This window comes from Pan troglodytes, chromosome 2, assembly GCF_028858775.2.
Source record: "Pan troglodytes isolate AG18354 chromosome 2, NHGRI_mPanTro3-v2.0_pri, whole genome shotgun sequence".
Lineage (NCBI taxonomy): Eukaryota > Metazoa > Chordata > Mammalia > Primates > Hominidae > Pan > Pan troglodytes.
Genome location: NC_086015.1, coordinates 50928669 through 51492633, shown reverse-complemented (window position 1 = coordinate 51492633; position 563965 = coordinate 50928669). Strand labels below are relative to the sequence as shown.

The 563965-nt window shown below is 46.3% G+C and overlaps 7 protein-coding genes, 1 long non-coding RNA gene, 2 other non-coding genes and 1 pseudogene across 90 annotated transcripts; 5 read left to right on the top strand and 6 right to left on the bottom strand.

The window, feature by feature from the left end:
- Nucleotides 1-4549: 4549 nt before the first annotated feature.
- Nucleotides 4550-69507, top strand: SCAP (SREBF chaperone). Of its 9 annotated transcripts, none has more exons than XM_016940951.4 (23): nucleotides 4550-4719; nucleotides 37104-37323; nucleotides 45060-45189; nucleotides 54880-55037; nucleotides 55883-56103; nucleotides 56288-56393; nucleotides 57384-57556; nucleotides 57942-58068; nucleotides 59508-59620; nucleotides 61015-61109; nucleotides 62516-62614; nucleotides 62773-62991; nucleotides 63840-64216; nucleotides 64700-64888; nucleotides 65021-65222; nucleotides 65294-65409; nucleotides 65717-66236; nucleotides 66333-66418; nucleotides 68039-68121; nucleotides 68226-68392; nucleotides 68567-68647; nucleotides 68833-69039; nucleotides 69120-69507. In XM_016940951.4, the coding sequence occupies exons 2-23, from the start codon at nucleotides 37202-37204 to the stop codon at nucleotides 69363-69365; spliced, it is 3837 nt and encodes a 1278-aa protein (XP_016796440.3). In that variant the 5' UTR covers nucleotides 4550-4719; nucleotides 37104-37201; the 3' UTR covers nucleotides 69366-69507. The 9 variants fall into 9 exon arrangements, 7 of the variants coding, with proteins under 7 accessions (XP_016796440.3, XP_054537724.1, XP_054537727.1 ...); XM_054681749.2 differs by having other exon boundaries at nucleotides 65714-66236; XM_063805679.1 differs by having other exon boundaries at nucleotides 4565-4719; nucleotides 45060-45272.
- On the bottom strand, nucleotides 13720-13819 carry LOC112208875 (small nucleolar RNA U13). The gene has a single exon (XR_002943425.1). It is a non-coding gene; the product is annotated as a small nucleolar RNA U13 (small nucleolar RNA).
- Nucleotides 69508-69782: 275 nt separating the features above from the next.
- PTPN23 (protein tyrosine phosphatase non-receptor type 23) lies at nucleotides 69783-103882 on the bottom strand. Of its 5 annotated transcripts, XM_016940942.4 has the most exons (25): nucleotides 102094-103882; nucleotides 87041-87115; nucleotides 78440-78567; nucleotides 78138-78214; nucleotides 77419-77468; nucleotides 77171-77302; nucleotides 76812-76892; nucleotides 76605-76736; nucleotides 76467-76514; nucleotides 76030-76086; nucleotides 75850-75908; nucleotides 75633-75712; nucleotides 75406-75520; nucleotides 75262-75327; nucleotides 74727-74872; nucleotides 74130-74441; nucleotides 73900-74054; nucleotides 73649-73800; nucleotides 73383-73562; nucleotides 71519-73289; nucleotides 71238-71422; nucleotides 71007-71111; nucleotides 70797-70935; nucleotides 70591-70704; nucleotides 69783-70512 (listed from the first exon to the last, which is right to left on the bottom strand). In XM_016940942.4, the coding sequence occupies exons 1-25, from the start codon at nucleotides 102379-102381 to the stop codon at nucleotides 70033-70035; spliced, it is 5127 nt and encodes a 1708-aa protein (XP_016796431.1). In that variant the 5' UTR covers nucleotides 102382-103882; the 3' UTR covers nucleotides 69783-70032. The 5 variants fall into 5 exon arrangements, with proteins under 5 accessions (XP_016796431.1, XP_063661746.1, XP_016796433.1 ...); XM_063805676.1 differs by lacking the exon at nucleotides 78440-78567 and having other exon boundaries at nucleotides 102094-102377; XM_016940944.3 differs by lacking the exons at nucleotides 87041-87115; nucleotides 102094-103882 and adding an exon at nucleotides 80794-80891.
- Nucleotides 103883-136498: 32616 nt separating this feature from the next.
- Nucleotides 136499-200427, bottom strand: KLHL18 (kelch like family member 18). 2 transcript variants are annotated; one of them, XM_009445375.4, is made up of 10 exons: nucleotides 200119-200427; nucleotides 163491-163621; nucleotides 160583-160723; nucleotides 153149-153347; nucleotides 149985-150145; nucleotides 148484-148620; nucleotides 146546-146783; nucleotides 142634-142738; nucleotides 140489-140600; nucleotides 136499-139764 (listed from the first exon to the last, which is right to left on the bottom strand). In XM_009445375.4, exons 1-10 carry the CDS (start codon nucleotides 200425-200427, stop codon nucleotides 139378-139380), a joined length of 1920 nt encoding a protein of 639 aa, XP_009443650.2. In that variant the 3' UTR covers nucleotides 136499-139377. The 2 variants fall into 2 exon arrangements, with proteins under 2 accessions (XP_009443650.2, XP_001144888.3); XM_001144888.7 differs by having other exon boundaries at nucleotides 146546-146768.
- A 155-nt stretch (nucleotides 200428-200582) lies between these two features.
- On the top strand, nucleotides 200583-254107 carry KIF9 (kinesin family member 9). Of its 38 annotated transcripts, none has more exons than XM_016940931.3 (22): nucleotides 200603-200718; nucleotides 202012-202255; nucleotides 205797-205894; nucleotides 207678-207843; nucleotides 209503-209609; nucleotides 211691-211915; nucleotides 215890-215973; nucleotides 216085-216177; nucleotides 217276-217423; nucleotides 218803-218867; nucleotides 224611-224688; nucleotides 234181-234249; nucleotides 234790-234894; nucleotides 236012-236067; nucleotides 236754-236844; nucleotides 237341-237474; nucleotides 239020-239214; nucleotides 241483-241697; nucleotides 245876-246052; nucleotides 246346-246461; nucleotides 246879-246983; nucleotides 253801-254107. In XM_016940931.3, the coding sequence occupies exons 2-22, from the start codon at nucleotides 202219-202221 to the stop codon at nucleotides 253849-253851; spliced, it is 2415 nt and encodes an 804-aa protein (XP_016796420.2). In that variant the 5' UTR covers nucleotides 200603-200718; nucleotides 202012-202218; the 3' UTR covers nucleotides 253852-254107. The 38 variants fall into 38 exon arrangements, 29 of the variants coding, with proteins under 29 accessions (XP_063661739.1, XP_063661737.1, XP_054537716.1 ...); XM_063805657.1 differs by lacking the exon at nucleotides 202012-202255 and adding an exon at nucleotides 200828-201073 and having other exon boundaries at nucleotides 200605-200718; XR_010155178.1 differs by lacking the exon at nucleotides 202012-202255 and adding an exon at nucleotides 200828-201073 and having other exon boundaries at nucleotides 200635-200718; nucleotides 217339-217423; nucleotides 245876-246069.
- On the top strand, nucleotides 231641-231744 carry LOC112208845 (small nucleolar RNA U13). Its single transcript, XR_002943397.1, has one exon. It is a non-coding gene; the product is annotated as a small nucleolar RNA U13 (small nucleolar RNA).
- LOC129143616 (uncharacterized) lies at nucleotides 235664-320195 on the bottom strand. Of its 2 annotated transcripts, none has more exons than XR_010155182.1 (4): nucleotides 319684-320075; nucleotides 246309-246438; nucleotides 242304-242887; nucleotides 235664-239286 (listed from the first exon to the last, which is right to left on the bottom strand). It is a non-coding gene; the product is annotated as an uncharacterized LOC129143616 (long non-coding RNA). The 2 variants fall into 2 exon arrangements; XR_008547249.2 differs by lacking the exons at nucleotides 235664-239286; nucleotides 242304-242887; nucleotides 246309-246438 and adding exons at nucleotides 303633-304797; nucleotides 309972-310198; nucleotides 314865-315092 and having other exon boundaries at nucleotides 319684-320195.
- Nucleotides 320131-467529, top strand: SETD2 (SET domain containing 2, histone lysine methyltransferase). Of its 10 annotated transcripts, none has more exons than XM_016940925.4 (21): nucleotides 320162-320408; nucleotides 357609-357624; nucleotides 359709-364075; nucleotides 367482-367613; nucleotides 370227-370355; nucleotides 378088-378211; nucleotides 380800-380877; nucleotides 382644-382741; nucleotides 386107-386233; nucleotides 395936-396070; nucleotides 397871-397990; nucleotides 399799-400461; nucleotides 417074-417122; nucleotides 421847-422030; nucleotides 426697-427366; nucleotides 437395-437529; nucleotides 441339-441478; nucleotides 446217-446328; nucleotides 464120-464200; nucleotides 466224-466325; nucleotides 466711-467529. In XM_016940925.4, the coding sequence occupies exons 1-21, from the start codon at nucleotides 320338-320340 to the stop codon at nucleotides 466870-466872; spliced, it is 7695 nt and encodes a 2564-aa protein (XP_016796414.1). In that variant the 5' UTR covers nucleotides 320162-320337; the 3' UTR covers nucleotides 466873-467529. The 10 variants fall into 10 exon arrangements, 8 of the variants coding, with proteins under 8 accessions (XP_063661722.1, XP_016796414.1, XP_063661725.1 ...); XM_063805655.1 differs by having other exon boundaries at nucleotides 320162-320410; nucleotides 357587-357624; XM_063805652.1 differs by lacking the exon at nucleotides 357609-357624 and having other exon boundaries at nucleotides 320131-320408.
- Nucleotides 395430-395569, bottom strand: LOC112208876 (small nucleolar RNA U13; annotated as a pseudogene).
- Nucleotides 467530-474252: 6723 nt separating the features above from the next.
- NBEAL2 (neurobeachin like 2) lies at nucleotides 474253-504284 on the bottom strand. 10 transcript variants are annotated; one of them, XM_003309774.6, is made up of 54 exons: nucleotides 504041-504284; nucleotides 495193-495281; nucleotides 494980-495108; nucleotides 494784-494865; nucleotides 494569-494690; nucleotides 494357-494439; nucleotides 492646-492731; nucleotides 492262-492544; nucleotides 492004-492110; nucleotides 491395-491475; nucleotides 489930-490013; nucleotides 489397-489495; nucleotides 488317-488918; nucleotides 488104-488236; nucleotides 487899-488018; nucleotides 487357-487678; nucleotides 487115-487197; nucleotides 486902-486994; nucleotides 486522-486696; nucleotides 486261-486394; nucleotides 485729-485888; nucleotides 485390-485492; nucleotides 485079-485241; nucleotides 484841-484999; nucleotides 484484-484643; nucleotides 484243-484328; nucleotides 483555-484070; nucleotides 482780-482958; nucleotides 482521-482680; nucleotides 482127-482264; nucleotides 481674-482033; nucleotides 481442-481591; nucleotides 481160-481317; nucleotides 480881-481005; nucleotides 480653-480788; nucleotides 479986-480146; nucleotides 479569-479885; nucleotides 479372-479467; nucleotides 478866-478990; nucleotides 478641-478781; nucleotides 478343-478473; nucleotides 478115-478224; nucleotides 477899-478016; nucleotides 477700-477797; nucleotides 477513-477629; nucleotides 476799-476888; nucleotides 476604-476713; nucleotides 476257-476429; nucleotides 476044-476138; nucleotides 475768-475884; nucleotides 475513-475671; nucleotides 475286-475434; nucleotides 474830-474965; nucleotides 474253-474735 (listed from the first exon to the last, which is right to left on the bottom strand). In XM_003309774.6, exons 1-54 carry the CDS (start codon nucleotides 504089-504091, stop codon nucleotides 474634-474636), a joined length of 8256 nt encoding a protein of 2751 aa, XP_003309822.2. In that variant the 5' UTR covers nucleotides 504092-504284; the 3' UTR covers nucleotides 474253-474633. The 10 variants fall into 10 exon arrangements, 9 of the variants coding, with proteins under 9 accessions (XP_003309822.2, XP_016796404.2, XP_016796411.2 ...); XM_016940915.4 differs by lacking the exon at nucleotides 504041-504284 and adding an exon at nucleotides 495873-495999; XM_016940922.4 differs by lacking the exons at nucleotides 491395-491475; nucleotides 504041-504284 and adding exons at nucleotides 495505-495759; nucleotides 495873-495955 and having other exon boundaries at nucleotides 489930-490074.
- CCDC12 (coiled-coil domain containing 12) lies at nucleotides 501919-562065 on the top strand. Of its 12 annotated transcripts, XM_063806765.1 has the most exons (11): nucleotides 504416-504656; nucleotides 505659-505754; nucleotides 506918-507022; nucleotides 507122-507328; nucleotides 542726-542793; nucleotides 544946-545071; nucleotides 558274-558353; nucleotides 560140-560201; nucleotides 560443-560477; nucleotides 561494-561570; nucleotides 561667-562065. In XM_063806765.1, the coding sequence occupies exons 4-11, from the start codon at nucleotides 507194-507196 to the stop codon at nucleotides 561747-561749; spliced, it is 666 nt and encodes a 221-aa protein (XP_063662835.1). In that variant the 5' UTR covers nucleotides 504416-504656; nucleotides 505659-505754; nucleotides 506918-507022; nucleotides 507122-507193; the 3' UTR covers nucleotides 561750-562065. The 12 variants fall into 12 exon arrangements, with proteins under 12 accessions (XP_063662836.1, XP_009443648.1, XP_063662841.1 ...); XM_063806768.1 differs by lacking the exon at nucleotides 544946-545071; XM_063806770.1 differs by lacking the exon at nucleotides 544946-545071 and having other exon boundaries at nucleotides 504437-504482.
- Nucleotides 562066-563965: the final 1900 nt, after the last annotated feature.

The window sequence follows — 563965 nt, the reverse complement described above, 5'->3', positions numbered from 1 at the left end:
AGTTGACTCCATGTTGCTTCCTTTTCTTTTTCTTTTTTTTTTCTCTCAGCGTGTTGCTCTTGTTGCCCAGGCTGGAGTGCAATGGCATGATCTCGGCTCACCGCAACTTCTGCCTCCCAGGTTCAAGCTATTCTCCTGCCTCAGTCTCCTGAGTAGCTGGGATTACAGGCATGCGCCACCACACCTGGCTAATTTTGTATTTTTAGTAGAGACAGGGTTTCTCCATGTTGGTCAGGCTGGTCTCGAACTCCTGCTCAGGTGATCTGCCTGCCTCGGCCTCCCAAAATGCTGGGATTACAGGAGTGAACCACCGTGCCCAGCTCTATCTTGCTTCTAACCTCCAACCTGGGGATAGGCGAAGGTAACTTTGGGAGGAATTTATAGTTCAACCTTAAAGCAAGGATGACATTAGCCCTTTCCAAAACTAAACCGCCTTTGTAAAACTAATGAAAAGCCACAAGTCTAGGATTTTTATAGGAGGGGCCTGAATTCTGCTAAGGTGTAGGTGTAGTTAAATGATAACCAGTCATTGCTCTGGAAGTCACAAGATTTGTAACTTCCTCAGTTACTCCTATAGATAACATCACTATTGTAGAACCTAAGACTTGCCTTTTGAGATGTTTCTTTTCTTTCTTTCTTTCTTTCTTTTTCTTTCTTTTTTTTTTTTTGAGACAGAGTCTCGTTCTGTTGCCCAGGCTAGAGTGCAGCGGCATGATCTCGGCTCACTGCAAGCTCCGCCTCCTGGGTTCATGCTATTCTCCTGCCTCAGCCCCCAGAGTAGCTGGGACTACAGGTGCCCGCCACCACACCCGGCTAATTTTTTGTATATTTAGTAGAGGCGGGGTTTCACCGTGTTAGCTAGGAAGGTCTCGATCTCCTGATCTCGTGATCCACCTGCCTCAGCCTCCCAAAGTGCTGGGATTACAGGCGTGAGCCACCGCGCCCGGCCTTGAGGTGTTTCTTTTCAGACTTTTGCATTTCTGCTGACTCCACCCAGAGGCTGACTCAGCGCTTGAGGACTCCTCCTATGATTGCATCCCCAACCAATCAACATTTCCCATTCCCTAGCACCCTGCCTACCAAACTATCCTTGAAAAACCCTGACCTCTAAGCCTTTGGGGAGACTGATTTGAGTAATAGCTCCATCTTCTGCGTGGCCTTGTGCATCGCCAGCCTTGCGTCAGTGAAACTCTTTACTGCAATGCCAAGGCCTCAGTGAATTGATTTTGTCTGCGCAGTGGGCAAGAAGAACCCTTGGGCAATTACAGATAGATGGATAAAAGGATAGATTTTTTTAGATAGACATGAGATACTAAGCAAAACATTAATAGTTGAATCTAGGGTATATGAGTGTTCACTCTATGGTTCTTTCAACTTTTCTGTTATGTTTTCATATTAAATGTTGTAGGAGGCTGGGCATGGTGGGTCATGCCTGTAATCCCGGGATTACAGCGGGTGGATCGATTGGGCCCAGGAGTTCCAGACCAGCCTGGGCAACATGGCAAAAACCTCGTCTCTACTAAAAATACAAAAATAAACCTGGCGCGATGGCGCAAGCCTGTAGTCCCAGCTACTCAAGAGGTTGAGGCACGGGAATCGCTGGAACCTGAGAGGTGGAGGTTGCAGTGAGCCAAGATTGTGCCACTGTGCTCCAGCCTGGGTGACAGAGACTTGGTCTCAAAAAAAAAAAAAAAAAAAAAAGGGCCAGGTGAGGTGGCTCACGCCCGTAATCCCAGCACTTTGAGAGGCTGAGGCGGGTGGATCCCACCTGAGATCAGGAGTTTGAGACAGCCTGGCCAACATGGCAAAACTCTGTCTCTACTAAAAATGCAAAAAAAAATTAGCTAGGCATGGTGGCGCACACCTATAATCCCAGCTACTCAGGAGGTTGAGGTGGGAGAATCACTTGAACCTGGGAGGGGGAGGTTGCTGTGAGCCAACACCTCACCACTGCACTCCAGCCTGGACAACAGAATGAGACTGTGTCTCAAAAAAAAAAAAAATGTTGTGGGAGAAGCCCAAAAATCATGTCCACTTCATTATACTCCATGGGGGGCATTCTGTAGCAGATTTACCAGGGCCCCATAAACCCCAGCTTCCCCAGAGGCTCCACAGGATTCTCAGTGGGTTCTCTTAGGGCAGTGGAGGATTGTTTGCCATGCTTCAAGGCACAAAGGTACTTAGCTAGGTGCTTGTCAGTTTTGGAGCCTCTTATTTTTTGTGGGGGAGTGTCCAGACTTCACTGAGGGTCAGTCCTCTGCAAACACAGCTTTGATGGAGTGGTTGGGTGGGAAGAGGTGGTGAGTGAGGAGAATGACAGCAGTTCCCAAGGCAGTCTGGCTAAGTCCTGCCATGGAGGTGGTTAGAAGACAGGCTCCTGACCCTCTCTGGAGAGAAGACTTTGGTACAGTGGGCCCAGGGCTCAGGAGGACTCCTTCATGCCCAAGGTTTCTGAGGGGACAAGTGATGGTATTTCAAGGGATCAGACCTGGAGAGAGTGATGTCAGGATAGGTAAGGGGTGTAGGTAAGTTCCCCTGAATGCTCTCTATTGTTGCTTCTCTCTCATTTAATACAACAAACAGGATGGGCACGGTGGCTCATGCCTGTAATCCTAGCAGTTTGGGAGGCCAACATGGGAAGGCTGCTTGAGCCCAGGAGTTTGAGACCAGCCTGGGCAACACAGCAAAAGACCCCATCTTGATAAAAATAACAAAAACAAAAATGGCATGGTGGCGCTCATCTGTAGTCCCACCTTCTTGGGAGGATCACTTGAGCCCAGGAGGTTGAGGCTGCAGTGAGCTATGACCACACCACTGCACTCCAGCCTGGGTAAAGGAGTGAGACCTCAAATGTAAAAATAAAAATAACCTAAAAAATTCTTTCTTTCTTTTTTTTTTTTTTTTTTTTTGAGACGGAGTCTCGCTCTGTCGCCCAAGCTGGAGTGCAGTGGCATGATCTCGGCTCACTGCAAGCTCTGCCTCCCGGGTTCATGCCATTCTCCTGCTTCAGCCTCCCGAGTAGCTGGGACTACAGGCACCTGCCACCACGCCCGGCTAATTTTTTTTTGTTTTGTTTTGTATTTTTAGTAGAGACGGGGTTTCACCGTGTTAGCCAGGATGGTTTCGATCTCCTGACCTCATGATCTGCCCGTGCTGGCCTCCCAAAGTGCTGGGATTACAGGCGTGAGCCACCGCACCCAGCGAATACTTTCTTTATAGGATCAAAATTCCCATATTAAGCCAAAAGACAATGCTGAAAATGTCATAACCCTGAAAGTCACTTTGGGCCAAGGCCCACTGTCCCCATTGTTACTTTCATTGTGACAATAGTGTGGTGGGCAAGGAGGGAGGCCAGAGTCCGGTGGGAACTGGGTTTTAGGAGGAGGTATCTGAAGAATGTGTAGTGGGTCAGGGGGCTGGTGCGGTCAGAAGGGCCACCTCTAATTTCTGCCTTGCATTGGTGACTAGATCTGCACTTTCTGGAACTCCCAGAGAAGTTTGCTGGTGCCTTTGAGGGCAGGTACAGGGCCTGCCTTATCCAGGTAGCCCTGGGGTGGGTGCGGGTGTCTCGGGCAGTAGGCAGGGGCTGAGGGGAGGCTTACCTCTGACACAAGACCTGGGTACAGCAAGGGCATGCAGTAGCATGATCAAAGTCCCCCCAGAGTGGTCCGGGCAGCGTCTCTAGTTGGGCCAGAGCTGGGCAGGTGGGGACCTGTGTTTCCCTCGGGGGGAGGCAGCCTCCCCTTCCCCTTCTGTGAGGCCCTGTAACAAGGCCTACCTCGGATTTTCAGGAGGGCCAAATGCGAGGACATGTACAATACCAGCTCCGCAACTGACACCTAGTAAACAGTGAACTTAGCTGTTGCTATTATAACAAATACCTGTTCCCTGTGGAAAATGGTTAAATGTCAACTTATGCTTTTAAATGTCTATAGGGAAACTAGTTTTATGGACATTATTTATTCTTCTCATCTGCATTTGCAGTGTATCTCGGCCCAGGTGCTTCTAATTTTTTGCCATTATAAAACAGGGAACATGAGCATCTTGTGCAGGATGGGTTTTTTGTTTTTTGTCTCACTGTAGCCTCGACCTCCCGGGCTCAGGTGATCCTCCTACCTCAGCCTCCTGAGTAGCTGGGACCACAGGTGCGCGCCACCACAGCCGGCTAATTAATTTTACTTGTGGAGACGGAGGTCTCCTACGTTGCCCAAGTTGGTCTCTAACTCCTCGGCTCAAGCGATCTTCGCGCCTTGGACTCCCACAGTGTTGGGATTACAACCGCGAGCCACCGTGCCCGGCTTTCTGCAAGTTCTTGATGACCGATGAGGGCCGGTGGGCCCTAACCCGGCGGGCCCTAACCCGGCTTCACGCTCCGCCCGGCCCGGCCCGGCCCGGCCCGGCCCGGCCGTCCATACTTCCCTCCGGTGTCCACTAGAGGGCGAACGGGAGACGCGAATGTGGTTCGACTACGCATGCGCACGCTGCTGGGCGCACGTGCGGAGGGCGGCGGGGCGGGAGGGTAAAGGTAGGAGGTGAGAGGTGAAGGGGCGGGCACCCGGCGGCCAGGAGGGAGAGGGAGGGCGCCACGCACCGGACTGCGGGCCGAGAGCGCGCACGCCGCGCTCCGCCCCTGCTGCCGCCCCCGTCGCCGTCGCCGCCGCCGCCGCCGCCGCCGCCGCCGCCGCCGCCGCCGCAGCTTGGGAGCTGCTGCCACCACAGGTACCGTCACGCGGGTGCTCAGGGCGCCTGCCCGCGGGCCCCAGCTCGACCCCAGCCGCGTGGAGCTGGGAGTTCCGGAATGGGGGCCGCTAGGGGCGGGGGTGCGTGGGCATGGCGCTGTCCAGCAGCCGTGCGGGCCGGCCCTGGAGACCGCAGGCCGGCAAGGAGGCAGGGCCGCGCGTCCCCACCCCCAACCCGGCCGTGTCCCTGCACCGGCCGGCCCCTGGAGCTCCGCGTCCCCACCAGACCTCCGCGAGCCCCTGGTGTGACGGGGGGAGATGCGCGGCGTCGCATCCCCTGGCCTAGTTGCTCCGGGCAGCTGTTGTAGAACCTGCTTTGGTGCTGTCTGGGTTTTCCGGAGTGCGGGGGAGAGCAGGTTCTCCACTTTGCCTCTTTTGGAAGATCTTATTGAGAGACAACGCTAGTTGCTTTGCTGGTTTTGCTTGGTTTCTAGTTTTCCGTATTGCTTAAACATCAACTTTGCTCACTAATGTTGCTTCTGTTTACTTCTGAGTGGGTTTATGACCTCAGTATTTAACCGGCTTATAATGTCACGATAGCGTTAGTTGTAGGGAGCCCTGGCTCCGGACTGTTTGAATCACAGAAAGTTGTGCAGATGGGAATGCGGAGGGGGTGGGGGGGGGGCAGTGAGTCGCTGTGGGGGCTCTGGCAGGGGTCAGCCCCTGGTTCGGGTCACTCACTGCTCCACCTTGTATGGCGACAGTCGGAGCTAGGTGAATAAACTCTTTCTGGGGATTTTGTAATACTTATCGTGAAGCGGCCATAGAAAAGGTTTAATGTTAGCGTTGCGTGTGTTTCTTTTATTTGGCCAAAAATTTGTGGAGTTTGGTTATGCCGTGTCTTTATTGGTTTGCTGTCAGGTCAGGATATTGAGCAAAAGACTGACGCTTTTATTAGGGAGTCAGGGTCGAGGGTGTCTAGTTAGTGTTGTATCCATTTTAGGTGTTCCTCAGTGATGCCTAAAGACTTGTTTTTTGTTTGTTTGGAGACAGGGTCTCACTCTGTCTCCCAGGCTGGAGTGCAGTGGCGCGATCTCGGCTCACTGCAGCCTTGATTTCCTGGGCTCAGGTGATCCTCCCACCTCAGCCTCCCCAGTAGCTGGGACAGCAGGTGCGTGCCACCACGCCCGGCTAATTTTTGTATTTTTTGTAGAGATGGGGGTCTTGCTGTGTTGCCCAGGCTGGTCTTTAACTCCTGGGCTCAAGCATTATACAAGCCTTGGCCTCCCAAAGTGTTGGTATTACAGGCGTGAGCCACCGTGCCCGGCCAAGACCTGTATCTTTTAAAATGTGTGTTAATATAGTTTACATTTTAGGTGCTTTACACATTTGCAGTATTCCCACTGAGCACATGATGTAAAAAACACTATATAAATATATTTAACACTGTATAAATATATTTCCATATTTATTCTTTTGGTCATAAATTGAAATGGAAAGAATTAGGCTTTTTAAATTTATTATGAACTGATCTGATGTTTGAATGCTCTCTCTTTTCTTTCTTTCTTTTTTTTTTGAGATGGAGTCTCGCTCTGTCGCCCAGGCTGGAGTGCAGTGGCGCCATCTCGGCTCACTGCACCCTCCGCCTGCCGGGTTCAAGCGATTCTCCTGCCTCAGCCTCCCAAGTAGCTGGGACTACGGGCGCCCGCCACCATGCCCGGCTACTTTTTTGTATTTTTAGTAGAGACGGGGTTTCACCGTGTTAGCCAGGATGGTCTCTATCTCCTGACCTCATGATCCGCCCGCTTCGGCCTCCCAAAGTGCTGGGATTACAGGCGTGAGCCACCGCGCCTGGCTTGAATGCTCTCTCTTTTCTTTTGCTGTTGCGGCAAAAACACCCCCTCTCTAGAGATCTCCATGGACTTTATAATCACTGGTTTGGGGCCCTTCCCCCGTTCCCTCAGTCACTGTCATTAGGTGGGTAAAAAGTTTACTACAAGTTTATTACTAGAAAAATGGAGGCATATGCGATTCAGAAATTAAACTAAAAAAGGAAAGAAAAAGTGTGCCTGTGGGCTTCACTGCAGGTATGTATATTAACATTTGGTGGTAGACTTTAGGGATGTTTTCTCTCTCAGAATCTAGCCATGCATGTGAATGTGCCTCAGGGATCCTGGAATGACAGGTTCATGTGCTGTTTGCTTACTCTCACCATTGGTGGTTGCCAGTGTTTTACCGGCTCTGACAGGTACTTCATATACAGTTTGTGTCATCACCCCCGTTGAACAGATGAGAGGACTCCTCATAGAGAAGCTGGGTTCTTACAAGGTCAGTGGATCATCCTTCAAACCAGGTCTGCCACACCTCTGCCACCTGAGCTCCTTCCGTTAGAACTTGCTACCTTACTGAGTTGGCTAAAGAAACAAGGTTCAGGTGTCGTCTTTTGCCACTCAGAGTAATAATTCTGGGTGATATCGAGCACTTGTGCTGTTTAGGCAGTGTCCTAGATACTGTAATATTAGCTTATCTCACTTACTTTTCATAATAACCAGGTGAGATAACACTGTTATCACCCCCTTTACGGAGAGTTTTAGAAAAGTTATTTGACTGGCCCTGGGTCACCTAGCGAATTTGAGACGGAGTGTGTTGTGTGCAAACTGAGATTTGGCTGACAAAAGAGTCCATCCTTTTATGCTGTTCTTGTACCTGCTTCCACAGTCTGTTTTTTTTTTTTTTTTTTTTTTTTTTGAGATGGAGTTTCGCTCTTCTTGCCCAGGCTGGAGTGCAATGGCGTGATCTCAGCTCACTGCAACCTCCGCCTCCCAGGTTCAAGCGATTCTCCTGCCTCAGCCTCCTGAGTAGCTGGGATTACAGGCATGCACTACCACGCCTGGCTAATTTTGTATTTTTAGTAGAGGCGAGGTTTCTCCCTATTGGTCAGGCTGGTCTCAGACTCCCGATCTCAGGTGATCCGCCCGCCTCGGCCTCCCAAAGTGCTGGGATTACAGGCGTGAGCCACTGCACGCAGCCCACAGTCTTTTCTGTTGCTCATTGGCAGGTAAGGGTAGTGGAAGAAGGTGGTAGGGGTGGTGGGAGGAAGCCAGCGTCACTGACTCGAGTGTGGGGATGGTGGAACTCAGCAAGAAAGTGACAGCAATTTGACCACTGCCATTTGACAGTTTCTGCTTAAGCAATCAAGGGCACTAACCTAGAATGGTTGCAGGGATGCTAAATCATAAGGAAGCTTTGCAGTGGGGTCCAAAGTTGGTATGTAAGCATAAAGATGCACGTGGATCTCAGGAAAAAAATAAAACTAATTTTCCTGTTTATTTCAGCTTCATTTAATTATTATTATTATTTTTTTGAGATGAAGTCTCACTCAATCTGTTGCCCAGACTGGAGTGCATTGATGCTATCTTGGTTTACTGCAATCTTGGTCTCCTGCCTCAGCCTCCCGAGTAGCTGGGATTACAGCTGTGCACCACCACACCTGGCTAATTTTGTATTTTTAGTAGAGATGGGGTTTCACCATATTGGTTAGGCTGGTCTCAAACTCCTGGCCTCAAGTGATCCACCCACCTTAACCTCCCAAAGTGCTGGGATTACAGGCATGAACCACCATAATAATTTTTATTATGTACTTTATAATGTACACTGTATTATCACTGTAGTACATATATAATTTATATGTAAGTGTACATGTATTGGGAGCATATACTTGAATTTTTGTTGTTGGGCATTCATGATCAAAACATTTGGGAACCAGTGGCTTATTTGATATTTAGCATTTTCAGAAAGCATAAAATATACAAGGTGTTGGCCAGGCGCAGTGGCTCATGCCTGTAATCTCAGCACTTTGGGAGGCTGAGGCGGGTGGATCACCTGAGGTCAGGAGTTCGAGACCAGCCTGACCAACATGTGTGAAACCCCGTCTCCACTATAAATACAAAAGTTAGCCAGGTGTGGTGGCATGCGCCTGTAGTATACGTCTAAGTATACTAGAACTATGTTGATGTTTTCCTCTCTCTGCCTTGGCCACTAGGAAGCTCAGAGTCAGGTTTGTATCCAGGGTCTTCCGGCTTGTGCTTAAGTGTTTTAATCGTCTAGATTGTTTTTAATGGTTTCTGCTCTTTGTCTCAGGTTTTACTATAAAATACATAACACATTTCCTTCCCGTTCTAAATATTACTGTGATTGTATTCTTATAGCCAAATCTTTGTTCTTATTCTTATTTTCTTTTATTTTTTATACTGTTGAATCCCTCTGAGCCTTGCCTTTCCCTGCCTCCTCTTCTGTACTCATTTTTGCTAAAATTTGTAAGGGGATAAATTCTTGAAAAGCTTTGCACATTTTGAAGACTTGTTTGTTTTTTAATATTTATTATAGTAAAACTCAAATATACATCCAAATAGAGAGCAATAAGCCCTTGTGTACCTATCACTCAGTTATGTCTGTCACTTAGTCATTAACTTGGGGACACTCTTGTTTCATCTATATCCTTTAATCCTCATTGTACTTTTTTTTGGGGGGAGAAGTTTATTAATTGATAGGTGTTACTTTGGGGTAAATGAGGAGGGAGCCCACTAGTATGCTGGGGAACTGGTAAGGTTTTTTTGTTTTTTTCTTGAGACAGAGTCTTGCTCTTGTCGCCCAGGCTGGAGTGCAGTGGTGCGATCTCGGCTCACTGCAACCTTCGCCCCCCTGGGTTCAAGCGACTCTCCTGCCTCAGCCTCCCAAGTAGCTGGGATTACAGGCACCTGCCACCACAAAAAAGTAATTTTTGTACTTTTAGTAGATGGGATTTCACCATGTTGGCCAGGCTAGTCTTGAACTCCTGACCTCCGGTGATCTGCCTGCCTCGGCCTCCCAAAGTGTTGGGATTATAGGCGTGAGCCACTGCGCCCCGCCAAGGTTCTTTTCTTTGGGATCCTTTCCTGTCCTTAGAGAAGACCCTTTAGCTTTCTGCCTGAGGAGCTGATGCCTAGTTGTCAGGCTTTCTTCTTGCCCAGATAAGGGTGTTAACTCATGTGTACAGATGTTCACTTAATCCTTTTTACCAGTCCCACATCTCACTATAGCCCTATGCTATACCTGGGTTTCTCCATCCCAAGCCCCTTTAGGGTCTCTAGTGCCAGTCTTCTTCCTCATTGGCTATGTCCCCTAGGTTCTTTTTTATTTTTCCCAACGGTGATGCACTTACTGAGCAGATGCAGTAATCTTCTTACCTGAGCCTGCATATAACCATTGGCCTAAATGTATGATGGTTTGCCAGCATCAGCAATAAGACTGGTAATGGGGTAAAAAACAAGTTCTCTTAAGGCTAGCTCTTGATCCCCTGTTGTAAGCTGACCAACTTAATCTGAAAATAATTTGCAGCATGTAAATATTTTAGGATTAGAGCCATCTGTATACACACTTAAAAGTAGTTTTGCTACCATTACATTAGTCTAAAAGAGTTACCTAAGAATGCCAAACGATATTTTGTTCGAATGCCTTGGTTATTTTAATTTAAAAGCATTTCTTTCAAAGCCGCTTCTCTCTTCACAATAGTAGAGCTGTGGCAGTGAACTAAGAGGTCAAGGATTCAGTGAATCTGTGGCTAATTTCTTGTTCCAATCTGAGAGCTCTCTTTGCACTATGATCAAAATGGAGTCTTGCCAACTGCCCAGGGTAATAGCCTTGCAGGTCTCTTCCTTGTTGAGCAATGAATATAAGTTCCACATGGCTGGGGAGGCCTCACAATCATGGCAGAAGGTGAAAGAGGAGCAAAGGCGTGTCTTACATGGTGGCAGGCAAGCCTCTTCTCATTATACTTTTAAAATTATTTGGTGGCTGGGTGCAGTGGCTCATGCCTGTAATCCCAGCACTTTGGGAGGCCAAGGTGGGTGGATCACTTGAGGTCAGAAGTTCAAGACCAGCTTGGCCAACATGGTGAAACCTTGCCTGTACTAAAAATACAAAAATTAGCAGGGTCATGGTGGCACGCACCTGTAATTCTAGCTACTTGGGAAGCTGAGGAAGAATTGTTTGGACCCAGAGGTAAAGGTTGCAGTGAGCCAGGATCGTGTCACAGCACTCCAGCCTGGGTGACCGAACAAGACTCTCAAAACAAACAAACAAAAATTATTTGGTGATTTTTTTTTTGAGACGGAGTCTCCTTGTCACTCAAGCTGGAATGCAATGGTGCGATCTCTGCTCACTGCAACCTTTGCCTCCCGGGTTCAAGCGATTCTTCTGTCTCAGCTTACCAAGTAGCTGGGACTACAGGCATGTGCCACCACACCCGGCTAATTTTTGTATTTTTTGTAGAGATGGGGTTTCACCATGTTGGCCAGGCTGGTCTTGAACTCCTGACCTCAAGTGATCTGCCCACCTTGGCATCCCCAAGTGCTGGGATTGCAGGTGTGAGCCAACGCGCCTGGCCCATTTTAACCATTTTTAAGTGTACTATTTAGTGACATTAAATGTATTCACATTGTTATGCAACCATCATCACTATCCATTTCCAGAATGTTTTCATTATTCTACATAGAAACTATCGATCCAGGAGCCATATGTAGAAAGCTGAAACTGGATCCCTTCCTTACACCTTATACAAAAATCAATTCAAGATGGATTAAAGACTTAAATGTTAGACCTAAAACCATAAAAACCCTAGAAGAAAACCTAGGCAATACCATTCAGGCCATAGGCATGGGCAAGGACTTCATGACTAAAACACCAAAAGCAATGGCAACAAAAGCCAAAATTGACAAATGGGATCTAATTAAACTAAAGAGCTTCTACACAGCAAAAGAAACTACCATCAGACTGAACAGGCAACCTACAGAGTGGGAGAAAATTTTTACAATCTACCCATCTGACAAAGGGCTAATATCCAGAATCTACAAAGAACTTAAACAGATTTACAAGAAAAAAATCAAACAACCCCATCAAAAAGTGGGTGAAGGATATGAACAGACTCTTCTCAAAAGAAGACATTTATGCAGCCAACAGACACATGAAAAAATGCTCATCGTCACTGGCCATCAGAGAAATGCAAATCAAAACCACAATGAGATACCCTCACACCAGTTAGAATGGGGATCATTAAAAAGTCAGGAAACAACAGGTGCTGGAGAGGATGTGGAGAAATAGGAACCCTTTTACACTGTTGGTGGGACTGTAAACTAGTTCAACCATTGTGGAAGACAGTGTGGTGATTCCTCAAGGATCTAGAACTAGAAATACCATTTGACCCAGCCATCCCATTACTGGGCATATACCCAAAGGATTATAAATCATGCTGCTATAAAGGCACATGCACACGTATGTTTATTACGGCACTATTCACAATAGCAAAGACTTGGAACCAACCCAAATGTCCATCAGTGATAGACTGGATTAAGAAAATGTGGCACATATACACCATGGAATACTATGCAGCCATAAAAAAGGGTGAGTTCATGTCCTTTATAGGTACATGGATGAAGCTGGAAACCATCATTCTGAGCAAACTATCGCAAGGACAGAAAACCAAACACCGCATGTTCTCACTCATAGGTGGGAATTGAACAATGAGAACACCTGGACATGGGAACATCACTCACCAGGGCCTGCCGGGGGATGGGGGGAGGGGGGAGGGATAGCATTAGGAGATAAACCTAATGTAAATGACGAGTTAATGGGTGCAGCACACCAACATGGCACATGTATGCATATGTAACAAACCTGTATGTTGCGCACATGTACCCAAGGGCCAGTGGGTGGGAATTGGTATCTCATTGTGATTTCAATTTGTATTTTCTAAGGAATATTGATGTTGAGCAATTTTTCATATGTTGATTGGCCATTTGTATATCTTCTTTTTTGTTGTTGTTTGGGTTTTTTTTTTCTTTTTCTTTTTTTTGAGACGGGGTCTTCTTGCTCTGTTGCCCAGACTGCAGTGGCGCAATCACAGTTGACTGCAGCCTCAAGCCTCTGGTCCCAAGTGATCCTCCCACCTCAGTCTTCCAAGTAGCTGGGACTGCAGGCATGTGCCCCCATGCCTGGCTTATATTCATATTTTTTGTGGAGATGGGGTTTCACCATGTTGCCTAGGCTGGCCTTGAACTCCTGAGCTCAAGTGACCCATGCACCTCAGCCTTCCAAAGTGGTGGGATTACAGGCATGAGCCACCCCACCGAGCCTGTATATCTTCTTTAGAGAAATGTTCATTCAAGTCCTTTTCTCACTTTGAGTTATTAACTGTTATTTTGTTGTTATTGTTGAGTTGTAGGAATTCTTTACAAATTCTGGATATTAAACCCTTGTTAGATATATGATTTGTGAATAGTTTCTCCCATTCTGTTGGTTAGCATTTCACTCTCTTTATTGTGTGATTTGCATAATTTTTAACTTTTTTTTTTTTCTTTTTTAAGACAGAGTCTCCCTCAGTCACTCAGGGTGGAGTGCAGTGCTACAATGTTGGCTCATTGCAGCCTCCACTTCCTGGACTCAAGCAGTCCTCCCACCTCAGCCTCTCAAGTAGCTGAAACTACAGGTGCACACCACCATGCCTGGCTAATTTTTTTTGTATTTATTTTTTTTTAAGATATGGGGTCTTGCCATGTTGTCCAGGCTGGTCTCGAACTTCTGAGCTCAAGCAGTCCGCTTGCCTTGGCTTCCCAAAGTGCTAGGATTAAGGCGTGAGCCACCACGCCCGGCCAAAAGTTTTTAATTTTTATGAATTCCAGTTTATCAATTTTTTTCTTTTGTTGCCTATACTTTTCAATCCTTGCTAAACTCAGCATCATGAAGATCTTTTTCTTATATTTTCTTCTAAGGGCTTTACAGTTTTAGCTCTTCTTTTTTCATTTATTTGATCTATTTTGAGTTAATTTTTGTGTATAAGAGTCCAACTTCACTTTTACATGTAACTATCCAGTTTTCCCAGTAGCATTTGTTGAAGAGACTGTCCTTTCCCCAGTGACTGGTCATGGCACCTTTGTCAAAAATCAGTTGATTATATTTGTGAGAGTTTATTTTTGGGTTCTTTTTTCTTCTTCTTTTCTTTTTTTCAGGTTAGATGGGTAGTGCTGACATCATAACAAGGTTCGAGAATGACTCATCTCACATGTGTGTGAAACACCCAGGTATCATACTGATGAACTACAGAAGATCTGGGCTCTCTATTGTTTTATATGTCTGACCTTATGCCAGTACCACATTGTTTTGCTTACTGTAGCTTTATAGTAAGTTTTGAAATCAGGAAGTGTGAGTCCTCCAACTTAGTTCTTGTTTTTCAAGTTTGTTTTGGCTATTCAGGGTTCCCACTTTTTTCTTTGGACAAAGTAATGGGGAGAATTTCTTTCTTTTTTTTTTTTTTTTTTTGTTTTTTAAGACAGTCTCACTGTTGTCAGGCTGGAGTGCAGTGACGCGATCTTGGCTCACTGCAAACTCCACCTCCTGGGTTCAAGCGATTCTCCTGCCTCACCCTCCTGAGTAGTTGATATTACAGGCACCTGCCACCACACCCAGCTAATTTTTGTATTTTTAGTAGAGACGGGGTTTCACCATGTTGGCCAAGATGGTCTCAATCTCTTGACCTCATGACCCACCTGCCTTGGCCTCCCAAAGTGGTGGGATTACAGGCGTGGGCCACTGCACCCAGCTTTTTTTTGTTGTTTTTTTTTTACAAGTAAATGGAAAGAAATCCGACGTTCATGGATTGGAAGACAATATTCTTTTTTTTTTTTTTTTGAGACGGAGTCTTGCTCTGTCACCTAGGCTGGAATGCATTGGTGCAGTCACTGCTCACTACAGCCTTGAGCTCCCAGGCTCAAGTGATCCTCCCACCTCAGCCTGCTAAGTAGGTGGGACTACAGGAATGTACTACTGTGCCTGGCTAATTAAAAAATTTTTTGTAGAGATGGAGTCTCACTGTGTTGCCCAGGCTGGTCTTGAGGACTCCAGGGCTCAAGCAGTCCTCCCCACTTGACCTCCCAAAGTGCTGGGTTTACAGGCATGGGCCACCGTGCCTGGCCAGCTGTTAGAATTTTGATAGGGATTGCATTGCATTTTGATATGGATTGCATTTGTAGATAGCTTTGGATAACGTTGTCATTTAAAGAATATTGTCCTCCCAGCCTGGCCAACATGGTGAAACCCTGTCTCTACTAACAATACAAAAATTAGCCAGGTGTGGTGGCATACACCTGTAATCCCAGTTACTCAGGAGGCTGATACAGGAGAATCGCTTGAACCTGGGAGGCGGAGATTGCAGTGAACCGAGATTGTGCCACTGCACTCCAGCCTGGGTGACAGAGCAAGACTCTGTCTAAAAAAAAGAAAAAAAAAAAAGAATATCATCTTCCAATCCATGAAAGTGGGAAAGTGGGATTTCTTTCCCTTTATTTTACGTCTTTAATTTGTTTCAGCAATGTTTCAGTTTATGTCTTTTGTCTCCCTTGCTTAAATTTATTCCTAAGTATTTTATTCTTTTTGATGCTATTATAAATGGAATGTTTTCCTAATTTTGTTTTTAGATTGTTCACTGTCAGTGAACAATAGAAATGCAACTGATTTTTGCATGTTCATTTTGCATCCTACAACTTTGTTGAATTCATTTATTAGCTGTGTGTGTGTGTAATCTTTAGGGTTTTCTACATGTAAGATCATGTCATCTAGGAACAGAAATAATTTTACTACTTCCCGTCCAGTTGAGATGCCTGGAGAGAAAGGGTAAATGAGGCAGTGAGAAGGTTCTTGCTTAATTTCTCTGGCTAAAACTTTTCAGTACTGGATTAAATAGAAGTGGCATCCTTGTCTTGTTCCTGATTTTAGGGGAAAAGCTTTTAGTCTTTCACCATCAAGTGTGGTGTAAGCTGTGAGATTTTCATATATACCCCTTTATTATGTTGAGGATATTGCCTTCTATTCCTATTTCATTGAGTGTTTTTTAATCAAAAAGTTATCTTGAATTTTGTTAAATGCTTTTTCTGCATCAGTTGGGATGATCATTGTTTTTCTCCTTCATTCTAGTAATGTGGCATATTACCTTAATTGATTTTTGTTAAACCATCCTTGCACTTTGGGAATAAATTCCACTTGTCATCTGAGATGTATGTTTAATATCTACTTTAAAAAAAAAAACACAAATCAGTCCCAGCCTGGGCAACATAGTGAGACCCTCATCTCTACAAAAAATAAAAAAAGCCTGGTGCAGTGGCTCACGCCTGTAATCCCAGCACTTTGAGAGGCCGAGGCGGAGAGATCACCTGAGATCAGGAGTTCGAGACCAGCCTGACTAACATGGTGAAACCCCGTCTCTACTAAAAATAGAAAAATTAGCCGGGCTTAGTGGGAAGCGCCTGTAATCCCAGCTACTCAGGAGGCTAAGGCAGGAGAATTGCTTGAACCTGGGAGGCGGAGGTTGCAGTGAGCTGAGATCATGCCACTGTACTCCAGCCTGGGTGACAGAGCGAGACTCTGTCTCAAATAAATAAATATTAAAAAATAAAATAAAATAAATTAGCCAGATGTGGTGGCTCATGCCTGTAGTCCCAGCAGTGTGAGAGGCTGAGATGGGAGGATCACTTGGGAGGTTGAGACCGCAGTGAGCCACGATTGTACAACTGTATCCAGCCTGGGTGACAGAGCAAGACCCTATCTCAAAAATAAAACAAAAAACCAAAAAACTTACAAGTCAACAGATGCTTATTGAATTCTTCCTAGGTGTCAGACACTGTTAAAGTTCTGGGGATTCAGCAGTGAACAAGGCTAAGCCCCTGTTTTCTTTTAATTTTTAATTTTAATTTTTTTTTTAGGGACAGTCTCACTTTGTCACTTAGGCTGCCAGGCTCGAGTGCAGTCATGCATTCTCAGCTCACTGCAACCTCTGCCTCCTGGGTTCAAGTTATTCTCGTGCCTCAGTTTCCCGTGTAGCTGGGATTACAGGCACTACCACACCCAGCTAATTTTTGTATTTTTAGTAGACACAGGGTTTCACCATGTTGGCCAGGCTGGTCTCAAACTCCTGACCTCAAGTGATCCGCCTGCCTCTGCCTCCCAAAGTGCTGGGATTACAGGCATGAGCCACCGCACCCCGGCCCACTGGAGTGTTTTGAGCAGGGTAGTGACATTAGTGATTTGTGCTTTAGAAAGATTTATCGAGGATGGAATGAGGCAGGAATGAATAGAGGCATTCCTGCTGTCCCCATGGTCAGTGATGGGAGAGTAGCCAGGGAGATGATGATTGTTGGTCAGGTTGGGGATCTGACTTGGAGGTAAAACTGTTGTAACCAGCTGTTTCAGATGTGGGCTTGTTGTAGGATGTTTCCTAAACTTTCGGCAGGAGGAATAAACAGGGTAGCTAGTGGTATAATTAACTGAGATGGCTGGGAAAGAACAGCTACTGTGGGGAAATCAAGAATTCTGTTTTTGGTCTTGTTAGATTTGAAGTGCTTATTAGGCATTTGAGTGGAGATACCAAGTGGAAATAGTGTAAATAAGGAGCTTAGGGGAGAGGCTTGAGAGGTGTGTATGTAAGAGACATCAGCAAACAGATGAAAATTGGAGCCAGGAGTCAGGCTGAGAAGCCCTGGGGAGAAAGGGTAGATGAGGAAAGCTGGCCAGGAACAAAGCCTATGGGGAAGCAGGAAGGGAGGCTGAGAAGCACAACCTTCTAGGACATCAGTAGGGACATGATGTCACTCACAACTAGGAAATAAGTAGGTGTTTTCCTTTCTTTCTTTCTTTTTTTTTTTTTTTTTGAGACGGAGTTTCGCTCTTATTGCCCAGTCTGGGGTGCAATGGCGCGATCTTGGCTCACTGCAACCTCCGCCTCTCAGGTTCAAGCGATTCTCCTGCCTCAGCCTCCTGAGTAGCTGGGATTACAGGCATGTGCCACCACGCCCGGCTAATTTTTTGTATTTTTAGTAGAGACGGGGTTTCACCGTGTTAGCCGGGATGGTTGTAGGCGTTTCTCATTTCAGCATAGTGTCTTTATGGTCAGCCCTTTCAGTGGCTGCCTCTGATGGTGTTTGATCATAAGTCATAACTCATCCATGAAGGTGTTTTACAGTCTGTCTTCAAGCAGGCAGGTCCTTAGATTGAAAGAATGGAGGCTTCACTGCGTGTGCCTTTACTACACAGATAGCCGATGGGGCAGAGGTTGTATAGCCGATGGGGCAGAGGCTGTCAGATGACTGTTTTACAGAAAAACCTTTGACAAGTTATATAGTAAACTAGTTAAAAGAAAAAGTTGATCTCCTAGCTAAGACAAAAGGTTACAGTTTAGGAAGATAAAAAAGATGGATGGTGGTGATGGCTGCACAACAATATGAATGTACTTAATGCCACTGAACTGTACACTTAAAAGGGGTTAAAATGATGTTTATGTTAATAATTTTTTTTTACCACAAAACGAAGTAGAATACTTTGTCACTGATTATAGTAAACATTTAAATCTGAATGCTAGATTGCTTTTTTTTGAGATGGAGTCTCACTCTGTCGCCCAGCCTGGAGTACAGCAGTGTGATCTCAGCTCACTGCAACCTCTGCCTCCTGGGTTTAAGTGATTCTCCTGTCTCAGCCTCCCAAGTAGCTGGGATTATAGGTGCCTGTCACCATGCTCGGCTAATTTTTGTATTTTTAGTAGAGATAGGGTTTCATCGTGTTGCTCACGCTGGTCTCAAACTCCTGACCTGAAGTGATCTGTTTGCCTCAGCCTCCGAGAGTCCTAGGATTATAAGAGTGAGCCACCGTGCCCGGCCTAGACTGCTCTTACATAGGTTAAAACACATTATTTTGTTGGGAGGTGCTGGGGAATCAACTCTGTCATGGAAATGTTCCCCGGGCTGGGAGTTGGAACCAGAGTGTTGATTGTTGTCATTTGCTACATGACCAGGGTCATCTGGCATGACCTTCCCTAAGCCTCAGTTTCTTCCTTACCAATAGGATATTGTGCTGGAGGATCCCATCTCTCCTAGCTCTGAAATCTGGTAGTTTTCTGTTCCTTTGTCTCTATAAATGTCTGGAAGGCAAGCAAGTTCCAGTCTGAGAAGTGACTGTGAACATTTGGAAGAATTGTGTGGTCCCAGTGCATATCACAGTCCACAGTTGTCCTGTTAGCTGGAAAGTTTTACTTAGTACCAGATTATAGATATGAAAAACAAGCAATTAAAACTTACAGCAGGCCTTACAATTTGAGACAGAAACAAAATCTTTGTTTTTTAGACTTTGACCAAATATTTGGGAATGAGCACCATGTAGATGTGATTTGTTTATCTGTGAGGCTTCACACATTGTGATTTGACAAGAACCCATAGCACTTAGGTTTGTGAGCCCAGAGTACCACCCTTTGCCTTGAAGAGTGTGGAGGGAGTCTTAGGGCCAGCGGTGAGCAGGATGAAAGTTTCTTAGAAGCTGGTGGGCATGAAGGGGGTACAGAGGGGAGGCTCTCCTGGGAGATAAGGTGGTGGAAGGGGCCGGTGAAGTCTGGTGTGCTGGAGAGAGCTCTAGGGGCTCCTGGACCCTCACCCCAAGGAAAAGGGGCCCAGGTGAGCCTCATCTCTTGGCTTTCTTCTTTGCCACATTTCCCCTCACAAACTCCTCCCCTCTTTGCACTGTGTTTGGAACCCTCTTCCATGCAAAGTTTATATTAAAAGTTCTTGCTGGGCGCAGTGGCTCACGCCTGTAATCCCAGCACTTTGGGAGGTCGAGGCGGGTGGATCACGAGGTCAGGAGTTCAAGACCAGCCTGGCCAGGATGGTGAAACCCCATATCTACTAAAAATACGAAAATCAGCTGGGCACAGTGGCAGGCACCTGTAATCCCAGCTACTTGGGAGGCTGAGGCAGGAGAATCGCTTGAACCTGGGGGCGGGGGCAGAGGTTGCAGTGAGCCGAGATTGTGCCACTGCACTTCAGCCTGGGGGACAGAGTGAGACTCCGTCTCCAAAAGACAACAACATCAAAAAACCAAAAAACAGTTCTTGAAGTGTTGTGGGAAGTCAGGGACCCCGAACGGAGGGACTGGCTGGAGCCGCGGCAGAGGAACATAAATGGTGAAGATTTCATTTTAATATGGACATATATCAGTTCCCAAAATTAATACTTTTATAATTTCTTACACCTGTCTTTACTTCAATCTCTGAACATAAATTGTGAATATTTCCTTTTAATATGGACATTTATCAGTTCCCAAAATTAATACTTTATAATTTCTTATGCTTGTCTTACTTTAATCTCTTAATCCTGTTATCTTCGTAAGCTGAGGATGTATGTCACCTCAGGACCACTATTGTGTTAGCTGTACAAATTGATTGTAAAACATGTGTTTGAACAATATGAAATCAGTGCATCTTGAAAACAGAATAACAGCTATTTTAGGGAACAAGGGAAGACAACCATAAGGTCTGACTGCCTGTGGGGTCTGGCAGAATAGAGCCATATTTTTCTTCTTGCAGAGAGCCTATAAATGGACATGCAAGTAGGGAAGATATCGCTAAATTCTTTTCCTAGCAAGGAATATTAATAATTAAGACCCTGGGAAAGGAATGCATTCCTGGTGGGAGGTCTATAAATGGCCGCTCTGGGAGTGTCTGTCTTATGCGGTTGAGATAAGGACTGAAATACGCCCTGGTCTCCTGCAGTACCCTCAGGCTTACTAGGATTGGGAAACCCCGCCCTGGTAAATTTGAGGTCAGACCGGTTCTCTGCTCTTGAACCCTATTTTCTGTTGTTTAAGATGTTTATCAAGACAATACATGCACAGCTGAACATAGACCCTTATCAGTAGTTCTGAATTTGCCTTTGTCCTGTTTCCTCAGAAGCATGTGATCTTTGTTCTCCTTTTTGCCCTTTGAAGCATGTGATCTTGTGACCTACTCCCTGTTCTTGCACCCCCTCCCCTTTAGAAATCCTTAATAAAACTTGCTGGTTTTGCAGCTCAGGTGGGTATCACGGTCCTCCTCATATGTGATGTCACCCCTGGAGGCCCAGCTGTAAAATTCCTCTCTTTGTACTGTTTCTCTTTATTTCTCAGCCGGCCGACACTTACGGAAAATAGAAAGAACCTATGTTGAAATATTGGGGGTGGGTTCCCCTAATATTGAAGTAGTAATGCAACGAGACTCGTCACATCTCCCATTTTGGGATTTGATTGTATAAAACTGTCAAGAGCTTTGATGCCCTCCAGCAAAGCACACTTCTTGCAGGAAATCAGGCAAAGGGTGTTTAGCCTGTGTGGCCTGATATGCTCATGTGTAGCTGGTGGCAGGAGGCTGGTCCTGGCTGTGCTCCTACAAGTACCTGCTGGAGTGGAGGCTGAGGACACTCTGTCCATGGGCCAAGACATTGTGTGAAATGACAAGGCTGCCCCCATGGGCTCTCAAGTTGTTTCTAGCTTTAAAACAGATTCTTGGCTGGGTACGGTGGCTCACACCTGTAATCCCAGTACTTTGGGAGGCCAAGGCGGGCAGATCACCTGAGGTCTGGAGTTTGAAACCAGCCTGACCAACATGGTGAAACCCCATCTCTACTGAAAATAAAAAATTAGCCAGGCATGGTGGTGCATGCCTGTAATCCCAGCTACTTGCGAGGCTGAGGCAAGAGAATCGCTTGAACCCAGGAGGCTGAGGTTGCAGTGAGCCGAGATCATGCCGTTGCACGTCAGCCTGGGCAACAAGAGCAAAACTCTGTCTCAAATAAAGAAATAAATAAAAATAAAACTGATTCTTAGCAGCAGCAGTTCAGTCCCTTTGTTAGTCATTCCTGACCAGGTCAAGAGGGAGTAAGAATGTAGGTAACTGGCATTGTGGAAGAAAATCTTTAATAGGTTTGTTGGTGTTCTATTGTAAAGAGGGTTGACATTATGCACGTGGTTATTTGTGACAACCATTACAACCAACTAATATAATTTGGTCTTCCTTCAATTTGGGTGTTGCTGTGCCATCCCAACAGTTACTCTAAAATGTGCCAGTACTCATCTTCTTGAATATGTGTGTTTTTAGGCTTTAAATTCTCTGAAATCAGCTTTCGTTCATTAACTGAAATTCCTTTATTTTTTCAATACTATTTAATTATTATTATTTTTTTGAGACAGAGTTTTGCCCCTGTTGCCCAGGCTGGAGTGCAGTGGTGCAATCTCAGCTCACTGCAACCTCTGCCTCCAGGGTTCAAGCGATTCTCCTGCCTCAGCCTCCTGAGTAGCTGGAATTACAGACACATGCCACCACGCCCAGCTAATTTTTGTACTTTGAGTAGAGACGGGGTTTCACCGTGTTGGCCAGCTGGTCTTGAACTCCTGACCTCGTGATCCACCCGCCTTGGCCTCCCAAAGTGCTGGGATTATAGGCATGAGCCACTGCGCCTGGCCACGCCCTGCTGATTTTTGTATTTTTAGTAGAGACGGGGTTTCACCATGTTGCCCAGGCTGGTCTCGAACTCCAGACCTCAGGTGATCTGCCCACCTCAGCCTCCCAAAGTGCTGGGATTACAGGCGTGAGCCACCGTGCCCGACCTTTTTTCAATACTATTAACTTGATCTGCTGAAAATTCTCCCAGGTTACTGGCTAATTTTGAAGCTTAGAGAAGCAATTTTCTTTTTATTTATTTATTTTGAGACGGAGTCTCGCTCCATTGCCCAGGCTGGAATGCAGTGGCGCCATCTCAGCTCACTGCAAGCTCCGCCTCCCGGGTTCATGCCATTCTCCTGCCTCAGCCTCCTGAGTAGCTGGGACTACAGGCACCCGCCACCAGGCCCAGCTAATTTTTTGTATTTTTAGTAGAGACGGGGTTTCACTATGTTAGCCAGGATGGTCTCGATCTCCTGACCTCGTGACCCACCCACCTCGGCCTCCCAAAGTGCTGGGATTATAGACGTGAGCCACCGTGCCCGGCCCAGAGAAGCAATTTTCTGCCCTTAGCATTGGTCCGCTTGACAACTTTCAGAAAAACATTATCCCAAAGGGATGAATTGTTTGCACCAGTGGACTAGTTTAGCTCAGTGAGCAGACCTATAGTGACTTTCTGCTCGGCACCAGGTGAGGTGCTGGGTGCTCTAGGGAACACAAGGTGATTCAGTTATTCCCTTCTCCTGAAGGGGGGGAACGCAGTCAATCCAGGAGGCTGAGAGAGTCAGAATGAGCAAGGTGGAAGTTCACAGTTAGAGAAGCTCAGAGAAGAGGGCTGCTGCTTCCACAGGAAACTTTGCTCATTATTTTTTAATTTCAGCTTTTCAATGTAGAAATACATTTACATGACACAAAATTGGAAAGGTAAACTACATGGGAAAGTTTCCCTTCCATCCTGCACCTGGCTACCAGATCTTCTCCCCAGAGGCTGCTGGTGCTGCCACTTCTCATGTGTCCATTCCCAGGTGTTTTGTGCATTTATAGACAAACAAGCAGAGACTTCTGTTCTCTTACATGAAAGTAGGACACTGCTCCCTTGCTTTTTTCTCTGAATGTTTCTTTATGGTAGTTTATCATTAATTTTTGTATTTTTAGTAGAGACAGGGTTTCACCATGTTGGCCAGGCTGGTCTGAACTCCTGACCTCAGGTGATCCACCCGCCTCAGCCTCCCAAAGTGCTGGGATTATAGGTGTGAGCCATTGTGCCTAGCTGGGCTTTGGTATTTTTAAATTGATTTTGTCAAAATTGCTTATATACGCGGGAACTTAGCACCTTGTCAGCGATATGAATTGCAGTTGTATTTTTCCAGATCTTATTTATCTTTTTTTTTGAGACGGAGTCTCGCTTTGTTGCCCAGACTAGAGTACAGTGGCACGATCTCACACGATCTCGGATGATCTCGGCTCACTGCAACCTCCGCCTCCCAGGTTCAAGCAATTCTCCTGTCTCAGCCTCCTGAGTAGCTGAGACTACAGGCGTGTACCACCACACTGGCTAATTTTTGTATTTTTAGTAGAGACAGGGTTTTGCCATATTGGTCAGGCTGGTCTCAAACTCCTGACCTCAGGTGATCCACCTGTCTCGGCCTCCCAAAGTGCTGGGATTACAGGCTTGAGCCACTGCACCTGGCCTAAAGTAATTTTTATATTTCATATTTTACCTTTAAATCTTTTCTCTATTTGGAATTTATTTTTATTTTTTATTTTTATGTTGAGGCAGGGTCTTATTCTGTTGCCCATACTGGAGCACAGTAGCGTGATCATGGCTCACTACAGCCTGGACCTTGCCAGGCTCAGGTAATCCACCAGCTTCAGCCTCCTGAATAGCTGGGACTACAGGTGTGCATCACCATGCCCAGCTAATTTTTGTACTTTTGGTAGAGAAGGGTTTTGCCATGTTGCCCAGGCTGGTCTTGAACTCCTGGGTTCAAGTGATCTGTCTGCCTTGACTTCCCAAAGTGCTGGGATTGTAGGCCTGAGCCACTGTGCTTTTTGGAATTTATTTTGACGTGAAGTGTTAGATCCAGCTTAATTTTTTTCCGTGGCTACCCATTTGTTGCAATACCTTTTGTTGCACAATTAATCTTTCTCCTACTTGTTTATCATTTACTGTATATAATATACTTTGCCATATGTGTACATTTTGGTCTATTCCTGGACATTCTGTTCTGTTACATTAATCTGTGTATTTATGTGTTAGGACCACACTGTTTTAATTACTCTAGCATGTTTTGTTATTTGGTGAAGTTAGTTCCCTTTCATCATCTTTATTTTCCAGAACTTTCTTGGTTATATTTGTTTTTCTGTATAAACTTTAAGTTTGTTTAGTTAAAGAAGTCCTGTTTTTATTGGGACTGTTACATTTCTAGATGAATGTAGGAAGAGTGACACTTTGGTTACGTTATATTGACTTTTCCTCATTAAGAATGTGGCATGTTTTTCTTTTTGTTGAAGTCATCTTTTCTGTCTTTCGGAGTTTCAGAGATTTCTTTTGGTTTCTTTTTTTTTTTTTTTTTTTGAGATGGAGTCTTGCTCTGTCACCCAGGCTGGAGTGCAGTGGTGCAATCCCGGCTCACTGCAACCTCCACCTCCCAGGTTCAAGTGATTCTCCTGCCTCAGTTTCCTGAGTAGCTAGGATTACAGGAACGTGCCACAATGCCCAGCTAATTTTTGTATTTTTAGTAGAGACGAGGTTTCACCATGTTGGCTAGGCTGGTCTTTAACTCCTGACTTCAGGTGATCTGCCCACCTCGGCCTCCCAAGTTGCTGAGATTACAGGCGTGAGCCACCGTGTCCTGCTGGGAGTTTCAGAGATTTCTTACATTTCTTTTTAAGTTTATTTTCAAGTTTTTGGTTTTGTTATTTATTTTAGTGTTAATGAATCATTATTATAATCAATATTATCATTATTTTACTTCTGCCTGCTTGTTGTTGATGTATGTGAAGGCATTGATATATATTAGTTTTCACTACCTTATGGTGATTCTTTTATCAACTGTAAAAGGTTTTCAGTTGATTTTATATATATACATATGTAATTTTTTTGTATATATATTTGGATTTTGTACATAATATCATTTGCAAATAATGATAATTTAACTTTTTCCTTTCCAGTTGTATACCTATGTTTTCTTTGTCTTGACTAATTGTGATAACTAGTAGTTCCACAATAGTAATAAATAATGATGGTTAAATGCATAGCCTGTATGGCCCCTGACGTTAGTGAGAACACTTCTAGTGTGTTCCCATTGGGCTTGATTTTAGCTTTGAGATTGAGAAAGATGTAAACATTTAGTTGAAGTCTGTATTTATTTTTTATATATATATGTGTATTTATTTTTTTTTATTATTATTTTTTGAGACAGAGTCTCACTGTGTCATCTGGGCTGGAGTGCAGTGGCACAATCTTGGCTCACTGTAACTTCTGCCTCCTGGGTTCAAGCGATTCTCCTGCGTTCAAGCGATTCTCCTGCCTCAGCCACCCAAATAGTTGGGATTACAGGTGCCCGCCACCATGCCTGGCTAATTTTTGTATTTTTTAGTGGAGACGGGGGTTTCACCTTGTTGGCCAGGCTGGTCTCGAACTCCTGACCTCAAACGATCCACCAGCCTTGGTCTCCCAAAGTGCTAGGATTACAGGTGTGAGCCACCATGCCTGGCCTAATATGTATGTATTTATGTATGTATGTAAATCAGCGTACACATATCTACTAAGCATCTGTCTATTCTTTTTTTTGTGTGACGGAGTCTCACTCTTTCGCCCAGACGGGAGTGCAGTGGCGTGATCTCTGCTCACTGCAGGCTCCGTCCCCCGGGGTTCACGCCATTCTCCTGCCTCAGCCTCCCGAGTAGCTGGGACTACAGGTGCCCGCCACCTCGCCCGGCTAATTTTTTGTATTTTTAATAGAGACAGGGTTTCACTGTGTTAGCCAGGATGGTCTCAATCTCCTGAACTTGTGATCCGCCCGCCTCGGCCACCCAAAGTGCTGGGATTACAGGCATGAGCCACCGCACCCGGCCTGTCTATTCTTATTTTAAAAGGATGAGGGTTGAATTTTATCAGATGTCTTCAGCATTGGCAGAGATGATCTCTGTTAATATGTTGAACATAACATTGTTTTAACATTAGTACTTACATGTTTCTGGTACAAAATGAATAGGATGATGTTTAGAGAAGGCTTATGGAGGAAATGGCATTTTATCTAGTGCCTGAAGGCTGAATGGAGAAAATTAGAGGTGGGAAATTAGAGTGGGAAGATAGGAAAAGGGCATTCAGTAAAGAGAGAGCCTTGACTGCAAAGGTGTGGAAAGTGGGAATGTAGGTTATTTTGGGGAAGAATGCCAACATCCCAACATTACTGTGATATTCATGAGGGCCTTCTAGATGGGTAACATGGGGGCGTATTACACCTCTGGACTTCAGATTCTTCCTTTGTGGAACTGAAATAGTAAAAGTAGTTATTAGTTTAAGGGTTGTTACAAGGATTCAGGAGATAATGTAGGCAAAAGTCTTAGGCCAGAGGCTGACACATGGTTTATAAATACCAGTTATTTTTATTTGACAAGAGAATAAAGCTGGAAAGAGGTTTCAGTATATTTTGAGTGTACCTGTATAATAAGCAAAGAAGTATGGCCTCAGATATGCAGGCACTGGAGAGCCATTCAGAACTTTTGTGCAAGGGGTGACATAAGCAGGTCTTTTTTTTTTCCATTAAAATTTTTTTTTAAAGAGATGGGGTCTCACTATATTGCCCAGACTGGTCTCGAACTTCTGGGCTCAAGCAATCCTCCCATCTCAGCCTCCCAAAGTGCCGGGGATTACAGGTGTGAGCCACTGTGCCTGGCCATAAGCAGGTCTTTATTTTAGGAAGCTGTCCATGCTGACCATGTGGGAAGACAAACCAGAAGTGAAGTACAAATGGAGGTAGCAAAATCAGGTAGGAGACTATTAGAATTTTTCAGGCTGGTGGTTTTGGATATCTACCACTAGTCCAGTTCATTTTTTATTTTTTATTTTTTGAGATAGGCCTTGCTCTTCTGCCCAGGCTAGAGTGCAGTGGCGGAATCACAGCTTACTGTAGCCTTGACCTCCTGGGCTCAAGCAGTCCTTCCCACTCAGGCTTCCAAGTAGCCAGGACTACAGTCATCAGCCACCACAATTGGCTAATTTAAACTTTTTTTTTTTTGTAGAGACAGGATCTCTGTATGTTGCCCAGGCTGGTCTTGAACTTTCCTGGCCTCAAGCAATCTTCCTGCCTCAGTGTCCCAAACTGCTGGGATTACAGACATTAGTTAGCTACGATGCCTGCCCTGCTCGTCCAGTTTAGACATATGTTCAAGATGTGGGCACCATAGAGTTGACTTAGGCAACTCTTGGGCTCCAGGTTTGGTAGGGCAGTGTTTCTCAAATTTGAGCATATCACTGTCAGCTGGAGTGTGTGTTAAATAGAGATTTCTGGGCCTCACCGCCAGATTTTCTGATTCACCAGGTCTGGGATAGGCCCAATAATTTGCATTTCTAACAGGGATTTAGATTGGGACATTTGTGAAGAACAGGATGGATGAAGTGTTCCTTGTTTATGATTTCATTCAGAGAGGGGGATTATTAGCTCTCTTTCTTCCAGAATGCCTGAGGTGCTTTGTATCACAGTTAGAAGTTGAGAAGATATGTACTGAGCACTGTCCTAATAATATCTGATCCTGGTTGGGTTGGTTGGTTTGTTCATCACTTATTCAACAAGTTGTTTGTTTTCAGAGACAGGGTCTCACTGTGTTGCCCAGGCTGGCATCAAACTCCTGGGCTCAAGGGATTGTCCCACCTCAGTCTCCTGAGTAGCCGGGATTATAGGTGCATTTAATAAAAATTTAACATGCCAAGTACTATTAAAGACCCTGAAGAACAGACAGGGAGTTTATTTATAGTCTTGACAGAGGACAGATAGTAAACCAGGGAATAAGTCATTTGTACAATTACAGAGTTTTAAATGCACTGAAAAAGAAGAAATAGGCTCTGTAAGGAACAATAAAGAGAACTACTGGAAAATATATGGTCAAGGGAGGTCTTTTTGTAGAAGTGATATTTCAGCTGAGACTTGAAGAATGAAAAGGAACCAGCCTATAAAGAGAAGAGGGAATAGAGGATGGAACAGTATGTGCCAGGCCCCTGAGATGGGAATGAGGTTGGCACACATAAGGCATTGGAAGAAACCAGAACAGGGAGAGGTGACACGAGGTGAAGTTGCGGAGGACCGGGGTGGGTTGTGCAGAGCCCTGAGAGCTAGGGGGAGGCATTTGGGCTTTGTTCTAAGTGCAGAAGGGTATCCAGCTCACAGCATTAGTAGAATCTGACTCTGACCTCTGAGATAAAGTGAATTGTAAAGGGATAGGAAGGGGTGTATGAGGGCCAGGCATGGTGGGTGGCTCAGCCTGTAATCCCAACTCTTTGGGAGGCTGAGGCAGGAGGATTGCTGGAGTCTAAGAGTTTAAGACCAGCCTGGGCAACATGGTAAAACCCCATCTCTATTAAAAATACAAACATTTCGTTGGGTGTGGTGGTGCACGCCTATAGTCCTAGCTACTTGGGAGGCTGAAGTGGGAGAATTGATTGAGCCTGGGAGGTGGAGGCTGCAGTGAGCCATGATCGTGCCACTGCACTCCAGCCTGGGTGACAGAGTGAGACCCTGTCTCAAAAAAAAAAAAAAAAAAAGGCATTCCAGGACTGTTTGAATATTTGAATATAAACATGTATATTTTTACTTTTATAATTGAAAAATAGTCAGCATTGGGGCTCATAAAGGGGACCTTTGGGGTAATGTTCTGTTTCTTGATGGAATAGTGTTTAGGTTACATGGCTTTGTTTACTTGGTAATTCATGGAGCTGTGTGCTTATAATTTGTATGCTTTTCTGTGATATACTAAACTTCAAAAGTTTATTTAAAATAGGCTTGCACGGTGGCTCATGTCTGTAATCCCAACACTTTGGGAGGCTGAGGCAGGAGGATTGCTTGAAACCAGGAGTTCAAGACCAACCTGGGCAACATATTGAGACCCTGTCTCCCCACAACATTTTTTTTTTTTTTAAATTAGCTGGCCATGGTGGCACATGCCTGTAATCCTAGCTACACGGGAAGCTGAGCTGGGAGGACTGCGTCCAGGAATTCAAGGCTACAGTAAGACATGATAGTGCCACTGTACCCCAGCCTGGGTGACAGAGTGAGACCCCATCTCTAAAAAAAGAAAAATAAATAAATGCTTATAGTGAAAAATGTAAAGATACTGAGATTTAAGTTTAAAAATTTCTCTGCTGGGTGTGGTGGCTCACACCTATAATCAGTTTGGGAAATTGAGGCAGGAGGATTGCTTGAGCCTAGGAGTTTGAGACCAGCCTGGGCAACGTGGCAAAACCCTGTCTCTACTAAAATTACCAAAAATTATCTCTCATGGTGGTACGTGCCTATAGGCAGGCTAAAGTGGGAGGATCACCTGAGCCTGGGAGATTGAGGCTGCAGTGAGCTGTGATCCTGCCACTGCATTCCAGCCTGGGTGACAGAGTGAGACTCTGTCTCAAGGAAAAAAAAAAAAAAAAACCCTGCATATAATCACATTACACAAAGACAAGCAACCACTACTAACGTTTCCCTCTATTCTCCTTTTGTGCACTTTTTGTATATAATTTTTATTTTTTCAAATTGTAAAAGTAATGTGTGCTTTTTGTAGAAAACTTTACTACATGCTTCTCACAATGAAATGATGTGATTGACAGAAAAATGCCAGTAGGCATAGTGTGAAAAGTTTCCTTAGGGCCAGGAGCAGTGGCTCACACCTGTAATCCCAGCACTTTGGGAGGCTGAGGCAGGCAGATTGACTGAGGTCAGGAGTTGGAGACCAGCCTGGCCAACATGGTGAAACCCCGTTTCTACCAAAAATATAAAAATTAGCTGGGTGGGGTGGCGCACGCCTGTAACTCCAGCTACTTGGGAGGCTGAGGCACAAGAATTGCTTGAGCCCAGGAGGCGGAGGTTGCGGTGAGCCGAGATCACACCACTGCACTCCAGCCTGGGTGACAGAGCAAGACTCCATCTCAAAAAAAGAAAAAAAAGTTTCTTTGAAGGCAAAGAATCCTGAAATGTAGGAAGATTATCACATTAAAAAAATTTAAGAGTTCTGATGTGATAAAGATGGAGTAAACATACTCCACCCTTTATGTCTGACAGAGAGCAACTGAAATCCCTGGACAGAATGCATGGATCAGTGGAGTAACCCCAGAAAGATAAATGTTAGCATGCGAATTGGAGAAGGAAACCAGAACTCCAAATACCAGTGAACTGGTAGTGAGTTTCCCATAATTTTTTTTCCTCCATACAATATTTTCCAGCCTGGACTTGAAGTCAGCCCCAAACCTGGAAATGTGTGCTGGACGTGCACAGAAAGAGGTCTAACAGAAGCCATCTTTCTAGTTTGAGGAGCAGGAAAGGGGATCCTCATGGGTCAGGAATGGGGATGGAGGAAGAAATCTCATGTGTTGTTTGCTTTGTCTTTTCTCCTTTTCTCTTGCTCTGGCCCTCCACGTAATTGTGTAGTGGTGGAGACAGCAGTGACATTGGCAAATGGATAGGAGAGGAAGTCTTCTATTTAAAGGGACTGTGGTCCCAGGAGCATGGAGGGAATCCTTGATTTTGTTCTTTCCTTTCTCTCATTGCTTTTCCTTGGAGGTAGTCACAGTTGTGGGAGGTACTCAGCAGGTTAGGGAAATTAAACCCCTGACTTTTAGCCAGAAGACCAGGAAAGGGGCCCTTGGGATCTGGAAAGTGTTAGCAAGATTGTGTAGAGGAAGGAGCTCAACAAATTGAACTCATAAAGTTGCATATGAACTCTTGGGCTGTTCCTCAGAACTAACATACGTGCATCTGACCCTAAACAGCATACCAAAGGCTTTGAGGACCAAACTGTGGAGTAGATTACTGCTCAAGTAGTTCTGCACTGGCCCCTGGACGGTATGCTTGGGAAAAATCAAAATAATACTTAAAAGGCTTTGAAAACTGATATCATATTGGTACCACAGCCCACAAAAGGTGGGTAGGAACTTGTGGACTGGACCTAATTAGGTTGATTGCTGCAAAGACAAATTCAAAATTTTACGTGGGACTTAAACAAGAGCTAGAGTCACATAGCATAATATTCAAAATGTCCAGTAATTCAGAATTACTTCAGCTATGAAAAATCAGGAAAATCATAAGGGGAAAAGACAGCCAACAGATGGCAACCACAACATGACACAGATGTTGAAATTATCAAAAAATTAAAAGCCAAAGTATAATTAAAGTATTAATTAAAACCTTGCTATAACAAGTAAGGGTGAATACTCTTGAAATGAACAGAAAATCAGAAATTTATTTACTGCAAAATATGACAACCTAAATGAAAAATTAATTGGGTGGGCTCAATAGCAGAATGGAGAAGACAGAAGAGTCAGTGAACATGAAGGTAGAATAATAGAAATTATCCAGTCTGACCAACAGAGATCGAAATAAAATGAAAAAAAACAATGAACAGAGAGCTTCAGGGACCCATGGGACAATAACAGAAAGTTTATCTTTTATGTTTTTGAAGTCTCAAAAAGAGAGGAGAAAGAGTGGTGCAGAAAAAAATTTGAAGAAATTATGGAAAGGAATAAATATGTTTCTGTTCACAGATAACATGATAAGTCTACGTAGAAATTTCCAAAGAATCCACACACACACACACACACACACGCACAAAGACTCTGGCACTAATAAGTGATTTCAGGACAGTTGCAGGATAAAAGATTAACATAAAAAAATCAGTATACTAGCAATGAACATGTGAAAATCAAAATTGAAAACATAGTTGCTAAAAAGTGAAATGGTAGGTATAAATCTAACAAAACATGTACAGTCATGTATGCTGAAAACTATACAATGCTGATGAAAGAAATCAAAGATCTAAGTAGATGGAGAAATATACCATGTTCATGGATTGGAAGACTCAACATGCCAGTTCTTTGCAAATTTGATAAACAGGTTTAATGCAGTTTCTATCAAAATTCTATCAAGTTTTTTTTTTTTTTTTTTTTTTTTTTTTGAGACGGAGTCTCCCTCTTGCCCAGGCTGGAGTGCAGTGGCGCTATCTCAGCCTACTGCAACCTCTGCCTCCTGGGTTCAAGCGATTCTCCTGCCTCAGCCTCCAGAATAGCTGGGATTACAGGCACACGCCACCATGCCCGGCTATTTTGTATTTTTCATAGAGACGGGGTTTCACTATGTTGGCCAGGCTGGTCTTGAACTCCTGACCTCAGGAGATCTGCCTGCCCTGGCCTCCCAAAGTGCTGGGATTACAGGCATGAACCACCACACCTGGCCTTTTTTTCTTTTTTCTTTTCTTTTCTTTTTTTTTTGAGTCAGAGTCTCGCTGTATTGCCCAGGCTGGAGTGCAATGGCTCAGTCTTTGGCTCACTGTGGCCTCCGCCTCCCGGGTTCAAGCAATTCTCCTGTCTCAGCCTCCCAAGTAGCTGGTATTACAGGCACTCGCCACCACACCCAGCCAATTTTGGTATTTTTAGTAGAGAAGAGGTTTCACCATATTGGCTAGGCTGGTCTTGAACTTCTGACCTTGTAATCCGCCCACCTTTGCCTCACCAAGTTCTAGGATTACAGGCGTGAGCCACCGCACCTGGCCTTTTTCTCCTTTTTTGAGACGGAGTCACAGTCTGTCACCTAGGCTGGAGTGCAGTGGCGTGATCTCGGCTTGCTCAACCTCTGCTTTCTGGGTTCAGGTGATTCTCAGCGTACAAGTAGCTGGGATTACAAGTGTGTGCCACCGCACCCAGCTAATTTTTTCTGTTTTTAGTAGAGAAGGGGTTTCACTGTGTTAGCCAGGTCTCACACTCCTGGCCTCAAGCGATCCGCCCACCTCGGTCTCCCAAAGTGCTGGGACTATAGGCGTGAGCCACTGTGCCTGGTCCAGACAACTGCTTTTTGACAAAGATGCCAAGCAATTCAATGGAGGAAGGATAGTCTTTTCACCAAATGGTGCTGGAACAATTGGCTATCTTTAGACCAAAGGGGAAAAAAAGGAATTTATATCTCACACCTTATCTAAAAATTAACTCAAATGGATCACAGATTTTTATTTTTATTTTTTGACACAGTCTCACTCTGTTGCCCAGGCTAGAGTGCAATGGTGTGGTCATAGCTCATTGCAGCCTCAAACTCTTTGGCTCAAGTGATCCTCCCACTTCAGCCTCCCAAGTAGCTAGGACTACAGGCATGTGCCACCCTGCCCTGCTAATTGTTAATGTTTTTTTTTTTGTAAAGACGGGGTCTCACAGTGTCCAGGCTGGTCTCAAACTCCTGGTTTCAAGTGATTTCCCACCTCAGCCTCCCAAAGTGTTGGGATTACAGGCATGAGTCACTGCACCCAGCTGGATTACAGACTTAAACAAATGTGAAACTACACATTTTTAGGAGAAGACATTGGGGAAAATTACCTTATGACCAAGCAATTCCACTCCTAAGAATGAATATACTCAAAAGAAAACAAAAAGAAAAAAAATACAAAAACCCCAACTGAAGAACAACAACAACAAAAAAAGTAAACATAAGAATTGAGGGGGGCCAGGCACGGTGGCTCACGCCTGTAATCCCAGCCCTTTGGGAGGCCAAGGAGGGCAGATCATGAGGTCAGTAGTTCAAGACAAGCCTGGCCAACATAGTGAAACTTCGTCTCTACTAAAAATAAAAAATTAGCCGGGTGTGGTGGTGAGTGCCTGTAGTCCCAGCTACTTGGTAGGCTGAGGCAGGAGAATCGCTTGAACCCAGGAGGTGGAGGTTGCAGTAAGCTGAGACTGTGCCACTGCACTCCAGCCTGGGCGACAGAGCGAGACTCCATCTCAAAAAAAAAAAAAAAGGTTGGCCAGGTGCAGTGGCTCATGCCTGTAATCTCAGCACTTTGGGAGGCTGAGGCGGTCAGATCACGAGGTCAAGAGATTGAGACCATCCTGGCCAAGATGGTGAAACCCCATCTCTTCTAAGAATGCAAAAATTAGCTGGGCGTGGTGGCGCGCATCTGTAATTCCAGCTACTCAGGAGGCTGAGACAGGTTAATTGCTTGAACCCAGGAGGTGGAGGTTGCAGTGAGCCGAGATCGCACCACCGCACTCCAGCCTGGTGACAGAGCAAGACTCTGTCTCAAAAAAAAAAAAAAAAAAAAAAAAAATTGAGACAGGGTGTGGTGGCTCACACCTGTAATCCCAGCACTTTGGGAGGCCAGGCTGGCAAATCATCTAAGGTCAGGAGTTCTAGACCAGTCTGGCCAACATGGTGAAACCCCATCTCTACTAAAAATACAAAAATTAGCCAAGTGTGGTGGTGTGCACCTGTGCTCCCAGCTACAAGGGAGGCTGAGGCACGAATTGTTTGAACCACCGGAAGGCAGAGTGTACAGTGAGCTGAGATCGCGCTGCTGCACTCCAGCCTGGGCGACAAAGCAAGATTCCGTTTCAAAAAAAAAAGTTGGAGTTCGAGACCAAGTAAACAAGAATAATGTGGCCCGGCATGGTGGCTCATGCCTGTAATCCCAGCACTTTGGGAGGCTGAGGCAGTGGATCACCTGGTTAGGAGTTCAAGAGCAGCCTGGCCAACATGATGAAATCCCATTTCTACTAAAAATACGAAAAAATAGCTGGGCGTAGTGGCGGGCACTTGTAATCCCAGCTACTCAGGAAGCTGAGGCAAGAGAATCGCTTGAATCTGGGAGGTGGAGGTTGCATTGAGTGGAGATTGCGCCACAGCACTCCAGCCTGGGCAACAAGAGCGAAACTTTATCTCAAAAAAAAAAAAAAAAAAAGAATTGAAAACAGGTATTCAAACAAATACAGGAATGTTAGAATGTTCATCACAGCAGTATTCACAATAGGCAAAACATAGAAACTGCCCAAATGTTTATCAACTGATGAATGGACAAACAAAATGTGGCATACCCATTTGATGAAATATTCAGCCATAAAAAGTAATGAAGTGGCTGGGCTTGGTGCCTCATGCCTGTAATCCCAGCACTTTGGGAGGCTGAGGCTGGCGGATCACTTGAGGTCAGGAGTTTGAGACCAGCCTGGCCAACATGGTGAAACTTGGTCTCTATCAAAAATACAAAAATTAGCCAGGTGTGGTGGCGGGCACCTGTAATCCCAGCTACTTGGGAGGCTGAGTCAGGAGAATAGCTTAAACCCAGGAGATGGAGATTTCATTGAGCCAAGATTGTGCCACTGCACTCCAGCCTGGGCAACCCCATCTCAAAAAAAAAAAAAGTAATGAAGTACTGGCCGGGTGTGGTGGTTCGTGCCTGTAATCCCAGCACTTTGAGAGGCTGAGGCAGCTGGATCATTTGAGCCCAGGAGTTTGAGACCAGCCTGGAAAACATAATGAGAACCTGTCTCTACAAAAAAATACAAAAATTAGCAGGGCATGGTGGTGCACACCTATAATCCCAGCTACTTGGAAAACTAGGTGGGAGAATCACTTGAACCTGGGAGGCAGAGGTTGCAGTGAGCCAAGAGAGTGCCCACTGCACTCCAGCCTGGTCGATAGAGTGAGATTCTGTGTCAAAAAAAAAAAAAAAAAAAAAAGGTTCCTGGATTGGAAACTTGCATGTGCGCTTAACGCTTCTGCTTTCGGAAAGGTAGAACGAGCAATAGGCATTCCTTTTGGCTTTTGAGTTGGCTGTGGTGTGACTCCTTTTCCTTCTTGTTTCTGGTCTTGACACTTATGAGGAGTCATCTTTGAGTCTGGGTTTTCATCAGTGAGTACAGTCAAGCCAAGAAATGTGTCTGGGCAGGTTCCCTCTAGCACAGACCGAAGAAAACAGCAACATGGAACAAGAGAAGTAGGTTTAAACTTGGATTCCATTAGAGGGCTCAGTAGGGAAGATAATTCTAGATCCCTGGGCCTCCTAGAGTTTTCTATTCTGATTTTATTGGTTTAATGTTATTTGTTTGAAAGCACCAGAAATTAACTTTGGCCAACATAAGCAAAAAGATAATTTATTAGAAGGGTATAGAATAGCTTACAAAACGGAAAAAAAAGTTGATGAGCCAGTCCTCAGAAAGGATAGGAGCCAGAACAGCCTGGGGATCTTGGGAGCAGGAACCTCTGTGGGATGAATAAACATCATGAATATCCAAGTTCCTGTTTCTTTGTGTTCAGAAGTCAAAGTCCAGGGAGAGAGGCCCAATTTGTGTAGCTTGGGTCAGCACGGGGCACCTTGACTCATAGTTAATCCAGGTTAAATCCTGTGGAGCGAGGTGGTTCCCCTGAGCCATACCAGGCTGCTGTTAACTTATAGAAGGGGACGGCTACTGGGCAGGCAGGAACAGGAGCTGCTCTCTGCCTTTGCACTCCCAGGAACAACTATAGGACCAAGAGCAGAGAGTTCTACCAGAGTGAATTTTGCTTGGTGACCATTATGTCAGAGACCTAAGCTTTTTAGCGTTTTTATGTTGAGGGCTGACCTCACTAGACCTTCTTCATGAGTGTATCACTATTTGTACAACAGTGTGTTTTGAGGAGGCCATCCCTATGTAAAGGGTTTCTCTGTATCCCTATGTAAAGGACTTCTCTCAGTGGGATTTGTGCATAGAGGAGGGTGGGGAAGAATGCCTGTTTGACAGAGAGCAGCTGAAGGTGACATCTGTTACACAGGCATGGTTTCGTGTGCCACACATGAGAAAAATGCCCTTTGGGGAGTGGCCTTTTAGCATTGCCTAATATAGGAGGGAGGGAGTTGGGCGGGGAGGGAGAGGGAGAGGGAGAGAGAGAGAGAGAGGGAGAGAGGGAGAGAGGGAGAGAGGGAGAGAGGGAGAGAGAGGGAGAGAGGGAGAGAGGGAGTGTGTGTGTGTATTTTGGGATTGAGGTCACTAGACCTTGCATATAGGCATTCTGAAACCATTCCCCAGCCACATAACTATCGCCTCCCTCCAGCAGCCCTAGTGTGCAGAGCCAAGTACTCTTTGTTAACTGGCTTTTCTCCCTTCTTACCAGGTACCTGCACATGCTGTTCTTTGTCAGTGCTGTCAAGTGTGTGCCAGGGTGATCCATGGTCACTTTCCGGGATGGCAGCAAGGTGACTTCGGCTGAGGATGACCCTGACTGAAAGGCTGCGTGAGAAGATATCTCGGGCCTTCTACAACCATGGGCTCCTCTGTGCATCCTATCCCATCCCCATCATCCTCTTCACGGGGTTCTGCATCTTAGCCTGCTGGTATGTTTTTGGGTTGCCTTGGATATGGTGGGCCAGTGTCTTAGGACAGTAGGTTTTCTAACCCTAACCACTATGGAGCCCTTGGCCTCTGTATGCTTTTTACACAATGGGAGCTTGGGCTCCTTATAACTGTGAGTGGAGAACTCTAGTCCTGGCCTGGTTAGCTAATATAATAAAATAGTCCTGGCTGGCCCTGACCTACTGATTCACCAGATTTATTCATATCACTGGTACTCTATCTCAAAATAATGTTTAGATACTTCTAAGACACTGAAATAATTGAAAGATATGATATTTCAGTTTTCTTTCTCAATAGTAGTGGTTTCCTTTTAGTACCTGGTTAAGTGCAAGAGCCTTTTTTGTGTGTTGCGAGGCAAAGTCCATTAGAACAGTACCTTGGACAACCTGTGGCAGGCTAACCTCAGAGACTTGCTTCTTTGCTCTCTAGTCATTTTCTTGTGTTCACATGGAGCTTGCTTCAGACTTCTTGTTGATTCTTGTGGCCAGCTGCACTTGCCAAGGACAGTTGTGAGAGCTGTAGCTGCCCTTGTTCCTGTCTGTCTTTCTCAAGGCCTCATAGAAGCCTGAAGGCTATGGCTGACAATGACGTCGTAAAGGAGGAGTTTGATATGAGATGACATCTGATGACCCTTTTAGCTCTAAAATGCCGACAGCTGTGAAAAGAGCCCATCTTATTCTTTTCTCTGGAAAGAATTCTGTTCTTCAGATTCATTGTCTAAAACATTTATAGATGTTTTCAGTGCTATGCTGAAGGGAGGATGAGAAGTCAGGAGGGAACTCCCTGTTCAGTTCAGTTGCTAATGATCTCAAGCTCTTCCCTGATTATCAGTAAGAAAGATGAACTTTGGCCAGGTGCAGTGCTCATACCTGTAATTCCAACACTGGGAGGCTGAGGTGAGAGAATCACTTGAGGCCAGGAGTTCAGGACCAGCCTGGGCAACATAGCAAGACAAAAAAAAAAGAAAGATGAACATCACTGAGAGTTTCTTGCTGGGTGCTGTGTTGATGCTTCAGGTATAACATTAGGAAATGGTCCAGTTATGTTTCCATTTAACAAAGAGGGGTAGGGACTTAGAGATTTGTCTGGTCCACATAACTAATAATTAGGGAAACTGGGGTTCAAATTCAAATCCAAGCCATAGGGACTCTGGTGCCCGCCTGCACCTGTGTTACTGTCACCTGGTTTCACTCTGGCTCAGTATGTTTGTATTGGTGTTTAAACTGCTAAATTGTGTTGTACAAGATAAAATACTTATAGCTGTGTCCCATAAGTGATGAATTTGGAGTGCTCTAAGAACTCAGCTCTTGGGTTTTTTTTTTCCTTTAAGTTAATTGACCTTTCTTTTTTCTTCTTTAAAATAATTTTTTTGAGACATGGTCTCACTCTGTCAGCCAGGCTGGAATGTAGTGGCACAATCACAGCTCACCTCAGCCTCAACCTCCTAGGCTCAAGCGACCCTCCCATCTCAGCCTCCTAAGAAGCCACGATCACAGGCGTGCGCCACCACGCTTGGCTGTTTTTCGTCTTTTGTAGAGATGGGGTCTCATTATGTTGCCCTCCTTTGGTTTTACTCTCTGATGGTACTATGGTTTCCTCTTTTGTAGTCACCCTGTTTTTCTTTTAAGAGGAAAGACCTGGCCGGGCGCGGTGGCTCACGGCTGTAATCCCAGCACTTTGGGAGGCCGAGGCGGGCAGATCACGAGGTCAGGAGATCGAGACCATCCTGGCCAACATGGTGAAACCTCGTCTCTACTAAAAATGCAAAAATTAGCTAGGTGTGGTGGCCTGCACCTGTAGTCCCCGCCACTCGGGAGGCTGAGGCAGGAGAATCGCTTGAACCCGGGAGATGGAGATTGCAGTGAGCTGAGATCGCGCCACTGCACTCTAGCCTGGCGAAAGAGTGAGACTCCATCTCAAAAAAAAAAAAAAAAAGAGGAGGAAAGACCCTTCTGTATTATCCCATTCTTTTTTTTCTTCCTTGAGACAGGGTCTCACTTCCGTTGCTCAGGCTGGAGTGCAGTGGTGCAATCACTGCTAATTGCAGTCTCGACTTCATGGGCTCAAGTGATTCTCCTACCTCAGCCCTCTGAGTAGTTGGGACTATAGGCGTGCACCACTAATTTTTTGTATTTTTAGTAGAGCTGGGGTTTCGCCATGTTGCCCAGGCTGGTCTCAAACTCCTGAGCTCGTGATCGCCTCGCCTCGGCTTCCCAAAGTGTCGGGATTACAGGTGTGAGCCACCAAACCTGGCCTTGTACTGTCACATTCTTAGTGCTGTGTACTTATTTTCCCAAATGAGTATCTTTGTCATGTGATCTTAAAGTTTTTTTTTCAATTTTGTTTTTTTCTTAAAACCTGATTGACTTGAGAAAATTTTTCCAAGGCTGGGTGAAGTCTCTCAGCCTCCAAAGACTAATAAAAGGTTGTATAAGAGAATCCGTAGATTCTGGGACTTGGCCAGAAAACCAGAGATCATGGACCCAGGGACACAAGCCTCACCATTGTCTTCAACCCACTGAAGCTTTTCTGTCCAGAGCAGCAGGGCAGTGCCCCCTTCTTCCAGAGCCTGGGATTGCCTACAGAAAATAAAGTATGGATATAGACTGCTTCTAGTAGTTTTGCTAGACATTCAGTTTCCATTTAATTGCTTACCTTTTATTGTTCCTGGGATGAAAGACTTGTACAGCCAAACCCAAAGGACTGCTGCACTTAATTTCCCTATTCAGATCTAACAGCCACCTGAGCTGCAGAAATACTTTTTGCACACCACTGGCTCACCACCACTGGGTCACCCCAGGGAAAGTACAGAGCAGTACTGGGGGGATGGTGATCAATGACAGCTTGGGAATGTGCCTGTCTCCATCAGGCAGAAGAATCCAGGGAGTGAGAGAGGGCATCTGTATATGTGTCAGGCTCACCCCAAACAGCACTGAGGATGTGTGACTTTCTTCTCTGAGCTGCTGTTGAGGCTGCAGGTTTCAGTGACTGAGAGCCAAGGACACTACTTCAAATGAACCCAGTGCTGAGCCTTGCAGGTGAGCTAGAGTTAGCTGTTCTTCCTGCCTGGCCCCTGGGTGCAGTGACTGTTCTTTCCTCTGGGAAAATCTGATGAAATGTGTAGCAAATAGGCATTATGGCAAGAGGTGTCTGTTTATAACTCTTGGAGGTTAGACCACTGGGCCCAGGATATGTTCCAGCAGCAGCCCAGCAAGACAGAGGGTACTGTTAATCTGAACCTGCCCTGGTAAACGGTGGGTGCGCCATGGGGTAAAAAGAGCACCCAGATGCCATGTTAGTTGGACTGCCCTATGTGCAGGTCAGAGAGTGATGTGAGTCATTGAGACATTTGATTCAACAAGCTGCTGCTCATGGTGAGAGGTGGATTTTAATTTGGAGAGGAAATTGGAATCACATTGTGTTGTTTTTGATTTTGAGACGGGGTCTCACTCTGTCGCCCAGGCTGGAGTGCAATGGCACAATCATGGCTTACTGCAACCTCTGCCTCCCAGGTTCAAGTGATTCTTTTGCCTCAGCCTCCCGAGTAGCTGGGATTACAGGTGTGAGCCACCACGTCTGGCTATTTTTTGTATTTTTAGTAGAGACGGGGTTTCACCATGTTGGCCAGACTGGTGTCAAACTCCTGACCTCAAGTAACCTGCCCACCTCAGCCTCCCAAAGTCCTGGGATTATAGGCATAAGCCACCTTGCTCAGCCTAGTCATGCATTTTTGACTTAGGATATTTTCAATTTACGACAGCGTTATCAGGACATAACCCCATCGTAAGTCAAGACGTATCTGTACATGTCAAGTGCTTAGAATAGTGCCTGGCACATATTAAATATCATGTATGAGTTTTTCATTGTTATTATTCACTGTCTTCCTAGTCTTCTACCTTCACAGCCAGAAAGCACAAGCAGAATCCAAAAACATGTATAGTCTAAACATAGAACAAAAACTGACTATACTCTGTGATTACTATGCAAACGCTGTAGCCACAGCCTAAAATTTTTTTTTTTTTTTGAGACAGGGTCTCTCTCTGTTGCCCAGGCTAGAGTGCACTGGCATGGCATGATCTTGGCTCACTGCAACCTCCACCTCCCGGGTTCAAGCGATTCTCCTGCCTCAGCTGCCCGAGTAGCTAGGATTACAGGCGTGTGCCACCGCGTCCGGCCAATTTTTGTTTTTTTAGTAAAGACGGGGTTTCACCATGTTGGCCAGGCTGGTCTTGAACTCCTGACCTCACGTGACCCACCCACCTCGGCCTCCCAAAGTGCTGGGATTACAGGCATGAGCCACCGTGCCCAGCCTAAATTAACTTTTTTTTAAGTGAAAGCAAGTTTATTAGAAAAGTAAAGGAATAAAGAATGGCTACTCCATAGGCAGAGCAGCCCTAAATGAATTCTGATCACATTCTCTTGTAGTCGTTTCTCTCTTCCTACTTAGAGCATCTTGGAGGCAGACCGTAGTATTATCTTTTGTATTCTCAGTGCCCAGCATATAATACATACTTAATAAATGGTTTTTGAGTGTAGGTAAAGATGGAAAAGCCAGAGAAAAGTAAAAATTGATTTTTGTGAAGGTAAGGAGATTGTGTAATTGTTTTCTGTAATTAACATAGTAAATGTATTTAAAATATTCAAAACATGGTATTGTCAAAAGACTTGAAGAGGCATTTCACAAAAGTTGCTATATCCAAGTGGCCAGTAGTAAGTATATGAAATAATTTTTTAATTGTTTCTTATCAGGAAAATGTACATTAAAACCATGCTGAGATACCACTGTCTTTTCCTCTAAATGGTTAACATTAATTGGACTGACAATATCAAGAGATGACAAGGATTTGGAGAAACTGGAACTCCTATTACACTGGTGATAGTGGGAACATAAATTTGTACAACCACTATGGAAAACTGTTTGGTATCATCTACTAAGCTCAATGTGCATATAACTCCATACCCAGCCATTTCATCCTAGGAATATACCCGACAGAAATAAGTGCTTATGGGGCCACCAAAAACCAATGAAGGATAATAGTTTTATTCTTTTTTTTTCTTTTTTTTAATTAAAAACAATTATCCAGCCCAAAATGTTTTGTTTTTTTGAGACGGGGGTCTCACTCTGTCACCTAGGCTAGAATGCAGTGGCATGATCATGGCTTATTGCAGCCTCAGCCTCCCGGCTCAAGCGATCCTCCCACTTAAGCCTCCCGAGCTGGGACTACAGGTGTGCACCAGCATGCCTGGCTAACTTTTGTATTTTTTTTTTTTTTTTAGGGATGGGGTTTCACCATGTTGCCCAGGCTGGTCTCAAACTCCTGGGCTCAAGAAATCCTTCTGCCTTGGCCTCCCAAAGTGCTGGGATTACAGGCATGAGCCACCTCACCTGGCCAACTTTATTCTCCTTTTTTTTTTTTTTTTTTTTGAGATTGAGTTTCACTCTTGTTGCCCAGGCTAGAGTGCAGTGGCGCCATCTCAGCTCACCGGTTCAAGTGATTCTCCTGCCTCAGCCTTCTGAGTAGCTGGGATTACAGGCATACGCCACCACGCCCGGCTAATTTTGAATTTTTAGTAGAGACAGGGTTTCTCCCTGTTGGTCAGGCCGGTCTCGATCTCCCGATCTCAGGTGATCCACCTGCCTCGGCCTTCCAAAATGCTGGGATTACAGGCGTGAGCCACTGTGCCCGGCCCAACTTTATTCTTAATAGCTCAAACCAGAAACAGCCAAATGTTCCTCAACCAGTGGAATAGACAAATGCACTATACTTTATTCATTAGTGGACTAGTATGTATCCAAAAAGGAATGATCTGCTATGTGCGCCAGTGTGGAGAATCTAGCAGATAGAATTTGAGTGAAAGCAGCCAGTCACAAAAGAGTATATAAGTAGAATGAATGGTTTCATTTATATGACATTCAAAAATAGGTAAAACTAATTTATGGTGATAGAAATTCTAATAGTTACCTTTGGTGGTGGGGAGCGGTATGCTGTTGACTGGGAGTGGGCACAAGGCTGCCTTCTGAGGCTCTGGAAATGTTCTATAGCTTGATCTAGATAGTAGTTACACAGATACACACATGTAAAAACTTACTGCACTTTATACTTAAGATCTGTGCATTGTACTATATAGAAGTTATTTCTAAATTTTAAGAAAGTGAGATCTGAAACAAAATGTACATGTTTGCCAACTTTTTCTTTTTTTTCTTTTTTTTTTCACTTGAGATGGGGTCTCACTGTGTTGCCTAGGCTGGAGTACAGTGGCATGATCTCAGCTCACTGCAGCCTCTACCTCCCAGGGTTAGATGATCCTCCTGCCTCAGCCAGTAGCTGGGACCACAGGTGTACACCACCATGCCCAGCTAATTTTTTGTATTTTTGGTAGAGATGGGGTTTCACTGTGTTGCTCAGTCTGGTCTCCAACTCCTGAGCTCAAATGATCTGCCTGCTTGGCCTCTCCCAAAGTGTTGGGATTACAGGCTTGAGCCACCGCACCCAGCTTATTTGCCAACTTTTTGATGAAAGGTCAGGGCTTTTCCTTGCATATATCGGGTCCATTAACTTAACTTTCCTCATGATCCTAGTATAAACCACATCCTTAGTTAATTATACATAATTTTCATGGTCTGTCCCTTTAAGTGGAATAGTTGCTTAGCTATCTGAATTGGAATCCTTCTGGATTTTTAAAGGTACCCCCACTTTTGTTTTTTATTGTTCCCTTATATCTAATTTGGCAAGGTGATTTTTTTTGTTTGTTTTTAGCATCTTGCTTTTATTAAGTCTCTGAAAACTTTTTTCTTTCAGAGACAGGGGTCTTATGTTGCCCAGGCTGGAGTGCAGTGGTATAATCATGGCTCACTGCAGCCTCTACCTCTAGGCTTAAGCAGTCCTCCCACCTAAGCCTCCTGAGTAGCTGGGACCACAGGTTCACACGGCCATGCCTGGCTAATTTTTTTGATTTTCTGTAGAGATGAGGTCTCACTATGTTGTCCAGGCTGGTCTCAACCTTCTGGGCTCAAGCAGCCCTCCAGCCTGGGCCTCCCAAAGTGCTGGGGTTACAGGCATAACCCACTGCGCCCAGCCTGAAAATATTAATATAATGTTATATATTATAACATGTTGGTGTTTCCTTTCAGTAAAAGTTACTCATTAAATGTATAAACTAGCCAGGCACGGTTGCTCACGCCTGTAATCTCAGCACTTTGGGAGGCTGAGGTGGGTGGATCACCTGAGGTCAGGAGTTTAAGACCAGCCTGGTCAACATGATGAAACCCCGTCTCCACTAAAAATACAAAAATTACCTGGATGTAGTGGCAGGCGCCTATCTATCTATCTGTGTGTGTGTGTGTGTGTGTGTGTGTGTGTGTGTGTGTGTGTATGTGTGTATGTATGTTTATATTATATATATTAATGTTATATATAATGTTATAACTAAGTATATTTATACATACTTAGCTTATACAGCCTGAAAACATTTAACAGAACAGTCTATTTTACCAGTTGGGCTTCTTCGTAAGGTTTATGTGACTAAAATAAGTTTGAAAAATTCTAATCTAGATGACTTCTGAGTTTCAGCTTTGCAATTTTGTGATTCTAATATTTTGCACATTTGTACAGTCCTGACAGAATTTAGTTATTAACTCCAGTGGCTCCTGTGTCAGTGTTGAGAGAGGACTGCCTCTCTTAGTGTCTAATTCTTATCTCCTTTTTGTACATCCCAGCTACCCACTGCTGAAACTCCCCTTGCCAGGAACAGGACCTGTGGAATTCACCACCCCTGTGAAGGATTACTCGCCCCCACCTGTGGACTCTGACCGCAAACAAGGAGAGCCTACTGAGCAGCCTGAGTGGGTGGGTACTCGTCATGTTCCTGAGGCCAGCACAGAGCATTGGGTGGAGACTGGCTGAGGCAGGGGTCTGCCAGTGAGATTGAGGTTGGTCAGCTTCTGATTTGTGAATTCATGTACTTTAACAGCTTTATCAGTGTACCATATAGATACTTAGTTTATACATTTTTTTTTGAGATGGAGTTTTGCTCCTGTTGTCCAGGCTGGAGTGCAATGGCACAATCTCGGCTCACTGCAACCTCCGCCTCCCGGGTTCAAGTGATTCTCTTGCCTCAGCCTCGAGTAGCTGGAATTACAGGCGCCCGCCACCACACCTAGCTAATTTTTGTATTTTTAGTAGAGCCAGGTTTCACTTTGTTGACCAGGCTGGTCTTGAACTCCTGATCTCAGGTGATCCACCCATCTCGGCCTCCCAAAGTGCTGGGATTACAGGTGTGAGCTACCGCACCTGGCTAGTTTATACATTTATTGAGTAACTTTTTTTGAAAGGAAACACCAAATGATGCCAAAGCCTGACTATTGTAGTAAAACTGAGATCTGTGCTTGTTCTAGCTGTGGCCAGCCGGGTCTGGGTTCATACCCTGAGTTGCTCACACATGCTGCATGGGTGTGTGGCAGTATCCTGGCAGACACACAGGCCGTCTCCTTCTTGTCCCTGGGCAGTCAGAACAACTGCACATCCCTGAGAGTGTTCTGACACAGAGTGCCAGCACTGTCTAGCATTTGTATCGCGCACCTAATTTTTTCAGGTCTATCAGGTCCTATTTTATCCTCACAATCCAAAAAGTGCAGGTTTTAGATCTCTTTTCCAGGTAAGGAAGCTGGGCTCAGAATGATTAAGTGCCTCAGTTATTTATTTATTTTTAAAATTTTTAAATTTTTATATTTTAGTCTTGCTCTGTTGCCCAGACTGGAGTGCAGTAGTATGATCTCGGCTCACTGCAACCTCTGTCTCCCAGGTTCAAGTGATTCTCCTGCCTCAGCCTCCTGATTAGCTGGGACTGTAGGTGTGCGCCACCACGCCCAACTAATTTTGTATTTTTATTAGAGATGGAGTTTCACTATGTTGGCCAAGCTGGTCTCGAACTCCTGACCTTGGGTGATCTACCCGCCTTGGCCTCCCAAAGTGCTGGGATTACAGGCGTGAGCCACCGCACCTGGCCAGTTATTTAGTTTGGAACTCTAGGTCTCCTGACCCCAGCCCACTCCTCCTTCTGGACTGTACTGTTTTCAGTTGACTGTCTCTGGGCCGAACACTGATATAAATGAGAAAAAAGGTCTTCAGTTGAGGGGCTCAGTCAAGGGACCTAACTCACCATCACACCGCACTCATTATTTGGAGCTCATTGAAGCTTGACTAGCTCATCTGTGTACCTTTTGCCTGTCAGGTGTGGACAAAGTGCCCTTTCTTCTGTGTTGTTCTGTGGTCCCTGGATTCGTGCTGGACTTGCTGAATCTGTTGTTGAGGAAAACCAAAGCTCAGCGAACAGAGCTCTCCTCCCCCTTCTCTCTGACAGTCATAGCATATTCCCATTTCCTTTTTGGTTAACGTAGTAGTCAGGTAACTTGTTATGAACTTGACTCTGCGGCTGAAATAGAGGCATATCTGGCAAGATAGGTCTGTGGCACAACTATACATGGTGTCAGTGGGGAGTGCACCACCCTGGCTTCATGGGGCTCTGCCTATGAAGGTCAAAGGATGCATGGTCTGATGCTGGCTGAAACCAGTTTTGTGGTGAAACCAGTTTTGTGGCTTTATGTCCCAGGTTGGCCATTGGCTCACTGGCTCATTGTGGGACCTTCTTGCTTAAACCTTTTACCTTCATTAACCATTTTTTTTTTATTGTTTTGAGATGGAGTCTCACTCTGTTGCCCAGGGTGGAGTACAGTGGCGTGATCTCAGCTCATTGCAACCTCTGTCTCCTGGGTTGAAAGCGATTCTCCTGCCTCAGCCTCCTGAGTACCTGGGACTACAGGCATGTTGCCACCACGCCCGGCTAATTTTTGTATTTTTAGTAGGGGTGGGGTTTCACCATGTTGGCCAGGCTGGTCTCAAACTCCTGACCTCAGGTGATCCACCTGCCTCAGCCTCCCAAAGTGCTGGGATTACAGGCGTGAGCCATTGTGTCCGGACTTCATTAACCTTTTAATGCAATGTTAGCACATAAGGGAATATTTGTGTTTCCTGACTGGAAGAGTTCATTTGGCCCATTGGTGTGGAATAGATGTTTAATGATGAGGCTGTAAGGGGTGTGATGTGTTTGTAAGCTCTTTGAATGATGGGATGATGATAGAAAGTGTTGGTGCAGAATAACTAGAGGGCTCGGGAATCAGGAGCATTGTCCATTTTCTCTCTCTCTGATTGGAGCGCTCATCCCCTGCAGGATTGAGAAGGAGATGGGCCCAGGGCAGTCACCTGGTGTCACACAGCTCAGTGGTCAGTTATCTCACCTCCATTGACTGTCCTTGATAAAGATACAGGCCAGCGATACTGAAGTGGGTGGTAAGGACTGTTTTAGTTATGAAGAACAGAAAATTCAACCCAAATCAGAGTAAGTGAAAGGGAATTTTTGGTTTATATAACTCAGCCAGGTGCAGGGCTGACTTAAGCACGATATAGTTTGAGCCTCAAAAGGAGTCCATCTCTTGACTTTGTCCTCTCTGGGTCAGCTTCACTTTTGGTCTTCCCAACAGTGGCCCTAGCAGCTTCAGCCCCATGTTTTTGCATCATCCAATCCAGTGGAGGATAAAAGGGAGCCCAGTTGGCTATGAATAGGGTTACCTGCCTGTCCCCTTCCCAAGCCCTATGGCTAAAGGCAGGTATTTCATTGTTGTTGTCAGCACCTTGCTGGGAATGAGAGAAGATGGTTTCCAAAGGGACAATAGGGCCGGGTGCAGTGGTGCATACCTGTAATCCCAGTACTGAGGATCGCTTGAGCCCAGGAATTTAAGGCTGCAGTGAGCCATGATCACACCATTGCAGTCCAGCTGGGGCAACAGAGTGAGACCTTGTCTCTAAAAAAATAAAAAATAAATAAATTTTAAAAAAGGGAAAATAGACTCGGGCAGTAGACAGTACATTGCAGGCATCTGCTGCCTATACGAAGGAGCCAAAACTTCCTTCCCTACTCGACTCACTGCTCAGTTCAGCACCCGTTTATTGCATACGCATGGTGTGGGATGATGTGGGGTACAGATAGAGGCTCACTGTCCTTGAGGAGATCCTATACTGTTTGGAAAGAGAAGACAAAGATTTTTCAAAGTTTAAAGTAAATATAGTGTATGTCAAAGAGACATAGGGGGGCAATCGAAAGAGCTCCCCAGTGGTCAGTGCTAGAGCAATTTTTTTTTCTTTTTTTTTTTTCCTTTCTCTTTTTTTTTTTTTTGAGACGGAGTCTTGCTTTCGCTAGGCTGGAGTGCAGTGGCGCGATCTCAGCTCACTGGAACCTCCGCCTCCCGGGTTCAAGTGATTCCCCTGCCTCAGCCTCCCGAGTAGCTGGGACTACAGGCACGCACCACCACGCCTGGCTAATTTTTTGTATTTTAGTAGAGACGGGGTTTCACCATGTTGGCCAGGATGGTCTTGATCTCCTGACCTTGTGATTGATCCATCCGCCTCGGCCTCCCAAAGTGCTGGGATTACAGGCGTGAGCCACCATGCCTGGCCTAGAGCAATTTTTGCAACAAAATAAACTGGTATTGAATTAAGACCCAAAATATAAAATAATTCTCTGTGAGTCCATTCCTGAGTCCATATGCTTGAATAAATATAAATAAATGAATGGATGACAATAGACAAATCTCCTGGGCAAAAAAATTCTAAGTAATGTATCCTAAAGTGTGGACTATGCATGATGACTTTCTTCCAAAGAGGACAGTGTGACTGTGGGAAAAAGTAACTTTACAGTGAAGAAGCCTGACAGACACCTCCTACAGTAAGTGATTGGGGTTAAAGCAGCAGTGATAAATCACATTGATTGATTGTGCCCTTGATATGTGAGGAGGAGGAGGACATTTTACCGCTGATCTTCCTCTCCCAAACCCATAACCGCAGTATAATCAGAAGTAAAACATCAGACAAATCCTAGTTGAGGAACACCCTACAAAATGCCTGACCAGTACCCCTTGAAGCTGCCAAGATCATCAAAAGCAAGGGAAGTCTGAGAAACTGTCACAAGCTACAAGAAGCCTCAGACACTACAGCTAAACGTAACGTGGTTTCCTGGATGGGATCCTGGAAAAGAAAAAGGACATTAGGCAAAAACTTAGAAAACCTGAATATACTTTGGACTTTGGTTAAGAATTTCACTGTGGACTTTGGTTTTCAGAAGGAGGACTACAGAGATGAAATGTCCTTCTTTTTATATACCTCAGCCTCCTAAATTATTTAAAAATTCACGTACATTAAGATTCAGTCTTTGTGCTGTAAAGTTCTTGGTATCTTCAGTTGTTTGGATTTTTTAAAAAGCCGTATTCTAATATAGGGACATGTCATTGTGATTGTGATTTGAATTTTCATTTCCCAGATGACTAATGACCTTAGTCACTTTTTCAAGTGCTTATTGTATTTGCCTGTCTTCGTTTGTGATGTGTGTGTTCAGATGACCCCATTTTGAGTTGTTTGACTTCTTTTTGTTAAATTGTGGATCTTTCTCTATGCTGGAGATGGCTCTCTTTTTATGTAGCCCTCCTCCTCCCCTTTTGCTAGATGCTTCTCCACAATGGGATTGATGGCTGCACCCTACAGTTAAACCTTTATGTGTCCTCCAGAAAGGACTCCAGTCAGTTCTGCCATGTCTTTGTGCTCTGAGTTCGGCTCACCCTGTGTTGTCACTGTGACCACTGGCCTCTGTGGCCACTCTTGGGGAAGGGCATTTCTCTCTGGGCAGAGGGATGTTTTTACCAGAGGAAGAGAAGAACGAAGCAGAAACAGTAGAGACTTTACGTTTTCCAGCACTGTGACCTTGGGCAAGTTACTATCACCTTGTGCTTTAGTTTCCACATCCATAAAGTGGGATAATTATACCTACATTATACATTGTCATTCTTATGATTAAGTGAAACAATGCAAGGGTTTAGTACAGTGCCTGGCTCATCACTTGCATTCAACAAATGATTGTGGCTGTTGCCATTGTCATCATTGTCATTGATCAAGTCTGGCTGGTCAAGCAGAGGGGAGAATGAAGATTCATGTGCTTGGACTGCCCTGTGGTGTGCACCAGAAGTACACTCCTGAGGCTTTATCAACCTCAGCTCAGAGTCACTTCCTCCAGGAAGCCTTCCCCAGCTCCCTTACAATATGTCCTCTGCTTCTTCTCTGTGTTCTACATGACGACCCCATTGGAGTCATGTTTCATTCAAGTTTATACACTCCAATGTTTTACACACAGTAGATGCTCAAGAAAGGTTTCTTGTTGAATAAAGAAACAGTATGGCTTATTTAGGAGACAGTGAGTCTGCAGTTTTTCCTGGAGCATGTTAGGTGGAACCAAGTTGAATCTCCTGATCTGTGAAGTTTAAACTTTTAATTCCATAGGCATTGGGAAGCCATTCCCTTAGAGGCAATGACTCGACGACAGTGGTGATAAGAAGACCCATCGTATTGAACTTGGAGAAACCTGTAGACTGAGATGATTGTGCATGGGACACGAACTCGTTTTCATAGTTTTAAGGGATAATATAAATGATATAACTAATATATTTTCAGACACTTTGCTAGATCTGGATGGTTCACAGGAGTTGTTTCGTTTGGTCCTCATGGTGCTCTGGTGAGGGCTGAGGTTTTATTCTCATTTCCCTCAGTAAGAGACAAGGCTTGGAGAGTATAGAGACCATCATCCAAGGGACACAGCCAGGGAGTGGTGGCGCTGGGATTTGAACTCAGGCAGGTCTCCTGAGCCTGCTCTTCCCACCACAGCCCTTGCCCACCAGGGTTGGAGGGCAAGGATCAGGAGGCCTTTTCTCTAGGAAGAGCTGAGTGGCAGGAGTCCTCCACATCCTGTTCTGAGGGAGCCCACGGGTACACTGGTGTAAAGGTAAAATACCTGGAGCTCTAGGTTGCTGTATCTAAATAGAAAGGAAGGATTCCATTTTTCAAAAACCTGAGGTCTCCAGCACTGCCTGGGTCCCCAAGACTAGCTCATTGTGAAAACCTGAGCCTCACACGAAGGCCTAGCTGGCAGGTCCACAGAGGTGGCTGGGTTTGTTCCATGCTGGACTTCCACGGCCAACATTGCAGTGTTTGTGGTGGCTGCGTGAGCGTGGACACAGGGTTTCCAGGAAGCTCTGGGTGGGAGCCTGATGCTCTGAACTGTGGTGGCTGGAGACTCCAGGGCTCCCAGGACCTCAGCTCCTCTCCCACGCTGCTTGTGCTAGGCCTTTCCTTCTGTGTCTTGTTCTCCATAAGACTCATATTGTTCAGAGCTACCCAGCCCTGGGTTTCAATCCTGGCTCTGTTGCCTATCAACTGTGTGACCTCGGACACTTCATTTTATCTCTCTGAGCCATGGTTTTCTTATCTGGGCCCTTTAGCTCAGGGTCTCTCACAAGACTACAATAGAGCTGTCAGCCAAGGCTGCTGCCATCTCAAAGGTCAACTGGGGGAGGATCCCCTTCCAAGCTCACTTAAAGGTAGGTTCCTTACAGGCTGTTGGGCTGAGGATCTCAGTTCCTCACTGTGCATTGGCTGAAGGCCTCCCTCAATTCCTTGCCACATAGGCCTTCCCTGAGCAGCTCACAATGTGGTGGCTGGTTTCATCAGAGCGGTGGCTCCCAAAAGAAGGGGGCCAGGGTGGGAGAAGGAGTCATAGTCTTTTGTAACCTAATTGGAAAAGTGATTTCTTATTGCTTTGGCTGTATTTATTGGTCAGAAGCAAATCATTAGGTCCAGCCCACTGTTAAGGGGATGGGATTACACAAGGGCATGAGCACCAGGAGGTGTGGACTGTTGGGGACCGTGTTAGAAGGCTGCCTACCACAGCCTCTCTCTAGTTAGGAGTCTTTTGCCTAGGGGCATCTGGACTCCACTGGCCCTTACTTCCTCCATCACCCACTCAAGATACCAGTGTTTCCATGTCCATTTCTCTCTTGAATATTAAGTAGGGATTGTGGGAGCTCACTCAGCACAGTGAGTGTGGGCCCTGCCCACATCTTCCTTACCAGGTTAGTGCTCCTTTCCTGCTCAGACCTGTGTGAGCTTCTGTTCTGGTCATAGCCTGTGGCAGCCAGCTCCATCCAGGTGCCTCTGTGCCTCCCAGCAGCTTCTAGTGGCTGAGCGTGATACAGAAGACAAAGTGGATGAGGCCTTCTGTCCCCAGAGCCCTCACTAAGGCACAGCCACATAAAGTTCACAAAGGCTCAGACGGTTGCCTCTGGTTGTTCCTTTGTGCCCAGGGTCCCAGGAGGCATTAACTTGCTGTGCTTGGTCAGCATCTTGGCCCTTGCTTATGCTGTAACCTGGAGTACTGCATTGGTGAGTGGCTCCATGGCCTCCCTTTCATCCACACGCATGCCCCTTGGAATTCCCGACTGCAGCCCAGGCGTGGAGACAGCCCCTCATCCCTCAGCTGGGCTGGGCCCTGCCCCCTTCAGTCCACACCTCGCAGTACACCGCTGTCTAGGGCCATGTTTCCTTGTCTCCAGTTGTCACCAACTCCCGGGGAGTCTTTACAGAGCACTGCTTTCATCAGGTTGCCCCTTCACCTCAGAGACACTGGGCTTTGCTTTGTCAAGTGATTAAAATCCTGACAGCTCAGTCAGGCTTCAGTCTAAGCCTGCTTGTCATCTTCCTCGTAATTTCTGTTATCCCCTGACAGGTTTCCTTGGTGCAGATGTCCAGGCCTTCTGTCCTCTCAGCATCCCTTGCAACTCACATTCCCTCCTGCTCCTCTCCTACCTGTTCTTTTCTAACCTTATGGCTCTACTCAGCTTCTCCTGGGCCATAACCCTGCTGTGGCTGACCCAGCATGTTTTGGGGTGCTCCGTGACATGCCTGTTACTGAGGGTTGCATATGTGAACACTCTTGTCATTTACATCCCTGTTAAGCTCTTGAAAGGTAGATGGCAGATTCTAGTGAGAAAAGTATGTGATATTTAGTGAGGAGACCTTGGTTTGAGTCCTTACACCACCCTGCCTGGAGTGTGAAGCTCTAGGCAGGCACAATGCCTGAGCCTCTCCTTGCTTCTCATCAGGCTGTTGTGAGGGTCAGATGAAGTGAAATGCCTGATTGTTCATTGTTAATATTTCTGCTAATCTCTCAGACACTGTTTGTATGCATGTGTGGTGTGTGCATACATCTTGATGCTGCAGGATGAATGTCGTTATTCCTCTTTCACAATGAGGAAATTGAAATCCAGAGATGTCAAAAGTGTTTTCAAGGCCATATGTTTGGAAAGCTGTGATTTAAAATTGGGTCCTTTGATCTTCAAAACCCGCTACTCTGCTGCAAGTGACAAAACCTGAATCAGTAAGACAGGTTACATGCTTTGGGGAGTGTAGAGTCTATAGTGCGGTCAGCAGACATGTTCCATAAAGGGCTAGATAGTAAACATTTAGGCTTTGCGGGCCAGACGGCCTCTGTTGCAGCCATTTGACCCTGCTGTTGTAGAGTGAAAGCAGCCATAGACAATAGTAATGGTAGGGGTGTGGCTGTGCTTCAGTAAAAATTGGAAGTGGAAAAACAGGCACTAACCAGCCTGGGCAACATAGTGAGACCCCATCTCTACAGAAAATAAAGAAGTTAGCCAGGTGTGGCACTTTGGGAGGCCAAAATGGGAGGATCACTTGAGCCCAGGAGTTCGAGACCAGCCTGGCAACATAGTGATACCCTGTCCCTACAAAACATTTTTGAAAATTAGGCATGGTGGTGGTGCACACACCTCTAGTCTCAGCTACTTGGTGGGTGGGGGTGCTGAGGTGGGAGGATCTCTTGAGCCTGGGAGATTGAGGTTGCAGTGAGCCATGATTGGGCAATAGAGCAAGACCTTGTCTCAAAAAGAAAAACAGGCATGGGCCCTGATTTGGCCTACAGGCCATCGTTTGCCTACACCTGGTCCCACAGTGCTTTGCCCATAGTAGATGTGTTATTGAGCAAAAGAGGTTCGCTGCCCAATGTGCTAGAAGCCAATACTGTGACACCAGGATTTGGGGAAAAGAAAAGCTTTATATTGAAGGTTGACTCCCTAGGAGACAGGAGTCCAGCTCAAATCTGTCTCCCTGTGCTGGCTTTAAGGCAGTAATTTTATTAGGAAAGGTTTAGAGGGTGGATACTAGGATTAGCAGATGATTGGTGGAAGGAAGGGTGATTTCTGGGAAGTCTTTGAGCATGCCCAGTTATCTCTTGATGCCACCTCACAGGTCCCATGTGCAAATTCCGGGGGAGTTAGTATGAAACATGCAGTGGAAATTCAGGCTGTGACATCGGCAAGCTCATTCTGCACAACTCCAGTCGGCCATCTTGGTTCCAGCTTATTTCAGCCAGTTCTTTTATCTCATAAGCGGAGGGAGTTTCTGGGTTTCAGCAAATTGTTTCTTTTCTTATCTGCCATCCTGCAAACTCAAGAACTTGTATTAGTCATTGGTTTCTTTAACTCTGTGGGGCACGGTTTCCAATGCCCATTAAATCCCTTGAATTGGACCGTCTTTCTTCTTCCTGTGCTCAGCTGCCCTTTCTGCCCTCCCTCATTTCTTCTGCAGTATGTGGGTGCCCCGGTGGCTTATGTCCAGCAGATATTTGTGAAGTCCTCAGTGTTTCCCTGGCACAAGAACCTCCTGGCAGTAGATGTATTTCGTTCACCTTTGTCCCGGGCATTCCAACTGGTGGAGGAGATCCGGAACCACGTGCTGAGAGACAGGTACCCCTCTCAGGGACCCTGGCCTCCCTGAATCCCATTCTGTACTGAAGGGAGAGTTACAGTCCTCAGTGTAACTGCAGTGAGCCAGTCAGCTCTGCAGAGATAGAACAAGCAAGAAGGATGGAGCGTGAACTAGCCTTGAATTTCTCAGCATCCTTGTGGGTCTACGGTGGCTGCATTCCGCTTGGACCTATGCAGATGGCACACACATAGCCTTGAGTCTCATCCTTACATCTCAGATGGAGTCAGTGTCCACTGTGCTAACTCATGACCCACATGGCTTCCTGCCTGTGGGTTATGGTGTGAATGTAATGGTGGTGTCTCTGCCGACGAGAAGCAAGCTCTACCTGGGGGTACCTTCTGAAGCCCCAGCCCAAGTCGTGCTCCCCTGCCTATCAGTGGGTCCCTGGGTTATGCTGGCTTGGCATACAATGTGTGTAATTGGCAAGCTGCATCACTGCCAGGTTTTAGTTAGCTAGTGGCGTTGACAGATATTTTGGTGAACTAAATGAAGCCCCTAATTTACCCCAGTCCCTGCTCATCCACTGAACTGGCCAGGGTGTTTTAGTGGGTGGGGTTGTGCATGCTCTTACAGTACACTTGCCCGTCCTCAGAGCTGATGGGCTTTTGGGCTTCAGATGCACTTTGAAAGTCAGACAGCCACATGTTTAGGTTATTGGCCACCTGGAAGTACTTCCCCCTGCTGCCCTAGTGGTCAGGCTCTTTGGCGATACCAGAGAGCAAATATGGGGCATTGAAGAACAGACAGAGGATGTCCCCTAAGTACAGCAGGTCTGCCCTGTGGTGGCAGACACAGCAGGTGCCTTGTCCTGTCTCCTGTGCAGCTCTGGGACCAGGAGCTTGGAGGAGTTGTGTCTGCAAGTGACCGACCTGCTGCCAGGCCTCAGGAAGCTCAGGAACCTACTCCCTGAGCATGGATGCCTGCTGCTGTCCCCTGGGAACTTCTGGCAGAATGACTGGGAACGCTTCCATGCTGATCCTGACATCATTGGGACCATCCACCAGCACGAGCCTAAAACCCTGCAGACTTCAGCCACACTCAAAGGTAGCCCCAGTACAAGTTCCCTTCAGACCTGTAAAGGTGCCCATTGGTCACCGTCTTTTTGATGTGTGCTTAGGCAGATCAGGGTTTACCTTTTGTTTCCCAGGGTGGGGGTGAAAAAGGGGTCCTTGGTGGCTCTGCAGTAGCTGTCATTTCTTTGTCAGTACCTGCTGGTTTCTGCTTGCAGACTTGTTATTTGGTGTTCCCGGGAAGTACAGCGGGGTGAGCCTCTACACCAGGAAGAGGATGGTCTCCTACACCATCACCCTGGTCTTCCAGCACTACCATGCCAAGTAAGATTGACAGTACCCTGGGCTCTTGACTGGTCTGCAGGGTGACATGAGGCTTTGAGTAGTCCCTCTTCTGGTTAGAGTGTTCTGAATGCCCCCTGGAAACTTGGGAGAGTTTCCAGGCCTCCTGTTGAATGTTTACATCCCTCAGACTAGATGATGCTGTCTACCACATTTTAATGGGGATGACCTGACAGCTGGTTAAGCATAGGGGACTAAGGCAGGGCTGGCGGTCTCAGTGTCCTGGTGCCTCCTCTGGTCTCTCTTGAGCCTAGGGCAGGCATCCCCAGCTGGTTACTACTGAGCGCCCTATATGGCCTGTGTCCTTCCCAGTGGGGCACTGCAGGCAGCTCCCCAGTTGGCAAGGGCACTCGAGGTGCTTCTGATCGGCTCTCCTAGGCCTCTGGCAATCAAGAGTGTTGGAGGCCGGGCGCAGTGGCTCACGCCTGTAATCCCATACTTTGGGAGGCCGAGGCAGGCGGATCATGAGGTCAGGAGATCGAGACCATCCTGGCTAACACAGTGAAACCCTGTCTCTACTAAAAATACAAAAAATTAGCCGGGCGTGGTGGCGGGCACCTGTAGTCCCAGCTACTTGGGAGGCTGAGGCAGGAGGATGGCGTGAACCCAGGAGGCGGAGCTTGCAGTGAGCCCAGATGGCGCCACTGCACTCCAGCCTGAGCGACAGCGAGACTCTGTCTCAAAAAATAAAAAATAAAATAAATAAATAAATAAATAAAAAAGAGAGTGTTGGAGTAGGTCCGGAAAGGGAGACAAAGAAAGGAGCAGGGGGAGCTCCTGAGAAAACTTTGTCCCCTTTGTGATTTTCCCAGTGCCCCTGGAGACTATAGAGAAGCTCAGGCACCATAGAGAAGTTCCCTTTCAACACAGGGGCAGGAGGGAGGTCCTGATGGACCCTCTGTCCGGGGATTGTCTTTGTCCCCAGAACCAAGAGCAACACTTCCATTTACCCCCACCCTGCTCCTTGACCAGGTTCCTGGGCAGCCTGCGTGCCCGCCTGATGCTTCTGCACCCCAGCCCCAACTGCAGCCTTCGGGCGGAGAGCCTGGTCCACGTGCACTTCAAGGAGGAGATTGGTGTCGCTGAGCTCATCCCCCTTGTGACCACCTACATCATCTTGTTTGCCTACATCTACTTCTCCACGCGTAGGTTCATGGCAGGGAGGCTGAGGGCTTTCTCCAAGCTAAACGGGCATTTCCATGTCACCTGCTTCCCTGGCTCTGGAGGTGGCTTGGGGTAGAGAGATAGAACACACCTGGTGGTCGTCAGAGCTAGGGCTTTGTCCCCCAGCAGGGTCTTAGGAGCTTGGGTGGGGCCGGGGCTCTTCCCACTTTCAGCCCCTTCCTGGGTTAGGGTTCCTAAAAGGTGTACTGTGTCCATGACACTGGGAAGTGCTTGTGCCTGTCCCTTTCCTTTGGTGAAACCAGGAGTTTTCCCTTCCTCGACTGTCAGGGCAACCTACTCCCGGGAGCCCCAGTGGGCCGGGGGCTGGGGGAGGGGCCGCCCTGATATGCCCTCTCTGCCCTCCAGGGAAGATCGACATGGTCAAGTCCAAGTGGGGGCTGGCCCTGGCTGCTGTGGTCACAGTGCTCAGCTCGCTGCTCATGTCTGTGGGACTCTGCACACTCTTCGGCCTGACGCCCACCCTCAATGGCGGGTAGGTCCCTAGCAGGCTCCACTGGGCCACAGGGTGGGCTCAGGCCAGAGAGCCTTGCACTTCTGGGTTCTTGGCCTTCCCTGGACTTTGCTGTGACCTCACGTCTTCACATTGTTGTTTTTGACATTTAAGAGGTACATTTTCTTCCTCTTCTTTGTCCGGCTTGTATTCATACTTGTGTTTGTATATAGCATATCTAGCTATAGTGAGTGTCCATATGTACAAAAGTGCATATTTGTGGGCTGGGTGTGTATATAAGGGGTGTGTGTTGGTATGTTTGTGTATACATGAGTATGTATTGCATGTGTGTAGTCGGATTTGTGTGTCTGTGTTTATGTATTCTATATACACACACCACACACACACTGCAGCTTGATGGCTTAAGCCACTGGAGGTGTGAGATAGAGAAGAGAACATTTTTTTTTTCATGATTAGAACATTTAAATGCCTAATGAAATAGGTCATTTTAGAGGAAGCTCTTTGGAGGATATGAGCACACTGTAATTTGTCGCCTTTTTCACTGATGTTTACTTTCCCCTTGCCACTCCTCTCTGAACCTTAGTCTGGAAGCCCTTCCCTCGGCTTGTCCTCAGGCTTTGATCTTGGCTCTGGCTAGGCCCGCCTGCCTGTCTATTAATGGTTATTAATGGATTATGGATTGGCCTGTCCACCACTTTGGCCCATCAGGCTGGTCGTATGAAAAGCGACGTCGTATTTTGTTTCTGGTAGTTTCGTTGCTCTTAGATACCTGCTCCCTTTCCTGAGCCTGACAGTGTTAAACACCACCCTCCCCCATACCATCTGCCGTACCCTCCACAGGGCCCTCCCTTCCTTCGGCTCCAAAGCAGAGGTCCTGCAAGGTATAACTTGGCTGGCGTTCCTCGCACATAGACTTTCTTAGGGTTCGCTGCGGGGAGTGTGGGACGGTGGGCTCAGATAGCTGGTAGAGCTTTCTGTAGGAACAGTCGTTCTTCTCCACACACAGCTTCTCAACAAAGGTGAGTGGGCCTTCAGGGTAGTTTCATCTCCTTGCATTTAGCTGTGATGGGTCCACCCAGAGTTACTGGTGTGGGTCTTGGCAGCAGTCATTGTCTTTAGCCAGCAGTCTTCTCCTGGGAAGGGCCAGCAGAAGTGTGGTCTAGCAGTGGCGCTGCACAGCTCTCCCTGAGGGGCCTCTTCTAGCCCTCCTGTGCTGGATGGCTAGAGACAGGATGGCTGCTGGCCCCTCTGCAAGGCTCTGGAGCCTGCCTGAAAGCTGAGTGCTGTGTAGATGCAGGTCTTGTTGGGTGAGGTGGACAAGGGAGGGTTTCTGCCCAGCACCTGTGGGAGTCACTCAGCAGCCCCCATGACAGGCTGGAAACCCCACAGCCTTCCCGAGGGCCCCAGTCTGTTGGGAACCACCACAACACTGTCCTCACCTTCTCCTTCTCTGTCCCCAGCGAGATTTTCCCCTACCTTGTGGTGGTTATTGGGTTAGAGAATGTGTTGGTGCTCACCAAGTCTGTGGTCTCAACCCCGGTAGACCTGGAGGTGAAGCTGCGGATCGCCCAAGGTAACGCAGTGGGAGAGTTGGGCAGAGGGCTGCAGGAGGGGCTGGAATGGGGCCTGTTCCTCTTGCTGTTAACGCTCTGTGAGCAAACAGAGCCCTTGAAATGTCCCTTGCTCTTGCCTCCGGCATAATATGCAGTGGGCCACTGGGCCCTGGCAGCTCTTGAGTGTGTGCCCTGGGGAGCCATGGGGCCATTGGACTGTACTTCGTCCTGGTTCATGTGTCAGTAAGAAAGTAAACCAGGCTGGGTGCCATGGCTCACACCTGTAATCCCAGCACTTTGGGAGGCTGAGGCAGGTGGATCACTTGAGCCCAGGAGTTCAAGACCAGCCTGGGCAACATGGTGAAACCCCATGTCTACAAAAGATAGAAAAATTAGCAGGGCATATTGGCATGCACCTGTGGTCCCACCTACTCAAGAGGCTGAGGCGGGAGGATTGCTTGAGCCTGGGAGGTCAAAGCTGCAGTGAGCCGTGATCACACCACTGCACTTCAGTGTGGGTGGGGCTTGTGTTTGGTGGTGGCTTTCTGTCTGGGGAGTTTAGCGCCTAGTATTTTCTCTTACTGCCTCACTCCAGCACACTAGGCCCAAGCCCCGGGGGCTGGCCATTTCAGAGACGCTGCCTTCACGGCTGCAGAAAAGCTCTCTCTGGCCCTGCTGGTAGAAGCTGGGGATCTGGGGTTCTACGGAAAATGAGAAAAGGGAGAGCCTGGCCTTGGAGGCCTGGTCACTTGAGCCTCTTCTTTGTCGTCACCCATGTCTGTGAGGAATGGGGCTGTAGGCAGCCGTCCATTCATCCAGACCTCTGTGAGCCTCTGTGATAAGCCAGGCCCTGTGCTGGATATGGAGTTAGGAAGAGATGGGGCGAAATTGTCCTTACCCAGTAAGAGCACAGAGCCTTAGACATGCGACAGTGTGATAGCGTGGGATCAGGGCTCACCACAGGAAGGGGCTTGAGGAGGAACGCAGCCAGGTCCTCTACCCGCCGAGTGCTTCTGCCATGTGGTTGATGGGCACACTGTCATGCTGGCCCGTGCAGACCAGACAAGAACCACATGCGGAGGTTGGATGTGGTTGTTGTGGGTGGCACTTGGCTTTCCTTGTGGATTTTCTCATCTCCACACTCTGCTTCTTCCCTCTTTTGATGATTATAGCTCTCCTCTGCACCCTCCAGGCTGTGAACACCCGTTCCCCGTAGCAGCTGTGTGGTGGTGATGGCCCCTTAAAGTCTGGGCATTAGCAGGACCCTGAGGGTTGGGGTGCTTTGGTGGAATGGCTCCTTCAAAGGGCTGGGGGGCCTCGCCATGCCTCTGCCACTCCGAGGCCCATGAGGTTGTGTGAGTCATGTCGCAGAGTGGCCACGTGTTGCCCTGTGCCCTGTTGCTGCCCTCTGCAGGCCTAAGCAGCGAGAGCTGGTCCATCATGAAGAACATGGCCACGGAGCTGGGCATCATCCTCATCGGCTACTTCACCCTAGTGCCCGCCATCCAGGTAAGGCCCCAAGGCCTGCCACCTGGATGAGCATGGAAGCAACTGCTGTGCTCCCCAGCTGTGCAGCCATGGGCAGGGTGCTCCCCTCTTCAGCACAGGCATCCTTGCTTCTGAGGTGGGACCTCTTTGCCTGGCAAGCAGATCACTACAGCACACAGATGGCCCCTGGCATGCCTGGCACAGAAGTGCTCAGCAAACCCTGGCTGGGTTCCCAGATTGAGCACCTAGCCAGGCAGACTCTGCCCTTGACCCTGTCTTCCTACCCCTCCCTGCCTGCTTCCCCTTCAGCCAAGTGGCAGGAGGAGGCTGCAAGGGCATGGCAGGAGCTGGGGACTGGCTGTGCAGTTCATCACACCTGTTTCCCATTTTTGAGGGAGAAGCACCGTGGGGTTCCTAGACCCTTCCTCCGGTCTCCTCCCTTGGCCCTGGCCTGTGCCGCAGTCGCCAGACGCATGGCCTTGCCTGGCCTGACCAGTGGGAGGGCCACCACCCATTGCCCAGAGTGACCCTGCTCTTGGCAAAGTGCCCTCACTCAGCTGTGGGCTGTGAGCAGAGGTGGAGGTGGCCCTGCACTGAGCTGGAACCCCAGACTGATGCCAGCGATTCCAGAAGGAGTTGCAGGAAGGGGAGGATGCCATCTTTTCTCCCCCGTCTTTCCCCCAGGGCTGGCAGGCCAGCTGAGGGATGGGGGTGAGCAGAGAACAGATGGGCTGTGGGCTGCTTCTCCTGGAAAAACAGTAGTATCTGCAGGATAGGGTACAGTCTTGGGACATTAGAGCTGAGACAACCACTGTGCCACTATCTGCACTCCATGGTCTTACCCCAGATCGGAGTAGCACTGTGGTGATGTGCTAGAGGTCTCAACACCGACATCTCAGAAAATTTTGTCTGCTGACAGCTTGGGGAGCAGAGAGCTCACCCTTTTTCAGTTTTAGAGAATCCCTCTCTCTCTCTCTTCATTGTTCCGGGGCAGTTGCTGGCTGGGAACCTTTCTGAGAGCCCCTGAATCAGGCCTGGGCTCTAGCTGGGTTGGTGATGCATGAGCAGGGCGGGGGCTCAGTGGGGAAGGACTTTTTGGGGAGCAGGCTGGTGGGGCTTAGAGGTTTCCGGGTTGGATCAGACCTTCAGTCCTCTCTAGAGGGACCGGAAGATTCAGGGAAGGTACTTCCCCTTCCCTTTCAGCCCTTTCTGAAGAAAGTGTGAGGGTTTCTGCTGCCCCCTGGTGGAGACGGGGTGAGCTGCTGCTGGTATGTGAACTGAGGACCAACCAGCATCTCTCATCTCTGCTGTGCCCTGCCTGCTGCTGCCCTGCCGGTTATGAGGTGGCTGCAGTCCGGGCACTGCTCCTCTTGGGCTGGGACAGTGAGGTCACGGCACCCCCCCACCCCCATGTGCTCTGATTCCAGGAGTTCTGTCTCTTTGCCGTCGTGGGGCTGGTGTCTGACTTCTTCCTTCAGATGCTGTTTTTCACCACTGTCCTGTCCATTGACATTCGCCGGATGGAGGTAGGAGTGGGCTGAGCCCTGCCCTGCCCGCCTCCTCAGCCCTGGCTGTACTGAGGGAGTCCTGGGTGAGAAGGGTGTAGACCTTGGGCAGGACAGCGGTCCTGTGCGGGCAGCCTCTGGACGGTGGACTCAGGCCCTGACCACTGTGCCCCCAACAGCTAGCAGACCTGAACAAGCGACTGCCCCCTGAGGCCTGCCTGCCCTCAGCCAAGCCAGTGGGGCAGCCAACGCGCTACGAGCGGCAGCTGGCTGTGCGGCCGTCCACACCCCACACCATCACGTTGCAGCCGTCTTCCTTCCGAAACCTGCGGCTCCCCAAGAGGCTGCGTGTTGTCTACTTCCTGGCCCGCACCCGCCTGGCACAGCGCCTCATCATGGTACCTGCCACCCCTGCCCTGCCCTGCCCTCTTCTGGAGGGCCGGTGCTCCAGGCCCCTTGTGGTGCTGCACTTGGCCTTAGAGTGGCAAGGGGTATTCCTCAGGCCCTGGTGGCCCCTGGAAGCCTGGCTCTGGGGAGTTGCCCGTTGTGTCCTCCCTGCCCAGACCCTAGTGGCTTCTGAGGAGATAAGCCTGTGGGAGAAGCAGCTCCAGGGTTCTCAGGTACAGGAGCCATCCTCTCCCCAGAGTGGCCCAGGACAGGAGCCTGTTAGTTGAGTGCTCTGGGATGGACCCACTTGTGGCCACCACATTGCCCTGGGTCGGGTTCATCGGCCGCTGCATGGTGTGCAGACACTGGAAAGTGCTGGGCAAAATCATTCACCAGCCGGGCTGGGCTGGCCTTGGGGCAGCAGTGCCTCTTCCAGGGAGCTGAACTGAGATGGGAGGAAGGCTGAGGCCCCCTGGGACTCGGACCTCTGGGGGACTCTAAGCAGGTCAGGTAGCTGGCCCTCTGACCGTAGGAATGGTAGCAGCTTTCTGGCTCCAGCTGAGGTGGAGCTTAGGGGTGGGGACATTCTGTGTCAAACCTCAGGGTGCTTCAGTGTATTTCCAGGCCAAGAAACTCAGCCTCTAACTGTGGAAAGGCAAGCAGGCCCCTCCAGCAGCAAGTGTTGGCAGGTGTTAGCAGGAGGACTTGGAGAGGCAGGAGAAAAGGACGCAGTGGGGCCTGTGTCCTCTCTCCATCCCCAGGCCTGAGGTCCCTGTGCTGCTTCCTCTCAGCATGAGGGCTGAAGCTGCTGGGGGTTGGGGCCCATTCCTCCCACTGAGTACCCCCTGCCCCACTGCAGGCTGGCACCGTTGTCTGGATTGGCATCCTGGTATACACAGACCCAGCAGGGCTGCGCAACTACCTCGCTGCCCAGGTGACGGAACAGAGCCCACTGGGTGAGGGAGCCCTGGCTCCCATGCCCGTGCCTAGTGGCATGCTGCCCGCCAGCCACCCGGACCCTGCCTTCTCCATCTTCCCACCTGATGCCCCTAAGCTACCTGAGAACCAGACGTCGCCAGGCGAGTCACCTGAGCGTGGAGGTCCAGCAGAGGTTGTCCATGACAGCCCAGTCCCAGAGGTAACCTGGGGGCCTGAGGATGAGGAACTTTGGAGGAAATTGTCCTTTCGCCACTGGCCGACGCTCTTCAGCTATTACAACATCACACTGGCCAAGAGGTGAGCTGGGCCGTGCCAGGTGCCACCTCACTCGATGGTGTCAACTCACCATCCCCTTTCCCCAATGCAGGAGGCCCACAGGTTTGAATTATGCAAATAATTAAAACAGTTCATAAGGTTGTGAGGTGGGAACTGGTGGTTTAGGCAGCCATAACCCAAGAGAGGAGTCCCAGGTTGCTCTGAGGAGTCACTGGTGGCTGCCAGCCCTCACCAGAATGAGACCCACCCACCTGTGCCAGGAGTGGGGAGGGAGATACCCCACACGGCCACCAGGGCTGTTTGGGTGCTGGTATCTGGGACAGCAAGTTGGCTGCTAAGCTGGGCTGGGGAGGGACCTACCTCTGTCCCCAACCCCCATGCTGGGAGAGTCTGGCCGGTGGAGCTGAGGCCTGCCTGGGGAGGAGGGAGAGGACTGGCTGGCGAGCACAGCAGGAGGAAGCCCTGGGAGGCCCCCCGCTGAGGCTGCCCACTGTCCGGATCCAGGTACATCAGCCTGCTGCCCGTCATCCCAGTCACGCTCCGCCTGAACCCGAGGGAGGCTCTGGAGGGCCGGCACCCTCAGGACGGCCGCAGTGCCTGGCCCCCACCGGGGCCCATACCTGCTGGGCACTGGGAAGCAGGACCCAAGGGCCCAGGTGGGGTGCAGGCCCATGGAGACGTCACGCTGTACAAGTAAGGCTGCTGGGTGGGGTGGGGTGGGATAGAGTGCGGGGAGGGGGACGGGTGGGCAAGAGTAGGGGAGAGGGAGGAGGGGAGGGGACAGGCTGTGAGGTGTGTCTCACAGCAGTCCGCCCTCCCGTGCAGGGTGGCGGCGCTGGGCCTGGCCGCCGGCATCGTCCTGGTGCTGCTGCTGCTCTGCCTCTACCGCGTGCTGTGCCCGCGCAACTACGGGCAGCCGGGTGGTGGGCCCGGGCGGCGGAGGCGCGGGGAGCTGCCCTGCGACGACTACGGCTATGCGCCACCCGAGACGGAGATCGTGCCGCTTGTGCTGCGCGGCCACCTCATGGTGAGCAGGGGCACAGTGGCCGGGTAGGGGAGGGCCGGGGCCTGGCCCATACCAACACCGGGCTTCTGCAGGACATCGAGTGCCTGGCCAGCGACGGCATGCTGCTGGTGAGCTGCTGCCTGGCAGGCCACGTCTGTGTGTGGGACGCGCAGACCGGGGATTGCCTAACGCGCATTCCGCGCCCAGGGTAGGTGCGGCTGCCCTTTCCTCCTTTGTGCCCCCCCAACCCCCCTCACCCCACCCCCCGCCGCCACGTATCTCCCCTCCTTTCTTCCTCCGAGGTATCCCCCAACCCCTCCAGGCCCCCTCTCCCCCCACCCCCGCACCCCCTCCCACCACCCCGTACCCCCCTCTCCCCACCCCGCACCACCCTCTCCCCCCACCCCTTTTTCCCTTGCCCCTTCTCACTCCCACGCCCCCTCTCACTTCTCCCCCGCCCCCCTCACCCCCCTCCCCCGTGCCCCCTCTCACTCCGCCCTCCTGGCCCCCAGCAGGCAGCGCCGGGACAGTGGCGTGGGCAGCGGGCTTGAGGCTCAGGAGAGCTGGGAACGACTTTCAGATGGTGGGAAGGCTGGCCCAGAGGAGCCTGGGGACAGCCCTCCCCTGAGACACCGCCCCCGGGGCCCTCCGCCGCCTTCCCTCTTCGGGGACCAGCCTGACCTCACCTGCTTAATTGACACCAACTTTTCAGCACAGCCTCGGTCCTCACAGCCCACTCAGCCCGAGCCCCGGCACCGGGCGGTCTGTGGCCGTGCTCGGGACTCCCCAGGCTATGACTTCAGCCGCCTGGTGCAGCGGGTGTACCAGGAGGAGGGGCTGGCGGCCGTCTGCACACCAGCCCTGCGCCCACCCTCGCCTGGGCCGGTGCTGTCCCAGGCCCCTGAGGACGAGGGTGGCTCCCCCGAGAAAGGCTCCCCTTCCCTCGCCTGGGCCCCCAGTGCGGAGGGTTCCATCTGGAGCTTGGAGCTGCAGGGCAACCTCATCGTGGTGGGGCGGAGCAGCGGCCGGCTGGAGGTGGGCAGAGGGGCTAAAGGTGGGCAGAGCGGCTGTCCGCCCCGGGGATTGTGGGCTTTTCTGGCTGGCAGGTGCTCACAGCCTCTGGACTCGTAGGTGTGGGACGCCATTGAAGGGGTGCTGTGCTGCAGCAGCGAGGAGGTCTCCTCAGGCATTACCGCTCTGGTGTTCTTGGACAAAAGGTGAGCGTGGCCTGCCTCAGCCCCAGATGTCCCCAGCCTTTGTTGGCTAGGCCATACTCTCTTGAGTCTTGAGTTCTGGTTCTTTTCCACTGCCGTACTGTATGATTCGATTGACCTTCTTGGTGCCCAGCTCCACACCTGTGAGCAGAGGGCAGTCCACTTGGATGGGAAGGTAACAATTAAAAGCGTTAGGGGTGTGACGTGCTTGGAATAGGGCATGGCACATGGTGACCTCCCAGGGCCTTAAGCAGTGACAGTGGGGAGTGATACACTCCTATCCTTTCTCGCCCTTCTCAATGAAGCCAGTTTCTCTGATTAGCTTGTCAATATTGAGCCTTTGGGGTATCTTGGTTGCATTTTTAGTTACAGAGTGCACTTGCAGAACCCTCTCTTCTCCTTGGCCGCTGGCAGCTGTTCTCTGCTCTCCCTGCCTCTGTCGTGCTTGGCCTCCTCAGCAAGCCTGTTGGCTGTGGGCGTCCCCAGTACTCCGTCTGCATGCACACTCCTTGGGGAGTCTCAGCCACCTGGGTTCTGGCCCCACCTCCAAGCTGGTGAACCTGGGTCTCCACCCAGTGGCCAGGTGCCTTCTGCCGGACGCCTTCGCCTGCCTGTCCCACACTGGCTCCTCCTCCAAGGCTCCTTGACTGTTGGTGGCAGCACCATCTGACCTAGAGCTGGAGTCTTTTTCCTTGGGGAGGGGGCGTCCCTTGCCCTTAGTGATATTGATTTCTGCCAGTGGGCTGCTGCCGTCATTCCTGTCACCACAGGTTCTGCATGGGCTTTGGCTGACATCCTCCCCTCCAGCCTGGCCAATTTCACCAGGCCTCTCCATGCTTCTTGGAAATTCTCCTTTGCTGCTTGTTTTAGCTTTAAGGAAAGCCCCGATGTCTCAACCTGACCATCAGGGTTCCTGGTGACTGTGGTCTCTCCTTGTCCACCCACTTCCAATCATAAAACTGGCTTCCCCAGCTCTGGTGTAGGCCCTTCAAATTCATGGGCAGAGGTTGTAGGCAGACATGCATTGCCTTTCCCTGCAGTAAGATTTTGAACCCCATCTGCTTTGAGGCTTTGGGGTTACTGGGCAAATATACCCATCCCTGCCTGTCAGACTGTACCTAGGAATTTTGGAGAGCAAAGAAAATCCTTATTTCTTTATGGAAAAAGGAATTGATGTGAGCTGTGCTTGGTTTGAAGCTGCTTTTATGTGGAGAATGGAGGCTTCCGCAACACCCAACATAGCCCACCCTGCATCCTGTTTCCCCTCAGCAGCCCTCCCTTCAGCTCCAGGCTACATGGAGCCCTCTGCTTGTTTTTAATTTACAAACTTACGTGATATTCACCAGGTACCACCTTACACGTTAGCTCACTTGATTCTCATGACCACCCTGTGAGGTGGGTACTCTTATCCCCATTTTACGGATGAAGAAACTGAGGCACAAGGTGGTTAATATTTGGAGTTGCCCTCTGGCTCCAGCATCTGTTCTGGCACCATGTGCTTTCCTCTTGGCCATGTCCCTCCTGTGCCTTCTTGAACTGGCCCTTAACTCTCATGTCCACATGCGCAGCCCCAGGGCTGGGGCTCTAAGGGAGAGGCCCCTGGCAGCTGTTCTTCTCTTCCAGGATTGTGGCTGCACGGCTCAACGGTTCCCTTGATTTCTTCTCCTTGGAGACCCACACTGCCCTCAGCCCCCTGCAGTTTAGAGGTCGGAGGGCCTGGGGTGGGCAGGTGTTCACACTTGGTGGGACGGGCAGGGGCTGTCTACCCATTGCTTTCTCAGAGATCCTTCACTTGGCCTTTTGTCCTCAGGGACCCCAGGGCGGGGCAGTTCCCCTGCCTCTCCAGTGTACAGCAGCAGCGACACAGTGGCCTGTCACCTGACCCACACAGTGCCCTGTGCACACCAAAAACCCATCACAGCCCTGAAAGCCGCTGCTGGGCGCTTGGTGACTGGGAGCCAAGACCACACACTGAGAGTGAGTATTGTCTTGTCTCTTGGGTGCTGGAGTGGCCCGGCACGGGGTGGGAGGCTGATGCATTCGTCAGGGAGAGGCTGGAAGAGTCCTGGTGAAGAACAGAGGGCGTTTCCCAGCCAAAGTATAACTTGGAAAATCCCAGAGACCAGAACCTGAGGCCCATCCCTGTCCCAGGTGTTCCGTCTGGAGGACTCGTGCTGCCTCTTCACCCTTCAGGGCCACTCAGGGGCCATCACAACCGTGTACATTGACCAGGTAAGCGGCCTGCAGGTGGGGTAGGGGGTACAGAGTCTGTGGCCCATGTTTGCTGACTCCTGGGAGCTGGTCCCCAGGGGCCTTCCAGGAAGCAGTCAGGGCCCCACCCACTGGGGCACAGGGACACCACTGTTGACAGAGGTATTACACCATGGTGACCCCACTCCCCTGGCCTGTTTCCCCAGACCATGGTGCTGGCCAGTGGAGGACAAGATGGGGCCATCTGCCTGTGGGATGTACTGACTGGCAGCCGGGTCAGCCACGTGTTTGCTCACCGTGGGGATGTCACCTCCCTTACCTGTACCACCTCCTGTGTCATCAGCAGTGGCCTGGATGACCTCATCAGCATCTGGGACCGCAGCACAGGCATCAAGTTCTACTCCATTCAGCAGGTAGAGGGGATGGGGATCATAGGATTCTTGGGATTTTAGGGAAGGACTCAGGACTGAGCTTGTCATGTCCTTGCCTCCAGGACCTGGGCTGTGGTGCAAGCTTGGGTGTCATCTCAGACAACCTGCTGGTGACTGGCGGCCAGGGCTGTGTCTCCTTTTGGGACCTAAACTACGGGGACCTGTTACAGACAGTCTACCTGGGGAAGAACAGTGAGGCCCAGCCTGCCCGCCAGATCCTGGTGCTGGACAATGCTGCCATTGTCTGCAACTTTGGCAGTGAGCTCAGCCTGGTGTATGTGCCCTCTGTGCTGGAGAAGTTGGACTGAGCGCAGGGCCTCCTTGCCCAGGCAGGAGGCTGGGGTGCTGTGTGGGGGCCAATGCACTGAACCTGGACTTGGGGGAAAGAGCCGAGTATCTTCCAGCCGCTGCCTCCTGACTGTAATAATATTAAACTTTTTTAAAAAACCATATCATCTGTCAGGCACTTTGGGAGCTACTTGTGTCTCTTGGAATTGTTTGTGCACACACTCTGCCTGGACCCTCCTCAGAGCTGCTGAGGAAACATACATACAGTGTGGCACGGGGAGGATGAGCAAGCCAGAACTGCAGGGCCCTTAAAGAACTGTCCTGGTAGTGTGGCAGTTTAGTACCATCCTGTCATCCACAAAAGGTGCTAAAAGTAAGTTAAGTTCCTGGCAGTGCTACTGGAGCTGAGGCAGCAATGGGCAGACTCAGACACAGGCCACAGAACAGGGTGGTTTATTATTTCAATAGCAAAGAGCTGAAAAATGTCAGGTCCCATAAAGGAGCAGAACCTGACCCAGAGCCTGCAGTACATCTCCACCCCACAGGGGTGCAGGCTGGGCCAGGCAGGGCCAAAGGCAGCAGAAATGGGAGTAAGAGACTGTGCCCACTGAGAAGCTCTGCTGGGTGTGGGCAGGTGGGCATGAGATGATGATGATGTAGTGTAAGGACCAGGTAGGCGAAACCTGTTCAGGTCTTGTTGAGTGTCCAGAGTGGATCCAGAAGGCTGAGGGGGTCGTCAGAGGGCCGGGTGGCCCGCAGCCCTTGCCCGTTATGGGCCTGCAGAAAGTTATGTTTGCTCATCCGCTGTTTGCCCCGCAGGGAGCTGTCCAGGGAGAAGGCCTCTGGGGTCAAGGAGGCCAGCAATTCCAGGGAGGAGGAGGGGGGCCCCGAGCTGGGGGCTTCAGGCACTGGCGGCTCCTCCTTAGGCTGGGGAGCCTCAGGTAGTGGGGAGGAAAGGTGGGGCGGGGAAGAAGATGGGATTGGGGTAGACTCTGGGAGGCTGGCTGGCGGGAGGCCTGGGGGCTCTGCAGGGCCTGGCAAGCTGGCAACCGGGGACTCCAACCCCCCAGGAGGCCGAATGCTGAGCTTGGCAATGGTGGCCTGGATGGAGCTGATGGGCACATCCCCACCGAGGACCAGGTCCTGGGAGTCCTGAGGAAGGTGGTTCTGAGAAGACAGAGTGAGTGAGGAGAGGGAGTCCCAAGGCTGTGGCTCTCCCAGCAGCTTCCACGGAACCTTCCTCACCTTCTGGCTGATGCTTGCACTGGCCAAGGGTTTGCATGGAGGAGGCACACCATGGCGCTGCAGGACCTGCTCCACGTGTCTCACCACTGCCTCATAGCAGAACCTGAGGTGCAGCTGCATAGGTGCATTTGGCCAGGTCAGCTGGGCAGGGGCCCGTCACCCTGGGACAGAAGGCCCATCCCAGCCCCATCTGCCCAGATCCTCACCTTCTCCTGCAGCATGTGCTTCCTCTGCTGCCGCATGCGCCGCACCAGCTGAGGCAGCTCAGGGATTCCGTTCCCAGCCTCCACCTCCTGCACAGCTGCATAGAGCAGTGCAAAGGCTCCCGTGCGGCCCACACCAGAGCTGTGCCAAGAAGGGGGTATGAGGCTATGCCAAGAGCCCATAAAGGAGAGACCCTCAGGCCCACCCTCTACCTGCAGTGCACAATGATGGGTGTGTGCAGCGGCCGCTGATGCAGGTAATGTGCGTGCACCTCCTGGATGAAGCACAGCAAGTTGCTGGGGCTGTCGGGCAGGCCTCTGTGGGACAGGATGGGGCCAGGAAGAGCCTATGAGCCAGGCCTGACCTGAGGCTCTCATCCCTCCCAGCACCAAGGACTGGACAGCACTTAGACCCCCAACCACCATCCAGAGCAGTGGACGCACAACTCAGGCCAAGTGGGGAAGTGCAGGTGCACAAGAGAGCGCTTGAGGCTCTGGTCTCGGAACTGCAGGCTCAGCACGCGCTCCACATGGGTTTCGGTGCTGCGGACGCTGCTCAATGCCAGGCTCAGGGCACCGTGCACCATGGGCTGGCCCCTCTCGGTGGGGAAGTAGCGTGCCACTTTTTGCTGAGGGACAGACAAGCCAAGACAGACCTGGTTTTCCAGGATCCCCTGCCCTGCCACCCCACACTGCCCTCGTGGGCACCCACCCCCTCTTCTCACCTTCTCCATCTCAGCCTCAGAAACCAGCATGACAATGACCGACACTTTCTGCTCATGGACCATGAGCCAGAAGTCAGCAGCTGTGCCAGGCAGTGGGGCCTGGGTTGCCACTAGCGGGGGGCAGTATGGGGAGAGCCCCTCCACGCAGCTGGCATTGATGTAGTCATCCTTGCCTGAGCGCAGCACCACACGGTTACTGTCATAGGGCATGACATCCTGGTGCCGGTTCTTCAGTGAGTAGCAGCGGGCGATGGCGATGGAACGGCCTCGGGCATCATGTTCCTGCGCATCTTGCAGCTCTCGCCAGACAGTGTCCAGAGCTCCCACATCCCCCAGCTGGCCCCGAAAGGCCTCCAGCTCCTGCTGCAACTGCCGCAGCCTCTCAGGATGCTCATAGGGGTCCCGCTCAATCAGCCGCAGGGCCTGCGGCCGACGACCCTCAGCTGCATCCACCTTGGTGGGCTGCAGCAGGGGCTGCCCACCCCCAGGAGGCTGAGTGCCGCCATGCTGGCTCTCCGGGCTGGAGGAGAGCAGGTCTGCAGCTGCGGCGCCTCGGCGCAGGCAAGGGGGTGGTTCTGCTGCTGGGGGGCGAGGGGGTACCGGACCAGGCCCTGGAGATGGGGCAGGTGAAGGCACCAGGTGGGGACTAGGGGTGGACTGGCCAGCAGACGAGGGCCCTCGAATGGTAAGAGGGGCTGCCTGGGGGCCCATGGGTCTGGTAGAAGTGGCAGGACCATATGCCAGTGGGGGATGGGGAGGCTGAGGGGGCCCAGGGCTGGGGAAAGGCAGAGCCCCTGAGTGGGCTGGCAGAGGGTCTTGAGCGGGACCTGGGTAGAGCTGGGTGTGTAGGGGGGGTGGCGGCTGCCCCAGGACCCCAGGCTGAGGGGCATAGGGGTAGGGGGATTGTGGGGGTAGGAGTCCTGGGGCCCGGGGTGGGAAGAGATGTGGATGCTGGAGTGGAAGGGGCTGCTGTGGGGGCTGAGGCCCAAACGCTTGTGAAGGATGGGGCTGAGGATGAGGATGGGGCTGGGGCTGGGGCTGGGGCCCAATCCTTGGGGCTGGAAAACCTGCGGGGATCCCTGAAGAGAAGTGGTGCTGTGCTGGGATGGGTTGCTTGGCCCCTGCAGGGTAGGTGTAAGGCGTGGGCAGTGGCTGCGGTGGGGGCACAGGGAAGCAGGGCGGGGGAGGAGCAGGGGTGGGGTTTGGCCGTGGGGCTGTGTGGCTGGGGATGGGCGCCTGGATGCTATCTACTGTGGTGGTGGCTGGCCGAACCGCCATAGCCAACTCGGGGCCTGAGAATTGAGGAGGTGGGGCCGAGGGGAAACCTGCAACTGGTGGGGCCGGCCCTACCCCCACATAGGGACTGCTCACCACGCCATGCTGTGGGGAGGATCGGGGCACAAGGCCCAGCTCCGGTGTGTAGGCAGGGGCTGGGTAGAGGGCAGGCCCAGGTGCTACGGGCATTGCAGGGGGCCCTGGGGCCCTGGGCTGTATCAGCTGGGTGGGGCCCGAGTAGGTACCAGGGGGCAAGGGGCCTGAGAGATAGTGGGGTCCTGGGCCTGTGGAGCTGGGGAAGGGGCTGGGAGGAAAGTGGAGCGGGGTGGCACTTCCCAGGAAGGTGTCAGGCAGTCGTGGGCCAGCCACCATGTCAGGGGTGAGGCTGTGCAGCTCCTCAGGGGGGTCTCCTGCTTCCACTGCCTCACTCTCCTCCCTGCGGGGCAGCAGCGGCTTTGGGGCTGTGGGCCGTGGCGGCGGCTTCTTCTTCAGCTCCCTGTGCGACAGGCAGGGAAAAAGTGGGGCCAGGCTCCCATCACCCCAGCCTGTGTGGACCCGAGCCGCACCACAGCCCCAGGGCCACACAAACCTGTCCAGGAGCTGCTGGCGGGCAGCCTCGCGGGCCTGGCAGGTGGACTGCGTGCGCTCCAGCAGAGCAGCCACCTTGCTCTCCAGATCTGCGTAGAAGTCCCTGCCCTCCTGCGACTTCTTCATCAGGTCCTCATAGGCTTCATACGAGGCCACCAGGGTCTGCAGCGTGGAGTTCCACCTGGTGGGCAGAAGGGCCAGCTCCAGGTGAACCATGGGGCTGGGCTCCAGGTGGCTCCGGGAAAGAGCAGAGGACTGGGCACTGACTTTTGGTCCAAGTCGCTGAGTACCCGCCGCACGGCTGCGTACTGCACGTTGGCCTCTGTCAGTGCACGGAGGACACGGTCCTGGGCGGCCAGGTTCTGCTCCAGGTACACCTTCAGCTGGTCATACTTTTTCAGCTGCTCCTCGAACAACTTCTGAGGAAGGGGTGGGGGCCAGGGACGGACACTCAGGGCCTCGACTCCTAAGGGTGGGGCCTGGAGCCAGAGCCCCTCTACCCTGCTCACCCAGCCCACCTTCATCTCTGAGTGGTCTGTGGTGACCAGCGAGGCAGTGATGTCATCTTTCTGGATAAGCTCACGCAGCTGCTGCTCCAGGGACACGCGCTGGTCCCGCATCTCCTGCACCTTAGCCAGGATGCGCTTTAGGTTTTGCAGCACGGCCTTGTCCTCTGTGGGCAGCAGTGGTCAGTGAGGCCAGAGAAAACCCCAGCTCGAGTCTCCCAATGGGGTCTGGTGGGGCTCACCTGGGGAGAGGGCCGGTGTGGGCAGGGCAGCCCGGACCTGGTCAAGCGGCCCGCTGAGCAGGCGCAGGTTGCCGACGTGCAGGTTCATGGCACGGTGCAGCTCACTGTTGGTGAAGGAGGCCTTCTCATGGACTTCCATGTACTTGGCCCATTCTCGCCTCACCTCTGCCAGCTCAGCCTTGGAGGTGATGGAGATGGCCCCTGCCTGGCCCACCGCCTCCTGAAACTTCTGCTCTAGCAGCTCATCCTCCTCCAACAGATCTCTGATGTCCTTCAGGGAAGCCTCCACATCCGTGAACACACCTGACAGCACTGGGGTTGTGGATTGTACAGGCAGCCCCTGAGGCAGGCTGACCGGGCACCCATGGGCCCCTCCCCCAAGAGACAGAACCGCCCCCTCAGGTCAGGGCTTAAGTGAGGCCCAGCGTACACTGAGCAGGGTGCATGAGGTATGCTGATTCAGAGGAGTGGGTGTGGATGCCCGAGCCAGGGCCTAGAGGGGTGCAGCCTCCATCCTCAGTGACCAGGGACACGGAGGAGGCCACAGCAGATGACCTCCACACTCCCTTCCACCTGCTTGCTCTGCCCCTTACTCACCTTGCATGGACTGTACAAGGTTCCTGACAGTGTCGGGCCGGACGCTGAGAGCTGCGCACTTCTCCATGAGCTGGGGTGGGATGTGGCTGTAGGCATCAAGGTTGTCCACCGTCTCGGGATCCAACTGCATTGAATCCATGAACTGGCTGTGGGGAGCAACAGGGCCAGGTGGGTGCTGGGTGCTGATCCAACTCTGACCATGTCAAAGGAGCCGCTAGGGCGAGCCTCACCACTCAATCTGAGGTCTCAGCAGAGAGCAAATTGTGACCTCGGACCCCTACTACCAGGTCTGGCCTGGTCTCACAGAACATGCCCAGGGCACTGCTGGAAACAGTGGAACAGAAGGCACCTCTTCCTCCCAAGACATGACTCCTGCTTTACACACTAGCCCCACCACCCTGGGCGGGAAGGCAGCATTGGGAAACCTGTTTGGAATGGATATTTCATTCCTCTCCCAGCATAGGCAGCCCTGGGGCCCCCAGAGGCCCGGGAAGTGCTGCCTGCCTCCGCTTCCCTGCCCAAGTCCCACACTCACTCCAGGACCTCATTCTTGTCCTCAATCTTGGCCATCATCTCCCGGAGCAGCTTGGCCTTCTCCTCACTGCAGAAGTGACAGAGCATTTGCTGAAGACCCACATCTCAAGACACCCCACCTCCCTCTGTGCCACACTCCACCCACCTGTACAGTGATGAGGCCTCGTGGGCAGCCATGGGTACCAGTTTGGCGAAGATGTCAGGGCCTGTAACAGCTGGGTCTGTGGGGTTCACTGGCAAGGGCTTCACCAAGGGGGCTCCTGGGGGGGTGGGAATTGTGGAGATCAGGCCCACGCAGAGTCCTTGAGGCAGCCTCCTGTGTCCTGTCCCCACCCCACCGTCACCTCTGCCCCCACCTCTCAGCTCCCCGACCTTTTACAGGCTGAAGGGTGTCCAATGCTGGGACAGCCTCATGGTAAATGAAGTCATTGTCCTTCTTGGCAGAATTGTACCTGGGGATCAGGAGCAGGGGGAGTGGGCAGTCACGGGGTGTCAGTGGGGATCCAGAACCTACTTCCCATGTAGATGCCAGCAGAGGGACAAGACCCTTCACAAAAAGAGGGAACCAGGGCCACCCCCACAGACTCACTTTCCCCCAATGACATCCATAGTGAAGCGAAGCGCGTCTTGCACAGTGTCAGGCTGGCCCTGTGGGGTTAGGGACGGGGTGGGGCCTTAGCACTAACCAAGGCTGGCACCAGGACACCCCCTCAGTCCTACCGGGCTTGCTCCTATACCCTCAGGGCAGCCAGGCCTTCCTCAGCTTTACCTTGGCCAACTTGATGGCTTCATTGAGCTTGTCCAGGGCGCTCTGGAAGTATGCAACCTGTGGAGGGTGGCAGGAAAGCCTGCTCTGTCCTCCTCTGCTTGGACCCCTTCTCCTCCTGCCTCCCACCCGGCCCTATCTGTCCATCAGATGACAAGCAGCTCAGGAGGCAGCCGGGCACCACCCCAGCCAACAGCAAGGTAGTGCCACACCCTGCCCCAGCCACCTGCTCTGTAGGGAGCCTGCCCCACCTCCTCAGACCCAGAGGGACGAGGTCTGCACAGATGGGACAACACTTAAGACACCAGGCCTCCAGCAGGGTGATGGCCAGGGTGAGACAGAGAAGGCCACCCCCTGGTGTGTAAGGAGCGGGAGCACACCGGCATCTCACTGAAGGCTGCCATTGGTCCCCAGTCCCCTCCTCGCTGTAACTCACTCACCCGCTCCCCGAACTTCTGCTGCTCCTCGGCCTGCTTTCCCATGTGCAGCTGGGAAAGAAGAAGAGACGCCACGACTTGCTTCCTGAGCTGTGGCCACTCAGCCCCGCCCTGCCCCGCCCTGGGGCCCCAGGCCCTCACATGAGCCACGGCTGCGAAGTAGTAGATCTTCATCTGCACGAGTTTCTTCCAGTCCTTCTGGATCCGGCCCAGCAGTGAGGCAGTGTCGGGGTTCTCCAAGGCCCGGCATGCCTCCTTGTAGTAATCTACCACCTGAGAACAGGGTGGGGCCCAATGAGTGGGGGAGTCAGCAGTAAAGTGAAGGCCTCCCCTCAGCCCCGTCCCTACCTGTGCACTGATGCGGGCCACCAGAAAGCTCTTCCTGTTGTCCAACATCGACTTCTCCAGGAGGCACTCCTGAGCCTGGCCCTGGGGCGACACGTGAGGTGCACTCCCTCGCTCACCCAAGGCCTCCCGCTTCCCCTTCCCTTTATCCTTCCCCAGGGGCAGACTGAGGGATCCCTCTTCACTGCCCTCTCCCCCAGCTGTCCCCACTCCAAGCAGCACCACCGTGCTCCTGATTCAACAAAGCCAAGGCCCCTTGCTTGTCCCTCACTGCCTTGGTCCAGGATCCAGGCCCAACTGCCCCCTCCGTGGCCATCCCCTTCCCTGGATTCAACTCCACTCCAACCAGGGCGCCTCCTCACCAGCATGAGGTTGACGTTGAGCGTAAGGATCTGGCGGCTCATGTCGACGCTGTAGGCTTGAGGGAAGTGCTCCCGTAGGTAGGCGAAGGCGCCGGCTGCGCACTGGAAATGGGTACAGGAGACCTTCATGCCCTAGGAGGGAGTGGGAGGATGGCCTGTGTCCACTCCATGGGTCAGGATTCATCCATACTTGGGAGGCTGCCCCTCCCTGGTATGTCCACATGTTCCACTACTGCCCCTCTCCTCACCTCCTCAGACACCCGCTTGTCCATGGCCCCCAGCATGGAGTGCAGCGCTCCTGGGGGAGGGAGGGGACAGTGTTAGGGGCCTGGGGCTGCTCACACCCATGTGAAGGTGAGACAGAGGGGGCACTGCTGTTATCCACAATCAGGACAACACGGCTCTGAGAACCAGGGCAACGAGTCCAAGGACACCCAAGCTGGAGGGAACAGGGAAACTCAGAAGTCCTGCCCAGCCCTCAGTCTCCTGCTCTGCATTTGGCAGAGGATGGAAGGGCTCCTGTCCAAGGGGTCCAATCTTCAAGCTTCAGGGATGTTTGCACAGAACTCTGGGGCTCCCCAAGCTTCTCCCTTGAGCCAGGCTAAGGCTGACTAGCAGGGCAAGCTGAGGCCAGCCACGCTCTCCTCCTGCCTGAAGCAGCCCAAAACCACAGTGGGGAGGGGCTGTCCAGTCAAAGAAGAAAGGCCCTCTCTCCCAGACAGAGCACACAGTGGCAACTCTGTGTGGCAGCCAGCCCAGTAGAGCCTCGCCCCAGCAGAGGCTCCCCACGGGCCCAGCCCAGAAAACAGTGGAGGAGCTGGCAGGGCTGTGGGGAGGTCAGTGGAGGGGCGGGAATCCTGGAGTCCTCCCTTTATCAGCCCACTGCCTTTGTGGCCATCTGAAGAGCTGAAAGCTAGGCTGGCAGGACTGGGGAGTAGGGCCATGGGGAAGGGATCAGGCAGCTCACCAAGGTTGTAGAGAATACAGGCCTGCTCGTACTTGATGTCCTCATGGGCCACAGACTTGCCTGAGAAGATCTCTGTCCTGCAGACATGGCACCCCAGTTATCTCGAGGGCAGGAGCTAGCCAGGGCCCTGAGATTAGGTAAGGGGACTAAACACCCCATTGTGGGGATGTGGGGAGGCCTGGGGGGACCATATGAGGCCATTCCCCATCCTATGCAGCAAGGAGAAGGGGGAAGGGAGGGGAGGAGCACCCCCACCACCCAGACTCCCCGTGGGATCCTCCAGCCCTGCCTGCGGCTCTCACCAGGTGACAGGGACAGCGGCCTCCTGGCCCGAGCCCATGGGGACCCGACTCTGCAGGTAATGAAGCTGGCCGAGGTACTTGCGGAGGACACTACAGCCCTCAAAGTCTCGTGGGACACGGACAGCATTCTGGGGGGCAGGATGGGAGAAGCAGGCCTGTTGTCATATGGGGCAGTGGACCCGCAGGCCAGCTAACTCACAAATGCCAGGAAAATGCATCACAGCTGGCCGACTGCACACACCAAGGGATCCCAAAAAGTCCATGGCTATACCTATAGTCGTTCAACAAAACATTCCACAAGCCAGGGCTGGCAGCTGGCCAACTGAATCTATCCCACATAGTTTTTCCTTTTTTTAAAAAAAAAACAAAAACGGAGTCTCATTCTGTCACCCAGGCTGGAATGCAGTATTCATTGCAACCTCCTGGGTTCAAGCAATTCTCCTGCCTCAGCCTCCCAATTAGCTGAGACTACAGGCACACGCCACCATGCCTGGCTAATTTTGTATTTTTAGTAGAGGCGGGGTTTCCCCATTTTGGCCAGGCTGGTCTCGAACACTTGACCTTGTGATCCACCCGCCTCAGCCTCTCAAAGTGCTGGGATTACAGGCATGAGCCACTGTGCCCAGCCCATCTCAAATATCTGAAAAGCAGTTTGCAACATGTTTTAAGTTTTTTACTCTACTTAACTTTTGGCCCACAGTTTTTTTAATTTAATAGAGACAGGGTTTTGCCATGTTGCCCAGGCTGTTCTCAAACTCCTGGGCTCAAGTGATCCTCCCATCTCTACCTCCCAAAGTGATGGGATTAAAGGTGTGAGCTGCCACACTCAGCATGACCTACAGTTCTGTATCTAAAAGTTTACAGTAACAGACTTCCAGGAAAGCAAATGCTTGGATTTGAATGCAAGGATATTCATCACAGCATTATTACCAGGGTCAAAAACTGGACTCCAGGTCAGGTGCAGGGGCTCACACATGTGGTCCCAGCATTTTGGGAGGCCAAGGTGGGAGGATCGCTTGAGGCCAGGAGTTAGATACCAGTCTGGGCAATGTAGCAAGACCCTGTCTCAACAAAAAAGAATTTTAAAAATTATCTAGGCGTGATGGTGCCTTTGGTCCCAGCTCCTTGGGAGGCCGACGGGAAAAGATCGATTGAGCCTGGGAGGTTAAGGCTGCAGTGAGCTATGGTTGTGCCACTGTTTTCCAGCCTGGGTGATGAAGCAAGACCCTGTCTCTCAAAAAAAGCAAAAGGTAAAACTGGATACCCACCAAAATTCCCACTAAAGGGGACTGTTTTAAATTAATTATGTCAAGGCGCCTCACAAGAGAATATGCTGCAGCCATGAAAACTAAAGACAAGAGTCTCTAGTTACTCATATGTTAAGATGCCTATGGCATGCTATTGGGGGAAAAAAAAAGAAAAGGATGTGGCCGGGCGCGGTGGCTCACGCCTGTAATCCCAGCACTTTCGGAGGCCGAGGCGGGAGGATCACGAGGTCAGGAGATCGAGACCATCCTGGCTAACACGGTGAAACCCCGTCTCTACTAAAAATACAAAAAATTAGCCGGACGTGGTGGCAGGCACCTGTAGACCCAGCTACTAGGGAGGCTGAGGCAGGAGAATGGCGTGAACCCCCGGGGGGCGGAGCCTGCAGTGAGCCGAAATCGCGCCACTGCACTCCAGCCTGGGCGACAGCGAGACTCCATCTCAAAAAAAAAAAAGAATGTAACAAATGGGATCATACAAATACTGATATCCAAATGGGTACACAGGCCAGGCAAGGTGGCTCACGCCCATAATCCTAGCACTTTGGGAGGCCAAGGCGGACGGATCACCTAAGGTCAGGAGTTCGATACCAGCCTGGCCAACATGGTGAAACCCCGTCTCTACTAAAAATACAAAAATTAGCTGGGTGTGGTGGTGTGTGCCTGTAATCCCAGCTACTCGGGAGGCTGAGGCAAGAGAATCGTTTGAATCTGGGAGGCGGAGGTTGCAGTGAGCTGAGATCATGCCATTGCACTCCAGGCTGGGCAACAAGAGCAAAACTCTGTCTCAAAAGAAAAAACAAAAAAACCCACAAATAGGTACATAAACAAAAAGAAAATTCAGAAGACTGTACACCATAATGTTAACCGTGATTATCTCTGAATGACAGGATTTAAGTAATTTATCTTATTCTATATAGATAGATAGATATGGCTGGGCGAGTTGGCTCACGCCTATAATCCCAACACTTTGGGAGGCCGAGGCGGGTGGATCGCTTGAGCCCAGGAATTCGAGACCAGCCTGGGCAACGTGGTGAAACCCCGTATCTACTAAAAACACAAAAAGTAGCCAGGCATGATGGTGCGCACCTGTAATTCCAGCTACTCAGGAGGCTGAGGCAGGAGAATCACTTGAATCCAGGGAGCAGAAGTTGCAGTGAGCTGAGGTTGCACCACTGCACTCCAGCCTGGGTGACAGAGTGAGATTCGGTCTCAAATAATAATAATAATAATTAATAAATAGATAAATATGTATACATCTGACAGACATGTATTTAATTCTTCATATTGTTTATGTATTTATATTAAACATTTTCAATATTTATGATAAACAACAGAGCTATTATTTTGGGGGGAAAACAACAAAAAAATGAACCCTCTGCTTAAACAAACAGAAAAGCAAACAATACACCCTCCAAGGAGCAGGTGCACAGTGAGGGGGATGGCTTGACACCTGTCTGCCCTCAGCCCCCTGCAGAGAGGACCAGAGCCTCTCACTAGGACTTAGCCAGAAGAAATCCTCCAGGACACTCCACTCTGGGAGCTCGGCTCTGAGCTGCCAGCAGGGATGCTCTCAGATGGGGTACATACACCCTGGGGACAGTGGAACAGAAGAGTCAGGCACCAGTTGTACTCTACACCACTTCCCAGCAGTGTCTTGGGAGACTCTGAAACTCAGTCTCTTCTTTAAACAGGGATGATAATCTCCCTGGTAGTGAGGCTTCTAGAATGCCCAGTGCAAGGATAAGGCATGTCACAGCTGCAGCTCACAGCATTAGGCCAATGCTTCTCAAATCTAGCCATTCTTATCATACCCCTCCATCATGACCTCTGCCATATCCAAATACCACTTGTACTTAACATTTTTCTTTAAACAATCCATTTTTAAAATTAAGAGCCACATCCTAAGCAATAACAGCTCTAAATCACAGGTGTGATGCGCTAGCCACACAGTTTTTTTCAATACTCACTAAAATAGCACATATAAAAATATTGAAAAATCTTGGCCGGGCATGGTGGCTCATGCCTATAATCCCAGCACTTTGGGAGGCCAAAGTGGGAGGATCACTTGAGCCCAGGATTTTGAGACCAGCCTGAGGAACATGGCGAGACTCCGCCTCTACAAAAAATACAAAAATTGGCCAGGTGCGGTGATGCATACCTGTAGTCCCAGCTACTCAGGACTACAGGCTTGGGAAGGGGGAGAAGTGATTGAGCCTGGGAGGTGGAGGCTGCAGTAAGCCATGATCATGCCACTGCACTTCAGCCTGGGCAACAGAGTGAGACCCTATCTCAAAAAATAAAATAAAAGGCCGGATGCAGTGGCTCACGCCTGTAATCCCAGCAGTTTGGGAGGCCGAGGCAGGCGGATCACGAGGTCAGGAGATCAAGACCACCCTGGCTAACAAGGTGAAACCCTGTCTCTACTAAAAATACAAAAATTAGCCAGGCATGGTGATGGGCACCTGTAGTCCCAGCTACTTGGGAGGCTGAGGCAGAAGAATGGCGTGAACCCGGGAGGCGGAGCTTGCAGTGAGCCGAGATTGCGCCACTGCACTCCAGCCTGGGCAACAGAGTGAGACTCCATCTCAAAAAATAAAATAATAAAACAAAATAAATAAAATAAAATAAAAGCCAAGTGCTGTGGCTCACACCTATAATCCCAGCACTTTGGGAGGCCAAGGCGGGTGGATCACCTAAGGTTGAGAGTTTGAGACCAGTCTGGCCAACATGGAGAAACCCTGTCTCTACTAAAAATACAAAATATAGCTGGGCGTGATGGCGAGTGCCTGTAATCCCAGCTACTCGGGAGGCTGAGGCAGGAGAATCGCTTGAACCCTGGAGGCAGAGGCAGAGGTTGTGGTGAGCCGAGGTTGTGCCATTGCACTCCACCCTGGGCAATAGGAGTGAAACTCTGTCTCAAAAATAAATCAATAATAAAATAAAATTTGTCTTGTACTTCCTAAAACCATCTTTGGGAAACAATGGAAGCAGTCTCCCCTCCAGATCCAAGAGATCACCTGTACCCTTTAATCCACCCAAGAATGCAGCCCCCTGTGGTTCTAGCCTGGTCTGTCAGACTCTCAGACGAGCTGCGCAGAGCCGCACAGAGGAGTCTGAGAGAGAGCTTGATGCTGTGACGCCCCCATAGCATCCCCTGCACCTGTCAGTTTTATTCCCTGTAATCACAGAGCCAAGAATTTATTTCAGAGTTTAAAAAGGAAAGTCTTCCTAGAAACAACTATTCAAACCCTGGTTTTACAGATGAGGAAACTGAGGCTCAGATCAGGGAAAGAGGACTGCCTAAAGCTTCCAATAACTTTTTCACTGAAAGATTATTATCAACGTCCTATGTAAGAAAATTTGTTCTGGGGTTTCACAAGTTTAAGGAACAGTGATCTAGACTAGGCGTGGTGACTCACGCCTGTAATCCCAGCATTTTCGAAGGCTGAGGCAGAGGATTGCTTGAGGCCAGTAGTTTAAGACCAGCCTGGGGAATATACGAGACTCCATGTCTACAAAAAATACAAAAATTAGCCAGGCATGGTGGTGCATACTTGTCCCAGGTACTCAGGAGGCTGAGGTAGGAGGATCGCTTGAATCCAGGAGGCAGACGTTGCAATGAGCCGAGATAGACTGCACCCCAGCCTGGGTGACAGAGTGAGACTCTGTCTTTAAAAACAAAAACAAAAAAAACAGTGATCTAGTCCAACTCCCACATTGCTGGGATAAATTAAACCAAGTCCCAGGAAGGGGAAGTGGCTACCCCAGATGGCCATGTGTGAGCTTTTTTTGCACTGGAAAAGCACAGGTCTGAAGGCTGCTGGCTCACAGCTCTCTCAGGGGCTGCTCTACCCAGCCCATTGCTCTGTGCAGGTTGCCTGCCTTATGCTTTGGAGGATATGTCTCAGAGGATGCTTTGGAGATTGGTGGTAATGCTCCTTCTAGGGTGTGTTGCGTCCTTGTGTGTAGTGTGTGCCTGTGTGTGCAAAATGACGGTTGCCCCAGGGGCTAAGATTATCTCACTAGTTTTCAAACTTTGTTCAAATAAACCCTTTTTAAAGATTCAATTTATGAGGAGCATTCTGAGAAGACAGCATAAGAAGAAGCTTGGTCTCCCCACCAAGACAAGCTGCACTGGCAGAATCTGACTTAACTCTGGAGTCTATTAAAGGCTTGCAACTTCTAGGCAAAGGCTTTGACAGTACAGCTCACTGCCATTAATTTTGGTCAATTTCAGCCCCTACCATAGTAGCAGCCACCCATCCCCCACCCCCAGCACCAGTTCCAGGAGCAGCTTGTGGGAGCCAGCATGGACAAAAAGGACTCTGTCCTCCAAATACAGGAGATCTTGCTGATTGCTGCTTCTGATCACAGAGGTACAGAGAAAGAGGCAGCTCCTCCACTATTGCACCTCCCTCCATGGCTGTAAGCTTCTTCACCTCTAGCTGAAGGATCTTCCAAGGGATCTAAAGGCCTGGCATCTTTTCCCTTCATTTTTCTCTTTTTCCTCCTTTGGGAGGCAGACACTAAAGAGTAAGATGTTCAAAAGCAACCACATATATAGGGCAAATGAGAAAGTCTGCGCATGTGCAGGGAATGGTACAGGCTCAGAAAAGACCTGTGAAGACCTTAAGTTTACAAGGCTGGGTGCTGCGGCTCATGCCTTTAATCCCAACACTTTGGGAGGCTGGGGCCAGAAGATCACTTGAGCCCAGGAGTTTGAGACCAGCCTGGGCAACACAGGGGAACCCCGTCTCTACAAAAAATTTAAAAATTGGCTGGATGCGGTGGTGTGCACTTGTAGTCCCAGCTACTTGGGGGCTGCAGTGGGAGGATGGTTTGAACTGGGGAGATGGAGGCTGCAGTGAGCCGTGATTGTGCCACTGCACTCCTGCCTGGACGACAGAGTGAGACCCTGTCTCGGGAAAAAAAAAAAAAAAACTTTAAGTTTACATTTCAGGCTGATTCTTGGCACAGGGGTAGCCTACAACAATCAAAAACACACAAAAAACCCCAGCAAATCCCAGGGAAGGGGGAGAATCTGATATCCAGAGATATGACATCATTCGATTCTTTTTTAATTTCCTTCAAGAATTTTTTCTTTGCATTCCTAACTTGGTGATCTGGTGCAAGAGGCCTAGCTTTTGGCCTATCTCAGTTTTTCACATGCCTTCCTTACTAAGTGTAATAATTTCTAGCTTTTCTTTTTTGAGACAGTCTCACTCTGTTGCCCAGGCTGGATGCAGGGGTACGATCTTGGCTCACTGCAACCTCCGCCTCCTGGGTTCAAGTAATTTTCCTGCCTTAGCCTCCCTAGTAGCTGGGAATACAGGCATGCGCTGCTACCATGCCCGACTAATTTTTGTATTTTTCGTAGAGAGGGGGTTTCGCCATGTTGGCCAGGCTGGTCTCGAACTCCTGATTTCAAGTGATCCACCTGCCTCAGCCTCCCAAAGTGATAGCATTACAGGCGTGAGCCACTGCACCTGGCCTTGTACTAATTTTGAATAACTGACATAGAAAATATCTTCACCAGGCCGGGCGCGGTGGCTCACACCTGTAATCCCAGCAATTTGGGAAGCCGAGACAGGTGGATTACCTGAGGTCAGGAGGTCGAGACCAGCCTGGCCAACATGTTGAAATCCTGTCTCTACTAAAAATACAAAAAATTAGCCGGGCATGGTGGTGGGCGCCCGTAGTCCCAGCTACTTAGGAGGCTGAGACAGGAGGCTGAGACAGGAGAATCACTTAGGAGAATCTCTTAGGAGGCTGAGACAGGAGAATCACTTGAACCTGGGAGGTAGAGGTTGCAGTGAGCTGAGATCGCGCCATTGCACTCCAGCCTGGGTGACAGAGTAAGACTAGGTCTCAGAAAAAGAAAATATCTTCACTCAGTAGACTAAATGAAAATGTATCCAAAAATTTACTGATGGGTAGTATACTGACAATAGTTGCTAGTACTGCTGGGTTATTGCAAGGATTGGTATGTGGTCCATGATAGACAAGAAAACACTAACAGCTACTGATTTCTATGGCATGTATCTACATCACTGGTACTCAAGCTCAGCCATGCCAGTGCAGACTCTCACCCTTCTAACAAAAACATAAGGGAAAACATGTTGTTATCCAATAGTACATACAATAATCAGGAAAAAAATACAGCATACCTCATTTTATTGCACTTCACAGGTGCTGTGTTTTTTACAGACTGAAGGTTTGTGACAATTCTGCATCACACAGGCCTGTCGGCACCATTTTTCCAGCAGCATGTGCTCATTTCATGACTCTGTGTCACATTTTAGTAATTCTCACAATATTTCAAACTTTTTTATTATATATCTGTTATGGTGATCAGTGATCAGTGATCTTTGATGTTACTATTATAATTGTTTTTGGTGCCATGAATTGCACCCATAGAAGACGGCAGACTTATAAATGTTCCGTGTGTTCTCACTGCTTCACTGGCTGGCCTTTTCCTGCCTCTCTCCCTCTCCTCAGGCTCCCTATTCCCTGAGACACAATAATATTGAAATTAGGCCAATTAATAACCTACAATGGCCTCTTAAGTGTTTAAGTGAAAGGAAGAGTCACACATCTTTCACTTTTGTTTTGTTTTCTAAACAGTCAGGGTCTCACTTTGTCACTCAGGCTGGAGTACAGTGGTATGAACATGGTTGGCTCACTGCAGTCCCAACCTCCTGGGCTCAAGTGATCTTCCCTCCTCAGACTCCTGCGTAGCTGGGGACATAGCTGTGCACCATCATGCCTGGCTAATTTTTTTTGTTTTCTATAGAGACAGGGCCTCACTATGTTGAGGCTGGTCTCAAACTACTGGGCCTGAACTCCAGGAGGAACCAATCCTCCTGCCTTGGCCTCCCAAAGTGCTGGGATCATAGGCATGAGTCACACATCCAGCTGTCTTTCACTTTACATCAAAAGCTAGAAAGGGCCAGGTGGTTTCTTTTTTGTTGTTTTTGAGATGGAGGCTCGCTCTATCACCCAGGCTGGAGTGCAGTGGCATGATCTCAGCTCACTGCAACCTCCACCTCCTGGGTTGAAGCAATTATCCTGCTTCAGACTCCTGAGTAGCCGGAACTACAGGCACATGACACCACACCTGCCTAATTTTTGTATTTTTAGTAGAGATGGGGTTTCACCATGTCGGCCAGGCTGGTCTCAAACTCCTGACCTCAAATGATCTGCCCACCTCGGCCTCCCAAAGTGGTGGGATTGTAGGTGTTGAGCCACCATGCCCAGCCTAGGCAGTTTCTTTATCTCCCTATCAAACCAATCCTGTCTACCCATGCATAAAAAGACAATACTATCCTCCTACCTGTCTGAGCAACTCCAGCTTCTTCAGTTCTTCATTGTAGGCTTCTGGGTTCTCTCCATAATTCTTCAGGACAAACTATAGAGAGAGAAGAACATAAGCCAGTGGCAGAGAAGACCCCCACCTTGCCCTCTGAGTCCTGGCCAAGCACCAACCAGGACTCAGGATTAAGTGCAGACCTACAACCATAAGCGTGTCTCCTGGACCACCAGGAACTTCGCCTCCTGAACAAGCAGCACCAAAATGCTGACCACGAGAGCCTTGACCCTGCACCAACACTCTGGCAGGTCCTCCTAATGCTGCAGTCTCTCTACAAAGTCCAGGAGTCTGCCAGCTCAGGAAGCCAAGGAACTCAGCGGACTGAAATGGGGTCCTAATAAGGATTCCAGAAAGGGTCACGAACTCAAGCCTCCCTAGAAGATTGGGCCCTGCTGCGTTTTGGGGTGACTACCATAACCCTAAGCTGATAGCAACTGCAGGCAAGAGGCACCAAACAAGAGTGGGAACAGAAAGCCTCTCTCACCAACCCATTCTCCTGGCCTGGGAAAGGATAGCATAGAAATATGTGATCTGCAGTGTCCTCATCTGTGAGGAAAGACTTGCAGCTGTGTGAGGAGAATGGCCCAGGTGGGAGAAGGTGAGAAGGGGAGGTCACTACCCACATCAGAGAGAGCACTGGAGTGCCTGTCCACAGTGGCACTCACCACCTCCAGAGCAGACTGTCTTGGACGGTGAGCATACACACCCACCTGGAGGCACAGGCTTAGCCCAAAGGGCCCCCTGTTCAACTCAGATCACCAGACTAAGGCAACTGCAACTGTCCCTGTTGCAGTACTTGCTGCTGGTGTCTTGGCTAGCAATCTGGGAGGCCAGATCCACTCACGCCACAAACACTATGAGCACTGATACCCACCTCACAGGGCTCCTTAAGGCCATGACCAAGGTTTGCAAGGTAGAGAGAGGTGGCTGAGAAAGGCTGAGATGAGGCAGCCTGCTCTGTCTGGGAGCACACTCACTCACACCATGTGTGTGGCCCACCCATCTTTCCTGAGGTCCCTTCCCAGGACCCAGGATGCATAGCTAAGGAATCAGCCACATGGGAACCGGGAAGCCTGGGTGACAGCTTCTGTCTGCCTGGTGAGCAAAGGGAGAAGAGGAACAGATGGCAGGGAGGCGACAGCTGAGCTAATTACAGCATCAAGCAACCCTTTCCCAAACCTCTGAGTCTAACCCTGGTTCTTCTGTTGGTTTCAGCTCCTGAAAGTCCCTGTGTCCATAAGCTCTTTTCTCTCTCCCCATGCCACCTCTGTCCTGGACAACCCACCCCTTCAAATCCGTCCCTTACCAAGTGGCCAGAATTGTTATTTCTAGCACAACTCTGAGGTCACTTCCAGCTTTAAATCCTTCTGAAACACACACACACCCTTAGGGAGAAGATAGACCAAAACATGCTTATCTCAGGACAGTGAGATGATAGGAAATAATATATAATCTAAAAAGAATGTGTGCAGTAGCTTCCCAAAGCCTCTAGGACCAAATCTAATTTTGGCACAGAGTTTATGACCCTGCATAACCTGTTCCTGGCCAGGCGAGGTGGCTCAAGCGTGTAATCCCAACACTTAGGGTGGCCAAGGTGGGAGGATCACTTGAGGTCAGGAATTAGAGATCAGCCTGGGCAAAAGAGCAAGACCCGTCTCTACAAAAATAAACAACCTGCTCCCCACAACCTTCAAGGATTTTCCTCTGGCACCTCCCAGGGACAACCAGCCAATAGTACTTGGGAATTGCTGCTCTCAGGTATCAATGCCTATCTACATTGTCCCTACTTTCTCTACTAAGACTCAGCCGAAATGTCACTGCCTTGAACATTAGCTGCTCTTCCGCTCACATTCCAAACATGCCTCCAACATACTGTGTGCCGACGGCAGGGTCATGCCAGTGACCCCAACCTCAAACAATAAGCATTAAGGAATGGTAGGGGCCTTATCAGATGTGTTGTATACTCAGCAAATGATTGCTTTTACAGGAAATGCAGAGGACAGATGAACATGAAAAGGAAACACTCAGAAAAATTCAGAAAATGGGGCAACAATGAACCCACTCTCTTCAAAAAAGTAATGTCATGTAAAAGGAGGGGGTTGAGCAGTGGACTATTCTAGATTAAAAATGATTAAACAGGTTGGATATGGTGGCTCAGGTCTGTAATCCCAGCACTTTGGGTGGCTGAGGTCAGAGGACTGTTGAGCCCAGGAGTTCCAGAGCAGCCTGGGCAACATGAGACCCTATCTCTACAAATTAAAAAAAAAAAAAAAAAAATTAGCTGGGTATGGTAGCCCACGCCTGTAGTCCCAGCTACTGAAGAGGGAGAGGTGGGAGAATCAGCCTGGGAGGTTGAGGCTGTGGTGAGCTGTGTGCACACTCCAGTCTGTTTCCAAAAATAATAATAATAATAATAATAATAATAATAATAATAAATAAACAAATAAATAAGTGATTAAAGGGACAGAACACAACTAAATGCAATATGAGAACCCCAGCTGGATCTGAGTCTGCAAAAAAAAGAAAAGTCATAAAAGATAGGGGAAAATTATTGTAGATTTTCTTAGGTATGATAATAATATTGTGATTGTGTAGAATGTCCTCACTCTTAGGAAACACATGCTGAGATGTGTCCGGGAAAAGTGATGTCCAAAACTTACTTTCAAAGGGCTTGTGGGATCTCTCTCTCTCTCTATCTATCTATCTGGAGAGAAAACAAATAAGGTGAAATACATCCATCAAAACTAGGTAGCCGGGCACAGTGGCTTATGCCTGTAATCCCAACACTTTGGGAGGCCAAGGCAGGTGGATCACTTGAGGTCAGGAGTTCGAGACCAGCCTGACCAACATGGTGAAACCCCATCTCTACTAAAAACACAAAAATTAGCCAGGCATGGTGGTGGGCACCTGTAATCCCAACTTCTCGGGAGGCTGAGACAGGAGAATCGCTTGAACTCAGGAGGGGGAGGTTGCAGTGAGCTGAGATTACAACACTGCACTTCAGCCTTGGCCACACAGCAAGACTCCATCTTAAAAAAACAAAACAAACAAACAAACAAAACTAGGTAACACACTGGGTGCAGTGGTTCACACCTGTACTTCCAGCACTTTGGGAGGCTGAGGCCAGAGGATCACTTGACCCCAGGAGTTCAAGGCCAGACTGGGCAACATAACAATAAATCCCATCTCTACAAAAATTTAAAAATGAATCAGCCAGGTGCAGCGCACATCTGTAGTCTCAGCTACTCCAGAGGCTGAGGCAGGAGGATCACTTGAGCCTAGCAGTTCAAGTCCAGCCTGGGCAACAAAGAGTAAATCCCGTCTCTAAAAACAAAACAAAACAAAAAAACTAGATAGTGAGAACTTGGGTGAGCACTGAATTATTCTTCCAATTTTTCTATATGTTTGAAATTTGGAAAACAAATGTCTTAAGAGTTGCTGAAGAGCTAAATGATACCTGAATACCACTTTCCCCTATCAGTGGTTTTTATTTAGCCTTTTGTGGGTCCTTTGAGAATATGATAAAAGCCATGAAATAAATCCCCCTAGAAATTTTCAACTATGCACAAACATAAGGATTTACCAAGAACTTTAGGGAGCTGACAGGCATTTAACAATCCTCACTCTGATCTATCCAACTCCACCCCCTCTCCACTCCCTCCCTCAAAAATAATTATGACAACAACAACAACAAAAACACAACTATAAAAAGTGGCCTTGGGTTGGGCATGATGGCTCATGACTATAATCCCAGCACTTTGGTAGGCTGGGGTGAGAGGATCACTTGAGGCTAGGAGTTCCAGACCAGCCTGGGCAATATGGCGAGACCCCCATCTCTATGAAAAAAAATTTAAAAATTAGCCAGGAGTGGTGGTGCATGCCTGTGGTCTCAGCTAGTTGGGAGGCTGAGGCAGGACTGCTTAAGCTCAGGAGTTTGAAGCTGCAGTGAGCTATGATGGCACCACCTCACTTCAGCTGGGGTGTCAGAGTCAGACCCTGTCTGTATTAAAAAATAAAAATAGGCCAGGCACAGTGGCTCATGCCTGTAATCCCAGCAGTTTGGGAGGCCAAGGTGGGCCGATCGTTTGAGCCCAGGAGTTCAAGACAAGCCTGGGCAACATGGCAAAACCCCATTTCTACAAAAAGCACAAGAATTAGCCACGTGTGGTGGTGTGCGCCTATACTCTTGGCCAGTTGGGAGGTTGAGGTGAGAGGACTGCTTGACACCAGGAGTTCAAGGTTGCAGTGAACCATGATTGTGCCACTGCACTCCAGCCTGGGTGACAGTGTGACACTATCTCAAAAATAATTAATTAACTAAAATATTTTTTAAAATGTGGCCTAAGCTATGAGGTAAAACTTGACTATATGAGAGAATGTTCTGTGGTTAACTCCTTTGCAGTAAGAGGTTTTGCCCACCCTTAGGTTAGAGAAAATGAGTAAAAGTGTAGCTCAGAGGTCTCGTGGGATAGAGGCCAAAGGAATCAGATGGACAGGGGACTCCTACGTCCTAGAAACAAGGCTTCCCGTGATATCACTAGGAACATCTGACCCTGCTGTTCACACAATGGTGACAGAAAGATGCTGCTCCCACCCCTAGCAAATCATGCCTAGAGGTCACATTCTATCTGAATCTCATCTCCGTCCTCCTATAAGATCAGCAGCAGATGCTTAACTGAGAACCTACCACAGGTCAGGCACTATGCTGAGTGCCTAGTAATCACTCCATCCTTAGAACAACCCTAAGAGGTAGACACTATTATCATCACCACTTTACAGATGAGGAAATGAGGAAACTGAGGCAAAGAGGGTATTCACCAAGGTGACGGTGCTAATAACTGATGGGGATATGACTGAAACCTAGGCATTTGGGCTCCAGAGCCCATGTTCTTTCCATATTAGACCATTCCATTTCTATTTAAATTGTTTTTAGTTTATTTTTTATTGTTTTATTTTATTTTCGAGACAAGGTCTTGTTCTGTTGCCCAGGCTGGAGTTACAGTGGTACTGCAACCATAGCTCACTGCAGTCTCAAACTCCTGGGTCCAAGTAATTCTCCTGCCTCAGCCTTCCAAGAAGCTGGAACTACAGGCACATACCACCATACTCAGCTAATTTTCTGTAGAGGTAGTGTCTTGCTATATTGCCCAGGCTGGTCTGGAACTTCTAGCCTCAAGCAATCCTTCTGCCTCAGACTCCCAAAGTGTTGGGATTACAGACATGAGCCATCACGCCCAAACTTTTTTTTATTTTATAGAGATGGGAGTCTCACTATGTTGCCCAGTCTGGTCTTAAACTCCTGGGCTCAAGCAGTTGACCCACATCAGCCTCCCAGAGCATTTCTATTTTTTAAAAATATGGTTCTTACAAACAACTCTGAAAAACAGGCACAGAAAATGAATCCCTGGCCACACAGTGAGTCAGTGGAGCAGCCAGGATATTTATGTTATTATTATTATTTGCAGCCTGTTAGAAGCAAAAGGATATTTTTAAAACCCTAACAAAATCCTCTGTGACTGCTGATCACTCCTCCACTAAAAAAGAAGAAAGAGGCTGGGTGAAGTTCCTGGAGTAAGGGACAGAGACCTTGTCCCCATTTCGCTATGGTCTGGGACTCTGCAGAACTCGGAACAGTCTAGCGGGAAGTATGAAGCTCCAGTGGAGGCTGAGAAGGCAGGCCCAGCAGCAGATGAGGAGAAAGAACCAGAGGCCCTGACAGGACCCCAGTACCTACACAACTAACAGGAAGAAGACCAGAGAACCTCCAAAAACAGCCAGGCTTTGAAGTAGCTGGGGATCCTTTTCTGAAGGAATAAGAGAAGACCTGTGGAGAGCTCTCAGTGAGGGCACGTCCAGGGATCACAGCCACCGAGGGGAAAAAGAAAAGAAAGGAGTTACCAGATTACAAGTGGGAAACAGTGCCCCTGAGTTGCTGTGAAATCTGGGCTTGGTTTTTGTTTTTTGTTTTTTTAGAAATTGTCTTGCTCTGTCAGGCAGGCTGGAGTGCAGTGGTACTATCATAGCTCAATGAAGCTTCAAACTCCAAGTGATCCTCCCACCTCAGCCTCTTGTGTGGCTAGGACTACAGCTGTGTGCCACCATGCCCAGCTATTTTTTTTTCTTTTTTTTTTTTTGAGACGGAGTCTCGCTCTGTTACCCAGGCTGGAGTGCAATGGCGCCATCTCGGCTTACTGCAACCTCCACCTCCTGGGTTCAAGCAATTCTCCTGCCTAAGCCTCCCAAGTAGCTGGGACTACAGGCGCATGCAGCCATACCCAGCTAATTTTTGTATTTTTAGTAGAGATGGGGTTTTGCCATGTTGGCTAGGCTGATCTCGAACTCCTTTTTTTTTTTTTTTTTTTTTTTGAGACGGAGTCTCGCTCTGTTACCCAGGCTGGAGTGCAGTGGTGCCATCTTAGCTCACTGCAAGCTCCACCCCCCGGGTTCACGCCATTCTCCTGCCTCAGCCTCCTGAGCAGCTGGGACTACAGGCACCCGCCACCACGCCTGGCTAATTGTTTGTATTTTTAGTGGAGACGGGGATTCGCCGTGTTAGCCAGGATGGTCTTGATCTCCTGATCTCGTGATCCACCCGCCTCGGCCTCCCAAAGTGCTGGGATTACAGGCGTGAGCCACTGCACCAGGCCCTGGTCCCGAACCCTTGACTTTGTGATCCACCCGCCTTGGCCTCCCAAAGTGCTGGGATTACAGGCGTGAGCCACCATGCCTGGCACCAGCTAATTTTTATTTTTATTTTGTAGAGACAGGGGTCTTGCTATGGTGCCCAGGCTGGTCTCAAACTCCTGGCCTCCAGCTATCCTCCCACCTCGGCATCCCAAAGCGCTGGGATTACAGGCATGAGTCACCATGCCCAGCCTAGGCTTGGCTTTTTTCATGTGTAAAATGGGGTTAATATCACTTGCTACGTCTAGCTCAGAGCTGTCATAAGGATTCGAGTTATTTCCTAAACAGGGAAGGAAGATGCTCAGGTGAAAATATTGTTTACAATAGGCCAAGACCTGTACTAAGAACTTAACAAGCATTAGAAAGACAAACTCTGCATGTTCTCACTTATTTGTGGGAGCTAAAAATTAAAACCACTGAATTCATGGAAACTGACAGTAGAATGATGAATACCAGAGGCTGGGAAGGGTAGTGGGAGTGGGGTGGGGGGGTGGAGTGGGAATGGTTAATGAGTACAAAAATATAGTTAGATAGAATGAATACAATCTAGTATTTGAGGCTGGGCGTGGTGGCTCACACCTGCAATCGCAGCACTTTGGGAGGCCAAGGCGGGTGGATCATCTGAGGTCAGGAGTTCGAGACCACCCTGTCCAACATGGCAAAACCCAGACTCTACTAAAAAGACAAAAATTAGCTGGACATGATGGCAGGTGCCTGTAATCCCAGCTACTCGGGAGGCTGAGGCAGTAGAAACGCTTGAACACGGGAGGCGGAGGTTGTGGTGAGCCGAGATTGTGCCACTGTACTCTAGCCTGCGTGACAAGGCGAAACTCTGTCTCGAAAAAAAAAAAAAAAGATCTAGTAGTGACAGCAAAACAGGGTAACTATAGTCAGCAATAATTTATTACATTTAAAAATAAAAGTATAATTGGATTGTCTGTAACACAAAGAAAGGATAAATGCTTGTGGTAATGAATACTCCATTTACCCTGATGTGATTACTATACCTGTTTGGCCATATCAAGTACCCCATTAATTTTTGTGGGTACATAGTAGGTGTATATACTTATATACCTACTTAAGCCCAGGTGTTTGAGACCAGCCTGCGCAACACAGTGAGACCTTATCTCTAAAAAAAATAAGCAAAATTAGCAGAGTGGTGCGTGCCTGTGGTCCCAGCTATTCAGGAGGATGAGGTGGACGGACCACTTGAGACCTGGAGGCAGAGGCTGCAGTGTGCCGAGATCGTGCCTTTGCACTCCAGCCTGGGTGTTACAGCAAGACCCCATCTCTAAAAAAATAAAAATAAAAAAGAACTTAGAAGCATTAATTTTGATTCTCAGAAGCTTATGAGGTATATTATTAGTTCCATGTTTCAGGTAAGAAAAGTGAGGACTACATTAGTTATGTAATCTTTGTGACAGCTCAAGGTCATTCAGCTATTAAAGGAATGAGAGGGGACCTAAACCAAGGTCTGATTCCAATAGCTATGCTATTTCCATGATGCTACTCTGCTATTTTACTGAGCACCAAACAGTAGAGAATTTTGTAGCTAGGTGAGATCACTGGAAACAACCATCCTGGTCCTGCCATGATTTTGCAGATTACAGAAAGGGCAAACCACAGATAAGCAATGATAGTGCTAGGACCCCAAGACAGATTTCCTGACTCCAGACCTAATATTAATCCCTCTGTGTCACCTTCTCTTGTACTAGTATGTTCTCATTCTTCTATGTATGCTTTGCTCTTAATTTGATATAACATTTGGAATTTCATCAAGCTAATTAAAGCAATAAGACAAGAAGAAAAGGCAATTAAAAGGCATTCACCATTGGTGAATAAAGTTTTACCTTTATTCACCAATTACATTATGTTTCTTTTTTCTCCAGTTCCAGAGTTGACTCAAATGTAGGGCATTCCTTGGGCTACTCTAAGAAACAAACTTTTTTTTTTTTTTTTTGAGACAGGGTCTCTGACACCCAGGCTGGAGTGGCGAGATCTTGGTTCACCACAGCCTCGACCTCCTGGGCTTAAGCCATACCCCCCACCTCAGCCTCCTGAGTAGCAGGGACTACAGGTGTGTGCCACCACACCACGCCTGACCTTTTTTTTTTTTTTTTTTTTTTTTTTGTAGAGACAGGGTCTTGCTTTGTTGCCCAGGCTAGTCTCAAACTCCTGGTCTTGACTGATCCTCCTGCCTTGGCCTCCCAAAGTGCTGGGATGACAGGCATGAGCCAACATGCCTGACCAGTATTGTTAATTAATACAGTATATGTTCAGCTACTAAATTTCAAATGAGACTAATTATATTCAGAGAATGGCGTATTGCCAAGTGAAATCTTCAGCTCCTTGGTCCATGTCAGCAAGCCTGAAAGAAAACCGCCATAGGCCAAGAGTACTGGGGATAAAAACATACCTTCATCCTCCCCTTGTCTAATCCCTACAATAATACTCAAGGCCTCGTTCCCACATCTTTTCTGAATGGCCCCTTGCCTGTCTGAACAACACAGTGAGGAAGACTCAGGTTACCTCTCCCAGAAGGTCCTAGAACTAGACTAGGTCATTCAACCAATGCTTGTTAAGCACTCCCTATATACAAATATTTTATTACGTCCTGAGTAAAGGAAAGAATCTGGTCTAAACTCTAACTGAAATGGATATAGGCCTCTGGTGTATGAGATTCAAGTCAGAGAATAATGGACAATCCAGGTCATCTGTGCCTGGAGCTGTTCCGCTGCAAATACAAGTGAACAGACAGGCTCAGGCAACTGGGTGACTCCAAATCTGTGACAAGAGATAAGACAGGTCACCACCACAGGTAACTGGCAATGTCCCATGCCCCTCACTGCTGAGCAGCCAGAGGCCTTTTAGGCCTCTAGTCCTCTTATTTACCTTTCTATGTGTGTGTCTGTGTATGTACATACATGTGCAAGCTAGTTTTTCAAGAGCCAGCCATCCCATGGAAAATCTGGAAGGGGAAAAAATTCCATAAGCCTGAAAAACCAGGCTTCTACCCGGATGTGAATAAAATGAACAGTAAAAAAAAGGCAACAAGAGTGTGCACTGTGGGCTGGGCACGGTAGCTCATGCCTGTAATCCCAACACTTTGGGAGGCCGAGGTGGGCGGATCACTTGAGGTCAGGAGTTCGAGACCAGCCTAGCCAACACGGCGAAACCCCATCTCTATTAAAAATACAAAAATTGGTTGGGCGTGGTGGTACACACCTGTAATCCCAGCTACTCGGGAGGCTGAGGCACAAGAACTGCTTGAACCCAGGAGGCAGAGGTTGCAGTGAGCCAAGATTGCACCATTTATACCCCAGCCTGGGTGACAGAGCGAGACTCTGTCTCCAAAAAAAAAGAAAAAAAACCAGCGTGCACTCTGTGGTGCAGGCTAACCCAGTGGTGGACAGCAAGACAGTCTGAATTCAGAGGAGGGAAAAGTTCTTTCTTGTTTCTGGCCCAAACACTTGCTGGGTGGCTGAGAGGACCCTAATGACGTACAGTTCAACCCATGTGATAAACAGGAGGAAGGGAATTCCAGTAAGGGCCTGAGCAAGGGCAGTGACCAGATGTGGAAGGAAGAGAAGCTGAAAGTTCTCATAGGAGAGGACTGGGGAGTGAAGTTAGAGAGACAGGCTGAAGCAAGCTGGGGACAGGCCATGAGCAGCCTGATGGGAAAGTAGAGATTTAGAGATCAACTCAGCCAGAGTGGGAGGATGGGAGATGAAGAGAAGCCAAGTGACAGGCAGGGTGGCTACCAGCCAGATGTACACCTGCACTTGAGGATGAGGGTTACTGTGTAGATTACTAGAAGTAAGTTTCATGAAGACAGGGTTTTGTGGTGTTTTTTTGGAGACAGGGTCTCACTCTGTCGCCCTGACTAGAGTACAGTGGTGTGATCTTGGCTCACTGTAACATCCACCTCTGAGTTCAAGTGATCCTCCCACCTCAGCCTCCTAAGTAGCTGGGCCTACAAGGCACGCACCACCATGCCCAGCTAATTTTTGTATTTTTAGTAGAGATGGGGTTTCATCATATTGGCCAGGCTGGTGTCAAACTCCTGGACTCAAGCAATCCACCTGCCTCAGCCTCCCAAAGTGCTGGGATTACAGGTTAGAACCACTGCTCCCAGCCAAGACACAGGTTTTTGTCACCACTGTACCCAGGGCTGGCACATGACAGGCACTCAATAACTATTTGTTCAATGAATGAATCAGGGATGAACGTAACAGCTCAGTCCAAGTAAGCTGGACTTGAGCTCAAGTACAGCTGGTTAAGGGCAAGTGTTTGGGCCAGAAAGAATAAAGAACTTCAAACAGTAATACCTGAGGCCAAATCACTCACAAAGAGGACAAGAGTCATCCATCATCAGTTTCCAGTGAATCAGCACTCTGGCCTCCAAAGCAAGGCCAGCAGCATTTCCCCACTAAAAAATTACGTGGGTCTGGCTGGGTGTGGCGGCTCATACCTGTAATCCCAGCACTTTGGGAGGCCGAGGCAGGCAGATCACCTGAGGTCGGGAGGTCAAGACCAGCCTGACTAACATGGAGAAACCCCGTCTCTACTAAAAATACAAAATTAGCCAGGCGTAGTGGCACATGCCTGTAATCCTAGCTACTTGGGAGGCTGAGGCAGGAGAATCGCTTGAACCCGGGAGGCAGAGGTTGTGGTGAGCCAAGATGGTGCCATTGCACTCCAGCCTGGGCAACGAAAGCAAAACTCCATCTAAAAAAAAAAAAAATTCACACGGGTCCAATATCCTAACCTAAAGTTTGCCACTGCAGTTCAAAACCATCCTGCTTTTCTGGCTTCTATTTCACATTATGCCATAATGGAAGGCTTGTCCACTGGGAGTGAAAATCAATACTAGCCACCATGAAAGATTTGTCAAAAGCCCAGCCTTCTCAAACAACGAACCCCTTTACCTGTCTGGAAAACTCCTATTCATCCTTTAAAATCCATCTCTGGCAAGCCTTCCCTGATGGCCCCTCCTCAGGCTGGTATTTCTATACACTGCAAATACTTCTACTCTTTTTTTTTTTTTTTTTTTTTTTGAGACAGAGTCTCGCTCTGTCGCCCAGGCTGGAGTGCAGTGGCACGATCCTGGCTCACTGCAAGCTCCGCCTCCCGGGTTCACGCCATTCTCCTGCCTCAGCCTCCCGACTACAGGCACCCGCCACTATGCCTGGCTAATTTTTTATATTTTTAGTAGAGATGGGGTTTCACCGTGTTAGCCAGGATGGTCTCGATCTCCTGACCTCGTGATCTGCCCGCCTCGGCCTCCCAAAGTGCTGGGATTACAGGCGTGAGCCACCGCACCCGGCCTACAAATACTTCTACTCTTAATGTCATCACTATAATTTTTAAATTTCCTTTATGAATTCCTTGAAAAAAAAAAAAAAGGCTGTCTCTTATTTGTCTGCTTATCAAGGTTCAGCATAGTACTTAACCAGTTGATGTAAACAGAACCAATTTTCACCCTTCTATTCTAAATTAAATTCTAACCCTCAGCTCCAATTCACTGGCAGAGGTTCCCGCAGCTCAGAGCAAGCATAAAGCAGGACAAGGGTGCCAGTGGCAGAAGGCAGAGAAGGGGCTCTGCAGTTGGGGAAGGGTGTGCAGGTTGGGAAGAGTCCCCAGGCTGCAGTGGTGTCTGCACAGTCTCCTCCAATGTCTATAGGAGGAATTGTTTCATATCTGATACCACCTCGGGCTAAAGGGCTAATGAGCAACTCCTCTCCTGGAGGCCCAGGTGCATGGAGGGAAGTCACTGGTCACACAATACCCTTTGGGTCGGTGTGAATCGTCAGAGCAGCAAAGGCTAAGTTCAAACAAAAATACTTCCTAGGAGTTTCTGGGCCAAGATTTTATCTACTGCATTCCCATATATTTATGGTCACCATCTCTAAATTTCCGCTCAGCTGTAATTCAATCATTTGAGAAATATTTTTCTGACTGCCAACTATGTAGAGGGTACACTGTTAGGCTCTGGGGAACACAGAGATGCTTCTCAGGTAACACACTTGAACAGGGGGGTTAAAACACAGCATACATAACTGTCACCAGGGAAAGGATGAAAAGAGTTAAGGAATTAAGAGAAGAGAAAGATTAATCCAGGTAGAAAGATTAAGAAAGGCTCTGCAGAAAGGAGAGCTTAAGTAGACCTTGAAAGTTGGATGGGAGACAAGAAAATGGAATTCACGGAGATTGAAGAAGGGCACCTCACCACTCCACAGGGCAAAATGAGATCTCTTCTAGGCAGGAGGAATTCCATGACCAACGGCACAGAAGAGGAAACAGAGTATGGTAAGGAAACAGCAAGTGACTGAGAACAGAATCTAGGGTACCTCTATCAGATGCACACAGTAGATGAAGCACACAGTGGGGACTCAATAAATGCTGAAAGAAGTGGGATAAGTCTGGAAGAACTCTAATGGAAAACTAAAGATACTGGCTCTATTCCAAGACTCCGTCTCCAAAAAAAAGATACTGGATCTATTCTGTAAAATAGAAAACAGGAGTTTTGGCCAGGCGCGGTGGCTCATGCCTATAATCCCAGCACTTTGGGAGGCCAAGGTGGGTGGATCAGGGGTCGGGAGATCGAGACTATCCTGGCTAACACGATGAAACCCCCTCTCCACTAAAAATACAAAAAATTAGGCAGGGGTGGTGGCGGGTGCCTGTAGTCCCAGCTACTTGGGAGGCTGAGGCAGGAGAATGGCGTGAACCCGGGAGGCGGAGCTTGCAGTGAGCTGAGATTGCGCCACTGCACTCCAGCCTGGGTGACAGAGTGAGACTCCGTCTCAAAAAAAAAAAAAAAAAAAAAAGAAAAGAAAAAGAAAACAGGAGTTCTGTTGTGTCTTAGAAAAATTCATCCAATTGTATTTGTATGAAACAGCAGATGAAGGCCTGTAATCCCAGCACTTTGGGAGGCCGAGGCAAGCGGATCACCTGATGTCAGGAGTTCGAGACCAGTCTGACCAACATGGCGAAACCCCATCTCTAATAAAAATACAAAATTAGCCGGGCATGGTGGCGCATGCCTGTAATTCCAGCTACTTGGAAGGCTGAGGCAGGAGAATCGCTTAAACCCGGGAGGCTGACGTTGCAGTGAGCCGAGATCGTGCCATTGCACTCCAGCCTGGGCAACAAGAGCGAAACTCCGTCTCAAAAAAAAAAAAAAAAAAGGTAGGAAAAAGAAACAGCAGATGAAGAAGAGAGCAACGTCTGGATAACCGTTAACAAAATTCTAGAATTTTGGATCAATTACCCTCATTTCCTGGGCCCAAGAGGCTAGATGATGGACTCAAACACTGTCTGAACTAAGGCAATGGTGTATGGCGATTAGAGGGGAGACAGCTTCTTGGGAAACTACTTCCAAACCCATTTTCTTTTTCCTATTTGTTTTCCCAAGCGTCTCGCTAAGTGGTGCACCATCTAGATTGGGGCTTACTCTGGCATCTGCTGTGCTAAGCCCACAAGGCCCCCCACCTGCGACGGCCTCCTGGTTGTTCCTTTTCATTTCTGCTCTAGCCCTCAGTGCTACCAATACAGCGGATGTCTCGGAGGGCACCTGTGTTCAATCACCACACCTGAACCTCTCCACAGAAGTTCCTTGCCTTAGTCAACGCCAAACCTGCCCGTCTGTTCTTCCAACACAGTAAGATTTCTCTGAGCTCTACAACACTGTTTATGCCCTCCAATCGGTTACGAAAAGCAGTAACCCTCCTAAAAATGTCATGGGATTGTATTGTTTGGTCCAAAGAGACTCCCGAATGGGAGACCATACAGAATCGCAGCAATTGTAAAACAAACCCTCACCGCAGGGGTCGGGCATCTCCCTGGGCCACCGGGGCTCACGTCTTAAACACACGCCCCTGAGCCATCCCCAGTGTCTGTCCCAGGAGGGCGTGGACTTGACAGCGCACCGAGGGCCGGGCGCAGCAAAAGAATCCGCACGGTCAGGGCCGCCCACCGCTGCCGCGCGGGGCGGTCCTGGCATGGAGGAGGGGCGGGGCAGAACTGGGTCCGAGCGTCAGAAGGAGGAAGTGTGCTGCCTCAGTGGGAACAGCGGATGACTCGGGGCAGAAGTCGGGAACCGGGTTCAGATGAAGATGCAGGTGCTAGCACGGGGCTATCGGGGAGGAGAAGAATGGCCTGCGGGCGCCGGGGTGTGGGACAGGCTGAGGAAAACCGGCGAAGGCCCCTCCTGGCCTCACCGGACCCTGCGACCGGGCCTGAGGAGGTGATGGGCGCGCAGGGGGGCGTCACGCGCTTGCAGACGACGGAGATACGCGGCGGATAGGGGGGAAGATGGAAGGCAAGCTCACCTTCTTCACAGCTGGCTGGAAGTGAAAGTCACCGGCCTCCTTCAGGTCCAGCCAGATCATGGGCATGCGGGGCACGGCCTCCATGGCGGCTGGCACCCGCCGGCCACCCGGCCACTCCCGTAGCTGCTGCAGCTGCTGGCTCAGCCACGAGCCCTGCCCCGCCCCTTCGTGCCGGAAGTCACTGGTCACGGGAGGGAATGAAAAATGCCACCGGCCTGCCGGGAGTTGCAGTGAACCCAGCCACCCGTTCGCGTAGTCTTTTGCGCAGGCACTGTCCCTGTTGCGCATGCTCAGTCTTCTTCGCGCGGAGGGAGTAGGGCGGGGAGGAGCTCGCCAGCCCGAGGCGAAACGGTTTCTGGGATAGTAGTCTTCATCCACTAAACTGAGAGGCGCGGAGCGAGCTTATTCCCCGCTCCCGGGCCAAGCCCAGCTGCGGGTCCCGCCCGCCGCGCTCCTCCCTCCTAGGAAGAGCATGAGACCTCACCTATGAACTTGCCCTCCCACGTATTGTCAAGAGCCGTGGAGGACTGGTGCTGTGGTAGAGATGACGTGGCGGGCGGGCCGCTGGAAAGAGATGACGCGAAAACGGGCCTTAGAGAGGGTGCGGAGGGAGCACCTGGCCTGAAGGAGTCGGGGCTGAGAGCTGGGGGTTTCAGTCCCAGTGCTGCGAAGGCTTTCGAGCTTTGGAACAGAATCACTGACCGGAGACTGGCCTACTCAGCCCAGCCTGGGAGGCCGGGCAGTGCCCAAGAGAGACGGACAATAGGGAGGGAGCGCCTGGATGGAGGGTCTCAAGCGGAGCGAGGAGGCCCCGGGCCCTGTGGGGAAGTGGGTGGGGGAAGGTATACGGCCAGGTGAGCACCCAGGGACGCCCACAGTATCTGGAAGGAGACCACGGAATGGAGAGCACCTGTTACCTCTAGAGAGGGGACCTATAGAACAGGAATTGTTAAATCATATGGCTGTATCACCTACTTTTAGAAATAAATAATAGGCTACTCGGGAGGCTGAGGCTGGAGGTTCAATCGCTTGACCTGGGAGGCGGAGATTGCGGTGAGCCTAGATCTTGCCACTGCTCTCCAGCCTGAGCGACAGAGCGAGACTCCGTCTCAAAATAATAATAGTAACAATAAAAATAACAGAGAATGGCCTGGAGATAGTGAGTGCAAAAGTGTGAGCTGGGAGATCAGTGAGCCTTTTGTAGTCTTCCAGGAGACAGGTGATTGTGGCTTGGAGCAGAGGGAAGTAAAAAGTGAGCAAAGAAATATTTTGCCCACTTTGAGAAATATTTGAGGAATATTTTGGAGACAAAAGTATCAGAACTTGGAATGGATGGATGTAAGGGCATGAGGACGTCGAATATGATTTCCAAGCTTCTGGCTTGTGCAGCTGGGTGGCTGTGGGGCTGTTTACTGATAAGGGAAAACAAGGGAAGAGCAAAGGTTCAGGTCCGTGTTAAGCTCGAGGTCAAGGCCTTTGACTCGTTCTGGATGAAATGTGGAGACCACGATGCCAGGTGCGGTGGTTCACGCTTGTAATCCCATCACTTTGGGAGGCCGAGGCGGGCGGATCGCTTAAGCCCGGGAGTTCAAGACCAGCCTAGCCCACATGGCCAAACCCCGTCCCTACAAAAAATATAAAAATTAGCAGGACATGGTGGCTCATGTACGCCTGTAGTCCCAGCTACTCAGGAAGCTGAGGCGGGAGGATCCTTGAGCCCGGGAGGCAGAGGTTGCAGTGAGCCGTGATTGTGCCATTGTACTCCAGCCTGGGCGACAAAAGTGAAACCATGTGTTAAAAAAAAAAGAAAAAAGAAAAATTGTGGAGACCGTGGGATGTGGGTGGGATCTGGGATTCTAAGACAGGCTTCACCCACAAGGTAGAGCCCAGGTCCCTTTGTTATGAGACCTCAAACCCTTTCAAGACTTAGTCAAGGGCCTAGCTTCATTCCAGTTGGAGTTAGAGCAGAAGAAAATGAAATTACATGAATGTTCATAGCAGTACCATTTCACAGTAGCCAAAAGAGAAGCAATCCATGCAGTGATGGATGGATGCATGAATAAAGATGATGTGTGTACATACAATGGAATATTATTCAGCCTTAAAAAGGAATGAAATTCTGTTACATGCTGCAACATGAATGAACCCTGAAGACATTATGCTAAGTGAAATAAGCCAGTTGCAAAAGGACAAATACTGTATTCTGCTTATTTGAGATACCTAGTTAGTCAGATTTATGGAGACAGAAAGTAGAATGGTGTCTGTTGGGCTAGGGGAGGGGAGAATGGAGAGTTACTGTTTAATGGCTATATAACAATCTGAACAATTTAATGCCACTGAACTGTACGCTTGAAATTGTAAACTTTGTGGCTGGGCACGGTAGCTCACACCTGTAATTCCAGCACTTTGGGAGGCCAAGGCGAGTGGATCGCCTGATTTGGGAGTTCAAGACCAGCCTGACCAACAGGGAGAAACCCCATCTCTACTAAAAATGCAAAATTAGCCTGGCATGGTGGTGCATGCCTGTAATCCCAGCTACTCGGGAGGCTGAGGCAGGAGAATCGCTGAACCCGGGAAGCGGAGGTCGCGGTGAGCCAAGATTTGTGCCATTGCACTCCAGCCTGGGCAACAAAGAGCGAAACTCTGTCTCAAAAAAAAAAAAGAAAAATTGTAAACTTTGTTAGGTATATTTTACCACAGTTTAAAAAAAATAAAATATAAGACCTTGCAAATAATTTATTTAAAGAGAAAGAAAAATTTTGCCATTTCTTCCAGCATCTTAGAAGAGCTTGTTTCTGGAAGACTTTTTTTTTTTTGAGACAGAGTCTTGCTCTGTTTGCCCAGGCCAGAGTGCAATGGTGTGATGTCGGCTCACTGCAGCCTTGGCCTCCTGAGCTCACTCAATTCTCCAACCTCAGCCTCCCTAGTGGCTGGAGTACAGGCCTGTGCCACCAGGCCTGGCTAATTTTTTCTTGTATTTTTTGTAGAGATGGGTTTTTGCCATGTTGCCCAGGCTAGTCTTGAACTCCTAGGCTCAAGCAATCTGCCTGTCTCAGCCTCCCAAAGTGCTGGGATTACAGACAAGAGCCACTTCGCCCAGCCTGGAAGACCATCTTGAGGTCACCTGGTCAGAGATAGAGAAATTTCGGGCAAAGCCGGGCATGGTGGCTCACGCCTGTAATCCCAGCACTTTTGGAGGCCAAGGCGGGCGGATCACTTGAGGTCAGGAGTTCAAGACCAACCTGGCTAATATAGTGAAACTCCATCTCTACTAAAAATACAAAAATTAGCTGGGTGTGGTGGCGTGTGGCTGTAGTCCCAGCTACTAGGGAGGCTGAGGCAAGACAATCGCTTGAACCTGGGAGGTGGAGGTTGCAGTGAGCCAAGATTGCACGACTGCACTCCAGCCTGGGTGACAGAGCAAGACTCTGTCTCAAACCAAACACAAGAAAGAAAGTATGGGAAGGCCTACACCCTGCAAAACTGCCCGAACACAATTTGTAGTAAGTAAAATACAAAAGCATAAAGCAGCCTACCTTGAGGCTTTCTGATGGTGAGGTAGTGGTCAGCCATGAGGGAGCTGCAAGACCTAGGCACAACAGCTGAGTCCAGAGCAGGCTGGGAATTGGGAGACTACATCATAGCATTACTGAGCAAAGAAGGAGGCGGCTGCTTGGCCACAGGACACAGACAGCCCAGGACCCAAACTTGAGGCCAGCAAGGGGTCAGGATTAAGCTGTTGCAGTTCAGTATGGGCTGGAACAGGAAGTGAGAGAGGAAGGGGAGAAGTAGGAAGCCCTAAATTGGGCCTTGCAAGACAGAGAAGACCTATAGAGATGGGCATTCCAGGCAGGTGGAATTGCAGATGCAAGAGGGAGCTCTGGCGAGGCTCCAGGATTCAGGAGAGCTGGGCAGATGGGTCCCTATCTCATGAGCTTCCTACAGTGATAGCTCTGGCCCTACTGCCTTTCCTTCCCTTGGCCTCTACTCCCGAGGTGGAATGGGAACACCTTGTCCCCACATGGTGCTTCTGGAGTTGAACTACAACAAAAGAAATAAAGTATTCTGTGAGTTCCAGGGTGTATTCATTTGCTAGAGTGGCCATAGGAAAGTACCACATACTGAGTAGGTTAAGCAGAAATGTGTTTCCTCACAGTTCTGGAGGCTAGAGGTCTGAGATAAGGTATTAGCAGAGTTGGTTTCTTCTGAGGCCTCTCTCTTTGGCTTGTTAATGGCCATCTTATCCCTGGGCCTGGTGACCCTGCCTTTAAACTCAGTCACATTCTGAGGTACTGGAGGTTAGGACTTCAAACATGAAATGAGGAGTAATGGAGGGGGCACATTTAGCCCATAACACAGGGTCACAGTGACATGAAGGGCAATTGGTGTGAAAGGCATCAAAGACCAAGAGGACCTTCACAGGCCTCGAATGCTGCGGGTGGGGATGGGTTGGTGGAGGTGAGACAGCAGAAAGGGTGACTCCGGGGCAGGGAGTGCCCTCCTAACATGTATTTCCAGGCAGGGTTGGGAGTTAGAAGCCTAAGACTTAATGGTCCTGGGGAAGAGTCTGCCTCATCACGAGGGGGCAGCACACCCTTTTCTCAAGACAGCCTCCCCATCACACCCAGCAGAGTTGGATGGGCCCTTAAAAACACACACACCCTTCCCCATTTTACCAATGTAGAAACCCAGGCCTGGACTGGGGAGGGGACCACCCAAAGTCTCAACAAGTGAATATACATGAGTCTGGGCTGCACTTTGGGAGGCAGAGGCAGAGGCAGACAGATCACCTGAGGTCAGGAGTTCAAGATCAGCTTTGCCAACATGGTGAAACTCCATCTCTACTAAAAAATACAAACATTAGCCAGGCATGGTGGCGGGCACCTGTAATCCCAGCTACTTGGGAGGCTGAGGCAGGGGAATCGCTTGTACCCGGGAGGCAGAGGTTGCAGTGAGCTGAGATCATGCCACTGCACTCCAGACTGGGGACAGAGCGAGACTCTGTCTCAAAAAAAAAAAAAAAAAAAAAAAAAAAGAGTCTGGGCTGGGCATGAGTCTCATCTCTCTCAGTTCTTTTATTCAACAAATATTTATTCAACACCCACAGTGTCCTAGACATTTGTTCTAGGTGCTTTTGATCAAAACAGGTAAAGAGCTCTGCCCACATGAGGTCCCATTTTAGGGAGGGACATAGACATTAACACAATAAAGAATAGACAGTATGTTAGATGGCAACAACTGTTGTGGTTGGAAGAAAATCAAACAGGGAGAGGAAGGTGGGAGTATAGGTAGGGGACAATGCAATTTTATATTGGGTGGTCAGGGGAGGCTTCACTGAGAAGATACTATTTGAGCGGAGATCTGAACGAAGTGAAGGAGCAAGACAGGGCATAACTAGGGGAAGAATGTTTCAGAAAGGGGGAACAGCAAATGCAAAGTTCTTGGACCAGGACTGTGTCTGGCATACCTGAAGAACAGCAGGGAGGCCAGAGTGTCTGAGGTCGAGTGAGTGTGTAGAATAGAGGAGATGGGGTCACAGAGGCAATGAGGAGGGGTGAGGTGAGGGGTTGCAGATGGAGTGGGGTGGTTGCAGATGGAGTCGGGTCTCGAAGACCATGATGAGGACGTGGGTTTTCTTTGGACAAGCTGGGGAACCATGGGGAGGGTTTGAATAGACCTAGGGATATGATCTGGCCTAAGTTTGTTTAAGGGTTACATAGACTGAGTAGGGGATTAGAGGAAGAGCCCTACCAAGGATTCCTAAGACAACACTCTGGGCTCTGTAGAGAGGAGAGTGGAGACAGGAGGACTGTGTCACTCAGATCTAGCTTTCAGGGTCGTCATAGTCAGATCTTGGTCTGGACACACGCAAGAGACATGAAGGAGACTTTTGAAAGGAACATACCCTTGTGGTTTGCGGTATTCAGGCCAGTCAAGGGGGCCAGATCACCCCCACAGAATGGGGTGGGGATAGTGTGAAACCAGAGGGGACAGAGAGCCTAATGGGGCTAGTGAGGAGGGAAGGTTTTCTGGAACCTGGAAGAGGAGACGTGATCCATAGGCTCAGTGCAATTCCTGCCAAACTCCCAAGTTTTTTTGTGAGAAAGTTGGCATACTGTTTTTCAAATTTATATGGAAAAGCAAAGACCGCAGAAGGGCCTAGACAATCTCTCTCTCTTTTTTTTTTTATTTTTTTGAGAGACAAGGTCTTGGTCTGTTGCCCAGGCTGGAGTGCAGTGGCATGATCCTAGCTCACTGCAGCCTGAAACTCCTAGGCTGAAGTACTCCACTGGTCTCAGCCTCCTAAGTAGCTAGGACTACAGATGTGTGCCACCATGCCTGGCTAATTTTTAAATTTTTTATGGAGAAGGGTCTTGCTATGTTGCCCAGGCTGGTCTCAAACTCTGGCCTTCAGTAATCCTCCTGCCTTAGCTTCCCAAAGTACTGGGATTATAGACATGAGCTACTGTGCCCAGCCACTAGACAGTCTTGAAGAGAAACAAAATGAGCAGACTTGTTTTACCAGATATCTAGGCCTGCTAGAAAGCTGAGTAATTGGGACAGTGTGGGTGTTTGTTCAGGAATGCAACATTAGACCCTCAGAACTGAACAGAAAATCCAGAAATAGACCCAAGGCATCCACATCTACTTAATGGACTCAGAGGTAGTATTGCAGGCCAGTGAGGAAGGATGGCTACTGAATAAATGATGCAGGCTAACTGGTCATCCATATGAAAAAAAAACAAAAAACAAAAAAACAAATTGGAGTCTGTTACAGGTTGAATTGTTCCCCTTAAAAGATATATTGAAGCCTTGGCATCCCCCACCAGTATCTGTGAATATGGCCTTATTTGGAAATAAGGTCTTTGTAGATATAATCAAATTAAGGTGAGGTCATACTGGATTAAGTAGGTTCTAATCAGGCCAAGCACAGTGGGGCTCACGCCTGTAATCCCAGCACTTTGGGAGGCCAAGGTGGGTGGATCACAAGGTCAGGAGTTCAAGACCAGCCTGGCCAAGATGGTGAAACCCCGTCTCTACTAAAAATACAAAAACTAGCCGGGCATGGTGGCAGGCGCCTGTAATCCCAGCTACTTGGGAGGCTGAGGCAGGAGAATCACTTGAACACGGGAGACAGAGGTTGCACTGAGCTGAGATTGTGCCACTGCACTCCAGCCTAGGCTACAAGAGAGACTCCGTCACAAAACAAACAACCAACCAAAAGCCAACTAATAGATGTATGAGGTATGAGGAAGGATAAAATTAGAAAATCACTATTTGGCAGCCATATTAATAATTCGACAAAAATCATCAATGGACATAAAAACCAGTAGACTTGAGAAATAAACTAATAGGGTAATTACACAGTCCATGGTATCTCCCCTAGATACTTAATAATCACAAAGGGAAAAACAGTAGCTTTATATGGAGAAACTTAGTAGACCTCATCTTACTCACGTGATGAAGTTTAATATCATCAGCAATGAGAGAAATCTAGATCATGTGCCTTCTGGTATGATGCTCTCAGGACACAGTACCCAAAACGCATTACCTTAATCTAATCACGAAGAAACATTAGATAATCCCAAATTGAAGGACATCCTATAAAAGAACTGGTCTATCATCTCCAAAAAGTCAGTCTTATGAAACACAAAGAAATACTATTCTAGATTAAAGTATAAAGAAACATAGACATAACCTCTTTAGCATACTAAAGAAGTGTAACACATGATATGGGATGTTCTTTTTGTTCTGAGGAAGCGGTCCCCAAACTTTTTGGGACCAGGGACTGCTTTCATGGAAGACGATTTTTCCATGGATGAGGGGCAGGGGATGGTTTCAGGATGAAGCTGTTCCACCTCAGATCATCTCTCATAAGGAGCACACAACCTAGATCCCTCACCTGTGCAGTTCACAACAGGATTTGCACTCCTATGAGAATCTAATGCAGCTGATCTGACAGGAGGTGGAGCTCAGGTGGTAATGCTCGCCACCCACCACTCACCTCCTGCTGTGCGGTTCCTAACAGGCCATGGACTGATACCAGGGGCTGTGGACCTCGGCTCCAAGGGACATTACTAGTATGAGTGATGAAATCTGAATAAAGTCTGTAGATTAGATAATGGTAGTGTTTCAGTGTTAATTTCCTGAATTTGACAGTTGTTCTGTGGTAATGTTTACATATAGGATAATGTTCTTGTTTTTCAGAAATATACACCGGGCCAGGTGCAGTGGCTCACACCTGTAATCCCAGCACTTTGGGAGGCCAAGGCAGGCAGATCACTTGAGGTCAGGAGTTCGAGACCAGCCTGGCCAACATGGTGAAACCCCATCTCTTCTAAAAATACAAAAATTAATCAGGTGTGGTGGTGTGTGCCTGTAATCCCGGCTACTCAGGAGGCTGAGGCAGGAGAATCACTTGAACCCAGGAGATTGCAGTGAGTAGACATTGCACCACTGCATTCTTGGGCAACAAGAGTGAAACTCCATCTAAAAACAAAAATGAAATATACACTGAAGTATTTAGGAGTAAAAAGGCAGTATTCTGCCCCTTACTCCCAAGTGACTTGGGGCTCAGGAAAGGGGAGGGGAGATATGTGTGTATATATGGGGGCACTGAAAGAAAGAGAGAGGGACACAAATGTCAAATGTTAACATTTGGGGAACTGGGGTAAAGGGTATGAAGAAATTCTTTGCACTATTCATGCAACTTTTCGATGTAAGTCTGAGATTATGTCAAAATAAAAAGTTAAAAAGAAAAACAGGACATCATAAAGAAAATGAACAGACAAGACCAAATTGGGAGAAGATATTTGTGAGACATAATCAAAAAAGGATTACCATTAAGGATATGTAAAAAAGTCTGATGAGTTCTCAAGAGAGACAAACAATCCAATGGAAAAATGGGCACACAACTTGGATGGGAACTTACAGGAACAGCCAAAATCACATGGAAAGATGTCCAACCTCATCAGTAACCAGGAAAATGCAAACCCCAACTACACTGAAATGCCACTTGATAGTCATCAGAATGATGAGTATACATCTGTCAATAATAAGTGTTGGTGAGATGGGGCTGTAGATAGGGCTGTGAATCGGTGCCACCATTTTGGAAAACTGGCCTTATTTAGCCAAGTTGACACTATCAGCCCCTGTGACCTGCTGGGTGCCTGTATACCGTTGAAAGACTCCTGCGTACAGCACCAGGAGCTGTGTCAGGAAGGAATAGTCATAGCCACCCAAACAGGAAACATGGAGTCCTCCCCTGCTGCCATCTCCCATGTATGAGAATCCAGAACCACTGCATTACAGGTGGGGAAACTGAGGTGTGCGATGGGAAAGGGGCTGTCCAAAACACCATGTGGGCTCTGAGGGAGGGCCAGAAGAGAGGTCTGCTGTGGCAGGAGAAGTGGGGAGGAGGATAAGAGAAGGCGAAAGGGGGAAGGGGAGCTCTCTTGGTCTCACACTTGGCAGAGTGGAGGCCAGAGCAGGAAGCATCCCCATCTTATTCCTTCCCTCCCAGCCACCAGCCAGGATCCTAGAGGTCGGGGAGGGGCCTCTGAGGCAGCCCTCTTCCACTGGCCTAGAAAGCAGTGGGGACCTTCCCCGTCAGAGCAGAAAAAAGGCTGCTCAGTGGTGCAGCACTCCTCTTCCCTCCAGAGGGTCCCAGACCCTCCAGGAACTCTAGGAGCGCTGGGCACATTCTCCCTAGGAAAGGATCCAACATCCTGGGTTTGCAAATATTCAGGAAGGTTGGAAGCCTCTGAATCCATCCACAAAATCACAACCCTTCCCCAGCTCCCAGCCTAGGGGTTGGGGGGCCAGCGGGCGGGGTGGGGGTTGGGGGAGGGGGTCACTTGGCCAGCAGATGGCGCCAAGGCCACAGTGTTGCCACAACACAGCCACACTCCTGGGGTGCCTTTGGCTGCACAAAAACACACCCACATATTTAAAATCAGGGCTTTTTGTTGCTCAGGACCAGATTTAATTCTTATGCAAGTGGCCCTTTGGTACCAGTGTCTGTGAAAGGAAAGGTAGCAATGGAGAATTTATTCCTCTCCTGGCTGGTACAAACTCCCAAGTTCAGGCCACTGAAAGGAAGGAAGGGCCTCCGGGGCGGATGGGGCCTTCAGGATTGCCCAGGTACACCCTCCGAGGTTGTCTGGTGCCAGGCAGTGAGCTACAGCACAGCAGAACATGGTGGAACTTTGAGACATCCTCGACTTTGCAGTGAGACCCTGCAGGCTCGCTGGGCAGCACCCTCTTGAGGGTGCCAAAGCCACTGGGTCAGGACTGGGATCACCTGTGGGACTCTCAGATGCAAAGCCTTCCTAGTCAAGGTCTCTGTCTCCATGGGTAATAGAGTGACTTGTATACACCATTTGGGTTTTGGAACATCAGGTGGTGCCCCATGTGGCCCCACTGTGGCCACAGCCGCTTTCTTCACCCCATTCGACTTGTGCAGGCCGCTTAGGCAAGGGTTCCTAGAATCTGTGCCCGCCTCCTGGCTACTTCATTATAGCAAAGAGAAGCTGCCACTGAGGTCCGGGGCTTACACAGGCCCACCAGGGTTCTTTCATCACAGTTCTTCAGCCCTTGTGAAAGCTTTTTGCTCCAGCCATCTTCTCAAGGGAGGTGTAGAGGCTTTGGGGACATCCAAAAGGAGTCACAGGTCTCAGCTGCCTGTAGTGCTGGCTCTGTGCGGAGAAGATGGAAGTAATAACTGTGGAGCGGAACCACTCACCTGAAAGGGATCTTTCATCTCCTGCAGGTGAAGACTTTTCCCACGGTGAGGTAGGGGAATCCACTTCCGGCTCTCTGCACCTTCCAGCTGTCACCCAACCTCAGGCCCCAGGGTCAAGTCACATGTGGGTGGGTCTCGGAGAAAGCTCTTCCTGGGTGCCTGGAATCCTGCCCTCGCCTTCTGCAGCTCAGGCCCCAGCAGCCAAACCAACATCAGACTGCCGCTCCTCCTCTGACTGCCGCTCCTCCTCTGAGAGCAGAGCAGCCTGGGGGGGTGACACTACCCTGGGGTGGATCCCCAGCACCTCCACTTACCAGCTCTGTGCCTGGGTCCTGTTTTTGTTGTTGTTGTTGTTGTTGTTGTTTTTGAGATGGAGTTTCACTCTTGTTGCCCAGGCTGGAGTGCAGTGGTGTGATCTCAGATCACCACAACCTCCATCTCCTGGGTTCAAGTGATTCTCCTGCCTCAGCCTCCTGAGTAGCTGGGATTACAGGTGCTCGCCACCACGCCCGGCTAATTTTTTTTTTTTTTTTTTTTTTTGTATTTTTAGTAGAGATGGGGTTTCACCATGTTGGCCAGGCTGGTCTCGAACTCCTGACCTCAAGTGATCCACCTGCTTTGGCTCCCCAAGTGCTGAGATTACAGGCGTGAGCCCCCGCGCCCGGCCTGCGTCCCGTTCTTAACCTCCCAGTGCCTTTGTTTCCTCATCTGCAAAATCGAGTTAATGGTAGTCCCCTTGTCTATGCTTGGCAGGGGTAAGAGCTCTGTGTTTGATAAGGGTCTCCAGTGCATCTCTGCGTCATGACTGCAGCAAAAGCCACCATACCTGAAGCTTCCCCTACCTCCCACACTGGCCCAGGTTGCCCATATTAGCTTTCTGTCTGTTTTATAGATGAAGAAACTGAATCCCAGAGAGATTGACTAAGAAGCAGTGGGGAAGTGGCAGAGGTGGGATTTGAACCCAGATCTATGGGACCCTGGAGCAGAGGAGGGGCTTATACAGCTGTACCCTGAAGCTGCTCTGGGTTGATTATCAAGCATAGGTTATTGAAGGGTTTTCATGTAGCTATAACAGAGTTTGATCATTTGAACTTATACCCTGTAAAGTCTACCTATCAAAAACACCTTTCTTCCACTTGAGAGCCTCCCACCTGAGTTCCCAAGACTGACTACTGCCTTCCAACCTCAAGTCTTTAGACATGTTATAGAGGCTTAGGGATTGACAGGATCATAAAGGCTACAAGGTTTTGTCCCCACCCCTCTCCATTGGATGCCTGAGCCCTATATTTATTGCATTCATGTTGCCAGTAACAGAAAAGCCCACTCAAACTAGCTTAAACAGTAAACTCCAGAGGCCCCCTCCACCTTCAGGCAAAGTGTGACCCAGCAGCTCAGCGATATCAGTAAGGATTTGTTTCTCTCTCTCCTCTGTGCCTTCTGTGCTGCTGATCTCATTTTAAGGGCAGCCCACCTCATATCCAAGATGTCTTCTTTGTCACATCTAGTCAGGCTCCCTTATTATTTCCAAGGAGCAGGAAATATCTTGGTCTGGTGCAGTGGCACACACTGGTAACTCCAGCAGTTTATGAGGCCAAGGTGGGAGGACTGCTGGAGCCTAGGAGTTTGAGATCAGCCTGAGCAACATAGTGATACCCTGTTTCTACCAAAAAATTAAAAAGATTAGCTGGGTGTGGTGGTGTATGCCTGTAGTCCCAGCTACTCAGGAAGCTGAGCAGAAGGATTGCTTGAGCCTGGGAGGTTGGGGCTACAATGAGCTAGGATTTTGCCACTGTACTCCAGCCTTGGTAACAGAGTGTCTGTCTCAAAAGAAAGAAAGAGAGAGAGAGAGAGAGAAGAAAGGAAACAAAGACAGAGAAGAAGAGGAAAAAGAAGAAGGAGGAGGAGGAAAGAAAGAGAAAGAAAAAAGGAAGGAAGGAAGGAAGGCAGGCAGGCAGGCAGGAAGGCAGGCAGGCAGGCCAGGCATGGTGGCTCATGCCTATAATCCCAGCACTTTGGGAGGCCGAGGTGGGCGGATCACCCAAGGTCAGGAATTCAAGACCAGGCTGCCCAACATGGCAAAACCCTGTCTCTACTAAAAATACAAAAAAACTAGCCAGGTGTTGTGGCAGGCACCTGTAATCCCAGCTACTCGGGAGGCTGAGGCAGGAGAATCGCTTGAACCCAGGAGGTGGAGGTTGCAGTGAGCCGAGATCGCACCACTGCACTCCAGCCTGGACAACCAGAGCAAAACTCCATCTCAAAAAAAAAAAAAAAAAAAAAAAAAGAAGAAGAAGAAGAAGAGAGGGAGGGGAGGGAAGGAAGAAAGAAAGAGAAAGTGTTCTGTGTTCCCACCAAAAGTTTTGAGATGTATTCTAATTGGACCAGCTAATCACATGCATACCCTGAACCACATTAATGGAGGGATGGGAGGCACTGGTAGACTTCGGCTAAGTCTAGTTACTCTAAGTTCCACTCCTAGAACCATGCAGATCCTCAAAAGGAAATTGAGGCCCTATTCGAAGGGAAAAAAGGTAGGGGAAATAGATGCCGAAGAGGCCAAGCATCAGATGGCCCCTACAGTTTCCTATGATTTTCCTGCCAGTGGATTGTCCAGACATAGTTCAATGTTTCCCAAGCCGCCTCCATCATGCTAGGCTGTAGCTGTTGTCAGGAGGCCTTTCCCATTGACATGTCTCCCTCTGAGAGTGCAATCTCTGATTCTGGCTCTGAGGCCACAAAAACATTCTGGTTGTCTTGTTTGTCGCAGCCTTTCAAAGGCAGAGCCGGGAACTGAAACCTTGTTGCTCCTCTCCTCCAGGTAAATCTCCCCAGTTTCCCACTATTCTACATAAGACTTGGCTGTGTAATTTGAACAAGTTTCCTAACTTTTGTTGTTATTGTTGTTGTTGAGACAGAGTCTCACTCTGTCATCTAGGCTGGAGTGCAGTGGCGTGATCTCGGCTCACTACAACTTCCGCCTCCCAGGTTCAAGCGATTCTCATGCCTCAGCCTGCTGAGTAGCTGGGATTACAGGCGCACACCACTATGCCCAGCTAATTTTTGTATTTGTAGTAGAGATGGGGTTTCACCATGTTGGCCAGGCTGGTCTCGACCTCCTGACCTCAGGTGATCTGCCTGCCTTGGCCTCCCAAAGTGCTAGGATTAGAGGCATGAGCCACCACACCCGGTCAACATTTTTTTTTCTTCTTCTTTTTTTTTTAAGAGACGAGATCTTCCTGTCACCCAGGATGGAGTGCAGTGGTGCAATCATAGTTCACTGGAGCCTTGAACTCCTGGGCTCAAAGAATCCTCCCACCTCAGCATCCTGAGTAACTGGGACTACAGGTGCATGCCACCACCCTTGGCTAATTTTTTATTTTTTGTAGAGATGGGGTCTTGCTATGTTGCCCAGGCTGGTCTTGAACTCCTGGGCTCAAGCAATCCGCCTCAGCCTCCCAAAGTGTTGAGATTGCAGGAATGAGCCACTACACCCAGCCAGTTTCCTAACTTGTACAGGCCTCATTTTCCTCATCTGTCAATGCTGGGGGCAATCTAAGCTTCTCAAACTGATGGGGAGTCACATATTGGGAGTGCAGAGTCCCTGAACAAACACGCTACAGCATCTAAAGGCTTGATTTTACTGGAGTTTCTGCCCCACCGTGGAAATATTAATACAAAATGTTTCAATGTTAAAACAGTTATGGACAACTCAACAATAAAAAAACATAATAATTTGGCTGAGCACAATGGCTTACACCTGTAATCCCAGAACTTTGGGAGGCCGAGGCAGATGGATCACTTGAGGTCAGGGGTTTGAAACTAGCCTGACCAACACGGTGAAACCCAGTCTCTACTAAAAATACAAAAATTAGCTGGTGTGGTAGCAGGCGCTTGCAATCCCAACTACTCGGGAGGCTGAGGCAGGAGAATCGTGTGAACCCAGGAGGTGGAGGTTGAAGTGAGCTGGAATTGCACCACTGCACTCCAGTTTGGGCGAAGCGAGACTGTCTCAAAAAAATAATAGTAATAATAATAATTTTAAAATGTGAAAAGGACTTGAATAGGCATTTCTCAAAGATGATATGTAAATGGACAATAAGCACAAGAAAAGATATTCAACATCATTAGCCATTAGGAAAATGCAAATCAAAACCACAGTGAAATATCATTTCATACACACTAGGATGGCTGTAATAAAAAAAAGAGGGGCAGACTGGGCATGGTGGCTCACAGCTGTAATCCTAGCAGTTTGGGGGCCAAGACAGGAGGATCATGTGAGCCCAGGAGTTCAAGACCACCTTGGGCAACATAGTGAGATCCCATCTCTACAAAAAATTTTAATTAAAAAAAAATTAGCCAGGTGTCATGATATGCACCTGTAGTCCCATCTACTTGAGAGGCTGAGGTGGAGGATCGCTTGAACCTGGGAGTTCAAGGCTGCAATGAGTCATGATCATGCCACTGCGCTCCAGCCTGGGCAACAGAGTCTGTCTCAGAAAAAAAAAGCGAGAGAGACAAATGTTGGCAAGGGTATGGGAATATTGGAACCCTCCCAGATTGCTGGCGGAAATGTAAAATGACACAGCCTCTGTGGGAAACAGTTTGGCAGTTCCTCAAAAAGTTAAACATAGAGTTACCATATAACCCAGAAATTCTACTCCTAGCTATACATTTCTGGATAATTGAAAACATATCTCCATACAAAACCTCATATATGAATATTCATAGCAGCATTATTCATAATAGCCAAAACATGGAAACAACCTAAATGGCTATAAACTGATGAATGAATAAATAAAATGTGGACTATTCATACCACAGAATACAGTTCAGCCATAAAAAGGAATGAAGTACTAACACACGGCAGAACATAGATGAGCCTTGAAAATACCGAACTAAGTGTAAGAAGCCAGACACCAAATGCCACAGATTAACACGATTCCATTTACATGAAATGTCCTAAATAGGCAAATCCATAAAGGCAGAGTGGATTGGTTGCCAGGGATTGAGAGGAGGGGAACATGGGAGAATGACTGCTAATGGTACAAAGTTTCTTTTTGGGGCTGATGACAATGTTCTGAATTGTACACTTTAAAAGGGCGTATTTTATGGTACATAAACTTTATCTCAATAAAAAGAGTTCTATTGAACATTTTAAAAAGCTGGCTAGGGGCCTCATTTTCCTCATCTGTCAATGTTGGGGACAATCTAAGCTTCTCAAACTGACGGCGGGTCATGTATTGGGAGTACACAGTCCCTGAACAAACACATCCGCAGCATCTAAATGCTTGATTTTACTGGAGTTTCTGCCCCACCATGGAAATATTAATACAAAATATTTCTTTTTTTTTTTTTTTGAGACGGAGTCTCGATCTGTCACCCAGGCTAGAGTGCAGTGGCGCAATCTTGGCTCACTGCAACCTCCGCCTCCCGGGTTCACGCCATTCTCCTGCCTCAGCCTCCCGAGTAGCTGGGACTACAGGCGCCCGCCACCACGCCCGGCTAATTTTTTGTATTTTTAGTAGAGACGGGGTTTCACCATGTTAGCCAGGATGGTCTCAATCTCCTGATCTCGTGATCCGCCCGCCTCGGCCTCCCAAAGTGGTGGGATTACAGGCGTGAGCCACCGCGCCCGGCCCAATACAAAATATTTCAATGTTAAAACATTTATAGACAACTCAACATAAAAAATATAATAATTTGGCCAGGTGCAGTGGTTCACTCCTGTAATCCCAGCACTTTGGGAGGCCGAGGCGGGCAGATCACCTGAGGTCAGGGGTTTGAGACCAGCCTGGTGAACATGGTGAAATCCTGTCTCTACTAAAAATACAAAAATTAGCCCAGTGTGGTGGCAGGCACGTGTAGTCCCAGCTACTCGGGAGGCTGAGGCACAAGAATCACTTCAACCCGGGAGGTGGAGGTTGCAGTGAGCCGAGATGGCACCACTGCACTCCAGCCTGGGCGATAGAGCAAGACTCTGTCTCAAAAAAAATAAAAAATAAAAAGCTGGCTAGGCATGGTGGCTCATGCCTGCAATCCCAGCACTTTGGGAGGTCAAGGTGGAAGAATTGCTTGAGCCCAGGAGTTTGAGACCAGACTGGGCAACATAGTGAGACCCTTGCCTCCTCAAAAAATTAGTCAGGCTTGGTGGCTCATGCCTGTATCTACAGATGCAGAGCACCCAGCTATAGAGCGACAGAGCAGGACCTACCTCAAAAAAAGAAAAAAAAAAAGTTGCAGATGTATTGTGGAATAAAATGCAGACTCCGCATGGGCATTTTTAAAATACTTTTTTATTTTTGTAAAACTGAAAGTTTATTATTTTGAAAGTTTTCAAATAATAAAAGCTAAAAGAAGAAACATAGAGATAAGCATTGTTAACTTTAGTGAACATTCTTTCAGATGCCCTACTAATGATATTGTTAGGATGTTGATTGGTGCTTAATTTTATATACAAGGAGTTATGCCTTAATCGGGGGTGGGTTGACATGCTATCTTCCTTGGTCTGCGCAATCCCCCTCTCTGCTTTTATTTTTATTTTTCCCACCCCATTTCCTATCCCATCCCATTTTCCATCCCCTCAACCTTTAATCTTTTTTTAAATACATACAGTGGCATGATCATAGCTTATGCCATGAGCTATGAGTGTCTGTTCTCACACTTGAGCCTCTAACTCCTAGGCTCAAGCACTCCTCCCATCTCAGCCTCCTGAATAGTTAGGACTACAGGTGTGTGCCACCATGCCTATCTAATTTTTTAATTTTTTGTGGAGATGGGCTCTTGCTGTGTTGGGGTCAGGCTGATGAACTCCTGGGCTCAAGCATTCTCCCTCTTCTGTCTCTGGAGTAGCTGGGACTATGGGCATGTGCCACAACACCCAGCCCTTTAATCATTCTTACTGGCATTTTGGGGGTGTTAGAAAATGTGTATCATTTCAAGAGATGAATTCTAATATCTATATATAAAGAGTAGTAAGTTACACATCTCTTCTTCCTAAAAGTGGCAGTCTATCAGAGAAGGGATAATGGCAGGGGCCTGGAGGGCGTGAGTGTTGGCAGGCTTGACAGTGGTGGCCCAGTGCTGTTGAGCTATGAGATTGTCACCCAGGCCTTAAAAATCTACCATGGGGATAATTGGGAAAGTCCCGTTTCCACTGCTGGAGGCCATCCCATTAGCTAGGTCGGTGAGTGTCTCAAGGGCCCAGGCTTGGGTAGGAGACAGTGGGGAAGCAGGTATTACCTGCCTCATACCTGTAAGGATGGCTGGCAGGAGAGAATGCCTGGCACAGGCACCAAGTGCTTGGTTACTGTTCGTTATTGATGTTATTATAATGTTTCTCTCACCTGAAGGTAAGACAAGATAGTAATCTTGGGCCTGAAAGCCAGCTGGCTGGTAAATTTAGAGCTTCATCCAGCGAAGTCTGGGGATCCAGACTATACTCAGGTCCTGGGCTTGGGGGAATATGCAGAGCTGTTTCAGAGGACAGACAGGAAGGGAACTGGTCTCACCAACACCTTTGGGGGTTTCCGGTTTCGCCTTCCTGCACTATTACCTCACGTGGCAGCTGAACACGCAGGGCAGGGATTCTTCTTCCTGTTTCCTCACACAGAGGAGGAAATTGAGGGACAAAGACAGGAAGTGACTTGTATTAGGCCGTTCTTGCATTGCTATAAAGAAATACCAGAGATTGGGTAATTTATAAAGAAAAGAGGTTTAATTGGCTCACAGTTCTGCAGGCTTTATAGGAAGCATGGTCCTGGCATCTGCTTGGCTTTTGAGGAGGCGTCAGGAAGCTTGCCATCATGGCAGAAGGTGAAAGGTGAGCAGGCACGTCATATGGTGAAGGCAGGAACAAGGTGGAGGGGACGTGCCACACACATTTAAACTACCAGATCTTGTGGGAACTCAGAGAAAGAGCTCACTTATCATGAAGGGGATGGCCCAGGTCATTCATAAGGGATCCACCCCCATGATCCAAACACCTCCCACCAGGCTCTACCTCCAACACTGGGGACTACAATTTGACATGAGATTTGGTAGGGACATACAGTCAAACTATATCATTCTGCCCATGGCCCCCACAAATCTCATGTCCTTCTCACATTGCAAAATACAATTATGCCTTTACAACAGTCCCCTAAAATCTTATTTGTTTTTTGTTTTTTTTTGAGACAGAGTTTCACTCTTGTTGCCCAGGCTGAAGTACAATGGTGCGACCTCGGATCACTGCAACCTCTGCCTCCCAGGTTCAAGTGATTCTCCTGCCTCAGTCTCTGGAGTAGCTGGGATTGCAGGTGCCCACCACCATGCCTGGCTAATTTTTAAATATTTTTAGTAGAGACGGCGTTTCACCATGTTGGCCAGGCTGGTCTTGAACTCCTGACCTCAGGTGATCCACCCGCCTCGGCCTCCCAAAATGCTGGGATTATAGGTGTGAGCTACCGTGCCTGGCCTAATTTTATTTTTTTGAGACAAGTTCTTGCTCTGTCACCCTGGCTGGAGGGCAGTGGTGCTATCTCGGCTCACTGCAACCTCCACCTTCCAGGCTCAAGTGCTCCTCCCATCTCAGCCTCCAGAGTAGCTAGGACCACAGGCACATGCCACCATGCCTGGCTAATTTTTATGTTTTTTTTGTAGAGTTGGGGTTTCACCATGTTGCCCACGCTGGTCTTGAACTCCTGGACTCGAGTGATCCACCCACCTTAGCCTCCCAAAATGCTGGGATTACAGGTATGAGCTACTGCTCCTAGCCTACTTATTTATTTATTTTAAAAATTGTTTTATCAACTCCCAAGCACTTAGACTCCAAAGTCTTAACTCATTCCAGCATTAACTCAAAAATCCCCCAGCCTGACCAACATGGTGAAAACCTGTCTCTACTAAAAATACAAAAATTAGCCGGGCTTGGTGGCACGTGCTTGTAATCCCAGCTACTCAGGAGACTGAGGCAGGAGAATTGCTTGAACCCGGGAGGCAGAGGTTGCAGTGAGCCAAGATCGAGCCACTGCACTCCAGCCTGGGTGACAGAGCAAGAATCCTACTCAAAAAAAAAAAAAAAAAAAGTCTCAAGTCCAAAGTCTTATCTAGAGATGAGTCCCTTCCACCTAGGAGCCTGTAAAATCAAAAAGAAATTATTTACCTCCAAGATACAGTGGGGGTATAGGCATTGAGTAAACATTATCATTTCAAAAGGGAGAATTTGGCCAAAAGAAAGGGGCTACAGGCCCCATGCAAGTCCAAAATCCAGAAGCCATTCATTAAATCTTTTTTTTTTTTTTTTTTTTTTTGAGATGGAGTCTCATTCTGTCACCCAGACTGGAGTGCAGTGGTGAGATCTCGGCTCACTATAACCTCCGCCTCCCAGGTTCAAACCATTCTCCTGCCTCAGCCTCCCAAGTAGCTGGGACTACAGGCATGTGCCACCATGCCCAGCTAATTTTTTTTTTTTTTTTTTTTTTTTTGAGATGGCATTTTGCTCTTGTCGCCTAGGCTGGAGTGCAATGGTGGGATCTCGGGTCACTGCAACCTCCTCCTCCCAGGTTCAAGCAATTCTCCTGCCTCAGCCTCCTGAGTAGCTGGGATTACAGGTGCCCACGACCACGCCCAGCTAATTTTTTGTGTATTTTTAGTAGAGACAGTGTTTCACCATGTTGGTCAGGCTGGTCTCAAACTCCTGACCTCAGGTGATCCACCTGCCTTGGCATCCCAAAGTGCTGGGATTACAGGCATGAGCCATCGCACCTTGCCTAATTTTTGCATTTTTAGTAGAGATGGGGTTTCACCATGTTGGCCAGGCTGATCTTGAACTCCTGACCTCAGGTGATCTGCCCACCTCAGCCTCCCAAAGTCCTGGTGTTAGATATGAGTCCTAAATTTCTCTTCAAAGAGTCAATATGTCAGTATGTTCCATTCTTTGCCTTCTACTTTTAAACTTAACTTCCTCATAAAGCAACCTTTTTCCATCACCTGCTCCACCCTGACTCATTCCGATTACCTGCTCCACCCTGACTCATTTCAATTACCTGCTCTGCCCTGACTCATTCTCCACCCTGACTCATTCCATAACCATTTTTCCTGCCAAACCACTTACCTCATCACTCTCTTTAAATTAGCCAGTCAGAATTAGTTTAGCCTGTGCAGTCTAACCCTAGCCAATAGGGGAACAACACAGCAGCAGGAGAAATTCTTCCCCTCCCTTGCCCAGGTTTACACTCACCATTGCTCCATCTGTGAGGGCGCACCCTTCTATAGAAGTAAATTGCCTTGCTGAGACGAAAAAAAGAAAATTTTATATTCAAGTGCTATTTCTTTTGCTGCACCAAAACTTTATAACACTGGGATTACAGGCATGAGCCACTGCGCCCAGCCCATTCATTAAATCTTAATGCTCCAAAACAATCTTCTTTGACTCCATATCCTGCATTCAAGGCACACTGGTGGGAAGGGTGGGTTCCCAAGGCCTTGGGCAGCTCTGCCCCTGTGACTTTTCCATGCTGAAATTGCAAGCCATTGGTGGCTCTAACATTCCTGGGTCTGGAGGATGGCAGCCTCCTTCCAACAGCTCCACCAGGCAGTGCCCCACTGGGGACTCTGTGTGTGGGGTCTAACTCCACATTTCCCCTTGGCACTGCCCTAGTAGAGATTCTCTGTGAGGGCAGTGCCACAGCAGCAGGCTTCTGCCCAGACACCCAGGCTTTCCTCATACATCCTCTGAAATCTAGGCGGAGGCTGCCAAGCCTTCACTTTTGGACTCTGTGCACCCACAGGATTAACATAATATGGAAGCTGCCAAGGCTTACCACTTGCATTCTCCAAAGTGAGACTGCAAAGTGGCAGCAGCCTGAGCTATACTTGGGCCCCTTTGAGCCCTGGCTGGAGCTGGAGTGGTCGGGATGTGGGAAGCAGTGTCCTGAGGGTGTGCAGGGCAGCAGGGCCCTAGGCCTGGCCCATGAAATCATTCTTCCCCACTAGGCCTCAGGGCCTGTGATGGGAGGGGCTGCCACAAAGGTCTCTGAAATGCCTTCAAGACCTTTTCCCCATTGTCTTGGTTATTAGCATTTGGCTCCCTTTTAGCTATGCAAATATCTCTAGCAAGTCGTTGTGCCACAGCCTGCTTGAATTCTCTCCTTGAAAATGGGCTTTACTTTTCTACCACATGGCCAGGTTGTAAAATTTCCAAACTTACACATTCTGCTTCCCTTTTAAATATAACTTCTGCCGAGGCATGGTGGCTCATGCCTATAATCCCAGCACTTTGGGAAGCTGAGGCAGGTGAACTGTCTGAGGTCAGGAGCTCAAGACCAGACAGACCAACATGGTGAAACCCTGTCTCTACTAAAAATACAAAAAAATTAGCCAGGTGTGGTGGTGCATGCCTGTGATCCCAGCTACTCGGGAGGCTGAGGCAGGAGAGCTGCTTGAACCTGGGAGGTGGATGTTGCAGTGAGCCAAGACTGCACCATTGCACTCCAACCTGGGCAACAAGAGTGAAACTCCATCTCAAAAACAAACAAATAAATGAATAAACAAAAAATATATATATGTTCCAACTTTAAGTCATCTCTTTGCTCCCACAGCTGAGTATAGGTTGTTAGAAGCAGCCAGGCCATATCCTGAGTGCTTTGCTGCTTAGTAATTTCTTCTGCAATACCCTAAATCAAACTTCCACAGATCCCTATGGCATGAACACAATGCAGCCAAGCTCTTTGCTAAGGCATAACATGCATTACTTTTGCTCCAGTTACCAATAAGTTCCTCATTTCCATCTGAGACTTTGGCAGCCTGGATTTCATTGTCCATATCACTATCAGCATTTTGGTCACAGCCATTTAACCAGTCTCTAAGAAGTTCCAAACTTTCCCTCATTTTCCTGTCTTCTTCCAAACTCTCCAAACTCTTTTTTTTTTTTTTTTTGAGACGGAGTCCCACTCTGTTGCCAGGCTGGAGTGCAGTGGCATAATGTCGGCTCACTACAACCTCCACCTCCCGTGTTCAAGTGATTCTCCTGCTTCAGCCTCCTGATTAGCTTGGAGTACAGGCACGTGCCACCATGACCGGCTAATTTTTGTATTTTTAGTTAGAGACAGGGTTTCACCATATTGGCCAGGCTGGTCTTGAATTCCAACCTCAGATGATCTGCTCACCTCAGCCTCTGAAAGTGCTGGGATTACAGGTGTGAGCCACCATGCCCGGCCTGAGCCCTCCAAACTCTTCCAAACTCTACCTGTTACCCAGTTCCAAAGTCACTTCTACACTTTCAGGTATCTTTATAGTAATGCCCCAATCCTCGCTATCAATTTTCTGTATTAGGCCGTTCTTGCATTGCTATATTAAAAAAAATACCTGAGACTGGGTAATTTATAAAGAGAAGAAGTTTAACTGGCTCACAGTTCTGCAGGCTTTATAGGAAGCATGGTGCTGGCATGTGCTTGGCTTTCAGGGAGGCCTCAGGAAGCTTGCAATCATGGTGGAAGGTGAAGTGGGAACAGGCACATGGTGAAAGCAGAAACAAGAGAGCGAATGGAGGGGGAGTTGCCACACACTTTTAAATGACCAGATCTTGTGTGAACTCAGAGCAAGAGTTCATTTATCACCAAGAGCATGGCCGAAGCCATTTATGAGGGATTAGTCTCCATGATCCAAACACTTCCTACCAGGTCCTACCTCCAACACTGGGGATTACAATTCAACATGAGATTTGGCAGGAAGATACGCTCAAACTATATCATGACCCCTCAGGGTTGTACAGTTAGTAAGCGGTATCCTTTGGCTACTTTCCAAAAGCTGAAGCACCTTAAACCTCTGCTGAGACTACTTAACAAGCCCCCTGGCTTTGGTGAAAAGTGCAGACCTGAGGTAAGACCCTTCCAGCCGTGTAACCTTAACCTCTCTGTGCCTTTGTTCCCTCACCTGTAAAAGGGAGATGATCATGACTTTTTTGTTGCTTCTTTAGAACTCAGCTTTAGGATTAAAGAGATAGTATGCATTTCCAGCTGGGAGATGGCCCCAAAAATGTGCCTTCAGGGAGGGCAACTGAGTCTTCATCCCTCCAGCTCCCAGCCCTGTGAGCAAAAGGTCCCCTCCTCTCTTGCTCTAAAGAAGATGTGTGTCTGCCTCCACCCACCTCACCTGATCACTTCACCTGAGGTTCGAATGTGGAAAAAATCTGATTTTTTCTCATTGTTTTTTCTTGCTACAAATTATTGCAAATCCTTATTTATAAAAGCAATACATACTTTAAAAATTACTAAATGTATATAAAAAGAACACACCTGACAGGGTGGCTCAAGCCTGTATCCCAGCACTTTGGGAGGCTGAGGCAGCTGGATCGCTTGAACTCAGGAGTTTGAGTCCAGCCTGGGCAACATGGGGAAACCCTTTCTCTACCAAAAATACAAAAACTAGCCGAGTGTGGCGGTGTGGGCCTGTGGTAGCAGCTACTGGGGAGGCTGAGGTGGGATGATCGCTGGAGCCCAGGAAGTCGAGGCTACAGTGAACTGAGATCTCACCGCTGCACTCCAGCCTGGGCGACAGAGCGAGACCCTGTATCTAAATAAATAAATAAATAAATAAATAATAAATAAATAAGTGGCCATCCTTTATTTTAATGGACGCGCATCTAGTCCACTGGGGTTCTTCCTAGCGATTGTCTCTCGCTCCTGGCTCTGGCTTGCGTCTATGGTTTGAGGATGACTTAGGGGAAAATACCACAGTGGGGCATGGGATTCCCATGGGTCTACACGGCCCTCCAGGCTCCGGCCTTCCTGGACGGCCGGGGTCCTGGGCTCGGGCAGTCCTGCCACTCTCGGGGTGGGTGGCCCGGACCGGGGTGGGCTCACTTGTGGCTCGCACCGGGGTCTTTGTTGCAACCGAGGGTCAGGAACCGCAAATGGCCCAGCGTGAAGAATCCTCCCGTGCAGATTGGCCACGGGGGAATTCTTCACGCGGTATTTGCGATTCCTGACCCTCGGTTCCAACAAAGATCCCGGCGCGAGTCAGAGGTGAGCCCGCCCCGGTGTGGCCCCCCGGGTCCCTCCTCTAGCCCGCAGACGCACCTCCCTGAAACTCCTCCGTGAATCCCGTCCTTCCCCTCGCCGGCGGCTTTAGCCTGGTTACCTCCCGACCACTGGGGTGCCGCCGCCTGGGCCAGCAATTTAGAGCATGGCGCCTCAGTTTCCTCATCTGGAAAGTAGGAGCGGATCCAGCACTTAACGCAAGCTGTTGGGAAGGGGGAGGCCTGTAGTGTGTGGGGAATGCGAGGGTCTAGGTTGTTGCTAGTCCTCCGCAGGAGACGAAGAGGAGGGGTCCGGGCTGGCTGAGGGCGCTCGGTGCTCTCAGGGCCCTGGCTGTGCTCCGGACCCTGGGCTCTGGCCCCAAGAGATTCCTTGGAAACCCACCCTCCCCTTAATCCCACATTTGGGAAAACTGGAGGCAGAAGTGGAGCCTCCTGGCAATTCAGAAGAACAGCCAGGACGGAAACAAGTCTCAGAGTCTGGGCCCTCTGGGATCTGGGGAAAGGGGTTCAGCCAGTGGCCGCCTCTAGCCCCATCCTTTAGCCGTCTGCCGGCGCCTCAGCCCCCTCACCCAGGCCTTGAGGGAGGGGTCGGTCAGTGACGGTGATGGTGGTGACTATTCAGCGTAGCTTCTGCAGGTGCCTCCAGGGAGTTGTGGGTCCTCTGAGGCAGCCATGCCCTCCTCCCAGCCTGGGAACACCAAGCTACCGCCTGTGGTCAGGGACCTATATGAGAAAGTCAAGTAGACACCATTACCAACATCCTAAGTCATTTCTAGGGCTGGAAAAGGGAGGGGAGGCCTGCCACAGACCTCCCTTTCCCTACCTGTCCAGCTCACTCTGGGGCCTTCAGCACCCCTGTCCTGCACAGTCCGGGGGTGTCCCTTTTAGAGAGCCCCCAAAACTCTAAGCCTGTCCACACTCCTCTGCCTTCGCACACCTGCTTTCCTCTGCCTGGAATTCCTGCCGCATCCTGTATCTGTAAACCCTACTCATCCTTCAAGGCACAGCTCAAAAGTCACCTCCTCCAGGAAGCCTCTCTGCTCTCCCAGGTAGAAATGCCCTTCCCTTATCTTTTTACTCTCACTGTTCAGACAGTACTGTGTTGGCTCACAGCGCACCCTCCTAAACCAGCTGTAGGTGGCTGTGGAACAAGGTTCTCTATAAGGTGCTCCTGGCATCCTGAGAGGCAGTTTGTTTTGTGAGGGACCTGAACACCTCTGCTCCCTGCCCAGTCACGTGACAACCAAATGCCCTTTCACATATCCGGACACCCCCAAAGGGGGCTGCCCATCCTTGGGAGAGAACCACAAGCAAGGCTTAATAAAGCATTTCTGAAAAAAATGATTAAGTGAATAAGTGAATGAATAAAGTGTTAGAGAGAGGCTGGACTGGCTTGATGTGGGGTAAGGAGACCAATGAGTCAGGCTCTGGGTGGGTAGGAACCATGGAGATAAACTGGGGGCCATCAGAGGGCGGGTCTGGAGGTCAGGAGGGCAGAGGAGTCGACTGCCAGCCCCCTCAGCCCCTTAGTTTCTTAATGCCCCCACCTTTATAACACAGCTCCAGCCAGAACTTCTCCCTGAACAGCAGACTAGGACTATGGGCACGCACCACCATATCCGGCTGATTTTTGTATTGAGGAGACTTGGTTTTGCTTTGTTGCCCAGGCTGGTCTCGAACTCCTGGCCTCAAGCGATCTGCCCCCCTCAGCCTCCCAAAGTGCTGGGATTACAGGTGTGAACCACCACGCCCGGCCTAGTTGACACCTAAATCCTGGTTGGCACCCACTAGTGGGTAAGAGGAGGGGAAAAGGGATGCTGCAAGAGGTGACTCTGGAGTGAGGTTGGGAAATGGGCAGGTTTGGGCTGAGCAAGATAAGTCGAGACCCTCAGATCCTCTCCCACAGTGGAGAAATTGATGTTCAGCTGGCAAAGGCTACTTCCAACCCTTGCAGGCCCACAGAATGCAAACGTACCTCATTCATGCCACATCACTCCCTTGCAGAACCCTCCACTATGAAAAAAGAGTGCTTCCTGGCCTCATCCAGGTCTTCTGTGGGTCACTAGGCCCAGCCTCTTGGATCCTGCACACGATGGGACTGGGTTGGGTGACTTCTCCCAGGAAACTCAGGGCCCATCTATGGTGGTCAACATCACACATCACACAAGGTCTGGGGAAACTGGCCCTGCAAGATGAGGCTGGCCTGTAGTACCAGCCACAAGGCCCTGCTTCCGGGTGATGCTGATGCTGCCTATCCATGGACTACATGTTGAGTAGTGAGGCTTTAAAGGACATGCACTTCCAAAATTATTTAAACTTTGCCAATAGTTTACATAAAATAATTTATGTGTGAGCACCTAGATAATAGTTATTTAATTTGGCCAGGCACAGTGGCTCATGCCTGTAATCCCAGCATTTTGGGAAGCTGAGGTGGGTGGATCACTTGAGGCTAAGAGTTCAAGGCTAGCCTGGCCAACATGGTGAAAACTAGTCTCTACTAAAAATACAAAACTTAGCTGGGTGTGGTGGTGCATGCCTGTAATCCCAGCTACTTGGGAGGCTGAGGCAGGAGAATCACTTGAGCCAGGGAGGAGGAGGTTGCAGTGAGCTGAGATCGTACCACTGCACTCCAACCTGGGCAACAGAGTAAGATTCCATCTCAGAAAAAAAAAAAAGTTATTTAATTCAAAATCAAGAAGATGTAAAGCTCCTCAATCCATGCTTAATGCTAAAACTTAAAGATGGTATAAAAAATAACATTATGAACAAGTTTGCCATAGTCTACTGGCAAATAATAAAAGTAATGCTTGGAATAGTGTCCGTGGCCCTGCTCTCCCGGGGTCCTTCACCCACACTGTTACACCCAGCAGACATGAAGCCAAATCCTTTCCTACCCTAAAACTCCCAGTTTAGGCTTCCTCTAGATTCTTGCAGATTAAGTTCAACCAAATTACAGCCCAATCGTATTAAAACACACAAAATTAGATCTGAATACGACGGAAAGACAGGTCTTGTTCTAGTTTAAGCTCTAAGATGCAGGGAATTTTATCAGTTTTGTTTACTGCTTTGTCCCCATACCTAAAATTCAGTATTTTTAATTAAAAATAAATCGTGAGGCTGGGCACGGTGGCTTACGCCTGTAATCCCAGTACTTTGGGAGGCCAAGGCAGGCAGATCACCTGAAGTCAGGAGTTCAAGACCAGCCTGGCCAACATGGTGAATCCCCCATCTCTACTAAAAATACAAAAATTAGCCGGGCGTGGTGGCAGGTGCCTGTAATCCCAGCTACCCCAGAGGCTGAAGCAGGAGAATTGCTTGAACCCGAGGCGGAGGCTGCAATGAGCCCAGATCGTGCGATTGCACTCCAGCCTGAGTGACAGAGCAAGACTCCGTCTCAAAAAAAAAAAAAAAAAAAAAAATCAAGAATGAAGGAGAGTTCTGCTTGGAATGCAGGGGCTAAGTGCCCCAGCCCCTCCATCCTGGGTCGGGGGCACACATCCTGTCTGTTAGGGGTGCTACGTGTAAACTGTTCCCCAGGCCATCCCAACAGGAGAATAAGCCCTGAGGTCCTGGGAGCCACTGGAGGGATCTGAGCATGCTGCAATTTACAACTTTACAATTTCATTCTGGCTGCTCTGCTGTCTATAGATTGGAGGGTGAGCAAGGGGAAGTAGGAAGACCAGTTAGGAGATCATTGTAGTAATCCAGGTTCTTTTTTTTTTTTTTCCCTGGGCTGGGGGGGACAGAGTCTTGCTCTGTTGCCCAGGCTGGAGTGCAGTGGCACAATCTCGGCTCACTGCAATTTCTGCCTCCTGGGTTCAAGCGATTCTCCTGCCTCAGCCTCCCAAGTGGCTGGTATTATAGGCACCCACGACCATGCCCGGCTAATTTTTGTATTTTTAGTAGAGACAGGGTTTCACCATGTTGGCCAGGCTGGTCTTGAACTCCTGACCTCATGATCTGCCCTCTTCGGCCTCCCAAAGTGTTGGGATTACAGGCGTGAGCCACTGCGCCCGGCCCATAATCCAGCTTCTAAAAGATATGCTGATGGTGTGGACTAGTATGGCAAGAGAGGAGAGAACTGGATTGGAAGTAGCGTCAACAGAACTAGGTCATGACTTGGTTATTGGAGAGGGGGAAGAAGGAAATGAATGACCCTCAACTTCTCCCACCTCCAAAACCCACGGCTGGGTTCCTGAATGAGCAACTGGGTAGGTGAGAAGATTGGGGGAAACTGGGGGATGACCAGGTTTGAGGATAAAATCAAAATTTCCACTTTGAACTGTGATCATATTGGACATATCCAAGTGAATGCATGAATCTGGGCCAGTCCAAAAAATAAGATTCCAGACACCTTCCTCACATGTGGGATGAGGTGATACCAGCTAGGGAGAATGCATGGAGTGAAATCAGAACCCAGGGCTGAGCTCTAAGGCCTCTTATATTCAGAAGTTAGAAAATGGTGGTGGTGGGCAGTATGAGTGGAGAACAGGGATGGTCTCTGAGACGAGGAGAGGTGAGCACCCTAAGGCAAGGGAGAGAGGAAAAGTGAGGAGCTTGTAAGGACACACACCATGCTCACTCTGGTGATCTCAATCCCTGCTGGTGGGGCAAGAATCTCCCTAACCACAAGGGTCCCACCCCCTAAGAGAAGCAGGTGCCCACCCTAAGGGGGACCCCAGATGAGTGAGGAAAATGAATTAGAAATTTAAAAATTGCCCACAAAAACAGAGGCTCAGATGGCTCCTTTGGTGAATTCTATCAAACATTTTAAAAAGAAAAAATACCAATCCTTCACACACTCTTTCAGAAATAGAGATGTAAGCAACACTCCCTAACTCATTCTGTAAAGCTGGTGTTACTGACCAAAGACATCACATGGAAAGGAAACTACAGAAAATATCTCAAGTGAACACAGATGCAAAAATACTTAATATTAGCAAACCACATCCGACAACATAAAAAATAATTATACACCATAACCAAGTGGGATTTATCCCAGGAATGCAACGTTGGATCGACATCTTAAAAATAAATTAATGTTATAACAACATTAACAGGCTAAAGAACAAAAACCACATGTCACCTCATAGATGCAGAAAAAGCATCTGATGAAATCTCACACCAATTCATGATACAAACTCTCAAGAAACTAATAACAGAATGAAACTTCCTCAATTTGGAAAAGGTATAGATGAAACACCCACAGGTTAACATCAACTTGAACAGTGATGGACTGAAGGTTTTCCTCCCTAAGATTGAGAACAAGGCAAGGATGTCCACTTTTGCCACTTTCATTCAACACTGTACTAGATTTCTAGCCAGTACAATAAGACAGGAAAAAATTAAAGGCATACAGATTGGAAAGAAAGAAGTAAATGTCTTTATTTGCAGATGACATGATAATGTAGAAAATCTCAAGGAAGACACACACGGACATTTTTTTAAAAAATGATAAAACTAACAGATTGAATTTAGACAGGTCACAGGATATAAGATCAATAAACAAAAATCAATGGTATTTCTATATACTAGCACCAAAAAGTCTGAAAACAAAATTCAGCAAGCAATTCCATTCGTAATAGCAAAGTAATATGAACATTTTAACAAAAGGAGTGTAAGATGTATATACTGAAAATAACAAAATATTGCTAAGAGAAATCAAGGAATATCTAAATAAATGGACACAAACTCCATGTTCACAGACTGGAAGACTTCATATTGTCAAGATGGCAATTCTCAACTTGATCTGTAAATTAAACACAATATATATTTAAAACCTCAGAAGGCTTTTCTGTAGTAACTGACAATCTGATCATAAAAGTGACATGGGAATGCAAAGTATCTAGAAAAGTCAAAAGAATTTTGAAAAATAACAAAGTTGGAGGTGTTACATTACCTGATTTAATGACTTACAAATACTTTAAAGCCAGAGTCATCAATAACACACAATCATGGACAGGCACAGATCAATGGAACAGAACTAAGAGTTTAGAAATAAACCCTTATATTTATGCCCAATTGATTTAGACAAAGGTATCAAAGCAATTCAATGGGGAAAAGATACTCTACAACAAATGGTGCTGGGACAAATGGAAATCGGTCCATGAAAAGATGAATTTAGACTCTTCCCTTACACCATGCCCAAAAATGAACACAAAGTGGATCACATACCTACATGTAAGAATAAAACAAGAAGACTTCAAAAAGTTCTTAAGATACAACACCAAAGGCATGATCCATAAAAGAAACAACTGATAAACTAAACTTCATCAAAGTAAAAAACTTTTACAATTCAACCACCACCACTAAGAAAATGAAAAGAGCCCTTGTTAGTATAGTGGTGAGTAAAAAAAAAAAAAAGAGAAAGGGCTGGGCGTGGTGGCTCATGCCTGTAATCCCAGCACTTCGGGAGGCCGAGGAGGGCAGATCACGAGGTCAGGAGATCAAGACCATCCTGTCCAACATGGTGAAACCCCGTCTTTACTAAAAATACAAAAATTAGCCAGGCGTGGTGGCAGGCACGTGTAGTCCCACTACTCAGGAGGCTGAGGCAGGAGAATTGCTTGAACCTGGGAGGTGGAGGTTGCAGTGAGCCAAGACCACACCACTGCACTCCAGCCTGGCGACAGAGTAAGACTGTCTCAAAAAAAAAAAAAAAAAAAAAAAGAGAGAGAGAGAGAGAAAGAAAGAAAATGAAAATAAAGACAAGCCAAGACTGGGATAAAACATTTGCAAATAATATATTTGATAAATAAAGGATTTGTATCTAGAATATGTAAAACTTTCTTACAATTCATTAATAAGACATGTGAACCAATTTAAAAATGGGCAATAATTGAATAGATATTTCACTAAAGATATACAAATGGTTAACAATCGCATGAAAAGATGCTCAAAATCATTAGTTGTCAGAGAAATGCAAATGAACCACAATGAGATGCCACTTTGCATCCACTAGAATGGCTACAACAAAACAGAAAAGTCCAAGTGCCGACAAGAATGTGGAGGAACCTGAACCATTCATTATACATTGCTGGTGGAAATATAAAGAGGGACAGCCACTTTGGAAAAGCTTGGCAATTTCTTAAAAAGTTAAACCTAAACCTACTATATGATCCCAGCAGTTTCACTCCTAGGATCTACCCAAGAGGAATGAAAATATATGTCTAACAAAGACTTATAAATGAATGTTCATAGCCGTTATTATTCATAATAGCCCCAAATTGGAAACAATCTAAACATTTATCAATCGGTGAATGAACAAAATATGGTATAGACATACAGTGGAATACAACTTAAAAACAATAAAAGGAACTATTGGTACATTCTACAATATGAATGAACTAAATTATTCTAAAGTAGGAAGCCAGACACAGAAGGCCACATATTATATGATTCCACTTATGTGAAATGTCCAGAATAGGAAAATCTATAGAGACAAAATAAAATAGTGGTTGCCTGATGATGCAGGTGAAAAGGGGAACTGCAAAAGAGATTAACTGAGTGATGAAAATATTTTAAAACAAGATGGTGATAATGGTTGCACAGCTCTGTACATTTACTAAAAGTCATTGAGTTGGACACTTAAAATGAATGAACTTTAAGGTATGTAAACTATGACTCAATGAAACTATTAAAAAATCAGTGACGTAAAAAGGAGGAAGACAAGGGAAGCATGATTAGGTGACATTTGAATGTGGATATACCTGATTGTCCCTAAATTCTTCAAGAAGCTATTGTTCAGCCTCTTCTTCATGCCCATTGCTGTGTCTACAGTAATGGAGAGTCTCACAGAGCTCACCATGTAGCAGGTAAAACAGGCAAACAGGTCACTGCATGGTAGAATATGGCCAAGGGCCAGCACAGCAGATGGAGGAGGAGTGCCACGCTGACCAGAGATGTTTTCATGAAGGTAACATCTAAACTGAGATCCTGAAGACCGTTGCTGGGCAGCTGAGAGGAAGTGTCAGTATCTCAGTGACATTCTATGTCATGCTATGAAGTTTAGGTTTTATGAACTGCAGAACTAAGCTGGGCGTGGTGGCTCACACCTGTAATCTCAACACTTAGGGAGGCCAAGGCGGGAGGATTGCTTGAAGCTAGGCATTCAAGACCAGCCTGGGCAACATAGTGAGACCGATTCTCTACAAAAAATAAAAAAAATAGCCAGGCATGATGGTGCATACCTGCTGTCTCAGCAACTCAGGAGGCTGAGGTGGGAGGATCGCTTGAGCCCAGGAGTTCAAGGCTGCAGTAAGCAATGTTGTGTACTGTTAGGTTACTGTGAGTAGCAATAAAAAGCAGCAGTGCTGGACTTTGGGGTGAAATGGAGTGGGCTCTGCTGTTGGTCATGAGGGGGAAAGGAGTCCAAATAACAAAAACAAAGAAAGAAAGAAAAAAGAAATGGAAAGTCAAGCAGATGAATCCAGTTTGACTTAGCAGTCCACTCTTCACCTATGGGGCTCTTTGGCTCTGGTCAAGGGGGCATAGATTACATGGAAAGGGCTGCTACTACTTTACAAGCAACAGGCCTTTCTCCCAGAGGGCAGAGTTCCCAGATAGTCTGGCTATCCCTTTCAGCATGAAGGCACCTGCTTCTTCACTCTTCCCCTTGCTGCCCAGTCTGCTTTTCCAAGGTCTATGACTGTTGGGAGGAATGCTGCTCCCTTCACAGGTGGAAGACACTGCTGTCCTTAGGCAGACTGGACTGTGAGTGTGGAGATCTGGTCTCAATTTCTCACAATACCACTGGTTAGCTGGAGTCAGGTCAATTACTTGGCCATTCTGAGGCAGTTTCCTTATGCTAAAATGTTACCTGCTCCGTGGGGATTACTGAGGACCATGTGAGATTCAACTGATAAGTGTTTATATGTAAGACATGTCCTGGTGGGGTGTGTGTGGGAGTGATATGCCTTCCAAAAACTTAAAAAAATTAAGTTGCCATCCAGGAGTCCAATGGACAAGATTGATCACAAGCTGACTTTTGGAAAAGTGTGACTGACGAGTTTCCCAACAGGCAAAACCACACTAACCACAGCGTAATCTTGGAAGAGCAGATCTGGAATGCGGCTGTATTTGGGGAAGTGAAACTGAAGATGGGAGTATAGTTCTCACACTGAAGAGCATGCAAATCACCAAGGAAACTTGCTCACACCAGAATGCTGAGCTGCACCCCAGCCCTAGGGAACCTGTCTCTAGAGAGGGACTTAGGAACGGATCTGTGGTTTAAACATTTTCCAGTGACTTTTATGTGCACCAAAGTTAAAGCACCTCTCGCCTAGAGCATAAAAAAGGAGCTGGAGATGCTGATTCCAGGCAGTCAACAGGCAGCCACATTCCACTGGGAAACTCTGGAGTTTTAGGGCAGTGAATGGAGAAAAGGGGAAATCCGAGAGTAGGGGCGATCAGGACAGGCACCAATATGCAGTCCCAAAATGCAAATGAAGTCTTTGCATATTTTTCACCAGAAGTGACTCTCATAAAATAAATCTCTCCAAAGACTACTTTTGCTGTACATCTGGCTTTTCCCTTATATTCATAGAAATATTCCCATTTTGTCCAATATATTTTTTTCAGTGAATCACAATTAAAAAACAAACATGTACTTCTAATATCTGAGAAATAAACCAAGAAAGGACAAGAGCTATTAGGAGTGTTCTCTTTATTTCTCTTTGGTTTCTTAACACAAAAGACATGCATTCTATAAATAAAAGGAACTAAGATTTTCTGGGAAACCATAAATTGGGAGGAATTCCCACAGTCACACCTCTGTGGTCAAGAGGATGGTCTTCAGCCCCCATCTGGCTGTAATCTCTGATGAAATCCAGAAGAGAAGGCCCGTGTGTTATCCAAGAAGGTGAAACACTCAAGGACAGTGAATGCCACAGTCCTCTGCTCAGAGCTGGGCTAGGCCCCAAGGCCCACTGAGCACAATGTCTACCCTATCTCCTTGTTACATCCTTTTCACAATATCCTTGGGTGATGCTTCTTTTCATGGGGCTATTGGAAAGGCTCCAACACCAAAGAGCCAGACCAGCCATTTACGAATAGCCATTCACCATCAGACTGAGGAACCTACTGGGAGAGTGTGAATATGTTGGTGTTTCCTGACTTGTGCTCAGAGCCCAGATCAAAACACTGGCTTGATCTTACTTTGAAACATCGACGTCAGGTGCAGCAGTGTAAATTCTACACCAGGAGGTGGGATTGGACTCAGGAAGTCCACTACAAGAGCAGCAGGCCATGGTAGAAAATGATCTGCCATACCCAGTGGCAAAATCTGGGCCAGTATCCTAAGGACCCACTCAGTAGCCCACAGACCGATTCTTAATACCTTCACAATCCAGGCTTGTTGGTGCTACTTCAAATTCACAAAAGAAAGGGGCTTATAATAAGACAAGCACTGATAACACTCCTAACAGGAAATGCACACCCCACCCGCCTTCCGAGTCTACCCCTACAGGCAAACCAGGAAGCAGGGAGAAATGCTGGAGCTCTACCACGAGCCCAGGTTAAACGACATCCGATATCAGATTGTTGAGACGTTAAAAATAAAAATATCATTTTCAAGTGCTTGTAGCAGAGGCCTAGCTCCTAAGTTGTAGGTAACAAAGGTACTTCCCTCTGAATACATGGCGATTGCATACACTGGTAAACCTGACGGTCCTGGGGTGGGGGAGACACCCCAGGCTCCACATTGTGCCTTTCTGAACAGGCTTCCAGGCCACCCCAGGCAGGCAGCAGAGGACAGGAAACCAAGCAGGGGGAGACTGGAGCCCTAAGACTCAGTCTTGGGTTACAGGAATTGAATCTTCTTTTAGTCTCTACTGGAAGAATTTTAGAAAACCAATTTTGGCAGCAGCAGTTGAAGGACAGCCCCACTGCCCAGTGCACTGGCAAGAGAAAATGTCCTCCTCTTTGAGTCCCGCTGTGCTACATTAGGTCCTATCCAGGGAGAAGGAGGAAGCAGTATGAAATCTTTCCAAAAGGTAAAGGTCATTTGCCAAGATTAGAGGAAGAAATATAAAATCTGTTCTTTGCAGCAACAAGAGATTCTTTCGGCCTTTAGTTCTTTATGTCATAAAAGCCAGCTGTGCTTCAATGTAAAGGTCCACCTTGCTGGTCAGTCTGCCCAGGGCTGGAGGGAGGCCAGACTCTTGGGATTGGCGAGTGGATGGAGGAGTAGTGGAATGGCAGGGCAGACAAGGTTACCAGACCAAGCCCGCCCACAGCTGGTAGAAGGAAGCCCTGGTTAGGTTCTAGAGGTGCATATGGTCAACGTGCCCCAGAAGCATCACAATGAGGGAAATCATCCAAGAACGAGATTGATGGGCAAGTGAGAATCTGGCCAGACCTGCTGTTTCCTGCTGGTCAAAAAAGGAAGCAATGTTAGTGAGAGTGGGGAATCTGAATGAGCGCCATGGTGGCAGTAGGAGGTAATCACAGGGGCGCCTGGAGCCCCCAGCCACAGCTAGGAGCCCCCACCAAGAAGAGTGGCAGTAATTCAGCAGATAGCTAACTCTCTACGCCTATGATTTTAAAAGTCCTCTGATGGTGGGTGTGAAGACAAACCCCATGAGCACCTTACTACAGGCCCAGTCAAGAGTGCACTGATTCCACACACACTGGGGCTCAGAGGGAACCCCCAGCTCAATGCGAGGCCTCAGGACCCTGGGATCCGAATGTGGGGTGGATACCGCCCTTCTCCAGTTAGACGGTTTTCCATTTAAACATAGATTTGCCGTTAGTGTCTTTTATGCTTTTTTCTTCTTGCAAAATTTGTTCACATAAAAAAATTATTTTTCTTTCCAGTTTCTTTCAAGTGTTTCTTTGTTTAAATTTCCTTCAGTTTCTTTCAAGTATCTTTTTTTCCCTTCTGTTCTCCTGGACAGATGGAAAAGGCCTCACTGAAATCCCAAAATTAGACATGGGGAAAACTTCTCTTCTCCCTGCTTACCCAGCAATGAGGACAGAATCCTTGGTGCCCCACTGTGGAAGAAGGAATGTGCCTGTGTGCAGCCCTCCACTGCTGTGGCCACACCATCTCAGGCAGGGAGAACGCTTGGGTCTGTCCTTTCGTCCCCAGCTACATCCCAGTTTCCAGCAGGCTTGGACACTGCAGCCTCCCCATGGCAAATTGGCCAGACTCGGCTGGAGAGCAAGCAGGCGATGGGGAGCATCAGATGGAAGGCCTTCTGTGAACAGCTGGCCCACAGAGAGGCGGTGGGTAGGAGCTGGGCCTGGATGGAGCCTGTGTTCATGTGGACCAGAAAACAGTTCCATGTCACCAGCTGCAGGATCCAGAGGAGCTTGTGTTCCGTGCTGTGCATCTTGATGACCCAAGCCTGAAGGTCACAAGTGTGGCACAGTGGGGGAGGGCTTAAGCACCTGGAAAAACTGTACCTCCGGCGAGCTCACGTTTCGCCATCTCTTCTGGTCCACTGCCTCTCCTGAGGGACTGTTCCTGGAAGGAAGCGCCTATGTCTGTACCAGATCCCTGCCCCACCACATCCCATCCTCTGCCTTAGATGGTGAGGAGAGGGATGCAGCCCACACCGACCCCTCCCTCATGGCACGCCATGGGGGCCATGAATGTCCAGCGGTCTGTCTCTGGGTCATACATCTCCACTGAGCTTAGGTTTGACTGTCCGTCGTAGCCCCCAACAGCGTAGAGGCGCCCACAGCTGGCCACCAGGGAGACCCGGCTCCTGCGTGTGTGCATGGGGACAATCAGGCACCACTGGTCTGCCACAGAGCTGTACATCTCGGCAATGCTGAGGAAGCCAGAGCCATCGTAGCCCCCGCAGACAAACATCTTGCTCCCCAGGGAGGCAGCTCCGTGCCGGCAGCGCTTGTTGAGCATGCCAGCTGCAGGGTGCCAGGTGGCTGTATGGTGGTTGTAGTGTTCCACCTGCAGTGGGGAGAGAGGCACAGGTACAGGACAGTCAGAGGCAAAGCTCAGTCCATGGAGTGACCGTGCAGGGCACAGCAGCCCCCCATGATGTCAAACTCCTGTGGGAGGTATGGGGACAAGGAGCTCTCCCAGTATTCCCTCTGCTGCAGGCCTGCTCTTTGGTGTATGGGGACAGGGAGAGGTCACCTCACCTAACCCTTTCTGTTTGCATCTAAGGAAACAAAAAGGATGTGCCCAAGGATGCAATGCTAGGTAGTGACAGAACCTGTATGAGAGCTGGGTCTCCTGTAATCTCCAGGGCTCTCCACTGCAGCACTGACTGACTATGGAATGACTAGTAAATGGCTGTTGAGCCTTTTTTACAGAATAAATACAATTTCAAACAAATTATCCAAAAGAATACAACTGTTTGCAAATTTACACTTGGTCTATAACTGAACTTACTTTGGGCAGGAATCTCACAAGTTCTATGTAGTGTTCAACAGACAGTAGAACAGGGTGGTGGCTGCAGATGTGACTACCCTTTGCCCTTCTTTTGTGTACACTGGCTCATTCTCTGGAAGTTCAGAATTTCAGAAGGTGCAGTGGATAGCCTGAAACCTCACTAGATGATACTTTATTCAGCTGTGGCAAGGCTGAAGTTTTTTCAAATAATGATCTTCTAAAATAAATCTCAAAGACAGAAGTAGGTGCCCTTATCCCAGGGGGAGCCCAGACTCACACTGCTGAAGATCTGCAAACCATCATGGCCGCCTGACACATATATCCTGCCCTCAAAGACTGTAACCCCAGCAGCACTGCGATTCGAGCTCATCGAGGTCACCACTGTCCATCTTCAGGAAAGAGTCAAAATAGGAGGGGAAGCATGAGATTCAGGGTTCTTGTTCCCTCAAGACAGCCTAGCAGGGTTCAGGTGAACTGTGCTGGCCATCTCTCCACCTCTTATCACCTCTCCCACCACCTCTCTGACAGTTCTCCCTGGCTGCCGCCTCTCACCCAAGCTGCAAACCCACAGCCCATCTTCTCTGCTCATCTCCATGGCTGCTCAAAATCATTGTCTCATACAAGACCTCTTTCTCCTACAGTTCTGCTCCTCCCTGCACTCCCTGCCTTGTTAAGCAGACCACCAGCCCTCTAGCTGCTGTACTTATAAAGCTCAGTGCTATTCTGGCTGCTTCTCCCTCACCATCAACATTCCTGTGGTCCCCCAAGTCCTGGCTGGTTTGCTTCCTAGTCAGTGCTTGCTCCCATCCCCACTACCAGTGCCCTACCCCTGACCTCTCATCTGGACCACTGCAACAGCCTCTTTACAGGCAGCCTGGCTTTCATACCAGTCCCATCCGACCCCACCCAGCCAGAGGGATTGCTCCTCCTGTACCTGCACCATGTCCGTCCAGTGGCTCCTCACTGTCTCCTCTAAGAGAATCCAGGTTCCTTCATGTGGTTTTTAATTTTTTTTTATTTTTGAGACAGGGTCTCACTCTGTCACCCAGGCTGGAATGCAGTGGTGCTATCATAGCTCAATGCAGTTCTGACCTCCCAGAATCAAGCAATCTTCCTGCCTCAGCCTTCTCAGTAGCTGGGACTACAGGCTCATGCCACCATGCCTGGCTAATGTTTTTTTCTCTCTCTCCTTTTTTTTTTTTTTTTATAGAGACAGGGTCTCTCTTATGTTGCCTAGGCTGGTCTCAAACTCCTGGGCTCAAGTTACCTTCCTGCCTTGGCCTCCCAAAGTGTTGGGATCACAGGCGTGAGCCACTGTGCCCAGCCCTTCATGTGGTTCTTCACCTCTTGGTCCTCATTCACCCTTCAGCTTCACCCCACACCACATGCCACCCACCCTGCTCCGTCTCCCATCCACACGCTGTGCTCTAGCCCATGAGAGGATCATTGCTGTTCTCGATTACAGTGAACACTTTCTTATTGCAGCCTCACTCCTTGTTGTCTCCCTATGATGAGCAAACACCTCCCATTGGCTATCCATGACAGGTCTCACCTTGGAAGACATCCCTGCTACCCTGTCCCTTCCTGCAACCCTGGGGAAGGTTCTCTCTGCTCTGTGCCCAAGAGCTTCTGACACAGGCCTCCAGGGTAGGATGATCATGATGCAACCCATGGCCCAACCACATTGGGTGCTTTAAAGGATCTCAGACACCCAGCTTGCTGTCTGATCCACAGTAGATTGGTCAAGTGAACAGAATACTGGCTTAAAGGCATCCTAATAAGTCCATTAAACTAATTTGTTTATATTTTATTATATAAGATGAGAGGATTCAAATACTGAAATGAAAAACTCGGGCTAACCTTGTCAATGTTTTTCAAAGAGTGTTCCACAAATGAGTCCCACAAGATGGTGACTGGTGTGTATATAAAACCCGAGGTTAAACAGAGTTATTTACTGCAGGGTTTCTTAGAGTCTTTAAAATGTTAATATATCTTATGGAAAGACAAGGACTCTGGCAGTTCAGACATCAACATTTCCCAAGCCTATCTGACCATAGAACTTAAAAACATTTTTTTTTTTTTTCCAAATCATATCCTACCCACTTTGGAACATGCTGTTCATCTACTTCCTATTCCCTCTTGCCTGTATTTCCATTAAAATGGGCTGATTTAGCTAAGAAGTACAGACCATTAAATAAGTATTTCCAAGCAACTATGTAGACTATTTGTTTTAAAATTTTATTTACTCATTCTTTCACTTAACCAAGGGTTATTAAATATCTAGTATATACAAAGTACTATAGGGGCAAAAAGGTAAGACATTCTCTACCCTTGAGAAGCTTAAATTTAAAAAACTACAGTTCTGATTTTTATACTCTCTGTTTATAAGCTCCAGTTGCCCCAAGGGAGCTGGAGTCCTTACTTGTCCGTCTCAGGTGAGTAGGTCTCCACGGAGCTGAGGGAAGAGTTGCCATCGTAGCCCCCACAGACGTAGATCTGCCCATCCAGCACGACTGTCCCCATGGCACTGAAACAGACAGAGCTGTCATCCCAGATGAGCCGCAGCCTTCCTGGAGCAGCCTCTCTTGCCCACTGAGAAATAAACCTATCAATTGCCTCTTTCTGCAACGTAAATCTAAGGTATGTGACTAAGTAAAGGCATAAAACTGAGGTGACAGAAGCTGCCCCATCATTCCTCTTGTGCCCCACCCTTCTACCACAGGCTGCCTCCCCTCCCTGCTCTTCTCTGTCCTTAATCTTTCTAAAATGCTTACCTTCCACCTCACCATGTGAAGGTCGAATTTACCTTGAAGGCCCAACTCAACTTCCACTCTCCTCTTCCTCCCCTTTGTAAGAATTACTCTTTCCCACCCCCACGCTCCCTGAGTGGCTTATTAATCAGCAGTTGTTACAATCATTCATTCATCCATCAGATCTGTAACAGCTGGGGTTTAGAGTGGTAAGCAAGCCAAAGTTCCAGCCCACAAAGTACTTATGTTCTGACATTATAGGCTACCAGGAATCTATCTGCCACTTCTGTGTGTGTGTAATTTTTAATCAGAGCCTTGCTCTGTCACTCAGGCTAGAGTGCAGTGGTACCATCATAGCTCACTGTGCCTTGAACTCCTGTGCTCAATTGATCTTCCTGCACTTCAGCCTCCAAAGTAGCTGGGATTACAGGTGTGCACCACCACACCCAGCTAATTTTTTTTTTTTTTTGAGACAGGGTCTTGCTATGTTGCCCAGGCTGGTCTCAAACTTCTGTCCTCTTGTTTCAGCCTCCCAAAGTGCTGGGATTATAAGAGTGAGCCACCACACCCAGCCAATCTATCTGCCACCTCTTAATAAGTGAGGAGCTCCTGGAAGACAGGAAAGGGCCTTCATCTGTGTGACCCTCACAGTGATAAGTATGATGTCCTGTATGTAACAGGCACTGAATGTATGTTTGTTGTGTTACCTCTGCTTTTTCCCACTCAATTCACAGATGTTGTTTTCATCATGTGCATGGCCTCTAATTTATCATAGTGGCTGATGCCACAGCTCCTGTTTGCTGTGCATTTACTACATGTGTTAGGTACTCTACATTTGTTATTTTCTTTTTTTTTGAGATGAGGTCTTGCTCTATCATCAGGCTGGAGTGCAGTAGCACAATGATGGTTCACAGCAGTCTTGACTTCCTGGGTTCAAGGGATTCTCCCACCTCAGACTCCCCAGTAGCTGGGACTACAGGCGCATGGCACCATGCCTGGCTAATTTTTTTTTTGTATAGACGGGGGTCTCACTATGTTGCCCAGGCTGGTCTTAAACTCCTGGGCTCCAGCAATCCTCCCGCCTTAGCCTCCCAAAGTGCTGGCATTACAGGTGTGAGCCACTGTGCATGGCCCACTTGCTATTTTCAGCCCTTAGCACACCCTGCAAGGAAGGAAAGAGCACCATAATCACTGTACAGACAGGCAGCCATAGCTTGGGGAGGCTGAGGTCTCTCCTCAAGACTGCCCAGAAAGAGGCCTGCCTCAGATTTAAATGAGACAAGCCCAACTCCCCAACTCCTTACATGCCAAGCTCTCCTAATATCAAAGACCCAGGGGTCTGGTGTAATCATGTAATCTTCCCTCCTACACAACGCCTTATAAGGAATTCAGCACAAATGCCAAGCTGCCCAATTCACTATTTTCAAATGTGATGCTGGTGAAGATTAAAAATGAATCTAGGTTTCTAACAAACAGGAAAATAAAACATACCAGGCTTAATGCTACCTTTTCTTTTTTTTGAGACGGAGTCTCACTCTGTCAACCAGGCTGGAATGCAGTGGCACGATCTTAGCTCATTGCAACCCCCGCCTCCCCGGTTTAAGCAATTCTCCCTGCCTTAGCCTCCCAAGTAGCTGGGATTACAGGCGCCCGCCACCATGCCTGGCTAATTTTTGTATTTTTAGTAAAGACAGGGTTTCACCATGTTGGCCAGGCTGGTCTCAAACTCCTGACCTTAGGTGATCCGCCCTCCTTGGCCTCGCAAAGTGCTGGGATTATAGGCGTGAGCCACCGCGCCTGGCTTGCTGCTACCTTTTAAATGTACATAGTAATCAAACTGATCCACAGAATGTCCCTTTCAGGGACATGATAACTGACCCCCTGAACCAGCCAGAAAGAGGAGAGGGACTTGCCTTAGGCAAGTATTGTGGGAAGATCACAAATTTACTAGACATGATCACTATCCTTCTGGATACGGACACAAAACAAACATAAAAATTACATAACAAAACAGGTGTTGAACAATATGAAAATGAATTAAGAGGTGCCCCAAAACTGCATGAGAATAACTATCAACTAGGTGGTAAAGGCGAGTGTGAAGAGAAGGAGAAAATGCTGATCAGCATGGACTGGAATAGTCCAGTGTAAGAAAGCTCTATGGGATGGCGTAGAACACTGGGGGAGATAGGAAGGAAAGATGGCAGGATGTCACTAACTGGCAGAACAGACAGCTGTGTGGGATGTCAGAAGAGAAGTGACTAGGAACGTTTTAAGGTAGCCTGTAATTTAAAAGGGATGTAATGGAACCGGGCCCACACTAATAACAGGATATTAACCACAGTGAAGGAAAGGAATACCCAGAGAACTTTCCTCCAAGACAGCCCTCTAAACCCAGTAACATCAAAGCAAGGAAGTGGTCCAGAGCAGACACACAAGGAAGGACAGCTGACTGCAGTCAAAGCAAAAAAGCTACTCATGGTTGGGGACATGGAGCAATGAGTCACTCAAACATAGGAAGCTGCAAAGTATCCAAGGAGCAAAAGTGGGGATGGTGGGAGGAAAGGACTCTCAATGCGTTCTTGGGAGGGGCAGATCTTACGTATTTTTTTCTTCCCAAAGGAACCTACTCCGATGCTTTGTGAACTGGTCTCACCAGTACAAAGGCAGATCCCTCCCAGCTCACATCCACATGCGAACGCTGCTGGATGTGGAACAACATTAGGCATATATCAAGGAAGCTCAATGTGTAAAAGCAATCAGTGCAGAGCTGTCCTGGGTAACGGCCAGGGGGCCCTGGGCAGCTTTCCTCTCCCCTCCTTGGGCTGCGCCAGCTTTTCAGCTGCCCACACATGTGATGACTCCATCACGTGTCTGACATAATGAAACATGCCACCTGTCACCTCAGCAGTAAGAAGGGCTAAACAAAGGCACTGGGATGTCTTCTAATCCCACTTCTTATTCAGACAATATAAGCAGAGAAGTGGAGAGAGCAGGTAGCTAGAATGTACTGAGTGACATATCGACTTGGCCCACCTTGCAAATACCTATGTGCTCCTGTCTGGGAGAATGTGTGTGACCTAAATAAAAGAACATTGCTTTGGTTCGTATTCTCCCCAGGTAGTGGAAGTGCATGTGTGAGGGGAGTCCTGGGGAAGGAAGGTACACAGAAAAACACCTTGGATTTCCTTTTATCACTAATAAAGGTAAATCCTCCTTATTCTTCAAGTTTCAACTTTAATCCCACCTCTTCCCTGAAATCTTCCAGAAGTTCCAGTCCAGTTTCTCTCCCTCTTCGAATCTTCCATAATACACATTTCCAGTCCTTATCTGGCACTTAAAATAACAACACAACTTCCACATGTCCGCGCCTGGTTTCCCCAAGTTCCCCAAAGGACAAGGTGGATATTTTACTTTTAAGCAGATGGGGGCTCGCTCCAGGAGGTACTGGCAGTGGCTGGCCTGGCTGCAGGAAACTCCCAGGCCAAAGCTTGTATTTTACTCTACTGTGTGCCCCTGCTCGTCTAGCATGGCGCTCCCCAGGTGCTCAGTGTGTATGTTCGGGCTGCACGTGGCTTCCAGAATACCTTCTCTTGCTATTCATGCTCCCCACTCTGGTCCATGTGTCTGTCTCCGGGTTGTAGGCCTCCACAGTGCTCAGCCGTAGCTGGCCGTCATATCCTCCGATGGCATAGAGAAGCCCATTCACCACAGCCACGCCAACGCGGCTGCGGGCTGTTGTCATGGGACGGCATCTCTCCCAGCGATTGGCAATAGGGTCGAACACTTCCACCACATTCAGGGAATCACCTGCATAAAAATTTGCTACTCAAATTAAAACAAATGAGACCACTTGTTTAGAGCACAGCTATTGGGCATTGATTATATGGAACATTCGACTCAATTCTATTAGCTCTTCTCACAGAATTACTCAAGGCACAAGGGCCCACTAAGAAATTTCAGCCATGATCACCTCAAACCTAATTCTTTCAGGAAAATCAGAATCAGACAGGAGGCATTTATTTTTTAGAGAGGGTAGTTTTCAGTTACAATCAGGTACTCCACCTGCTTAAAGCCAAAGGTATAGGTGAATCGATACAATATTTCCTCCAGGCAGGAGGCATGCCAGAGGGACGGGCATGCACTCCAGTGCTTCATTTGCTAGTGGGTGACCCAAGGCAAGGGGCTTTGTGTCCCCACCCTCTGCTTCACATGTGAAATGGAGATAATCTTTATGGATTAAATGATATAACAGGTAAAGCACCTAGCATGGTTCTAGAATAAACTTAGCACTCAATAAATAGTCATAGTAGCAAGGAATGATCATTCCAGCCCTACCTTTTTCATCAGGTTTTTGTGATGATCAAATAAAATAACCCCCTCTTCCTGTGGTATGCTGCTATGGGGCACTTAGCATTTCATTTGCATGCTGCTCCAGCGTGCACTGAGTTGAGGATTTACCTGTTCCAGGCCCTCTGATTAACAAGCAGCAGCTAGTACCCAACTCTCATTAACCTTCAATTAAAAACAAAACTGGGCCAGGTGCGGTGGCTCACACCTGTAATCCCAGCACTTTGGGAGGCCAAGGTGGGCAGATCACATGAGGTCAGGAACTCAAAACCAGCCTGGCCAACATGGTGAAACACCATCTCCACTAAAAATAGAAAAATTAGCTGGGCGTGGTAGCATGAGCTTGTAGTCTCAGCTACTCGGGAGGCTAAGGCGGGAGAATTGCTTGAACCCGTGAGGCAGAGGTTGCAGTGAGCTGAGATTGCGCCACTGCACTCCAGCCTGAGTGACAAGAGTGACATTCCATCTCAAAAAAATTAAAAACAATAAAAAATAAAAACAAAACTGCCTGGGAGTGCCCACCAACTGCCCCCAAGTTGGGAGGCCATGCAGCTTTCTGAAAACCTTACTCTTAGATTCAAAAACTGCCAATAACCCACGGACTGTAAAGCATGTGTGTGTTTCACAGGGGGTGGGGCTGAAGAGTAAAAAGTATTATTGACAGTGGTAGACCCTGTGTATTTGGATAATCTTTCTCTTGGGGACTTTCTCAGTCTAACCCCAGAGATCCATATGACAAAATGTGAATAGCCTGGTATGGAACTGGGTCTCTGACTGTATCCTATCCAGGGCTGACAGGATGCTATACCATAGCCAATGTGATATTAGGGCAAAAGTGCTGGCTCAGGAATCAGAACACCCAAGTTCTAGTCCTTGCTCTGCCAAAAACAATTGTATGAACATAGTGAAAGTTCTGTGGGGCTCAATTTCCTCACTTGTCAGGTAAGAAGGCTAGGCCTCAAAGATTTCTAGAAGGTCTCTTTAGCACTGATATTCTGATTCAATGGCATGAATATGTGACATGCTCTAACTGTAGAGCAATTGTATAAAATCAAGAGGGGCAAGGGTGGTGACAGTACAAAACAGAGAAACCAGAAGGGCCAGGCTAATTTGTCTGGTGCTTCCTCATCCATGGAGTCCAAGAGGAGGGTCTATAAAGGGGAGCCGCAAGGTACCTGCTGAGTTGAGGCCCCCTACAGCGTAGATAAGTCCAGCGATGGATGTGCAGCAGCGTGGCCGGGTTCTGAAAGCTGGCAGGTGGGGCCGGCGCTCTGGCATGAGGTGGTAGTCCTTTGCTTCGTCTACCAGGTCCCTAGAATAAGGTGGAAGATGCTAGAACAGGAGGTATCCCCCTGACTTAGTCCTCGTTTGCATCTCTGAGCCTGGCTCCCCACTGCCAACTGCAGGGGAAACCTGGGAGGAGAAGCCTTCTGGAAGGTCTGGTCTCAAAGAAACCAGGTGAGTTCTGGGAAAATCATACATGGCTACTGAGATATACTCAAAATTAAAGGGGCAAGACAAGCAAAGACCACCTCAGCTAGTGTAGATTAGGCATGAGAAAAACAAGGTAGTGGCCAAAATGGCTGGACCTGGGAGTTTCGACAAGCAGCATGCACCCTGTTGCCACTCAGACCTAGCCCTTCCTTTCCATCCCTACGACTGCACCGTGGCTTGCAACCTGCAATTAATCACCACTCATCTCCACGGTGGCAGCTCCTGACACATTTCCCTGCCTCAGGCCTGCCCCTCCATTCCACTTCCACACTAGAGTTCAGGCTAAGAACCTTCAATAGCCACCCACTGCCGACAGAATAAAGTCCAAACTCCTCAACAGCACCCTTGAGACCGCTGGTCACTGGGCCCTAGCTACCTCCAGACACTACTCCACCCCATCCTGACACACACCTTCACACCATCTGCCATGGACAGGCACTTACTTCCTCCTGAACCAGCTGATCCCAACTAGGAGTTGGAAAATGAAAGAAAGCTGAATGTGTGTAAAGTTTTTATCAGCAAAGGAGAAAAAAATATTTCAGGGTTGTGAATTTGATAAGCAATCTGGAGGAGAATGAACATTTTTCTCTGCTGTTCTACTTTTACAGCAATTATCCTATAGGGCTGCCATCTTCTTAACTGTTTGGGTAACTCTGCTGTACCATGTTGTCATTGATTTGCTCTGGGTAAAAGTTTCATGTGTTGGTAAACACGTCTGCCCCTTGCCCATCATCGTAGATGTAAAGCCTACACCTGGCAGAGGCCCTCCATGCCCACAGCACTGACTAATATTTACTGAAGAGGGCAATGAGCCCCAGGAAGTCCCATTTGCGCCACTGAGTGAGCTGCTGGTGTGGACAGGGTCAGAGCAGGCAGTAAAGATGGTTGCACATTCATAAATAGCTCAGTGGGGAAAGATGCTGGAAAATCCTCAGATAACTCAGCAGGGGAAAGCCCTTTCTGCTTTGATGCTCCCACATGGCACATCTCTCTGCCCAAGGCATAAGATTCGGGCTCTTCACATTTCCTGTTCCAGCTTCTAGACAGAGGGCAGACCAATCTGTGTGCCATGAATTAGACTGACACTCTAAATGCTTTCTTTCCAGAACTGGAACAGGTGGCCAACTCCTCTTCCCTGCTTAGACCTTTGGCAGTGTCCTGTGCAGGTCCACCCTCACTCACCTGCATTTGTGGCAGCAACGCACCAGGTCATCCTGCTGTACTCTGTCTGAAAGGAACTGGGGCCGACAGAGGGGCAGGCGGATATTGGACAGCAGCTCAGGCAGGTAGGGACCCCTCTGCTCCCGGTCGTATCTGACCCAGGCCAATGCAGCTTCAAAGACCTGTCATGAGAGTGGATGTTCTGGCAGCAAATCCTCCTACCCAGGGGCCACACCCCAGGCCTCCAATCTCAATGCCTCCACTTCCTATACTGAAGCAGTCCCTTGGGCCCATCAATCTTTTCTCCTACTTGTCTCTGAAATCCCTGATTTCTCTCTACTTCCTAGGCTACTAGAACAGCTTCCTGAATTTCATTATGATTATGATTTCCTAGTGAAAAATCATCAATGGCATCTTATTACTTTCTGTGAAAACAAAATGCCTGTTTCCCTTCCCACTGCTCCTGTACCCCTGCTCCCTCTAAACTCCCTCCATCACCCTCTCTGTACTCTGGCAAGGCTGGGCTGGTTCTCCTGTTTACACTGTCCCCCCTCATCTAAAATGCCCTCATCTCCTCCTCTTCATCTAAACCCACTCCCCTATTTTTAAGGCCTGGCTCTAGATCCATGTTCTCCAAGGAGCCTTTCTTAATGGCTCCAACCACAAGGACCTCTCCCTCTAAAGCCCTACAGCCCTTATGAAATGTATCACTCAAAGAAATGTGAGCTGCCCCCCCGCCCCCCGTCATATTAATTAGTTTAAGAGCTAGGGACAGGACACCTAGTTTTTGGAATGAGGCTTTTTCCTCGAAACCACAGTGTCTATGCTGCCAAGCCCAGGGTCCACTTTTCTCCCAGGCTCCTATCAAGCCCGCTTCACCTCTCTAGCATCCCCCTTTTCTGGAGGAAAGAGGAAAATAAATCATACCTTTTAATCCCTCCTCAAATTTCTTTTTTCTTTTCTTTCTTTCTTTCTTTTTTTTTGGAGATAGGGTCTTGCCCCATCGCCCAGGCTGGAGTGCAGTGGCGCAATCTCAGCTCACCTCAACCTCTGCCTCCCAGCTCAAGCAATCCTCCCACCTCAGCCCAAGTAGCTGGGATTACAGGCCAGGAGTTTAAGCTGGACCAGGCCTGGCTAACTTTTGTGCTTTTAGTAGAGATGGGGTTTTGCCATGTTGCCCAGACTGGTCTCAAACTCCTGAGCTCAACAAATCTGCCCACCTTGGCCTCCCAAAGTGCTGGGATTACAGGCGTGAGCCACTGCTCCCGGCCTTCCTTAAGTTTCTAACATTCGTCCCTCATCCTCACTCTCAGGTGAGAAAACAGAAAATCAGAAGAGAATTTCAGTAAGAATCTACCTGTCCCCTGTCCCTGGGCGTGTGCCCCAGCTCTCCCTCCTGCTACTGTGGATATGGATGGCTTGTGCTCCTATCAAAGATGCACACCCTTATGCCCTAGACTGTCCTCACTTATTCCAGAACATCATTCCAACAACTGCTCTCCCATTTCTCCAATATTATCAATTCTTCCCTCTCTTCTGGAAAACTCCCAACAGCAGTCAAATATGCTGTAATTTCTCTCACTTTAAAAAAAAAAAAAAAAAGGCCGGGCCTGGCGCAGTGGCTCACGCCTGTAATCCCAGCACTTTGGGAGGCCGAGGTGGGCAGATCATCTGAGGTCAGGAGTTCGAGAACAGCCTGGCCAACATAGTGAAACCCCGTCTCTACTAAAAATACAAAAGTTAGCCAGGCATGATGGCGCGCACCTGTAATCCCAGCTACTTGGGAAGCTGAGGCAGGAGAAATGCTTGAACCTGGGAGGCTGAGGCTGCAGTGAGCTGAGATTGTGCCATCGCACTCCAGCCTGGGTGACAGAGTGAGACTCTGTCTCACAAAAAAAAAAAAAAAAAAGGCCTGGCATGATGGCTCATGCTTATAATCCCAGCACTTTGGGAGGCCAAGGTGAGAGGATCATGTGAGGCCAGAGTTCAAGACCAGCCTGGCCAACGTGGTGAAACCCCATCTCTACTAAAAATATAAAAATTAGCCAGGCATGGTAGCGGGCACCTGTAATCCCAGCTACTTGGGAGGCTGAAGCAGGAGAATTGCTTGAACCCGGGAGGCAGAGGTGCAGTGAGCTGAGATTGTTGCCACTGCACTCCAGCCTGCCTGGGCGTCGCAGCAAGATTCTTTCTCAAAAACAAACAAACAAACAACCCCTCTTGATTTCACAGACCCCTCCCACAGCTGCCCCAATGTTCTGCTCTTCCTTAGAACAAGATTCTTTCAAAAAGTTATCTATACTAGGCCGGGCACAGTGGCTCACGCCTGTAAACCCAGCACTTTGGGAGGCCAAGATGGGCGGGTCACTTGAGGTCAGGAATTCGAGACCAGCCTCGCCAACATGGTGAAACCCCGTCTCTACTGAAAGTATAAAAATTAGCCTGGCATGGTGGTGCATGCCTGTAATCCCAGCTACTCAGGAGGTTGATGCAGGAGAATTGCTTGAACCTGGGAGATGGAGGTTGCAGTGAGCCAAGATCGCACCACTGCACTCTAGCTTGGGTGACAGAATGAGACTCTGACTCAAAAAAACAACAAAAAAATTATCTATGCTTGCTGTTTCTGGTTCACAGGAGGATTATTTCTAATAGTAAATATTGGAAATAACCCAAACATGCAAGAATAAGTTGAGTAGGTTGAAAAAAATCAACAGAATGCTATTTAGACACTAAAATGTATGGAGGCCAGGTGCGGTGGCTCACGCCTATAATCCCAGCACTTTGGGAGGCTGAACTCACTTAAGGACAGTAGTTCAAGACTAGCCTGGGCAACATGGTGAAACCCGGTCTCTACAAAAAATACAAAAATTAGCTGGGTGTGGTGGTATGTGCCTGTAGTTCCAGCTACTCGGGAGGCTGATGTGGGAGGATGAGGCTGCAGTAAGCTATGATCTTGCTACTGCACTCCAGCCTAGGTGACAGAGCAAGATATTATCTCAAAAAAATAAATAAAACATAGAAAGTTTTCATGAAAAATGCATGATACAGTAAAACAAGCCCAATAATATACAACAGCCACATACATGTCATGATCTTAACTTTGTAAAAAAATACATAAATAAAACAATGATTATAAAGAGCAGCATCTCATGTCACCTGCACAGACTGCTACTGGGCTCACATACCTGCTCCTCAGATTTGACATTCAGCTCATCCCGAGACACCAGCTCAAGCACGTCTTCCAAGGGCAGGGCCAGGAACTCTTCCGACATGGACACCTCCACAAAGTGCTGGTGGATGAAGCTGTTGGCAGCGTCGTACAGCACAGCACACATCATTGTCTCAGCAAACTGGCGCACACCCAGGCAGTTTTTTGGGTGAAGCCTTTGGCATAAGGAAAGAAAAAAAAAATTAGAGGAAGAAAGGATGTTATCTTTGATCATTCTCAGGCTGGTTCTGGGTAGAGCCACAGAATGAAAACAAATTCTTAACCTCAGCTTTGTTGGAAACTGTATTTCTCTGGGACTCAACTTCTAAAGGTATAAAATTAAGAAGAAAGATTATCCTCAAAGGTCCCTGCCTTTTGGGCCTGGTGCTCTGTGCGTCAGGTGGAATGAGCTCTCTGAGTAGTTCTGTAAAGTAACTGTCAGAAGGTGAGAAGTAACCATCACAGGAGTGCAGGCACTGAAAATCTGCTTGAGACGTTCCACCACTGAAATTCCTGGTTGAGTGTCCAGGGCATTATCTCAACTTTGGTCACAAGGAAGGCACTGAAGTCACAGAATTAGAGTTTAAAAAACATAGACAGGGCTGGACACGGTGGCTCACGCCTGTAATCCCAGCACTTTGGGAGGCTGAGGCAGGCAGATCACGAGGTCACGAGATCAAGACCATCCTGGGTGACGCGGTGAAACCCCGTCTCTACTAAAAATACAAAAAATTAGCCGGGTGTGGTGGCGGGCGCCTGTAGTCCCAGCTACTTGGGAGGCTGAGGCAGGAGAATGCTGTGAACCCAGGAGGCGGAGCTTGCAGTAAGCCGAGACTGCGCCACTGCACTCCAGCCTGGGCGACAGAGCAAGACTCCGTCTCAAAACAAAAAACAAAAAACAAACAAAACAACAACAAAAAAAACACAACACGGACAGATGGCTTCTTTAGTATGGGAACTCTTATACTTTTTCTTTTTTTTTCCTTTTTTTTCTTTTTTGAGACAGGGTCTCACTTTGTCCCCCAGGCTGGAGTGCAGTAGCGTGAACAAGGCTCACATCACCCTTGACTTCCTGGGCTCAAGCGATCCTCCCGCCTCAGCCCTGCAAGTAGCTGGGACTACAGGTGCCACCATGCCTGGCTAATTTTTGTACTTTTTGTGGTAGAGACAGGGATTCACCATGTTGCCCAGGCAGGTTTGAACTCCTGAACTCCAGCGACCCACCTGCCTCGGCCTCCCAAAGTGCTGAGATTTTTTCTTGTTTTAGATAGAAAGAGACTCCATGGGCCTAATTGTTCAGACAAGCAGAAACAACAGCAGCAGCTATCATTTATTTACCATCAGTGAGTCAAGTGTTTTGCTAGGCCTTTTATACACATTCTCCAGAATCTTCTTAACCTGTAAAGTAGTAACGCACTCACAGATGGAAAACAGGCTCAGGGAAACCAAAAATGGTGCTCACAGTCCCTTGAGACAAGCAAGTGGTGGTGCTGAGATTGAAATCAGGACTCTTGTGCACATTCCCACGGTAGCCTGGCAGACTTACACTCATCAGGGCTAGAGAAACCCAGGATAAATCCTGGCCCTGATGCTCATGGGGCAACTTGGGTGGGTTATGTTCTTCCAAGTGTCAGTAATTTGCTCACCTGAAAGAAGATGATGACAACAGCTACCCACCTCTTAGGGCTGAGCCATGATGCATGGTACCTGGTATGAAGTTAATGGCTGTCTTAATTTTTTATTATGGTTGTTTTTGTTTTTTGAGACAAGGTCTTATTCTGTCACCTAGGCTGTAGTGTAGTGGTGCAATTATGGCTCATGATAGCCTTGACCTCTTAAGCTCAAGTGATCCTCCTACCTCAACCTGCCAAGTAGCTGAGACCACACACCTAGCTAATTAAAAAAAAAAAAAGTGTTTTTTGGTAGAGACAGCATCTCCCTATGTTGCCCAGACTGGTCTCAAACTCCTAGGCTCGAGCAATCCTCCTGCCTTGGCCTCCCAAAGTGCTGGGATTACAGGCGTGAGCCACTGTGCCCAGCTTGTTTTTCTTACTACTGTTGCATCTAAGAAAATTCCAAATGAGCCCAGTGCGATTCTAAAATCTTGGTGACAGCAGCAGACCCTGGGGGATTCTTATTTGGCTCCATGACTGATTCTCTGTAGGGATGGTATTGATCAGATTAAAAATTGGCCAGGCATGCTTTTCTTCATTAGAAAGGTTTATGTCTTTTCCCCGACGTTAAGATTTTAGGCACAGGGTTATATTTATTTAGCAATATTCACTATTGTCCCCTAGCAGTTGACCCGTCAAGGACTGAATGAATGGGCAAGGTACCTTGGAGCCTCGCTTTATGACTAGTCAAAATTCTACATAGTTATTTCATTCCAGCCTGAGCTTGCTCTGTCCATTGCTTTGGAAACTGATGTGAATTTAGAAGAGCACAGAAACATAAGCAGAGAGCAAGATGTAGGCAAAGTTCATGGCCACTGAGGAATACAGCGCTGAAGGTCAGAATGTCAGCTCAGTCATCTGTCAAATGCCTTTCTTCTAAAGCACTTATAGTGATTGAATGAGACTTGTTAAAGCACTTTACAAATATAAGGCAGATATAAAGATAAACCTTCCCTGGGCCTCTACAGCATGTGCTTCACTATTTCCTAACACTTTGACATCAACCCGAGAGGAGGATTCAAAATGCCACGGGGCAGAAGCTGGATCAAGTCCAAGGATATGGGAGCCAATGATCAACGTAGCCACTGGCATTCATTTCCAAACTCTCCTTCTCAGGTTAGGATTCTCGTACCTTATTTTTGGGTGTCTTTGATTAGCTTGGCATAATACTGAGCACAAAACACACCTTTTTCTTTCCCTTTTGTTTTTTTTGAGACGGAGTCTCCTGGTGTTGCTGAGGCTAGAGTGCAGCGGCATGATCTCAGCTCACTGCAACCTCTGCCTCCTGGGTTCAAGTGATTCTCCTGGCTCAGCCTCCCAAGTAGCTGGGATTACAGGCGTGCGCCACCACGGCCGGCTCATTTTTGTATTTTCAGTAGAGATGGCATTTCACCATGTTGGCCAGGCTGGTCTCCAACTACTGACCTCAGGCGATCTGCCTGCCTCGGCCTCCAAAAGTGCCAGGATAACAAGCGTGAGCCACCACGCCTGGCCAAAACACACCTTCCTTTTTTTTTTTTTCTTTATTTTGAGATGTAGCTTCGCTCTTGTTGCCCAGGCTGGAGTGCAATGGCACGATCTCGGCTCACCGCAACCTCCACTTCCCAGGTTCAAGCGATTCTCCTGCCTCACCCTCCCAAGTAGCTGGGATTACAGGTGCCCGCCACCATAGCCAGCTAAGTTTTTTGTATTTTTAGTAGAGATGGGGTTTCACTATGTTGGCCAGGCTGGTCTCGAACTCCCGACCTCAGGTGATCCACCCTGTCTCGGCCTCCCAGAGTGTTGGGATTATAGGCGTGAGTCAACGTGCCCAGCCAAAACACACCTTCTTAACTGAACTGGGCTTTTACATCCAAGAGGATGGGGGATGTGGGGAGCCTGTTTGTGAGGCAATTAGTGGGGGAAAAGGAAGGAGAGCGGCCACACAGGAAAGGGGCCCATGCAAGAGGAGGAGGGAGATATGAGGGAAAATAAACCTACAGCTAAAGGGTTGATGGAGACACACGTCTTTCATTAGCCACATCACAACCTTCTTCCTTGCTGACACAGCTTGACTTTGGAAGCAAGAAGACAGCATAAGACATAATGCTTTATCAGAGGCAGGAAGCGGTGACTTGAATTAAACAGGTTACTGACGTGGTTCATTGACGCATTTGGTGTTCCAATCTACCTCTGAGATAATTTCAGAAAATACACAGCTCCAAGGCTGGGTGTGGTGACTCAGGCCTGTAATCCCAGCACTTTGGGAGGCCGAGGTGGGCAGATCACTTGAGGTCAGGAGATCAAGACCAGCCTGGCCAACATGGTGAAACCCCATCTCTACTAAAAATACAAAAATTAGCTGGGTGTGGTGGCGCACGCCTGTAGCCCCAGCTGCTCGGGAGGCTGAGGCAGGAGAATCGCTTGAACCTGGGAGGTGGTGGTTGCAGTGAGCTGAGATCATGCCACTGCATTCCTGCCTGGGCGACAGAGCAAGACTGTCTCAAAAATAAATAAATAAATAAAAATACAAAAATTAGCCGGGCATGGTGGCAGGCACCTGTAATCCTGCTACTCTGGAGGCTGTGCAGGAGAATGCTTGAGCTCAGGAGGCAGAGGTGGCAGTGAGCCGAGATCGCGAAACTGCACTCCAGCCTGGGTGACAGAGTGAGACTCCATCTCAAAAAAAAAAAAAAAAGCAAGGAAATACACAGCTCCAGTGCTTGCCTAAAAGCAAGGAGGCCCATACATTTGAAGGCCGGAAATAGGGCCACCAGAAAAAGTCAACCCCAGCCTCAGGGGGAAAAAAAAGCAGCGGGCTGAAGATGTAATAGACTGAGCAGCCTCAGGAACTGTGGCTTTAAGAACTCTGATGGCATTGCAGCTTCTCTGTGCTGTCACATATCTTCCAATGGTGCTCAGAATGGTTTTCCTCAAGTCGCTGGCAATCAAATCTTGAAAATGATGCACCCTCGGCTGGGCGTGGTGGCTCACGCCTGTAATCCCAGCACTTTGGGAGGCTGAGGCGGGCGGATCACAAGGTCAGGAGATCGAGACCATCCTGGCTAACATGGTGAAACCCCGTCTCTACTAAAAGTACAAAAAATTAGCCAGGCGTGGTGGCAGGCGCCTGCAGTCCCAGCTACTTGGGAGGCTGAGGCAGGAGAATGGCATGAACACAGGAGGCGGAGCTTGCAGTGAGCCAAGATCGCGCCACTGCACTCCAGCCTGGGCAACAAGAGTGACACTCTGTCTCACAGAGCAAGACTCCGCCTTAAAAAAAAAAAAAAAGAAAAGAAAACGATGCACCTTCAAGGGCACATACGAAGTGGGGAGCTGGGAGACACCACCACATTCTGTAGCGAGGCTCAGGGAGAATCATTCCAAGGAACAGAGACAATAATAGGAATTACTGGTGAGAAAACAGAAAGCAGGCCATGGCTCTGGATTCTGTGGCAGGAAACAGGAGAGGTATAGGTTTAGGTCTCAGAAAGGGTCCTGAAGGGCTGAATGAAAAAATGTCAAGGATAGGCTCAAAACATCAGGTTTATGCGTAAGTACTTATTCCTAAAATGCTACTGGTGCATGCAAACCTGCACTGGCCTAAAAATGACTTTTCTTTTTTCTTTTTAGTTTTTAGAGATAGAGTCTTGCTCAGTCGCCCAAGCTGGAGTAAGGTGATTATAACTCACTGCAGCCTTGGGCTCCTGGTTCAAGCAATTCTCCCACCTTAGCCTCTCCAGTAGCTGGGACTATAGATGTGAGCCACTGCACTTGACTAATTAAAAAAAATTTTTTTTTGTAGAGACAGGGTCTTGCTCTGCCATACAGGCTGGTCTGGAAATCCTAACCTCAAGCAATCCTCCTGCCTTGGCCTCCCAAAATGCTGGGATTACAGCATGAACCACCTCATCTGGCCTAAAAATTACTTTTCTAAGCAACTTTTAGATAACAGTACTTTACAACATAGCCTGGATCCAGTGTTGACAGTGACAATCTCAAAAGCCCCCTAGGTGGAGCTGTTGTCCATTGGTGAAGATTCGAGGCTCGCCAACAATCCTTTCCAGGATTAATCCTACTTAGCCACAGAAAGTCATTTCAGCAGTGGTAAAGCCCAAGGCCTCCAAGCCTGGGGCTCTACCTTACAGAAAAAAAAAAAAAAAAAAAAGAAAGAAAGAAAAAGAAAAAAAGGAAGTCATTTTCCAAGTTCTGTGGGAAAAAGAGGTGAACTAAGTCCAGTCTGTGTCTTAAAAAGCTCACAAACGAGCAGGAAAGATAGTGTGTGCTCCTCACATCTCCATATGCACCCTCTGGCCTGCCCCAGAAGGCATCCCACAGCAGGGACAAGGTTGGTTCCGCAGCTTTACTCTTACTACAAGGTCTTTATAAAACTGCGAACAGCACCACTTACCTCAGGATGAAACCCTTTACCCAGTGTTCAGCAGATGAGCTCCCCACTAAATCTTAGGCATCATTACCATGGTTATTTGACTAGCTGTACACACAGCAGTACTCAGTGTGATGACCATGAGCACCGTGTGGGCAGGATATGAACAGACAGCGGGTGTGGTCCATATGCTGCTAACTGAACTGGATAGGTGGAGTGAGAATGGGGGAGGGGAGGTCAGCTCCATGAGGGGATGAGGTTCGGAGGGCAGATCTGAGTCAGGAGGAATGCTGACAGACCAGATACCTAGTGATCAGAGTAGGCTCAGGTGAAGGCTGGGTGTGCGAAGCACCACAGACACAGGGGTGCTGTTTGGGGTCCTCCTGCCTGTCTGTGGCCCAGCACTAACCCACATCCCCAAGCCTCTGCTGGTTAAAAGGCCTTTACCTTATGACTAAGAGCTCTGGCTCTTGAGGGGGAGGGAGAGCCCTCTTAACTGCTCAGGCAGAAGGTCATAGGAGACCCACGAGGCCTACTGCCAAGCACTGGAAATAGGTGGGGGTATAATCCATGGTCCCAACCATAAAAGTGCATACAATGATAGTTCCCAATGGACTAAGGAGGATAGAGAATTCCAGTAAGTGAAATTTGGGTAGGCTCTTAAATAACTGAAGTATGAAAAGGAAGGTCAAGAAATTCAAAGAGGGCTGGGAGCAGTGGCTTATGCCTGTAATCCAAGCACTTTGGGAGACCAAGGTGGGCAGAGTTTGAGACCAGCCTGGGCAACATGGCAAAACCACATCTCTACCAAAAAAATTACAAAAATTAGCCAGGTGTGGTGGCACGTCCCTGTAGTTCCAGCTACTCGGGAGGCTGAGGTGGGAGGATTGCTGGAACATGGGAGTCAGAGGTTGCAGTGAGGTGAGATCATACCACTGCACTCCAGCCTGGGTGACAGAGCAAGATCCTGTCTTGAAAAAAAAAAAGAAAAGAAAAGAAATTCAGAGAGCAAAGTACCTAAACAAAGATGGAGATGGCTATGGAACAGTAGGGGAGCACTGCACAAATCAGTTTGGTGAGAAATCAGCTAAATTAGTGGCTGGTGAGATTGGAGGGGGAGGAACAGAAGATGTACATGTCAAGCCAAGGGAAAGGGCAGGCTGGACTATGTAAATCATGTTCTGAAAAAATTCATCTCAAAGAAGTGGGCACTGCTACAAACTGATTTCAAGAAATGTAAGTGCTGCAAAATAACCTTTCCAGCTCACTCCCTTCATAAACCTATATATGGTCCCAAGAACTCAGCAAACTGGCAGAAGATTCCAGAAATGAAATAGTCATGTTCTCCACCAGGCCCACCACATCACCTCACCGTTCTCGAAGGAATGTGCAGCAGGCGTCTTTGATGCTCTGCAGCTGCAGGAAGCTCGCCCCCATCAGCAATGACTGGACATTTTGCTGGTCAATGGCAAGGTTGCCGTTGTAGGCAAAGTTGATCAGAGCCTCCAGGGCACTAGAGGAAAGAGGGAAAGCTGTGAGGTGCTTTCAGAGACCAGTCTTGGCCCACGGGAGACTCAGGCCCTAACTGAACTGACATTACTTAGCCCAGGCCCTTTGAGAATCTATCTAATGGACTAACTACTTCACCACAGCCTAAAACTCATTCTACCAAGCGGTCTACATTGCCCTACAGAAAATTCTAAAAAAGAGAACACAATCACCTACAATTTCACTACTGAAAAAGTCAACAGCGGTCATTTTTCTACATTCATTTTTAGTCCTTGATCGCCAACACGCATGAATTATATGGATATAATCATAAAATACTTATCAAGCCTTTCCCATGTTGGTACACTGTCTTCATGTTTATTGTTTTTAGTGGCTGCTATATAATATTTCAACATGCAAATATGCTATCATTTATTTCCTTTATTGGTAAGCATAATAGCCATTACCATCTTATTGCTGTTAGAACGTTTTTGAATTATTTCTTTGGGGTAAATTTCTAGAATGAGATTTCTAACATTTTTTCTGCTTTCAATTCACACTGAAAATGAAATCCAAATTCCACCTATAAGGCTGTATGTGCTCTGGTCCCTCTCCATCTATCTATCTTCCTCACCTCCACTTTCTCCCTTTCTTACTTGATTCCAACATTCTGGACATATTCTTACCTCAGGGCCTTTGCAATGACTGCTCCCTGTTTGGAGGGCTCTTCCCCCAGATGGCTCATTCCCTCACTTCAATTAAGATGTCTCAGCTCAAATGCCACCCCATGACAGGTGCCTTCCCTGATCACCTGAAAATAGCACAGACTCCACCATCCTTCACTAGCCTTTACTCTGCTTTACTTTTCTCATATCACTTTCACTCTTAGCCATACCATGCATGTATTTGGTGACTGCCAAATCACTACTAGAAAGCTGGCAGAAGCCGGGCGCGGTGGCTCACGCCTGTAATCCCAGCACTTTAGGAGGCCGAGGCGGGCGGATCACCCGAGGTCAGGAGTTCGAGACCAGCCTAGCCAACATGGCAAAACCCTGTGTCTACTAAAAATACAAAAATTAGCCGGGCGTGGTGGCATGAGCCTGTAGTCCCAGCTACTTGAGAGGCTGAGGGAGAAGAATCGCTTGAATCCAAGAGGCGGAGGTTGTTGCAGTGAACAGAGATCATGTCATTGCATTCTAGCCTGGGCGACAGAGTGAGATTCCATCTCAAAAAAAAAAAAAACAAAAAACCGGCAGGTGCCTGTAATCCTAGCTACTCATGGGAGGCTGAGGCAGTAGAACTGCTTGAACCTGGGAGGTGGAGGTTGCAGTGAGCCCAGATCACACCACTGCACTCCAGCCTGGGTGCCAAGAGTGAGACTCCATTGCCTCCCCCCCCACCCCCCCCAAAAAAAGGTTGGCAGAATGAGAAGAGGTGCTGTTTTCTCACTGCTATACCTCAGATATATGATAGAGCTGTGCTCATCATGGATGTTCAGGCAATCTCTGTTAAATGAAGCCCCTGGACTATTCATGGGACGAGCATGCCTCCTTCAGACACACACCTCAGAGAATAGGAGGGCACAACTGCCCTTGGACACCTTACTTCTACGTCTTTCCTCATAAGTAACTGGCCTAAGATTTCTTTCTTTCTTTTTTAAGAGTCAAGGTCTCACTCTGTTGCCCAGGCTGGAGTGTAGTGGTGTGATCACAGCTCGCCGCAGCCTTGACCTCCTCGGCTCACCTCCTACCTCAGCTTTCTAAGTAGCTGAGACTACAGGTGTGCACCACCATGCCCGGCTAATTAAAAACAATTTTTTTTTATAAAGATGTGGTTTATGTTGTCCAGGCTGGTCTTGAACTCCTAGCCTCAAGCAATCCTCCCGCCTTGACCTCCCAAATTGTTTGGATTTCAGGCGTGAGCCACCTTGCCTGGCCTGACCTGAGATTTCTACCTTGCCATGGGTATATAAATCCTCTTCCGGTATTGGGGCACTTTGATCATCCAGAGGGTAACACACAGTCTCCTAGCTCTTTTCTCCCTAGTTGTCACCACTGTCAGATTAAGAGGTTGGGCAATAACTGACTACCAGCTAAGGGGATAACCTTGGGCTTGATCTCCTTGAGCTTCAATTTTCTGAACCATGAAATAACCATAACATCTGCCACCTTCTAGACCTGTGTTGTCTAATATAGTAGCCATTAGCCACATGTGACTATTTAACTTTAAAATTAAATTGATTAAAATTAAACAAAATTTAAAATTCAGTTCTTCAGTCCCACTAGTCGTATTTCAAGTGCTCAATAGCCATCTGTGTCTAGTGGCTACCATTTTGGGCAATACAAATAGAAAGAACATTTGCATCACTGCAGAAACCTCCAGTGGACAACACTGTTCTAGACTGATAAGAAGGGATGTAAATGAAGACACTTATTTGAAGAACTGTTTTGTCAGCTAAAATGACTAGCCCAGAAAAGTGCAGAGAATAATATACCACCACTCTTAAACCCAGCCCCAGTCAAAAAAAAAAAAAAAAAAAATCATGGAGTCTAGGTCCTATTAAATGTATTTCTCTTATAGTAGGGTAAAAACAGCAGCATCAAAACTCCCTTCATTTTAACCCTATCTCAGACCACTGGCCCAGGTTCTAATCTGCTTATTAATCACTTATTATTTGTGTAGAGCTAGGCTATTAGACACTGTGTCCTGCTGCAGGTCCTCAACAGAACCGTGCACAGGCTGAAACTGCACTTGGAAAGCAGCCTGCGAAACCTAATGGTGGGATTCAGTACCTTGGGTCCATTCCTTGCATTACAATCTCATCCTGCTTGCACTCCATCATGTCATTTGTAAACATAGCATGGAAATACGGGATCGAGGCTGCTAAGACAATCCGGTGGGCACTGAATTTGTGGTCCCCAATCTGTGAGCAAAGTAAAATACAAAGACAGATATTGAGGAATGCAAAAAAAAAAAAAAAAAAAAAAAAAAAAAACCCACCCTGCCCCTCCGCCCGGCTCCACAGCATACCCCACTGCCCATTGCAAAGGCGGTGAAGGCATCCCAGGGCATGGAGGCCAAGGCTTAGCATGATGACCCTGAAGTATTTTAAATGCAATATACTCAGTTACAGTAGAAGAATGTAAACAATACATTTTAATGAAGCGTTAAAACAGCTAAAAAATTTAAGCCTGAATGGTTTCATGTAATCGTTTTTACTTATATGGTAGTCTCCAATGCACCCCTTTCAGCTACTCCACCAACTCAAATACCTGATTCCTGTAACACTTTATCCCAACCTCAGGCAGATGGACTAGACAAACGGTCCAAGAATGCTGGTGCTCCTAACAGTATGCTCCTCAAGAAGAGTAAATATGTACTGACTGGGCCGGAGGCAGGGGCATGAGGAGATACACTGGTGTTGTGGACTGGCTGCTGCTCTGCATGGCTAGCAGGGACAGAGGCCAACTCTTCCTCCAATGAGCGTCAAATCCTCACTGACACACCCTTAGCCTGAGGAATTCTATAAAGTGTTTTCCAACTATCTGCCAAAAGGCTCTTCCCTTCAATAAGCCATTTATAGCTCCAAGCTATATAAACATTTCCACTTAAGAACTTTCTATTCTCCAGGAAGAGCAAAACAGTCCTTTTTTCCTTTTTATCAGGTTCCACATTAGTGAAATGCCAGAGAATCTCACTATCTGATGGTCATCTCTTTGTGTCATGTTTATCCAAGGATTGAGGTTGGAAGATCGAATCCTTGGATTAAACAGGCATGAGCCACCGCACCCATCCTCTGCTCAAATTTCTTAGAGTTGTTCTATGAGGTTTATTACAAAAGAAAAAACAACAACTAGCAGTCTCTGTTTTCTTGATTCCTTGCCCGTGATTCCTACTCCCAGGGGCAACCTCTTGCTTCTAGGACTTTTCTCCATCTTTCTAAATAATATGTGCTTACATATTACTTGTTGACTTTTCACTTTGAGTTATTCCCTGTGGTACCCAACCTCTAAATAGCTCCCAGTAAATGCTCACTCTTGGTATTTACACCCTTGTGCAGTCCCCTCCCACAACATGTCAGGGTTGGTCTATGTGACCAACAGAATATAGCAGAAGTGACGATGGTATGTCACATTCAAAGCTAGGTCATAAAAGGCACTGAAATTCCTCTTACCCTCTTCTTCTGGATCACTTGCTCTAAGAGAAGCTAAATAACATATCCTTAAGAGAGGCCCATATGAAGAAGACTGAAGACTTCTACAGCTACCTGAGTGAGCTTGGAAGAGCATCCTCCAGCTCCAGCCAAGCCTTCAGATGACAGCAACTTTGTGAGAAATGTCTAAGCTGCTTCTGAACTCCTGGCCAGCAGAAACTGTGAGATAATAAATACTTGTTTTAAGTCACTAAATTTTGGGCCGGACGCAGGGTGGCTCATGCCTGTAATCCCAGCACTTTGGGAGGCCAAGGAAGGTGGATTGCTTGAGGGTGGATCAGGAGTTTGAGAGCAGCCTGGGCAACATGATGAAACCCTGTCTCTACAATAAATACAAAAATTAGTGGGCGCATGCCTGTAATCTCAGCTACTTGGGTCACTGGGGCAGGAGAGTCGCTTGAACCTGGGAGGCAGAGGCTGCAGTGAGCCAAGATCGTGCCACTGCACTCCTGCCTGGGATGGAGTCTCAAAAACAAAAAAGTCACAAATTTTGGGGTAGTTTGTTATGCGGCAAAAGATAACTATTATATTACTAATCTAATTCCTATTATGGAAGATTAAGAATTTGTCCTGATACCTTTCTTCATGTACTATCCCATACACTCTCCCTATCTTTCCAATATAATTAGGTCAAATTTTGGTTAAATTAATATGAAGAGTTGCATTAAGTCTATGTAAATATTATTTGTAGCCAAGCCATGCTGTATACTGTCAGTATATATTTCCTTTTTGTATAATTTTTCTTTTCCCTAGAGCATAAAACTCTGGTTAATATATTCAGTCAGGTACTCTATCAGTTGTTTGTTTTAAGTTGTCTGTTTCTTGAGACATTATCTACTGGAACTCTTCCTGGGAATTCTGTTTCCCTCACCTATACTAACACCCCCGTTTCCTGAACCCCACGTAGTCCTCTTTCTTATTTATTCACTTGTTCTGGTAGAAAGTGTCTTTTAGGCTGGGCATGGTGGCTCACACCTGTAATCTCAGCACTTTGGAAGCCTGAGGCGGGTGGATCACCTGAGGTCAGGGGTTCGAGACCAGCCTGGCCAACATGGTGAAACCCCGTCTCTACTAAAAATGCAAAAAATTAGCCCAGCGTGGTGGCAGGCGCCTGTAATTCCAGCTACCCGAGGTGCTGAGACAGGAGAATCACTTGAACCTGGGAGGCGGAGGTTGCGGTGAGCAGACACCGTACCACTGCACTCAGCCTGGGCAAGAAGAACGAGATTCCATCTCAAACAAATAAAAATGTGTCTTCTAGTAGAGCCCCATAAGAAGGGGTCTATGTACAATGTCTGAAAATGTCTTTACTACCCTCAAGCTTAGATAATAATTTAGTTGGTTAAAAAATTCAAAGTTTAGACTTTTTTCCTGTCAAAATTTTGAAAGTATTGCTCCATTGTCTTCTAGTTCTTTGTTTTTAGAGATGGGGTCTTACTCTGTCCCCCAGGCTGGACTTGAATTCCTGAGCTCAAGCAATCCTCCTGCCTCAGTCTCCTGAGTAGTTGAGACTATAGGCATGCTAGTGTGCACCTGGCTATGTTTAAAAATATATATATACATATGTATATGTGTATATATACACATATGTATATATATGTGTATATATACACATATACATATGTATATATATACACATATACACACATATACATATATACACATATATACATATGTATATATATACACATATATACATATGTATATATATACACATATATACACACATATATACATATATACATATGTATATATATTTGTACAGACAGGTCCTGCTTTGTTGCTCAGGCTGTTCTCAAACTCCTGGCTTCAAGCAATCCTCCCACCTCAGCCTCTCAAAGAGCTGGGATTACAGGCGTGAGTCACCACACCTGGCCTAGTTTGTTGTTATTGAGAAATCGAATGCTATTTTGAATCCTAACTCTAAGTATGTAACTGTGCTCTCTAGAAGCCTTTAGGATTTTCTCTGTATTCTTGTAGTTCTAAAATTTCACAGTATTGTATCTTGGTATTGGTTTTCTTTTATTGTGCTGTATCAATCTACAGACATTATTTCAGGTCTGGAAAAATCTCTTTACACCATTTAATCCTTGATACTTTCCTCCCTCCTATTGTAATTTTTTCTCCTCAGAAATTTCTATTAGTCAGGTGTTAGATTTCTTGGAATAATCCTCTAATTTTCTTATTGTTCTTCCTCACTTTCCATCTCTTTCATTTGGTCTATCAGTGAGGAAACTTCTTCAACCCTATCTTACAATCTTTCTGTGTTGTAGGTTTTTATACTGGCTATCATATTTTTAATTTCCTAGAGTTCTTGTTTTCAAAAGCTTCCTTTTTAAAAGAATCCTGTTCATCTTTCATGAATGCAATATTTTCTCAAATCTCTCCTGAGATAGTATATAGTTACAACTTTTTTTTCTTCTTTATCTCTCTGCTTTTACTGTTTCCTGAGATATTTTCTCTTCCAATTGTTTTGATCTCTGTCTTCCATGTTAGAGGTTTTCTTTAAATGTCTGGTGACACTTGGCTAGGGGGTAGGCTTGTCGATTTGTGGGCTTCACATTAGGGTGATCAGGCAAGAATCGGCCATTTGATTGAGGACCCCTAGAAGTATTCAGTATCTTCAGGACTTTTTCTCTGGAGTTAATTTTATCAGAGCACGATCTTCCAGTCTCTTGCAGGGAAATATCTGTCGGCCTACAGATATTCTGGAAACTGGGTGTAAGAGGTGGATGGTTCTACCATGCACTACTGATAACTCTTATCTTAAAGCTCTTCTTTTCAGTTTTGCTCCATATTGCACCCCTTCTCCTATGCTTGGTGTGCCTGATTCGGCGCCTCTGGTTCAGTATCTAAGACTAAACTTCCTATCTCCTGAGAGAGTGGGGGAGGGGGTGCAGGCATCTAATTGCCTTTCATGCAGACTTCCAAGTAATCTTCCTGTTTTCAGTATTTGGTGTCTCCAATTCTGGAACAATTCCAAGGTTCTACACTAGAAATCCTCTTCCTTCTCAGTTTCTCCCCCGGGAGGCACTTTCAGTTCCTCTGGCCCACTAAGTCTTCCACACATGCTCTCTGGCTTTAATATTCCATTGATTTCTCATTTGCTGATATGTCTTTCCCCTCTTACTACTATTTTAGTGGGGTTATGGAGGGGAATGAAAGTTAAGTATGTGTTCAACTGGCTGTGTTTAACTGCTGTGCATTTATTTTTCATCTAGAAAATAAACAGAAGACAAAAGAACAAGCTGTATGTGCACCAACAGAGTGACCTGGTTTCAAAAAAAAACCAGCTACAGAGAAGATAGGCCTATCTTGGGATATGTTAGCCTGATTACATTTGAGTTCTGTATTCAGCTAAGGGGAACAACAAATTGGACCTTGTCTAGATGAGGAAGACCAAGATGGGCAAGAGTCTGAAAGCTACATCTTATAAGGAATAGCTAAAGGATAGTCTGGAAAAGGTAATTTAGGAGGAACATGATAGTTGTTGTCAAATCCTAGAAGGGCTATCACATGGATTAGGGCAGATCTAGAAAATTACAGGAAGGCCGATTTTCTTTTATCATAAAGAATAAGAGCTAAGTGCAGGGCGCGGTGGCTCATGCCTGTAATCCAAGCTCTCAGGGAGGCAGAGGTGGGAGGATAGCTTGAGCCCAGGAGTTCGAGACCTGCATGGGCAATATAGCGAGACTCCGTTCTTCACAAAAAGGAAGAAAAAAAAAAAGACAAAAAACAAATAAGCGTAAGAATAAGAGCTAAGAACACTTAGCAGGGTCCTGGACTGGTTTCAAAACTATTAAGTGACTACTTAGAGGCCTTCCAATTCTACAATCCTGTGATACTACATTTTTGTGAAAAGCTTTTAAAAACCCAAACACTCTCATTTGTAATCTCAGTTTTTACATGTCTCATTTTTCGCTGGGCACAGTGGTTTATGCCTTTAATCCCAGCTCTTTGGGATGCTAAGGTGGGAAGGTTTCTTGAGGCAGGGATTTTTAAGACCAGCCTGGGCAACACAGCAAGACCCCATCTCTACAAAAAACTAGCCAGGCATGGTGGTGCATGCTTGGGAAGATGGTTTGAGTCCAGGAGTTCAAGGTTGCAGTGAGCTATAATTGTCACTGCACTCCAGCCTGGGCAACAGAGCAAGAGAATGTCTCGAAAAATAAAATAAAATAAAATGTCATTTTTAAAAAAAAGAGATGATCATTTATTGAGCTCCTTTTGTATGCCACTGACTATGCCAGGTACCCATTCTGCACATTTTCTCATTTCAGTCCTCACAGCAACCCTCTGCAGTAGGCAGCTACTGTGAATCATGTTCTATAGATGAGAAAACCAAGATTTGGAAGTTAAGTAGCTCACCCAATGTCAGGTAGCTATTATGTGAAGAGAAGGAATTATGCTTAGGTTGTTACTGGTGGAATTGGAGAGGGACCTAATAAATAGCATACATTCTCTCAGCTTGAGTTCTCAGTCAATTGAGAAAAAAATTATAAATAAAAAACCTACACATGATAAAACTACATGGAATTAAATATACATATACACAGAATGAATAAAAGTAAAACTGAAGAAATCTGAATAAGATTGCAACTGAATATTCTAGTTGCAATATTGTACTTTCAGTTTCTCTGGCTTAATAGTTTTGCAAGATATTACCACTGGGAGAAACTGGGCAAAAGGAAAAAGTTGTGGGCATGGTGGTTCATGCCTGTAATCCTAGCACTTTGGGAGGCTGAGGTAGGAGGACTGCCTGGGTCCAGAAGTTTCAGACCAGTCTGGGCAATATGGCAAGACCATGTGTTTACAAAAAATAAAATAAAATGAATTAGCTGGGTGCAGTGGTATGCGTCTGTAGTCCCAGCTACTTAGGCAGCTGACACAGGATTGCTTGAGCCTGAGAGTTGGGGGTTACAGGAAGTTATAATCACACCACTGCATTCCAGCCTGGGCAGCAAAGTGAGACACTTTCTCTATTTAAAAAAAAAAAAAAAAAAAAAAATTAGGCCAGGCACGGTGGCTCACGCCTGTAATCCCAGCACTTTGGGAGGCCGAGACGGGCGGATCACAAGGTCAGAAGATCGAGACCATCCTGGCTAACACAGTGAAACGCTGTCTCTACTAAAAATACAAAAAATTAGCTGGGCATGGTGGCAGGCGCCTGTAGTCCCAGCTACTCAGGAGGCTGAGGCAGAAGAATGGCGTGAACCTGGGAGGCGGAGCCTACAGTGAGCCGAGATTGCGCCACTGCACTCCAGCCTGGGCGACAGAGCGAGACTCCATCTCAAAAAAAAAAAAAAAAAAAATTAAAAGGTATGTGTGATTTCACTGAATTATCTTACCACTGCATGTGATTCTACAATTATCTCAAAATAAAACATCCATTTAAAAAAAGGACTAAACTAAGCATGGTGGCACATGCCTTGGATCTCAGTTACTAGGAGTTTGAGGCCAGCATGGGCAACATAATGAAACCTAGCCTCTCGGGGGGCGGAGGGAGCACAAAGCGAATGGGAGATAAAAATATTATTTTCTTACCAATAAATGTAATATAAACTATAGCTTATATAAGAGGGTAAGTGGGTTCCCTATAATTAATATCTAGAATTACATAGGCCCATGCAAAGGCCACTTTCTCCACTGATCTGCAATTACCTCAAATCTCCCCTCTTCCCCACTCCTAAGGTGGCAAAGACATGTGAACTGGTGCCACACAATTTTTTCAAAAAAATTCATCTGTAAGAAACACATAACTGGTTGGTTAGAAAACTTAAGGCTATTTAGCATACATCTCTACCTTTAGTCACATTTTGCTACATACCCACCTCTAAAAATATACTTCTTATAAAATATTATCAATGAAATGGAATCAGACAGTAGATTTAAAGTATTAGAGTTCGGTTCAAAGTCCAAGATAGGACAGAAAAAAAGAAATGAATCTATGGTATACACAAAACACTCTACACTAAAATAGCTACACCCATGAATACACATGGAAGCTGCTGAGGCTAGATCAGGACATGAGATCTCCTTGTGTATTCAACAAACAGTGCCCCTGCCCATACTACCACTGTGAAATTATTTGCAATGAATAGCATCTACGAAGCAAATTTGGGGCAATCATGGGACTTCCTAGGTATGCACAACACCTCCGAATTTGCTTCTAAGAAAAAAAGATCAATTAAAATGAGAAAGACTAAACCACTTCCACTAAAACTAGCAAAGACTCAGCATTCATGCCCCTTGGCTTCTACAAAGAGTGGATACAGAATTCTTCCTGAGCAGGGCTCTGCATAATACACTCTGAAGACTGAAAATGCAGTACTCCTGCTTGCCTCTATATTATTTTTTATTATTATGGCCCTGAAACTTTAACACCTGTCAACGGCTTTGTTTGGTAAATTAAAAGAAGCGATGGAGTTACACAAGGGGGAAGAAGATTAGGTCTACCAGTCAACAGATAACTTAAATGTTCATATGTTGTAACTCTACTATACTTGTTTTGTTTGTTTGTTTGTTTTGAGACAGAGTCTTGCTCTGTCACCAGGCTGGAGTGCAGTGGCGCAATCTCGGCTCACTGCAATCTCCGCCTCTCGGGTTCAAGCGATTCTCCTGCCTCAGTCTCCTGAGTAGCTGGGACTACAGGCACCTGCCACCATGCTCGGCTAATTTTTTGTATTTTTAGTAGAGACGGGGTTTCACTATGTTAGCCAGAATGGTCTTGATCTCCTGACCTCATGAACCGCCCGCCTTGGCCTCCCAAAGTGCTGGGATTACAGGTGTGAGACACCACGCCTGGCCTATACTTGGTTTTTAAAATCATGAACATACTATTCCTTTGGTAAATGTTTGAGATCAGTGGCTTCCATGATTCAAGAACAGCTATGAAAAGCAAAGTGATGTGATGTGAGGCTGACTAAATAGATGGGACACTCAAGAATTCTACGTGTTACTTTAAAAGTATCAAGAGGCCAGAAGATCGAGGTCATCCTGGCTAACATGGTAAAACCCCGTCTCTACTAAAAATACAAAAAATTAGCTGGGCGAAGCGGCGGGTGCCTGTAGTCCCAGGCTGTACTCAGGAGGCTGAGACAGGAGAATGGCGTGAACCCGGGAGGCAGAGCTTGCAGTGAGCCAAGATCGCGCCACTGCATTCCAGCCTGGGCGACAGAGCGAGACTCCGGATCAAAAAAAAAAAAAAAGTAACAGGAAACCAGGGAACAGGACTAAGGAAGAAATTCGAAGCTGACCAGGCCACTCTGTGGAGATAGAGTATGAACTGGAGGGACAGGAGTGGCAGCTAGGAGTCCAGCCAGGAGACCACTGCCTGGTCCAGAGAGAGAAGAGCTGAGCTCGGCCTGGATGGTGGCAGTGGGAAAGGAGAAAAGAAGTCAGACTCAGGAAAGATGCTGACCTTAGAACTGCTGTGACCTGGTGACTGAGTAGATGTGGGAGTGAGGGAAAAGAGGTGTCAAGATGACTTCCAGGTTACTGGTGCGATCTGGCATGTGGAGGTGCCATATACTTAGATCAGAAACGACAGAGAAGGACAAAGTCAGGAGTAAATGACCAAATAAAGTTTTGGACAAGCTGACACCGAGTGCCTGGGAGGCATCTAAACAGAGACTATGTAGAAAGTGGATGACAGAGTCTGGAATACAGAGATAAGTCTGGGCTCAAATAACACTTTTGGAAATAATCAGTGAAGACAGAAAAAAGATCATTCAGGGAGAGAACTCGAAGTGTGAAGAAAAGAGGCTATAAGACAGCCTTGAAGAACTTCAACACCTAAAGATCACCTAGTAGAGGATGTATCAGCAAAGAAGACACAGAAGGGAGGTACACAGAAAGGAAATGAGAAGAGAAGCAGGAAGATGTCTGGAGGTAGAAGAGAGTGTAGGTCCACCAGACAGGCAATGTGGCATAGAGACTGGATGGAATCAGAAGGTCCTCACCAGCTCTGCTACCTCAGACAGGGCTGCTCAACACAAATTCTGTTCCCTACCACAGGCAGGTGGGGCTCAGCATTCAAACAGTAAAGCAGCCCGGCAAAATCTGAGTTAGGAGTAATCTGAGACAGGTGTTCCCAAAGAAAGTAAAAGATATACCCAGAGTAGATTTCTCTTTGATGGAAAACATTTTGATACTACTGTTCCTACCTTCAGGAGCTCACAATGAATATAAATAAGGCATTAAGAACAGTTAACCTCCCCCTCCCCCTCCCTCTCCCTCCCTCTCCCCACGGTCTCCCTCTGATGCCAAGCCGAAGCTGGACTGTACTCCGCCATCTCTGCTCACTGCAACCTCCCTGCCTGATTCTCCTGCCTCAGCCTGCCCAGTGCAGGCGCGTGCCGCCACGCCTGACTGGTTTTCGTATTTTTTTGGTGGAGACGGGGTTTCGCTGTGTTGGCCGGGCTGGTCTCCAGCTCCTAACCGCGAGTGACCCGCCAGCCTCGGCCTCCCGAGGTGCCGGGATTGCAGATGGAGTCCCGTTCACTCAGTGCTCAATGTTGCCCAGGCTGGAGTGCAGTGGCGTGATCTCGGCTAGCTACAACCTCCACCTCCCAGCCGCCTGCCTTGGCCTCCCAAAGTGCCGAGATTGCAGCCTCTGCCCCGCCGCCACCCCGTCTGGGAAGTGAGGAGCGTCTCTGCCTGGCTGCCCAGTCTGGGAAGTGAGGAGCGCCTCTTCCCGGCCGCCATCCCGTCTAGGAAGTGAGGAGCGTCTCTGCCCGGCCGCCCATCGTCTGAGATGTGGGGAGCGCCTCTGCCCGGCCGCGACCCCATCTGGAAGGTGAGGAGCGTCTCTGCCCGGCCGCCCCGTCTGAGAAGTGAGGAGCCCCTCTGCCCGGCAGCCGCCCCGTCTGAGAAGTGAGGAGCCCCTCCGCCCGGCAGCCGCCCCGTCTGAGAAGTGAGGAGCCCCTCCACCCGGCAGCCGCCCCTTCTGGGAAGTGAGGAGCCCCTCTGCCCGGCCGCCGCCCCGTCTGGGAGGTGTACCCAACAGCTCATTGAGAACGGGCCATGATGACGATGGCGGTTTTGTCGAATAGAAAAGGGGGAAATGTGGGGAAAAGATAGAGAAATCAGATTGTTGCTGTGTCTGTGTAGAAAGAAGTAGACATAGGAGACTCCATTTTGTTCTGTACTAAGAAAAATTCTTCTGCCTCGGGATGCTGTTGATCTATGAGCTTACCCCCAACCCGGTGCTCTCTGAAACATGTGCTGTGTCCACTCAGGGTTAAATGGATTAAGGGCGGTGCAAGATGTGCTTTGTTAAACAGATGCTTCAAGGCAGCATGCTCGTTAAGAGTCATCACCACTCCCTAATCTCAAGTACCCAGGGATACAAACACTGCGGAAGGCCCCAGGGTCCTCTGCCTAGAAAAACCAGAGACCTTTGTTCACTTGTTTGTCTGCTGACCTTCCCTCCACTGTTGTCCTGTGACCCTGCCAAATCCCCCTCTGCAAGAAACACCCAAGAATGATCAATTAAAAAAAAAAAAAAGATGGCAACAATAGACACTGAGGACGATGAAAGGAGGGAGGGAGGGAAGGAAGGAGGGAGATAAGGGTTGAAAAATGACATATTGGCCGGGCACAGTGGCTTACGCCTATAATCCCAGCACTTTGCGAGGCCAAGGCGGGAGGATCACCTGAGGTCAGGAGTTCAAGACCAGCCTGGCCAACATGGTGAAACCCTGTCTCTACTAAAAATACAAAAATTAGCCAGGTGTGGTGGCATGCACCTGTAGTCCCAGCTACTTGGGAGGCTGAGGCAGGACAATCACTTGAACCTGGGAGGTGGAGATTGCAGTGAGCCAAGATCGTGCCATTGCACTCCAGCCTGGGGGACAGAGCAAGACTCTGTCTCAAAAGAAAAGAAAAACTACATATTGACGACATATTGGGTTCTCTGTACACTATTTGGGTGACAGGTTCAATAGAAACCCAAACCTCAGCATCACACAATATGCCTAATGTAACAAACTTGCACGTGTACCCCCTAAAAATCTAAAATTTTTTAAAAAATAAATGCCTGCACCCAGGAAAAAAAAAAAAAAGAACAGTTAAGTGCCCAGACTGCATGGAAAGAATGCCCTTGGGATCAGTGGGGTTAAGACTAAGCTTTAACGCAGTCACAAAGGATGCTGAAAGTGCATGATAAGTAGTAATCCATAATTTTATTGACGCACATATTTGAATCATAAAGGCCATGAAGCTGGTGGGTAAGAATGAGTCTATAAAATGGAGAAGCAGTAGGGATAAATTAATCCCCCCAAAAAATTTAAAAGAGTAAGGTAGGCAGAACTGCCCTATCAGATGTCAATACCTATAAAGCAATAGAAATTAGGAAATTGTGGTACTGAAACAAACCGACCAAATGAACAGAATAAGCAGTCAGAAATACATCCCATATATATGTAAACTTGATAAATGACAGAAATGGCATTGCAGATAATATGGAAAAGAGAGTCCACTTAAAAAATGGTGTTGGGACAACTAGTTATCCACATGGAAAAAAAATCAAATTGAATTTCTGCTTCACATCACACTCCAAAATCAATTCCAGATAGAAAAAAGCCTTAATGGCCAGGTGCAGTGGCTCACGCCTACAATCCCAACACTTTGGGAGGCCGAAGTGGGAGGACTGCCTGAGCCCAGGAGTTTGGGATTGGTATGAGCAACATGGCAAGACCTTGTCTCTATTTTTTTTATAAAATACAAAAAAAAAAAAAAAGAAGAAGTAAAATCTTAAGCATTAAAGGCAAAACTTCAAAATTTTGGAAGAAAATATTGTAGGTCTTTTTGACCTTGAGATTAGGATTTCTTAAACAATAATTCAAAAAGCATTAACCTTAAGAGAGAAGACTTCAATATCTGACTACAGTAAAATTAAGAACTTCTGTCCAGGCCAGGTGTGGTGGCTCACGCCTGTAATCCGAGCACTTTGGGAGGCTGAGGTGGGCAGATCACTTGAGGTCAGGAGTTCAAGACCAGCCTGGCCAACATGCTGAAACCCCGTCTCTACCAAAAATATAAAAAATTAGCCAGGTGTGGTGGCATGCACCTGTAATCCCAGCTACTCGGGAGGCTGAAGCAGGAGAATCGCTTGAACCCGGGAGGCGAACATTGCAGTGAGCCAGGATCTTGCCACTGCACTCCAGCCTGGGTGACGGAGCAAGACTCCATCTCGAAAAAAAGACAAGTTACAAGTGAGAAAAGATATTTGCAAACATAAAACCAACAAATAATTAGTATCCAGAGTACATAAAGAACTCCAATAAATCAACGAATCATAATTTGAGGAAAAAAAAAGTGAGCTTAAGACTTACCTAAAACTAGGTATTTCATAGGTAATGAAACAGAATGGTCTAAAACAAAGGAAAAGATGATCAATCTCAGTAATAATCAGGGAAATGCTAGCATCACAATGAGATATAATTTCACATCCAGGAGAAGTCCAATTAGGAAGTCCAATAATACCCAAAGCTGATGATGATGTGGATGGACAGAAGAGCTCTTAAGCACTGCTAGAATGTATGTAAATTTATACAATTTCCACTTTGAAAAATAATGCCAATACTAACATGATCATGAAAAGTTGAACACGCACATACTCAATGACCTAGCAATTTAACTCCTAGCTATATACCTTAGATGCATACGCTCCAGAAAATATGTAATAAAATGTTTACATCACTATTCAGAAAAGCAGAAAACTAAACAAAACAAAAAACCACCTAAATAACCACTGAGAGGAGAATCCTAATTTCTGATATTCATATAATGGAACATTATTCATCAGTGAAAATGAATGAATTAAAAGCTACACACAACACAATGTAAAATCCCCAAGGGCAGGAATCTGACCATGTCAAAAATGTTTCCTCTCTTACAATGATATTTGCATTATGCAACATTTGATACATAGAAAATAATATCTGTAAATTAGGAAAATAAACCCTTGAATCCATCTAAGGTCCAACATGCTTCGAAATAGTCTGTAGGTCAAAGAGGAGTCTCTAAAAAAGGAACAAAAATTTAAAAATACATTGAATGAATGAAAGTGAAAATACAACATATCTAAAGCAGTGGTGAGATTATGACACTAAATGCTTACATTAGAAAAGTCTCAAGTGAATAACCCAAACTACCTCTCCAAGGAACTAGAGAAAAAATAAACTCAAAGCAAGCAGAAGGAAGGAAATTAAAAGGAGCAGAAATCAATGAAATTAAAAACAGGAAAACAGTAAACTAATGAAATAAAAAGATGCTTCTTTGAAAATATTGATAAAATTGACAAAGACAGAAAAGACACATCACCAATACAGGAATGAAACAGTCGATAATACTACAGACCCCGCAATCATAAAAATGATAACAGGAGAATACTATGAACAACTCTACACATAAATTTGACAACTGATGAAATTGACCAATTTCTTGAAAATGACAACTTACCCAAGATGGGGGAATAATTGAAAAGCCTTATAACTAACAAGAAAACTAAATCTGTAATTTTAAAATGCTTGAAAAAGAAATCTACCAGGTCCAGATGGTTTCACCAGAGAATTCTACCAAATGTTTAAAATAGAATTAATACCAATTTTAAACAATCTCTTCCAGAAAACAGAAGATTAAGGGATAACTCCAAGTTCATTTTATGCAGTATTACCCTAGTACCAAAACTAGACAGACAGTATAAAATAAGAAAAGTACAGACCAATATCCCTCATGAATATATATGCAAAAATCCTTAACAAAATATCAGCAAACAGAATTCAGCAATATATAAAAATAATTATATACCATAACCAAATAGGGTTTATCCGGGTTAAGGCAGACTTAATATTTGAAAATAAATCTATGTAATCCAGTATATTAATAGACTCAAGAAAAAAGAAGTGACACGACCCTCTCCATGCAAAAAAAAAAAACAAAAAAAAACTTGACAAAATTCAGCACTCATCCATAATAAAAATTCTCAGAACACTAGGAATTGAGGGGAACTTCCTCAACTTGACAAAGAACATCTACAAAAAACTTCTAGTATTCTAGTAAAACACTGAACGCTCACCCCTAAGATGCTGAACAAGGCAAGACTCTTACCACTGCTATTTAACACACTCTTGGAAGTTCTAGCAAGCTCAGTAAGGCAACAAAATGAAATAAAAGGAATACAAATCAGAAAATAAGAAATAAACTATCCCTATTTGCTGATGACATTATGGGTTTTTTTCTTTCTTTTTTTTTTGAAACAGGATCTCCCTCTGTCACCCAAGTTAAGAGTGCAGTGATCCAATCTTAGTTCACTACAACCTCCACCTCCTGGGCTCACACCATCCTCCCACCTCAGCCTCCCAAGTAGCTGGGAGTACAGGTGCACACCACCACACCCAGCTAATTTTTGTATTTTTTGTGGAGATGGGATTTCACTATGTTGCCCATGCTGGTCTTGGACTTGTGAGCTCAAGCGATCCACCCGCCTCGGCCTCCCAAAGTGTTGGGATTACAAGTGTGAGCCACAGCGCCCGGCCTGACATTATTTATGGTTTATGTAGAAAATCCAAAGCAGTTTGCAAAAAAACAAATAACCCTAGAAATAATAAGCGAGTTCAGCAAAGTTACAAGACACAAGATCAACATACAAAAATCAGTTGTGTTTTCCATGTACCAGCAAGTAACACTTGGAAACCAAAATTTAAAATAAAATTACATTTACAATCACTAAAAAAATTAAATACTTATGTGTAAATCTAACAAACCAATGTACAGGACTTGTGTGTCTTGCTCTGTTGCCCAGGCTAGAGTGCAGTGGCATAATCATAGCTCACTATAGCCTCAAACTCCTGGGCTCATGCAATCCTCCTACCTCAGCCTCCCGAGTAGCTAGGACTACAAGATGCGCACCACCATACCCAGCTAATTTTTTATTTTGGAGACACGGAGTTTTGCTATGTTGCCCAGGCTAATCTCGAATTCTTGGCCTCAACTGATCCTCCCACCTTGGCCTCCCAAAGTTCTGGGATTACCGGCAAGATTGTTTTTATAGCTACAGATGATATTATTCTAAAATTTATATGAAAGACAAAGGAACTTGAATAGCTAAAACAATTTTGAATGAGAAAAATAAAGTGCAAATGGCCAACAAGTACATGAAAAGATGTTCAACATTGTTAGCCACTGTATGTGTGTATGTAGAGATAGGGGATATAAGGAAAATCTCTGTAGCTTTCACTCAATTTTGCTGTGAAACTAAAACTGCTCTAAAAAAATAAAAGTTGAACTTTGGGAGGCTGAGGTGGGAGAATCACTTCAGGCTAGCAGTTCGAGACCAGCCTGAGCAACATAGGATAGAGCTCATCTCTATAAAAAAAAAAAATTAAAAATTAGTTGGGCATAGTGGCATGTGCCTGTAGTCCCAGCTACTTGGGAGTTTGAGGTTGCAGTGAGCTATGATCATGCTACTGCACTCCAGCCTAGGTGACAGAGAGAGGCCATGTCTCAAAAAATGATGATAATAAAACAAATAAAATCCATTTAAAAAGGGAATGAAATTCTGGTCAGGCACAGTGGCTAATGCCTATAATCCCAAGACAGGAGGCCAAGACAGGAGAATTGCTTGAGCCCTGCAGTTTGAAGCCAGCCTAGGTGACAGAACGAGAGCTTGCCTATAAAGCTGCTAAGCCCTGAGACTTGAACGGAAAGGATGACACCAGCTGCCAGTCTTTTGGTTGTACAAGAAGATAAGGACGATGAAAACTTTTTCTGGATTGGTTCCTTTGAAGTTTTGTCACTGAAGTCAGGAAGTACCTTGCCAGTAAGGGATGGTCTTTTAAAGTTCTTTGGTATTGGACAATGCCCCTGGCCATCTGGAACCCCAAGAATTCACCTATGAAGGCATCAAAGTGGTCTACCTGCCCCCAAACACAATGTCTCTAACTCAGCCTCTAAATCAGGGTGTCACAGGACCTTTAAAGCTCATTATACACAGTACTGTATGGAAAGGATTGCCAATGCTATGGAAGAGAACCCTAGTAGAGAGAACATCATGAAAGCCTGGAAGGATTATACCATGGAAGATGCCATCATTGTTATAGAAAAACCTGTGAAAGCCATCAAGACTGAAACAGTAAGTTCCTGCTGGAGAAAGCTGTTCAGCTGTTGTACATGACGTCACGGGATTTATGACATAGCCAGTCATGGAAGAGATCATGAATATGGCAAAAAGGTGAGGGGTGAAGAGTTTCAAGATATAGATCTTTGAGAAATTAAACAGCTAATTGATACTATACCTGAGGAATTAATAGAAGACAACTTGATAGAGATGAGAGCTCCCAAACCAGTGCTGGACAACAAGGAAGACATTCAAGAAGCAGTGCCAGAAAACAAATTGACATTAGACAACTTGGCAAAAGAGTTTCAATTATTCATGGTTTCTTTTATGACATGGACTCTTCTATGATACGGGCACTGAAACTAAAACAAATGGTGGAAAAGAATTGGTACCATATAGAAAAATGTTCGGAGAAATGAAAAGGCAAAAAGTCAGACAGAAATGACAATGTACAGTTGATCCTTGAATGACACAGGCTTGAACTGTGTAGGTCCACTTGTACACAAATTTTCTTCCGCCTCTGCCACCAGGGACAGCAAGACCAACCCTTCTCTTCCTCCTCCCAGACTACTCAATGTGAAGATGATGATGGTGATGAAGGCCTTTATGATGATCCACTTCCACTTAATGAATAGTAAATATATTTTCTCTTCCTTATGTTTCTTTTTGTTTGTTTGTTTGAGACAGAGTCTCGCTCTGTTGCCATGCTGGAGTGCAGTGGCGCGATTCTTGGCTCACTGCAACCTCCGCCTCCTGGGTTCAAGCAATTCTCCCACCTCAGGCTCCTGAGTAGCTGGGACTACAGGTGCGCACCACCACACCCAGCTAATTTTTGTATTTTTAGTAGAGACAGGGTTTCGCCATGTTGGCCAGAATGGTCTTGATCTCTTGACCTCATGATCTGCCCACCTCGGCCTCCCAAAGTGCTGGGATTACAAGCGTGAGCTACCATGCCCAGCCATTGAGTTTTTAAACAACATTTTATTTTCTCTAATTTCCTTTATCGTAAGAATACAGTATAACACATAACATAATACACATAACATACAAAATATGTGTTAATAAGCTGAGCACAAAGGTTCACGCCTGTAATCCCACTGCTTTAGGGGGCTAGGCAGAAGGATTGCTTGAGGCCAGGAGTTCAAGACTAGCCTGGGCATCATGGCAAGATCCCGTCTCTACAAAAAATAAAAAAGTTAGCTGGGCATGGTAGTGGTAGTGTGCACCTGTGGTCCCAACTGCTCGGGAGGCTGAGGTGAGAGAATTGCTTGAGCCTGGGAGGTCGAAGCTGCAGTGAGCTATGATCATGCCACTGCACTCCAGCCTGGATGACAGAGCAACATCCTATCTCAAAAAGAAGAAGAAGAAACAAAACAAAACAAAGTTAATTGACTGTTTATGTTATCTGTAAGGTTTCCTTCTAGTCAACAGTAGGCTATTAGTAATTATGTTTTTGGGAAGTCAAAAGTTGCACTTTGATTTCTGAATGGGGGCAGGGGGTCAACATTCCAACCCCCACATTGTTCAAGGGTCAACTACATAGCTACAGTAAGACTGTGTCATATTGGTGAAGGGACAGGAACAAAGAACAATAGAACAGAATAGAGAACCCAGAGGTAACCTCACACAAGAATGGCTAGCTGCTTATTGACAAAGGTACAAAAGCATTTAGATGGAGAAAAGAGTTTCTTCAACTATCAATGGGGCTGGAACAACTGGATATCCATATACAAAAAAAAAGAACTTCAACCTATACCTCACACCTGAGGCAAAACTTAACTCAGAATGGACCAAAGATTTAAACATAAAACTTAAAACTATAAAACTTTTAGAATAAAATATAGCAGAAAATATTCAGGACTTGGGGTTTGGTGAGAAGTTCTCAGACATGAGACCAAAAGCACAAACCATTAAAAAAAAAATTGGACTAAATCACAACGAAAAACTTTTGCTCTGTGAAGGAACCAGTTAGAATTAAAAGACAATCTACATACTAAAAAATATATCTGCAAACTACATACCTGACAAAGATCTATCTGTATCTATAATATGTAAAGAACTCTAAAAACTCAACAATAAAAAAACAAAAAGCAATCCAATGAGAAAATGGGCAAAAGACATGAAAAGATATTTCATTAAAAAGGATATACAGATGGCAAATAAACACGTAAGAAGATGTCCAACATCATTACCCATTAGCAAAATGCAAATTAGAATCCCAGTGAGGCCGGGCATGGTGACTCAACGACTGTAATCCCAGCACTTTGGGAAGCCAAGGTGGGCGGATCACCTGAGGTCAGGAGTTCGAGACCAGCCTGACCAACATGGCGAAACCCCGTCTCTACTAAAAATACAAAAATTAGCCGGGCATAGTGGCGCATCCTAGAATCCTAGCTACCTGGGAGGCTGAGGCTGGAGAATCACTTGAACCTGGGAGGCGGAGGTTGCAGTGAGCTGAGATCGCACCATTGCACCCCAGCCTGGGCAACAAGAGTAAAACTCTGTCTCAAAAAAAAAAAAATCACAATGAGATACCACTACTCATTTAACAGAATGGCTAAAATAAAAAAGAGTGATCATATAAAATGCTAGGCTGGGTGTGGTGGTTCATGCCTGTAACATGGTGGTTCATGCTTCTAATCCCAGCTGGTCTTGAGCCCAGGAGTTCAAGACCAGCTTGAGCAATGTGGCAAAACCCATCTCTACTAAAAAATAAAAATAAAGAGAATTTAAATATATACACACACACACACACATATATATACACACATATACATATGTACACACATATATACACATACACACGTATATACATATACGTATATACATATACATATATATACATATACATATATACACATATATATATATACACACACACACACATATATACACACACATATATATATATATAAAATGCCGGTGAGGATGCAAAAGAATTGGGTCACCCATATTAGTCAGGGTTTTCCCGAGAAATAGAATGGGGAAGAAAGTAGGAAGGAGGAAAAGAAGGAGGTGGGGAGAGAGAGAAGGTGAGGGATAAGAGTGGAGAGGGGGAGAGAAGGGAAAAGGGGAAGACATCGGGAGGGAAGAAGGGAATGGAGAAGGGAAAGAGGACAGGGAGTGAGAAAGAGAGAGGGAGGAGGTATGGCGGGGAGAGACAGAGAAACTTATTTTTATTTTAAGGAATTGGCTCATGCAATTGCAGAGGCTAGCAAATCCAAAATATACAGTGTGGCTAGCAGGCTGGAGATTCAGATAAGATTTGATGTTACAGTCTTGAGTCAGAAATCTGCAGGGCAGGTGAGCAGGCAGGAAACTTAGGTAGGGTTTTTATCTTGCAATCTTTTTTTTTTTTTGAGACACAGTATCACTCTCTCACGCAGGCTGGAGTGCAGTGGTGCAATCACGGCTCACTGCACCCTGGACCTCCCAGGCTCAATCAATCCTCCTGCCTCAGTCTTCTGAGTAGCTGCAACTACAGGCATGCGCCACAACATCTGGCTAATTTTTCTATTTCTTGTGGAGACAGGGTCTCACTATGTTGCCTGTGCTGGTCTCAAACTCCTGGGCTCAAGCAATCCTCTTACCTCAGCCTCCCAAAGTGCTGGGATCATAGGAGTGAGCCACTGCGCCCAGCCTATTTTGCAATCTCGAGGAAGAACGGCTTCTTCAGGGGAAAGCTCAATTTCTGCTCTTTAAGGCCTTACACTGACTGGATGAGGCCCACCCACATTATGGAAGGTAATCGACTTTACTGAAAGTCTACTAACTTATTATTATTTTAAAATGAGATGGGGTCTCACTATGTTGCCCAAGTTGGTTTCAGACTCCTGGGCTCAAGCAATCCTCCCGCCTCAGCTTCCCAGGTAGCTGGGATTACAGGCACATACCACTGTACTCAACTAAAGTCTACTAATTTAAATGTTAATCACATCTAAAAAATATCTTCACAGCAACATCTAGACTGGTGTTTGACCAAACAACTGGGCCTAGCCAAGGTGACACATAAAATTAACCACCACACTTATATATGCCAATGGGAATGCAAAATGATATCGCTACTCTGGAAAATAGTTTGACAATTTCTTCTAAAATTGAAATACACAAACTGTATGACATAAAATTCTACTCTTGGGCATTTACTACAGAGAAATGAAAACAAGTTCACTCAAAATCCTGTACATGAATATCCATAGCAGCTTTATTCATAATACCTAAAAACTGAAAAATGTCCTTCAATGGTTGGAAATGGTTAGACAAATTATGGTACAATCATATCATGGACTACTACTGAGAAATATAAAGGAAAAAATGATCAATACACACAATAACTTGGATGGACCTCATGGGCATTAGGCTGGGTGAAAAAAGGTCACGAACTCTACGATTTCATTTATATAACAATTTCAAAATGAGAGACAACAAATTCACGGTTGCCAGAGATTAGAGATGGTGGGTGGGAGGGGGCTGGATGTGACTATAAAAGGTGGCACATGGAGATCTGTGTGGTTATGAACTAGCTCTGTATTGTGGAGGTCATTAGTAACCTTGACAAGAGCAAATGGTGGTGGCCTGATATAATTAACTTATCTAATCCTTACTAAAACATAGGCTGCACCAAGGGGGCAATCTTCACGTTTCATGTTTCCTGGAATAGTCGGAAATTAATATTCAGTATTTGTTGAATAAATGATGTTTTTGAATGAGTCAACTCAACATATAATTGAGTCTGGTCATGTCAGTCCCCATTTTAGGGGGCTCCCTACTGCCTACAAGTCAGATCCAAACCCTAAACAGGTTTTTTTCTCTTTTTTTTTTTTTTTAAGAGACAGGGTCTCACTCTTGCCCAGGCTGGAGTGTAGTGACACAATCATAGCTCACTGCAGCCTCGAACTCCTGGGCTTAAGTGATCCTCCCAAGTAGCCGGGACTATGGGTACCTGGCTAATTTTTTTATTTTTGGCAGAGATGGGGTCTCACTTTGTTGCCCAGGTTGGTCTTGAACTCCTGGATTTAAGGCTTCCTTCTGCATCAGCCTCCCAAAGTGCTGGGATTATAGGTGTGAGCCGCTGCACCTGGCCCCCATCCAGTTTTATCCCCCACCATGACTCTCTTCTAAAAACTGTTGGCAATTCCCAGAAATTGTCTTGTTCCCTCAGGTTGGATTCTTATCCCCTCATTTTTCTGCCCAGTGAATTATTCCTCATCCTTGAAGATTCAGCTGAAATGTTCCCTCCTCTGAGGGGCCTCTGACTTCCAGGCAGTCAGCTCTCTCCTTTCTGTGGCACTTGGTACAAGCGTCCACTACAGCACACATTATATTGTCCCTAATGAATGTCTCTCCATCCAGGCTGAATATTCTTCCCAAAGAAAGGAAGGTTATATCCTAGTACTTAACACAGTGCCTCATACTCAGTTGTACTTAATGAATTCTAAAGCCTATTTCATCTAAAAATAGGCTTCATCTGAGATACAAACAAGTAACAAAATTTCTGATGAATTTTACCTCTTCTTTTTAACTGTTGACCTTCTGGCTCAGGACTGGCAGAGCTGGTCAAAGTGGGAGCTCAAAGGTGGAAAAGCATGACCTTCTCATCTCATCTGAAAATTCAGTTGGCTGAAGTAAAAGGCTCAAGAAAAAGATGGTGAGGCTTAGGGTCAATTTGTGGAGGGCCTGACTCCCAGGGTAACAGTGCATTCCCAGTCCTGAAGAAATAAACAGACCACACTACCTACTTTGTGGGTTTCTAACAAGATGGCATATAAGGAAATGGAAGTCAGGGGGATTCTTTCACCTTCAATGCTGATGGCCTGACTGCCAGCCTCAAATATGGACAGAGAGACACAGGTTCATATAGTACTACCACAAGCAGAAATGATGAGTCCTCATAAACTCTTGGGGTTAAGAAACTGATGGCAAGTATAATAAAATATACTGGGCTCAGTCTGCAGTTTTCGATAGCATTTTAGAGCACACTCTTTGAACACTCTGTGATGGAGTTTTGGTCTCTCTGCTTTAGAGTGCCCCACTGGGTAGTGACACAGGAAGGGGGTGAGGAAGGAAGTAGCTGACCAGCTGACACTAAAAAAGGACTTGGGGCTCCAGTCCCATATAAACAGCTGGCTAAAACATTCAGGCTGCTTCCCACTTCTTCTAAACCCTCCCCCCACTTCCTACCACTCAGATCCAGCAAGGTAGAATGGGAGCACAGGAAGGGAGAGAAGTGGGCAGAGTCCTCAGGAACCACTGAACATGTAACTATACCAACTTCAACTGATTTGCAGGTGTTTCTTAGCAGTCTAGACTCCTCACCATGAAAATTTAAGGAGTACACAGTCTGTACTCAATCCACCTCTCCAATCCCACCTTCCACCTTGCTCCTCTATGTCTTACTTATTTAAGAAACACTGTAGGTGTACTTTCATGCCTGGGCCTCTGAACACTCTCCCCTGGCCTGGAATGCCTCTTTCCACTGTGCCTGTCTGTCAAAGTCCTATTCATCTTGCAATGTACCAACTAAATACCATCCTTTCCATGAAACAGTCACAAACCCTCAGAACTGTAAATATCAGCTACTCCTTTGATGTTCTCTTAGGCCTCTGGTGATGCCTATGCAGTTACAGAATTTATCAGACTCTGCCTTTTCTCATAATTATTAATAATTGATGCATAATCTATCTTCCCCACTCATCTATAAATGCCAAAGACAGAGGCTGACTCCCATTCACAGCAGGGTGTCTCATGCACCTACAAAGCACCAAGCGCAGGTAAATGCATTTATATAGTATGTTGACTGAAGAAGCATCTCAAACATAAGGTCAGGGGTTAGTTAGGGTAATTCATTAAATACTTTTAAGTGCTTGAAACATGCTAAGAACTATACTAGGTAAGAGATGGCTCACAATTCAGGAGTTCAACATCTAGAGGGGAACAAAAACACTCGAACCATCTACATCCTGCTCAGACCGGTAAGGGGAGTAGGACCAATGTGTGGCGGCAATGCTTCTCAAACTTTAATGTGCACAGGATGTAAGAAGCACCAGATTCTAGTTCAGTAGGTCTGGGGCGGGACCTGAAATTCTGCACTTCGAACAGGCCCCCACCCAGGTGATGCTGACGCTATTAGTCCAATGACAACACTAAGTAATGAGGGGTTAAGGTGCAGTGGAAGAGGGGGAGATGAACTACACCTGGAGGGATATGAGAAGACTGTCTTCAGAGAGATGGGACTTCACACAACCCCCCACTGTGATAGGACAGAGCACAAGAAAGAGGGCATGGGTCCCTTTGAGAAAAGAAAACTTTGAAGGGGCCGGGCACAGTGCCTACACAGCACTTTGTGAGGCCGAGGTGGGAGGATTGCTTGAGGCCAGGAGTTCGAGACCAGCCTGGGCAACAAAGCAAGACCCTGTATCTACCAAAAAAAAAATTTTTTTTTTAAATTAACTGAGTGTGGTGGCAACACACCTGTAGTTCCAGCTACTCAGAAAGCTGAGGTGGGAAGATCGCTTGAGCCCAGGAATTCGAGGTTACAATGAACTATGATTGCACCACTGCACCAGCCTGGGAAAGAGCAAGACCCTGAAGAAAGAAAAAAGAAAAGAGGAGAAAGAGAAAGGGAAAGGGAAAGCAAGGGAAGAAAGAAAAAGGAAAGAAAGCAAAGGAAGAAAATATGGAAGAAAGCTTGAAGCATGGATACGGCTCTGCTTGGCAGATGTGAGCAGATACTCCAAGCCAAAGGAACACTAGAGCAAAGGCCCAGAGGAGGGAGAACACAGTCATAGAGAGATGGCCAGCTGATGCAAGAGGACACTGGGGGAAAGCAGGGTAGAATAGCAGAGAGGGGCCACATCTGCAGGACTCTGAATATCAAGAATACAGCTGGCAGTCAGAGAAGTCAACCAGAATGGCTGTCAACAACAGAACATGCTTAAGCTTCTCCCTCTGACGTCTGAGACAGCAGTGACTGGCGGATTTCTATGAGCAGCTTAGAATAATCAGAGATTCAGTTAAATCAGCAGTCCTTTCCTAAATCCTACAGAAAACTAGCCACCACCTGCTGCTCCTGCATTCCCATTACCCCTCAGATATCTTGATTACTTAAAATGCTAAGCCATATACACGGAAAACACAAGCTTTCTCCAACATGAGGTAGAGGCACGTTTTACAACCACCAAGAGCTGAGCAGCTCTGCTCGACTCCCGGCTCCGCTGACAAGTTTCTAACCTCTGATTGTCACTGTGTGCAGAACAGAATTTCCTTCAAGAACAAGTCAGAATTAGTCTTCTGGCTCCGGCCATTATCATCATCTCTCCTAAACCGCAGAAGGGGAAAGTGCAAGCAAAACGCAGTGCTGTTTTCATGAACCATGGAATATGCATCCTAACTTTCTATACCTTAGGTATACCTCTAACACCCTGCCCTGATTCTTTATTCATAAATACATAATTATTGATTGGTTTCATTCATTCATTCACAACGTATTTACTGAGCCATACCATACACATGCAAGGAACTGTGCTGGGCTGGGTGGCTACTTCTCTGACCTCGTGTCCTTCCACTTTTCTCCTTGGTCACTCTGCCCTTACCATTCTGGCTTCTTGCTGTTTCCCCAAAACACCAAGTGTGCTCCTGCCTCAGGGCTCCGTGCTTACTGTTCCCTCTGCCTTCAGATATCCTCATGGATTGCTCCCTCACTTCATTTAGATCTCTATTAAGAGAGGCTGGCTCCTGCTTTACTTTTCTTCATGGCACTGATCACCACTGGACATCTTCCATCTGTTTATTGTCTGCTACTCCACTAGGATGTAAGCTCATACTCAAAAAGGCTTGGCCTACTCTGCTCACTGCTGCACCCTCAGCACCTAGAACAGTACTTGGCACATGGAAGGTGCTGACATACCTGCTGAGCACCCTGCTGAATGAAAACGAAATGAGAAGCCACTCAGAGCAGAATAAGATCAGAATTAAGCCTGGGGAAAAACAATCTGTTAGTAGCTCATTCCCTAGAATGAAATCTGTTTTTCCCTAGAAAAACAATCTGTTAGTAGGCTCATTCACTAGAAGGTCGGTAAGAATTCTCTCAACATGCTAGTAAAGTTAAAGAAATCCTGGGTTAGGTAAAAGATGAAGAGGATCTCAATTAGGACAGTGGTTTACTGAGCAGCTATTATGTAGATACCTCAGTAAATAATTCAGTCACAGCCCTGCTCTTGTGGAGTTACAACACTATAAATAATTATGTAATTACTATTGTAATAAGTGTCACAAAATACACATAAGAGAGGATGAGCCAAAGACAATCCCAGAGTTTCAACTGTGCACGACTAGATGGATTGTGTGCCCCCCTAACACAGAGGAAACAAAAGATGGGCAAGGGTGTTCACTTTAGACATAATGAGTATGAGGACCCACAGGACAAATGGGGTAGAAATATAGGTTTGAAAGCTATTTGTAATTTGCAGATGATGCCAACACACCTTTACTTGGAAGACATGTTAGCACGGCTTGTTTTGCTGGTCCTCAAAATAGCTCTGTCAAGGTTACATGACATTTAGAGCTTACAAACCAACCCAAGAAAAATAAGCTTACAACACATCTGCATCTCCTAAATATGTACCTCTTAGAAGGCAATTCCTTTTAAGTGACCATTTGAAGTGCAGCTACAGGGCTGAACTAATACAATTTGACTCTTAACAGCTGAGGCACCAAGTACAAAAATAAAGAGTAGGAAAGATTACTCCTTAGCATCAGATGTTTCTAATCATTGGGTTTCAATAGAAAGACAAATTCTGTTTTTAGTGTCTACAGTCACAAAGCACTATAAGCAATCTCTCTTGCCCACCTGGTAACAAGTCTTCTTGAGCTAATTATCTTTTGAAAATTGGATTAAATATAAATAACATACAGTTTACCATTTTAACCATGTTCAAGTGTACAGTTCTGTGGCATTAAGTACATTCTACAACCATCACCACTATCTGTCTCCAGAATTCTTCATCTTCCCAAACTGAAACTATACCCATTAAACAGAAACTCTCCATTCCCCCTCCTCCTGGCCCCTGGCAACCATCATTCCACTTTCTGTCTTCATGAATTTGACTATTCTAGGTAGTTCATATAAGTGGAATCACACAACATTTGTCCTTTTGTAACTGGCTTATTTCACTTAGTGTAATGTCTTCAAGGTTCACCCATGTTGCAGCAGAATTTTCTTCTTTTTAAAGGCTGAGTAATATTTCACTGTATGTATATACTTTTTTTTTTTGAGACAGGGTCTCGCTGTTGCCCAGGCTGAAGTGCAGTGGTATAATCATGGCTCACTGCAGCCTTGACCTCCCGGGGCTCAGGTGATTCTCGCACCTCAGCCTCCCAAGTAGCTAGAACTACAAGTGCGTACCACCACGCCTGGCTAATTTTTGTATTTTTTGTAAAGACAAGGTTTTGCCATGTGGCCCAGGCTGGTCTCAAACTCCTGGGTTCATGCCATCTGCCTGCCTTGGCCTCCCAAAGTGCTGGGATTATAGGCATCAGCCACTGTGTCCAGCCATATACCATATTTTGTTTATCCATTCACCCAGTGGTAGACCCTTGGGTTGCTTCCACCTTTTGGCTATTGTGAATAATGCTGCTGTGAACATTGGTGTACAAGTATCTATCTGTTCTTGAGCTTATTTTTTGAAAGCTTTTTTTTTTTTTTGAGATGGAGTTTCACTTTTGTTGCCTAGGCTGGAGTGCAATGGCACGATCTCGGCTCACTGCAACCTCTGCCTCCTGGGTTCAAGCAATTCTCCCGCCTCAGCCTCCCGAGTAGCTGGGACTACAGGCATGCGACACCACGCCTGGCTAATTTTATATTTTTAGTAGAGATGGGGTTTCACCATGTTGGTCAGGCTGGTCTCGAACTCCTGACCTCAGGTGATCCACCCACCCTGGCCTCCCAAAGTGCTGGGATTACAGGCGTGAAAAGCATTTTTGTGTTCTGATCAGCTATTCAGAACACTCTGCCCACATATACCATTATATTGGGTCATATTTGAACTACAGATCCCCTATTTTGCCTGCCAAAAGCCCAAGCTCTGACCTTTACCTTCAAGGCCCTGAACACAGACTGTCTGTTTCACTGGAACGTAAGAGCCATCAGGGTCTCTAGCCTGCCATTCTGCCAGCAGCTAAGCATCCTCAGCTTCAACTGAGACAGAATGGGAGCATGGTGTCTTTAGTTAAGACTTTGGAAACATTCTGCTTCAAGTTCCAGCAGAGCGCGAAGGCTTTACAAATGAGATGCTAAATTTAACAGTAACTTCTATGTTACTTACTCACTTACTAATCAGTATAGTCCCATGATCACCTGTAGTAAGCTGGGAAAATTTTTTTCACTTCCGGTTCATTTGTATTCTTTAACAAGAAATGCTTCAATTCCTAAATACTGTGTTGAAACTACAGAAGTATATGCTAGAGCAATAAATAATAAAAATAAAACCTACTTCAAAAGCCTTAGAGGCCCTATCAGTATATAACAGGTCAGTAAACTACAGGCAACGGATTCAGCTCATGCTTCTTTTGTAAAGTTTCACTGGAACACAGCCACACCCATTCATTTATACATTGTGTATAGCTGCTTTTGCACTATAGCATCAGAGTTAAGTAGCTGCAACTGAAACTATATTACCCACGAATCCTTAAGTATTTACTATCTGGCCCTTTACAGAAAATGCTTGTTAACTCTTAGTTCACGCACCTTGGTTCACCCACTTTTGTCCCCAATTGGAAAAAAGTAGTGATGTAATCAGCTGCTTGGATGTTCTTCCTAAGGTCTTCCTAAGCTAACCACAGGCCAGCTGGCTGGTTCCATGCCAAAGAGGCAATGACAGTGCCAATACTCAACAAGTTCGAAAGTAGAAAGGTAGCTGCCATGCTTGTAATTTGGGAAGGGCTTGGAACACACATTTAGAAAAACAATGTGGTCTCAACTTCCATCAACTAGCCTACAAGCTAAACCAAGTGGGGCTAAGGGGCAAACAATGGAGTCTCATGTACAGAATAATAAAGGAACCGTCTGCAGTTAAGAAACATCCCCAAGCACAGGCTTCTTAAATGTACCTGGCGAGCCAGTCAGCCAGCCAGCAAGCTCCAGAAGCCTTAGGGTGAACATGATGAATGTTGCTTGGCTGGTAACGGATAGTCCAGGCTGTACCTCCAACTCTCTTTCCCCACCCACATGTCAGGCAGCATCAAGCTCTCTAATTCACCTAATTGGTGTCCAAATTTAACAGCATTATTCACAACATAACTTGAACAAGGAGATTAAAACTGAATTTTTGATAGGAAATTTGTATAACAAGTGCTGTGCCCCTCAAGGAGCATGTTCTTCCTCTCAGTTCTTATTGCTCATTAGAAAGAGACAAGGCTGGGCCAGGTGTGGTGGTTCATGCCTGTAATCCCAGCACTTGGGGAGGTGGAAGCAGGAGGATCGCTTGAGCCCAGGAGTTTGAGATCAGCCTAGACAACAAGGTGAGGCCCTATGTCTCAAAAAATAAACAAAATTAGCCAGGCGTGGTGGCATACACCTGTGGTCCCAGCTACTTGGGAGGCTGAGGTGGGAGGATGGCTTGAGCCAGGGATTTCGACGCTGCAGTGAGCTGTGATCCACCACTGTACTCCAGCCTGGGCAAGAGATGAGACCCTGTCTCAAGGAAAAAAAAAAAAAAAGAGGGAGACAAAGCTAACTACACAGAGAGAGATAAACCTAACTACATGAAAAATGTCAGTAGAAAACCCTGGGAATGAGCAATATTCAGAAGCACAAGTTTTCCAATACAATGTCATTTCAAAATCAGAGTCAAGAATTCATATGTCTAAAAGACTAGTAGAAAAAGTCTGCATCTTCTCTCCTGAAATAAAATGTTGGTGTGGCATCTGGACATTCACATCTTTGCCCTCTGTGCTCAAGAATGACACTAAGGATGCTTTGTTCCCTACTATGCTTCATACCATCAGCAGGGCAGGTGAATAATCTGACAGGATGTAAAAGCATGGCTTCCACCAATAAACAGCTGTGTTAGATCTCGGCTGATACAGCTTTGTGCCATGGGCAAATCCCTTAATAGCTCTAAACCTCAGGGATTTTTACATCTGTAAAATGATGGCTTAAAAATGTTTTTATTTGTATAAATTTAGGGGTACAAGGGCAGTTTTGATACATGGATATATTGCATAGTGGTGAAGTCTGGACTTTTAGTGTAACCATCATCCAAATAATGTACATTGTACCCAGTAATTTCTCATCCCTCATCCCACTCCAGTCTCCATTCATTCCACACTCTATGTCCATGCATACACATGTAAAATGATAGCTTTGATAGGGAACCTCTACAATTCTCTTTTTTCTTTTTTTGAGACAGAGTCATGCTATTGCCAGGCTGCAGTGCAATCATTCAACCATGGCTCACACTGCAGCCTTGACCTCCTGGGCTCAAGCAATCCTCCCACCTCACTTCCCAAAGTGCTGAGATTACAGATGTGAGCCACCGTACCCAGCCTACAGCTCCTTTTAATATGATTATTCTAGCTCTATAATTAACCCTGTGTAACTCACTGTACTATATACACAACATAAAAATGGTATGCATCAACAAGCCCTTACTTCATTTCCTCATATCCTTCTCCACCTACTCTTTCATCACAAAGCCAGTGGTGACAACAAATTAGGCAAGATTCCAGATTCAAATGTGTAGCTCTTGAAGCCAATTTCGTGAAAACTGTGTGCCTACATTTAGTGGGTAACACAAGGAAATATTCTAATACTGTACCTTTCACCCATGGAAAAAACATTTCCTTCTGAGGGCTAAATTATCAGAGCCAGGTTCGAAACCTCAGCAGGGGCCTTGGGAAAATGCTGAGAAGACTAACGCCAGCAGATCTTTCAGGAACCATTTATCAGCGGTTGCAAAATAAAGGGTGTGTGTCTATATAGGGAGCTCCTCTCTCCTTTAAGCTTATGGCCCTGTGAATAATACTCAGGTTTGGTGACCTCATTCTGCTGTCACTCAAAAAGAAAATAAATGTGTGAGATAAAGGGAGAGCAGAAATATATGAATTTCAATGCCTTACAGAAGCATAGGGGAAAAAATAAATATATAAATCTGGCTCCAAATCTCATGAATAAGAAGAAAAACTCATTAAACCTAGCAAGTGTGCCCAACTGGCTAGACCCAGATGAATCAGACAATGCTTCCTGAGCCTTGGGCTCCTGGCAGCCCAGAGCAAAGGACACGAAACTCAACGCTGGGAAGAGGGGATGAGAGTGTCCATGGACACAAATCTCTCTACCTAGGCCAAGCCTTATGCCAACAAGTCTTGCACTACAATCCTCATAACTTTTAAGATAAAATGATTTGCCAAGGAAAAGGACCATGGGCTTTTTCTCATAACAGGTTCAAGCCATGGGAGATACAGAATGTGATTTTTTTTTTATGAATATGATACTCTTTTCTGTCATGCCTCTACCTCACTATCCGACAGACTTCCAGTGAATTTAAATTTCAAATATTTTCCAAAAGGAAATTAAGCCTAGGTTCAAGTGTTGGCAGTTAATTTTGAGAATGTGGCATGCCTGCTAATATTTTTCACGTTCTCCCTAAAATTCAGGAAGATAGAAAAGATGACACGCCATTAAGGATGAATACAGTAGACCTGAGGCAGATTAATTCACGTGGTAGCAGCCGAAATCAGTTCATTTACCGTCAGTGACAGAAGATGCAACAGGAGAGCATGAGAGAACACCTGACCCTGAATATGGAGACGAAGAGTCTAGTCCCAGTGCTGCTTAACTCAACCTGTGACCTTGAGTGAGTCCCTTCCCTTTCTGGGCTTGGGTCTTCATTTGTAAAGTGCAGGCTAATGAATTAGTGCAGTGGTTGGCAAAGTCTTTTTTTTTTTTTTTTTTTTTTTTTTGAGACAGAGTCTCACTCTGTCTCCAGGCTGGAGTGCAGTGGCATGATCTCGGCTCACTGCAACCTCCGCCTCCCAGGTTCAAGCGATTCTGCTGCCTCAGCCTCCTGAGTAGCTGGGACTACAGGCCCGCGCCAGCATGTCCAGCTAATTTTTGTATTTTTAGTAGAGATGGGGTTTCACCATGTTGGCATGGATGTTCTTGATCTCTTGATCTCCCCATCTCGGCCTCCCACAGTGCTGGGATCAGGCGTGAGCCACTGTGTCCAGCCAGCAAAGTCATTTAAGGCAATGAACATTTTGTCCAGATAAAATCATTCAAAGTTCAACAGAAGCGAAAACAAATTCAAAATGGCAGGTTGAACACATGAATTTATCTCCACTCCTTCTAGAAACTCCATTAAGTTATTATTAATAAATATATACTACTGGCCGGGCGTGGTGGCTGATGCCTGTAATCCCAACACTTTGGGAGGCTGAGGCAGGCAGATCACTTGAGGTCATAAGTTTGAGACCATCCTGGCCAACATGGTAAAACCCTGTCTCTACAAAAATTCAAAAATTAGCCATGCATGGTGGTATGTAGCTATAATCCCAGCTACTCAAGAGGCTGAGGCAGGAGAATCGCTTGAACCTGGGAGGTGGAGGTTGCAGTGAGCCAAGATTGCGCTACTGCCCTTCAGCCTGGACAACAGAGCAAGACTCTGTCTCAAAAAAAGAAAAAAAAAATACACACACACACACACTACTGAGCATTTACTACATGATTATTTGAAGTACATTAACTAATTGAATCCTCAGCACTCAAGTAGGTGGTGATGTGCATTTTACAGACGAGACAGAGAATCACCAGTGTTTAAGGAAGCTGCTCATTTTCACAGCTAACAAGTGGCAGACCCAGAACTCAAACGCAGGCAGTGTGGCTGCAGAGTCTGTGTGATACTGCCTTTCGGACTGATGATCAAGGAACAGCAAAGCTCTGAAGGAAAAAGATGCAGAGAGAGACAGCACATTAGAAGGGTCAACAAAATTTTAGAAGAAGAAGACAAATGAGTAGTAACTGACTTAGAGGATACTGAGTGTTGCGGATGGCAAGCCACTGAAGAATCCCCTCCAAAATGGAACCACTGGAGGTACCAGTTTCCTCTGAAGTTGTGAGCAAGAAGAAGGGCCGAAATCAGGAAGTACTGGTCCCCCTCCCCAGACAAGCAACTGCAGAAGACTGGAGGTTTACTCTTCAGACAGGATGAACAAGAGCCTCTGGACCTGGGTAACCAGGGCACCACAGAAGACAAGGAAGTGGTACCATTTAGGGGGATTAAGTGAAAGTCTGCATACAGAAGGGAGAACCTCCAGACCTCTCCTACCATAAGGCTCCCAAAATAACAGCCAGGCTTATACCACCTAGGAAGAAGCCTGGAGGAAGATCTACGGACTTTGAACACATCCCACAGAAAACGACAGGTCCATCACCCTACAACCATGGCTCTCAGAACGTGGTCCCAGACTAACAGTAGCATCACAGGGGAACCTGTCAGAAATATGAGTTTTCAGATCCATGCCAGACCTAATGAATCAGAAATTCTGGGTGAGGTCCAACAACCAGCGTTTTAACAAGGCCACCAGGTGATTCTGACGTCCACTGAAGTTTAAGAACCACTGCCTGACAGGGAGGCCCACCAGTCAAGAAAACATCTCACACCCAAAAGCTTCCAACCAGTTTTTCAGTGTCTGTTTACTTGAAAAACACTGTGGAGTCACCAGAAAACTGAAGGAAGACTTTGACAAGAAAGAGAGACAAAATAGATTTCCCAGGACAGCTCTGGTGGCAAGTAGTGAAATGTGCAGAGCCTGGTTCGCATGCTCTTTCCCCGGTCCCACCATTATATTGCTACAGAGCTACTCCTTGGGCTCTACAATAAAGTTTTCAAAATCAGTGAAGTAAATGCTCTCTACAGTCCCGTCCAGCTCTAGCCCATGCGTTTATACTAGTCCTTCCCACTGAAGGCTTTTTATTAAAGAGAGAAAAAAATAAATATACTGGTCCTTATGTTCTAGATCCCTGAAGCTAACACAGCAATTCGGGCTGACCGTCTCAGTTGAAACTACGTCTGATTCTTTTTTTTTTTTTTGAGACAGGGTCTCACTCTGTTGCCCAGGCTGGAGTGCAGTGGCACGATCTCGGCTCACTGCAGCCTCTGCCTCCCAGGCTCAAGTGATCCTCCCACCTCAGCCTCCTGAGCAGCTAAGAAAGACTAAAGGTACACACCACTACAGCTAATTTTTTGTAGAGATGGGGTTTCACCATGTTGCCCAAGCTGGTCTCAAACTCCTGAGTTCAATGCAATCCACCTGCCTCGGCCTCCCAAAGTGCTGGGATTACAGGCGTGAGCCACTGCACCCAGCCATGTCTGATAATTTACTTGTCCCTTTGAATGAATAAGCAATATTCTGCTAAAAGATTACCATATTCAGTATCTGCATTAAATGTACTATTAATACTTTATGTAGAAGTATCTGTGACCATCCCACGCTGCCACGCCCTTTTTGATTCCCCGTGTCTTATAAGATTCCCCTGGTTCACCCTTACAGCCTAAATCTTTTTTTTTTTTCCCCAATAGAGACGGGGTTTTGCCATGTTGCCCAGGCTGGTCTCAAACTCCTGGGTTCAAGCGATCCACTCGCCTTGGCCTTCCAAAGTGCTGGGATAATAGGCGTGAGCCACGGTGCCCAGCCTACAGCCTAAATTTTAATCTAGAAATTCACACCTATTACTGCTTTTCACTAGTCTCTATTTACACCAAGTGTTGCTGCCAAAACCGGATCATTTTTCTGCTTACAAGTTTCTAGTGGCCTTAACATCTTCTACCATGTAATCACTGTGGACAAAAACTTCTAATTTACTTTTACTTCCTCTGCTTCCTTTAGTCTAGCTCATTTTTTCTCAATTCTCTTGGTTCCTCTTTCCCATATGAGAAGATCTCACGCCTTCTCAGATCACTTCACTCCTCTCCTGGAAAAACAACCTCCTTCAGGAGGGGTTTAGAATGATGAAAAGGGCCGGGCTTGGTGGCTCACGCCTGTAATCCCAGCACTTTGGGAGGCTGAGGTGGGCGGATCACGAGGTCAGGAGCAGTCTGGCTAACGTAGTGAAACCCTGTCTCTACTAAAAACACACACAAAAATTAGCCGGGCGTGGTGGCGGGCGCCTGTAGTCCCAGCTACTTGGGAGGCTAAGGCAGGAGACTGGCTTGAAGCCAGGAGGTGGAGGTTGCAGTGAGCCAAGATCATGCCACTGCACTCCAGCCTGTGCCACACAGCGAGACTCTGCCTCAAAAAAATAAAAATAAAAACAAAAAAACCGAGGCTTACAGAGATTAAGTAACTTGCTCAAGGTTACAACTAGGATTTTAATCCAAATCCTTCTGCTTTCAAAGCCATACTCAACCATCCTACTCTACCATCTCCAGAGGTCTGACTCAACTATGTTGCAGAAGAAAAGTTTCCTTAACCATGTAGAAAATAAGAAGAGCAGGCTGGGCGCGGTGACTCACGCGTGTAATTCTAGCACTTTGGGAGGCCGAGACAGGCAGACTGCTGAAGCTCAGGAGTTCGAGACCAGCCTGAGCAACATGGTGAAACCCCGTCTCTACTAAAAATAGAAAAAATTAGCCAGGGGTAGTGGTGCGCGCCTGTAGTCCCAGCTGCTGGGGAGGCTGAGGCAGGAGAATCGCTTGAACCCAGGAGAGAGAGTTTCAGTGAGCCGAGATAGCACCACTGCACTCCAGCCTGGGCAACAGAACGAGACTCCGTCTCAAAAAAAAGAAAAAAGAAAACAAGAGCAAAAGGATCTCTGCATAGTTTTATTTTTTCTTTTATTTATTTATTTGTGTGTGTGTGTGTGTGTGTGTGTGAGAGAGAGAGAGAGAAATAGGAGAAATAGGATCTTGCTCTGTGTGTGTGTGTGTGTGTGAGAGAGAGAGAAATAGGAGAAATAGGATCTTGCTGTGTTGTCCAGGCTGGAGTGCAGTGGTGCGATTACAACTCACTGCAGGCTTGACCTCCTAGGCTCAAGCGATCCTCCCACCTCACCCTCCTGAGTAGCTGGGACTACGGGCACAGGCTACCATGCCCAGACAATTTTTTATTATTTGTAGAGACAGGGTCTCCCTACATAGCCCAGGCTGGTCTCCAATTCCCCCATTCAAGTGATCCTCTCGCCTCTCAAAGTGCTGGGATTACAGGTGTGAGCCACCATGCCTGCCCTGTTTGTTTTTTAAACAGGGATCACGCACAGATGCTGAGAGCTTTCCAGCTAAAGCCCAACAGGGAGCCCCACTCATCATCTCCCCAGCCGGACGTCTCCACATGGTTCGGTGGCTTGGCCAGGCAGCAGCACAGCATGCCTCTTCCACACGAAAAGACCCAGGCACAGGAGGGAGGCTGGCTCTAGCGACCAGAATGCTGGTGGGGAACAGGTGGTTAAGATATCTTTCCCTCTTAATATCAGTCAGCATCCCTCTCCCCACGCGGCCAGCAGGCCCAGCCCCGGGGACCTTTGTGGTGGTGAGTGGTGCCTTCCAGTATGGGGCAGGGTGGCTTCCCACCTCAAAAAATTTCCAGATAAGATTTTAAAAGCTCTTAAGAGACAAAGTGGTAATTCAACAATTAAGGGCAATGATTCCTAAGGAGAAGCCTTCTCTTCTAGAACAGCACAGCCAAGTTCGACAGGCACAAAGAAATATCTGTAGTGACAAGAGAGGGTGCTTCAGTGGTGCCCATCAGCATGTGGGGCCGGCCACCGCCCCTGCCTCCATAGAAGGTAAGTCCATTTTCTCTTGTCTGCATGACAGAAAAAGGAGGCTGTCACCCCAATGTCTCCCACTCCAAGGGCCTAAGCGGCGCACCTCTCAACCTTTCCTTTCAAGGGCTGAAAGGTTGTCCTCTTCCTCTCCCCACTCGGCCCCGATCCCCTTTTGCTCGGCACCTCTCTCCCCACTACTCGGCTCCCCTCACACCTCTTTCTCCCCACCCCTCTCCCTGCTAGACCTCTCTTTCTCTGTCCCCCGCCCCTTTTTACTCCCCGCTCGACCCCTTTTCCCTCAGCCCGCTGCCGCCCAGTCCGCGGTACCTTGAGGGTCACGTCGCACAGCTTGCCCTGCCGCCGGATCTCCTCCATGACGCCGTAGCCGCGACTAGGCAACTCAGACACGGAGAAGTGCACCAGATCCTCCAGCTCCTCCGCGCCGTCCTCCACCATCTTCCCCGGCCGCTGCAACTGCGCAGGCCTCGCCGGCCGGCTAGACACTAACCAGGGCGGGGCGATAGCGCACGCCGACAGCCGCTCGGAGCGCGGAGCAGCAATCGGACGGGCCTCCGCGGCCGCCGTAGTTGAATCTCCTCGGCGCCGGAAGCCCCGCCACCCCGCTTCCTGGTTCATGTGCGGCCTTCGTTCCCTCGCTATCTCGACCTTGACTTCGCATGTGCATCCGCCGAAGTCTTTCTAGATCAATTGGCCCCATCTCTCGTCTTCCCGATTCGGCCATGACCTCACCCGTATCCTCGACGTAGGACCTCGGACTTCATTTCCGCCACCCCGACACTTCCGGAATCCCCGGAAGCGACCCGTTGCCATGGCGACTGTGTACACAGCCAGGCAGCCCCGCGTGGGGAGTGCAGGTGGTTTCGGTTGCGGCAGTCGCGTCCCAGGAGCGTCGCTGCCTGGTGAACGGTGAGCAGGGGCTGCTCGCCGGTGGGAGTGGGGAGACGGGAAAAGGGTGTGCGCCCGGACTGCTGAAAGTGGCTGGGGTCCAAAAACCGCTTTATCTGGGGGTTCCCAGCTGGGTCGCTCATCTCTGAAACCCAGGCGAAGGAGGGCTCGACGTCGCGGGAGTCCTTTCAACCTGACCGCGGCTTACGGTCTTCGGAGCTAATGTTCATTGGTCCCACAAAGGGGTCCCACGTCGCGTCCAGGACATAGAGGCCGTGAGGCAGGGAGCCAGAGGTCGTCTGGACTCTTCCGTACTAGTCAGTTTTCGAACTAGAGGGGGCTTTGGGATCACCAGTCGGAGCCCTTCGTGTTACAGGTGAGGAAACCTCTCCAGAGAGGGACCGGAATGGATCCAAAGCCCACTGCCGCCCAGGCTCCACGCGGGGGTCCGGCACATTGGGTGAGAAAAAGGAGAAAGTCTAGTTTTGCCTGCATCCTAGTCTTGTTCAGCCAAGGCCAGGTGCAGTTGGACCCAGTGTTTTGGATTCGGGTGTTGCTGCTGCCGCTACAGGTAGCTATGAGGGTTCCCCATGACAGCCCCTCATCTGGACGGGAGCACTGGAAGATAGGGACCCACCTGGTGCCTTCCACCCCACCAAAAGCTCCCTTTCCTCTTGTCGAGTCTTCATGGCTGCTTGTTGCCAATTCTGTTCATTCCCACTAAAGACAAATGAGGAAACCTCGAGCGCCTTAACACAGAAGTCTCCTGATGGCCACTCAGAGGCTTGCTTTGTTATACCAGAAATATCAAAGGGTGGTTCCCCAAGGAGAGACATTCCCCACAAGGTCCTGAGGGAGAAAGGGAGGGGGCCGGGCGCCGTGGCTCACGCCTGTAATCCTAGCACTTTGGGAGGCTGAGGTGAGCGGATTGCTTGAGCTCAGGAGTTCAAGACCAGCCTGGGCAACATGGCGAAACCCTGTCTCTACGAAAAATACAAAAATTACCCGGGCGTGGTGGTGCACGCCTGTAGTCCTAGCTACTTGCGGGGCTGAGGTGGGAGGATCACTTGAACCCAGGATGTGGAGGCTACGGTGAACCGAGATTGTTTCACTGCACTCCAGCCTAGGTGACAGAGTGAGACCCTGTCACAAAAACAAATAAACAAAAAACAAAAACAAAAAAAGTGTGTGGTGAGGTGCTGGATGTGGATTTTTGCACCTGGAAACCAAGTGTCCTCCTGGAAGGGCTGTGGGCTTTGGTTGGAGTTGTCATGGAAGGGGAGTGACATCATATGCCCCTTGGGACTCTCTCAGTAGTGACTGAAGATAGACCCACATATGAAGATTCAGCTGCCCTCTGACTTCCAGCCATTACCATCACCAACCACCGCCATTTCCTGAACACCTACTCTGTGCTGGGCTCTGCCCTGGACATTGTGAGGGGATTCAAAAGAGACAAAAAGCACAATCCTTGCCTTCAAGCAGCTTGTAATTTAATTTTGGGAACTGAAACCCACTCAAATGAAGCGACCTAAGAATGGTAACAAGCAGTATTTCAGTAAGTGCAAGATGGCATGGGGTCCCTAAATGTTTGGGTGTTAAAGGGCTGCTGAGTAGCAGGCTCACAAGACGGGTGTGCAAAGGAAGACTTATTGCAGGTGGATATGGCTCCTGGCCTGCTTGGAGCCATGGTGTCAGCATGGGGAGGGCCTTGGGAAGCATACATGGGGTGACTGTGTGTGCATGTGCATGTTGGCAAATAGCAGGGCAGAGAAGGGCCAGGCTCTGGAGGGAGAGTGATGCTTTTGCTTATTTGTTTTGTTTTGTTGAGACAGTCTCACGCTGTTGTCCAGGCTGGAGAGCAGTGGTGTGCCATCACTGCTCAAGTGATCCTCCTGCCTCAGCCTCCTGGGAAATTGGGACCACACGCGTGCACCACCACACTTGGCAAATTTTTAAAATTTTTTGTAGAGACAAGGTCTTGCTGTGTTACCCATGCTGGTTCCTAATTCCTGGCCTCAAGCGATCCTCCCACATTGGCCTCCCAAAGGCTGGGATTACAGGCGTGAGCCACCATGCCCAGCTGAGATTGATGCTCTGAACTGGCCTGTGCTACTCTTGTGCAGGGGCTTCAGGGAGGGAGGCCTGGGCACCTGCTCCTAGAGCTCCCCTGCTTCTTCATGGTCCCTTTCAGAGCATACCCTGGATGGCATCTGAATTTCCCTGGGCAGGAGAATGGGCCCTTGGATGTGAAGAGTGGTTCCCCGGTTCCCCAAGCTTTAGAAATTGAGTGTGAGGCTGAGGTGGGTGGATTGCTTGAACCCAGGAGTTTGAGACCAGCCTGGGCAACATGTTGAAACCCCATCTCTACAAAAATGCAAAACGTTAGCCGGGTATGGTGACACACACCTGTCCTACCACTACTCTGGAGGTTGCTTGAGCCTGGGAGACAGGCTGCAGTGAGCTGAAATCACACCAGTGCACTCCACCCTGAGAGAGAGATCGAGACTCTGTCTGAAATAAATGTCTCAAAAATAATAAATAAATAAAATCTGGAATAACTTTTGTCAGGTAACACCCATTGGACCTCTCTTAGATAATTTTATATAAAATGATCCGCTGAGGCGGGCAGATCACGAGGTCAGGAGATCGAGACCATCCTGGCTAACACGGTGAAACCCCATCTCTACTAAAAATACAGAAAAATTAGCGGGGCTTGGTGGCGGGCGCCTGTAGTCCCAGCTACTTGGGAGGCTGAGGCAGGAGAATGGTGTGAACCTGGGGGGCGGAGCTTGCAGTGAGCTGAGATGGCGCCACTGCGCTCCAACCTGGGTGATAGAGCGAGACTCTGCCTCAAAAAAAATAAAATAAAATAAAATATTACCATTATTTTAATGTACTTTTTAAAAAAGCAAGATAATCTAATTAAAAGTAGTCCCTGTTATACATGAGGGGTTTTTATGGTTAACATCTTAAAAGTTACTTAGATTTTTTGATTTTTTTTTTTTTTTTGAGACTGAGCTTGCTCTGTCACCCAGGCTGGAGTGCAGTGGCATGACATTGGCTCACTGCAACCTCCACACTCCAGATTCAAGCAATTCTCCTGTCTCAGTCTCCTGAGTAGCTGAGATTACAGGCGCTTGCCACTACACCCAGCTAATGTTTGTATTTTTTTTTAGTGGAAACAGGGTTTCGTCATGTTGGCCAGGCTGGTCTTGAACTCCTAACCTCAGGTAATCTGCCATCCTCAGCCTCCCAAAGTGCTGGGATTACAGGCAAGAGCCAACACACTTGGCCCACGTTAGTTTTTTTTTTTTGAGATATGGTCTCACTCTGTCACCTAGGCTGGAGTGCAGTGGTATGATCAAAGCTAACTGCAGCCTCAGCTTCCCCAGGCTCAAGTGATTCTCCCACCTCAGCCTCCTGAGTAGCTGGGACTATAGGCATGCACCACCATGCCTGGTAATTTATTTATTTTATTTATTTATTCATTTATTTATTTTTTGGAGATGGAGTCCCTCTCTGTCGCCCAGGCTGAAGTGCAATGGCGCAATCTCAGCTCACTACACCCTCCACGTCCCAGATTCAAGCGATTCTCCTGCCTCAGCCTTCTGAGTAGCTGGGATTACAGGCGTCTGCCACCACAACTAGCTAATTTTTGTATTTTTAGTAGAGATGGCATTTCACCATGTTGGCCAGGCTGGTCTTGAACTCCTGACCTCAGGTAATCCACCTGCCTCGGCCTCCCAAAGTGCTGGGATTACAGGCCTGAGCCACCGCACCTGGCTACCTGGCTAATTTTTGTATTCTTTGTAGAGATGGGTTTTCGCCATGTTGCCCAGGCTGGTTTCAAACTCCTGGCCTCAAGGGATCTGCCCACCTCGGCCTCCCAAAGTGCTAAGATTATGGTATGAGCCATTGCACCCAGCCAAAAGTTAGTTTTTTTTTAAAGCCAAGCCATGTGCCTGTAGTCTCAGCTACTTGGAAGGTTGAGATGGGAGAATCACTTGAGCTCAGAAGTTAAAGGCTAGCCTAGACAACATAAAGAAACCCTTGTCTCCAAAAATAAAACAATGAAATAAATGTTAATTTTTAAAAAAATATTGAACATCGGCTGGGTATGCCTGTAATCCCAGCACTTTGGAAGTCTAAGATAGGAGGATCACTTGAGGCTAGGAGTTCAAGACCAGCCTAGGCAACATAGTAAGACGCCATCTCTGCAAAAAAAAATGTAAGAAAACTAGCCAGGCACAGTGGTACACACCTGTAGTCCCAGCTACTGGGGAGGCTGAGGCAGGAGGATCACTTAAGCCTGGGAGGTCAAGGCTACATTGAGCCATGATAGCACCACTGCACTCCAACCTGGGTGACAGGGTGAGACTCTGTCTCAAAAAAAAAAAAATGTATGTATATATGTCCTATGTCTTCCTTTATTTATACTACTATATATGTGTATATGCACACGCATACACACACACACACACACTGAAAGAAAATGATGAGAATATAGTTAGGTTTTAGGAGAGCAAGAGGAGGTAGGGGACTGTCTGTGATATTTTTTCTCAATATGGTAATAAGAGAAGAAAGTTTATTATGGACTAAATATACGTCTGGGTCATCTATTTCTGATGTAGTTAGTCTATTGGAGAAGAGGATGCTGTATCTGAAGCAAGATAAGTTAATGAAAAGAAAATTAGTTTTAATGTATTTCATAGTAAGTATTTTAGAAGAAAATATAATAAATGAAGGAAAGCATAAGTGGACTCATCATCTTAGTTGCAGAACATTTCTAGAAATGACATCTAAGATTAGACCACTAAAGGAAGCATTCTTTTTACTTTGTATTTCAGTCTCTCTGGGGTCATTGGTGGAAAATGGCAAAGCAGTCTGTGAAGCAGAAAGTGTGTGTATTTGTTGAGCAGTGTCTTGTGGGTAGAACACTGAAATGCTGAGGGGTGAAAAGGAAAACTGGCTTTCAGGGAGAGAGGGAAAAATGGACTGCTCGTCACTCTTTTCTGATCTTCTTAATGAATGACCCCTCTCCTCTACTTGTTATTTGATAATGACTACTCAAAATTTCATTGTTCCCTTCTTTTTAGCTAGAATGGGTACTAGGAAAAAAGTTCATGCATTTGTCCGTGTCAGACCCACCGATGACTTTGCTCATGAAATGATCAGATACGGAGATGACAAAAGAGTAAGTGCGATGTGTTTGCCTTCACCTGACTGGGCCTCTCTGTCCCACCTTGCTATAGTGTGACCGTATTTCCAAGCAACCTCTGAAGGACCAAGACAGAATTGGACAGGATCCAATGGACTCTAGAGCCCATCAAATCCAAACCACCCCCTCACAACACTGCTAATGAAGAAATTAATAAAATCCCATCTTTAATTGTCTTTTAATAATTTTACCTTTAATAAATTAATGTTTACCTTTACCCTCGTATCTGACACAGAAGAATTGACATTTGTTCACATTCATAAAGCTTTCTAATGATTGATCTGTCATTGTATAATCTCCCATGGGGTGCAGTAAGAATATCTTGAGTTCATTACTGTTTAGCTTATCAAAACAGCTGGAGAAATACTTATCAAGAGAAGTGGAAAGATATATCCGTCCCTATATCCTCACCCTGAGAATGCTTCTGAAGGCTTAGGACAGTGTGAGAGTGTTAGATATTTTCATTCAGCAAACAATTATGGGCCTACTCTGGGCAGCATTGAGACATTCTTCAAAGGAAAAATTCAAGGGCAAACTGCCCAAGCCTCGCAGGTCCTAGCGGTCAGAAAAGAGCTCACATGCAGCCCTATCAAATGTGTCCTGCTGGACATGGTTTTCAGCGAACACAGAAGCACAGAGCATTTAATGTGTGAGTGGACCAAGTCTTTCTTTCTTTCTTTTTTTTTTTTTTTTTTGAGACAGAGTCCCACTCTGTTGCCCAGGCTGGAGTACAGTGGCACGATCTTGGCTCACTGCAACCTCCGCCTCCCAGGTTCAAGCGATCGTCCTGCCTCAGCCCTGCTAGTAGCTGGGATTACAGGCACGTGCCACCATGCCTGGCTAATTTTTGTATTTTTAGTAGAGACGGGGTTTTGCCATGTTGGCCAGGCTGGTCTGGAACTCCTGACCTCGGGTGATCCACCTGCCACGGCCTCCCAAAGTGCTGGGATTACAGGCGTGAGCCACCATGCCCGGCCAAGTCTGTCTTTCTTCATCTTAATTTTTCTCTCTGTAGCCAGGTATAGCTCCTGCATTAGGGCAGTCAGTGTAAGATTTCAGCAAGAGTCTTTACATCGGAAGTTCTCATCAAGAAGATTGGAAGCTACCACTGACCTTACCCAGTATGTCCCTAAGCCAGCTGCTACCACAATGGCTTACTATGAAGGGGCATGCATCTAAAAATCTGCTGATGACACCCTCAATTTACTCTTAATTCCTATGTCTGAGAAGTCCGTAGCCTTCTCTGTGGCTTTCATTTCATCATCACTCACTTTGGCTCATAGCGTGTGTGTGGAAGTAGATGTTCACCATAATGCAGAGCTGAGGGAGGCCTCACTGCCAGCAACCAGAGCAATGAGGCTGGAGCCCAGGCCTCTGTTACCAGGCTCACTATTCCCTCTGGCATAATTCAAGGCCTCCCTATGCTTATGGAATCTATCTAAAACTTGTTTAATAAGAACATGATAAATTTGACCTCATATCATAGGTGGGGAAACAAAGACAGCACCATGTGAACTAGGGTTAGAGGTGCTAAAACTAGGAAGTGCTCCACTCTCCTGATCTTTCCATCTCCCTGCAGGAACTCTCTTCTCCCATCCCAAAGAATTCATCTGGAATATCAGCCCCTACGTGGGAGTCCCCATTCATCCTACAGTTCATTTCCTCTGTTCCCTCCAGATTAGGCCTCAGCTATCAGTGATTTTTTTTATACCCATTTTTGAACAAATAACATTTTTTTTTTCTCACTCTTTTTTCCTAGAGCATTGATATTCACTTAAAAAAAGACATTCGGAGAGGAGTTGTCAATAACCAACAGACAGACTGGTCGTTTAAGTTGGATGGAGTTCTTCACGATGCCTCCCAGGACTTGGTTTATGAGACAGTTGCAAAGGATGTGGTTTCTCAGGCCCTCGATGGCTATAATGGTAACTTAATTAATTAACTGTTGTCTTATGTAAGAACCTGAGGAGTAAGAGATGCAAATATTTTATGGTGAATAAAATAAAAGCTCACTTACTATCCTTTGTATGTTTGTCTGTCTCCATGTTCTTACGTTGCAAAACTTACTGTTTGCTTGTTGACATTGTGGGCATGGCTTGATCCAATGTCCTGGGATTCTACCTTCATAGGAAAATTAAAAGACTGTGGCTCTCTATAGGTCACAGGGGTTCAATTATCCTGTTTCAAATCTCTCAAGTATTAGTTTTGAAGATGCGTCTTTATGACAAATTTGATGGAGTCCAAACATTTGTCTTCCTGCTAGGAGCTATTTTCATGTATTCTACCAACACAATCAATGTACAGTTGATATTCTAGTATAGGATTGTATAAAAGAATATGTCACAGTTTGTAGACTTTGCCATCTGGTGGCTGCTGACTAGGATGTTCCCTGTTTTGCAAGTTTAGGTTTTATATTTAAAAGTGCATTGAGTGTAGATGCTGTAATTTATCCTGAATGTGATACGTAGGTGTGGTCCCCACTGACTTAAGGAGGTTCTCTTTTGGTTTTCATGATGCTCTGATTGTGACCTTGAGGAGGTGAAGACAGAGGAACTAAGGCCCAGGGAGGTGAATAGCCTTGAGCACTGGTGCTGTGGAACCACAAATGGGCTCTGATTTGCAGCTGAAGTGACTCCTTCCTGTTCATTTGTGTTGGGTTAATAGACACCATTTCTGGCTCCAACTCAGGTGCTGAATCAGGATCGCTTGTGTAAAACCTGCTACCAGTCCCAAGAACTACAGTGTCTGTGTGACAAAGGCAAAAAATTTCCACAGCCCAGCATTGCCTGGGCAGATCTGCCATGTAAATGCCCATGGGCAGCCTGTGGGATGGGGTCTGGCTCAGGCTGCCCATGCTAAGGGGAAGAACAGATAGGAGCCGGAGCTCAGGGTGACTGCATGGTTTGTGTCCCGGAGCCTGGTGGTGATGGTAGACCTAAAGGATGTTGAGAAGTGCAATGAAAGTCTTCCCAGGGTGGGCAGTGGACCAGATCAGGGCCTGATCATGGTGGTACATTTCTGGAAGTGACATGGAACCAACTAGGAGCCCTGTTTCATCCTGCAGGAATTTGTAGTCTACAAAGAATTCTCACCCTTGACAGAAAATGCCCTTTCCACTCCATCTCTTCCTGGAGATTTTGAAAGCCCCTCTTTGCCTCTGTGGGGAAGTTGATGCCTCCTGCCAACCCTGAGACCCTGGCAGTTCATAGCTGTGCTAGAGAAGGGCTGGAGTCTAATGCTCCTATCTCCCTCCTCATCTTTTTAGGAAAAGTTCCAGTTCCTCTGTACCCTGAGATTCCCTGTCCTTCTCAGAAGCCCTAGGGCCGGATCATCTCTTGGTGGAGGGAACAGCAGAGCATTGTGGGGACCACAGATTCAGGGCAGATGTCCTTGTTTTGACCACTTTTGTCCCTGTTCCCCTGCCCACCCATCCTCTTCCATGGTGGAATTCCTGATGTTCTTGGCTGCTCCCACTGGCCATCTTCATGCAAAGGGCCCTGGCTGGCACCAGGCATGCTGGGAGAGGGGAGAGTTATCCTTGGAGCTATTTTCCTGGATGTCACCGTGTTTTGAAATGTTTGCAGGCACCATCATGTGTTATGGGCAGACGGGAGCTGGCAAGACATACACCATGATGGGGGCAACTGAGAATTACAAGCACCGGGGGATCCTCCCTCGTGCCGTGCAGCAGGTAGAGAGTGGGCCCAAGGGTGGGATGCCACACAGGTTCCCTCTCTCTGCCATAGATGTTACTGACCCTGGGCCAGCTACTAGAGACAGTGGGGACCAGGCCTCAAAGGAGTTGCAGTGGATACTGGTACTGGAGACAACATACACAGGGCTCTGGAGTCAGTAGAGTCGGGGGCCTCAGGAAACCAGGAGGTTGGGTGTCAGACTCTGAGCCATACCCACACTGAGCCTGTTTCCTCATTTGGGAAGGAGGGAGTCAGGCATGCTAATCAGCCTCTTGCTGCTCCAATGGTCTGTGATCCTGTAATTAAGGATTTGGAGGTCCTAATCATTCTCTTTCCTGGTTTTAATGAGGGGCATACAGACCCTTGCAGAGCTTCCTTACTGGCCTACTCTGGCTTTTTTCACCACCACAGCCCCTGAAAGATCAAAAGCAAGAAGGAGGGCATGACTTGAGCTTTCAGGACTGTGTCAGCCCGGGGGGTCTCAATAGCATAACTGAAGATAAGACAGAAGGGCCTTCCTTTGGGCCCCACTAGCCTGGGTTCTGTAAGGACCCTCTGGTCGGAGGTAGGAGGCAAAAGCTGCCAAGAGGCAGCTTTACAGCCCTGTCCTATAAGAAGTGTTATAGGACAGGATTTTTTGCAGCCCTGTCCTATAAGAAGTGTATACATTCCTCTAGTATGTGAACCATCCATGCTCCTGTTTTTGGAGCAATACCCTTAATATCCCACTGTCAAAGCTTCAGTATCTCAGCATCTTAGACTTTAGTAATCTAGCCCAGTGCCACTAATAGAAATATACTGTAAGTCACATGCAAATTTGAGTTTTCCAGTAACCACATTTAAAAAAGTAAAAATAAACATGAAATTAATTTTAATGATATATTTTATTTAAATATATTTAAAATATTTCCGCATGTAATCAATATAAACTTATTGAGATAGTTTACATTCTTTTTCTCATACTAAGTCTTTGAAATCCAGTACATATTTTATACTTGGGGCACATTTCAGTTTAGGCATAAATATTATCAGAAATGCTTGATCTGTATTTAGATTTCATAAAATGTTGAAAAAGTAGATTTACATACCCAAGTTGTTCCAGACATACTTAAAGTTTACCAATAACTGAATTGCATCAGTTTTTAAATCTAACTGTAATTAAAATTACATAAAATTTAAAATTCAGTTCATTTGTACTAGCCACATTTTAGATACTCAGCAGCCATCTGTAACTTGTGTCTACCATTTTGAACAAAACAGGTCTAAATTCTTAGAGGAAGGCAGGACCTCAGGAATTATCCCTTCCTTGATAAGCACTGGGGAGGGAATTAGGAGTTGAGAAGGCTGAGTTCTGGCTTTACTTCTACCCTTACTAGCTGAGTGACCATAGACAAATTATTTTATTTATTTATTTATTTTTTAGATGGAGTCTCACTGTCACCCAGGCTGGAGTGCAGTGGCGTGATCTCATCTCACTGCAAGCTCTGCGTCCTGGGTTCAAGAGATTCTCCTGCCTCAGCCTCCCGAGTCGCTGGGACTACAGGCGCACGCCACCACGCCCAGCTAATTTGTGTAATTTTAGTAGAGACAGGGTTTCACCATGTTGGCCAGGATGGTCTCGATCTCCTGACCTCATGATCTGCCCACCTCCGCCTTCCAAAGTGCTGGGCTCACAGGTGTGAGCCACCACACCCGGCTGACAAATAATTTTATTTTGTAGTGCCTTCCACAAATACGTATTGCCCCTGCACTGCCTCATTCACAGAGATTTATATGCGGATGGAATTAAATAGATTTGAAAGAGGCATATAAATGATGAGACTCTAAAATAAGAAATCCTCACTCCAGAGTCCTTTCCACTCATTATGCCTCTACTTCGTGAGATGGTTCAAGTGTTAGCCAATCTGATGTCAAGCCTCAAAACACTACAAGATGATGCTAAATATCACCCAATTCCTTTAGGACAATAATTATTCTATACATCTTGATGTTCCCTTCTGAGTTAGGAAGCCCCCCCTTATGCTAGTTGGCTGTTGGAGTTCTGCTCTTGGTGACCGCTGTACAATCTGTCATCTAGGTTTTTAGGATGATCGAAGAACGCCCCACACATGCCATCACTGTGCGTGTTTCCTACTTGGAAATCTATAATGAGAGCCTGTTTGATCTCCTGTCCACTCTGCCCTATGTTGGACCCTCAGTCACACCAATGACCATCGTGGAAAACCCCCAAGGAGTCTTCATTAAGGGCTTGTCAGTTCACCTCACAAGTCAGGAGGAGGATGCATTCAGCCTCCTTTTTGAGGTGAGATAATAAAACCTGAGGGTTCCTTTCCTTCTCTCCCTCCCTGCCACCCTGCTTCTCAGCTTTTCTTTTTCTTTGTTCTTTTTCTTTTTTTTGAGACAGGATCTTGGTTTTTCTCCAAGTCTGGAGTATACTGGCATGAACATGGCTCACTGCAGCCTCGACCTCCTGGGCTCAAGTGATCCTCCTGCCTCAGCCTCCCAAGTAGCTGGGACCACAGGCGCATGCTACCATGCCCACTTAATTTTTTTTTTTTTTTTTGTAGAGACAAGGTCTCGCCATGTTGCCCAGGCTGGTCTTGAACTCCTGGGCTCAAGCAATCTTCCCACCTCGGCCTCTCAAAGTGCAGGGATTACAGGCAAGCTACTGTGTCCAGCTAGTTTTTTACTTACTTTGATTATCAGAATGGAAATTAATATATGCACATTTAGCAAGTTCAGATAGTGCTGAAAAAAATATATAGGAACAAAAAAGAATTTTATTTCCTCTTCCTTTCCTGTTACATAAATAAAAAGAAAAAATGATTCATGCATAATCTGTTTTTTACATAAGGCAACAATAATGTATATTTTAGCTCATTTCCTTCCAGTCTTTTTTCCTGTGCAGCTTTTTCTTTACATAGTTGAAATGATTCTTATGTCCCTTTTTTCAGTTAAATTATGAGCTCTTGTATGGAAAAAAATAAGGCCAGGTACAGTGGGTGATGCCTGTAATCCTAGCACTTTGGGAGGCTGAGGTGGGTGGATCACCTGAGATCAGGAGTTTGAGACCAGCCTGGCCAACATAGTGAAACCCCATCTCTACTAAAAATACAAAAAATAAGCTGGGTGTGGTGGCGGGTGCCTGTAATCCCAGCTACTAGGGAGGCTGAGGCAGGAGAATCACTTGAACCTGGGAGGCACTGGTTGCAGTGAGCCAAGATCGTACCATTGCACTCCAACCTGGGCAACAAGAGCAAAACTCCTTCTCAAAAAAAAAAAAAGAAAAGAAAAAGAAAAATAAGAATTAGCATCCTTACTATACAAAAGCTCTTAGAGCCAGGTGTGGTGGCTCATGCCTGTAATCCCAGCACTTTGAGAGGCTGAGGTGGGTGGATCACCTGAGGTCAGGAGTTCGAGACCAGCTTAGCCAACATGGTGAAACCTCATCTCCACTAACAATACAAAAATTAGGCTGGGCACGGTGGCTCATGCCTGTAATCCCAACACTTTGGGAGGCGGAGGCAGGCGGATCACAAGATCAGGAGATTGAGACCATCCTGGCCGACATGGTGAAACCCCGTCTCTACTACAAATACAAAAATTAGCTGGATGTGGTGGCGCTAACTCCCAACTACTCAGGAGGCTTAGGCAGGAGAATAGCTTGAACCTGGGAGGCGGAGGTTGCAGTGAGCTGAGATTGTGCCACTGCACTCCAGCCTGGCGACAGAGGGAGACTCCATCTCAAAAAAAAAAAAAAAAAAAAATTAGCTGGGAGTGGTGGTGGGCACCTGTAATCCCAGCTGCTCGGGGGGCTGAGGCAGGAGAATTGCTTGAACCCAGGAGGCAGAGGCTGCAGTGAGCTGAGATTGCGCCATTGCACTCCAGCCTGGGCAACAGAGTAAGACTCCATCTCAAAAAAATAAAATAAAGGCTCTTAGAAACCAGTCAAATGCACTGGCACAGTGGCTCACGCCTGTAATTCCAGCACTTTGGGAGGCCAAGGCTGGTGGATCACTTGAGCTCATGAGTTCAAGACCAGCCTGGGCAACACAGTGAAACCCCATCTCTACCAAAAATACAAAAATTAGCCAGGCATGGGGGCGCATGCCTGTGGTCCCAGCTGCTTGGGAGGCAAGGTGGGAGGATCACTTGAGCCCAGCAGGTAGAGGTTTCAGTAAGCTGAGATCATGCCACTGCACTCCAACCTGGGTAATAGAGCAACACTCTGTATCAAAAACAAGAAAAGAAATCAGTCAAGTGTATGTTATTCTTTTAGAAGTCATATAGGCTAGGAACTCTTTATTTTTTTATGCAAGTTCTCGCTATGTTGCCCAGGCAATGGGCACATGTGCAATGGCTATTCACAGGCATGATCATAGTGCCTTCTCACAACATAGCAACTTACTTCCTCAACGTCAATAGCAGGATCTTTTTTAAAGGGCCAGAAAGACAAGGCAAGGCCAGGCGCGGTGTCTCACACCTGTAATCCCAGAGCTTTGGGAGGCCGGGGCAGGTGGATCACTGGAAGTCAGGAGTTTGAGACCAGCCTGGCCAACATGGTGAAACCCCCTCTCTATTAAAAATACAAAAAAAGAAAGACAAGGCAAGAGGGTACTTCAGAAGGGGGACTGAAGAGTAAAGGTGAATGACCTGCTGTGGTGGCTCATGCCTGTAATCCCAGCACTTTGGGAGGCTAAGGCAGGAGGATTGCTTGAGCTCAGGAGTTTAAGACCAGCCTGAGCAACATGGCGAAACCCTGTCTCTACAAAAAAATATAAAAAATTAGCCTGGCATGGTGGCCTGTACCTGTGATTTTAGCTACCTGGGAGGCTGAGGTAGGAGGATCACTTGAGCCCGGGAGGCAGAGGTTGCAGTGAGCCAACATCACGCCACTGCACTTCAGCCTGGGCAACAGAGTGAGAATGATCTCAAAAAAAAAAAAAAAAAAAGAAGAAGAAAAATGAAGTGACCCCTTATATTCTTGGTGAGTGTCACTGGATTTGTAGAACAGGCCTGACCATAGACTATATAGCCTCACTACTATAAGCTATAGAGGTATGGCCACAGGAGTCTGCTAGGCTTGCTCCACAGCCTCAGGCCTTCCCTCTTCAGCGGGTGCTCTCCTCTCCCCAGGGGGGGCTGTCCCCCACCCTCACTTTGGGGCTTGTTCATAGCACTTCTTATCAGCATTTAAGGAGACATCAGTCTATCCCTCAAGGACCTTTTTCTCCAAGAACAGCCATTTCCACCACACCACCACCCTGTCTCTACAAAAAATTCCTTTTTAAGTATATTCTGGTCATAAGGCCTCCTCCTGTAAATTAGAGGTAAGGGCCTACTGTCCCTTTAAAAATACAAATTACTAGGTCAGGCACAGTGGCTCATGCCTGTAATCCCAGCACTGTAGCAGGCCGAGGCGGGCAGATCTCTTGAACTCATAAGTTCCAGACCAGCCTGGGCACATGGTGAAACCCTGTCTCTACAAAAAATACAAAAATTAGCCAGGTGTGGTAGTGCACGCTTGTAGTCCCAGCTACTCAGGAAGCCGAGGTGGGAGGATGGCTTGGGCCCGGGAGGCAGAGGTTATAGTGAGCCGAGATCGTGCCACCACACTCTAGTATGGGTGACAGACTGAGATGCTCTCTCAAAAAAAAAAAAAAAAGGAGAACACAAAATAAATAAAAACATAAATTATTATTTTTTATAGTAATACATGCTCACTAAAAAAACCCCACAAAACTGTATAAAAAAGAAAAAATAACCTATAAACCCCAACCCAGAAGCAACTATTATTAACATCTTATTAGCAGAATTCTGCTTCTTTCTTCTATGAATGCTTTTGCATTTCTTAGATTATGCTATAATATGATTTTGGATTCTACATTTCTCTCTGTTATTAAAAACTATGTGTCAGCATTTTCCTGGCTGCCCAATATCCCACTGTATACATAGATCATTCCCAAATTGTTGGACATGCAGGTTGATTCTGATTCAATATTCATAAACATTTTTAAGGCTCTTGATTTTTATTGTCACTTTGCTTTCCAGAAAGCTATACCAATTCACACTTCCCCAGCGGCGGGTGAAAATGTAGATGTGGACTCCAATTTGACTCCCTTTCTATTAGTTTATAAAAGAGGTTTGCCTGGAAGGCCCAGCTGATCACAGTGATATGAGACCACTTGTGTAGCTATTGGTATAATTGAAAAATGACCCAAGTGCCTTGTCGTTTTAGTTTTTCGAAATGTTGCCTATGATTCCCTTCCTCTTCAGGGTGAGACCAACAGGATTATAGCCTCCCACACTATGAACAAAAACTCTTCCAGATCACACTGCATTTTCACCATCTACATAGAGGTAGGTGCAAGCTCTTTGATCAGCCCAGGCGGGGCAGTCAATTCCCACGGGGCCTGCTCAGTTAGAAACTTCTCCCTGTGACAGTCTAACTTCTGCTTGGATGTTTTGTAGGCCCATTCCCGGACCTTATCAGAGGAAAAGTACATCACTTCCAAAATTAACTTGGTGGATCTGGCAGGCTCAGAGAGGCTGGGGAAGTCTGGGGTAAGTGATGGGGGCTGGAGGTTGCTACTCAATAAGCCACAAGCCCTTTTTCTGGCACAGTGCCTGCACATCTGGTCCATGACTCATTGGATATTTGTGAACACAGTCCTGAGCTAGGTGAAGTGGGACATGTGGGCTTGCTGGAGGGACAGGATTTGCAAAAAGGGAACGGCTATTACCTGGGGGCGGTTCCTACCTCAGAGGATTTTTGTAAACATTAAATGAGACAGTGCCCTCTACATTCTTAGCAAAGTGCCTGGCACTCAGTGCTCAGTAAATATTCCTTGCTGGTATAGCATTTCTCTGTGTGTGTTTTTGTTGTTGTTGTTTTGAGACACAGTCTCGCCGTGTCTCCCAGGCTGGGGTACAGTAGCACAAATACAGTTCACTGCAGCCTTGACCTCCCGGGCTCAAGTGATCATCCCACTTCAGTGTCTCAAGTATCTGGGACCACAGGTATGCATCACCATGACCAGCTAATTTTTAAATTTTTTTGTAGAGACGGAGTCTCGCTATGTTGCCAAGGCTGAACTTGAACTCCTGGGCTCAAGCGATCCTCCTGCTTTGGCCTCCCAAAGTGCTGGGATTACAAGTGTGAGCCACCACACCTGGCTTCTTTGTGAATGAATATGAGTATTCATATGAGTATTTGCATGAGTATTTCAAATAAATATTTGTATGAGTGTATTAGCAGAAGTATTAACAAGAGTATTCAGATGAGCATTTGTATGTGCATTCATGAGTGTTTGTGTGAATATTCACAGGATTCTTTGCTCAAATATCTAGACAAGTATTTCAGTACATATTCATATTAGTGTGAATCTTTGAGTGAATGTCCATATGAATATTCATGTAAGCATTCACATTCGCATGAGTATTCACGTGAGTGTTCACATGAATATTTCCGAGTTTTGGTATTATCATTATTAGCCCAAGATGGAATACAATCGCATGACATTGAAAGAAGACCCTGGTTCTGGGAAGGAGGCGCTGACCTGACCACAGACTTATAGCATTTCTCCAGACCAGGAAGACTGCTATTCTTAGTGGGGCAGCTGCTTTATTCCATCCAAAGTGGAACTGACCTTTGCTTTGTAGTCTAAGGGCCAAGTCCTGAAGGAAGCCACCTACATCAACAAATCACTCTCATTCCTGGAGCAGGCCATCATTGCCCTTGGGGACCAGAAGCGGGACCACATCCCCTTTCGGCAGTGCAAGCTCACCCACGCTCTGAAGGACTCGTTAGGTGAGGGGGTACAGTTGCTGCCCAGGGAGGAGGGTCTGTGTCTTTGGGGAGGGACAGGTTTGGCACATCTGCCACTGGTGACGATAGAATTGCTCCCTCCTGGTGGCATGGATTCACCTGCAGCACATTCACAGTGACTTCAGACACCTGGAAAGGCAGAATCAAGCACTGTGCCCAGAACACACTATGCTATTCACTCCTCAGAACCTTCCTTAGGCTTTTTACCTGTGCTAGGAATACCTTCTCTTTTCCCCTTGTCCTGAGGAGACAGCTGGCAGAATCCTTCACAGCCTGAAGACCTGGGGCGAGGGCCTCTCTCCCATGGTGTCTTCCCTTCCCCTGCAGCCTCCTGTACAGAGCAGCGGGGGCTTTGTCTTATCATCCCCATAGCCCTAGGCCTTTGTGTTGAGCCTGACAACACAGTCACTAGTGTCTGATTGTTAACTGAGTGCCACCCTGAGCAAAGCTCCAACTCATACCTCCCTCTCCTGTCCCTGCCCCTCCCTGCCCTGTATCATCTCTCCTCTGCTGTTTTCTCCTGGATCCTCTTTTAGGTACATGTGGTGGCCTCTCTTTCTCTCTTCCCCTTACCTCCCAGCCTCACAGATGTGTGTGTCCTCTCTGACCCTGTCTCAGTTCAGGCTGCTATAAGAAAATACCATAAACTAAGTGGCTTAAACAATAGGCATTTATTTCACATAGTTCTGGAGACTGGAAGGTTCAAGATTCAAGTGCCAGCAGATTCAATGCCTAGTGAGGGCCCTCCTCCTGGCTTGCAGATGGCCACCTTCTCGCGTATCCTCACACAGAAAGAAAGAGAGGGTTCTGGTCTCTTTCCTTATAAGGACACTAACCCCATCATGGGGGCCCCACCCTCTGACTTCAACTAAACCAAATTACCTCCCCCTCCCCAAGTCCTCCATCCAGATGCCATCACGTCGGGGTTACAACTTCAACATATGAATTTTATAAGGACAAAAACATTCAGTCTTGACCAGGTGTGGTGGCTCACACCTGTAATCCCAGCATTTTGGGAGGCTGAGGCAGGAGGATCGCTTGAGGCCAGGAGTTCAAGACCAGCCTGGGCAACATAGCAAGACCTCATCTCTACTAAAAACAAAAAAAATTAGCCAGGTGTGGTAGTGTGCACCTGTGGTGCCAGCTACTTGGGAGGCTGAGGCAAGAGGATCACTTGAGCCCAGGAGACTGAGGCTGCAGTGAGCTGTGATTGTGTCACTGCACTACAGCCTGGGTGACATAGTGAGACCCTGTTTCAAAAAAACAAATAAAAAGCATTCAGTATATAACAGACCCCATCAACTCCTTTGGAGCAGAAAAAACACATGGTTCATAGCCCTTCTGTGTCTTGCTTTCCGCAGGGGGAAACTGCAATATGGTCCTCGTGACAAACATCTATGGAGAAGCTGCCCAGTTAGAAGAAACGGTATGTAAAGACAGTCAGTGAAACCAGGCTGGAATCCCCCTTCATGGGTGCCAGGGCAGGGTAAGGCTCCAGGCTGGCTACCCTGGCACAGTGGCCATAGACATTGTCAAGAGTGGAAGGATCCAGGGGTGAGTCTGAGCCACAGTTGCTGAGGGGGCCCAGAGCTAGGATCCACACACCAAGCACTAAGCTGTGCGGAGGAAAAGGGCCAGCCAGCAGGCAGGCTCAGCATGGGAGACTGTGTGAGGAGGGAGGCTGAGAGCCAGCTTTGTGAAGACAAGGACCACGTTTCCTGGGGTGCTGCTCCTGGAATTGGGATCAAGAAGGATCGTTGGTGACTTGTTCTTTATAATCACACATGTTTAAACATCTTGAAAACCCCACAGGGTTCCAGGCTGTGGTTATAAGGCCAGTATGAGCAGATGGTATTAAGCACCTGCCATGTGCACCATGGTAAGCAGGAGTAACCTGGTAGAAATTAGTCTTAAATGCCCTTGGGCCTCAGCATCCTCAACCCAGAAAGAGAGAGAAGCCATGGTCCTAAGTAACAGGAGGCCCAGAGGGAGGAGACCTTCAGAGGAGGCCAGGATGGGGGTGATGGGGAACTTTTCCTGAAGCTGGAGTAGGGAAAGATGGGCACAGAGCTGGCTGGGGTTAAAGGATGGGCGGTAGGATAAGCAGAGGTATTCCTGGCAGAGGTAATAGTGGGACTGAAGATGTGACCCACACCAGGAACATCTATCTACTGCGGGGGGTGGGGGCTCTCAGCAAGAAGAAGAAAAGAAATCACAGGGGCTGAATCGGCTCTGGTGGCCTGGCCGAGGCCTTGGCTGTTTTCCTGCAGGTGGCTGGAGCTGTCACAGGGTTTGAGTAGGGGAGGGCTGTGGCCAGAGGTGGGATTAGTCAGGGAGATTATCCAAGTGGCAGGACACAGGTGGCCTGGGGAAGGGAGAAGCTTGTGAGAATTAGAGGCAGGAATAAAGGTCTAGCCCAGTGACACAGGTGAGTCCACACAGCTGAGCACCTCCAGCTTGGGGCTTTCCCAACCTTCCTCTGAAGTGCCACCCATCATAAATAAGACAGATTAGGGGCCGGGCGTGGTGGTTCACGCCTGTAATCCCAGCACTTTGGGAGGCTGAAGCGGGTGGATCACCTGAGGTCAGGAGTTCAAGACCAGCCTGACCAACATAGTGAAACCCTATCTACTAAAAATACAAAAATTAGCTAGGCATGGTGGTGCATGCCTGTGGTCCCAGCTACTCGGGAGGCTGAGACAGGAGAATCACTTGAACCTGGGAGGCAGAGGTTGTAGTGAGCTGAGATTGCACCACTGCACTCCAGCCTGGGTGACAGAGTGAGATGTCTCAAAAAAACAAAACAAAAAAACCCCACAAAAGACAGATTAGGAAAGCTATCATTAGACATTTTACTTTTCAAGTGTGGATGTTTAAGGCAAGCTTCAGTCACCTGGAGAATCTACTTAGGAGAAACAGATTATTTCCAAAGATGCTTCAGGGCAAGACATGCCTGCAGGGTCTCGCAGCTGTGTGCATTAGGGACTGTCCCAGCTTCCAAGAAGAGTGCTCCTGTCGTACATCCAGCACCCTGGGACTTGGGAGGCAGGGGAGGAGAGCTCCAGCTGACGTGCAGGCAGCATCCCCAGAGGAAGGCTTCTGGAACTTCTTGGTCTCATGGCATAAAATGCATGGTTGAGGCCAGGTGTAATGGCTCATGCCTGTAATCCGAGCACTTTGGGAGGCTGAGGTGGGCAGATCACTCCTTGAGGTAAGGAGTTTGAGACCAGCCTGGCCAACATGGTGAAACGCTGTCTCTAGTAAAAACATAAAAATTAGCAGGGTGTGGTGGCGGGCGCCTGTAATCCCAGCTACTTGGGAGGCTACGACAGGAGAACCCTGGAGGCAGAGGTTGTAGTGAGCGGAGATTGGGCCACTGAACTCCAACCTGGGTGACAGAGCAAGACTCCATCTCAAAAGAAAAGAAAAAAAAAAACAAAAAAACCCCGCATGGTTGAACCCAAGAAGAGCCATAAGAAATGGGCCTCCTGGCTGCCTTGTTAACAAAGATGCCCTCCAAGACAGTAGAAGCTCCCTGTCTCCCTTTATCCCCACCTCCTGTGATGGTTACAGCTCAGGAAACAACTCCTGGTACCCGCAGTCTCCGGGGGCTTGTGCCCATATACCACTTGGGTTCTCTGCCCAGGACGGAACCCAGAGCTCAGAGGAGCTGTTGGAGGGGTCTCAGGGGTTTGGGACAAAGGTATATTGGGGGTATGGAAGCTAATGATTGTCTCTTCCAAATGTGTTGAAACTTTAAAACTATTCTCATCGTGGATTGTATTGCTTTATGCAGTGACACTGTACATGTGTGCTGAGTAACCACAGGGATGGGACATGGCCATACTTGCGGCTGTACTTGGAGTAGGAGAGTCTGACTTGGCCCTGCACAGAAGCAACACCACCTGTAATGACAGAGACGTCTTCTTGAGGGCTCGCTGTGAGCCAGCTCTGTACAGAGCGCATATACACCTTATCAAGGCAGCTCTCCCTTCACCTTACAGAGAAGTTGTGAGATCTGTCAGTGGTCATGCAGGGGGTCAGTGGCTGAGCTCTGAGCCACCAGAGTAGACTGCCCAAGGAAGAGCCCTTTCAGTCTTTCCTCTGGCCCACTTAGGGGCCAGCCACTCCTAGACTGCTTCCTCATTTCAGGATCATTCATTGAGATATGAGACAGCCCAGCATGGCCTGAGGCAAGAATCTCTGGGCCTGCCTCCTGAGACCCCTGGCTGTTCGTCACTGCCAAGGAGGAGCTCTCCACCCCTCAGCTAACATCCAAGCAATGAGGCATGGCATCTGGGCCTGCTCCCATAGCTGCCTCATAGGCCTCCAGCCATAATTATCCTTGGCTGGCTCCCCCTCCAGAGAGACTCTGCTGGGACCCCCCAGGCATCACTCTTAGTGTCCCGGGGACCCCAGAGTCCATTTTGGAGCATGCTTCTATGCAGAGATTTATCTTTCCTAGTGGTCTCATTTTACCTATTTTGCAAATAATCTCTATTCACAAGCAATGGGCCAAAGACACAGAGGCCAGTCAGCACACACACACATTTTAGACCTCTGCTGAGTTGAATTTTTGGCCTTGTTACTGAGTAGCAAAGGCTAACGAGCATTCCAATGCTTCCCTCCTTTCAGGTTCAACATTTACCAAACACCTACCACTTGCTGGCCTTACCTGAGAAACTGATTCCCCAGGCCCATGATTCCTCAAGGCCTTTCTCAGTTCCACTGCCGGTACCACTGAGCCTCCTCCCAGAGCACCCTGTCATTGTCTCAGTCCACCTGAGATGCTGACCTGGCTCTCGCCTCCCTCACACTTGGGGCGTACTGTCCCTCCATCAGGATGCACTTATCCCTTCCCCATCACCTGGCAAACTACTCCTCTGGCCCCTCCCAGGCCCCACCCAGGCACTAGGATGGGTTTCCTATTGGTCCTGCTCCCAGCTGTGAAGAGCACAGACTTGGGAGCTGGAGTGCCTGAGTTGAATTCCTGTGTGGCCACAGACCAGCTCTGTGGCCATGGGTGGGTGCCTTGACCTCCCTGTTTTTCAGTGTCCTCGTCTATAAAACTGGGTTGATGATACGTCTACCTTATAGGAAGTTGCGAGGATTAAATGAGCAACCACACTTCTACACTTAGAACAGAGCCTGGCCACAGCAAGCGCTGTGGAAGGGTTGGCCCTATCATAACTTGGCATGAGCTTACCTACCCATTATCTGCCCCTTCTCTCACAGAATGAAGGGCTGAGCAAGCTGAGGCCACTCTGGGAGGTCCAGGCCCCAGATGTTGGATGCAGGGTTAGACACGATAGCGATAATCCTTGCTGAAGGGAGGCTGAGAGAGCCCAGTACGCCTCCTGTCCTGACATGGCCTCGTGGCTTGGCAGCAGAGAGGTCCCTGAGGGAAGTGTATACAGGGGACAAGACTGGTAGGAGCCCATCTCTGTGCTGGCAGTGAAGCCTTTCAGCTCAAACCTGTGGAGACTCCCTGTGGATGGTGGGGAGGACACTTGGCTGAGGCTGGTGGGCAGAGTCCAGGCTTCATTAACAGATCGGTCACGCCCCAGAGCAGCCTTTCTTAGCATGTGTGGCTAGAGGCCCCTGCCTCCAAATGCAGCAGAACTACCCATTCCCACCCAGACTGCTGAGTCTATTCATCAGGGGGCCTGAGCATCTGCCCTCCCAGGAATGGCTCAGGGGGGTCTTCACAGGGTAAAGTTTGAGCAGACGCTGCTCAGGGGCTAGACCTGCACTGGCCACTATGGCAGCCACTGGCCACATGTAGCTATGGAGCACTCAGATGTGGCTGGTCCTGACTGACATATAATGCAAGTGTAAAATGCACACCAGATTTCAAAGACCCAGCACCAAAAAAGAAGGTGTATTAGTCCATTCTCACACCTGAGACTGGGTACTTTATAAAGAAAAGAGGTTTAATTGGCTCATGGTTCCACAGGCTGTACAGGAAGCATGGCAGCATCTGCTTTGGGGGCGGCCTCAGGGAGCTTTTACTTATGGTGGAAGGCAAAGCGGGAGAAGACGTCTTACATGGCAGGAGCAGGAGGAAGAAAGTGAGGGGCAGGGAGGTGCCATACGTTTAAATGACCAGATCTCATAAGAACTCACTCACTACCATGAGAACAGCACCAAAGGGGAAGTCCATCCAATCACCTCCCACCAGGCCCCACCTCCAGCATTGGGGATTATATTTCAACATGAGATTTGGGTGGGGACAGAGATCCAAACCATGTCAGATGGTAAAATATCTCAATAATTTAAAAATGTTGATTACATGTTGAAATTATAACATTTTGGGGCCAGGTTCAGTGGCTCACACCTGTAGCCCCAGCTACTTAGGAGGCTGAGGTGGGAGGATTGCCTGAACCCAGAAGGTAGAGGCTGCAGTGAGCTATAACTGTACCACTGCACTCCAACCTGGATGACAGAGCAAGACCCTGTCTTAAAAGAACAAAACAAAACAAACAAAACCCCACAAACAAACCATAATATTTTTGATATCTTGGGTTAAAATTTAAATAAAACATATTAAAATTATTTTTACCTGCTTCTTTTTAGCTTTTCTTACATGGTTACTAGAAAATATAACATTACACGTATGGCTTACATTTGTAGTTTGCATTGTATCTCTGTTGGACATGGCTGATCGAGACCCTGAAAACTGCGTGAAGGAGGGGGAACACTGTGGTTTGTGGAAGGGGCAGAGACGTTTCATGTGAAGGAAAACCAGGAGGGCTTCAGGAAGGAAGCTGATTTTCAGCTGAGCCTTGGAGAGAGAGTGGAACGCAGGAAGGCAGACAGCATAGGGGGACAGAAAAGGGTACTCCAGGCAGGGGGTCACCTGAGCAGAGGCCTAGAGATAGAAAGTGGTCAGGTTTGGATGAAGAAATAGACCAGTGCGCATCCTCACAGTCTACATGACGAGGACCAGGCTGCTGGATGTGCCCTCTGTCACCTTCCTGCTCTTCTCATGGGGACCTCATACCCAAGAACTCTTTTGACCAATGTCCTCCGGGGGAAGGGAACCAACATGGGTTGACAAGGGAGCTTAAGGAGCCAGGAAGGGGCAGGCAAGGTCTCTGAGAAGGCCGGTCTCTTGGGGTCTCACTTCAGTGGCGAGCCATCTAATGTCTACCTGCTCTGTTTTGCAGCTATCTTCACTGAGATTTGCCAGCAGGATGAAGCTAGTCACCACTGAGCCTGCCATCAATGAAAAGTATGATGCTGAGGTACAGCAGGGGTTGTGGACAGGTGTCCCACTGTGGGGAAAGTGTATGGGTTTGCTACTTGGGTCACACAAGCGAGCCTTCCCTTCCTGCCTCAACCAAAGATCCCCATGCAGCCCTGGGTCAGCCCCTTTCCACTCCTGGACTGGCCAGAGTCTTCAGAGTCCCTGGAGACCCTTAGGGGCTGTCATGGGGTAAAAGGGCTAGGTCAGGCCACCAACAAGTTCACATGTGAGGCCTAAAGAACTTATTAGAAATGGGATAGAAGCCGACCTTAAGATGAAGAAAAATTTTTTTTTTGCCAGTCAATAATTTTTTTTAATTAATTAATTTATTTTTTTATTGATCATTCTTGGGTGTTTCTCACAGAGGGGGATTTGGCAGGGTCATAGGACCATAGTGGAGGGAAGGTCAGCAGATAAACAAGTGAACAAAGGTCTCTGGTTTTCCTAGGCAGAGGACCCTGCGGCCTTCCGCAGTGTTTGTGTCTCTGGGTACTTGAGATTAGGGAGTGGTGATGACTCTTAACGAGCATGCTGCCTTGAAGCATCTGTTTAACAAAGCACATCTTGCACCGCCCTTAATCCATTTAACCCTGAGTGGACACAGCACATGTTTCAGAGAGCACAGGGTTGGGGGCAAGGTCACAGATCAACAGGATCCCAAGGCAGAAGAACTTTTCTTAGCACAGAACAAAATGAAAAGTCTCCCATGTCTACCTCCTTCTACACAGACACGGCAACCATCCGACTTCTCAATCCTTTCCCCACCCTTCCCCCCTTTCTACTCCACAAAACCGCCACTGTCATCATGGCCCGTTCCCAATGAACCGCTGGGCACACCTCCCAGACGGGGTGGTGGCTGGGCAGAGGGGCTCCTCACTTCCCAGCAGGGGCGGCCGGGCAGAGGCGCCCCTCCCCTCCCGGACGGGGCGGCTGGCCGGGTGGGGGGCTGACCCCCCCACCTCCCTCCCGGACGGGGCGGCTGGCCAGGCGGGGGGCTGACCCCCCCACCTCCCTCCCGGACGGGGCGGCTGGCCTGGCGGGGGCTGACCCCCCCACCTCCCTCCCGGACGGGGCGGCTGGCCTGGCGGGGGCTGACCCCCACCTCCCTCCCGGACGGGGTGGCTGCCGGGCGGAGACGCTCCTCACTTCCCAGATGGGGTGGCTGCGGGGCGGAGGGTCTCCTCACTTCTCAGACGGGGCGGTTGCCGGGCAGAGGGTCTCCTCACTTCTCAGACGGGGCGGCCGGGCAGAGACGCTCCTCACTTCCTAGATGGGATGGCGGCCGGGCAGAGACGCTCCTCACTTTCCAGACTGGGCAGCCAGGCAGAGGGGCTCCTCACATCCCAGACGATGGGCGGCCACGCAGAGACGCTCCTCACTTCCCAGACGGGGTGGCGGCCAAGCAGAGGCTGCAATCTCGGCCTTTTGGGAGGCCAAGGCAGGCGGCTGGGAGGTGGAGGTTGTAGCGAGCCGAGATCACGCCACTGCACTCCAGCCTGGGCACCATTGAGCACTGAGTGAACGAGACTCCGTCTGCAATCCCGGCACCTCGGGAGGCCGAGGCTGGCGGATCACTCGCGGTTAGGAGCTGGAGACCAGCCCGGCCAACACAGCGAAACCCCGTCTCCACCAAAAAAATACGAAAACCAGTCAGGTGTGGTGGCGCGCACCCGCAATCTCAGGCACTCGGCAGGCTGAGGCAGGAGAATCAGGCAGGGAGGTTGCAGTGAGCCGAGATGGCAGCAGTACCGTCCAGCTTCGGCTCGGCATCAGAGGGAGACCGTGGAAAGAGAGGGAGAGGGAGACCGTGGGGAGAGGGAGACCGTGGGGAGAGGGAGAGGGAGAGGGAGAGCAAAGAAAATTTTTTAAAAAGAAAGAAAAGAAAAAGGGCATCTTCAGGTTCTACCCTAGACTGGCAGAATCAGAAACTCTGGGAATGGATCTAGTGACCTGTAGTTCAACATCAGTCAGGTGATTCTGATGCCTTGTCACATTTGAGAACCGCTGCTCTAAGCTCCACTCCCTCCCCAGTCTCCAAACCATGGGTTAGTTCTACAAACTCTGGGTGCTCTAGGCTTCTACATGAGATTTCCTTAGAGCTAAGGGCTAAAGTGTGGACCATCTTTCAGAATCACCTCGCTATGTCACTACAGAATCTCTTTCCTCCCAGTAAACAGCTGGCCAATCAGAGGGAGTGCTCAGCATCACCATTAACAAGGGAAATACAAATTAAAACCTCGTTGGAATTCTACCCTTAAATTGGCAAAAACTAGAATGTTTTTGACAACACAAAATGATGATGAGAATGTGGAGAAATGGAAACTCTTGTCCACTTCTGGTCAAAGTGTAATTGATACAACCACTTTGGGGAGCATTCTGGCACCATCTGGTGTAGTAAAAACACATTTATTGTTAATTTGGCTTTCCTCTAAGATGCTCATGGAATCATAGCTCATGGAGAAAGGAGCATTTGTAAGCCCTAAGCTCGACAAACCAGTTATACTTTTCAGATTCTAAATCCTGAAGGAAAATGACAGTCCCTGTGGCTCTGTAGAACTAACCCATGGTTTGGAGACTGGGGAGGGAGTGGAGCTTAGAGCAGCGGTTCTCAAATGTGACAAGGCATCACAGTCACCTGACTGATGTTGAACCACAGGTCACTAGATCCATTCCCAGAGTTTCTGATTCTGCTGGTCTAGGGTGGGGCCTGAAGATGCCCTTTTTTTTCTTTCTTTTTTAAAAATTTCATCTTAAGGTCGGCTTCTATCCCATTTCTAATAAGTTCTTTAGGCCCTTTTATGACACTGAGGCCTCCTCTCTTGAGGTCACACTTGAGAACCACTGGCATCCTAGTTAAGGCCATGGTGACTGGATTGGGCTCTCCTGGGTTTAGCACCCTGCTCTTTCCTCCATTAGCTGTATATAGCCTTAGCAAAATACCTACACTTTTTTGTGTGTGTGTGAGACAATCTCCCTATGTCACCCAGGCTGGAGTGTAGTGGCACGATCTCTGCTCACTGCAACCTCTACCTCCCAGGTTCAAGCCATTCTTCTGCCTCAGCCTCCCAAGTAGCTGGGATTACAGGCACATGCTACCATGCCCAGCTAATTTTTGTTTTTTGAGATGGAGTCTCACCCAGGCTGGAGTGCAGTGGTGCGATCTCAGCTCACTGCAACCTCTCCCTCCCAGGCTCAAGCTATTCTCTTGCCTCAGCCTCCCAAGTAGCTGGGACTACAGGCGCACACCATCACACCCAGCTGATTTTTGTATTTTTAGTAGAGACAGGGTTTCACCATGTTGGCCAGGCTGGTCTCGAACTCCTGACCTCAGGTGATCTGCCCGCCTTGGCCTCCCAGAGTGCTGGCATTACAGGAGTGAGCCACCACACCTGGCCAAAATACCTACACTTTCTAAGGCTCAGTTTCTTCATTTGTAAGTTGGGTAGATAACACAATCCATGCTCAAAGAGATCTTGTGAAGAATGAGATAATGTGTAGAAACCTCTTAGCATAGTGCTGTCGTGGGGTAAATGTTCAATAAATGTTGTTTAGCACTCCTCTCCCTTCTACAGAGCAGCAGTATTGCTTCTAGGTATATATAGTCTAGAGACATTCTCACATGTGTGAGAGACTACAGGTCACTATTAAAACAAGCACTGTGAGCACCATTCTTCTATAGAGTCTATAAGTCTCTTTATAGACTTATTGTAATAAGGATTAAATAGTGACTCTTTATAGTACTTACTATAATAGCAAAAAATTAGAAACATAATATCCTTTAACAGGGGAGTAGCTAAGTGAGTTGTGGGATGAGGGAGCCAGAGCTAGAGCTACCTGCATGGATAAACCTCAAGTGAGAAAAAGACTAGATGCCTGAAGTGGCCCAAACAACAGTCTCTATTATTTACACCACATATAAAAACATGCAGAGAGATGCTGATATCATTAATGGATATATGTGTGTGCAGTAAAAGAAAAAATGCATGGAAGTGAAAAAACCAGACTGAGGCCAGAGGTTTCCTTTTGGGATGGGAGGGGAGTGGATTTGTAGCATGGTATGCAGAAGCTTCACATTTATCTGAAATGTTTTACTTCTTAAAAAAAAAAAAATCCCTGGGCCGGGTGCGTGGCTCATGCCTGTAATCCCAGCACTTTGGGAGGCTGAGGCAGGCGGGTCACTTGAGGCCAGGAGTGCGAGACCAGCCTGGACAACATGGAGAACCCCATCTCTACTAAAAAATGTAAAAATTAGCTCAGTGTAGTGGTGCATGCCTGTAATCCTAGCTACTCGGGAGGCTGAGGCACAAGAATCGCTTGTGCCTGAGGGGCAGTGGTTGCAATGAGTGGAGATCATGCCATTGCACTCCAGCCTGGGCAATAGAGGGAGAATCTGTCTAAACAAACAACAACAAAAAAACCACCCCTGAAGCCAATGTGACAGCAGGCTATTAAAGTCACATTTTGGGGCGGTTTGCCCAGGTTTTATGGCATTATTTTGTATGGTTTTCTGCTTTTCTGTATTCTTGAAGATTTTCTTATCTTTTTTTTTTTTAGATGGAGTCTAGCTCTGTCACCCAGGCTGGAGTGCTGGAGTGCAGTGGCACAATCTCGGCTCACTGCAACCTCCACCTCCCAGGTTCAAGCGATTCTCCTGCCTCAGCCTCCTAAGTAGCTGGGATTACAGGCACCTGCCACCACCCCCAGCTAATTTATGTATTTTTAGTAGAGACGGGGTTTCATTGTGTTGGCCAGGCTGGTCTCAAACTCCTGACCTCGTGAGCCTCCAGCCTCAGCCTCCCAAAGTGCTGGGATTGCAAGCATGAGCCAACATGCTTGGCCTTCTTATCTTTTCTTATTTGGTGTTCCCTTAGCTTAGGATTATCAACATTGCTACCCGTGAACCTGGCTGGGTGGACGTTGTACCTGTCTTGAAGGTTTTTCATGCCCCTATTTTTTATTTTTTATTATTGTTTTTTAGACAGGGTCTTGCTTTGTCACCCAAGCTGGAGTGCAGTGGCGCTGTCATGGCTCACTGCAGCCTCAACTGCCTGGGCTCAAGCAATTGTCCCACCTCAGCCTCCCAAGTAGCTGGGACCACAGGCCTGCGCCACCACGCCTGACTTAATTTTTTTTTTTTTTCTGTAGTGATGGGGTCTCCCTATGTTGCCCAGGGTGGTCTTGAGCTCCTGGGCTCAGGGGGTCCTCTTAGCCTTCCAAAGTGCTGGGATTACAGGTGTGAGCCACCACGCCTGGTGAAGTTGGACAATCATGCTTTTTCATGTAATTTGTGTTCTAAGATCTGCACTGTTGGCCCTGGCCAACTGAGTGAGTCTCTGTGCCATCCAGTGTGAATGTGTTTATAATCTTTCTGATAAGCATTTTTCTTTACAAACATGAGTTCTTGAGAGAGATGTGGAAAAATTATTTTGGTTGCTGCCTTTCCTAGACTGTAGCCAGTATTCTCAGGTCATTTTCAGCACTGTCTTCGGTATTGATGCCTGTTTTCAAGAGGGTAGAATTGCTTCTTCAGAATTTCTTTGGCTGATGGGGCTGGCTATAAGGCAGAAGACTGGGTTCCTAATCCACCTCTTCCACAAGCTTTCTGTGGCGAGTTGCTCAGACCCTCTCAACCTCAGGGTTGTCCTCTGTGAACAAGGAAGTTGGCCTGATAACCTGCAGTGACCCTCCCATTCTGCCAGTCGGTGATTCTGTGAAGTGGTGTAAAGGGCTGTGAGCCTCAGGCATAAACAGACAGCAGGGAGAGACTTAGTATACCCCACTCTGCCAAGAGAAGATATACTGGCAAGCTGCAGTGGGATGAAAATCGGAAAACTGCCTGCCCCAAGAGCTGCCCCACAGCCTGATGTGCAGCTTAAGCAGAATTCTCTGAATTATCCTCATTACATTTATAATGAAAATGCCTATTAGGAAACTTACATGAGTCTATGCTGTTTCCAAGGCATTTTTTTCCTATCTAAAAAATGCCCCTGTTTGTTGTTGTTGTTTTTGAGACAGGGTCTCACTCTGTTGCCCAGGCTGGAGTGCAGTGGTGCAATCTTGGCTCACTGTAACCTCTGCCTCCCAGGTTCAAGCCATTCTCCTGCCTCAGCCTGCTGAGTAGCTGGGATTACAAGCATGTGCCAGCGCACCCAGCTATTTTTTATTTTTTATTTTTAGTAGAGATGGGGTTTCACCATGTTGGCCAGGCTGGTCTTGAACTCCTGACCTCAAGTTTTCTGCCCGCCTTGGCCTCCTAAAGTGCTGGGATTACAGGCATGTGCCACTGCACCCAGCCTCCTACATCACCTTCTGATTGGCCCAGACATGTAAGTTTGGCTCTGCTGTGCCTCACTGAACAGAGTCATCAAGCTGGAGGACCTTGATGGCTCAGTCGAACTTTCTGTAGCTGGGCCATGATACATTTTCTAGAGCTGGGAGAAGGAGGGCATGTGGACAGGTGAGACTGGCCACCAAGCCTCTCCTGTTGACCCCACAGGAAGTCCACACCTGAAGGGGACCTTTGTGGGGCTTCCAGAGGGGCAGATCCAGGATCTGGACACTGGTCACATGCCTTGGGTCCCAGGCTTTGTGCCTGAATTGCCACAGAGCCATCAGGATGCCAGGGGTTCTGTTGACCCTTGCTATGTGAGGGCAGTTGGGCCTCAGTGCCCAGGTGACCTGGTTGGATGAGGGCTAGAATACAGCAGGCCTTTGGTCTGGGAGAGGGCCAGTGGGGCAGTGGAGTGGTCACAGTTTTGGTCACCAGTCCCAGGATCCAGGTGTCAGGGGCTCCCTCCAGTGGCCCTTTTATGACAACTAAAGGAAGTCCTATTGTTCACAGCGAGGGTTCTCAGCTTGGTTCCTTGTGCCTCTTTTAGGGAAGACACTCAGATGGTATATCGAGTATAAAATGACTTAGCGATTCTTCTCCTCAAAATGTGTCATTTATGATCCTTTTGTAGTTCATGAGCATGATGATTGTGTGTTCATATGCTTGTGTGAGATATGCCACCCTTGAACCTTGTTACGACATTGGCACATTACCCATCTGATCTGAAAAAAAAAGTATCATTTATTTACTTACCTAAAATCTATGGAGTGCTTACTATGTGCCAAGTGCTTTTTAAAGCACTTGGAATACCTGACTGCATGAACAGAAACACAAATCTCTGAGCTTGCAGTGTGATGGGAATAGGGGAGATACATAATAATAATCACAATAAATAGGTAAGTTCTAAAGCTTCACTGTTTAATACGGTAACTGCTACTCAAATGTGGCTATTTAATTAAAATTAGAATTACTTCTTCAGGCACCCTAGCCACATTTCAAGTGTTCAGTAGCTGTATTTGTCTCATCATTACCATACCGGGCAGCACAAATATGGAACATTTCAATAATTGCAGAAAGTGCTATTGGACAGCACTAATCTAGAATATGTTAAAAGGCAAAACGTGCTATGAAAAAAAAATTAGAGTTTTTAAAGCATGTTGCAGGGGTGGAGAAGGTATTACAATTTTTTTTTTTTTGAGACAGTGACTCGCTCTATTGCTCAGGTTGGAGTGCAATGGTGCGGTCTCAGCTTACTGCAACCTCTGTCTCCCGGGTTCAAGCAATTCTCCTGCCTTAGCCTCTCTAGTAGTTGGGATTACAGGCGCATGCCACCATGCTTGGCCAATTTTTGTAATTTTTGTAGAGACAAGGTTTCACAAGGGTGGTCTCGAACTCCTGACCTCAGATGATCCACCTGCCTTGGCCTCCCTAAGTACTGGAATTGCAGGGATGAGCCACCGCACCTGGCTGGAATTACAATTTTAAAGAGTAATTGTGGTGCACCTAATTTAGAAGCTTTTGAACAAAGATTATCAGGAGGTAAGTGAATGAGTCTTGGAAATACTTAGGAGAAGAAAATTCCAGGGCAGCGGACAAGCAATGCAGAGGCAGAAGCATACCAATTTGTGGAAGTGTTTGGAGTGCACCAGAGAAGAGAAGCAGAAAAGAGGTAATGGGGGCAGATCTCAAAAGCCTCATAGATCACTGTGTTATTCTACAGAAATCTATAAGGACATAAATATATGAGTACAAAAATGTTCTTGCAGCATTGTTTGTAAGCAGCAAAAAATTAGAGGTGAGGCCAGGCACAGTGACTCACGCTTGTAATCCCTGCACTTTGGGAGGCTGAGGCGGGCAGATCACCTGAGGTCAAGAGTTCGAGACCAGCCTGGCCAACATGGTAAAACCCCATCTCTACTAAAAATACAAAAATTAGCCGGGCGTGGTGGCACATGCCTATAATCCCAGCTGCTCAGGAGGCTGAGGCAGGAGAATTACATGAACCCGGGAGGCAGAGGTTGCGGTGAGCCAAGATCGCGCCACTGTACTCCAGCCTGGGCTACAGAGCGAGACCCCATCTCAAAAAAAAAAAAAAAAATTAGAGGTGACATACATGATTATTATTGGGGAGTGGTGACATGTTCATGCAGTGGTTGGTGAGGATGAGGGTGAAAGGATGAGGTTATAACCATGCATAGAAAGCATCCTGGAGGCCAGGCACAGTGGCTCACATCTGTAATCCCAGCCCTTTGGGAGGCCGAGGCGAGAGGATTGCCTGAGCCCAGGAGTGTGATACCAGCATGGGCAACATAGTGGGACCCCTGTCTCTACAAAAATTAGCTGGGCATGGCAGTGTGTACCTGTAGCATGACCTACTCAGGAGGCTGAGGTGAGAGGATTGCTTGAGCCCAGGAAGTTGAGGCTTCAGTGAGCCATGATGGTGACACTGCACTCCAGCCTGGAGGACAGAGCAAGAGCCTGTCTCTAAAAAGAAAGCATTCTGGTGCTGGGTATGGTGGCTCATGCCTGTAATCCTAGCACTGTGAGAGGCTGAGGTGGGTGCATCACCTGAGGTCCGGAGTTTGAGACCAGTCTGGCCAACATGGTGAAAACCTGTCTCTACTAAAATTATAAAAATTAGCCAGGTGTGGTGGCGGTCACCTGTAATCCCAGCTACTCAGGAGGCTGAGCCAAGAGAATCACTTGAACCCGGGAGGCGGAGGTTGCAGTGAGCTGAGACCATGCCATTGCACTCCAGCCCGGGCGACAAGAGCAAAACTCTGTCTCAAAAAAAAAGAAAGCATTCTGGAGTCTGTAGGCTGCACCAAAAGGGCCATTATCCTGGTAGACTGGAAGGAGCCTGGGGCCCCTGGGAGTTGGGGTTTGAGGTGGCTGTGTGGCTTGTGCTGTCTCTTCTACTGGCAGTAGCAAAGGCCAGGGGACTGTTCAGGTCCTCCCAGACCCTAAACTCACCCCAGTTAGGGAAGAGTCACCAGTCGGGAGGGAATCACCAGAAGCTGAAAGCATACCCTGTGGATCCAGGAATGGCCGGGATGTCTGGGCACAGAATGAGGAATTGTGCTCTTGCTGTGGAAGAGACAGGGTAGCTTCTCTGATGATCCTTCCTGTCGGCCCCCACCCTACCATGTTTCCCGGCAGAGAATGGTCAAGAACCTGGAGAAGGAACTAGCACTGCTCAAGCAGGAGCTGGCTATCCATGACAGCCTGGTAAGAGGCTAGAGGCAAAGAAGGAGGGCAGAGGTGCTGGGGTAGGGGGTGACTAGAGGGACTGGGGCTAGGGGCAGACAGCATCATGGGTCAAGGCCGATGGTGGGCGGGGTTGGGGGGCAGGCTCAGTGGCAGGAAAGGGGCAGCAGCAAGGGTCCATGAGGACAGGGGTTGGGAGCAGAGTCCTCCAACGGTCCTGAGGGGCCTCGAGGCAGAGGCAGCGCATGCCTCCCGTCCTCGCCGTTCTAATGCTGCAGAGTCTGCTGGGACTCAGCCAGCAGAGCCTCTGTCTGGAGTAGCAGGCCCCATGTCTGAGGGTCTTTCCTTTCCTCCCCGACCCCATTATCCCTCTCTGACCCAAGCACCTGGCCTGTTGTGTCAGGCCCTCTGGCAGGACCCAATGATGAAGGGAAGGAGCCAGCTTGGGCAGCCAGGGCCTGTGCCCAGCCTCCCCACTTTGCCTCTCAGAATGGCCCCTGCCACTCCCCTGTGGGCTCAGGTTCTTGTTGCTTATCCACATGTTCTTCATCCTCCTTCAAGACCAACCGCACCTTTGTGACCTATGACCCCATGGATGAAATCCAGATTGCTGAGATCAACTCCCAGGTGCGGAGGTACCTGGAGGGGACACTGGACGAGATCGACGTAAGGAACCCCTCTGTGACCACTATGCTCAGCCAGCCTGGGCCTCCCAGTCCTGGGCACACCCCAACGCATGCTCTGCTGGCCTCAGAGCCTCATGTGAATGGGTGCAGTGGGTGGAGGGTGGTGCTGGACTCTTGATGTCAGGGTCCCTTCAGCTCATCTCAGGGGCACAAGCACAGGCCCTAGAGCCAGGCTTTCTAGGATTGAATCCCAGCTCAGCTGCCTCTTTGCTGAGTGACCTTGGCAAAATACTCAACCTCGTGTACTTCAGTGGCCTCACCTGCCTAGTGGGGAGGGAAACAGAGTGGGGATTAACTGAGCTGCTGCACCTGGGGTGCTTGACTGTGTCCGCAGAATGAAGCTGATAAAGGATGATAGTCATGCTGGTTGTCTACAAGGTAGACCCCAGGGCCCATGTTGGAGTGGGCCAAGGAGGGGGAAACCACCCCACAAGGAAGTGTCCTCAGGGGGAAGGCTGCATCCTGTTTTCACAGTGCAGTCCATCAAACCCCTCTTCTTGGAGACATGGGCAGACCCCCCTGGCTGTTACTGTGGGCAGCTCCGAGAAGCAGGCCTGGGACACTAAGGGATGGACTCTTCTGGCCTTCACAGGAGGGGCAGTCCCAAATTAACCCTTGATCAAGGGGAATGCTGTGGGCTTTAGGCTGGGGGGAGGCCAGTAACCTTCCTCCAGCCTCGTGTGTGTGTCTGTGCCCATGCAGACAGGTCCATAAATGGGCTCCATCTGAAGACAGCAGGCAGAACCTTTTGGAAGTAAGAGAAAGCTGAGAAATACATTTTATTTAAAAAAAAAAAAACCTTTAGAAGGTATTTTCAAGGTATAGAATCATTTCATTTTATAGAGGTCTCCACTTCGAAAAGGTGGTTTTTATAGCCTCAGCAAATACTTAGTTTTAAAATTATTAATCAGGTGTTTCTCTGCTCTGGAGGAGGGCTTGGCTGCCACTTTGCTGAGAGGCTGTGTGCACATGTCCTCTTCTCGAGACAGATGGTCCAGGGGTCAGCCAAGGGGTCTTGATTTCTCTACTAACATAGATGCCCCCTGGTCCCTCGAGGTGCCCTTGGTCTAACCTCTGCCTTGCTGTCTTCCCTCCAGATAATCAGCCTTAGACAGATCAAGGAGGTGTTCAACCAGTTCCGGGTGGTTCTGAGGTGAGAGACCCCCACCCCTACCTCATTCCTACATCAGGCTGCCATTTTCATCTCCTGCGATCTGGGCACTTGCCTCCAAGAGCATCCTCTTCTTGCTTGTGGATGAAGAGCCAAATCAGAGTCCTTGGGGGCATGCCTGGGTCCCTGGTGGATATTCAGTGAGTTCATTAATTGGACAGGAGGTGTTTATGGAGTGCCAGCTCTGAGAGTGCCCAGAGCAGGGCATTGTGAATATTCACCTTGTGAATATTGCAACACACACTCCCACCTCAGGAGGCATTTGTGGTTTATTTGGGTGCAAACATACCCATAGTCTGAGCAGCTTATGCTAGGTGGTGTCACTAAAGCTGGTCATGTGATTCCAAGTGGCCTCTTAGAGACAGAACCTAAGACAGAACCCCACATGGTCCCAAGTGAGGCTTACGGTCCTTATCAAGTGTCATCTTGGAGCAGACACACATGACATAAGGTGGCCCTTGTGGGTTTGGGGGTCGGACAGTGGGTATATGCAATGGGGCAGGGGGAAGTGAGTCCTTTGTCCTTTTGTCTGGTCTGGTTCATGATGAAGGTGTGGCCCCACACAAGGGGCCTCACCCATATGACTTTTAACCCCAGTACTTGGTTTTTGCCCCAGTGGATTCAGCATGGCCCCAGGTACAAGCTGTTCTCTCTTGCTGTCTCCCAAGCCAACAGGAACAGGAAGTGGAGTCCACTTTGCGCAGGAAGTACACCCTCATTGACAGGAATGACTTTGCAGCCATTTCTGCTATCCAGAAGGTAAGCATAGTTGCTACTTGCCGACAGCACTCACCTCAGATTTCCCATCCTCAGACCTTTGCAGAGCCAGCAAGTATTAATGCATTAAACCAGAGCTAGGATTGCAACAGATAAAGGTAACACCAGAATGAACACAGGTGACCTGTGTTAAGAGTAAACCACCTTTGAATTAAAAATAATTTCCATAAGGTAGAGACATGGATAATAATATTAAAGATGAATTCCTGGAATTAGGTTGGAAATAAGCTTTAAGATCCCCAGAGTATGGAATGAGGTGCCATACTGGTGAGGGGGTGCATGTGGAAAGTGGACATTTGGCAGAGTGGTCAGGGACCGCTCTACTGGGGACAGCCTGAGGCTGGCATCAGCAGCTGTCAAACCTTGGTGTGTATGGTGAACATGTCCACCCTGAGCCTTGGGCCATATACATGTGGGTCCCCAAGGGGTCCAAGCCCTTAATCTAACTCACAGACCTTTGGCTGGCCTCTCTATGTAGGCGGGGCTTGTGGATGTTGATGGCCACCTAGTGGGTGAGCCTGAAGGACAAAACTTTGGACTCGGAGTCACCCCTTTCTCTACCAAACCTGGGAAGAAAGCCAAGTCCAAGAAGACATTCAAAGAGCCACTCAGGTGAGTGACCTTGCCGCTCTGCCTCCTCAGCAGCTGGCCCTCCTCGGTGGGTGAATGGGAGGATGTGCACTGTTCCCACTTTCCCCCTGGTGTCTCAGCTACTGGGTTGGCACAATGGACGTCACTGCTACCAATACTAGCAAGTCTGTGGGGCCCGGGCTGGGGCTGGTTTGGAACCCCACAAGAATCATCTCTCATCCTCACAGCAACCTGGTGAGGTGGGAGTTAATGTCTTTATTACACTGATGAAGAAACAGAGGCTTAGAGAGGGGAAGTCACTCACCAAGGCCATACCACCAATGAGTAGTGGAATGGCAGCAAGAAGCTGGACCAGCTCTCCAGAGCCCATGCCCTCTGGTACTTTATGTTGTACCCCCTCCCCTCACTTCACTAGGGTCTTCCCGCCGACTGGCACTCAGGTCACCTAAAACTCCAGTTCACCTTTCAGGCAAGACTCGTTTGTATGTGCAAGGTGGGAAGAGCATTTAGGTTCACTTAGTGAGCCCTCCCAGGGTGCTGTGTAGTGGTGGGTAAGAGCACAGGCTCTGGAGCTGATGCCCGGGCTCCCTTCCCTGCTCTGCACTTCTCACACCCAAGGGGTCACCCCATGTGAGACAGGAGAACCGCTCTGTGCCTGTTTCTGCATCTCCAAAATGGGAATAATAATAATAGCATCCAAGTCATTGAGGTTGTTGTGAGCAAGAGTGTGTGAGCGCAGGCCACAGGCCAGAGCTGATTGTAGAAAACTGTTACACGCAGGACAAGAGTCAGGCAGCAGAGGATGCCAGTGTCCCTGGCTTCCTCCTGCCTCTTCATGAGTGCAGTCACACCCCAACCCTCTCTGTTCTGCTTCCGGATAATCAGTGCAGTATTCAATGGGTTGAGGCTCAGTTCCCTGAGCCATACTTGTTGCAAGGAGGAGGAAAGAGGAAGAAACAGATTTTCTATCCTCAGACCTTTGGGAAGAGCCATGGGCATCCTCCTGCCAGTTCGGTCCTCAGATCTGCCTCTTCTCGGAGAAAGGCACCAAGCACTGTCACTTCGGCAGGGAGGACAGCTACTTTTCTGGGAGCTGGTGTGGAGAACAGGGTGTGGACCAGTAAGAACAGCAGGGCAGAGCCATCCTGCTTTACCATTGGTCCACAGACAGAACCACCCTGTGTGGGGCTCTGCCAGTCCTTCCCGGGGAAGCCTGTATGACTCAGACCTCAGCAGCCATGGTGGTTCCTGAGAACCTGTGGCCCATCCTACAGGTCCATACACTTTCAATCCATGGAGATTGTACCCATTTTTCCCAAGCGTCTCCTGCCAAGACCACCGAGGGCTCTTTGTTCTGATAAAAGGGAGAAAAATGCCCTCTTCTTCCTCCACATCTGCCTGGCTTAGCATCACACTATTTGCGCTTTTACCTAGGCATATGAACAAGATGGGAGCTGAATGAGGTGGGGTTCCCAGTGTAGTCAGTGCTGAGAAAGGTCACTCATCCTGGCATCTGATACCTCACTGTCCATGACTGAACCCTGGGGCTTCCGTGCCTTCTTCCAGCTCCTTGGCAAGAAAGGAAGGTGCCAGCAGCCCTGTGAATGGGAAGGACTTGGATTACGTTTCCACCTCCAAGACACAGCTGGTCCCATCCTCCAAAGATGGGGATGTCAAAGACATGCTTTCGCGGGACCGGGAAACTTCCAGCATTGAGCCCCTTCCCTCAGACTCCCCGAAGGAGGAATTACGCCCAATTAGGTAATCAGCTAATGTTAGCTTCTGCACCAGATCAAACAAAACCATATGTGATCCTCAACATGTAAAGAGTACCTGCAGATAAAAGAGAAATAAAATAAGAAATAATAGGCAAAGACTAGGAGCACAGTCCCCAAAGAAGAAACATGACTTATGCATCTGCAAAATGATCCAACCTCAGGAGTCATCCAAGATGCGCAATTAAACATGGAATCATTTTAGACCCTCCAAATAGCAATTATTTAAATAATTAAAGTTATGTATCTTTTGTACAAGTACTGCATTCAAAAGATTTAAAAATTTTAAGGTATGAAAGAATATAACCTCTTCCCTTTCCTCAAATCACTCAGCCCCTCTCCCTCATGAGTTTTTAAGGATCTATCCTAAGGAAATAGATGTGAAACAAGATTTATGCAAAAGATGTTTATTTCATCATTTATTTAAAAAGCAAAATATATATATTTTTGAAAACCTTCAGTAGCCAACACTAGGGAAAGGGCACTAAGTGAATTGTTCTCTGCCATTGGGTTGTCCGTGAAGAATTTCAGCCTATGAACATTTCTAAACATTCAGAGAAGTTGAAATAATTGTACAGCAAACACCTGTACACCAACCATCCTCCCAATTCTACAATTTATATGTTACTATTCTTGTTTCATTCTGCCTCTATCCTTCTATCCCTCCAAGTTCTTTTTTTGATGCATTTCAAAGTTGCCCACATCAATCCAATTCCCCTTACCCCAACACTTCATCTTACACTCATTAACCAGAGTTCTCAAAGGGTTTTTAATAACATGAAATGCTTTTTTGAAAAAAGTAAGATGTAAAATTAAACATACTGCATGGCCTTAGCCATTCAAAAATATATCAAAAAGGCCAGGCACGGTGGCTTATGCTTGTAATCCCAGCACATTGGTTGGCCAAGGCGAAAGGATTGCTTAAACCCAGGAGTTGGAGAGCCTGGGCAACATAGTGGGACTCTGTCTCTATAAAAAATTAAAAGGGAGCTGAGCATGGGAGTACATGCCTGTAGTCCGAGCTACTCAGGAGGCTGAGGCATGAGAATTGATTGAGCCCAGGATCTCGAGGCTACAGTGAGCTGTGATCGAGTCACTGAACTCCATCCTGGGCAACAGAGCATGCTGTCTCCAAAGAAAAAAAAAATATATATATATGTGTGTATACATATAGGTATACACATATATATGTGTATATATATGTATATACGTATATACATATATATACGTATATACATATATACGTATATATATACACATATATGTGTATATACGTATATACGTATATACATACATATGTATGTGTATATACATACATATGTATATGTATGTGTGTATATATATGCAAGGAGTATGTATATATGTATATACATATATACGTATATACGTATATACGTATACGTATATACGTATATACGTATATACGTATACGTATATACGTATATACGTATATACATATATGTATATACGTATATATGTATATACATATATATACACACACATATAAAATGTGTTTTATATGTGTGTGTATGCATATATGTATATATGCGTATATGTATATACACATATATATACATATATGTGTGTGTATATATATACACACACACATATATATGTATACACACACACACATATATGAAATCCAGGGCCAGGCACAGTGGCTCATGCCTGTAATCCCAGCACTTTGGGAGGCTGAGGCGGGTGGATTACCTGAGGTCGGGAGTTCGAGACCAGCCTGACCGACATGGAGAAACCTGGTCTCTACTAAAAATAAAAAAATTAGCCGGGTGTGGTGGCGCATGCCTGTAATCCCAGCTACTGAGGAGGCTGAGGCAGGAGAATTGCTTGAACCTAGGAGGTGGGGGTTGCAGTGAGCCGAGATTGTGCCATTTCACTCCAGCCTGGGCGACAAGAGCAAAACTCTGTCTCGAGAAAAAAAAAAAAAAAGAAAGAAATACAGAAGGAAATACACCACCATATGCCATTGTTCTTTTCTTTTCTTATTGTTGTTTGTTTCTTATACTTTTCCTTGCTTTCCTCACTTTCTGCCATGGGCATATGTCCTTGTACGTGTGCTGAGTAAAACAAAGAGGAGGGAATGATTCACACACGGTTTAGCTCCTGTCTTGGGTAGGTGGTGCCTAGCACTTCTGCCTCCTGGCCACAGAAGTCCCAGGGAAGAAAGATGAAGTGCCTGGTGGCTCCAAGGCAGCCACCTCATTTATCCTCTTTGGTCTCACCTTTTCATCTCAAGGCCCGACACCCCACCCTCCAAACCAGTGGCCTTTGAGGAGTTTAAGAATGAGCAAGGTAGTGAGATCAACCGAATTTTCAAAGAAAACAAATCCATCTTGAATGAACGGAGGAAAAGGGCCAGCGAGACCACACAGCACATCAATGCCATCAAGCGGGAGATTGATGTGACCAAGGAGGCCCTGAATTTCCAGAAGTCACTACGGGAGAAGCAAGGTAAATGTGTTGGAAAGAGGGCTAGGGAGCTTTGGGGTCTCAGAGTCATGCTGGTCGAAGCAGAACAGCCCTTGGCACTAGAGGACTGAGATGGGAGGGGGCCAGTGGGGGTACTGGGATGTGGCCTTCACCCATAGGTCAGATCACTTAGCTGTGGTCAGCCCCTGAGAGCCGCAGAGTCCTCCCTGTCAGCCAGCCTCTGCCTGTGGGTCCCTCATTGTTGCATTATCTCAGACCTAGGTGCTGGGCCTTCCACCCCATATGTGCTACTGTCCCTGGTGAAACAGGCCCTTTGTCCTGCAGAGGTATCACTGGGAGATGGGTAGCTGGTGACCTCTACAAGGTCCGTGGGTCTCTGTGTGGTTTCCTCACTGCCCCAGGTGGTCAGATTGAGGTGGGGCTGCTGGTAGGGACTATGAAAAACCAAGTAAGGGAACAAGAATGTGGATGCCAGAGAGCCAAGGGACTCACTTTCAGTAAGGCCATTCCCTATGCTGAATCCCTGACACCCGTGCTGGTCTGTCAGAGTCTTATCTCCTAGAGCTGGTGGCAGGGGGTGCTCCAGGCTCAAAGAGCAAAGGACCCCAATGTGGGGAGGGTGCTCACCTGGTTACCCTGACCCAGTGTCCTTGTCCTGGTGGCGTGCACCGCCCACACCTGCACTGAGGGCCAAGGCCCATCAAGCTTGCGTGTTCAGATGACTTATCTGAGAGGGCTGGTCAAGTGCAGATTCCCAGCCCCTCAGCCAGTGGTTCTGACTTGGGAGAGATGGAGCAGGGCCCAGGACCTGCATTTTAGTGAGTGACCATTCCAACTCTGGGACAGGTGGTTCAGAGGCCACACTGTTCTTCACACTCCTGGCTCAGTCTTATTGTCTTCTTCCAGACAGGAAACACCACAGGTTACTGGGCTTTCCCTCGCTAAATCACAACCCTGTTCCAGGCCAGCTTCCATGAGTGATCTCCAGATGTCACTTGGTTTATTCCTGCAAGTCAGATGCATCATCTCACTCACAGGGGGTGCATTTTACTCATTTATTTCTCAGAGGAGCAGGGCGTGGTGGCACACACTTGTAATCCTAGCATCTTGGGAGGCTGAGGCATGAAAATCGCTTGAACCCAGGAGGCAGAGGTTGTAGTGAGGCAAGATTGCGCCACTGCACTCCAGTCTGGGTGACAGATGAAGACTGTCTTGGAAAAAAAAAATAATAATAATTAAACAATTATTATTTCTCAGAGGGCAACTTTATTTTCTAATTCTTGGGGCCATTCTTATCATACCTCACAGACCAATTATGACATGCTATTCCTGAGGGCAAAGCCCTCCACGGGTCTGGGAAGCTGGAGAAGGCCAGTGATGGTGGCTATAGACATACCCCTATCCAGAGCCACAGGGAGAGGACATGGTGAAGATTTTATGGGACAAACAAGCACTTCTTTGTCCTCTCTGCTCACACTTTCTTTGAACATACAGCCCCTTATTACATATTTAAGAAAAAATATACGCATGGTATGCTGGCATATCATTTACTCCTAAATACACCTGAAAGTGGACAGTTTCAAAGGATGAGATGAGGAAGACATTAAATTTTTTTTTTTCTTTTTTGAGATGGAGTTTCACTCTTGTTGCCCAGGCTGGAGTGCAATGGCATGATCCCGGCTCACTGCAATCTCCGCCTCCTGGGTTCAAGTGATTCTGCTGCCTCAGCCTCCCACGTAGCTGCGATTACAGGCATACCCGCCACCATGCCCAGGTAATTTTGTGTTTTTAGTAGAGATGGGGTTTCTCCATGTTGGTCAGGCTGGTCTCGAACTCCCGACCTCAGGCGATCTGCCCGATTTTCGGCTGGGCGCGGTGGCTCACACCTGTAATCCCAGCACTTTGGGAGGCCGAGGCGGGCAGATCACGAGGTCAGGAGATCAAGGCCATCCTGGCTAACACGGTGAAACCCTGTCTCTACTAAAAATACAAAAAAATTATCCGGGTGTAGGTGATGCACGCCTGTAGTCCCAGCTGCTGGGGAGGCTGAGGCAGGAGAATGGTGTAAAACCCGGGAGGCAGAGCTTGCAGTGAGTCGAGATTGCGCCACTGCACTCCAGCCTGGGAGACAGAACGAGACTCTGTCTCAAAAAACAAACAAAAAAAATTTATCAGTATTAAAAAAAAAAACCCATTTTTGTGCTGTCCCCCCAAAGTAGTTGTTTTTCCACTGATTATTAAAATATTAATAAAATACCTTTATTTTATTGAATTTACTTGAACAGATCAAGTAAACTCATATCTCCTAGGCCAGGCGAAGTGGCTCACGCCTGTAATCTCAGCACTTTGGGAGGCTGAGGCGGGTGGATTGCTTGAGTACAGGAGTTCGAGACCAGCCTGGGCAATACAGTGAGACCCCTGTCTCTACAAAAAAACATAAAAAATTAGCTGGGCGTGGTGGCACATGGCTATAGTCTCAGTTACTTGGGAGGTATGGTGAAAGGATCACCTGAGCCCAGAAGGTTGAGGTTGCAGTGAGCCATGATCATGTTACAGCACTTTAGCCTTGGCGACATAGTGAGGCCCTGTCAGATCAATCAATCAATCAATCTCTTAGATACCTTATTATTGACAGCCACTTGTTGACCCAGGAAGGTCAACATATTTGGAACATTAGTCTCTTGTAAAAGAACTTGAGGCCAGTAATTCAAGAAAAAGAAAAAGAAACAAAAGAAAAATGTAAAAATGTAAAATCATCTTTAAATTCAACTCTTTTTTTTCCTGGAGATAATCAGAGATCCTCTGAGTAGAACAAAAGATGTTCACAGTTACTCCCCATCTCCATAGAGTACTGTAAAGCCTCTACTCTGTAAAGGATTGTGGCTTATCCAAATAATCACATCAGGGACCTCCCACAGCATAGAGACCACAGCAGATTGCTCTGCATTGAAGGTGAGACACCTGGTGAGGGTGACTCCCACACCCCACTCCAGATCCCAGATCCCAGAGTCTAGACATTTGCTTTTCCATTAATGACTCCATTAGTGGCTTTTAATGTGTCTCACTTTTTTTCTCAATAAACATCAGTGGAAGTGCTAACACTTTCCTCTAGCACCTGGGGGCTGCCTCATGCACCCCAGCCACACACCTCAGGTCACATGCAGAACACACTTACCCTACACTTGGGGATGGCGGTTGATGTGATGCCTTTGCTAAGCTTTCAGGTGCTGTGAGCAGTGGAGAGCAGGGTGAATGGTTTTGCACACCAAATTATTTTGTCTTAACCCAACAACTGTCACTGAACTGATAGACCTTAAAAGATCCATGCAGAGACTAATAGCACTGACCCTTGTCCCTGGAGCCCTTTGATAGCTACTCAACACGATATAGATGTCTAATCATCTCTAACAAGAAGGTAGCTGGTGAGCTGCGCATGGTGGCTCACGCCTGTAATCCCACCACTTTGGGAGGCCGAGGCGGGCGGATCACCTGAGGTCAGGAATTCAAGACCAGCCTGGGCAACATGGTGAAACCCTGTCTCTACTACAAATACAAAAATTAGCTGGGATTGGTGGCACATGCCTGTAATCCCAGTTATTCAGGAGGCTAAGGGAGGAGAATCGCTTGAACTCAGGAGGCAGAGTTGCAGTGAGCCGAGATTGTGCCACTGCACTCTAGCCTGGGCAACAAGGCGAGACTCCATCTCAAAAAGAAAAAAAAAGAAAGTAGCTGGTGGATGTGTGTATCAGCAAGAGACAATTTGAACATCTGCTGTTATTAATAAGGAGCCTTGCCCAAGTGCCTTGTAGTACTAGCCAGTGATGGCAGTTTGTAGATGTAATTTACAAGAAAAATAGACATTTGTATACTAGGGGTGCTTACTAAATATCTTTGGCTACTAGAGTTTTAAATAAAATAAGCATGGAGCATGGGCCTTCTGTACCTTCCCCTGCCCTCTGCTCTTGTTTGTCCTAAAATGCCAGTGTGGCCCCACTGAGCTGAGCTCCCCTCCCTGTGAGATTATGCCCTGGCAGCCTGGCCTTCTTGTGCTTTGCCCATCTCCTTGCCATGGGTCTGCCCTGCCTGTGGTCTCCTGTCTTCATGATTTGCCAGCTCTGTGCCCACCTTCTGGAATCCCTTCCTCCCCCAATTTCAGGTGGACACCTCCTCATTTCCTGACTTCTTCCATCACCTTGCAGGCAAGTACGAAAACAAGGGGCTGATGATCATCGATGAGGAAGAATTCCTGCTGATCCTCAAGCTCAAAGACCTCAAGAAGCAGTACCGCAGCGAGTACCAGGACCTGCGTGACCTCAGGGCTGAGATCCAGTATTGCCAGCACCTAGTGGATCAGTGTCGCCACCGCCTGCTCATGGGTGCGACAGTTGGGAAGGTTGGCCGCCACCTGAGGTACAAGGAGACTCAGGGAGAGGCCACAGCCTGAGTTCTGGAAGCACCCTCAGAGTTTCTCTCTGGCAGAGCCAAGGGCTGGGCAGGGGCTTCAGATGTGTGGTTCCCAGGACTGTGAGGGCCAGAGATGGAGATGGGGACAGGGTAAGACCTTGGAGCAGGAAGTGAACAGATGGTGAGCCTGCAACAGATATAAGACAGATGAGAGCACACAGCCCTTACCGGCTTCCTCAAGTTCTGTCTCCTCACCTCCTTGTAGAATTTGACATCTGGTACAATGAGTCCTTTGTCATCCCTGAGGACATGCAGATGGCACTGAAGCCAGGCGGCAGCATCCGGCCAGGCATGGTCCCTGTGAACAGGATTGTGTCTCTGGTGAGCGGCACAGGGGCAGGGGTGTGGCAGTGGTTGAGCATGGGGCAATGGGCAGTGCCCCTTGAGCTCTGTTCTCAACACAAAGATGGCAGTGTGTGTGGTGCTCCCAGCCTCTCCACAGCCAGCCCAGGCAGGTGGGCAGGTACAGGTCTCTCCTCGGTTACCAAGGGATGGGGGAAAATACCACTCTTGCTACTGCCACCTTTCTAAAGCAGTTCATCCTGCTCAGGCAGCAGTTACAGGTTGTCTGTGGGAACACTGACAGACATGGGGGCTGGAGGGCTGTGAGATGCCCTTTTGGTGGCGGGGGTGGGGGTGTGTGGCACAAACCCAGCAAGGGACTGCCCTGATGCACACCACAGGCTCTGCTAGGGTATATCCTGACAATACCATGCTAAAGGGACTGTCCTCCCCCAGGGAGAAGATGACCAGGACAAATTCAGCCAGCTGCAGCAGAGGGTGCTTCCTGAGGGCCCTGATTCCATCTCCTTCTACAATGCCAAAGTCAAGATAGAGCAGAAGGTAACTCAGAGGCCTATGTCTCCAGGAGGATGGGGGCCTCAGTGACTAGGAAACCCAGGATCATATTCCCTACTTTAGAGAGGTAGGGGAGGAATGGCACCATTCCAAGGAGATTAGTCACCCTCAGTCAGCGGGTGTCTTCTGCCAACTAGACTGCAATTGGGCTGGACCCTAGAGGAGTCCCACCAACCACGGCCAGGCCAGGACATGGCTGGTGAGTACTGACTAGCCTATGTATGGTTCGCAGAACAAGGCCCAGGGATCCCCTGAGGCTTCCACCTGTCAGGGAGGACCTCTCCAACGGGGTCCACTCTGCACAGGTGGCAGGGGACAGAGGATCACATGCAGCTGAGGCATAGCTAGACATGGCGTTAGCTATAGATTGGGTGGGGTACTCTCCTCCTCGAGCAGGTTAGGCTGGTGCAGAGGGTCTCCATTCTACTAAGGCCTTGTCTGGAGCCAGAACACAGAGGGCCCTATGCACTGCACACTCCTCTTTGCACAGAGGCAGTGCTTATACAGCAAGTGGCAGATGCACACGGGGCAGGAGCCCAAGTGAGTTCATTCTTTCGCAAATATTTTTGTAGTTATTTATTAACATACTCATTAGGTGATACATTCAGGTGTTTCAAACATTAAGAAAGCATGAAAGTATATGGCTGGGCACGGTGGCTCACGCCTGTAATCCCAGCACTTTGGGAGGCCGAGGTGGGTGGATCACTTGAGGTCAGGAGTTCAAGACCAGCCTGGGCAACATGATGAAACCCTGTCTCTACTAAAAATACAAAAAATTAGCCAGGCGTGGTGGCACATGTCTGTAACTCCAGCTACTCAAGAGGCTGAGGCAGGAGAATCGCTTGAACCTGGGAGGTAGAGGTTGCAGTGAGCCAAGATCACACCACTTTACTCCAGCCTGTGCAATAAAGCGAAACTCTATCTCAAAAAAAAAGAAAAAAAAAAAATGCTGGGCACAGTGGCTCTGGCTGGGCACGGTGGCTCACGCCTGTAATCCCAGCACTTTGGGAGGCTGAGGCAGGTGGATTGCCTGAGTTCAGGAGTTTGAGACCAGCCTGGGCAACATGGTGAAACCCTGTCTCTACTAAAATACAAAAACTTAGCTGGGTGTGGCAGCATGCTCCTGTAGTCCCAGCCACTCGGGAGGCTGAGGCAGGACAATTGCTGGAATCTGGGAGGCGGAGGTCGCAGTGAGCTGAGATTGTACCACTACACTCCAGCCTCGGTGACAGAATGAGAGACTCCGTCTCCAAAAAAAAAAAAAAAGAAAGTACAAACGCTGTCCCCCTCTATCAGCTTCTGATAGGGCACCCCTGTCACTTGTTTCAGATCCTGGCAACCCCTTCTGACAGGACACTCCATCACTTGTTTCTAGTGTTCCCCTCAATTTTCTCTCTTTCTTTTTTTTTGGGGGGTGGGATGGAATTTCACTCTTATTGCCCAGGCTGGAGTGCAATGGTGTGTCCTTCACCTCACTGCAACCTCCGCCTCCCAGGTTCAAGTGATTCTCCTGCCTCAGCCTCCTGAGTAGCTGGGGGCGTGCTACCATGCCCGGCTAATTTTTTGTATTTTTAGAAGAGATGGGGTTTCACCATGTTGGCCAGGCTGGTCTCGAACTCCTGACCTCAGGTGATCCACCCGCCTTGGCCTCCCAAAGTGCTGGGATTACAGGCGTGAGCCACCGTGCCTGGCTTCCCCTCAGTTTTCTGCATCTTGCTTTTTCTACTTAGCAACACATCCTGAAGATCATGCTGTGTCAACCTATAGGTGCTTCTGTGTCTTTTTTTTTTCTTTTCTTTTCTTTTCTTTTGAGACGGTGTTGTGCTCTGTTGCCCAGGCTAGAGTGCAGTGGCATGATCATGGCTCATTACAGCCTCGACCTCACAGATTGAAGCGATCCTCCCACCTCAGCATCCCGAGTAGCTGGGACTATAGGCATACACCACATGCCCAGCTAATTTTTTTTTTTTTTTGGTAGAGATGGGGTTTTGCCTTGTTGCCCAGGCTGGTCTCAAACACCTAGGCTCAAGTGATCCGCCTGCCCTGGCCTCCCAAAGTGCTGGGATTACAGGCATGAGCCATTGTACCTGGCCGGTTTTTTCTTATTAATTTTTAGGAACTTTTTTTTTTTTTTTTTTTTTTTTGAGACAGAGTCTCACTCTGTCGCCCAGGCTGGAATGCAGTGGCACAGTCTTGGCTCACTGCAACTTCTGCCTCTGGGCTCAAACTATTCTCCTGCCTCAGCCTCCTGAATAACTGGGACTACAGGCACCCGCAACCACACTCAGCTAATTTTTTTGTATTTTAAGTAGAGACAGGGTTTCACCATATTGGCCAGGCTGGTCTCGAACTCCTGACCTCAGGTGATCCACCCACCTTGGCCTCCCAAAGTGCTGGGATTACAGATGTGAGCCACTGCACCTGACCAAGAAATTAGCTCTTTGTGATATGATTTACAACTATTTTTTCCTGTTTGTCATTTGTCTTTTGACTTTCCTTATGGTTTTTTTTTTTTTTTTTTTTTGAGATGGAGTCTCGCTCTGTCACCCAACCTGGAATGCAGTGGCATGATCTCGGCTCACTGCAACTCCGCCTCCCGGGTTCACGCCATTCTCCTGCCTCAGCCTCCTGAGTAGCTGGGACTACAGGTGCCCACCACCACGCCCAGCTAATTTTTTGTATTTTTAGTAGAGACGGGGTTTCACCGTGTTAGCTAGGATGGTCTCGATCTCCTGACCTCTTTATCCACCCGCCTCGGCCTCCCAAAGTGCTGGGATTACAGGTGTGAGCCAGCATGCCCGGCCGACTTTCCTTATAGTTTTTTGTAGGTATTTTGTTATTTTTAAGAAATCAAGCTTAGTCCATTTAGGCTGCTGCAACAAAATACCTTAGACTGGGGAATTTATAAACAGCAGAAATGGGCTGGGCGCGGTGGCTCACGCCTGTAATCCCAGCACTTTGGGAGGCTGAGATGAGTGGATCACCTGAGGTCGGGAGTTCGAGACCAGCCTGGCCAACATGGTGAAACCTTGTCTCTACTAAAAATACAAAAATTAGCCGGGTGTGGTGACGCATGCCTGTAGTTGCAGCTACTCGGGAGGCTGAGGCAGGAGAATTGCTTGAACCCGGGAGGTGGAGGTTGCGGTGAGCTGAGATCGCACCACTGCACTCCAGCCTGGGTGACAGAGTGAGACTCCGTAAACAAAACAAAACAAAACAAAACAAAACAAAACAAACAGCAGAAATGTATTGCTCACAGTTCTGGAAGCTGGCAAGTATAACATCAAGGCATCAGCAGATATGGGCTAGTAAGGGTTTGCCCTCCGCTTCAGAGGTGGTGCCTTCTAGTTGTGTCCTCACACAGCAGAGGTGCAATAAACTAACGAGCTCCCTCAGGCCCCTTTTATAGGGCACTAATCCCATCCCTGAGGGTAGAGCCTTCAAGACCTGTCACCTCTCAAGGCCTCACCTCTTCATAGCATCACCATGGGGGTTAGCTTTCAACATATGAATTTTGGGGAGACACTGATATTCAGACCATAGCATGAGTTTATCGGTATTCTTTTTCTTAGTTTCTGGATTTTGTGTCATCATTTCCCCCAGCTGAATTCACTCTTTACGTTTAGGATTAAGCTGACATCTTCACTTACCTGATGGCTGTGAGTAGCTGAAGCCCATCCAGAGAGGCTTAAGCATAGGGGTCTCTTACATGGATTCTGAAGGTCCCATAGAGCAGCACGTCCCATCCTGTGCTGTGCACACAAATCACCAGGGGTCTTTTTAGAATGCAGATGGCCGGTAACAATAGCTCGTGCCTATAATCCCAGTACTTTGGGAGGCTGAGGCGGGCAGATCACTTGAGGCCAGGAGTTCGAGACCAGCCTGGCCATTGTGGTGAAACCCCATCTCTACTAAAAATACAAAAATTAGCCAGCCATGGTGGTGCATGCCTGTGCACGCCTGTAATCCCAGCTACTTGGGAGGCTGAGGTGTGAGAATTGCTTAAACCAGGGAGGTGGAGGTTGCAGTGAGCCAAGCTTGCACCACTGCACTCCAGCCTGGGCAACGAAGAGAAACTGTCTTAAAAAAAAAAAAAAAAAAAAAGTAGATACTGATGGAGCCTGAGATTCTATATTTTGAATAAACTCCCAGATGATGTCCATGCTGCTAGTCCAGGACCACACTTGGGGTAGCACACTTAGAGGCTTTACCTTAGAACCTGCTCTTTATTAGGTTGAAGATGTTCTTTTCTGTTCCTATTCATTGAGTGTGTATTTTTTTTCTCAATCATGAAAGGAATATTGGAACCGTTATCTTTTTGCATACTGCCTCCCTTTTCTTTCTATTCTCATTCCCAGGACTCTGATTAGATGTATTTTATTTCATTCTGTCCTCTGTATCTCTTAAAATATCTTATGTTTCTTCCAGCTCCTCATTTCTCTATGCTGTAATTTAGGTAACTTTTTTTTTTTAGACGGAGTTTTGCTCTTTCACCCCGGCTGGAGTGAAGTGGCGCAATCTCGGCTTACGGCAGCCTCTGCCCCCTGGGTTGTAAGCGATTCTCCTGCCTCAGCCTCCCAAGTAGCTGGGATTATAGGCATGCGCCACCATGCCTGGCTAATTTTTGTATTTTTAATACAGACAGGGTTTCACCGTGTTGGCCAGGCTGGTCTTGAACTCCTGACCTCGTGATCCACCCGCCTTGGCTTCCCAAAGTGCTGGGATTAGAGGCATGAGCCACTGTGCCCAGCCTGGGTAACTTCTTCCCCCCCCCCCCCAAGATGGAGTCTTCCTCTGTCACCTAGGCTGGAGTGCAATGGTGTGATCTTGGCTCACTGCAACCTCTGCCTCCCAGGTTTAAGCGATTCTCCTTCCTCGGCCTCCCGAGTAGCTGGGATTATAGGCATGTGCCACCACTACCGGCTAGTTTTGTATTTTTAGTAGAGATGGGGTTTTTTCTGTTGGTCAGGCTGGTCTCGAACTCCCGACCTCAGGTGATCCGCCCGCCTCGGCCTCCCAAAGTGCTGGGATTACAGGTATGAGCCATCGTGCCTGGCATTCTTTTTCTTTTTAATTAAAAACAATTTTTTAAAAATAGAGACTGGGTCTCCCTATGTTGCTCAGGCTGGTCTTCAGTTCCTAGACTCAAGGGATCCTCCTGCCTGGGCCTTCCAAAGTGCTGGGATTACAGGCATGAGCCACTGCACCCAGCCTTTTTTTTTTTTTTGACAAGGTCTTGCTCTGTCACCCAAACTGGAGGGATGCAGTGACACGATCATAGCTTACTGCAGTCTTGATATCCTGGGCTCAAGCAATCATCTCACCTCAGCTTCCCAAAGTGCTGAGATCATGGGCGTGAGCCCCTGTGCCCAGCTAGTTATTTTAAATAAATTCTTATTTTATGCTTTTTAAAAGGCTTTATTGAGACAGAATTTGCATACCATACAATTGGCCCATTTAAAATGTGCAACTCGCCAGTCACGGTGGCTCACGCCTGTAATCCCAGCACTTTGGGAGACTGAGGTGGGTGGATCACTTAAGGTGAGGAGTTCAGGACCAGCCTGGCCAACATGGTAAAACCCTGTCTTTACTAAAAACACAAAAACTAGCCAGGGATGGTGGTGCACACGTGTAATCACAGCTACTCAGGAGGCTGAGGCAGGAGAATCGCTTGAACCCGGGAGGCAGAGGTTGTAGTGAGCCGAGATTGCACCACTGTACTCCGGCCTGGGTGACAGAGCGAGACTCCATCTCAAAAAAAAAAAATTCTAAATCATTAAGCAGAGGAGTCCTGTATTTCTACAGGTCAAAATTCTATTCTCTCATTCCCCAATCTCTATAATTCTCTGTGTTGGCCATTTTTAATGTTTAAGATATGCCCATGCACAGACTTTTTATGCAAATGTTATACTCGAACCATTCCATGTTCTTTCAATTCTATGTTTTAGTTATTTAAATATGTACTTTTATATAGGAAACATATAGATCAGATTTTTCATGGTCAAAATCTGTTTCCTGTTTTACTGAGTCTCATGGTGGCTTGACAGTGGCGTGTGTATGTGTGTGTGTTTGTGTGTGTATTGAAATCGTGACCTTGTGTTTGATTGAACTTAAGCTCAAGGAGACCTGAACACATAAATAGAAATTATTTTCCCCCTGAAAAGGTTTGCACTTGCTTTCTGCAGTTACCCATGGGGCATTACCAACCCAGGACCATTTTAACCCTCTTCAAGAATTCCAGTTTAATATGGGAGCTTCAATTCAGACTCCTACTTTGTGGGGAACCTAAGATTCCATGTTCCAAGCTAGTTTTAGCATTTGCTGGCTTACAGCCCACTGTTTCTGTTTCAGCCTACACTTTTCACCTGCTTTCTAAGAGCCTAGTGATGCATTAAAAAGGTATAATTTGTGAACATCTGATTGATTGCAGTGGCAAAGAGAGGGCCCTTCTGAATACCTGGCCCCTAACTCCTCTGGAGATAGAACCCTCTTCTTTTCTTTCTGAACCTATTCCCTATCAGAAACTCCCAAGAATGCCCTTGAAACCTACAGGCCTCCTTTCAAATATGCCTGCCAGACTGTTTTAAAATAGTTTTACACACTTTCTTTAGGATAAAAGAATGAAAGAGTTTGAATGGAATGTTATTTCTCAGAGAATTGGGGCTACTCAGAAGGAATCCTTGTCCACAACCCATGATGTTTGCAGGAGGAATGATAGGGTGAATGTGAGTGGCCTGGTCTGAGTCCCTGCTATGTCTGTCCCTCCTAATAAGTTCCTGTTTTCTCTTCCCTCTGTGTCCAGCATAATTACTTGAAAACCATGATGGGCCTCCAGCAGGCACATAGAAAATAGAACCTCATCGCCAGTACCTTAAAGGACAGACCAGCAACTCCGGCCTACTGTAGTGGAGCTGCTCAACCACCTGCCCAGAGCTTCAGCCCCCTCTACTCCAATGCTGGGACCCAGCACAGAGAACACATTTGGCCTGCATGTTGGGGGGAGCATCCTCCAAGGACAACCTTGCTCATCTCCACAGAGCACTTTGGGTTTTAATTCACTGTCTTATATGCAGGGACAGGATAAAATAACTTTCTAGTTTGGACTTTCAGTGCTCATCTGAGAACTTTGTCTTATTTCCTGTCTGAAAGGACATATTCTCTATGTATGTGTGAGGTCAGAACTGAGTCTCAAGTAGGAAGGCAGAAAAGTAGCTCAGCCAGGCTCCTCCTGGCAGGCCTTTGTCACACTGGTCAGCCCCTTTCCTGGATAGACATCCTAGGGTGGGGGTGGTGAGCTCGGTCTGAGGAGCTCTGCTTCTCACAGCTCCCTCAGACCCTAAGTTCTCTCAAGACATCTTTTCTGTGTTTCTGAGCCAGTGAAGAAGACAGGAGGAGGCCCTCCTTCATTTGGCAACCAGGGAAGGATAAGGTCTAGCCACAGAGACCAGAAAGGGATGAGGCAGAGCTGGCTCCATGTACCAGGGAATAAATGAGCAGCTTCTGGGAGACACGTCCTCTGCGTGTTTCCAGAACACCACGGCCTTCCCTACGCAGCATGCACGGCCACCAGGCGCCAGGGTGCCTCCCCTCCCCGCTTTCTCTCTCCGTGTAGGCTGCACTGAGCAGAAGTGAAAGTGAACGATTTACCCTGAATAGGAACTGGGATCACTGTCAAGGCTGAGCAGGGAAGAGAGAAGATATCACTCTCTATCAAGTTACCAGGCTGCAGCTTGGGCCCTTGGTGGTGGCACCAAAGGGAAAGAGTTCACTACTTTGCTCAGAGAACAAACTCAGGCCCTCTGGGCCTTCCAGGCTGACTGATACGCCCCTGGGTTGGTAAACCAAGTCTCCACTGAGTGAAAAGTTTCAGTGCTTCCTTGGAATTGTATCTCACCCCCTCTTCTGTTCTTATGGGTCAAGGCCTTGGCCTGGCACTCTGTGGGTGCTCCCCCATCTGACACCCTCATCAGGGCCTTGAGGTTTCTGTTATTCTTCCAACAGTGGGAGAGGAGGTTCTGCTCACCTGGCAGTCCTGTCATGGGAAGCTGTGAGAGAAAAATACATCACTTCTGGTGGGTGATATCTAGCTCTGGGACCACTTTGTATGAGGAAAGATGGAAGGAACTAGGTCTGCTTACCTGAAGAGGAAGAGAAATGTGACAGAGGCCATGAGGGGCTGCCAGGTAGAAGGGAAAGCAAGAGGATGTGGATGTGGGCTGAATGAGTAGCAAACATTTTTCCCAAAGGTTTTGTTGTTATTGTTGTTGTTTTTGAGACAGGGTGTCACTCTGTCATCCAGGCTGGAGTGCAGTGGTGCCATCACAGCTCCTTGCAGCCTCAACCTCCTGGGCTCAATCCTCCCACCCCAGCCTCCTGAGTAGCTGGGACTACAGGTGTGCACCACCATGCCTGGCTAGTTTTTTAAATTTTTTCTGGAGATGGAGTCTCACTATGTTGTCCAGAATGGTCTTGAAACTTCTGGGCTCAAACGATCCTCCCACCTCAGCCTCCCAAAGTGCCAAGGGATTACAGGTGTGAGCCACCTCTCCTGGCTAAGATTGTTATCTCAAAATAAGAAGAGGCTTAAAATGAGAGCAGTCCTGGCATGAAGTCATTAGTGAGGGCCCTGCAGCAGTAGGCTGTCTGGCAAGGAGGTTGCACCTGGTTGAAGGTTGAACTGGATAGTATCTATCCAATCAAAAACCCTGTGATTCTGCTCTTCAGCCCATCAGCAGATGGACATGGATTTTGTTGAAGAAAGTGATAGGATTGCCTTGAGGGCTCTGCCCTCTCCCTCCTCCAGCTCCTTTCTCTTCCCCTGACTGATGCTTCCAGGAGTCGATGCTTCCAGTATGGCAGGAAGGTAGGGGTGTTGTGTTCATTCAGATGGGTCTGTCATTCCAGAAAATAGTTCCTGCTGAGTTAATTTGCCATCCAAGTCACCCCTGGAGGGACTTCCAGTTGCAACAATGTGACAGGTGAGATAATCTGAAAACATTCCTGCTACAAATAGAGGTGCTGACTAAAGTATAACATTCTTTTAAATACAGTTGACCCTTGAGGCCACATGTGGTGGTTCATGCCTGTAATCCCAGCACTTTGGGAGGCTGAGGCAGGTAGATCACTTGAGGCCAGGAGTTTGAGACCAGCCTGGCAAACATGGCAAAAACCTGTCTCTACTAAAAATACAAAAATTAGCCGGGTGTGGTGGTGCACACCTGTAATCCCAGCTACTTGGGAGGCTGAGACACAAGAATTGCTTGAACCTGGGAGGCGGAGGCTGCAGTGAGCTGAGATCATGCTGCCGCACTCCAGCCTGGGGAACAGAGATTCTGTCTCAAAAAAAAAAGAAAAAGAGAAAAGAAATACAGTTGACCCTTGAACAACACGGGTTTGAAATGCACAAGTCTACTTATACATGGGATTTTTTCAACCAAAGGTGGATTGAAAATACAGTATTCAAGGGATGCAAAATCTGCATATGTGGAGAGTCAACTTTTTGTATGTGCAGGTTCCGCAGGGCTGAGTGCAGGACTTATGTGTGGATTTTGGCATATGGAAGGGGCCCTGGAGCCAATCCCACATGTATACCAAGGGACGACTGTACAAAGTAAGATTTGCAAGCAAGAAAGGGAACTGTCAGGAGCTGAACATAAAGGAGGAACTGAAAACCTGAGTGGTCAGCGTGTGAACTGGCTATGTCTTCTAGGGACCAGGAGAAGGTATGTGAGCGGATTGTTACTTTTGAAGGTTAAATGTCCACATAAGTATGAGAAATAAGACTTCAGTTCATGCCATATAGGAAGCTGGAAATGGGACTGCCTGAATAAAGATGGCACCCTGAAGGCTTCATCACTGGTGAAGAGGTGAGCTAGAAAACCAAATGTCTAATTGTCTCCCTAAACATACTTTACCCATAACCTTCCTTAGCCTAATTGCTCAGGCTAAAATCCTTAGTTTTGTACTTCATTCCTCTCTTCTCTCAGACCTCACACTGAATCTATCCAGAAATTCAGTAGGCTTTACCTTCCTCCTATATTCAAAATCTGACCATTTCTCACCACTTCTTGCCTGGATATTGCAACAGCTTCCTGTCTCCTGGCTTCTCCTTTTGCTCACTATTTCCAGAACAGCAGCCTGGCTGAACCTTTTTTTTTTTTTTTTCCTCATGCTGGAGAGCAGTGGCATGATCCTAGCTCACTGCATCCTCGAACTCCTGGGTTAAAACAATCCTCCCATGTCAGCCTCCAGAGTAGGTAGGATTACAAGCCACCAGGTCTAGCCCTGGTTGACCTTCTGAAATATGTTAGATCACATTACACCTCTTCTCAAATTTTTAATGGTTTCCTATTTTGCTCAGAGGGAAACCCAAGTCCTTAAAACATCCCACAAGATCCTATATAATCGTGACTTCTATGATTTCTCTACTCTTGTCTCGTCTACTGTCCCCTTGCTCACTCTACTCCAGCCACATGGGCTTCCTTACTTTTCCTCCCAACATGCCAGACAGACAGCTCCTGCTTCCAGGCCTTTGCAATGGCTGTTTCCTCTGCCTAAAACATTCTTTCCCTACATGTCCACATGATTCACTTTCCTAAGTCCTTGCTTAAATGACACTTTTTTCTTTTCTTTTTTTTTTTTTTGAGTCGGAGTCTCGCTGTGTCTCCCAGGCTGGAGTGCAATGGTACAATCTTGGCTCACTGCAACCTCCGCCTCCCAGCTTCAAGTGATTCTCCTGCCTCAGCCTTCCGAGTAGCTGGGATTACAGGCACGTGCCACCACACCCAGCAAACTTTTGTATTTTTAGTAGAGATGGGGTTTCACTATATTGGCCAGGCTGGTCTCTTGGCCAGGCTGGTCTCAATCACCTGACCTCGTGATCCGCCTGCCTCGGCCTCCCAAAGTGCTGGGATTACAGGCGTGAATCACCACGCCTGGCCCTTTTTTGAGACAGAGTTTCACTCTCTTGACAGGCTGGAGTGCAGTGGTGCGATCTCTGTTCACTGCAACCTCTGCCTCCTGAGTTCAAGCAATTCTCACACCTCAGCCTCCAAGTAGCTGGGATTACAGGCGCGCACCATCACGCCTAGCTAATTTTTTTTTTGTTTTTTTGTTTTTTTGTTTTTTTTTAGTAGAGACGGGGTTTTTCACCATGTTGGCCAAGCTGGTCTCAAACTCCTGACCTCGAGTGGTCTGCCTGCATCAGCCTCCCAAAATGCTGGGATTAGAGGCATGAGCCACCACGCCCGGCTTTAAATGTCACATTCTGTAGCAGATGCTGTCATGCCTTGACACAGTCCCTTGCACTTGCCATTCCTGCTAATGGCTTCCTAGTGAAAGCATCTGCAACTTTCCACATAAAGGCTTTGTCTACATAGGTGTTCATCTGCTTCAGGGTAGTTCCAAATGCCAGGGAGTTAACGACACCTTTAGGAGCAACCCTCAACCAATAAATCAGTGGATTATTATCTCAACTTTCTCCCCTTTGGGTAGAACAACTCCTCTGGGCATGTTTTCCACTAAATGGAACTTTCCCAGGACTTCCCAGCATAAACACACAAATTCACACATACACGAATGGAGCCAAAGAAAAAAATAGTTGATATATATTTGTGGGCTTGTCAATGAAATGATAACATCTTAAAATACTTAGGCTAGGCACAGTGACTCATGACTGTAATACTGGCACTTTGAGTGGCTGAGGTAGGAGGATTGCTTGAGCCCAGAAGTTCCAGACCAGCCTGGGCAACATGGCAAAATCCCATGTCTATAAAAATAAAATAAAAAATTAGCTTGGCATGGTGGCACTCCAACCTGACAACAGAGTGAGACCCTGTCTCTATATATATATGTAAATGGAATTTGAGGAGAAAAGTAAAAATAAGAAAACAAAAAAGAAGCATAAAAAGAATATATGTATGATATATATAACATTATTTTAACAGCTTTAATTTTTTTTTAATGGGCTCAAGCAATCATCCCACTAAAAATCCTGGCTAATTTTTTTTTTTTTTTTAACTTTCTATAGAGACAAGTTCTCACTATATTGCCCAGGTTGGTCTTGAACTCCTGGGCTCAAGTGATCCTCCTGCCTTGGCCTCCCAAAGTGCTGGGATTATAGGCATGAGCCACTGCACCTGGCCTATATTTTTAATAATATATATTATAAAAGTGTAATGAAAAGGATACAATTGAATCAGTATAGCACCCAAAGTTTCTTTCTAGAGGTCTGAGATTCAAGGTAGGACAAAAAGCTCTGGAGAGTCCCTCCTATGTTCCATTATCTTTAATCCAAAGAGCTCAGATACCTCTATTGCTATTTCCTCTGGCACTGCAGGGAAGTTCCAATCCACCTGGTCCGCACTAGCTGGGCCCAGGGAGTATCGGTCTGGGCTTGATTGTTGGTCAGTGGATTGCACTTTTATGAAGCAATACAAAATAGGGACAGATCACAGGCTTTGGGCCAGAGACACCTGAGTTTAGATTGGGATTCTGTATCTTACTGACATTTGACATTGAGTAAGTTGTCTAATTTCTCTGCCTTCCTTTCCTTGTGTATAGAACCATGATCACCGTAGGGCTTTGTGGAATGATGTGAAGTGCACAGCAGGTCCTCAACCAATTGAAACAGCCATGACAGTAACAATAACTATGAAAATAAAGATGCGAATGTACCCAGCATTATGTTTGATAGGCGATTAGCTTGTACACACACACACACGCACATACATATACATGCATGCACACATACAACCAATGTTAGTCTCCCTCTCCACTCCCCAAAATGGATTTTGGATTTGAAGAGGCAGCATTTGGGCCAATATTATCTCTCTCCAATTAATGCTGACTGTCATGGCATTTTAAGACCAATCTCTGGCCGGACACGGTGGCTCACACCTGTAATCCCAGCACTTTGGGAGGCCGAGGCAGGCGGATCACTTGACGCCAGGAGTTCGAGACCAGCCTGGCCAACATGGTAAAACCCCATCTCTACTAAAAATTTTAAAAAATTAGCTGGGTGTTACAGCTGGGTGAAACAGTGAGACCCTGTCTCAAAAAATTAAAAAAAAAAAAAAAGGGCAAACCAATAATCTAAGGGCAAATTCTTATGCCAAACCTTATTTTAAGATTGGACTCTGGGCCAGGCACGGTGGCTCATGCCTGTAATCCCAGGACTTTGTGAGGCCAAGGTGGGCAGATCACTTGAGGTAAGGAGTTCAACACCAGCCAGGCATGGTGGTAGATGCCTCTAATCCCAGCTACTCCGAAGGCTGAGGCAGGAGAATCGCTTGAACCTGGGAGGTGGAGTTGCAGCGAGCCAAGATTGTACCACTGCACTCCAGCCTGAGCAACAAAGAAAGACTCTAAAAAAAAAAAAAAAAAAGACTGGACTCTGAATAAAGTGAAAAAGAAAACGTGTTATGTACACACACACAACAAAGAAAAAGGGAGGTGCATTTTTGAGCTCTGAGACAGCTGTTCTTAACCCTGGCTGCATATTATGATCAACTGGAGTGCTTTTATAAAATCCTGATGCCTAGGCCACATGTTAGATAAATTAAATCAGAGCCTCTGGGACCTGAGCCTCAGTATGTTTTAAAAGCTCCCCAAGTGACTCTAATGTGCACACTGAGTTGAAAACACCCTTGGCCCCTGCCCCATAGAAGGAAACTTGTATATATATTTGTTCTTCACCTTTGGCATGCACTGTTTACCTGATTAATATGTTGATGAGCCGTTAACCTTAATTAGCAACTATTTCTTTTCTTCTCTTTCTTTTCTTTTCTTTTTTTTTTTTTTTTGAGATGGAGTTTCTCTTTTGTTGCCCAGGCTAGAGTGCGATGGCATGATCTCGACTTGCTGCAACCTCTGCCTCCCAGGTTCAAGCGATTCTCCTGCCTCAGCCTCCTGAGTAGCTGGGATTACAGGCATGTGCCACCATGCCCGGCTAATTTTGTGTTTTCAGTAGAGATGGGGTTTCTCCATGTTGGTCAGGCTGGTCTCAAACTCCCGACCTCAGGTGATCCGCCCGCCTCAGCCTCTCAAAGTGCTGGGATTACAGGCATGAGCCACCACACCTGGCCAATTGGCAACTATTTCATAACACGTACTCTCTTAAAAACAAGCACAGAAGCTTCTCTACTTATAAACTTTCAATTCATAAACTTCCATAGTTTCTTATTATAAAGCTCTGAATAGTCCAAGGTGATATCTGAGTGGTAACTATGTTGTACGTGCTCCACAGGTGATTCTGATTTGCAGTCAATATTGAGAGACAGGCTGGGTGCGGTAGCTCATGCCTATCATCCCAACACTTTGGGAGGCTGAGGCAGGAGGGTCACTTGAGGCCAGAAGTTCAAGACCAGCCTGGTCAACCTAGTGAGACTCCCCGTCTCTTAAAAAATATATATATATTGAGAGACATTGCAATAGGTGCTCAATAAACATTTAGATGGATGACTATGGATGAATAGATGGGTGGATCACTGGACAAGGTAGAGCAGGGGTTCTCAACCTTGGTACCATGGACATTTTAGGCCAAATAATTATTTGTTGTTGGGGTAGGGGTGCTGTTCTATGTGTTAAATGGGAGGTTTAGCAGCATCTCTGGCCTTTACCCACTAGATGCCAGTAGCATCCCCCAAACCCCCTACTGTCCATTATGACAGCCAAAAATATCTCTACACGTTTCCAAATATCCCCAGGGAGCAAAATTGCCCCGATTGAGAACCACTTGGATAGATTAATGAATAGGTAAACAGATCAATGGATGAATGGATGGACAGGTGGTTGGATAGAAGGATCGATGGATGGATGGCTGAATGGATGGATTATATAGGTTGATGGATTGATGAATGGTGGTTGGATGGGGTAGATTAGTGTTGAGTTGATGAATGAGTGGGTGGAAAAATAGATGAATGGCTACGTGGATGAGCGAGTGGGCAAGTGGATGAGTGAGTGGAAGGGTGGATGGATGAAAGATCAGGCCTCGGCCAGGCGGGGTGGCTCACTCCTATAATCCCAGCACTTCGGGAAGCCGAGGTGGGTAGATCATTTGAGGTCAGGAGTTCATGACCAGCCTGGCCAGCATAGTGAAACCCCCATCTCTACTAAAAATACAAAAATTAGCCAGGCGTGGTGGCAGGCGCCTGTAGGCTGAAGCAGGAGAATCACTTAAACCCAGGAGGCGGAGGTTGCAGTGAGCCGAGATAGTACCATTACACTCCAGCCTGAGTGACAGAGCAAGACTCCGTCTCAAAAAAGAAAAAAAAAGAAGAAAAAGAGAAAAAGGAAGATCAGGCCTCATAAACCTAACTGAATGTCTTTGATCCTGAAGTTTTGACTTTGAGGACATTCTTTGCTCTTTGTCCATAACATAGCATAACATGGAGAGTAAATATTTGGCATACAAAATAATTGGAAGGGTAAAATAGGGCTAAATTTAAAATTTCAGACCTTGACATCATGCTATGACGTCACCTTTGGTCAAATCTGATCCAGGAAAAAGCAGACTTGGTAAACCTAACTGAGATAAAATAAAACCAATTATAGCTAAAACTGACCATAGTAAGTTGTTACTAACTGAAAATTGACAAAAAAATAAAATTTCATCACAACATCAAAATATAAAAATTTGACCCAAGAAAACTAGATTTGATAGCAATAAATGCCACAAAATAAAATTCAGATTGAGAAAAGCTATAGTTATATTTAGTATAAAAATGGTCAAAGATTTAAATATTTTAAAATAAAATGTACAGTAATAACCTCAATAAAATAGTGTTTAAATATTTGGGTTTTTTCAAATTATTATTTTTGAAAATAAATTTTAAATGAAAAAAATCACTTTAGTAATAATGTGTAGAAAATGTGTGAAGGGATTAAACAGACTTAGTAGAGCCTGCTCAAGAAATATTTTCCCAAATTTATCATTGTCGATATGATCCTGATTAAAATATTTGTATTTCCAAACAGTCAAAACATCTGGCTGGTAAAATAATAACAATAATGAGATCAGAAGTTTATCTGGGTAAGAAAAAAAAAGTTTCTCTGGGTAAAATCCAGCTATTGTCTAGCCATTGGGCCTGATGTTCAGAAACAGCTCCCCGACTTTTTTGCAGGTCATTGTTTTTCCAGTTGCTTGGAATTTTTTTTTTTTTTTTTTTTTGAGACGGAGTTTTTGCTCTTGTTGCCCAGGCTGTAGTGCAATGGCGTGATCTTGACTCACCACAACCTCCAGCTCCTGGGTTCAAGTGATTCTCCTGCCTCAGCCTCCCGAGTAGCTGGGATTACAGGCATGCACCACCACGCCCGGCTAATTTTTTTGTGTTTTTAGTAGAGACGGGGTTTCTCCATGTTGGTCAGGCTGGTCTCCAACTCCCGACCTCAGGTGATCTGCCTGCCTCAGCCTCTCAAAGTGCTGGGATTACAGGCGTGAGCCACTGCGCCTGGCCTCTTTTCTTTCTTTTTTAATGAAAATATAGGTTTCTGTAAATATAAAGATTTATAGAAGATAAGTTTGCCCAGAGTGTAGGGAAAAACTGTGAAAGACTTTAAAATGCAACAAAAGATGAAATCTGGTGTCTTCAATAGACAACAACAAGGTGGTATCTAGCAGCCCCTTCCCAATTATGGGATTTTTTTTTTTTTTTTTTTTTTGAGACGGAGTCTCACTCTGTCCCCCAGGCTGGAGTGCAATGGCACGATCTTGGCTCACTGCAGCCTCCACCTCCCAGGTTTAAGCGATTCTCATGCTTCAGCTGGGATCCCAAAGTGCTGGGATTACAGGAGTGAGCCACCGCGCCCGGCCCAGTTATGGGATTCTAAGGGGGCTCTGGCCTTTCATTGTCTTTCGAGTTATTTTCAGTCCAGTAAATTGTAGATAATGGATAGAAATGCAAATGTAATTGCCCCTAGACTTCAAATTCTCTTTCCCCACCCAACCCCTTTTTAAAAAAGGCCAGTTTTACATCTATTTGTAAATTCATTTCAGCATTCCTGACCTATATAAGTATGGTACTTTATTATTTTTTAATTTTTAAAATTGATATGTAGTAGTTGTATGTATTTTGTGATATATGTGATATTTTGATACATGTATACAATGTATAATGATCAAATCAGGATAATTGGGATATTCATTACCTCTAACATTTATCATGTAAGTGTGGTACTTTATATTCTCCTTTGAACTTGTAAAATCTTACTGGTTCCCTCATTAATTAATGAGTTAAATAAAATTATTGGCTGGGCGCTGGTGGCTCATGCCTGTAATCCCAGCGCTTTGGGAGGCCGAAGTGGGAGGATTACTTGAGGTCAGGAGTTCAAGACCAGTCTGGCCAACATGGTGAAACTCCATCTCTACTAAAAATACAAAAATTAGCTGGGTGGGATGGTGGCCACCTGTAATTCCAGCTACTCTGGAGGCTGAGGCAGGAGAATCACTTGAACCTGGGAGACGGAGGTTGCAGTGAGCTGAGATGGCACCACTGCACTCCAGCCTGGGCGACAGAGCGAGACTCTGTCTCAAAAAAAATAAATAAAAATAAAATAAATAAATAATAATAAATAAAATATTTGCTACATATTCATTTTAACATATGTATGTCAGTCACAATGATAACTTGTTTGAAAAGTTATCCTTTAATAAAAAATACACAGGCATTCTTTTTCACTGTTGGAGACAGCATCAATTGGTTCATGTTTTCTGGAGAACAATTAAGTAGTGTATCACCAGAGGCTTGAAAATGTATATATTGGGCCTGGTGCAGTGGCTCATGCCTGTAATCCCAGCACTTTGGGAGGCCGAGCCTGGTGGATCACGAGATCAGGAGATCGAGACCATCCTGGCTAACACGATGAAACCCCATCTGTACTAAAAATACAAAAAATTAGCCAGGGGTGGTGGCAGGCACCTGTAGTCCCAGCTACTCAGGAGGCTGAGGCAGGAGAATTGCTTGAACCTGGAGGCAGAGTTTGCAGTGAGCCAAGATCGTGACACTGCATTCCAGCCTGGGTGACAGAGCCAGACTCCGTCTCAAAAAAAAAAAAACCAAAAAATGTATATATTGGTACATACTTTAGTACACACTTTTTGGATAAAACTTGGCGATACCTTTCAGAATTTTAATTGTCTATACTAGTGGTGTTTCATAAACACATTTTGTTCAAATGTAAATTTTTAATAGTTTTATATTATTTAGATCCCACTGCCGGGTGCAGTGGCTCATGCCTGTAATCCCAACACTTTGGGAGGCCAAGGCGGGCGGATCACTTGAGGTGAGGAGTTCAAGACCAGCCTGGCCAACATGGTGAAACTCCGTCTCTACCAAAAATATAAAAAATTAGCCAGGTGTGGTGGCATGTGCCTGTAATCCCAGTTACTCGGGAGGCTGAGGCAGGAGAATTGCTTGAACCCCAGAGGCGGATGTTGCAATGAGCCAAGATCGTGCCACTGCACTCCAGCCTACGTGATAGAGGGAGACTCCATCAACAAAAAAAAAAAAAAAAAGAAAAGAAAAGAACCTAGTGGTGGCTTATGCCTGTAATCCCAGCACTTTGGGAGGCAGAGGCAGAAGGATTGTTTGAAGCCAGGAGTTCAAGACTAGCCTGAACAACATAGCGAGACCTTGTCTCTCCAGAAATTTTAAAAATAAGAAATTAGCCAGATGTGGTGGCACACACCTGTGATCCTAGCTACTCAGGAGGCTGAGGTGGGAGAATAGCTTGAGCCCAGGAATTCGAGCCCAGCCTGAGCAACATAGAGAGACCCCATTTCTACAAAGTAAAAAGGAATATTAACTCTCCAAAACGCCCCCTGAAAAAACATGTTTGTTAAGTAAAGCTAATTTTATTAAACTTAAGGAGAACACCAATATGAGAAAGTTGTAATTGTTTTTCAGAAGGGGAGAGTTGGGAGGATATTTTTAGGGTTTTAGGGCCTTAACTTGGATATTTTCAGGAGGGTCTTGCAAAGCAGGAAACTGAGATTAGGCAGAATTTATGATATAATAATTTTGGATTGATGGGCACAGTGAGGCAAAAGTCTTTAAGCAAGTCTTGGTGACTTAGCTTTTAGTTTTTTGCTTTTTTTGAGACAGGGTCTCACTCTTGCCCGGGCTGGAGTACAGTGGTGTGAGCCTGAACATCCTGGGCTCGAGTGATTCTCCCACCTCAGCCTCCTGAGTAGCTGGGGCTGCAGGTGCGTGCCACCAAGCCCAGCTAATTTTTGTATCTTTTGTAGAGACGGGGTTTCACCATGTTGTTCAGGCTGGTCTCAAGCAATCTGCCTGCCTCAGCCTCCCAAAGTGCTGGGACTACAGGCATGAGCCACCACACCTAGTCAGCTTCTAGTTTTTATAAATATGCTCTTTTTGCTAGTTCACAGTCTTATCTTCCAGGAACGAGTTTGTTTGTTGTTGTTGTTGTTGTTTTTGAGACAGAGTCTCACTCTTTCGCCCAGGCTGAGGTGCAGTGGCACCATATCAGCTCACTGCAACCTCCGTCTCCTGGGTTCAAGCAGTTCTCCTGCCTCAGCCTCCAGAGTAGCTTGGATTACAGGAGCCCACCACCATGCCCGGATAATTTTTATATTTTTAGTTGAGACAGGGTTTCACCATGTTGGCCAGGCTGGTCTTGAACTCCTGACCTCAGGTGATCCGCCTGCCTCGGCCTCCCAAAGTGCTAGGATTACAGGCATGAGCCACCGTGCCCGGCCTGGAACGAGTATTTCTTAAAGCAAATAGCTAAGTTATTTTTGCTTGTTCTCAGTATTATTTAATGTAAGGACAGGAAAGTATTCCTGGTCCTAGTATTTTCTAACCCAGGGGAAGGAAATTAATGTTGGTATCAGTTCTGTTTGTCAGGTTTCTGCAAACTATTTTTGTTGTGAGAGGAGATTGGTTGTTAGTAAGTCCTGCTGTGGTGGCATAATTACTGAAAAAAAACAGTGATAAGGCTTGTAGTTGTTGTAGTTAACACCTAACAGATGCCATTTTATCTTTCTTGAGCAACTTGTATAAGTGTATGACAAGCCAGTCCCCAAGTCTGTGGCAGGTTACATAATGTCTTTGGCTGAAAATAAATTATGAAAGCAGCTCACTCTGTGATTTGACTAGTAATTTTGTTATACCCTGCGGTGCTAAAGGAATTGTCTGAACAACACCTGAAGGGTATAAATAAAACACTGTATGTTTATTATTCCCAAACCCCTCATGGTCTTCACCATGTGTGTGCCATTGTCAAGAATGCTCAACAAGCATTTGTTTTGTTTTGTTTTGTTTTACCAACTTTCCATCCTATAAATATTTCCTTAACCAGATTTACTCTGTTCCTGGCTGTGTGAGACCCAGAACTCTCCTGATGACTGTATGAGTTTTCCATTGTTGATGTAACAAGTTATTATAAACTTAGTAGCTTAAAACAACACAAATTTATTATCTTAGGGTCAGAAGTCTGATGTAAGGCTAAAATCAAGGTGGCAACAAGGGAGAATCAATTTCCTGGCCTTTTCCAGCTTTTAGAGGCTGGCCACATCCCTTGGCTCATAGGCCATTTCTCTCATCCTCAAAGCCATCCCTCTGACCATTCTTCCATAGTCATGTCTCCCTCTGACTCTCCTCTTCAGCCTCCTTCTTCTACCTTTTAGAATCCTTGTGATTATATTGGCTCTATCTGCATAATCCAGGATAATTTCTCTGTTTTAAAATCAGTTGGTTAGTAACTTTGATTCTATCTGCAACCTTAATTTGCTTTTGCCCTGTAATCTAACATATTTATAGATTCCAGGTGTTAGGACATGGACATCTTTGGGGATGAGTGGGGAAGGGCACATTATTCTGCCTATCAAAGTCACCAAGTGACTAGATGGACTTGCTGATGTCCTGGGCTACCACATGGGCACTGATGACAAGGTCAGGAAAACCAGAAATGAGTATAAGGTAGCTATTTTGCTGTTCGGCTGAAGTCAAATTCAAATAATAGATTTGGTAGACTACCAAGGCTGAGACTGAAATTCAGTACATCCCTAACACCCTATGACCCAGCAATCCACTGCGAGAAATTTATCCTACAGAATAAATTACTCACACAACCTTGCAAAGTTATACTACAAGAATGTATACTGCCACATGATTTATAAGAGAGAAAAATTGGAGACAAATATCTATCCATAAAGGAACAGTTCACAAAATATGCTACACCTGTATCCTGGAATACTTTGCAACTTAATGAGGTAAATTTAGTCTGGGCACAGTGACTCATGCCTGTAATCCCAGCACTTTGGGAGGCTGAGGCAGGAGGATCACTTGAGATCAGGAGTTCGAGACCAGCCTGACCAACGTGGTGAAACCCCGTTTCTACTAAAAATAGAAAAATGAGCTGAGTGTGGTGGTGGGTGCCTGTAATCCCAGCTACTCAGGAGGCTGAAGCAGGAAAATTGCCTGAACCCGGGAGGCAGAGGTTGCAGTGAGCCGAGATTATACCACTGCACTCCAGCCTGGGCAACAGAGTGAGACTCCATCTCAAAAAAAATTAATTAATTAAATAAAAGGTAAATGTATAATCTATAGGCTAGGAAGATGTTCATGAACTATGGTAGTTTTTATTAAAAAGCAAGCTATGGAACAATATGCATAGTATGACACCATTTTACCCTTTATTAATGTGTGTGTCATACACATATGTGTGAGTGCACAGAGCAAAAGGGCTGGAAGGATATTGCTCTGGTCAGAATGTTTGTGTCCCCCCACAAATTCATATGTTGAAACATAATCCCCACTGAGGTGGTATTAAGAAGTAGGGCCTTTGAGGGGTCATTAGGTCATGAGGGCTCTATCTCATGAATGAATGATATCAGTGCCCTTGTAATGAGGCCGAGGGAGCGTGTTTACCCTTTCCACCATGTGAGAACACAATGAGAAGGAGCCATCCATGATAAAGAGAGCCCTTACCAGACATTATCCTGACAGGGCCTTGATCTTGCACTTCACAAACTCTGTGTAAGAAATAAATTTCTGTTGTTTATAAGCCACCTAGTCTAAGGGTTTTTTTGTTTGTTGGTTGGTTTTTAAAGACAGGGTCTTGCTCTGTCACCCAGGCTGGAGTGCAGTGGTGCAATCACAGCTTACTGCTACCTCGATCTCCTGGGCTCAAGCAATCCTCCCACTGCAGCCTCTCTAGTAGCTGGGACTACAGGTGGTCACCACCATGCCTAGCTAATTTTTTTAAATTATAGTCTTTTATTTTTCCACAACAAAAGCCACATTCAAAAACCTGGCTAATTTTTATATATTTTGTAGATACAGGGTTTCAACATGTTGCCCAGGCTGGTCTCAAATTCCTGGGCTCAAGAGATCTGCCTGCCTCGGCCTCCCAAAGTGCTGGGATTACAGGCATAAGCCACCATATCTGGCCCAGAAATTCTAATTCTAGGAATTGACTAAGGAAAACACCACGATGGTGCACTGAGATTTATCTGCAACAATATGCAGCATTATTTATATAAGAGTGAACAATTGTTAGAACGCAAAATGTGGAGGGTGCAACCCAAAATGAGTTGCACATTTATACTATGGAAGAGTATAAGTGAAAATAAGCTATTGAAAATAAGATAGATATATTATTAAGCAAAATATATAATAAAACATTATGTATATTGTGTTCCATTTCACTCAAATACATATGCACAAGAAATAAAAAATATCACTCTGCAAATATTTTCAGTAGTTATCTCTGGAGAGTGGGATGTTGGGTGATTTGTTTTTTTTTTTTTGGAAGAAGGAGGAGAAAAGAAGTCAGAGGCTCTAGTCATACTCTCTTTTAGGGTTGAACTTCAGAGGATGGTGTAGGCAATAAAGGTCCACAGTTTTGGCGGTGGTGTCAGAAGTGCCAGAGTGGGCAGCTCATCCTAGATTCCCTGGAGCTGCCATTAGAGAGCCTGTGGAGCATTCAGTAATAGCCGACTAACATCCCCCTTCCAACTTGTCACCCCTGCCAACGTGGTGCTCTAGCCAACATGGTGTTCCTCCAACATGGTGCCACCACTAATATGGTGCTATATCCAACAGGGGGTTCCCACCACAGTTGTACTCTATCCCCCATGGCATTAGACTCAACGTGACGTCAGGACCAACATGACCTGAGCCATAGAGTGCCTATGCCTGAGGAAGGCTATCAGGCAGCAGAGTCTGAGGTCAGCCTCACTGACTAGCATATCCCAGTGAGGTGCCAGAACAGGGGTAGACTCCAAGTGGTCTGAACAAGTAAGAACCATTCACCTTTCCTGTTCAGGTTTCCTTACTCAGGTTCAAAAATAGAGTTTTGCACACATTTGATTTGTGGTTGTTGAATTTATACCTACTATATTTCCCATTGCACCAGCATTGGCTGGTTTTCTCACTATGAGAAGGAATGTCAAAACATTTAAGCTTATCAACAGGATCAGGTCCTTGGACCTGCATTCTGCAGATTCATTTTCTGCCCCAGGAGCCTGTTACTTTGGCTTTTTTTTTTTTTTTTTTTTTTTGACAGAGACTTGCTCTGTCACCCAAGCTGGAGTGCAGTGGCACAATCTTGGCTCACTGCAACCTCCACCTCCCAGGTTCAAGCGGTTCTCCTGCTGCAGTCTCCTGAATAGCTGGAATTGCAAGTGCACAACACCACAGACAGCTAATTTTTGGTTTTTAGTAGAGACAGGGTTTCGCCATGTTGGCCAGGCTGGTCTCGAACTCCTGACCTCAAGTGATCCACCCACTTCGGCCTCCCAAAGTGCTGGGATTACAAGCATGAGCCACTGTGCCTGGCCACTTTGGCCTTTCTTGAAGTTACCCCCTAGAGAGATGTTTTAGGGCTTTTTCCTTCAGAATGCCCTCTTCAGGAATAATTATGACTCTGTTCTTCCTAAATGTACCCGTGTCTTTGGCAGCATTTTGCCACATAGGTTTTTCTATAACTAACCCCCCCTTTTATAATTTTAAGTTCTTTGCCCTTTGAAAGACCTTTTATTTACTAATTAATTTGCAAAGAGTGCTTTAGTTTACTCATTAACAATGACCACTGCTCTTGACAGACTGTATACTCTTATTATACAATCCATATTTTAACCACATTGAAGAAAATTTAAGAAAAACACAGTCCTCTTATATCTCCCACCTAACACATCAATTTTTTCCAGTTTACCTTGAAACCAAAACAGACTCTGACTTGTTGAAATCAATGTTCTAGCTTTTGTACCTAAAATGCTATTATACACATCTCCACATGGTTTGTCTTCGACATTGCAAGTTCTGTTGATTGCCTGGTATTTCATCACACTGATAAATTAATTTTTTTTATAAAAGTAAAAAAAAATAAAATAGAGACAGGGTCTTGTTATGTTGCTTAGGCTAGTTTCAGACTCCTGGGCTCAAGCAGTCTTTGCGTCAGCCTCCCAAAGTGCTGGGATTATAGGTGTGAGCCACTGCATCCAGACAATTAGCATCTTTTGAGCCATTTTCCAAGTATAGGCAGTTTGATCCTTTAAAAAGTGCTCCGCAATGGCCTCAATATAGGAAATTAAACAAGGCCACACAGTGACTACAGATCTTTTTTTATTTTTTATTTTTTGAGACGAAGTTTTGCTCTTGTTGCCCAGGCTGGAGTGCAATGGTGTGATCTCAGCTCACCGCAACCTCTGCCTCCCAGGTTCAAGCGATTCTCCTGCCTCAGCCTCCCGAGTAGCTGGGATTATAGGCACGCGCCCTTGCCTGGCTAATTTTGTATTTTTAGTAGAGACAGGGTTTCTCCATGTTGGTCAAGCTGGTCTCGAACTCCCAACCTCAGGTGATCCGTCTGCCTTGGCCTTCCAAAGTGCTGGGATAACAGGCGTGAGCCACCGCACCCAGCGACTACAGATCTTTAAACAAAAAGAGCTCTAAAGGGAAAATCAAATTTGGATTTTACACTATTCAAAAAAATGAAAACTATTAAACTATTAAAACTAAAAAATCATGAAACTGTTAATGAAAAGGTCTCTCTTGTCAACTTCAATGTCAAATAACATTCAACACTAATAAAAATTAGTGTATGTGCAAACTAGGCATAAATAATAAAAGAAGCTGTGTATGGTTTATTCGTGAAAACCACATATATATATATATATATATATATATATATATATATATATATATATGAAAAAAAGAGTGAAACTAAGTTAAAACCTGGGCACTCTGCCCCCAAGATCTGAATTCAGATAAATAAGAGCAGGGTGGTGGGAGAAATGACAATTTTTGTTCAACAATTTTGCCTCTTCCATCCCTTGATTTGCCCTAGAATGCTTACCTCTTATTAGAGAATCACTCGAGAGTGAGCAGAGACAGTATGGGTAAGAAATTCAGTTCTAGATGCTAAAAATGTCTCTCTACATATGTTTAACATAAGCCAAGTCTTTAAATGTGCATTCCTGGAATGAAAAGGAGTATAGTTATTGGCAGTGATTCTTTTAAATATAATTGAAATGTTTTAATGGGACTACTAAATCTTTCCAGGTACATTGGGTAAAGTATCCAGATGAAACTTTTATGTGATTTCTTTCAGTTTGTTGTTCATTATTCAATAAGGTAGTTAAAATCATTCTAAACAAATCATGTCACAAAATATTTATTATTACAGTAAATTCTTATTTATCTTAAAAATTGTTAAATATTTTCTATCTTCTGTTGATTAGCTTTTAGCAGTAAATATCTTTATCTTTTATTAAATACATTGGAAAATATTACCTAATGAAAATAATGGAGTTAGGCTGGGCACAGTGGCTCATGCCTGTAATCCCATCACTTTGGGAGGCCGAGGCAGGTGGATCACAAAGTCAGGAGTTCGAGACCAGCCTAGCCAAAATGGTGAAACCCTGTCTCTACTAAAAATACAAAAATTAGCCAGGCGTGGTGGCACATGCCTGTAATCCCAGCCACTTGTGAGGCTGAGGCAGGAGAACCGCTTGAACCCAGGAGGCGGAGGTTGCAGTGAGTGGAGACTGCGCCATTGCACTCTAGCCTGGGCAAGAGCAAAACTCCGTCTCAAAAAAAGAAAAGAAAAGAATGGAGTTGTTTATAGTTTTTCGACTTGATTTTTATTTAATTTTTTTCAAAAACCAAACACTAGAATTTGGTGGGATTTTTTTTGTTGTTGTTCGCTTGTTTTTGAGACAAGGTCTCACTCTGTTGCCCAGGCCGGAGTACAGTGGTGTGATCATGGATCACTGCAGCCTCAACCTCCCCAGGCTCAGGTGATCCTACCACTTTAGCCTCTCACATAGCTGGAACTACAGGCATGCATCACCATGCCCAGCTAATTTTTTTGAAGAGACAGAGTTTTGCCATGTTGCCCAGGCTGGTCTCCAACTCCTGAGCTCAAGCTATCTGCCTGCCTTGGCCTCCTAAAATGCTGGGATTACAGGCATGGGCCATCATGTCTGGCCATACCAGAATTTGAATCACTTACACATACACATATGCACAATTTACCAGGGAAATCATGCATTTATCATATACTCCTTGCTTCAAAAATAATGTATAATTTGGCCAGGCCTATCTCAGAAAACAAACAAACAACAAAAAATTAAGCAGTGAGAAACAGTACATTGATGTTCTACCTTGTTTTTAATAAAATAAAAGTGATAACCTAATTAGACCTATATAATTTTAATCCTGATGATAGGTTTTAGTAACCGATTTATAAGATTTATTTATTTCCTATTGGTTACAATCACATTCCTTGAAATATATACTAACACGGCCGGGCACAGTGGCTCATGCCTGTAATCCCAGCGCTTTGGGAGGCTGAGGCGAGCAGATCACAAGGTCAGGAGTTCGAGACCAGCCCGGCCAATATGGTGAAACCCCGTCTCTACTAAAAATACAAAAATTAGCCAGGTGTGGTGGCAGGCGCCTGTAGTCCCAGCTACTCGGGAGGCTGAGGCAGGAGAATCGCTTGAACCCGGGAGGCGGAGGTTGCAGTGAGCCGAGATTGTGCCACTGCACTCCAGCCTGGGTGACAGAGCGAGACTCCGTCTCAAAAAAAAAAAAAAACTAACACATTTATTTGAGGTAAAAAATGAATATTTTTCTTCTAACAGAAAGTAATTCTGATTTGACTGAATGACAGAGAAGACGAGCATTACCAACTGGATTGTAGGGCTGACATTTTCCACTCTTAAATGAGGTAACATTGCAGTTCCAAAGTCAGGAATTGTTTTATATGTAAGATAGTCAGTAAAACTTTATGATTTAGAAACAAATCAGTAAAACTTTATATTAATAATTTAGAAATAAATTAGTGTTTTTTTAGTGTTGGTAGGTTACACACTAATCAGTACATCAAGTCTGAGGAACTTGGCTGGGTGCAGTGGCTCGTGCCTGTAATCCCAGCGCTTTGGGAAGCTGAGGCAGGTGGATCACCTGAGGTCAGGAGTTTGAGACCAGCCTGGCCAACATGGTGAAACCCCATCACTACTAAAAATATACAAATTAGCTGGGCATGGTGGTGTATGCCTGTAATCCCACCTACCAGCAGGGCTCAGGCAGGAGGATCATTTGAATCTGGGAGTCGGAGGTTGCAGTGAGCCAAGATCTTGCCACTGCACTCCAGCCTAGGCAACAGAGTGAGACTTTGTCTCAACAACAACAACAACAACAACAACAAAAAAAAAAGTCTGAGGAACTTCTGATAAGATTTGAGGGGTTCACAATAAGATTTTTTTTTAATTTTTGTGGGTACATAGTAGGTGTATATATTTGTGGGTTACATGAGATATTTTGATACAGGCATGCAATGCATAATCACATCAGGCTAAATGGGATATCTGTCAAGTCAAGCATTTATCCTTTGTGTTACAAACAATGCAATTATTTTTTTATTATTTGAAAATATACAATTGAATTATTATTGACTGGCCGGGTGCAGCGGCTCATGTCTGCAATCCTAGCACTTTGGGAGGCCAAGGCAGGTTGGATCACTTGAGGTCAGGAGTTCAAGACCAGCCTGACCAACATGGTGAAACCCCATCTCTACTAAAAATACAAAAAATTAGCCAGGTGTGGTGACAGGCACCTGTAATCCCAGCTACTCAGGAAGCTGAGGCAGGAGAATCATTTGAACCCAGGAGGTGGAGGTTTCAGTGAGCTAGGATTGTGCCACTGCATTCCAGCCGGAGTGACAGAGTGAGACTACATCTCCAAAAAATTATGTATATATTATTGAGTATAGTCACTTCAGGAATGGTTAATGGGTACAAAAAAATAGTCTCGGGAATGGTTAATGGGTACAAAAAAAATAGTTAGAAAGAATAATACCTAGTATTTGCTAGTACAACAGGGTACTTTCCAGCCTCTGGTAACCATCCATCTACTGTCTGTCTCCATGAGTTCAATTATTTTAATTTTTAGCTCCCACAAATAAGTGAGAACATGCAAAGTTTGTCTTTCAGTGCCTGGCTTATTTCACTTAACATAATGACCGCCAGTTCCATCCATATTGTTGCAAATGACAAGATCTCATTCTTATAAGGATTTTTATACAAGGACAGGATGTAAGACATGAATCACAAGACCTTCCCCAGACAGCTAATTTGAAAATCTGTCAAATGTGACCTGTAGGTTATCATTTTCCCCATTCAATCAAAAATCTTCTCGTGGAAGCATTGATGAGCAATCTCTGCTAAGGTTAGGGTGTTTTTTTTTTTTTTTGATACAGAGTCTCACTCTGTTGTCCAGGCTGGAGTGCAGTGGCATGATCTCAGCTCACTGCAACCTCCGCCTCCTGGGTTCAAGAGAGTCTCATACTTCAGCCTCCCAAATAGCTGGCTACAGGTATGTACCACCACACCCAGCTAATTTTTTGTAGTTTTAGTAGAGAGCAGGTTTCACCATGTTGGCCAGGCTAGTAGTCCTGCCCTCAAATGATCCTCCCACCTCGGCCTCTCAAACTGCTGGAATTACAGGCGTGAACCACCGTGCCTGGCAGTAGATTTTTTTTTTTTAATATTTCAGCATTGGGAATGCTCATTTCCAGGAAGTCATGTCTTTTGATTTGGAGAAAGAACCTTGTTATTGCAGGCCGGATGTTATGGCTCATGACTGTAATCCCAGCATGTTAGGAGGCCGAGGTGGGAGGACTGCTTGAGCCCAGGAGTTCAAGACTAGCCTGGGCAATATAGTGAGACCCTGTCTCTACAAAAATAGAAAAACATTGGCTGGATGTGGTGGTGTGCACCTGTAGTCCCAGCTACTCAGGAGGCTGAGGTGGTAGGATCCTTTGAGCCTGGGCAGTTGAGGCTGCAGTGAACTGAGATCGCACTACTGTACTCCAGCCTGGGCAACAGAGCAAGACCCTGTAGCAAAACAAACAAACAAAAAGAACCACCTCGTTATTTCAGGCAGGCCAGGTTGTTAGTAAAAAGGGGCCCAGGGGTCCATCATGACAGGAGGCTATATGTTATTTTTTGAATAATAAATTATCTCTAGTCTCTGGGGGACTATGATTTTGGCCTTCCTCAGCCATTGATTGTTTATGAATTTTGCAGAACTTAGGTTGAAAGAAAGGTAAATGTTTTAATTTTCTTTTCTTTGTTTTGTTTGTTTGTTTGTTTTTTGAGACAGGGTCTCACTCTGTAGCTCAGGCTGGAGGTCAGTGGCACAATCACAGCTCATTGCAGCCTTGACCTCCCTGGGCTCAGTGATCCTCCCACCTTGGCCTCCCAAGTAGCTGGGACTACAGGCACACTCCAGCATGCACAGCTAATTTTTGTATTTTTTGTAGAGACATGGGTTTACTATGTTGCCCAGGCTAGTCTTAAACTCCTGGGCTCAAGCGATCCACTTACCTTGGCCTCTCAAAGTGCTGGGATTATAGGCATAAGCCACCATGCCTGGCCAATGCTTTAATTTTGTTTATAAAAGTATATGTTAGCCTGGACAACATGGTAAAACCCTGTCTCCACAAAAAAATACAGAAATTTGCTGGGCGTGGTGGTTTTCACCTGTGGTTCCAGCTACTTGGGAGGCTGAGATGGAAGGATCACTTGAGCCAAGAAGGTCGAGGCTACAGTGAGCCGTGATTACACCACTGCATTCCAGACACTGTCCCAAAAAAAAAAAAAAAAAACCAGTAATGTTTTTAAAAAAAGTCAAAAAGTCATAAAAATCATCTTAGCATTTTGTCAGTTTAGTCTCATGTAATTTTGTTTTGTTTGGTGTTGGGTTAGCAATCTTTATGAATGTATTAGATTTCATTAGAGTTTTTGAAATTTTTCTTTAGTCTATTAATCTTAAAGTTATTAGAAACCTGTGTTTAGGAGTACTTGTTAGAGTCTTTTATGAAAAGCAATTTTGGATTATAGCTGATCGTAAATGTTTTTAGAGAAGAATTTAAAATAATGGCTGTGCCTGGGCAACATAGTGAGACCCTGTCTCAAAAAATAACAACAATAATAATAATGGCTGTGGATGACAAAAACTTAGAATAGCCATGGTCAGAGTCTGATGAAAATTTTTAATTGACAATTGCTACATTTTTATTATATGTAGCATTTTAACATAAAAATTAGAATTATGACTGACAATATCACATCAGGACTATTAGACCTTTATAAATGTTATATGACCTTTAGAATAGTTATATTAATGATATATCTATGTAACTTTAGAAAATATTTAACATAATTAAAATTATGACTGATAACATTAGATTTTTATAAATTTATATAATTTTAAGAACATTTATATTAATAACATACCCATTAGATGTAACTAAAAGAGGATTTAGTATTATTTATCAAAACAAGTTGAATTGTTTAAAAGACTTAATTTAGGATTTTGATCTTGGAGAAATTTGTAAAAGATGTCAAAAGGCTTAAAACACTTGATCAAGATAGAACTATATGGCTGGGCCTGGTGGCTCACACCTGTAATTCCAGTACTTCAGGAGTCCAAAGCATGAGGATTGCTGAGCCCAGGAGTTCGAGACCAGCCTGGGCAACATAGGGAGATCCCCATCTCTTAAAAAATTAAACAAAAATTACCCAGGCATGGTGGCATGCACCTGTGGTCCCAGCTACTTGGAAGGCTTAAGTGGGAAAATTACTTGAGCCCAGGAGCTTGAGGCTGCAGTAAGCTGTGATCATGTTACTGCATTGCTGCCTGAGCAACAAGCCAGACCCTGTCTCAAAAATAAAATAAAAACAACAACAAAACCCACAAAAAACCTACACAGATAATACAGAAATTATTATTATTGTTATTATTATTATTATTTTGAAATGGAGTTTCTCTCTCTCTCTCTCTGTTGCCCAGGCTGGAGTGCAGTGGCATGATCTCAGCTCACTGCAACCTTTGCCTCCTGGGGCTCAAGGGATCCTCCCACCTCAGCCTCCTGAGTAGCTGGGACTACAGGCACACACCACCATGCTTGGCTAATTTTTGTATTCTTTGTAGAGACAGGGTCTCCCTATGCTGCCCAGGCTGGTCTCCAATTCCCAGACTCAAGGGATCCTCCTGCTTCAGTCTCCCAAAGTTCTGGGATTACAGGCGTGAGCCACAGTGCCCGGCCTAGAAGTTATTGTTATTGTTTTTGTTTGTTTGTTTTTTGAGACGGAGTCTCACTCTGTCACCCAGGCTGGAGTACAGTGGCACGATCTCGGCTCACCACAATCTCCGTCTCCTGGGTTCAAGTGATTTGCCTGCCTCAGCCTCCCGAGTAACTGGAATTACAGGTGCACTCCACGACACTTGGTAATTTTTTATATTTTTGGTAGAGACGGGGTTTCACCATGTTGACCAGGCTGGTCTCAAACTCCTGACCTCAAGTGATCTGCCCACCTCGGCCTCCCAAAGTGCTGCGATTACAGGTGTGAGCCACCCCGACCAGCCTAGAAGTTATTTTGATAAAATGCAGAATATTTGGTTTTGAGGCCAGTTACCAAAATGGTAAAGAAAAACCTCTTGTAGTGCAATTGTATGGGAATTGCCCTACTAAATGGGAAGCCCATTTAGATAACCTGGAAGTCAAACTTAACATTAAAAAAAAAAAAAAAAAAAAAAAAAAAGAGGGTGGGCCTGGCATAGTGGCTTACGCCTGTAATCCCAGCTGTTAGGGAGGCCAAGGCTGGCAGATCACCTGAGGTCAGGAGTTTGAGAACAGCCTGGCCAACAGGGTGAAACCCATCTCTACTAAAAATACAAAAATTAGTCGGGCGTGGTGATGGGTGCCTGTGATCCCAGCTACTCCGGAGGCTAAGGCAGGAGAATTGCTTGATCCCAGGAGGCAGAGGTTGCAGTGAGCCGAGATGGCACCATTGCACTCCAGCCTGGGCAACAAGAGCGAGACTTTGTCAAAAAAAAAAAAAAAAAAAGAGGGTGCTCACATTAATCAGACCCAGGATGAGTGTGTCTAGGGTTATAAATGTATATTAAATCATAAAGGAATGTAAATAAGAAAACTAGTATCTTGAGCAGTGGGATATATGGCTCTTAGTAACAGCATGGGAAGTTTTTTGGTTATGTGGAACAATTTAGATATATCAAGAAAAGCCTAGAACACAGAATCAAGTTATACTGGAGGAAAACATTGCCTATTTAGACCTTGAAGACAAACGTTTTAGTATTAGCCATCACAGTAGGGTTAGAAAAAGTTACACAAAAAGTTCACAAAAAGGTTGAAGGAGAGAGTTAACTCAGCTAAGCAAAAAGATATACCTTTTTATGGAAAAAAGGAACAGAAGACAATGATGTATGTAACCTGTCAATCATATGTAGTGAGGCATAGAAAAAGCTGAATTTTTTAGATATAAATCTGGTAAGTTTTAAACAGAAACAGATTTTTTTTTTCTTTTGAGACAGGGTCTCACTCTGTCATCCAGGTTACATGTTGAAATCACTGCTTACTGCAGCCTTCACCTCACTGCAGCCTCGACCTCCTGGGGCTCAAGCAATCCTCCCATCTCAGCCTCCCAAGTATCTGAGACCACAGGTGTGTGCCACCACGCCTAGCTATTTTTTCTTTTTCTTTTCTTTTTTTTTGGGAAACAACAACAACAACAAAAAAAGCCACCATGTTACCCAGGCTAGTCTTGAACTCCTGAGCTCAAGCAATCCTCCTGCCTCAGCCTCTCAAAGTGCTTAGGTTATAGACGTGAACCACCGCGCCTGGCATCATTTTGTTTCTTATTGTCAGTTTAGAAAAATTTGTTGGATCTGAATATCAGCAGTTTTGTGTTTTGTAGTTGTTCTGTTTGTTCTTTTTGTTCCAAATTTAAATATATTTTAACCTATTGAGAGAAAGAAATATGCACATTGTGAAATTCTAAAACTCTCTGCCTAAGAGATGTATGGGAGCCAAGGGAACCAGTAGAAAGGGATGCGTTCATATCACAGGGATCGAAGGAGGAGGAGCAGTTGGAGTCAAAAGGGAGAAAACCTCCAGTCTTTTTCAATTTAGAAATAGTTTTATTTTTCTTTTTTGTTTGCCTCAGTTTCATCATCTGTAAGAAATAATTTTAAATATATTTACCTTTTGAATGGGGCAAATTTTTTTTTAGAATGTATCTTAAAAGCTTTTAGGTGTTATTGGAATTAAGTCTCCCATTCTATTTGGTTCTAAAACCAGCTTTTCTAATTATGCGTGCAAATAAATTATTTTAGGCATATTCAAAAGATCCCCATTTTGGCCATTGCTGTTTTATAACCAATCTGGGTTAGGTAAGTAGAAGGACCCATAAGCATTATTCATAAAACCTAGCTGGCGCATCTTCAGTTTTAGAGGACCCCTTTTCCATCCTGGTTGTTTTGAATGAAACAAGCTATGTAGTGGAGCAAGAGCACGCTCATGCAATTGAAAAAGGAGGAAGCTAAGGAAAAGTTGTCTCACACCAAAACCCCAGTGAGACAATTTACAGAGGTCCCATTTTATCCTGGCCTAGAATTCAACAGAAACTCTTGCCTTGAATTCACAGCAGTAACTCTGATTCTGAGAGAGTCATTGTACCTCCTAGCCAAGGAGGAAACTAGCTTCAATAAACCAGGACCTCAACTAATTAGCCAGGCATGGTGGTATGCACCTGTGGTCCCCAGCTACACAGGAGGCTAAGGAAGAAGGATCTCTGGAGCCTAGGAGGCAGAGGTTGCAGTGAGCTGAGATCACACCATTGCACTCCAGCCTGGACAGCATAGTGAAACCCTGTCTGAAAACAAAACAAAACAAACAGAACTTTGACGAAGACACGAAGTTCATTGAATTTTTTTTTTTTTGGAAACAGGATCTTGCCCTGTTGCTCAGACTGGAATACAGTGGCTCCATCACAGCTCATGGCAGCCTTGACCTTCCGGCCTCAAGAGATCCTCCCAAGTAGCTGGGACTAGAGGCCCATGCCACTAAACTCAGCTACTTTTTTTTTTTTTTTTTAGACGGAGTCTCGCTCTGTCCCCAGGCTGGAGTGCAGTGGTGCGGTCTTGGCTCACTGCAACCTCCGCCTCCTGGGTTCAAGCAATTCTCCTGCTTCAGCCTCCCGAGTAGCTGGGATTACAGGCACGCACCACCATGCCCCGCTAATTTTTGTATTTTTAGTAGAGATGGGGTTTCGCCATGTTGGCCAGGCTGGTCTTGAACTCCTGACCTCATGATCCGCCCGCCTCAGCCTCCCAAAGTGTTGGGATTACAGACGTGAGCCACTGTGCCCGGCCCCACTCAGCTAATTTTTGTACGTTTTGTAGAGACGGAGTTTCACCATGTTGCCCAGGCTGGTCTTGAACTGCTGGGGTCAAGTGAGCTGACTGCCTCAGCCTCCCAAAGTGCTGGAATTACAAGCATGAGCCACTGTGCCCAGCCTGATTTTGGTAGAAACTCACCTGTAGCCCAGCAGGGCATCCAAGTTCGGGAACACAGTGGATTTGTTGCCCGTACATGCACAAAGGCTGGAAGCTGCTTTTGGTCTAGGGAGGTCACTCTGAAATCCTGCCACCTATGTCATTTTGCCAACCAAAATTAAGGTTGCTGAGGCAGAAATAATTTGATAAAGGTTATTGGAAGCCAAATGTGAGGATAAACCTAGGAAGATAAATAAACAAAGTTGGACGTGTTCTAAACTGTTATAAATTGGAATGGGTTTTTTTGTTTTATTTTGAAACAGTCTCTATCGCTGAGGCTGGAGTGCAGTGGTGCGATCTTGGCTCACTGCAACCTCCACCTCCTGGGTTCAAGTGATTCTCCTGCCTCAGCCTCCTGAGCAGCTGGGATTATAGGCTCCCACCACCACGCCAGGCTAATTGTTTTGTATTCTTAGTAGAGACAGGGTTTCACCATGTTGGCCAGGCTAGTCTCAAACTCCTGACCTCAAGTGATCCACCTGCCTTGGCCTCCCAAAGTGCTAGGATTACAGAGGTGAGCCACCACGCCTGGCCTGGAATTTTTTTTTTTTTTTTTTTTTGAGAGGGAATTTCCCTCTGTCGCTCAGGCTGGAGTGCAGTGCAGTGCCGCCATCTCGGCTCACTGCAAGCTCCACCTCCCGGGTTCACGCCATTCTCTTGCCTCAGCCTCCCGAGTAGCTAGGACTACAGGCGCAAGCCAGACACTACGCCTGGCTAATTTTTTTTGTATTTTCAGTAGAGACGGGGTTTCGCTGTGTTAGCCAGGATGGTCTTGATATCCTGACCTCGTGATCCGCCCGCCTCGGCCTCCCAAAGTGCCTGGCCTGGAATGTTTTTATAAGAAATTTTAGGAGAAGCGATGGGGACTCCTCATATCAGAGCCCTCTCTCTCTCTTTTTTTTTTTTTTTTTTTTTTTTTTTTTGAGATGGAGTTTCGCTCTTGTCATTCAGGCTGGAGTGCAATGGCACTATCTCGGCTTACTGCAGCCTCTGCCTCCCGGGTTCAAGTGATTGTCCTCCCTCAGCCTCCCGAGTAGTTGAGATTACAAGCATGCACCACCACGCCCAGCTAATTTTTTTTTTTTTTTTTTTTTTTAAGAGGGAGTCTTTCTGTGTGCCTAGGCTGGAGTGCAGTGGCGCCATCTCGGCTCACTGCAAGCTCCGCCTCCCCGGTTCACGCTATCTCCTGCCTCAGCCTCCCGAATAGCTGGGACTACAGGCGCCCGCCACCACGCCCGGCTAATTTTTTTGTATTTTTAGTAGAGATGAGGTTTCACTGTATTAGCCAGGATGGTGTCAATCTCCTGACCTTGTGATTCGCCCGCCTCGGCCTCCCAAAGTTCTGGGATTACAGGCACTGTAAAATTGCCCAGCAATTTTTTTATATTATTAGTAGACACGGGGTTTCACCGTGTTGGCCAGGCTAGTCTCGAACTCCTGACCTCAGGTGATCCACCTGCCTTGGCCTTGGCCTCCCAAAGTGCTGGGATTATAGGCGTGAGCCAACGCGCCCAGCATTTTTTTTTTTTTTTTTTTTTTTTTTTTTTTTTTTTTAGAGACAGGGTCTTGCTCTGTCACCCAGGCTTGAGTGCAGTGGAAAATCATAGCTTGCTGTAACCTCACGGTTCTGGGATCAAGCGATCCACCTGCCTCAGCCTCCCAAGTAGTGGGAGTACCGGTGTATGCCACCACGCCTGGCTAATTTTTTTTTTTTTTTTGAGATGGAGTTTCACTCTCGTTGCCCAGGCTGGAGTGCAATGGCGCTATCTCAGCTCACCGCAACCTTCGCCTCCCAGGTTCAAGCAATTCTCCTGCCTCAGCCTGCCGAGTAGCTGGAATTACAGGCATGCACCACCATGCCCAGCTAATTTTGTATTTTTAGTAGAGACGGGGTTCTTCCATGTTGAGGCTCGTCTCGAACTCCTGACCTCAGGTGATCCGCCTGCTTCGGCCTCCCAAAGTGCTGGGATTACAGGCGTGAGCCACCGCGCCCGGCCAGGCTAATTATTTTTGTAGAGACAGGGCCTCGCTATGTTGCCTAGGCACAGCATTATTTTTAATTCTTCTCTAAAAATTCTACGCTTATCCCAAAGCCTTGGGATTACAGGCGTGAACCACCACACCAGGCAGAGTTATCTTTGTCTTTTTCCACTAGAGGGTATAATATAGAGGGTCAATCATTGGCTACAGATTACAACATATAGGCTAAAATGTTTTACATATAAGATAATCAGTAAAACTTCATGATTTAGAAAGAAATTAGTGTCTTTTTCAGTCTCAGTAGATACATATTAATTAGTATGTCAACAGTTTGAGGAACTCACATTAAGACTGAGGAACTCAGGTTAAGAGAGAAGGTTCTTGGCCAGGCGTGGTGGCTCAAGCCTTTAATCTGAGCACTTTGGGAGGCTGAGGTGGGCAGATCACCTGAGGTCAGGAGTTCGAGACCAGCCTGACCAACATGGAGAAACCCTATCTCTACTAAAAATACAAAAAATTAGCTGGACGTGGTGGCACATGCCTGTAATCCCAGCTACTTGGGAGGCTGAGGCAGGAGAATTGCTTGAACCCGGGAGGCGGAGGTTGTGGTGAGCTGAGATGACGCCATTGTACTCCAGCCTGGGCAACAAGAGCAAAACTCTGCCTCAAAAAAAAAAAAAAAAAGGTAATTTTTTCTTTTTTTTTTTTTTTGAGATGGAGTCTCGGTCTGTCGCCCAGGCTGGAGTGCAGTGGCGCGATCTCAGCTCACCGCAAGATCAGGCGTGAGCCACCGTGCCCTGCCTGTTTTGTTTTGTCTTTTTGAGATGGGGTCTCGCTCTGTTATGCCCCAGGCTGGAGGAGTGCAGTGGCTCACTGCAGCCTTGAACTCCCCCGGCTCAAGCAATCCTCCCACTTCAGCCTACCAAGTAGCTGGGACTATAGATGGCACCACCACAACCACAAAATTTTTGAATTTTGTGTAGAGATGGGGTTTCACCGTGTTGCCCAGGCTGGTCTTGAACTCCTGGGCTTAAGTGATCTGCCTGCCTCAGCCTCTCAGAGTGCTGGGATTACAGGCATGCCAAGATTTTTTATTAAGGGACAGAATGTAAGCCAAGAATCCTAAGACCTTTTCCAGGCAGGTTAATTTGGAAGCCTGCCAAATGTGACCTGTAGATTATCAGTAGTTTTGTTTGTTTGTTTTTGTTTTTTTAGAGACAGGGCCTTGCTCTATCACCCAGGCTGGAATACAGTGGCACGACTGATCATAGCTCCCTGCAGTCTTGATCTTCTGGGCTCAGCGATCCTACTGTCACAGCCTCCTGAATAGCTAGGATTACAGCCACTTGCCACCACACTTGGCTAATTTATCTTTTTATTTTTGTAGAGGTGAGGTCTCACTAGGTTACCCAGACTGGAGTAATAAATTTTGAAATCAGGAATGTGAGTGCTGGTCAGTTGATTTTTGATTAAGGTGCTAAATCGGCTGGGTGCAGTGGCTCATGCCTGTAATCCCAGCACTTTGGGAGGCTGAGGTGGGCGGATCACTTGAGGTCAGGGGTTCAAGACCAGCCTGGCCAACATGGTGAAACCCCATCTCTACTAAAAATACAATAATTAGCCGGGCATGGTGGCGGGTGCCTGTAATCCCAGCTACTCGGGAGGCTGAGGCGAAGAATTGCTTGAACCCAGGAGGCGGAGGTTGCAGTGAGCCGAGATCGCACCACTATACTCTAGCCTGGGCGACAAGGTGAGACTCTGTCTCAAATGAACAAACAAACAAAACAAAACAAAACCACTTCTATAAGAAAACATGGGAGAAAATATCTTGTGACTTTGAGTTGGGCAAAGAGTTCTTAGATACGACATCAAAAACATCATCCGCTGGGCGCGGTGGCTCATGCCTGTAATCCTAGCACTTCAGGAGGCTGAAGCAGCAGATTGCCTGAGCTCAGGAGTTCGAGACCAGCTTGGGCAACATAGTGAGATTTTTGCATTTTTAGTAGAGACTGGGTTTCACCATGTTGGCCAAGTTGGTCTCAAACTCCTTACCTCATGATCCACCTGCCTCAGCCTCCCAAAGTGCTGGGATTGGCGAGGGGGGCCAACGCGCCTGGCCAAAAAATGATTTTAAAATTAGCTAGGTGGCCGGGCGCGATGTCTCACGCCTGTAATCCCAGCACTTTGGGACGCCAAGGTGGGCGGATCACAAGGTCAAGAGATCGAAACCATCCTGGCCAAAATGGTGAAACCCTGTCTCTACTAAAAATACAAAAAATTAGCTGGGCGTGGTAGTGCACGCCTGTAGTCCCAACTACTCGGGAGGCTGAGGCAGGAGAATCGCTTGAACCCGGGAGGCAGAGGTTGCAGTGAGCTGAGATCGCACCATTGCACTCCAGGCTGGGCGAGAGAGCCAGACTCGGTTTCCAAAAAAAAAAAAAAAAAAAATTAGCTAGCTATGGTGGCACGCACCTGTGGTCATAGTGTCCTAGCCACTCAGGAAGCTGAATGGGGAGGACCACTTGAGCCCAGGAGATCAAGGCAGCAGTGAGCTGTAATCACGCCACTGCACTCCAGCCTGGGAGATAGAGCAAGATCCTGTCTCAAAAAAAACAAAAAGTTAATGACAATAGCAAAGAGATATATACACTTCCATGTTTATTGCAGCAGTATTCATATTCATAATGGCCAAGAATGAAATAACCTAGGTGTCCAACAACAGAGGAATGGATAAAGATATGGTACTGATACACAACAGGATACTATCTAGCCATTAAAAAGAATGAAATCCTGTCATTTGTGGCGACATAGATAGAACTAGAGGATATTATGTTAAGTGAAATAAGCCAAGAGCAGAAAGTTAAACATCACATGCTCTCACTCATATATAGAAGCTAAAAAAAGTTGATCTCAGAAGTAAAAAGTAGAACAGAGGATACTAGAGGCTGGAAAGAGTAGGGTGAAAGGGGAGACAGGGAAAGATTTGTTGAAAGACACAAAAGGATAGCTAAATAGGAAGAATAAGTTGTAGTGTTCGATAGCACTATAGGATGACTATAGTTAACAGTAATATATAGTTTCAAATAGCTAGAAGGAGGGTATTAAATGTGCCTAACACAAAGAAATGATAAATGTTTGAGATGATGGATGTGACAATTATCCTGATCTGATCACTCTACATTATATATATCAAAACATTACTATGTACTCCATAATATGTACAATTATTATGTGTTACTTAATTTGTTTTTAAGTTTAAATCTGGGTGTGGTAGCTCACATCTATAATCCCAGTGCTGTGGAAGGCCAAGGTGGAAAGATGAGTTGAGGCCAGGAGTTCAAGAGCCTGGGCAATATAGTAAAGCCCCCTCTCTAAAAAAATTTTTTTTAAATTAGCAGGGCACACTGGCACACACTTATAGTCTCAGCTACTTGGGAGGCTAAGGTGGGAGGATTGTTTGAGCCCAGGAGTTTGAGACTGCAGTGAGCTATGATTGTGTCACTGCACTCCAGCCTGGGAGACAGAGCAAGACTCTGGAAAAAAAAAAAAAAAAGAGTTGGCCAGGAGCAGTGGCTCACGCCTATAATCTTAATCCTAGTACTTTGGGAGGCCAAGGTGGGTGGATTGCTTGAGTTCAGGAGTTCGAGACCAGCCTGGTCTCGACAGGCTTTTGTAGAGACCCCCGTCTCTACAAAAAATACAAAAATAAGCCAGGTATGGTGGCATGTGCCTATAGTCCCAGCTACTCAGGAGGCTGAGGTGGGAGGCTGGCTTGAACCCAGGAAGCAGAGGTTGCGGTGAGCTGAGATTGTGCCACTGCACTCCAACCTGTGTGACAGAGCCAGACTCTGTCTAAAGAGAAAAAAAAAAAAAAGGCCAGGCGCGGTGGCTCACGCCTGTAATCCCAGCACTTTGGGAGGCTGAGGCAGGCGAATCACCTGAGGTCAGGAGTTCAAGACCAGCCTGGTCAACATGGTGAAACCCTGTCTTTACTAAAAATGCAAAAATTAGCTGGGCATGGTGGTGGGCGCCTGTAATCCCAGGTACTTGGGAGGCTGAGACAAGAGAATTGCTTGAACCCAGGAGATGGAGGTTGCAGTGAGCCGAGATCGCATCACTGCACTCCAGCCTGGGCAACAGAGTGAGACTCTGTCTCCAAAAAAAAAAAAAAAAAAGTCAAACTCATGGTAAGAAAAAAAAAAATTAACATATGGTCCAGTAATTCCTCTCCCAGGTATATATACAAATAATCAAAAGTAGGGATTCTAACAGATATTTGTACACCTATGTTCATAGCAGCATTATTCACAATAGCCAAACTTTTTTTTTCACAGAATATAATTTATTTTCATGTTTATACAAGAATTATTTTGCATTAATATCAGTTATCTACAACTTACAGAGTTGTAAAGTAGCTCAAAGGCAATGATAGAGTTATATTTAGATTACCTGTAAGAGTGTGCACTAAAAATGCATAGCTTTTTATTAGAGACACCAAGTCCTCTTTTCTGCCTATTCCAAAGTTCCTTACATTGTCACATTCTGGTTGATAGGTTACCTCCATCTCTGATTACTTACTGTATATTTGTGAATCTTTTCGCCACAAGCTACAGATTGAGCATCTCTATCTTGTACTATTTTTGTCTCCCCATTTTTCCAAATATAGTATTAGAAGAAAAACTGGTGCTTCTTAACTATAATACTTAGTGTAATTAACTTTAAGAACTCAAATATGCAACAACAGATAAACAGGTAAACAAAATGTAATATATACATACAATGGAGTACTTGTTCAGCCTTAAAAAGTAACGAAATTCTGATACATGCTACTAAATGGACGAAACTTGAAAACATTATGCTAAGTGAAATAAGCCAGACAAAAAGAACAAATACTGTATGAGTAGTCAGACAGAAGTAGAATGGTGTTTGCCAAGGGTAGAGAAAGGAGGGAATGAGGAGTTATCATGTAATGAATACAAAGTTCTTGTTTGGGATGAGGAAAATGTTCTGGAAATGGATAGTGGTTATGGCTGCACAGCAATGTGAATGTACTTAATACTACTAAATTGTATACTTTATGGCAAAAAGAGAACATCAGAAATGTACGAAAAGGAGGATACTGCACGTGTAACTAAGCTCACTCAGCAGTTAAATGCCTGTAGTCCACAAGCCTTACATCAGATGTGATACAACCTCCTATTATGCCTAAATTAGAAATGATTTCTTCGCTGGGCTTGGTGGCTCATGCCTGTAATCCAACCAATTTGGGAGGCCAAAGCAGGTGGATGACTTGAGGTCAAGAGTTTGAGACCAGCTGGGCCAACATGGTGAAACCCTGTCTCTACTTAAAATACAAAAATTAGCTGGGCATAGTGGTGAACACCTGTAATCCCAGCTACTAGGGAGGCTGAGGCAGAAGAATTGCTTGAATCCGGGAGGCGGAGGTTGCAGTGAGCAGAGATCGTGCCACTGCACTCCAGCCTGGGCAACAGAGCAAGACTCCATCTCAAAAAAAAAAAAAAAAAAAGAAAGGAAAAGAAAAGAAAAAAGCTGTTGGCTGATGTGTTTGAAGGAGAAAAGGGAGAAGCTGATTATATTTTATTTAATTCCTTGATATTATCTGATAGCATTCAATAGTGGAAAGAACATAGCTGTGGAATAAAAAAGCCCTGGATTCAGGCCAGGCATGGTGGCTCACACTAGCATTTTGGGAGGCTGAGTCAAGAGGACTGTTGAGGCCAGGAGTTTGCGACCACTCTGGCCAACATAGCAAGACCCCACCTCTATTATTTTTAAAAAAGTCCCAGATTCAAGCAGTTTTAACACAGAGAGACTGGATATGCAAATGGACAATAGCCAGACCGTACATAAAAATAGGACTCTGATACATAATCTGCAGCCATCAGCCCAAGAAACCAACCCATTATCTACAGTAACTAGCCTACTATCTATAAGTCAGACTTGAAGGAAGTCAGACCCCTATCTTTAGCAACCAGTCCAGGAAGCCAAACAACAACCCTGTAACAATCAGCCCCAAACAGCCAGGACTTGAATAATAACAGATAGCTTCCGTAATTTTTGTCCTTGCTTCCAATTTAGGACCAATGAAAGAAAGCCAAATATCCAAATAGGATGTCCCACTTCTGATTAGACCACTCATGGGTTCTAATTGAGTCACACCTGAAGTCTTCCCTTTTTTCCACCATAAAGCTTTCCCACTGCTTTGCCTGACTTTGAGTCTCTGCCAAAACATGTGATGATGTCTGACTCCTTTGCTATAGCAAGCTCTGATGAAATCGCTTTTGCCTGTTCTTATTTGGTTGGTCTTCATTTATTTCCACACCACATATAAGCTACATGACTCTATATTGGGAAAAATGCCTCCTCTACCTCATAGGGCCTAGCAGAATGCTAAGAACAGTTAAGCTCCACATCCCATTCTCCGACATCATCACAAGCCAGCCTGTAAGGCCACTTAACTACACAATACAAGAAACCAAGATCTATGAGGTTGTGTTCCTCTCAGGGTATCTTAATTACTGAAATTTAATTTACCCTAGCACAGTTTTTAAGTGTTGTAATGACAGTAACACAGGCTAACAGCCAGAGTTAATTGTCTATCACCCTTCTTTGGTGGTTCAGTATTTAAGGTTTCGTGATTTTTTTTTGCATCAAAAATTCAGTCAAAGCTGAATTTAATAATTTTAAGTCTCAATCTGAGATTGCAAATTTCTCAGCGATTGTACAAAATGTCCCCTTGGGCCAGTTTTAAATTAGGCCCATGCAACAAAAATGCACATTTCAGGCCGGGCGTGGTGGCTCACACCTGTAATCCCAGCACTTTGGGAGGCTGAGGCGGGCAGATCATGAGGCCAGGAGATCAAAACCATCCTGGCTAACACAGTGAAACCCCGTCTCTACTAAAAATACAAAAAATTAGCTGCGCGTGGTGGCGGGTGCCTGTAGTCCTAGCTACTCGGGAGGCTGAGGCAGGAGAATGGTGTGAACCCGGGAGGCGGAGCTTGCAGTGAGCCAAGATAGCGCCACTGCACTCCAGCCTGGGCAACAGAGCGAGACTCCGTCTCAAAAAAAAAAAAAAAAAATGCACATTTCATTTGAAAGCTTTTGTGCAGGTGTGCCCAAGCAGTCAAATCCAATTAAACAGGGCCAAATGCCTTAATAGTTGAAGACTTTCTTTTTCATCAGGATGTCTCTAGAGAGATTCCAAGTAAATAAAATAGTGAAATCCCAAGACACCTTTTGTTTACGCAAGCTAAGAAAGATAGGTATTAAGTAATTTGGAAGAATGATCAAGGGTGATTGGATTCATTACAGCACTGATTCTATGGGGGAGGTGCCAACCATATTGCCCTTGAGGAAAAGTAGTACCTTGACTTCAGCAAAGAGCCACAGGGTTCTTGGTTGAGGGGAGAACAGGGGGGCAATGATTCTGAGGTGTAAGTGTGTGAAATGCATGGGGGGAAAGTATAGAAGGCATTGGGACATATAAAGGCATACTGATGAGTGGTGAGGGACAGAGGGTTCAAATGCTTGGCTGAAGAAATATAAAGGTGTTAAGAAAAATTATTTCAGCCAGGGTGTGGTGGCTCACGCCTGTAATCCCAGCACTTTGGGAGGCCGAGGCGGGTGGATCACCTGAGGTAGGGAGTTCAAGACCAGCCTGACCAACATGGAGAACGCCCATCTCTACTAAAAATACAAAATAGCCAGGCGTGGTGGCGCATGCCTGTAATCCCAACTACTCGGGAGGCTGAGGCAGGAGAATCACTTGAACCCGGGAGGTAGAGGTTGTAGTGAGCCGAGAGTGTGTCATTGCACTTCAGCCTGGGCAACGAGAGTGAAACTCCGTCTCAAAAAAAAAAAAAAAGAAAAATTATTTCAAACGTGGGAACAAGATAAAAGGTAGGTGGCATGTACTTTCAATGTCATACTGGAGATTGAGAGACATGATAGTCTCATCCAAGAATAATTTAGTTATCCAGGCTAAGGGAATGTGCTTTTGTTTGTTTTACTTGTTTTTTTTTTTCTTTGAGACAGTCTTGCTCTGTCACCCATGTTGGAGTGCAGTGGTGCCATCTCGGCTCACTGCAACCTCCACCTCCCAGATTCAAGCAATTATCATGCCTCAGCCTCTCAAGAAGCTGGGATTACAGGCATGTGCCACCACACCTGGCTAATTTTTGTATTGTTAGCAGAGACGGGCTTTCACCATGTTGGCCAGGCTGGTCTTGAACTCCTGACCTGAAGTGATCTACCTGCCTTGGCCTCCCAAAATGTTGGGATTACAGGCATGAGCCACTGCACCCCACCCGACTTTGCTATTTATTATCCATTAACTTAGACTCTGAAGTTGTATGCTACATGTTATCCAATAGAAAAGATAGCCCTAAAGGTTAACATTTTACTGCCCTATGTATTTAAACATAAACTGATTTAGACATAAACCAGTTTTATATCTAATCTAGTACTTTAACACCTCTTCCCTGCTAATAACATTACTTCTTCTTCTTTTATTTTTTAAGAGATAGAGTCTGGCTCTGTTGCCTAGGCTGAAGTGCAGTGGTGCCATCTTGGCTCCCTGCGGCCTTTACCTCCTGGGCTCAAGCAATCCTCCCACCTCAGACTCCTGAGTAGCTGGGACTACAGTCACCCACCACCATGCCCAGATAATTTTTTGTATTTTTTGTAGAGATGGGGTTTTGCCATGTTACCCAGGCTAGTCTCAAAACTGAACTCAAGTGATCCTCTCGCCTCAGCCTCCCAAAGTCCTAGGATTACAGGTGTGAGCCATCACATCTGGCCATTCCTTCTTAAATATCTGTGAATACTTAGTTCTTCAACATGCTCTTTGAACCAGCTTTACTTACCATGTTATCGGTTCCCTTATAATAAGTTAATAAATACTTGACACATGTTCATACTATATTTGTATGAGTCATGTTTTCAACTTTTTGAAAATTATACCTTGACAGGGTTCAACTGTGATGACCCAAACTAACCAAGGTTAAGGGTACTTTGTGAAAAAAAGCAGTCCTCACTCCACCAAGGAGCCCAACTCTAAATTGTCATTGGATTCCTCCTCATTCTTCATGGATTTGTAAAGGACTAAATTTTAAGAACCTGGGAAAATGTATTGCAGGCTGGGCACGGTGGCTCACACCTGTAATCCCAGCACTTTGGGAGGCCGAGGTGGGTGGATCACTTGAGGTCAGGAGTTTGAGACTAGCCTGGCCAACATGGTGAAACCCTGTCTCTACTAAAAATACAAAAATTAGCCAGGTGTGGTGGTGCATGCCTGTAGTCCCAGCTACCTGGGAGGCTGAGGCAGAAGAATGGCTTGAGTCCTGGAGGTGGAGGTTGCAGTGAGCTGAGATCGCACCATTGGACTCCAGCCTGGGCGACAGAGTGAGACTCCATCTCAAAAAAAAAAAAAAAAAAAAAAAAAGAAAAGAAAATGTATTCCAAGGGAGAGAGGAGCTCTTTCCCAAGGACCACTGTGATATTACACCATAATACAAACCTCAGGCCAGGCGTGGTGGCTCATACCTATAATACCAGCACTTTGGGAGGCCGAGGCGGGAGATCACTTGAAGTCAGCAGTTCGAGACTAGCCTGGCCAACATGGCAAAACCCTGTCTCTACTAACAATACAAAACTTAGCAGGGTGTGGTGGCAGGCACCTGTAATCCCAGCTATTCGGGAGGCTGAGGCAGGAGAATTGCTTGAACCCGGGAGCCAGAGGTTGCCGTGAGTCGAGATTGTGCCACTGCACTGCAGCCTGGGTGAGAGCGAGATTCCATCCCCCCCACCAAAAAAAATCCCAAAAAACAAACTCCAGGTTTGTACTCACAGACATGGCAGGTAAGTGAGGCATTCTCACATGAGCATGTGTTTAGGAATGATTTCAGGCAGTCTTTCATCTTAGACCCTGCTTTGGTTAACTGCTGTTCCATTATTATAAGTCCATGTTAAGATATTCAGATGCTTGCTGGGCACGGTGGCTCGCGCCTGTAATCCCAGTACTTTGGGAGGCTAAGGCGGGCGGATCACTTGAGGTCAGGAGTTCAAGACCAGCCTGACCAACATGGAGAAACCCCGTCTCTACTAAAAATACAAAAAATTGGCCGAGCGTGGTGGCGCATGCCTGTAATCCCAGCTACTCGGGAGACTGAGGCAGGAGAATTGCTTGAACCTGGGAGGTGGAGGTTGCAGTGAGCCGAGATCGCGCCTTTGTATTCCAGCCTGGGCAACGGGAATAAAACGACGTCTCAAAAAAAAAAAAAAAAAAAAAAAAATATATATATATATATATTCAGATGCTTATAATCTAGCGCATACAGCTGATTGGCTACTGCTTGGGTTCTCTGTAGTACAGGAAGGAACACCCCTCTTGTCTTCTAGTATGGTCCGCAAAGTTACTAACAAACTCACCAATGGAGCTAATAATGTTCACTGCCTGAAAAGACCCTTTCCTGCCTCCTTCTTTAAAATTTTTAAAAAAATTTCTGCCTCCTTTTTTGTCAAATAACTGTTCATCATTTAGTGCTCAGCTTATATATCACCGCCTTTCTCAACTCTCCCAGGCAGAGAGGTACTTCGTTTTCCTTTAGCACTCTGTTGCCATCTTTACAGTACTTTACAGCATTTTTAATACAGTTAGTGCTCCTTATTTGTTCATTTTATTTATTTATTTATTTATTTTTAGATGGAGTCTCACTCTGTTGCCCAGGCTGGAGTGCAGTGGCACAGTCTCAGCTCACTGCAACCTCCGCCTCCTGGGTTCAAGCGATTCTCCTGCCTCAGCCTCCCGAGTAGCTGGGATTATAGGTGCCTGCCACTATGCCTGGCTTTTTGTATTTTTAGTAGATACGTGGTTTCACCATCTTGGTCAGGCTGGTCTTGAACTCCTGACCTTGTGATCCACCCACCTTGGCCTCCCAAAGTGCTGGGATTATAGGCGTGAGCCACCATGCCCGGCCTTATTTTATTTTTTTACAGATAGGATCTGGCTCCGTTGCCCAGGCTGGAGTGCATTGGTGTCTTGCTGTGTCACCCAGGCTGGTTTCAAACTCCTGGGTTCAAGTAATCTTCCCCCCGTCAGCCTCCCAAAGTGCTGGGACTTCAGGCCTGAGCCACCATGCCCAGCCCTCCTTATCTGTTTAGAAGTGTTTCTCCAGTTAGTTTGGGAGCTTCCCAAAGGCAGGAATTATCTCATTTATCTCTGTATCCTCTATTTATTTTTTCCCTTTTATTTTTTTGAGACAGAGTCTCACTCTGTCACCCAGGCTGGAGGGCAGTGGTGTGATCTCGGCTCAATGCAACCTCCGCCTCCCAGACTCAAGCAATTCTCCTGCCTCAGCCTCCTGAGTAGCTGGAATTACAGGTGTGTGCCACCACGCCCAGCTAATTTTTGTATTTTTAGTAGAGACGGGGTTTCACCATGTTTGCCAGGCCGGTCTTGAACTCCTGACCTCGTGATCTACCCACCTCAGCCTCCTAAAGTGCTAGGATTACAGGCATGAGCCACAGTGCCTGGCCTGTATGCTCTATTTCTATCCATAGTGTTTAGCATGTAAAAAGCATTCAATAAATTGCTGTCGAAGGAACATTTTTTTCAAAAAAGTTCTATTGGCAGATGCTATTACTGGGAACCAAAAAATAAAAATAAAGGATGTTGATAGGGAGAAGCAGAAATCTACTTTACTAATTTAACCTACTTTACTAATCTAATTTACTACTCCAAGCTTGGGGTTTATTTCAACTTGTTTAGGTTTCTCATGGTGGGGATGAAATGTTGTTGGGTTAAATGAAACAGTAGAAAAATATAACATTTGTATAAGTCAGTAAAAATTAGCCTTTTGCAGTAAGATCTGAACACCAATTCTCTAGATAGAAACCATCTTCTCAATTTTTTTTTTTTTTTTAAAGCCCGAGGTGGGCCGGGAGCAGTGGCTCACTCCTATAATCCCAGCACTTTGGGAGGTGAGGCGGGCGGATCACGAGGTCAGGAGTTCGAGACTAGCCTGGCCAATATGGTGAAACCTCGTCTCTACTAAAAATTCAAAAAAATTAGCTGGGTGTGGTGGCACATGCCTGTAGTCCCAGCTACTTGGGAGGCTGAGGCAAAAGAATCACTTGAACCCAGGAGGTGGAGGTTGCAGTGAGCTGAGATCGCACCACTCCACTCCCGCCTGGGCGACAAAGAGAGACTCCATCTCAGGGAAAAAAAAAAAAAAAAAAAGCTCAGGTGATCACGAGGGTGGATCACAAGGTCAGGAGTTCAAGACCAGCCTGGCCTACATGGTAAAAACCCGTCTCTACTAAAAATACAAAAATTATCTGGGGGTGGTGGTGGGTGCCTGTAATCTCAGCTACTCAGGAGGTTGAGGCAGGAGAATTGCTTGAACCCAGGAGGCGGAGGATGCAGTGAGCTGGTATCATGCCACTACACTACAGCCTGGGTGACAGGGCAACACTCCATCTCAAAAAAAAAAAAAAAGCATAGGAAGTGATTCTATAACACCTCCTTGTAACGTACATGAGTCTTCTTTCTGAGAGAGATATAGTTGTGAGTGCTATCTGAAGAGGCAGAAATGAGACAGTGTCAGAGGGATGAAATGACATAAAAATGTCTATACACGTGGGGGAATTGGCTATGCTGAATTACATTCATAGGGTAGAGTTAAATATAATAGTATGAACTAAATTTACAGAAGCTGTGCATGTTACAATGGGGTTAAAAGATGGAGTTTGTGAATATTAGACAAAAAATTTCTAGTTAAAATAATATACCATTTTTGTATCTCAAGCACTAATAATTTTATATTTGCTGTTTGGCACTAATAATCTTGTATTAGCTAAAATTTGGCACAATAGATCCAGGTATTTACAGCACAGGGAATATACAAAATATTAGCAATATATATTCTGTATTTTGATGGGCTTGACTTCAGAAGTTGTAACTAGAAAATTCTACATTTCAAACAGATATATTTTATCTGTGAATTCAGAAAAGGTTCTTTTCCTAAGAGGAATCCATACCCTAATAGTCCATGGGAGGGCTTGAAGGAGACACCATTTACTAAAACTGTAAGGAATGAATTGGTGAGGGGACACCAAGCATCACTAAGTCAAACAGTGGCTTTTCTCTGTAGGTCAGGGTTGAAGTTAGAAGAAGCCATTAATCTGGGCTCTCTAATAGCAAGGTGAATAACAATAATTGTGCACACCCCCATAGATATCAGATAGCTTAACCATTAAAAGCCAGGTGGATATAACCATAATGACTGGCAAAGTCAGCATGGTAGCCAAGGGAACTTGCACAGATGGTTAAAAAGATAATTTTTATTTTATTTTTTTTTGAGACAGAGTCTCACTCTGTTGCCCAGGCTCCTGTGTAATGGTGCCATCTTGGCTCACTGAAACCTCCACCTCCCAGGTTCAAGCGATTCTCCTGCCTCAGCCTCTTGAGTAGCTGGGATTACAGGCGTGCACCAACATGCCCAGCTAATTTTTTTGTATTTTTAGTAGAGATGGGGTTTTGCAATGTTGGCCAGGCTGGTCTCCAACTCCTGGCCTCAAGTTGTCCACCTGCCTTGGCCTCCTAAAGTGCTGGGATTACAGGCATGAGCCACCACGCCCAGCCAAAATATACAACTATCTTAAAGACATCAGGGATAGTGTACTCCTTATATCCCCATTTAATTAACCAATACGACCCCCAAAAAACATCAGATGGATCCTGGAGAAAGACATTTGGACTACTGCAAACTCAGTCAAGTAGTAGTCCCAAATGCAGCTGCTGTGCCAGATGTGGTATACTGGCCTAGGCAGATTATCACAGCCTCAGGAAGATGATATATGGCGATTATTCTGGTGAGTGTGTTGTTTTCCTGCCCCTGCCAGATATGAGAATCAGAAACAGTTCACATTCACTTGGAATGGACAACAGTATACATTTCAGTGTTGCCCAAAGTTATCTTACCTCTCCTGCCTCTGTCAATCTATAAACTGAAGAAAAATAAATAATCTGGCTATCCTTCAGAATACTATATTCAGAATACTATAGGTCTGTTATATTGATGGCACTGTACTAAACTGATCAAATAAGTAATAAGTGGCTAGCATGATATAGTCCTTTGGAAGATTCATATGTTACAATGAATGGGAGATAAACCCTATGGCAATTCAGAGGCCCACCACATCAGTACATTTTTTTTTTTTTTTAGATGGAGTCTCGCTCTGTCACCCAGGCTGGAGTGCAGTGGCATGATCTCGGCTCACTGCAACCTCCACCTCCTGAGTTCAAGCGATTCTACTGCCTCAGCCTCCTGAGTAGCTGGGATTACAGGCGTGCACCACCACGCCTGGCTAATTTTTGTATTTTTAGTAGAGATGGGGTTTCACCATGTTGGTCAGGCTGGTCTCAAACTCCTGACCTCGTGATTCACCAGCCTTGGCCTCCCAAAGTGCTAGGATTACAGGTGTGAGCCACTGGGCCCAACCCGGTAAAATTTTTAGGGTCCCAGTAATCTGGGACATTTCCTCCAAAATAAAAAACAAATTATTGCATCTTCCACTTTCTACCACCAAGTAGAAAGCACCAGACATTGTCATAAACACTCAATATGCTCACTCTTTTTAACTTCAGCTACTCTAATAGGTGTGTAGTGGTATTTGTTCTGATTTAAATTTGCATTTCCTCTATGACTAATGATGTTGAGTATCTTTTTGTTTGCCATCAGTGCATCTTTGGTGAAGTTACTGTTCAAATCTTTTACCCATTGCAATGGACTGTTTGTGTCCCCTCAAAATTCATATGTTGACATCCTAATCCCCAAAGTGATAGTATTAGGAAGTAGGGCCTTTGGGAGGTATTTGGGTCATGAGGGTGGAGCCCTTGTGAATGGGATTAGTACCCTTCCTTTAAAAAGGAACCCTTATAAAAGACTACACATTGGGTGCAGTGTATACGGTCTGGGTGACGGGTGCACCAAAATCTCACAAATCACCACTAAAGAACTTACTCATGTAATCAAACACCACCTGTTTCCCAATAAACTATGGAAATACATTTTTTTAAGTTAGAAAATAAATAAAAAATAAAAAGGAACCCCAAGCCAGGTGCAGTGGCTCACACCTAGAATCCTGGCACTTTGGGAGGTTGAAGTGGGAGGACTGCTGGAGGCTGCAGTTCAAGACCAGCCTGGGCAACATAGTAAGACCCCATCTCTATTATTAAAAAAAAAGAGGCCGGGCGTGGTGGCTCACACCTGTAATCCCAGCACTTTGGGAGGCTGAGGTGGGCGGATTACGAGGTCAGGAGATCAAGACCATCCTGGCTAGCACAGTGAAACCCCATCTCTACTAAAAAATAGAAACAATTAGCCAGGCATGGTGGCAGGCGCCTGTAGTCCCAACTACTTGGGAGGCTGAGGCAGGAGAATGGCGTGAACCCAGGAGGCAGAGATTGCAGTGAGCCAAGATCATGCCACTGCACTCCAGCCTGGGCGACAGAGCGAGACTCCGTCTCAAAAAAAAAAAAAAAGAAAAGGGGGCTGGGCTCAGTGGCTTATGCCTGTAATCCCAGCACTTTGGGAGGCTGAGGCAAGCGGATCACCTGAGGTCAGGAGTTCAAGACCAGCCTGACCAACATGGTGAAACCCCCTCTCTACCAAAAATACAAAAATTAGCCGGGCATGGTGGTGTGCACCTGTAATCCCAGCTACTTGGGAGGCTGAGGCAGGAGGATCGCTTGAACCTGGGAGGCGGAGTTTGCAGTCAGCCGAGATCGTGCCACTGCACTCCAGCCTGGGTGACAGAGCGAGAGTCCATCTCAAAAAAAATAATAATAAGAAGAAAGGGATCCCAGAGAGTGTCTGTTTCTGCCATATGAGATACAGTGAGAACATAGTAGTCTGCAATCAGAAGAGGGCCCTCACCAGAACATGAACATGCTGGCACCAAAATCTCAGACTTCCTAGCCTCCATAGCTATGAGAAATAAATTTCTGTTGTTTAAGCCACCCAGTCTATGGTAATTTGTCATAGCAGCCTGAACCAACTAAGAGTTGTGTGAACATATTTGTAATAGCTGCTTGGAAGTATTTGTATGCTAGGCCAGGTGTGGGGGCTCCCGCCTATAATCCCTGCACTTTGGGAGGCTGAGGTGGGTGGATCACTTGAGGCCAGGAGTTCAAGACCAGCTTGGCCAATATGGCGAAACCCCATTTCTGCTAAAAATACAAAAATTAGCTGGGAGTGGTGGCGCATACCTGTAATCCCAGCTACCTGGGGGGCTGAGGCACGAGATTCATTTGAACACAGGAGGTGGAGGTTGCAGTGAGCTGAGATTGTGCCACTGCACTGCAGCCCAGGAAACAGTGCAAGATGCTCTCAAAAAAAAAAATAAATAAATAAAAGGCCCGGCGCGGTGGCTCACGCCTGTAATCCCAGCACTTTGGGAGGCTGAGGTGGGCGGATCTCAAGGTCAGGGGTTCAAGAACAGCCTGACCAACATGGTGAAACCCCCGTCTCTACTAAAAATACCAAAATTAGCCGGATGTGATGGTGTGCACCTGTAATCCCAGCTACTCAGGAGGCTGAGGCAGAATTGCTTGAACCCAGGAAGCGGAGGTTGGCAGTGAGCTGAGATTGCACCTTTGCACTCCAGCCTAGGCGACAGAGTGAGACTCCATCTCAAAAACAAACAAACAAAAAAAAGTATTTGTTTGTCTACTAAAGTCAACATCTGGGCTCTTCAAAGGCAGTTTCTATTACCTGTTTTGTTTTCTCCTGTGTATGGATCACACTTTCATGTTTTTTGCTCATCTTGTAACTTCGTGTTAAAAAGTGGACATTTTAAATAATATATTGTAAGGCCGGGCATGGTGGCTCACGCCTGTAATCCCAGCACTTTGGGAGGCCGAGGCGGGCAGATCACGAGGTCAGGAGTTTGAGACCAGCCTGGCCAACATGGTGAAACCCCATCTCTACTAAAAATACAAAAATTAGCCAGACAGAGGTGGGAGTTGTAGCTGATGTGAGTCAGGGAACCAAGTTCCAGCCCAACTTGGTCTTCTTCATACCCTGTTCCATGATTATGACTTGATAAAAGAAAAAGAAAAATATAAATCTTTTTTTTTTTTTTTTTTTGACAGAGGAGGCTGAGGCAGGAGAATTGCTTAAACCTGGGAGGTGGAGGTTGCAGTGAGCCGAGATCATGCCACTGCACTAAGTCTGGGTGACAGAGCAAGACTCTGTCTCGGAAAATAATAATAACAATAATAATATATTGTAGCAAGTCCATGTCCTGATCTCTATTCTCACTCTCTCCCACCCACCACCCTCCCCTCTAGACTTTTGCTGTTGTTTCCTTGTTTTCTTCTGTTAACCAAAAGGAAAAAAACTGAGGAAAAATTAACTAAGTACAGAGTCTGTTTGGGCCAAGTTAATGGACTACAACCCAGGAGCATAGATTCAAGTTGCCCTGAATATACGCTCTGATTAACAGCAGTTATAAGTGGGTTTTTAAAGGAATATAGAAGAGGCAATTTCTAAGTTGCTTATCAAGAATTTATGTTAGGGCCGGTCATGGTGGCTCACCTCTGGAATCTCAGCACTTTTGGAGGCTAAGGTGGACAGATTACCTGAGGTCAGGAGTTTGAGACCAGCCTGGCCAACATGGTGAAACCCGGTCTCTACCAAAAATACAAAAACTACTGGGGCATGGTAGCATGTGCCTGTAATCCCAGCTACTCAGGAGGCTGAGGCAGAAGAATTGCTTGAACCCGGGAGGCGGAGGTTGCAGTGAGCCGAGAACGCAACACTGTACTCCAACCTGGGCAACAGGATGAGACTCTTGTCTCAAAAAAAAATAAAAAAAGAATTTATGTTAAAGTAATATAAGCTATTGATTGGCTGTACATTGTTCTTTATATCACAAATTCCAGGAACAGGAAGATAATGGCTGAGGCTGGGCATAGTGGCTCACACCTGTATTTTCAGCACTTTGGGAGGCTGAGGCAGGTGGATCACTTGAGCCCAGGAGTTGAGACTAGCCTGGGCAACATGGGGATACCCCATCTCTACAAAAAATACAAAAATTAGGGCCGGGCACGGTGGCTCACACCTGTAACTCCAGCACCTGAGATCAGGAGTTTGAGACCAGCCAGTCCAACATGGTGAAACCCTGTCTCTCCTAAAAATACAAAAATTAGCCAGGCGTGGTGGCATGCACCTGTGGTCCCAGCTACTCAGGAGGCTGAGGCAGGAGAATTGCTTGAACCCAGGAGGTGGAGGCTGCAGTGAGCTGAGATGGTGTCACTGCACTCCAGCCTGGGCAACAGACTGAGACTCCGTCTCAGAAAAACAAAAGGAAAATTAGCCAGGTGCATGCCTGTAGTCTCAGCTACTCAGGAGGCTGAGGCAGGAGGATTGCTTGAGTCCAGGAGGTCAAGGCTGCAGTGAGCTGTGATTGCACAACTGCACTCCAGCCTAGGTGACAGAGTGAGACCCTGTCAAAAGAAAGATAAAAAAAGATAATGGGTGAGGCAGTCAGGAACCTACAGGGAAGAAAAGAAATAACAGGCCAGGCACGGTGGCTCACATCTGTAATTCCGGCACTTTGGGAGGCTGAGGTGGGAAGATCACGAGGTCAGGAGATTGAGACCATCCTGGCCAACATGGTGAAACCCCGTCTCTACTAAAATACAAATAATTAGCCGGGTGTGGTGGTGCACACCTGTAGTCCCAGCTACTAAGGAGGCTGAGGCAGGGCAATTGCTTGAACCTGGGAGGTGGAGGTTGCAGTGAGCCGAGATCACGCCACTGCACTCCAGCCTGGCAACGGAGCAAGACTCTGTCTCAAAAAAAAAAAAAAAAAAAAAAAAAGAAAGAAATAACAAAATGCCTTTAAACCATTGTCCCCAGGCATGAGTGCAGGAGTGTGTGGCTGAAGTCCCATATTCATGTGTGGTTTTTTTTTTTTTTTTTTTTTTGAGACAGGATCTGTCTCTGTTGCTCAGGCTGGAGTGCAGTGGCGCGATGTTGGCTACTGCAACCTTTGCCTCCCCAGCTCAAGCAATCCTCCTACCTCGGCCTCCTAAGTAGCTGGGACTACAGGTGCATGCCACCATGCCTGGCTAATTTTTTTGTGTTTTTTGTAGAGATAGAGTTTTGCCATATTGCCCAGGCTGGTCTTGAACTCCTGAGCTCAAGTGATCTGCCCACCTCAGCATTCCAAAGTGCTAGGATTCCAGGTGTGAGCCATGGCGCCTGACCACTCATGTCTCTTTATGCCTGATAAGTTTTGCATACCTCATGTAGCTCAGACTGCTCTGATTTTTTTTCTCATTTCTCTCTTTTGATTGAAATCTTTCTCTTCTGAAAGCATTGATGTTCAACATTTTAGATGTATGTTTCTCCCATGTAGCTGGGAAGGCTCATTCCCAGGTAACCTTGTTCCATGTCAGAGGAAGAGAGGAGAGGTATTGTGGCTTATGAACTTAGTGATGTCTCAATGCTGAATTGATTAACAAAAAAAAGAGACAGAGCAATGGGACGTTGGTCAGGCCATCCGCTTACAAGGAAGCTGCAGAATATTGGATTCTTTCTAAGCATCTAACTATCATAATTCATTTTCTGTTGTTGACCTTAGTTATCTAAAAGTACAAAGCATAATCAGCTTAAGAATAAAAAATATGATGCAAATAAGGACAATTATTGACAAAACAACTTGAAATCCAGGTCTGAAAAGTGTTCTTATTTCTAAAAGTACCAGGCCAGGTGCAGTGGCTTATGCCTATAATTCCAGAACTTTGGGAGGCCAACGCAGGAGGATCACTTGAGGTCAGGAGTTTGAGAATAGCCTGGGTGACATAGAAAGATCCTATCTCTATAAAATAAAAATAGGCCAGGCTCAGTGGCTCACGCCTGTAATCCCAGAATTTTGGGAGGGCGAGGCAGGCGGATCACGAAGTCAGGAGATCGAGACCATTTTGGCTAACGTGGTAAAATCCCGTCTCTACTAAAAATACAAAAACAAAATTAGCCAGGCATGGTGGTAGTCGCCTATAGTCCCAGCTATTCGGGAGGCTGAGGCCGGAGAATGGCATGAACCCAGGAGGCGGAGTTTGCAGTGAGCCAAGATCGCACCACTGCATTCCAGCCTGGGTGACAGAGCAAGACTCTATCTCAAAAAAATAAATAAAAATAAATAAAATAAAAAATTAGCCAGGTGAAGTGGCATCCACCTGCAGTCCGTTACTCATGGGGCTGAGGCAGGAGGATCACTCAAGCTCAGGAATTTAAGGCTACAGTGAGCTATAATCATGACACTGCATTACAGCCTGGGTAACAGAGCCAGACTCTATCTCTAAAAAAAATTTTTTTAAACAAATAAATGTAACCAAATAAATATTTCATCTATTCCTTGTACTAGTCTGAAAAATAAGGTATTGAAGATCTCTGCTGTTGAAGATGCCCACTGAGGCAGGGCTGCCTGATATGGTTCCTTCTAACATGTTGGAAAGAGTCCCCTATTTGATGTTTTTGTATTTAAAAAATCTCCAGGTTGGAGACTGTGATCTTTGATGGTCTTATATTCTGGGAGCTCACTGTTAAAATAATCCTTAGGCTGGGTGTGTGGCTTGCACCTGTAATCCCAGCATTTTGGGAGACCGAGGCAGGTGGATTACTTGATGTCAGGAGTTTGAGACCAGCCTGGCCAATGGTGAAACTCTGTCTCTACTAAAAATACAAAAAATTAGCTGGGTGTGGTGGTGTGCGCCTGTAATCCCAGCTATTCAGGAGGCTGAGGCAGGTGAATCGCTTGAACCTGGGAGGTGCAGGTTGCAGTGAGCCAAGATCGCACTACTACATTCCAGCCTGGGTGACACAGCGACACTCCATCTGGAAAAAAAAAAAGAAAAATCCTTCATTAATCCTTAATTTTAGTGAGAAGCTTACAAGCCCTTAGCAAAAACAAAGAGTATCACCTTTAAGGAGAGCTGGTTCATAGGCTCCTTCATCCTAGGCACATGGACCTTCCCATTACTATTTCAAAGGGAGAAAGACACCTGATGTTTTCCAAACCAGGTAGAATGTAAGTCAAGCAAATGGAAGAGCCTTAAGCCAGGGAAAGTTAAAAGTTTGCATAAGCTTTGCCAATTGATTCTTTTATTATCCGATTTGTGTTTTCCACCACTCTGGAAGACTAAGGGTGGTATGTACAATGGAAATGCTGATCCATCTTATTGATTGATTGATGGAGTTTTGCTCATTCACCCAGGCTGGAGTGCAGTGGCGCCATCTCAGCTCACTGCAACCCCTGCCTTCCAGTTTCAAGTGATTCTCCTGCCTCAGCCTCCCGAGTAGCTGGGATTACAGGTGCCCGCCACCACACCCGGCTAATTTTTGTATTTTTAGTATAGATGGGGTTTCACCATGTTGGCCAGGCTGGTCTCGAACTCCTGACCTCGTGATCCGCCCGCCTCAGCTCCCTAAGGTGCTGGGATTACAGGTGTAAGCCATCGCGCCCAGCCAACCCATCCAATTTCAATCAGCTTTGATGACACAAGATAAGCTTTCTAGAGACTTTTATAATTTGTTACATTTTTTTCCCCAATCTCTTTCTTTCTTCAACCTTCTATATCCATTCAGTTTTTTTTTTTTTTTTTCCTGAGATGGAGTTTCGCTCTTGTTGCCCAGGCTGGAGTGCAATGGCACGATCTGGGCTCACCGCAACCTCTGCCTCCCAGATTCAAGCGACTCTCCTGCCTCAGCCTCCTGAGTAGCTGGGATTACAGGCATGCGCCACCATGCCTGGCTAATTTTGTATTTTTAGCAGAGACGGGGTTTCTCCATGTTGGTCAGGCTGGTCTCAAACTCCCGACCTCAGGTGATCCGTCTGCCTCAGCCTCCCGAAGTGCTGGGATTACAGGTGTGAGCCACTGCACCTGGCCTCCATTTAGTTTTATCTATCATTCTTTCTTATCCTTTCAACTTAAAATAATCTTTAGGAATCTCTAGACAAAAGTACTTTTCCTTTAAGAAAAACTACATTCTCATGCCTTCTTTATAATCTTCTTTACCAAAGACACATTTGGTTTTTAAATGCTGTGTACACAGAATTGTTTCTCTTATAGCTAGAAATTTTTTTTGTTTGTTTTTGAGACAGAGTCTTGCTCTCCCAGGCTGGAGTGCAGTGGCGCAATCTCTGCTTACTGCAGCCTCCACCTACTAGGTTCAAGCGATTCTCCTGCCTCAGCCTCCCAAGTAACTGGGATTATGGGATTACAGGCACCTGCCACCACTCCCAGCTAATTTTTTTATTTTAGTAGAGACGGGGTTTCACCATGTTGGCCAGGCTGGTCTCGAACTCCTGACCTCAGGTGATCCACCTGCCTCGGCCTCCCAAAGTGCTGGGATTACAGGCACGAGCCACCAGGCCCAGCCTAGTAGTTTTAATATATATATTTACTATAATTTTAACTTTTAGTAACCTAATTTCTAGTGAAAAACCTAGAAAGTAATTTTGAACTTTTTTTTTATCAATATTTGTAGATGAAAATTACTTCATAATTTTTTAAAGATGTTTCTTCCATTTTTATTAACAGATTGAAATATATTTAGCTTTGTTAAACCATAAAGACAACAAAGTATATAAGCTTAAGCTTAAAAGACTAAGTATCATTAATATTGATTAATATTTTATCCCAGAGCTTGGGCCACTAGCTGTAACCTGCCCTGCAGCTGGTAGGCCTAGGCAAGCCACTGTGCCTGGCCTGGTTACCTTTAGAAACACTTTTTTTTTTTTTTTGAGACAGGGTCTCGCTCTGTCACCCAGGCTGGAGTGCAGTGGCACAGTCTCGGCTCACTGCAGCCTCTGCCTCCCGGGTTCAAGCGATTATCCTGCCTTAGCCTCCCAAGAAGTAGCTGGGATTACAGGCATGCACCACCACACCTGGCTAATTTTTGTATTTTGAGTAGAGACAGGGTTTCACCATGTTGGCCAGGCTGGTCTTCAACTCCTGGTGTCAAGTGATCCACTCACCTCGGCCTCCCAAAATGTTGGGATTACAGGCGTGAGCCACCACGCCTGGCCAGAAACACTTTTCAGATACGGATTTCAGATTGTTTTGTTAATAATTGTCCTTATTTGCATAGTTTTTGCTTTTTGAGACAGGGTCTCACTCTGTTGCCCAGGCTGGAGGGCAGTGACACAATCTTGGCTCACTGCAACCTACACCTCCCAGGCTCAAGTGATCATCTGACCTCAGCTTCCCTAGTAGCTGGGGCTATAGGCGCATACTACCACACCCACCTGCCATTACACCTGGCTAATTTTTTATATTTTTTGTAGAGACAGGGTTTCTCCATGTTGCCGAGCTGGTCTCCTGGACTCAAGCGATCTGCCCGCATCGGCCTCCCAAAGTGCTGGGATTATAGGCATGAGCCACTGTACCCAGGCCGTATTTTTTATTCTTAAATTGATTATGCTTTATATTTCTAGATGTCTAAAGTCAACAACAAAAAACTAAAAGATTAAATTGATTGATATCTCAGCATTTTAACTTACTTAGAAATGACTCAGACACTTTATGATTATCTATTACATAATTTAACATAACATTACTTCAAGATACACAGTTCAAAGACATATGCATGCTATGGACATACATATGTCTTCAAAGGTCTCACCATGGTCACCTGTCCAGGTCCCAAAATATATATATATTTTTTTGAGACAGAGTGTCACTGTGTTGCTCTGGCTGGAGTCCAGTGGCATAATCTTGGATCACTGCAAACTCCACCTCCCGGGTTCAAGTGATTCTCGTGCCTCAGCCTCCCAAGTAGCTGGGATCACAGGCATGTGCCACCACACCTGGCTAACTTCGGTATTTTTAGTAGAGGGGGGTTTCGCCATGCTGGCCAGGCTGGTCTCAAACTCCTGATCTCAAGCAATCCACCCACCTTGGCCTCCCAAAGTGCTGGGATTACAGGTGTGAACCACCACTCCTGGCCTGAATCACTCTCTTATGTGTCTCAGACTGCCTCTAATCACCAGGTAGCAGTAGGGTTCTCAAGTTATCAGGGTTACCAGTTCCTTATTTATGCCTTTCTGGATAAGTAAGTGTCCCTAAAATGTTCTTTTAGTGAGGAATGCCCTGTAAGTCTGCTTTGTGTCCTAGGCAACAGTCCTGACATCTCTGCACAGTCTCTAGTCACCTAGACCAGCTGAATGGTTCAGACAGAGTCATTGTCTCATCTCTTCAGGGTAATATAATTCACCCTCATGCACTCTTTGGTTTTGAAATAACAGGAATTGGTTATTTCATTGGAATGAAAAGACAAGTCTGAATTATAAGAAATAGAAAGCAGTTGCAATTTCAAAGGCATGCTAGGTAGTTTTAGGCTATAAGAAGTGAAACCACTTGTATTAGTTCTTTCTTACATTGCTATAAATAAATACCTGAGACTAGGTAATTTATAGACAAAAGAGGCTTATTTTGCTCATGGTTCTGCAGGCTGTACAGGAAGGATGGCAGCATCTGCTTCTGAGAAGGTCTCAGGAGGCTTTTACTCATGGTGAAAGGCAAAGCAGGAGCCAGCATTTTATATGGCAGGAGCTAGACCAAGAGAGAGGGTGGGGAGGTGCTACACACTTTTAAACAACCAGATGTTGTGAGAACTCACAAGGGGGCATGGTACTAAGCAATTCATGAGAAACCATCCCCATAATCTAATCACCTCCTACCAGGCCCTACTTCTAACACTGGGGATTCGACATGAGATTTAGTGGGGACACAGACCCAAATCATATCATTCCACCCCTGGCCCCACTAAATCTCATGTCCCTCTCACATTGCAAAATACAATTATGTGTTCCCAATAGTCCCTCAGAGTCTTAACTTATTCCAGCATTAACTCAGAAGTCCAAAGACTCATCTGAGACAAGGCTAGTCCCTTCTCCCACCTCAGCCTCCCGAGTAGCTGGGACCACAGGCGTGTGCCACCATGCCCAGCTAATTTTTGCATTTTTAGTAGAGATGGGGTTTCACCATGTTGGTCAGGCTGGTCTTGAACTCCTGATCTCAGGTGATCCACCCGCCTTGGCCTCCCAAACTGCTGGGATTACAGGTGTGAGCCACTGCACCTGGCCTGGTATTTTACGTTTAATGTATTGTTAGATTTATCAGGCGTGGTGGCTCATGCCTACAGATGTGATTACAATCCTAGCCTTTTGGGAAGCTGAAGTGGGTGGATCACTTGAGCCTAGGAGTTTGATACCACCCTGGGCAACATGGCAAAATGCCATCTCTACAAAAACAAAAACAAAAGAAAAAAACAACCAACCAAATCAAACAAAACAAAACAAAAACTAGCTAGGCGTGGTGGCTTGTGCCTATAGTCCCAGCTACTCAGGAGGCCGAGGTGGGATTCCTTGAGCCCAGGAGGCAGAGGTTACAGTGAGCCATGAGACTCGCTCTGGCCTGGGTGACAGACCAAGACCCTGTCTCAAAAAAAAAACAACAAAAAAACAAGGCCGGATGCAGTGGCTCACGCCTGTAATCCCAACACTTTGGGAGGATGAGGCGGGTGGATCACTTGAAGTCAGAAGTTTGAGACCAGCCTGTCCAACATGGTGAAACCCCGTTTCTACTAGAAATACAAAATTAGCCAGGCGTGGTGGGGCATGCCTGTAATCCCTGCTACTCGGGAGGCTGGGGCAGGAGAATCACTTGAATCCAGGAGGTGGAGGTTGCAGTGAGCCGAGATCATGCCATTGCAGTCCAGCCTGGGCAACAGGAGCAAAACTCCGTCTCAAAACAAACAAACAAACAAATATAGATATATAGATAGATGTGGGGGTGGGGGAGACAGTTGGATTCAATTTGCTAAAATTGTGATTAAACATTTTGTATCTATGTTAATGAAGGACATTGGTATATAGTTTTTTTCTTATAGCATCATTTTTTTTTCTTTTTTTTTGAGACAGTTTTATTTTGTCACCCAGGCTGGAGAGCCGTGGCGCCATCAGCTCACTGTAACCTCAAACTCCTGGGCTCAAGGGATCCTCCTACCTTAGTCTCCCAAGTTGCTGGAAATATAGGTGCACACCACACACCCAGTTATTTTTCCAAATTGGCTGTATAATTTTGCATTTCCATCAGCAATGTATGAGGGTTCCACTTGCTCCAAATCCTTGTCAATATTTGGTATTTTCAGTTTTTTTTTTTTTTTTTTGAAACGGAGTCTTGCTCTGTCACCCAGGCTGGAGTGGAGTGGCATGATCTCGGCTCACTGAGACCTGTTGTTGACCAAATACACACATTGAAAAATGTAATTCAAGAGTGGGATATCAGATTCTTGGCTTATAACTAATGATCAAGATTGTACAATGAGCAATAGTCAGATTATTCCTTTCAATGGTTCTTATGGCATCTAAATTACTGATTAATCCATCAATCAATCATAAATTGTGATTAAAATTATCAAATGAATTTTCAGCATTGAAAACTGTTGTGTGAAACATGTCTAACCAGAGAAGTAACATCCTATAAACACTACTTTAGCTAAATTGTTTTAAAGTATTATAAATAAAGTGAATTTCAGAGTAAAAATAAGGTACGTTTTCTGAGCAATAATCAATAAGTTAATCAATAATTTCTTAATTTGCAAATTTGTTTCTTATTTCAGGATTTGGAATATAGTGTGAGGGTTTTTTTGTTTGTTTTTTTTTTGTTTGTTTTTAAGACGGAATCTTACTCTGTTGCCCAGGCTGGAGTGCAGTGGTGTGATCTTGGCTCACTCAACCTCTGCCTCCTGGGTTCAAGTGATTCTTCTTCCTCAGCCTCCCGACTAGCTGGGATTACCAGCGCGTGCCATGCCCGGCTAATTTTTGTATTTTTAGTAGAGACAGGGTTTTGGCATGTTGGCCAGGCTGGTCTCAAACTCCTGACCTCAGATGATTCGCCTGCCTTGGCCTCCCAAAGTGGTGGGATTATGGGCGTGAGCCACTGCGCCCGGCCTAATTTCTTAATAGATATCTAAATACATATGCATATACTTACTATGTATTTATTTATTTTTTGAGACATGGTCTTGCTCTGTTGTCCAGACTGGAGTGCAGTGGCGCGATCTTGCCTCACTGCAGCCTCCATCTCCTGGGCTCAAGCAATCCGCCCACCTCAACCTCTTGAGTAGCTGGGACTATAGGTGTATGACCCTATACCCAGCTAATTTTTTATTTTTAGTAGATATGAAGTCCTGTTATGTTGCCCAGGCTGGTGTCCAACTCCTGAGCTCAAGTGATCCTCCTACATCGGCCTCCCAAAGTTCTGGGATTACAGTTGTGAGCCACCATGTCTGGCAAACTCAATTCTTTTTAATGACAGTATAATACTCCTCTGTATGGATGTTCCAAAATATATTCACCCATTCCCTTATTTATGAGCATTCACTTCATTTCTCCCACTACAAATTATACCATTAATTTGTACATTTAGTCTATGTACGAGTGCTTTTATTTCCGTGAACCAAAATTTTAGAAATAGAATTTGCTGGGTCAAAGGACGCACACACATAGTTGTTACGGAATAATAAATAGATATAAATAACATTCATTACATCTAGTGTAGACAAAATAACAAAACAAATATCTGTCCACTTACTAACTAGTTTAAGAAATACAAATTTACCTGTGCTCTGAGGCCTCCTGGGTGTCCCCTATATAATCCCTTTTCCTGTTCAGAAAGGAAAACCAAACCAAACCAAAACTATCCTAAAATTTTTCTTTACCTTTCTCTTGGTTATAGTTTTCCCATATTTAATTCTCAACACCATCTGTTGTTTAATTTTGACTCTTAAAACTTTACATAAATGGAAAAACATTCTATGCCTTTTATTTCCTGTTCATTATTATGTCCCCAAGACTTTACCATTTTGGTAGGCATAGCTAAAAATTTCAGTTATGGCCAGGCTTGGTGGCACATGCTTGTAATCCCAATGCTTTGGGACACCAGTGTGGGAAGATCACTTGAGGCCAGGAGTTCAAGACCAACCTGGGCAACATAGTGAGACCCTGTTTCTAAAAAAACTAAAAAACAATTATACATCAGCACCATAAGACAGGGGAAAAAAAAAATCCAGGCATGGTGGAGTACACCTGTGGTCCCAGCTACTTGGGTGACTGAGGTGGGAAGATCGCTTGAGCCCAAGTGTTTGAGGTGATACTCCTGCCTCAGCAACAAATGCAGACCCTGCCTTTTAAGCTGTTTAATAGTAGTTCATTATATATACTATAGTTGATAGACATTTGCCCATTTGCCAATACTGCTATGGACATTCCTAGACATGTCTTTTGGTGTATATTTGCAAGAGTTTTAATTTGTATATCTAAGAACAATTGTTGGGTTTTAAGATATGCCCATATGCAACTCTACTAGGTAATGCCAACCAACTTGTTTTCCAAAATGATTGTATCAATTAACACTCTGACCAGCACCCTGATTTCCCTGAAACAGCTTTTCAAATGTTTCCTGGACATTAATTTTTCCTCTTCTGAGGTATTTACCAATTTAAAAAGCTGGGTTGTCTTTCTCTTATTCACTTACATTAGTTCTATATATATCCTAGATCAGTGCTGTCCAAGAGAAATAAAATGGAAGTCACAAATGTGATTTTAAATTTTCTAGAAGCCACATAAAGAGGTGAAATGGTTTTTTGTTGAGACAGGATCTTGCTCTGTTGCCCAGGCTGGAGCGCAGTGGCATAATCTCAGCTCACTGCAAACTCTGCCTCCCAGGTTCAAGCGATTCTCATGCTTCAGCCTCCCAAATAGCTGGGACTACAGGTGCATGCAACCATGCCTAGCTAATTTTTGTATTTTTAGTAGAGAAGGGGTTTCACCATGCTGGCCAGGCTGATCTCGAACTCCTGACTTCAAGTGATCCGCCCACCTCAGCCTCCCAAAGTGCTAGGATTATAGGTGTGAGCCACCATGGCTGGCCTTTTTTTTTTTTTTTTTTTTTTAAAGAGACAGAGTCTTGCTTTGTGATCTAGGCTGGTGTACAGTGGCAAGATCATTGCTCACCGTAACTTTGAACTCCTGGGCTCAAGAGATCCTCCCACTTCAGCCTCCTGACTAGCTGGGACCACAGGCATGTGCCATGATGTCTGGCTAATTTTTTTGAGATGGAGTCTTGCTCTGGCTGGAGTGCAGTGGCGTGATCTCGGCTCACTGCAACCTCCGCCTCCCGAGTTCAAGTGATTCTCCTGCCTCAACCTCCTAAGTAGCTGGGATTACAGGCACATGCCAGCATGCCCGGGTAATTTTTGTATTTTTAGTAGAGATGTGGTTTTGCCATGTTGGGCAGGCTGGTCTTGAACTCTTGACCTCAGGTGATCTGCCCATCTCAGCCTCCCAAAGTGCTAGGATTACAGGTGTGAGCCACCGCACCCAGCCAATTTTTTTTGTATTTTAGGTAGAGATGGGGTTTCATCATGTTGTCCAGGGTGGTCTTGAACCCCTTAGTTAAAGCAATTCACCTGCCTGAGCCTCCCAAAGTGCTGGGATTACAGGCGTGAGCCACCATACCTGGCCTAAGTTTTATTTTCTTGTCCATTTTGCACTCTTTAAAACTGAAATGTATTCCCCCTGCCTCAGCCTCCCAAGTAGCTGGGACTATAGGTGTGCACCACCACAGCTGGCTAATCTCTTTTGTTTTTTGTAGAGCTGGGAGGGAGTCTGGCTATGTTGCACAGGCTGGTCTTAAACTCCTGGTCTCAAGCAATCCTTCCACCTCAGCATCTCAAAGTGCTGGGATTACAGGCGTGAGCCACCATGCTCGGCCTTTTTTTTGTATTTTTCTTTATTCTATTTTCTTCTGTTAATTTGGAAAAGCAGTTACCCTACATATTTTATCTTATACACTTAAAAGAGTAAAGGTTAAAGTTAATCAATATTTTTACCCACTTCCCAAACAATACCAGGACCTTGGAAAACTTCAACTCCAACCATCACTCCACTCATCCTGCTTCTAAATATATGACTTTGTTGTCCAGAGTATCAGTTCCATCTTGCTTTACCTTATTAACCACACAAATTACTTACTATTACTTTGTATGGTAAAAAGTTTTTAGTTTTAACCACTTATTTACTAATATTTTTATCATTCCTTCTTGTATAAGGGATCATTTCTTTCTTTTTTATAAAATTATTTACTATGTAAAATTAAAAAAAATTTTTTTCAGCACCTGACACTCCCAGTGTGGGCTGAGATGCTGAGGCTAGGATCATTTCTTGTTGGTGGCAAACTCCAGATTTTTTTGTCTGAAAATGTCTTGAATCAGATAACCTGGCTGAAATCCTGGTTTTATCATTTCTTAGTCATGTGACTCTAGATATGCACCATAACCTCTGGAATCATTGGTTTATTCATCTGCAAAACTGGTAATCTCGAGTACATTCATTCTCTGCTGGGTAAGACAAGTTTGGGAGGGAAGATGCACTGAGAAGCTCCTGAGCAGATGAGTTCTCTAGAAGAACGCCAAGATCCAAAGCAAAACAGAATAAAAGATACACCATAATCACCTCTCTGAATGTTTGAAAACTGTAGGGAGGCTGGGCGCCGTGGCTCATGCCTGTAATCCCAGCACTTTGGGAGGCTGAGGCGGGTGGATCACAAGGTCAGGAGTTCAAGACCAGCCTGGCCAAGATGGTGAAACCCCGTCTCTACTAAAGATACAAAAAATTAGCTGGGTATGGTGGCGCGCGTCTGTAATCCCAGCTACTCAGGAGGCTGAGGCAGGAGAATCACTTGAACCCAGGCAGTAGAGGTTGCAGTGAGCTGAGATTGTGCCACCGCACTCCAGCCTGGGCGACAGAGTGAGATTCCATCTCAAAAAAAAAAAAAAAAAAAGAAAAAGAAAATTGTAGGGAAGACAAGGTTAACGCATATTGAAAAAAAAATTACCTAATAACAATATTCCTGTATACTTGAGAGTCACAGTGCATGGTTCTTTTTAGTCAGTCTTTTCAAATCCAGTGAAATAGCTGCTTGTAGGAGTTTACAAAAGAGACTTTACAGAAGAGAGTGCCTGACTGGAAGTCATCAACTTGTTAGCCAACTCCAACAATCTATTTTTAACAGAAAAATCCAATGTGAACACTAAGAAAAAGAATTGGTATTCCATGGATGAGCCTGAAAAAAAAGAAAAAGGAATTGGTAAAAAGGAAAAGTATTAATCAAAAAGTAAGCTTTTCAGAAGTAACAAAGTAGTTATTCATTCAACACTTGCTACCTACAGCCTCAAACACTATAAAATAGGAAAGACAGATTGCTTCTGCCTACAACAAACTTATAAAGTTGGTAAGATAGATATATTATGTAATTAAAATCTGTTAACAAAGCAATATGTAACAGAAAGATTATCTGTATAGGAAAAACAACTACAGAGTATAATAATACTATGTAGGAGGGTGCTGACTTGATACAAATAACATCTAATAGGAATTATAGGAGGTGGAGCTCAATGTAGGTTGTGCATTGTTTTCTAGATTCTTCTTGCCTTGTGTTGGGATGTGCAGAATGAATAGGAATAAAAATAAGTTGTAATTAGGCTGGGTGCGGTAGCTCATTGTTGTAAAATAAGTTGTAAAATAAAAATAAGTTGTAATTAGGCTTGGGACGCCGAGGTGGGTGGGTCACAAGGTCAGGAGATCGAGACCATCCTGGCTAACACGGTGAAACCCCGTCTCTACTAAATATCCAAAAAATTAGCCGGGCATGGTGGCGGGTGCCTGTGGTCCCAGCTACTTGGGAGGCTGAGGCAGGAGAATGGCATGAACCCGGGAGGCGGAGCTTGCAGTGAGCTGAGATGACACCACTGCACTCCAGCCTGGGCGACAGAGCAAGACTCCATCTCAAAAAAAAAAAAAAAAAAAAGTTGTAATTACAGTAGTCCCCACCTTATCTACAAGGGATAGGTCCCAAGACCCCTGGTGGATGCCTGGAACCCTAAATATACTTTGTTTTTTCCTATACATACATACTTATGATGTTTAATTTATAAATTAGGCACACTAAGAGATTAACAGTAGTTAATAAAACAGTTATAACAATATAACAAAACTTATGTGAATGAGTAATTTATTCTAAATTATGCTGCCTTTATTCTGTATACTGACTAAATCTAAATCTTCAATTGTATTGAGCCTCATATATCTACCTAAATTTATAAGGTAGCCAATTTTTTGTTGTATGGCTATTAGTTTACAGGCATTAGGTACTTTGTCAGACATTATCTCATTTCCTGCTCCCCAAAATGCTAAGATGTTGATAGTAAATGTTTCTATGCTACAGAGGAGAAAATACATATTTATTTATTTTATTCATTTTTTTTGTTTGAGACTGAGTCTCACTCTTGTTGCCCAGGCTGGAGTGCAGTGATGCGATCTCTGTTCACTGCAACTTCCACCCCGCTCCGGGCTCAAGCAATTCTCCTGCCTCAGCCTCCCGAGTAGCTGGGATTATAGGCGTGCGCCACCATGCCTAGCTAATTTTTGTATTTTTAGTAGAGATGGGGTTTCACCGTATTGGCCAGGCTGGTCTTGAACTCCTGACCTCAAGTGATCTGCCTTCCTCGGCCTCCCAAAGTGCTGGGATTATAGGCATGAGCCACTGTGCCCGACCTACATTTCTTTTTTTTTTTTTGAGACGGAGTTTTGCTGTTGTTGCCTAGGCTGGAGTGCAGTGGCGCGATCTCAGCTCATCATCGCAACCTCCACCTCCCAGAGTTCAAGCGATTCTTCTGCCTCATCCTCCAGAGTAGCTGGGATTACAGGCATGTGCCACCACATCCGGCTAATTTTGTATTTTTAGTAGAGACCGGGTTTCTCCATGTTGGTCAGACTGGTCTCGAACTCCTGACTTCAGGTGATTCGCCTGCCTTGGCCTCTCAAAGTACTGGGATTACAGGCGTCAGCCACCGCACCCGGTCTACATTTCTTCTTTCTACTACCCCTTACCAGGTACCCGAAGCCTACCTGTGGAGAGTGATTGACCTTTGGCCTTCTGTCTTCCCTAAGGCAAGAGATGATTTTGTTTCAGGGTCACTACTGGCAACCCTGGAATCTCCTGGGATAGGGTTGGTCTTGACCCACAGGAGACAGTAACAGTAGGAGAAAGTATAAATATATATATATTTTTTGAGATGAGTTTCGCTCTTGTTGCCCAGGCTGGTGTGGAATGGCATGATCTCGGCTCACTGCAACCTCTGCCTCCCAGGTTCAAGTGATTCTCCTGCCTCAGCCTCCTTAGTAGCTGGTATTAGACATGTGCCACCACGCCGGGCTAATTTTTGTATTTTTAGTAGAGACCGGGTTTCTTCACGCTGGTTAGGCTGGTCTTGAACTCCCAGCCTCAGGTGACCCACCTGCCTCGGCCTCCCAAAGTAATGGGATTACAGGCGTGAGCCACCACACCCAGCTGAAATTATAAAGGCTTTTACGATTTTAGCACTCTGGGAGTGAATGCCTCAAATATTTCATGCTAGGGCTTTTTAGACATTTTTCCTTTAAACATGTGCAGAAAGTAGGGGATGGTCAGTATTTAATAACACGAAAAACCGAATTATTCCACAGCTTTGATCAGGAGGCCAGGCCCAAGTATGTGCTCCAAGCATGCATTCTCTTTGACTTAAAAATATGAGTCCAAAGAACTCTGAGTGCAGTTATAGATGAAGGCACTGCCTGTAAAAACCCAGTTCATTTGTTTCTGTTTGGGGCTTAGAATTCTCACTGATTCCCATGGCTTGACAAGCTTATTGCATTGGGTTCTGACCAAACCAATGCTATCATGAGACCAGGCATTCCAGTGCCCAGCTGTAACTCCTGCAAGAGAATTGCTTACTTTCTTATTAAGGAAATAGGAAACCTGCACCTGACTGCTTTTTTCTCATTCACCTCAGCTTAGGTCCTTACCACCTCACATTGTTTCAACCACCTCCACCTAAAATTGTCCTTTCCTGCCTGTCCAAGGTCAAGTGACTCCCAATTGCCTATGTGGCATCTAAGGCACAGGGCCTCAATCTATTCTTTCAAAGCCCAAAAGATAACACTTACTGGGCACTTACTCAATGAAAGGCACTGTGCAAGCATGTTCACAACATTCTCTGCACAGTGGCTAATACCCCATTTACAGGTGAGGCACGGGAAGCATAAGAAGCAAGCATCCCAATGTCACAGGGCTAGAAAGTGCCTGGTACACAATGCCAGGTAGAGCTAGCTCTTAAACTCTGCACTATCATGGCTGAAGAATGCTGACGTTTACTGAAAGTTTAAGCCTTTAACAAATAGCTCATTTAATCCTCACAATAATGAGAAGACCTGTCGGCAGCAATATTCTCATTTTATAATGAGAAAAACCACAGGGAAATTAGTAATAATCACGGTGTGTTAAAAAAATGGCCTTGGGAGATTCGAACCTAGGGAGTCAGATGGACCCTGGACCTCCATGCTAACCCTAAAGGTACCAGGAAAAAAAAAAACAAAAGCCAAAATAATCCCTAAGTGAAAAACAATGATTATAAAACACTAATAGACACTGTAGCCTACATACATATAAAGGCTATTTTAAAAAGTTAACCACTGAAGGATGTTTATTCTCTCGTATCATATTTCAGTTTTTTTTTGTTGTTGTTGTTTTATTTTTTTGAGACGGAGTCTCGCTATATCGCCCAGGCTGGAGTGCAATGGTGCGATCTGGGCTCACTACAACCTCCGCCTCCTGGGTTCAAGCGATTCTCCTGCCTCAGCCTCCCGAGTAGCTGGGATTACAGGCGCACCACCACGCCCAGCTAATTTACTTTTTATTTTCATTCATTTATTTATTTTTTTGAGATGGAGTCTTGCTCTGTCGCCAGGCTGGAGTGCAGTGGCACAATCTGGGCTTACTGCAACCTCCGCCTCCTGGGTTCAAGCGATTCCCCTGCTTCAGCCTCCCGCGTACCTGGAATTACAGCCGTGCGCCACCACGCCCGGCTAAATTTTGTATTTTTAGTAGAGATGGGGTTTCGCCATGTTGGCCAGTGTGGTCTGGAACTCTTGACCTTAGTTACTCCGCCCGCCTCGGCCTCCTAAAGTGCTGGGATTACAGGCGTGAACCACCGCGCCTGGCCCACTTTCAGTTTTTAACCACTGTTTCTCAACTGGAAGACACATCCTTTCCTTTCCGTTACCAATTGCTGGTAAAATCCGATTCAAAATTCTAGTGGAAAAACAACAGCAACAACAACACAAAAAACGCTAACCCTATGAACCCCCAATGTCAAAATGATCTATCGCCAAAAACTCTTCAGCGTCTAGAAAGTTTAGCTATTGGATTTACGCGTTCCTATCTCTCCTTCCAAAAATAACAACTCGTAGCTCTTTCAAGTTATTCTACTTAGTCTCATCTTATCATTTCTGTAGGAAAGTGATTAATACCCTTTTTTTCATGACATTGCCTCTAAGGCCCCAAGAACCACACAGGAGAGGGGAGCTGCCGCCTTGGAGACTTCGGGTGGGGGCAGAACGCCGCGCCGAGGTGGAGGTAGGAGCCCCGAGGGCACAGCGGGCAGGAGGGCGGAGGAGGCTGGCGGGAGCTCGGCCTCCGAGCAATCCCCCGCCTCGCTGGGCTTCCATGCTTGCTAAAGGGTCGAGATGAACGGGCAAGGGAGAGAGAGGGCGAGGAAAAATAAAAAAGAGAGGGGCGAGTGGGACGAGGGGCCCGGGAGCAGCCGCGGCCGCGTTACCTCGGAGCCCAGAGGCCTGGGGGAGGGGCCCTCGGCGCTGCCGCGGACTCCGGGGCTCCCGGCGGGCAGGTCCTGCAGGGCCGCGGAGCGAGAAGGCTGATGTCTCGTGTGTCTCGGGGAGTTCTCCCGACGTCGCCTGCTGTTTGTCAGTCGTCAGCTGTGACACGGTAGCGGGCCGGGTCACGCTGCCCCCGGCCGCCAGGCGGGTTGCGGGAGGGGTCGCGGTGCCGCCTCTCCAGGTCCGGTCTGGCCCACATCACTGGGGCCGGGGGTTTATTGTTCCGGAGAGCCACAGGCACGGTCGGCCTGGACCCGCCGGGCAGTGTTCCGCTCCGCCCGTCCCGGCCTGGGGTCAAGCCAACAGCTGCAGGCACGCCGACTGGCGGCAGATCGGTGGCCCGTGTGTGTCTCTTTAAGGGGCCGGGCCTGCGAAGCTGAGGGGCGGGTGGGGTGTGCGTCGCTCCCGGTGTGAGGGTGAGAGGGAGAGAGCGGCTGGCGGGCGTCCGAGGGAGGGAGGGAGCGACGAGCGAGGTAGCGACGCGGGCCGCCCCTGCCGCCGCCGCCGCGGTCGGACCTGCGGCCTCCTCCCCTCCCCTCCCCCGCGTCGCCCTGCTGCGGGGAGGGGGCTCGCGTCGCCGTCTCCAGCCGCTCCCGATGAAGCAGCTGCAGCCGCAGCCGCCTCCGAAGATGGGGGATTTCTACGACCCGGAGCACCCGACCCCTGAGTAAGTATCAGCTCCGCGGTCCCCCGCTGCTGTCGGCCGCCTTATCCCCAGCCGAGGGCGGCGCGTCCTGACGGGTGGCGGCGCGGGCCGGCGCGAGGAGTAACGGGCCCACGGTGGCCTCGCGCGGTCGGTGTCGGGAGCAGGCCCGCGCCGCCACTTCGAGCCGCTTGGCCGGGGCCGCAGCAGGCCCGCGGTTGGGCCCAGCGTTGGCGCCGCTGCTCGTGTCGCGGCGGCGGTTGGGCCGGGCCGGTGGGGGAGGGGCGGCCACGGTCCCTACGGTTACCGCCGTGTCCGCACCGACCCGGCCATCCCGGGGCTCGGCGGTCCTCGCGGGCTCCTCGCGGCTCGTCCGGGCCCCGCTGCTAGCCAAAGGGCAGAGTCGGAGGAGCTGCCGGTGCCGGGCCCGGCAAGAGGGCGCCGGTGAGGGTAGGCCGCGAATCCCCGGGCTCGGGTGGAAGCTCGACCCGTCGCCCGACCTCCCCGCGACGGCGGCGCCTCGGACCGGAAGGGCCTAGCGCGGGTTGCCTGGCCCCCGGGCCGTGGAGGGGCCCGCGCTGCACTCCTGAGTTTGATTTTTTCCTCCTGGGAACTCGATCCTGGCCTTGCAGTGCTTCCGGCTTCACATTGTGCACCTTTGGCACTTGGGTTTTGTAATGGCGAGGTTTGTGTGGTCCCGTTGTTGAGGTGACACCGGGTTTGTTTTTCCGCTTGAAAATGAAAGCCTCCTGAGGGACATACATTTTCTTGCAGGTTGTGAGATTTTCACACTTTCGGACACAATTTTCTTGGTAACAGGAATCTCTTACCCTAACCGGATGACTTTCTATTTCTTGTGAAGACTTGGTTAAAAACCAAGAATCGTTTGAGGATTCTCTAAAGAAGACAATGTTGTGGAAAACCGAGACACAGTTTTGCCCAATAGTAATTTTTCAGTCTAGGACACCTTTACATTTCTCTTGAGGTCTGAATCTGCTGCTGTATCTGCTACCTCAGAAAGCCTGGAGTCACTTCTTTCCCTGAACCCTCACGAGATCATTGTTTTGAAAAGCCGTTCTTAAACACCGTTTGCTGGTGTTAGACCTAGGAATATACTATTGATTTAAAACTTATCGGTTGATAGGGGTTTCACATGAAACTGTCAAACTTTTATGACCAGGATGATTCCAAGAGCTTTGCTGTTTTGACACATTTTACCTTAGGTTTGCTCTGGCTCGTTTTTGAATCCCTTGCCACATCTTCTCACATTGGTCCAGAAATGTCTGGATCTTAATTGATAGTTTTGATTGCAACACAAACGGATTCTGTTGAGGTGTTGGTCATTTCTGCACAACAAGATAAATCATTATTTTGCTTTTCTAAAAACCCAACTCTTACTTGCAATAGTAAGTTAACATGGCTTTTTCCTTTCATGGGTTCTTGGCCATTGGTTAACATTACCTTAATTAGATTGGTCTTTTTGTTTTGCTACTGGCAGGGTCAGTTAGGTAAGTTTGTTTTGATTTACTGCACAATCAGTCCAATTACAAAGCTCATGTTATAGGTTTTTAGTTTGAAAAACCTCAAAAAAAATTTTATATTACGATTCAATAAATGTTTATATAGCACTTGCTCTGTACAAAGTAACATGCTAACCCCTGAATAGGCTAAGTGCCTGCTTTCACTTCCTTTTACCAGGTTGTTTGGTGAAGTCCGGAAGCTTTAAGGATCACATCCTTACACTTCTTGGGGAAAAACAATTTTTCATAATATGTGGGAAAATGGACTCAGAAGTGCATCTTTGGTAGACCTGAGTGGGGAAGGAATCAAGAATGTTTTATGGTTTTACATGTTTTGGAGTTTTAATTTTTATTGCTTTAATGTAGTAGAAGTCCACTGCTTTGGATTTCTAACAGTGATTATATATTTTTAAATTCTCGTGTATTTTTTCCTTTTTTTTTTTTTTAGAGGCAGGGTCCCACTCTGTCACACAGGCTGGAGTGCAGTGGTGTCATCATGGCTCATTGCATCCTTGAACCTCTGGGCTTAAGCAGTCCTCCTGCCTCAGCCTCCTGGGTTGGGACTATAGGCATGTGTCACCACACCCAGCTAATTAAAAAAAAAAATTACGTTACTCAGACTGGTTTTGAATCCCTGGCCTCAAGTGAGCCTCCTGCCTTGGCCTCCCAAAGTGCTGGGATTGCAGGCATGAGCCATTGTGCCAGGCCTCTTCTTGTGTATTAACCTGTATGGAGTAAAGAATTGTAACATGTTTTTTGTTGTTGTTGTTTTGTTTTTCCTTTTTTTCATAATACTATAAAGACTGGAGGGGATCGTGGTAGGTATCCTGAGCAATATCACCTGTTTGGCATATGAAGAAAATGAAGGCTAGAGAAGTGAAGTGACAGCAAACTCTTGAGATAGTAAGCTAGTTAGTGTTTATAATGCTAGAGAGAGGAGAGAGAAAGGCAGTATAGGGTTTAAAAAACCTGGATTTCAGAGTCAGACCTGAATCTGAACACTATTTTAACCTTGGACGATGACTTCATCTCTCTGAACTTGGGTTTTCTCATCTTTTATATAGGTATTATAATGGTTAACAACTTACTGGGGCTTTTTGGGAGGATTGAATGAGATAATGCATGAAGAGCACTTGGCGCAGAATGTGGCACGTGTAAGTGCTTCTAGTTGGGGTCATCAGGGAAAAGTTAAAAGGTAGGATTTAAGTTGAGGATGAAAAGACTAGGTGGGCAACATGGCTCAGGGGAGGAATGACCAAGTGCCCTTTTTAGACTTTGGATGGTTTGAAATGGTACTTAGACATATGAAGAAATTGAGGCAAAAATGTAAATTCAGTTTGACTGAAGTAACACTTAGCGTCTGATGTTCTGGGTTTGTCTTGTACCCATGCTTTTAATCAGACACAGCTGCAAGATGTCTTTTTTTTTCAGCAGCATAGAGGACATTGTGTTTCAGGTGAAAATGGCCGTAATCACTTGAGTATCTGTGCAGTGGGTGTCCATTATGGGGCAGGCCCAGGGACAGGTGTTGAGGACACGGCAAAGTAGATCCAGTTAGTCTTTAAGGAACTCTTTTAATGAAGGAGATAGGCAAGTACTTTACAGTGATAGAGGTGCAGGTCTTTGAACATATGCATGTCTGTTGTATGCCAAACATAGGCACACTAGGGGTAATTGGTGTACAAAACAAAATTTTGCCCTTGTGGAGTTTACATCCTAATAGGGGTGATAATAAATGATATAGAATGTTCTGGCCAAGTGGGGTGGCTTTCATCGGTAATCCCAGCACTTTTGGAGGCCGAGGTGGGTGGATCACCTGAGGTCAGAAGTTGGAGACCAGCCTGGCCAAGATGGTGAAACCTCGTCTCTACTAAAAATACCAAAAAAAAAAAAAAAAAAAAAATTAGTCTGGTGTGGTGGCAGGCGCCTGTAATCCCAGCTACTCGGGAGGCTGAGGCAGGAGAATTGCTTGAACCTGGAGGCGGAGGTTGCCGTGAGCTGAGATTGTGCCACTGCACTCCAGCCTGGGGGACAGAAGGAGATTCCATCTCGAAAAAAAAAATAATAAAATTAAATAAATAATGTAGAGTGTTCAAAGGTAAGTGCTTTGGAAAGTTGAATAGAGTAAGGGGGATTCAGAATTGTTGAGGAAGAGGTTGCAATTTAAAGTGAGGTATACTGGGTGAGTATCCTTGAGAGAGTGATTTTTAGGAAAGATTTAAAGGAGAAGTAGCCATGTTAATAACTGGGGTGAAGGCATTTCAATAAGAGGGAATAGTTTCAAGGTGTTGAGGCAGACCTGTGAGTTTTGCCCATTATGGCTAGAATGGAATGAGCAAGAAGGTGTAATAATAAACTGGGTTAGGGTGAGATGGGGTTTAGCTTTTTTTTTTTTTTTTTTTTTTTTTTTGGGATGGAGTCTCACTCTGTCCCCCAGGCTGGAGTGCAGTGGTGTGATCTCGGCTCACTGCAACCTCTGCCCCCTGGGTTTAAGCGATTCTCCGGCTTCAGCCTCCTGAGTAGCTGGGATTACAGGCGCCTGCCACTGTGCCTGGCTAATTTTTGTGTTTTTGGTAGAGATGGGGTTTCACCTTCTTGGCCACGCTGGTCTTGAACTCCTGACCTCATGATCCACCTGCCTTGGCCTCCCAAAGTGCTGGGATTACAGGTGTGAGCCACTGCTCTCGGCTGAGGTTTAGCTTTTTTACAGTCTTGTAAAGCCATTCTAAGAACTTTGCCAAGAGTTTTGAACAGAAGAGTGACATAGTCTGCTTTCAGTTTCAAAGGATCATTTGAATTGCAAAGGGAACAACAGTGGAAGCCTGGAGACTAGTAAGGAAGCTAGTAATCCAGAAAAGAGATGCTGCCAGTACCAAGATGGTAACATAAGAGTAGTGAGAAATGGATGGATACTGGATATGTTTTGAAGATGGAACTAATATGACATGTGAGAGAGGAACCAAGGATGATTCCAGGGTTTCTGGTCTCAGCGTTAGAAAGTTGCCATCAACAAAGACAGTGATGACTAAAAGGAGCAAATTTGAGGACTAGATTAGGAGGAGTTCAATTTTAGGCATAGTAAGTTTGAGATTGCCTGTTAGATATTGAGTTGATTTGATAACCAAGTCTGAAGTTCAGGGGAAAGGTCTGGAATGGAGATAAATTTTGTTTTCACCAGTTTAGGTATCATTCAAGCCATGAAGCTGGATGAGATTACCAGAGAATCCTTGGTAGAAAGAGAGAAGGGCCAAGGATTGGTCTTTTTATTTTTTTTTTAAGATGGAATCTTACATTTTCCCCAGGCTGGTCTTCAGCCTGGGCTCAAGCCATTCTCCCACCTCAGCCTCCTGAGTAGCTGGAACTATAGATGTGTACCACCACACTTGGCTTGATTGGTTTTTTAAATGCCTGTGTTAAGAAAACTGTTTTAGTGTGCAGTTTGAGGTTTTAACATGGATGACATCTGTGAACTTGGGAAAATTACCTCTTCAGTAACCTCTGACTAGAAGTTAGCATTTCTTTCAATTACTAATATAAATAACAAACTACAGTAGTATTAATTGTGATTTGTGTAGAAATCAGATATTTTAATAATAAAATATGCAGGTGACTCTTGATCAACATGGGAGTTAGAAGTACCAATCTGCAACACAGTCAAAAATGTGCATATAACTTTTGTCTCCCTCAAAACTTAACTGCTACTAGGATACTGTTGACTTTACTGAAAACATAGTCTACTAACACATACTTTGTTGTATGTTATGTGTATTATATACTGTATTCTTACAAGAAAGTAAGCTAGAGAAAAGAAAATGTTATTAAGAAAATCATAAGGAAGTGAAAATATATTATTCATTAAGTGGAAGTGGATCATCATAAAGGTCTTCATCCTTGTAGTCTTCACACTGAGTAGGCTGAGGAGGAAGAGGAGGGGGTTTTAGTCTTGCTGTCTTGGGTGACAGAGGTGGAGGAGGTAGAACTGGAGGCAGGCACAAGGTGTGTAACTTTTATTGAAAAAAATCTGTGTATAAGTGGACCTGGACAGTTCCAGCCCATGTTGTTCAAAGGCAAACTGTATTGTGGTTTTTATAGACTCTTGAAATATGTTTATCATTATATCAAAATCCACTAGATTGAGAAGCACATACTAAGCAATATGACACATTGGTTTTTTCCCCTCAATATAATTGTCTTCCTTTGCAATCATATGTATTTTATCTTATGCATTAAAAAATATTAGACTGAGAAGGAATCCACAAGCTTCATTAGATTGCCAAAATGGTATAGGGCACAAAAAAAGTTAAATCCCTGGGCTCTGGAGACAGAACTCCTGGTTTAGAATCTCATCTCTTTTACTTAATTGCTTTGTGAACCTAGGCAAGTTTCTTAATTACTCCTTACCTATAAAGTGGAGATCATGGTAGTATCATCTGCAAAGGGTTTTATGAGAATTTAAGAATTAGGACAGTGTTAGTTTCTTTTTTTTTCCTTTTCTTTTTTTGTTTGAGATGGAGTTTTGCTCTTGTTGCCCAGGCTGGGGTACAATGGCGTGATCTGGGCTCACCACAACCTCTGCCTCCTGGGTTTAAGCAGTTCTCTTGCCTCAGCCTCCCGAGTAGCTGGGATTACAGGCATGCGCCACCATGCCTGTCTACTTTTGTATTTTTAGTAGAGATGGGGTTTCTCCATGTTGGTCAGGCTGGTCTCGAACTCCTGACCTCAGGTGATCCACCCACCTGGGCTTCCCAAAGTGCTGGGATTACAGGCATGAGCCACCACGCCCCCGGTCAGTTCTTTTATTGTTAGTATTGAATGGAACAAGTCAGCTAGAAAGAACGGTACTTATGAGACGCCATGATGTGAAAGTATGGCAAATTTGGTCAAAAGAAAGTTTAACTGGGAAAGAATATTTCAGCATGTTCAAATGAGATACAAAGCAGTCAGGATAGTCAGATTCTATATTAATTTTTTATTTTTAGGGACTTGTTCTGTTGTCCAGGTTAGAGTACAGTGGCAAGATTATAGCTCACTGTAACTGAACTCCTGGGCTCAAGTGATTGTCCCATGTATCTAGGACTGCAAATGTGCACCACCACTCCTGGCTAATTTTTTTGTTTTGAGACAGGGTTTCGCTCTTGCCCAGGCTGGAGTGCAGTGGCGCGATGATGGCTCACTGTAGCCTCAACTTCCCAGGCTCAGGTGATTCTCTCACTTCAGCCTTCTGAGTAGCGGGGACTATGGGCACATGCCACCATGCCCAACTAATTTTGTTTGTAGAGTTGGGGTTTCACCATGTTGCCCAGGCTGGTCTCAAACTCCTAAGCCCAAGTGATCTTCCTGCTTCGGCTTCCCAAAAGTGCTGGGATTATAGTCGTGAGCCACTGCACCTGGCCCTGGCTAATTTTTTATTTTTTATAGAGACAGGGTTTTGCTGTGTTGCCCAGGCTGGTCTCGAACTCCTGTCCTCGGCCTCCCAAAGTGCTGGGATTACAGATGTGAGCCACCGTGCCCAGCAAGTCAAATTCTTATAATTCATGTTAGAATGGAGAAGATAGAGATACCTTAGGAAGCCAACTGAGAGAAAGTATCATGTGGTTACCAGATTTCATATATAATCTGGACCTTTAGTAGCTTTATAGACAGTTGAATCCATTTTTCTGATGAGAGAGAGAGCTTTGTAGTGATGGAGGTATGGTGCTACAGGCCAGGTTACCTTCTTTGGGCTACTGAGATGCACAGGAGGCCAATATAGTACTTGGAGGGTTTGCTGGTAAGTATGGAAAGCCTGTTGAACTATCCTAGTGCTTAGGCTAGGGTATACCCCTTTAATATTCATGTCCCTCTTTGCCATTTGCTTTTGCTACATTTTAGGCATACCATTCTCCTTTTATTGACACATTATGTCTTTAGAAAAGTATCAAGCAACTGTTGATACAATTGTGTTTTCCTAAGAATTGTCTCTAGTTGCCAAGCCATATTTTATACATACAAGATTATCTATCAGTCATACTTTCCTAGTTTCCTTAGCAGGACTTTGGTGTTTCCAGATCTTCTCAGTCATTTTTCACTGTAGTGACTCATTGATTTAATTTATTCACTTAAAAATTTTGTTTAATACATTACAGTTTATTCTGTAATAGATATTTGTAATAAATTTTCTCAACCCTAATATTCATTGTTCCATGAGCATTGTCAGGTTTTGGATGGAAGCAGGATGGCCAGCCTGGGTTTGAGAATCAAAAGTTGACCAGCTTCTCTGTCCATAAATCTACTACGTGGCTCTGATGGAGCCTCTCTGAACCTATCCTGGTTAAGAGGCTGCTCAATTTGCTAATTGTTCTTTGCTCAGTTTCTTAAAAAAGTTGACTAGCTTCATTTCTGTTAATTCTTCCAAGAGTACCGTAGAGTACTTGATTTTGTAATACACTAAGAACTATTATTGTAAAACCCTGAGAGATAGTTTATATTGGAAACTAAGCCATTTACACCTAAGTCACTGAAATCAGGTTAGAATGTTTTTCTGACAGAAAAAAAAAAAAACAACAAAAACAAAAAAACACTTTTTTATGTGTGTGTGAGACAGGGTCTCACTCTGTCACCCAGGCTGGAGTGCAGTGGCACAATCTTGGCTCACTGCAACCTCTGCCTCTGAGGCTCAAGCGATCCTCCCACCTCAGTGTCCTGAGTAGATAGGACTACAGGTGCACACTACCACACCCGGCTAATTTTTGTATTTTTTGTAGAGATGGGGTTTGCCATGCTGCCCAGGCTGGTTTTCTGACCTCAAGTGATCCACCCACCTCAGTCTCCCAAAGTGCTGGGATTACAGGTGTGAGCCACTGCGCCTGGCAGAAAACACTTTTTATTTTGAAAAAATTTTAAACTTTCAGGAAAGTTGCAAGAATAGCACAGTGAATTCCCATAATGTACTTTTAACCTAGATTAACCAGTAATTGGAATTTTGCCACGTTTGTATTACCTTTCTATATTTTAAAAAAAGTTTTATTTACTTTTGGCAGAACCTTTTGAGAGTAAATTGCAGGCATCATGATCTTTCTTTCCTAAATATCTGATAGTGTTATCTAAGAACAAGTATTGTCTTAGATAATCAATATACAGTAATCAAATTCAGACATTTTAACATTTGTAATCCCACTATTACCTGATATGTAATTTATACATTTTGCCAGTTGTCCCAAAGATGTCTTTTTTTTTCAATCTAGTATTACACATTGCATTTAATTGTCATGTCTCTTAGTCTTTTTCAATCTCTGAGGATAACTTTAAATTTGTTTTGGAAGTACTTTATTACTATGTACTAACCATGAATGTGATATTTTAAAAACAATAACAGGGTCTGATAGTATGTTTAAGATTTTTTTTTTTTTTGAGATGGAGTCTTGCTCTGTCGCCCAGGCTGGAGTGCAGTGGCGCAATCTCGGCTCACTGCAAGCTCCGCCTCCTGGGCTCACGCCATTCTCCTGCCTCAGCCTCCCAAGTAGCTGGGTCTACAGGTGCCCGGCACCACGCCCGGCTAAGTTTTTGTATTTTTTTAGTAGAGATGGGTTTCACCATGTTAGCCAGGATGGTCTCGATCTCCTGACCTTGTGATCCGTCCGTCTCAGCCTTCCAAAGTGTTGGGATTACAGGCCTGAGCCACCGCGCCCGGCCAATGTTTTGTTTTTTTAATTACCACAACAATAAATGTTTATTGCAAAAGGGTCAGACAATACAAATGTTTATAGAAGAAAAAGTAAAAATCCTCCCTGAGTATCTCTTCTCTGCTCCACCTCTCCAAATACCATATCCAAGAACTTAATGTATTTTTCGAGATCTTTTCCTTTTTTTGGTTTTTATTTTTTTACACAAATGGAGTCATATTACTGTATGTATTTTTCTGCCTTTTTCTTACATTCTGTATTTGTTTCCATTTACATATAAGATATGCTTATCTTTCTTTCTTTCTTTCTTTTTGATATGGAGTCTCACTCTCTTGCCCAGGCTGGAGTGCAGTGGCACAATCTCGGCTCACTGCAACCTTTGCCTCCTGGATTCAAGCGATTCTCCTGCCTCAGCCTCCCAAGTAGCTGGGACTACAGGCGCGCACCACCACGCCCAGCTAATTTTTATATTTTTAGTAGAGACGGGGTTTCACCATGTTGGCCAGGATGATCTCCATTTTTTGACCTCATGATCCGCCCTCCTTGGCCTCCCAAAGTGCTGGGATAACAGGTGTGAGCCACCGCGCCTGGCCAAGACGTGCTTATCTTTTTAAATAGTTGAGCAATATTCTGTAGTATGGATGTACCATGTTAAGTTGTTTGATTTTCTTAAGATGTCTGGTTAATATGTTAGGCAGTTTAAAAGAGCCTTAGGGCATATTGTGCTACGTGGAAGGTGTCTCTTTCCAAATGTATTTCTCCACAGAGTGAGTTTTTCTGGTTATGATGGTGTTTGGGGGATTTTGTTTAGAGTTTTTAAAAAAATCTGTACTTATTTCTATTTGTATATGGTACTGATGGATTAAGCAGATAATTTTTATTCCTGCCTTACTTTGATTAGTTACTTGTTTCTTTTAAAAAGCAAACTGAAGGCATTTAAGTGGGATCTCTTTTTTTTTTTTTTTCTTTTTTGGATCAGGGCCTCCCTTGTCACCTAGGCTGGAGTGCAGTGGTATGATCCCAGTTCACTGTAGCCTCGAACTCTTGGGCTCAAGCAATCCTCCTGCCTCAGCCTCCCAAGTAGCTGGGACAACAGGCATGCGCCACCACACCTAGCTAATTTTTAAATTTTTTTTGTAGAGATAGGAGTCTTACTATGTTGCCCAAGCTGGTCTCAAACTCCTGGCCTCAAGGAATCCTCCCACCTCGGCCTCCCAAAGCACTGGAATTACAGGGCTGGGCACCCCTGTGCCTGGCCTTAAGTGGGGAGTCTCTTGAAAATGGTTGGTTTGAGGCTGGCCAACAGAGCTAAGACAAAATTTGATAGGTTTGTTGTTGTCATTTTTCCATAGTTGGACTTACACAGTATTTGGAAGTCTCTCATTCAAATGAAAGGCAATTACCTTGTATAATTTTTGGTTAATTACCTTGTATAATTTTTGGTTAATAAAAATTGTGTAATAAAATGTTGTATTTGAGTCTCTTAGCTTTGGAATTTGTGTAAATTTACTTTGTTTAATTTGGTTGTCTTTGCTTTTTAATTTTTTAATTTTAAAAATTAGATAATCACTTCACTGGGTCTCACTTCACTGCCCAGGCTGGTCTTGAACTCTTGGTCTCAAGTGATCCTCCTGCCTCAGCTTTCCAAAGTGCTGGGATTACAGGCGTGAGCCACCATGCCTGTTTTTTGTGTTTTTGGTCAAGCTAATGGTTACTTCAGTCTTTTTTCCAGCTGAGCAAACATATTGTCATTTCAATGGAGGTTTAAGATAGGTCTGAATTCCCATAGTTGCTTTTTATTTTAGAATGCTTTTTCTGTCAAATGCTAACATCTTGCAAGTGAAAATATCCTTGGGATGATGTGGGTGTTGATAAGACTGCAATTGTGCTGGCAGGCTTCTGGGAGGTCTGCTTACTGGGAGCACTGCTCTGGGCTTGCAAGAACCTAGAGCAAGTGGTGGTTTCCAATTGTAGTTCTTCCTGTGGCCCACTTCCCTGCCAAGTGTGGTTGGACCCTCTCTTTGGGGAGGACTATTATCGTAATCAACACTATTTGCTTCATGGTTAGCTCTTTGTGAATCCGTGGTCTAACTTGTGTTTTGAGCCTTTTGTCTGATATTTGGCCTCATGATGAATAGTTATTAATTACATACTCTATTTGAAGAAGCAGAAGATGCTAGGTTTAAAGTTTAAATTTTTTATGAGTTTTGTGTGAATGTAAAGTGGAGCAAATACTGTTTTTCACAAATTATATTAAATGACTGTAAAAACTCTTTCTATAGAAATCCATTTATTCTGGCCTTGAGCACACACAGACCTGGTTGAAAATACATCTGGTTAAAAATTGCCTGGTTAAAAATACGACTCTTCCATTAATTTATCAATACTCGATTGGAGTATCAACTCTAAAACATAAGCTACACATTTTATGGTACTGGTTCTGTGCTGAAAATGTAGTTAAGAATTATCTGTAGTAAAGGCAAATTTCTTTGAGGTACAATACAACATTTTAGAAATTGGTGAAAATCTCTTCAAGTTTGCCTCAAGGTAACCATAATAGGTATATTTTCAAGCTTAAGCTTACCATGTCTATTGAGGAACAAAAACAAAACAACTTTTGTTGTACAATTATTCAGGAAACCAGTTGTCACAATTATGAAAAGTATAGTATACTTTTTGGCAGATTAGCAGTTTGTGTAAGGAAGTAGTGTTACTAGCTGATACGAACACCTTGAACACATTCAAACCGTAGTGATTGAATATAAAAAGACTGTTCCCCCAATTATAGTATTGCTCATATGAATTAGGGAGATGATGAGATTTGCAAGAAGTATTTGGTGCTCTTCCTTCTTTGACTACCTATTTTCTTTCCAAACTTTTTTTTTTTTTTTTTTTTCGAGACAAGAGTCTTGGTCTCTCTCCCAGGCTGGAGTGCAGTGGTGCGATCTTGGCTCTCTGCAACCTCCGCTTCCCGGGTTCAAGCAATTCTCCTGCCTCAGCCTCCCAAGTAGGTGGGATTACAGGCGTGTACCACCACGCCCGGCTAATTTTTGTGTTTTAGTAGAGATGGAGTTTCACTATGTTGGCTAGGCTGGTCTCGAACTCCCGATCTCAGGTGATCCACCCGCCTTGGCCTCCCCACATGCTGGGATTATAGACATGAGCCACTGTACACGGCATACTCTTAGAGAAGATCATGATGGTGTCAGGATATGAAACTGGGAGCAGGAGTTAGAATCTGTGATAGGACTTTTTTTCCAGTTGTGCGTATGTGTGCTGCACAATTTTTTTGTTAGCTGTGTGCTTTTTTGAAATGTACCGATTGCTTAAGCTTTTTTATTTTCATCGATGCTATTTTTTCATATAAGTTTTTAAAAGATATGTTTTTATATATGTATTTTTATAATTCTGTAATTTTTAAGATGTTTTGGTTGATTATTAATACGAAGTATCAAGAAAGGCTAACATTTCATTGAAGCCTGGCTATCTTAGCATTCATCTATTCTCATTAGACCTGTTTGGTTTTGTTGCTAGGACCTAAGGGATTTTGTAGATCTATGTATCAGAAAATTCAAGACCCATGATGAATATATTATAGAATATGTTCTTCTCTTTTAATGGAGGAATCCTAGTAACTAGTAGTTGGGTACATGGTAGTACATGCTTAGTAAATGTTTGAATTGACCTGATTCTTTGTAACGATCATTATTCTAATTTGATTACCAGCAGCATTGTTAATAATTGCTGACCTCTATTATAATACATTCTTTTCTTTTTTCTTTTTCTTTCTTTTTTTTTTAAAGATAGGGTCTTTCTCTGTCACTCAGGCTGAAGTGTAGTGGCACGATCACGGCTCACTGCAGCCTCAACCTCCCAGGCTCAAGAAATCCTCCCACTACGCCTAATTTTATTTATTTATTTTTTGTAGCGACAGGGTCTCGAACTCCTGGGCTCAGGCAGTCTCCCTACCTCAGCTTCCCAAAGTGCTGGGATTACAGGCGTGAGACACCATGCCCAGCCTATTACCAGACATTCTTAAATAACTATAAGATTAGGACAGAGGTCAGGGAATTGAGTGGTATGTGTTGGGCTAATGGCAGTGACTTGGTGCTCATAGCACTTTTTATACTTCTTCTGTTGGTATGCTAGACCACTTTTTTCTCCCAGCCTTTTCAGTTGTTTTGTACTTGTGTATTTTCCAGGATGGGTAATCCTTAAACTAAGGGTAAGCTGCACTTTACCCTTGTTCTGTTGACTTTCTATCCAAATTTCTCAGATCAGTAATCTCATTTATCTCTTTATAAATATTATGGGCAAAATATTACGGGCAAAAAGGAAGTGAGGAACCTCAGATGCAGTGGTAAATCAAAGGATATTTTTGAGGCCGTGCACGGTGGCTCATTCTTGTAATCCCAGCACTTTGGGAGGCCGAGGCGGGCGAATCACAAGGTCAGGAGATCAAGACCATCCTGGCCAACGTGGTGAAACCCCATCTCTACTAAAATACAAAAGATAAATTAAAATTAGCCGGGCGTGGTGGCAGGTGCCTGGAGTCCCAGCTACTCAGGAGGCTGAGGCAGGGGAATTGCTTGAATCCAGGAGGCAGAGGTTGTAGTGAGCCGAGATTGCGCCACTGCACTCCAGCCTGGCGACAGAGCGAGACTCTGTCTCAAAAAAAAAAAAAAAAAAAAAAAAAAAGTATTTTTGGATATACCAAAAGACACTGAAAAATGATAGAAAATTTAGTACTCCAAAAATAGAGGCTTTTGTTCTTCTCTAGGGTAGCTGATACTTTTTATACCTAGCATACAAAAAAATTCAGTTTTCTAAAGTCTGTCAGTTTCTAACTGTATGAGGCAATTAAAAACGTTATATTTAAACTCTTTTCATTATATCGAGCCTTTTAACCTAATGTTTAGAACAACTAGCTGAGATTGAACTCTTGAACTCTTGACAATTTATTCAGCTAACATTTGTTGAATGCCAGACCTGTGCTAAGGATACAGAAGTAAGCACAATGTGCTATGGCAGGGATATCTGACTTCTACTGGGATGGGGATCAGGTGGGCAATCAGGGAGGGCAGCCCAGAAGAATACCTGAACTTAGCCTTGAAGAGTAGGACTTAGGCAAAAATGGAGTAGGCAGATGGTAGAGGATGTTGTAGGGCTACATTATGGGGGAGGATACAGAGAGAGGATGAACCCTATGCCCATTTCCCCTTCAGTTTTTAACCAAGTGTAAATTGCTGAGTGCTATAAGAGGTGTCTAGTGTAGGGAGTCCTTTTACTATATCTAATAATTCCTCATTTCTGTGGCTCCCAACTTTTTTTTTTCCCCCTTTAGCTTGCTCATTGTGACTTGCCATGAGTGTGATTTTAAAAGGGCAGAGGAGCTAGTGCCTCTAATTTTATAAAGGGAAGAAAAGGAAGTCCAAAGACATACAGGTTGTGCTCACTAGCTAGTTTAGTGGCATATCAGAACTTGGGTAATATTCATTTACCAGTTTGTCCAAAACTGACTTTTTAATGATGTTAAGGAATAACATTTAGAATAGCTGCCATTCATAAACAACTGGATTTCTGTATTGAGTTACTTGTTTTCCTAAAGGTCTTCAGAATTGACCTTGATGTACTTATAATTGTTCAATTTGGAGGGTGCAGGTGATTCTGTATTTGAATTGGTTCTTTCCTCTGACTTTGCAAATGTATATGCTGGAGGATTACGGGTATGAATATCATTCAGCAAAAGGTAAACTGGATATGGGGATCATTCAGATCTGCCCGTTTTTCTGTCCAGGTGCCTTAAGTAGTCTGAAATCTTCACTGGAAATGAGCTTAATCCCGTATGAAACTCAAGCCTTCATTCACCATTATTCCATGTAGTGATCCGCCCGCCTCAGCCTCCCAAAGTGCTGGGATTACAGGCGTGAGCCACCGTGCCTGGCCTATGGCCACTTTTAAAAAAGAAACTTGTATGTAAGTCCATTGGATGTCTATAAAGTTTTTCCTACTGGAAAATGGGGTTTTTATTATTCTAACCTCAGTTCTAAGTCAAACATCATTAATTTAAGACCCTAATTAATGATTGTCTGATTCAGAAATGTGCATTTATTTGAAGTTCATTTAAAAACCAGTGCTCATTTTAGAATAGTATAGAGGTAGAAAGAAGGTATAAAAAATTGGAGAATACTTGAACACAGATTGTACTTTGAAATTTCCCTGTTAGTTTCTGTATTTTTTGTCTTCATTAAAAGAAAGTTTGAGGGGAGTAACATTGTTCTGTTTCAATAAAGTTTCAGGGCCAGGCACAGTGGCTCATGCCTGTAATCCGAGCACTTTGGGAGGCTGAGGTGGGCAGATCCCCTGAGGTCAGGAGTTTGGGACCAGCCTGGGCAACATGGCAAAACCCTGTCTCTACTAAAAATACAAAAATTAGCCCGGCCTGGCAGTGGGTGCCTGTAATCCCAACTACTTGGGAGGCTGAGGCAGGAGAATTGCTTGAACCCAGGAGGCAGAGGTTGCAGTGAGCTGAGATCGCGCCACTGCAATCCAGCCTGGGTGACAGAACGAGACGCTTTATCAAAAACAACAACAACAACAACAACAACAACAACAAAACAACCAAAAAAACAAGTTTCAGTTGGTTATGTTATAGTTGAAGCCTAGGTTTACTAAAATATATTTTTAGCCCACCAATGAGTATAATACTTTAATTTTGTAAGAGGGTTCTAAGCATACCTTTATGAACAAGAGTGCAGAAAGTATAGGAGCTGAAAGAAAATATCTTTTTTTTTTTTTTTTTTTGAGACGGAGTCTTGCTCTGTCGCCCAGGCTGGCATGCAGTGGTGTTTGCTCACTGCAAGCTCCGCCTCCCGGGTTCATGCCATTCTCGTGCTTCAGCCTCCCAAGTAGCTGGGACTACAGGCGCCCACCACCTTGCCCGGCTAATTTTTTTTGTATTTTTAGTAGAGACAGGGTTTCACTGTGTTAGCCAGGATGGTCTCGATCTCCTGACCGTAATCTGCCCGCCTTGGCCTCCCAAAGTTCTGGGATTACAGGAGTGAGCCACCACGCCCGGCCTAGAAACTATCTTAAAAAATGACATGCTGGCTGGGCACAGTGGCTCACACCTGTAATCCCAGCACTTTGGGAGGCCGAGGCAGGTGGATCACCTGACATCAGGAGTTCCAGACCAGCCTGGTGAAACCCTGTCTCTACTAAAAATACAACAATTAGCTGGGCGTGGTGGTGCATGCCTGTAGTCCCAGCTAGTTGGGAGGCTGAGGCAGGAGAATCATTCGAACTGAGGAGGCAGAGGTTGTAGTGAGCCAAGATCACGTCACTGCACTCCATCCTGGGCGACAGGGTGAGACTATGTCTCAAAAAAAAAAAAAAAAAATGACATGCAGTGGCTAGGCTTGGTGGCTCACGCCTGTAATCCCAGCACTTTGGGAGGCTGAGGAGGGCAGATCACCTGAGGTCGGGAATTCGAGACCAGCCTGGCCAACATGGTGAAACCCTGTCTCTACTAAAAATACAAAAAAAATTAGCGGGTGTGGTGGCGAGTTCCTGTAATCCCAGCTACTTGGGAGGCTGAGGCAGGAGAATTGCTTGAACCCGGGAGGCAGAGGTTGCAGTGAGCTGAGATTGCACCACTGCACTTCAGCCTGGGCAACAGAGTGAGACCCTGTCTCAAACAAACAAAAACAAATATGTTACAGCTCTCATTTATTGAGTATAAACTCTCTGCCAGGCACTATATGAAGGAATTTTTTTTTTTTTTTGAAGACAGGGTCTCACTCTGTCACCTAGAGTGGACTAGTAATGCAAAACTGGCTCACTGCAGTTTTGACTTCCCGGACTCTCAAGTGATTCTCCTGCCTCAGCCTCCCAAGCAGCTGGGACCACAGGCAAATGCCAGTATACCTGGATAATTCTAAAATTTTTTTGTAGAGGCAAGATCTCTCCATGTTGCCCGGGCTGGTTTTGAACTCCTGGCTTCAAGCAGTCATCTCGCCTTGGCCTCTTAGAATGCTGGGATTACAGGCATGTGCCATCATGCCTGGCCTATATGAAGGAATTTTTTTTTTTTTTTTAGACGGAGTCTCACTGTGTCACCCAGGTTGGAGAGTAGTGGCATGACCTCGGCTTACTGCAACCTCTGCCTCTGGATTCAAGTGATTCTCCTGCCTCAGCCTCCCGAGTAGCTGGTATTAGAGGCGACTACCACTATGACTGGTTAATTTTTGTATTTTTAGTAGAGACGGGGTTTCGCTATGTTGGCCAGGCTGGTCTTGAACTCCTGACCTCAGGTGATCCGCCTGCCTGGGCCTCCCAAAGTGTGGGAATTACAGGCGTGAGCCACCACACCCGGCTATATGAAGGATTTTAAATAGACACTCGTTCTCTTTTTAAAGTAAATATAGTACTATTTCAGTTTTATAGCTAGCTTCTTTGGCCTCCATTTCTTTTAGTAACTTAGGTTAAAAAACTTTGGAGTCAGTATTCAAATTCAGGTTGACTGAATATAAGAGCTTTTGCTCTTAATATATTGTACTGTGGGTGGTACCTCTCCAGCTGACATTTTGAGAGTACAAGATGGGAGATAAGAGCAAGTGGGATATGCCTTCTGGACAGAGGCACTAGAAAGACCATAGCAGACAATTTAGGCTGTATAGCTTTTTTTTTTTTTTTTTTGAGACAGGGTCTCGCTCTGTCACCCAGGCTGAAGTGCAGTGGCACCATCATAGCTCACTGCAGCCTTAGACTCCTGGGCTCAACTGATCCTCCTGCCTCAGCCTCTTGAGTATCTGGGACTATAGATGTAAGCCACTATACCCAGCTAATTTTTTATTTTTTGTAGAGACAGAGCCTCGTTATGTTGTCCAGGCCAGTCTCAAATTCCTGGCCTTAAGCACTCCTCCTGTTGGGGGCCTCCCAAAGTGCTGAGACTACAGGCATGAGCCACCACACCTGTTCAGCTGCATAGTTCCTTTTAGGTTATATAGTTCTTAAACTGTATACAGGCCTCAGCTGAATCCAAAAATGTGAAATCTGAAATGCTCCAAAAGTTAAAACTTTTTTAATGCTGACATGATGCCACAGTGGGAAATTTTACACATGACCTCATGTGAGGGGCTGCAGTCAAAACACAGCCAACCTGGGCATGGTGGCATGCACCTGTAGTCCCTTCAGGAGCCTGAGGTAGGAGGATCATTTGAGTCCAGGAGTTCAAGGCTGCAGCAAGCTGGGATTGTACTACTGTACTTGCTCCAGCCTGGGCAACAAAGCAAGACCCCGTCTCTTAAAAACAAAAACAAAACACAGGCATACAACACAGTTTATTCCATGTCCCAAAATTATTAAAAAATATTGTATAAAATTACCTTCAGGCCATGTGTATAAGGGGTATATGAAACATAAACAAATTTGGTGTGTAGACTTGGGTCCAAGATATCTGGCCCCAAGATATCTCGTGTATATGCAGATATTCCAGAATCTGAAAAAGTTGGACATACTTACTGTCCCAAGTGTTTTCAGTAAGCGTTACTCAACCTGCAGTTTTTTTTCATCATTCTAGTTATGTTTACACATTGTCAGTTTTGATTTTTCAGTGTTCTCACCTCTGTAGATGTAGGCATGAAAACCAGCTGCGTACTTTGACTTTTGGATATAATATTGTCTACTATTTAATTCCAAGCCATATTCTGTTATTTTTAAAATATTTATTTATTGTTTGTTTGATTGATTGATTGATTGTTTTTGAGACAGAGTCTCACTTGTCGCCCAGGCTGGAGTGCAGTGGTGTGATCTCAGCTCACTGCAGCCTCAGCTTCCCAGGTTCAAGCGATTCTCGTACCTCAGCCTCCCGAGTAGCTGGGATTACGGGTGTGTGCCCATCTAATTTTTGTATTTTTTGTAGACATGGGGTTTTAACCACGTTGGCATGAACTACTGGCCTCAAGTGATCCACCCGCCTCGACCTCCCAAAGTGCTGGGATTACAGGTGTGGGCCACCGTGCCTGGCCTTATTTCTTTTTCTGGACTTACTTATTTTTTATTTTTATATTTTGAGACGGAGTCTCGCTCTGTCACCAGGCTGGAGTGCAGTGGTGCGATCTCGGCTCAGTGCAACCTCTGACTCCCTGGTTCAAGCGATTCTCCTGCCTCAGTTTCCCGAGTGGCTGAGACTGGGACTATAGGCATGCACCACCACGCCTAGCTAATTTTTGTATTTTTAGCAGAGACGGGGTTTCACCATGTTGGCCAGGATGGTCTCGCTCTCTTGACCTCGTGATTCGCCTGCCTTGGTCTCCCAAAGTGCTGGGATTACAGGCATAAGCCATGCACCCGGCTGGACTTATTTATTTTTATAATTTTTTTTAGAGACAGGGTCTCACAGTGCTGCCCAGGCTGGTCTTGAACTCCTGGGCTCAAGTGATCCTCCTGCCTTGGCCTCCCAAAATGTTGGGATTACAGGTGTGAGTCACTGCACCTGGCTTCTGATATTTTGCCCTGTGTTGTTTCTGTGAGGTATACATTTACTTTGTCAGCTTGGAGTAGTTCTTTGTCATAGAGCATAAGATTTGGCCTCCTCAAGTGAGCTGTTTATAGCACTTAAGTTTTGTCTCTGATTAAGTGGCTAGAAACTTGACAGCTAGAGCTGTGGGACAACTGCATTTTCTTAAGTTCTGGTGTAATGTGGCCGGGCGCAGTGGCTCATGCCTGTAATCCCGGCACTTTGGGAGGCCGAGGCGGGCAGATCACGAGGTCAGGAGATCGAGACCATCCTGGCTAACACGGTGAAACCCCGTCTCTACTAAAAGTACAAAAAATTAGCCGGGTGTGGTGGTGGGTGTCTGTAGTCCCAGCTACTCGGGAGGCTGAGGCAGGAGAATGGCATGAACCCGGGAGGTGGAGGTTGCAGTGAGCCGAGATCGCGCCACTGCACTCCAGCCTGGGCAACAGCGAGACTCCGTCTCAAAATAAAAAAAAAAAAATTCTGGTATAATGTAACTTGACATTTGAGATATAAAACCAATGGGATAAAGTTCTGATAAAAGTTTGTTTTATAGATCAACTAGCTTTATTATATGAATATACAGTTATATACTGTTAGTATTTAATAATGAGCAACTTACAGAAATTAAAAAGATCAGTAGACTAGATAGCAATTCTAATCTGCAAAATGATGTTCAAAAATACTCTTATTTTTCTGTTTCCCTTAAGAGCACAAAAGATAATTTTTGCAGGAAATGAAAATTTAGCACTGTAGTGCCTTATCCTAAAAGATTACAGATAGGTGGAAAGTGGATTTAAATATTTGGAATATTAGTGTTTCTCTCCTTGAACACAGAAGAATTTTATGTCTACTTTTGTTAAGGTTTTTTCCCCAATAAAGTTTTTTTGTTTTGTTTTTTGAGACGGGGTCTTGCTCTGTTGCTCACGGTGGAATGCAGTGGTGAGATCGTAGCTCACTGCATCCTTGACGTCCTGGGCTCAAGCAGTGGTCCTGCCTCATCCTGCTGAGTACCTGGGACTACAGGCATGCATCACCAACGCCTGGCTAATTTTTAAATTTTTTGTAGAAATGGGCTCTCACTATGTTGCCCAGACTAGTCTTGAGCTCCTTGGGCTCAAGTGATCCTCCTGCATCAGCCTCCCAAAGTGCTGGGATTACAGGTGTGACCCACCATGCCCAGCCCCAACCTTCATTTTTCCATTTTGAAAATAAGAAGCCAATGAGCCAGGCGCAGTGGCTCACGCCTGTAATCCCAGCACTTTGGGAGGCTGAGGTGGGGCAGATCACCTGAGGTCAGGAGTTCAAGACCAGCCTGGCCAACATGGTGAAACCCCATCTCTGCTAAAAATACAAAAAATCAGTTGGGCTTGGTGGCAGGCTCCTGTAATCCCAGCTACTCAGAAGGCTGAGGCAGGAGAATTGCTTGAACCTGGGAGGCGGAGGTTGCAGTGAGCGAGATTGCGCCATTGCACTCCAGCCTGGCCGACAAGGGCAAAACTCCATCTCAAAAAAAAAAAAAAAAAGACAATGTATATATGGTATTCCCCTTCCCCACCTCCCCCCACCACGAAGTAGCATACTAAATTTACTGTTTTGTTTCTTGCTTTTTTTCCTTAACAGTACATTCCGGAGCAGTATACAGAGATCTTCATTATGACCTTTTATTTTAATTTAATTAATTAATTAACTTAGATTCTTGCTCTGTCACCCAGGCTGGAGTGCAGTGGCACCATGTCATCTCACTGCACCCTTGGCCTCTGGGGCTCAAGCAGTCTTCTCACCTCAGCCTCCTGAGTAGCTGGGACTGCAGGCGCACACCATCACACCTGGCTAATTTTGCTTATTTTTTGTAGAGGCGAGGTCTCACTATGTTGCTCAGGATGGTCTCGAACTCCTAGCCTCAAACAACCCTACTGCCTCAGCCTCCCAAAGTGCTGGGATTACAGATGGGGGAGCTACCACATCCAGCCCATTATTATGATCTTTTAGATCAAAGTTCGTAATTAGAACTTTTTGAAGCTGCATACTACCACATTGAACGGATGTACCAGGGTTATTCAGTCACTGTTACAACCTTTTACTAGCACACAGATAGCCTTTTGCAGTTTATTTTAACCTTTTTCTGTATGAAATGATGGATAGTGGTGCATTCAGTGCATTGTAATTCACAATCATCCTATATTATCATTTGGCTTTGCCTTGTAAGAATATGTGTTTCAAGTGTTTTTTTTAAGGTATGGATAGCTTTTACCCTACTTGTAGTTGTGTTAGTTGACTTGAAACCTTTTCCTTCTATACCTCAGACATTAATTACAATGAAAAAAAAATGCTTAAACTCTTTACCAAAACCAGAAAATAAACGATGGCTATTTTTATTGCATTTAAGCTTTTGTTCCGTAAGAGTACTGAATTGTTTTTTAATGTGTTTTGATTTTGGTCGGGTGGTAACTTATGCTAGAAACTTTTTGAATTGTGGTACTTGGTATGTTTCTAAAATAGAAAGCAGCCCACGCATTTTTTTAATTTTTTCTTTATAACAAAAGAAAACTTACTTGTGAAACATGAAATAATAAAATTATTTTCAGAAGCATTTTTAGTATTAAGATGAAAGTAAGCAGTTATTTATGATGGAAAGAGATCTGAAATATGTATAAAAAGAGAGACCTTGTCTTTCTCATGTCTTTCCATTTAATCACATCACAGGTTTTATTTCTGTGTTTTTATTTAGAAGGTGGGTTTTTCAGAGCTAATTTGCATGAAAGGCTGTAACTTGAAAGAGCTGTTTTTGTATTCTCATTTAATGTGGTTAAGCAAGAGTAGGACAGGAAGGCTGACATAAGTACTTAGTATGGTACAATACAGGATAGGTACAGTTTAAACATTAACCAACTGGGTGCGGTGGCTCATGCTTGTAATCCCAGCACTTTGGGAGGCTGAGGCAGGCAGATCGCTTGAGCCCAGGAGTTTGAGACCAGCCTGGGCAACATGGTGAAACCCCGTCCCTACTAAAAATTCAAAAATTAGCCAGGCATGGTGGTGTGTGCCTATAATCCTAGCTACTTGGGAGGCTGAGGTGGGAGGATCACTAGAATGGGGCGGGGGTGGGGGGTGTGAGGTTGCAGTGAACCAAGATCATGACACTGCACTCCAGCCTGGGTGAGGGCGGTGAGATCCTGTCTCACAAAAAAACAATATTAACCAAGCGAGCTTAGAGTCTACAGTCTAATGATAATAGTCTAATTATAACAAGCCATCTCCCTCAGAAACCTATCTCATGTCTTTCTTCGTATTCGATACTTAGAATTTTTAATTTTAATTTTAATTTTTTATTTGAGACAGTCTCGCTGTGTCACCCAGGCTGGAGTGCAATGGCGCAATCTCAGCTCACTGCAACCTCCACCCCACTGGGATTCAAGTAATTCTTGTGCCTCAGCCTCCCGAGTAGCTGGGATTACAGATGACTGCCACCATGCCTGGCTAATTTTTGTATTTTTAGTAGAGACAGGATTTCACCATGTTGGCCAGGCTGATCTTGAACTCCTGACCTCAAGTGATCCACCCGCCTCGGCCTCCCAAAGTGCTGAGATTACAGGCGTGAGCCACTGCACCTGGCCAGTCAACTCTTTCTGTGTGATTCACTGGCTTGTACTAAAGATGAATTTCAGCATTTATGCATATTTATCTTTTGAGGCTTATTTGGTATTGGGGGTTTTCCTCTCTCACTTTTTGCTAATGAGGAAAACAAATGGATAATTGAAAAGATTAACTCAGAGTAATGAGTAAAATTACTGGAATTCAATTGAATACAATAGTCTTCAACACTGGGCTCTAAAATGTTCAGGTTAGGTCACCCAACGTTCCAACTTATGGGTTTTGGAAAAAGCAGATGGCTTTAACAGGTGAATATCATACACTTTAGGTAGGTATTCTTGTGTATCTATTTGGCAGACAAGTAGAGAAACATTTCAGGCATAAATACAGTTGTTAACATTTGGGATTATAGTCTTAACCTTTCCTCACTGATTAGAATTCCGTAGTGACACATTTGAGATTAGCTTTTTAACAAAGTCACTTCTTGTTAGAAGTGACTTTTTTAAAGAAAATAAGTTAGCTTTACTCACTTGTGTAGTAATTCCACATTAAAATAAAGTTTCAGCTATTTTTGGGGTGTAAGAATAGTTGGTGAGTATGATCAAGTTATTTTTTTCTAGATTTAGTCGGTATATATTGATCAATAGGATTCTCTGTATGTTTGAGATACTATACCAGTTGAAGATGTGGACTTAAGTGAGAAGGAGTGCTTGTATATCAAGTCTACTCATGCTAGTTCAGGTTAGCATACTTACTCCAAAGTGCTTTACCTGAAATTTCAATGTCTTTGATAAAGCAGTGTATCACTCATAGCTTTATTGACCACATAAATAACGTATATTTTTCATCAGTGTTTTTTTTTTTAATTCACTTGTCTTCACGTGTCCTTGTTCTTAGATGAGAATGCGGCAAATTTCATAAATTTTATGGCCTATATATCTTGCTTTTTCTACATGTCAGTTTTGAGATGTTTCCCTCTTTTCCTTTAAGAATTGCTTGAAGTGAGGAAGCTAAAAACTAGTACTGTTGTTAAGGAGTTTCTTTGATTCAAAAAGTAACGAGAATGTATGATAGGAACGGGAATGTTAGGCCCAGGGGAGATTATATAATAAGGACAAGATGTTGCCTTTGTCTCTTTGAAATTTAAACTCTATATGGGGAGACAAGAACAATAAATGCAAGTCAAGGCTGTATGTGATTGTCAGATTGTAAAGTATATGCTGTAGGAGTTGAATTTAGTAGTAGTATCTGGAAAGGTAAGAAAAGGATAGGAAAAGGCATAATAGTGCTGAGTACCTAGTAGACATTCAGATAATTGTCAAAGGAAGGAAAGGCTTTAGTGGTCCCTGAGTGGATTAAGGTAGATATGGGGGTGATGTGGTATGTGTGTGGTGTGGAGGCTGAGAGGGAGGAAGGTGGTGAAACAAGAGCAATACAAAAAATAATTTGAGAGCTTGGGCAAGATAAGTGAGCCCGTCTCTATAAAAAGTTAAAAAAAATTAGCCAGCTGAGGAGACTTGGGAGGGAGGATCGCTTGAACCCAGGAGTTCGAGGCTGCAATGAGCTATGATCGTGCCACAGCACTCCAGCCAAGACTCTGGGTGACAGTGGGTAACAGAGCAAGACCCTGTCAAAAAAAAAGAAAAGAAAAAAAGACGTTGAACAAGACTGATCTAGATTTGAACTTAAAAGAGACCACCATAGCTATTGAGATTCCTTCTGGGGAGTAGTGTAAAAGCAGCTTAACTAGGTAGGAAAATGATAATCCCAGCACTTTGGGAGGCTGAGGTGGGCAGATCACTTGAGACCAGGAATTTGAGACCAGCCTGGCCAACATGGTGAAACCCCGTCTCTACTAAAAATAAAAAGTTAGCCAGGCTTGACCGGGTGCGGTGGCTCACGCCTGTAATCCTAGCACTTTGGGAGGCCAAGGTGGGTGAATCACCAGAGTTTGGGAGTTCAAGACCAGCCTGACCAACATGGAGAAACCTCATCTCTACTAAAAATACAAAATTAGCCAGGCTTGATGGTACATGCCTGTAATCCCAGCTAGTTGGGAGGCTGAGGCAGGAGAATCACTTGAACCTGGGAGGTGGAGGTTGTGGTGAGCCGAGATCGCGCCATTGCACTTCAGCCTGGGCAACAAGAGTGAAATTTCATCTCAAAATATAATAATAATAATAACAACTGTAATCCCAGCTATACATGGGAGGCTGAGGCAGGAGATTCGCTTGAACCCAGGAGGTGGAGGTTGCAGTGAGCTGAGATCGCGCCACTGTACTCCAGCCTGGGCGACAGAGTGAGACTTGGTTTCAAAAAAAAAGTGGGCCGGGCGCGGTGGCTCACGCCTGTAATCCCAGCACTTTGGGAGGCTGAGGCGGGCGGATCACGAGGTCAGGAGATCGAGACCATCCTGGCTGACACGGTGAAACCCCGTCTCTACTGAAAATACAAAAAAATTAGCCAGGCGTGGCGGCGGGTGCCTGTAGTCCCAGCTACTCGGGAGGCTGAGGCAGGAGAATGGCGTGAACCCGGGAGGCGGAGCTTGCAGTGAGCTGAGATCGCGCCACTGCACTCCAGCCTGGGCGACAGAGCGAGACTCCGTCTCAAAAAAAAAAAAGAAAGTGATAATACTGTAATCCTAGTACTTTGGGACACTGAGGCGGGTGGATCACCTGAGGTCAGGAGTTCGAGACCAGCCTGGTCAACTTGGCAAAACCCCATCTCTACTAAAAAAAAAATAAAATTAGCTGGGTGTGGTGGCGGGTGCCTGTAATCTCAGTTACTTGGGAGGATGAGGCAGGAGAATTGCTTGAACCTGGGAGGCAGAGGTTGCAGTGAGCCAAGATCGCACTATTGCACTCCAGCCTGGGCAACAGCAAGATTCTGTCTCAGAAAAAAAGAAAAAGTTATAATAATGTCAGATATTTATTGAGTGCTCCATATCTTCTAAGTGGTGTTTTTGGCAGTTAAATGCAGCTGTAAACAAGATAAAACCAAATCTCTGTCCTAAAGAAGCTTGTATGCTAGTGGGAGGAAATGGGCATTACATAAAATATTTATAAATAAAAAATAAACAACCAACTCTTATAGTAATAAATACTAGGAAGGCTGGGCGCGGTGGCTCACACCTACAATCCCAGCACTTTGGGTGGCTGAGGTGGGTGGATCACAAGGTCAAGAGATTGAGACCATCCTGGCCAACATGGTGAAACCCCATCTCTACTAAAAATACAAAAATTAGCTGGGTGTGGTGGTGCTTGCCTGTAGTCTCAGCTACTCGGGAAGCTGAGGCAGGAGAATCGCTTGAACCCAGGAAGTGGAGTTTGCAGTGAGTCGAGATCCCGCCACTGCAATCCAGCCTGGCGACAGAGTAAGACCCCATCTCAAAAATAAAAATAAAATAAAAATAATAATAAATGCTAGGAATAAAATAAGGTACTATAATATAGAATGATGGGAGAATCTCAAAGGAAATAACATTTGAGGTGTCATCTTTTTAAAAAAATTATTTTAGATTCAAGGGGTACATGTGCATGTTTGTTACATGTGTATGTTGCATGTTGGTGGGGATTGGGCTTCTAGTGTGCCCATTACCCAAATAGTAGTGAACATTGTACTCACTAGGTAATCCTTTTTTTTAGATGGATTCTTGCTCTGTTGCCCAGGCTGGAGTGCAGTGGCGTCATCTCGGCTCACTGCAACCTCTGCCTCCCGGGTTCAAGTGATTCTTCTGCCTCAGCCTCCCAAGTAGGTGGGATTACAGGCACCCGCTATCATGCCCAGCTAATTTTTGTATTTTTGGTAGAGACAGGGTTTTGACATGTTGGCCAGGCTGGTCTGGAACTCCTGACCTCAGGTGATCCACCTATCTTGGCCTCCCAAAGTGCTGGGATTACAAGCGTGAGCCACGGCACCCGGCCCCCATTAGGTAATTTTTCAACCCACTGCCCTATCTTTTGGAGCCCCAAGTGTTAATTATTTCCTTCTTTATGTCCATGTGTACCCATTGTTTAGCTCCCACTTACAAGTGAGAACATTTAGTATTTGGTCTTTTGTTTCTGAGTTAGTTCACTAAGGATAATGGCCTCCAGCTCCATACATGTTGCTGCAAACAACATGATTTCATTCATTTTTATGGCTGTGTGAGATGTCATTTTATTATCGAGAAGCAGCAGTCTGGTGAAGATCTGGAGGGAATGGTATTCCAAGAAGGAACAGCAGGTGAAAGGGCTGTGAGCCAGAAATTATCTTGGAATGTATGAGGGACAGAGAGAAGGCTAATGTGGCTAAAACCTAGAGAATGAGGAGGAGGGACTATGGAAAGAGGTAAGGTCAGAAAGAGGATAAGCAGGTATATGGAGTGGGCTGTGAGTGGAGAGAGAAAAATTAAGGACAGATGAGGTTTGATCTGAGCAATTGGGTAGATGGTAGTATTACTGTCATAGGAACGACTTGGGGGAGGACTGAATTAGGTATATGGGATAATCGTCATCAGTTCAATTTTGACCATGCTATATTTGAGATGTAGGAGGTATCCAAGTAGTACCTATTAGTTGGATGGGTGGGAGGAGCCAACAAATGAGATTAAGGAGGAGTAGCAGTGAGGGGAGGAGGAAAAACTGAAGAATGTGGTCTGTGAAAGCCTAGGAAAGAAATTGATCACTAGCTTTAAGATGCTGGTCTAGTAACTTATTAAAAGCTGTTTGGCTAATGAGAATGAATAGAGAGGAAAGAGAGAGAGACTGATGATAGAGGAGAGGAAATAAATAGAAAATGGAAGTCCTTGAGGCAAGAGGATAGGACACTGAGCAAAGTGGTGGGATCGTCAATTGAGAGTGGTCATGGAGATCATGGTGATAGAGATTTGGGGTAGGGGAATGTGTGAAATAGGCATCTAGGAGAGTAAGGGAACAGAGTGGCACAAGCCATAGAGTTAATAAATGGCAGGGATAGGATTCTGACCTAGGTATCAAGTTTGATTTTTTTTCTGTATTAAATTGCCACCCCTAGGCCAGGCGTGCCTGTACTGGCTCATGCCTGTAATCCCAACACTTGGGAGGCCAAGGCGGACAGATTGAGCTTAGGAGTTCTGAGACCAGCCTGGGCAACATGGTGAAACCCTGTCTCTACAAAAAATATAAAAATTAGCTGGACGTAAGTGGCGTGTGCCTCTAGTCCCAGCTACTCAGGAGGCTGAAGTGGGAGGACAGCTTGAGCCCGGGAGGCAGAGGTTGCAGTGAGCCAAGATTGTGCCACTGCCTCCAGCCTGGGTGACAGCCAGGTCCTGTCTCAAATTTAAAAAGCCACCCTAACAAGCAAAGTAATAAATACTAAAGGTGTGTTTTCATAGAGAATCAGAAAAATTGAGACCAGGTGAGCCCAAAAGTGAAGCTTAAAAGAAAGCACCTTACTGGCTTTTCTACTCATGGCAATTATTATTTATTACCTTGTATTATAGTTATTTGATGTACCTCTGTGCCATGTTACTTCAAGTAAGTATGAAATTCCTGGTGGGGTAGAGACTGTGAACTGACATTTTGCCTTTACAGACCTAGCACTGCTTTTACAAGGTGGATCCTTAAATAATTATTGAACAAATAGCCTCTGATTGATATGAGAGGTGATATTTATAGTTAAGTGTTACCTTTCTAAAATGTCATTCAGGCCGGGTGTGGTGGCTTACACCTATAATCCCAGCACTTTGGGAGACCGAGGTGGGTTGATCACTAGAGGTCAGGAATGCAAGACCAGCCTGGCCGACATGGTGAAACCCTGTCTCTACTAAAAATACAAAAATCAGCCATGTGTGGCGGCACATGCCTATAATCCCAGCTACTCCAGTGGCTGAGGGAGGAGAATCACTTGGGAGGCAGAGATTGCAGTGAGCCAAGATCGTGCCATTGCACTCCAGTCTGGGCACCAGAGTGAGACTCTGTCTCAAAAAAAAAAAAAAAGTCATTGAGCAGTCCATCAGCATGGTTGTGTGCTACTGAGATACGTTCTGATGTAGTTTTCACATTTGCCATAAGCCCAGCTCACTCTTGGTAGTTAGCTAGGACATCCATTCCCTACCAAAACTCTAGCCTACAGAAGGATTGGCTCAGTGTGTTTAGAAGAGGTTTGCAAATGTGTATGACCATAGTCCAAGCAGAGAGCTAGGTAGGTGTGACCTTTTGTGATAAAAGTTTTAATTTTGAAGATTTCTGCCTGATGCATATTTCTAGATCAGTGAAGATTGGAGGAAGTTTAACTCTTGAATATATAACGCCATAGGTGCTTAAATGTGTAAATGTCAAAACATGCATGACTTTAACTCATTCGTTCCAAACTTTTCCCCCCCACAACAGAGGCTTCCACCTGTACTTGCTGGGAAGCAGATCAAGGATTTAGAAACCTAAAATTAAAACAAAACATGAGGTATAGTGTAGGATGGGGCAGCAGGAGCAATGAAATTCCTGGTTTCCTAATGGTGAAGGTAATCACTTAGTAATTGAGAAGAGTTCCCTGTCAATATTTCTGTTTCTGTCTTGCTTTGGGCAGGGGACAACAAGCACCTTTCTTCTAGGAAGTTAAGGGTACTGCTATCCTACCTCTGGGCTAGGATATGTTAAAAGCAATATTATGAAATACTCTTTGATTTGTAATTGGTGGCTTCCTTTCTTTTGTTATCAGTTTTCCTGTCTTTGAGTTTTCTCTTCACAGTATCGTTACCCCTGTAATCTCATACTCCAGAGTCTAGTTTTTATGTAGCTTATTTTTATCAGTGCTTACCAGAATATAAATTTAGGAAGATTTGAGGTAATGTTTTTCCAGCTGAGGCTCTAGGATTTCCAAGGGTCCACATACTCTTTTTTTTGAGACAGGGTCTCACTCTGTGGCCCAGACTGGAGTACAGTGGCGTGATGTTGGCTCACTGCAACCTCTGCCTCCTGGGTTCAAGCGAATCTCATGCCTCAGCCTCCTGAGTAGCTGGGATTACAGGCATGTGCCACCACGCCTGGCTAATTTTTGTATTTTTAGTAGAGATGGGGTTTCACCATGTTGGCCAGGCTGGTCTCCAACTCCTGGACTCATGTGATCTGCCTGCCACAACCTCCCAAAGTGAACCACCACGCCTGGCCCACATATTCTTAAGGGTTGGGGGGGATTCTGTGAGAATTTTTAACAACTTTTCATATTTGATTATCTTTAAGTTTAAAAAATAATTACAGAATGGTTTAAAAAATAGAGATTTCCACTGGGTACAGTTGCTCATGCCTGTAATCCCAGCACTTTGGGAGGCTAAGGCGGGAGGATCGCTTGAGCTCAGGAGTTCGAGACCAACCTGGACCACATAGACCCCTGTCTCTACAAAAAATATGTATTAAAATATATTTTTTAAAACACAGAGATTTCCTATATACCCTTCACCCAGATTCCCGAGATAAGAACATTTTACCCCATTTGTTTTGTCATTCTTTGTTTATATACATATATGTATACATCATTACTTTTTTCCTGGAATGCTGGAAATTTGCAGACATGATGCCTCTTTACTCCTATATCCTCAAATATGTATTTCCTAAAAACAACATTACAATGATCAAATTCAGGAAATTAACACTGATACAATATTATTTTCTAACCTATAGACCTTAAAAATTATTTTGACAAGTTTTAAGTTTAAAATTCTCTGCAATGACAGTTTTCAAATGAAATAAATTTTAATAGGCTAATTTTTGTTTTCTGTCAGAATTCTTGAACTGTGATCTATTCTTATATGTCTGACAGTTTTTTTCTTTAAATGAGACCTATACTACACTCAAGTGTAAGAAACACTGTATTTTAGTTTTAGTAAGAAATCTTCAGGTAGGAGTGAATTTTTGAAGTCTTTGCTTATTAAAATCAAGATAAAGTAAAAAGCTATTTCTGATTTGTAGTTACGAAATTCAGTAGAAGGTCTGGAGTGAGACCTAGGACCTCACTTTTGGCTGTCCACCTTGAGGACAGGAATATTCTTTGTCTTATCTTAGTTAAGTTCTTATCCAGATTCTTAAACATTTTTGATGTCAAGGAATCTTAAGTGTCCTGTACAGTGACACATCTAGTTTTGTTTTTGTTTGAGACAGAGTCTCCCTCTATCTTCTAGGCTGGAGTGCAGTGGCACAATCTCTGCTCACTGTAACTTCCACCTCCTGGGCTCAAGGGATCCTCCTGCCTCAGCCTCCCAAGTAGCTGCGACTATAGGCATGTACCACCACACCTGGCTGGTTTTTGTAGTTTTGTAGTAGACTTTGTCTCAAAAAATATTAGCCCAGTGCGGTGGCTCACACTGTAGTCCCAGCTACTCAGGAGGCTGAAGCAGAAAAATCACTTGAGTTTGGAAGGTTGAGGCATCAGTGAGCCAAGATTGCGCCACTGGACTCCAGCCTGGAAGATAGAATGAGATCCTGTCTCAAAAAAAAAAAAAAAAAAAAAAAAAAGATATGTGTATGTTCATATATGCACACAAAGTATTTGAAATAAGAATATGCAAACTAGGCCAGGCACAGTGGCTCACGTCTGTAATCCCAGCACTTTGGGAGGCTGAGGTGGGCAGATCACGAGGTCAGGAGTTCAAGACCAGCCTGGCCAGCATGGTGAAACCCTGTCTCTACTAAAAATACAAAAATTAGCTGGGCATGGTGGCTCGCGCCTGTAGTCCCAGCTACTCGCAAGGCTGAGGCAGGAGAATTGCTTGAACCCAGGAGGTGGAGGTTGCAGTGAGCTGAGGTCACGCCTCTGTACTGTAGCCTGGGTGACAGAGTGAGACTCTGTCTCAAAAAATAAATAAATTAAAAAAAAAAAAGAATATGCAAACTTAACAATAGTTGCTCTGGGGAGAGTGATTTGTTTTTAGTTGTATATCTCTTTGTATTATAAAATTTCCCCCAGCTACGTATAGTACTTTTTCAAATAAAGAAAATTAATTTGGCCAGGTGCAGTGGCTCACGCCTGTAATCCCAGCACTTTGGGAGGCCGAGGCAGGCGGATCACGAGGTCAGGAGATCGAGACCATCCTGGCTAACACGGTGAGGCCCCGTCTCTACTAAAAATGCAAAAAATTAGCCGGGTGTGGTGGTGGGCGCCTGTAGTCCCAGCTACTCAGGAGGCTGAGGCAGGAGAATAGCGTGAACCTGGGAGGCGGAGCTTGCAGTGAGCTGAGATCGCGCCACTGCACTCCAGCCTGGGCGACAGAGCGAGACTCTGTCTCAAAGAAAAAAAATTAGTTTAAAATGTACTAAAAATGAGCTAAAAGCTGTCATTCTGTAACTTCTATTTGTTGGCCAGAGTTCTGACTTTCAGAATTGCACAAAATAAGATTATTTCATCTTCTAAACTTTCTGGTAGTTTGAAATAAACCACTATGGTCCTGTAAGTCTTTTTTCTTCTAAGGTAGATAAAAATACTTCTATTTAGCTTTAACCATTTCTTGTGTGACATGGTATCCAGAATAGATTTCTTTACTATCCAACTTGTTTATATTTATTAATGCGCTTGATAGGGCCAAATTGCTCTCATTTATCGGGCTTCCCTTTGTAAACCTTACTTCTAATGTCCTAGCCTGAGAGATTGGTTGGTTGGTTTTTTTAAAGTCATATCATTCTTTGGTTCCTTGAGCTTGCCATGACTAAAACTCTTAACTAAGTCTTTTTCTATATGTACCATGTGACCTAATAGAGATTTATCTTCATGTTGATATGGATTCTTTAAATATATAATTCCATCAGCAAGCTGCAGATTTGCCCACTTCACTATTTTTTTGACAGATAACTGGCTAACATATTCTTTTTTTTTTCTCTGTAGTAGTTTTTTGAAAGAAGAAATAGGCTATTCTAGCATGATCTCATCCTGTGGAGTTAAATACTTGTTTTCACATGCCTCATTATTTTTTATGGTAGGGAGTACAGGAAGTTTAATACTCTTAACTTCTTGTTTCTATACCCTTGTTTCATCAACCTTTCTTCAAAAACTCTCTTCTTTGCTCTTGATATTATTTACCGAAACAAGTGTTCTTATGTTAAAAACATTTGTAGCTAATTCTTGCTGTTAATTGTGGTCTCACAATTGTATTAATTTCTTCAAAAAGGTCCTGCCTTCTTATTGCTGCAGCAATCTACTCTTCCTGGCCGTACCTAGGTCTCCTACCCAAGAAGACTCTCCTGGAAATGTACTTCAACTCTAAAATAATACTCTGACCATAATTTCCAGTTCTTCCACCTTATTGACCCTTCTACCTCTCTTCCTGGTTTCCACCAAATCCACTCTTTAAAGCCCCCAATATCTTGTCCCTACCCTATTGAGTTTATGAGCTTCCTTCAGATTTCACTCCCTGTCTATTATCTAGGGATCTTTAGGTCAGTTATTTTAATATTTTTGAGAAATCAGTTCTCTCAACTTCTTGCCTTCTACCCCTCTTGTCCCGCCAATCTTGCTGGATTAATTCACTAGTTGTTGCCTCTGATGGCTTAATCCCTTCAACAAAAATAGAATAAGTATGCTAATGAGCTCAATTATAAATTGGTAATGTCCAACTTTGGGCAGCAACATTGAGGATTACAGTCTACTTCCATTTCTGTTGCCTAACGCTTGAATTTTCTTTGTCTTTTACCCTGTCTCTTCCCCCAGCTTTCAACTAATTATGTCAGAAAAGTAGAGACCAATTTTTTCTTTTCTTTTTTCTTTTTTTTTTTTTTTTGAGGCGGAGTCTCATTCTATTGCCCAGGCTAGAGTGCAATGGCGTGATCTCACTGCAACCTCCGCTTCCCGGTTCAAGCGATTCTCCTGCCTCAGCCTCCCAAGTAGCTGGGATTACAGGCACTTGCCATCATGCCTGGCTAATTTTTGTATTTTTGTAGAGATGGGGTTTCACCACGTTGGGCAGGGTGGTCTTGAACTCCTAACCTCAGGTGATCCACCCGCCTTGACCTCCCAAAGTGCTGGGATTACAGGCGTGAGCCACCGCGCCCAGCCTGTATCTCCTTCTCTTGAGATCACTTCCTCAATCTAATTTGGTGATTCCATACTTTTTCTGTGATCTAAACAACTTGTCTGCTCACCAGCTCTATCATGAGGGAGGGAAGCAAGATACAGAATGGCTTATATGTTTTTAAAAAGAAAAACAATGATCTCTGTTTAAAAACCACACTCAAGTGCATGCACAAACGAGTGCAGAAAGCTCTGTAGATCAAAGTGTTAACAGTAGTTGTCTCTGGAAAGTTGGATTGTGGACTTTTCTTTTGCTTGTTTGTAATTTGATTTTTATTAACACTAAATGCTTTTAATGATGAGAAAATTTCCCTCCAAATTTCTGATTGTGCTTATATTCTTTTATTATAAACATTTTATTTTATCAAGTTCTGGGAAATGTCATTTCTTTTCTTTTCTTTTTTAAACACTTCCCCCTCCTGTCTTGTCATTTCTGTCAAACAATTCTTTGATTTCTAAAATGGACCTTCATTATGCCCCCTTCCCTCCCAACTCCACAAATTTACAATATAACCTGAGCCTATTTTCATCATATTTTGTCAGGATTATTCTTTTCATCTGCCTGTCCAAAATAGAACTGCTGAGGCTTAAGAAAGTGTTCTGGTCACTTTTGTATTTCTAGCATTTCGTATGTGTGCGTACTATGCAGATAAGCCTTGGTTGGACATCTCCTGGTACCTTCTGTCTTGAAAAAATTTCAAATGGTACTAATTTAAATCAAATTGAATATACCATAGGTTCTAATATGCCATCGATTGTAAGAAAATGATTATTTTATGAACGTTGAGACGTGAAAAAAATTTTCAGTTAAAACTATGATACCATTGATAGCATGCATCCTGTGGGCAAAATGTACATCATAGAATTGATGAAGTACAGTAGTGCTAACATCACATTTATGAGGTTTTTAGTGGTTTTGGAGTAGAAAAAAATGGTTAATTTTGGCACTGCTTCAGATCTCATTCATGTATTATCAGGTTACTGCCCCCTCTCCCCCTGTCATTACTTGGTTTTGTATGGCTACCACAGACACTGGTGAATGGAATGAATTATGATGAAGTTAGGCCTACATTTGGGGAAAAGGGTTTTATATGTTTCCTTTCAGGAACATTGAAAACAGATTGTTGTATTCCAGTCTTGCCACATAGCCCAATGAGTGACTAGCTGAAAATACAAATCTCGCTGTCATGTCCTTTTGTAGCTTTCTTTTCTCCAAGTAGACAGTCCCTCAGTATGCGTTGGTGTGCTAGTGTACACTAGACTTGTGGCTTTTGATTTCTCTTAGTCAGTGTGGTTACCTTTGTTAGAACATAACCCAGAGAGCTGCGCATTGTGTTATGGAGCAGATGCACTGTAATGTGGAATAGTCTTGCCTTTGGAACTGTTGAACAGATACCAAAAACGATTGAGAAGCATTGATCCATAAGATGAAATATGATTCTTCTCATGAGAAACCTGACCACTGCCTCCTACTCCATCTTATTGTTGGCTTCTTTCTGCCTTACACCTTACATTCAGGTAATATTGAACTGTTTATAGATACTTTACACATATTATTCTATGTTATTTTGTGTGTGTGTGTGTGTGAGAGAGAGACAGGTTTTCACTCAGTTGCTCAGACTGGAGTGCAGTGGCATGATCTTGGCTCAGTGCAATTTCTGTCTCCCAGGCTCAAGCAATCCTCCCAACTTAGCCTTCCTTTTAAAAATTATTTTTCATTTTTTGAGATGGAGTTTTGCTCTTGTTGCCCAGGCTGGAGTGCAATGGCACGACTTTGGCTCACTGCAACCTCCACCTCCCGGGTTCAAGTGATTCTCAGCCTCCCCAGTAGCTGGGATTACAGGCACGCACCACCATGCTCGGCTAATTTTGTATTTTTAGTAGAGATGGAGTTTCACCATGTTGGCCAGGCTGGTCTCGAGCTCCTGACCTCAGGTGGTCTGCCCGCCTCGGCCTCCCAAAGTGCTGGGATTACAGGCGTGAGCCACCGCACCTGGCCTAAAAATTATTTTTAAGAGAGATGAGGTTTTGCTATGTTACCCAGGGTGGTCTCGAACTCCTGAACTCAAGTGATCCTCCCAATTTAGCCTCTTAAAGTGTTGGGATTACAAGTGTGGGCCACTACACCCAGCCTTATTTTATGTGTTAATCTCTGACTCTGCCTGGGATCTTCTCACAAATGTATTCGTCAAAAACGAATCGTCTCTTCAGGATTTTTTTTTTTTTTTTTTTTTAAAGACAGCCATCACCACAGCTGGAGTGCAGTGGTGTGATCATGGCTACCTGCAGCCTCGACCTCCTGGGCTCAGGTGATCCTCCCACCTCAGCCTCCCAGGTAGCTGGGACTATAAGTGCACGCCACCATGTCTGGCTATTTTTTTGTATTTTTTATAGAGACAGGGTTTCACCATGTTGCCCAGTGTAGTCTCAAACCCCTGGGCTCAAGTCATCAGCCAGCCTCAGCCTCCCAAAGTGCTGGGATTACAGGTGTGAACCACCACACCTAGGCAGGAAAAATTCTTTGCATTCCTATTTTCCCACTAAACTGAGTTGCTTATCGTCCTCTTTGCTGCCTTACTATATATATTTCTATTCTTATATTTACTCCATTATGTTGGTATTACTTTCGTTACAAATTTCTTTTTTGTGACTTACAGGAAGCTGAGCTTTTTGAGGGCGGGGATGCTGCTTTATTCAAATTTGGTCTCCAGCCCTTAGCACAGTATGTGACACTATCTTGAGTAAATATTTGTTAAACTAAATGTAACTGAGTGTGAAGGAATGGACAATCCATATAGAATATACCTGTAGGTAGTAAGTATCCTAAGTTTTAATACAAATAACTATTATTTCAATCGTTTTTAAGTATTTATGATTTCTTTTTATTCTTTTGCATGTTTTCTTGGCTGAATGGAAATAGAGAAGAAGAAAATGAGGTAAGTATAATTTAACTAGTCATTCAATGATTATGAGATGGACCACTAAACACATTTTAGAAATTGGGTAAAAGCTGAAAACACTCAAAATGTAGCTATCATTTTGAATGTGAAATGAAGTAATAGTTTTTAATTTTGTTTTTAGAGCCATGGTAACTTATCCCAGTGAGGGATGTTGTGTATCTCAGAAAAATGGTTTTTAAACTTTAGAGCTTCAAGAGATTTAGGAAAGGTAGAGAAAGTTGGAAGTTCTAAAAATATCTTTTACTTGTTTTTTATGTATTGAGCTTCCATTTAAGATTTAACTTGAAAAGTGGATTCTGTTTCTTAAAAGTATTTGGCTCATGCCTGTAATCCCAGCACTTTGGGAAGCTGAGGCAGGTGGATCACTTGAGGTCAGGAGTTTGAGACCAGCCTGGCCAACATGGTGAAACCCCATCTCTACTAAAAATAAGAAAATTAGGCAGACATGGTGGCTTAGTCCCAGCTACTCAGGAGACTGAGGCAGGAGAATTGCTTGAGCTGGGGAGGAGGAGGTTGCAGTGAGCCAAGATGGTGCCCCTGCACTTCAGCCTGGGCAACAGAGCAAGACTCTGTCTCAAAAAAATAAAGTATTTGGAATTCACTGCTCCATGATAATATATGTGAAAGTATTTACTTTCCAACTTGAATGACTACTATGTAATTTTGAAAACTGATTTCAGATTTTACTGTGTTGAAAGGGAAGTTATTCTCTTAAATAGCCAAAGTGGATTAAAGAACATTAATTACAAGAATTTTGCATATGAGAAGTATACCACCATCTTTAATTTAGGATTGAGTTTGTTGCTGTAGATTTTTCTGATGCTCTTTCTACAACCTACATTATGCCTTGAACTTCCAAGGCTAACCATTTCCTTTGGTGATTTGGCAAACATGGAAGAAAAGTAGTCTTCTTAGGTTTATACTTTGTAACTGTTGCTTATACAGCAGTATTATTACTTGAGGGTGGGGGGCCCAGGCAGAGACAGTGATATGTGCCAAGGCAGAGTACTCTCCAGGAAGGCAGAAGGCCTGGTCCTCATTTGGTTACCTCATCTGTAAAACAAGTAAGGTGGGAAGTTCCTCTGTATCAGTGGTTTCCCAAACCTGGGACATTGATTAGAATTGCCTATGTAATGCTTTTTTTTTTTTTAAACCAAAAACCTCAAAACACCCCAAAAAACAAACCCTTTCCTCATCTTAGAGCTCAATAGCTCGTTGATATTTGATATTTCCTAGAGTGTGGATCACAGATGAGTATTTTTTTTTAATTTTTAAATTTTTTATTTTTTTGAGACAGAGTCTCGCTCTGTTGCCCAGGTTGGAGTTCTGTGGTGCCATCTTGGCTCACTGCAACCTCTGCCTCCGGGGTTCCAGTGATTCTCCCACCTCAGCCTCCCAAGTAGCTGGGGTTACAGGTGCATGCTGCCACACCCTGCTAATTTTTGTATTTTTAGTAGAGATGGGTTTTCATTATGTTGGCCAGGCTGGTCTCGAACTCCTGACCTCAAGTGATCCTCCCGCCTCGGCCTCCCAAGGTGCTGGGATTACAGGTGTGAGCCACTGTGCTCGACCCAGATGAGTATTTTTACTGTGCACTCAATGTGATGCCAGGAGACCACTGGTCTTGATGACCTCTGATTTTTCATCTCTGATAGAACACAAGAACAAACCATATTGAGTACTGAGATGTTAGATTTTGCCCTTTATACAAATGTCTTTGAAACATATGTCAGGTTTTTAAAAAATTCTTTTTAAAAAATGCTACCTGGAAAATAGTTATAAAACTGAAAAAAGTTATTTATGTACGAGAAAGTAAGAATGGGGAAAATAGGTAATTGTTGAAGCTTGGAGTGGATACTTAGGGATTTATTATACCATTTTTTATACTTTTGACTGTGTTTGAAAATTTTCATAATCAAGATATATATAGCTTAGTGAAATTCATACTATTTGTTATTAAAAAGGGCTTTTCATTTCTCCAGTAAACATTTTAAACTGTGCAGTCCATTTGAAAGTAACTATTTATTGTAGTAGTAATTGCTTATTTTGTTCATTTGTAGGCAAAGATTGAAAATGTGCAGAAAACAGGTTTCATCAAAGGACCAATGTTCAAAGGTGTTGCTTCTAGTCGATTTTTGCCCAAAGGCACCAAAACAAAAGTTAATTTGGAAGAACAGGGACGACAGAAGGTGTCATTCAGCTTCAGCCTTACAAAGAAAACTTTGCAGAATAGGTTTCTCACTGCACTTGGCAATGAAAAGCAAAGTGATACTCCAAACCCTCCAGCTGTACCTCTTCAGGTAGACTTGACTCCTAAAATGAAAATGGAAATTGGTGATACCTTATCTACTGCAGAAGAATCTTCCCCACCAAAGTCAAGGGTGGAATTGGGCAAAATTCATTTTAAGAAACATCTGCTTCATGTAACATCCAGGCCACTGCTGGCTACTACCACAGCAGTAGCATCTCCACCTACTCATGCAGCACCATTACCAGCAGTGATAGCAGAATCAACAACTGTAGACTCACCGCCCTCATCTCCGCCTCCACCGCCTCCACCTGCCCAAGCCACAACACTCTCATCACCAGCACCAGTAACAGAGCCAGTGGCCTTGCCACATACACCAATAACAGTTCTAATGGCAGCACCAGTACCCTTACCAGTAGATGTAGCAGTTAGATCTCTGAAAGAACCACCAATTATAATTGTACCAGAATCTTTAGAAGCAGATACCAAGCAGGACACTGTATCTAATAGTTCAGAAGAACACGTAACTCAAATATTGAATGAGCAAGCAGATATTTCCTCAAAAAAAGAAGATTCCCATATTGGGAAGGATGAAGAAATTCCAGATAGTTCTAAGATTAGTCTGAGCTGTAAAAAAACAGGTTCTAAGAAGAAATCCTCACAATCTGAAGGCATCTTTCTTGGTTCAGAATCTGATGAAGATTCTGTACGGACTTCTTCAAGTCAAAGATCACATGATTTAAAAATTTCAGCAAGCATTGAAAAGGAAAGAGATTTTAAAAAGAGCTCAGCACCTTTAAAAAGTGAGGATCTAGGGAAATCTTCACGATCTAAAACAGACAGAGATGATAAATATTTTAGCTATTCAAAACTTGAAAGAGATACTCGGTATGTATCTTCCCGATGTAGATCAGAAAGAGAGCGACGGCGGAGCAGGTCTCATTCTAGGTCTGAGAGAGGCTCCAGAACTAATTTATCCTATTCCAGGTCAGAACGATCTCATTATTATGACTCTGATCGTCGCTACCATAGGAGCTCCCCTTATCGAGAGAGGACGCGCTATTCTCGGCCATACACAGATAACAGAGCACGAGAGAGTTCTGACTCAGAAGAAGAGTATAAGAAGACATACTCAAGGCGTACCTCATCTCATTCCTCTTCTTACAGAGACCTAAGGACATCATCCTATTCTAAATCTGATCGGGACTGTAAAACTGAGACCTCTTACTTAGAGATCGAAAGAAGAGGCAAGTATTCTTCAAAACTAGAAAGAGAATCTAAAAGGACTTCAGAAAATGAAGCAATTAAAAGATGTTGTTCTCCCCCTAATGAACTGGGATTCCGACGAGGGTCATCATATTCTAAGCACGACAGTAGTGCTTCCCGTTATAAATCTACCCTTTCAAAACCTATACCCAAGTCTGATAAATTTAAAAATTCTTTCTGTTGTACAGAATTAAATGAAGAAATCAAACAGTCTCATTCTTTTAGTTTACAGACACCTTGTTCAAAAGGTAGTGAATTAAGAATGATTAATAAAAATCCTGAAAGAGAAAAGGCTGGGTCTCCAGCTCCATCAAATCGATTAAATGATTCACCTACTTTAAAAAAGCTAGATGAATTGCCTATTTTTAAGTCCGAATTTATAACACATGATAGCCATGATAGTATTAAGGAATTAGACTCTTTATCTAAAGTGAAGAATGATCAATTAAGAAGTTTTTGTCCCATAGAATTAAATATAAACGGATCTCCTGGGGCAGAATCTGATTTGGCAACATTTTGCACTTCTAAAACTGATGCTGTTTTAATTACTTCTGATGATAGTGTGACTGGATCGGAATTATCCCCTTTGGTCAAAGCATGCATGCTTTCATCAAATGGATTTCAGAATATTAGTAGGTGCAAAGAAAAAGACTTGGATGATACCTGCATGCTGCATAAGAAGTCAGAAAGCCCATTTAGAGAAACAGAACCTCTGGTATCACCACACCAAGATAAACTCATGTCTTTGCCAGTTATGACTGTGGATTATTCCAAAACAGTAGTTAAAGAACCAGTTGATACGAGGGTTTCTTGCTGCAAAACCAAAGATTCAGACATATACTGTACTTTGAACGATAGCAACCCTTCTTTGTGTAACTCTGAAGCTGAAAATATTGAGCCTTCAGTTATGAAGATTTCTTCAAATAGCTTTATGAATGTGCATTTGGAATCAAAACCAGTTATATGTGATAGTAGAAATTTGACAGATCACTCAAAATTTGCATGTGAAGAATATAAGCAGAGCATCGGTAGCACTAGTTCAGCTTCTGTTAATCATTTTGATGATTTATATCAACCTATTGGGAGTTCAGGTATTGCTTCATCTCTTCAGAGTCTTCCACCAGGAATAAAGGTGGACAGTCTAACTCTCTTGAAATGCGGAGAGAACACATCTCCAGTTCTGGATGCAGTGCTAAAGAGTAAAAAAAGTTCAGAGTTTTTAAAGCATGCAGGGAAAGAAACAATAGTAGAAGTAGGTAGTGACCTTCCTGATTCAGGAAAGGGATTTGCTTCCAGGGAGAACAGGCGTAATAATGGGTTATCTGGGAAATGTTTGCAAGAGGCTCAAGAAGAAGGGAATTCCATATTGCCTGAAAGAAGAGGAAGACCAGAAATCTCTTTAGATGAAAGAGGAGAAGGAGGACATGTGCATACTTCTGATGACTCAGAAGTTGTATTTTCTTCTTGTGATTTGAATTTAACCATGGAAGACAGTGATGGTGTAACTTATGCATTAAAGTGTGACAGTAGTGGTCATGCCCCAGAAATTGTGTCTACAGTTCATGAAGATTATTCTGGCTCTTCTGAAAGTTCAAATGATGAAAGTGATTCAGAAGATACAGATTCGGATGATAGCAGTATTCCAAGAAACCGTCTCCAGTCTGTTGTGGTTGTGCCAAAGAATTCTACTTTGCCCATGGAAGAAACAAGTCCTTGTTCTTCTCGGAGCAGTCAAAGTTATAGACACTATTCTGACCATTGGGAAGATGAGAGATTGGAGTCAAGGAGACATTTGTATGAGGAAAAATTTGAAAGTATAGCAAGTAAAGCCTGTCCTCAAACTGATAAGTTTTTCCTTCATAAAGGAACAGAGAAGAATCCGGAAATTTCTTTTACACAGTCCAGTAGAAAACAAATAGATAACCACCTGCCTGAACTTTCTCATCCTCAGAGTGATGGGGTTGATAGTACAAGTCATACAGATGTGAAATCTGACCCTCTGGGTCACCCAAATTCAGAGGAAACCGTGAAAGCCAAAATACCTTCTAGGCAGCAAGAAGAGCTGCCAATTTATTCCTCTGATTTTGAAGATGTCCCAAATAAGTCTTGGCAACAGACCACTTTCCAAAACAGGCCAGATAGTAGACTGGGAAAAACAGAATTGAGTTTTTCTTCCTCTTGTGAGATACCACATGTGGATGGCTTGCACTCATCAGAAGAGCTCAGAAACTTAGGTTGGGACTTCTCTCAAGAAAAGCCTTCTACCACGTATCAGCAACCTGACAGTAGCTATGGAGCTTGTGGTGGACACAAGTATCAGCAAAATGCAGAACAGTATGGTGGGACACGTGATTATTGGCAAGGCAATGGTTACTGGGATCCAAGATCAGGTAGACCTCCTGGAACTGGGGTTGTGTATGATCGAACTCAAGGACAAGTACCAGATTCCCTAACAGATGATCGTGAAGAAGAGGAGAATTGGGATCAACAGGATGGATCCCATTTTTCAGACCAGTCCAATAAATTTCTTCTATCCCTTCAGAAAGACAAGGGGTCAGTGCAAGCACCTGAAATAAGCAGCAATTCCATTAAGGACACTTTAGCTGTGAATGAAAAGAAAGATTTTTCAAAAAACTTAGAAAAAAATGATATCAAAGATAGAGGGCCTCTTAAAAAAAGGAGGCAGGAAATAGAGAGTGATTCTGAAAGTGATGGTGAGCTTCAGGACAGAAAGAAAGTTAGAGTGGAGGTAGAGCAGGGAGAGACATTAGTGCCCCCAGGTTCAGCACTGGTTGGGCCCTCCTGTGTCATGGATGACTTCAGGGACCCACAGCGATGGAAGGAATGTGCCAAGCAAGGGAAAATGCCTTGTTACTTTGATCTTATTGAAGAAAATGTTTATTTAACAGAAAGGTAAGTCTAATTAATACTTGTTTGACAAATTTTAACTCTTTTTTTGTTGTTAGAAAAAGCCTTTAAACAATTCAGACTGTATGAGATTAAACACATGAAAGAGTTGTGGGATAAAGTAAATTTAAAAGTCTAAAAAAGTGTTTTTACCTATTTAGATTTGATAGTATAGATTCCTTTCCCCATTCCCCGCCCCCACCCCCCCATCCCCAGGAAAGGAGATGTCTATTTTTTTCTTTCATTACTTGTTTGGTTTTCAAGGTACAATTTAGGCTAGCCCAGTATTTCTGTAATTCCTTTTACATGTGAAAGTCTGACCAAAAAAATAGAATAAAACCCCAGCAAAATAATCTGTACTTAGAGAAGAAAAAAGTGGTTACTTTGGATTTTATTTTCAAAAATGTGCAGAATGAAGTATCTTTGGGTACTGTATTAGTCCGTTTTCATGCTACTGATAAAGACATACCCGAGACTGGGAAGAAAAAGAGGTTTAATTGGACTTGCAGTTCCACATGGCTGGGGAGGCCTCAGAATTGCGGCAGGAGGCAAAAGGCACTTCTTACATGGTGGTGGCAAGAGAAAAGGAGGAAGAAGCAAAAGTGAAAACCCTTGATAAACCCATCAGATCTTGTGTGACTTAATCACCATCACAAGAATAACACGAGAAAGGCCGGCCCCCATGATTCAGTTACCTCCTCAAGTTGAGTTTGGGTGGGGAAACAGCCAAACCATATCAGGTACTTATAAAGTTAGAACTAGACTAGAACATAATTTTCTTCTCTCATTTTTTTTTAGACTATTGTTAATAGATTAAATCTGGCAATAGTGTAATAAATATTTTAGAAATGATAAAGTGGTTTATCAAAAAATCCCTAACATGAAACAAATTATAATGAGAATAAGAGTAATGAAAACATAGTCCTCTAGAGCAGGGCTTCTCAGTCTGTTTTAACTTTAACCCCTCCTTGATAATTTTCTCATTTTCCTGATGTAAATTTATATTGATTGTGCTTAAAAAACCAAAACAAAAAGTATCCTGCCCCCTTACTCTCCTTTTTTGGAAGTTTTCCTGCTAGTTGAGAATCAACCTAGCCATTGTATCTTTAAGGATCAAAATGTTATTAAATCAAATTTTCCTCTGTGTATAAGGTAAAAGACTTAATTTTAAAGGTAGGTCCTACCAGAAATTTTTTTCTATTACAAAATAACCTTTTAACAGAGAGCCTTTTACAGCTATTTTCATTTATATCTAGTTATAAATTAGGTTTACATTTAAAATATTCAATATTTTAAGTAGTACCCTTTAGGAATTGTGTGAGTAGACTAATGGAACTTACAAGATCTTTGTAAAAGAATATAAATAAAACGAATCAGTCCAATTCTCTGACTTTTCTTTAGCGTTGAGAATCAGATATATATATAAAAAACTGTGCATATAGATTTGGTTAGTGGAGGCATAAGAGGGCTTCCACCACTTTGCAGTGGGAAGGATTTATATATATTTAACTTTTTTTTTTTTTTTTTTTGAGACAGAGTCTCACTTTGTCTCCCAGGGTGGAGTGCAGTGGCGCGATCTCAGCTCACTGCAACCTCTGCCGGGTGCCACCACGCCCAGCTAATTTTTGTATTTTTAGTAGAGATGGGTTTCACCATGTTGGCCAGGCTGGTCTCGAACTCCTGACCTCAGGTGATCCGCCCGTCTCAGCCTCCCAAAGTACTGGGATTACGCCTGGCCTATATATTCAAAATTTTGAAGTGCCTGTTATATGCTAGGCATTTAGGAGCCACTAAGAAGACAAACTCTTATAAAAAATAATATGAATATAATGAAAACATTTTTCTTATGTTTAATGGAAAAGGGCTTACCTGCCAAAATCTATGCCCATTCGTCCTATTCCAGCCTTCTAGAGCAATACAAAATAAAGCTGCTGCTGATTCTTCAAAATTGTAGCTAAGTACTTCTAAATAGATAATTTCGTTTAGTCATCTTCAGGCTAAGCATATTCATATACTCATTAACGAATTGTGTCTTTAATCAAGAGGAATCATTCTTTTCACCTAAACTTAGTTAAAACTATCATAACACTCTTGAGGCACTTCATAAAATTGGCACTAGAATAGAACATATGTTGAAGATCAAAGCAGATTAGAGGTAGGAGATTAGATAACCATTTAGAGCAGCTATGCTGTTTCCTGTTTGATAGTCAAAGAGTGAGTTATAGTTCTTATAGTTCCCTAATCTTAAACATAACAGATCTTTTTTGACCATCTTTGGTTGTTTTGTTTTGTTTTGTTTTGTTTTTAGACCAGGGTAAAAGACTAGTTCATCAGCAAAAAGGCCAATAAATAATCACATTTTCACTTTTGCTTTGCACACTCTGGCATGGCTTATTATGAACGCAATCAAATTTTAGCAGTTTATGTTCTTCTCCAAAATAAATCTGTCTGCATGGAGAAAGTTGAGCCCTCTTAAACATTTACCTGATTATTCTGTAATTACACTTCATTTAAAAAATTCAATCTGCTTTTAAACAAAATTTATGCAGATGTGATGTTACTGAAAGATTCTCTAAAATATTGGATTGAGTTAGAACTCACTCTTATTTTTTTAGAAACCCCTTTTCTCCCTCAATCTTATATCTCAACTATTATTTGCTCATCCATGAGGTCTGATTCTTAAACTTAACTTTAACCAGCTATGTCACTATTTGAAGTGCATGAGTTTTCCTATTTTTCCTAGAACCTAGTATGACTTTAACACTTGAAACTGTTCTGAATCCAAGGCTTAGCTGACCTGGAGTAGGAAATAAGGGCTGAGTTCCAGAATGATTAGTCTTGAACTCATCTCATCTTCCCCATTTGCCAAGGTTAAGGTTGCCCTTCTCATGTTTTTTTTTTTTTTTTTTTTTTTTTTGGTAATGCAGGTCTTAGGATTTTCAGTCTCACAAGTACTAATAATTAGATGTTTTATTTTGAATGGTTGACTTACAGGAATCATTAAATGTGAATCTAGCCAGGCGTAGTGGATCATGCCTGCGATTGCAGCACTTTGGGAAGTGGAGGCAGGGGAATTTCTTGAGCCCAGGAGTTCAAGACCAGCTTGAGTAACAGAGAGAGACCCTGTCTCTACAGAATATTAAAAAACAAACAAACAACAACAACAACAAAAACCAAGCGTGGTGGCATGAGCTGTGGTCCCAGCTATTCAGGAGGTGGAAGTGGGAGGGTCATTTGAATCCAGGAGGTTGAGGCTGCAGTGAGCCATGATCGCATCACTGCACCCTGGCCTGGGTGACAGAACAAGACCCTGTTTAAAAAAACCCAAAAGAATCTAATGAGATTTGGCACATATGTTATATCTTTACCAGGAAATTTATTTAATCAGTTTTTATGAAATTTTACCCAATAGAAAGAAGAATAAATCTCATCGAGATATTAAGCGAATGCAGTGTGAGTGTACACCTCTTTCTAAAGATGAAAGAGCTCAAGGTGAAATAGCATGTGGGGAAGATTGTCTTAATCGTCTTCTCATGATTGAATGGTAAGTAAATTAGAATACTCGGCTTTTGCTCAACACTTCTATTAAATGTCTCTAAATATTGAATTATCAATGAAGAATAAAATTTAACCTTTCTCCTACCTATGGATGACTACAAGCAAAAAAGTATAGTAGACACTTTGATGTATAGTAGAAAACATATTAATAGGGAAACAAATATCCCTTGCATTGTGCATTAGATTACAGTACCCACCATGTTTTAAGTGCTTGGTAAAGTAGTCCTATAATATTAATTTCTATTCAGTACTTTTTTATCTTTTATAATATTTATGTCCTAGAGGTAAATGTTGGTATTTTTTAGCTTTCACTATAAAGTGAAATAAAACCCTAACATTTCAGAAATGCATAAAGTGAATGTCTTCTCCCAAACATCAGTCCCATTGTTTTGTCATTTTTCCAGAAAACTTTTAATGCCTGTGCTAGCATAGGTAGATGTTTTCCTCTTTTTATGTATACAGATAAAATCTTATTCTATATACTTGCTTGGATTTGCTAATCAGACCTAATCAGAGCTCTGTGTACAGACCTGCCTAAATCTTTCTCTTGACTGCATTATGTATTCTATTCATAGTTAGCCGGTAATTAGTCTGTTGACAGACATTTGCTTCTGTATTGTTCTTATAAATAGTAAATATCTTTACATTAAAAAATTTAATTTTGGCCAGGCGTAGTGGCTCATGCCTGTAATCCCAGCTATTTGGGAGGCTGAGGCGGGCAGATCACTTGAGGCCAGGAGTTTAGGATCAGCCTGGCCAACATGGTGAAACCCCATCTCTACTAAAAAATACAAAAATTAGCCAGGCATGATGACACACACCTGTAATCCCAGCTACTCTGGAGGCTGAGGCAGGAGAAGCACTTGAACCCAGGAGGTGGAGCTTGCAGTGAGCTGTCATTCCACTATACTCCAGCCTGGGTGACAGAGCGAGACGTTGTCTCAAAAAAATTTTTTTAACCAATCTGATTGATGAAAAATATATTCTTGTCTTTAACATGGAAAGAGGATACCTTATTTTTGATGTTAGTGAAGGGTTTTTTTCCCCAAAGCTCAGTTTTTGGTTTTGCTCATGTTATAGTGTTGCAAAAATAAAATATATATACCTTGAAAAAATAAAGAGAAAGGATTTTTGGTATTCTTTTATCCAAACTAGAGAGAGAGATGACAGTACAGATGTAAGAAGAGAAGACATAGAGTTAGCATTATTCTAACTTCATATTGTTGCCCTAGTCATTCTTCTGGGTTTTCCTGCCAACCTTGTGAAGCATACATGAAGAAAAATATTTCTTCATATTATTCACACACTTAAGCTTCTGGTAGTTCTCGGTTGTTCTCATGATTAGGTTCAAACTTAGCCTTGTATTCAGAGCCCTTGGTAGCATATCATCAGCCTGTCTTTTCATCCTCCAGCAACTCACCTTTCTTATCAGTTATCTTTAGTTGTTTCATTTCTCTTTGTCCAAACAGGGATTGTTTTCCTATTTCTGCACACAGGCAGGGACAGTTGTATCTCCAGCTTTCTTTATGCATATCCTATGTATCATTAGAGATTCTGCCTTAAATTCTCTTCCCTCCTGAAAGCTTTCCTTTATACTGCCTCACTCTAGAGCAAATCCTTCATCCTTTGACCATTGCTAAAAATGTTGTTTGCTGCTGGGTTGGCAATAAATAATAATATATTCAAAATGATTGGTAATTTCCAGTGGTCTTTTTTTTTTTTTTTTTTGAGACAGTCTCCCTCTGTCGCCCAGGCTAGAATGCAGTGGCGCAATCTTGACTCACTACAACCTCTGCCTCCTGGGTTCAAACAATTCTCCTGCCTCAGCCTCCCAAGTAGCTGGGATTACAGGCGTGCACCATCATGCCTGGCTAATTTTTGTATTTTTCAGAGAGACAGGATTTCACTGTGTTGGCGAGGGTGGTCTTGAATTCCTGACCTCAAGTGATCCACCTGCCTTGGCCTCCCAAAGTGCTGGGATTACAGGCATGAACCACCGTACTCAGCCCCTTCTGGTGTAGTTTTAATCATCGTTAAAACCTTTTATCTATCACATATTAAGAAGTCAATCAGTGTTCGATTTTATCATTTTTACTCTAGGATCCATGGGAGAAGAGCCATGCCATGTTATTCTGTTTACTCTGAACAAGGATATATTTAATAATGACTTTAGATTTTCTCAATTGTAGATCAAGTAGTTAGCTGCATTCAAAAAATGAAATTAAAAGTGATTAGAGTAGAAGGAGGGGAAGGTGCACTTACAGAATATAAGTTCTGCAGAGTTGTCAATGTACTGAAAGCTTACATGCAGCCTGAAAATGTATTCTAGACACCTAGGGAGTGGTAGATATTTCTGTGATGACCAGATATCAAGGCTGTATTGTGGGTATGATCTGTTTAAGTAACAATGTAGGTACTCAGTTCTAAGGAATCCCTTTGTGATGGAAGGAAAGGAAGACTTAGTTGGGGGTTAGTCATACATATGCTAATTATACCATAAAAGTATGTATATATGTAGTTATACTAACACATTTTTTCAAAGTTACTTTGGTTCTTTTGCTGCTTTAAAGAATTAAATTTCCTCCTTTTCTCATTTCAGTTCTTCTCGGTGTCCAAATGGGGATTATTGTTCCAATAGACGGTTTCAGAGAAAACAGCATGCAGATGTGGAAGTCATACTCACAGAAAAGAAAGGCTGGGGCTTGAGAGCTGCCAAAGACCTTCCTTCGTAAGTTCTTTTTAAATTACCTTTCACTTTCTTTTTTGAGACAAGGTCTCACTCTTTCACCCAGACTGGAGTGCAGTGGCACGATCTTGGCTCACTGGAACCTCTACCTCCCGGATTCAAGCAATTCTCCTGCCTTAGCCTCTCAAGTAGCTGGAACTACAGGCTCATGCCACCATGCCCAGCTAATTTTTTTTGTATTTTTTTGGTAGAGACGTTGTTTCACCATGTTGGCCAGGCTGGTTTCGAACTCTGACCGCAAGTTTTCCGCCCACCTTGGCATCCCAAAGTGCTGGGATTACAGGTGTGAGCCGTCGCGCCCGGCCTTCACTTCATTTTTGTGTTGTTGAACTTAGATGTTTTTGTAGGGAAACAATTTCTTTATTACACTGAGGTTTAATGATGATTATTATGTAGAATGACCACTTGGTAGCTAGTTTGTTGTTAAAAAATCTTTTTTTCTTTTTTGGTAATTATGTTTTCTTTAATTCCAAGCAACTACCAAGTGTTTACTGTGGACCCCCAGAATCTCTATGAAGCTATATAAAAAGAAGTTGGGACAGAATCCATTAGTATACATAAAATTGAGTTGGGATAAGAGTAGAAGAGAAGGCCAGGTGCAGTGGCTCATGCTTGTAATCTCAGCGCTATGGGAAGCTAAGTGGGAGGACTGCTTGAGCCTGGGAGTTCAAGGTTACAGTGAGCTGTGATCACGCCACTGCATTCTAGCCTGGATGGCAGTGATCTCTTGTCTCTTAAAGAAAAAAAAAAAAGAGTAGAAGAGAATACCTGAGCATATCAAGGTTAAGAATTAAAACATACTTGATAGATAATCATTAAACATTTCTTGAATGAATAAATGTTGCTTTCCATGTAACTGATGTAAGTTTTTAATGTAATACAGCAAAAGGTTCACTTTATTTTCTACCATATTCAGTATTTCCTGGAAATGTTTAATTTTCTTATATATAGCATATTTAAAGTATTCTTGGCCAGGCATGGTGACTCATGCTTGTAATCCCAGCACTTTGGGAAGCCAAGGTGAGTGGATCACCTGAAGTCGGGAGTTCGAGACCAGCCTGGCCAACATGGCGAAACCCCGTCTCTACTAAAAATACAAAAATTAGATGGGTGTGGTGGCGCACGCCTATAATCCCAGCTACCCGGGAGGCTGAGGTAGGAGAATCGCTTGAACTTGGGAGGTGGAGGTTGCAGTGAGCCGAGATCATGCCACTGCCCTCTAGCCTGGGAGACAGAGCAAGACTCCATCTCAAAAACAAACAAAAAACCCAAAATTACGCTGGACGTGGTGGCTCACGCCTGTAATCCCAGCACTTTGGGAGGCCGAGGTGGGCAGATCACCTGAGGTCAGGAGTTCAAGACCAGCCTGGCCAATGTGGTGAAACCCTGTCACTACTAAAAATACAAAAATTAGCTGGATGTGGTGGCAGGCACCAATAATCCCAGTTACTTGAGGGGCTGAGGCAGGAGAATCTCTTGAACCGGGGAAGCGAAGGTTGCAGTGAGCCGAGATTGCGCCATTGTACTCCAGCCTGGGCGACAAGAGTGAAACTCTGTCTCAAAAAACAAAACAAAAATTAGCCAGGCATGATGGCGCACAGCTGTAATCCCAGCTACTCTGGAGGCTGAGGCAGAAGAATTTGCTTGAACCCATGAGGAGGAGGTTGCAGTGAGCCGAGATCATGGCACTGCATTCCAGCCTGGGGGACAGAGCGAGACTGTCTCCAAAAAAAAAAAAGTATTCTTAATGAAGGTCAAGTGCCTCTTTGAAGTTAAATATAAACAGATTACATGTGTTTATGGTTGAAACATTTAAAAAATATATAAAAGAAAAAATGGAAGGAAATAAAACATTTGCTGGATTCTAGTAACTTAGACATAACTATTCTTTCAGAACCCTCTGAGCATATGGCCACAGTTGGATGGGAGTTGGAGTTGGGGCAGGACTTGGTGGGGTTTAATCTGTTTATTGTGGGAATTCAAAACACAGGTAATAAAGACAATAATTTTTTTTTCTCACTGTTTTCCCCTTGGCAATAATTTAGTTTTATGACAGGAATCCTCATATATCTTTTGATAAGCAAATTGTTCTTTTTTTTTTTCCTTTGAAGATAAGAAATGATGTTGATATTAATCTATCCTTTTGGGAACCAATCAGAAAACAACATGTTTTGTTACACAAAAAGGGGGCTAGTAGGAACCTCATAGATTTCTCTTCTCCTCTAAGTTTTGTAAAAACACACCCTGGCTCATAACTGGTTTTTATTGTTTTTTATTTTTTTGAGACAGGGTCTTGCCCTGTCACCCTCGCTGGAGTATCCTGGCGCAATCATAGCTCACTGCAGTGTCGACCTCCCAGGCTCAATTTATCCTCCTGCCTCAGCCTTCTGAGTAGCTGAGACTATAAGTGTGAGCCAGTATGCCCAGCTACTTTATTTTTCTATTTTTTGTAGAGATGGGGTCCTCACTATGTTGCCTAGGCTTCTCATAACTGGTTTTTAATTGTTTATTTGAAGCAAATATCCCACAGAATTGTCATATGCCCCACATCCATTCATTGGATTCTTTATAATATTTTAAACAAATAATTGGTTACACTTCCTTTGAACACTGTTAATGATACAGAACTCAATACCTCTCAAAGCAGCCCATTGAATTTCCAAAATCACTAGTTCTAGTCCAGATGCACATTTTCAAAGATGCCTTCTTTCATTCTGCCCTAGCCAGCCAGGCCTTCTTGAGAGTTTTTTTTTTTTTTTTTTTTTTAAAGGAACCACAGTTTGGACACAAGCCTCTCTTACAGGGACAATAGTGGATGAGCTGTCTGGACGCTGGTCTTTTGTGGTATCTGCAGTAAAACACATAGCTTCAAACCTGATCTAAATTCTGTTACTTGCAACAGACACTCTTTGATAGCTCAGTGCTCTTCTCATATTAAGGGGAAAGGAGACTGGGGAAGGGAGGAAAGGATATATGGCTCCAGTTTATAAGCCAGGTTAAAATTTCCTAAAGCTCTTTCGTTTTCTTCAGCTATTCACAGAGAACCCTGCTTTGGTAAAATATACTAGGACTTAATGTTTCCATGTTTCCCATACCTTCCTACTCCTATAACTGCCACATGATGATGGTAATACCAATAGTTTATGAATTTCATAAACTAGTCAAAACTCTTGAGTTGTTTACTGGTAGAGTATTACCATTTAATAAGGACAGATTGTCAGAGCTACACAGGATGAGAAATTATTTGGAGCTAAGTTACTAGTTAGTGTTAAAGTGCCATGGCGGACCCCACCAAAAAAGCAGATTATTACCAAAACCCCTGTAGTTTTAGGAAATCTCCCAGTTGTAGGAAGAGAAGGCAGTCCAGGTTGACTTAATGTAATTGGATACCAGATAGGGTTTTAATTGAGGTAAAATTCACATAATATAATATTGACCATTTTAAAGTTTACAATTCAGTACCATTTAGTGCATTCATAATCTTGTGCAACTGCCACTTTTGTCTGTGTCCAAAACATTTTCAACATCTGAAAAGGGAACTAACTCTGCCTGTTCAGCAGAATCTTCTCATACCTGCCTCCTCCCAGGCCTGGCAGCCACTAATTTGCTGTCTGTTTCTGTGGGTTGATCTATTCTCGGTATTTCGTATAAATGAAATTATACAATATGTGGCCTTTTGTGTCTGGCTTCTTTGACTTAGCATTATGTTTTTGAGGTTTCATCTGTATTGCAGCATGTGTCAGCACTTAATTCCTGTTTATGGCTGAATAATACTCTCTTGTATGGGTATACGATATTTTGTATATCCTTTTGTTAGTTGATGGACATTTGGGCAAATGAGGCTTGCTTTTTTTTTTTTTTTTGAGATGGAGTCTTGCTCTGTCACTCAGGCTGGAGCACAGTGGCACGATCACGGCTCACTGCAACCTCTGCTTCCCGGGTTCAAGTGATTCTCCTGCCTCAGCCTCCTGAGTAGCTGGGATTACAGGTGTGCGCCGCCATGCCCAGCTAATTTTTCTATTTTTAGTAGAGAGGGGGTTTTACCATGTTGGCCCAGCTGGTCTCGAACTCCTGACTACAGGTGATCCGCCTGGCTTGGCTTCCCAAAGTGCTGTAATTACAGGGGTGAGCCACCGTGCCTGGCCGAAATGAGGCTTTTTTAGAAGCCATCTTTCCCCTCCACATTTTTTTGTTGTTTTCCGACACAGGGTCTCACTGTGTTGCCCAGGCTTGAATGCAGTGGTGCGATCACAGCTTACTGCCACCTCAACCTCCTGGGCTCAGGTGATCCCCCCACCTTAGCCTCCTCAGTAGCTGGGACTATAGGTGTACACTGCCATACTCTGCTAATTTTTTTGTATTTTTAGTAGAGACAGGGTTTTGCCGTGTTGCCCAGGTTGGTCTCGAACTCCTAAGCTCCAGTGATCCTCTCACCTTGGCTTTCCAAAGTTCTGGTATTACAGGCGTGAGCCACCACACCTGGCCCGTTTTATTAATAAAAAGTTTCAAACTTACAGAAAAGTTGAAAGAGTTGAACAGTTAGTGTCCATGTAAGCACCACTTAGATTTTATAGTTATTAACATTTTGTTCTGTTTGCTTTATTTTACATTCTCTGTCTGCCCGTCTCTTTTTTATCTATCAGTCTTTTTTTGATGAAGCTTAAAGGGAGTTGCAGACATTACCCTTAACCCCTAAACCTTCCATAGCTTTGCAGTGACAGTGACAATTTCTGTCCCCACCCACCTGCCATAGTAGAGCCCTGTTGCCCTGAACAGGCTTTAAGGAGAAGGAGTTCAATGAAGCGACCCTATTCAGCCAGGAGCAAATTTCAGGCTTAGAAAAAGATTAATAAGAATCATAAGAATCACACTTCTCATTGCCTTTGCCTTCATGGGATTTAGTCACTGCATGCCAGGCAATATGATGTTTTCTGCTTTGTTTTTGTTTTTATTTTGGTTTTTAATTGAGACACGTAGCTTCTCTAAGAAACCTAAATCTTAGAGTTTTAAGGACTGCATGATAGACTTTTACACTGGCCTCATTTAGTTTTTTGGAGGTTAGGCAGCTGGAGGGTCTAGCCACTCTTCCTACATTCCCCAAATTCCTGAGGACTTTGAGATGCTTCTCTCAGCTACTTCCTCAAGCTCAAACTGTTAGATCCATGTGTGTTGGTATATCCTTCCAACTTCCTGATGTGGGGTCTCTACTCTGAGTGATTTACTGGCTGGTCAGGCTCTGATATTTAAGAACTTTTTCTAAATAAGGTGATTTGAGAGTAATATCATTAGAATTGAATATTTTAGTAAAATTCAAGAAAGCATCTTTATAATATAATGAGGTAGTTATTTAGGTGGAGTTTGAATCCCAGGCTGTAATTGAGCTTTATGAAGTTGGATAGATCACCTACATTATCCAAACTCTGTCTTATTTGTCAAATGGGCATAATATCGATGCCAGATGACATCAATATGCTTTATTTATATTTTTCATACTACCTTTCAAAAGCAGGTAATCAAGCCTTAAATGAGTAAGTTTAGGGAAGATAGATTTTTGGCAGAAGAGGGATTGGAAATATTTTTTATGTGTGCAGTTCCAGATCCTGGATAATATATATTTTGTATGTTTTGTAGTCACCACATTTAATTCACAAGGCAGTCCATGATGTCATTTTTCTTTTTCTCTCTTTTTTAAGTTTTTAAAAAATGTTTTAAAACATTTTTTTAAATTTATTTATTTTGGTAGAGACGGGATTTCACCATGTTGCCCAGCTGGTCGGAAACTCCCAGGCTTAAGTGATCTACCCACCTCGGCCTCCCAAAGTGCTGGAATTACAGACTTGAGCCACTGTGCCCAGCTTTTTTTTCTTTTTTAATGCAATGGGGTCTTGCTCTGTCACCTAGCCTGGAGTACAGTAATGTGATTGTAGCTCATTGTAGATTCAAACTCAGGGCTCAAGCAATTCTCCTGCCCCAGGCTTTCAACTGGTGTAGTGGACTATAGGCACATAATACCATGGCCGGCTAATTTTTTAATTTTTTATTGTTTGTCAAGATGAGGTCTTCCTGTGTTTTTCAGGCTGGTCTTGAACTCCTGGGCCAAAGCAATCCTGCACCCCCCCGGCCACCCAAAGTGACTTTTCTTTTTCTTGAGGGAGGGCACTAATCCTGGAAGTGGAGAGTCCAACATTGTAGGACCTCAAATTTTGTCATCATTTTAAATTATTTGCAAGATGATAAGCTTCTGGGGTTAGAAAGGACATTTCAAATATTGGTTATAGAGGTAATAATTTGACTTTCTAGGTTTACCCATGAATAATCAGATTTTTATTATTGAGACCTAAATGTGTTTGTGATGGACTACTATATAAATATATATATACATCCACTATAAACTTCTCCAATCCTGTTTTTGAGCTCTGCTTTTTAATATATGTGTTCTTTTCTCATTTGTTTTTAATTGCTTTATTTTTTAAAGTAAAAGGATTTAATTTTTTTCAGTTGGCGAAGTTAACTCCTTTAATAAGTACATTGATTATGCCAGTATGTTGTAAACAAATACAAAAGATTTACATTAAAAAAATTTCTTTCATTAGAATTAGGGCATGTTTATTTTGAGGGGATAAGAAAAGACTTTCAGGCAGGCCATTTTATGTCAGAACTTCAGAGTAAAACATAGTATAACATTTGTCTACATAGAACTAATAGTTGAAGTCATTGGTTAGAATGAGCTTTTAGAGAATAAAGAGAAGGGGAAAAGACTGATAATTTAATATCTTCAGTTCAGAATAAATAGGTAAATAATCAGGAAAAGAACATTCAAAGATAAAGGGTAACTGAAAGATGCCAAAGAAGAAGATAAATAACAATTACCAATAACATTCTAAAGAGACGTCAAAGAGAATGTCATTACATAAAGGGAATTAGATTTGATCTTTAACATTTTTAGAGACCTTTGAGAGTAAAGACAGCAGAAGGGCTGCTATATTTAAGTTGCCTTCTTTTTTTTCTTTTTCCTTTTTTTTTTTTTTTGAGACAGAGTCTCACTCTGTTGCCCAGGCTGGAGTGCAGTGGCGCGATCTCGGCTCACTGCAACTTCTGCCTCCCAGGTTCAAGCAATTCTCCTGTCTCAGCCTCCCAAGTAGCTGGGACTACAGGTGCATGCCACCACGCCTGGCTAATTTTTGTATTTTTAGTAGAGATGGGGTTTCACCATATTGGTCGGGCTGGTCTCGAACTTCTGACCTCAGGTGATCCACCCGCCTCTACCTCCCAAAGTGCTGGGATTACAGGCGTGAGCCTCTGTGCCCGGCTGCCTTTTTTTTTTTTTTTTTTTTTTTTAAGAGCAAAAATCCTCTAACTTTTCAGTGTCTCTTGATTTCTTCAGAGCTGTTTTGCAGCTGTTAATAACTGTTTTAATGATATTGTAAGCCAGACTTGAATGATTTAGTATCTAGTTAAAGGATATATATTTTGGTAGTAGGTATAAATTATAAAAGCATCTTAGAATCAACATTCTTTGAAAAGTACTGTGAAGGAGAAAAGTAACCTTGGTTAGAAGCTAGATACTTGACATGTGTTTGAAATTTATTTTGTGTAATAACTGAATTTATCCACATTGCAGTATTTATTTAAATTCCTTATTTTTGCCTGAGCATATATGTTTTCCCTACTGCTCCTAGGTAGGAAGTGCTATTTTTTTCCTTTTGGTTTGCAGGAACACCTTTGTCCTAGAATACTGTGGAGAGGTACTCGATCATAAAGAGTTTAAAGCTCGAGTGAAGGAGTATGCACGAAACAAAAACATCCATTACTATTTCATGGCCCTGAAGAATGATGAGGTAAGCAGCTTGGATATATTTGCCTTGAAACAGATCTGTTAGGTTTGAAGGAGCCATTGATACTGATTTGATTTTTTTTTTTTTTTTTTTTTGGAGACGGAGTCTCGCTCTATCGCCCAGGCTGGAGTGCAGTGGCAAGATCTCGGCTCACTGCAACCCCTACCTCCTGGGTTCAAGAGATTCTCCTGCCTCAGCTTCCTGAGTAGCTAGGATTACAGGCGCCCACCACCACGCCTTGCTAATTTTTGTATTTTTAGTAGAGACGGGGTTTCACCACGTTGGCCAGGCTGGTCTCGATCTCCTGACCTCACCAAAGCATTGAGATTACAGGCATGAGCCACCATGTCCTGCCGACTGATTTCTAAAATATATTAAGCGACAAAAATGAGGGGCAGAGCAGTATAAATAGCGTCTATTTGTTTACAAAAAGCGTGGAAGTTACTGTTGCATGACAAGGTAGAAAATAAAAACATGGAAGAGAGAGGAATTTACATATATATATGTAAAGATAAACGTAGTGTGTTTTAGATTACAACTCTTAGAAATTATTGATGACCCCCAGAGTGCCTTTTTTTTTTTTTTTTTTAAGAGATAGTGTCTTGCTATATTACCTGGGCTGGAGTGCAGTGGTGCCATCTTGGCTCATTGCAACCTCTGCCTCCCGGGTTCAAGCGATTGTTGTGCCTCAGTCTTCTGAGTAGCTGGGACTACAGGCACACACCATCATGCCCAGCTAATTTTTGTATTTTTAGTAGAGACTGGGTTTTGCCATGTTGGCCAGGCTGGTCTTGAACTCCTGGCCTCAAGCAATCCATGTGCCTCAGCCTCCCAAAGTACTGGTATTATAGGTGTGAGCCACCGTGCCTGGCCCCAAAGTGCTTTTGCTTATATAGGTTATGTGGGTTATAATTACTTATACTTAATCATATTAAAAATCACAACTGAGAAATTTAGAATGTCTGTTTAAAACCACATTAGGGCCAAGTGGGAGAATCATTTGAAGCCAAAGGAGGCCAGCCTGGGCAACATAGTGAGACCTCATCTCTACAAAAATTAAAAAAAATTAACCGGGCATGGTTTTGCATGCATCTAGTTACAGCTGCTCCAAGGGCTCAGACCGAAGGCTAAAACAGAGAATCACTTGAGTGTTGGCCCAGATTGGCTTCCCAGAGCGTTGGGATTACAGGCATGAACCACTACACCCAGCCCATTTTGGTCTTTATTTAGAAGTTTGTTGATGTTTTGTGGCCAGAAATCTGCCATAGGAACTTAACTATTGTTTAGTATCAGTTAGCCTATGGTAAAATTGGTTTCCTTGTATGTTGTTTTGCTTTTGTAAGTTGCAGTTTCAAAGAACCTGTTGATGACTTTAAGTGAGGACTTAACTGTAACAATAGTAAGCCCATTACTTATTGATAAAAATAACATGGTATTATGAAAAATAACTTTTTTTTTTTGAGTCAGGGTCTTGCTCTGTTGCCCAGCCTGGGGTGCAGTGGCATGATGATAGCTCACAGCAGCCTTGAACTGCTGGGCTCAAGCAGTCCTCCCACCTCAGTCTCCTGAGGTGCTGGAACTACAGGCACATGCCACCATGCCTGGCTTATTTTTAAATTTTTTTGTAGAGACAGGATCTTGCTGTGTTGCCCAGGCTGGTCTCACTTCTGACCTGAAGCAATCCTCCTGCCTCAACTTCCCAAAGCACTGGGATTACAGACATAAAACACTGTGCCTGGCCTTGGAAAATGATTATTTAAAATTTTTTTTTTTTTTTTTTTTTTTTTTTTTAGTGAAAAGAGTTGCATCGCTTTACATTTTTATAAATCTCTTTAATGTCTGGCTTAATAAAATTCAGTTCGATTCTCATATATCTGCCTCTGTATTCAGTGTGGAAATGTAAATTCTAGGGACCTAACCCCAGAGCTGTTTAGTTTAACCCTAGGGATGGGTTCAGCAAGTTTTAACAAACTCTCCATGGGATTTGGATACACACTCAAGGTTGAGACCTATGGCATTGTGACATAGCCCACACTTTAAAGTGAAGTATTATACCATGCAGTGAGATTAGGATGTAATAGAATATAAGAAATGGCTAAGGATAAATGGGAGAGACACTGATAAAGATAATTTTGCCTATGGGCAAAAGTTAATAATTAGCAGATCTTCCAAAAGCATCAGTTAGGTATTTGTCGCTTTGAAGTGGGAAGCAGTGTGACAGTTCTCTGAAGCAAGGGCAAAGTGGGGGTAAGGGAGTGTGTATGTGTGTGCGTGCGTGTGCATTGCATGTATCTTACATTTGTCTTAATGCTTTTCCTTTGTAAAATGTGTAAATTTTTTTTGATTGGGTTAATTTAATTCACAGTGTCATCTGTCTTCAGTTAGAAATAATGGAAACTGAGCCATTGTTTACAGTGGAAAAACTATGAAGCTGGTAGTCAGGAGGCCTCACTGCCCTACCTTAACTGGTTAGGTTTCGCAGCACAATCTTTTTTTTAATTGATGCATAAGAGATGTATGTAGTTTTGCAGGTAATTGCATGAATATTTAAGGTATTATTTTTTAATTCTTAAATGATCCTCTTCTCCCAGATAATAGATGCCACTCAAAAAGGAAATTGCTCTCGTTTCATGAATCACAGCTGTGAACCAAACTGTGAAACCCAAAAAGTAAGTTGAGGTGGATTTAGAGTTTGAGGTATTTGTTCACGATTGCTGTTCTGACCATTAATTTTAGATCCCATATCTAAGGTACTCATGAATTTTTTAGTCCCTTTTTCCTATTCTACTTTATTATTTAAGATTTTATTTGGAAATAGGTTTAGATTTATAGGAATGTTAGAAAAATAGTATTGACTACACCCATATATCAGTCTTCACCTAGCTTTCCCCATGTTAACATCATATATAACCATAATAAAAGGATCAGATCCAGGGAATGCTATTAAGTAATATGAAGACCGTATTCCAATTTTGACAGCTGTTGTTTTTCTGGTCCAAGATCCAGTCCAGGAACTCACATTGCATTTAGTTGTCACCTCTCCTTCCTTGCCCATAATTATTTTGTATATTATTTTAATGGTGCCAAAATACAAAACTAAATTTTAATTTTGAAAGTTCAGTGTGTATTTGGATTCTTTATTAGGTCTTATCTAGGTGCAACATTTGACTTTTAATAACACTAATGAGGGACTGAACGACTAACATTGAGAGGGATTGTATCTTTTTTTTTTTTTTTTTTTGCCCAGGCTGGAGTGCAGTGACATGATCTTGGCTCACTGCAACCTCCGCCTCCTGGATTCATGCGATTCTCCTGCCTCAGCCTCCCAAGTAGCTGGGATTACACGTGCGTGCCATCACGTCCAGCTAATTTTTTTAGTATTTTTAGTAGAGACGGGGTTTTGCCATGTTGGCCAGGCTGGTCTCGAACTCCTGGCCTCAAGCGATCCACCCCCGTCAGCCTCCCAAAGTCCTAAGATTATAGGCGTGAGCCTCCGCACCCAGCTGGGATTGTAACTTTTTTAGGTTAAAGCTATGAACCCGCTCTGCAAATGTATATCATTGATTTCCTCTCATGTTGAAATAGCGCTTTTGAGTCTGGATATTTTTTGCCCTTTGAACTATACACTAATAGATTTTATGCATGGCTCTTCCAAGAGCCAAGTTTTATAACAAAAAGGAGAACCTACTGTGGAATCATTCAACCTAGGTTTTGGTTATAGTTCTGCCAGAGCTGGTGGCCACATGTCTAGCTATGAGACTCTCACTGTACAGTGTCCCTTAATCTCTGCAAGTCCAGAGTTTTCATTAGTAACATGTGCAAATTGTCTGGATCAGAGCTCCTCAGTCCTTGACTCGCTTACATGTTTTGGAACTAAAAGATCTGCCTAACATGTATCTGCCCCCATTTTAATTCTTGAGTCTGTTCTGATGTCCCTTTCACTATACTCAGCCAGATGACCACCACTTCATGGAATTAAACTTTTGGGATCAGTGTTTCCTAGTTTCTATATCTCATCTTATCTTACAACATGGTTACTTTTAACATATGTTAATATAGACTTGCCTTTGATACTCAGTGACACAAGCATCCTCTATTTGCCAATTTTTAGTACAAGTGAATCTTTACTGTATGGAAATGTTAAGATAAAATAGCAGTTACTTTTTTTTCTTTTTTTTTAGCAGTTACTTTTATTAGAGATGAATTAGAGATATATGCAATCTGGTAGTCCATTAAATGAGAGTTACACTTAAATATTTTAGTTCTTTTAAAGAAAAAAGTCTCCATGTGCTATTTGGGAAAACCTTCATTGCCTAAAGACCCACTTGCATAATTAAGGCAGATGATGATGATCTTTATATATGCACACACACACACACACACACACACACACTAATAAGTTACTAATTTCTTTTGTTTTCAAACATCATCTCAGTGGACTGTGAACGGACAACTGAGGGTTGGGTTTTTTACCACCAAACTGGTTCCTTCAGGCTCAGAGTTAACGTTTGACTATCAGTTCCAGAGATATGGGTAAGTATTGTTTCTACTAATTTTGCTGCTTCTGATGGGGAAATAGGCTGTTCAGATATAAGGATATAAAACTTTAATATGAATTACTTAAAAGTTATATTTACTCTTAACTCTTATCTATAAGATATTGTTTTGGTTTTGTGTGTTTTTCTACTGTATGACACTTCTGACCCTTAAGGGATGTACAGGAACTGTATGATTTTCTCCTCAACTTCATATGGTCTACTTGTATAATTATATTTCTTATGTAATTCTGAAAAACTTTAGACATGCCAACTCTTTTTGTGTCTGAAGAGAATAGTACAGTATTATAAATTCCTCTGTATCCGTTATTCAGCATTAACAGTTAGCATAACTCATAACCAGTCTATTTCATCTGTACCATTTTGTACTCTTAAATATAATTGGTTACCTAGTTCTTTTTTTTTTTTTGAGATGGACTCTTGCTCTGTCGCCCAGGCTAGAGTGCAGTGGCGTGATCTCGGCTCTCTGCAAGCTCCGCCTCCCAGGTTCATGCCGTTCTCCTGCCTCAGCCTCCCGAGCAGCTGGTACTACAGGCGCCCGCCACCACGCCCAGCTAATTTTTTGTATTTTTAGTAGAGACGGGGTTTCACCGTGTTAGCCAGGATGGTCTTGATCTCCTGACCTTGTGATCCGCCTGCCTCTGCCTCCCAAAGTGCAGGGATTACAGGCTTGAGCCACCGCGCCCGGCCTGGTTACCTAGTTCTGTTTCCTAAAAACAGTAACCGATGCAATAGCAAAGACTGCCTAAGCAAAAAGTGTGAGAGTTCTTATTAACACTGAAGCATTAATAAAGATACTGAGGAGGTTTGAAGCACATTATGTAAAATCCCTGTGTTCTAATGACTACTTAAAAATAAAACTACAGGCTGGTTGCAGTGGGTCACGCCTGTAATCTCAGCACTTTGGGAGGCTGAGGCGGGCAGATCATGAGGTCAGGAGTTTGAGCCTGGCCAACATGGTGAAATCCCGTCCATACTAAAAATATAAAAATTAGCTGGGCGTGGTGGCGCACGCCTGTAATCCCAGCTACTCTGGAGGCTGAGGCAGGAGAATAGCTTGAACCTGGGAGGCGGAGGTTGCAGTGAGCTGAAATCGTGCTGTTGCACTCCAGCCTGGGTGACAGAGGGACTCCATCTAAAAAAAATAAAAAGCAAACGAACAAAAAACTACGCCTGGGAGGCTGGGTGCGGTGGCTCACGCCTGTAATCTCAGCACTTTGAGAGGCCAAGGTGGGCAGATCACGAGGTCAAGAGTTCGAGACCAGCCTGGTCACATGGTGAAACCCCGTCTCTACTAAGAATACAAAAAATAGCCAGGTGGGGTGGCACATGCCTGTAATCCTAGCTACTCCGGAGGCTGAGGCAGGAGAATCACTTGAGATCATGCTACTGCACTCCAGCCTGGGCAACAGAGAAAGACTCTGTCTCGAAAAAAACAAAACAAAAACAAAAAAGCCAAAAAAAAAAGGTATATTAGTCAACCAATTCATGACTTTGAAGACTAGTTTAAAAATAAAGGAAAAAAATTAAGCATTTAAACATTTATTCTGCCTTTCTCAAGTGACTTCTGCTTTAGGTTAAACCAAATAGTTGATGAGAGGAAGTTTTTCTTTGTACAAGTCTTCCAGTTAATAAATGTAGTAGTAGGTGAGTGGTGCACGCTTATAGTCCCAGCTACTCAGGAGGGTGAGGTGGGAGGATCACTTGAGCCTAGGACATTGAGGCTGCAGGGAGGCATGACCTTGCCACTACAGTCCAGCCTGGGCCATAGCGCAAGACCCTGTCTCAGAAAACAAAAAGATAAAACTAAATTAAGTAGTAAAAATATCACCATTTTGCAACACTTAGTAAGGTATGGGTCCTAAACAGTGGTCATTAGTGGCCACTAATATCAGAAAAAGACAACTAATGTGTGCCTCATAATGAAAGAACACAACATTACCCGTGAAACAGTCTATCTTCTTTGGGTCTTTAGGACCAGTGACCTATGCAAGATACTTTCTGATTATTAAGAAACCAGTACAATTAAAATATTGGAAAATTTAAGTAAGGTACAAAACCCTAAAAGTTTTTATTTTATTTTTTTCAGATTATACCTATATCAATTAGTAGCTTTTGGTGTTTATGCCAGAAAAGCACACAGCTGCAGAGTTTCCTGAATATTTTAATTCTTTTAATGCTATTATATGATGAGGTTTTAATTCCTGTACTCTGTTCAGTCTGGTGACAGTTACCAGACTTCTGGCAATGAAGGTCTTTTACATATTCCTTCACATTGTTTCATACATGCTTCATGTCTTAAACATAGTGAACTCTGAAACTGATGATCTGATTATAATCTAGGACAAATGCCAGATGGTTGTTTCCGATTCTGTCTGCTACTCTTGTCAGATATTCAGGGCATGAATGCAGACCAGGTTCTGTGTCGGGCTCCATTTTTTTGCCTCTGTGCTTGTATTGTCCTCTCTGAGGGAAAGAAAAGTGGAAATCAAGTGCTGTTAGGGAATTCCTGCTCTACTTATTGAACAATTTATTTTTATCCCTCTAATTGCCACTATCATATCCTAAATCCACCAGTTTACTATTAGAATACTCAATTATTGTTATTATTATTTTTTTGAGACAGAGTCTTACTCTGTCACCCAGGCTGGAGTGCGGTGGTGCAATCTCGGCTCACTGCAACCTCTGCCTCCTGGATTCAAACAATTCTCATGCCTCAGCCTCTTGAGTAGCTGGGATTACAGGTGTGTGCCACCATGTCCAGCTAATTTTTGTATTTTTAATAGAAATGGGGTTTCACCATGTTGGCCAGGCTGGTCTCAAACTCCTGGCCTCCCAAAATGCTGACATTACAGTCGTGAGCCACTGTGCCCAGCCAATCTTTTAATAATCAAATGTTTCCTTTTAAGTATCCTGTATTAATCATTTTATGTCTGCTTATACTAATGCATGTTTGTTTGTTCTATGTGCCAATTAAACATTTACATATAAGTAATAGTTCTCTGAACTATTTAAGCAATTTTGTTCTTAATCCAAACATGTATATGATCTCTTATTTTCATATTACTAGGTATTCTCATAAAATGGAAGAATTGTTTATTTCTTGGCTAGTTTTGTCTCCCAAAGAAAGATGATTGGAAAAATAATGAATATTTTTAAAGAGCAGTTTTCAGACATTTCTATTAGTAATAGCAGACTTGTTGGAATCTCTTCAAGTTATGGTTTTTGTTTGTTTGATTTTGTTTAGACTGGTATGACTTTTGTGTGTAATTGTTTTATTGCCAACAGTTTTGTATGGTTTACTTCCGCATAGCTGACTTCTTTCCTATGCTCTTTGAACAGAAAAGAAGCCCAGAAATGTTTCTGCGGATCAGCCAATTGCCGGGGTTACCTGGGAGGAGAAAACAGAGTCAGCATCAGAGCAGCAGGAGGGAAAATGAAGAAGGAACGATCTCGTAAGAAGGATTCAGTAAGTTTGCATTTTTCTTTCAACTTTCACAATAAAAAATTTAAAAAGTGAGGTGGCTTTTCTGATTGAAGGTTATAAAGTCATACTACTGCCACCAGAGAAATCCAAGATCAGATGAGTTGTTACCAGAAAAGAGATGCAATTGCTATTTTTATTTCAGATTCATAGAGATTGGAATTGGGTACTGAGAACTATTAAAGTATTATTGAAAACACCTGGACTAATAGTTTTTCAGTTTCTTTAAAACTCCTAAGTACAAGTAAAACATATCTTTTCTCCCTGATAGCTCACTATGTCTGCTCTACGTTTCTAATCTCTTGTTATTGGTTTGTCTTTGTTTGGTACTCTAAACTTTGAGTGTTCTTCAAATCTCTGAAAATCCTCTTTTGAGTGTGAGAAAAGTTTTGAGAGGAAGTAGGTAACCTAAGACCAACAGGAGTAGTCACAGATGCTCTTTTTATTTAATGAAACAGCAGTTGATAGCCTCATTTTGTACCCTGTCTTGCCTGAGTTACTCCTGGGATGGGGATGGGATTGTTGGTGGGGAATATCCTGTTACTAAAGGGGCTATCAATTGCAAAAAGGACTTTGTGTTTAAAAAAATATTCTCCTCCCTTTTTTGAGGATCCCTTTGCTAGAGCACTGTTTTTCAAAAATGTGATCCTTGGATCACTTTCTTTAGAACCAGCTGGCTGGATCCATAGTAAAAATGCACATTTTTGGGCTACTCTCTAGACCTGTGAATCTTAGTGGAAGGGCTGAGGGTTTACCGGTGTTAGTCAGCAAATCCCCCTGTGATTCTTTTGCAGTTAGCTCATTCCTGGACTTTTCAGGAACTTAATACTCATAAGAACTATAGATGACAGCAATTTTTCTGTTTAGATGGGGAGATAGAAAAAGACATGAGGGAGGCGATGAGAGTATAATGGTTAAAAGGTAACATCAATTGAGCACAAATTAATTTGAGGGAATTAAGTATTAAGAATCTGAATTCTGTAAGAAGATTCAGTTAAAAAAAGTAAAAAAAAGCATTGGAAAGGTCCTTTAAAAAAAGCAGAAAAGGACAGTTTATATAACAAACACCTATATTTGCACCACCCAACATGAACAAATGCATTGGAATGTCATGTGTTCTTTAGCTCTTTCTTTCTCTCTCTCTCTTTTAAAAAATGTATATATTTTCAAATGGTTTGGCTTTGGTTTTTTTTGAGACAAGGTCTCGCACTGTTCCACAGGCCCAGAGTACAGTAGAGTGATCACAGCTCACTGCAGCCTCGAACTCCTGGCTCAAGTGATCCTCCCACCTTGGCCTCCCAAAGTGCTGGGATTACAGGCATGAGCCACAGTGCCCAGCCCTTTTTTTTTTTTTTTTTTTTTTTTGAGGCAAAATCTCATTCTTTTGCTTAGGCTGGAATTCAGTGATGCATTCATAGCTCACTGCAGCTTCAAACTCCTGGGCTCAAGTGATCCTCTCGCCTTGGCCTCCCAAAGTGCTGGGATTACAGGCATGAGCTACCACACCCAGCCTTCAGCCCTCTTTTTAGATAGCATATATAGTGTAACTTTATGCCAAGCACTTTTCTAAGCACTTGATGTATTAGCTCATTTAATTCTCACAATAAGCTCATAAATTAGGTAATGATCTTTCCTTTTTTACAGATAAGAACACACTAAGGCACAGAGAGATTATAGTGTCACCCAACTAGGTGGTGGAAATGAGCTCCAATCCAGCATCTTGTCTCTGCTCTTAACCATTGTGTTAAACTACAGTTAAACTGTAGAGTGGAGTCCCCTCCTACCTTTGAGGCAACTATGGCCATAACAATAAATGTTTCTGCATTTTAGAACATATTGTTTTGTGTGGCATTTTAAAAGTTTTTAGAAATGGTAAAATATGGCTGGGCGTGGTGGCTCTTGCTTATAATCCCAGCACTTTGGGAGGCCAAGGCGGGAGGATAGCTTGAGCCCAGGAGCGCGAGACCATCCTAGGCAATATAGTGAGACCTCATCTCTATTAAAAAAGAAAAAGAAATGACATAATATAGATGTATTTGTGTGCATTTTTTACTCTTATTTTTGAATTTGATCTGTATTCATATATGTAGATGAACATTTATTTCTAATTGCTGTAATTTTTTTCTTTTCTCAACTTCTGCATGATGGTCATTTGAAAGTTTTTCTTTTTTTTTTTTCATCATGTAATAGTTTATTGACATATTTTCCTACTGATGGATACTTATGTTTCCAATTTTTGCTATTAATTTCAAAGTTAGTATCTTTGCACATGTCTCTTTTGCACATGTTTCTTTAAGATTTATCTATGGAAGTGTAGTCACTGGGTCATACCTAGTCTGTTAGCTTTCTTCACTTGACTACCGGACATTTTTCTTTAAACTCCATTAAATTGCTTTTGTTGTTAACTCTTGTTTCATATAATTCATGGTTTACCAGAGCAACCACAAAGTAGTTATTAAACATGTTGACCTAAACTAGTATCTCCATAAAAACTTTCCAGGCCAGGCACGGTGGCTCACGCCTGTAATCTCAGCCCTTTGGGAGGCTGAGGCAGGCAGATCACGAGGTTAGGAGTTCAAGACCAGCCTGGCCAACATGGTGAAACCCTGTCTCTACTAAAAATACAAAAATTTGCTGGGCGTGGTGGCGGGTACCTGTAATCTCAGCTACTCCGGAGGCTGAGGCAGGAGAATTGCTTGAACCCAGGAGGCAGAGCTTGCAGTGAGCCGAGATGGCACCACTGCACTCCAGCCTAGGCTACAGAGCAAAACTCCATCTAAAAAAAAACAAAAAGAAAAACTTCCCAATGGCTGTTTCCTATTTTCAAAACTTACAGAATAAACACATTTTTAAAACTAATTTATTGATGAGAAGTGACCTTACTATGGATTAAGAGGTGGCATTATATCTGTATCATACCTCCATTAGGTGGCTTTTTACCTTTCTTAGAAGATTTAAGGATAACTCTGAAGAACTAAGGACTAGATATTTCTGTCATTGGTTGGTTGTTTGTATTCAGGTAATAGTGTGTCAATTTCAGGATAGGTCTTAGTGCCTTTGGACTGAATTAGATGTAACTTGTATCCAGTCATTCCATAGGCTATAGTCATCGGTTGCTCCAGATATGAATTTGAAGTTATTCCGGAACAATGATGTTTTATATGAAACTTTGCCCAGATAGAGGAATATCCCAGAATGAACCTAGGTTCCTAGAATGATGTGAAAGATCATTTGCCCTTGACTCTAATGCAGAGGTTAATTGTACTTTAATTTTACTTGGATTATCTGCTGCAGAAATTTCTTTTTTGCATGCCTGGATTCTGAGTTTTGGTCAGTTACAGTTGAGCAGAATCACAGAAGCAGAATCACAGAATTCAACTGTTTGAACTCACAAGGTTGAGCCTTGGGAATTTCTTGGGTAAAGGATGCCATGGAAAGGACAAGATAGCTAGCAGTTCAGAATGCAGTTTTGCATGTATAAACTGTTGACAAGAAGATGTTAATAATGATTGCACTATAATCCACATCCCTCATGTTACCCCTTGATTGCTAAACATTTTTTATCCTTGTTCTTATGATTGCATCTGTATACAGCTTCTTTCCTTAACCAAACTATAAGCTCTTCCAGGACAGGTGATTATCTTTGGCTATGTCACACACTGGGTACTTAATTACTTACTTACTTGATGGAAGTATAATATGTCCCTACTGTGACCTGATGTTATTTGTAGTTTATGGTACGAACAGAAAATAGTCTGAAACTTCCCTTAGTCTCTATTGTTTGAGTTTTTGAAACAAATCAATAATAATTTATGTAATAAAGAAGGTGAAAACCCACCTGAGAGGAAATACTTAACTTTCAACTCATAACAAATGAATACTACTATCCAGAATATGCATAATGAGTGTAACTAGTATCCTATTAATAAGAAAAGAACAGCCAGCACAAAAGAAAAATAGACAACTTCCAGAGACACTTTACTAATTCAAATAGCCAATAAACGTGGAAAGCTGTTCAACTTTATTAGTAATTGGGGAGTGCAAATTAAAATTACTATTAGATGTTATTTACACTCTCACCAGATTGATAAAAATTAAGTTCCATGGTACATAAGAACAACAGATCTCATACACTGTTGGTGAGGGGTGTAAATGAGGGACAACCACTTTTGAAAATACTTTGACATTATTTACTGAAGTGAAAGAATATATACCATATGAGCCAGCAGTTCCTGGGTGTATAAGCAGAGAGGCTAGCTATAATGTATATCAGAAGTCACAACAGCATTGCTTGTGATATCAGAAAAAGTAGAAATAACTCAAATATTTATTAACATAAGAATGGGCCAGGCGCAGTGGCTCATGCCTATAATCCCAGCACTTTGGGAGGCCGAGGTGGGCAGATCACCTGAGGTCAGGAGTTCGAGACCAGCCTGGCCAACATGATGAAACCCTGTCTCTACTAAAAATACAAAAATTAGCCAAGTGTAGTGGTGGGTGCCTGTAATCTCAGCTACTCGGGAGGCTGAGGCAGGAGAATTGCTTGAACCCAGGAGATGGAGGTTGCAGTGAGCTGACATGATGCCACTGCACTCCTACCTGGGCGACAGAGTGAAGCTCAGTCTCAAAAAAAAAAAAAAAAAAAGGATGGATAAATTATAAAAGAAATAGTCATGAAAATAAACTGGCTGCATACAGTAACATGGATAACTCTTAAAATGTAAGGTTGAGTGAAAGAAGCATGACAAAATATTTTGTCCAGTATGATTTCATTTCCATAAAGATAGACAAAATTTTATATACCTATGTAACAAACCTGCGTGTTCTTGCACATGTATCCCAGAACTTAAAGTAAAATTAAAGTAATTAGGGAGCAAGGACAAGAGTGAACCTTTCATTTCAAATAAAGTTAGCTTCCATCACTTAAAAAAAAAATTAATATTTAGGAATTTGCATATGGATAGTAAACCTATAAAGAAAATTGAAGACCTATTTCTTAAAATGTTAGGATAAGTTATCTCCAAAGCATAGGAAGGGTTGCTGTTATAACCAGGAAGGGGTAGGTACATGGGGCACTACAGGAATGCTAGCAGTATTCTGTTTTTTAAACTTACCTGGATGGTGGCTGTATGGGTGTTGCTCACCTGTTTATTAAACCTATTTACTAATTGTTTTTATATATTTCTGTCTATATGTGTATTCTGCATACTGTATGTTGTATTCCATCAAGAAGTATTTAAAATGCTACTTAGACCCCTTAGTGCCACAAAATATTCAAGTATTAAAAAATAGTATCTTGCAATGATTAGGTACTTAATAAATTTTCAAGTACTATAGAATTGTGCATATATATGCACTATATATAGTAAATATATACTATCTATAAATTACAGATAAATATATAATATATAAATATATATTTAATATATATAAATTTTCAGTTTATCAATAATTTAAAAATACACCCTAATCATTCTTACATTTATGTTTACTTTTAGTTACTTACCTCATATTCTTGGATGATGTTGACCCATACATAAAATCTAAGACTTTTAGTAAATGTAATTTAATTGAAAGGAAGGGAGACAAACTCAGTCTTCCCACCTCTGTCTCCCAGGTACCCTAAAAGTTATTGCACAATTGATTGCTATGCTTGAGCACCCAAAATTAGGGAAGCTGTATTATCACCACTGGAATTGGCATGCATTTATGTGTATGTGTGTTACAGTATAACCGCTGAGGAATGTTCAAGGGTTATTCATCTTTATTTTGTTTGCAAAAATTAATTTATACTGCAGTTTCTGCATTTTTACAGTTTATTTTTCTTTAGTTAGAACGTGATTTTCTTTATATCCTGGAAATGCCTTACACAATATCTATTCAATAAATGTTATTGAATGAATGTAAATAACATAATTTAGAGTTTTTAAACAGTCATAACATGCCTAATTTTAAAAAGAAAATACCTCTTTTTTTTTTGTTTGTTTTTAAGAGAGTATTTTGCTCTGTCACCCAGGCTGGAGTGCTGTGGCATGATCTTAGCTCATTGCAACCTCCGCCTCCCAAGTTCAAGTGATTCTCCTGCCTCAGCCATCAGAGTAGCTGGGATTACAGATGTGCATCACCACACCTGGCTAATTTTTATTTTATTTTATTTATTTATTTATTTTTGAGGCAGAGTCTTGCTCTGTCGCCCAGGCTAGAGTACAGTGGCACGATCTTGGCTCACTGTAACCTCCGTCTCCCGCGCTCAAGTGATTCTCCTGCCACAGCCTCCTGAGTAGCTGTGATTTTAGGCACCTGCCATCATGCCCGGCTAATTTTTGTATTTTTAGTAGAGACTGGGTTTCACCGTGTTGGCCAGGCTGGTCTTGAACTCCTGACCTCAGGTGATCCACCCACCTTGGCCTCCCAAAGTGCTGGGATTACAGGCGTGAGCCACCGTTCCTGGCCTAATTTTTGTATTTTTAGTAGAGATGGGGTTTTACCATGTTTGCCAGGCTGGTCCCGAACTCCTGGCCTCAGGTGATCTGTCTGCCTTGGCCTCTCAAGTGCTGGGATTACAGGTGTGAGCCACTGTGCCTGGCTGAAAATATCTCATTTTTTAGCCCTGTGAATATTTTCGTCTCAAAAATCTGTCAAAAGCAGTATTCTGGCTGTTACAGTTGAGGGGGAAAGTAGAATTTTAAAGCCCTTGAACTCATCTAATACCGTAGAATTTGGGACACAGGAAGGCTTACATTTAGGATATGCAAGGAAAAGATATCTTTAATGAAATTGTCTTTCTTGGATTAAGACAACTTTAAATTGGTTTTTCTGTTCATGTATTTACTCAAAAACTTAAGTGGTATTGGAAATGAAAAAGAATGAGCCTTAAATGTACATTTTAGAAAGAAAAATGGGTTTGAGTTTCTACAACCTCTCTCAGGCAGCACTTTATTTTTTCTCATTTATTCTTGTTCTTTACCAGAATGTGAATTTTTTGGGTACAATATGAAATAAAAATGTTCAGTGCCTTGCCTGAAATTATATTAAGGGATAAATAGTTAAGTAAAAGAAAAAAGTAATAGAAAATTTTCTTAAGATTCTTTCCTTTTAGCTTGCTTTTCTCTGAATCATTTCATTCTAGACTTTTATCATTTCCTGCTAAGTTGTAATGTTACCTGTCTTCTCCTTAGTCTCTAGCTTATCTAAATTTTATTCTGTTATTGCCGCACAAATTATTCTCAAGTTCCACTTTGGGCTGGGCGCAGTGGCTCACGGCTATAATCCTAGCACTTTGGGAGGCTGAGGCGGGCAGATCACAAGATCAGGAGATCGAGACCATCCTGGCTAACATGGTGAAACCCTGTCTCTACTAAAAATACAAAAAATTAGCCGGATATGGTGGCACGGGCCTGTAGTCCCAGCTAGTCAGGAGGCTGAGGCAGGAGAATCACTTGAACCTGGGAGGTGGAGGTTGCAGTGAGCTGAGATCCGCGCCACTGCACTCCAGTCTGGGCGACAGAGCGAAACTCCATCTCAAAAAAATAAAAAATAAAAAAATAATAATCCATTTTGATCATATATATTCCCTTGTTCAGGATTCTGTTCAGGTTTTATCAAATTCAAGTTATTTTATGTTAAATTGAGATCTTCTAATCTAACACCAGTCTTTTATTTGTTTGTTTGTTTGTTTGTTTTTGAGAAGGAGTCTCACTCTGTCGCTCAGGCTAGAGTACAGTGGCACAATCTTGGTTCACTGCAACCTCCACCTCGTGGGTTCAAGCTATTCTCCTGCCTCAGCCTCCCGGATAGCTGGTACTACAGGCTCCCGCCACGATGCCCGGCTAATTTTTGTATTTTTATTAGAGACAGGGTTTCACCATGTTGGCCAGGCTCGTCTTGAACTCCTGACCTCAGGTGATCCGCCTGTCTTGGCCTTTCAAAGTTCTGGGATTGTAGACATGAGCCACTGCATCTGGCCCAGTCTTTTATTTGGTATGGTTTTTCTCAGTCCGTCACCATGCCTTACCTGTTTGAGCTTTGCTGACCTAAGCACTGTCATGATTTCTTATTTTCCTTTGTTCACACTTTCCCCACTACTTTGCTTACCCTTTCCTCTTGTCTTTATCTTACCTATTTCTAATCTTATTTCAGTGACTCATTCTAATTACTCCCTTATGTAGGCCTCTTAGTTCTATGTAACATTTGCAGTTAATGCTTCCTTGTTTGGTTTCATATGAATTAATTTAATCTCACCCATAATAAATTCTTTGAAAGAATCTTTATGTCCTGTAACTGCCATAATGCAGGGCTGGAAATAACCTTTGGTAGGTTGATTCCCACCCCCCGTTATTTACATTTAATATTTAAAATACTTAAAGAATATATATGTTACAAAGCATAATTATAAAATCCTTGTTAGTGCTTCTCTGCTTCCTTCTCCCTACCTAGAGGTTACCACTGTTGTACATTTTGGGTCTTACTTCCTTGCCTTTTTTTGAGATAGGATTTCACTGTGTCACCCAGGCTGGAGTGCAGTGGCAAAATTATAACTCACTGTAGCCTCAATCTCCCAGGCTCAGGTGATCCTTCTGCCTCAGCCTCCTGAATAGCTGAGACTATAGACACATGCTACCACACCTGGCTAATTTTTTTGATTTTTAGTAGAGATGAAGTCTGGCTGTGTTGCCCAGGCTGGTCTTAAACTCCTGAGCTCAAGTCATCCTCCTGCCTCAGCCTTTCAAAGTGCTGAGATTACAAGTGTGAGCCACCATGCCCGGTCATCCTTGCCTGTTTAAAAGCAGTTTTTCACATATGTATCACTAAAAAGTTCAGCTTTGAGGTGCATAAAAATGGATTCATATGGCATGTAATTCTTTGGAACTTGCTTTTTCTTAATGACATTTTTAAGATTGATGGATGTTGTTGCATTTGGCTGTACTTGATTCCTTTCACTGTAGTAGTATATTTCATTGAGTGAACATGGCCGTTTATCCAACTTGTACAGATATTTGGGTTGTTGGCAATTTTTTGCTATTATAAATATTGCTTCAATGAACATTCTTATGAATCTCCAGGTACACATGTGCAGAATTTCTCTACAGTTTATTCTGATAAGTAGAATTTCTGTGCATGGGGATACAACTATTTTATTTTTCAGGCTAATGCTTTATTTTTTTCTGAAGCACCCGGCCCCTATCAGCTGGGTCATTCATATGCTGACATCATAAAAAGGTCATTATATATTATAACATATAAATTATATAAGTTTGAAAGAGATATATCTCACACAGCAGCGTGAAAACCCATTCATCATATTTATGAACCATAAAGGATCTCTGAAGTCCTTTTGGTTTAATGTAATTTGTTCATGGTCTCCCATAAGGGCAGGTTTTTCTGTTTTGGCTCATTGCAGATCTCCACCTAGAATTATACTTGACTCATATAATAAGTTCTTGCTACGTATTTGATGAGTGAATGAAATGCATTTCAAATGTATTATACCACTTTATACTTTCATCAACAGTAGACTTATTATTATCAGCCTTCTTAACTTTTTCCCCCAGTCTAGTACTTTCCCAGTTTGGTCTTCATTTGTGTTTTCCTGATAATTGATAAGGTTGAGCAACTTTTTGGGTTTTTGGTTTTTGTTGTTGTTGTTGTTGTTGTTTTATAAAAAGGTATTTTTATTTGCTGTGGTAGGTGGATGGAGAGCTAGAAGCTCTGATGGAAAATGGTGAGGGTCTCTCTGATAAAAACCAGGTGCTCAGCTTATCCCGGCTAATGGTTAGAATTGAAACTTTGGAGCAGAAACTTACCTGTCTGGAACTCATACAGGTGAACACTTTAATGTTTGTTTTTTATTTCTGGTTTTGTGGTGGGAATGAATGAATGAAGATGAATGAAGAAGGAATAATTCTGATAAGAGTTAGTCTTATTTTATTTATTTATTTATTTGTTTGTTTGTTTGTTTGTTTGTTTAGATGGGGTCTTGTTCTGTCATCCAGGCTGGAGTGCAGTGGTGCAGTCTCGGTTCACTGTAACTTCTGTGTCCTGGGTGCAAGCAATTCTCCTGCCTCAGCGTCCTGAGTAGCTGGGATTACAGGCGCCAGCCACCACGCCCAGCTGATTTTTGTATTTTCTTATTAGAGATGGGGTTTCACCATGTTGGCCAGGCTGGTGTGGAAATCCTGACCTCAGATGATCCACCCGTCTCAGCCTCCCAGAATGCTGGGATTACAGGCGTGAGCCACCATGGCCGGCCAGTTTTATTTTTTAAATGGATATGTGAGTTGTGTATGACTTTCAAAGCTTGTACCATATTATTTAAAATGGCTAAAGAGTTCAGTATCATTTAATCTATTAGTACAGGGATCCCCAATCCCCAGGCCATGGGCTGGTTAGGAACGGGGCCACACAGGAGGAGGTGAGTGAGCATTACTGCCTGAGCTCCACCTGCTGTCAGAGTAGCAGCGGCATTCGATTCTCATAGGACCATGAACCCTATTGTGAACTGCACATGCGAGAAATCTAGGTTGTACACTCCTTATGAGAATCTAATGCCTGATGATTTGAGGTGGAACAGTTTCATCCTGAATCCATCCCCCACCCAGTTTGTTGAAAAATTATCTTCCCTGAAACTGGTTCCTGGTGCCAGAAAGGTTGGGGACGATGGCATTATTAGACCTGGTTTGCTTTCTGTCTATATTCAAAGAATGTGGTGGCTTTTTTTTTTTTTTTTGTAATAATTCATCACACTTGTCATAGCCTTTTACCCTCCAGTTATTAGCATCCCAAAGCCATTTGTACTACATGATCTCCAAGCACAAAATTTTAACGGTACCCTTTTTTACACCAGTTTATTAAGTATGCCACAAGATGTTAGATAACACAAAATGATTTTTTTTTTTTTTTTAGGGTCTTGCTTTGTTGCCCAGGCTGGAACGCAGTTGTGCAATCATAGCTTACTGCAGCCTTGGAACTCCTGGGCTCAAGTGATCCTCCTGCCTCAGTTGCCTGAGTATCTAGGACTACAGGCACACACCACCACATCCAGCTAATTTTTATATTTATATTTTTGTAGAGATAAGGGTCTTGCTATTTTGCCCAGGCTGGTTTTGAACTCCTGGCCTCAACCAGTCCCTCCCTCTTCCACCTTCCAAAGTGCTGAGATTGTAGTTGTAAGCCACAGTGTAAAAAAACCATGATGATTAAAAGAAAAAAAACTAACAGGAAAAAGAGGTCTTTTCAACAATCATCTGAAAGGGAGAGAAGAAAGAATTATTTAAGGACTAATTTTTATGGTTTTAGCTTTATTTAAAAAGTTAGATGCAATTTTTTCTTAGTTCTTCAGAATTTTCATTATAAATGACCTATTAATATTCATATAATTTTCTACGTTAGTAAAATCCCAGTTGACTGGCTGTATTTTGTGTATCAGAGAAGATTATAATCTGTTTAAAGCATTTGTTGTAGAGTTCTATTTAGGCTAATGAAAACAGAGTTTCTAGGTTTTTTTTGTGAATGTAAGTGAACCCTATAATGTATAATGTATACATGAACTCTCCTCGGGCTCTTTGTAATATTCTGATATTGCCTCCCAATGCTCTGCATCGTGTCTCCCTTCCCCCATGAAAGAACACACACTCACAATCCTGCCTGAAGTCCTTTCTGGAACGTCATGGGCTGTCTTTGTTGTGGATCTGGATGGCAGAGCTAGGTGATGGCCGGGAAAGTAACCAGAAGCTTCAGGAAGAGGTCAGTTCACATTTAGCTTGCTTGTTTCTTAAAACTGTTATATTGATTGCCTAGGTTGTGGATATGTGATAATATCAGTAATTATGAATTTAGCACTGTATCATTGGTATTAAATAATCAAATAATTTTTTCATCTCAGTATCATTCCTTTAACGTATCTAACCGTACATACACCTTGTTAGTAGTTTGTCCCATGGTTTTCCTATAGTATCTTTTTAAAGTTGGTACTACATAGCAGGGAACTACAAGAGCAAGATATAATAACAACAACATAGTTAAGTGAAAGATCCAGTTTGTTGTTAAAACCAGAGTTTTAAAAAGATGGGAAGTCATATAAAATTTGAACTGTGGGGTCTAAAGAATTGGTAAAGATCTGAATTCTGCATAACAAGAGTATGAACATTTTGAGGAATCTTTTAAATAAGTGTTTTAAAAGATCTAAGTAAAGGTTCATTGGCAGCATTGTTAGTGGAGTTACGATGTCTTTACCTTGCTATGAAATTAATAATATTTTCTAACTTTCTAATTTGTAATATAATCCCAGAGTCTTTTATTTAATAAAACACTTTTAAAAACAAACAAAAAGGAATGGGCAGATAAGTACTTGTTCTTGCCTCTGTCCTTCTCCCAGGAGATTTGGCTTGAGGAAATTGAGGAAGCCTTGGGGTTTCTGTGGAACTACATTGAGGAATACTTCAGAAAAAATTCTTGGATTTCAAAATGGGGGAGGTTGTCTAAGAATGAGGAGAGGATCTCTCTTTGCTAGACAGCTGTTTATCAAAAGCTGAAGAGATGTCTGCATTTTTGTGTGTATGACAGACATCATTTAAATATGTTGTTACATAGCTGCCAAGTGTATATCACAGACACTTGGTAAACTTTTTAAGAAAAGATACCCAGGATTGGTCCAGTAGTGTATATGTTTAAAAAGCTACCCAGGTTTAGGAACTACTGGTAGAGAATATTAATCAGTCCTATTTGATGTTGTGATTCTTGCTGAACAGTCTTATTAAAAGTTTTTCTTTCTTAAGGAAAACAATATTATGATTTTTAAATATGCTTGTGTTTACAGAGATGTAGTTCTTAATAAAGCAGTAGCAAAACTGCACTACTCTTGCAGAAATAATCTGAGTCCCATCCAGAAATTGAAAAAGTCAACTGTAGGCCAGGCGCTGTGGCTCAATGCCTGTAATCCCAGCAGTTTGGGAGGCTGAGGCAGGTGGATCACCTAAGGTTCAAGACCAGCCTGACCAACATGGAGAAACCCCATCTCTACTAAAAAAAAAAAAAAAAAGCTGTGCATGGTGGTGCATCCCTGTAATCCCAGCTCCTCGGGAGGCTGAGGCAGGAGAATCGCTTGAACCAGGGAGCCAGAGATTGCAGTGACCAAGATCACATCATTGCACTCCAGCCTGGGCAACAAGAGCGAAACTCCATCTCAAAAAAAAAAAACAAAATCAACTGTAGCCAGGTGTGGTGGCTCATGCTGGTAATCCCAGCATTTTGGGAGGCCGAGGTGGGTGGATCACTTGAGGTCAGGAGTTCGAGACCAGCCTGGCCAACATGGTGAAACCCCATCTCTACTAAAAATACAAAAGATTAGCCAGGCGTGGCGGCGAGCACCTGTACTCCCAGCTACTTGGGAGGCTGAGACAGGAGAATTGCTTGAACCCAGGAGGCAGAGGTTGCAGTGAGCCAAGATCATGCCATTGCATTCCAGCCTGGGTGACAGAGTGAGACTCTGTCTCAAAAAAAAAAAAAAAGTCAACTGTACAAAGTGATGTAATTTTTTTTTTATGTTTAATCAGATTATAAAGACTTTGGAACACTTGCCCATTCCTACTAAAAATATGTTGGAGGAAAGCAAAGTACTTCCAATTATTCAACGCTGGTCTCAGACTAAGACTGCTGTCCCTCCGTTGAGTGAAGGAGATGGGTATTCTAGTGAGAATACATCACGTGCTCACACACCACTCAACACACCTGATCCTTCCACCAAGCTGAGCACAGAAGCTGACACAGACACTCCCAAGAAACTAATGTTTCGCAGACTGAAAATTATAAGTGAAAATAGCATGGACAGTGCAATCTCTGATGCAACCAGTGAGCTAGAAGGCAAGGATGGCAAAGAGGATCTTGATCAATTAGAAAATGTCCCTGTAGAGGAAGAGGAAGAATTGCAGTCACAACAGCTACTCCCACAACAGCTGCCTGAATGCAAAGTTGATAGTGAAACCAACATAGAAGCTAGTAAGCTACCTACATCTGAACCAGAAGCTGACGCTGAAATAGAGCCCAAAGAGAGCAACGGCACAAAACTAGAAGAACCTATTAATGAAGAAACACCATCCCAAGATGAAGAGGAGGGTGTGTCTGATGTGGAGAGTGAAAGGAGCCAAGAACAGCCAGATAAAACAGTGGATATAAGTGATTTGGCCACCAAACTCCTGGACAGTTGGAAAGACCTAAAGGTAAGGAAGCATCTTTTGTTCATTTCAACTTGAATTACTCAGGTTTAGAGTTCTACAAACCTAAGCAAAATTAACTACTTTTTTTAGCCATGCATATTTCTGAAAAATGGAATACTGTCTCTCTTACTGTTTTATTTATGTGTCTCAAACATCCTCTAAACCGTGGCAAGAGTCATATTAGCCAAACTAATATACAAATGTCTTCTTTTCTGTCACTTAGAAAAGTACATCACAATAGTGAGTTCAGTCATTTAAGTGCTCTTCACATTCAAAACAAAAATCCTTTGAGTAGCAAACTTAGGATTCTATTTGTAATGAGAAAAAATTAGTGTTTAAATTTATTGGAAATCAGTTGTATTAATGGAAAATTAAAAATAATTGGAAAACTAAGGTAATTTAGCAGCTTACTAAAAATGATTGAATGTAAATTTTTATTTTAGAAAAACAACTTTATGGAACTAGTTCGTATTCACTTCTATTATTGTTTCTGAAATGGGCCTGCTTTTAAATGCCTATTTCTTTGGACAAAAGAGGAAAAATAGATCTGGAACTCTTATGCCTATTACATACATAATCTCTTGTTGAAGAATGTAGCAAGATGTGCAGGGTTTGCTTTGCAGAAAACCCAGACTGAGTCTTGGATAAACACAAGAATGAATAACAGGATAAACCTAGGAGAGGTGTGGTACATTTCATTTGTAAGTGATCTGGACTTGGGATCCACGTCTTGAGGACCCTGTGGGAACAGGTTACTTAACTAGCTTCTATTTTTCTGTTCCTCCTTTCTTCTGCCAGAGATGAAGCAACCAAATAAACCAGCAATCCTGACTCTTTGCAGCAAGACGAACACCTGAATCCTCCCTGCCCCTAATTATGATGACAAAGCTCACTCCATTAGATCTTGTGATTTGACCCAATGAAACTGGCCTTAAACACTGAGCAAAATGAGTAGTTGGTGGTTGTGTACTATGCTTCCTCATTTGCTGTGTTGAGACCCTTCTTTAAGTATGTTGTGGTTTCAGCTTTTGTTTACCCATTTGAGCTCTTACTCATGTTACTTTCATCACTTACAATTCAGTATAAAGTCAGCCTTATTATGTCTTAGGAAATCAGGCCTTTTTCTAAATATGAAAGGAAGAGTTCATAGTAAATTTACTTATGAAGTCAGTATGTGAACTGCAGGAATCAGAACTGCAGTTAATTGAAAGAAGTGCTGGGATAGTCACTTGGTGGATTTTTATTTAAGGCCTGCTTTGTGACAGCACGGGAGTCCCTAAAAGGAGTCCCTCTTGTGTTTGGAGGCTGCTAGTGGAGCCTGTAAAGAAGCTCAGTTAAGAAGGTGGAGATGAAGACAAGTACACAAATGGACACAGAAAAGGCCTTTATAGCTGTACTTTTATGGAAGGAGAATAAGTAGGGTTGTAGACCAGTAGTTTACTTTTGCCAGAGAAGTCTCTGGTTGATGTTATTTTTTAAAACTGCTAAGATGTAATCATTGTAAAGCTATCTTAAAATCTGGAAAAAGTAAATGTTCTTGTTTCTTTGTATGATAGTGGGTTTCTGTAATTGTGATGGTATGAATTACTCTCTAGCATATACTTAACCCAATTAGATGTAACCATGGTAATTTAAACTCACACTCTGGACACACATTTGAGTCCTACAAAATTATTTCTTCCCCTTCTTCTTGTCTTCCCCACTCCTATCTGAAACATCAAAGCAATTTTATATGTAGCTTGATGGTCCTCTTGATTTGAGGTTTAAAACTTTATTTGTACTTAAAATATATCCTTCTTATCCTTTATACTTTGGATTTTTCCTGATTCTTAGTGTCAAGGGAGCCATTAAGTAAAATTCTCCTCTCTTCTTCAAACTTTAGTTTGCTCTGGAATCATTACCCATCTAGAATTGTATTACTGAGAAATGTTTTTACTTGACTGTGAACTGTGATGTTTTGTTATACATTGGTGCTGGGGTTCTTAATTCATCCATCATTCTAATTAACATTTACTATGGCTCTGTTTTCAAAACTCTGATTATGGTGGTTCTTAAAAAAACCAGACAAACATAGATAGCATTTAACCAGAAGTCTGAAATCAGGAATCCATAATTTGAACATGTTTTAGAGAAACACATTGACATGATGTGATTACTGTATATCCATACGATCCCGGCATTGAAAGAGTTAACTACTTCTGTCTGACTTCCACCTATGTGTTCGAGTAGACATTGGCTGAAAAGAAAATGTCTTATTCAACCAACCTTTATTAGGCACCTATTGTCAAACACTGTGTTAGTTGCTGATCTTTAATTCCAAGATAATACTAAAAAGCATTGGTCTAAGATTGTGGTTATGTGGTTATGGCCATTTCAAGTCTCCCTAGCCAACCGGGGGCCACCATAACATTGGTGGACATGTGTTCCGCTTGGCTTTTCTACACACTGGATGGAGTGAAGAACAGAAAGGGATTGCTTCAGATTCCTTAATCTTGGTTTTGCTGTGATGGCAGACTATAGGAATCATCAGTAAATGAAAGAGGGTGGGAGGGAAGGGAATGAAGCTTCATGAATTACTCTTTGTCCTCCCAGATCTGATGATGATCCCCCTTGTAACTTGAACCATTTCCATCTAGCTTCTCAGGGCAGCAAGGAGCTTGTTAACATCACCAGCTGACCATGTGTCTCCTTTTCTCAACTCCATTTCCAACTTCGTGCTGAAGAAAAACGAGAACCTAGCGTGCATTCTGTGAAGAAACAGGAAGATGGTTGGGAAGTTGGATGATGCATGAAAAATATAATAGGTGAAAAGAGGACAGAGGTGGTTAACTCACTGGCGCCGGCGTTATTTTGGTGCGTCCATTGCCGACAATGGATGTCGTTCCGGGAAAATCCCTACTCCTGGCGAGAAAGGATTAAGTGAGCTACTTTTTCTATACCTATATACACAGGACCACTGCCTTGGCTCCACAAGGCTTACACATTTTGACTCCTAAAGTAGACCTCAACCAGAAACATCACCTAGCACATTGCCACTTGTGAGCATGTATTCGTTTTCATGTGAAAATTTACTAGGCTACATTTTCAGCAGGGATATGTGCATATATTTCTGTTTGCAGAAGAAATTGTTGCATATCACCCTTCATGCTGAAAATATACCCTAGACTTCATAGGGCAAAACAGCTGGTTACCAGTGGTGACTAAGTGTAACTTGACTGGAATATCTTCATTCATTTGGATCATAAGAAGAGGAGGTAAGGTTCCTGTGAACTTGGCAATTTCATTTGCCATTAAACACCGAGAGATTGTAATGGTTAGTGATTCCAGAGCCTCTCTTATAAACACTTAGATTATAGGATGTGCATTTCTCCTTAGAATGAAGTCTGGGTATTTCCATTTGCATCTGGATTTAGATGATTTAGGGACAAAATTACCTACATGTGATAAGTTGAACTCTTCCTAATGACTATTCTTATTCTTCTCTTATTTCATCTTTATCTCAAGACATTATCTTTAATTCAGCAAATCAAGTATTTCCCTAGAAAGCTACGTATTAAAACTCTCTATGAAAAGTTAAAATACAACATAGAGTTGCCTAAACTGAGAAGTTTTGAGTCACTGCTTGGAATTTCACTCCCTCGCTAATATTGTATGTGAAATCTGCTGTGCAACATTTGAAAATGAAATTATGTTTCCTGGATTTCTGTGATAATTTTTGAATTCTTACTAGAGTAAGATTATTCTGTATCCATAAGGATTAATATTACTTATCCTTTAACAAAATTAGAATTGCCCCTAAAGAATGCTGTTTTAGCTACAACAACATTGAAATTTTTAAATAAATGTCTCGTTTGGTAAAAGGCAAAAATGGTCTAAAATTTATTGGTCCATTTTTTAACCAAATACTTTCATCTAAATCAAGGGTTGGCCAAATCTGCCCCACTGTCTGTTTTTGTAAATAAAATTTTTTTTGAAACACAGCCATGTTCATTCATTTATGTACTATCATCTGTGGCTGCTTTTGTACTTCAGTGGTAGAGTTGAGTAGTTGTGACAAAGACTGGATGGCCCACAAAGCCTAAAATATTTACTATCTTGTCCTTTACAGAAAAAGTTTGCCAACATCTGATCTAAAAGATAAAGTGCAGAATCTGGCTGCTCTAAACATTCTGGTTTTGAATGAAGTCATTTTCACTTTACTCTTTTGGGTGAGCTCTTAATTCTGTTTCCCTAAAGACATAATGATCATGTTTCTATTGCTGCCCATGAAATTACTTTTTTAAAAAAAGTCTTGATGCTGTTTAGGAAGTGATTTGGTTGTACAACTATCTTGAGAGGTGGGAGGGTGTATACATTATAGAATTTCCAAGCTAGAAGTGATCATTAAGGAATATTGTTATTCCCTTAGGACTGTGACCAAGTCAGAAACTTGAGACTGTTTTAGTATAGATATAGGCAGTATAATTTAAGTCTTATAGTAACCATAATGAAAACACATACATTTTCCTTCTTAATACTTTAAACTTTTAATTATGATATAATTTCAGGCTCAATGAAAAACTGCAAGAATAGCATTCTGTACATATTCTACATGTTACACACATTCTAGTGACGAGTCTAGAGAAAATTCAGTGAAAAATTCCTCTAAACTTTTCACTGAGATTCCCCAGTGTTAACATTTTACCTTATTTTTTTTATTGTTTTCTGTTTCTGAACTTTAAAAAAGTAAGTTACAGCAGAGGTGGGCAGATCGTTTGAGCCCAGGAGTTCAAGACCAGCCTGGGCAACAAAGCAAAACCCTGTCTCTACAAAAACTAAAAAATTAGCCAGGCATGGTGGCACATGCCTGTAGTCCCAGCCACTTGGGAGGCTGAGGTGGGAGGATTGCTTGAGCCCAGGAGGTTGAGGCTGCAGTGATCCATGATGGTGTCACTGCACTCCAGCCTGGATGACAGAGTGAGACTTTGTGTAAAAAAAAAACAAAACAAAACAACAACAACTAAGTTATAGATATGATGCCCCTGGATATTGTGTATTTCCTAAAACCAAGGATATTCTTCTGTGTAACTTTAGTGTACTTACCAAAATCAGCAAATTACAGTGATAAAATACTATGATCTAATCAGCAGACCTCTTTCAGATTTTGCCAGTTGTTCACATAATGGCCTTTATAGCAAAAAAAAAAAAAAAAAAAAAAAAAGGCTGAGAATCTAATATGGGAGCACACATTAATTGAGTTGTATGTCTCCTTAGTATCCTTTACTCTGAAATAGTTCTTCGGTCTGCCTTTATTTTTTATAAAGTTCACATTTTAAAGTATTTTTGAATTTTTGTAGAATACCCCTCAGCTGGGTTTGTCTGAAACTTCCCTTTGCTTGGATTCAGGTATACATTTTTTTGGTCAGGAATATTACAGTAGTGTTCTTCTCATGGTACTGAATTGTCCCATTACTAGCATTGTCAACTTTTATCACTCGATTAAGCAGTAGTCTGCCAGACTTTTCCAGTGTAAAGTTACGATTTTTCCCTTTATAATTAAAAAGCATCACATATGAGCAACCTTGGAAATACGTAAATACCCTATTTTTCATAAAATGTATCCATTAGATTTAGCATCCAGTGATTTGCTTGAATTACTTACTGTGGTGGTTGCCAAATGGTGATTTTCTAATTCATTATTCCTTTTACTTTGTTTATTGGACATTCTTTTTTAAGCAAGAAGTTTACTTGTTCTCCTATTTGTTCATTCATTGATTTATACTATTTTACTCATAGATTCTTATTTTACCCAATAGATTATAATCCATTAACTTCATTATTTACTTGATGCCTTCATTGTCCCATATTTGGCCAGTGGAAGCCCTTTCATGTTGGCTTTTGTGTCATTCTGACATATCTCCATTATTTTTTTTTACCTTTTTGCTACAATATGCTGTTCCAGGCTCATCTTGTACTGTCCCTTCCCCAGCCCTGGAATTGGTCATTTCTTCAAGAATCTCTTGTTCCTCGCGTTGGGAAATGTTTTTGAAACCAATATCTGGATTCTAGATGAAGTTGTCGATACTAGGACAGTGTTTCTAGGACCTGTCAGTAGATTGTATAAAATATATGTGTGTGTGTATCAATTAACATGTACGTACACACAATGTACTTCACCACTCTATTATCTATCATTTGTTTCCATCTGTTAATCTGACACCATACCCTCCTTTGAATCTTTTGAGATTCCTTCTGTAACTCTCAGTTGTTCATTCTTCTTTTGCCTGTCCCTTAAAAAGTTGTATTTCTTGGGGCACCTGAGATGTATTTTGTTCTACATGTTAAATAGGGCACAGCAGGCCGGGCGTGGTGGCTCACACTTGTAATCCCAGCACTTTGGGAGGCCGAGGCAGGTGGATCACCTGAGGTCAACAGTTCAAGACCAGCCTGGCCAACATGGTGAAACCCTGTCTCTACAAAAATACAAAAATTAGCCGGGCATGATGGCAGTGCCTGTAATCCCAGCTACTCGGGAGGCTGAGGAGGGGGAATTGCTTGAACCCAGGAGGTAGAGGTTGCAGTGAGCTGAGATTGCACCATTGCACTCCAGCCTGGGTGACACAGCGAGTTTCTGTCTCTGAAAAATAAATAAGGCACAACATCTCTTCTTTGCCACTTTTAATTCAGGCTCCTGCCATTTCTTACTTACACTTTTACAACATTTATCCTTCTTGCTCTCATTCTTTTCCCCTTTCATGTAACCCTTCATTATGCTACAGTATTTTAAAAACATAGATGTGATTAACAGGAACCTCTAGTAACATCTCAGAGACTCCATTACTCTAAGAACAAAGCCTTTAGTGTATGATAGAGAAAGTAATTCCGTATCTGTCTAAACTTCTTGCCTAGCAGGCAGTTTCTCTTTACACACTCAGTGCATGAGGCACATCAGTCTTCTCATACATATTCACCTCTTCATGTCCTTGAACATACTGTTCTCCTTGCTTGGAATACTTTTTTTTTTTTTTTTTGAATGAGTTGCAGTTCATGCTTTGTCCTTTTCTGTACTTCTATACAACTGTAATTATCTTAACCGATTACTAAAACTTCTTGTGTAGATGCTTGTTTCCCCTCACTAGACCATGGAATTGCTTTCTTCAAAACCATGGACAATTTTTTAATCTTTGTAGTAAGAGTTACTTTTATTGTGGCATCTTGGCAGTAATGGTTATTATAAATTACTTCTTACTAATAGTGAGTGACTACTATGTGCCCTCTATAATCTGTGCTACATTCAGTAGCTAGAGCAATCTTTCGGAAATATAAATCCTTCATCTCAGTTTCCTATTTAAAATTTTTAAATGGCTCACCATTACACTGTTAAAATTAAGTTCATTTTTCTTAACGTGGCTTGCATGCCTGGCCATGGTCTGATTTCCATTTATTTCTGCGGTCTCCTCTCAAGCCATTCTAGACAGGCAGTAGACCTCTGCTGCTAATATTCACACACATACACTCATTCCTGAAAACTCTTTTGTTTTGGATGTCTCTTCTCATTTAAATTTCTTCCTTTTCCCCCCCGGAAAGTCTTTCCTGTTTCTCCAAGATAGAGTGTTTGTTTTGCCCTTTGTATAGGCTCTCACAACATCTTTTCCAATCAAAGGCAGATAACATTTTATAGTGGTACATTGAGTGAAGGAAGAGACTGCTTATGTCTTGGTCACTTGGGTCTTCCCAGTGTCCTGTGAAGAGCTTGGTAATGTAGTTTGACATTTCAAAAATACGTGAATGAAAATATGAAGAAAGTCCATCTTTTTCTGTGGTAACTTCATACTTTCTTTCATACTGCTTCTCGAATCCCTAGAACATATTTTTTATTTGATAGATGGTCAGAAAATATTTTCATAAGCACATTGTTATCTTTTCAACCCTGTGAAGTTAAGTGGTGGTGTTTTTATCAGCTGTAAAGTGGAATCAAACAGGCCCATGAGGTTGTAACTTAGCTTTTAAGTGACAGCTGACAATTGACTCATGTCTTCTGATTTAAATACTGCCTTCTTCCACTCACTTTTCTGGTCCAAAAAATAACTATTTCTCTGTCTTTTCTAGGCAGTTCATGCAATTGTGTTTCTTTGGCAAATACTTTTTAGATTCTTCTTTTTTTTTTTTTTTTTGAGACAGAGTTTCGATTTTGTTGCCCGGGCTGGAGTGCAATGGCATGATCTCGGCTCACCACAACCTCTGCCTCCTGGGTTCAAATGATTCTCCTGCTTCAGCCTCCGGAGTAGCTGGAATTACAGGCATGCACCGCCACGCCCGGCTAATTTCTTTTTGTATTTTTAGTAGAGATGGGGTTTCTCCATGTTGGTCAGGCTGGTCTCGAACTCCCGACCTCAGGTGATCTGCCCGCCTCGGCTTCCCAAAGTGCTGGGATTACGGGTGTGAGCCACCGCGCCTGGCCTTTTTAGATCATTCTTAATCTGCTTCTGATTTAGAAACTATAATAAGTCTGAATTCATTCTAATGTCATAGAAACCATTTTAGTGTTTTGTTCAAGTATCTTTTTTTCCTTTAATACTGCAGAGATTTTTTTTTTTTTTTTTTTAAGAGACAGAGTCTCGCTCTGTCGCCCAGGCTGGAGTGCAGTGGCGCAATCTCGGCTCACTGCAAGCTCCACCTCCTGGGTTCACGCCGTTCTCCTGCCACAGCCTCCGGAGTAGCTGGAACTACAGGCACCTGCCACCACGCCCAGCTAATTTTTGTATTTTCAGTAGAGACGGGGTTTCACCGTGTTAGCCAGGATGGTCTCAGTCTCCTGACCTCGTGATCCACCTGCCTCAGCCTCCCAAAGTGTTGGGATTACAGGCGTGAGCCACCGTTCCCGGCCTACTGCAGAGATTTTTAATCTGTGATCCATAATTGAACTTCAGGAGATGTTTAGAACCTCTAAAATTACATGTAAGACTATAGCATTTCTGGGGTGAGGGTCCATAAAAGCAATTTCTCTAACAGGGGCGTGTATATATCTGGGTTGAGAAAGGAATGAACTGTGGTTCAAAAAGTGTTTTTAGATGATTTGGGTATCAGGAGGGCTCCTACTCTTAGCTTTGTAGTGAAGGGTGGGTAAGGCTAGAAAAGAAGGTGGTTGGGGGACCAAGTTTAAATAGAGGCAGTGAACTAGGAGGACTTTCTAGGTATGGCACTTACTGAAGAACAACATTTACAAGTTGCCTTGTGAGTAGCTATGGTCTTTACCAAGAATACACCCATAATGCACAAGAGTCTTTGGTACTATGCCTAGGACTTTTTCTGAGGCATTTTATCTTTTCTTCTTCTTTTTTAGTTTTAAAAACAGGCTATTTCTGCACATGAGGCAAAATATGAAAGACATACAGTGAAATGTTTCCTCCCTACCCTTGGCTTCCATCTGATTTCCTTGAGGCAATCAAGCAGTTTCTTGTGTAGCTTTCCAGAGATAATTTATGCATATTATGCATATATTTTATTTTTTAAAATAAAACTGGCAGCATTATTCAGCTCCTCTTTAATATAATGTGAAGATTACTTGATATCAATTTATAAAGAATTTATTTTTCAGAACTGCATATTATTTTACTGTATAGGTATGCCATAATTTAATCATTCTCATAGCCATTTAGGTTGATTGCTTTCTTTGCCTTAGCAGCAAGTAATTTTCACCTAAGTCATTGCACACATTCACACGTAGGAATATGCATGTTGGCTAAGTTACTAAAAATTAGTGTTATTGAGCTACAGTCTGTGTTGTAATTTTGATAAGCATTGCCAAATTGCTCTTCATAGTTATTATATCAATTCAACTCTCATTGGCAGTGTATATATGTAAGAATGAGAATTTCACCACCCCTGGCCAGCACAAGTACTGTCAAGTTTTATCTTGGTCAGACTGATAGGCAAAAATGGAATATTGCAGTTTTGATTTAATTTTTCTCATATGTATTAGGTATTGAACATCTTTCTGTTTGTATTTCCTACTTTAAGAACTTTGTTCATATTCTTCACCCATTTTTCTTAGTGGCTGAAAACTGCACAGATCTTGTTACCTTTCATTTCTTCGGAGCCCTGCTATTCGAAGTTAGAGTGTTTCTTCAGGGGTTTAAAAGCATAAACAAAATTATTTCATTCCCCTTTTCCTCTTCTCCCTCTCACTCTTTTCTTCCTCTTTCCCACCCATGTATGTGATTTTTATGAAACCCTCCAGACATGTATAGTATCTTCTAATCAAATCTCTTTGACCTACTTGCGCTTCCCCTCTACTCAGGTGCAGACTTGCTAGGTCATAATCCTTCTGTTTTCCCTCTGGCCCTCTTAGCCTTATTGCTCAGTAGTATTTCATATTTCTTTAATTCTGGAAAATTTATCTGCTTAATTTTGTAAAATATTTTCTTCTTTCCTAGAATGCCTTTTACCTGAAGTTGGCACCTGAACTTCTAGGCTCCATAGCTTTGCTTTTCTACTTTCTTTTTATCCATTCCTACTGCGTTTTGTCTGTTCTTTTAGCTATGAAAGTGACAGTTTACTCACAGTATTTTTTTTTTTTTTTTTTTTTTGAGATGGAATGTCACTCTGTTACCCAGGCTAGAGTGCAGTGGTGCTATCTTAGCTCACTGGAACCTCAAACCTCCTGGGCTCAAGAGCTCCACCTGCCTCAGCCTCCTGAGTGGCTGGGACTATAGGCATGGGCTGCCATGCCCAGGTAATTTTTTCATTTTTCCTTTTTTTTTTTCTTTCTTTCTTTCTTTTTTTTGAGACGGAGTCTCGCTCTGTCACCCAGGCTGGAGTGCAGTGGCAAGATCTCGGCTCACTGCAAGCTCTGCCTCCCAGGGTCACACCATTCTCCTGCCTCAGCCTCCTGAGTAGCTGAGACTACAGATGCCCACCACCACGCACAGCTAATTTCTTGTATTTTTTAGTAGAGACAGGGTTTCACCGTGTTAGCCAGGATGGTCTGAATCTCCTGACCTCGTGATCCGCCTGCCTCGTCCTTCCAAAGTGCTGGGATTACAGGCTTGAGTCACCGTGCCGAGTCCTAATTTTTTCATTTTTCTAGAGACGAGGTCTTGCTATATTGCCCAGGCTCCTGGGCTAAAGCGATCCGCCTACCTTGGCCTCCCAGAGTGTTGGGATCACAGGTGTGAGCCACTGCACCCAGGCTTGCTTGCAGTCTTTTTTTCTCTTTCTCAGTATTGCTGTCATTTAGGAAAATATTTAGGAAAAAAGGTTTGGTTGGCCTATACGAGATTTGATCTGTACTTGTTAACAAGGAATAACTAAATCTAGTCTTAGTTTTCAAAAATAAATCTGTTATTACAGAACAGATAATCTGATCTCTATATAACAAAAGGTGGAAATCTTGTGCTTGTAAATTATTTTGTTCTTTTTTTTGAGACGGAGTCTCACTCTGTCGCCCAGGCTGAAGTGCAGTGGCGTGATCTCAGCTCACTGCAAGCTCCGCCTCCCGGATTCATGCCATTCTCCTGCCTCAGCCTCCCCAGTAGCTGGGACTACAGGCACCTGCCACCAGGCCCGGCTAATTTTTTGTATTTTTGGTAGAGACGGGGTTTCACCATGTTAGCCAGGATGGTCTCGATCTTCTGACCTCGTGATCTGCCCGCCTCGGCCTCCCAAAGTGCTGGGATTACAAGCGTGAGCCACTGCGCCCCACCAATTATTTTGTTCTTATAAGTGTTGTTTAGCTCAGGAACAGTCTAAACCAGTGGTAACTTTTTTCTTGTCAGAAAAAGATTTCTTATAAATTATTTAATAATTTTGTTTTAATGCTGTTTCTACAGTATATTTTTAGAGTTTATTTGGGATGTATTAATGAAGTGCTGCATTGCTTCCAATGAGTACCTTTTGAGCCTGTCATAAGAAAACGTTGTAAAGTAAGCCATGTGACCTGGTAGTAGTAGGTAACTTGTTCAAGTGTTTATTAATAGAAAATATACTATATGGAACATACTATTTCGAGTTAAAGACTTTCTACCTTTTACTTTTATTTGTTTTTTTTTTTCTGTACGTTTTGTGTCTGGGCAATCTCCAGCAGTATCACTATATGTTATTGTTTCTTAAATTTCCCCAAATTGTGATCTTTTGCTTTAGCCTGTTTCCTGAATTTCAAATGTATATTTATCACTCTGACCCTGGAAACACAATGTTTTGGGCTGTAGGTGAGGCCTTTAAACAGTAGTTCTTTCCAGGGATAAAAGCGATTGATGGTATAGTGATAAAAAGCATAGGGTATATGCAGTATTTTGAGTTTATGTAGTACTGTGTAGGTGATTTCTATAAATTAGAAGTAGAATTTCACTTGTTGGTCCATTCAGAAAGGAATTGAGTGTTGATTATGTGCCAGACACTGTTCTTGGTGCTAGAGATACAACAAAGAATAAGACAGTATGGGCCCATAATAATTATAGCTTGAGTGTGTATGAATTGTGTGTTAGTTGAGATTTGCACCTAGACACTAAAGAAATAAGAGGACAATATGTAAAAAGTATCAGATGGAGTGTGGAAGCAGATTCTTTTAGGTCTGTCTGAGGGCAAGAGCAGTCCTAGAACCTAACTTTACAGAATATCAAACCTGCCAGGCATAGTGGCACGCACCTGTAGGCCAGCTACTTGGGAAGCTGAGATCAAAGCATCCCTTGAGCATGGGAGTTTGAGGGTGCAGTGAGCTATGATCACACCACTGCACTGGACATGATGGCTTCCAGCACTTCGGGAGGCTAAGACAGGAGGATCACTTGAGGCCAGGAGTTTGAGACCAGCCTGGGCAACAGAGCAAGACCCCATCGCTATACACACATATACACACACAATATTAAATCTTAGAACATCCACAGTATTGTCTTCAGTATTCTCTTCCAGTAAATAACATTTTGAGACCTTATAGATCTGAAAAATGTCCTTATTCTATTCTCCCTTGTTTGGCAGATCATATAATTATCATTTTGAAATGTTCTGTTATAGTATGCCAGTCTCTTGAGTGGAATATTTAACAAAGTAAGGTGATCTTACATTAAGGGTTAACATGAATGAAGCCAATTTAAACATTTTCTGTAACAGACTCTGTGGCCTATGGATGTGACATTATTCCAGACAGACTCAAATATCACTGAGACTAATACTATTATTCACAAGACAGAGTGATCTTAAGAAATGTCAGAGTTATCCTCGCGTGGCTGCTTCCTTCTCAGCTTTCAATGTTGTGGGACTTTGGAAAACTTCAGTTGTATTTTCAGGACCCCATTCTCTTAATATATAAAATAAGGAGGAGACAGTAGGTAATTGGAGTTGCCAGCTTAAATTTTGTATGTAGCCTTGACTAGAAAGAGAGAGGATCAAGTTAGCAGCTCCAAGTGCTTAGGTACATATTGATAGAAATTGTTTCTCATGTGATTAGGCACACAGTAAATAGTAGCTCCTGGTCATTAGTCAGTAGTAATCATTATTTTGTGAACATCAAAATACATTTTCAATTTAGTAGTTGATCTAAACTTTTGAACGTAACTAAGAATTTATCTTTGAGAAGCGTTTCTGGTGGTACATTAACTGCCGCTACAGAGTGGGTCCCCAACTTGAGGCCTATGTAATAAATTACTTTAAATTTTTTAATAAATGCTTATAATGCCAAAATATTATGCAAAAGAAACTAGGTCAAAATTGTGTTATTCTTAGTGGGACCCTCAATACACCAGTTCTAAGTACCTTTTGTGAATGAACCTGCTGTCTTTTGGAGTGCCTAGGTTTACAGAGTACCTAATGCAAATGTCATTTCCAAGCTTCTTAAAATTAGCAGAATACCTTTTTTCCCTTATAGTGTGGGTAGATGGTAATAAATGGCGTTCTTATTTTTTCCTGTCTAGTAACCCCTCTGAGAGGCAGATAGAGGAGTAAGACACACAGAACTAAGAGTGCCAGCTTGCTCCTTCCTGTCTTTATTCCTGATTCAGTATTACCCACAGCTAGAAATTGACAACTCAGTAACTTCAGATGTCCCTCATAGTAGCAGATGGGAATGTACCCCCTCTCTAAAGGCAAAAGCAGATCAAGGGAAAAGAGAGCCCAGATGTCTCTTAGCTGAGGGCAGGCCTACCTAGTTTTTTCTCCCAGATTCTCTCTTGTGGGGAGGGGTGGGTGAGGATAAGAATAGCCAGTAGTTCAGTAGTTCTCAGCCTTCTCTGTGCATCAGAATCATCTGAGGAGCTTCTAAAAAATACGCATGTCTGGCATCCACATCCAGAGATTTAGATTCACTTTGTCTGGGGTGGTATTTCCATGAACGCTTCTTGGGTGGTTTAATTGTACAACCAGGATAGAGAATCACAGCTCTAATGAAAGTTCTTCTACGTAGGAAGGAGAGGTTAAGGGGATGGAGGATGTCACCTGCATTTGTGCATAAATCTCAGAATGGTACTCCTTCTCAAAATAATGTTGTTAGGCATGTCCTGTGTCATCTAATACAGAAGATAAAAGTGCTCTCGAGTTAGACTGTCTGGTAGCATCATAACCTTGGGTAGGTTGCTAAGCTTTTTAAGTAAGTTTCCTTTTTGGAAAATTGAGGTAATAGTACTTACCTCATAGGGTCGTTTTGAAGCTCAAATAAGATAATGTATTTGAAGGGCCGGGTGCGGTGGCTCACATCTGTAATCCCAGAACTTTGGGAGGCCAAGGTGGGCAGATCATGAGGTCAGGAGTTCGAGACCAGTCTGGCCAACGTGATGAAACCCCATCTCTACTAAAAATACAAAAATTAGCCAAGCATGGTGGCATGCACCTGTAATCCCAGTTACTGGGGAGGCTAAGGAGAATCGCTTGAACCTGGGAGGTGGAGGTTGCAATGAGCTGAGATCGCACCACTGCACTCCAGCCTGTGCGACAGAGACCCCGGTTCAAAAAACAAAACAAAACAAAAAGATAGGCCAGGCGCAGTGGCTTACGCCTGTAATCCTAGCACTTTGGGAGGCCAGGGTGGGCAGATCATGAGATCAGGAGTTCGAGACCAACCTGGCTAACATGGTGAAACCCTGTCTTTACTAAAAATACAAAAATTAGCTGGGCATGGTGGTGTGTGCCTATAATCCCTGCTACTCAGGAGGCTGAGGCAGGAGAATTGCTTGAACCCAGGAGGCAGAGGTTGCAGTAAGCTGAGATTGTGCCGCTTTACCCCAGCCTGGATGACAGAGCAAGACTCCGTCTCAAAAAAAAAAAAAAAAAGATAGTGTATTTGAAATGTTCAGCATGATATCTGGCACACAGTATAAGTGCACAATTAATTATAATCATCTTTATTAGATAATTTGTCAGCATGCATATAGTATTGGAGGTTTAAAAAAAATTTTCATTTATATAGATTTCCCTGGATCTGTGCAGTCCATATTGATCCTTTTTAATGGCAACTGAATATTACATCATGACCTTTCCTCAGTTGTGTGACATGTGGCTTATTATTTTTCACAAATATTGTTAGAAGCAACAATTGTGGAGAGGAGGCCACAGGTGTGGTTAATATTATGAGATTCCTCTGAAGGGATGATATCACCTTATGTACTATTGAGAGTGTGTAGGCTTGTTACTGTCCCACTTAAGATGATTGGATAAGAAAGTATTGTGCCCAATAGTTACTCGATGGACGGTGGAATAGTGAGGAGCTGTTAAAGAACAAAATAGGTTCTAGGCCTTAGATAACACAAGAAAAGGTACTTAAAAGCCTTTAAAACAGTTCACATTTCTCAGGATCATTTTTGGTACAGTGATCAAGAGGAGCAGTCATCTAATGCTTATCCTTTATATTTTTTATTTTTTATAACAAACACAATGTGAAAGTAGATATTACATTGGCCATTAGTCATGTTGGTTTTGCATTTATAGAAAAATACACTGAATAGTAGGAATTGTCTTTACACATACAATTTTTCTGAAGTGTTTTTATATAACTGGGTAGTTATTAACCTTTTCTTTCTCTAAGTAGAGATGGCAAATGCACATTAGAATTATGAATACTTGGCCAGGCATGGTGGCTCACGCCTGTAATCCCAGCACTTTGGGAGGCTGAGTAGATTGCTTGAGCCCAGGAGTTCGAGACCAGCCTGGGCAATGTGATAAAACCCCATCTCTACAAAAATAGAAAAAATTAGCGGGGCATGGTGGCATCCACCTGTGGTCCCAGCTACTTGGGAGGCTGAGGCAGAAGGATTGCTTGTGCCTGGGAGGCAGAGGTTGCAGTGAGCCGAGATCATGCCACTGCCCTTCAGCCTGGGTGACAGAGCAAGACCTTGTCTCAAAAAAAAAAAAAAAAAAAAAAAAGATGCTCAGGAAGCGTATCCTTGCCCAGTCATTTAGTATGCTACTTTGCTAGTGAGATCGTACAAGCTTGATAGATGTAAATATATGTATTTCTGCTATATATTTTTTACTTGTTTTTAAGGGGCCAGGATATATTCTTATTTAAAGCCCAGATATAAGTCAAATTTTAGAGAATAAGTACCAGTTTGTTCCTTTCCATTTCTTTATTGTCATGTGAAAACAGTCAGTTTCAAAGCAATCACCATTTCCACCCTCACTAATAACCCTCCCTCTGGTTTATTTTTTGCAGGAGGTATATCGAATTCCAAAGAAAAGTCAAACTGAAAAGGAGAACACAAGTAGGTATTCAGAGATACTCTGTGTTGATGGCTTTACAAATATTCTTTTGTTATGTGCAGAGGTAACTGATAAGAACTTAAGCGTTTTTGTTTTTGAAACTAGAGAATATATAACTAGGTAAATGAAATATTTGGTGTAAAAGTTTGTAAACTTGTGCTTTTATTCTTAATGCATTTTGCCAAAGGAAATGTCTCTTACACTGTTTTGTTGTCGCTTTCCTTGAACTCAATGTTTACTAGCTTTTTTTCTATTCGTTTGTCCTCTAGAGCAGACATTCTTTATTTTTTTTATTTAGTCTTTTTTTGTTTTATTATTGTGATTTTGATTTTTTTTTTCCTTCGTACCAGATAGAGCAGACATTCTTAAACCTATACTTCTAGATGTCTTTGGGAGGGTCTTTACCTCAAGATATTTATATGCAGCTGGGCAGGGTGGCTCACACCTGTAATCCTAGCACCTTGGGAAGTTGAAGCAGGTGGATTGCTTGAGCCCAAGAGTTTGAGACCAGCCTGGGCAACATGGTGAAACCCTGTCTCTACAAAAAATACAAAAATATTAGCTCAGTGTGGTGGTGTGTGCCTGTAATCCTAATTACCAGGAGGCTGAGGTAGGAGGATCACCTGAGCCTAGGAGATTGAGGCTGCAGTGAGCCATGATCGTGCCACTGTACTCCAGCCTGAGCAACAAAGTGAGGCCCTGTCTCTAAAAGGAAAAAAGATGTTTACATGTAAAATTCTGTATGTACACAGTTGACCCTTGAACAACATAGGAGATACAGATACCCTGTGCGTCGAAATTCCACATAACTTTTGACTCCCCATATTATGTATGTTATGTGTATTACGTAACTGTATTCTTAAAGTAAGCTAGATAAAAATGTTATTAAGAAAATCATAAGAGAAAATATATTTACTCTTCATTAAGTGGAAATAGATCATCATAGAGGTCTTCATCCTTATCTTCACCTTGAGCAGACTGACGAGGAAGAAGAGGGATTAGTCTTGCTGTCTTGGGTGGCACAGTTAGAAGAAAATCCACATATAAGTGGACTTTCATCCAGTTCAAACTCATGTTGTTCAAGGGTTGACTGTATTTACTTTTCTGAGGCAAGTTCAAAACTTTGATCAGATTCTCAGTCACCCCTGAAAAAGTTAGAATCATTGTTTCAGAATGGATAGCAGGGAGGCCATGGGAATCTGGTTTCTGGACTTTACCACTTAGTTACATTTCCAACAAACTTATTTATTGATTTATTTTTTAGAGACAGTGTCTTATTCTGTCATGCAGGCTGAGCACAGTGACACCATCCTAGCTCTCACTGCAGCCTTGAACTCCTGGGCTCAGGCAATCCTCTTGCCTCAGCCTCTTGAGTAGCTGAGACTATAGGTGTGTGCCACCATGCCTGGTTATTTATTTATTTATTTATTTTTTGTAGAGACAGAGTCTCGCTATGTTACCCAGGCTAGGCTTGAACTCTTGTCCTTAAGTGCTCCTGTTTCCACCTCCCAAAGTGCTGGGATCACAGATGTAAGCCACTATGCCCAGCCTTAAGAATTTCCTTCCTTTCTTCCAGCAAACTTACTTAGAGATTCAAGGAATAGGGTCACTTATGGTGGTTATTGGTTTCATGAGTACCTCCACCACTGACCCACTAAAAGTAGAATGAAGAAGCCAGTGTGATTTTTTTTTTGTCTTTTTATTTTTGGTGTGCATAACTTTTTATATAATCTTAGTCTTATTGGTTAAAGACCTGTGAGATAACCTTTGCACCATTGTTTGTCTTTCCAATATTTTTAGTTCCACTCTCTGGTTTAGTCTCTTCATAGCCTCACATTCTACTTAGGGCTGCAGATAACTCTTCCTATAAAAAAGAAGGCAGGACTGGGCAATAGTGGTTGGCAAAACCAGTGGCACCACTATAGGGTTGATTATCAGAAGCTAGCTTTCTGGGATCTCTGAGTTAAAACTATTAGTAGCAACACAAGCAAAGCTTAAATACCTATGAGCGTTTCTCCATAATATTTTGTAAATATCTAGTCTGGTATGGCTAGATATTTGCAAATTATTGTGGAGAAATATTTTGCATCCATGAGATGCAGAGGATGATCTGTAATGAACAACTATATCTTTTCAGGGAGTAGCCTCTTTTCTGCCGACCTTAGTCTCTCTTTCACATGTAGAACCCTTCATCTCAGTCTCAGGTTTCTAAAATAAGAAAATGCTTATAATATATAATGCTTGTAATTATTTTATATTTTTATATATTATATTATTTTATATATTTTATATATATTTACATATATATAATATATATAAGCCTGGTTTCCATTTCTTAATGTCAAACAATTAAAGCATAGAACCTTTAAAATTTGGAAGGATTGTGAAACACTTCAGGAAATACGTAGTCTAACTTTACCCTCATTTTTATAATATTAGGAAATCAGCCTGAATAAATGGAATGACTTGTCTGCCTCACATATTCTAAGGTGCAGAGTCAGAATATGAACTGTTGGTATGATTCCTTTTTTGTTTTATCAGGGTATAGTGAAGAAATAGTCACATTTTAAGGAAATTTATACTAGGTAAGAAACCTGGGTTTGCAGGAGGAAGCAAGATAGACATGGGTAGATCCAGATGCAACTGGATAATGGTACCTCATAAAAGGATATAGTGCTAATACCTTGTGAACTGGAGCAGTTAATTTAATTATACTGCATTTTCTACCCGGATGTGGTACAAATGAGTTCTGTTAGCTTCTCGTTGACAAATGCTCATACCTGGCTGTAGTTTAGTAACCATGTTGCAAATACTTGGGGTTTTGGGCCACCTAAAAGAACTGTGAGAAATGCTTATGAAACCTAACTCGGTTGCTGAGGGAGTAAAACAACCCATAGCACATTTTTATGAGATGAGAAAAAGAAAAAGCAGTAAATGTTTATTGAGACTCTTCCTTGTCCTATGAGAGAAATTCTCAATAAGAGAGCAATACTAACATACACAAAGCAACAGCATATTATGCCAGTCAATTGATACTGAAATGTTTAGTGGTGAGATTTAGTTGTTGTTGTTTTTTTTTTCCTCCCGAGATGGAGTCTAGCTCTGTCGCCCAGGCTGGAATGCAGTGGCGCGATCTCGGCTCACTGCAACTTCTGCCTCCCGGGTTCAAGCCATTCTCCTGCCTCAGCCTCCCAAATAGCTAGGATTACAGGCACCTGCCACCGTGCCCAGCTAATTTTTGTATTTTTAGTAGAGGAGAGTTTTTACTGTGTTGGCCAGGCTGGTCTCAAACTCCTAACCTCATAATCTGCCCGCCTTGGCCTCCCAAAGTGCTGGGATTACAAGCGTGAGCCACAGTGCCCGGCCGAGATTGACTTCTTAAGGAGATGAGAAACTAGGAGGTGTGATCAGTGAAAAGTAGTACTTAGGACAGCTTTGGAGAGCACTGGAATGGAATTGGGTAAGTGAAAACAGTGAGATTAAGAACGATTCTAGGTAAAGAGAGACACTGTAAATTAAGAAGGTTATTAATACCATCTTTGAATAGGAAGCTGGCATTCTGATTTTTTGGTTTGTCGGTTTGTTTTTTTAAGAGACAGGATCTTGCTCTGTTGCCCAGGCTGAAGCGCAGTGGTGTAAACAGAGCTCATTGCAGCCTAGAATGCCTGGGCTGAAGCAGTCTTCCTGCCTCAGCCTCTTGCAAGTAGCTAGGACTACAAGTGTGTGCCACTATGCTCAGCCTGGTATTATGTTTTTTTAAGATGTAGCTCTCTGGCTTTGATGACTTCCAAAGTTATCACCTGGGTTTGAGATATTTTCCTTTTATATTTATACCTTTGACTCTTGAACAACACAGGTTTGAACTGCACAAGTCCACACATACAGTGGATTTTTTTGTCAACCAAATCTACATAGAAAATATAGTATTCATAAGATATGAAACCAGCCTATAAGGAGGGGCAACTTTTTGTAAATGTGGGTTCCGTGAGGTGGATTGTGGGACTTGAGTGTGCACAGATTTTGGTATGGAGAGAAGGGGGTTCCTGGAACCAGTCCCCCATTTATACCGAGAGATAACTGTAGTTCATTAAAATGTTGCCTGATAAGCCACTTTTTTAATTTTAAGAGATGGGGTCTTGCTTCGTTTGCCCAGGCTGGACTGCAGTGGTGCAATCATAGCTCACTGCTGCCTTGAACTCCTGGGCTTAAGCAATCCTCCCAGCTCAGCCTCCTAAGTAGCTGGGACTACAGCCACCATGCATACCTTTAAAAAAAAAAAAAATAGACTTTTCTCATTGAGGTTCTTATGCTTAGCACATCAGGCTGCTTTTCTATAGATTATAAATATGAAGAGTTATAGGGTAGTTGAAGGCTTTTACATTTTTGAACTGGCAAGTAAACTGCCTTGCTAAATGTAATGGGAATATCTTGCATGCATGTGCTCACAGAACTTATTATAGAAATGTTAACGGCTTAGACTGAGTCTTTGGAGGGAAAGAGGAGAAAAGGGCATTTGTGAAAGAGACTTTTAGTGAGTAGAGTGAACACAGACATAAGACCTTGTATCTCATTCAAATTCAGAACTGGGTAGATGACGGAGGAGTCCATAGATACATTTGTTGGATAGAAGTTTTATTATACAGTTGATACATTGTCATGATGGAGAAAAGTCCACCAAATAAACTTTAAAAAAAAAAAAAAAAAAAAACCCACCCTTTTCCCTTAGCAACTGAACGAGGAAGAGATGCTGTTGGCTTCAGAGATCAAACACCTGCCCCGAAGACTCCTAATAGGTCAAGAGAGAGAGACCCAGACAAGCAAACTCAAAATAAAGAGAAAAGGAAACGAAGAAGCTCCCTCTCACCACCCTCTTCTGCCTATGAGCGGGGAACAAAAAGGCCAGATGACAGGTAAGTGGCCTGTGTGAGTTTTTTTGTTTTTGTTTTTGTTTTGAGCAAGTTAAAAAGTACCCAAGTCATATACTTCTGATTGTGAACATCAAGGGCTTTTGGAATTAGTATTTTGCATTTTGATGAGTGAGTATACAACTTTACTGATAATCTTAAGACAGATTCTCTGTTGACAGTAGTAGTAACTGTGAAGATTAATAGGTTTTGGTTCTTGAATGACTCCTATTTGATAATATTTAAATGTCGTTTTGGGAGCCAAAGATTTGTTCTTTCGAGCGCAATGGGGGTTGGTGGGAGATAAGTCTTCAAAGATAATGGTTATTCTTTAAAAGCCAGAACTTTGTTTTCTTATGAGTTTTGTGCCATACTAATTAAAATGCTGATTTTTAATAAATCTAGTCAGAAGCTCTCTTGTTATGCTGGTAGAAAAACAAACCATGTAATCGTTTACTGGAGGCTAGAAAACATTTATCCCAGACAAGTTCTTTTTAAATTAAATTTGCTTTTTAAAAAATTGAGATAAAGCATTTATATACTGCATTTGGCAGAATTTTTTAGTTTTAAAGTATCTCGGTATGTAATGTGATTTTTATTTGCATTCCCCTAATTACTAAATAGATTGAACATCTTGTCATGTATTTATTGTCCATTTCTTTCTTTGGCATGTAGTTACCCAGTTTTCTCAGCACCATTTATTGAAAATGTGCTGTCCTTTCCTTACTGTAAGGTGCTGTCCTTGAAAAGGTGCTGTCCTTTCCCTACTGTAAGTTCTTGGTGCCTTTGTTGAAGTTGAGTTGGTTTATAAACGAGTGGATTTATATCTGCATTCTCTATTCTGTTCTATTGGTCTATGTGTCTGTTTTTATGCCAGTACCATGTTGTTTTGGTTACTATAGCTTTGTATTGGCCATTTCTGTTTCCTGTTCTGTGAAGTATCTTTTTTTATGAGTCAGAGCCTTGCTCTGTTGCCCAGGCTGGAGTGCAGTGGCATGATCTCGGCTCACTGCAAGCTCCGCCTCCCAGGTTCACGCCATTCTCCTGCCTCAGCCTCCTGAGTAGCTGGGACTACAGGTGCCCGCCACCATGCCTGGCTAATTTGTTGTATTTTTAGTAGAGATGGGGTTTCACCATTTTAGCCAGGATGGTCTCGATCTCCTGACCTCGTGATCTGCCTTAGCCTCCCAAAGTGCTGGGATTACAGGCGTGAGCCACTGCGCCTGGCTGTTCTGTGAAGTATCTTATATGTGTTGTTCATTCATTGAATTATTTGTCTTTTTTAGTTTTATGTGTCCTTTATATTCTAAATATAATTTTGTCTTGGTGATAATTGTTGCAAATATCTTCTCCCAGTTTACGGCTTGTATTTTGACACTTTTTGTACCTTTTGATACATGGAATTTATTAATTATGGTTTAGCTGAATGTGTCATATATGGTATGTTTTCTTTATGGTTTTTTTAATTGTGTTTTTAGAAATCCTCCCTTGAGGAGGTGATGTTTTTTGTATTTTAAGAGAATTAAATCCTTAATCCATTTGCAATTAATTTTTGTATATATTATAAGGGAGGGATTCAGTTTTATTTAATACCCAATTGTCCCAGCACCATTTACTTGAAAACCCATCCTTTTCACTTGTCTGCAGTGGTGCCTCTCTCCCACAAATTTTCATATATGGGAAGATCTCTTTCTGGGGCTCATGATGACTGTAGCTTCTATTAGGTCTTGGTAGCAAATCACTACCGCCTTCTTGGTTTTCCTCTGGGAAATCTTGTCTTTTCTCAGACTTTTACTCTTCTTTAAAATCTGCTTCCTTAGAACCCTACCCACCAAAGAGATGATTCTGTAGCGACTTGACATTGATACAATTTTGAGTATGCCTATCTCTGTCTAATGAGGTCTCTGTTGAGACAGGGTCTTACTCTGTTGCCCAAGCTGGAGTGGAGTGGCATGATCATGGCTCACTGCAGCCTTGCTTTACCTGCACCAGCTCAGGCAGTCCTCCCACTTCAGCACCCATCCAGTAGATGGGACTACAAGGAAGTGCCACGATGCCCGGTTTTTTTGTTGTTTTTTTTGTAGAGACGGAGTTTCTCCATTTTGCCCAGGCTGGTCTTGAATTCCTGGGTCTCGAGGCTGGTGGATCACCTAAGGTCAGGAGTTCAAGACCAGCCTGGCCAACATGGTGAAACCCCGTCTCTATTAAAAATACAAAAAATTAGCTGGGCATGGTGGCTCATGCCTGTAATCCCAGCTACTTGAGAGGCTGAGGCATGAGAATCACTTGAACCCAGGAGGCAGAGGTTGCAGTGAGGTGAGAACACACCATGCACTCCAGCCTGGGTGACAGAGCAAGACTGTCTGAAAAAATAAATAAATAAAATGCATACAGTTTTGTAACCACCACCACAATCATGATACAGAGCACTTCCATCACCTTAAAAAATTCCCAGCCAGGCATGGTGGCTCGTGCCTGTAATCCCAGCACTTTGGGAGGCCGAGGCGAGTGGATCATGAGGTCAGGAGTTTGAGACCAGTCTGGCCAATATGGTGAAACCCCATCTCTACTAAAAATACAAAGATTACCCGGGTGTGGTGGCACATGATTGTAGTCCCAGCTACTCGGGAGACTGAGGCAGGAGAATTGTTTGAACCCGGGAGGCAGAGGTTGCAGTGAGCTGAGATTACGCCACTGCACTCCAGCCTGGGTGACAGAGCAAGACTCCGTCTCAAAAAAAAAACAAAAAATTTGCGGCCGAGCGCAGTGGCTCACGCCTATAATCCCAGCACTTTGGGAGGCTGAGGCGGGCGGATCACTTGAGGTCAGGAGTTTGAGACCAACCTGACCAACATGGTGAAACCTGTCTCTACTAAGAATACAAAAATTAGCCAGGCATGGTGATGCACCCCTGTAATCCCAGTTACTGGGGAGACTAAGGCAGGAGAAGCACTTGAACCTGGGAGGTGGAGGTTACAGTGAGCTGATATCACACCATTGCGCACCAGTCTGGGTGACAAGAATGAGACAACCTCTCAAAAAAAAAAAAAAAAAAAAAAAAGGCCAGGCGCGGTGGCTCACACCTGTAATCCCAGCACTTTGGGAGGTTGAAGCGGGCGGATCACGAGGTCAGGAGATCGAGACCAACCTGGCAAACACTGTGAAACCCTGTCTCTACTAAAAATACAACAACAACAACAACAAATTAGCCAGGCATGGTGGCGGGCACCTATAGTCCCAGCTACTCTGGAGGCTGAGGCAGAAGAATGGCATGAACCCGGGGGGTGGAGCTTGCAGTGAACGGAGATCGCGCCACTGCACTCCAGCCTGGGCAACAGAGTGAGACTCCATCTCAAAAAAAAAAAAAATTCCCCTGTGCCCCTTTGTAGTCAGTCCCTTCCACATCCCTAACTCCTGGCAACCACTGATCTGCTTTCTGACCCTCTGGTTTTGTCTTCTCCATAATGTCAAAAAAGTGATATATAGTATATAGCATTTGAATTTGCCTTCTTTCACTTGTCGTATTGCATTTTAGATTCATTCATCTATGTTATTTTGTGTCTCGGTAGGTTTTTTTTTAATTGCTGTCCATTGTATTCATGTACCATAGTTTATAAATTCATCATTTCAGAGACATTTGGCTATTGTGAATGTTGCTGCTATGTAGAAGTCTTATGTGAATATTCTCCCTCTTTGTTTTTTTGTTTTTTTTTTTTTTTTGAGACGGTGTCTTGCCCTGTTGCCCAGGCTGGAGTGCAGTGGCGTAGTCTCAGCTCACTCCCACCTCTGCCTCCTGGGTTCAAGCGATTCTCCTGCCTCAGCCTCCTGAGTAGCTGGGATTACAGGCACACGCCACCAGGCCCAGCTAATTTTTGTATTTTTAGTAGAAATGGGGTTTCACAATGTTGGCCAGGCTGTTCTTGAACTCCTGACCTCAGGTGATCTGCCTGCCTCATCATGCCTGGCCTCTCCCTCGTTTTTGAAAGGAAGTTTTTTTGGGGAAATAGTTTCTCTCAACATTCTGACTCTATTTATTCTTCAGTTTTCTGGCTTCCCTTAACTGGTTTTGTGAGACTTGGTCTAATTTTCATCCTTCTTTAATCGGGCTTTTCTCTTGGTCTGCTTTTAAGAGGTTCTCTTTGTATATGTCTTTCTACTGTATGTTTTTATGAGGATTTCTTTTTCTTTTCCCAGTTGGAATTCATTGGACTTTTGAATTTGAAGGTTATTTTTCAACTATTTCTCTTCATATCTAATCTCCTGCTTAACCATACTGTGGAATTTAGGGACAATAAATTGGATTGAGTATTGGATTATTTCTTGGTTTATGACACTTATTTTGTTTTTTATTTTAATTTTAGAATTTGTGATTATAGAAATGTCCCCAGCTATAAAGAATAGGATGCTATATCTATCTTTAATCTTAAAATTCTAGAAACTAAGGGTAGAGATGAAATTAGAGATGAAATTATTTTCATCTCTTTGTCAATTCCTTGGGATTCTGTTCTGTGTGCAAGACAAGCTGAGTAATTCTGAGTATAGTTTTAAACCAGTGCCAAATAGGGTTTGATGTGGTTAGTGGTTTAGTCATGAGTGACATAATACTTATTAGTGCTTTGATTATGTCTATGATTTAGGGAGCAACTTTTTGTGGTCCTTATTTTCTTTCTAGATATGATACACCAACTTCTAAAAAGAAAGTACGAATTAAAGACCGCAATAAACTTTCTACAGAGGAACGCCGGAAGTTGTTTGAGCAAGAGGTGGCTCAACGGGAGGCTCAGAAACAACAGCAACAGATGCAGAACCTGGGAATGACATCACCACTGCCCTATGACTCTCTTGGTTATAATGCCCCACATCATCCCTTTGCTGGTTACCCACCAGGTTATCCCATGCAGGCCTATGTGGATCCCAGCAACCCTAATGCTGGAAAGGTGCTCCTGCCCACACCCAGCATGGACCCAGTGTGTTCTCCTGCTCCTTATGATCATGCTCAGCCCTTGGTGGGACATTCTACAGAACCCCTTTCTGCCCCTCCACCAGTACCAGTGGTGCCACATGTGGCAGCTCCTGTGGAAGTTTCCAGTTCCCAGTATGTGGCCCAGAGTGATGGTGTAGTACACCAAGACTCCAGCGTTGCTGTCTTGCCAGTGCCGGCCCCCGGCCCAGTTCAGGGACAGAATTATAGTGTTTGGGATTCAAACCAACAGTCTGTCAGTGTACAGCAGCAGTACTCTCCTGCACAGTCTCAAGCAACCATATATTATCAAGGACAGACATGTCCAACAGTCTATGGTGTGACATCACCTTATTCACAGACAACTCCACCAATTGTACAGGTAACTAATTCTGAAACTTTTCTTTTCTGCTTTATGGTCTGTTCATGGGATGTTAGTTAAATCTGGTATAGGGGAGGAAGTCTTACCATGGACTACTTGTATATATTGATCAACTTTATATGTATTGGTTATCTATTGTGTGAAATATTGCCAGAACTTGTCAGCTTAAGACAATAAGTAACTCAGAAGCAGCTTAGCAGGGTGGATCTGGCTCAGGGTTTTCCATGAAATTACAGTCAAGCTGTTGGCCATGGCTGCAGTCATTTGAAGGCTGAACTAGATATAGAGATTCACTTTCCAACCTACTCACATTGTTGTTAGCAGGCCTCCATTTCTCCCAAGGGAGAACCCTTCATCATGGTAATATTTTTGTGTTTTCTAAAAATCATGGTCAGGCCAGGCGTGGTAGCTCACACCTGTAATCCCAGCACTTTGGGAGGCCGAGGTGGACGGATCACCTGAAGTCAGGAGTTTGAGATCAGCCGGGCCAACATGGTGAAACCCCATCTCTACTAAAAAATAAAAAAAATTAGCTGGCCATGGTGGCTCATGCCTGTAATCCCAGCTACTTGGTAGGCTGAGGCAGGAGAATCGCTTGAACCCAGGAGGCAGAGGTTACAGTGAGCTGAGATAGCGTCACTGTACCCCAGCCTGGACAACAGGGCAAGATGCCATCTCAAAATAAATAAATAAATAAATAAATAAATAAATAAATAAATAAATAAAATCATGTTTTCTTTTTTAAATTATACAAGGCAGAACTTTTTTTTTTTTTTTTTTTTTTTTTTTTTTTTGAGACGGAGTCTCGCTCTGTCCCCCAGGCTGGAGTGCAGTGGCGCGATCTCGGTTCACTGCAAGCTCCGCCTCCCGGGTTCACGCCATTCTCCTGCCTCAGGCTCCCGAGTAGCTCGGACTACAGGCGCCCACCACCACGCCTGGCTAATTTTTTTGTATTTTTAGTAGAGACGGGGTTTCGCCGTGTTAGCCAGGTCTCAATCTCCTGACCTCGTGATCCACCCACCTCGGCCTCCCAAAGTGCTGGTGGGATTACTGACGTGAGCCACCGTGCCTGGCCGGCAGAACTTTTTTTTATTTTTTATTTTATTTTAAGAGATTAGGTCTTGCTCTGCCACCCGGGCTGGAGTACAGTGATGCGATCATAGCTCACTACAGCCTTAAACTCCTGGGCTCAAGTGATCTTCCCACCTCCCAAATAGCTGGGACTACAGGTGTGCATCACTGTACCCTGCTAATTTTTTTAAGAGATGCGGTCTCACTGTGTTGCCCAGGCTGGTCTTGAACTCCTGGCCTCAAGCAGTTCTCCTGCCTTGGCCCTCCCAAAGTGTTGAGATTACAGACGTGAGCCACTGTGCCTGGCCAGCAGTACATTTAAAGCTTTGAAAAAAAAATGTTCAAAGCATTATCATCACCACATTTCTGTCTCTCTCCCAGCACTCCTCATTACCCCTTAAAAATGAATTATTGTGGATGTTGAAGACTCCCAACAATGTTTCCTGCACATAATACTTAGTATTAAACAGTAATTTTTACTTCTGTTCATATTTTCATAATGAAGCTGTATTAAAACATTTGTTAAAATGGCCATGACAAGGTATCCTGTTTTAATTACTAAAACCCTAACTGTATTAACTACTTTCATTTTTTATGATCCTTTAAAGCAAGTTTTATGTATTTTATATATTTGTCTTGACTTGAAGTTTTTTATCCCATGTTTTCCTACTTAAAATGATTTTTTTTTTAAGATAGTAAGTCAGACTTTATTTAAGAGGAGCCAGTGGGGATAAGTATGGGGACCACTGTGATGGGATCTTGGAGTAGGGGAAAGAGATTTGACTCAATTCCTTAAAATGATTTGTAACCACTTTTTCAAATTATTTACTATTATACTGTATGTGTGTGTGTACATATACATATACATACATAAATGTTTTAATGGGTATAATACCCTATTTGCTTATATAGTCATCCATTTTACTGGGGGTAGTCATTTAAATGGAAAGTTATTTTTCATAATTATAAATAGCATTCCATTAAACATGCTTATAGTTTTTTTCTGCTTTTTGTTTGCTGTTTGGTTTAAAATGACTGTTGTTACAGAAGGCTAGTAAAAATGTGGGCATTATTGGTCATCAGGTGTGAATTGTTTGTGTGTGTGTGTAGGGAGAGAGTATGTTTCATTCTCCCTCCTACAGAATGTTTTGGGTTTTGGTTTTGGTTTTGTTTTACTGTCAGTTTGACTTGGGTATGAGCCATATTCTTTCTTGGACCAAGCCATTAGTTTTGAGTTTTTCCCTAAAAATATGTATCAGGGATACAGTAAAAATGGTTTATGTCTATCCCCATTCCTATTCCTGAAATAGGTCCCATCTTAGTACTAGAGCCTAAGCAACAGCAATGAAAGATATCCATTAAAGACTCCTCAGTAAAGAGCTCACTGGCCATATGATTTTTCTTATAAAATAAAATCCATTTATTCCTTCCCAATGAGAAAAAAAGATTCTCTTGGTTTTATTCATTAGCCCTAAGAGCCAAGCATCACAATTTACTTGCTTCTAGTCTTTCATTCTGTCCCTATCAAGAAGTACTTACTGATTCCCTAATCTACTTTGTGTGTACTTAAGTAGTAGGTAAATGGGCTGTGGTGGTTCAACTATCCTTCCGTTCCCCACTGTGTGAGATTAATTGATCAGATGATACTGGGCTTTGGGGGTATTGAGAAACATAGAATATATTGTTAGTATGTGTTTTGAGTCCTGGTTTATCATTTACTGTGCATCCTAGAAACAGGCATTAATATTCTTGAGTCTTTGTTTTCTCATCTATAAAATGAGCAGAATGCCTCAGGATGGTTTGATTTGCATTAAGATAAGGGATATTAATAATGATAGATTCAAAGCACCATATACCTTGATGGTTACTTACACAAATAGTTACCTTAATAGTATTCAGGGGAGATTATTGACATTAATGGGCTGTGAAGTAACATCTGGTCATGTTCATCCATCTGTTGTCTAGCCCTAAAAATCTGACCTCTAGGAGCCTTGAAGTTTGTGTTGTTGAAGCCCAGTGTTAACCATACAACATGGCTACTCAGAGTTTGCAAGCTGTGATAACCTTGGCGGTGAAGTAATATGTAACATGATATAATATACATTTATGTCTGTGTATCTACATATTCAGTATCTTTAATATTTGGAGCAAATGTGTTATCAGAGGTGACTGATTTTTTTACACAACTGCATACTAAACATAAAAGCTCAATTTTAACAGAGGTCACGTAATTTGTAGTGGTCTTGTGACACTAATAAGTGACTTACTCTCACAAAGTTATACAAAATTACATCTCAAGAGTTTGAGTGCTTAGACTATAATTTTTCATTTTAGGTTGGTGCAAAAGTAGTCATGGCTTTTGCTGTTAAAAATGGCGAAAACTACTTTTGCACTGACATAGTATAAAGTGAAGTGATCCAGATATAAAGTAATAATGATTTTTTATTATTCTAGAGGTGGTAACAGAAAAATTGTATTTTTCTCTCTATAACCTATTGGACCTTCTCACATTTCTTCTGTAATTCCCATTAGAAATCACATTTTAGGCCGGGCATGGTGGCTCACTCCTGTAATCCCAGCACGTTTGGAGGCCAAGGTGGGCAGATCACCTGAAGTCAGGAGTTCGAGACCAGTCTGGCCAACATGGTGAAACCCATCTCTACAAAAATACAAAAATTAGCTGGGCATGATGGTGGGTGCCTGTAATCCCAGCTACTGGGGAGGCTGAGGCAGGAGAATCATTTGAACCCAGGAGGCGGAGGTCGTGGTGAGCCAAGATTGCGCCATTGCACTCTAGCCTGGGAGACAGAGCGAGACTCTGTCTCAAAAAAAAAAAAAAAAAAAAAAAAAGTCACAGTTTAAAGATACTTCTAGTGGGTATATATTTGAGAAACTAGCATTCGTGTAACAATTTTTTTTTATTTTTGGAGACAGAGTCTGGCTCTATCACCCAGGCTAGAGTGCAGTGGTGCAATCTCGACTCATTGCAACCTCTGCCTCCCAGGTTCGAGATTCTCCTGCCTCAGCCTCACTAGTACCTGGGATTACAGGTGTGCACCACCATTCCTAGCTAATTTTTTGTATTTTTAGTAGAGACAGGGTTTCGCCATGTTGGTCAGGCTGGTCTCGAACTCCTGACCTCAGGTGATCCACCTGCCTTGGCCTCCCAAAGTGCTGGGATTACAGGCTTGAACCACCATGCCTGGCCACATTTGTGTAATTTTAAGTCATTTGAATGAGCGGGCTCTTTAAATGTGATACAGGTTTTTCAGCCGGGCGTGGTGGCTCACATCTGTAATCCCAGCACTTTGAGAGGCTGAAGCAGGAAGATCACTTGAACCCAGGAGTTTGAAACCAGCTTGGGCAACATAGTGAGACCCTGTTTCTACAAAAAGTAAACAAAATTAGCCGAGTGTGGTGGCACATGCCTGTGGTCCCAGCTATTTGGGAGAGCTGAGGTGGGAAGATTGCTTAAATCCAGGAGGTTGAGGCTGCAGTAAGCCGAGATTGTGCCACCGCACTCCAGCCTGGGTACAAAAAAATGAACATTCATGTTTTTCTGTGATACAGAAAAAACAAAAATCTCGTATAGGTTTTTCCTTAGCAAATAGAAAAGTCACATGACATATGTACATGTGTCACAAACGTGTATATCTTCTGCATTATTCCAGTCAAACTGGTTTATAGAAACCAAATTAATACTGTTAAAAGCCTAGAAGTCTAGGCTTTTAACATAAGTAGATACTGCTGTTGTTATCTCCCAGCCAACATTTGGAGGTGTTCTTCTAAACCACAGCTTTATTCCATATGAATCAAATACTAGTGTCTGCATAATGAGCCTTACTTAAACATCCGGTCTTGTCAGAAAAATTCTTCATGAACATATTGTCACTGATGGCCAAAGAAATTTTGTCTTCCAAAATATTAGCAGTTTTCTATTGTACATTTGGATGATTGACTTCCTGGTCACTCTAGAAATAACATGTTTTACCCTGGTGATTTTTTTTTTTTCAAAATTAGAATTTGAACTAGCTTTTTTATTGTTTTATAAAATCAATATCAGAATATTAAATGTTCACACTCAAAATATGTTAGGTAATTATGAAACCCATTCTATTCCAAATAAGTGAAGATACCAGTAGTAGGAAATGAAGTCAAAGAAGTTACAATAGGGTCTTAGGGGGAGCTTTAAGAGGATTTTTGGTTGTTAGACTGAGTAATGTGGAAATCCACTGGAGCAGTTAGAATTGAATAGCGTGATCTGACATATTTTGAGAGGATCACTGGCTGCTCTGGGTAAAAGAGATTGCAGGAGTCAAGGGCAAAAGTAGGAGACTGGCCAGGCATGGTGGCTCATGCCTGTAATCTAAGCACTTTGGGAGGCTGAGGTGGGAGGATCGCTTGAGCCTTGTAGTTTGAGATCAGCTTGGTTAACATGGCGAAACCTCATCTTTACAAAAAATACAAAAATTAGTTGGATGTGGTGGCATGCTCCTGTAGTCCCAGCTACTCGGGAGGCTGAGGCAGGAGGATCATCTGAGCCCAGGAGGTTAAGGCTGCTGTGAGCCTTGATGGCACCACTGCGTTCCACCCTGGGTAACAGAGTGAGACCTTGTCTCAGAAAAAAAAAAAATGTAGGGAGACAAATAATGGTCATGGCAAGAGAATATGGTCACTTGCACATGGTATGAGTAGAGGGATAAGAAAATAGGCCAGGTGCGGTGGCTCACATCTATAATCCCAGCACTTTGGGAAGCCGAGGTGTGGGGATCACTTGAGGTCAGGAGTTCAAGACCAGCCTGGCCAACATGGTGAAACCTCGTTTCTACTAAAAATACAAAAAAATTAGCTGGGCTTGGTGGCGCACGCCTATAATCCTAGCTACTCAGGAGACTGAGGCAGGAGAATTGCTTGAACCCAGGCAGCAGAGGTTGCAATGAGCTGAGATTGCGCCACTGCACTTCCGCCTGGGTGACAGAGTGAGACTCTGTCTCAAAAAAAAAAAAAAAAAAAAGAGAGAGGAAATGAATACAGGTTGAGTATCCCTTATCTGTAATGCTTGGGACCTGAAGTGTTTTGTATTTCGGATTTTTTTCAGATTTGGGAATATTTACGTTATATATACTTAGTGGTTGAGCATCCCTAAGTCAAAATCCAAAATATTCCAGCGAGTATTTCCTTTGAGCACCATGTGGACGCTCAATAAGTTTCATATTTTATAGCATTTGGGATTTCTGATTAGGGAAATCAGAAATGTTTATGCTCAGCCTGTACATAAATACAATCATGTGCCATGCAATGGCGTTTTGGTCAACAACAGATGGCATTTATGACAGTGATCCTCGTAAGATTATTATGGAGGTGAAAAATTCTTCTGGCCTTCTGACATCTTGATGATCCTGACTCCGTGTAAGCCTAGGCTAGTGTGTGTGTTTATATCTTAGTTTTTGTTTTTTTATGTTGATACATAATAGGTGTACATATTTTCAGGGTACATGTGATAATTTAATATATTCATATAATTTGTAAAAATCAGTGTATTGAGATATCCATCACCATAAATATTTGTCTTTTCTTTATGCTAGAAACATTCAATTATTCTCTTCTAGCTATTTTGAAATATACAATAAGATTATTCTAAAGTATAGATACCTTACTGATCTATGAAATACTTGGTCATGTTTCCTCTATCAAAATGTATGTTTTTCCCATATATATATATGTTTATATATATAAGAAACATAAATTTATATATATAAGAAAAACATATAAATATACGTACAAATATATAAACTTATAGAATAAGTTTATATATAATATATAAATTCAGAATAAGTTTATATATATAATATATAATATAAACTCATAGAATAAGTTTATATATTTAATATATAATATAAACTCATAGAATAAGTTTATATATAGGCTGGGTGCGGTGGCTCACACCTGTAATCCCAGCACTTTGGGAGGCTGAGGCGGGCGGATCACAAGGTCAGGAGATCGAGGCCATCCTGGCTAACAAGGTGAAACCCTATCTCTACTAAAAATACAAAAAATTAGCCAGGTGTGGTGGTGGGCACCTGTAGTCCCAGCTACTCGGGAGGCTGAGGCAGGAGAATGGCGTGAACCCGGGAGGCGGAGCTTGCAGTGAGCCGAGGTCGCGCCACTGCACTCCAACCTGGGCGACAGAGCCAGACTCTGTCTCAAAAAAAAAAAAAAAAAAAAGAATAAGTTTATATATATAAGAATACATATATATATATTTAGAAAACTTATTCTATAAAAAACTTATCGAATAAGAATAAGGATATAAAAAAAATATTTGGCCCAGTGTGTTGTCTCACATCTGTAATCCCAACAATCTGGGAGGCCAAGGCAGGAGAATCACTCAAACACAAGAGTTCAAGACTAGCCTAGACAACATAGCGAAACCCTGTCTCTACAAATTTGTTTTTAATTAGCTGGGCGTGGTGGCACATACTCGGGAGGCTGAGATGGGAGGATTGCTTCAGTCCAGGAGTTCAAGGCTACAGTAAGCTATGATCACACTACTGCATTCCAGCCTGGATGACAGAATGAGACTCTTTTTTAAAAAAAATATAGGCCAGGCACGGTGGCTCACACGTGTAATCCCAGCACTTTGGGAGGCCGAGGTGGGCAGATCACAAGGTTAGGAGATGGAGACCATCCTGGCCAACATGATGAAACCCCGTCTCTGCTAAAATAAAAAAAATTAGCCGGGCGTGGTGGCACGCACCTGTAGTCCCAGGTACTCGGGAGGCTGAGGCAGGAGAATCGCTTGAACCCGGGAGGTGGAGGTTGCAGTGAGCCCAGATCGCACCACTGCTCTCCACCCTGGCGAGGAGGAGGGAGGAGGGTTGTTTATACAGCTGTAGAATGTGTTTGTATTTTAAGATAAGTGTTATAAAAGAGTTAAAAAGTTGAAAAAATTTAAGTTTATAAAGTAAAAAAGTTATAGTAAGTTACAGTTAATTTATTTAAAAAAATGTTTTATAAATAAACTTAGTGTAGCCCAAGTGTTTATAGTCTACAGTAGTGTACAGTAATGTCCTAGGCCTTCATATTCACTCACTCACCACTCACTTACTCAAAGCAACTTCCAGTCCTGCAAGCTTTGTTTATAGTTAGTTCCCTATACAGGTGTACCATTTAAATTTTGTTTTTTTGAGACGGCATCTCGCTCTGTTGCCCAGGCTGGAGTGCAGTGGTGCCATCTCGGTTCACTGCAACCTCTACCTCCTGGGTTCAAGCGATTCTTCTGCCTCAGCCTCCTGAGTGGCTGGGACTACAGGTGCATGCCACCACGCCTGGCTAATTTTTTGTATTTTTAGTAGAGATGGGATTTCACCGTGTTAGCCAGGATGGTCTCGATCTCCTGACCTCGTGATCCGCCCACTTTGGCCTCCCAAAGTGCTGGGGTTACAGGTGTGAGCCACCGTGCCCGGCCTAAAAAATTTTTATACTGTATTTTTACTGTAACTTTTCCATGTTTAGATACACAGATACTGTTATGTTATAGTTGCTTACAAGTCTTTATTACAGAAACATGCTGTACAGGTTTGTAGCCTAGGAACAACAGACTATACCATATAGCCTAGGTATCTAATAGATTTGTGAGGTGCACTGTATGATGTGTAAGTACCTCATACACTTAGTAGGTTTGTGAAAGTACATTATATGATGTTACCACAACAATGAAATCTCCTAACAATGCATTTCTCAGAATGTACCCCCCTTGTTAAGCAATACATGACTGTACATTTTCCTCTCAGGCTTTGTGATACTATTCTGATGATAATTCTGCCTTAACAATTAATGTTTTTCAGTCTGGTTTATTATCCAAGTAGATTAAGCTGATCCAGAATACCAAATTAAGTGTTCTTTTCCTTTTTCCTGTGTCCTGTCAGTAATTATTCGTTCAGAAACCTGCTAGGTAGCTGCATTGCCTATTCAGACTACTTGAGTTTTTACTGGTATCATTTGGAATTATATTTTGTATTTTGAGTACTTAGCATTTAATGTTTCTGTAATCATTTTACCTGCTAGAATCTCAGTCCATAGGAGCAAAATCTCTCCTTAAGCACAGGATACATGTCTATTCAGTTCCTTAACAGTCACCACCTCTTAGGACAGCAAGGCTATTTTTCAGTCTTCTTATCACCTCTTCTTCTTTAAGCAGATTTTCTATGCTTGAGAAATAATTACAGAGTAGGTTTAAGCCCTAGCATAGTACTTATTTCTTATGAAACTCCAGGCATGGGCAGTACCTGGTTTTGATGGTGGTCAGCACTAAATGAGATGATGTATGTTAAGGGGCTTCTTGCATCATAGAACACTGTATAAATTGGTGTGTTGTGAGAATTTCAGATGCATTGATTCTGCTGTCTTTCTGCCAAGGGGTTTTATCATAGAAGACTACAAAAAGCTAAAACAAAAGGTAGCTTAAAATTTGATCATCTTATTTACTATGATTCACACCCTTTGACCTTTTCTGATCCAAACAACCTGTTTGTTATTTCAAGTTGGTAGCAAAAGCCTTCCTGAAAAGAGCAGCGTGGCATTGTTTCTTGGATATCCCAGGAGCAGCACTTCATTGGTTTTTGCTTATAGAAACTGTCCACCTGTTTAGTTTTCAATGTCATTCCAATGTCATTGAAAGCTAAACAGTTGGAGAATTTCTATGACCAAAAAAAAAAAAGTTTTTATTTTCTTATGATAAAGTAAAATCAAAGTAAGTAAATGAATAGGGAATTAGTAAAAAAAGAAACCTTGGGGTTTGAAACAAAAAATTGTTTTGCACATTTATGTCCAAATATATAAACAAAAAATTTTAAAATGTTATGGGTATATCTTTAAGATTGTGCCAACTTGGAAGTCAGTCTGTTTATTAAAGTGACAAAAGCTTAAATTATTGATTTCTTCATTTTATCTTTTAGAGTTATGCCCAGCCAAGTCTTCAGTATATCCAGGGGCAACAGATTTTCACAGCTCATCCACAAGGAGTGGTGGTACAGCCAGCCGCAGCAGTGACTACAATAGTTGCACCAGGGCAGCCTCAGCCCTTGCAGCCAGTAAGAAATGTTTCAGTTGTTAAAACTCATTGGCTGTCTACTTTGTCTTTAGAAGGTTTTCTTTTTGGTTTGGTTTTGTTTTGCGTTTTATTTTTGGGTTTTTTTTCACCTGTTCTTTGTTTTTTTATTTTTATTTTTATTTTTTTATTTTTTTTTGAGACAGAGTCTCGCTCTGTCACCCAGGCTGGAGTGCAGCGGCACAATCTTGGCTCACTGCAACCTCCACCTCCTGGTTTAAAGCGATTCTCCTGCCTCAGCCACCTGAGTAGCTGGGATTACAGGTGTGTGCCACCACGCCTGGCTAATTTTGTATTTTTAATAGAGACGGAATTTCCCCATGTTGACCAGGCTCGTCTTGACCTCATGACCTCAGGTGATCCACCCGCCTCGGCTTCCCAAAGTGCTGGGATTATTTATAGGCATGAGCCACCACGCCCGGCCCGTTTTTAAATTTGTGTAGCCACCAAATTCACCTGAGCCACCCTGAGGGCGTGAACTCAACCATTTTGTAAAAAAAAAAATTTTTTAATTCTGTGGAATTTATAGTTCCATTAATACATATTTTGCTCCGCACCTGTAGTCCCAGCTACTCAGGAGGCTGAGACAGGAGAATGGCGTGAACCTGGGAGGCAGAGCTTGCAGTGAGCTAAGATCGCGCCACTGCACTCCAGCCCAGGTGACAGAGCAAGACTCCATCTCAAAAAAAAAAAAAAAAAAAATGCTCCTAGGATCCTTTTTATTTGTTGTTTACCCTGACCTTGTATTTTTATATTTTACTATGAATTTTTGAAGTAATAATTTTTTTTTTTTTTTTTTAACTCTGTCACCTAGGCTGGAGTGCAGTGACACGATCTTGGCTCACTGCAACCTCCACTTCCTGGGTTCGAGTGATTTTCCTGCCTCAGCCTCCTGAGTAGCTGGGACTACAGGTGTGCATCACTGCGCCCAGCTAATTTTTGTATTTTTTTTTTTTTTTTTTTTTTTTTTTTTTTTTTTTTTTTTTTTTTTAGAGATGGAGTCTTGCTCTGTCGCCCAGGCTGGAGTGCAGTGGCATGATCTCGGCTCACTGCAAGCTCCGCCTCCTGGGTTCTCGCCATGCTCCGGCCTCAGCCTCCTGAGTAGCTGGGACTACAGGCACCCGCCACCACGCCTGGCTAATTTTTGTATTTTTAGTAGAGACGGGGTTTCGCTGTGTTAGCCATGATGGTCTCAATCTCCTGACCTCGTGATCTACCCGCCTTGGCCTCCCAAAGTTCTGGGATTACAGGGATGAGCCACTGTGCCCAACCTTAATTTTTGTATTTTTAGATACGGGGTTTCACCATGTTGGCCAGGCTGGTCTTGAACTCCTGACCTCATGATCGCCCACTTCAGCCTCCCAAAGTGTTGGGATTACAGGCGTGAGCCACCACACCTGGCCGAAGTAACAATTTCCTAGACCAGCTATCTATCAGTATTTACCACGTACAGGTTGAGTATCCCTTATCTGAGCTTCAGGGGACCAGAAGTATTTCACATTTCAGAATTTTATGGATTCTGGAATATCTGCACTATAATTACCACTTGAGCATCTCTAATTTGAAAATGTATAGCTTGAAATATTCCAATAAGCATTTCCTTTGAACATGGCCTTTGAGTGTCATGTCAGCACTCAAAATGTTTTGTATTTTTGTATTAGGGCTGCTTAACCTGTACTAGAATATGATACTGTACTAGTCACCATGGACTAGGCATGTAGAATTGTGTGATATACTTCACTATACATGTTGTACAATGTTTAAAAAAAGTTTTTTATATGATGTTTAATATTAAGATAAGCTTTTGGTATTCTGCAACATATGTAGGAGGATATGGTGAAATCTCAAAGTGTTGTTGTTTTTGGATAAAGTGGAAAATAAGAGGTTGGCATGGGAAACAATTGAAAAAACCAAACAGAATAGCATGGTCAAATCAGCACTTTAGAACACTTACAGTTCTGGAGAAAGCTCTTGCAGCAATCCAGCAATTGATGATGACTTTAGACAGGACAGTTAGTGAAGATGGACTAAAAATACTATATGTGAAATAACAGAATAATAAGATAATGTGTACTTAGAGCAGATGTTTGAGTGGTTGTTACGAGTTGAGTTGAGCCCTTCTAGCCTTTTTTTTTTTTTTTTTTTGAGATGAAGTCTTGCTTTGTTGCCCAGCCTGGAGTACAGTGGTTTGATCTCGCGGCTCACTGCAACCTCCGCCTCCCAGGTTCAAGCAGTTCTCCTGCCTCAGCCTCCTGAGTAGCTGGGATTACAAGTGCACACCACCACACCCGGCTAATACTTTTGTATTTTTAGTAGAGACAGGGTTTCACTATGTTGGCCAGGCTGGTCTCAAACTCCTGACCTCGTGATCCACCTGCCTCGGCCTTCCAAAGTGCTGGGATTACAGGCGTGAGCCACTGCGCTTGGCCGACTAGGCATTTTTAATACAAACATAAATAAGTTTCCGTTTGTATTCTTAAAAGCTGATCTTTCAAATAAGAGAGAGATGATGATCACAAGAGAAAGATGGTGACTACACTAAAAATAAAGTTTTGTGTTGGGAATAAGTACTGAATGGTTTGGAATACATATTTTTTCTTTTTTGCCTTAAACTATTAAGAGATAAATGGTTTGGAATATTAAGTGACACAGAAGCTTGGGGAAAAGAGGTCACTTTATAAGCTAAAGGATAGGGTAATGGAGGAATTGAAACTTAAGCTGGGCCAGAAAACCCCAGCTGGGTGAAATAAGAGATAAAAAAGAGTATACACAAAGCAAGAATGCTCAAAGACCCGTGTTTGCTTAAAAGTGAACACATTTTATCTGAGCCTGGGGTCTTCAGGTTCCTCTTTAACTGTGCAAGCAAAGGTAAAGGTAAAAAATGTATTCTTCATTAATAGGCTTGAAAGAAGGAACAAGTATATATCCTTGTGGTGATTACTAGTCTGCTAGGGCTGCGGTAACAAAATACCACAGACTGAGTGGATTAAATAACAGAAATTTTCTCACAGTTCTTGAGGCTGGAAGTCCAAGATCAAGGTGTCAGCAGTGTTGGTTTCTCCTGAGGCCTCTCTCCTTGGCTTGCGAATGGCTGCCTTCTTGCTGTATATACCTTTTCTCTGCGAGTGTCCTCTGGTGTCAGTTCTCTTTTAATAAGGACACCATCCTATTAGATAAAAAGTCCTCACTCTTTTGACTTCATTAATCTTAATTAGCTCTTTACAGGCCCTGTGTCCCAGTAACAGTCACAGCAGGATTAGAGCTTCAACATACATGTTTTGGGGAAACAAAAATCAGTCCATAAGTGATTATGAGGTTTTTATGTTTTTCAGAATGTGGCACTAATATTTTATAGTTTTGAGGTTTCAAGTACGGAAAAAATATAATGGATAAATGTTAACATTCTGTCATATTTGCTTCTCAGGGGGTTTTTTGGTTTTTCTTTTTTTTTTTTTTTAAAGATAAAGATATTTCTGGATCCCATTTAGTTAGTTGGTATCCTGCAGTTGATATGCCTTAGAATTGGTGTTTTAAAGTTGAAAAATGCTGCTCTATATGATAAACTATAGGGTATCTTGGATGGTAAACTTAGAGTCAACTGTCACTTTTCTGATAGCTCTGTAAACCTCTTTATATATACTGTCCCTTATTTCCCAGACTGTACCTTTCCTTTATCCTTTTTTTAAGAGGGGGTAGATGTACATTTTTACATATTTAAGTGGGCTATTTTGTCCTATTCAGCCAGATTAAGAGAGAGATCACTGATCAAAAATGTGTGTGTTTTCTTTGTAGTCTGAAATGGTTGTGACAAATAATCTCTTGGATCTGCCGCCCCCCTCTCCTCCCAAACCAAAAACCATTGTCTTACCTCCCAACTGGAAGACAGCTCGAGATCCAGAAGGGAAGATTTATTACTACCATGTGATCACAAGGTAAGAGGAGCTGTATGGGCGTTCCCATGTCTGCTTTTACTTAATCAAAGAAGTTGCCACTATAAGGGGAGTTTTACAGTTGTAAACTTCTTGTCATTAGCTTTTCACTGTGCTTGAAGGCTGCTGGATTTCCAGAATCACATCTTAAATGTATTTTAGACGTTAGACTTTGGTTCTTTTTGTATTTGTTTTGGTGTATTTTTATTTTATTTATTTTGTCACCCAGGCTGGAGTACAGTGGTGTGATCTCAACTCACTGCAACCTTCTGCTCCCATGTTCAAGTGATTCTCTTGCCTCAGCCTCCCCAGTAGCTGGGATTACAGGCATGTACCACAATGCCTGGCTAATTTTTGTGTTTTTAGTGGAGACGGGGTTTCACCATGTATGTTGGTCAGGCTGGTCTCGAACTCCTGACCTCAGGTGATCTGCCCCGCCCGCCTTGGCCTCCCAAAGTGCTGGGATTGAGCCCCTGCACCTGGCAATTTTGGTGTATTTCTAATCTGCAAGACTCTTGGAGAAAGCTGAGGAGATTTTTAAAATGTTCCTTCATCTAATATTGTGTAAGTATCAGGGGTCATAGACAGATCTTTTCTGTAAAAGGCCAGAAAATAAACATTTTAGGTTTTGCCAGCCAAGCAGTCTATATCATAGCTACTCAACTCTGCTGTTCAATTTTTTTTACGGACAGCGCTTTTCTATTTCCAAATTAAATAGCTAGATTGTTTATCCTTGACACACATTATTTATGCTTACTGTAGAAAGCAAATATAGTAGAAAAGTACTAAAAAAGGAAGTATAATTCCTGGAACTGCCACTACTCAGAGATAACTCATTAATGTTTTTAAAAAATACCGTTTAGACAGATAGCTTTATGTGGGTATATGTACTTTGTGTGTGTGTGTCTCTGTGTGTGTGTGTGTGTATATACACCCATCTATATAATCTTACGTAAATTGTTAAGATAGATGTTTTTGTAGTCTGCTTTATTTACTAATCTATTTCATAGAGCTTTATCAATTAACATAGAACTATGGAATTTTTTCTTTAAAATTTTTTTTTTCTTTTTTTTGTAGAGACAGAGTCTTTCTTTGTTGCCCAGACTGATCTGCACGAACTCCTGGCTTCAAGCGATCCTCCCACCTAAGCCTCCCAAAATGCTGGGATGACAGGCGTGAGGCACCACACCCAGCTACAACTGTTAGTTTTAGTAATTGTTTATACTTTGCTGCAGGGCTGGCAAACTATGCCCACAGGCCACTTGTTTTGGCAAATAAAGTTTTATTGGAGCACAACCGTGCACATTTGCTTACAAATTGTCTATGGTTGCTTTCACACTACAATGACAGAGTAGTTGTGATAGAAACCATTTGGCCCACAGGTCAAAATATTTATCATCTAATCATTTACAGAGAAAGTTTGCCAACCCCTGCTCTATTGTATAGCTATATCAAATTGTATTTAACTCACTCTCATTGATAGGTCTTCACTATTTTATATCTAACTATAACCTTGGGCATCCTTAGGGACACTAATCTTACTACTTCTTCGAGAGGGTACTTAGAAGTGGAATTGTTGGGCAAAACAGGTACACATTTTAAATTGAGAAATATTGTCAGCTTACCATTAAACAATAGTTTGTATCAATTTGGACTCTCACAAAAAGAAGTATGTATAAGTTCCTTTTAGCCATGTACAGCAGCTCATGCCTATAATCCTAATGCTTTGGGAGGCTGGGGCAGGAGGATCGCTTGAGGCCAGGAGTTTGAGACCAGCTTGGGCACCATAGTGAAACCCCATCTCTACGAAAAATACAAAATTAGCTTGGCATGGTGGTGTGCACCCGTAGTCACAACTAGTTGGGAGGCTGAGGCGAGAGGATCACTTGAGACAGGAGGTCAGATCTGTAGTGAGCCATGATTGTGCCACTGCATTCCGGCCTGGGTGACAGAGCAAGACCTTGTCTCCAAAAAAAAAAAAAAAAAAAAAATCCTTTTCCCTCATGTCATCTATTTTAACCTTGCAAGTCCAACAGGTGGGAAATATTTTTATTTTCAGTTATTTTACTATTGAGATGGGATGTCTTCATTCGATTGTTGGTCATTTGTATCTTTTGTGAGTTACTTGTGTGGGCCATCTACCCATTTTCTGTCCAGTGTTAGATTTCTTTATCAAGAGTTTTGTTTCTGATATCTTGTGACATAAAGAAGCTTAAAATTTTCATATATTTTCCCTTTCTGCTTAGAAGGGCCTTCCTTACTCGCATTAAAATGCTTCTATAGGTTGGGTGCAGTGGCTCACACCTGTAATCCCAGCACTTTGGGAGGCCAAGATGGGCAGATCACCTGATTTCAGGAGTTCAAGACCAGCCTGGCCAACATGATGAAACCCCGTCTCTACTCCAGATACCAGAATTAGTTGGGCTTGGTGGCAGGTGCCTGTAATCCTTCCTACTTGGGAAGCCGAGAGGCGGGAGAATTACTTGAACCCTGGAGGCAGAGGTTGCAGTTAGCTGAGATCGCGCTACTGCACTCCAGCCTGGGTGACAGAGTGAGACTCTGTCTCAAAAAACAAAAAGGCTTTTATAAAATGAGTCCTCATTATGTTGCTAATTGAATGTGTAATGATTTTAAAAACCATGTGTGGTTTAACCAGAACTTTTTTTTTTTTTTTTTTGAGACAGAGTTTTCACTCTTGTTGCCCACGCTGGAGTGCAGTGGCGTGATCTCGGCTCACTGCAACCTCTGCCTCCAGGGTTCAAGTAATTCTCCTGCCTCTCAGCTTCCTGAGTAGCAGGGATTACAGGCACCTGCCACCATGCCCAACTAATTTTTTTTTTTTTTTTTTTTGTATTTTCGGTAGAGACAGGGTTTAACCGTGTTGGCCAGGCTGGTCTCAAACTCCTGACCTCAGGTGATCCACCTGCCTCGGCCTCCCAAAGTGCTGGGATTACAGGTGTGAGCCACCACACCTGGCCAGAACTTTGTTTTTTAACACCAAAACAAATTTTAAATATTCTAGTGGCTCACGCCTATAGTCCCAGCACTTTGGGAGGCTGAGGTGGGCGGATCATGAGGTCAGGAGTTTGAAACCAGCCTGACCAACATGGTGAAACCTCACCTATACTAAAAATACAAAAATTAGCTGGGCGTGGTGGCACGCACCTGTAATCCCAGCTACTCAGGAGGCTGAGGCAGGAGAATCACTTGAACCCAGGAGGCAGAGGTTGCAGTGAGCTGAGATCACGCCATTGCACTCCAGCCTGGGTGACAGAGCGAGACTCCATATCAGAATCAAAAAAAAAAAAAGTTTGTATTTCTTATTTATATATGTACCTTTCCCATCTTTTCTAGGTTTTCTTTATCTGGTAGCTAAGAACAGACATGTATATATTTGTTCAGTTTCTATAATAACACCCTTAGCTGCTTGTGGTTCTTTTATTGTGGTAGAAATCTTGAGCCTTTTAAAATAAATGAGTTGCATAGGTCAGAGGTAAGCCTATTTTTACAATAGTCTATATATATGTATATACACTGATTTATATCAAGTGTCTTTAATGTTATGTTGTTGACTGAAGATTGATGTGGTGGTAAAGCAGAAGACTGTAGTGACAAGACTGACCTGCCAGATTTGTTAGATCCTTTGAGGCTTTTGACATTTTAAGTCACTGTCCTCATAACATTCTCTGTTACAGCTGGCTTCAGACTCCTGAACGTGAATATCCTTACTTCCACTTTTTATCCTACAGATCTTTTTTAAAAAAGAAAAATCTTTGCTTGCTTATTTTCAAAATGACTGTAAACATTTAAAGGGTTAACATGGCTGAAACCTTCTTTTTGCAGTCGGTTGGGAATATTTTTAGCAGAGGGTACAAGTTTTTGTTTTTTGTTTGTTTGTTTTTTAAGACAGAGTTTCACTCTTGTTGCCCAGGCTGGAGTGCAATGGCACGATCTTGGCTCACTGCAACCTCCGCCTCCCAGGTTGAAGTTATTCTACTGACTCAGCCTCCTGAGTAGCTGGGATTACAGGCGCCTGCCACCACGACTGGCAAATTTTTTGTATTTTTAGTACAGATGGGGTTTCACCGTGTTGGCCAGGCTGGTCTCGAACTCCTGACCTCAGGTGATCCACCTGCCTCAGCCTCCCAAAGTGCTGGGAGTACAGGCATGAGCCACCATGCGTGGCCAGGGGTACAAGTTTTTAAACTGTACGTATTTTTCTTGTCAGTCATTAAACCAGAGGGGCAGAACTATTAAAAAGAAAACTCCTAAAGCAAGGGATAATTTTCTCACGTGGTCAAGGACTGCGAGAGGTGTTACATGATTTATTTTGCTCCAGTTATATGCTAGGTACAGTCACTGTTTACCTCTTCATCTACAGAGGGGTGACATAGGCAGGGACCTATTTCCTGTACATTTTAGGCTTTGCCCAGTCTTATTTGCATGACATTAAGAGTCAGGTGAGAGACAGACAGGATGTTTGGGTTTACTGCTCTCTTTGACACCCAGTCAGTGTTGCCACATCATTGCCCACAGAAATACAGTCATTGAGGAGGGGCATGTCTCTGTGCTAGAATCATTGCTGTTAGGAAGATAGAAAAAGTTTGTCTTTAACTCATGGAGCTGACTTATTCTATGTCTTATTGTATGTTGTATTTTATGTATGTATGAGCAGTGATGTTTATGTCAGGATTCTCTGTTTCCTAGCCCTGACAGCATGGCTGTTTTTGTCTCTTTCTAGGCAGACTCAGTGGGATCCTCCTACTTGGGAAAGCCCAGGAGATGATGCCAGCCTTGAGCATGAAGCTGAGATGGACCTGGGAACTCCAACATATGATGAAAACCCCATGAAGGTGAGTGTGGCTTACACATGTATTTCCTGATCATTTGGGAGTCCATCCAAGACCATCCCACATGGTCTTGGGATTCTTTTTTCTTTATTCTGAAAAATAAGTGAGTGACTATGCATGTATCAAGGTGTAGAGATGAAGTCAGGGAGAAAGAATGGCCTTTTTACATATACACCATGGAATACTATGCAGCCATAAAAAATGATGAGTTCATGTCCTTTGTAGGGACATGGATGAAACTGGAAATCATCATTCTCAGCAAACTATCGCAAGGACAAAAAACCAAACACCGCACGTTCTCACTCATAGGTGGGAATTGAACAACGAGAACACATGGACACAGGAAGGGGAACATCACACTCTGGGGACTGTTGTGGGGTGGGGGAGAGGGGGGAGGGATAGCATTAGGAGATATACCTAATGCTAAATGACGAGTTAATGGGTGCAGTACACCAACATGGCACATGTATACATATGTAACAAACCTGCACGTTGTGCACATGTACCCTAAAACTTAAAGTATAATAATAATAAAATAAAAAAATATAAAAAATAATCCCATTACAACCCTGAATCCCTTAAAAAAAAAAAAAAAAGAATGGCCTTTTTTAGACATTGAGAGACTCAGATGCATACTAACTACTTACTCATTTGAGGGAGATATATGGCCAAGAATTGTGATGGGTGTTCAAAACACCCATTACTATGATCGCTTCAGGGCCTCTCTTGTTCTCTTTGCCTTTTTTTTTTTTTTTTTTTTAAATGAGACGGAGTCTCACTCTGTTGCCCAGGCTGGAGTGCAGTGGTACAATCTCGGCTCACTGTAACCTCTGCCTCCTGGGTTCAAGCAATTCTCCTGCCTTAGCCTCCCGAGTAGCTGGGACTACAGATGTGCACTCCACGCCCGGCTAATTTTTGTATTTGTAGTAGAGACAGGGTTTCACCATGTTGGCCAGGCTGGTTTTGAACTCCTGACCACAGGTGATCTGCCTGCCTTGGCCTCCTGAAGTGCTGGGATTATAGATGTGAGCCACCACGCCCGGCCTCTCTTTGCATTCTGTTGTTAGTACCCATAACATATGCTTTCGTGATTGGTCTGTTCAAAACCAATAGGAGGGGTGGGTTTTGTTGTTGTGTTTTTTGGTTTTTTTGGTGTGATCTTGGCTCACTGCAACCTCTGCCTCCTGGGCTTCAGCAGTTCTCATGTCTCAACCACCCAAGTAGCTGGGATTATAGGTGTGCGCCACCATGCCTGGCTAATGTTTGTATTTTTAGTAGAGATGAGGTTTTATCGTGTTGCCCAGGCTGGCCTTGAACTCCTGACCTCAAGCAATCTGGCTGCTTCAGCCTCCCAAAGTGTTGGGATTACAGGCATGAGCCACCACAGCTGACCGTATGAAGTGTCTTGAATGAAATCAGATATCATATTTTTATGTTCTAAAACCTGACTAATATTTTTTTAATTTTGAAAAGAATTAAGTACTTCAGTGGTTAAGTTATTGGGAATAGGTGGAAGAAGGAAGAGAGAAGAAAAGGAGCTGGAGTGAGAAGGGATTAAAGTAGAAATGAATTCATTCTTGTTTATATTTTATTCACTTTTGGAGGAAATATTTTCCTCTTTTCACATGTGTTTGGCATTTGCAAAAAGATACACACTTACGTTCAATCCATGTGGAGTTTGCTAAATTTCAAATGAATCATATAAATCACTTAGCCACTTCACTCCAGCTGTTGTGCTGTCTTGTTTTCCTGAATCATTTAGGAATATGCCCAAGACTGCTAGGCACTTGACATTTAAATTATATGTAAGCTTAAATACAAACAAAAATCACAACTCCCATTTCCAGACTTCTGTACTGTGTTAGTTATATCTTTTGAAAAATAAACAAAGGGATTAAGATAAGATCTGGTGCAGCAATACAGCTGAGTTCTGGGGCCAAGTTTATAAAGCATGTTGGAGGCCTTACCCTTCTTAAAAGCCCAAGTTCATGGGCACTGTAACTATTAATCTTGATTCAGTCTTTTGGTCTAGTATATGCATATTAAATTAGGCCTTTCAAAGCGAATGAGGAATGGGCATGAAGTTCACTGTTGCTTATTTAATGCTCAAGGAATTGCCTTTCTTATATGAAGACCTGTGTTAGGAAATCCAGGTCATCAAACTAGCCAAGCGCAAAGTAGGAGCTGAGAAGTAGGGGCCAAGTAAAAGGGCAGCTTATGTGCCATGCTACACAATTATACGTTCATTCTCTGGCTAGCTGGTGAGAAAGGGAAACCTTTAAAGTAATTTGATCAGTAACATTTGCCTTTTACAAGGCTCTCTGCTGGAGATGGACTGGAGGGGTTGACCATGGAGCTGGCGCCTTCACAATGAGCTTATTGTAGTAGTTAGGTCTGCTCAGCACCCAAGAGCACCAGGCACCACCTGTTAAAAATGCAGACTCTCACTCCCTGTCCCAGACCTGCTAGATCAGAATCTGAAGTGATACAAGGTCCCAAGGTAATTACACATTCAAGTCTAAATAATTGGCAGTATTGTCTGTGATCAACTGTAAGAGAAGTATGATCATAAAACCTTACTATATCCAACCACCCAGAGTGAGTATATTTGTCAGGTTATGTTTGATCTTTACTCCTCTGTTACCATAGGTGCATGTGTGCCTGGGGAGTAGGCTCTTGAAAGTATTATATCCAAAAGGCAATGCCTGAATTATAATCTACTAGCTCGGAACTTTGGATCTCTAAATACACATTTTAAATACACACAGATCTGAACTTAATCTCACTCTTTCACATTTTGGTTATTTATCAGACATTTGAGTTCCTATTCAGCACAAATGCCATGCCCAGACCTGGGGGTACAAAAACAGTATAAGGCAAGGCTATTGCTCCCAGGGGTCATAGGAAGGTAAGGTTTGAAAATGTACGGTATTATATGTTAAGTGGTAAACTGAGGGATTTATTTATTTTGTCATTTGATTTGCTTTGCTTTGTTTTTAGAGGCAGGGTCTCCCTCACTCTAGCCCAGGCCGGAGTACAGTGGTGCAAGCATAGCTTACCGTAACCTCGAACTCTCAGGCTCAAGTAATCCTTTCGTCTCAGCCTCCTGAGTGGCTAGGACTATAGGTACATGCCACCATGCCTGGCTAATTGTTAAAAATTGTTGTAGAGACAACAAACAAGGACTTTAGAGGCCTGCAAAAGAAAATATAGTCTATCCTAGGAAGGAAAAGAGCACTAAACTAAATCTAACACTTAATTCACAATTAATTCTGATATATTGATATGCTCATGTGTGTTGGGGGAGGTACATGTATGAAAACGAAAGGGAACGGGAGATTATAAAGAGAAAACATTCCTCCTAATACTAGCTCTTAACTGCCTCGGGGGGTTATAGAGTAGTAGTTCCAATGGAGATTGAAAGGTATCAGCTTCACTCAGTTGTTAGAGAAGATTGGAGAGGAACTTTTATTCTTTTCTGCCATTGTATGTATACATAAATAAATCCACAAATAATAATGAGAGTGCACAAAGAATTAAGCTGCCAAATGTATTTCCTGTTGTGAACAAATGAAGGTAGAGGTCTTCTCTCCCAAAAAGAATAATCATAGGCTAGGCACGGCAGCCTACTTTGGGAGGCCGAGGTGGCCCGGTCACTTGAGGCCAGGAGTTCAAGACTAGCCTAGCCAACATGGTGAAACCCTGTGGCTCAAGCTTGTAATCCCAGCACTTTGGGAGGCCCAGGCAGGTGGATCACCTGAGGTCAGGAGTTTGAGACCAGCCTGGCCAACATGGTGAAACACTGTCTCTACTAAAAATAGAAAAATTAGCTGGGCATGGTGGCACATGCCTGAGCACATGGTAATCCCAGCTGCTTGAAAGGCTGAGGCAAGAGAATCGCTTGAACCCGGGAGACGGGGGTTGCAGTGAGCCAAGATTGCACCACTGCACTCCAACCTGGACAACAAGAGCAAGACTCTGTCTCAAAAAAAAAAAAAAAAAAAAAAAAAAATCAAACCATGACAGGGCTTATAACTTTAGTTACTTGAGTGCAAGTGTTAAGATTTGGTCTTGGTTTTCAGTCAGAAATTCACATATAGAATCAATCAGATTAATTTCTCTATACTCAAGAGCTGAGTACCCCTCAGTTCTTAGGAGATACACACATTCCCCTAGGCTTCAAGCCAGCCTCCTTCTAGATTACTTCTCCTTCAAGCCTGTCCCTGCCTACACTGGCAGTCCTGCACCATGTGCTTCCTCAGCATGGTACAAATGGTTGCTTATAACTCTGTTATGCTTTTTCATCCTGGGAGCATAGAAGAAACTCAACCAGAGAAAGTTAGGAGGACTTTGTGAGAAAGTGGCATTTGAGCTTTAAAGGATGAGGAATTTTTCAGTAAGCAAAGATAGGCTAAAAGGAAAGCTGGAGCAAAGGCAGGGAAGGAAGGGAGTGTTCAGGATATGTTTGGGGAATAGCTCTGTTTACTTGTAGGAGGAACATAGGCATCATAAAACTTGTAATCCAGCATGAGGTTGGAAGGGCATTGTTGGGGATAGATCTTGGGGATTTGAAAATGTAAAAGAATATGAACCTTTGTATGGTGGGAAACCTTTGATTTTTTTTTAGTAAAATTTATCTCAAGGCTTATGTTTATAGGCCCTAAAATTCAGAAATGATACTGTAAATAAAGGAATTGACAAGTACTTGTGGAAAGCAATTCAGTCTTTAAGGATGGCTTTTTTTTTTTTCCTCTCTGAGACAGTCTAGTTCTGTTGCCCAGGCTGGGGTGCAGTGGTGCGATCTCGGCTCATTGCAACTTCCGCCTCCCGGGTTCAAACGATTCTCATGCCTCAGCCTACTGAGTAGCTGGGATTACAGGCACCTGCCACCACGCCTGGCTGATTTTTGTATTTGGAGTAGAGACAGGGTTTCACCATGTTGGCCAGGCTGGTCTCGAACTCCTGACCTCAGGTGATCCACTTGTCTCGGCCTCCTAAAGTGCCGGGATTATAGGTGTGAGCCACCGTGCCCAGCTTTATTATTTGTTTTTAAATTTTTATTTGTCTTTGCTTTCTTTTGGATTGATTTAGAATTTATTTCAAGTATTCTGGGTTTTTTTTGTTTTTGTTTTTCCTATTGGCTTAGCCATACCTCTTTATTTTCTTTCATTTTTTATTTTTTTGAGCCATGGTTCACTCTGTTTCCCAGGCTGGAGTGCAGTGGCACCATCAGGGTTCACTGTAGTCTCCACCTACCAGGCTCAGATGATCCTCCCGTCTTAGCCACCCAAGTAGCTAAGTTTTGTACATTTTTGTAGAGACAGGGTCTCGTGGTGTTGGTGACCAGGCTGGTCTCAAACTTCTGGTGTCAAGCAATTTTCCTGTTGTGGCCTCCCAAAGTGCTGGGATTATAGGTGTGAGCCACCACACCTGGCCTGCTTTACTTCTTGGTGGTGGTTTTAAGACAGTGGTTCTCAAAGTTTGGTGTGGAGACCTCTAGGTTCCTAAGACTCTTTCAAGGGAGCCACAAGGTCAAAGCTGTTTTAATAATAATATGAAAACATTACGTGCCTCTGTCACATTTGGTACATTCACAAATATACCATGGAATTTTCCAGGGGGCACATGACATATTTGAATGCAGAAGGCAATGAGACTTCAGCTGTATTCTAAGCAAGATGTTTAAAGAGATTTCCAAAATGTAAAACTGCCACTCTTAACTGAATTGCTTTAGTTTTGGAAAACAGTTATTTTTCACAAAAAATTATATTATTGTTATATGTATTGTTATATAATAGATTTGCTAATGTTATTTTAAAATAATGCTTTATTTTTTCTCAGTTTAACTTATTTTCTAATATGAAAAATTTTGATAGCTATAACCCATATGAATAAAAGCTCTTTGCGGTCCTCAGTGTTTTAAGAATATAAAGGGATATTTATACTCTTTATACCTACACATTTGAAAAAACAGTGTTGTAAGGTTTACAGTATGCATATTTATCTTATCACAATCTACCATTAAGTCCTATATTTACCCACATATTTACCATTTCCAGCACTCTTCATTCTCTCATGTAGATTTGAATTTCCATCTGGAATCATTTTCCTTTAGCCTAAAGAATTTCCTTTAACATTTCTAGTATTTCAGATCTACTGTTGATGCATTTTGTCAGCTTTTGTTTGTTGAAGAAAGGTATTTATCTTACCACTTTTTAAAAAGTAGTCTTTATTTTTAAAGCAATTTTAGTTCTGTTTTGGCATAGCAAAATTGAACAGGAAGTACGGAGAGTTTCCGTATACCCCCTGTCACTACACACGCACAAGCTTCCCTTTCTGTCAACATCAAAGCACAAGAGTGGTACTTTGTTACAATTGATGAATCTACTATGACACATTATTACCACCCAAAGTCCATAATTTACATTAGGGTTCATTCTTGGTATTGTACATTTGTGGGTTTTAACAAAGGTATCGTGTCATCTATATAGCATCATAGTAACGTACAGAATAGTTTCACTGCCCTAAAAATCTTTTGAGCTGCTTCTTATTCATCATGCCTTCTCTTCTCATCCCTCTTCCCCAGTTCCTGGTAACCACTGATCTTTTTACAGTCTTCATAGTTTTGCTTTTTCCAGAATGTCATATAGTTAGCTACAGTAGGTAGCCTTTTCAGATTGGCTTCATTCACTTAGCAATATGCATTGAGGCTTCCACCATGTCTTTTCATGGCCTGATAGCTCATTTCGTTTTAGCACTGAATGTCTGAGTGCACCGCAGTTTGTTTATCATTCACTTACTGAAGGACATCTTGGTTGCTTCCAACTTTTGGCAATTATAAATAAAGCTACTAAAAACATCCATGTACAGGTTTATTATGACAGATACTCTCACTGGATATGGAATTCTAAATTTATATTTTCTTCCTTTCAACACTTAAAAGACGTTTCCATTTTTTAATAATAGTTTCTAATAAAAATGTAATTATCTTTTTCCCCATATGTCTTGATTTTGCCTTTTATAAACAGTTTTTAGCGGTTTGTGGTATACCTTGGTTTTGTTTTCTTTGTGTTTAATCTGCTTGTGATTCTTGTACATTTTAGATCCATGATTGGTAGTTTTCATCAAATATGGAAATTTTTTCAAATATATCTTTTTATACCATTGTCCCTTTTCCTGGGACTCCAATTACATACATGTTATTAAACCGCTTGATACTGTCTCACAGAGCACCACATCTCTGTCAAATTTTTTTCAGCTCTTTTCTCCCTGTGCTTCAGTTTGCTGGTTTCTGTTGGCCTCTATTTAAAGTTCACTGATTCACCTTCTGCTGTATCGAATTAGCTAAGCTCATCCATTGATTCATTTTTAAATTTCAGTTATATTTTTCTGCTCTCAAATTTTAATTTGCATATTTTTTAATAGTTTTAATTTCTTTTTTATTTTTAACAGTGCTGATAAATAACCTTTCACTTCATTGTATTTTTCATATTTTATTTTATTTATTTTTTTTCAAGACAGGGTCTCACTCTGTTGCCCAGGCTGGAGTTCGGTGGTGCGATCTCGGCTCACTGCAACCTCCGCTTCCCAGGTTTAAGTGATTCTCCTGCCTCAGCCTCCCAAGTAGCTGGGATTACAGGTGCCTGCTACCACGCCCAGCTGATTTTTCTATTTTTATGGGGTTTTCCCCTGTTGGCCAGGCTGGTCTCAAACTCCTGACCTCAAGTGATCTGCCCATCTGGGCTTCCCAAAGTGCTGGGATTACAGGTGTGAGTCATCGCGCCCGGCCATTTTTACTTCATTTAAATGTCCGCTTTTTGTAGTCAAGTCCCAGAATAAAATGCTATTTTTAGGAATATGTTTAACTGAAAAACTGCATTTAAGTGTTGGCAGTTAAGCAAACTAACTTTGCATGATAAACCCCCTATCAAGTATCTCATACTTAAGCAAATACCCCCAAATCATAGTTTGTAGCTTTATTGTAGCTTTTTTCAAAATACATTTTATACCATGTGTTCCCCAGGAAATCCCTGATATCTTCCTGTCAGGTCAAAGAAACAAGAAACACAATAGGACAGTGATTATATTTTTAAGTATTAAGGGGGTTAGAGTCCCGGGTATTCTATATGCAGACCACTATACTTATATTTGTGTGTTTTTTATTTTGTTTTTTTTTTTTTTTTTTGCTTTTTATTTGTGTGTTTTAATAAGTTTCTGATCCATAGGCTTACATTTTTATAGAAGCTACAGTTTGAGTTCCATGACCAGATAAAGACAGGGCAGCCCTGTGATCTACAAGATTGAAGGGTGGCTTGACGCAGTGGCTCACACCTGTATAATCCTAGCACTTTGGGATGCCAAAGCAGGTGGATCCCTCAAGCCCAGGAGTTTGAGACCAGACTGGGCAACATGGCAAAACCATTAAAAAAAATGCAAAAAAAAAAAAAATTAGGCATGTTGGTGCACATGTGTAGTCCCAGCTACTTGGAGGGCTTAGGTGGGAGGATCACCTAAGCCCCAGAGGTCGAGGCTGCAGTGAGCCAAGATCATGCCACTGCACTCCAGCCTGGTGACAGAGTGAGACCTTGTCTCAAAAAAAAAAAAAAAAAAATTAAAAGTTTGGGGGTGTTTGATAGTTCAGGGTTAGGACCATTTGTTGGTGACATTGAGATGGTCGAGCTAGTCTACAGCAAATCTATGTGAGGGGAACTTGGAAGTGTTGGCTGTCTTCATGGCCTCAAAGGCCTCTGCCCTGTGCACTACAGTGTAGCCTACTCCTGCCCTGTGGTCAGGTAGGGCATGCTCAGCCAGTAGTGGTTCTCCAGATGACCAATCTACTGCCACCAGGAATGCTACTGTGGTTGGGGAGGACAATCAGGAACATGATGCCACCTGTGCTTCTCAGGAGTCTGTCCCTTTGGCCCAGTAGTTTTAATTTCTTCACTGTGTTCATGTTTTCTTTCATAACTGTGAACATTTATAATAGCTTTTTAATAGTTGCCTGCTATTTTCAGTTGAACACTGGACATTGTGACCGTTACATTGTTGAGTTTCAGAATTTTGTTACTTTCCATTAAGAATGTTGAGCTTTGTTCTGATAGCCAGTCAAGTTACTTGTGGATCACCTTGATTTTTTAGAGGCTGTTCTTAATCTTTGTCGGGTTGAGTCCAGAGTAATTTTTTCTCTAGGGTATCTCCTAAGGCATCACCTGTCTGGGATCTCCACTGAATGCCACAGGTTATCTAATGGATATCTCTTCACTTTAGCTGATGGAAGCTCACATGTTTCCCAGCCTTTTGTGAGCTCTGAGAATTGTTAGCTTATAGTTTATCTCAGATACTCTAAATTCCAATCCCTGTCTCCTTAGCTCACTGAGAACTCCATGCTGTGCGTGGGTTTTCCTCTCTGCCCCAGAGTCTGGTAAATTTCTCCACGCAGAAAAGCCAAGGTAATCATAGGGCTTACCTCATTTTGTCCCTTGTCTCAGGATCATAGTTTAGTGCTGCTTAATGTCCAGTGTGTGCAAACTGCCTTTTTCATGTATTTTGTCTAGTTTTCCAGTTTTTAACTCTGAGAGGGCTAATTCATTTAACAGTTAATCTGTCATGACCAGAAGCACAAGTCTGGACAAGCTTTTTAAAAACAAAACAAAACAAAAAAACCAGCATCCTGGCTAACACAGTGAAACCCCAATTCTACTAAAAAAAAATACAAAAAATTAGTCAGGTATGCGGCGGGGGGGGGCGCCTGTAGTCCTAGCTACTCGGGAGGCTGAGGCAGGAGAATGGCATGAACCTGGGAGGTGGAGGTTGCAGTGAGCCGAGATCGCGCCACTGCACTCCAGCCTGGGCAACAGCGAGACTCCATCTCAAAAACAAAAACAAAAACAAAAAAAACAAACCAGCAGCAGCAGCAACTTTATTGAGGTATAATAAACCTAGTATAAATCTAGTCGCTTTAGATTTACAATTTAATAGCTTTTAGTAATTTACCAAATTATGCAGCCATTACCATAATCTGGTTTTAGAACATTTTCCTCCTCCCAATAAGACCTCTCATACCCATTTGCAGTGACTTCCTAGCCCAGGCACTAATCCATTTTTTTTAAAATTTTATTATTATTATACTTTAAGTTTTAGGGTACATGTACACAATGTGCAGGTTTGTTACATATGTATACATGTGCCATGTTGGTGTGCTGCACCCATTAACTTGTCATTTAGCATTAGGTATATCTCCTAATGCTATTCCTCCCCCTTCAGCCCACCCCACAACAGTCCCTGGTGTGTGATGTTCCCCTTCCTGTGTCCATGTGTTCTCTTTTTTTTTTTTTTTTTTTTTTTGAGATGGAGTCTTGCTCTGTCGCCCAGGCTGGAGTGCAGTGGTGCGATCTCAGCTTACTGCAAGCTCCACCTCTCGGGTCATGCCATTCTCCTGCCTCAGCCTCCTGAGTAGCTGGGACTACAGGCGCCCGCCACCACGCATGGCTAATTTTTTTTATATTTTTTAGTAGAGATGGGGTTTCACCGTGTTAGCCAGAATGATCTCGATCTCCTGACCTTGTGATCTGCCCGCCTCAGCTTCCCAAAGTGCTGGGATTACAGGCATGAGCCAATCCATTTTCTTTCTTGATAGATCTGCCTCTTGTGGGCATTTTATGTAAATGAAATAATACAATATATGGCCTTTTGTGATTGGCTTATTTTATTTATTTATTTTATATATATATACTTTAAGTTCTGGGGTACATGTGCAGAACGTGCAGTTTTGTTATATAGGTATACACGTGCCATGGTGGTTTGCTGCACCCATCAACCCATCACCTACATGAGGTTTTTCTCATAATGCCATCCCTCCCCTAGTCCCCTACCCCCTGACAGGCCCCAGTGTGTGATGTTCCCCTTCCTGTATCCATGTGTTCTCATTGTTCAACTCCCACTTATGAGTAAGAACGTGCGGTGTTTGGTTTTGTGTTCTCTTGTGTTATTTTGCTGAGAATGATGGTCTCCAGCTTTATCCATGTCCCTGCAAAAGACATGAACTCATCCTTTTTTATGGCTGCATAGTGTTTTTTATGCTGCATGGTGTATATATGCCACCTTTTCTTTATCCAGTCTATAGTTGATGGACATTTGGGTTGGTTCCAAGTCTTTGCTATTGTGAAGAGTGCTGCAATAAAAATATGTGTGCATGTGTCTTTACAGTAGAATGATTTATAATCCTTGTGGTATATACCCAGTAATGGGATTGCTGGGTCAAATGGTATTTCTGGTTCTAGATCCTTGAGGAATTGCCGCACTGTCTTCCACAATGGTTGAACTAATTTACACTCCCACCAACAATTAAAAGCATTCCTATTTTCCACAACCTCTCCAGTGTCTGTTGTTTCCCAACTTTTTAGTGATTGCCATTCTAACTGGTGTGAGATGGTATCTCATTGTGGTTTTTATTTGCATTTCTCTAATGACCAGTGATGATGATCATTTTTTCATATGTTTGTTGGCTGCATAAATGTCTTTTTTTGAGAAGTGTCTGTTCATATCCATGCCCACGTTTTGATGGAGTTGTTTGTTTTTTTCTTGTAAATTTGTTTAAGTTCTTTGTAGATTCTGGATATTAGCCCTTTGTCAGATGGAAAGGTTGCAAAAATTTTCTCCCATTCTGTAGGTTGCCTGTTCACTCTGATAGTAGTTTCTTTTGCTGTGCAGAAGCTCTTTAGTTTAATTAGATCCCATTTGTCAATTTTGGCTTTTGTTGCCATTGCTTTTGGTGTTTTAGACATGAAGTCTTTGCCCATGCCTATGTCCTGAATGGTATTGCCTAGGTTTTCTTCTAGGATTTTTATGGTTTTAGGTCTTATGTTTAAGTTTATAAAGCAAGAATACAGTGGGGTAATTGCTATAGTAGAAGAAAGTATGAAATGCTTTGGGAACAGAGAGATACATGGTTTGAGATGTATAGGAGTACAGTTTCACCTATAGGTAACCAGGACTGAGTATGCTAGGTAGATAAGGTGATTTTTTGCAAAGGCTTAAGAAAGAACAAGCCAGTATATATAGGAGACTGAAAAATAATTTGGTTTGGTGAGAGTTTGGATGCATATAGGGAAGTTAGCAAGACAAAGATATGGAAAAGTAGGTTAGATTTAAATTGTCTGAAGTCTTAGTGCTCTGCTAGTATGGTTAATGTAATGTTGTATAATAGGTACTTGGGAGTCAATAAATGGTTTTAATGCAAGGGAGTCAGACAGTCAAATGTGTGTCCTTCTAGTGAAATGGGCTCATTAATAAAGGTGAGATCAGTAATAGTGAAATCAAATTGGAGAGTGTTAATAGTTAGGCAAAGTTAGGAACTACGACTGGAGATGCTGGGGAATCTTGCCAAGACTGAAAAGCAGGATTGAGGGTTTAGCAAACAAGTGAGTAAGGGAGTCATGGATGGCCTGCACCCTCATTCTTAGCTTGGGTGGATAAGATCCCATCATTCAGTCTAGGGAATGAAAGAAAGAGGAGGAGGTGTGGAGATTAAGTTCATTGTGGAGTTTGAGCTCCCTGCAGTGGCTGCTAGGCAGGCAAATCTGGGTTTGAGTCATCAGTAAATTGGTGCTTGTTGGAGACAGAGAGAGCTGTATGGAGTGACATAGGGAAGGCATATAATGGTCAGATAATTCTTTGAAGAGTGCTGTCTGGTAGTAAAAGCTTTTGATGATGAGACTAAACATTGTGAGACTGTTCCTTTTCTCTTTTCCATCCATTGTTGTTCCCTTCATTGTCTTGTACTCACCATCAAGATAAGTGTAAGTGGTGGTAAGTGTAAAGTGTAAAGTCAGATCTTCCCTTTGAGCACCTCTGACCTGAATTATTACTACTTGCACAATTCAGGCAGCAGTTTATTTACTGCTGCCTCCTGGCTTTTAATTAACAGTCATAAGGTATAATAGATCTCCTCTAACTATGTTATGTTAAAATAGTAGTTTTAGAGTATTTGTTGCATTGAGGGAGTTGCAGAGAGGTGGCATCAAGATCCAATGTATTTTTCAAACAGGGTCTTGCTCTGTCGCCCAGGCTGGAGTGCAGTGGTGTGATCTCGTCTCACTGCAACCTTTGCCTCCCAGGTTCAAGTGGTTCTTGTGCCTCAGCCTCCGAATTAGCTGGGATTACAGGCATGCACCACCAGGCCCAGCTAATTTGTTTGTTTGTTTGTTTATTTGTTTATTTGAGACGGAGTCTCACTCTGTCGCCCAGGCTGGAGTGCAATGGTGTGATCTTGGCTCACTGCACCCTCTGCCTCCCAGGTTATAGCAATTCTCCTGCCTCAGCCTCCCAAGTAGCTGGGATTACAGGCGCCTGCCACCACGCCTGGCTAATTTTTCGTATTTTTAGTAGAGACAGTGTTTCACCGTGTTAGCCAGGCTGGTCTCGATCTCCTGACCTCGTGATCCACCCGCCTCAGCCTCCCAAAGTGCTGGGATTACAGGCGTGAGTCACCACGCCTGGCCTTTTTGTATTTTTAATAGAGATGGGGTTTTGCTTTTTTGGCCAGGCTGATCTCAAACTTCTGGCCTCAAGTGATCTGCTCGCCTCGGCCTCCCAAAGTGCTGGGATTATAGGCCTGAGCCACCACATCCAGGCTATATAAAATTTGTTTAAGAAATAAATAATGTTGAAAATTTCCCATCTTGAGAGAGGGAAATAGGCATACGGATTCATGAAGCCTAAAGGATCCCAAGTAAAATCAACCAAAAGAAGAATACCTTGAGACACATTACAGTTGTCACTCTGTATCCATAGGGGATTGATTTCAAGACACCCTATCATGGATGCCAAAGTCTAAAGATGCTCAAGTCCCTTATATACAAGGGCGTAGTGTTTGTATGTCACCTACGCACATCCTCCCATATGCTGTAAATCACCTCTGTGTTGCGTATAATACCCAATACAATGTAAATGCTATATAAATAGTGGTTATACTGCATTGGGGTTTTTAAAATTGGTTCTTATTTGTATTATTTTTATTGTATTTTTTTTCAATATTTTCTATCCATGGCTGGCCTACAGATGCAGAACACCAGCTGTACTAAGTTTTTATTATTTTCAATGATCTTAACCTTTTAAAAATTGACATGTACAGGTTCATGTGCTGCAGAGCTTAGGTTGAATTGTGTGGATAGTGTTTATGATGGCTCAGCTTCTCCTCCTGCTTCTGGATTCATGCTGCCACAAAAGATGTAGTTCCTCACTGAATGATTTACATTTTATGTTCTAAACAGTATTTTTTTTTTTTTTTTGGAGACAGAGTCTCGCTCTGTCGCCTAGGCTGCAGTGCAGTGGCACGATCTCAGCTCACTGCAGACTCCACCTCCCGGGTTCAAGCAGTTCTCCTGCCTCAGCCTCCCGAGTAGCTGGGATTACAGGTGCACGCCACCGCGCCCGACTAATTTTTGTATTTTTTAGTAGAGACGGGGTTTCACCATCTTGGCCAGGCTGGTCTCGAACTCCTGACCTCATGATCCACCCACCTCAGCCTCCCAAAGTGCTAGGATTACAGGCATGAGCCACCGTGCCCAGCCCTCTAATCAGTATTTAATTAAATACAGGGAGAGAGAAGTATTAGCTGGGTATGTCCTGCTCTGCCTTTGTCAGGACTCATTTCTGTAACTCAAGCCATACCCTCTTGGTTCCAAGTCACATGGGCTTTGTGACATAGTCATGTCAATATTTATAATAAAGGATGATTCTGTTGTGTTACACAGCCTGTGTATGGTTACCAGAACTGCCCAATAAGCTTAAGGCCATTGCCAACTAATCCAGAAGGTCTCAAGCTTCACCTTGGGTAATATAAAGGTACTCAGGCCTGCCTTGTCATAATCAGAACAGATTTCCTAGGAATCCAAATGTGCCACAGATGAAGGCTGACAGCAGGGTCAGCTTCTAAAGGCAGTAAGCTCTGGCTTTCTGCCAGGCCCTTTGCCTGCTCATTTCATTGTGTACTCTTAACTGTCCACGGCCTCACATAGATTTCCAGAATCTTTAATTGACTGATACTCTATATAAGCCAACACAGAGAAAAGGCAAACTGATTATTGTTTATTGCTGAGGATCTGGAAGCACTCGCTTTTTTATGTATCAGAGCCCCCACCCTGTTCTCTGGTGGTTTCCTTAAAAGTGCTTTTTTTTCCTTTTGGAGACAGCATTTCACTCTGTTGCCCAGGCTGGAGTGCAGTAGCATGATTACAGCTCACTGCAGCCTCAACCTCCTAGGCTCGCGCAACTCTCCAACCTCAACCTCCCAAGTAACTGGGACCACAGGCACAGCCACCATGCCCAGCTAATTTTTCAATTTTTTTATAGAGATGCTGGTCTCGAATTCCTGGGCTCAACCAATCTCCCCATCTTGGCCTCCCAAAGTGCTGGGATTACAGGCATGAGTCACTGAACCCCACGTGCTAAATTTGTGTGTGTTTGTGTGTGTGTGTGTGTGTGTGTGTGACAGATTATTGCTCTGTCTCCCAGGCTGGAGTGCAATGGCATGATCTCAGCTCACTGCAACCTCCACCTCTCCCGGGTTCAAGCGATTCTCCTGCCTCAGCCTCCCAAGTAGCTGGGACTACAGGCACGCGCCACCACGCCCAGCTAAGTTTTGTATTTTTAGTAGAGACGAGGTTTCATCATGTTGGCCAGGATGGTCTTGATCTCTTGACCTCGTGATCCGCCCTCCTCCGCCTCCCAAAGTGCTAGGATTACAGGCGTGAGCCACCACACCCAGCCTTACCTGCTAAATTTTTAAATGGGACTTTTTTGGAGTGGGGGGTCCTAAGGTTGTTCATGTCAATAACAAGTGCTGTCCTCAACTCAGACTCTGGTTACTTTGCCTGGCATTAGATTTGAGTAAATGTTAGCCAGTTTCTGAAATTATTTCCCATGCCATTTGCAAATCACAGACCACGAAGAGAGGGTTTCATGAATTTCAGTACTCTCAAGAGTATTCCATTTTGGTTCATGATTTCCATGATGTAAGTCTGGGGACCCCTCATTTTATCATTTCCTTTCTCGATCCCAATTGCTCAGCACTCAGGAGGACCAAGAAAACTCCTAGACAGAGCTCAGTGGATTGTATTCTATAATTGTGTTTTTAAAGGCCACCCCCCACCAACCCCCCGCCAACCTCATCAAGTCAGGGATTAAATTATAAATCTATTAAAAGTGCTTTGGGTTCATTTAGCTTTGTGAGTGCATACCCTATCCAGAGTGAAACAGGACATTTCTATTTACATAGTACCCTCGCTGAGAGCATGGCCTCTTCTATAGGACCCAGATCTTTGAGATACCCAGACCTGAAGGGGCTTTCTGTACTCATTTCTGTTGCTGCTGACTTCTGAGAGCTACAAGAGAGTAGCTGGGGATGTGTTGAAGTTTTCTTGACTTACTCAAATAATTCTTGATCCCTTGCTACCTGAGGTCTTACTGTGGAGCATACTCATACCCTCTACAACTGGGGGAAAAAAAATAACAAAATCCCAAAGCAAAACACTTGAAAATAGGCTTAACTTATATTATTAGCATTATTTTTGCTTAGTTTTGTTTTCTTAAAAAACAAATTGGATCTTTATATTCTTTTTACTCTACCCCCTAATCTCCCCATACAGCTACATGAAGAAATTGGAAAAATGGAAAATACGTAAGGCATTTATGACACAGCAGAGAAAGTTGATTTGTAACAGCCTAAAGCCAAGGGAGTGCCACCTTTCTCTGGAGCTAGTCCAGCTGCTTTAGAACCAGAGCCTTCATACTGTTTATGGAAATGGAAGAAGCAGAACCAGGAGATGGGTGGGGAGCAGGAAAATTATTCTACCCTGTGCCCCTAACAAAAAAGTATGAAGTACCTATAATATCAACTCCAGCTTCTAGATCCATTATGAAGTAACTTATATTTGGAGGGTAATGCTCATAATTATTATTTTCCGTGGAAAAGCACATTTACTGGGAAGGGGCCTGATGGCCAGTGGTGGGCAAAGGTATGGGGAGATGGCCTGCATGACAGGTGCTCTGAATACCAAAGCTTCCAACTCATCGCCTCCTGGTGCAGTACCTAGTTAGAGGGAACTTGGAAGCCTCCCTCTAGCAGTGCTGGAAGGGAATGTTCCTGGGTTTGTCATTATCTTGCCAGCTGGGGACATAGAGTATCTTCTGTGTCATCATCTACTTATCTGTTCACTGGCTTTGATGACCTTCATCACCTCCCCGTCAATATCGTGATACTTCCTTAATCTTTCTGTTCCTAAACTGAAGGTACCAACCTCCAAGGAGCCTCTCTTGCATACTGAGACTGTCTTCTACAGTCTAGCCAACTCCACCTTTGGAGGAAAGGTGATGAGTATTCAAGAGTCTTCAGAACAGAGCATTTCGCCTCTGTCCTGGAATCCTAGAGTGTCAGAGGTGGGAAAGATGGAGCTTGTTTTGTGCAGGCCTTGCTTGATAGTTCAGGGAGCTGAACCCAGAACAGGGACATGAGTGACTCTGAAATGTGTGGCTATATCAAAGTTGTAGCTTTGACTTAGGGTAGAGAATTGGAACTTAACTTATAAGAAGGAGAGCCAAACCATGTAACAGGATTTGAAACATAATAGCCAAGTTGACTCCAGGCCTTGTACCTGAGTCAGGGCCTCTAAACGGATTCTAATACCAAGAATCAGGTATCCCTGCTAGGGGAAAGAAAGGAGGGTTCTGGGACAGTAGGGCATCACTAAACTGACTTCTCATGCCAGCACCATTGTGTTTTCTCCTCCATTTTTAGGCCTCGAAAAAGCCCAAGACAGCAGAAGCAGACACCTCCAGTGAACTAGCAAAGAAAAGCAAAGAAGTATTCAGAAAAGAGGTAAGGTTTGGTGGATATAAGCACTAAGCTCCTCAGGCTTAAATCTGAACCCTTTCGTTGCTTGTCCTAAGTATGTCGAATATCTCCTTTGCCCCAAGATAGGCAGGAACACAAGGTGTTCCTTGTGTGTATGTCTTGCTGAAGTGCTTCTTTTCGCACTGAAAACTCCTCAGCCATCTTTTCTTGGCTTGACAGGAGCCCCTCTCAGACCACATTTGCTTGTTTGACTGTGGGCCTTCTGTAGCATCTATGGCAAAAGAAAGTTGTCTGTAGTGGTAGGCTGCCTTGTCTTTGGGTATTCCTCTTGCTTCTGTGATTTGACTTAGTTGTTATGTGAATGACACATTGGTGAAAGAGGTGTGGCCTTTTTCAACTGGTTAAGCACTTCAATACCCATTGACTCATTTTGTCCCCACAACAGCCCTTGAGGTAGGCAAGACAGATTGCCTTTCCTCTTATTCAGGTGAAAGAACTCTTAAGGTTCAGAGAAGGCAAGTTCTAGACAAAAGATTTGAACTCAGGTGTTCTGGCTCAAAGTCCACTTCTCTTTCTGTAATATCTCATTTGGTAGCTGCCTAATTCTCCAGGGCTTGGGAGAATGCTGCTCCTTTTTATGCTACCAGAAGTGTGTCTTACCAACCATCAAGACACTAAACTTGTCTGCTTCATAGCATCTAGGTTCTAAACTCCAATCTTCATTCACTGAAGGGGCTTGTAGTGTTTTGGAAGAAACAGACCTGTAAATAAGTAGCGGCAGCTGTGTGAAAAGTATGCCATATTAGGGCTGGGAGCCACAATCTGGGCTGTCAGGAAGGGCGCTTGAATCAGGGGTAGGAATTGGCCAGATGGATCAGCAGGGGATCTAACTTATGTCAATAGAATGTACAGAGGCAAGAGAGAGCATCTTCCCTTCCAGGGAGTTGTAAGTGGCCTGATGGGCTATAGCACAAGATATGGGAGGGCTGTTGAAAATGAGGTGAAATGGTATTGTTCTTCTTCATATAGGAACTATGTGTCTGTGGGTTATCGGGAACCATTGCAGAATTTTAAGCAGGGGGTAATGAAATCCCCATCTGTGTTTGAGGGGATAGACTGAAGGAAGAGAGTTTGGAGGCCAGGAAACCCCAGAAAAACCTTGAGTTAAAAGGCTTATATGCAGGGATAAAATTTAGTTTCTTATGGTCCCTTTGTGAACATATTGGTATTTCAGCTCATTGAACCAGCAGCTGTTTATTTAGTGCCTACCTTGTGATATAGCCTTGTTCTTTGAACACCTGAAGGCTCACTGAATTTTAGTAATGGGTAGACTTTGTTCAAAGTGCTCTCTGATGAAATGGCTATGACTGGCCTCTTTATTCTCTTTGTCCCCTGTGATCTTAGCACCACAAATACCTCTGAAGGTCCTATTCCTAGAGTGTTTGGGAGCACCTGGGTAGGACAGACCATACTTAGACAGCCCAGGGAGGACATAGTAAGTGGTGGAAGGAAAAGGATTCTGCTTAGGTTTTCCTTTGCTGGCTGTCATATCATGCTTCCATCTGCTTCACATGCTGTGGTATGACCACTTAAAGAATCTTAAGTACCCTTCAATGACAAAATTCCTGTGGTTCCTGGGATTGCTAAGCCTCATAGAAGCTCTGGAACACCTGCTGTGCTCTGCCTTGCCTCCAGGGCCCAGAGAACCCAGCTACTGTCTTTATGCCAAGGACACAAAATTCATTGACTGAAACCTGGGGCTGCTGAAGGACTCAGCATTGAAGTCATGCTGTTGAGTCCCTCCAGCCTCCTTTAAGGCTTGCTTAGTCCATCCAGGGGAGCTCTTTCCCTCTCAGGCTGAGCCCGTATCCTCTTCTCAGATCTTACTGGCTTACTAGTATTCCACTGTCCAAACCAGTTAACCTGAGGGAGGAAAAGGAGAAGGATTGGCTGGCTTTACTCACTACCTTTTCTAGTTAGTTCCTCAGTACAACTCCTTGCCCTCTCTGGACTGTTGAGCAACGTGTTCTCTTTTCTCTGCCTGCAGATGTCCCAGTTCATCGTCCAGTGCCTGAACCCTTACCGGAAACCTGACTGCAAAGTGGGAAGAATTACCACAACTGAAGACTTTAAACATCTGGCTCGCAAGGTACTCCCCTTGCTTTTGGTAGCCCACCAGGCAACGTTCTGGGCAAACTGTGTACCTTCTAAGAAGCCCTTTTCATCATAGAAAGTATTTTTTTTTTTTTCTTGTCAGATGTCAGAGCTGGGGACCCAGGAACGGGGAGGGAAGGTTTGGGGAGGGATGCGCACCTTACATGACAGCAGTAGTTCTCTAAGAAATTTTCAGAGCTCAGCTTGTCCTTTCTGGTGATCATAGCACCAGCCTGCCCCAACATCTACCCCCTTATTAACTTCCTGTCTTGGTGAGAAGGGCCCTGAAGCAGCAGGCTGGATTACCACCCCTGTCCTCCCCCTCATATAATTTCTGCTCTGATTGGTGGCTGTGGTCTCTCTTCCTGTGCCCTGGACAGCTGACTCACGGTGTTATGAATAAGGAGCTGAAGTACTGTAAGAATCCTGAGGACCTGGAGTGCAATGAGAATGTGAAACACAAAACCAAGGAGTACATTAAGAAGTACATGCAGAAGTTTGGGGCTGTTTACAAACCCAAAGAGGACACTGAATTAGAGTGACTGTTGGGCCAGGGTGGGAGGATGGGTGGTCAGGTAAGACAGACTCTAGGGAGAGGAAATCCTGTGGGCCTTTCTGTCCCACCCCTGTCAGCACTGTGCTACTGATGATACATCACCCTGGGGAATTCAACCCTGCAGATGTCAACTGAAGGCCACAAAAATGAACTCCATCTATAAGTGATTACCTAGTTGTGAGCTGTTGGCATGTGGTTAGAAGCCATCAGAGGTGCAAGGGCTTAGAAAAGACCCTGGCCAGACCTGACTCCACTCTTAAACCTGGGTCTCCTCCTTGGCGGTGCTGTCAGCGCACAGACCCATGCGCATCCCCACCCACAACCCTTTACCCTGATGATCTGTATTATATTTTAATGTATATGTGAATATATTGAAAATAATTTGTTTTTTCCTGGTTTTTGTTTGGTTTTCGTTTTGCTTTTAGCCTCTACATGCTAGGATCACAGGAAGACTTTGTAAGGACAGTTTAAGTTCTCCTGCAAGGTTTAATTTGTTATCATGTAAATATTCCAAAGCAGGCTGCCTTGTGGTTTTGGCCAGCCTTGTGCTATGTTGATAAGATTGATTTACTGCTTAAAATCACTTTACTTTATCCAATTTTTACTGAACTTTTTATGTAAAAAAATAAAATGAATTAAAGAACTTGGCATGTGTGTTCCCTAAAAGTTAATTAAGCATATTTGTGTGTAATGATGTCACTGGAAGAAGGAGAGATAGTGAGTGGCCTTAGGTGTGTGAAGTCCAAGGTTAATCCCTGTGATTGGATTTTATTACAGGACTTGTTCATTCTCCACAGGTCCTACTATGACTGGGGCAGACATTTGCCAGGTGACTGACACTTGTAGGCTTGGGATCTTTTGGCTGTGCTCAGGCATTGGGTCAATTTGCACATGCATTCCAGAGCAAAAGAAGCAGCATCTAGGGCCGCTTTGGCACTAGGCTTCTTTATTTTGGTTAATTATCAGTCAAGAGAAAGGCAAATTTATCTTCTCCCTTGATACTTTCTCCTGGCTGGAGAGAAGTATTGAATCTTTTCTCCCCCATGGACTTGATTTTTCTGAGCCCACTGGAATGCTTTTTTTTGGGGGGGGTGGGGGAGGGGGGTGGGGAGAAAGGGTCTCGCTTTGTTGCCCGGGCTGGAGTGCAGTGGTGTGATCATAGCTCATTGCATCCCTGAACTCCTGGGCCCAAGCAGTCTTCTTGCCTCAGCCTCTGGAGTAGCTAGGACTATTAGCTAATACTTTTAAAAATTTTTTGTAGAGAGACACAGGGTCTTGCTATGTTACCCAGGCTGGTCTTGACTTCCAGGCCTCAAGTAATGCTCCTGCTTTAGACTCCCAAAGTGTTGGACACCTGGTTTGAAATGCTCATTTGATGTTTGGGCTCCCTGGCTTCCCACTGTGCTCCCTAACACTGGGGTTGGACACTAGAGGACAGGACAGGACCCCTATAAAAGAGGTATAGTGCACAGGTTATGATGATAGTGAACATTTCCAGGAAGATGCAGGGTTTGGTGAGAGACCTCTCTCCCACTTGTTGGATCAGTTATCTAGGCAGTGAGGAAGGCTGAGGGCTTCAGGCCAGACTGGGGCCCATCTTTGCAAAAAGGTTGGTCCCACCTGTTTCTCACCAGGGTTATTCTGCCTGCTGCAGCAGTGTTCTTGAGGTCAGGTCAGGTTGTGGCCTGCCAAATCTTTGGCAGGGTGAGTAGCAATTAGAGCAGTCACTGCCTGCTAGGCACTGTGCTGAGCACTTAGAGCTCAGGTTGTGGTCACAGTCCTGAGGCACAGGAATTGGCACTATAATGAGGAAAACTAAGGGTCAGAGAGGTTCAGTAACTCTTCTAATATCCTCATATTAAAGGAAGTGTTAAAAGAGGGGAAAATCCTTATTTTAAACTTAGACATGCTATTGTTTTCTCATGATACTGCAGCCTTCAAAACTGTAAAGCACTTTTTTTTTTTTTTTTTTTTTTTGAGACAGAGTTTCGCTCTTGTCCAGGCTGGAGTGCAGTCGCACGATCTTGGCTCACTGCGACCTCTGCCTTCCAGGTTCAAGCGATTCTCCTGCCTCAGCCTCCCTAGTAGCTGAGATTACAGGCATGCCCCACCATGCCCGGCTAATTTTGTATTTTTAGTAGAGATGGGGTTTCTCCATGTTGGTCAGGCTGGTCTCAAACTCCTGACCTCAGGTGATCCACCCATCTCGGCCTCCCAAAGTGCTGGGATTACAGGCGTGAGCCACCACGCCTGGCCTAAAGCATATTATTATATCACATGCGCAGTTGGTAATTTGCTCAACCCTCTTAACGTCTTGGAATTATGTCTGTTACAGAGAATATTTTAGTTAATATGCTTAAGCACATTGAAAGGGGGCATTTCTTTTTCAGTGGGTTTACAGTGCAGGGGTACAGCCACATGCACTGCTGCCTGCAACCAAATCAAATGCATGGTTTTGACCCAAATCTCCAGGTTATGATGTCTCCAGCAGCTGGTGCGTATCTTCCCTGCTTTCTCTCCTGATTCTTCAGGGTTATTGCCCTAAGGTCATCTGAGGAGGAAGGTGGCTATAAAATTCCGGTTCTTCCTTAGTTTAAGGGAAAGATTTACAGAGTATTAAGCAGCCCTGGTCAACTATTTCTGAGGGTAGCAGTAGCAGCAATCTGATGAGCTTGGTACTCACAGAGTAGTCAATCTCAGTTGCATCTCATTTCAGCAGAGGGACAGGATCTACCTTGGGCCCCCCTAGACCATGACTGGAACCCATGTCTTCTGAGTGAGTTTGGATGGCTGTGCTTCTGAAGCCTACTTATGCTGATAGATGCCAGGATGGTAGCCATTGTTCCTTCCTAGGCAAGGCTTGTCTTTTATAGCACCTTCTTCAAAAGGCACTTATTGTGCCAACCTACCTGCCTCCCCCTTTGGGGTGGGCATATGTATGGAGTGCATATGCATGGACTTGGCTGCACCTGCCTTGTCCTGAGCTGCCCAGGAGACCCACCTGTCCTTGGCATGTGTAGCAACCACATGAGCAGATGTGGAAGTACATTTGGAACTCCTTGTCCTGAGTTCAGGTCTTGTAAAGAGAGCGTTTTCTTTTTTCTTATCTAGAGGTGACCTGAGGCCCTTGGTAATTAACTGCCCAGGACCAGCCTGCTTCTTGCCTCCTGTCTAGAGGAACAGGCCTCCAGCCTCCCCTTGGTGCTGCTCATAGAACAAGTCAGGAAAATGATCTCAAACCCAGGGTCCCTCAGCACCAACCTGGGAGTCTTAGGTGTGGGGGAAACTACTGAATGTGTCACTTAAACTTATTGTTCTCCAGCTAAGGAAGTTGATAAAATACCAAGGTAAAATAATCAGCAAGGTAAAATAGCTTCCAAACATGATAAAGCCAGCAAATGGTAGGCGCAGGATATGAACTCTGATCTGTGCCTCCAGAGCCCATGCATCCTATAGGATCACACTGCCTGCCATCCCAGGTGCTGCTTGGAGAGGCCCCTCCCACAGCCTAGGGACCCCCACCCCTTTTCTGGGCCTCTGCCTCATAGCCACCCACTCAACTGTCTCACAGGCCCAAGGAGCCAGATAGAGCCAGCGGAAAAGTCCGAATCACCTTTTTAATATGGGTTACAAAAGTAGCAAAACCAGCTGAGGCTTAATAAGAGGAGGTGGAGTAGGGATCCAAAGGGCAGGACCACTCCTCACTGCTCACTCCCCACCATATCCTGGGCCCTCTTCTGGAGGGGATGGGTGGATGAGGGGAAGTGAATGGTGGCTGGATCTTCGGTTTTCTTCCCCAGAACAGAGCAGGCTGAGCCCAGCAACCCCAGGAAGCCCACAAAGGGAAAGATATATGAGATGGGGGTAGGGGAGCACCGGAGCAGTCTCCGAGAGTGCAGGCTATGGAGACAGCACTCACACCACAGAGCAGTCCTCAGCTTGGGGGCCCAGGACCTGGACCACATCTTCCTGGCCCATGGCAACCAGGGCATTCTCTAGCACCTTGTGGGTGGCACCACTGTCTTCTTGGATAGCCCAGTCCCTCAGCAGTGTGTAGGCTCACACCTGGCCTTGGGCCATGATTTCTACAGCCTCAGCTTGGTAGCCCAGATGGTCTGCCAGTCCCCGCCAGCCCTTGTCAGGTTCACGTGACACCTCTAACAGCCGCTCCACTTTCTCCTGGTGCTGCCGAGGGAGATCAAGGTAAAGTCGGCACCCAATCTCAGGATGTGGTCCTGGGGCAGGAGACATGAGGATCACACAAGGGCTGGGTGGTGAGGCAGTTCTGGGAAAGGGGCTCACCCTGGCTGGGGGCACAGGGCTCCAGACTGCTAGGAGAGTCCAGGAAGACACTGCTATCCCCATGCATCTGGTCCTTGTTGAGACCTCCCAGCTCTGCAGTTCGAGCTTTGGCCAGCTGCTGTCTTTGTTTATGTGAGCGCCAGCTGTGGGGAGAAAGGGAGACCTACCAACCTGCCCCCACCTTCAAGACAGGGAATTGGTTGGGAGTCCAGACAGGGAAGGGGGTGCCACAGGGCAGTGCCCAGACCACCTGCCACTTGAAGGCCATGTAGGCAAGCAGACCGAGGACCACAGTGGCCAGGAGGGTACAGTAGACTGGGATGATGCTGCCTGAGACCCCTTGGAGACTCCAGGAGGAAAGGGGAGGAGGTATTGGGGGCCAGGGCTCCCCCTGCCCCTACCCATACTCCTTCCCTGTCCCTCTCCTGCCTCCTCAGGATCTTACCTGTGGAAGAAAAGACAGATCAGGTCAGGAGCAAGGAACAAAGGCTAGGGTCCCTGGGTAGCCTCACCTAAACTTTGTTGCCAAAAAGATTTGAAGCCAGTAGTCCCTACTAGTAGAGTCAAAAGCTTATACCACAGCATCAGGAGCTGTCTGGCCTATTTTTCCATTTTCATCTACTTCTTCCCCTTTGCTTACCACTCTGGACACCTTGTCCTTCCTAGATGCACCCTGTTCTCATAACCTTCCAGACTTCTGCTCTTGCCAATCTCCCTTCTCCATCTGACATATTGGCAAGAATCTTCTACTCTGGGAAGACTTCTTGATCTCTTCCTTTTTGGGGTCCATTTGCACCTCCTGTCTACCACGGCACTAAATCCAATTTTTTTAATCCAATTATCCAGGGCACAGGAAAAAAGACCATGGCACTGTCTACCATGGCACTTGTGTCCTGTCTCCGCCACCAAGTCTGGACTGTGAGGGCACATTGATTCATGTGGTCCCCACAAGCATCTCTGTGCAAAGGAGGCCTTGTAAATTTTTGCAAAATAAAGCTGAACTGGAAAGGAAGTGTTGTTGCTTTCTTCTGCCTGGAAGCGACTTGTCCTTCCAATCTAGTGCAGTCAGGGCACACGGGGCAGAGACTCCAGAACCTGTGGCTGGACTTGGGTGTGACCTACCCACTTGGGGTACCTCCCAGCCTGCCCAGTGCCCATGATCTGGATCAACGGATGCTTACCCACATAGGCCAGGACTTTGCTGTGGCTAGAGTTGTGAATCATGGCTCTGTTAGTGGGTAATACTCCTGGGGCTGTTTCTTGGAGAAGAGGTTAGAGAGTTTTAGGCAGCGCCCAGGCAGGGGAACTGGGAGCTGCTTCTCTCAGTCCAAAAAGGGCTGTGTGCAGGAGGAACACGGGGGAAATCTCCAGGCCTGACGTTGGCAGTCCCTTGGGGTAGTCTGTCCCCCTTTTCTCACTTCAACCTGATTCATTCTAGGGCTGGACCAGTTTCCTCCTGTGTCAGATGGGGCGGAGGTGACAGAGCTGGTCCCAGCTGGCCAAAATTAGAAGGGTCAGATACAGCTCAGGATGGAAGACAGGTTGGAAACCACCCTGTCTCAAAGACGTTGCCAAACACCTGGTCTGAGTCCAGGGATGGTAGGGAGGATAGGGGAGACGTGCCTTCTAGCTCCATCTTGGCCAGAACCAGGCTGGAGAGATGTACTGGCCAGTGGGAGGCTCACCACCAGGCTTTTAAACTAGAGTTCAGGAACCCAACATCCTAAAGCCCCAAGGCAGGAGGACTTTCTGCAGTGACCATGCTCGCACTCTTTCCTCAAGGGTCAGTGTCCAGCCCTCTCCTGATCAGGAACTGGGTGGAATGCTACCCTGGTGGGTTCAGCGAGGGAATAGGGGATATGGGCCCAGAGACCCCCTAGTTGATCCTGCTTCATCCAGAAATTCAGAGAGGGCCTGAGACTCAAAGGATAGGACCGCTCAGTCCTACCTGGATCCTATAGGGCTGAATCTGCTGGGACCCACTTCCTGAGGTTTGGGGAAGAGAAGCTCCTCGTCTAGACTAAGGAGAGCTTGCCTGGAGAAGGAATGGAGGAGACATCCGGGAAGGCCCTCCAGCTCCCCAGTATCCACCACCACATATTGGGTACCGATCTATCCCACACCATGTGCCCATGTGTATGGCTAAGTCAGCAACCCAGTGCTGTGGCCAAGTGGGTGCGACCTGGTGGCCCTTGCCACATGTGGGTGTGTACCTTTGTGTCACTTACATTAAGGGGCCCTGCAGGATCCTGGATAGTGGATGGGCCTGTGACCAGGACGCAGCAGCAGACAGGCCTGGCTTCCGCCCAGCCTACTCTGAGCAGCGGGACTGGAACCCCTCCCGCCTCCCACCGGTACTCCAGGCCCACGAATACGCACACACAATGCAACCACCCCGCACACCCACACTACCCCTGACTTCTCACGCACACGCCGACACCAGCACATACAACACCCGCAGGATCGCGAGTCTGGAGATGGGGGACAGAGAGGCAGCCCCCGGCTCCCTCCGCTCAGCAAGGGCTCTGCCCCCAACTCCTCCTGACCAGTGGCCGCCAGGATGGATCCACTCAGCAGGGCAGGACCGAGCCCTCCGGGAAGACAACGTGGACTCTCTGGGGTGGTTCTGGCCCCCCACCCCCAACCCCGAGACCACAGCGGCGCCACAGGGGGGCCCAAGAAGTAGGCAAGACAATGAGGTGGCAGGGCCGAGCTGGAGGGGCGCGGCCTCGGGTGTTGTCGCCCCTGCCCGGCGAAGGAATGCAAACGCGCCTGCGGGGCGCCTGGCCGGGTTGTGGTTGTGGACGAATGGCGTGCGAAGGCGACCCCATGAAGAGATCGTGGGGAAATCACAAGCCGGGGCGAGATGTGGGGCAGGGGCTACACTGCCGGGTAAACTGAGGCCCCAGTTCAGCGACGGCCACGCGGAGGGGGGCGAGTGGGCCCAGAGGGGGTCACGGGCCAGGGGAACGCGAGCCAGGCCAGACTCAGACGGCGACCCTGGGACGGTGGCCATGGCAGGCCGAGACGCTGCGCGCGCACGCACACTCGGAGACGGAGCAGCTACAAAACTAGGCCTGGTTTATTGCCGAGAAGGGAGAACCGGGGCCGCCGTTAGGAATTAAAGCCACAGGCGGCCCTCGTGCTTTGACGAAACAGGGACTTGGAAGCCAGGGAACCCCGCCCCAGACTGTGCAAAAAGTGCTGCTGCGGCCGCAGACGCCAGTGCTGGCCCTCAGGGCGGCCCCTCAGCCGGCGAGGGGCGGGACTTCCGCCCGCCAATCCCTGAGGGGGTAACATCGCCCGCCAATCCCTGAGCTGGGCAGGGTGGGCCCCGCTCACCCCCCTGGGCTGCCCACCCCGGGGTGTTCCCGCCGACTTCTGGGCGGGGCCTCCCGGGCCAGGCCTGCCGGGGGCGGGGCCCGAGCAGCCGGACTGGCCAGGTTCAGCGCGCCTCAGCAGGGTTGTATTCCGTCTCTCCCGAGGACACCTGGGAGATGCGCCGCGAGGACCGCCACAGCTTCCGCGCGAACTGGCTGCTGCGCACCTGGTGGGCGTAAGGGTTGAGTAGGATCAGCTGGGATCGCCGCGCCACGCCCCGCCCCGTTCGAGGGGCCTCCCCACCCCCGCCCCATCCTCACCTCAGAGGGCTGCCCCGCGACCACCACGATGAGCTTGCCATCCTCCAGGCCCACCAGCACGTGGCTGCGCTCCTTGGTCACGGCCACGCTGCGGATGGCCACCTTCATGGGCAAGGGAGGCGCGGCCGGGAGCAGTCTGGAAGGGAGAGGGGATATACACCAACTTGCGACTGCAAGGGGGCTTTGCGACCAGCAGATATCCCTTATCCCATATACCCTCTCTGTCCTCATTTTAAGGATGGTTAAATTGAAATTCTTATACACAAAGAAATCTCCCACAACTGTGGCTAAGCGGAGGCCCAGGGCAAGACCTCCCCATGGGAAGATGAAGGGACAGGTAACAAACCTTGAAATATGTGCCCACAAACATGTATGGTGTGTGGGTTCCTAGGGCCTTTATCCTACACCAATGACCACCACCTTCAGGGGCCATGAACCCATAAATGGGGGGCTTACGTGTTTAGTTGGAGGATGTGCAGGGCGCACTGGGCGGTGCCCAGCAACACAAAGTCCTCTGTCACCGTCAGGGCTGTAGGCTGCTCTGCCAGGGGCAGTGAAGCCCGCAACTTCCCATTGACTGAATACAGGTGCAAGGAGTAGGTGACCTGGAGGAAGCAGGGAGTGTCAGCAAGGACAGGATCCCAACTGCCCCTCCATCTTTGCTGGGCACCCCTTCCCCATACCTGGGCCCCAGGACGTTCCCACGCTGAGCTCTGTACCACAATCTGGCCTTCGGACCCCAATGCCAGGTGGAAAATAGGTCCAGGGAATGTGGCACCCAGAGGCCGTAGTGCCGCCACAAACTGGCCGCGGCGTACGGTGTGTATGATCACAGTTCCATCCTGCAGGAAGGCAACTTAGGGTCCTGGGCAGGAGTCTGGGCTCCAGGGGGATTGCCCAGGAAACTCACCCTCCCCAGGGCACATGCATACACACACCTCAGATCCAGACACAGCCATGTCAAGTTCAGTGCTGATGGCCACACAGCTCACTGCAGCCCCATGCCCATACAGGACCTGCACAGGCTTTGGTGCCAGGCCTACTGACAGACCACCCTGTGGAGGACCAGGGTTGGCTTAGGACTGTCCCCTGAGGCTCAGGAAACGAAGGCCTTGTCCAAGACTACAGGAGGACAGGACTGGAAGGCCACTGAGGGACGGATGGGCTGCAGGTCTGGGCTACGGGGGCCCCACAGAGCTGCCCACCAGGCACACCTGATGCAGGAGCCGCCACACCATGCACGTGGTGTCCCGGGAGCCTGAGATGAGGTAGATGCCACAGGTGTCCAGTGCAAGGCAGGTTACTACATCTGCATGGGAAGGGGAGGGTACAGGCAGAACGGAGGAGTCACATCCGCCCTGGCCAGCCTCAGAACCCGGCCCCATACCTGTGTGCCTCATTCTCCCCAGCTCCAAGGCTGTTCATACCAAGGTGGCGGCTGAGCTGGCTCAACAGCTTGCCACGGGGTAGTGCAGTCACCCGCAGGCTGCCATCCCAGTGGCCACCGCTGAATAGCAGCTTTCCATCCGGGGCCACTGCCAGTGCTTGTCCACTCACACCACTGCCTGGCACCCACGGGCCACTCAGCAGTCGCTGCGTCCTGACCCAGTGAGGGGGATAGCAAGTGAGGCCAGGCCACATGGAAGAGACCCAGGCCCTCAGGGAGCCTGGCCAGACCTTTCCCCTGCAGCTGGCCTACATTCTGATTAGGGAGGGGAATAATTCCGGGTGCAGGGCATTTGTAGCCCACCCCACCCACAGCCCTCTGTCCTACTTGTGGCTGCCCATGGTGGGGTCTTTGCTGAAGCTGAAGTAGTTGCTTATGTTGCGGTCATAGGGCAACCAGCTGTGGGTGCCCAGCAGCCCACTGGCACTCACAGTCACCTGCAGGCAGGAGGGGGCAGAGGTGGGTTTCTGGCAGAGGCAAGGGGGAGTGGAGCTGAGCTGGGGCTCTGCACAATGCACTTACCAACAGGTCTGGGGAACCCTGGGTGATGAAGGAGTGGGGCTGCCGGTGGGGGACCAGGGCTAGCACCAGGGGTACACCATCACTGACAACCTGCAGGGGCAAGGGCAGGCCTAGCTATGCCTGAGTACTATCAGATTACACTATCTGCTCCCTGAAGCATCATCCCTTCCTTTACCGTCAGTCCCCAGGGGTCATAGATTAGGTGTCACAGATGCAGAGGTTCCCTCCAAGAAACAGGCAGAGACTTTAGGAGGGCATCTCAGAAAGTGGGTGAGAAGCTGGGACAGACATGGAAGATGCTTCCAGAGTATCACACTTAGTTTCAACCTTGGTCCTCTCACCCTGTTATTCCTTGTCCCCCTAGCCCAAAGGCAGGAAGAGAGGGAAACCTAAAAAAAAAGTCAGGCCTGGGGGCAACATTCAGGAATGTTCCTGTCTAGGAAGGCGATGGAAGGGGTCCAAGGACAGATCTCCTCCCTCCTGATCTCCCTAAGGCTTTCAGAGCTTGTTAGGTGAGTCGACACTTTATCCTGGCCCTGATGAAGAAGGCACCCCTCCTGCCCCCATACTCTTCCCATGTTTAGCTCATTTTCTAAGGTGCCTTGAAATCAGTGACCTTGATTAGGATTCCCATCTGCCCCACGTGGTTGGTAAGGACAGTGGGGTTAAACCCATTTCACAGAATATAAAGTTGAGGTCTTGTCTTCCTTTCACCTCTGCGAAGAATGCCTTGAGTTCGTCCAGGTGCTGGAAGATGCTAGGTGAGTTAGTGTCCAGGCGTGCAAGGCGATGGGCTGCTTCCTCAGCTGAGAGCCGAGTTGGATGTGGCTCCTGTGGGTAAGTGGCTAGTCAGCACCATGGCATGGGCATCCCTGGCCACTATCCTCTAAGCTGGCCTTACCTTCAGCAGCTGACAGGGAGTCTGCCCGAAGTTGCTGATAATGCCCTCCAGAGCCTTCCGTTCCCGCTCATCTGTCACATGGTCCAGGTCTACAGCCCCTGGGAAGGCAGGCAGAGCAGTCAGGGCTCCCTGCGTGCCCTCTGCATCCACCCGACCTGATCTTGTCCTGGCCCTGACTGGAGTCCAGCGCACTGCCCACCCTCATAGGTGCAGTAATAGAAGACATTGAGGGCCTCCTCGGCGGCTGGCCCCCGCTGCTTGTAGCCAAAGATGAGGTCGATCCACTCGTGTAGGTGTGCAGACACATACTCCGACTCCTGAGAGTAGGGAGGCAGCAATCAGTGCGGGGACAGCTGACCCCCCATGATCTTCAGAACCCCGGCTGCCTGCCGTTTGCCTGTGGTTCCTTCCTCACCAGAGCCTGGCGGTGCTGCTGGATGAAGTCCTCAGGAGAGCTGGCCCACGGGGGTAGCACCACATCGCCCACCTTCTCGTTGGTCAGCTGGAGACAGCCCAGGTCAAAACCTGGCACAGAGGACTGGGTCAGCTGTCTCCCTGTCCATCCCGACTGCCCCCTGGCCACTCCACCATCTGCTCTCCATCCCTACACCTGCCCGCTCCAGTGTGAGCACCTCACACCTACCGTTCTGGTTCTCCAGGAAGTCAGGAAAGTAGAAGAATTCCGGGATGAGCTCCTTCACATCGGCAGGGCTCTCCAGGCGTGCCTGCCAGGCTGCCGCCACCGAGTGGAACTGCCGGTCGGAGCAGTCAAAGCTGGGGGAGGGGCACGGGGCCAAGGTGAGGTGGGGAGAATGGAGACAGGGAGGGAGATGCCGTGGCTGGAGGGAAGAAGGGAGCCAGGGGTGGGCCCAGGATGTGGGGAGGACCAGCCTCCTCCCCTTGTCTGCCCCCTAGTCTGCCCACCAGCCCCTGGGCCGCACCGGCCACTCTGCAGCTGGACGTGCAGGGAGGTGAAGGGCTCCACGCGGATGAGGTAGTGCATCACGCCTGCTGCATTGGAGTAGTGGGTGCCATAGTGGAACTTGTCAATGGTCCCCGCTGGGTCCTCAAAGCTTTCATACCTGGGGCCACAGTTGGACGTGTCAGCAGAAGCCCTCCCCTCGCCTTTCCCTACCCGCTGAGCCCAGCCCTGCCCACATGCTCACTTCTCCCTCACGAGCTGGGCATGCTTGGGGTTCACCACACCGATGGGCTTAGACAGGTCCCGGAAGACGGCTGGGTTGCTGAGGTCCAGGGTTGGGGACACGTAGTCCTGCAGGACCCAGGGGAACTGGCCACCCACCCGAGCAGGGGCTGCATGAGGGCCCTGATGGCCTACCAGCCCACCCTGCCCTGCCCACACCCTCAAGAAGGCGGGCACAGAGCCTGCCCACAGGTTGGGGGAGCACCACTTAGAGGGGTCACAGGGGAGAAGGACAGAGTGTCCTGGAACAGGATTCCTTTTGAGGAATAGAGGCTAGGCAGGGAGGGGAAGGGAGTGAGGCTGGGGACCTCTGGGGGTTGGCAGGGAACAGAGGCCAGGTCTTCATTGGCACATCTACCCTTGACCAAGCTCAGAGCTTGGCCCACTGGCAGGTACCTACACTTGGGGGAACCAAGGGCTGACAGGTCAGAGGGGCAGGGGTGGAGGGGTGCAGAGTGGGACCCTCACCACAGGGTACTGAGACAGGTCATTGTAGGTCCGCCCCGCAATGGTGTTGAGTTGCATCAAGTACTCGAAGTTGGATATCTCACGCTGTACCCATTTCTGGGGACAGGGGCAGACAAGATGTGAGCCAGGTGGGCTGTCCAGCACTGCCCCGTGATTCAGGGTCCCGACTTCACATCCCTCACACCCAGGGCTCTCACCTGGGTAAGGCCTGAGGCACGCAGCATCTCCTGGGGGGAGCGGCTGCTTAGGTAGCCTTGAGAGGGGGGCCGTAGGCGCAGGAGCCACGAGTACACCTGGTTCCGTACCTGGGTATGGGGTGGGATGGGGCCAGGCTGGGGTCTGGGAGTCTGGCTAGGAGATGAGACTGGGGTCGTGCCCACCTTGCATGGGAAGTTGAGGAAGTAGTTGGCCTGATCGATAAAGAAGAGCTCAAGTGCTGAACGGCGCAGGTTGAAACGCCGCAGGTGGACCTCACGCAGCTGGGCCAGTGGGCGCCGGAAATCATAGCCGATGCCTATGGGGAGGAACAGCAGGTACGGGAGTCACTCACCCCAGCCCCACCCAGAGCTCAGCCATTCCCTGCCATCCTCCTAACCCACACCACCAGGACGCACCCTCCTCGGTTTCCACGCGCTCAGTGCTGCCATCGTAGAAGTATACATTCTGTGTGGTGACCTCCAGCAGCCCTGGGACCACGGCCACTACCGTCACCAGCTGGCACTCGGCCGACAGCACCAGCTTCTCACGCTGCTCATCCAGTTCTGCTGCCTCCATCCTAAAGACCAGCAACCCACCTCACGCTGTAGGCTCTGGGACCCCCTTCTTCACAAGCCCAAAGGGCATCCAAGTGCCATTGAGTCATGGGGTATATACTCTCATGACTCCCAGAGATGGGGAGGGGCTGCCTAGGGTCCAAAACCTACTGGTCCCAGCCCCTGTCCCCGACCTGCCACCCACTGGGCTTCTGGATATTTTGCCAGGATGCCAACCCTTGTCCCCTGCTCCCCTCACCCAGCCCCTGCCCACTCCCTGGGCCCCCTTCCTGCTCTGGTTTGTGTTTCTCAGTGCTGTCCTCAGGTGCCTGGCTGTTAAAAGAGCAACTCTCAGCCCTGTTAGGAGACTCTCCCACTCACCATCTGGCTTTGGACAGTCCCTTCAGGGGGACGTAGTCGGGCAGCAGAAGAGGACACACTCAGGGAGTTGATCCCACAGAGGCATGCACACACTGGAGCAGACCCCTTGCCCACCACACCAGTCCAATCTCTCCAGGGCCCCACTCACGGGGTCTCCAGCTCAGCCAGCTCATCCTCTCCGAGCTGGTCCTCCTGCAGCTCCTCGGGTGGGGTGCTCACTTTGGCCTCTTTGGTCACTGCCAGAGGCAGTGAGGCCTCCTCGGTGGGTGTCAGGGGAACCTCACCTGCAAGGGTCCAAGGGTACTCAGCGGATGCAAGGCAGGACGGGAGACGGGACAATCGAGTTGGGTGGACCCAGCTCAGCACACTCCCTCACCCAGATTGTCGCGGAGAGCACTGGCTTCCAGGTGAGGGTCGAAGTGATGGTTGGGCACCAGCTTCAGACGCATGCGTGAATATGTCTCGGCGCTGGACAGTTTCCAGCGGGGGGTGGGAGTGTCCCTGCAGAATGTCCCCCAGGTCATGGGTCGGTAGAAGGCTGTAGACACCCCCATCCCTCCCTGGCCTCACCCCAAAGGCAGCCTGGGGCTCCAGGTGGCTCCCTCCCTCTCAAGCCCCACCCCTCCACAGCGACCCTGCCCCAAGCCCGGCCCACCTCAGCGCCCAGGCCCCACATGGGCTGGCGAGCTGGCGCCACAGCGCCCCCCAGTGCAGCAGGGCCATGGAGTGCTGCGTTGCCTGCTGCTTCAGCACTGCTGTGTAGCGTAGCCCCTCCAGGCGCGCCCGCCTCTGCGCAGGTTCCAGCACCAGCTCCTGGGGTGGGGGAAATAGGTCAGTCCCCTGGCTGCTGCCTGTCCTACCCGTTTCTCCACATTGTCAGCCATCTCCTGGGTGCATGTGTGGAGCAGTTTCCCATCCCTTACCCCGGGTGGCACACCTGGAAGGCCCGACGACTCTGGGCGCGCTCCCGCTGGCGCCGCTGCCCACTGCTCATAAGCATGTCATAGCAGGCATTCCAGAAACCTGACATAAGGTCGTGGCTCTTAGCATACGTGTCCATTTCGAACTGGGACATGGTTGGCTGTACCTGGAGGATTGGGCAGAGGAGAACAGTGCTCGATGTGGGCCCCAGCCCCCACTCCTCTTCCTGGGCCCCAACCTCCAGGCACCTGTTTGTCGATGAAGTGGCGCCATTCGGGTGTGGCACAAAAAGCCTGGAAGTCTTCAAAGAAGGTGGGGCTGCCATTGGTGGGTGGCAGGGAGGGCAGTCCCCACTGCAGCCCCAGCGGCTCATAGGCACGGTCTAGCAGCGTGCGCACCAGTGGCACCAGCCAGGAGCAGCGCTCTGCAGCTGCTGCAGCTGCAGGTGGGGACCCTGCCTCATCAGTGGCTGACTCCGAGGAAGAGGTGTTCAGCGCCCGCCCCAGTGCAGCCTCCAGCTTGGAGAGCACATAGCAGGCCTCCTCGCGGCGGGCTGGCACTGCAGTCTGTAGCAGCATGTGCAATCTCACGTAGGCCTGGGCATGCAGCTGTGGGCGCAAGAGAGATGAGTGGCACCCAGCCACTCTTGGAGCTCCCGACATCTCACACGCCCCCTGCCCCCATGCTCACCCTGTGCTCACCTGTGGGTCTTCCAGCAGGATGTAGCCAAGTACAAGCCGTAGGCCAATCTGCGCCATCTCACGGAGATCAGCTGTGCCGTTGGCCAGGTGGGGCCAGGCTCCCAGGCGATCAAGTAGGCTGCATACACCTTCAAAGAGCTGCCACAGAAAACAGGTTCCCAACAGACATCACCAGGGGAGGCCAGGAGTCCATGGAAAGGGAGCAAAGTAAAGTTTGCGCTGGGGGCCAGGTAGGGTTTGTGCACACAGGCAAGTCCACACTCACAGGCATTCATGCTGATGCACCCACACCTGCGCACGTGTACCCTCCCAGATCCACCTCCCAGACCAGATCCCTGCAGGCTTGCATGAACATGAGTGTTCATGTGGCTCACGCCTCTCTGAGGGGTCGCACCTTCTCACTCCACAGTTCCTGGTTACCATGGCCTTCAGCACACAGGAAGTCCTGCAGCAGACGCAGCAGCCAAAGCGCCTGCTGGGTGAGGCTGGCCAGGACCCCCACGGGGGCCTCTTTGATGTCGGTCAGGGCTGACTCCAGCATCATCTCCAGGAGGCTGGCGGGTGAGTGGGGAACTCAAGGGTCTACCTGACTATCTTCTCTCCTTCCCCTGAGGCTTCCTGAAGCCCCTCCCCCTCCAGACTTTCCCTCTCACCTGCGCTTGATGCAGTCTGGTGGGCGCACAAGTGTGGCTGAGGCCCCCAGCTGGGTGAGCACCGAGAAAACCTGGCCACGCTCCCGCCAGGCAGCCTCATCGCTGCCTTCCACGCCACGCCACGTCACCGAGAACAGCACGTTGGTGAGCAGATTGCACAACTCTTCCTCAGAGGTTTGCTGTGGGCACAGGTGGGTGGTGTGGGCGTGGGTTGTGGATGGCTAAGGGAGGGAATCAGGCTGATGCCCACCCATCCCCACTCAGCACCCCTCCTGGGGTAGCCACCCAGGAGTCAGAGCATTTGGCTAACAGTGAGCCTGGCACTAAGGGCCTGGAAGAATGGTATAGGGGTCTCAACTACTACCTGAGTTCCAGGCAGAATCCTGGGGTCTTGCCAGACTCCCAAGAGGAGATGAGGCAGTTCACATAGAACAAGCAGAGGCCCATCCCCAAACCCAGAAGCCCAGGGCAGGGCCTTTGGAGTTTGCTGCCCTTGGACCCTGTGAGGTGTCTGCCCTACAGGCTCTCTTGAGGGCCCTTCTGAAGCCTGGCTGGTGTCACCCACTGTGGCTCATCATGACTCACCCTGTTCCAGGAGCCCTCTGGGAACACAACTGCAGATGAGAGCTATGAGGGGACAGCAATAGGCCTGACCAGTGGCTGCAACCCTGGTCAGACAGGGCCACACCTTTGGAGAGGCTACACTGCCAGCGCTGTGTACCAGAAGTGTCCTCCCTTGGGTACCATGCAGTGGCAGAGGGTGGGCCCACCTCACCTGTGGGTTGCTGGTGTTCGAGGTATCATCCCCGCTAATGGTGGGCTCCGGGAGGCTGCCGTCCTCCAGCACATTGGAGAGACTGGAGCTGTGGCGGCCAGAAGCAGCAGGAAAGGGCCGCGGCCCATCCAGTGGCGAAGGAGTGCCGGGCTGGCTGGCTGGAGTAAGAGTCCCACTGCTGCCGCCACCACCAGCAGTGTTGCCTGATCCTACACTAGACCGTTCCAGGCCCAGGTCAAAGGGCGTGCAGAATGGGGAGAGAGCATGGTAAAAGCCATCAGGGTCAGGGCAGGGGGCCTCTGAGGGCAGGAAGACATCTGAAGGCTCAGCAGGTGACTCAGTGGGTGGCTTGGGTGGGGCTGGCTTGGGGGAGGTAGGTGACTCTGGGGAAGACGGAGGGGGGCTGCCGGCTGTGGCAGCCTCCAGGACATATAGCCGGGTCAGCACATCTTGCCAGCCAGCCTGTCGGGCCAGAAGCCGCACTACATCTGGCTGTCCGTAGATGAGGTGGAAAAGCTGCAGGCGAGAGCACAGCAAGTGAGGACGCATCCAACTGCCTGCTCCAGACCCTCATCCAGGGCCTTTGCAGAGGAGGGCTCCAGAGACCCCTCAGGAGACAGGCAAGGTGAAGGCCAGAGGGTAGAAGCCACCCTCCCCCTCCCCCAAAGCTTTTACCTCTCATGCTCACCTGGCGACAGATGTCTAGGCGAACGCTGAGGTCAGCCTGGAGGGACAGCTGTACCACAGCCAGCAGATCTGAGAGGTTCAGGCAATCTGGGGGGATGGGTTGGGGGGACCTGAGGGACTGACCAGACTAGGAAGGGCAGGGCCCAGCCCTGGCCCCTATGCCACTACCTTCCTTCTTCCGGCCTGCCTGCCCTGTTTTTCTGACATGTCACCCCCTCCACTTGGCCCTAACCAGGTTGTACCTGCCCCCAGGAACAGCTTGTAGAGGCCCTGGCAGAGCTGGGGGGAAACAGTCCCCTCAGGCAAGCAGGCAACCAGACCCTGGAGACCACACTCCCGCAGCCGGAGGCGCTGGCGGCTCCGCTCAGGTAGCCGCTCGTTCTGCTGCAGTCTGCGCAGGATCTGTGTGGGGGTCATCGGAGGACTGTCATCATGTGGAAGGAGTTACTGTAGGAGGGGAAGTCACCGTGCAGGTGTGTGGCTCAAGAGGCCCTTGAAGGCAGCTTCATCCGCTGGCCCAAGGCCTGCTGTACCTCCCTGAACCCCAGGCAGGGGCCCCAGTGAATGGGATGCCAGGGGAGGGGGTGGGCTGGGTGTACCTTGCAGACTCGATCGGGCAGCAGGGGCAGTGACCCTGGCCGCACTAGCAGGGCCAGTAGCACTTCGAGGTTCCCTGGCTCCAACAGAAAGACAGCCAAGGACTCCTGCGCCAGGGAACCGTGCAGCAGGGCCAGCAGCAGGTCCAGCGCACCCACCACCTGGGGATGCAGGGTCTCACACTGTGCCGGGCCCCCACTCCCCTCACCCAAGCCTCCCCCTCCCCAACCTCCAGCCTACCTGACCGTCATCGCCTGTGGCCGCCAAAAAGCTCAGCATGGTCTGCGTGACCTGCACGTCATCTGCTGAGAGACTCCGCACCAGGAACTCCCTCGCCAGGCCCAGGAGGGAGGTCTGCACGGTGCGTAGGTCGTCAGCAGCCAGGGGGCGCTCCCGCTGCGGGCTGGCAGGTCAGCAGGCACACCCAGCCAGGTCCCAAAGAAAGGCGGGGAGAGAGGGTGGGCAGGTGAGTCAGGGAAGCCCGCCCAGTCCCCAAGGCCGGAGGCCACTGTGTCAGCCCCCCATGGCCCATCTGGCCCCACTGGCCTCACCTGTAGTGGGTGCGCAGAGCATCCAAGATAAACTGGACGCCGTACTTCTTCCGCAGCTTCTGTCTGTGCTCCCGAACTATGCTGGACATGTACTGGATGTGACCTGAGTGGGAATGAGCAGAGGGCTTAGGCCACTAGGCTGAGCTGGGCCCTTCAGATCCTCCAGGCCAGGGCCACGTGCCTGTCAGACTTCCAGGGCAGGGTCATAGTCCCCTCAGCCGCCCCATGGCATTCTGGATTTCTAACAGGTGAGTCCCTCAGATCCCCCAGAGCAGAGTTCTAACTTCTCAGTGCTCAGCTGCCCTATGGCCGGCCCCTTGCTCAGGTCCTCACACCTACCGAGGCGCACGGCGAAGTCACTGAGGGTCCAGAGGTGAAAGTTGAAGAGCAAATGCTGGTAGAGTAGGTACAGGAGGGGCCCGCTGCCCTCAGCTGCCACCTGCTCCATCAGCAGCTGGGCGGACATGAGCACGTTCATGTCCATGGCCCAGCTTGGGACCTGGGATAAGACAGGAGCTGGAGTGAGGGCTCAGGCTCTGCCTGTCTGCTGTCTGAGCTTTTCAGCTGCCACTCTTCACTGCACAGCCATGACGGCCACAAACATGGCCACCAGCCTGCTCAGAACCCTTTGGGGGCTTCCTGCCGCCTCTGACATGCAAGCCTCCTGCCTGCTGTGCGGGTCCCTGCCCCGATCTGTGCTGGGCCTTTCCCCAGATCCTCCAGACCCAACCCTGCTCGGCCTTTCAGGCCCCACTCAAGTGGCAACTCTCCCAGGAGGTTCTTCATGACTGACAGGGTTCCCCACTCAGTCCCCTCGGTCAGACAGGCTGACCATACCCCTAACCCCCTTGCCTGTCCCACCGGGCCCCACCTTTCGCAGGAGGGCCCCGATGATGGCAGGCCCCTGGCACTGCACCAGGCTCTCTTGGTTCACCATGTGACCCTGAAGGAAGTTCCGCAGCATCAGCAGAAAAGCAGCCACTGCGTTCCTCTCCATCCGTTCCTCTGCCAGCCATCAGGAAGGGGACAGATGTGCGTCAAGGGCCTGCCAGTGGCCAGGAGACCTTGGGCACTCCACCCCCCTACCATGCCAAGATTCCCTCTCCACAACATAGGCACCAGGAACACTTACCTGAAGATTTACCCAATGGGAGAACCAGGCCCTGGGTGTTGTGACCAGAGGTCAGTTCAGGACCCACAAGGTCATGCGTTTCAGTTGGACCTGCTTCAGCCTCTTTGGGCTGTGCAGCTACTCGCTCCAGCAGGGGCAGCAGGGCACCCATACCCCCAACGCAGTTCACCACATCCTGGGGGAAGGAGGATGGCAGTGACTTCCAGCCAGTTTCCTGCCCTACTCCACCCCAGCAGACCACCCAGAAGGGAAGTTTTGCTCTCTTGAGCTGGACTGTCCAAATCCTCCCCAGGCACAGCGCTGCTCCCCAGCTGACTCTGAACACACATGTGCCCCATATTCATGCCTCCTGCACACACCACCCACACGTGCTCACAGACCTTCACATCCCAGGTCTCCACTCTGTGGCCCGTCAGGCGCCCATCAAGCCCATGACTGGGGGACAGGTCCAGGCAGATGTTGTTCTTACAAGCCTAGGGATAGGGGAATGGGCAGGCAGCCAGGGTCAGAGGGAGGAGGGGGTGGCAGGCAGAGTGTGGGAGCCGGGGAAGTAGCACAGTCGAGCCAACCACTCCCCTGGGGCCCCCAAATACCTGAGGTGAGTAATGGAGGAGCAGCCTGGTGCTGAGCTCATGCAGCTCCCCCTCAGGCTTGAAGGGTGCCGTCTCATTGGGCCCTGGGAGGTGGGCAGGGGGCTTCAGACCTTGCTAGGCCTCTGGCCAAACCCCATCCAGAAACTGCCTGACCACAGGAGAGACCCCCAGAGATGCCTTCTCCCCCCTGGACCCCTAGCTTCTGGCCTGGGGCTGTGGCAGAGATGGAGAATGCTGCATACCCAGGGTGCACAGGGTCCTCAGAGCCGTCGCCTGCAGGGCTTCGTGAAAGATGGCCACAGCCCCCAGCTCACCCTCCAGGGATGTGGGGCTGCCCCACCGAGTGTCCTGGGTGCCTGCGAGGGTAGAGTCGATGCTGCCCTCCTGCAGGGGGGCCACCAGCCCGGACCCCCAGCCAAGCCCTGTGGAGGCTGGGACTGACTGGGAGCGGGTGAGGGCGGGGTGAGTGTAGGCCAGGGTGGCGGGGACTGGTGGTGTGGGCAGCCCTGTGGTGGTGGTCGTTGTGCGGTATCCAGCGGAGCCGATACAGCAGGAGGAGAAAGGCTGTAGGGCCGGGGTTGGGGGAGCGGTCAGGTCACAGCAGAACCTGGGGCTCCGCCTACAACCAGTTCCTCACAGTGACCCCCATGGCTGCATAGACCCCAGTGGCTAAAGTCAGGCCTGTGGGGCAGCACGGGACACAAGGGCTCCAGGCTACACCCTGCCCACTGTGTTCCAAGTCCTCCCATCTACCCAAGGCCTCCCCAAACCTTGCTTGGCACACCTCACTGAGGGAGGGGCAGCGAAGGGGTGCTGTCTTGACCAGATGGCCGTCTTTGTAGACATGGACCAGGTTCTGGCTGAAGGGCCGGCGCCCAGGCACATGGACGATAGCCACGCAGTGCTAGAACAGAAGCCTCACATTAGGCCATACTTGGGACTCAGCACCGCTCTCTCTACTGGGCCACATGAGAAGGATGGGGTCTCACCCAGGCAGAGTCGGCAAAGGACACTTCGGGCAAACTCATGGTCAAATACTCCTTCCGTGTGCACACAGCCACCACCAGGGTCCCGGCCGCCGTGAAGAAGGCCTCAAACCCTGAGCCGCTGCTGGTAAAGAAGCTGGGGGCAGGCAAGCCAGTTATGTCTGCTTGTTCCTGCTCACCCTGGCAGGAGGTCCCTGGCCCCTGGCAGTCACCCACCTGTACAGCTGCTTTCGCTGGAGTGGTCGGGTGGGGGCAGGGGTAGGTGCTGTATCCATAGGGTGCAGACAGAGCCAGGCATGAAAGGTGAAGCCAGGCCCTGGCCATCGCTGTACAGGGGGTACCATGATGCCCGCCATGCTGGGCGTGAGGTCAAAGTAGCGCAGAGCACGTGCAGGACCCTGGTGCCTGGCCATGCCTGATAATGCGCGGATGACAGCACCTGCGTGTCGGGCCTTTCCAGCCTCAGCTCCGCCTGGTTCCGAGTCCAATCCTGGCGGGGGGCGCAGCAGGTGACGCAGCTCCATGGGCCTTATTGATACACGGCCCAGTGCTTGTAGCAGTGCCAGCAGCTGCTCTTGGCAGCGGGCCTCCAGGGCTAGCCCTGTGCTGAGTGTGTCCAACAGGCAGCCCACCAGGCCTGCCTGCACACAGGTGGCACGGCTGGCAGGGCAGCTGTCACAGAGCCACCTGAGGCGTTGTGCTAGGAAGAGCCGCAGCTCAGCGGTGGGCAATGACGGCAGCCACTGCGCCAGCACCAGTACCGGCTGCTCGTTGCGGATTGGTGGAGGTGGGCACATGCTGTGGTCACCCTCCACAGCCTGTGGGTGGAGAGAATGACAGTCCCTGGTCAGCTGTGGCACCCTGTCAACAGTGGGACTTTCTGGCTCCATTTACTTGCCTACAGCAGCAGTCAGCAACATGATCTACTCCATCCTGCCCACAGGTTGTGTGTGAGGCTCAGGAAAGTCAGAGGGGCACAGATGACAGTCACTACTACTAAGAGTCCTTCAGCATTGTTAATCCCTCAACCTTAGTTTTCAGCCTGGGTTGGCCTAACCCCTAACTGCATGTTCCTAAGATAATCCTGGGGCTTGCTAATATGCAGTTGCTTCCAGGACCCCTACAGGGCCAGAATCCTCATTCCAGTGACACTAACAGACATGGCCAGGCTACAGGTCACAGTATGTACTGGCCGCAGTCAATACGGTCCCCCAGGGTGGAGAGCTCACTATCTGTGGTAACCCTGACTCAGTTCTGGTTGCCTTTGGGACCCTGGTCCCAAGCCCCTTCCCTCACCATGTTGAGCAGCTCTTGCAACAGCCGATGGGTGGGGGGACCATGACTCTGCAGAACCTCCTGCAGGTGAGGGTAGCCGATGCGCTCCTTAAACACCTCCTGTGTAAGGTAGTATGGGGAAGAAGTGAACATATACATGGGCCGGAGGGCAAACTCAGACCCCCTGGAAACTCTGGAGGGGCATCATGTTTTGGGGTTCCCTTGCGTAGCTCTGCCTCTGGGTGACAGTGCTGGTGGGCAGTGGGCTGCAGAGGGATGGGGGGGATGTGAGTACATCTCAGAAGGCTGTAGATGGAGGTGGGCCTACAAGTGTCCATTCCCCATCCAGCCCTGATAGAGAAGATGCAGCTCCCAGGACAGACTGGCGACCACACCTGCCCAGTGAGCTTTAGGGCAGGGCAGTCACCTCCCAGCTCGCTTGCTTTGCTCCAGGGAGCAGGATGCTTATGGCCACCGGCCAGGCCTGTTCTGGGGATATGGTCAGTTGAACTCCACCCCGCACCCCTACTAAAGCTGCAGTGCAGCAGCCTCACCTTGGCCGAGGGGGAGTCACTCATGATGCAGGTCAGCACTCTGACTACATGGACTGCAATGGCGTCTGTGTCTTGGTCCAGGACCTTGGGGCGGGGAGGGGCCATCAGGAGAGGCAGGGGCCAGGGTGTCACAGCTGGCAGCCCCCTGCAGTAAAAAAGGTGCAGAGCCAAGCACCCCAAGGCATGTGGCATGTGCTGGATCAGCAACTCTGTCAGAGCACCAGGCCTTCTACTCCTTGCCCCAACTGCTGTGACCCTATCATGACCTAGGGCCCTCTCTGAGCAGCTCAGCAAGACCCACTCTAACAAAGGCTGGGAAGGGCCTCACTGGGACAGATTAATGGTGGACACTCTGACTGCACCCTCCAGTCCCCCTTTCTCTAGTGGAGTTAGGGCCCTACCCCCAACCTGTCTCCGTAAAGCTAGACACATGAGTACAGACAGGCCAGCAAGTGCCCCATCACCCACAGTGATTGACAGGGGTCAGAGATTTAGGGACAATCAATCACAGGATGTTAGAACCAGAAGAACCTTCGAGACCTTTAAGTCCCACCTTGCCCCTTCCCCCTAGATCCAGGTGGGGGCACTGAGGCTCAGCCTGGCTGAACCTGACAGCCAGAGGCATGCTGCTGCCTCTCCTGCCCCACCCTGAGGGGGTCAGGGGTTGGGAGGGCTTGGAGAGTTTCTCAGCAGGGACTAGGTCATATTCGGCTCCATGGGGCCTTTGGTCCCAGCTTTGCCTGACTCCCCAGGTGACCTAAGGCATCAGTCCTCCCCCTCCAGGCCTCAGTGTCCTCATCTGTAAAAACAGAGGGGAGTCACTTTGCCCTGCCTGCTTTGCAGATGAATAGACGTGTAAGCTCTCAGAAAATGACCACATGCGGTGAACACATAGGGTTACCTCATGAAGACAGAGCCAGGGTAGGGGCTATGGAGGTTGGGGCCCACAGGTTGAGCCCCCAGAAAGGGTGCCCGCTGTGAAGCTGCCAGCTGACACCCTGCAGCCTCCTACAGCCCACATGCAAGGTGAATCAGGGATCACATCATCAGGGGCTGGGGGACACCCAGTGACCCGCTGAGGGTGGGTGCAAGAATCTACAGAAAGAAATGGCACCATGAGGGAGACCCCTTTCTCTGTGACTATAGCCAAATCCTTGAGTGTCTGGGCTTCTGTCTCCCCTGCTGAGAAATGAGGTAGGTGGCTGAGTTTCGAAGGTTCCATCCAGCTTGGCACAGCCAGACCCCCAACACCCAATCAAACACCAGGCAGGGGATAGACCACCTTCTGTCCTGTTCCCTAGGATGGGGACTTGGAAGGCAGGCGAGACAGCATGGAGGACCCACACCCATTTCTAGACCACACCAGGCCTTACACACATCTGCTCATTTCCCCAGCTATAGTGCAGGAAAAGCTCAAAGAGGGAGTCCCAGGGGGTGTCTGAGCTGGTCAGCCCCAGGATGGTACCTTTTGGACATCGGGCTCAGTCAGTAACCGGGTAGCCAGGTCACTGTCCCCCTCGGGGGGCGCCCGGGACTGCAGGTACAGCTGTGGGGAAGTGGGGAGGCACAGGGTGGAGGAGGCAAAGAAGAGAGGAGGAAGATGGGAGAGGGCGGGGTTAGAGCAGGACCAGGGGCAGCTGCCAGGTGCCCTGCCCGGCACTAGGGAAGAGTAGGGTGCTGAGCCCCCTGTGCCCTGCTCAGATGGGCAGTCGGGGGGATGAGCGGGTGGGAGCAGGCACTGCATCTGAAAGCAGTGGTGCCCTCCTCTAGCCCCTGTACTTGGGGCCACAGAAAGGGAAACAAGGCACCAGAGCAGCTCCCTTCCTTCCATAACAAGCCCCGCTTCCATGGGGCACAAAGATGTCCTAAGCCTCAAGCCCAGTCCTATAGAGGCCCCAAGGGATGGGCCCTTGTCCATGCCCCACACCCTCCCACTGAACTGCAAGCCATCCCACCAGCTGCAAAAAACTGACTCTGTCCAGCCCATGTTTGCTCAGCAGCAGCCTGGCACCTATGCGTGGCTCCCCTAGCCTCTGGCTTCCAGACCCTCACCCCCAGGCTGGGCCCTACCCACCTTGCTGTTCTGAATGAGCCGAGTGAGGTGTTCAAAGCAATTGTTGCTGAGGAAGGTGGCTTGCAGCACTGGCCGGTCTTCACATGCCAGCATCATGGGGATGGCGTCTGTGGAAGGGTCAAGGGTCAGGCCCTGCCCAGACCCCTCTAGGCAGCCTTAAGCCTTCCTTCCTATGCTGCCCTATCCAGACCTTCCATCATCACTTAGGCTTTTCCCTCATGGTGCCCCTTCCCCAAGAGCCTGGGAGCCCATACCCACCGAGCATGCTGACCCGGAGGGTGACAAGGGCCTCTTCGGGGCCTGAGCTCAGACCAGCTGGCCAGTCAGCATTAAGGACATGGAAGTAGCTCTCAAGCAAGGCACGAAGCTCTGGGCCACGAGGAGGTGCGCGGCTGGCATGCAAGACATGGACTGCACCTACCAGTGCCTCTAGAGCCAGTGGCACTAGGCACGGGTCCGGGGCTGGCCCACGGCTCCAGCCCCGCACCACACTCAGCAGGCCCTTCACAGAGCCATCACTTACAGCCATCTGCCCGTTCTCCTGCAGGTGTGGACAGAGATGGGCAGTGGGCAAGGGGCTCACCCAGCAGAGAGATACTGAAAGAGCTGCTCTCTAGTCCACAGGCTCACCTCCCAGCCTACCTTTCCTCCAGCGAGGACGGCGCAGAAGAGGTGGATGAGACGTAACAGCAGTACGGGAGGCAAGTGGTCTGCATTCTGTAGGCTCTCTGGGTAGGGGGGTGTGGGCAGGGTAATGTCACCAAGGTTGCAGGGCTATGGACCCAGGGGGCTGCACAAGAGGTGAGTGCCCTGGGGTGGAGGGGAGAGGGAGCTGGGCCAAGTAAAAGATCCAGTGTGAGGGATAAGAGCTGGCTCTGCCCTGGGGGGCATCTAAGGAGTTATGGCTGTATAGTAGAGGGCCTGAAAGGGACAACCCTTCTTTGGGGGACTTAAGGGTGACAAAGCCCAGCCCTGAGAGTCTAGCCAGCTTCCCAGATCCTTAAGCCCCAAAGTGAGGGCCCCAGCATGAGCACATACCCTTCCACTTCCCCATGATGACCAGGGCTTAGTTTCTCAGATGCAAATCTCTTGCTCCCTCTGCCCTGTGACGGTTGGTGCTTCCCATGCCGTGCTCTGGGGACTCTGCTGTATCTACTATACTGATGCCACCTCCCCCCACGCCCATGCCTTTGCCTGGGACTTCTAGGGGCTTTCACAACCTAATACGTAGGAGGCCCACCTGGCCCTGCGCCAGCAAAACTGGACAGGATGACAGGCCAGGGACTGAAACTCAGAGGGCAGAAGGGACTAGCCCCGGGTCACATGCCTGGCAGAGGAGGAAGAGTAGGGCTGGGGCTTGATTCCGGCTGGATGGGTGGGAGGCCTCCTTGGGGATGGGGCTTTTGAGGGGAGACCTGAGAATGCAGTTGGAGGGGAGAAGGCACAGCATGGGCTAAGACCCTGAGGTGGGGTCAGTGGTAGCAGTCTGGGAATGAGAGGACAGAAGCCAGGCTGAGCAGCAGGGCAAGTGGAGAGAAAGGCTGTGGGAGGAGTAGGATTTCATCTTGAGGACATCAGGTTGACATCAAGGGATATGATGGGAGGAGAAATGAAATCCAGTTTGTTTTAATAACAGCACCCAGGCTATGGGAAAATAAAGTCGGGGAGCTCCCTAGGGGTGCCTCCCCTCCTGGAGCTGCTGCCCCAACTCTAGATCCAGGCCCACAGCTCCATGGGGGCATCACTGAGACATTTAATATCCCAATAGGTCACCACCTTTTCACAGCCCTGCCCACCTCTGTCCAGGCCATATCCCACCCTGAGCCTATCTAAAGTCCTGGCCAGTCTCCCTCCAATGAGAGGAGAGAGGGGACCCAGGGGTGGAGGGTCACCAGGGAGAACAGGTTCACAGGACCACCTGTGAACAGGCAGCCACAGCTGTCCTGGGCACCAGATCCTCCAGCAGCCAGGGAACAGGAGGTGGAGATACCTCCTGTGTCTCCAGGATGGGTGGAGATGCGTGGAGGCTATGGGGACAAAGGGATTGGACCAGAGAGTTTTAAGATCACAGTAGGGTACAAGTGGCTAGAAGGATCCAGGAGATGAGGGGGAAAGAGGATGAGAAATCTGGATAGGCAGGTTGACCCCACCCCTCCACCTGATGGGAGGCCCTCGCTCCAGCCCAAGATGTCTTCTCTTCTCTCTGTCCCTAAACTCTTGCTTGGTCTTTGGTTCTCCCAGTCCTGCATGCAGCCACCACCAAGTGGTTCCTGTGTATGGCAGGATCAAGGAACGACAGGAAGGGGCCTAGGTTTGGGGGTGGGGCCAAGTGGGGGCAGGGGCGGGGCCTGACCTTGGAAGAAGGCGCTGAATTCCTGGGGCAAAGCAGCAGGAGGGAACTTGTATTTGCTCTTCTCCTTGGAGCTGATGACTTCCCTGGGGGCAGTGAGGCCAAGTACATCAGCCCGGCTCTCACCACTCCTGGCTGTCACCCCTCCTTGGGCCCAGCGCGGCCATCCTCTCCCCACCCTCCTCTGGGTTCCCTTCCTGTGGGCTGGGTCTCACCCACTGCGCTGGCGCCGCCAGGTTTGGTAAGGGTCAAAGAGGCCCTCGCAGAGAAGCAGAGCATGTAGGGCCACATTCTCCAACTGCGTCCCTTGGCCCTGGGGTGGTGGGCATCCTTTCAGCTGTAGGTGTGGGGAGAGAGGGTTAGCCCTGCCATGGCTACCGCCTGCCTCCCTGCATACAGCCTCTGCCCCCCAAGGTAGAGGCCACTTCACCTCCGCCACCAACTTGGTCAACAGTGCCAGCACTCGGGGCACTAGCACTTGGCCCCGGCCTGCCTCTATGTTCTCCAGGTTCCTGGGGGAGTCAATGATGAGAGAGGTCACAATAATACACCATGCCCCTCCTTGTCCCCTCTCCCTCTGGCCCACAGTTCTAGGCCCCTGCTTGTAGAGTGGACAACAGAGACACCTGCAGAGAATGATGAAGAGCTTGAGCAGCAGGAGGGCTTGCTCCAGGTCAGCCTGGTGCAGCTGTTCGGCCAGCACATGCAGCTCATCCAGTGGTAGCAGCGGGACCTCTGCACCTGCCTCCTCTGGCCTGCAAGGAAAGGGGAGACACGGGTGCTGAGGACCCCTCAATCTCCCTGCTCTGTCCCTGCCCTCAGTGCAGATCCAGCCTCACCTTCGTGGCTCCAGAGAGGACAGTGAGATGCTCTTCTTGAAGGCACCTACAAAGGCCTTCAGCCACTGCTGCAGGTAACCCAGGTCCTTCTGTAGGCAGAACAGGGGAACAGTGGTGGGGGGCAGAAGGGATGCAGTAAACAGGGCAGGGACAAGGGGATGTAGACAGAGGTGAAGAATGAATGGAGGTGGACACAGGGCATGGACAAGGGGTTAAAGGCAGAGTGGAGGGTGTGGAGAAGGGGAGTGGGGGACGGGGGAGGGAGGGCAGGACATTGGAAGGTCAGCATCAGAGAGTTAGGTACATACTGACCACTTTTCCAGGCACCCCACTGCTTCTCTCAGCCTCCTAGTTTCTGCTCCCACCTCCCTAATGCCTGCAGTCCTAGGCAGGTCTGACACAGCCAGGGGAGGGGCGTAAGTGGGGTGTGGCTGTGGCCCACACTGGTGCTAGGGCTGGAGAAGGTGTCCCACACAGCAGCCACCCCCTACCAAGAGCCTTGGGCTGGGTCCTCATCTGCCATCTTCACCCAGCCCAGCAGCCACCACCTTCAGTAGCCTTCTTTAACTGTGGATCCCAGGACACATGTGTACCATTAGACAGGCAGACCCAGACATGCGCACATCCTCATGTGCGGCCCTGCCTTGCCCCGGGAACCTCCACCCACCCTTGCTGGTTACCTGGACCCCAGGCCCCAGAGCTGGTTCCATGGGCAAGAGGGGCAGTGGCTAAGCCCAGGTCTAGGCGCTGCCAGGAAAACTTTGGTGTGAACGGGAAACGTCTCCTCCCGCCCCGGGGCTGGGGCAGGAAGCGCAGAGTCACGGTGGGGGAGGGGGACCGCTTCCTCCCGGCAGACCGCAGGGATGTGGGGGGGCCGGGGCACCCTGGGCCCCAGTGAGAGAGGCTGCAAGCGACCTGGCCTGCACAGAGGGTGGGACCTGTTACAGAGGGGTGGAGTCACCTGTCCTGGGTGGGGCTGGTGGGCCAAGACTAGTTTTACAAGCATGAGGTCGGCGCCTGGAAGAGCTCTTATCCAGGTGAGGGTTCTGATCCTGCTGCTGCAGTACCCTTCACTTAAGGCACCCACAGCTCCCTGACCTGCGCGCAAGGCCTCAGGCCACAGGGGTCGATGTAGAAGACTCAGCCATACCTTTGTCCCGCCCCGCCGCCCGCCATGTCCTGGCCACCTCATCTGAACTCTGCAGTTCTCTTCGCTCAGGAACACAGCTGATAAATCCTAGCCTAGCCCGTATCTGCTCTAATCTCTAAGCCCCTCCCAGGGGCCAGGGGTGGGTTGTGGCTTATACAGGAGCTCCTCCAGGCTGGCCCCATATGGAGCTCCTAACCAGCTGAGTCCAAAAGGCAGCCTTCTTTTCCTAGAGTCAGAGAGGTGGACAGGGGGAGCTAGAGTGGAAAAGGATGAAGAGGCAAGGGACACATCACAGTCAGCACTCAGCAGGCCTCAGGCTGCTCCCCAGGGGCCATGGACCTCATACCCAATGACCTCCAGAACTATCTTTGGATGGATGGCTAATTTTTGCAGCCTATGGGCCCAGACCACAGGCAAGGCCTGAACGGCCCCAGGGCAAGAGGCCTGACTGCAGCAGACCTGAGCCAGATCCCCAAAAAACCTAGGCAGAGCAGCCGTCCACCCTGTGATTGGGGAACTCCCTGGTACATTTTAGTGCAGATCTGAAGCCCAGACAACTCAGAGAGGTGCCAGGGCCACCATGGTGCAGACCCACACAACCATGACATTTTGTCTGTCAGTTACATTTATTGACCTCTCCACCCTCTCCTGCTGGCAGCCTCCTCCCGAACAATCAGCAAGGAGCCCAAAATACCCAGATCCTGAGACAGCAGAGGTGGCCAGGGGCCCTGGACCATTTCTTCTGAACCTCTCCCATTGCAGATGGGGAAACAGGAGGCCCCACAGGGGGTGCCTTATCTACTACTTTGTCTTCAGTGTACCTTTGAGGATGCTAAAAGCCAGACCTTAGTTCTAGGCCAGGACCACTCATGATTGCTAGCAAGCCAGCCCATGAGGACCATGCGGACCCCGATCCTTGCCTCAGTGGCCCCACAGAGACCCCTGGCTGCCTTCAAAAATGTCCCAATACTGTCTTCCTCTCTTCTGCCCCTCAGTCAAGCCAGTCACTCAAAATGTGAGTCTTCCTGCCAGCTGCAGCTCTACTGAGCACCTGAAAGCCCAAATTTGACCGTGTCTAACCCCTCCCCATAAAGGCTCAACTGCTGAGCAGCATTCCAGGCTGCTGGTCCAACCAGAACCTGCTTCTCCAGCTTCCACCTCTCCCCCTCTGTGGTTCACATCCTCCTATCCAGGCCTTTTCCCACCCTATGCCCCACTGCCTTGTGTGACTTGGGCTTTTGGTACTTGAGCAGGAACCTCCCACCCTCCTGGTGGCCATCACCTTGATCAGCCTTCCCAGCACAGGGGTGGGTCCCTCAATCTCTACATACTCCTAGAGTATGTAGACAGTACTTTCTGTCCCTAGAACCACACCCTTGGCCTGTCCAGTCCTGTAAACTTTCAGCAGATTGGGCTGAGCTGGGTTCAGGGCTGGGACAATCAAGACAGCCTTCAGGGGCTCTGAAAGGGGATGACGAGGTCTCCAAAGCACAGTATTAGGCAGGGGTGGGGTGGCTGCCTGTCCTGCCTCCCTGGGTCTCACCGTTTCTCCCTGGAAGACCTCAGGCCAACTCTGACCTAGGCCCCATAGCTTGAGACTGCAATGTGTCGGGGTATGGGAGTCCCTCAGGGAGCCAGGGTCAGAGGGCAGAGAATGGCAGGGGACGAGAGCATGGTGGCAGTGCTGCATGTGAGGGTCCAGGGCCTGGGAGGGGTGGCCATGATGCTCAGGCTTCCCATGACTCTCTCAGAGCTTCTGCCTTGGTCGGTTGTGCCAGCTCTGAGCAGGAACACGGGTCAGGGACAGTCCAGCCCCTTGCCCCAACCTAACTGGGTCAGGGCCCCAACTCTGTCCCCCATTGAAGGCAGGTCGGGAGCAGCCACACCTGCCAAGCCCTCTCCAGGGCCCATAGATAAGTGATGCCCAGGTCCTGCAGCAGGGGAGAAGGTTGTGGGAATGCGGAAGGCTGGTGTCCCTGGGAAGAGGGGGTCTCATGTGCACCTCCACAGAGACCCCAACTTATGCCCAACTAGCTGTGAGGGCACTTGAGAGTGCTGGGGGTGAGGGGCTCCCGAGGGCTGCTTAGGCTCAAACAGTCCCTGGGTGGGCATGGAACTGCCACTCCTCTGGAATTCTGAAGTAACCTGGAGGGCTGAGGGCTGGTGGTTGTGACATTGGTGGGGAGTACAGGGAGTACACCTTGTTTGCCAAGGTGACAGGGATCATTGAGCTGCCTGACACCATGCTGCTCCCAGACCCTGCCTGACGTACCCCAAGGCCATTGCACAATGGGCCTCGAGTAGACATCTGTCACCATCACGGCTTGATCAGTCAGTCACATGCCCTATCACAAGCTCACATCTGAGGCCCTGTCGGGTGGTGCCCACCTCACCTGCAGCCTCCATACCCCAAACCCGCTGGATGCCTGGGCCCAAGGGCGTGAATCACTGTCTCTACCCCCACAGGTCTGCCTGTGCTTTGCTCTTGTTTGCTCTGCTGGAATGCCCCCATCAGGGGCATCAGCACCTTTTGTAAGACCCATTCCTGTCTGGTGCCTCTCACCAACCGAATCAGGTGAGGGCATGGGTTCCGGAGTCCAGTCCCCGTTCTAACTCTCAGTAGCTTGTTACTTAACATTAACCTCTTTAAAACCATCCCTTTGCTTCTTGGGTAAAAGTTCTCCAGCCACACCTACCCAACTCGAGGTCAGGGTAAGGTGAGTGGAATTCCAGATCCAGGGGCTCTGGCCTGCCCGAGCTCCCTGAATTCCAGGCAACAACCCCCAGCCCCCTCTGTGAGTGACAGTAAGAGGCATTAATGGACCCCAGGGAAGAGCTAGGAGCAGGAAGGGAGAGAAGAGCACAGCTCAAGGGTGGGTGACTCCTCTCAGTCAGAGCTGCCTGGGAGGTAGTGAGCACTCCATCTTCAGGGACAGACAAGCAGAAGTGGGACAGGGTGGTGTCTATGTGGAATAGCCTATCCCAGGCCTAGGGGGTCCCCCCATTCAGTATCAGGACGGGGAGGACAATGTCAAGCTAAACGTGACTTCTGGCTACATCACCAGGACTGGAGGTCAGGCTTGGAGGATGTTAGGCCATGGGATGAAGCAGGAAGAGGGGACTTTGCTGGGGCAGGGCAACTGAGGATAGTGGTTTGAGTGCCTGGGTGGCTGGGCCAGTCTCTCCCACTTACCTGGAGAGGGGGTGCTGAAAGGGTGGACCTTCTGATCTCCATGACACCCACCCTGCCCCAGGGCCTGACCATCCCCTTGTACTATTGTTTTTTTTGTTTTCTTTTGAGACGGAGTCTCGCTCTGTCGCCGCCCAGGCTGGAGTGCAGTGGCGCGATCTCAACTCACTGCAAGCTCCGCCTCCCAGGTTCACACCATTCTCCTGCCTCAGCCTCCTGAGTAGCTGGGACTACAGGCACTCACCATCACGCCTGGCTAATTTTTTGTATTTTTTTTTTTTTTTAGTAGAGATGGGGTTTCACTGTGTTAGCCAGGATGGTCTTGATCTCCTGACCTCGTGATCTGCCCGCCTCAGCCTCCCAAAGTGCTGGGATTACAGGCGTGAAACACCGCGCCTGGCCACTATTTTTTTTTAAGCAAGGAAAGCATAGATTTATTGAAATGAAAGTACACTCCACAGAATGGAAGTAGGTTCAAGCAAGCGGCTCAAGAGCTGACCAATCCCTTTTACTATCACTAAGGAAAATGGGAATTTCCTTCTAGGGTCCCCATAGACCCCATGGTAACTGACCCTGTTTCTACGGGGACCCCACACTTCCCCATCAGCTCCCCAGTTGTCATAACAACTCCAGGAATCACCAGTGCCCACCCAAGCCTGGGCTGTGTGCTCATCTCCCTATCACTACAGGCCCTTCTCCTTCAGGTGCCTTGGTAATAGAGGCAGGGGACCAAGTACCAAGGAAGTGACTCCACCTTCCCTTTACCCATTTCAGGAAGGTAAACTGAAGCCCAAAAAGGATATGACCAGATAAAGCCAGGTGCGGTGGCTCACGCTTGTAATCCCAGCACTTTGGGAGGCTGAGGCGGGCAGATCACAAGGTCAGGAGTTTGAGAGCAGCCTAGCCAACATAGTGAAACCCCGTCTCTACTAAAAATACAAAAATTAGCCGGGTGTGGTGGCACACGCCTGTAGTCTGAGCTACTTGGGAGGCTGAGGTAGGAGAACCGCTTGAACCCGGGAGGCAGAGGTTGCAGTGAACTGAGACCATGCCATTGCACTCCAGCCTGGGTGACAGAGTGAGACTCCGTCTAAAAAAAAAAAAAAAAAAAAAGGAATATGACCAGGTAAAGTACCGGGGGAGTGGAGGGCCTGACCAGGTTTCTGAGAGGCAGTAGAGATCATCAGTTAGGGAGAGGGAAGTGTAGGCAGGACGAGGTTGCCTCCAGCCTGACCTAACCTCCCTGAACCCTTCTGAGGCCTTAGTGGCATAGCTGGACAGGTCAGCTTCTGCTCCCTCCTGTCACCTGAGGGTTTGTTCTGCCCTGAACTTTGTGACCCTGAGTGCCCTTCCACATTCAGTGCCCCCTCACTCTGTGACCCCATTCACTGGAGGGGTTGCTGAACATCACTGCTGCTCCGGCCTGAACAGGGGCCACTCATCTGCATGCTATGTGGCATTAACTTTTATGGGCTGCCCAACCGCCAGCCTGTCAGGTGCTGTCCCCAGTCCCCCAAGACTCTCCTGCCCTTCCTATGCCTTCCCTGGGGGAGCTCTGGTGGGCTCTGAGTCCTCTAGATGAGCCCCCACCTGTCCACCAGGCCTGCTTGACTAGCTCTGCCCTGCCCCAACTCCTGACAATTTGCTTCTTGTCCCACTGCTCCTGCTGTTTCTTCCTCTCAGCCCTCAAAGCCCAAACTCAGCCTCCTCTGGGGTGACTTCCTGACTGGTCACTGCCATGGGACCCACCTCCTCTATCCAGTCATTCAGCTAATACCCAAGGAGCACCTACTGCATGTGAGGTCTGACAATCGTAGTAGGACCCTGCCTTGGTTTCCCCACCAGGGCCCTAAGGAGCTCCAACTGAGTGAAGTCCTGGGATGCTCTGACCCTTCCTTCTTCCCTCAGCAGCCACCCACAGCCCCCTCCCTCACTATGAGGCCCCCAGTTGAGCCGGGCCCACAGGGGGAGGGGGTGGGTGGGTCTAAACCTGGGGTCTTTAAGGAAGAGGAAGGGCAGGAAGGAGTTACTCCCCCCTCTCCATCCCCACCCAGACCCACAACTGGGGAAACAGGTTTGCCAGCTGATGTCAGCTCTCACTGCTGAAGGGAGGGGTGCAGGTGTTGCTGGCTGGGTGGCTGGCCAACTAAAGGGTCTCTAAACACCCACTTTCAGCTCTGCCCCTTACCTTGCACTCCCCCTCCCCAAGCACACACACAATAGGTCCGTAACAGGACTCAAAGTTGCATAGCCTACTCCTCCCTGGATTGGGGGTTCCAGGATCAGGGGCAGGAGCAGGCGGGCAGGAAGGCGAGCTGGGAGGCTGGCCCTAGCTTCCTCTTCCCAGGCAGCCTGGCCCCGCCTGGCTCCTGGGTTTGCTGTTACATCCTGGATTTGTTTGCCTGGCCCCAGGCTGCCCACTGTCTGCTCAGGCTTCCAAAGCTACAACCTGCCAGCCTATGCTCCATACCTGCCCTGCGAGGTGAGGAGCTCCGGGAGGGGGAGGCTCAGCACAGATATGAGCCATAACCACCTCCTGAGGGGATGGGGGGTGGCCATGTACAGAGCTCAGCTAGATGGGGCATCAGGAGGCAACCATGCTGGAGTTACTGTCCTGGGAGATACCAAGACACTCCCAGCAGCCTGCCACCCAGGCTGAAGACCTATCATTAACATCCCTCACACTCATCAGCTGGTTTAAGCCCCCTTTACCTGCCCATGCACCTAGAGCCTGCCCATAGCTATGGGGCAGTCCGAGGAAGGAGGACTAGGGGTAGGCTTCTCTTCAAACCCTCTGCTCCTTCACAACCACTGGGGATGCAGGCAGAGAAGCTGGGGCGAGGGGACCCAAGGGGGCCAGGAAAACAGGAGCCTTCTCTGGTCTGGACCAGCTATAATGGCTACCTCTCCGCAGAGTCCAGGAAGTCCCTGAGGTCAGGGCTGTGTCAGTTTTTTTTTATTTTATTTTTTTGAGACGGAGTATCACTCTGTCACCAGGCTGGAGTGCAGTGGCGCGATCTCGGCTCACTGCAACCTCTGCCTCCCTGGTTCAAGCGATTCTCCTGCCTCAGCCTCCCGAGTAGCTGGGATTACAGGCACACCCCACCACGCCCGGCTAATTTTTGTATTTTAGTAGAGATGGGGTTTCACCATGTTGGCCAGGATGGTCTCGATCTCCTGACCTTGTGATCTGCCCGCCTCGGCCTCCCAAAGTGCTGGGATTACAGGTGTGAGCCACCGTGCCCGGCCAGGGCTGTGTCAGTTTTACAGGCAGGAAGCAGAGGCTCAGAAGTCGAGTTCGATCTGAGTTATACCAAAGAGGGACTCTACTCCATGCCTGGCCTCCTGCTGGGGCCTGGACCTCTCACAACCTGAGCGGACTGAAGAGGCTGTGGTCCTTCTGGCCTGGACTCCAGGTCCGTGGAAGACAGTGGGCCAGCCTCCTTATGGAGGGCCAGCGTGTCTGAGCATGAATTCCCCCCACTGACAAACTGTTCAGGGCACACAATGGTCCATTGTGCCCAGGGCACACCTGAGCCAGGAGCATGATGCCAGGCAGGTGCAGGGAGGGAGGTGCTGGGTGAAAGGGAGGGGAGTGTTACCCTGGGATCCCTCCCTGCTGTGGGTACAGAAGGAAAATGGGGGACTATGTGTGTGAGACGGTGTGAGTGATACCAGGTTCTCAGCTGATGGGACACCCACGTCTGAGTCACTCCCCTCACCTTCTGACTCCACCTGAAGTATTTTCTGAGATGGGTGGGGAGCTCAGGAGGAACGGGCCTCCCTCCAACCTTTTCAGACATCCCTCAGGGCCTCAAGGACCCACCCTCACCCTGGGCATCCAGAGGAAAACCTTTTCTTCTGCTCCTAGAGAGGTCCTGGGTCTACCCCTCAGAATGGGGGTGGGGTGGGGTGGGTCATTTCAAGTCAGGGAAGAGCTTATCACAGCCTGTTCGCTGGGGTGTGGGGGGATGCAACTCAAGAAGGACCTGAAGTGGGAGCATTCCCCTTCCACACACCTCCCTACCTTGGCCCACACCCCCAGACCCGTTGGCCACGACCACCCAATCAGGCCGCGCCCAAGGGAGAGGCAGCTCATAGACAAATTGAGTCCCCCTCCCCCTAGCCTCCTGGCCAGTCTCCAGGTCTCTCCAGGTCTCAGTTTCCCCGTTTGTAAAAAGGCCAAGTGTCCGGCCGCCTCGGCCCAGGCCACTCTCCTCTAGCAAGAAAGACTCAGGCTGCACGGTCCTGCTCGCGGGGGTGGGTTGCTATGAAGTGCACGACCGCGAGCTCTGTCCCCAAGGCATAAGTGCCAGAGGCACCCGGCGGGCTGGGGGCACACACGTGTGTGCGGAGCCGGAGCATGCCCTGCGCGCGCGCGCGCGGCTACGCGGCCCCAGCGGCGCGGGGCGCAGGTGCAGCAGGCGCAGGGCGCGCGAAGCTGGGGGCACCGCGGCTGCGGGTGCGGGTGCGGGTGCGGGTGCGGGCGCGGGGCGGGGCGGGCTCACCTGCGCGTAGTAGAGCAGCCACAACTCGTACAGCCGCTCCGAGGCGGCCATGGCCCGGCCCGGCTCCGGCCCTGCTGCGCGCCACCTGTCGCCGCCTCCTCCGCGCCGCCCGCCGGTTGCCCTCGGCCAGGCCCATGGGCGGAGGGCGTCACTCCGGGGCGGAGCGGCGCGGTACTACTGGGGAAGTCTGCGGCTGTGGCCTCCGCGGCGCAGAGCCACCCAAGTCTGCTCGCTCCTCCTCCTCCTCACTGCCGGCCGCCGCCCGGCTTCCTGCACTTCGCTGCAGTCACCGCCGCCCCGCCTCTCCTGGGACCATGTAAAGGGCGGAGAGCCTGGCAGGAGGAGGGGCCTATGGGCCGGGCGGCCCGGGAGGGTGCCCCGCCGCCCTGCCCCACCAGTGCCATTGGAAGGGCCAGCCTGAGCCTCCGGGACGAGGGTCGGGGTGAGGAATTCCAGACTTCCCCAGTGTCTGAATCCGCCCAGGACGCTGATCGCCTGACTGCATTTGCCGCCATTCAGGGAAGGGGCGGCGGGCCGCGTGGAGGTGGCGAGGGTCCTTCAACAATAATCACCACCACCACCATGACGACCCCTTGTAGCGCTTATCAAATGCCAGGTGCTACTCTGTCGCTTTATGGGAAGACCGAAACGCAACTTTTGAGCTCTAGCTGTTTGTGGAGTGTGATGGCGGGAAGTTAGAGAGTAGCAGGACTAGCCTGAAATACCTTCGGGGCCGCGGTGCCCTCCCAGATCCCAGAGAGGCTTAGACCGTTCCCACGGGTCCCCCTCCCTCCTCCAGGAAGCCTTCCCAAACGCTCCAGTGGAGGGGCTCCCCCCATTCCCCAACTCCAGGGCCCAGAACTTGCTTCACATATGTTGTTTCTTTAACCTCAACAGGTGGGTGCCTCATGGCTCTGTTTTTTGTTTGTTTTTGAGACAGAGTCTCACTCTGTCGCCCAGGCTGGAGTGCAGTGACTCGATCTCGGCTCACTGCAACCTCCGCCTCCTGGGTTCAAGTGATTCTCCTGCCTCAGCCTCCCGAGTAGCTGGGACTACAGGCGCGTGTCACCAGGCCCAGCTAATTTTTTGTATTTTTAGTAGAGACGGGGTTCCACCGTGTTAGCCAGGATGGTCTGGATTTCCTGACTTCATGATCCACCCGCCTCGACCTCCCAAAGTGCTGGGATTATAGGCATGAGCCACCGCACCCGGCCGGCTCTGTTTTACAGATGGAGAAACTGACGCCCAAGTTGACCAAATGAGGACCACCTGGGCAGCAGGGGCAGGGACCTAGGCTTGACTGACTCTTTTTTGGGTCCCTGCCACCATCACCCCGTGCCCCCTTCCCCATCCCCTTACCTCACAGTCTGGACACGGGGAAAGGGGCACGGGGTGATGGTGGCAGGGACCCAACCCCTGGTGTTGGGCAGGGGTCAGGCTCTTTGTTGGGGCTGGGGAGAAGTTTTCTGGGCCCAGAGAGGTGCTACTGGTTCCAGGAGTTGACCAGTCTGGAGACTCCTAGACCTTGGTTGGCCAAGAGAACAGAGACCCTGTCCTGTTTTGTTCTCCCAGCTTCTTGGTTCACCTCTGGCCTTTTGTCCTGCTTCATCCATCATAGCTCTGAGCTGAGGTTTCCTGAGCACCTCCAAACTGCATGCCAGGCCTTGGCAGAGCAACCCATCCACTACAGGGAAGAAGGCTTAGACAGACCCAGGTTAGTGAGGACAAGAGGGTTAGTGAAGGGAGGGCTAGATCTGCAGTCTGTGGCCCATGGGCCTCTGAAGGGAGTTGGAAGGGGAAGAGTGGATGTCCACCTGTAGCCAGCTTGGGAAGGGAAGACTCGGGGAGGGAACAGCCTAAGAGGCTGGTTGTCCCCTGGCAGTGGAGGTGGGGAGGGGGCGGCATGGTCTCCTATTCCCAAGTGAGAGGGGGTGTGGCTTTGGGGACCCCCACATACTGAAAGAATATCTTGACTTCAGCCTAAGTGGTCTCGTGGTTATCAGGACACTCTAGTTCATGCAGGAAAGAAGACTCTGGCAGCTTCTGCTGGGTAGCCATGAATCTTGTGGCGACTTGCAGTCGAGGCCACCCCAAGTCTTTCTAAGCTGGGGATTGGGGGCAGTACTTGAGGCCCACTGGACCCAGGTTGGGGTTTGCTCTTCCCCGGGAAAGGTAACTTGACCCTGAGGAGTTTGCTGCTCCAGGAGGGGATGGGAATGAGAGGGGATCATCTTTGAGTCCAGAGGGAAACAGCCATACAGTCAGGTCCCCCTCACTGTGCAGGCTTTGTCTGAGATGAGAGTGGTCACAGAGGGGCTTAGGGGCGCTTGTCAGGTGAGTCCGGGGAGCCACTGGCAGCTGCAGAGGTGTAAGTCATACCTTATATTAGGGTGGGATCGAAGTGGAGGATCAGGGAAGGCTTTTTTTTTTTTTTTTTTTTTTTTTTGAGACGGAGTCTTGCTCTGCTGCCAGGCTGGAGTGCAGTGGCACGATCTCGGCTCACTGCAACCTCTGCCTCTCTGGTTCAAGCGATTCTCCTGCCTCAGCCTCCCGAGTAGCTGGGATTACAGGCACGCGCCACCACGCCCAGTTAATTTTTGTATTTTTAGTAGAGATGGAGTTTCACCATGTTGGCCAGGATGGTCTCCATCTCCTGACCTCGTGGTCCGCCCTCCTCGGCCTCCCAAAGTGCTGGGATTACAGGCGTGAGCCACCGCGCCCGGCCCAGGGAAGGTTTCTTGAAGGCATTCGAGCCTTGTCAGGTCAAGTGGACAAGGATGAGTCAGGGCATTCCAAGAGGCCAGCATGGAGTGATTAGTGTGGTTAGTACTTGGGCAAAACCGGAGCGATCGACGCACTCTTTTCTCCTTCTCTCAGGTCTGAATTCCACTTGCTGCTCTTTCACTGATCAGCGTTGGATAAATCAAGCCTTAGCTTTTTTTTTTTTTTTCTTTTTTTTTTTGCTGGCTCCCCACCCACTAGGCAAGTTGCCCGGAAGAATAAGGGCGGGGCGGGGCGGGGCGGGGCGGGGCAAGGCGGGGAGGGCTCGCCCATAATAACCCGGCATTGATTGGCTTTCAGGACCTCCCAGTCTCTCATTCTCGTCCTTGGATTGGCCGCGAGACATTTATCCACTCTCCTTAGGCCTGCGCGATGCAAGACGGGAGAAAAGGAGGGGCGTACGCGGGCAAGATGGAGGCGACTACGGCTGGTGTGGGCCGGCTAGAGGAAGAGGCGTTGCGGCGAAAGGAACGGCTGAAGGCCCTACGGGAGAAAACCGGGCGCAAGGTGAGAAGTGTGGAGTGAGGGTCGTAGTTGAGGCGTCCAGCGTTCGGGGTCCGGGTCGCGCTTGAGGAGAGCAGAGGGCTATTAAGGAAAGACAGCTGCCGAGGGCGCGCATGCGCGGGCGCTAACGCATGCGCGAGAAGACGGCGCCCTCCGACGATGTCTGGGGCTGCTTGGCGTGGGACTCCTCTGGCGCTGGTGCGGTCGTCGCGCATGCGCGGGGGTGGGCAAGGCAGTGGTCAGCGACCCGCAGTCCATCTGACTCCTGCTTCCCGGGTGTTGCTCGTGTAGGTGTCTAGGGCTGCCTGTAGGTTCAGATGCTTGTTGGGTTAGGCGTGATTTGTTCCGTTCCTCTATGGCCTAGCTGGTCTTTAACCCCCGCCTTCGATTCTGAGTCAGACAGACTCCCCAGTCCGGCAGCACTCCTTGGACAGGGCAGCAAGTGACAGCAATGGGTATACAGCCGGAGTCGTTTCGTGCAAAAATCAAAAAGAGGCCGGGCACGGTGGCTCACGCCTGTAATCCCAGTGCTTTGGGAGGCCGAGGCAGGCGGATCACTTGAGGTTAGTAGTTCGAGACCAGGCTGGGTAACATGGTGAAACCCCGCCTCTACTAAAAATACAAAAATTAGCCGGGCGTGGTGGTGCGCGCCTGTAATCCCAGCTTCTCGGGAGGCTATGGCAGGAGAACCGCTTGAGCCTGGGAGGCAGAGGTTGTAGTGAGCCGAGATCTCGCCACTGTACTCCAGCCTGGGCAACAGAGCGAGACTCCGTCTCAAAAAAAAAAAAAAAAAAATCGAAAATAAAAGATTTAGCCGGGAGCGGTGGCTCACACGCCCAGTACTTTGGGAGGCCGAGGTGGGCGGATCACGAGGTTAGGAGATCGAGACCATCCTGGCTAACACGGTGAAACTCTGTCTCTACTAAAACTACAAAAAAATTAGCCGGGCTTGGTGGCGGGTGCCTGTGGTCCCAGCTACTCGGGAAGCTGAGGCAGGAGAATGGCGTCAACCCAGGAGGCGGAGCTTGCAGTGAGCCGAGATCCTGCCACTGCACTCCAGCCTGGGCGACAGAGCGAGACTCCGTCTCAAAAAAAAAAAAAGAAGAAAAGATTTATTTCTAACTAAGGGCGGGCCTTAGAAATTGGGAACGAGGGCCGGGCACAATGGCTGGTGCCTGTAATCCCGCACTTTGGGAGGCCCAGGCGGGCAGATCACCTGAGGTCAGGAGTTTGATATCAGCCTGATCAACATGGTGAAACCCCATTTCTACTGAAAATACAAAAATTAGCTAGGTGTGGTGGCAGGCACCTGTAATCCCAGTTACTCGGGAGGCTGAGGCAGGAGGATTTCTTGAACCGGGAGGCAAAGGTTGCAGTGAGCCGAGATCGCGCCACTGCACTCCAGCCTAGGTTACAGAGTGAGACTGGTCTCAAAAAAAAAAAAATTGGGAAAAAAGAAGAGGGCCTTAGATCTTTCTTTGGGGATGGGCCTACTAGCCTATTAATTGCCATATTCGGAAGCATTTTTCTTTGCTGTCGTTTAACAGCAAATGAAAAGTTCCATTTCTACTTTGTTCATCTTTCCAACGTAATGGAGAGGAAGAAGAATTCTGAAGTTCACTAGCTGTGTGCAAACCCTAGTTTGCTTTTTTACCTGGACTTGGGACACATTGCTTCATCTCTCTGAGCTGGGTTTCTTCATGTCTCCAGTGGGGAATGACAGTCCATACCCATTCATTCTCATTGGGTTATTGTGAGATCTAATGGGATAATCTGTGTGAAAGGGCTATAGAGACAGACCAATGAGGGCCGTAGTTTTAGATGGGTGAAAACTGTGTCCTTCAGTGTATGAAGTACAAAGAATGTTAAATAGCTAGACCTGTCAGAGATGGGGGGCACTTCCCACTTTCCAACTGAAAAAACAGGCTGGACAGTCTGACCCCTATTTTCCTTACTGCATGGCAGTCTGGGGGTCCTGTGTGAAAGTGAAAAGGGAAGTAATAGAGTGTGAAAGCCGGCTAGAGTGGCTTCTGCTTTTGTTGGCTGCCTGTGGAACATATCAGACAGTTAGCCCCTAAATTGCCTGTCCCAGAGAAGCTCAAACCTCAGCCTTTCAAACAATGGCTAGTTCACCTGAGCTGTTCGCTTGGATTTAGGGCAGATTATTGGGGCCGGGTTTGAGGTCGGAATGCAACGGACAAAATAGCATCCACAGAGCCCATTGCCAGGGAAGGACGTGCTAGATCATCAGGAGAACTGGCTTTTAAAGAGGGATCCTCTCAGTGGGCTGGAAGTATGGCCTGATTGTTATTTTTTCTATGTTTTAAAATTGTGGGAAAATACACATACAATTTACTATTTTAACCATTTTAAATGTATAATTCAATGTCCAGAACGTTTTCATCATCCCAAACTCTGTACCCGTTAAACAATAACTCTCCATTCCCCCTTTCCCCAGCCCCTGGCAATCACTGTTCTACTTCCTGTCTCTGAATTTGACTACTCTAGGTACCTCATGTAATCAAATCATACAGTATTTGTCCTTCTGTGACTGGCTTATTTTACTTAGCATGTCTTCACACTTCATCCATGTTGTAGCATATGTCAGAATCTCAGTCCTTTTTTAAAGGCTGAATAATATTCCGTTGTGTATACCATGTTTTGTTTAGTTGGGTTGCTTCTACGTTTTGCCTGTTGTGAATAACGCTGCTATAAACATGGGAGTACAAGGCCTGGTGCGGTGGCTCACGCCTGTAATCCCAGCACTTTGGGAAGCCGAGGTGGGCAGATCACGAAGTCAGGAGATGAGACCATTCTGGCTAACACAGTGAAAACCTGTCTCTATTAAAAATACAAAAAATTAGCCGAGCGCGGTGGCGGGCGCCTGTAGTCCCAGCTACTTGGGAGGCTGAGGCAGGAGAATGACGTGAACCCGGGAGGCGGAGCTTGCAGTGAGCTGAGATGCGCCACTGCACTCCAGCCTGGGCGACAGAGTGAGACTCCATCTCAAAAAAAAAAAAAAAAAAAAAAAAGAAAAGAAGAAACATGGGAGTACAGATACCTGTTTGAGTATCTGCTTTAAATTCTTTTGGGTAGATAGCCAGAAGTGGAATTACTGGATCATATGGTAATTCTTGTTTTTTTTTTTTGAGATGGAGTTTCGCTCTTGTTGCCCAGGCTGGAATGCAATGGTGCAATCTCAGCTCACTGCAGCCTCCGCCTCCTGGGTTCAAGCAATTTTCCTGTCTCAGCCTCTCGAGTAGCTGGGATTAATTTTTTTTTTTTTTTTTTTGAGATGGAGCTTCGCTCTTGTTGCCCAGGCTGGAGTGCGATGGCACGATCTCAGCTCACTGCAACTTCCACCTCCTGGGTTCAAGCGATTCTCCTGCCTCAGCCTCCCCAGTAGCTGGGATTACAGGTGGATGCTACCACGCCCAGCTAATTTTTGTATTTTAGTAGAGACAGGGTGTCACCATGTTGGTCAGGCTGGTCTCAAACTCCTGACCTCAGGTGATCCACCCACTTCGGCCTCCTAAAGTGCTGGGATTACAGGCGTGAGCCACCACACTGGGCCTTTTTTTTTTTTAAAATTCGGGTGATGTCAGGTGAGGAGAAGGGAGATCAGTCTCAAATCTGTCTTTTCGACGAACTAAAATCAGGGGTTTATATAGCAGGGAGAGGAATGTAACTATGTGTAGGGAAAACAGCTGGATCATATGATAATTCTGTTTAGCTTTTTGAGGAAACACCATAGTGTTTTCAGTAGTGGCTGCACCATTTACATTCCCAGCAGCAGTGTGCAAGGCTTCCAGTTTCTCCACATCCTCCCCAGCACTTATTATTTTATTTTCTTTCTTTCTTTTTTTTTTTTAAAGGAGTCAGGAGTCTCACTGTGTTGCCCCAGGCCGGTCTTGAACTCCTGGGTTCAAGTGATCCTCCTGCCTTGGCCTCCAAAAATGCTAGGATTACAAGTGTGAGCCACCAAGCCCAGCCATCTTCTTTTTTCGTTTTTTTAATTATAACCATCCTAATGGGTGTGAAGTGGTGGTATCCCATTGTGGTTTTGATTTGCATTTCCCCAGTGATGAGTGATGTTGAACATCCTTTCATATGCTTGTTTGCCACTTGTATATATATTTTCTTTGAAGAAGTATCCAGATTCCTTTTGCCCATATTTTTAATTGGGCTCTTTTTCTTGTTATTGAGTTGTCATTGAATTGTTCATATATTGTGGATATTAAATCATTATTAGAGATGAGATTAGTGATATTTTTTCCCATTCTCTGGATTATCTTTTCATTCTCTTAGTAGTGTCATTTTTTTAAAAATTAATTTTTTGTAGAGATGGGGGTCTCACTGTGTTTCCCAAGCTGATCTCAAACACCTGGCCTCAGGCAGTCCTCCCGCTTTGGCCTCCCAAAGTGTTGGGATTACAGGTGTGAACCACCGCACCTGGTGGATAGTCTCATTTGCTGTGCAAAGAGTTTAAAATTTGATGAAGTTCAATTTATCTGTTTTTGATTTTGTTGCATGTATTTTTAGTGTTATATTTAATCCCTATAGTTCTTGAGTGATTTTTTTTATTAAGGTGAATGCCTGGGGACAGGACAGGTAAGGGTCTAACCTTTGAGTTGATTTTCCAGCCTGTGGCCCTTTCTGCCGGACCTTTTAAGTGGGGAGTCTGGGGAGGAAGTATGACTGCCTGCTGTGGCCAGATAAAACCCCTTGAGTCTCCTCCTTCAGAGAGGAAGCGGCTTCACATTTTTAGTTCAGGTTTCTGATGTGACAACAGACACCAGGATTGAGCACCTTCTCTGCCTGCACTTGGAGAGCACCTGTCTGCCCCATGAGGATGGCATCTTGCTGGTTTCCTAGCACTCAGTGGCAGGTCCTTCATTGAGTTCTTACTGTGTGCATGGTTTTGCTGGAGGCCTTAGGAATTTCAGGCATGGAGTTGGTTTTCCTCACAGTTTTATCTTTCTTCCTAACTCTCACCAGACTATAAACTCATAATTTAGTGATATTAAGACAATTCAGGGTCCTGAGGTTGTGGCAGATGGAAAGAGACAAGATTAGGGGTTGCAATGTTTCCGTGTATTCTGCGCAAAACTCTCTTGTAGTCATGCAGCTGTAGTTTTACAAAGACTTCCTGGTCAGCCCACCTGATGCCACTTATTAGTGAGGGGAGCAAGGCAAGAGGCTGAGGAGAGCTGGGATGTCCAAGGCTGAGGAGGGGAAGTAATGTCTCCTGGATTCCAGGATTCCAGCCCATGCAAGACCCCCTGGGGGAAGGGGATTCTGTAGAGGACACAGCACTGCCTGAAGCAGCATCTTGTAGGTCAGCCAGTTCCCGTTGACAGGCAGAAAGACAGTACTGCTGAGGTTCATTTTCTGGGAAAGCCAGGCAGAGCCTGAGGAAGCTTCATGGGAAGGCAGCATGGAACTTGAGCTGAGCCACGGAGGATGGGGAAGTGGGAGAAGGTCATCGAGGTAGCTGGAAAGGAGAGTGTTCCCAGGGAGCATTTTAGAGGTGGGAACATTCAGGTGCATAGAGGTGAGAGTGGAGATGCTCCAGGGAGTTTGACAGCAAGCACTTGGCAGTGATACAGGGGCAGGGGTACAGTCTGAAAGTGCTGGACTGGGGTACTCTGGTAACCAAGTTTTGCAAGAGCCAGGGTTTCCAGCAGGGATGGTAGCCAGCCTGGGCACACTTTTCTGTATTGTATTTGAACCTCATTTCCTGATGCTCATCCAGAAGTTCCAGGCTGGGTGAGTAGGTGAACAGTTCAAGGCTGTGTGGATGAAACTCTGGCATCTCTTTACAGTGCTGTCCGGCAGGGCAGTGTGAGGCCACTCTGTCCTCCTTTGACCTCTTTCTTCTTCAGCAGCCAAATGGAGGCTCTCTAAAGGTGATGATTAACTTGGCATAAACATGCCAAGCTTTCCTGAGCGTTTGCCCTGAATTGGGCTGTCTCTTGCTGCTCTGAGACAGGGAGACTGGCTGTCTGGCTGACCAGCCCTTGGGGCTGAGGTCTGGCTGTCAAGTTGCAGGTTCCAGGCAACCAGCAATTCCTGGTTGTCACTTGGCTCTAGAGATTAGAGCAGCAGTGTTGCTCACTAGAACTTTGTGCAGTGATAGTGTTCTCTAATCTGCACTGTCTAGTACTGTAGCCATGGGCCACCTGTGACTTTCAAGCCCTTGAAATGTGGCTACCGGCCAGGCACAGTGGCTCATGCCTATTATCCAGGGGTGTCCAATCTTTTGGCTTCCCTGGGCCACAATGGAAGAAGAAGAATTGTCTTGGGCCACACATAATATACAGTAACACTAATGATAGCTGATGAGCTTTAAAAAAAAAAATCACAAAAAAATCTCAATGTTTTAGGAAAGTTTACGAATTTGTGTTGGGCTGCATTTGAAGTGGTCCTGGGCCTTGGTCTGCGGGTTGGACAAGCTTGCTATAATCCCAGCATTTTGGGAGGTGGAGGCAGGAAGATCACTTGAGTCCAGGAGTTTGAGACCAGCCTGGGCAATATGACAAATCCCCATCTCCACAAAAAATACAAAAAATTAACCTGGAATGGTGTCGTGCACCTATAGTTCCAGCTACTTGGGAGACTGAGCAGGGAGAATTGCTTCAGCCTGGTAGGGGCAGAGGTTGCAATGAGCTGAGATCACGTCACTGCACCCCAGCCCGGGCAACAGTGTGAGACCCTGTCTCAAAAAAAAAAAAAAAAAGAAATATGGCTACTGCGACGTTTAATTTTAGTTAGTTTACATTTAAACAGCCACACTTGACTCGTGACTGCCTTATTTGACGGTGCATCTCTGGAGGACTTGCTCCCTTCAGCCTGACTTACAAGAAACTGTGTCTCTACCTGAGCTCCAGTTGTTGAGAGCTAAGGGGCAAGTGGAAACCCAGATGACCATCACATCAGCCTTGGGAGCCCAAAGCTGGGCAGAGGGCTTGGAAGTTGGCCATATTCATGGCTGGTATCTCCATCAGATGCTGATTTGGGGCCATCTGTGTATGTACCCTGTGGAGTTAAGTGCTGGTGATTCAGAGTGGTATAGTTGTGATTTACACACTCAAGAAATGGGAGTGCGGGCCAGGTGTGGTGTCTCACGCCTGTAATCCCGGTACTTTGGGAGGCCAAAGTGGGCAGATCGCTTGAGCTCAGGAGTTCAAGACCAGCATGGGCAACATAACAAGACACCATCTCTACAAATATAAGTAAACAAAATTAGCCGGGCATGGTGGCCCGCGCCTGCAGTCCCAGCTATTCGGGAGGCTGAGGTGGGAGGATTAAAAAACAAACAGAAAGAAAAAAATGCACAGTGCAGAGAGTGGGAGCAATGCCAAGGTAGAAGGCATGCACTAGTACTCTCTGACTTGGGAGTACTAGGGAGGGTCCCTGGCCAGGTTGGGGGAGGGTAAAAGAGGGAACCAGAGGGAGGGGCTAGCAAGTCTTGCTGGAGGAACAGAGGCAGTGGGTGAGAGCCTAGTATGCTGGGTGAGGAGTCAGACTTGTCCGTGTCCTGATCATGTCTCAAGAAGTTGCCTCTATCTCCATCCCATGTGGCCACATCCCCAGGCCCAGCAGCCTGGTTGCAAAGTCAGCCAAGGCGATCACTGCCGCCTCTATTGACAGCTTTTGGCAGGTTGGCAGTCATAACATTTGCGTGGCAGTTGTGGCAGAATCGTGTTCCATCCCTTGAAGCAGGACTTTGAAGCAGGGTGTATTGCTTCATCCCTGTCTGATAGACCAGGAAACCCTGGGCTGAAGGAACATCCCACAGTCATGCTTTGAGTTGTTGCTGACCCTAGATTGTCCCTTAGGCTCTGGCCTTCTATCCGTCTACACCTCTCACCCCCAGGTGCTTGGGAATAAGTACCTCCCGGGAAGGAGCCTCCACCCATCACACATATAAACTGTAACCAGACTGCCAGGTGGAGGCCTAGTGGTGGAGTGGAGAGAAAGGACCTTGGAGACAGATCTGATTTAAACCTCTGCACCATTAATCACATCTATGGTACTCAGAGCAAGCCTTGAAAAATCTGAGCCTCTCTCTTGTCTATAAAATCGAGATACAGCTTCTGAACTCATCAGTAGCTAGGAGAACAGAGAAAGATGCTGTCTATGAAGTGTCTAGCTCAAGATCTTGCACACAGGCCTTTTATAAACGTGGATGCCTGTCCTTTCTTCTTTACCCTCTTGTAAGTGGGGACATCCAGGTGGTCCTGCAGCCTTCTCCACTGGGTGACAGTGGGTGGAACTGGCCCCGGTTCCAGTGGAAGCAAAGAGGTCCTTCTCCTGCACCCTGGCTTTACTCATCCTAGCCCTAATTTTTTGAAGATGGAGTGTTAGTGCAAAGTGTTAGATTAAGAAGAAAATGGATTTGCAGAGTCACAGCCGAGGTGGAGTGTGAGTGCCCGTTCTTCCTAAGGACTCAGCTTTTCTGCCCAAGCTCTCAGACTCCAAGGTTGTGGAGGCAGTGAGAGGGAGAATCTTCTGGGTGGGAGATTTGGGGTTCCCAACACATACCTATGGTGAGCCAGCATTTCCTTCTGAGGCCCTCAATATGTTCATGTATGAAATGATGGTGTTGGATTTATCAGAGTTTCTCAGACCTACCTGTTCGTTGGGTTGTCTTGAGAGACAATTTGCAGTCCTTTTTTCTGGCCCTACCTCAGACCTATTGTGGTCTTGGTATATAGCCTATAAATTCATGCATTCTTAAAGTTCCCCAGGTGATTCTGATGAATTTTTCTGGACATCTCTGATCAGTCCCTGGCATTCTCTCATTGGAAGAAGGATACTTTTTTTTCCCTTGGAACCTTAGCTGCCCATGCTCACTGCAGGAACTCTGCAGCTAGCCACTAATAAGTATTTATTGAGTACCAACTGTATGACAGGCCCTGGGGATACAGCTATGAACAAGACTTCCTCCTTGCCTCAAGGGGCTTCTATGGAAGGAGTGGGAATACTTAGAAACAAGGAACATGGTGTCCCTGTTTATGTGTCCCAGGAACTTGGGAATGTGGTGTGTGTGTTGGGGAGAGGCTGTGCAGCTGCCCAGGCCGGGAAGACCACCACCTGGGAGTTCTGAGACGGGGGTGGAGGAGTGAGATGCCAAGATCTAGGGAAGAGCATTCCAAGCTGAGCAAGACTAGCTTGGCATGTTTGAGGAGTAGGAGTAGAGTGAACAGTGGGAGGTATGGAAGGGGGATGAGGGTGGAGAGGGCCTGGGAGGCTGGGCTAGTTAGAAGGGGGCCTTGCAGACCACCGCAGCTAAGGGTGTTGGGGAACCACTGGAGGTCTGAGCAAAGCTGACATGCCCTTGGATGACTGTGTGTGGAGGTGTGGAGGTAGGAGGCAGCTGCAGGAGCCCAGGTGTGAGGCAGTGCGCACAGACAGGGTTCCTGAGATGGCAAGTACAGGGGAGAGGGGCTTTGAAGGGGAAGGCAAGAGTCTGGCTTTGGCCACATTAAGCCAGAGATGACTGTTAGACAGGTAAGCGAAGAGAGACATAAGCAGGCATCTGGACTAGAAACAGATACAGGATATCAAGCCCTGGGGCTAGATGAGGCCCTCTGGTGACAGAGCTTAGACCACAGAGACAGAGAGGACTGGGAGATCATTCTGTGCCCTGAGGCTTGCTCTGCAGGTATTTAGCAAGAGTTAGAAGAATCCAAGGAAACTTGGTGGGGTGGGGCGGCATGAGGACAGTGGGGCTGAGAGAAGTCAGGCGAAGACTGGGGATGGGTTTTGGCAAGACAAGGTGATAGGTGAGCTTGGTCCAGCTGTTTCAGGGAAGTGTGTGGTGCCAGTGGAGTCCAGGCCAGCTGGGTTGAGGTGCAGCATGCTGGCCACAGCCTTCCTGTAAATTAAGCCTCCTTTCCACTGCTTGAAGTCCTCACTGGACCCCAGCCGGGACATCCATCCCTCCTCTCAGGAGGGTAGCGCCAGGCTGAGGCAGTGCCCTTATAGCCTTGCTGTCTGAACTCACCCGGTGTTTGGATGCTGGCAGCCTTCTTGCTGGTGCTCAGGTCTTCATATTGCCACTCTAGCAACTCTAGCCCTTTTCTTTCGTTCTTTCTTTCTTTTTTTTTTTTTTTTGAGACAGAGTCTCACTCTGTCGCCCAGGCTGGGGTGCAGTGGCGCAGTCTCAGCTCACTGCAGCCTCTGCGCCGTCCCGTGCTCAAGCCGTTCTCCTGCTTCAGCCACCTGAGTAGCTGGGATTATAGGTGTGTGTCACCACGCCCGGCTAATTTTTGTATTTTTAGTAGAGATGGGGTTTCGCCATGTTGTCCAGGCTGGTCTCAAACTCCTGGTCTCAAGTCGTCTCCCTGCTTTGGCCTCCCAAAGTGTTGGGATTATAGGCGTGAGCCACCGTGCCCAGCCCGCTTTCTTTCTTTCTTTCTTTCTTTTTTCAACCTGGGAGCACAGATTCAAGTTGCCGAAAATGTACACTCCCCCCTCCCCTGTCCTTTCTGTCCCTGCACGTAGGTCCTGAGGGCTGCACTGCAGCTCCTACAATACGACCACTGCTTCTGGGTCAGGCTGGCCGTTTCTCTCATGATTCCCTGCTCTCTGGACAGGTTGCTTTGCCCACCTGGCTCCGCCACCCTGCTCACCTTGGGATGTGTAGATAGGTAAGTCTCTTCACATCCTTTTTAGCTGGAAGATGGTCACAGTACCTCCTCCCTCCCAGGATAAGGGTTAAGTGAGATGGTGTGTGCAGAAGGGAGCTAAGAGGTGGGAAGTGTGATGTGTGCATTTATTCTTTCTCCTATACTCTTATTTTACCTCTGGTTGAGGGCCCCTTTAACTTGTACCTGAGACACCACAGATGTGGAGAGGTAAGGGACCAAACACAATCACACAGGGCCAATCCCTTGTCCTCTGGAGATGGAGCCAGAGGGATGGGCCAGGGAGCCCACTGCCTCCTGGCCAAGTTTGGGGGTGCTCTTCCTCTGGGATAGAATTGGTGCTGCCCTCATCCCTTGGAGCTTTGCAAGGAGGGGCTCTGCAGTGAGCTACAGGGAAGAGAATGGGACCCCATTCAGTTTGGTCCGATATGCTGGGGAGAAACACCTGGCCTGGGCGAAGGGTGAGCCTCTCTCTGGATTTCCCTCAGAGGGCACGGTTTCCATCGAGGCAGATGGGTGGCTATTCAGGATCCTTCACGGTTTAGCTCACCTGTGGTGGCTGAAGCACCCTCCATGTAGCAGAAGAGGCACTAGACAGCCACAAGACAAGGTTCCTCTTTCCTGCTGTGCCAGTGACACAGTTGTTCCGCCACAGTCTCCCGTTTGGTTGACTTCTGTGGTATTACAAGGTGTAAGTTGTGTTCCCCAGGCCTCACTGATAGGGGGCAGGGAATTGGAAAGCAAAGGAATCTTGAAATTCAAGTTGGTTTTTAATCTTTCTGTTAGCTTTTGCAACAAAAGAATTTGCATGGTCTTGATGGTGAATCCCTCAGTTTTTTTCTCCTGTCTCCTGGAGCCAGGAGGGTGTGAATGGGATGTGCTTCCCTCTCAGTGTCCAAGTAGCTGTCTTCTGGGTGTGCTTGGGAGTCCTTAATCTTCTCTTTGGAGGACTTTTTCCTTATGGTCCTCTTGACTGAGTTAGTTCTCTCTAGATTTTAATTATTTTATTTTATTTTATTTTTTTATTGATCATTCTTGGGTGTTTCTCGCAGAGGGGGATTTGGCAGGGTCATAGGACAATAGTGGAGGGAAGGTCAGCAGATAAACAAGTGAACAAAGGTCTCTGGTTTTCCTAGGCAGAGGACCCTGCGGCCCTCCGCGATGTTTGTGTCCCTGGGTACTTGAGATTAGGGAGTGGTAATGACTCTTAAGGAGCATGCTGCCTTCAAGCATCTGTTTAACAAAGCACATCTTGCACCGCCCTTAATCCATTTAACCCTGAGTGGACACAGCACATGTTTCAGAGAGCACGGGATTGGGGGTAAGGTCATAGATCAACAGGATCCCAAGGCAGAAGAATTTTTCTTAGTACAGAACAAAATGAAAAGTCTCCCATGTCTACTTCTTTCTACACAGACACAGCAACCATCCGATTTCTCAATCTTTTCCCCCCCTTTCCCCCTTTTCTGTTCCTCAAAACCGCCATTGTCATCATGGCCCGTTCTCAATGAGCTGTTGGGTACACCTCCCAGACGGGGTGGTGGCCGAGTAGAGGGGCTCCTCACTTCCCAGAAGGGGCGGCTGGGCAGAAGCGCCCCCCACCTCCCAGACGGGGCGGCTGGCTGGGCGGGGGCTGACCCCCCACCTCCCTCCCGGATGGGGCGGCTGGCTGGGCGGGGGCTGACCCCCCACCTCCCTACCGGACGGGGCAGCTGGCTGGGCGGGGGCTGACCCCCACCTCCCTCCCGGACGGGGTGGCTGCTGGGCGGAGGGGCTCCTCACTTCTCAGACGGGGCGGCCGGGCAGAGACGCTCCTCACCTCCCAGACGGGGTCGCAGCTGGGCAGAGGCGCTCCTCACTTCCCAGACTGGGCAGCCAGGCAGAGGGGTTCCTCACATCCCAGACGATGGGCGGCCAGGCAGAGACGCTCCTCACTTCCCAGACGGGGTGGCGGCCGAGCAGAGGCTGCAATCTCGGCACTTTGGGAGGCCAAGGCAGGCGGCTGGGAGGTGGAGGTTGTAGCGAGCCGAGATCACGCCACTGCACTCCAGCCTGGGCACCATTGAGCACTGAGTGAACGAGACTCCGTCTGCAATCCCGGCACCTCGGGAGGCCGAGGCTGGCGGATCACTCGCGGTTAGGAGCTGGAGACCAGCCTGGCCAACACAGCGTCTGTTGTGGTGGAGACCGTCTCCACCAAAAAAATACGAAAACCAGTCAGGCGTGGCGGCGCACGCCTGCGATCGCAGGCACTCGGCAGGCTGAGGCAGGAGAATCAGGCAGGGAGGTTGTAGTGAGCTGAGATGGCAGCAGTACAGTCCAGCTTCGGCTCGGCATCAGAGGGAGACCGTGGAAAGAGAGGGAGAGGGAGACCGTGGGGAGAGGGAGAGGGAGACCGTGAGGAGAGGGAGAGGGAGAGGGCTAATTATTTTATTTTTGATTTCTAAGTGGGCTTAAGTTTTTCTTTTTAATGACTTCATAGTGGCATAAAAAATGTTTTTAATTAAGCATACAAACTATACAGAGAGAAAAGTACATAAATCAGCTCAGTAATTTTCCTAAGGTGAACATGCCCATGTCATCAGTCACTCAGATCAAGAAACATGATAACATCCCAGAATCACTTCTCAGGTGCTCACTCTTCAAGGGGGAACCACTCTGGACTTGTAACACGAGAAGTTGCCTTCCTTCCTTTTGAACCTTATATAAATGGAATTAAACAGTATGTAGTTTTCTGTATCTGGCCTCTTTCATTCATCATATGTTTGTCAGTTGTTGGGTGTGGAATTAGTGCATTCTTATTTCTGTATAGTATTCCATTGTTTGAACAGACCAGATTTTATCCATTCTCCTCTGGATTTTCAGGCTGGAACTATTATGGATTGTGCTGCTCTTCCCAGTCTTGTACATGTCTTGGTGAACATATGTACCCATCTGTAGGATCTATGCCTAGGAGTGGAATTGCTAGGCCGTAGGGTGTATATAGGACAGATATTGTCAAACACTTTTGCAAAATGGCTCTACTATTTTGCACTCTGACCAGCACTGTATGGCGGTTCCTCTCTAATACTTGGTATAGTTAGTTTTTTTCATGTTAGCCAGGCTGGTGGAGGTATAGTGGTATCCTTTTGTGGTTTAAATTTGTATTTCCTACCTAATGAAGTTGGATTATCTTTTCATATGTTTATGTGAAGTGCCTGTTCATGTCTTTCACCTCTTCTCCTTTTTATTCAGTTGCCTGTTTTTCCTATTGATTTCTAGAAGTTCCTTATGTGTCCTTTGTTCTGTGTATGTGATGTGACTATCTCTTCTGCCTGCCTTGGCTTCGACTTTTCAGGCTTTTAAAATTAAATTTTTTTGTTTTTTTTTTGAGATAGAGTTTCGCTCTTGTTGCCCAGGCTGGAGTGCAATGGCACAATCTTGGCTCACTGCAATCTCCACCTCCTGGGTTCAAGCAATTCTTGTGCCTCAGCCTCCTGAATAGCTGGGATTACAGGTGCCCACCACCATGCCCAGCTAATTTTTGTGTTTTTAGTAGAGACAGGGTTTTACCATGTTGGCCAGGCTGGTCTTGAACTCCTGACCTCAGGTGATCCACCCCCCTCAGCCTCCCAAAGTGCTGAGATTACAGATGTGAGCCACCTCACCTGGCCCAAAATTGAATTCTTTGGCGAATAGTAGTTCTTAATTTTAATGTAGTTTATCATTTTTTTTCTAATATCTTTTGTGGCCTGTTTAAGGAAATAGTTGCCTACATATAGGTCTAGATGATATTCTTTTATGTTATAATCTAGAAGTTTGCTTGTTTTACTTTAACCTTTAGACCCCTAACCCATCTCGAATTTACTTTTGTGTGGTGTGCATAGGGATCAAGATTCTTTTTCTCCCCATATGGGTATCAGTGACTTGGCACTATTTGATATTTGACATTTGTGTTTTAGAAGAGTTTCCTGTGACTTAATTGGCATGCACTGTTTATGATCATGCTGTTAACCTTCCATAACATCCTGATAATTGTCATTGTACATATAGTAGTAGTAGTAGTAGCAGTGGTAGCTGCTAAAATATATTTGTTTTCTCATGCTTCTAAGTCCCAATTCATGCCACCCCTTCAGTGGACAGGCAGTTCCTTGTAGGCAGAGACAACTCTTAAACTTATTTTAACAAAACATTCAGACATTTCCTGGGTGCCCCATGGCACTGTAGTGGGTATGCTGCGTCCTGTGACTCTGAGCCCCTTAGGCTTTGTGCACTAGAGAAAAGACAACATGGACTCCCAGGGAAGACAAGGACCTGCTGAGCCAGGCCCTCCAGTGCTGGCCTCCTGACCTGCTAGCCAGACTCTGTCCATACTCTGGACCTACTGAGCCAGGGGTGTTCTGACTAGAAATATGTGTTACCTCCGATAGTTGCTTCAGGGTCAGTTGTTTCAAACTGGGGCTGTATGTTTTAAATGGTTTTTGGCTCTTCCATTGACCCTGCAGACATTGGGAGCAGCATGTGATTCTGTAGCACTAAGAATTGTAATACAGAAATGAAATGCAATTCATATTTTTGTTTCTGGAGAAGATGTCTCATATATCATCTTGGAATATTTTCTGTAACCTATCCCACATACCTCCAACCCACCTCCAGCGCATATACACATGCACATACAGCATGTACTCTCCACACCCAGCCCCTTGCCTACAGTGCATCCCACCTCCTTACACTCCCTTAACCTCACAACACCACCACACACCCCAGGCCCTACCCCACACACTTCCCCCCACGATAGTACCTCCCTTCTCCCCACACCCTCCCATTCCCTGCACACCTCCAACACTCCACAGCACCCCTCCACATGCCCCCAACCCACACCTACAAACCCCAACCCCTTTACACCAATACATATCTCATACACACCTCAAAACACACATAAGCAGCACCACCTTTATACCTCCATACCCACAATTTGCCTTTCCCTACACATACACCTTCAGCAGCTGAGAGGGACTTGCTGTTTCTAAGCCAGTTGTTCAGAGATCTGGGAGACCCCATAGCGAGCTTGATAAGGCTCAGTCATGCCTGGCCCTCTTCCTTCCTTCGGAGCTTTCCCTTAAATTCTGGGGCCCTGGCTTCTCCCTGGTTTTGTTTTGGAGGGAAGCAACAGCTTGTATCCTTGAAAGAATTCCAAGAGGAAAAACAGTTGCTTCGGCAACGGTGCCCTGTGGCAGTAACATCCACACTCCTGGGCTGTTTTGATTCAGGGCTCTAAAGAGCTGCTCTGTCTAGAGAAAATGTGAGTGGCTGGAGCAGAAAACATTTGTCCTTTCAAGGACAGCCCCCCCTCCCATTGTTTTCAGGGCAGGGCACCACTAGATTTCTTGCAGGGTAATTTGAATCCTGAAGAAAAAGCACCTGTGTTTGACATCATCTGGTTAAAGCAGGACTTTCCTGTCCTGGGCCCAGGAGTCCATGACTCAGGCAGCTTCCATCTATGTAGGAAGTGAGAGTGAATGCTGGGCTGTGTCTGGGGTGAGGAGTCAGTTTCCACATCTGGCTGTTATAAGTGTTATTGTTGAGGCCTCTCTGTGCACAGAGCCTGGGTGGGAAATCAGGTCAGTGAGGCTGGCCCTTGCCTCAAGCACGGTCAGGCTGGGGCCCTGTGGGGAGGCTGATCTGTGTACCCCCAGGTATAATACTGTATACTGCCATCCACGGAGGAGGGGCAGAGGAGAGCTGTCAGTGTCTTGGAGGGAGGGCATGGACAGGGGGTGGGGGACAACACTTGCATGCATGTCGCGTGGAGGAGAGCGCTGAACCCAGTATCGATATACACACACTGCTTTATCTCATTGGTTGGCTTATGAGTAGTGTCCCCATTTGGGCTTTGTCCCAGGCTGCATAACTCACAAGACAGAGCCTGAGCTGGTAGAGGTGCTGAGAAAACACTTGAGGGATTGAGTGGATGGCATGGAGAGTGATAGCTGTTTCCAGGTGTGAAAGAGGTGGAGGGATTTTAGGCAGAGGAGGGGCAGGAGCAGAACAGGCAGGCATGGAGGTGGTCTGAATTTGGGAAGATGATCTGTGGAAGGCCCTTCTTCCTTGCCACCTCCCTGTCCCCCCACACTGGCTAGCGTTTTCTGACTTGGATTCATATTCTCTGCACACGTGTAGGGTCTGCTCTTTTCAACTGTGGTAGCTCGAGGGCAAGGGCTGGGGCTTCCTCCGGGTGACACTGATGGCCGCTCTGGGTGAACTGAGGGAAGGAACAAGGCATGAATGTGGGGATCTGTTATGTGACCCCTTTGTCACGGGATGAGAGGGCCTCACCCCGAAGACACAGGTGAGAGTCTCAGGCTCCACCATCATCATCACTGTGGTTGGCGCCTACTGACTGAGGACGTACTCTGTGCCAGCCACAGTGTAGGGCTGTCACTCACATGCGTACCCTTAAGTCATGCCATCTAGCAATTGAAGAAACTGCAGCTCTGAGAAGCTAAACTGGCCCAGAGTACCACAGTACACAGTTGTTAGTGCTGGGTATTGACTCCTCATGTGGTTCTGCTTTCTCAACCTTTCCATATGCTGAGCATGTGGATTTTTAAAAACGCTTTGCAGCTAAAGGAAGTGTGTGTAGGTGGGGATAAGACCTTGTGAAGCAGTATTTCCCCCCACAAAAAAATGTGCCAGTTCTGACTTGTTTAAATTTGGTTTAATTAGGATTTTTATCACTTGTAGATCACACCAGAGAGCAGACAGCTGTCTTACCTTTACTTCTCAGACTGTGACACTCCGAGAAGCAGCTGACCAGAGGGTAAAATAGTTTCTAGTCTAGGAGCTTCAGCACATTTTGTTGCTGTGTAAACCTCTGACTTGCCTGGAAATTGACTTGTAAAGAATTTTGCATTTCATACTGGGGTGCCTGATGCTGGGGTCTGGTATATTTCATGCTCAGCTGTGTGTTGGCATGGAGGGAATGGAGAGATGGCTCCTAGCTCAGGTAAGGGCCTTGGCTTACATCAGTGACTGGCCTTTGTGGTGGTCAGGAGAGTTGGGGAGGATGCTGGGACCAAGCTCATAGAACACTTAACAAACATCCCGAGTCTCAGCTCCTCCTTTCGCAGAGTGGGCATCACAACCTTTGCCCTGCCCTTATCTTGGGTTCTCCTTGGGGATTGGATGAACAATGGAATGTAACGCAACTTTGAGCTCTATAAAGTGCTGGATGCGTTTGTTCCAGAACCAAACCGAGGGTCGGGCTGCTTATTCCCTTGGCCCAATAACGAGATGCAGATGAACTGGGAGAGAAGGGAGTTTTTTTTATTTCTGCAGCTGGTTACAGGGAGAAGGCCTGGAAATTATCACCAGACCAATTCAAAATTACAAAGTTTTCCAGAGCTTGTATATCTTCTAAGCTATACATCTATGTATAAATGTGCATTCATCTAAAGACTTAAGTGGTTAACTTCTTCTAGTCTATAACTAAGATCTGAGTCCTGAAGACCTTCCTCTGGACCCTCAGTAAGTTTACTTAATATAATGGGTCCAGGTGCTGGGGTGATTACCCTTATCTTGTCTCCTGCTAAATCATGGAGGTTTGGGGCGTTCCTTTTAGTCTCCCAATAAACTTGTTTGTGGAGGCCTGGGGAGTTTCTTCAGACCGCCAATAAAACTTATTTAATCCTAAACAGATCCTGTTAAGAATTCTTCGTTATCTTGTCGTGCTTCAAGGCTTAGGAAAGGCCTAGGCCAAACTCTTGGTGGGCTTTTGTTACATTCTAGCCTTTGTGTAAGGGCACTGGTTCTATCAGCTTTACACACACACATATATATATATGTGTGTGTGTGTATTTTTTTTTTATTTTTTTATTTTTGAGATGGAGCCTCCAGCCTGTTGGCCAGGCTGGAGTGCAGTGGCACAATCTCAGCTCACTGCAACCTCCTCCACCTGGGTTCAAGTGATTCTCCTGCCTCAGCCTCCCGAGAAGCTGGGATTACAGGCGCCTGCCACCACGCTCGGCTAATTTTTTGTATTTTTAGTAGAGACAGCGTTTCATCATGTTGGCCAGGCTGGTCTCGAACTCCTGACTTCAGGTGATCCACCCACCTCGGCCTCCCGAAGTGCTGGGATTACAGGCATGAGCCACCGCCGCCCTGGCTAGCTTTTAATATTTAACCTAGCTACTCAGTCAGTACTGAAACGTAACGGAGGCCTGCGTTAGTGAGACCTGGCCTGCCACACCCTTTGTTGTTAGGTTATTGCTATAAATGGCCATGCGTAGCCAAGGCACTTATTTGCAAACAACAGAAATCCATTCTGGCTGATTTTAGAAGAATACAAAGTGCTTGTTGTTTTAGAAATCGAGCCACTTACAGCTTACCAGGAGTAAAAGAAAAAAAAAAATAATTAAAAAGAAAGAGAGCCAGCCTTAGAGGTACACAGCCTGAAAGAAGCCCAACATTTCATAAGAAAAATGGAAAATGGCTCAATGAGGAAACTGCTACTGCCTTCGAGTACTAGATACTACAGTTAGCCCTGTTGCCCTGTGCCCTGGAATCAATCTTGAATCAAATCTTATTGCAGCTTCCCTAGAGAGAAGTCTGTGCCACCCCACCCCTACCTCTCTGCAGGTCACAACTCACCATTTGGAGTCTCTTATGGGTATATTGGATCAACAGGGCCAGAGTTACCTTCCTGCTTCAAGGCAGGCTGGGAAAGTGAGTGGGGCACTTTTGGCTTCTGTAGTGAGGGGCAGGGTCTTCCTCCCCCAAGACTCAAGGTGGAGCTTTTGTAAGTGAAGGGAGGAGCTCGGGCTCTGGGCAGCCCATAGAATAACTTGGGAACCTGGTGCATTGGACACACCAGTCTACTTGAGGTCGAGACCCGAGGTCTGGCCCTGGCTTCTCCCCTTCTCTTGCTGCACACTTCACCTGGATCTCCTGTGGCCCTCCGGATATTTACGTTGTATGAATGATTTTTATTTTGGGGGGGTGGGTGTGGTGGTGACAGGGACTCACTCTGTCAACCAGGCTGGAGTGCAGTGGTGCAATCTCGGCTCACTGCAGCCTCGACCTCCTGGGCTCAGATGATTCCCCCACCTCAGCCCCCCAAGTAGCTGGGACTACAGGTGCACACTACCACTCCTGGCTTTGTGTTTTTTTGTGGTAGAGACAGGGTTTCACCATGTTTCCCAGACTGGTCTTGAACTCCTGGGCTCAAGGAATCTTCCTGTCTCAACCTCCCAAAGTGTTGGGATTACAGGCGTGAGCTACTGAGCCTAGCCCCTTATGAATGATTTCTTTGCGTTTCTTCCTATCCTGCCTGCCCTGTTTCCAGAGCCCACCTTGGTGACCACAGTAGCCCTCAGGCAGCTGAGTGTGGCCTCATGCAGTCCGCTTTCTCTTCTAGGTCAGCCTCTTGAAGAGGAGGCAGCATGTGGTCTCACTCAGAGGCTCCTCAACTGGGCCATGTATTAGAGATGTGACCCAGGAGTAGGTGGGCTCTTTGAACATTCAGATTCCCAGGTCTTACCGTGGAAGATTCTGATTTGGCAGGTGCTGTTTATAACTGTTCCCTGGGCTGCTGCTAGTTTATCCTCTATCAGCTCATATCTGAGGCCTCTGCAGCCCTACCAGTTTGGTGGTTTTCTTATTTTTCTCATTTGGTGTAAGAATAGATGTGATCACACTTCTCTGGCTGTTAGGCAGAAAGCAGACCTAAGCCTTAGGGCTATTTATTTGAGAGAATTTTGAAAGCCTGATGCAATCAGAAAGCCCCTGTTTAAATGTGGGCCTATCTTTTATTAGCCCTGAGCCACTGGTTAAGTTTCTTAGTTGTTCTGAACCTGGTCATTTGTATGCAGTGATAATACCTGATTCCGGGGTATTGGTGGGGGCCAGAGGCCCTGGTGTGCACAAGAGTGAAGTGTGAGTAGATGAGCAAGTACCACATGGCAGCTTGCAGTTGGAAGGGACTGTTCCTCCCGACAGACTCAGAGACAGCTGCTCTTCTGCTGTCCTTGGGGTGAGAAGGTGGCTCTCCTAACCCACATCCAGCTTGTTTTTTGGGGGGCCCCTTTGCTTTCTGGCCTTTGCTAAATGCTCTTTATAAAATACTCGAATCATATTGTTGCCACCTCTCTACCTGTCCTCCAGCTTCTCAGTGCTTGTGAGATAAAGTCTGTAGCCCATCAGGCAGGCCCATCCCACTTCCCCAGTGCCCTTGGATATCACCACTCTCTGCCTGAACACACCTGCTCCTTCTAGTGACCCTGACATTCCCCTCTCTGACTGCTCAGTCTGCATCTTCCCTCTTCTCTCCCTGGACAGCCTGCCCACCTGGCTGGCCCTCCAGGTGTTCTCGGGTCCCACCTTCTCTCATTCCCAGTGGCATTCAGGCTTTGGATGCACTATAGGGTGGTTATCTGTTCACTGTCTGCTTCCCCCTTCCCTGCCCCTGACTTCCCTGAGGGCAGCCATCTTGCTTTAGTCACCTTTTTGTCTGCCCCATGACAAGACTCAGAGATTCCGTAAACATTCAAATGAAGAAGCAACTAGGCAGGCACATGGATTTGGGAGTTGGTTGGGCTGAGATTTTCCTCAGGGAAAAACAGACTTGCCCACAAGGACAAGTCCAAGAGTTTATTTAAAAAGTGCAGGCTGTGGCGATGCTAACAGCAAGAAGAACTTCACTGGGTGATTGTGAAGTCAGTTAGGTTTCTTCGATCTGTAGTTTAGGCATGGACTAGGGGTGCTTTGACAGCCGTTAACATTGGAAAAGAACTGGGCATTTTAGTTGGTCACAGGCTTTGAATAAGCCAGTGGTGTGACGTGGATACCAGGAACACTGATGTCCCAGCTGTGGTGTTGGCTATCGGTTGGTTGGGAAATAACTTTTTTTTTTTTTTTTTCAGACGGAGTTTCGCTCTTTTGCCCAGGCTGGAGTGCAGTGGTGCAGTCTTGGCTCACTGCAACCTCCTCCTTCTGGTTTCAAGCAATTCTCCTGCTCAGCCTCCTGAGTAGCTGGGACTACAGGTGCCCGCCACCATGCCCAGCTAATTTTTGTATTTTTAGTAGAGACGGGGTTTCACCATGTTGGCCAGGCTGGTCTTGAACTCCTAACCTTGTGATCTGCCCGCCTCGGCCTCCCAGAGTGCTGAGATTACCAGGCGTGAGCCACCGTGCCCGGCGGAAATACCTGTTCTTTTAATAAATGGTAGCTCTTATTCCCTTGACCCACCCCATTTTAAGAACAAATCTACCCACATGAAAGGTCACATAGATGCTATAGAGGTTGATGCATCTGGTGCCAGGTTTGAGTGAGGGCCGTTGGCAGCTATCAAGGAAACTGTTTTAGGGGACCCAGAATTGATGTAAACAGGCCCATGGGACTAGGGTGTGTGTGGGAGGCGAAAGGGTATCATTTACAGGGGCCACCCACTGAGGTTTTCAGGTCCTTGCTTGCTGTCTCTATTGGATCCAGCGAAAGTGAACACATAGTGGTTGGGCTTTCTCCTCCTCTTCCCTCCTGGGCTCAGCCTAAGGATCCTATCTACCAGCCAGAGTTTGTGGAGAAAGGTCACCTTCTTTTGTTCTACAGGCCTTACAGATCTGGGGATGGTCAGGTAGCAGCCACATGTCCTCAGGACCAGAGAGTCTGGGTGGTTGTTCCAGTCCCTGGAACTGACCAGGTGGGCCCCCTGTGCCTGATTCCTCTGACTGTCCACTGTGAGGCAATGGGGAAGGGGTTTCTGGGTGCCACACGAAGCTGTCTCCCACCAGGGGAGGGGTCTTCCAATCTGCATGGACCTTATCATTTGCTTTTGTGATTTGCTCACTGCTGCTCCCCTCGTGAGCTCAGAATGGTGAGGAAGTCCTAGTGGTTGTGAATTCTGCTTTGTGGTGAAGGAGGCTTTTTTCCCCTCCAAGAAAAGGGAAATGGTGGGGTAGGGTGAGAGGGTGGGGAGGTGACTTCATTGCTCACCACCAGTTAGGTTCTTAACCGACATTTTTAGTCCCCCAGTAATGGAGATGTCTATCCTGATTTAAGAGGGCTTAGTCTACAATTGGCTGCTGCATTTGCTACTGTGGTTAGAGTCCCAGGCTGCAGAGGGACGCTGGTGTGTGCAGGCTCAATCTGTCCTCTTCTGCACCAGCAAAGCTGGACTTTTTTTTTTTTTTTTTTTTTCCAAGGTTGAGAAAAGTCATTAGGCATTGACAAGGCTGTGTCAGGCCTGAGTGCCAGCCATGGTTTCCTGCTTCCCCATTTAGCCAGGTGAGGGTCAAGAGAATCTGTTTAGGGTATGAGTCAAGATAGTGAGCCATAGTCAGCTAGGTTCCTCTGGTTACTTTTATGATTAAGTCATTTTGACAGCAGAATTAAGGAAGATGGAAAAAATACTACCCACGGTTGAGTGCGAGTCCGTGAAGTCTTTGGCCATTTGTATGTATGGTATTGCCATGGTTGCAGTCATGAGTATGTAATATAGGACTCTTACCCCTGGCGTTCGTGTGTGTGTCTGTTGCATAGTGCTGCCTCGCTATTTTAATGCCTCCCCTGGCCCATCATATGAATGCTGGCCTGCATAACTGTGCCCTACAGGTGTTGGGCTCACTGCATAGTTCCACTTCTCCCTACTGTGAGAAACACAGCTCTAAACACCTCTGCATGCATTGCTCTTTTATTTCCTTGTGATGTCTTTTGAGACTGGAGTTCTTGGCCAAGAAATGACCATATTTGGGGCTCTCGATGGGTTTGATTGTATCTCTCTGAAATGACACCAGAAAGAGCTGTCAACTGTCATGTGATGACAGATGGAGGCACCCTAGACACACTTGAAACCATTTGCATGTGAAAGGTAGGGACAGGAGTGGGACAAGAGCAAAGGGCAGGGGTTCTAGAGGGAATCAGCCTATGCTTGAAGCCTGCCCTGCCATTTGCATCCTGGCAACCTCTAGCTGTGTGACTCTGGATGGATTACTTAATTGTCCTGGGCTTCCATTTTTCTCATCTGTGGTAGGAGAAAGGAGTGCTGACCTTATTAGATTTTCATAGTGATTAATTATTGATTATTTTTGATAATATCAGTACTACTGTTTAATTAATGGAATAATCAGTTGCCTGGCATACTGTTATTACCAAAGAATTGACAGTGTTGTAAGACATGCAGAACAGAGAAGAGTGACATTTGGGTTCGGCACTGCCCAGGGCTCACCTTCTAATGGAAAATCTTCCAATTTTATGGAACCTAGTTAAAACCACACTCCCAAGAAGTGGGCAGGGTTGGGATTTTTGTCTTCATTTTGCAGGAGAGAAGCAGAGGTGCAGATAGTTGTTGGAAAAGAGGATAGAACAGACAACTAAAGGATAAACAAGCAGCATGTGTGGTAGAAAGAACTGAGGATGTGGCAGCGGGGAGCTGGGCTTCTGTTTATTTCCCAAAACTTGTGCTCTATCCAATGGAAAGAGTATTAGGTATGACATGCACAGACCTGGTCCAGCCTCAGTTCTTGCATCTGTGCAACAAGGCTAGTGATAACCGAATACGTGGGTGCTGTTGGAAGGCTCACACAACAGAAGTTCCTGTAACATGGGAAGTTAGCATGTGCCTTCTGCCTCCCCAGGTGGTTCCTTTACTATTGGTCCAGCTGCTCTTAGTGCCAGGTGCTGTGAGCAGTGATGGAGAGGCCTCTGAGAGCTTCCAGTCTAGGAAGGAAGACAGATGTCAAACAAAATCTCATGTGGGGAAATAAAGGTAGAATCATATGTCTGGGATGGTTATCATTAGAAGGCATGGGAAGAACACCTTTGTGCTAAAAGTGGTCATGACCTTTGGCCCACACAGGAGAATGTGCTGAAACCCACCCACCGAGTTTTGTGGTGGGGTCAGAATTAACTTCACAGATGGGTGGTGCCTGTTCTTGTAGCCTGGGGCCTCTTGACAATCCTAAAGGAATCAGATAGCAGATAGATCATTCTTAATTTGATCCTCATTAAATATATATATATATATATTTTTTTTTTTTTTTGAGATGGAGTCTCGCTCTGTCGCCCAGGCTGGAGTGCAGTGGCACAATCTTGGCTCACTGCAAGCTCCGCCTCCCTAGTTCACGCCATTCTCCTGCCTCAGCCTCCCGAGTAGCTGGGACTGCAGGCGCCCGCCACCACGCCCGGCTAATTTTCTGTATTTTTAGTAGGGACGGGGTTTCACTGTGTTAGCCAGGATGGTCTTGATCTCCTGACCTCGTGATCCACCCGCCTTGGCTTCCCAAAGTGCTGGGATTACAGGCTTGAGCCACCGTGCCCAGCCCTAAAATGATTTTTTTTAAATTGTTAATTGATAAATAATAGCTGTATATTTATGGTGTACAACGTGATGTTTCTACAATATACATTGTAGAAAGATTAAATCAAGCTGATTTAACATTTTTTGTGGTGAGACTTTAAAATCTAGGCTAAGCAATTTTGAATATACATTATTATTAACCGATCACCATGCTGTGCAGTAGCTCCCTTAAACACACTCCTCCTGCCTAACTGGAACTTTGTGTCCTTTGACCAACATCTTCACTTTCTCCACCTCTCCTGCAACTCCAGCCTCTGTAACCACCCGTCTAGTCTCTGTTTCAGTGAGTTCTACTTTTTATTTTTTTATTTTAATTTTTAATTTTTTTGAGATACAAGTCTCACTCTGTTGCCAAGGCTGGAGTGCAGTAGTTCAGTTACAGCTCACTGCAGCCTTGACCTCCTGGCCTTGGTTGATCCTCCCACCTCAGCCTCCTGGGTAGTTGGGACCCGCCTCGGCCTCCCGAAATGCTGGGATTACAGGTGTGAGCCACTGTGGCTGGCCAGTTCTACTGTTTTAGATTCCACATATAAGTGAGATCATGCAATATTTGTCTTTCTGAGCCTGGCTTATTTCGCTTAGCGTAATGTTCCCCAGATTCGTCCATGTTGTTGCAAATGACAGGATTTCCTCTTTTTTTTTTGAAGCCTGAATAGTATTTCATTGTGTGTATATACTAAATTTTCTTACTCATTCATCCATTTATGGACACAGGTTATTTCCATTTGAGCCTCACTTTTAAAAATTAAGTTTAGCATATACAGAGACTTAGCCAAAAAAAAGTAGCACTTTCAGAAAAGGATAATGTGCTCCATTCACATGAATGTTGTTACATTTTAAAAAATGGGCTGGGCATGTGGCTCATGCCTATAATCCGGCACTTTGGGAGGCCAAGGCAGGAGGATTACTTGAGCCCAGGAGCTCGAAACCAACCTTGGCAATATAGTTAGACCCTGTCTCTACCCAAAAAAAAAAAAAAAAAAAAAAAAAAAAAAAAAGCTGTGCATGGTGGCATGCTCCTGTAGTCCTAGCTACTCCTATGCAGGAGGCTGAGGTGGGAGGTTTACTTGAGCCTAGGAATTTCAGGCTGTGGTAAGCTATGATTGCACCATGCATTCCAGCCTGGACAGCTGGACAACAGAGCGAGACCCTATCTCAAAAAAATGCAAATGTAGATCAATTTCTCTTCTGGTTGGTCTAATACTAATAGGCCTTCTGTTTCCCAGCATGGATCTGGGCCCTGGGTGCTGGGTCCTGGGTTCTTGTTAAGTGCTTTCTTGGTTTTCGTGTCAGGGCAAGGGGTGGGTGAGAACAGAAGGAACATCAGGTTCCCTAAGAGGGATGCAGCAAGAACCAGGGTTCGAATTAGGCCCATCGCTGAGGGACAGCAGGACTTGGGACACTGCAAGATGTCAGCAGGCAGTTTTTTTTTCTTTTCTTTTTTTTTTTTTTTGAGATGGAGTCTCACTCTGTCACCCAGGCTGGAGTGCGGTAGCGCAATCTTGGCTCACTGCAACCACTACCTCTGGGTTCGAGCAATTCTCCTGCCTCAGCCCCCTGAGTAGCTGGGACTACAGGCGCCCACCACCATGCCTGGCTAATTTTTGTAGTTTTAGTAAAGATAGGTTTTCACCATATTGGCCAGGCTGGTCTCGAACTCCTGACCTTATGATCCACCTGCCTTGGCCTCCCAAAGTGCTGGGATTACAGGCGTGAGCCACTGTGCCTGGCCAGCAGGCAGTTTTTCATGGTGCAGGGTCATGTGGGACCCTGTACCACATGGTGGACCCAAGTTGCCTTGTATAATCCTCACATGCCCCTGTTAAAGTAGTGCCAGCCCCACTTTGACAGGGGAGGAGACAGAGCCTCAGGGAGGTCCCACCACTGGTAAGCAGTGTGTCCTGATGTTCCCACCACCTGCCCAGTCCAGGGCTGCAGGCTGGGCTTCCTGCATACCACAGTGCCCCTACAGGGAGGACCCTGGAGGGAGTTTGGAGCCAGGCCAGACTTCCTAGAGGAACTCGTCCAGTCTGGCTGCATATGAAGGAAGGGGAAGAGACTGGTCTTTGCCCTGCCCTCTGTGTGACCTTTCAAGAGGTTATTTCCTGCTGGGGCCAGTGTGGGTGAAGTCTCAGGGCAGTGGGAGGGGCCTTTTGCATACTAATGGTTCTGGTTGTTCCCTCTGCTCTCTTCCCCCTCCGTCCCTCTGTCCCCACTCTCACTCATCCTTTAAGGTGACACTTCCTTTGGAAAGCCTCTGTAGACACCTCTTAATGCCACCCAAAAAAACACTGCCTTCCCTGGCTGTTGACACCTTCCCTTTTCCCCTGTGGGTCACCACCCCCTTGAGAATCTGAAGAGCTCCAGATTTCTCATCCACTAAGATTCACCTTCTCACACTCGCCTGTGTTTCTGTCTGGTCATTGACCTCTGGAATCTGTGCACCGAGGATAAGAATCCCTGCCCTGCTCTGTGGGCACTAGGTGCCTACTCGTTCCTCTTCCTCCTCAGTACCCAGCATGGAGTATCTGGCACAGGGGAGCCAGTCAGTATTTGTCGACTAATAAAGTCTGCTGGAGGAGCTCTGTAGTGCCTCCCTTGAGCACTTGCAGCAAGAATAGGATCAGAGTTGACTTGGGCTGGCTCCCCACACTCCTGACAGACACATGGAGGATATCTGGGCAGGGCCGTGTGACGGGCCTGGCGAGGAGCTGCACTGGGCATGCCGTGGCCTGGGCCTTGAGGTGCCATATGGATGGTGGGGCCCAGTGTGCCTCTCTTCTGAGTGGAGCGGGCCCTCCTTTCCACCGCTGAGGGCACCTTGACAGGCGCTATCCCTTGGCACCAACCTTCGTTAGGCCTTGGGTGTCAAGCCTCACCGTTAGAATGCCTGAAGGCTGCCGCACCCTTTCTCTTTGTCCCCTAAGTGCCACCACCTTTTTGTCAAAGGCGCCTTCCTTCCCCCAGTGAGTCACCAGCAGAACCTCAGTTGTTTCTGCTCCTCCCTGTCTCCCCACAGCGTTGAGGCACCTCCTTGTTCTAGTCCACCGCTGTTGACCTAGTTCCCGTCCTTATCTCCAGTCCTTATCTCTAGCCTCGCTGTTCTCCCAGCCTCCCGCTCAGCGCTTTGTTCTTGCTCTGCTCAGAAGCCTTTAGGGAACACATGAACCCACAGGAGAGCAGTGGCTCTTAGCTAATCCCAGCCTCTTGGATGGTAGTCACCACCTGTTCCTGCTGACTCTTGGTGAAGCACTGAATGGGGAATCAGATCTGTCTACACTGCACAGATCATCTGACGTCATCTTCTAATGTCTTGGTGAAGCAAGTATTACAACACTGCCCTGTCTGCTTACAGGATTGCTGAGAACATCTGATAAGGATGATGGGCATGGAAGCTTACCATGACCTCTGCAGAGGCACACCGTTCTGGGCCTGTGCCCCGCTGGCTTTTCTGCAGCCCTTTCCTTCCTGCCCTGGCCTGATTCTCCCTGTTCTTCAGGCTCGACTGCTTCGTCTCCCTAAGCTGCAGGCTTTTCTCCTTCATCATTTCCTTGTAATGGTGATATGATGTCAGTATGATTATCCTCATTTTTGTAGATGAGGAAACTGAGGCCAGACAGGTCATATAACTTGCCCAAGGTCACACAGCCAAGATGAAATGGAGCTGGGATTTCCCCGCTCCTGTGCACTCCTCTACCACAGTGCTGTGCCTGCTGTAGTTGGTGTCAGGCCTGTGGGTGCAAACTGGTACAACAAACGTCTGCCCTCTAGGAACTCTTGGTCTGGTCAGCAGATAGAGTGGATGCTCGGACCAAGTCATCCTAGCAGCACATTGAGTGCAGGGGACCCAGAGTGAGGAGCTCTGCAGCCTGACGAGATCTCAGCCTGCCCAGGAGAAGCAGAGTCTCTCCCCCTTTCCCTCTGCCAGTCTCTGGGCAGTAGAGATCTGTGCAGTTTCTGGTCCCAGGCATGGTGGTGTTCAGCTCACTTCTTATCACTCCATCTTCAGGGTGAGTCAGACTCCGGGTGACTGCCCTACCCGCTAAGTGCCCTTGGAACACAGCTCCCACCACGGCAGCACCCGACAGGAAGTCCCTCCACCCCAGCATGGGGCTGCAGTGGCCCTGAGGATGGGCACAAGGTGACACTGGGGAGCCTGCCAAGTTTGCCCCAGCATTGTCTGTCTCTTCCTGTCACCTTCAGGCACTATGTGCCTATCTCTTTTGATTTTTTCCCCACCCTGGGCCCAAATCAGAACTGGAAAGGCTCAAAGTGGGGCCAGTTTGGCCTCTTCTTAGGGGGCTAGGATTTCGAGGTCTTATTTTCTCTTTAACTTTTGAACAGAGGGCAGTTTCCCATGGACATTATAGCAGGCATACTCAGAGCTAATGGGGCATATCACCTGGGGATTGGAAAGTGTTTCTGTACCCATGAGTTCCTGTTGAGTCTCTAGCTTCTTCAGGAAGCTAAAGAAGGGTGGGAAGACCCTAGATGAGAAGTTGAATGTCTCTCTCTTAACCCTTTCCTGCTTCTCTTATTTCCTTCTGGAAGGGAGAGCTCTAGTCAGCAGCTCCTAAAAGTTTTAGTCCTTGGGAAGTCTTAGGGAGAGGGAGGGGCTTATTCCTTATCCCCTGAACTCAAGTCCTCCTGCTTCGGCACACCCGCCCCCAGTGACAGTTCCCAGCCCTCATTTTAACTTTAACCCCCCTCCCAAACACAGACACACAGACAGCAGCAGGCTGGGGCAGGTCCAGGCTGGGAGTGGAGGATCTCACCTGACTTCTGGTCTTCCCCGTTCCTCCCATGACACACCTTGTAGGCTACCACAGTGCCCGTTCAGGGTGTCGGCCTGGGCTCAGCTGGGCTCAGCCCTCCCACGGTGCTGGAGGAATGCCCTGTGAGCCCTGCCCCTGACAGCATCAGGTGAGGCTGGGCCAGCCATGTGGGCCTGCTCTGCAGGCTGTGACAGTGCTCTTGCTCCGCTCTCATGTCTTTGTAGGCAGTTACCACTCCCAGGAATGCTCTGCCTTCTTTAGCTGCCTCATAATCCCCCAGTGGACATTTAGAATTGAGTTTAAGGATTACTTCCTTCCCCGACAACACCTATCCCATGCTAATTCCCTAAGTGTACAAGATATTTAGTAAAGCTTTCCTCACTACTCATGGCACAGAGTTACATTTTCTAAGTCTGATCCTTTGAGTAGACTTGAGATTCTTGAGGATAGGGTTCTTACTTTATCTTTGTGCCCAAGGTGGACCTGGCCCACAAAGGAGACTGAGGGGTGCAAGGAAAGAGATCTTCATCTTACTGTGGGTGGGAAGGGGCAACAGGAGGACATAGAGCAGCCTCTCTTCTTCCTCCCTCCTCCTGTAGGCCTGGTTGTTGATTGACCTGCTTCTAGCAGTGGTGCTACATTCAGACAGCAATGTGGATTGATTCTGCCCCCACGCTTCATGTGCCATCCAGAGGCAGGTGTACTCATCCATTGAGGGATCCTTCCAGAGAGAGGTGACTGAGGAGCAAAGCCATTGTTGAAACACCGAGTCTGAGGAGATGAGATGGAGGCACGTCCCAAAATTGATAAACCTCTAGCTGGTCTGATAAAGAAAAATGACACAAATTATCAATATCAGTGAACATCACTACAGATCTTACAGACATTAGGCTATTAGGAGAACAATATAAGTCACTTTGTGCCAGTAAATTCAATAACTTAAGTGAAACAGACATCTTGAAAGACATAAATTAATAACACTGGCTGGAGAAGAAATAGAAAATCTATACAGTCCTATAACAAATATTTTCCCAAATAAAACTTCAGGCCAAGATTGCTTCACTGAAGTCTTGTTGAACATTTAAGGAAGAAACAATACCAACTTTGCACAGCTCTAATTTTATTTGTAACAGTTTTGTCCCTGATAAAAAGGATTTCAAACATTAGGAAACAGGTCAGTCAGACTCTGTCCTGAGCAGGGCTGTATTTGAGACCCCCTGAAATCCTGCCTCAAAGGCTTCTTCCTGCTGAAGGCTCTGGGAGGAGGTGAGGGCAGGGGTGCAAGGTCTAGGTGTGGAGATGTGGGCAGGGGTGAGAAATGGGGGAGTACCTCCATTAATAGGCAGATAGGCTATGGGGAGGGCCCCAGCCCAGACCATGACTCTCCTGCCCTCCAGCCATCAGCGTTCCTGAGGTTTACTCTTCTGGAGTTGGTGGAGAGGGTAGCAGTTAAATTGGTAGCATTTCTGAAGGTTGTCTAGCCCAGGCTCTGGGCTAGGCCTTGAGGTGCTCTAGGAGATGCCCCATGCTGAGAGGTTCTTGAAGGGAAGGGGTAGTAAAGCCTACATGTGAATAGGAATGGCCACAGGCCTGTGCCCTGGGCCTACGGTCAGACCCTGATATGTACTGGGTAGGCCCAGAGGATTCTTTTGCCTGGGAATCTTAGAAGGCTGCTTTGAGGAGGTGGCCTTTGGCCTGGCCTTTAGGACTGGCCAGATGGTGTGTTTTCTTGGGGGTTATCAGAGTAGATATTTCAGGATTTGAGACAAAATGTGGGGTGTAAGAGTGTTCTGGACAGAGCAGATGTGAGGTCGAGATGAATGGCTGTTGTCCTGGGGGTGTGGAGACCCAGTGAGAGCTTTGAGCAGAGGTGCAGTGTGGTCTGACCAGTATCTTTGAAGAGGAGGCCAGGAATGTGGATTGATAAGTTGAAGAGAGACTTAGGGGAGACAGGTTGGAGAAAGAGAGGGAAAAATGCAGGAGGCAGCTGTATTCTCCAGAGTAGAGGGGAAGGCTGGCTGGCAGGCAGGGATGGAGGGGAATGGCTGGGGGCTTGGTTGTGGTGGGGAGCTAAGGAGGTGGTAGACGAGACTATGGATTGGGAAGGAGGGAGAAGATGGCAAGATTTGGGAAGGGTATTGAGTGGGGAGTGGGGGTGGTGAGGCATTGAGTCTGATTTAAAGGTCTCAGGGTGAGCGAAGTGTCTCTAAATTCCTGGGGAGGCTGTGCACCTAGGGCCTTGCCTGCTTTCCTACTGAGTGTCCAGCAGGGCCTAGGCTTGGACTTGGGCTGGCTGTGGCCGCATCTGAGCACATGGGACAAGGTCTGAACTGTGTGGGGAGCGCAGGAGAGGCGGGTAGAATCAGAGCTCTTTAGAAACTCAGCGCCACTCTTCCACTCTTGATAGCCTCTCTCTCGTCTCCTTGGCAAGAACGAGGGCCAGGCATCAGGACGACCTGGATCCAGACTTGCAGCTACCGCTAATGGGTTCTGTGACTTTGGACAAATCTTTTCCTTTTCCCTGACTGCCATTTCCCAAGTTTTCCCATGGGTTAAATTGAGGACCTAGAATGGGTGATCCTGCGAGCCCTCCAGGTCTGAGGCTCTTTGAGTCTCTCAGGTAGGGGTGAGCTTCAAGTGGTCTGCGCTTCCCTCCACTATCCCGGGCAGCAAAGGGCCTTATCTTGTGATTCAGGCCAGTGTCACCAAAAGCGATTTTCCTTCCCGTGAATGCCCATTGTCCTATTTATGAATCACTCTTTGTCAGGAAGGCTGAGGTACACCTTATCTCCCCCACTTGTGTGGCCTGTTCATTTGTTCACCTGCTCCTGCCACAGATGTGGATCTTTATCTTTTTTGAGCCCCTGCTCTTTGCACAGCATCCCAGGCTGGGGTCATTTTTAACCTCATGCTGTCTGCAGAGCTAGTGCTGCCCCCCACCCACCAGATTGCTGGGCATTTTTAAAAGTCATTTAGATAGTTGGGTGTTTTCTCATTTATTAATGAATAACTTGGCCTTTGCTGAGGCACTTGAATGTCTCTGGGGCTCCAGGAGGGTGGTGGCAGCTGTTTGACCTTGCTTGAGAGCTGAGAAAGGGCATGGTATTTGCAAAGCACTCCTCCCAAAGGCTGGACACTTTCCCGTAGTCCCCACCTGCTTCTGCCAGGTGGTTCGGGTTAACAGAACCCCTGTGGAAAGGAGTCGTCTTTGTGGCTGGGGGTCTTGCCCCACTAGCCCAGTGTGGGGAAAGAAGAGCCCTTTTTGCTTTTCCTTCTCTGCCCTTACCCAGGGCAGGTGTCTGCCGCTCCTTCCCCTGAGGTAGGCACTGCAGGGAGTAGCCTTCAGGGTGTCCGCTGGTTGGGAGTTGGGAAGGAATTTTTTGCTAGAATTTGCAGGCTCTGGCTTGCTTCATCGGCTAGTCTTTAGTCAGGGAGGGCTGCATGTGTCAGCAGGGCCCCTGTGGAAGCCCCGTCCAGGTCCCTGCAGCCCTGGGAGCCATTTGGAGAATCCTGACTTGTTTCTCAGTGAAGCATTTATATTCTGTTCTCCCTTCCCTCTTTGGCCATCACCAAGCATCTGCCTGTCCACCCCAGGGCCTGCCTTCCCCAGCAGAGGTCAGTGAACTCTCTCCAGTCTCTCCTCGGTTTCTCCATTGCTTAAGAACACCGGCCAGAGCCCTCTGTGTTCGGCCATTGCCTGCCTTGACCGTCTTACCTGGCAATCATTGTCACCCCCTCCCCCAACCCCAGTCACCTGCATGCTCTTCAGACCACACCCTGCCTTTGTTTAAGCTCTGCTTCCCACCGGGAATGCCCTTCCCACTTCTGTCCCCCTATGCTGTATCACCCAATTCTGCCCAGCCCATCTCTCAGTAGGAAACCTCTCACCCATCGCCCAAGAACCACGTTCCATGTTGACCTCTCTCGTGTAGCTGCTGTCACTTGGTCAGTTATTTTGTTCTCGCTGCCTCGTTGCCATGAGATGAGCTGCCCTGAGTTGGGGTGGGGGGCATGTTGATCTGTTCACATGACAGAAGCCTTTCTCTGGGCCAGGCCTCCAACCTGGTTTTGGTAGTCTGCTCCCCGGAGGTTGTGTGGCCAAGGAATGGCAGGGTCTGGTTGATGCCTGCAGTCTCCACATAAAGCAAATACCATTCTTAGGAAGGCAGTTGTCAATGGCATAAATAAATGTCTAGGAAAGGTAGTTCAAGTAGCTGTTTCACTTATAATTTATATGCAGGCTCCAGCGCATTCTGTGTCCACCAGAGCAGGCTCCCAATGGAAGGAGCTCACAGATCTCTCTCAGAACACTGCTCTGCGAGAGTCGAAGGCAGGACGCTGCCATAGTGAAGTGAGCATTGTCACCTTCTGGAGTGCCAACCCTGGCATGCAGGGAGACCCACGATGGCTCTGTCTTGGGGCCTCTCAGTCCATGCCCTGGGCCCCAGGTGTGGTCACACGAATTTGCGCATGTGCACACACGCCCTGCGTCAGTTTGTCCACAGGCAGGCTGACCTAACAGAGGTAATCACATAATAAAGGAGAAAGTCCAGGAAGATATTTTCTGCTTCAGGTGGAAGCAGTATGGCAGTTTCCTTCTGTTGTGGCCCCCAGTGCACCTGAGAACAAGCATAACATGTCAAGGTTGAGATGAACATGACTCTCTAGACTTCAAAAAGAGGTGCAGTTGGTGGGAAGTCAAAAGAACCAGATTAAGAAAATTTTCATGGAAACTTCAGACTAATTCCCCTTGCCTCTGTCTCCCTGAATATAGCATAGGCCTAGGCAGTGAATCTTGTTGCAAGCCTGGTCCTAGTTCATGTTACTTCTAAAGCGAATCAAATAGGTATTTCTGGAGAGGACTCTGGCCTGAAAGGTGTCTCAGGAGGCCTGAGCTCTCATCCTGCCCTGGTTGCTGGTAACTTCTTCCCCCAGTCTTTCTTAGCTTAGCAGGTGGTTCTGTCTAGACCCATGAAGGTGACTGCTGGCCTGCCAGCATGGCCCCTCCATGGCACCAAGTGGCTGCATTTCTCACCACCTAAAGCCATCCAGCTCTTTCTGTGAGTGTTCTCTAAGGGCTACCAGGTACCTGGGACTGGGCTGGAGTTACGGACTTTTTTTGTTGCTTTTTTTTTTTTTTGAGATGGAGTCTTGCTCTGTCGCCCAGGCTGGAGTGCAGTGGCGCGATCTCGGCTCACGGCAAGCTCCGCCTCCCAGGTTTGTGCCATTCTCCTGCCTCAGCCTCCCGAATAGCTGGGACTACAGGCGCCCACTACCACGCCCAGCTAATTTTTTTGTGTGTTTTTAGTAGAGATGGGGTTTCACTGTGTTAGCCAGGATGGTTGTGATCTCCTGACCTCGAGATCCGCCCACCTTGGCCTCCTGAAGTGCTGGGATTACAGGCATGAGCCACCGCGCCCGGCCAAGAGTTACGGATTTTTAAATTCTGCACAGGCAATGAGGCTCCAGTTGTGCCTATGAGATGCAGCAGGCGTGTACCCTGCTTGGAGTCTGGGACACCAAGCTGGGCCCTGCCAGGTGCCCCCCTTCTGAGATGTCCTGTTCTTTAGCTCCCTGGGCCACGTGGACTGGAAGTAGGAGCTTTCAACTGAGCTGGTGGTTTTCTCCCTTTCTTTGCAGGACAAGGAAGATGGGGAGCCAAAGACCAAGCATCTCAGAGAAGAGGAGGAAGAAGGCGAGAAGCACAGGTAATGCCCGTGTGCAGCTCCAGGGTCTGCTCTCTCCTCCAGCACTCATCGGTCTCCCAGTCTCTGGGTCCTCCCAACTCTGTTCAGTGTCTGCCCTGTTCCCTCCCCTCTTCTTTCTGCCCATGGCTGTCCTGTTCAGACCTTAAAATCTCAACATCTCAGAAGGCCCTTGTCGAGGCTTTCTCTGCCTCCTTTCCCTCATTTTCCATTTGGCTGTTACTCAGCCCCCAGCATTTTCTTTCTAGCCCTTACATTATGCCTTTTTACCCTTCTCATACACCTTTCGTGGCGTGGTTCTCCATTGCCTGCTGAGTAAGTGCCCCTTCTGCACTTGGCATGTGAAGCTCTGCCTGGACCATCTAGCCTCATCCAACCTCCTCTGGTTTCCCTCTAGCCAGAGCCCTTTGTGGTTGGCCCTTGCCAACCCTGGCCACTCAGCATTTCCTGACCAGTCTTTTGTCCGTCCTCTCAGCCTGGAGGTCCTTCTCATCTCTCCTATACCTTCGATGTCTGGGTCTTCACATAGAGTTTGGCTCAAAGGGCGCCTTTCTCGTTGTCTGTGCCCCTCTGGCTTCATTTCCCTCTGTAGTATTTATCTTATTTTGTCGAATACTGTCATCTGGTTGGGTCCACTTAAGTTGCCTAAACACAGCACACGTGAGGGTCTTGGGTACCCTTCCCTCGTGATTGCAGGCACAAGGTCTTCCCCCGCAGTCTTGAGGGCTGCAACCTCCACAGAGCCTCAGATGCTGCTTTGCCTCCCAAAAATCTGGAGCCTGGAAACTGTTGCCGGAACCAGTGTGTGGGGTGAGCGAGGCAAAGCTGTGCTGCTGATCTTTGTGAGCAGAGTGTCTGACTACCACTCCCGTGTCAGCAGTTCCAGAGGTCTCATGTCCTCCCTCCCATGCCTAGCCCTGAGATGGGGCTCTCTTCCTGGGGCCCGACTGTGTGTCTTTCTGGACAGGTTGCCTTGATTTCCTTTGCTCTGAGCAGCTTCCTTCAGGCACAGGGGGGTGTAGATCTTGATGGGCTTAGGCTCTGCTTTGCCCAGGGGGAGCGGGAGGGGAGGGAATGCTCTTTAGAGGAAGCTGGGCAGCCACACCAGAGCAGGCTTTCCTAATGCCACAGCCTTTTTTCACCTTCACCAGTATGAGTAGAACCTCCCCACATGCGCGCCTCATCTCTGCCTTTGTAATCAGGAGCAATCACAGACACGACTTACAAAGTGTTTTCACACACCATCCTGAGAGCCCTGCAGAGTCCATGCCCCCTACTCGGGTTCAGACATGCTACCAGCTCTATGCTTAGAGGCTGGTGATGCTAAACGGTGAGTGGGTCTGCTGGCACTGGGCCTGGGGCTTTTTGTTGGGCCTCAGCCCCCAGCTCTTGAAGGTCCCTGGCTGGTGATGGGAAGACGAAGGCCAGTTAGTTGCTCCTTTGCCAGGTGACCCCAACATATGTGGCTTTATGGGTGGGTGCTGGCACAGTTTCCCCCATTCTGTGGTAACTACATATTAGAGGCCCTTTGGTCTTCTGGTTTATTCTTAGTTTCTCAAAAACTGGAACTCTGGCTGGAGCCTGAGTTCCAGTTTCTGGGCTTTGATTAGCTGGTGGTGTTTTCTCTGATCCCCACCCCTCCCCCTCCTCGATGAGAAAGAAGGGTCACTGGTTTAGCAGGTGGGTGGGTGGGTCATACAGTAAGAGGCTTGAATGTTGAACCATGTGGTTGTGAATCTCAAACATGGTGTTGAGTGAAGGAAAAAAGCAGGTTTCAGAACTGAGGCATACAGGGCAGGAACATTTATATCAAATTTAGGAACACAAAATGATATATGTGTGTTACTCAGTTGGCAAGTACTGACTTTATTGGTTGTCTGCTCTGTGCAGGGCACCATTGTGGGCCCCTGGAAGGCAACAGCAGACAAAGTACAGCCCCTACCCTCATGGAGCTGACATTTTCTGGAAGGAGACAGGCTGTTAACAAAGAAGCAGGTGTGTGATACAGTGTCAGGTGCTGCCAAGAAAGCGAAAGCAGAAGTGTAAACACATACATGAGGAGTGATGCCTCCGATTGATGTCTGGGGAAGCAAGGAGGAAACAGGATTAGGGAAAGGCTCTATGATGTGTGATTTTTTCTTTTCTTTTTTTTGAGATGGGGTCTCGCTCTGTCACCCAGGCTGGAGTGCAGTGGCGCTATCTCAGTTCACTGCAACCTCCACGTGGCTCCCAAGCTCAAGCGATCTTCCCCACTCAGCCTCCCAAGAAGCTGGGACCACAGGTACGCACCACCATACCCAGCTAATTTTTGGTACAAAAACAACATGGTTTCACCAGGTTGCCCAGGCTGGTCTCAAACTCCTGAGCTCAGGCAGTCCACCCACTTCAGCCTCCCAAAGTGTTGGAATTACAGGTGTGAGCCACTGGGCCTGGCCAATGATGTGTGATTTTGTTGTAACAAAAAAAAAAAAACAAAAACAAACAAAACAAAAAAAACAACAGGAGGGGAACAAACCTGTCTGGAATATGGCAAAACATTACTTTTATTGACTCTGCAGGAGGTGAGTATATGTGTTAGGTTATTCTCCGGACTTTTCTGTGTGCCTGAGATATATCATAATGAAAACTGTGGGAAAAAAACCAAAGGGCATGTGCAGTTCCAGGCTCCTGTCAGTGAGTTCTAGATAAAAGAGGCCCTGCCATGTGAGGACCTGCTTCCTGTTAGGTCTTACAGGTCATTTGTAGTGGAGCACAAGACCTGCTCTGAGGCCCTGTCCTGAGCCCAGTGAGCTGGGCAGGTGCAGGGCCCTGTTTGTTTTCTCACCGCAGCCCAGGGACCAACCATGCTGGACATTGAATTGGGTTCTGCTTCAGCTCATCATATTCTTCTGCTTTGCTCTAATCTGGCCTCTTTTGAGGCAGTGGAGCATGGTGGAACAGGTTTGCCTCCCAGTCGTTGAGAGCTTGGCTTTCGGGGCTGTCCTTCTAGAGACTTTGGGCAGGTGGACTTCTAGCATCCTGTACCTGGCAGGGCCTGCTACTCGGTCACTCCCTTGGTTGCCAGGAAGCCTAGCCTTAGCAAGGAGTTGTGCCTGTATTTGTAGGGCTCAGAGAAAAACAGACTCTTCTGACTTTAACAGATCCAGAGCAGAGGGCTTGCTCAGGTTATTTAGGAAGGCAGATTAGAACATTGGTTGCCTAACACAGGGCCAGACCTATGTGGATGTAACTTTAGACTGCAGGGTCCAGGGATTGGGGATGATGGACTTTCCAGGAAGAGCAGGATGCAGCAGAGGCCGTGTCCATCCCAGGGGATCTTGCTTTTATTTGTACCCCAAGTCTGGAAAGGGGCTCTTACACAGGATGCTTATGGATTGGGAGCTGATTCCAGAGAACCCCCTAGGCCATAGCCCCTGCTACAGCCTCCTTTGCCACTGGAGAGAAAGAAGTGACCTTCCAGTCCATTGGAGAGATGACCCCTGAGGCCATTCGCCAGTGAGCATCCTTCTTCCTTGGCTGCTGGGAGGTGAGAACAGCCTACTTCAGTCAGGGTCACTCTGGGTTGAGCCCAGGTGCCAGGTGTGAAGCCCCACCAGCACCAGCCATTCTGGAGTGTGCTGAGAGGAGTGTGGTGCCCACTCAGGGGTGCTTTCAGCTAACACTGTCCTGCCTTCAGTGGGACAAGACCTTATGGAGAACATACCTTTTAAGTCTGGAGTCCAGATGGTAGGGTTTGGGTGGCAAAGGTCCAGAGGCATGAATCTGCAGTGTGAAAGGGTGGGTGCTATAGCCTCTTGTTGGGGAGGCATGAAGAGACATCACCCCAACTCTCTTTTACACAGTGTCCCTGGGGGCCCCTTCCAGTCTGACCCCCTCACCATCTCAGGAGTGACGCCAAGGGAGTTACACAGATCTGCATCTGAGACCAAGGGCCCAACCTGGATGGGAAAGACTGAGTTGTCTCTGATGCGTCCCTGACCCAGGCCCTACAGAGAGATGGAGGGGGCACCCTCCTCTTCCCCTTGTTCCCTAGTTTCTCCTCTTATGCCCTGACCAGGATTCCTCCCTGAGTCATTCCATCCCACACTGCCACTCAGCTCTGAACTCTAATGACTGAATGACCCCAGGGCCTGCTGCCTGTGAGTGTCTCAGCTCCCTATGTCCCATTAGCTGGCAGAGAGCAGGGTCCATCTGCCTCAGTTACTCTCCAGGTCACTCAGTGTCCCCTGCCTGGTGGTCAGTTCCATATATTGATGTAGCTAGTTCATCATGCTTTAAATTTTTTTTTTCTGTTTTAATTTAGGGATTTAGGGAAAGAACACATGTTGAGAAGATTCTTGGTTCAGCAGCAGTCCCTGAAATGAAAGGACATAGACAGATGGAGCAAGGTCAAGCTTTGGAAGCAGTTCCCGGGTTTGAGGCCAAGCCCTGCCAGTTAATTTTCTAACCCTGGGCAAGACACATTGCCTCAGTGAGCCACAGAATCTTCAACCACAGGTGGAAAAAAATGAAATAAAACTTGCTTCACCTAATGAACAGAGCAAATGCCATACCTGTTTGCCCAGCTAGTGCTGGGGCTCTGGGCAGAAGGAAGGCACCGTGAGGTCCTCCCGAGAGAGTGAAAGGACTCTGGACATACCTCGAAAAGGCAGAAGTAACTTTTACATAAAGCGTGTGCCAGCTTTGCAAATAAGGCAACAGTTGGGGGAAATGTGAAGCAATGGATAGGAGCAGAAATAAGGAAATGTGACTTAGAAGTTTGTGATTAGGAACGATTTTGTAGACCCTCGCTTATTTGCTGCATTAGATAGTCCTTGGAAATAAGCTGAGTGGCCTCATTTTGCAGATTCATTTGTCTAACCAGATACACTGTAGGGCCAGGGTTTGTGGCTAAGTAAATGAAAATCCAGCAGGACTGGAGGGAGCCACCCCAGGACCTTGCCCCTCACCAGCCATCTTGAAGAGCCACCCGCCTGCCTGCCTGTGTTCCTGCCCCACTGCCTGAGGAGACCTTTTCAGAATTATGTTAGCTATTCTAACAGTTCCTTTGCCTTTCCTTATGCATTTTATAGTTAGCTTGTTAATATCTATTAGAAAAAGCTTGCTGGGATTTTGATAGAATTGCATTGAATCTATAGATCCAGATTCCTTTTTAAAATTTGTATTATTCTCCTAGGATAAATCCTGTCCTATCCCCATACAACCAAATCCCCATTGGGTGGGAGTGAGCTCCAGCAGCTCCACCAGCCCAGGCTCTGTGGGAAGAACGGATGCATTCCTACCCCTAGATGGGCCCTACTTCTCTGGGCTGACTCTTCCCTGTCTCTGCCAGCCCTCTTGTAGCTAACTCTGTAGAGGCATGGATGACTCATCCCTAAGGCAGCTCCCTTCCCCTAGCCCCCTGTGTACTGCCCAGATAAGATGTGCCCTGGAAAGCTGGCCCATGGAAGAGGGCATTCAGGGGCATTCATGTCAGTGTCAGCTGCTTAGCTGCCTTTTTTTTTTTTTTTTTTTTTAAAGCTCTCCGTCAGTTCTTCCTGATGGGAGGTTGGCTGATATGTGCCATGGAGGCATGTCTAGGGCAGCGTTTGTGGCTGACAGCCATTGCCACCCTGCCTTGTGGGGTGGATGGACTGTTGGGTTGGGGCTGACAGGTGGGAGGAGAAGGGAGGAGGCACTTAACCAGGAGCACTCGCCTCCTCCCATGCCAGAAAGTGCCTGAACAAGCAAGTCCCGACCTCCCAACCTCCACAGCCACCACCTCCCTGTGGCTTTGTATGGAGGTCTGCACACAGCTGGAAAAGTCAGTCACCATCAGAGATAGTTGTTTGACCAGGGCTGGGTGTCAAATATTGCAAAAGCAATGAGGCCACTAGCCTTCCTTCTTCAGAGATGGAAAATCTGTTCCCCAGCTCAATGTGTGCATGACCCTCTTGTGGAGAGACTTCCCACCCCAGCTAAGGCCCAGCCCTGGCCCAGTGCCCAAACCCTTGAGTCCAGCCAATGCCAGGCCTCTCTGCTCTGTGTGCTGGGCCCCACTGATGGTTTCCACACACCAGGGTGTATCACAGATCATGGTTGTTTGATCCATGACATCAGCTTGATTTGGCATGCATTGCTCCACCCTAGTGGTACCAACCAGGGCGGCTCCCATCATGCCTCCTGAGTTCTTTCAGTCCCACTGTAGAGGATGTCTACATCTGGTGATGTCCCAGTCATGGGCAGTGGACATCTCCTGCTGAAGCAGCAGCACAGAGACCCACCACTGCCTCGTTTTTCCTGATCCTATTTCTTGGGAATAGGCCTGGGAATGTAGGAGAGTGAATCAAGAGAGAACTGGTTTAAGGAAGATGGTGAAGCCGACTCACCGTGTGCTGGCACCGGGCACCTCCATTCTGGGTAGGGTGGGGTAGGAGCACAGCTGAATCCTTTCTGTGTGCATTAAGTCATGATATCTTGTATGTCCTGATCTCAGCTTCCAAAGCCCCTCTTATGAAGTCTTCACCTCTGTTCTGGGACTAATGTGATCTGCATTTATAGGTGAAGAAACTACAGTCCAGGCAGGTGAAGCGACTTGGCTAAAATTTCCTTGGCTGAAATCCTCCAACTTTTGAAAGGGAGTGGAGCTGGCACTGAGACCCCTCCCTGTGTGGGGAAAAGAGTCTTTGGCAGAGTGCAGCAGCTGCTGGCAGTTTGCCGCTCAGGGCAGCCTTATGGGGTTGAGCACCATCCACTTTCCCAGAGTGGTCTGTGGGCTAGATTGGGCCCTGGGAGGGTGAGGGGCAGTGGGCTATGCAGGCCCCTGTCCCCCAACATCTGGGTCCCACATGGCCAGTGTGACCAATCCAGTTCTCACCTTATGGGCCCTTTGGGGCTTAGCTCATCTGCCATAAACGTTTACTCCTCTCCTGTTTTAAAATTTAAATTGATATTTACGACCAGGTGCTGTGGCTCACGCCTGTAATCCCAGCACTTTGGGAGGCTGAGGCAGGAGAATGGAGTGAACCCGGGAGGCGGAGCTTGCAGTGAGCCGAGATTGCTCCACTGCACTCCAGTGGGCGACAGAGCGAGACTCCATCTCAAAAAAAAAAAAAAAATTAAATTGATATTTACATAAATTATAGATTTTTTGATTGTAGAAAACTTAGAAACTACAGATCAACATGTATCTGTGCATATCATGCTGTTTTGTAACATTTTTTCATGAGCCGTGTCATGACTATCTTTTGGTAAATACACTTTCATGAAATTATGGCAGCTTAATATTTCTTTGAGAGTACCATGATTTATTTTTCAGTCTTGGGGTTTTTTGTTTTGCTTTTGGCAGACCAGTTTTTTCTAATGCCTTAAGTACCCACTAGCTATGGGCTTTCAGGTGGGATGGGTGCAAAGTTCAAACTTGTCAGTGTAGAGCACCTTGGTTAGGTTCTGCAGCGTCCGGGATGAAAGTGGGTGCAGACCACATGATGCAGATGCGATGGCAGCTCCGGCAGGGCAGGGGCCTCTTTTAACTAACACTCAGCCCTGGTCATTGCCTGGAACAGCCGTTGGCTGCTTATAAGCCATCCCTCAGGGGCCTTTGGGTAGGCCTTGGTGCCAACACGTGGCCATAGCTGTTGATCTGTCTTGGTGGGGGCTCCCATACAGATCTCATCCCCAGCCAGCTCTGGCGTCTCCGGCCTCCTTGTTTTTAAGGCAAGGGCTTGACTGTACTACTTCTGAAGCTCCTTCTGCCTCTAAGACCTGTGACCTAAAATTGTAATTTTTAGGGCTGAGGAAGGCTTCTCCTGGCAGTGGGGAGAGCTGAGAGGCTGGGCTCCTGTTGAGGGAGGGAGTTTCCAGGATAATGCTGTAGTCTGAACTCCACTGTGGGGTAGGCTGCAGGAGTTTTTCCTTTGAGGAACACTTGAGCACTCAGAGCCCTGGCAGAGCCACCTGCAGCCCTGGCCAGGCCCCAGTCACTGTGTCAGGTAGCTTCTCTACTGCAGTTGCTGGTCCCTGAGGAGCCAGATGCAGGAAGCTGGTGTGGGGTCCACCCCTAGGCCAGAGAGCAGGGTGTGGATACTGCCTCCGGCTCTTCCTTCAACTCTGGCACCTTGGATAATCTTTCTGTACTGTTTTCCACATTGAGAAAATGTCAGTGACACCCTCTTCCTCTGTGGAAGGGTGGTCTCGAGAGGTGGCCTCTGAGAGGCCATGTGTGGAGGCTGCCCCTACTGGGGAGGGTGCGTTATCTCATGCTTTCTGGCCTGTGGTTTCAGGTGGGGGCACAAAGGCGCTCCCACTCCTTTTTCTGAAACCCGCTGAGGACGCATTTGCCAGGACTTGCTTGGAGGCCTGTCCACCCCCTGGGGCTGTGATGTGGCCCTGTCCTGCCCATGGTCACTTCTTGTGTCATGTGCTCCAATAGACCTTGTCCTCTTTGTGTGGCCAGAAGGACAGGAGGCTTGGGGTGGGCTGGATAAGAGAAGGGAAGGGAGGTTTTATTGCCTTACACTGTACCCGTTCTTCAGGCTGGGGCCACAGTTGCCTTGCTGGGCGACAGCTGGAGGACAGTCTCCTCTGCCCACGAGTGGGGAAGCCACTGGGCTCTTTAAAAGTCTCATTTGCTGCAAAGCCAGCCATTGAGTGTTCTAAAGAAAAATATCAGCCACCAAACAAAAACATCCCTGTACTAAATTGTCCTTTGCCCTCATAGCCTGGTGGTACTTTAGGCCACTCTAGGGCACTCTGCCAGAAGAGATCCCAGAGGTGTTGTAGCTATTATGAATTATGCTGCCAGGATCGTGCGTATATAGAATGCTTTGTTTTGCTTGCTCCTGTCTTGTTACTATTTCTATGGAATAATTTCCCCAGAGCAGGGTTACTGGGTCAGGGGGTTTGAACATTTTAATGGCCCTTGAAAGAAAGACCAGATCAGCCTCTAGAGCAGTTGTGTACCTCATTTGGGGTAGTTGCCTCTCCCCTCATTTTCATGCTTCTGTCGAGTCTGGCCTCTGGCAGCAGCAACTGAAGCCTTGTTATTTATATTGGGGACAAGGGGTAGGTCTCTATGTGCAGAGCCTAAAGCAAACAGAGGATTATTAGGGGCATGTCTGAGTGTCATGAGTGTGTTTTCCTGGCAGAGCTCCAGTGTCTCTGTACTCTGAATATTAAAAATGAAAGTGTTCTTTGATCAAAGTTGCCAGTCTCTCTGGTCAGTGGTGGCCTCTGCAAGGCCTGCAGGCGCATCCTGGGCGTGGCCTTCCCTGTGGTCTGTTACTAGGAGGAGTGCCTCACAGCAGTTCTCTCTCTGGCTCTTGATGGGGCCTGTATGGCCAGGAGGGACCAGGGTGGCCAGGTGGAGGACCTTGTTCTCAGGGAACAGGCCATGTGGGACTGTCCTGTCCTTATCCTCTCTGCCTCCCTCCAGGGGCCCAGGGCAGCGGGTGAATGTGGAGTAGCCTCAAGATATAAGGGATGAGAAGGGAGGCTAGCGCCCCAAAGGATAAGCCTGGTAGCATGAGTGAGTGAAGTGGACCAGGGGCCATGAAACCCCCATGAGCAGTGTAGGCTTTGAGGCCAGTTTGCCAGTGATGGGGTTGGATCAGATTCATAATCTCAAAGCTTCCTTTCATTTCGCCATTCTAGAACTCTACTCTGGTTCTATACTTGACAGAGAACATCAACTTTCTCCACCTGCTTCCTCTCAGTGGCACATGTGAAAAAGCACCCTAGGGGTGATTTCCCCTGAACCTCCCTGGCCAGCCCATGTCCCGGGCTCCTGCAGCTGGCCTGAAGCAGAGTAAAGTAAATAGAAAAGGTCAGCTACCCATTTTAGAAGGAAACTATAGAATGCAAACTTGGCATTCCCTGTTGCTTTGCCACAAAGAAGTTGCTTAGGGGTTGGCTGCCCCGGCCCAGCCACATTCCTGCCCTCTCTGCTGGGCACAACTTCTTTGCTTCCAAATGTCTTCTCAAGTCATTGAAAGGCTCAGAGAGCCCCAGGCTACCCATAAAGCTCTTTCTTGAGTGCCTTCTGAATTCCTTTATCCAGCTTGAGGCAATGTATGCTGAGCCCCTCCTGGAGTTGCCTGGTGCATTTAGGGCAGGCTGTGAAAGACAGACATGCAGCCGACACAGGGCCACATGCGTGGAGTGGGGCCTGCTGTGGAGAGGGTAGAGAGGCAAGTGGGGCAAAGGGGGCCCAGGAGAAGGGCGGTTACTGTGCCTCAGGGTGAGTAGGGACACTGGGAGGGGCCCACAGGGCCACCTCCTGGAGCTGGCTCTTTAAGCGTGATGGACAGGGAAGTGTGTAGCTGAGGGGGTGAGCAGGCTGTGGGGCCAGGACCGCGTGAAGAAGCTTAGACTTGTTTTGGGGACACTGGGGTCCCTGAGTCAGAGGGAGGGCCAGTGGAGGCACTGAGGTGGCTGCTGTGTCTGCTCCTGTGGAGAGACAGCAAAGCTCCACCCAGACACTGGCTGCCGGTATAGGGTGGACTTTGGGTGGCCTAGGGCATTTGGTGCAAAGGATAGTGTCTTAGAAGCCATTGGGCTTTCTGGGCTGCCCTCCTTCCCATAGACTCTGGGGCAGAAAGCCCCAAAAAAGCATGGCTTGGTCTCTGCTTCCCTTTGGCTAGGGGACAGCCTGGCCCTAAGCCACAGAGACTGGCCACCAGCAGAGCTGAGGTGCTGGTGCTGCCTGACTCAGAACCCTGCCACAGTCCTCTGCTGCCTTATGGCCCCTCTGGCCTGTTTCCTCTTTACGTTTTTGAGTACTTCGTTGGTTGTTTCTGTGTAGGAAGAATACTGATTAGAAATTCTGGAAACTACAGAAAATCAAAGAAGCAAGTAAAAATCACTCAGAGCTGGACATGGTGGCTCATGCCTGTAGTCCCAGCTATTCAGGAGGCTGAGACAGGAGGATTGCTTAAGCCCAGGAGATCAAGTCCAGCCTGAGCAACACAGGGAGATCCCCATCTCTCTCTTTTTTTTTTTTTTTTGAGATGGAGTCTTGCTGTTCTCGCCCAGGCTGGAGTGCAGTGGCACCATCTCGGCTCACTGCAACCTCTGCCTCCCAGGTTCAAGTGATTCTCCTGCCTCAGCCTCCTGAGTAGCTGGGATTACAGGCACCCGCCACCACATCTGGCTAATTTTTGTTTTTTTAGTAGAGATGGGGCTTCACCATGTTGGTTGGCCAGACTGTTCTTGAACTCCTGACCTCAGGTGATCCACCCGCCTCGGCCTCCCAAAGTGTTGGAATTACAGGTGTGAGCCACCATGCCCAGCCAAGACCCCCATCTCTTGAAAAAAAGTCAGTCCTAGAGATAACCACTGTCAACATTTTTGTTGTTTTTATTTCTTTTCTTTTAGCTAGAGCTAGTACCTTCTCCCCTTAGCAACTTCCTCATTCTAAAATGGGGGTGGCAGAACCATTGTTTGCCTCCAGTGGTCCTCAGAAAGGTGGCTTCCAGATGCCAGTGACTGCTGGTGAGTGCAGGCTGCTTCAGTATTTCCTGGCCAGCTGACAAGGTGTTAGGTGTTGGCCCGCCCTACTGGTCTGGCTGGCACCATCTCGTCACACCCTGCCCAGTCTCCAAGAGCTGTGGTGGCCCCGGACACTGTAAGGCTATGGGAGCTCCTAGGATAGCAGCCTGGACCTGCTTTGTGTGTGAACCTGTTGTCCTACTATTTGTTTCTTGACTTTCCTTTTTTATCTCCATTCTTGTCTCCTTTTGGATTTTTTTGCTTTTAATTATTCCACTTTCTTCCTCTGATAACTTGTTAATTGTATGCTGTTTTCCCTTTCTTTTAGTGATTTCCGCAGGCATAACAACATACATCCTTAACTTATCAAAGTCTAATAGAAAATAGTAGTATTTTTACCATTTCCTCTACAGTGCTTAGGACCGTAGAACACTTTAAGGCTATTTGCCACTCTGCCTTTTACACTATTGTTGCTATATTTTAAATACTATAAGTTGTTATTACTCTTTTATACAGTCAATATTCATTTAAATTCTCTTTTCCCCCTGCTTTTTTTTTGAGACAGGGTCTTGCTTTGTCACCTAGGCTGGAGTGCAGAGTGTGATCATAGCTCTCTGCAGCCTTGAACGCCTGGCTCAAGCAATCGTCTTGCCTTAGCCTCCCAAGTAGCTGGGATTACAGACACAAGCCATTGTATTTACCCTTTCTGAGGCATTTTATTTTTTCCCTGCAATTCCATGTTTCCGTCTGAGATCATTTTCCTCTAGCCTGAAGTATTCCTTTTAGTATTTCTTGAATAACGGATTCACTGATAACTGATTCTCCTAACCTTTCTTTGTCTGAAAAAGTCTTTCTCTTGAAGGCTTCTTAACTAGATTTAGAATTTTGTGTGACATTTATTTTGTCCACACTTCTGAGATACCATTTCATGGTCTTATGGTTTCCATAGTTTCAGTTGAGAAGTCAGTAGTCTGTTTTAGTTTCTGCTTAAACACACTTTTTCTTTTTTCTCTCCAGGCCCATGAGATTATATGAGGTTGGTGCAAAAGTAATTGTGGTTTCTGCCACTATGTTCAATGGCAAAAACCACAGTTATTTTTGCATCAACCTAATGGGAAGCTCTGCTCAGTCTTTCAGCTTTTCAGCTGCTGCATGTAAATAGACATGCTTTAAGGGGAAAGAGGGACGTGATGTCAGGCTCACTTTGTTGTACTTCCCTTATCTCCATGATTGCAGCCCCTGAAATCCTTGCTGTCTTGGTACTTCTCTAAAGCCATTTAAAATACATATATATACATTTTTTTTTTGAGACAGTCTGCAGCCTAGGCTGGAGTGCAGTGGTGCGATCTCAGCTCACTGCAACCTCTGCCTCCTCGGTTCAAGCGATTCTCCTGCTTCAGCCTCCTGAATAGCTGAGATTACAGGCATGTGGTACCACACCCACCTAATTTTTGTATTTTTAGTAGAGACCGGGTTTCGCCCTGTTGGCCAGGCTGGGCTCAAACTCCTGACCTAAAGTGATCCACCTGCTTTTATAAGGGAGGTTAAATCTTGGGCCTGTGTTGGAAAGGCCAGGTCCCCAAGCTGAACCCCGCCATGCTCCTTGACCTCTCCCAGAGACTCCTGTCCTTTTGTAGTGGTGGAATTCCGGGGGTGGGCAGTTAAGTGGGCATTAGGGAGGGGAAGTCTCTTAGCTCTCCACGCTAAGGGGACTGGAGGTCAGAGAGACTGCACCATTTTCACGCGATCACACAACAGTGGCTGCACATCAGATTAGCCCTCCAAGAGTGAGTCTGGGGAGGGCGTGGACCCAGCTTGATAGAGCTGGATGCACCCAATACAGCCGTAATGTTTCTAAATGTGGAAACTGAGGCCCAGAATGAGACCTTCCCATAGTGGTCGGGATCTAGTGTTCTTGGCTGCTTGGCCAGTGCTCCGCTCTGGGGGTGGCAGGGCACAGTGGGCGCAAGGCTCTGCTCCCGCCTCTTGCTTCTGGTTCACTCCTCCAGTTGGCCTTCTGAAGCCTGGGGCAGTGGGTGGGTCTGGAGGCATGGGTGCGTGTTGCTGCTGTGAGTTCTGGGTACAGTTCCCTGTGGCCTCTCCTCTCTCCTACTGATTTCTCACAGAACCCTGGAGACCGTTTCTGAAAGCGACAGTTTTTTTTCTTACTAATCCCTGCAGTTTTCTTCCCACACCCAGTTTCTCTTCCTCATTTCTCCCCACCCTGTTGTGAACGAAAGCCTTTGCACCCAGTCATGCCCCACTTTGTCTCCCTGTACCTCTGTGACCTGACATATACCCCCAGGCCCGAGGCAGGTGTTCAAGGATGGGGGACGGGGTGGGGTATCTCTGGGCCTTCTGGGAGTGCAGGTGGGCTTCTTCCACACAGGTGATGCTGGTACTGCCCCATCCCCCGCAGTGGTTCAGCCCAGCCCCAAGGCTCCAGGCTCAGGGGCCCTGGCAGGAGGGAAGGAGATGGTAAGTAAGCTGGGGGCAGGAAGCAGGTGGAGCCCTTGAATAGGAGAGTGAATAGCATCTGAAAGCCCCTGAGTCCAAAGCACTGCCGCTTGCTAGCTGTGTAGCCACAGACACCCCTGCCTCTGGGAAAGCTTGCTTTTGCAGGGCCTGAGGAAGTCAGCAGCACTTTTGCCTGGTCCAGACAGAGGGCTTGGGAGATGGCAGACTGTGGGAGGCCTGTTGGGAAATTGTTTCCTGCCTTAGAGGCCCAGGACTTTTCTGAGGGACCAGTGGTCAAGAACCGAAAGAGGTACTGGGGAAGGAGGAGGACCTGCGGCCTAGTCTCACCTGGCCGGCATCTGAGGGGCCACTCCTGCATCCCCTGGGGCTAGGGGTCTGTCCCACTGCCTCTGCCTTGCCTTTCTTAGACCCTGCAGCCCCCAGGACCTCTCGCCCTGCCGCCCTGTGGAGTTACCAGGGACACATTTTCCTGGGAGCCTGCTTCTGTGTGTGTGGGGCTAGGATTTAATGAGCCCCTGAGCCAGAGAGGACCCCAGTGAGTTCTTGGTTCAGCCACCCCTGCCTGAAAAGACTGAGGCAGGAAGAACATAAAAACATAGTAGCTAGCCGCAGCTCCCGCCGGGAGATTCTGGCCCCTTGTGGCTCCTCTCTCTTCATGGAGGCCTTTGGGGCTGTTCAGTTCTCACTGCTGTCCTGGTGGACTGTGGCCTTCCCAGCCTTGCACATGGTCATGCCTATTTCCACAGCCCTCACTGGCCACTCTCAACAGTCTTGGAGCTGAGTCAGCCTCTCGTGTGCTTTGTGCCTTGACCCTGTCCGCGTCATCGCAGGCCCAGGCGCCACCTCCTCCTGGAGTGTCTCCCCTCCACATTCCCACAGCTGTAGGCAGCCGCGCCCCTCTGGAGCCCTCCAGCACCTGCTTCTCTGTCCACATGTCACTCCTCACTGCCACATGCCCCTGGCCCAGCACACCCAGATGCTTTTCTCTAAGTAGTTGAGGCGTATTCCATGGCATGAGCCCCAGGGCAGGAAGGCTCTGAAGAGGGGCCAGACTTGGGGAATTTGTGGGTGACCACTGGCCTTCTCTTTTGGGAATCACTCAGCCTAGGAGCTTTAGCCCTGGCTGGGAGTCATACATTGCCTTGAGCTAAGATGTGCAGCCACTGCTGTGTGATCCTATGAAAAGGGTACAGTCTCTCTGACCTCCAGTCCCCTTATCTGTCAAATGGGATGATCCAGGAGAGACACCCTGTGAATGCTCCCTAGGCGTCCTTGGCCCAGCTCTGGAAGAGAACCGTACTCCAACAGAGTAGACAGGGCCTCTGGAGGGCAGCCAGTCCCGCTAAGTGGCAGGGGACGGTGCCAAGGGGCCTGCCTGATGACACTCCATTCTGTGCTTCTCCTCCTTACCAGGCTATCTCCAGAGAGTGCAGAGGAAAGTCAGGAAGTCACGGGCTATGCAAATTGTATGAATGAATGAATGAATGAGACCATGTCACACACTGACTTCATCTCTGCTTGTTCTCTCTATTCTTGCAGGGAACTTAGGCTGCGGAACTATGTCCCGGAGGATGAGGACCTGAAGAAGAGGAGGGTGCCCCAGGCCAAACCGGTTGCAGGTAAGCAAGCTGCCCCTCTCCACCTCTGCTTCCTGGCACTGTCAGCCGCCCTCCACCTCAGCAGGCTTTGCTCTCTGAGAATAACCAGCAGTACCAGGACAGGAGTTGGGCCTGCAGGCAGGACCCTTTGTTACTATCTCATGGCAGATGCACACAGTCGGCCTTCGGCAGCAGCAGAGGCTGTCGGGGCACTGAAGAGGCCTCTTGTGCCTTCTCAGTCCTGCTCACACCCTGAGACCGAGGCCTCCCAGGGATCTGAGTGGGGTTTGAAAAAGGCCACATCCTCTCAGAGGACTCCTGGCTGAGAAGTGGATGTGGTCATGGGGCCCTTGGGCAGCAGGGCAGGGTGATGGGTCCTGTGGGCCCTGGGTGGGTCAGAGACAGGGGCCAGTCATTCAGCCACACACAGCAGTGGACGGGCAGTGTGGAGCACTGAGGCAGGGGAGAGGGCCTGGCCCAGGGCTTGCCTAGACTCTTGCCATGGCGTGGGAACAGCACAGCCACCAGGAGCTTCTGGCCGTCCACACCACTCATGCCAGGAAGTTTCTTAGTCCTGCGGATCCCTGGGCCCTTGCCATGGAGGGTCCCCATTTTAATTCTTTATGTTTGTTATTTATTTTATTTTATTTTATTTTATTTTGAGACGGAGTCTCGCTCTGTCGCCTAGGCTGGAGTGCAGTGGCATAATCTCAGCTCACTGTAACCTCAGCCTCCTGAGTAGCTGGGATTACAGGTGTGTGCCACTGCGCCTGGCTAATTTTTGTGTTTTTAGTAGAGACAGGGTTTCACCATGTCGGCCAGGCTGGTCTTGAACTCCTCCTGACCTCAAGTGATCCACCGCCTTGGCGTCCCAAAGTGCTGGGATTCCAGGTGTGAGCGACTGTGCCTGGCCTTGTTATCAACTTTTTTTGAATTGCATAAGTAACAAGTGAATAAATACATTTATCTTGGGAAAAAGTAAAGTGTTGCCCATTTGGCCACATCCCAGTCTGCTTCCCCACCTCCTTCATCCCTGAAATCCAGACACTTCCCCGTGATTTGCTTTGTAGTTTGGGCCCCACCTGGTAGGGTAATGGTGCACTGGGGGACAGTAGGCAGGACAGAGAGGTGAGGAACTGCCCAGCTCAGGGGAAGCCCTCAACTCTCATCTGTATCTGGAGGGAGGTGAGGCAGAGCAGGAGGGCACTCATGGGCCCACTGAATGCCAGGGGTTGGAGGAAGCCCACAGAGCCCAGAGTTGTTAGTGCTTCTGCCATTTGTCCCCAAGGGGCAGGACCCTCCTAGTCAGATTGCTCAGAGGCCCACTATGCTGGCAGTAGCTTGGAGGAGCTGGGAGGTGCCTGTGCCCTGGTCTTGGGAGCATATACCTGAGGTGGGATGGAGGAAAAGCCACCTGTGGCTCTGGCTAGGCCGGGACCCAGAGGACATCCTCAGAGCCCAGGAGCCCTGGGATTATGTGAGAAGCCAGTCCTCACTTTGTATGTATCCAGGCAGCTCTCTGGTCTTGTGGTTATTGTCAGCATCCATGCTTCCTGAATGACTGTGGCTGGCTGCCTCCTGCTGTCCCATTCTTGGCCTGTGGGGAATGCTTCATCCTGGGAAACCCAGGCCCCTCCTCCAGAGCTGCCTTTGCAGGGTCTTCACCTCTGGCTGGTTGGGGGCCACACAGAGGTGGGAGCAAGGAAGCCTGGGGTCCCGTCTCTCCCTGGGGGCCATGGTAGGCAGTGTCCCTGCCGAGTGGCAGTGCCTTTTCCACAGGCCTTCTCTGTTTTATTGCACCCTCTAGTGGAGGAGAAGGTGAAGGAGCAGCTGGAGGCCGCCAAGCCCGAGCCCGTCATCGAGGAGGTGGTGAGTGCCTGGACCACCCTGGCATCCTCGCTGCTTCTGTGTGTCCTGTTTCTCTTCGCCACTTGCTCTCCCTCTGCCCCCTATTCCTTCTCGTCACTTCTTTATTCCCTTCCCACCAGCCTCTTTGCTCTCGTCCCTCCTTCCTCCTCCTCTTTCTCCCATTTCCCTCCTTCTCGAGCCTGCCCTCCCCCTTGTCCTGGGGTGGCCCCTCCACCCTGATGTGTGTCTCCTCCCTTCCCAGGACCTGGCCAACCTTGCTCCTCGGAAGCCTGACTGGTGAGTGTTGCCCGTGCATGGCGGGTGCAGGCTGACTCGGGGACTCTTGGTGCCAGCATGGGCCTGGGGCTTGGCCCTTCTTGCCATCACAGTGCAGAGACTGGCAGTACAGACATAGAGTTACACGAGATAGCTACTGTTGGAAACCAGTGCTGAGGAGGACATAAGTGGTGGGATGAGAGGGGAGTGATGGAGTGGGGCTCAGGCGTGGGGAGCAGCAGGCCCCTCATGAAGGCCCTCCTGAGAGGTTGAGAGCCCATCTGCTCCAGAGCTCCCATTTGAGCAAGGCCAACCGCTGTCTTTGGGGGCCAGGGGTGGAGGGAAGGGCAGACACAGTTTTCTGTTCCTGTTCTACCACCATAGCTTGTTCCCTCTGGCCCTGGTTTCCTCCTCTGTGAAATGGAGGTCGTCATCCTTCTTGCTAGGCTGAGAGAGAGTGGGAGAGAGGGTGCTGTGGGCCAGGAGCCTTGTGTCTGTCTTCACCTTGAGCCAGAGGTAGGGCTATATCCCTCTCGCCTGATTCTTGGTTGAGTAAACACCAGCTGTTTTAATTTGATGAAACAAAAGCATGGGGCATATGTCCTGGGAAACCCAGAGCCAGAGAGAATGGGCTGAGTGCTTGTGCACTTCTGGGTGCCCACAGTGGAGGGGCTGGGCCGGTGGCTGGAGGAGGAGCAGGGCCCACAGTGGGCAGGAGCAAGTCACTCCCTGATGGTGACCAGAGGACCAGAGCAAGAGAGGGTCCCTGAGAAACCATCCACCTTTGCCTTAGCTCAGTCCCTTGTGTTGGGTGGGTTTGTGATGCTAGTCCCCCTGCCTCAGTGGGACAGGGAATGATGGTTTGTGCTGGGTTTCGGAGGGTACAGAAGGGGAATGTCCTGGCCTCTTCCCCAGGGCAGCCCCCTCCAGCAACCGAGCATGACTCCTAATGCCAGAGGGCTGCAAGAGGGGAGGGGGCCCAATGCCACATCAGGCCAGCCTTCACCTTCCTGCTTCTCCCTGCCTCCCTGCTCCAGGGACCTCAAGAGAGATGTGGCCAAGAAGCTGGAGAAACTAAAAAAGCGGACTCAGAGGGCCATTGCCGAGCTGATCCGTAAGTGCAGTGCCTGGGAAGGTGGGGTCCTGCCCACTGGGCGGTGGCCCAAGCACAGGGCCCCTCCCCACCCCTTCTGTCTGCCATCCATCCCAGGTGAAAGGCTGAAAGGCCAGGAAGACAGCCTAGCCTCTGCAGTGGATGCTGCCACCGAACAAAAGACCTGTGACTCCGACTGAGGCAAGCCCTGCCCCACCACTCGCCCATCAGGCCTGTCCTGCGGGGGATGGTCTTGGGCAGGGATGGGGGCTAGGCTTGCCATCACCTCCAGTTTGGCTTCTGAGCAGAGACTCCCTGCCCGTCAAGTCTGAAACCCCCATGGATGAGGTCAGCTCCTTGTCTCCTGGGTGGCCCCTGCCATTCTGAATGGAGGCAGAACCAGCAACAACTCTGGGCTTGCCTGTGTCTGCACATGTGGATGTACATATGTCTGTATATATGTATATATTTTGAACTTTCTAAAAAAAAATCTGGAAATAGAGACAAGTAAACCCCTGTGTGTGGCAGAAATGTGTCAGATATTTCCTAGGTCTGAGGGTGCAGTGGATTTGGGCTCCACAGGATGGAGACAGGGTGACTGCAGAGCTGGTACTTAATATGTATGAATAACCCCTGTGTTGGGCTGGGCATGTTGAGGCCGGAGGGGTGGGAAACACTCAGGGCTGCCTTCTGCGGCCAAGTCCTGGCCCAGTCCATGGTCAGTGCTGGTCATCTCAAGATCCTTGGGTGATAGAGACAGGGTCTGAGAAAGTCCTTTTAAGACTTCCCCCAGACCTAGGCCTTGTAGTAGTCTATGGAGTAGCTGGAGAGGCTCCCACCCTGGTCCTCTGGGGATCCTCAGTGTGAGAGAGACTGGGCCTTGGCAAGCCCCAACTCAGGGCCACTCCAGATTTGATGCCGCTGGCACAGCTTTCCCCACTCTCCCCAGCCCCAGGCGGCCTCTCTCCCTACTCCACCAGTCAGAGCTAGACTGTGGCTCCCCTAGGACAGAGACCCTGCATGGGAGGGGTGGCCCATTCTGCTAGAGACGGGGACGTTGTAGGCTGGGTTTCAGGTGTGGTTGTGGACCCTAGATCTCCAAGGTTCTGGCTTTAGGACATGAGCCTTCTCTGTGGAACTGACTCTCCAGGGTACCTGGCTGGCTGCATCATCTCTGACTGCAGTACCGGTGGCCAGCTGGACTTGCATCTCCTCCAGGATGCTTACACCCTTGAGTTTCCTTCGGGATTTCTCCTTGAGCCTTCTGCCTCTGCCGTAAGCCGTCTAGTGTGTTCTTCCTCTCCGCAGTGTTCCAGAAACACAATGGCCCATCTCTGGCGGACAGTGCCAAGCACTCTGGTCATAGAGGCAGAGTGGGTTTGTGCACACAGAGACCAGCACGCTCACAACCAATGAAAAACCCTTAAGTTAAAATTATGCAACTATTCTTGGAAGGTAATTCCTGTGTAGAAAAGAAACAGAAACTTCTAGCTGTGGGTGAGGGCTAAAGTGGTAGCTGGCCACCTTCTGCGTTGAGTAGTAAGACAAGACCAAGACCCTGACTCCCACATGGGGCAGAAACCCTTCCAGTATTTCCTAGGTCCAGGGGTACATGCAGGACTGGAGCCAGGCTCCGTCTGTCCAGTTGGTAAAACTGGAGCTGGGCTTTTTTTCCTATGAACAAAAGGGTGAAAAGACTCCCTGCGTCTCCTGGGATTGCAGCTGGAAACAGGATCCATGTCTGTAGCAATTGAAGGACTTGGATACCTGGTGACTGGCAACTAAGCTGCCACTCAGCATCAGCTCTGGGACTAGAGTAGGGTTATCCCCCAGTACGACAGTCCCGAGAGCTAATGAAAGATGTGCTTCTGGTTTCATGACCCTGGGTGTTGTCCTAGAAGGAAAAACAAAGTACCATGCATCATGAGTACTCAAACAAAATTTACAAAATACACGAGAAAATCCAATGCCTTAAAGAATGACCAGTAACCCAGGTGGGAGGATTTATACCCAAGGAAACTGAAATAGTAACAGCCTACAAGGTTTTAAAAATGAGCATTTGTTTTTACATCAGAGAGATAAAAGAGGGTGTGGTATCCTTAAGAACAGAGATTAGACATAAGAAAGAACTGATTAGAAATTTTGGAAAGAAAGAATACAGCTCTTAAAATAAACTCACCAGAGAGCTAAGTATTAACTTACAGTCCAAGAAAGGATTAGTAAATTGGAAGTTAAAGCTGAGACGGCCATGAGAAGGTGGCAGTGAGAGATAAAGAGGACGAGATGGAGGGTAGCTTGAGAACCTTGTTATACTGATACCTGTCCTATAGATGACAGGAGTTCCAAGAAAAGGAAACCAGAGAAAGAAGGTACCTGAAGAAAGAATGGCCAACCACTTCTTTTTTTTTCTGAGACA

Bases quoted from the DNA above. Each gene is read 5' to 3' on its own strand.
- KIF9 (XM_016940930.3), top strand. From the start codon at position 200,621: ATGGCGACTGTGTACACAGCCAGGCAGCCCCGCGTGGGGAGTGCAGGT. The intron at 200,719-205,800 runs GTGAGCAGGGGC...CTTTTTAGCTAG, and splicing joins GCGTCGCTGCCTGGTGAACG to AATGGGTACTAGGAAAAAAG. The intron at 241,698-245,875 runs GTAAATGTGTTG...ATCACCTTGCAG, and splicing joins GTCACTACGGGAGAAGCAAG to GCAAGTACGAAAACAAGGGG.
- CCDC12 (XM_063806766.1), top strand. From the start codon at position 507,194: ATGCAAGACGGGAGAAAAGGAGGGGCGTACGCGGGCAAGATGGAGGCG. The intron at 542,794-544,945 runs GTAATGCCCGTG...CTTTTTTTTGAG, and splicing joins GAAGAAGGCGAGAAGCACAG to ATGGGGTCTCGCTCTGTCAC. The intron at 545,072-558,273 runs GTACGCACCACC...CTATTCTTGCAG, and splicing joins CCAAGAAGCTGGGACCACAG to GGAACTTAGGCTGCGGAACT.
- SETD2 (XM_063805655.1), top strand. From the start codon at position 320,338: ATGAAGCAGCTGCAGCCGCAGCCGCCTCCGAAGATGGGGGATTTCTAC. The intron at 364,076-367,481 runs GTAAGTCTAATT...TTTACCCAATAG, and splicing joins AATGTTTATTTAACAGAAAG to AAAGAAGAATAAATCTCATC. The intron at 378,212-380,799 runs GTAAGCAGCTTG...CTCTTCTCCCAG, and splicing joins TGGCCCTGAAGAATGATGAG to ATAATAGATGCCACTCAAAA.
- NBEAL2 (XM_003309774.6), bottom strand. From the start codon at position 504,091: ATGGCCGCCTCGGAGCGGCTGTACGAGTTGTGGCTGCTCTACTACGCG. The intron at 485,000-485,078 runs GTAGGCTGGAGG...CTGCATCCCCAG, and splicing joins CCACAGGCGATGACGGTCAG to GTGGTGGGTGCGCTGGACCT. The intron at 478,017-478,114 runs GTGAGGAAGGAA...CCCTACTCTCAG, and splicing joins AGCAGCACCGCCAGGCTCTG to GAGTCGGAGTATGTGTCTGC.
- SCAP (XM_054681749.2), top strand. From the start codon at position 37,202: ATGACCCTGACTGAAAGGCTGCGTGAGAAGATATCTCGGGCCTTCTAC. The intron at 58,069-59,507 runs GTAGGTCCCTAG...CTCTGTCCCCAG, and splicing joins ACGCCCACCCTCAATGGCGG to CGAGATTTTCCCCTACCTTG. The intron at 62,615-62,772 runs GTAGGAGTGGGC...TGCCCCCAACAG, and splicing joins TTGACATTCGCCGGATGGAG to CTAGCAGACCTGAACAAGCG.
- PTPN23 (XM_016940942.4), bottom strand. From the start codon at position 102,381: ATGCGCAACAGGGACAGTGCCTGCGCAAAAGACTACGCGAACGGGTGG. The intron at 78,215-78,439 runs GTGAGAGCCGCA...CCATGTCTGCAG, and splicing joins GCCGCTGTCCCTGTCACCTG to GACAGAGATCTTCTCAGGCA. The intron at 74,055-74,129 runs GTGAGCCCCACC...TGCTGCCCACAG, and splicing joins CACACCGGCCCTCTCCCCAG to AGGACAAGGCCGTGCTGCAA.
- KLHL18 (XM_009445375.4), bottom strand. From the start codon at position 200,427: ATGAACCAGGAAGCGGGGTGGCGGGGCTTCCGGCGCCGAGGAGATTCA. The intron at 163,622-200,118 runs GTACCGCGGACT...CTTTGCTCACAG, and splicing joins TGTGCGACGTGACCCTCAAG to ATTGGGGACCACAAATTCAG. The intron at 146,784-148,483 runs GTACCTTGCGGC...TAATTTGAGTAG, and splicing joins AGGGGGCCTCAACTCAGCAG to CAAATTTTTATGCAGGTGAT.